Raw genomic sequence first — 576,716 nt, 5'->3', positions numbered from 1 at the left:
TTGTACAAATGCTACTACTACTGCTTCTACTAGTAGTCCAGTGCATTGAAAATACTACTACTACTCCTCCTCCTGATGCTGCTACTACTTGTACTACTAGTATCAATTCTACTAGCCCTGTGTATGGCAAATCTACTACTACTACTGCTATGGCTGCTACTTCTATTATTACTACTGGCCCACTGCAGGACAAATCTGCTGGTACTATTACTGCTGCTGATGCCACTTCTATTGCTGATGCTAACTCTACCACTACTGCTACTACTAGCAGTCCACTGCATGGCAAATCTACTACTACTACTTCTATTGCTGCTACTGCTACTACTACTACTGGCCCTCTAGGGAATATATGGTGCTACTACTCCTGCTGCTGCAGCCACTTCTCCTGCTGCTACTACCACTACTATGACTACTAGTCCAGTGCATGGCAAATACTACTTCTATTACCACTACTGCTGCTACTTCTACTGCTGCTGCTACCTCCGTTCCCTGGCCTAGGCGGGCGGCGGGGCCCTGCCGGGACGGGCGGGCCGTTGCGCTAACGGTAAGGCCCAAGCGCCTGCTAAGCTGCGCCTCAAGGGGCAGCCCGCGATCCTGCCGGCATCTACTGCCAAACGAGCCTAGAAGGGCCCGATCTCGCCTCGATCGCGGAAGCTAAGCAGGGTCAGGAATGGTTAGAACTCGGATGGGAGACCTCTAGGGAAGACCGGGTGCTCTAGGCTTTTTGCCTACCGCTCCGCCTTCTCCTTTTGGCGGCCGCGGCGTTCGCGGCTATCTCCGCCCCCCGCCGGGTACAGCTGCAAGCCCCACCTCCTCAGGCCCCTCCCACCACAGCAAGCGTCTGATGGGGCGCTCCCCGCCTGCCTGACCGGCCAGGCGGCCAGAAGGCGACCCTGGAAGGCAGAGGCACACCTGACGCTCCGGGGGTGGCCTGAAGGGAACCAGACGTGGCCGCGCACCCGGGGGCCGTCCGTGCGGCCCGCGAGCCCCTCGACCTGCACCTGGCCGCCTCCACTGGAGCCCAGCCCCGGCACCGCCACCTGTCTGCCGGGGTGTCTCTCCACAGCTCCATACGGAAAAAGCCGCCCCTCGGCCGTTTCATCATGGCCGGGGGCGGGAGCGGGATCGAGGGCCCAGGCCGCTTCCCCGGGCCTGCCGGCCACCTGGGGCGGGGTCCTGAGCTCGGACGGTGGCGTGGGGGCGAGGGTGGCGTGGCTGGGTCTTAGGGGCCGTGCCAACTCAATGGTGACTCCCAGTGGCTTCGGGCCAGCTTCTGTCGGGCAGGAGGGCCGGTCCGGTCTGCGTCTGAGCTGCACCTAGCGCAGCGTGGGCGGGCAGGTGGGATGCCCAAGGGACCGCGGTCCCCGGGCCCGGAAGCCTCCTGGGCCACTTCCCCGTGAGCGGCCTGCGGGATCATGGGGCGGGGAGCCAAGCGCCGAAAAGTTTGCTGGCTCCCGCCCGCCCTGGGCTGGGCGGTCGCCAACACCTCCGCCACCCCCAGGTGCCCGAGACCTCCATCCCCCGGCCTAGGCAGGCGGCGGGGCCCAACTGGGACGGGCGGGCCGCTGCGCTGACGGTAAGGCCCAAGCGCCTGCTAAGCTGCGCCTCAAGAGGCAGCCCGCGACCCTGCCGGCATCTACTGCCAAGCCAGCCTAGAAGGGCCCGATCTCGCCGCGATCGCGGAAGTTAAGCAGGGTCGGGCCTGGTTAGGACTTGGATGGGAGACCTCTAGGGAAGACCGGGTGCTCTAGGCTTTTTGCCTCCCGCTCCGCCTTCTTTTGGCGCCCGCGGAGTTCGCGGCTATCTCCGCCCCCCGCCGTGTACAGCTGCAAGCCCCACCCCCGCAGGCCCCTCCCACCACAGCAAGCTTCTTATGAGGCGCTCCCCGCCTGCCTGAGCGGCCAGGCGGCCAGAAGGCGTCCCTGGAAGGCAGAGGCCCACCAGACGCTCCGGGGGTGGCCTGACGGAAACCAGACGTCGCCGCGGACCCGGGGGCCGTCCGTGTGGCCCGCGAGCCCCTCGACCTGCACCTGGCCGCCCCCACTGGAGCCCAGCCCCGGCGCCGCCACCTGTCTGCCGGGGTGTCTCTCCACAGCTCCATACGGAAAAAGCCGACCCTCCGCCGTTTTGCCATGGCCGGGGGCGGGAGCGGGATCGAGGGCCCAGGCCGCTTCCCCGGGCCTGCCGGCCACCTGGGGCGGGGTCCTGAGCTCGGACGGTGGCGTGGGGGCTAGGGTGGCGTTGCTGGGTCTAAGGGGCTTTACCAACACAATGCTGGCTCCCACTGGCTTCGGGCCACCTGCTGTCGGGCAGGAGGGCCGGCCCGGTCTGCGGTTGGGCTTCGCCTAACGCAGCGTGGGCCGGCTAGTACTATTGCTCTTGCTCATTCTTCTACTTCTATTTCTGGCCCTCTGCAGGTCAAATATGCTGCCACTATTACTGCTGCTGATGCCACTTCTACTGCTGTTTCTACCACTACTACTACTACTACTACTACTTGCCCAGTGCATGGCAAATACTACTGCTATTACCACCACTGCTGCCATTACTACTACTGCTGCTACTACTACTGCTGCTGCTACTTGTACAGGTTCTGCCTCTACTACTACTACTAATAGCCCAGTGCATGGCAAATATTAACACTACTACTACTGCTGCTGCTTCTACTATTGCTACTACTACTGCCACTACTAGTAGTCCAGTGCATGGCAAATTCTACTACTATTACTACAACAGCTTCTGCTGCTAATAGTAATGTTACTACTACTGCTAATGCTAGTAATCTAGTATATGGCAAATACTACTACTATTACTACTAGTGCTGCTGCTGCTACTTCCGCTACTACAACTATCAATACTACTAGCCCAGTGCATGGCAAATATACTACTATTATTGCTGTTCCTGCTACTTCTACTGCTATTCCTGGCCCACTGCAAGTCAAATATGCTGCTCCAATTACTCCTGCTGCTGCCACTTCTACTGCTATTGCTACCGCTATTACTACTACTACTAGACCAATGCATGGCAAATACTACTACTATTACTACTACTGCTGCTGCTTGTACAAATGCTACTACTACTGCTTCTACTAGTAGTCCAGTGCATTGAAAATACTACTACTACTCCTCCTCCTGATGCTGCTACTACTTGTACTACTAGTATCAATTCTACTAGCCCTGTGTATGGCAAATCTACTACTACTACTGCTATGGCTGCTACTTCTATTATTACTACTGGCCCACTGCAGGACAAATCTGCTGGTACTATTACTGCTGCTGATGCCACTTCTATTGCTGATGCTAACTCTACCACTACTGCTACTACTAGCAGTCCACTGCATGGCAAATCTACTACTACTACTTCTATTGCTGCTACTGCTACTACTACTACTGGCCCTCTAGGGAATATATGGTGCTACTACTCCTGCTGCTGCAGCCACTTCTCCTGCTGCTACTACCACTACTATGACTACTAGTCCAGTGCATGGCAAATACTACTTCTATTACCACTACTGCTGCTACTTCTACTGCTGCTGCTACCTCCGTTCCCTGGCCTAGGCGGGCGGCGGGGCCCTGCCGGGACGGGCGGGCCGTTGCGCTAACGGTAAGGCCCAAGCGCCTGCTAAGCTTCGCCTCAAGGGGCAGCCCGCGATCCTGCCGGCATCTACTGCCAAACGAGCCTAGAAGGGCCCGATCTCGCCTCGATCGCGGAAGCTAAGCAGGGTCAGGAATGGTTAGAACTCGGATGGGAGACCTCTAGGGAAGACCGGGTGCTCTAGGCTTTTTGCCTACCGCTCCGCCTTCTCCTTTTGGCGGCCGCGGCGTTCGCGGCTATCTCCGCCCCCCGCCGGGTACAGCTGCTAGCCCCACCTCCTCAGGCCCCTCCCACCACAGCAAGCGTCTGATGGGGCGCTCCCCGCCTGCCTGACCGGCCAGGCGGCCAGAAGGCGACCCTGGAAGGCAGAGGCACACCTGACGCTCCGGGGGTGGCCTGACGGGAACCAGACGTGGCCGCGCACCCGGGGGCCGTCCGTGCGGCCCGCGAGCCTCTCGACCTGCACCTGGCCGCCCCCACTGGAGCCCAGCCCCGGCACCGCCACCTGTCTGCCGGGGTGTCTCTCCACAGCTCCATACGGAAAAAGCCGCCCCTCGGCCGTTTCATCATGGCCGGGGGCGGGAGCGGGATCGAGGGCCCAGGCCGCTTCCCCGGGCCTGCCGGCCACCTGGGGCGGGGTCCTGAGCTCGGACGGTGGCGTGGGGGCGAGGGTGGCGTGGCTGGGTCTTAGGGGCCGTGCCAACTCAATGGTGACTCCCAGTGGCTTCGGGCCAGCTTCTGTCGGGCAGGAGGGCCGGTCCGGTCTGCGTCTGAGCTGCACCTAGCGCAGCGTGGGCGGGCAGGTGGGATGCCCAAGGGACCGCGGTCCCCGGGCCCGGAAGCCTCCTGGGCCACTTCCCCGTGAGCGGCCTGCGGGATCATGGGGCGGGGAGCCAAGCGCCGAAAAGTTTGCTGGCTCCCGCCCGCCCTGGACTGGGCGGTCGCCAACACCTCCGCCACCCCCAGGTGCCCGAGACCTCCATCCCCCGGCCTAGGCAGGCGGCGGGGCCCTGCTGGGACGGGCGGGCCGCTGCGCTGACGGTAAGGCCCAAGCGCCTGCTAAGCTGCGCCTCAAGAGGCAGCCCGCGACCCTGCCGGCATCTACTGCCAAGCCAGCCTAGAAGGGCCCGATCTCGCCGCGATCGCGGAAGTTAAGCAGGGTCGGGCCTGGTTAGGACTTGGATGGGAGACCTCTAGGGAAGACCGGGTGCTCTAGGCTGTTTGCCTCCCGCTCCGCCTTCTTTTGGCGCCCGCGGAGTTCGCGGCTATCTCCGCCCCCCGCCGTGTACAGCTGCAAGCCCCACCCCCGCAGGTCCCTCCCACCACAGCAAGCTTCTTATGAGGCGCTCCCCGCCTGCCTGACCGGCCAGGCGGCCAGAAGGCGTCCCTGGAAAGCAGAGGCCCACCAGAGGCTCCGGGGGTGGCCTGACGGAAACCAGACGTCGCCGCGGACCCGGGGGCCGTCCGTGTGGCCCGCGAGCCCCTCGACCTGCACCTGGCCGCCCCCACTGGAGCCCAGCCCCGGCGCCGCCACCTGTCTGCCGGGGTGTCTCTCCACAGCTCCATACGGAAAAAGCCGACCCTCCGCCGTTTCATCATGGCCGGGGGCAGGAGCGGGATCGAGGGCTCAGGCCGCTTCCCCGGGCCTGCCGGCCACCTGGGGCGGGGTCCTGAGCTCGGACGGTGGTGTGGGGGCTAGGGTGGCGTTGCTGGGTCTAAGGGGCTTTACCAACACAATGCTGGCTCCCACTGGCTTCGGGCCACCTGCTGTCGGGCAGGAGGGCCGGCCCGGTCTGCGGTTGGGCTTCGCCTAACGCAGCGTGGGCCGGCTACTACTATTGCTCTTGCTGATTCTTCTACTTCTATTTCTGGCCCTCTGCAGGTCAAATATGCTGCCACTATTACTGCTGCTGATGCCACTTCTACTGCTGTTTCTACTACTACTACTACTACTACTACTACTTGCCCAGTGCATGGCAAATACTACTGCTATTACCACCACTGCTGCCATTACTACTACTGCTGCTACTACTACTGCTGCTGCTACTTGTACAGGTTCTGCCTCTGCTACTACTACTAATAGCCCAGTGCATGGCAAATATTAACACTACTACTACTGCTGCTGCTTCTACTATTGCTACTACTACTGCCACTACTAGTAGTCCAGTGCATGGCAAATTCTACTACTATTACTACAACAGCTTCTGCTGCTAATAGTAATGTTACTACTACTGCTAATGCTAGTAATCTAGTATATGGCAAATACTACTACTATTACTACTAGTGCTGCTGCTGCTACTTCCGCTACTACAACTATCAATACTACTAGCCCAGTGCATGGCAAATATACTACTATTATTGCTGTTCCTGCTACTTCTACTGCTATTCCTGGCCCACTGCAAGTCAAATATGCTGCTCCAATTACTCCTGCTGCTGCCACTTCTACTGCTATTGCTACCACTATTACTACTACTACTAGCCCAATGCATGGCAAATACTACTACTATTACTACTACTGCTGCTGCTTGTACAAATGCTACTACTACTGCTACTACTAGTAGTCCAGTGCATTGAAAATACTACTACTACTCCTCCTCCTGATGCTGCTACTACTTGTACTACTAGTATCAATTCTACTAGCCCTGTGTATGGCAAATCTACTACTACTACTGCTATGGCTGCTACTTCTATTATTACTACTGGCCCACTGCAGGACAAATCTGCTGGTACTATTACTGCTGCTGATGCCACTTCTATTGCTGATGCTAACTCTACCACTACTGCTACTACTAGCAGTCCACTGCATGGCAAATCTACTACTACTACTTCTATTGCTGCTACTGCTACTACTACTACTGGCCCTCTGCAGGGAATATATGGTGCCACTACTCCTGCTGCTGCAGCCACTTCTCCTGCTGCTACTACCACTACTATGACTACTAGTCCAGTGCATGGCAAATACTACTTCTATTACCACTACTGCTGCTACTTCTACTGCTGCTGCTACCTCCGTTCCCCGGCCTAGGCGGGCGGCGGGGCCCTGCCGGGACGGGCGGGCCGCTGCGCTGACGGTAAGGCCCAAGTGCCTGCTAAGCTTCGCCTCAAGGGGCAGCCCGCGATGCTGCCGGCATCTACTGCCAAACCAGCCTAGAAGAGCCCGATCTCGCCGCGATCGCGGAAGCTAAGCAGGGTCGGGCCTGGTTAGAACTCGGATTGGAGACCTCTAGGGAAGACCGGGTGCTCTAGGCTTTTTGCCTACCGCTCCGCCTTCTCCTTTTGGCGGCCGCGGCGTTCGCGGCTATCTCCGCCCCCCGCCGGGTACAGCTGCAAGCCCCACCTCCTCAGGCCCCTCCCACCACAGCAAGCGTCTGATGGGGCGCTCCCCGCCTGCCTGACCGGCCAGGCGGCCAGAAGGCGACCCTGGAAGGCAGAGGCACACCTGACGCTCCGGGGGTGGCCTGACGGGAACCAGACGTGGCCGCGCACCCGGGGGCCGTCCGTGCGGCCCGCGAGCCCCTCGACCTGCACCTGGCCGCCCCCACTTGAGCCCAGCCCCGGCACCGCCACCTGTCTGCCGGGGTGTCTCTCCACAGCTCCATACGGAAAAAGCCGACCCTCCGCCGTTTTGCCATGGCCGGGGGCGGGAGCGGGATCGAGGGCCCAGGCCGCTTCCCCGGTCCTGCCGGCCACCTGGGGCGGGGTCCTGAGCTCGGACGGTGGCGTGGGGGCTAGGGTGGCGTTGCTGGGTCTAAGGGGCTTTACCAACACAATGCTGGCTCCCACTGGCTTCGGGCCACCTGCTGTCGGGCAGGAGGGCCGGCCCGGTCTGCGGTTGGGCTTCGCCTAACGCAGCGTGGGCCGGCTAGTACTATTGCTCTTGCTCATTCTTCTACTTCTATTTCTGGCCCTCTGCAGGTCAAATATGCTGCCACTATTACTGCTGCTGATGCCACTTCTACTGCTGTTTCTACCACTACTACTACTACTACTACTACTTGCCCAGTGCATGGCAAATACTACTGCTATTACCACCACTGCTGCCATTACTACTACTGCTGCTACTACTACTGCTGCTGCTACTTGTACAGGTTCTGCCTCTACTACTACTACTAATAGCCCAGTGCATGGCAAATATTAACACTACTACTACTGCTGCTGCTTCTACTATTGCTACTACTACTGCCACTACTAGTAGTCCAGTGCATGGCAAATTCTACTACTATTACTACAACAGCTTCTGCTGCTAATAGTAATGTTACTACTACTGCTAATGCTAGTAATCTAGTATATGGCAAATACTACTACTATTACTACTAGTGCTGCTGCTGCTACTTCCGCTACTACAACTATCAATACTACTAGCCCAGTGCATGGCAAATATACTACTATTATTGCTGTTCCTGCTACTTCTACTGCTATTCCTGGCCCACTGCAAGTCAAATATGCTGCTCCAATTACTCCTGCTGCTGCCACTTCTACTGCTATTGCTACCGCTATTACTACTACTACTAGACCAATGCATGGCAAATACTACTACTATTACTACTACTGCTGCTGCTTGTACAAATGCTACTACTACTGCTACTACTAGTAGTCCAGTGCATTGAAAATACTACTACTACTCCTCCTCCTGATGCTGCTACTACTTGTACTACTAGTATCAATTCTACTAGCCCTGTGTATGGCAAATCTACTACTACTACTGCTATGGCTGCTACTTCTATTATTACTACTGGCCCACTGCAGGACAAATCTGCTGGTACTATTACTGCTGCTGATGCCACTTCTATTGCTGATGCTAACTCTACCACTACTGCTACTACTAGCAGTCCACTGCATGGCAAATCTACTACTTCTACTTCTATTGCTGCTACTGCTACTACTACTACTGGCCCTCTAGGGAATATATGGTGCTACTACTCCTGCTGCTGCAGCCACTTCTCCTGCTGCTACTACCACTACTATGACTACTAGTCCAGTGCATGGCAAATACTACTTCTATTACCACTACTGCTGCTACTTCTACTGCTGCTGCTACCTCCGTTCCCTGGCCTAGGCGGGCGGCGGGGCCCTGCCGGGACGGGCGGGCCGTTGCGCTAACGGTAAGGCCCAAGCGCCTGCTAAGCTTCGCCTCAAGGGGCAGCCCGCGATCCTGCCGGCATCTACTGCCAAACGAGCCTAGAAGGGCCCGATCTCGCCTCGATCGCGGAAGCTAAGCAGGGTCAGGAATGGTTAGAACTCGGATGGGAGACCTCTAGGGAAGACCGGGTGCTCTAGGCTTTTTGCCTACCGCTCCGCCTTCTCCTTTTGGCGGCCGCGGCGTTCGCGGCTATCTCCGCCCCCCGCCGGGTACAGCTGCTAGCCCCACCTCCTCAGGCCCCTCCCACCACAGCAAGCGTCTGATGGGGCGCTCCCCGCCTGCCTGACCGGCCAGGCGGCCAGAAGGCGACCCTGGAAGGCAGAGGCACACCTGACGCTCCGGGGGTGGCCTGACGGGAACCAGACGTGGCCGCGCACCCGGGGGCCGTCCGTGCGGCCCGCGAGCCTCTCGACCTGCACCTGGCCGCCCCCACTGGAGCCCAGCCCCGGCACCGCCACCTGTCTGCCGGGGTGTCTCTCCACAGCTCCATACGGAAAAAGCCGCCCCTCGGCCGTTTCATCATGGCCGGGGGCGGGAGCGGGATCGAGGGCCCAGGCCGCTTCCCCGGGCCTGCCGGCCACCTGGGGCGGGGTCCTGAGCTCGGACGGTGGCGTGGGGGCGAGGGTGGCGTGGCTGGGTCTTAGGGGCCGTGCCAACTCAATGGTGACTCCCAGTGGCTTCGGGCCAGCTTCTGTCGGGCAGGAGGGCCGGTCCGGTCTGCGTCTGAGCTGCACCTAGCGCAGCGTGGGCGGGCAGGTGGGATGCCCAAGGGACCGCGGTCCCCGGGCCCGGAAGCCTCCTGGGCCACTTCCCCGTGAGCGGCCTGCGGGATCATGGGGCGGGGAGCCAAGCGCCGAAAAGTTTGCTGGCTCCCGCCCGCCCTGGACTGGGTGGTCGCCAACACCTCCGCCACCCCCAGGTGCCCGAGACCTCCATCCCCCGGCCTAGGCAGGCGGCGGGGCCCTGCTGGGACGGGCGGGCCGCTGCGCTGACGGTAAGGCCCAAGCGCCTGCTAAGCTGCGCCTCAAGAGGCAGCCCGCGACCCTGCCGGCATCTACTGCCAAGCCAGCCTAGAAGGGCCCGATCTCGCCACGATCGCGGAAGTTAAGCAGGGTCGGGCCTGGTTAGGACTTGGATGGGAGACCTCTAGGGAAGACCGGGTGCTCTAGGCTGTTTGCCTCCCGCTCCGCCTTCTTTTGGCGCCCGCGGAGTTCGCGGCTATCTCCGCCCCCCGCCGTGTACAGCTGCAAGCCCCACCCCCGCAGGTCCCTCCCACCACAGCAAGCTTCTTATGAGGCGCTCCCCGCCTGCCTGACCGGCCAGGCGGCCAGAAGGCGTCCCTGGAAAGCAGAGGCCCACCAGAGGCTCCGGGGGTGGCCTGACGGAAACCAGACGTCGCCGCGGACCCGGGGGCCGTCCGTGTGGCCCGCGAGCCCCTCGACCTGCACCTGGCCGCCCCCACTGGAGCCCAGCCCCGGCGCCGCCACCTGTCTGCCGGGGTGTCTCTCCACAGCTCCATACGGAAAAAGCCGACCCTCCGCCGTTTCATCATGGCCGGGGGCAGGAGCGGGATCGAGGGCTCAGGCCGCTTCCCCGGGCCTGCCGGCCACCTGGGGCGGGGTCCTGAGCTCGGACGGTGGTGTGGGGGCTAGGGTGGCGTTGCTGGGTCTAAGGGGCTTTACCAACACAATGCTGGCTCCCACTGGCTTCGGGCCACCTGCTGTCGGGCAGGAGGGCCGGCCCGGTCTGCGGTTGGGCTTCGCCTAACGCAGCGTGGGCCGGCTACTACTATTGCTCTTGCTGATTCTTCTACTTCTATTTCTGGCCCTCTGCAGGTCAAATATGCTGCCACTATTACTGCTGCTGATGCCACTTCTACTGCTGTTTCTACTACTACTACTACTACTACTACTACTTGCCCAGTGCATGGCAAATACTACTGCTATTACCACCACTGCTGCCATTACTACTACTGCTGCTACTACTACTGCTGCTGCTACTTGTACAGGTTCTGCCTCTACTACTACTACTAATAGCCCAGTGCATGGCAAATATTAACACTACTACTACTGCTGCTGCTTCTACTATTGCTACTACTACTGCCACTACTAGTAGTCCAGTGCATGGCAAATTCTACTACTATTACTACAACAGCTTCTGCTGCTAATAGTAATGTTACTACTACTGCTAATGCTAGTAATCTAGTATATGGCAAATACTACTACTATTACTACTAGTGCTGCTGCTGCTACTTCCGCTACTACAACTATCAATACTACTAGCCCAGTGCATGGCAAATATACTACTATTATTGCTGTTCCTGCTACTTCTACTGCTATTCCTGGCCCACTGCAAGTCAAATATGCTGCTCCAATTACTCCTGCTGCTGCCACTTCTACTGCTATTGCTACCACTATTACTACTACTACTAGCCCAATGCATGGCAAATACTACTACTATTACTACTACTGCTGCTGCTTGTACAAATGCTACTACTACTGCTACTACTAGTAGTCCAGTGCATTGAAAATACTACTACTACTCCTCCTCCTGATGCTGCTACTACTTGTACTACTAGTATCAATTCTACTAGCCCTGTGTATGGCAAATCTACTACTACTACTGCTATGGCTGCTACTTCTATTATTACTACTGGCCCACTGCAGGACAAATCTGCTGGTACTATTACTGCTGCTGATGCCACTTCTATTGCTGATGCTAACTCTACCACTACTGCTACTACTAGCAGTCCACTGCATGGCAAATCTACTACTACTACTTCTATTGCTGCTACTGCTACTACTACTACTGGCCCTCTGCAGGGAATATATGGTGCCACTACTCCTGCTGCTGCAGCCACTTCTCCTGCTGCTACTACCACTACTATGACTACTAGTCCAGTGCATGGCAAATACTACTTCTATTACCACTACTGCTGCTACTTCTACTGCTGCTGCTACCTCCGTTCCCCGGCCTAGGCGGGCGGCGGGGCCCTGCCGGGACGGGCGGGCCGCTGCGCTGACGGTAAGGCCCAAGTGCCTGCTAAGCTTCGCCTCAAGGGGCAGCCCGCGATGCTGCCGGCATCTACTGCCAAACCAGCCTAGAAGAGCCCGATCTCGCCGCGATCGCGGAAGCTAAGCAGGGTCGGGCCTGGTTAGAACTCGGATGGGAGACCTCTAGGGAAGACCGGGTGCTCTAGGCTTTTTGCCTACCGCTCCGCCTTCTCCTTTTGGCGGCCGCGGCGTTCGCGGCTATCTCCGCCCCCCGCCGGGTACAGCTGCAAGCCCCACCTCCTCAGGCCCCTCCCACCACAGCAAGCGTCTGATGGGGCGCTCCCCGCCTGCCTGACCGGCCAGGCGGCCAGAAGGCGACCCTGGAAGGCAGAGGCACACCTGACGCTCCGGGGGTGGCCTGACGGGAACCAGACGTGGCCGCGCACCCGGGGTCGTCCGTGCGGCCCGCGAGCCCCTCGACCTGCACCTGGCCACCCCCACTGGAGCCCAGCCCCGGCACCGCCACCTGTCTGCCGGGGTGTCTCTCCACAGCTCCATACGGAAAAAGCCGCCCCTCGGCCGTTTCATCATGGCCGGGGGCGGGAGCGGGATCGAGGGCCCAGGCCGCTTCCCCGGGCCTGCCGGCCACCTGGGGCGGGGTCCTGAGCTCGGACGGTGGCGTGGGGGCGAGGGTGGCGTGGCTGGGTCTTAGGGGCCGTGCCAACTCAATGGTGACTCCCAGTGGCTTCGGGCCAGCTTCTGTCGGGCAGGAGGGCCGGTCCGGTCTGCGTCTGAGCTGCACCTAGCGCAGCGTGGGCGGGCAGGTGGGATGCCCAAGGGCCCGCGGTCCCCGGGCCCGGAAGCCTCCTGGGCCACTTCCCCGTGAGCGGCCTGCGGGATCATGGGGCGGGGAGCCAAGCGCCGAAAAGTTTGCTGGCTCCCGCCCGCCCTGGGCTGGGTGGTCGCCAACACCTCCGCCACCCCCAGGTGCCCGAGACCTCCATCCCCCGGCCTAGGCAGGCGGCGGGGCCCAACTGGGACGGGCGGGCCGCTGCGCTGACGGTAAGGCCCAAGCGCCTGCTAAGCTGCGCCTCAAGAGGCAGCCCGCGACCCTGCCGGCATCTACTGCCAAGCCAGCCTAGAAGGGCCCGATCTCGCCGCGATCGCGGAAGTTAAGCAGGGTCAGGCCTGGTTAGGACTTGGATGGGAGACCTCTAGGGAAGACCGGGTGCTCTAGGCTTTTTGCCTCCCGCTCCGCCTTCTTTTGGCGCCCGCGGAGTTCGCGGCTATCTCCGCCCCCCGCCGTGTACAGCTGCAAGCCCCACCCCCGCAGGCCCCTCCCACCACAGCAAGCTTCTTATGAGGCGCTCCCCGCCTGCCTGAGCGGCCAGGCGGCCAGAAGGCGTCCCTGGAAGGCAGAGGCACACCAGACGCTCCGGGGGTGGCCTGACGGAAACCAGACGTCGCCGCGGACCCGGGGGCCGTCCGTGTGGCCCGCGAGCGCCTCGACCTGCACCTGGCCGCCCCCACTGGAGCCCAGCCCCGGCGCCGCCACCTGTCTGCCGGGGTGTCTCTCCACAGCTCCATACGGAAAAAGCCGACCCTCCGCCGTTTTGCCATGGCCGGGGGCGGGAGCGGGATCGAGGGCCCAGGCCGCTTCCCCGGTCCTGCCGGCCACCTGGGGCGGGGTCCTGAGCTCGGACGGTGGCGTGGGGGCTAGGGTGGCGTTGCTGGGTCTAAGGGGCTTTACCAACACAATGCTGGCTCCCACTGGCTTCGGGCCACCTGCTGTCGGGCAGGAGGGCCGGCCCGGTCTGCGGTTGGGCTTCGCCTAACGCAGCGTGGGCCGGCTACTACTATTGCTCTTGCTGATTCTTCTACTTCTATTTCTGGCCCTCTGCAGGTCAAATATGCTGCCACTATTACTGCTGCTGATACCACTTCTACTGCTGTTTCTACCACTACTACTACTACTACTACTACTACTACTTGCCCAGTGCATGGCAAATACTACTGCTATTACCACCACTGCTGCCATTACTACTACTGCTGCTACTACTACTGCTGCTGCTACTTGTACAGGTTCTGCCTCTACTACTACTACTAATAGCCCAGTGCATGGCAAATATTAACACTACTACTACTGCTGCTGCTTCTACTATTGCTACTACTACTGCCACTACTAGTAGTCCAGTGCATGGCAAATTCTACTACTATTACTACAACAGCTTCTGCTGCTAATAGTAATGTTACTACTACTGCTAATGCTAGTAATCTAGTATATGGCAAATACTACTACTATTACTACTAGTGCTGCTGCTGCTACTTCCGCTACTACAACTATCAATACTACTAGCCCAGTGCATGGCAAATATACTACTATTATTGCTGTTCCTGCTACTTCTACTGCTATTCCTGGCCCACTGCAAGTCAAATATGCTGCTCCAATTACTCCTGCTGCTGCCACTTCTACTGCTATTGCTACCACTATTACTACTACTACTAGCCCAATGCATGGCAAATACTACTACTATTACTACTACTGCTGCTGCTTGTACAAATGCTACTACTACTGCTACTACTAGTAGTCCAGTGCATTGAAAATACTACTACTACTCCTGATGCTGCTACTACTTGTACTACTAGTATCAATTCTACTAGCCCTGTGTATGGCAAATCTACTACTACTACTGCTATGGCTGCTACTTCTATTATTACTACTGGCCCACTGCAGGACAAATCTGCTGGTACTATTACTGCTGCTGATGCCACTTCTATTGCTGATGCTAACTCTACCACTACTGCTACTACTAGCAGTCCACTGCATGGCAAATCTACTACTGCTACTTCTATTGCTGCTACTGCTACTACTACTACTGGCCCTCTAGGGAATATATGGTGCTACTACTCCTGCTGCTGCAGCCACTTCTCCTGCTGCTACTACCACTACTATGACTACTAGTCCAGTGCATGGCAAATACTACTTCTATTACCACTCCTGCTGCTACTTCTACTGCTGCTGCTACCTCCGTTCCCCGGCCTAGGCGGGCGGCGGGGCCCTGCCGGGACGGGCGGGCCGCTGCGCTGACGGTAAGGCCCAAGCGCCTGCTAAGCTTCGCCTCAAGGGGCAGCCCGCGATCCTGCCGGCATCTACTGCCAAACCAGCCTAGAAGAGCCCGATCTCGCCGCGATCGCGGAAGCTAAGCAGGGTCGGGCCTGGTTGGAACTCGGATGGGAGACCCCTAGGGAAGACCGGGTGCTTTAGGCTTTTTGCCTACCGCTCCGCCTTCTCCTTTTGACGGCCGCGGCGTTCGCGGCTATCTCCGCCCCCCGCCGGGTACAGCTGCTAGCCCCACCTCCTCAGGCCCCTCCCACCACAGCAAGCGTCTGATGGGGCGCTCCCCGCCTGCCTGACCGGCCAGGCGGCCAGAAGGCGACCCTGGAAGGCAGAGGCACACCTGACGCTCCGGGGGTGGCCTGACGGGAACCAGACGTGGCCGCGCACCCGGGGGCCGTCCGTGCGGCCCGCGAGCCTCTCGACCTGCACCTGGCCGCCCCCACTGGAGCCCAGCCCCGGCACCACCACCTGTCTGCCGGGGTGTCTCTCCACAGCTCCATACGGAAAAAGCCGCCCCTCGGCCGTTTCATCATGGCCGGGGGCGGGAGCGGGATCGAGGGCCCAGGCCGCTTCCCCGGGCCTGCCGGCCACCTGGGGCGGGGTCCTGAGCTCGGACGGTGGCGTGGGGGCGAGGGTGGCGTGGCTGGGTCTTAGGGGCCGTGCCAACTCAATGGTGACTCCCAGTGGCTTCGGGCCAGCTTCTGTCGGGCAGGAGGGCCGGTCCGGTCTGCGTCTGAGCTGCACCTAGCGCAGCGTGGGCGGGCAGGTGGGATGCCCAAGGGACCGCGGTCCCCGGGCCCGGAAGCCTCCTGGGCCACTTCCCCGTGAGCGGCCTGCGGGATCATGGGGCGGGGAGCCAAGCGCCGAAAAGTTTGCTGGCTCCCGCCCGCCCTGGGCTGGGTGGTCGCCAACACCTCCGCCACCCCCAGGTGCCCGAGACCTCCATCCCCCGGCCTAGGCAGGCGGCGGGGCCCTGCTGGGACGGGCGGGCCGCTGCGTTGACGGTAAGTCCCAAGCTCCTGCTAAGCTGCGCCTCAAGAGGCAGCCCGCGACCCTGCCGGCATCTACTGCCAAGCCAGCCTAGAAGGGCCCGATCTCGCCGCGATCGCGGAAGTTAAGCAGGGTCGGGCCTGGTTAGGACTTGGATGGGAGACCTCTAGGGAAGACCGGGTGCTCTAGGCTTTTTGCCTCCCGCTCCGCTTTCTTTTGGCGCCCGCGGAGTTCGCGGCTATCTCCGCCCCCCGCCGTGTACAGCTGCAAGCCCCACCCCCGCAGGCCCCTCCCACCACAGCAAGCTTCTTATGAGGCGCTCCCCGCCTGCCTGAGCGGCCAGGCGGCCAGAAGGCGTCCCTGGAAGGCAGAGGCCCACCAGACGCTCCGGGGGTGGCCTGACGGAAACCAGACGTCGCCGCGGACCCGGGGGCCGTCCGTGCGGCCCGCGAGCCCCTCGACCTGCACCTGGCCGCCCCCACTGGAGCCCAGCCCCGGCGCCGCCACCTGTCTGCCGGGGTGTCTCTCCACAGCTCCATACGGAAAAAGCCGACCCTCCGCCGTTTTGCCATGGCCGGGGGCGGGAGCGGGATCGAGGGCCCAGGCCGCTTCCCCGGGCCTGCCGGCCACCTGGGGCGGGGTCCTGAGCTCGGACGGTGGCGTGGGGGCTAGGGTGGCGTTGCTGGGTCTAAGGGGCTTTACCAACACAATGCTGGCTCCCACTGGCTTCGGGCCACCTGCTGTCGGGCAGGAGGGCCGGCCCGGTCTGCGGTTGGGCTTCGCCTAACGCAGCGTGGGCCGGCTACTACTATTGCTCTTGCTGATTCTTCTACTTCTATTTCTGGCCCTCTGCAGGTCAAATATGCTGCCACTATTACTGCTGCTGATGCCACTTCTACTGCTGTTTCTACCACTACTACTACTACTACTACTACTTGCCCAGTGCATGGCAAATACTACTGCTATTACCACCACTGCTGCCATTACTACTACTGCTGCTACTACTACTGCTGCTGCTACTTGTACAGGTTCTGCCTCTACTACTACTACTAATAGCCCAGTGCATGGCAAATATTAACACTACTACTACTGCTGCTGCTTCTACTATTGCTACTACTACTGCTACTACTAGTAGTCCAGTGCATGGCAAATTCTACTACTATTACTACAACAGCTTCTGCTGCTAATAGTAATGTTACTACTACTGCTAATGCTAGTAATCTAGTATATGGCAAATACTACTACTATTACTACTAGTGCTGCTGCTGCTACTTCCGCTACTACAACTATCAATACTACTAGCCCAGTGCATGGCAAATATACTACTATTATTGCTGTTCCTGCTACTTCTACTACTATTCCTGGCCCACTGCAAGTCAAATATGCTGCTCCAATTACTCCTGCTGCTGCCACTTCTACTGCTATTGCTACCACTATTACTACTACTACTAGCCCAATGCATGGCAAATACTACTACTATTACTACTGCTGCTGCTGCTTGTACAAATGCTACTACTACTGCTACTACTAGTAGTCCAGTGCATTGAAAATACTACTCCTCCTCCTGATGCTGCTACTACTTGTACTACTAGTATCAATTCTACTAGCCCTGTGTATGGCAAATCTACTACTACTACTGCTATGGCTGCTACTTCTATTATTACTACTGGCCCACTGCAGGACAAATCTGCTGGTACTATTACTGCTGCTGATGCCACTTCTATTGCTGATGCTAACTCTACCACTACTGCTACTACTAGCTGTCCACTGCATGGCAAATCTACTACTACTACTTCTATTGCTGCTACTGCTACTACTACTACTGGCCCTCTGCAGGGAATATATGATGCTACTACTCCTGCTGCTGCAGCCACTTCTCCTGCTGCTACTACCGCTACTATGACTACTAGCCCAGTGCATGGCAAATACTACTTTTATTACCACTACTGCTGCTACTTCTACTGCTGCTGCTACATTTATTGCTGCTGCTAGTACTACTATTACTACTACTAGCCTAGTGCATGGCAAATAGTACTACTATTACGACAACTGTTGCTACTACTACTACTGATGCTGCTACTTCTACTGCTGCTTTTATTGCTATTACTACTACTAACCCAGTGCAGGTCAAACACTACTGGTGTTACTACTACTGCTGCTGGTATTACTTCTACTACTACCACTACTACTTGTAATGCTGTGCATGGTAAATACTATTACAACTACTACTGCTGCTGCTTCTACTACTACTATCAATACTACTAACCCAGTTAATGGCAAATATACTACTACTACTGCCATTGCTGCTACTGCTACTACTACTACTGGCCCACTGCCGGGCAAATCTGCTGCTTCTACTACTGCTTCTGCTGCCACCTCTACTGCTGCTGCTACTAGTACTACTATAACTTCTACTACTAGCCCATTGAATTGCAAATACTGCTACGATTACCACTACTGCTGCTACTGCTACCACTGCTGCTTCTACTTCTATTGCTGCTGCTGCTACTACTACTACTATTAGTTCAGTGCATGGCAAATACTACTACTATTACTACTACCGCTTCTGCTGCTACTTCTGCTACTACCACTGCTACTACAAGTAGTGAAGTGCATGGCAAATACTATTACTACTACTGCTGCTACTGCTACTTCTAATAGTACAGTTGCTGCTAATTCAACTGCTGCTGCTGCTACAACTACTGCTGCTGCTAATACTACTGCAATCCCAGTGCATGGCTAATACTACTACTATTACTATTACTTCTTCGGCTGCTACTATTTCTACTACTAGTGCTACTACTAGTAGTCCAGTGTATATCAAATACTACTAATATCACTACTACTGCTGCTACTACTTCTACTGCTGCTGCTATTTCTACTAGTAGTACTAGCCCAATGCATGGTAAATACTACTACTATTACTACCTCTGCTGCCACTGCTACTAGTGCTACTACTAATGCTACTATTAGTAGTCCAGTGCATTGCAAATTCTACTATAATTACTACTTCTGCTTCTGATACTAGTTCTACTACTAGTGGTCCAGTGCATTGCAAATATGAATATAATTACTACTACTGCTGCTGCTGTTGCTACTACCACTACTACGACTAGTACAGTGCATGGAAAATACTACAACTATTGCTACTACTGCTGCTGTTTCTACTACTGCTACTTCTACTATCAATACTACTAACTCAGTGCATGGCAAATCTTCTACTACTACTGCTATTTCTGGTACTGCTACTAGTACTACTGGCCAACTGCAGGGCAAATCTGCTGCTACTACTGCTGCTGCTCCTGCCACTTCTACTGCTGCTGCTACCACTCTTCCTACTACTACTACTAACCCAGTGCATGGCAAATACTACTACTATTACCACTACTGATGCTACTACTATTCCTCCCGCTACTACTACTGCTACTGCTACTTCTACTGCTGCGGCTATTACTACTGCTATTAGCCCAGTGCATGGAAAATACAACTTCTATTACTACTACTGCTGCTGCTGCTGCTACTACTGCTACTACAAGTAGTCCAGTGCATGGCAAAGACTACTACTATTTCTACTACTGCTGCTGCTACTCCTAGTAATATACTACTGCTGCTACTACTAGTAGTACTGCTGCTGCTACTTCTGCTGCTGCTACCTCTACTGCTGCTGCTACTAATACTACTACAACTATTCCAGTTCATGTGAAATACTACTACTATTACTACTACTGCTGCTGCTTCTACTACTGCTACTACTACTATCAATACTACTAGCCCAGTGCATGGCAAATCTAGTACTAGTGCTATTGCTGCTATTTCTACTAATATTACTGGCCCACTGCAGGGCAAATCTGCTGCTACTACTACTGTTGATGCTGCCACTGCTACTGCTGCTACTACCACCACTACTGCTACTACTACTAGCCCTGTGCATTGCAAATACTACTACTATTACCACTACTGCTGCTATTACTACTACTGCTACTGCTACTTCTACTGCTGCTGCTACTTCTACTACTTCTAGTAGTCCAATGCATGTCAAATACTACTTCTATTCCTACTATTGTTGCTTCTGCTACTTCTACTACTGCTACAACTAGAAGTCCAGTGCATTGCAAATACTACTACTATTACTACTACTGCTGATTATGCTACTACTGCTACTACTATTATCAATACTACTATCCCAATGTGTGGCAAATCTACTACTGCTACTGCTATTGGTGCTACTACTACTACTACTACCAGCCTAGTGCATGGCAAACACTTCTACTACTACCACTACTGCTGCTACTACTACTACTGCTGCTACTACTACTACTGCTGTTATACATACTACTACTATCCCAGTGCATGGCAAATACTACTACTATTACTACTGCTGTTTCTGCTGTTGCTACTACTGCTACTACTACTGCTACTACTAGTGGTCCAGTGCATGGCGAATACTACTACTATTACTACTACTGCTGCTGATTCTGCTACTACCACTACTACTACTGCTACTACTAATACCCCTACTACTAGCCCATTGCATGGCGAATACTACTACTAATATTACTACTGTTCTGCTGCCACTACTGCTACTAGTACTGCTACTACTAGTAGTCCAGTCCATGGCAAATACTTCTTGTATTACTACTACTGCTGCTGCTACTACTGCTACTACTAGTACCAATACTACTAGTGCAGTGTATGGCAAATCTACTAGTGCTACACCTATTACTGTTAATGCTAATACTACTACTGACCCACTGCAGGGAAAATCTGCTGCTACTACTACAGATGCTGCTGCCACTTCTACTGATCCTTCTTCCAATACTACTACTCCTACTACTAGCCCAGTGCGTGGCAAATACTACTACTATTATGACTACTGCTCCTAGTACTATTATTGCTGCTGCTACTTCTACTGCTGCTTCTACTACTACTACTACTACTAACCCGGTGCTTGGGAAACACTACTACTATTACTACTACTGCTTCTGCTGCTGCTACTTCTACTACTACTACTGCTAGTAGTCCAGTGCATGCAAAATACTACTACTATTACTATTGCTGCTGCTACTACTACTACTACTACTAGTCTGGTGAATTGCTAATGCTTCTACTATTTCTACTACTGCTGCTGCTGCTACTACTGCTACTACTAGTAGTCCAGTGCATGGCAAATACTACTACTGTTAGTACTACTGCTGCTGCAGCTACTACTGCTACTACTGTCAATACTACTGGCCCAGTGCATGGCAAATCTACTGTTGCTATTGCTGCTACTGCTACTACTACTACTAGCCCAGTGCATGGGAAATACTACAAGTGTTACCACTTCTGCTGCTACTACTACTACTGCTGCTACTACTACTGCTGCTGCTACAGTTGATCTGTGTTTGCCATTGTGTTATGTGGACCCTTATTATCAGTGAAACTCATAGCTCTTGATGCTGTGGTTGCCGTTCTTATATGTGGACCCTGCTTTCTTATGGGAGTGGTAGTGTTGATGCTGTGGCTGCCCCTTATATATGGGGAGACTGGTTTCAATGAGACTGAAAGCTCTTGTTGCTGTGACTGCCTGTCGTATATGTGGACACTGATTTCCAGTGACAGTGATAGCAGGTGAGCTGTGTTTTCACTTTTTATAGATGGACAATTATTTAATTGGGAATGATAGCAGTTGATATGTGGCTGCATTTGTTATATGTGAACACTGATTTCCAGTGAGGCATAGCCATAGATCTGTGGTTACACTTGTGAAATCGGTACACTGCTTTCCAATGAGATGCTTAACAATTGACCTGTGTTTGCACATGATATATATGGACACTGATTTCCAGTGAGACTGATAGCTGTTGAGTTGTTGTTGCCCTTGTTATATGTGGACAAATATTTACAGTGAATTGATAGCTGCTGATTCTGTGGGTACACATTTTAAATGTGTTCACTGATTTCCAGTGAGACTGATAGCTGTTGAAGCTGTGGCTGCTCTAGTTTTATGTGAACCATGATTTCCTCTAAGACTAATGTCATTTGATGCTGTGGCTGCCCTTGTTATATGTGGACCCTGATTCCAGTGAGACACATAATTGTTGATGCTGTGGCTGCCCTTTTTATACGTGGACACTGATTAACATTGAGACTGATATCCGTTGATGTTGTGATTGCCCTTGGTATATGAGGACACTGATTTCCAGTGAGGCTGATAGCCATTTACCTGTGGTTGCACTCTTTATAGGTGGACACTGATTTCCTGGAAACTATTAGCCATTGATGCTATGCTTTCCTTACTTATAAGTGGACACAGGTGTCCATTGAGATTGATAGCCATTTTGATGTGGCTGCTCTTGTTATATGTAGACACTGATTTCCACTGATACCTTTAACACAGTTTAAAGACTCATAGCCTTTAACCTGTGTTTGCCCTTGATATATTTGGATACTAATTTCACGTGAGACAGATAGCCATTGACCTGTGGCTGTCATTATATGTTGACTCTGGTTTCCAATGAGACTGAAAGCCATTGATGTTAAGTTGCCCATGTTATATTGGACACTGAATTCCAGTAAGACTGAGAGTTATTGAATTGAGGTTGCCCTTATTATATGTGGACACTGATTTCCAGTCAGACTGATAGCCTTTAACCTGTGGTTGCCCTTGTTATACGTGAACACTGATTTCCAGTGAGACTAATAGCCATTGAACTGTGCTTGCCATCATCGAATGTGGACAGTCTTTTCCAGTGAGATAAAAAGCCATTCAAGCTCTGGTTGCACCTGTTATATACAGACACTGTTTTCCTGTGTGACTGATAGACGTTGATGTTCTGCTTGCCCTTGTTATATGTGGACATAATTTCCAGTGATAATGAATTACTTTTACTTGTAGTTCCCCTTGTTATATGTACACACTGAATTACAGTGAAACTGATAACATTTGATGCTCTGACTTTCCTTGTTATATGTGGACACTGATTTTCAGTGAGACTGATAGCTTTTGAACTCTGGTTGCCCTTGATATACTTGGACACTGATTTCCAGTGGGACTCAGAGCTGTTGATACTATGGCTGCACTTGTTATATCTGGCCACTGATTTCCTATGAGACTGATATCCATTGATTCTGTGGTTGCCCTGTTTATATATGGACCCTGTTTCCAGTGAAACAGATAGCCATTGATGCTGAGGTTGCTCATGTTATATTGGACACTGATTTCCAGTGAGACTGAGAGCTGTTGACTTGTGGTTGCCCTTTATATTTGTAGACACTGATTTCCAGTGGGACTGATAGCTGTTGATGCTCTGCGTGCCTGTAATATGTGGACACTGATTTCCAGTGGACAAGTAGATGTTGACCTGCAGTTTCTCTTGTTATGTGTGGACTGATTTCCAGTAAGACTGATAGCTGTTGATGCTGTGGGTGCCCTTGTAATATGTGGACACTGATTTCCAGTGGATGAATAGATGTTGACCTGAGGTAGTCCTTGTTATTTGTGGACACTGATTTCCAGTGTGTCAGCTAGCTGTTGACCTGTGGTTGCCCTTGTGTTATTTGGACCCTCGTTACCAGTGAAACTGATAGATGTTGATGCTATGGTTGTCGTTCTTATATGTGGACCGTGGTTTCCTGTGTGAGTAGTAGCCGTTGATGCTGTGGCTGCCCCTGATATATTGGGAAACTGATTTCCATGAGACCGAAAGCTGTTGATGCTGTGGCTGCCCATGTTATATGTGGACACTGATTTCCACTGAGATGGATAGCAAATGACCTGTGGTTTTACTTTTTTATATGTGGGCAATGATTAAATTGGGACAGATAGCAGTTGAAATGTGGTTGCCCTTGTTATATGTGGATACTGATTTCCAACGAGAAATAACCATAAATCTGGCTTACCCTTGTTACATGGGTACACTGATTTCCAGTGAGACACTTAGCCATTGATCTGTGTTTGCATTGATATATATGGACACTGATTTCCAGTCAGACTGATAGCTATTGAGTTGTTTTTGCCCTTGTTATATGTGGAGAAATATTTACAGTGAGATGCTAGTCGCTGTTTCTGTGCATACTCATTTTAATTGTGTTCTCTGATTCCAGGGTTTCTGATAGCTGTTGAGTCTGTGGCTGCTGTTGTCATATGTGAAGCATGATTTCCTCTAAGACTGATATATTTGATGCTGTGGCTGTCCATTTTATATGTGGACACTGATTAACATTGAGACTGATATCTGTTGATGGTGTGGTTGCCCTTGTTTAATGAGGACACTGATTTCCAGTGTGACTGATAGCACTTGATGCAGAGGTTGCCCTTGTTATATGTGGACACTAATTTTCAGTGAGACTGATATCCGCTGATGATGTGGTTGCCCTGGTTATATACTGACACTGATTTCCAGTGGGATTGATAGCTTTTGTCCTGTGGTTACCCTTGATATACCTGGACAGTAATTTCTATTGGGACTCAGAGTGGTTGATAATTTGGTTGCACTTGTTATATGTGACCACTGATTTCCAGTGAGGCTGATACAGTTGATTCTGTGGTTACTCTTGTTATATATGGACACTGATCTCCAGTGAGAATGAAAGCCATTGACCGGTGGTTGCCCATGGTATACTTGGACACTGATTTCCAACGTGACAGAGCCATTGATACTGTCAGTGGCCTTGTTATATGTGGACACAGATTTCCAGTGAGACTGGTAGACGTTGCTCTGTGATAGCCATTGTTATATGTGAACAATGATTTCCAGTGTGACCCTTAGCCATTGAAATGTCATTTAACTTGTTATATGTGAATACAGATTTCCAGTGTGATTGATAGTCATTGATTCTGTTGTTGCACTGGTTATATATGGACACTATTTTCCAGTGAGATTGATAGCCTAGATTCTGTGGTAGTCTTTGTTATATGTGGACACTGATTTCTAGTGTGATGGATAGCTGTTGATACTGTCAGTTCCCTTGTTATATGTGGACACTGATTTCTAGTGTGATGGATAGCTGTTGATACTGTCAGTTCCCTTGTTATATGTGGACACTGATTTCCAGTAAGACTGATAGAAAGCAGACTGAAAAATCACAAAACACAAGCCTTCAATACACAAAGCCCTAACTGAAGCTGAACTCTAACAATGTGTGTGTGTGTGTTTTTGTGTGCACCTTTAAGTGTTCTATACATAATATACATAGATCTTATATAATAAACATATTCTATATCAAGAATTTATTATATAGAATAAGTTTAAGATAAATTATATATATATATATATATTAAGGGCAATATGTATAATATATGTATTATGTATCATAAATTTCTCTACTTAATACCTATTATAATACATATATATTATGAATCATACATAGAGATACAAATATGCATGCACTCATGCATGCACACAAGCACAAAGCACATGGTCACGGGAGAGAGGAATTGAGTAGAAGTCACAGGCTTTACCTAAGTCCATCTGTAGGCAAGGACCAAATCACAATGTCCATCCATTCTGGAGGGTTGGGGATTTCCACAAGGATATATGAATGGAGGCAAGAACACCAGGAGCCAATGCAGGGACAACCCACTCCGGAAGCTAAGAGGAGACATGTGGATGTGAATCTATCTGCAACTGGAGAACCTGGAATGTTGTATGACAGAGGGGTCAATGTCTGAAGTTTCTTGAATTTCAGTCCTCCCTTGGCGGGACTGGGATGGAGACCAGAGGATGAGTGACTCTCCTGAGATCCCAGAGCAGAAGCAAGGCTCTTGCAGTTGGACTCTGTGCTAGGCCAGCCCCTGAGACAATCCTTCCTTCATTCAGTGTGCAACTTTTTTACATGTGATACCAGCTTATAGGTTTGACAGGCACTGTAGGTGCTTCTTGGACTATCCACCTAATGCCTTCCTTAGGAAGTTGAGGCCAAAATGAGCACAACTTTGCAGATGGGGAGATTAAGGAAGAGAGGCCCATGGTTTGTACAGGGTCACATCCCTAATGACATGCAGGATGGCAGCCGGCTCTGTCCACAGAGCCGGGGCCATGGCTCTTCCCATGTCATGTTTGTGTCACTCTTCTGGACCAGGGACACCAGGAGCCCAGTTCCGAGCTCATATGGCTGTAATCATGGCTCTGCTGTGTCCCCATTTGCTGGGGCTGTGACCTCACAATATGTCACAATCAGGATGAGACTCCTGGGCTGTTGACATAGGGTCAGGTGTCACAAGAGTTACCTTGGGCCATTGTCTGGGAGTAACCCAAATACAAACCTGGGAGCCCCAGGCCAATCCTACAACCTGATGCCACCCTGGTAGCAATCTGTCCCTTGCCTTGTTGTGTGGAGTGATATTGGGGGTGGGTGTTGTGGGTGTTCCTGTACTGTGGGGTGGGTCTGCCTCCAGAATGGGCAGACTCGTGAGGGGTGAGAATTCAGGCAGGCCGGATACATCTACAGCCATGTCCAAAGCTTTCTGGTCCACAGAAAGAAAGTCCAGGTGCCACCTTTAACCCGAGCTTATTGCTAAAACTCTAGGTAGTTCTCTTTTGTCCCAGCTGGATATGTGATCTGACCTCTGTCTGTGCCTGACCTTGGAGCAGATTTTCCAGTGGGCAGAAGAAGCAATGATAGTGGTCGGGTGGAACCCTGATTCCTCTGGTCTTGGCTGACACTTCTGCTGGTCACTGTCATGGTAGAGTCCCACATGGCAGGTCGACGACGAGCACACTGCTGAGGACAGCCAATGCCTCTCCTCGAGTGTTGGGCTGAGTCACACCAATGCGCACCCCACCCCCACTACCCACAAGGGCCAGTGCTGGCTCTGGAATGTGTGGCCCTGCAGGGATCTCTGTAACCAGGGCCCAGGACTCTTTGGGGCCCAATCTTGGGTTATGAAGCAACAGTAGCACAGCCGCATCTAACTTGGGCCATCATGCTAAGCTTCCCTCAAAGTCAGTCACAGGACCCAGAGCAGACCAAAGAAGAGCAAAAATGTCATCAGACTGGGGATGAATCCTGACACACAGGTTGAAATCCCAGAGTCTGGTCTTGAGCACATACCAAAGGCTGGCCTCAGACGACCCATCTGATGGACTGCAATTTGTCAACACATAACAAACAGAGGATTGGTCCCAATAGAGAGAATGTTCTGATGGAACCCCCATATCCCAAACCCCAGCCACAGAAATTTCAGATGATAGAGAAAATTACGCCAGGGAAGGAGGGTTAGATGAACAGAGGTACAGCTTACCGAGCTGAGGCCCATAGGGTCATGGCCTAGTCCTTCCCTTCCTGGATGACTCAGAGAGATGCAGAGAGAGGATGCAGGAGACGGCCACTTATTGCATACACCTACCTCTAACACTGGTACGCTTGCTACAGCATTCACCCAGGAAGGAAGGTTCTGACATAATAACGGCATGGAAAGAAGAAAGAATAATTATCTGACAGTGGAGGAAAGACTTCAACTGACCCAATTCTCTGCACAGAAAAGGCTGACAGTGACACTCTCCCAAGGGAAAACATAATAAAATAGAACAGAACTCAGGAAACTCATTTGGATAGCAGGATACAAACTTCTCTGACACTACAGAAGTTGCTTGAATTTCTCTACATACACAACACTATGTGACTGAGAAAGTAAGTGGAAAACCCTGTGAACAATGATAGTAACAACACAAATAAAATGCCTAGCAGACCCATATAACCCATGAAATACAAGACATGTAACTCAGAAAATGGGAGGAGAGAAACATTGATGAAAGAACATGAAGACAACACACGCCCAACATGGATTGATAGGTAGTGATCATGGACAGGAAGATTCTGTCTTGTGCAAATGATTCCACACTCTCAAAGAGATCTAGAGAGTCGATGTCATTCCTCTCAAAATACCCATGGATTTTCTCAGACAAGAACAACCAAAAAGTCTCATATCTGTCTGAAAATGCAAAAGACCCTCAAGAGGGTCCATACACTCTTCAGCAAGAAATGCAGATTTCAGACACACAAGCTGCCTTAACTCTAACTATAGTGCAAACCTACCATCATCAAGACAGCATGGTATTGTCACACAAGACATCCACATAGATGTAAGGAAGAGAACGGAGAGCACTGAAAGAAAGCCAAGCTTGTCCGATCAAAGAAGGTGAGAAAGCATGATGGTGACGTGATAGCCTGCATAATGCAAGGTTCTGGGCAACCTGGACAGCACCATGCCTAAGAATCCACTGGATTCCATTCTCATACCACCAACAACAAGAACCTCACACCATATCAACTACTGCAATGTCAAATCTGAAGACAGGCCAGGCTTAGATAGGCAGTAAATAATTTGACCTCAGCCTTAGAAGCATTTCTAATGGATCGGTCTCCTCAGGCAAGGGAAACAGAAGTACAATAAAGGCATTTCGGTCTCCAATAGACTGAAAAGGGATTTTGAAGGCAAAGTTAAAGCATCAGCTCAACAAAAAGGCAGCAGAGCGAAAGTGACAAAATATTGATTTGCAAACAATGAAACTGATGGGGCGGATCATCTGGAGAGAAGACTGAGAAGTCGCTAAAGGCAAGCCTTCGTGACACAAAAATCCCTAACCGAAGCTGAATGCTAACACTGTGTGTGTGTGTGTATATATATATGTGCACCCATAGGGTACTATACATAATATACCTATAATACATATAATAAACATATTTTATATCAAGATTTATTATACAGAATAAGTTAAGTATACATATTTTATATATTAAGGACAATATGTATAATATATATATTATATATGATACATTTTTCTACTTAATACCTATATAATACATACATATGAATCATATATAGAGATACAAATATGTATGCCCTCACACACACACACATAAACCATAAGATCACAGGAGACAATTGGGTAGAAGTCACTGACTTTTCCGAAGTCCATCTGTAGGTGAGGAAAATATCACAATGTCCATTCATTCTAGAGGGGTGGGGATATCCACAAGGATATGTGACCTAGAAGCAAGACTGCTGGGAGCTAATGCAAGGTCAACACACCCCAGAGAACAAGAGGACACATGTTGGCATGAATATACCTTCAACTGGAGGACCTGGAAGGTTGTATGGCCGAGGGGTCATGGTCTGTTTTTTCTTAACCTTCAGCCCTCACTCTGCAGGACAGGGGTGTAGCCCAGAGGACGAGTGACACTCCCGAGATTCCAGAGAAATCCCAAGCACATTTCAGCTGGATTCAGTGCTAAGCCACCCCTGAGACAATCCTTCCTTGGTTCAGTGTGCCCCTGTGCTCCATGTGATACCAGCCTACAGGTTTGATAGGCACTGTAGGTGCTTCTAGGGCTATCCCGCCTAATGCCTTCCTTAGGAAGTCAATGCGAAAATGAGCGACACTTTGAAGATGGGGAAATTCTGGAGAAGAGGCCCATGGTTTCTACAGGGCCAAATCCCTGATGACCTGGAGGAGGGCAGCTGCTTCTTAAAGCAGCTGTGTCCACAGAGCCAGGGACATGGCTCTTCCCCTGCCATGTTTATGTCACTGTTCTGGTCCAGGGACCCAAGGAAGTGACCTAAATTGCCTGGCAATAGACCAACAGAAATGGAAGCTGGAGAATGAGGCATCGACATCTTAGAGGAACTCACTATGCAGCTCACTTGCCTGTAAACATGGCTCTGCTGTGTCCCCATGTGCTGGGGCTGTGGTCTCAGGAAATGACATAATCAGGGTGAGCCCCCAGGGCTGTTGACTTTTGGTCAGGTCTCACGAGAGTTGCCCTGGGCCATTGTCTGGGAGGAACCCAAAGACAAGCATTGGAACCCCAGGCCAGTCCACACACCTGATGCCACCCTGGTGACAATCTATCACTTGTTTTGTGGAGTGATATTGGGGGTATGTGTTCCTGTCTGGTGGGTGGGTATACCTCCAGAATGGGCAGGTTCATGAGGGGTGAGAAGCCCTGTGGGCCAGACACATCCACAGCCATCTACCAATCTGGATGGCAGACATGAAGTGAGTCAAGGCATCACCTTTCACCCGAGGTTTATACCAAAAGGTCTAGGTGGTACTCTTTGTCCCAGCTGGATATGTGATCCTACTTAGGACTGTGCCTGACCTCAGAGCAGAAGGTCGAGTGTGCAGAAGAAGCAATGATAATGGCCGTGTGGGGCCATGATCCCTCTTGTCTTGGTGGGTCCGTGTGCTGGTCACTGTCATGGTAGAACCCCACTTTGTAGATCAGCAAGGAGATCACTGATGTCAACACCCAATTCCTCTCTCTGGCTGTGGAGCTGAGTCTCACCAATGTGCACTCCACCCTCACTACCCAAAAGAGCCAGCACTGGCTCCGGAATCTGTGGCTCTGGAGGGCTGTCTGTAACCAGGGCCCAGGGGTCTACAGGACCCAATCTTAAGATATGAAGAGACTGCAACACAGCCTGATCTGACATGGAGCATCACGCTAAGCTTCCCCCTGAGTCACCTACAGGACCCGAAGCACAACAAGGAAGATCACAAATGTGAGCAGGGCGAGGATGAATCTTGACCCCACAGGGTGAGCTCCCAGAGACTGGTCTTGGGCACATACCAAAGGCTGACTTCAGACCACCCATCTGGTGGACTGTGATTTGCCAACACATAATGAAGAGAAGATTGGCCTCAATGGAGGGAAAGATCTGAGGGAATATCCACACCCCCCAACCTACCCTCAAAAGTTTCACAGATGATAGAGCATATTATGTCTGGGAGTGAGAGGCTGATAAATACACATACAGTTCACCAAGTTGAGGCCATGGGGCCATGGCTTAGTCCTGCCCTTCCTGAATGACTCAGAGAGATGGAGATGTAGTAAAGAGATGGCCAGTTATTGCATACACCTACCACTAACACGGGTACACGGGCTACATTCATTCACCCAGGCAGAGGAAGTCTTGGCCATAATAAAGGCATGGAAAGAAGAAAGAAGAATTTTCCAACAGCAGAGGAAAGACTCCCTTTGACCTGATTCTCTGCACAGAAAATGCTGATGGCGACCTTCCCCCAAGAGGAAACAAAACAAAACAGAACAGAACTCAGGAAACTCAGTTCAATAGCAGGGTACAAACTTCACTGAAGCTACAGAAATTGCTTAAATTTCTGTACACACACAACACTATCTAAATGAGAAATGAAGGAGACATCTCCATGAACAATGATGGTAACAACACAAAGAAAATAACTACGAGAGCGTTTAACCCATCACCTACAAGACACCTAACTCAGAGAAAGGGACGATAGACACATTGATGAAAGAAAATGAAGGTGACACATGCCCAATGTGGATTCATAGATAGTGATCATGGGCCAGAAGAATCCATCTTGTGCAAATGATTCCACACTCTCAAGGAAACCCAGAGAGTCAATGCCATTCCTCTCAAAATACCCACAGATTGCCTCAGAAAAGGACAACCAAGAAGTCCCAAATCTGTCTCAAATGCAAAAGACCCTCAAGATTGTCCATACATGCTTCAGCGAGAAATGCAGATTTCAGACACCGAAGCTGCCTGAACTCCAACTAGTCTGCAAAACCACCATCATCAAGGCATCATGGTATTGGCACACAAGACATCCACATAGATGTAAGTAAGAGAATGGAGACCCTGAAAGAAAGCCAGCTTGTGCGGTCAAGGGAGGTGAGAAAGTCCAATGAGGACAAAATAGCCTGCACAATGCATGGTCCTGGGGAAACTGGACCACTTCCTGTCTAAGAATCACACTGGATTCCTTTCTTGTTCCACCAACAAAAAGAACCTCACACCAAATCGACTATGGAAATGTCATATCTGATGTCAGGCCAGTCCTAGAAGAAACCCATAGGCAGTACATTCTTGGACCTCAGCCTTAGAAGCATGTCTAGTAGATCTTTATCCTCAGGCAAGGGAAACAGAAGCACAATAAAGGCACTTAGGGCTCCAGTTGACTGAAAAGCGATATCAACAGCAAACGCAAAGCGTCTGCACAACAAAAAGACAATGGAGTGAAAGTAAGAAAATATTGATTTGCAAATGGTGAAACTGACGAGGGGGATCATCTGCAGAGCAGATCGAGAAGTCACAAAAGGCAAGCCTTTGAGACACAAAAACCTCAACCAATGCTGAATGCTAACAGTGGGTGTGTGTGTGTATATATGTGCACCTGTAGGTGTTCTATATGTAATATACCTAGATTATATATAATAAACAAATTCTATATCAAGAATTTATTATATAGAATAATTTAAGTATACATAATATATTTATTAGGGACAATATGTATAATATATATATTAAGTATCATACATTTTTCTACTTAAAAGCTATGTAATACACACATATAACGAATCATACATAGAGCTACAAATACGTGTGTACTCACACTCACACACACGTATAAACCACAAGTTCACAAGAGACAATTGAGTAGAAGTCACTTACTTTTCCCAAGTCCATCTGTAGGCAAGGACAATATCACAATGTCCATTCATTCTGGAGGGGTGAAGATATTTACAAGAATATGTGACCGAGAGGCAAGACTTCTGCAAGCAAATGCATGGGAACCCATCCTGTAGAGAAAGAAGACACATATGGGTGTGAATCTACATGGAACTGTGGGACCTGCAAGGTTTTATGCCCAAGGGGTCAATGTCTGTTTTTTCTTGACTTTCAGCCCTCGCTCTGCTGGACAAGGATATAGGCCAGAGGACGAGTGACACTCCCCAGATTCCAGAGCAGTCCCAAGCCTGTTTCAGCTTGATTCCATGCTAGGCCACCCCTGGGACAATCCTTCCTTGGTTCAGTGTGCACCTGTGCTCCATGTGATACCAGTCCTCCATGTGATACCAGCCTACAAGTTTGACAGGCACTCTAGTTGCTTCTAGGCATATAAGGCTAATCCCTTCCCTAGGAAGTCGAAGCTAAAATGAGCACCACTTTCCAGCTGGGGAGATTCGGGAGGAGAGGCCCATGGTTTGTACAGGGCCTGATCCCTGATGACATGGGCGAGGGCAGTGTGTTTTGAAAGCAGCTGTGTCCACAGAACCAGGGCCATGGCTCTTCCCATGTCATGTTTGTCTCAGTGTTCTGGACAAGGGACCACAGGAAGTGACCTAACTTCCCTGGCAAGAGAGAAGAGCAGAAACTGGAACATGGGAAATGAGGTCATGAGGAGACCCTCATCCTAGATGAGACCACTCCCCAGCACATCTGGCTGTATAAAGGGCTTTGCTGTGTCCCCATGTGCTGGGGCTGTGGCCTCAGGAAGTTATACAAGCAGGGTGAGTCTACAGGGCTGTTGACATTGGGTCAGGTCTCTCATGAGTTGCCTTGAGCCATTGTACAGGAGGAACTCAAAGACAATCCTGGGAGCCCCAGGTCAGTCCACCAACCTGATGCCACCCTGGTAGGAACCTGTCCCTTGCCTCCGTGTGTGGAGTGATATTGGGGGTGGGTGTTCCTGTCCAGTGGGGTGGGTTTGCCTCCAGAATGGGAAGGCTCATGAGGGGTGAGAAGCTGGGTGGGCCGGACACGTCCACAGCCATGTCCCATTCTGGCTGGTCTGCATGGAGTGAGCCCAAGCAGCACATTTAACCCGATGTATATTCCAAAAACTCTAGGTGGATCTCTTTCATTCCAGGTGGATATGTGATCTGAGCTAAGTTGCACCTTACCTAGGAATAGAAGGTTGAGTGAGACAGGAAGAAATTATAATGGCAGAGTTGGGCTCTGATCCCTCCAGTCTTGATGGGCCATTTTGCTGGTCACTGTCATGGTTGAGCCACATGTTGGATATCGGCTACGAGCTCACCGATGTGAACACCCAGTGCTTCTCCCCAAGTGTTGAGCCTAGTCATGTCACCCCACACCTCACACCCACTGCCCACATAGGTCACTTCTGGCTTTGGAATGTGTGACCATACAGGCTTCTCTGGAATCAGGGTCCAGGGGTCTATGGGGTCCAATCCTGTGTTACAAAGAGCCCTCAACACAGCCGAAACTTAACTGGGGCATGATGCTAACCTTCCCCCCGAGTAATTTACAGGATGCAGAGGACACCAAGGAAGATCACAAATGTGACCAGGCCAGGGATGAATCCTGAGCTCACAGGGTGAGATCCCAGAGCCTAGTCTTGGGCACGTACCAAAGGCTGGCCTCATAACACCCAACTGGTGGACTGCAATTTGCCAACACATAAAGAACAGAGGATTAGTCTCAATGGAGGGAAAGTTCTGATGGAAACCCCACCCCTCCAACCCCAGCCTAAGTACTTTCACAGATGGTAAGCAAATTACGCCTAGGAGGGGGTGAGAGACAAACGGAGGTACAGCTCACTGAGCTGAGGCCCATGGGGCCATGGCCTAGTCCTCCCCTTCCTGAATGACTCAGAGATGTGGAGAGGAAGGAAGGAGGAGAGATCCATTTTTGCATACACCTTCCTCTAACACGAGTACACTGGCTACAATCATTCACCCAGGCAGAGGAAGGCTTTACCATAATAAAGCCATGGAAAGAAGAAAGAAGAATTATCTGACAGCAGAGGAAAACTCCCATTGACCCAATTCTCTGCACAGACAATGCTGAAGGCGACCCTCCCCAACGAGAAAACAAAACTAAACAGAACAGAACTCAGAAAACTCAGTTTGATATCAGGGTACAAATTTCACTGATGCTACAGAAATTGCTTGCCTTTCTGTACACACACAACACTATATGAATGAGAAAAGAAGGAGACAACCCTATGGACAATGACAGTAACAACACAAACAAAATACCTAGGAGACCATCTAACCCACGACATACTAGACACGTAACTCAGAAAACGGGAGGAGAGACACATTGATGAAAGAAAATGAAGATGACACACACCCAACATGGAAAGATAGGTAGTGATCATGGACAGGAAATGTCCATCTGTGCAAATTATTCCACACTCTTGAGGAAATCCAGAGAGTCAATCAATGTGATTCCTCTCAAAATACCCACAGATTTTCTCGCACAAGGACAACCAAGAATTCCCAAATGTGTCTGGAAACGCAAAATACCCTTGAGAGTGTCCATACATGCTTCAGCAAGAAGTACAGATTTCAGACAGCCAAGCTGCCTTATCTCCAACTAGACTGCAAACCCACAGTTATCAAAACAGCATGGTATTGGCACACAAGATATCCACATATATGCAAGGAAGAGAACAGAGAGCTCTGGAGGAAAGCCAAGTTTGTCTGATTAAAAGATGTGAGAAAGTCCAATGGGGACAAGATAGATGACACAATGCATGGTCCTGGGGAACGTGGACTGCTCCATGCATAAGAATGACACTGGGTCCTTTCTCTTGCCACCAACAAGAGCATCACACCAAATCGATTACTGCAACATCACATCTGAAGTCAGGCCAGGCCTAGATGAAACCCACAGGCAGTACGTACCTGGACCTCAGCCTTAGAAGCATGTCTAATGAATCGGTCTCCTCAGGCAAGGGAAGCAGAAGCACAGGAAAGGCAGTTGGGGCTCCAGTCGACTGAAAAGTGATTTCGATGGCAAAGGCAAATAGTCCACATGACAAAAACGAAAAGGAGCGAACGTGAGAAAACATTGATGTGCAAATGATGAAATGACAAGGGGGATCATGAGGAGAGCAGACTGAGAAGTTGCAAAAGGCCAGCTTTCGATACAAAAAACGCTAACAGAAGCTGAAACCTAACAGCACATGTGTGTGTATATATGGGCCCCTGTAGGTGTTCTATATATTATATACCTAAATTATATATAATAACCATATTCTATATCAAGAATTTATTATATAGAATACATTTAGGATACATATTACATATATTAAGGGCAATATGTATAATATATATATTATGTATAATAAATTTTTCTACTTAATACCAATATAATACATACAAATGTTGAATCATACATAGACATACAAATACACGTGATCTCACATGCACACACAAGCATAAACAGCAAGATCACAGGAGAGAATTGAGTAGAAGTCACAGACTTTTCCCAAGTCCATCTGTAGGTGAGAACCAAATCACAATATCCATTCATTCTGGAGGGGTAGGGATATCCAAAAGCATATGTGACCTGCAGGCAAGAATGCCGGGAGGCAATGCACGGGTAACCCACCACTGAGACCATGAGGACACATATGGACGTGTTTCTATCTGCAACAGGAGAACCTGGAAGGATTTATGCCAGACGGGTCAATACCTGTCATTCCTTGACATCAGCCCTCGCTCAGCAGGACAGAGATGTAGGGCAGAGGACGAGTGACACTCCCCAGACCCAAGAGAAGTCCCAAGCCTGTTTCAGCTAGATTACATGTTAGGCCAGCCCCTGAGACAAACCTTCCTTCGTTCTGTGTTCACCTTTGCTCCATGTGATACAAGCCCTCCATATGATACCAGTCTACTGCTTTGACAGGCACTGTAGGTGCTTCTAAGCCTATTCGCCAAATGCCTTCCATAGGAATTCAATGCCAATATGAGTGCCACTTTGCAGATGAGGAGATTTGGGAGGAGGGACCCATGCATTGTACAGGACCACATCCCTAATGACATGGATAAGGGCAGCCTGTTCTGAAAGCAGTATGTCCATGGAGCCAGGGCCAGTGCTCTTCCCATGTCGTGTTTGTGTCAGTGTTCTGGACCAGGGACCCCAGGAAGTTACCTAACTTCCCTGGCAATAGAGCCCAACAGAAACTAGAACCTAGGGAATGAAGCATCGACATCCTAGAGGAGCCCACTCCCCAGCTCACATGGCTGTAATCATGGTTCTACTATATCCCCGTGTGCTGGGGCTGTGACCTCAGGAAATGTCACAATCAGGGTGAGCCTCCAGGACTGTTACCGTAGGGTCAGGTCTCACGAAAGTTGCCTTGGGTCATTGTCCGGGAGGAAGCCAAGCAAGCCTGGGAGCTCCAGGCTAGTCCACCAAGCTGATGTCACTCTGGTTGCAATCTTTCCCTTGCCTTGTCGGGAGGAATGATATTGGGAGTCAGTGTTCCTGTCCTGTGGGGTGGTTCTCCTTCAAGAATGGGCAGGCCCATGAGGGGTATGAAGCCTGTTGGGCCAGACACATCTACAGCCATGTCAACAGCTGGTTGGTCCACATGGAGTGAGCCCAGGCAGCACCTTACCCAGATGTATATGCCAAAAACTCTAGTTGAGTCTCTTTCGTCAAAAGTGGATATGTGATCCGACCTAGGTCTGTGCCTGACCTTGGAACAGAAGGTCGAGTGGGCAAAAGAAGCAATGATAATGACCGGGTGTGTCCCTGATCACTCTGGTCTTGATGGGCCCTTCTACTGGTCACTGTCATGGTAGAGCCCCACGTTGGATATCAGTGAGGAGCTCAATGATGTGAACACACAATGGCTGTTCCTGAGTGTTGGGCAGACTCACGCCAACGTGCACCCCACCCCCACTGCCCACAAGGGCCATCACTGGTTCCGTAATGTATGGTCCTGGAGGGTTCTCTGTAACCAGGGCCCAAGGATCTATGGGGAAAAATTGTGGGTTATGAAGAGATAGTAACCCAGATGGATCTGTCATAGAGCATCATGCTAAGCTTCCTCACGAGTTAGCTATAGGATCCAGAGCACATAAAGGAAGAGCAAAAGGTGAGGAGGCCAGGGATGAATCCTGTTACCACAGGGTGAGATCCCAGAGCCTGGTCTTGGGCACATACCAAAGGCTGGCCCCAGACCATGAAACTGGTGTCAACACATAACAAACAGAGGATTAGTCTCAATGGTGGAAAAAGTCTGATGGAAACCCCAATCCCTCAACACCAGCCACAGAGGTTTCACAGATTGTAGAGCAAATTAGGCCTGGGGTGAGGGGCAGACAAAGAGAGGTACAGCTCATCTATCTGAAGTCCATGGGGCCATGGCCTAGTACTCACCTTCCTGGATGACTCAGAGAGATGGGGAGGGAGGAAGGAGGAGACAGGCAGTTATTGCATACACCTTCCTCTAACACTGGTACGCTCACTACAATCATTCACCCAAGCAGAGGAAGACTTCACACTAATAAAGACACGGAAAGAAGAAAGAAGAATTATCCGACAACAGAGAAAAGTCTCCAATTGACCTGATTCTCTGCACAGAGGATGCTGACAGTGACCCTCCCTCAAGAGAAAACAAAACAAAACAGAATAGAACTCAAGAAACTCAGTTCAATAGCAGGGTACAAACTTCACTGATGCTGCAGAAATTGCTTGAATTTCTGTACACACACAACACAATCTGAATGAGAAAGGTAGGAGCAACCACGTGAACAATGATGGTAACAACACAAAGATAATGCCTAGGAGACCATCTAACCACGACCTACAAGACATGTACTCAGAAAACTGGATGAGAGACAAATTGATGAAAGAAAATGAAGATGACATATGCCCAACATGGAATGAGGGGTAGTGCACATGGACTGGAAGAGCCTGACTTGTGCAAATGATTCCACACTCTTGAGGAAATCCAGAGAGTCAATGCCATTCCTTTCAAAATGCCCACGGACTGTCTCAGACAAGAATAACCAAGAAGTCCCATATCTGCCTGGAAACGCAAAAGGCCCTTGAGAGAGTCCATACACTCTTCAGCAAGAAGTGCAGATTTCAGACAGCCAAGCACCTGATCTCCAACTAGACTGAAAACCTACCATCATCAAGACAGCATGGTACTGGCACACAAGACATCCACATAGATGTAAGTAAGAGAACAGAGAGTCCTGAAAGAAAGAGAGCTTGTCCAAAAGAAGGAGGTGGGAAAGTCCCATGGCAACGAGATAGCCTGGGCAAAGCATGGTCCTGGGGAACATGGACCACTCCATGCCGAAGAATAACAATGGATTCCTTCTTTGTGCCACCAACAACAAGAACCTCACAGCAAATCGACTACTGCAATGTCAAATTTGAAGTCAGGCCAGGCCTAGAGAAACCCATAGGCAGTACACTCTTGGACCTCAGCCTTAGAACATGTCTAATGGATCAGTGTCATCAGGAAAGGGAAACAGAAGAATAAGAAAGGCAGTTGGAGCTCCAGTCGACAAAAAGTGATTTCAATGGCAAAGGTAAAGCATGTGCACGATTAAAAGGCAATGGAACGAACGTGAGAAAACATTGATTTGCTATCGATCAAAGTGATGAGAGAGATGATCTGGAAAGCAGACCGAGAAGTCATGAAAGGCAAGACTTCGAGACACAGAAACCCTAACCAAAGCTGAACTCTAACAGTGTGTGTGTATATATGTGCACCTGTAGGTGTTCTTTATATAATATACCTAGATTATATATAATAAACATATTGTATATGAAGAAATTATTATATAGAATAAGTGTAACATACATAATATATATGAAGGGCAGTATGTATAATATATATATAATATATATCATATATTTTTCTACTTAATACCCATATAATACAAATCTATAATGAATCATACATAGAGATACAAATACGTGTGCGTTCACACACACATACATGCATAAACCACAAGTTCACAGGAGAGAACTGAGTAGAAGTCATAGACTTTTCCCAAGTCCTTCTGTAGGTGAGGACCAAATCACAGTTTCCATTCATTCTGGAGGGATGGGGATATCCAAAAGGATATGTGACAGGGAGGCAAGAATGCTTGGAGCCAATGTATGTGCAACCCATCCACGAGACAAAGAGGACACATGTGGACGTGAATCTACCTACAACAGGAGGACCTGGGAGGTTGTAAGCCAGAGGGGTTGATGTCTGTCATTCCTTGATGTTCAGCCCTCACTTGACAGGACAGGGATATAGGCCAGAGGATGAGTGACACTCCCCAGATACCAGAGCAGTCCCAAGCATGTTTCAGCTGGATTTTGTGCTAGGCCAGCCCCTGAGAAAATCCTTCCTTGGTTCAGTGTGAACCTGTGCTCCATGTGATACCAGCCCTCCATGTGATATCAGCCTGCAGGTTTGACAGGCACTGTAGATGCTTCTAGGCCTACCCACATAATGCCTCCCCTAGGAGGTTGATGCAAAAATGAGTGCCACTTTCAAGATGGGGAGATTCGGGAGGAGTGGTCCATGGCTTCTACAGGGCCACATCACTGATGACATGGAGGATGGAAGCCAGTTTTGAAAGCAGCTGTGTCCACAGAACTGGGGCCATGGCTCTTCCCATGTCATGTTTGTGTCAATGTTCTGGGCCAGGGACCCCAGGAAATGACCTAATTTCCCTGGCAATAGAGCCAAGAGAAAGTAGAACATGGGGAACGAGACATCAGCATCCTAAAGGAGGCCACTCCCCAGTTCACCTGGCTGTAAACATGGCTCTGTTGAGTCCCCATGTGCTGGTGCTGTGGCCTCAGGAAAAATCACGATGAGCGTGAGTCTCTAGTGCTATTGATGTGGGTCTGGTCTCACATGAGTTGCTTTCAGCCAGTGTTTGGGAGGAACACAAAAACAAGCCTAGGAGCCCAGGCCTGTCCACCAACCTGATGACACCCTGCTAGCCACCTGTCCTTGCCTTTTGTGTTGAATAATATTGGACATGGGTGATGCTGTCCTGTGGAATGGGTCTTCTTTCAGAATGGGACAGCTCATGAGTGGTAAAAACCCAGTGGACCAGACACATACACAGCCATGTATCAAGATGGAAGTACCATATGAAGTGAGCACAGGCTGAGCCTTTAACCCGAGGTTTATGCCTAAAGATCTAGGTGGTTCTCTTTCGTCCCATGTGGATATGTACTCCAACCAAGTTCTGTGCCTGGCCTCAGAGCAGAAGGTCGAGTGTGCAGAAGAAGCAATGATAATGTCCAGGAGAGGCCCGGATCCATCCAGGCTTTGCAGGCCCTTCTCCTGTTCACTGTCATGGTAGAACTCCATGTTGGACGTTAGTGAGGAGCTCACCCATGTGGACATCAAATGCCTCTCCCCCAGTGTTGGGCTGAGTCAGCCAACACACCCCCCACCCCCACTGCCCACAAAGGCCAGTGGTGGCTCCGGAATGTGTGGCCATGGACAGTTCTCTCTAACCAGGTCCCAGGGGTCTACCAGACCCAATCCTCGGTTATGAAGAAACAGCAGCACAGCCAGATCTGATATTGAGCATCATGCTAAGCTTCCCAAGGAGTCAGCTACAGGACCAGGAGCACATGAAGGAAGAGCACAAAGTGAGCAGGATGATGATGAATCCTATCTCACCGCATGGTGAGATCCCAGAGCTTGGTCTTGGGCATGTACTGAAAGCTGACCTCAGACTACCAAACTGGTGGACTGCAATTTGCCAACACATAATGAATGGAGGATTGGCTGCAATGGAGTGAAAGGTCTGATGGAAATCCCACCTCCCCAACCCAAGCAAAAGAAGTTTCACAGATGGTAGAGCAAATTATGCCCAGGAGAGAGTGGGAGACCGACAGAGGAACAGTTCAACAAGATGAGGCCCATGGGGCCATGGCCTAGTCCTTCCCTTCATGGATGACTCAGAGAGATGGAGAAGGAGGAAGGAAGAGATGGCCAGCTATTGCATACACATACTCTAAAACTTGTATGCTGGCTACACTCATTTATCCAGGCAATGGAATGCTTCACCATAATAAAGCCATGGAAAGAAGAAAGACGAATTTTCCAACAGTATAGGAAAGACAACAATTGACCTGGTTCTCTGAACAGAAAATACTGATGGTGACCCAACTCCAAGAGAAAACAAAACAAAATAGAACTCAGGAAACTCAATTCATTATCAGGGTAAAACTTCACTGACACTACTGAAATTGCTTGAATTTATGTACACAAACAGCACTACCTGAATGAGAAAGGAAGGAGACAACCTCGTGGAAAATTACAGTAAGAGCACATAGAAAGTGCCGAGGCGACCATCTAACCCATGACGGACAAGACACCTCACTGAGAAAATGGGACGAGAGACACAATGATGAAAGAAAATGAAGACGCACACTCCCAGCATGGAATGATAGGTAGTGCTCATGACCGAAAGTGTCATCTTGTGCAAATGATTCCACACTCTCGAGGAGATCCAGAGAATTGATGCCATTCCATTCAAAATACCTATGGATTGTCTCAGACAAGGAAAACCAAGAATTCCCAAATGTGTCTGGAAACACAAAAGATCCTCGAGAGTGTCCATACACTCTTCAGCACAAAGTTCAGACTTCAGACATCCAAGCTGCCTAATCTGCAACTTGACGGCAAACCTACCATCATCAATACAGCATGGAATTGGCACACAAGACATCCACATAGACGCAAGGAAGAGAACTGAGAGTCCCAAAAGAAAGTGAAGCTTGTCCCATCAGAGGAGATGAGAAAGTCCGATAGAGACAAGATAACGTGTACAATGCATCGTCCTGGGGAAACTGGACCATTCCATATGTAAGAATCAAACTGGCTTCCTTTCTCATGGCACCAAAAAATGACCCTCTCACCATATGAACTATCACAATGTCAAATCTGGAGTCAGGCCAGGCCCACAAGAAACCCACAGGCTTGTGGGACCTCAGCCTTAGAAGCATGTCTAATGGATCAGTCTCCTCAGGAAAGGGAACCGAAGCACAATAAAGGCAGTTGGGGCTCCAGTCATTGGGAAAGAGATTTTGATGGCAGAGACAAAGTGCACGACAAAAAGGCAGTGGAGCAAACGCATGAGAAAACATTGATTTTTAAATGACGAAACTGATGAGGGGCATCATCTGGAGAGCAGACCAAGAACTCGCAAAATGCAAGGCTTCGAGACACAAGAACCCTAAACGAAGCTGAACCCTAATAGTGTGTGTGTGTGTGTGTGTGTGTGTGTGTGTGTGTATGTATGTGCATGTGTAGGTATTCTATACATAATATACCTAAATTATATATAATAAACATATGCTATATCAATAATTTATTACATAGAACAAGTTTAGGATACATAATATCTATGTAAAAGGCAATATGTATAATATATATATTATGTATCATATATTTTTCTTCTTAATACCTATATAATACATACATATAATGAATCATATGTAGAGATAAAAACACGCATGTGCTTACATGCACATACACACATAAACCACAAAATCACAAGAGAGAACTGAGTAGAATTCACTGACTTTTCTCAAGTTCGTCTGTAGGCAAAGACCAAATCACAATGTACATTCATTCTGGAGGCGTAGGAATATCCACAAGGGTATGTGACCTGGAGGCATGAATACTGGGAGCCAATGCATGGGCAATCCACCCCAGAGATGAAGGAGACACGTATGGACGTGAATCTAACTCCAACAGGAGGACCTGGAAGGTTGTATGCCAGAGGGGTTGATGTCTGTCGTTCCTTGATATTCAGCCCTCACTTGGCAGGACGGTTATATAGGCTAGAGGACAACTGCCACACTGCACAGCCCAGAGCAGATACAAGCCTGTTTCAGCTGGATTATGTGCTAGAGTATCCCCTGTGACAATCCTTCTTTGTTCAGTGTGCACCTGTGTTCCATGTGATACCAACACTCAATATGATACTAGCCTACATGTTTCATAGGCACTGTAGGTGTTTCTAGGGATATCTGCCTAAAGCTTTCCCTAGGAGGTCAAAGCCAAAAAGAGTGCCACATTGAAGATGGGGTGATTTGGGAGGAGAGTCCCATTGTTTGTACAGATCCAGATCCCTGATGACATGGAGAAGAGCAGCCGGTTTTGAAAGCAGCTCTGTCCACAGAGCTGGGGCCATGGCTCTTCCCATGTCATGTTGGTGTCACGGTTCTAGGCCCAGAACACCAGGAAGTAACTTAACTTCCCTAGCAATAGAGCCCAACAGAAACTGGGCTCTGGGAAACAAGACATTGACATCCAAGAGGAGCCACTCCCCAGCTCATGTGGCTGTAATCATGGTTCTGCTGTGTCCCCATTTCCTGGGGCTGTGGCCTCAGGAAACTTCACAATCATCATGAGCCTCCAGGGATGTTGATGTTGGGTTAGGTCCCAAGTGAGTTGCCTCAGGTCATTGTCCAGAGGAACCCAAAGACAAGCCTGGGAAACCCAGGTCAATCCACCAACCAGATGTCACACTGGTAGCAATCTGTCCCTTGCCGTGTTGGGTGAAGTGATATTGTGGTTCGGTGTTCCTGTCCTGTGGGGTGGGTCTGCCTCCAGAATGGGCAGGTTCATGGGCGGTGGGAAGCCCATTGGGCTGGACATATACAAGCTGGCTGGTCCACATGGAGTGAGCCCAGGCAGTTCCTATAAAACAAGGATTATGCCAAAATTTCTAGGTGCTATTCTTTGGTCTCGGGTGGATATGTGACCCGACATAGGTCTGTGCCTGACCTGGGAACAGAAGGTTGAGAAAGCAGAAAAAGCAATGATACTGGCCAGGTGGGGTCCTGATTTCTCTGGTCTTGGCGGGCCCTTCTGCTGGTCACTGTCATGGTAGAAACAACGTTGGAGATGGGTGAGGAGCTCACCACTGTGTACACACAAATCCTCTGCCCGACTGTTGGGCTGAGTCATGCCAGTGTGCTCCCCACCCCCACTGTCCACAAAGGTTAGTGCCGGCTGCAGAATGTGTGATGATGTAGGGTTCTCTGTAACCACAATGCAGGGGTTCTTCGGTGCCCAATCCTGGTTTAGGAAGAGATCACAGCACAGTCACATCTGACATGGAGCAGCATGCTAAGCTTTGCTGCAAGTCCGGTACAGGCACCGGAGCACACGAAGGAAGAGCACAAAGTGAGCAGGATGGCGATGAATCCTGTCACCACATGGTGAGATCCCAGAGCTTGGTCTTGGGCATGTACCGAAAGCTGACCTCAGACCACCCAACTAGTGGACTGCAATTTGCCAACACAAAATGAACAGAGGATTGGTCACAATGGAGTGAAAGGTCTGATGGAAATCCCACCTCCCCAACCCAAGCAAAAGAAGTTTCACAGATGGTAGAGGAAATTATGCCCAGGAGAGAGTGGGAGACCAACAGAGGAACAGCTCAACAAGATGAGGCCCATTGGGCCATCGTCTAGTCCTCACCTTCCTGGATGAATCAGAGAGATGGAGAAGGACAAAGGAGGAGCTGGACAGTTGTTGCATACACCTATCTCTAACACTGGTATGCTGCCTACATTCATTCACCCAGGCAGAGGAATGCTTCACCATAATAAACTCTTGGAAAGAAGAAAGAAGAATTTTCCAACAGCAGAGGACACATCCCAATTAACCTGATTCTCTGCACAGAAGATGCTTACAGTGACCATCCCCCAACAGAAAAATAACCAAAACAGAACAGAACTCAGAAAACTCATTTCAATAGCAGGGTACAATCTTCACTGACACTACAGAAATTGCTTGAATTTCTGTACACAACACTATCAGAATGAGAAAGGGAGGAGACAACGCCGTAAACAATGATGGTAACAACAGAAAGAAAATGCTTAGGAGACCATCTAACCCACGACCTACAAGGCACGTACCTCAGAAAATGGGATGATAGAGACATTGATGAAAGAGGATGTAGACAACACATACCCAACATGGAATGATACTTAGTGCTTATGGACCGGAAGAGTCCGTGTTGTTCAGATGATTCCACACTCACGAGAAAATCCACAGAGTCTATGCCATTCCTATCAACATACCCACAGATTGCTTCAGACAAGGACAACTGAGAATTCTTAAATGTGTCTGGAAATGCAAAACACCCTCGAGAGTGTCCATACACTCTTCAGCAAGAAGTGCAGATTTCAGACACCAGGCTGCCTGATCTACAACTAGACAGACTGCAAACCTACCATCATCAAGACAGCATGGTACTGGCACACAAGACATCCATGTAGATGCAGGGAAGAGAAGGGAGACCCTGAAAGAAACCCAATATAGCCCTATCAATGAAGGAGAGAAAGTCTGATGGGGAAAAGGATAGCCTGCACAGTGCATGGTCCTGAAGAACCTGGACAGCTCCATGCCTAAGAATCACACCGGATTCCTTCCTTCTGCCACCAACAACAAGAACCTCACACAAAATTGACTACTGCAATTTCAAACCTGAAGTCAGGCCAGGCCTAGAAGAAACCTGTAGACAGTACAGTATTCTGGGACCACAGACAGTATTCTGGGACCTCAGATACAGAAGCATGTCTATGGATCAGTCTCCTCAGGCAAGGGAAACAAAATCACAATAAAGGCAGTTGGGGCTTCAGTTGACTGAAAACAGATTTCGATGACAAAGTCAAAGCATCTGCATGACGAAAATGCAGAAGATCCACGTGACAAAATATTGATTTGCAAACAAGGAACCTGATGAGGAGGATCATCTGAAGAGCAGACTGAGAAGTCCCAAAATGCAAGCCTTCGAAACACAAAAACCCTAAACGAAGCTGAACCCTAAGAGTGTGTGTGTGTTTATGCATGTGTACCTGTAGGTATTCTATAAATAATGTACCATAATTATATATAATAAACATATTCTATATCAAGAATTTATTAAAAAGAATAAATTTAGATTACACTATATATTAAAGGCAATATACATCCTATATATTATTTATCATACATTTTCTACTTAAAAGCTATATAATACATACATATACTGAATCATACATAGAGATACAAATACTCGTGTGCTTACGTGCACATATACACCTAAACCACAAGATCACAGGAGAGAATTGAGTAGAATTCACTGACTTTTCACAAGTTTGTCTGTAGGCGAGGACAAAATCAAAGTGTACATTCATTCAGGAGGCGTCAGGATATCCACAAGGATACGTGACCTTGATCATGAATACTGGGAGCCAATGCATGGGCAACAAACCCTGAGATCAAGAGGACACATATTGACATGAATCTACCTCCAACAGGAGGACCTGGAAGGTTGTATGCCAAAGGGATCGATGTCTGTCATTCCTTGATGTTCAGCCCTCACTTGGCAGAATGCTGATGTAGGCCAGAGAACGAGTGACACTCCCCAGATCCCAGAGCAGACTGAAGCCAGTTTCAGCTGGATTAGGTCCTAGGCCAGCCCTTGAGACAATCATTCCTTTGTTCAGTGTGCAGCTGTGGTCCGTGTGATACCAGCCTTCCATGTGATACCAGCCTATAGCTTTGACAGGCACTGTAGGTGCTAATAGGCCTGTCCACCTATTGTCTTCCCTATGAAGTTGATGCCAGATTGAGCACCACTTTGAATATGGGGATATTCACGAAGAGAAGTCCATGGTTTTTCTGGGCCACATCCCTGGTGACATGGAGGAGAGCAGCTGGTTTTGAAAGCCGCTCTGTCCACAGAGCCAGAGCCATGGCTCTTCCCATTCATGTTTGTGTCACTCTTCTGGGTCTGGGACCCCAGGAGATAATCTAACTTCCAATGCAATAGAGCCCAACAGTAGCTGGAACCTGGGGAATGAGGCATCGACATCCTAGAGGAGGTTGCTCACCAGGTCACCTGGCAGTAATCATGGCTCTGCTGTACCCACATGTGCTGAGGCTGTGGCCTCAGAAAACGTCACAATTAGGGTGAACCTCCAGGGCTGTTGATATTGGGTCAAGTCTCACGTGAATTGCCTTTGGCTATTTTCTGGGAGGAACACAAAAACAAACCTGGGAGCCCCAGGCCAGTCCACCAACATGATGCCAGCCTGGTAGAAATTTGTCCCTTGCATCTTTTGTGGAGTGATATTGAGCATGGGTGTTCCTTTCCTGTGGGCTGGTTCTGCCTACAGAATGGGCAGGCTCATGAGGGGTGAAAAGCCCAGTGGCTCTACACATTCACAGTCATGTCCCACACTGGCTGATCCACATGATGCGAGCCCAGCTGCACCTTTAACCCGAGGTTTATGCCAAAACCTCTAAGTGGTACTATTTTATCCGAGGTGGATATGTGAACTGACCTAGGGCTGCACCTGACATTGGAGCAGGATGTCATGTGGGCAGAAAAGCAATGATAATGCTGGTTGGGACACTGATACCTCCGGGATTGGTGGGCCCTTCTGCTTGTCACACTCATGGTAGATTCCCATGTTGGAGACTGGCAAGGAGCTCACGGAGGTGGACACCCAATGCCTCTCCCCCAGTGTTGGGGTGAGTCACTCCAAAGTGAACCCCACTGTCACTCCCCACAAAGAATAGTGCTGGCTCTGGAATGTATGGCCATGGAGGGTTCTCTATAACAAAAGACCAAGTATCTATGTGGCCCAACCCTTGGTTATGAAGAGACCACAGCACAGCCAGATCTGTCATTAAGCATCATGCTAAGCTTCCCAGAGAGGCAACTACAGGGCTCAGAGCAAACAAAGGAAGAGCACAAAGGTGAGCAGGCCAGGGTTGTATCCTGACCCCACAGGGTGAGATCCCAGAGCCTTGTCTTGGGCATGTACCAAGGCTGAACTCAGACCACTTGTCTGGTGGACTGCAATTTGCCAATACATAACAAACAGAAGATTGATCTCAATGGAGGGAAAGATCTGAGGGAACCCACACACCTCCAACCCTGGCCACAGAAGTTTCAAAGATGGTGGAGCCAATTACGCCCAAGAAGGATGGGCAGATGGACAGAGATACAGCTTACGGAGCTGAGTACAAAGGGGCCATGTTCTGGTCCTCACCTTCTTGGATGACTCAGAGAGATGGAGAGGGAGTAAGGAGGAGATGGCTAGTATTGCATACACCTACCTCTAACACTGGTAGGCTGGATACATTCATTCACTGACTCAGAGGAAGGCTTCGTGATAATAAAAGCATGGAAAGAAGAAAGAAGAGTTTTCCGACAGCACAGGAAAGACCCCAATTGACCCAATTCTCTGCACAGACAATGCTGATGGCAACCGTCCCCCAAGAAAAAACAAAAACAAACCAAACAGAACTCAGGAAACTCAGTTTGATAGCAGGGTACAAAACTTCAATGATGCTACAGAAATTGCTTGAATGTCTGTACACACACAACACTATACAAGTGAGAAAGGAAGGAGGCAACCCCATGGACAATGATGGTAAGAGCACAAAGAAAATGCCTAGGAGACCACCTAACCCATGAGCTACAAGACACGTTACTCAGAAATCGGGACGAGAGACACATTGATGAAAGAAAATGAAGACAACACACGACCAACATGGAATGATAGGTAGTGCTCATGGACTGTAACTATCAGTTTTGTACAAATGATTCCACACTTACAAGGAAATCCAGAGAATGGGTGCCATTCTTCTCAAAATACTCACAGATTGTGTCAGATAAGGACAACCAAGAGGTCCCAAATGTGTCTGGAAACACAAAACACCCTCGAGAGTGTCCATACTCCCTTCAGCAAGAAGTGTAGATTTCAGACACCCAAGCTGCCTCATCTCAAACTAGACTGCAAACCTACCATCATCAAGACGGCATGGTATTGGCACACAATATATCCACATAGATGCAAGGAAGAGAACAGAGAGCCCCGAAAGAAAGTCAGGCTTGTCTGGTCAAAGGAGGTGAGAAAGCCCGATGGGGACAAGATAGCCTGCACAAGGCATGGTCCTGGGAACATGGACCACTCCATACCTAAGAATTACACTGGATTCTTTCTCGTGCCACCAACAACGGCATGACAAACCACAAAAACAACCGCATGACAAATCGACTACTGTACTGTCAATCTGTACTCAGACCATGCCTAGAAGAAACCCATAGGCAGTACATTCTTGCACCACCACCTAAGAAGCATGTGTAATGGATCAGTCACCTCAGGCAAGGGAATGAGAAGCACAATAGAGGCACTTGGTGCTCCAGTCGACTGAAAAAGGATTTTGACGGCAAAGGCAAAGTGTCCACCTGACCAAAAGGTAGCAGAGTGAACGTGAGAAAACTTTGATTTGCCAACAATGAAACTGACGAGGGGGATCATGTGGCGAGCAGACCGAGAAGTCGCAAAAGGCAAGCCTTTGAGACACAAAAACGCTAACCAAAGCTGAACACTAACAGTGTGTGGGTGTGTATATATGTGCACCTGTAGGTGTTCTATGTATAATATACATAGATTATATATAAAAACATATTTTATATCAAGAATTTATTATATAGAATACGTTTAGGATATAATATATATATATATATATTAAGGACAATATGTATAATATATATTATGTGTCATAAATTTATCTACTTAATACCTATATAATACATACATATAATGAATCATACATAGAGATACAAATATGCATGTGATCTCACTCACACGTGCATAAACCACAAGATCACAGGAGAGAACTGAATAGAAGTCACTGACTTCTTCCAAGTCTGTCTGCAGGGGAGGACGAAATCACAATGTCCATTCAGTCTGGAGGGGTGGGAATATCCACAAGGTTATGTGACCTAGAGGCAAGACTGCTGGGAGCTAGTGCATGAGGAACCCACACTGGGGACAAATGGGACTCATGTGGACGTGAATCTACTTGCAACAGGAGGACCTGGAAGGTTATATGCCCGAGGGTTCGATGTCTGTAGTTTCTTGACGTTCAGCCCTCACTCGGCAATATGGGGATGTAGGCCTGAGAACGAGTGACAATCCCCAGATCACAGACCAGTCACAAGCCGGTTTCAGCTGGATTCTGTGCAAGGCCAGCCCCTGAGACAATCCTTCCTTGGGTCAGTGTGCACCTGTGCTCCATGTGATACCAGCCCTCCCTATGATACCAGCCTACAGGTTTAGCAGGAACTGTAAGTGCTTCTATGCCTATTTGCCTAATGGCTTCCCTAGAGGGTTGATGCAATAATGAGTGCCACTTTTCAGATGGGGAGTTTTGGGACGAGATGCCCATGGTTTGTACAGGGACACTTCCCTGATGACATGGAGGAGAGCAGCCCGTTCTGAAAGTAGCTGTGTCAACAGATCCAGGTCCACAGCTCTTCCATATCATGTTTGTATCACAGTTCTGGAGCAGGGACCCCCAGAAGTGACCTAACTTCCCTCAAAATAGAGCCCAACACAAACTAGAGCCTGGGAAATGAGGCATCAACATCCTAGAGGAGCCCACTCACCAGCTCATGTGGCTGTAATCATGGCTCTGCTATGTCCCCATGTGCAGTGGCTGTGGTCTTAGGAAACTTATTAATCAGGCTGAGCTTCCAGGGTGTTGACCTTTGGTCAGGTCTCACATGAGTTGCCTTGGGCCATTGTTTGGGAGGAACCCAATGACACCCCAGGTGCCCCAGGCCATCCCCCAACCTGATGCCACACCGGTAGCAATCTGCCCCTTGCCTTGTTGTGTGGAGTGATACTGGGGGTAGGTGTTTCTGTCCTGTGGTATTGGTCTGCCTCCAGAATGGGCAGGTTTATGCAGAGTGAGAAGCCTGGTGGATGGACACATCCACAGCCTTGTCCCAAGTTAGCTGGTCCACATGAAGTGAGCCCAGGCTGCGCCTTTAACCTGAGCTTTATGCCAAAACTCTAGGTGGTTCTCTTTTGTCCCAGGTGGATATATGATACTAACTACATCTGCTATGACCTGGGAGCAGAAGGTCGAGCAGGCAGAAGAAGCAATGATAAAGGCCGGTTGGGGTTCTATTCCTCCAGTCTTGGCCGGCCCTTCTGCTGGTCACTGTCATGGTAGAGGCCTATGCTAGAGATCAGCAAGGAGCTCACAGATGTGGACACCCAATGCCTCTTCCCGAATGTTGGGCCAATTCACACCAACGTGCACCCCACCACCACTGCCCACCAGGTCCAGCACAGGTTCCGGAATGTGTGGCCATGGAGGGTTCTATGTAACCAGGGGCCAGGGGTCTATGGAACCCAATTTTGTGTTATGAAAAGACCATAGCACTGCCGGATATTACATGGAGCATCATGCTTATCTTCCCCCTGAGTCAGGTACAGGACACTTAGCACAACAAGGAAGAGCACAAAGATGAGCAGGCCAGGGATGAATCCTAACCATACAGGGTGCTGTCCCAGAGCATGGTCTTGGGCATTTACCAAAGGTTGACCTCAGACCACACATATGGTGGATTACAATTTGCCAACACATAAGGAAGAGAGGACTGGTCTCAATGGAGCAAAAGGTCTCATGGATATCCCACCTCCCCAACCCCAGGCACACAAGGTTCACAGATGGTAGAGCAAATTACACCTGGGAGGGAGGTGCAGACCAACAGAAATATAGATCACCCAGATGAAGGCCATGAGGTCATGGTCTAGTGTTCTTTTTCCTGGACGACTCAGAGAGATGGAGAGGGAGGAAGGACGAGGTGACCTGTTATTGCATACACCTACGTCTAACACTGGTACTCTGGCTACATTCATATACCCAGGCAGAGGAAGCCTTCATCATAATAAAGGCATGGAAAGAAGAAAGAAAAATTATCCGACAGCAAAGGAAAGTCCAATTATCCTGATTCACTGCACAGAAAATGCTGAGGGTGACCCTCCTTCAAGAGAAAACAAAACGAACCAGAACAGAACTCAGGAAACTCAGTTCGATAGCAGGGTACAAACTTCACTAGCACAAAAGAAAATGTTTGAATTTCTGTACACACACAACACTATCTGAATGAGAGAGGAAAGAGACAACCCCGATGACCATGATGGTAAGAACATAAAGAAAATGCCTGGGAGACCATCTAACACACAGCCTACAAGACACATGTGTCAGAAAACGAGATGAGAGACACACTGAGGAAAGAAAATGAAGACGACACACATCCAACATGGAATGATAGGTAGTGCTCATAGACTGGAAGGGTCTGTCATGTGCAAATTATTCCACACTCACCAAGAAATCCAAAGAGTTGATGCCATTCCTCTCAAAATAGGCATGGATTGTCTCAGACAAGGACAACCAAGATTTCTTAAATGTGTCTGGAAATTGAAAAGAATGTTGAGAGTGTCCATACACACTTCAAAAAGAAATGCAGATTTCAGACACCCAAGCTGCCTGATCTCTAACTAGACTGCAAACCTACCATCATCAAGACAGCATTGTGTTGGCACACAACACATCCACATAGATGCAAGGCAGAGAACAGAGAGCCCCGAAAGAAAGAGAAGCTGTCCAATCAAAGGAGGTGAGGAAGTCCGATGGGGAGAATATAGCCTGCGCAATGCATAGTCCTGGGGAACCCGGACCACTCCATGCCAAAGAATCACACTGGATTCCTTTCTCATGCCATGAACAAAAAGAACCTCACATCAAAAAAAAAAAAAAAAAAAGAACTTCACACCAAATCAACTATAGCAATGTCAAATCTGAAGTCAGGCCATGCCTAGAAAGAACCATTAAGTAGTACGTTCTTGGACCTCTACCTTAGAAACATGTCTAATGGATCAGTCTTCTCAGGAAAGGGAAAAAGTAGTATAGCAAAGGCAGTTGGGGCTCCTATCGACTGGAAAGTTATGTCACGGCAAAGGCGAAGCATCTGCACGAGAAAAGAGGGTGGAGCAAACATGAGAAAACATTGATTTGCAAATGGTGATACTGACCATGGGGATCACCTGGAGAGCAGACCAAGAAGTCACAAAATGGAAGTCATCAATACACAAAAACTCTAATCGAAGCTGAACCTTAACAGTGTGTGAGTGTATATCTCTGCACCTATAAGTGTTCTATGTATAATATACCGAGATTATATATAATGAACATATTCTATATCAAGAATTATATAGAATAAGATTAGGATACATAATATATATATATATATTAAGGACAATATGTATAATATATATATTATGTATCATAAATTTTTCTACTTAATACCTATATAATGCATACATATAATGAATCATACATAGCGATACAAACACACGTGCCTACAGGCACACACACACACATAAACCACAAGATCACAGGAGTGAACTGATTAGGAGTCACTGACATTTCCAAAGTCTGTCTGTAGAGGAGGACGAAATTACAATGTCTATTCACTCTGTAGGGGTGGGGATATCCACAAGGCTATGTGACTTGGAGGCAAGACTGCTGGGAGCCAATGCATGTGCAACCCACCCGGGAGACCAAGAGGACACATGTGGACGTGAATCTACCTTCAACAGGAGGACCTCGAAGGTTTTATGCCAGAAGGGTCGATGTCTGTAGTTTTTTGACTTTCAGCCATCGCTTGGCAGGATGGAGATATAGGCCAGAGGACGAGTGACACTCCCCAGATCCCAGAGCAGTCCCAAGACTTTTCAGTGTGATTCTCTGCAGGGTAGACACTGAGACAATCCTTCTTTTGTTCAGTTTGCATTTGTGCTCCATGTGATACCAGCCCTCCTTTTGATACCAGCCTACAGGTTTGACAGGCACTGTAGGTGTGTCTAGGCCTATCTATCTAAAGCCTTCCCTAGGAAGTCGATGGCAAAATGAGCACCACTTTGCAGATGGGGAGATTCGGGAGGAGAGGTTCATGGTTTGTACAGGGCCACATCCCTGATGACATGGAGGAACACAGTCATTTCTGAAACCAGCTCTGTTCACAGAATCAGGGCCATAGCTCTTCCCATGTCTGGTTTGTGTCATTGTTCTGGGCCAGGGACCACAGGAGGTGACCTAAATTCCCTGGCAATTGATAGAAACAGAAACTGGAATCTGGGGAATGAGGCCTGGACATCCTATTGGAGCCCAATCCCCAGGTCACATGGCAGTAAACATGGATCTGCTTTGTCCCCATGTGCAGGGGTTGTGGTCTCAGGAAATGTCACAATTGTGGTGAGCCTACAGGGCTGGTGACATTAGGTCAGGCCTCAGATGAGTTGTCTTGGGCCATTGTCCAGGAGAAACCCAAAGACAAGCCTGGGAGCCCCAAACCAGTCTACCACCCTGATGCCACCCTGTTAGCAATCTGTCCCTTGCCTGGGTGTGTGGACTGATATTGTGGGTGTATGTTCCTGTCCTGTGGTGTGGGTCTCCAAACAAAACAGGCTGGCTCATGAGGGATGAGAAGCCTGGTGGGCCGGACACATTCACAGCAATGTCCCAAGCTGGCTGGTCCACATGGAACATGCCCAGGCAGTGTCTTTAAAGTGAGCTTTATGCCAAAAACTCTAGGTTGTTCTCTTGGGTCCCAGATGGATATGTGATCAGACATAGGTCTGTGCCTGACCTGAGAGCAGAAGGTCGAGTGGGTAGAAGAAGCTATGATAATTGCAGCATGTGTCCCTGATCCCTCTGGGCTTGGCAGGCCCTTATGCTGGTCACTGTTATGATAGAGCCCCACGTTGGAAATTGGAGAGGAGCTCAATGATGTGGACACCCAATGCCTCCTCCTGAGTGCTGGACCAAGTCATGCCACACCCCACCCCACCCCCACTGTCCACAAGGGTCAGGGCTGGATCCAGAAGGTGTGACCACAGAGGATTCTCTATAACAGGTCCCAGGGTTCTACAAGGCCCAAACCAGGGCTATGAAGAGAGCTCAGCACAGCTGAATCTGACCTGGAGCATCATGCTAAGTTCCTCCCGAATCATCTACTGTACCCAGACCACACCAAGGAAGAGCACAAAGGTTAGCAGGACAGGGATGAATCCTGACCCCACAGGATGAGTTCCCAGAGCCTGGTCTTGGGCACGTACTAAAGGGTGACCTCTGACTACCCACTTGGTGGACTGCTATTTGCAAACACATAATGAACAGAGGATTGCTATCAATGGGTGGTAAGTTCTGAAGGAAGCACCCCACCCAAACCCCAGCCACAGAAGGTTGACAGATGGTAGAGCAAATTTCCCCCAGGAGGGTGGGGCAGACTAACAGCAGTACAGCTCACAGAACTGAGGCCCATGGGACCATGCACTATGCCTCCCCTTCCTGGGTGGCTCAGAGAGATGGAGAGGGAGGAAGGAGGAGACAGCCAGTTATTACATACACCTACCTCTAACACTAGTACACTGTCTGTATTCATTCATCCAGGCAGAGGAGGGCTTTGCCATTATAACATCATGGAAAGAAGAAAGAAGAATTATCTGACAGCAGAGAAAAGACTCCAGTTGTCCTGAATCTCTGCACAGAAAATGTTGACAGTGACAATCTCCCAAGAGAAATCAAAATAAAACAGAACAGAACCGAGGAAACTCAGTTCGGTATAATGGTAAAACTTCATTGACGCTAAAGAAATTACTTGCCTTTCTGTATACACACAACGCTATCCAAATGAGAAATGAAGGAAACAACCCTGTGGACAATGGCGGTAACAACACAAAAGAAAATGCCTAGGAGACCATCTAACTCACGACCTACAAGACTCGTAACTCAGAAAACGGGATGAGAGACATATTGATGAAAGACAATGAAGATGACACACACCCAAAATGGAATGATAGGTAGTGCTCATGGATCAGAAGAGTACGTCCTATGCAAAGGATTCCACACTCTCAAGGAAATCCAAGAGTCGAAGCCATTCCTCTCAAAATACCCATGGATTGTCTCAGACAAGTACAACCAAGAATTACCAAATGTGTCTGGAAATACAAAAGACCCTCAAGAGTGTCCATACATGCTTCAGCAAGAAGTGCTGATTTCAGATGCCTAAGCTCCCTGATCTCCAACTAGACGACAAATCTACCATCAACAGAACAGCATGGTATTGACATACAAGTTATCCACATAAATGCAAGGAAGAGAATGGAGAGCTCCGAAGGAAAGCCAAGCTTATGCAATCAAAGGAGGTGAGAAAGTTCGATAGGGACAATATACCCTGTTCCAATCGTGGTCCTGGAAAAACTGGACCACTCCATGCATAAGCATACACTGATTCCTTTCTCGTGTAAACCAACAACAAGAACTTCACACCAAATCGACTACCACAATGTCAAATCTGAAGTCAGGCCAGGCCTAGAAGAAACCCATAGGCAGTACATTCTTGAACCTCAGCCTTAGAAGTATGTCTCTTAATCAGTCTCCTCACAAAAGAGAAACAGAAGCACAATAAAGGCAGTTGGGGCTCCAGTCGACTGAAAAGGATTTCAACAGCAAAGGCAAAGCGTCCCCACGACAAAAAGGCAGCAGAGTGAACGTGAGAAACCATTGATTTGCAAACGATGTAACAGACGAAGGGGATCAACTGGAGAGCAGACTGAGAAGTCGCAAAATGCAAGCCTTTGAGACACAAAAACCCTAACCGAAGCTGAACCCTAACAGTGTGTGTGTGTGTGTGTATGTGCACCTTTAGGTATTCTATACATAATGTATCTAGATTATATATAATAAACATACTCTATATCAATAATTTATTATATAAATAAGTTTAGGACAAATAATATATATATTAAAGGCAATATGTATAACATATATATTTCATATCATAAATTTTTCTACTTAATAGCTATATAATAAAATGAATCATACATAGAGATACAAACACATGTGCACTCACACGTATACACATGCATAAACCACAGGATCACAGGAGAGAATTGAGTAGAAGTCATAGACTTTTCCCAAGTCATTCTGTAGGTGAGGACCAAATCACAATGTCCATTCATTCTGGAGGGGTGGGGATATACACAAGGATATGTGACCTAGAGGCAAGACTGCTGGGAGCCAAAGCATGGGCAACACACCATGGAGGCCAATAGGACAGAGGTGAACATGAATCTACCTGCAACAGGAAGACTTCGAAGGTTGTATACCTGAGTGGTCGATGTCTGAATTTTCTTGACATTCAGCCCTCACTCGGCAGGATGGGGATGAAGGCCAGATGACGAGTGACACTCTCCAGATCCCAGAGGAGTCCCAAGCCAGTTTCAGCTATATTCTGTGCTAGGCCAGCCTCTGAGACAATCCTTCCTTGGTTTAGTGTGCACCTGTGCTCCATGTGATACCAGCCCTCCATGTGACACCAGCCTACAGTTTTGACAGGCACTGTAGGTGATTCTAGGTTTATCCGTCTAATGCCTTCCTTTGAAGTCAATCCCAGAATGAGCACCATTTATCAGATGGAGATATTTAGGAATAAAGGACCATGATTTTTACAAGGCCACACCCCTGATGACATGAGGGAGAGCACCCGGTTCAGAAAGTTGCTATGTCCACAGAGCTGGGGCCATGGCTTTTCCCATGTCATGTTTGGGTCACTGTTCAGTGCCAGGGACCCCAGGAGATGACCTAACTTCCCTGGCAACAGAGCCCAACAGAAACTGGAACCTGGGGAACGAGACATTGACATCCTTGCCGAGCCCACTCCCCAGATCACATGGTTGTATACTTGGCTCTGCTGTGTCTCCATGTGCTGGTGCTGTGGCCTCAGGAAACGACACAATCAGGGTTGGTCTCCAAGGCTCTTGACGTTGGGTAAGGTCTCACGTGGGTGCTTTTGGCCATTGTCTGGGAGGAAAAAAAGACAAACCTGGAAGCCCCAGGCCAGTCCACTGCCCTGATCCCACCCAGTTAGCAATTTGTCCCATGCCTGGGTGTGTGTAGTGATATAGAGCATGGGATTTCCTGTCCTGTGGGTTGGCTCTGAATCCCGAATGGTCAGGCTCATTAGGGGTGAGAAGCTCAGTGGGCCAGACACTTCTAGGCCATATCCCAAGATGGCTAGTCAGGATGGAGCAAGCTCAGGCAGCAGATTTAACCCCATGTTTATGCCAAAAGCTCTAGGTGGCTCTCTTTGGTCCCGTGTGGATATGTGATCCTACCTGGGCCTGTGCCTGATGTGGGAGAAGAAGGTCGAGTGGGCAGAAGAAGCAATGATAATGTCTGGGTGGGTCCCTTATCCCTGCAGTCTTGGTGGACCTTTCTTCTTGTCACTATCATCATAGAGTCCCACATTGGAGATCAGTGAGGAGCTCACCGATGTGGACACCCAATGCATATCCCTGAGTGTTGGGCTGAGTCACCCTACTCCGAACCCCACCCCCACTCCCCACAAGGGACTGTGCCAGCTCCAGAAAGTGTAGCCATGGATGGTTCTCTGTAACCAGGGATTGGGGGTCTTCGGGGCTAAATCCAGAGCTACAAAGAGATGTCAGCACATCCGGATCCGACTGGGAGCACCATGTTAAGGTTTACCCTGAGTTAGTAACAGGACCCAGAGCACACCAAGACAGAGCAAAGAGGTGATCAGGCAGGGTTTGGATCCTCAGACACACAGGGTGTGAGCTCCCAGAGTCTGGTCTAGGGCTGGTATGAAATGCTGAGCTCAAATTGACGGCCATTTGCCAACATATAATGATCAGAGGATTGCTTGCACTGGAGGGAAAATCTGATGTAACCCCCAACCTCCCAAACTCAGCCACAGAATGTTCACAGATGGTACAGCAAATTATGCCCTGGAGGGAGGGGCATACAAACAGAGGTACAGCTCATGGAGCTGAGGCCCATGGGGCTATGGCTTAGTCCTCCCCCTCCTGGATGACTCAGAGAGTTGGGGAGGGAGGAAGGGGCAGACGTCCAGTGATTGCATACACCTACCACTAACACTGGTATGCTGGCTACATTCATTCACCCAGGAAGAGGAATTCTTTGCCATAATAATGGCATAGAAAGAAGAAAGAAGAATTATTCGACAGCAGAAGAAATATTCCAATTGACCTGATTCTCTGTACAGAAAATGCTGAAGGCAACCCTCACCGAAGGAAAAAAAACACAAAATGAACAGAACTCAGGAAACTCAATTCAATAGCAGGTTAGAAACTTCACTGACACTAAAGAAATTGGTTGCCTTTCTGTGCACACACAACACTATCTGAATGAGAAAGGAAGGAGAAACCCTGCAGTCAATGACGTTATCAACACAAAGAAAATGCCTAGGAGACCATCTAACCCACGTACTACAATTCATGTAACTCAGAAATCAGCATGACACACACATTCATGACAGAAAATGAAGACACACACCCAACATGGAATGATAGGTATTGCTCATGGACTGGAAGGGTCCGTCTTGCACAAATGATTCCACACTCTATAGGAAAGCCAGAGAGTCGATGCCATTCTGCTCAAAATACCACAGATGTGTCAGGCAAGTATAAGCAAGAATGCCCAAATGTCTCTGGAAACACAAAATATCCTCAAGAGTGTCCATGCACACTTCAGCATGAAGTGCAGATTTCAGACGTCCCAAGTTGCCTGATTTCTAAATGGACTGAAAACCTACCATCATCAAGATAGCAAGGGATTGGCACACAAGATATCCACATAGATGCAATGAAGAGAATGGAGAGCCCCAAAAGAAAGCCAAGCTACTGTAGTCAAAGGAGGTGAGAATGTCCGATGGGGACAAGATAGCCAGTGCAATGAATGGTCCTGGGGAAACTGGACCACTCCTTGCATAAGCATGACATTATATTCAATTCTTGTGTCACCAACAACAAGAACCTCACATCAAATCGACTACCACAATGTCATCTCTGTAGGCAGTCCAGGCCTAGAAGAATCCCATAGAAAGTACATTCCTGGACCTCAGCCTTAGAAGCATGTCTTTGAATCAGTCTCCTCTTGCAAGGGAAACAGAAGCACAATAAGGCAATTGGAGCTCCAGGCAAAGCCTCTGTTGCAAATGATGAAACTGATGAAGGGGATCATCTGGTGAGCAGATGGAGAAGTCACAAAACGCAAGCCCTCGAGACACAAAAACCCAAACTGAAGCTGAACTTTAACAATGCGTGTGTTTGTATGTATGTGCACCTGTATGAATTCTATACATAATATACCAAGATTATACATAATAAACATATTCTATATCAAGAATTTATTGTATACAATAAGTTTAGGATACATAATATATATATTAAGGGCAATATATATTATATACATATTATGTGTCATAAATTTTTGTACGTAATACCCATATAGTACATTCATATAACGAATCATTTGTAGAGATACAAGTACACATGCACTCATGCACACACACACACGCATAAACCAAAAGATCACAGGAGAAAATTGAGTGGAAGTCAGAGACTTTTCCCAAGTTTGTCTGTAGGTGAGGACCAAATCACAATGTCCATTCATTCTAGACGGATGAGGTATCCACAATGATATGTGTCCTGGAGCCAAGCCTGCTGGGGACGAATGCATGGGCCAACAAACCCAGAGACAAAGAGGAGACATGTGGTCATGAATCTACCTGAGACAGGAGTACTTGGAAGGTTGTATGCAAGAGGGGTCAATATCTCTATTTTCTTGATGTTCAGCCCTCGCTTGGCAGGACTGGGATGTAGGCCAGAGGACGTGTGACACTCCCCATATTCCAGAGTATTCCCAAGCTCTTTCAGCTGGATTCTGTGCTAGGCCCACCCCTGAGACAATCCTTCCTTGGTTCAGTGTGCACCAGTGCTCCATGTTATACCAGCCTTCCATGTGATACCAGCCTACAGGTTTCACAGGAACTGTAGGTGCTACTAGGTCTATCTGCATAATACTTTCGCTAGGAAGTCAATGCCATCATGAGCACCAATTTGCAGATGGAGAGATTCTGGAGGAGAGGCTCATGGTTTGTACAGGGCCACATCCCTGATGACATGGAAGAGAGCAGCTTGTTCTGAAAGCAGCTGTGTCCACAGAGCCAGGATCGTGGCTCTTCCCATATAATGTTTTTGTCACTGTTCAGGGCCTGAGATACCAGGAAGGACCTAAATTCCCTGGCGACAGAGCCAAATAGAAACTGGAACCTGGGGAATGAGGCATCAACATCCTAGAGGAGCACAGTCCCCAGCTCATGTGGATGTAAACATGGTTCTGCTGTGTCCCCATGTCCTGGGGCTGTGACCTCAGCAAAAGTCAAAATCAGAGTAAGCCTCCAGGGCTGTTGACATTCGGTCAGTTCTCATGTCAGTTGCCTTGGGCCATTTTCTGGGAGGAACACAAAGACATGCATTGGAGCATCAGACAAGTCCACCACCCTGATACCACCCTGGTGGAAATCTGTCCTTTTCTTGTTCTGTGGAATGATATTGGGAGTGTGTGTTCCTGTCCTGTGGGGTGGTCTGCCTCCAGAATGGGCAGGCTCATGAGGGGTGAGAAGACCAGTGGGTTGGACACATCCACAGCCATGTCCCAAGCTGGTTGAACAGCATGGAGCGAGCCCAGGCAATGCCTATTACCTGAGGTTTTTGCCAAAAACTCTTTCATCCGGGTGGATATGTGATCTGACCTAGGTCTTCACCTGAGCTCAGAGCAGAAGGTCGAGTGGGTAGAAGGAGCAATGATAATGCCCAGATGGGACCCTAATTCCTCCTGTCTTGTCGGGCCTTTAGGCTCTTCACTGTCCTGGTAGAGCCCCACATTGGAGATTGGCAAGGAGCTCACCGATGTGGACACCCAATGCCTCTCCCAGACTGTTGGGCTGAGTCACGCCACACACACTCTATCCCCATGGCCCACATGGGCCAGCACTGGCTCCGTAAACTGTGTCCCTGGAGGGTTCTCAGTAACCAGTGCCCAGGGTCTACGTGACCGAATCCTGGGCTACAAAGAGAACTCAGCACAGGCAGATCTGACCTGGAGTACCATGCAAAGCTACCCCAGGAGTCATCTACAGGACCTGGATCACACCAAGGAAGAACAAAAAGGTGAGCAGGCAAGGGATGAATCCAGACCCCACAGGGTGAGCTCCCAGACCCTAGACTTGAGCACATAACAAAGGCTGGCCTCAGACGACCCATCTGGTGGACTGCAATTTGTCAACATATTATGACCAGAGGATTGGTCTGACAGGAGGGAAAGGTCTGATGGAACCCCCCCCCAGCCCCAGCCACAGAAGGTTCACAGATGGTAGAGCAAATTATGCCCAGGAGGGAGGGGCAGATGAACAGAAGTACAGCTCACCCAGCTGAGGCCCATAGGGCCATGGCCTAGCCCTCCCCTTCCTGGATGACTCAGAGAGATGGAGAGGTATTAAGGAGGAGACAGCCAGTTATTGAATACACCTACCTCTAACACTGGTACTCTGGCTACAATCATTCAACCAGGCAGAGGAAGCCTTCGCCATAGTAATGGCCTGGAAATAAGAAAGGAGAATTATCCGCCAGCAAAGGAAAGACTCCAATTGACCCGATTCTCTGTACATAAAATCATGAAGGCTTCATTCTCCCAAGAGAAAACAAAACAAAACAGTACAGAATTAAGGAGACTCAGTTAGATAGCAGGGTACAAACTTCATTGATGCTACAAAATTACTTGCCCTTCACTACACACAAAACACTATCCAAATAAGAAAGGAAAGAGACAGCCCAGTGGACAATGATGATAACAACAAAAAGAAAATGCCTAGGAGACCATCTAACCAACGACCTACAAGACACATAACTGAGAAACCGGGACAAGAGACACGTTGATGAAAGAATATGTATAAAACCCACACCCATCATGGAATGATAGGTAGTGCTCATGGACCAGAAGAGTCCGTCTTGTGCAAATGATTCCACACTCTTGAGGAAATCCAGAGAGTCAATCCCATTCCTGTCAAAATACCTATGGTTTGCCTCAGACGAGTACAACCAAGAATTGCCAAATGTGACTGGAACACAAAGACCCTCGAGAGTGTCCATACACTCTTTAGCAAGAAGTGCATATTTCAGATCCACAAGCTGCCCAATCTCCAACTAGACTACAAACCAACCATCATCAAGACAGTATTGTACTGGCATACACAACATCCACATAGATGCAAGGAAGAGAATGGAGAGCCCCAAAAGAAAGCCAACCTTGTGTGGTCAAAGGAGGTGAGAAAGTCCAATGGAGACAACATAGCCTGTGAAATGCTTTGTCCTGAGGAAACTAGACCATGCCTTGTGTAAGAATCACACTGGATTTCTTTCTCTTGCCACCAACAAAAGGAACCTCACACCAAATTGATGACCACAGTGTCAAATCTGAAGTTAGGCAAGGCCTAGAAGAAACCATAGGCAGTACATTCTTGGACCTCAGCCTTAAAACATGTCAGTGCATCGTTTTTCTCAGGCAAGGGAAACAGAAGCACAATAAAGACAGTTCGGGCTCCATTCGACTGAGAAGGGATTTCGAAGGCATTGGCAAATTGTCCACACAATGAAAAGGCAGTGGAATGTACATTAGAAAACATAGATTTGCAAACAATGAAACAGTCGAGGGAGAGCATCTGGAAAGCAGTCTGAGAAGTCGCAAAATGCAAGCCTTCAAGACACAAAAACCCTAACTGAAACTGAACACTAACAGTGTGTGTGTGTGTGTGTGCACCTGTAGGTATTCTATACATAATATACCTGGAATATATAAAATAAACATATTCTATATCAAGAATTTATTATATAGGGGGGTGCTGGGAAGATGGTGGAAGAGTAAGACACAGAGATCACCTTCCTCCCCACAGATACACCAGAAATACATCTACAGGTGGAACAACTCCTACAGAACACCTACTGAATGCTGGCAGAAGACCTCAGACCTCCCAAAAGGCAAGAAACTCCCCACATACCTGGGTAGGGCAAAAGAAGAAAAGAAAAAACAGAGACAAAAGAATAGAGATGGCACCTGCACCAGTGGGAGGGAGCTGTGAAGGAGGAAAAGTTTCTACACACTAGGAAGCCCCTTTGTGGGCGGAGACTGCGGGAGGCGGAGGGGGGAGCTTCAAAGCCGCAGAGGAGAGCACAGCAACAGGGTTGCAGAGGGCAAAGCAGGAAGATACCTGCACAGAGGATCGGTGTTGCCCAGCACTCACCAGCCCGAGAGGCTTATCTCCTCACCCGCCGGGGCAGGCGGGGCTGCGAGCTGAGGCTCAGATTTCAGTTGGAGCGCAGGGAGAGGACTGGGGTTGGCGGCTTGAACATAGCCTGAAGGGGTTAGTGCACCACGGCTAGCCGGGAGGGAGTCCAGGGGAAAGTCTGCACCTGCCGAAGAAGCAAGAGACTTTTTCTTCCCTCTTTGTTTCCTGGTGCGCGAGGAGAGGGGTTTAAGAGTGCTGCTTATAGGAACTCCAGAGACGGGTGCGAGCCGCGGCTAAAAGCATGAACCCCAGAGACAGGCGTGAGCCGTGGCTAAAAGCGCGGATCCCAGAGATGGGCGCGAGCTGGGGCTAAAAGCACAGACCCCAGAGACAGGTGGGAGACACTAAGGCTGCTGCTTCCGCCACCAAGGGGCCTGTGTGTGAGCACAGGTCACTATCCACACCCCTCTTCTGGGGAGCCTGTGCAGCCTGCCACTGCCAGGTTCCCGGGATCCAGGGGCAACTTCCCCGGGAGAACGCACGGCGGGCCTCAGGCTGGTGCAACGTCACACCGGCCTCTGCCACCACAGGCCCGCCACGCACGCCATTCCCCTCCCTCCCTCCTGGCCTGAGTGCGTCAGAGCCCCCGAATCAGCGGCTCCTTTAACTCCGTCCTGTCTGAGCAAAAAACAGACACCCTCCAGGGACCTAAACACAGAAGCAGAGCCAAATCCAAAGCTGAGCCCCTGTGAGCTGTGAGAACAAAGAAGAGAAAGGGAAATCTCTCCCAACAGCCTCAGAAACAGCGGATTAAAGCTCCACAATCAACTTGATGTACCCTGCATCTGTGGAATACATGAATAGACAACAAATCATCCCAAATTGAGGAGGTGGACTTTGAGAGCAAGATCTATGATTTTTTCCCCTTTTCCTCCTTTTGTGAATGTGTATGTGTATGCTTCTGCGTGAGATCTTGTCTGTATAGCTTTGCTTCCACCATTTGTCCTAGGGTTCTATCCGTCCATTGGTTTTTTTTAAATTGTTTTTCTTAATAATTAATTTTAATAACTTTATTATACTTTACCTTCTTTCTTTCTTTCTTTCTTTCTTTCTTCTTTCTTTCTTTCTTTCTTTCTTTCTTTCTTTCTTTCTTTCTTTCTTTCTTTCTTTCTTTCTTTCTTTCTTTCTTTCTTTCTTTCCTTCCTTCCCTCCTTTAGACAACGAATCATCCCAAATGAGGAGGTGCACTTTAAGAGCAAGATCTATGATTTTTTCCCCTTTTCCTCTTTTTGTGAATGTGTATGTGTATGCTTCTGTGGGAGATCTTGTCTGTATAGCTTTGCTTCCACCATTTGTTCTAGGGTTCTATCCGTCCATTGTTTTTTAAAAATTTTTTTTCTTAATAATTAATTTTAATAACTTTATTATACTTTACCTTCATTCTTTCTTTCTTTCCTTCCTTCCCTCCTTTAGACAATGAATCATCCCAAATTGAGGAAGTGGACTTTGAGAGCAAGATTTATGATTTTTTCCCCTTTCTCTTTTTGTGAGGGTGTATGTGTATGCTTCTATGTAAGATTTTTGTCTGTATAGCTTTGCTTCCAACATTTGTCCTAAGGTTCTATCTGTCCTTTTTTTTTCTAAATAATTATTTTTAATACAATAACTTTATTATACTTTATTTTATTTTACTGTATCTTCTTTCTTTCTGTCTTTTTTCCTTCCTTCCCTCCTTCCTTCCTCCCTCCCTCCTTCCTTTCTTTCCTCCTTGCCTTCTTTCCTTCTTTTCTTCTTTCTTTCTTCCTTCCTTCCTTCCTTCCCTCCTTTCTTTCTTTCTTTCTTCATACTTCTACTAATTCTCTCAACTTTTTCTCACTTTTATTCTGATCCGTGTGGATGAAAGGCTCTTGGTGCTCCAGCCAGAAGTCAGGGCTCTGCCTCTGAGGTAGGAGAGCCAACTTCAGGACACTGGTCAACAAGAGACCTCCCAGTTCCACATAATAACAAATGGCAAAAATCTCCCAGAGACCTCCATCTTAACACCAGCATCCAGCTTCACTCAACGACCAGCAAGCTACAGTGCTGGACAACCTATGGCAAACAACTAGCAAAACAGGAACACAAACCCACCCATTAGCAGAGAGGCTGCCTAAAATCATAATAAGGCCACAGACACCCCAAAACACACCACCAGACCTGGACCTGCCCACTAGAGAGACAAGATCCAACCTCATCCACCACAACACAGGCACTAGTCCCCTCCAACAGGAAGCCTACACAACCCACTGAAACAACCTTAGCCACTGGGGACAGACATCAATAACAACGGGAACTACGAACCTGCAGCTTGCAAAAAGGAGACCCCAAACACAGTAAGATAAGCAAAATGAGAACACAGAAAAACACACAGCAGATGAAGGAGCAAGATAAAACTGCACGAGACCTAACAAATGAAGAGGAAATAGGCAGTCTACCTGAAAAAGAATTCAGCATAATGATAGTAAGGATGATCCAAAATCTTGGAAATAGAATGGACAAAATGCAAGAAACAATTAACAAGGACCTAGAAGAAATAAAGATGAAACAAGCAATGATGAACAACACAATAAATGAAATTAAAAGTACTCTAGATGGGATCAATAACAGAATAACTGAGGCAGAAGAACGGATAAGTGACCTGGAAGATAAAATAGTGGAAATAACTACTGCAGAGCAGAATAAAGAAAAAAGAATGAAAAAACTGAGGACAGTCTCAGAGACCTCTGGGACAACATTAAACACATTAACATTCGAATTATAGGGGTTCCAGAAGAAGAAGAGAAAAAGAAAGGGACTGAGAAAATATTTGAAGAGATTATAGTTGAAAACTTCCCTAATATGGGAAAGGAAATAGTTAATCAAGTCCAGGAAGCACAGAGAGTCCCATACAGGATAAATCCAAGGAGAAATATGCCAAGACACATATTAATCAAACTGTCAAAACTTAAATACAAATAAAGCATATTAAAAGCAGCAAGGGAAAAACAACAAATAACACACAAGGGAATCCCCATAAGGTTAACAGCTGATCTCTCAGCAGAAACCCTGCAAGCCAGAAGGGAGTGGCAGGACATACTGAAAGTGATGAAGGAGAAAAACCTGCAACCAAGATTACTATACCCAGCAAGGATCTCATTCAGATTTGATAGAGAAATTAAAACCTTTACAGACAAGCAAAAGCTGAGCGAGTTCAGCACCACCAAGCCACCTTTACAACAAATGCTAAAGGAACTTCTCTAGACAAGAAACACAAGAGAAGGGAAAAACCTACAAAAACGAACCCAAAACAGTTTAGAAAATGGGAATAGGAACATACATATCAATAATTACCTTAAATGTAAATGGACTAAATGCTCCCACCAAAAGACACAGATCAGCTGAATGGATACAAAAACAAGACCCTTATATATTCTGTCTACAACAGACTCACTTCAGACCTAGAGACACATACAGACTGAAAGTAAGGGGATGGAGAAAGATATTCCATGCAAATGGAAACCAAAAGAAAGCTGGAGTAGCAATTCTCATATCAGACAAAATAGACTTTAAAATAAAGTTTATTAGAAGAGACAAAGAAGGACACTACATAATGATCAAGGGATTGATCCAAGAAGAAGATATAACAATTGTAAATATTTATGAACCCAACATAGGAGCACCTCAATACATAAGGCAAAAACTAACAGCCATAAAAGGGTAAATCGACAGTAACACAGTCATAGTACGGGATTTTACCACCCCACTTTCACCAATGGACAGATCATCTAAAATGAAAATAAATAAGGAAAGCACAAGCTTCAAATGATACATTAAACAAGATGGACTTCATTGATATTTATAGGACACTCCATGCAAAAACAACAGAGTACACATTTTTCTCAAGTGCTCATGGAACATTCTCCAGGATAGATCATATCTTGGGTCACAAATCAAGCCCTGGTAAATTTAAGAAAATTGAAATTGTATCAAGTATCTTTTCCGACCACAATGCCATGAGACTAGATATCAATTACAGGTAAAGATCTGTAAAAAATACAAACACATGGAGGCTAAACAATACACTATTTAATAACAAAGTGATCACTGAAGAAATCAAAGAGGAAATTAAAAAATACCAAGAAACAAATGACAATGGAGACACAATGACACAAAACTTATGGGATGCAGCAAAAGAAGTTCTAAGGGGGAAGTTTACAGCAATACAAGCCCACCTTAAGAAGCAGGAAACATCTCGAATAAACAATCTAACCTTGCACCTCAAGCAATTAGAGAAAGAAGAACAAAAAAACCCCAAAGCTAGCGGAAGGAAAGAAATCATAAAAATCAGATCAGAAATAAATGAAAAAGAAATGAAGGAAACAATAGTAAAGATCAATAAAACTAAAAGCTGTTTCTTTGAGAAGATAAACAAAATAGATAAACCATTAGCCAGACTCATCAAGAAAAAAAGGGAGAAGACTCAAATCAATAGAATTAGAAATGAAAAAGGAGACGTAACTACTGACACTGCAGAAATAAAAAAGATCATGGGAGATTACTACAAGCAACTCTATGCCAATAAAATGGACAACCTGGAAGAAATGGACAAATTCTTAGAAATGCACAACTGCCAAGACTGAATCAGGAAGAAATAGAAAATATGAACAGATCAATCACAAGCACTGAAACTGAAACTGTGATTTAAAATCTTCCAACAAACAAAAGCCCAGGAACAGGTGGCTTCACAGGCGAATTCTATCAAACATTTACAGAAGAGCTAACACCTATCTTCTCAAACTCTTCCAAAATATAGCAGAGGGAGGAACACACCCAAATTCCTTCTACGAGTCCACCATCACCTTCATACCAAAACCAGATAAGGATGTCACAAAGAAAGAAAACTACAGGCCAATATCACTGATGAACATAGATGCAAAAATCTCAACAAAATACTAGAAAACACAATCCAACAACACATTAAAAGGATCATACACCATGATCAAGTGGAGTTTATTCCAGGAATGCAAGGATTCTTCAATACACGCAAATCTATCAATGTGATAAACCATATTAACAAATTGAAGGAGAAAAACCATATGATCATCTCAATAGATGCAGAGAAAGCTTTTGACAAAATTCAACACCCAGTTATGATAAAAACCCTGTGGAAAGTAGGCATAGAGTGAACTTTCCTCAACATAATAAAGGTCATATATGACAAGCCCACAACCAACATCATCCTCAATGGTGAAAAACGGAAAGCTTTTCCACTAAGATCAGGAACAAGACAAGGTTGCCCACTCTCACCACTCTTTTTTTTTAATATTATTTTATTTGTTTATTATTTTTGGCTGCATTGGATCTTTGTTGCTGTATGCAAGCTTTCTCTAGTTACAATGAGCGGAGGCTACTCTTCTTTGGGGTGCGTGGGCTTCTCATTGCGGTGTCTTCTCTTGTTGTGGAGCAGGGGCTCTAGGCGCATGGGCTTCAGTAGTTGTGGCTCACAGGCTCTAGAGTGCAGGCTCAGCAGTTGTGGCACACGGGCTTAGTTGCTCCGTAGCATGTGGGATCTTCCTGGACCATGGCATGAACCTGTGTTCCCTGCATTGGCAGGCGGATTCTTAACCACTGCATCACCAGGGAAGTCCCTCACCACTCTTATTCAACATAGTTTTGGAAGTTTTAGCTACAGCAATCAGAGAAGAAAAGGAAATAAAAGGGATCCAATTGGGAAGAGAAGAAGTAAAGCTGTCACTGTTTGCAGATGACATGATTCTATACATAGAGAATCATAAAAATGCTACCAGAAAACTACTAGAGCTAATCAACGAATTTGGTAAAATAGCAGGATACAAAATTAATGCACAAAAGTCTCTGACATTCCTATATACTAATGATGAAAAATCTGAAAGTGAAATCAAGAAAACACTCCCATTTACCATTGCAACAAAAAGAATAAAATATCTAGGAATAAACCTACCTAAGGAGACAAAAGACCTGTATGCAGAAAAGTATAAGACACTGATGAAAGAAATTAAAGATGATACAAATAGATGGTGAGATATACTATGTTCTTGGATTGGAAGAATCAACATTGTGAAAATGACTCTACTACCCAAAGCAATCTACAGATTCAATGCAATCCCTATCAAACTACCACTGGCATTTTTCACAGAACTAGACCAAAAAATTTCACAATTTGTATGGAAACACAAAAGACCCCGAATAGCCAAAGCAATCTTGAGAACGAAAAACGGAGCTGGAGGAATCAAGTTCCCTGACTTCAGACTATACTACAAAGCTACAGTAATCAAGACAGTATGGTACTGGCACAAAAACAGAAAGATAGATCAATGGAACAGGATAGAAAGCCCAGAGATAAACCCACGCACATATGGACACCTTATCTTTGATAAAGGTGGCAGGAATGTACAGTGGAGAAAGGACAGCCTCTTCAATAAGTGGTGCTGGGAAAACTGGACAGGTACATGTAAAAGTATGAGATTAGATCACTCTTTAACACCATACAAAAAATAAGCTCAAAATGGATTAAAGACCTAAATAAGGCCAGAATCTATCAAACTCTTAGAGGAAAACATATGCAGAACACTCTATGACATAAATCACAGCAATATCCTTTCTGACCCACCTCCTAGAGTAATGGAAATAAAAACAAAAATAAACAAATGGGACCTAATGAAATTTCAAAACTTTTGCACAGCAAAGGAAACCAAAAATCAAGACCAAAAGACAACCCTCAGAATGGGAGAAAATATTTGCAAATGAAGGAACTGACAAAGGATTAATCTCCAAAATTTACAAGCAGCTCATGCAGCTCAATAACAAAAAATCAAACAACCCAATCCAAAAATGGGCAGAAGACCTAAATAGACACTTCTCCAAAGAAGATATACAGACTGCCAACAAACACATGAAAGAATGCTCAACATCATTAATCATTAGAGAAATGCAAATCAAAACTACAATGAGATATCATCTCACACCAGTCAGAATGGCCATCATTAAAAAAATCTAGAAACAATAAATGCTGGAGAGGGTGTGGAGAAAAGGGAACACTCTTGCACTGTTGGTGGGAATGTGAATTGGTTCAGCCACTATGGAGAACAGTATGGAGGTTCCTTAAAAAACTACAAATAGAACTACCATATGACCCAGCAATTCCACTACTGGGCATATACCCTGAGAAAACCAAAATTCAAAGAGTCATGTACCAAGATGTTCATTGCAGCTCTATTTACAATAGTCCGGAGATGGAAACAACCTAAGTGCCCATCATTGGATGAATAGATAAAGAAGACGTGGCACATATATACAATGGAATATTACTCAGCCATAAAAAGAAAGGAAATTGAGCTATTTGTAATGAGGTGGATAGACCTAGAGTCTGTCATACAGAGTGAAGTAAGTCAGAAAGAAAAAGACAAATACCGTATGCTAACACATATATATGGAATTTAAGAAAAAAATGTCATGAAGAACCTAGGGGTAAAGCAGGAATAAAGACGCAGACCTCTTAGAGAACGGACTTGAGGTTATGGGGAGGGGGAAGGGTGAGCTGTGACAGGGCGAGAGAGAGTCATGGGCATATACACACTAACAAACGCAGTAAGGTAGATAGCTAGTGGGAAGCAGCCGCATGGCACAGGGATATTGGCTCGGTGCTTTGTGACAGCCTGGAGGGGTGGGATGGGGAGGGTGGGAGGGAGGGAGACGCAACAGGGAAGACATATGGGAACATATGTTTATGTATGACTGATTCACTTTGTTATAAAGCAGAAACTAACACACCATTGTAAAGCAATTATACCCCAATAAAGATGTTAAAAAAAAAAAGAATGCACTCATATATGCTATTGTAGCAAATATTCTTATTAGCACTGGTATTTTAACAATTAAAATCATTGTTATCAGTCCCTGCAAAAAAAAAAAAAAAAGACAATTACCATGTGCTAACACGTATATATGGAATTTAAGAAAAAATAATGTCATGAAGAACCTAGGGGTAAGACAGGAATAAAGACATAGACCTACTGGAGAACGGACTTGAAGATATGGGGTGGGGGAAGGGTGAGCTGTGACAGGGCGAGAGAGAGTCATGGGCATATACACACTAACAAACGCAGTAAGGTAGATAGCTAGTGGGAAGCAGCCGCATGGCACAGGGATATTGGCTCGGTGCTTTGTGACAGCCTGGATGGGTGGGATGGGGAGGGTGGGAGGGAGGGAGACGCAACAGGGAAGACATATGGGAACATATGTTTATGTATGACTGATTCACTTTGTTATAAAGCAGAAACTAACACACCATTGTAAAGCAATTATACCCCAATAAAGATGTTAAAAAAAAAAAGAATGCACTCATATATGCTATTGTAGCAAATATTCTTATTAGCACTGGTATTTTAACAATTAAAATCATTGTTATCAGTCCCTGCAAAAAAAAAAAAAAAAAAGACAATTACCATGTGCTAACACGTATATATGGAATTTAAGAAAAAATAATGTCATGAAGAACCTAGGGGTAAGACAGGAATAAAGACATAGACCTACTGGAGAACGGACTTGAAGATATGGGGAGGGGGAAGGGTGAGCTGTGACAGGGCGAGAGAGAGGCATGGACATATATACACTAACAAACGTAAGGTAGATAGCTAGTGGGAAGCAGCCTCATGGCACAGGGATATCGGCTCGGTGCTTTGTGACCGCCTGGAGGGGTGGGATAGGGAGGGTGGGAGGGAGGGAAATGCAAGAGGGAAGAGATATGGGAACATATGTATATGTATAACTGATTCACTTTGTTATAAAGCAGAAACTAACACACCATTGTAAAGCAATTATACCCCAATAAAGATGTTTAAAAAAAGAATTTATTATATAGAATAAGTTTATGATATATAATATATATATATATATATATTAAGGACAATATATTATATATATATATAAAATGTACCATAAATTTTTCTACTTAAAACCTATACAATACATACATATAATGTATCATACATACAGATACAAATATGGGTGCCCTCACTCACCCAGACACTCATAAACCACCAGATTTCAGGAGTGAATTGTGTAGAAGTCACAGATATTTCCCAAGTCTGTATGTAGGCGAGGACCAAATCACAATGTCCATTCATACTGGAGGGCTGGGGATATCTACCAGGATATGTGACCTGGAGGCAAGACTGCTGGGAGCCAATGCATAGGCAACTCACTACTAAGAGGATACATGTGGACGTGAATCTACGTGCTACAGGAGGTAATGAAAGGTTGTATGCTAGAGTGGTCAATGTCTGTATTTTCTTGTTGTTCAGCCCTCGATTGGCAGGATGTTGATGTATTCCAGAGGACGAGTAACACTTCACAGATCCCAGAGCAGACCCAAGCATGTTTCACCTGGATTCTGTGCTGCACTAGGACCTGAGACAATCCTTCCTTGGTTCCGTGTGCACCTGTGCTCCATGTGATACCAACCTACAGGTTTGACAGGCACTGTAGGTGATTCTAGGTCTATCAGCCTATCGCCTTCACTAGGAAGTCAATGCCAGAATGAGTGTTACTTTGCAGATGGGGATATTCTGGAGGAGAGGTCCATGCTTTGCACAGGGCTACATCCCTGATGACATGCAGGAGGTCAGCTGGTTCTGAAAGCAGCTGTGTCCACAGTGCTGGGGGCATGGCTCTTTCCTTGTCATGTTTGTCACTGTTTTGGGCCAGGGACCACCAGAGTTGACCTAACTTCCCTGGCAATAGAGCCCAACAGAAACTGGAAGCTGGGTAACGAGGCCTCAACATCCTCGAGGAGCCCACTTCCCAGGTCACATGGTTGTAACATGGCTCTGCAGTGTCCTCATGTGCAGGGGCTCTGGCCTCCAGAAACGTCATAATCAGGGTGAACCTCCAGGGCTGTTGACATGGGTCAGGTCTCACGTGAGTTGCTTGGGCCATTTTCTGGGTAGAAATCGAGGACAAGCCTGGGAGCCCCAGGCCAGTCCCCCAACCTGATGTCACACTGGTAGCAATCTTTTCTTGTCTTGCTGTGTGGAGTGATACTGGGAGTTGTGTTCCTGTCCTATGGGGTGGGTCTGCCTGCAGAATGGGCAGGCTCATGAGGAGTTAGAAGCCCAATGGGCCTGACACATCCACAGCCATGTCTCAACATGGCTGATCAGCATGGAGCGAGCCCAGGCAGCGACTTTAACATGAGGTTTATGCCAAAAATTCCAGGTGGTTCTCTTTGGTCCCTGTTGGATATGTGAACCGACCTAGTTCTGTACGTGACCTGGATCAGAAGGTTGAGTGGGCAGAAGAAGCAATGATAATGGCCGGATGAGGCACTGAAGCTTCCGGTCTTGTCAGGCCCTTCTGCTGGGCACTGTCATGCGAGAGACCCATGTTTGAGATTGGCAAGGAGCTCATGGATGGGGACACACAATGCCTCTCTCTGAGTGTTAGGCTGACTCATGACAACACACACCCTACCTGCATGGCTCACAAGGGACAGTGCTGGCTCCAGAAAATGTGGCCATGGAGAGTTCTCTGTAACTAGGGTCCAGGGGTCTACAGGGCCGAATCCTGGTCTATGAAGAGACCTCAGCACAACTTCGTATGGTCTGGAGCATCATGCTAAGCTTCCCCACGAGTCAGATACAGGACCCAAACCACACCAAGGAAGATCAAAGGTGAGCAGGCCGAGGATGAATCCTGACCCCACAGGGTGAGATCCAGAGCCTGGTCTTGGTCATGTACCAAAGGCTGGCCCCAAACCACCCATCTGGTGCACTGTGTTTGCCAGCACATAATGAATAGACATACAGCTCACCAACCTGAGGCCATGAGACCATGGCTTAGTCCTCCCCTTCCTGGATGACTCAGAGAGAAGGAGTGGAGGAAGGAGGAGATGGTCAGTTATTGCATACACCTACCTCTAACACTGGTACGCTGGCTACATTCATTCACCCATGCACAGGAAGACTTTGCCATAATATTGGCATGGAAGGAAGAAAGAAGAATTATCCAACAGCAGAGGAAAGATTCCAATTGAGCCGAATCTCTGCACAGAAAATGCTGAAGGAGAGAGTCCCCCAAGAGATTAAAAAAACAAACAAAACAGAACAGAACTCAGGAAACTCAGTTCAATAGCATGGTACAAACATCACTGATGGACAGAAATTGCTTGCTTTTCTGTACACACAGAACATTATCTGAACAAGAAAGAAAGGAGACCACATCATAGAAAATGACAGTAACGGCACAAAGAAAATGCCTAGGAGACCATTTATCCCACCACCTACAAGAGCTGTAATTCAAAAACGGGACAAGAGACATTGATTTAAAAAAATGAAGATGACAAACAACCAACATGGAATTATAGGTCGTCCTCAAGGACCGGAAGATTCCATCTTGTGCAAATGATTACACACTCTCTAGGAAATCCCAGAGTCGATGCCATTCCTCTCAATATATCCACGGATTGTCTCATACATTACAAGTAGGAATTCCCAAAAGTGTCTGGAAACACAAAATACACTGGAGAGTGTTCATACACTCTTGACCAAGAAGAGCAGATTTCAGACCCCCAAGCTGCCTGATCTCCCACTAGACGACAAAACTACACTCTTCAAGACAGCATGGTATTGGGACACAAGACATCCTGATAGATACAAGAAAAGAAAGGAGAGTCCCAAAAGAAAGCCAAGCTTGTGCGGTCAAAGGAGGTGTGAAAGTCCAATGGGGACATGATAGCCTGTGCAATGCATGGTCCTGGGGAAACTGGACTGCTCCATGCATAAGAATCACACTGGATTCATTTCTTGTGCCACCAAAAACTAGAACCTCACACCAAATCAATGAAGGCAATGTCAAATCTGAAATCAGTCCAGGCCTAGAAGAATTCCATATGAAGTACATACATGTACCTCAGCCTTAGAAGCCTGTCTGTGGTTTGGTCTCCTCAGGCAAGGGAAAGAGAAGCACCATAAAGGCAGTTGGGGCTCCAGTCGACAGAAAAGAGATTTCGATGGCAAAGACAAAGTGTATGCATGATGAAAAGGCAGCGGAGCGAATGTAAAACAATACTGATTTGCAAACGATGAAACTGATGAGGGGATTCATCTGGAGAGCAGACCAAGAAGTCACAAACGGCAAGCCTTCAAGATACAAAAGCCCTAACAGAAGCTCAACCCTAACAGTGTGTTAGTGTTTACGTATGTGCACCTGTAGGTATTCAATACATAATATACCTAGATTATATATAATAAATGCATTCTATATCAAGAATTTATTATATAGAATAAGTTTACGATACTAATATATATATTAAGGGCAATATGTTTAACATATATATATATATTATGTATCATAAATTTTTCTACTTAATACCTATAAAATACATACATATAATGAATCATACATAGAGATACAAATACACACATATAATGAATCATACATAGAGATACAAATACACATGCATTCTCTCACACACACACACATAAACCACAACATCACAAGGGAGAATTGAGTAGAAGTAACAGAATTTTCCCAAGTCCATCTGTAAGCAAAGATCATATCACAATGTCCATTCATACTGCAGGGGTGGGGTTATCCACAAGGTCATGTGACCTGGAGGCAAGACTGCTGGGAGCCAATGCACGGCAACCCACCCCGAACACCAAGAGGAAACCTGTGGATTTGAATCTAACTGCAACAGGAGGACCTGGAAAGTTGTATGCCAGAGGGGTCAATGTCCACAGTTTCTTGACTTTCAGCCCTCAGTTGGCTGGATGGAGATGTAGGGCAGATGATGAGTGACACTCCCCAGATACCAGAGCAGTCCCAAGCCAGTTTCAGCTGGATTCTGTATTAGGCCAGTCCCTGAGACAATCTTTCCTTGGTTCAGTGTACACCTGTGCTCCATGTGATACCAGCCATCCATGTGATACAAGCCTACAGGTTTGACAGGCACTGTAGGTGCTTCTAGGTCTATCCGACTAATGCCTTCCTTTGGAAGTCGATGACAGAATGAGTGCCACTTTGCAGATGGGGAGATTCGGAAGGAGAAGCCCATGGTTTGTACAGGGCCACATCCCTGATTAAATGGGGTCGAGCAGCCTGTTCTGAAAGCATCTGTGTCCACAGAGCCAGGGTCATGGCCCTTCCCATGTCATGGTTGTGTCACTCTTCTGGGCCAGGGACCCAAGGATGTAATATAACTTCCCTGGCAATAGAGCTCAACACAAACTGCAACCTGGGGAATGAGGCATCAACAACTTAGAGGTGCCCATTCCCAGCTAACGTGGCTGTAAACATGGCTCTGCTTTGTCCCCTGTGCTGCGGCTGTGACCTCAGGAAACATCTCAGTCAGGATGAGCGTCCAGGGCTGTTGACTTGGGTCAGGTCTCACATGAGTTGCCTTGGACAATTGTCCGGGAGGAACCCAAAGACAAGCCTGGAAGCCCCAGCCCAATCCACAAACCTGATGCCATGCAGGTAGCAATCTGTCTGTTACCTGGGTGTGTGGAGTGATATAAGGGGACTGTGGGGTGGTTCTGCCTCCAGAATGGACAGGGTCATGACAGAAGAGAAGCCCGGTGGGCAGGACACATCCACAGTCATGTCCAAGTCTGAATGGTCTGCATGCAGTGAGCCAAGGCAGCACCTTTAACCAGAAGTTTATTCCAAAAATTTTAGGTGGTTCTCTTGAATCCCGGGTGGATATGTAATCTGACCTAGGTCTGTGCCTGACCTGGGAAAAGAAGTTAGAGTGGGCCAAAGAAGCAATGATAATGGCTGGGTGGGGCCTTGATCCTTCTGGTCTTGGTGAGCCCTTCTGCTGGTCATTGTCAAGGTAGAGCCCCATGTTTGATATCGGCAAGGAGCTCACCAATGGTGACACCCAATGCCTCTCCCCAAGTCTTAGTGCTGAGTCCCGCCACCCAGCACCCCACACCCACTGCTCACAATGGCCAGTGCCAGCTCCTAAATTTGTGGTCATGGAGGGTTCTCAGGAACCAGGGCCCAGGTGTCTATGGGATCCAATCCTGGGCTATGAAGAGACCTCAACACAGGCGGATTGGACCTGGAACATTATACTAAGCTTCCCACCAAGTGAGTTACAGGACCCAGAGCACACCAAGGAAGACCACAAATGTGAACAGGCCATAGATGAATCCTTACTCCATAGGGTGAGTTCCTAGAGCCTGGTCTTGGGCATGTACCAAAGGCTGGCCACAGACCACCCAACTGGTGGACAGCAATTTGCCAACACATAAATACAGAGGATTGGTCTCAATGGAGGAAAGGTGTGATTGAACCCAACCTCACCAACCACAGAAGGTTCCCAGATGGTAGAGCAAACTAAACCTGGGAGAGAGGGCAGATAAACAGAGGTATAGCTCACTGAGCTGAGACCCATAGGGCCATGACCTTGTCCTCCCCTTCCTGGATGACTCAGAGATTTGGAGAGGGAAGAAGGAGGAGATGGCCAGTGTTTGCATAAGCCTACCTCTAAAACCGGTACATTGATCACATAATTCACCCAGGCAGAGGAAGTCTTCGCCATTATAAAAGCATGGAAAGAAGAAAGAAGAATTATCCAACAGCAAAGGTATACCCCAATTGACCTGGTTTTCTGCACAGAAAATGCTGAAGGTGGCCTTTCCCCAAGAGAAAACAAAACAAAACAGAACAGAGCTCAGAAAAGTCAGTTCGATAGCAGGGTACAAACTTCACTGACGATACAAAAATTGCTTACCTTTCTGTACACACACAACACTATCTGAATGAGAAAGGAAGGAGAAAACTCCATGGACAATGAGGGTAAGAAAATGCCTAGGAGACCATCTAACACAAGATCTATAAAACATGTAACTTCAGAAAACGGGAAGAGAAACACATTGATGAAAGAAAATGTATATGACACACACCCAACATGGAAAGAAAGGTAGTGCTCATGGAAGAGAAGATTCCGTCTTGTGCAAATGATTCCACACTCTTGAGTAAATCCAGAGAGTCGACGCCATTCCTCTCAAAATAGCCACAGATTGTCTCAGGCAAGTACAACCAATAATTTCCAAATGTGTCTGTAAAGGCAAAAGACCCTCGAGAGGGTCCATACAGTTTTCAGCAAGAAGTGCAGATTTCAGAGCCCCAAGCTGCCTTATCTCCAACTAGACTGCAAACCTACCAACATCAAGACAGCATGGTATTGGCACACAAGACACCATTCAGATACAAGGAAGAGAACAGAGAGCTGTGAAAGAAAGCCAAGTGTGTATGGTCAAAGGAGGTTAGGAAGCCCGATGGGGACAAGATGGCCTGTGCAATGAATGGTCCTGTGGAAACTGGACTGCTTCAAGCATAAACATCACACTGGATTCCTTTCTTGTGGCACCTACAACAAGAACCTCACACTAAATAGATTATCACAATGTCAAATCTGAAGTCAGGTCAGGCCTGGAAGAAAACAATAGGAAGTTCATTCTTGGACCTCAGCCTTAGAAGCATGTCTGTGGATTGGTCTCTTAAGACAAGGGAAATTTAAGCACAATAAAGGCAGTTGGGGATCCTGGCTACTGAAAAGGAATTTCAATAGAAAAGGCAAAGCACCCGTAGGACGAAGAAGAAGTGGAGCGTAAATGAGGAAACATTGATTTGCAAATGATGAAAGTGATGAGGAGGATCATCTAGAGAGCAGACCAGGAAGTCGGAAAATGCAAGTATTAGAGACACAAAAGCCCTAAATGAAGCTGGACCCTAACAGTGTGTGTGTGTGTGTGTGTGTGTGTGTGTGTGTGTGTGTGTGTGTGTGTGTATGTGCACCTGTACGTATTCTATATATAATATGCCTAGATTATATATGATAAATATATTCTATATTAAGAATTTATTATATAGAATAAGGTTAGGATACATAATATATATATAAAGGGCAATATGTGTAATATATATATTATAAATTTTTCTCCTTAATACCTATATAGTACATACATATATTCAATCATACATGGAGATACAAATACACATGCAAACACATGCATAAGCCACAAGATCACAGGAGAGAACTGAGTAGAAGTCACAGACCTTTCCCATGTCCATGTGTAGGGGAGGACCAAATCACAATATCCATTCATTTTGTAGGGTTGGGTTTATCTACCAGCATGTGTGACCTGGAGGCAAGCCTGCTGAGAGCCAATGAATGGGCTACCCACCCCAGAGACCAAGAGGACATATGTGGACGTGAATCTACCTGCAAAAGTTGGACCTGGAAAGTTGCATGCCAGAGGGGTCAATGTCTGTAGCTTCTTGACTTTCAGCCCTCACTCAGCAGGATAGGGATGTAGGCAAGTGGACGAATGACACTCCCAGAACTGAGAACAATCCCAAGCCAGTTTCAGCTGGATTCTGTGCTAAGCCAGAGCCTGAGACAATCCTTCCTTGGTTCAGGGTGCACCTGGCCTCCCTGTGATACCAGCCCTCCATGTGATACCAAACTACAGGTTTCACAGCCAGTGTAGGTGCTTCTAGGCCTAACCACATAATGCCTTCCATAGAAAGTCAATGCCAGAATGAGTGGCACATTGCACATTGGGAGATTCGGGAGGAGAGGCCCATGGTTTGTCCAAGGCCACATATCTGATGACATGGAGGAGAGCAGCTTTTTCTGAATGCAGCTGTGTCCACAGACCCGGGGCCAAGGCTCTTCCTATGTAGTCTATGTGTCAGTGCTCTGGGCCAGGGACCACAGAAGGTGACCTAATTTCCTGGAAATACAGCCCAAGAGAAACTGGAACCTGGGGAATGAGGCATCAACATCCTAGAGGAGCCCACCGCCCAGGTTACATGGCTGTAAACATGGCTCTGCTGTGTCCCCATGTGCAGGGACAGTGGCCTCAGGAAACATGACAATTAGGGTGAGCCTCCAGGGCTGTGGATGTGACCTCAGCACAGCTGGATCTGACCTGGAGCATCATGCTAAGTTTTTCCCCAAGTTAGATACAGGACCTGAAGCTCATCAAGGAAGAGCACAAAGGTGAGCAGGCTGCGGTTGAATCCTGACACAATAAGGTGCATTCCCAGAGCCTGGTCTTGCACATGTACATAAGGATGCCCTCAGACAACCCATCTGGTGGACTGGAATTTACCAACACATAATGAACCGAGGATTGGTCTCAATGGATGGAACAGTCTGATAGAACCCTCGTCCCCCCAACCCCAGCCACAGAAGGTCCACAGATGGTAGAGCAAATTACACCTGGGTGTGAGAGTCAGATGAACAGAGGTATAACTCACCAAGCTGAGGCCCATGGGACCATAGCCTTGTCCTCCCCTTCCTGGATGACTCAGAGAGATGGAGAGGGTGGAAAGAGGACATGTCCAGTAATTGCACATACCTACCTCTAACACTGGTAGGCTGTCTACATTCACTCACCCCGGCAGAGGAAGGCATCTCCATAATAACCACATCATAAGAAGAAAAAGAATATACGAAAGCACAGGAAAGATTCCAATTGACCCGATTCTCTGCACAAAAAATGCTGAAGGTGACCCTCTCAGAAGAGAAAACAAAACAAAATAGAACTCAGGAAACACAGTTCGATAGCATGGTACAAACATCACTGACGCTACAGAAATCTCTTGCCTTTCTGTACACACACAACACTATCCGAATGAGAAAGGAAGGAGACAATCCCATGGACAATAATGGTAACAACACAAAGAAAATGCCTAATGGACCATCTAAACAATGACCTACAAGACACGTAACTCAGAAAACGGGAGACACATTGATGAAAGAAAATGAAGACGACCCACACCCAACACGGAATGATAGGTAGTGATCATCGACTGGAAGGGTTCGTCTTCTGCCAGTGATTCCACAATCTCGAGGAAATCCAGAGTCGATGCCATTCCTCTCAAAATACCCACACCTTGTCTCAGACCAGTAAAATCAAGAGTTCCAAAATGTGTCTGGAAAAGCAAAAGACCCTCGAGAGTGTCCATACACTCTTCAGCAAGAAGTGGAGATTTCAGACAGAGAAGCTGCCTGATCTCCAACTAGACTGCAAACCTGCCATCATCAAGATAGCATGGTATTAGCACACAAGACATGCACATAGATGGAAGCAAGTGAACAGAGAGCACCGAAAGAAAGCCAAGCTTGTGCAGTCAAAGGAGGTGAGAAAGTCCGATGGGGACAAGACAGCCTGTGCAATGCATGGTCCTGGGGAAATTGGACTGATCCATGCATAAGAATCACAGTGGATTCCTTTCTCAGCCACCAACAACAAAAACCTCACACCAAATCGACTACTGCAATGTCAAATCTGAAGTCTGGCCAAGCCTAGAAGGAACACATAGGAAGTACATTCTTGGACCTCAGCTCTAGAAGCATGTCTATGGATTGACCTCCTCAGGCAAGGGAAACAGAAGCACAATAAAGGCAGCTGGGTCCCCAGTCGACTGAAAAGTGATTACGACGGCAAAGGCAAAGCATCTGCATGAAGAAAAGGCAGTGGAGAGAATGTGAGAAAGCTCTGATTTGCAAACGATGAAACTGATGAGGTGTATCATCTGGAGAGCAGACCAAGAATTTGCAAAATGCAAACCTTAGAGACACAATGCCCTAACTGAAGCTGAACCCTAATAGTATGTGTGTGTGTATGTGCATTTTTAAGTATTCTATACATTATATACCTAGATTATATATAATAATCATATTCTATATCAAGAATTTATTATATAGAATAAATTAAGGATACATTATATATCTATTAAGGGATATGTATAATATATATTATGTATCATAAATATTTCTACTTAATACCTATATAATATAAAAATATAATGAATCATACATAAAGATACAAATACGTGTGCACTCAAGTGTACACACACGCATAAACAACCAGATCATAGGAGAGAATTTAATAGAAGTCACAGACTTTTCCCAAGCCTGTCTATAGACGTGGACCAAATCACAATGTCCATTCATTCTGGAGGGTTAGGGATATACACAAGGATAAGTAACATGGAGGCAAGCCTGTGGAAGCCAATGCATGGGCAACCTACCCCAGAGACCAAGAGGACATATGTGGACGTGAATCTACCTGCAACAGGAGGACCTGGAAGGTTGTATGCCAGAGGGGTCGATGTCCGTAGTTTCTTGATGTTCAGCCCTCGATTGGCAGGACAGGGATGTAAGCCAGAGGAAGAGTGATACTCCCCAAATCCCAGAGCAGGCCCAAGCCTCTTTCACCTGGATTCTGTGCTAGGTCACCACCTGAGACAATCCATCCTTGGTGCAGTGTGTACCTCTGCTCCATGTGGTAGAGCCCTCCATGTAATACCAGCCTACAGGTTTAACAGGCACTGTAGTTGCTTCTAGGCCTATCCGTCTAATGCCTTCCTTAGGAAATCAATGGCCGAATGAGCGCCACTTTGCTTATGGGGAGATTCGGGAGGAGAAGCCCATGGTTTGTACATGGTCATAACCCTGATGACATGGAGGAGAGCAGCCGATTCTGAAAGCAGCTCTGTCCACAGAGCCAGGGCCATGGCTATACCCATGTCATGTTTGTGTCACTATTCCGGACCAGGGACCACAGGAGGTGACTTAATTTCTCTGGCATTAGAGCCCAACAGAAAATGCAACCTGGAGAATGAGATGTCGACATCCTAGGGCAGCCCACTCCCTGGATCATGTGGCTGTAAATATGGCTCTGCTGTGTCCCTATGTGCAGAGGCAGCAGCCTCAGGAAACGTCACAATCAGGGTGAGCTCCAGGGCTGTTGACATTGGGTCAGTTCCCACGTGAGTTGCCCTGGGCAATTGTCTGGGAGGAACACAAAAGAAGCCTGGGAGCCCCAGGCCAGTCCACGACCCTGATGCAACCCAGGTAGCAATCTGTCCCTTGACTTTGTGTGTAGAGTGATATTGGGGATGGGAGTTCCTGTCCCGTGTGGTGGGTCTGCCTCAAGAATAAGCAGGCTCATGAGTGGTGAGAAGCCCACTGGGCCAGAAACATCCACAGCCACGTCCGTAGCTTGCTGCTCCAGATGGAGCGAGCCCAGACAGTGCCTTCAACCTGAGGTTTATGCCAAAATCTCTAGGCGGTTCTCTTTCGTCACTGGTGGATATGTGATCCGAATTAACTGTGTGCCTAACTGGGAGCAGAAGGTCGAGTGGGCAGAAGTAATAATTATAATGGCCGGTTGGGGCCCTGATCTTTTCAGTCTTTGCCAGCACTACTGCTGTTCACTCACATGTTAGAGGCCTACGTTAGTGATTGGCGAGGAGCTCACCGATGTGGACACCTAATGCCTCTCCCTGAGTGTTGGGCCGAATCACTCCACCATGCATCACAAACAAACGCCCATAAGGCGTCCATCATTGGCTCTGGAAAGTGTGACCATGGAGGGTTCACTTTAACCAGTGCCCAAAGGTCTATGGGCCCCAACCCTGTGCTATGAAGAAACCTCAGCACAGATGGATCTGACCTGGAGCATCATGCTAAGCTTCCCTCTGAGTCAGCTACATGACCCGGAACACACCAAGGAAGAGCACAATGGTGAGCAGGCTGACGATGAATACTGATAGAACAGGGTGCAATCCCAGAGCCTGGTCTTTGGCACATAGAAAAGGCTGCCCTTAGACCACCCATCTGGATTACTGTAATTTGCCAACACATAACTAACAGAGGAATGGTCTCAATGGAGGGAATGGTCTGATGGAAACCCCACTCCCACACCCCCAGCCACAGAAACTTTACAGATGGTAGAGCAAATTTTGCATAGGAGGGAGGGGCAGACGAACAGAGGTACATCTCACAGAACTGAGCTCCATGGGGCCATGGCCAAGTTCTCCCCCTCCTGGATGACTCAGAGAGGTGGAGAGGGAGTAAGGAGGAGACAGCCAGTTATTTCATACACCTATATCTAACACTGGTACGCTAGCTACATTCATTCACCAAGGCAGAGGAAGTCTTTGCCATAATAACAGCATGGTAAGAAGAAAGAAGAATTATCTGACAGCAGAGGAAAGACTACAATTGACCCGATTCTCTGAACAGAAAATGCTTAAAGCAACCCTCCTGCAAGAGAAAACAAAACAAAGAAAACAGAACTCAGGAAACTCAGTTCGATAGCAGGGTACAAATTTCACTGATGCTACAGAAATTGGTTGCCTTTCCATACACACATAACACAATTCAAATGAGAAAGGAAGGAGACAACCCCATGAACAATGACGGCAACAACACAAAGAAAATGCCTAGGATACCATCTAACTCACGACCTATAAGACACGTAACTCAGAGAGCGGGATGAGAAACACATTGATGAAAGAAAATGAAGGTGACACCCCCCCAACATGGAATGATAGGTAGTGTTCATGGACTGGATGAGTCCATCTTGTGCAAATGATTCCACACTCTCGAGGAAATTCAGAGAGTTGATGCCATTCCTCTCAAAATACCCACAGATTGTCAAAGACAAGTACATTCAAGAAATCCCAAATGTGTCTGGAAACAGAAAAGACCCTCGAGAGTGTCCATAAACTCTTCAGAAAGAAGTGCATATTTCAGATGTCCCAACCTGCCTGATTTCCAACTAGATGGAAAACCTAACATCATCAAGACTGCATGGTTTGGGCACACAAGATATCCATATAGATGCAAGGAAGACAACGGAGAGTCATGAAAGTTAACCAACCTTGTGTGGTCAAAGGAAGTGAGGAAGTCCAATGGGGACATGATACCCTGTGCAATGAATGGTCCTGGGAAAACTGGACCATTCCATTCATAAGCATCACACTGGATTCCTTTCTCATGCCAGTAACAACAAGAACCTCACCTTAAATCAACTACTGCAATGTCAAATCTGAAGTCAGTCCAGACCTCGAAGAAAGCCATATGCAGCACATACTTAGACCTCAGCCTTGAAGCATGTCTTTGAATTGGTCTCCTTAGCCAAGGGAAACAGAAGAACATTAAATGTAGTTGGGGCTCCAGGTGAATGAAAAGGATTTCGACAGCAAAGGCAAAGCTACATAGGACAAAAAGGCAGTGGAGCGGAAGTGAGAAAACTGATTTGCAAACGATGAAACTGATGAGGGGGATCATTTGGAGAGTAGACCGAGAAGTCACAAAATGCAAGCTTTCGAGCCACATAAACCTTAACAAAAGCTGAACCCCAATAATGTGTGTGTGTCTATTTATGTGCACCTGTAGGTATTCTATACATAATATACCTAGATTTTATATAATAAACATAACCTTTATCAAGAATTTATTATATAGAATAAGTTTAAGATACATAATATATATATATATATTAAGGGCAATATCTATAATATATATATATTATGTATCATAAAGTTTTCTACTTAACACCTATATAATACATACATATAATGAATCATATGTAGAGATACAAATATACGATTCAAAACCCGCAAGATCACAGGAGAGATTGAGTAGAAGCCACAGACTTTTCCCAAGTCTGTCTGTAGACAGGCAATCCTCTGTTCGATATGTGTTCGCAAATTGCCATTCACCAAATGGGTGTCCTGAGGCCAGCCTTTTGCACATGCCCAGTATCAGGTTCTTGGGCTGATCATGTAGGGCCCAGAATTCATCCCCAGCCTGCTCACCTTTGTGCTCTGACTTGGTGTGTTCCACGTCCTGTAGATGACTCTGGGGGAAGCTTAGCGTGATGCTCCAGGTCAGAACTGGTTGTGTTGAGCTCTTTTCATAGCCCAGGATTGGGCCCTGTAACCCCCTGGGCCCTGGTTCCAGAGAACCCTCCATGGCCGCACTCTCTGGAGATGGCACTGTTCCTCTTTGGAAGTGGGGGCAGGGTGCAGGGTTGTATGACTCAGCCCCACACTCAGGGAGATGCATGGGGTGTCCACATCAGTGAGCTCCTAGCCAATCAGCAATGTGGGGCTCTGCCATGACAGTGTCCAGCAGAAGGGCCAGCCCAGACTGGAGGGATCAGGGCCCCACTCAGCCATTATCATTGCTTACTCTGCCACTCCACGTTCTGCTCCCAGATCAGGCACAGACCTATGTCAGATCACATATCCACCCGACACCAAAGAAAATCACCTAGAGTTTTGGCATAAACCTTGGGCTAAAGGATGCTGCTTGGGCTCACTCCACCCCAACCATCCAGTTTGGAACATGGCTGTGGACATGTCTGGCCCACCGGGCTTCTCATCCCCCTTGAGCCTGCAAATGCTGGAGGCAGAACCACCCCACAGGACAGGAACAACCACACCTAGCAACCCTCCACACACACAGACAAGGGAGAGATTGCTACCAGGCTGGCATTACAGTGCTGGCCTGCCATGGGGCTCCCAGGTGGCCTTTGGGGTCCACCCGACAATGGTCCAAAGCAACTCCCGTGAGACCTGACCCAACGTCAACAGCGTTGGAAGATCACCCTGACTGTGACCTTTCCTGAGGCCACAGCCAAAGCACATGGGGACATAGAAGAACCAGGTTACAACCATATGATCTGGGGAGGGCCTCCTCTAGAATGTGGATGTCTCATTCCCCAGGTTCCAGGTTCTTTTTGGCTTTATTGCCAGGGAAGTGAGGTCACCTCCTGGAGTTCCCTTGCTCAGACTGTTGACCCAACATGGCATGGTCATGACCGTGGCCCCAGCTCTGTGGACACAGCTGCTTTCAGTCCTGGCTTCTCTCCTCCATGTCATCAGGGATGTGGCCCTGTACAAACCATGAGCCTCTCCTCCCCAGTTTCCCCATCTGCAAAGTGGCACTCATTCTGTCATTGACTTCCTAGGGAAACAGGAAGGCCGATAGACCTAGAAGCCCCTACAGTCACTGTCATACCTGTAGGCTGGTATCACATTGAGGGCTGGTATCACATGGAGTGCAGGTGCACATGGCACAAAGGAAGGATTACCTCAGGGGCTGGCCTAGAACACAATCCAGCTGAAACAAGTTTTGTTCTGCTCTGGAATCTCAGGAGAATCACTCATCCTCCCGTATACATCCCGGTCCCACCAAGGGAGGGCTGAACGTTAAGAAACTTCAGACATCTACCCCTCTGGCATACAACCTTCCAGGTCCTCCTGTTACAGTTACATTCAGGTCCACATGTCTCCTTTTGGCCTCCGTGGTGTGTTGCCCCTGCATTGGCTCCTGGTAATCTTGCCTCCAGGTCACATATCCTTGCGGATATCGCCATCCCTGCAGAATGGATGAACACTGTGATTTGGTCCTCGCCTATAGACGGACTTGGGAAAACTCTATGACTTCTACTTGATTCTCTACTGTGATTGTGTGGTTTCTGTGTATGTGTGCCCGTGAGTGCATGCGTATTTGTATCTCTACGTATGATTCATAATATGTATGTATTATATAGTTATTAGGCAGAAAAATTTATGATACATAATATATGTATTATACATATAACCATTAATATACATATTATGTATCCTAAGCTTATTCTTTATAATAAATTATTGATATATAATATATTAATTATATATAATCTAGGTATATTATGTATGTTATACATAGAGGTGCCCATATATACACACACACACATTGTTAGTGTTCAGCTTCGGTTAAGGTTTTTGTGTCTCAAAGGCTTACTTTTTGTGACTTCTCTGTCTGCTTTCCAGATGTTCCCCCTTGTCAGTTCCATATTTTGCAAATCAATGTTTTCTCACATTCGATCTGCTGCCTTTTCTTCATTAGGATGCTTTTCTTGTGCTCTCAAAAGCACTTTTCAGTAACCTGGAGCCCCAACTGCGTTTATTGTGCCTCTGTTTCCCTTTCCTTAGGATACTGATCCACAGACATGCTTCTAAGGCTGAGGTTCAAGATATACTTCCTATGGGTTTCTTCTAGGCCCAGACTGATTTCAGGTTTGACATTGCATTAGTCAATTTGGTGTGAGGTTCTTGCTGTGTGTTGCATGAGAAAGGAATCCAGTGTGATGCTTGTTTATGGAGTGGTCCAGTTTCCCCAGGACCATTCATTGCACAGGCTATGGTGTCCCCATCGGACTTTCTCACCTCCTTTGGCCGTTCAAGCTTGGCTTTCTTTCAGGGCTCTCCATTCCCTTCCTTGCATCTATATGGATGTCTTGTGTACAAATAGCATGCTGTCTTGATGATGGTAGGTTTACAGTCTACTTGGAAATCAGAGTTAGGCGTATGTAATAATTAGCAATCTTCTCCATATTCCCTCTCCATTTCTCTAAGGCCTCCAGGAAGAGCATGGCTAGGTCAGGGCCCCATAGGGGCTCAGGTCGATGAGCTGGAACACTGTTCATCTGCCCGGCATCCTGGCAGTAATTTTCTCTACAATCTGTGACCATTCTCTGTCTGGGAGTTGGGGATGGAGTGGGTGGCTGTGCCATCAGATTCGTCCTCCTTTGAGACCAATCATCTTTTCCTTATGTATTGGCAAATTGCAGACAAACAGATGTATGTTGAAGGCCAGCCTTTGGTCCAGAAATAAGACCAGCCTCTGTGTGCTTACCCTGTGGGGCAGGGCATTCATACCCACCCTGCTCACCTTTTTGCTCCACATTGGTGTGCTCTGGGTCCTGCACCTGACTCGGGAGGAAGCTTGTCACAGTTCTCCAGGTCAGAGCATGCTGTGCTCAGCTCTTTTCGTAGCTTAGGATTGGGCCCCATAGACTTTTGTTTCCTGGTTCCACAGGATCAATGGCTATCAGTGCCACTGGAAATCAGTGTCCACATATAAAACAAGGGCAATCACAGCATCAATGGTTATCAGTCTCACTTGTAATCTGTGTCCATATATAACAAGGGCAGCCACTGCATCAACAGCTATCAGCCACCCTGGAACTCAGTGTCTACATATAATAAGGGGAAGCACAGATCCGCATCTAAGAGTCTCACTGGAAATCTTTGTACACATATAACAAGAGCACCACAGGTCAACGGATATCAGTTGCACTGGAAATCAGTGTCCAACTACAACAAGGGAAAAATAGCATCAATGGATGTCTGTCTCACTGGAAATGAGTGTCCACATATAACAAGTTCATCCACAGCATCAAGGAATATCAGTCTGACTGGAAATCATTTTCCACATATAACAAGGTCAACCACAGTTCAACTGCTATCTGTCCCCCTGAAAATCACCCTCCACATATAACATGGGACACCACAGGTCATCGGCTATCAGTCACACTAGAAACAAATGTCCACATATAACAAAGGAAACCACAGCACCACCGGGTTTCATTCTCACTGGAAATCAGAGTCCACATATATCACATGCAAACATAGGTTAACGGCTATCAGTCTCACTGGAAATCAGTGTCCACATATAACAAGTGCAACAGCAGCATCATGGGTTATCAGTCTCACTGGTAAAGAGTGTCCACTTATAACAAGGGAAACCACAAGGCAACAGGTATCAGTCTGATTGGAAATTTGAGTTCAAAGATCAGAAAGGAAACCATAGCATCAACGGCTATCAGTTTCATAGGAAATCAGTGTCCACATATAACTAGGGCGAGCAGAGCAACAAAGGCAATCAGTCTCCATGGATATCAGTTTCCACATATATCAAGAGCAACCACAGCATCAACAGATGTCAGTCTCATGGGAAATCAGTCTCCACATAAAACAAGTGCAACAAGAGCATCAACGGCATTCATTCTCACTGGAAATCAGTGTCCACATATGAAAAGTCCAATGACAGCATCGAAGGCCATGAGTCTCACTGGAAATTTTTGCCCACATATAACAAGGGCAGCCACTGCATCAAAGGATATCACTCTCACTGGAAGTCTTGGTCCACATGTAACGAGGGCAGCCACAGTCCATCAGGTATCAGTCTCACTGGAAATCAGTGTCCACCTATAATAAGGGCAACAAAAGCAACAATGACTATCAGCTTCAGTGGAAAATATTGTCCGAATATAACAAGGGAAACCACACTTTAACGGCTATCAGTCTCAATGGAAATCAATGTCCACATATAAAAAGGGCAACCTCAGCATCAGTCGCTCTCTGTCTCTCTGGAAATCAATATCTACATATAACAAGGGGAACTACAGGTCAAATGCTACCAGTCTCACAGAAAATCAGTGTCCGTATATAACAGGGGCAACCTCAGCATCAACGGCTATCAGTCTCACTGGAAATCAGTGTCCGCATATAACAAGGGCAAACACAGCATCAACGGTTATCAGTCTCAATGTTAATCAGTGTCCACATATAAAATGTGCAGCCACAGCATCAACAGCTATTTGTCCCTCTGGAATCAGGATACACATATAACAAGGACAGCCAGAGCATCGAATGATATCAGTCTTACAGGAAATCATAGTCCATATATAACAAGAGCCACCACAGTCTCAACAGTTATCAGTCCCACTGGAAATCTGTGAACATAATTAAAATGTGTCCCCACAAAATCAATGGCTAAAAACACCCTGTAAATATTTGTCCAAATATAACAAGGGCAACAACAACTTAACAGCTGTCAGTCTCACTGTAAATCAGTGTCCAGATATATCAAGTGCAAACACAGGTCAACCTCTATGTGTCTCACTGGAAATCATTGTACCAACATAACAAGGAGAACCACAAATCTACGACTATGTCTAATTGGAAATCACTCTCCACATATAACAACGGCAACCACAGCATCAATGGCTATCAGTCTCTCTGGAAAGAGGGTCCACATGTACTAAGGCCAGCCACTGGTCAAAGGTTATCCATCTCACTGGAAGTAAGAGTCCACATTCACCAAGGGCAGCCACAGCATCAAGAGCTTTCAGTCTCACTGGAAATCAGTGTGCACATATAGCAAGGGCAAACACAGCATCAACAGCTATAAGTGTCACTGGAATTGAGTTCACATATAACCATGGCAACCACACTTTCAACAGCTATACATATCACTGGAAGTCAATGTCCACATATAACAAGGACATCCACAGCATCAAAGGTTATCAGTCTCATTGGAATTCAGGGTCTACATATAAGAAGGGAAACCACAGGTCAACGACAATCAGTCCACTTGAAATCAGTGTCCACATATAACAAGGTCTATTACAGCATCAATGGCTATCTGTCTCAATGGAAAACAGTATCCCCATATAACAATGTCAATGACAGCCTCAACTGCTAACAGTCTCTCTGGAAATCAGTGTCCACATATAACCAGTGCAACCACAGAATAATTGACTATCATGCACACTGGAAATCAGCATTCACATATAACAAGGGCATCGACAGAATCAACGGTTATCAGTCTCACTGGAAATCAGTGATCACATATGCCAAGGGCAACCACAGTATTAATGGCTATCAGTCACAGAGTAAATCAGTGTCCACGTATATCAAGGGCAACCACAGGTCAACGGATATCATTCTCACTGGTTTCTGTGTCCATATATATCAATGACAACCACAGCATCAACCGCTAACACTCACTGGAAATCAGTGTTCTCCTATAGCAAGGGCAACCACAGCATTAGTGGCTCTAAGTCTCGCTGGAAATAAGGTCCACATATACCAAAGGCAGCCACAGTTCAATGGCTAGCTGTTTCATTGGAAATCAGTGTCCAGATACAAGAAGGGCAGCCACAGCATCAACCACTATTAGTGTCACTGGAAATCAATGTCCACATATAAAAGGGCAAGCACAGGGCTTCCCTGGTGGCGCAGTAGTTAAGAGTCTGCCTGCCGATGCAGGGGACACGGGTTCATGCCCCAGTCTGGGAAGATCCCACATGCCACGGAACGGCGGGGCCCATGAGCCATGGCCGCTGAGCCTGCGCGTCCAGAGCCTGTGCTCCGCAATGGGAGAGGCCACAACAGTGAGAGGCCTGTGTACCACACAAAAAAATAAAAAATAAAAAAAAGGGCAAGCACAGCATTAATGGCTATCAACCTCACTGGAAATCACTCCCCTCATATCTTTTGTAGCACTTGAGCTAATCACACAGCAAGTAAAGTCAGGGAACTGGAAATAGTGTAACTCCTGTTTCTGATTTAATTTACAGAGGATTTGGGTGGTCAGACTCAGTTAGTCCAAATAATTAAGAAATCAGTTGGAAAGAAATCATCACCTGAGTTCTACTTGTTGGCACAAGTAACACGATGTGTGCCTGGCGAGTAGAGGGTATTCACATGATGATGAGAGGAAGATTGACATTCCAAAGAATGAATAACAAATACGATATAGAACATACAAATAAGGTGTTATGGTCCATTCTTCAGAGATGTCACATCTGAATTTAAACACTTAAATTACAAATCTCCAACCTGTCACTTTCTCAAATATATATCTCAAGAGAATCCGGATAAAACAGGGCTGCATTTGACGTTCAAAAAAATGTTGCTTAATAATGAATCATACACAGTTACTGGACAGGTGAGCTGGTCAGCAGTGCACTGGCAAGAGAGACAAGGAAGGTATGTGGGATCTTGGAAGATCCTTTTATTATAGTAGGAAAATCAAAGTAGGACAAGGGAAAGCAGATGGAGTTCTCTGATTTTTCAGAAGTATTTGACCTATATTTAGAAATCCATTTCTATGTAACTTAATATCTGATTTGTTGTTTGACTAGTAAGAAAAAAAATTCACACAAGCATAAATGTCTCTTTCCTAATCATATATTAGGAAGGAAATGTGTTTCACGGACCTTACTTGCAGCAATGATAAGAATACATTTATGATATAACAGCAATAATGTTGTGAACATCACCCAGGGAAGTTAGCTAACTTACCCAAGGTCATTGCATATCCAGAAAAAGAAAGTAAATTTTCCTACCTCTGGCTAAGCAGATAAGCTTTCCTGCAGTACAAAGATCCTATACACTGAGACCCTGAAAAATGATGTTTTTTTTTAAAAAAAAATCTAAGCTGAATACAACTTGATATTCTGGTTGGATTAAATATGTAACAGAGCTTCTAGTATTACCCAATGGAAAGAAATAAAAAACAAATGGAAGTGGTAAGATGTTCTGGCAATTAGCAAGGTACATTTGTAGTTTACAAACATTAATTTAAACCTTGGTTCATAGTATTAATTTTGAAAAAGTTACTTAATCTCCCTGAACTTCCAATTTTCCTGGGTACAATGAGGATTGTATGAGTTAATTTTTGCAAATCACAGTGCTTCAAGCTCTGGTAAATGCTCGATAAATAGTGCCAACTGTATTTATTAATAATGGTTAATACTGCAATAATTTACTACTCTCAACTTCCAATGATCGAGAAAACAAAGCTATTATTTCTCTCAGTGACTGACACCTTAAGGAAAGCATTAACCTAATATAACAATGACTAAGAGAACACTATTTTAGTGAAGACACGCACGCCCACACATCTCCCACCACTACACACACATTTCAGTTCTCGGAAATAATTAACTGTGAGCAACTATTTTATTCCAGATACACTGTAAATACTGTAAAGTGATCTACATTTCTACAGCATTAGAAGATGGTCACCCCATAAAGTATTAGCTAACAGCACAACACTGCAGGGGGAAAAATGACCTGTCAGAGTGAACAAAGAAAACTGTTATGTAAATCCATAGTTTGATACAGTCCTTAGTTACACACCTTCTAAGACCAAAAAAAAAAAAAACTTTAACTTTCATTTTCTGGATTTCAGAAGTACAATTAAGGGTAAATGAATTTCACTTTGTAAATTCTGTTCTTCCACTCTTCCTAAAGCCTTAAAAAGACTTCTGAAGTGGCAAAATAAATATTTGTTTGTTTCTAGACCATATTTTTCCTTCTTTCTTCTCATCTTTCCCATGTACTATTGCGCAGATGATTAACAACTGTGTCTGTTCATCCTCGGTGACACTTACTAACATGCAGATACTCAAATTCCATGTTCGTGGTCAGAACATTTGGCTTTACTTTTTTGGGATACAAGTCCTGACACAGATCTTTTATTTTGCATGAGGCCTTCCCACTACAAAAGTGGATTTCTCTTACCATCCCAGGGTCCAACAGCCTGTCAGCTCTGGCCTGCTCTAATTCAGAGGTTGGAAGCATTTAAAAAAAAATCCTACTTGGAGGCAAGTGCATGTCCTGCTTGAGAGACACCACCTCCCACCCCATCACCATGGAGGAAATCAGGTTCATGATGCAGCGTGGCCTCCCCAGAAAGCCTGTGAAAACAAAGCTTGCACAGCAGAAATGAATTAAATAGAAACTCCTCTGCAGACATTTAAGAATTTTGAGCAACTAATCAATAACTATGAAGTATCCTAAAATGAAATTTCATAAGAACTGACTGGGCTGGAATTTAAATAAATGCTTTTGACCTGCCCCAAACCAAGCTGAACGCTTCCCTCCGCATGGGCCTTCTTCTCAGTGACAAACATTCATAACAATCCCAAGTTCTAGCCAATATTAAAAAAAAGCATCTAATTAACTTTGATGTGCCAACTTTCAGTTAAATGATGTAACTATGGAGTCATTTCGTAAACTAACAAACTGTGAATTGTTCAAAAATTTTGACAGTATGAATTATTAAAAATTAGTCACAAATTACATCTTCCATCTAGTCTCCCAAACTAGAAACCTTGGCTTTTGACAACCCTGCACATCCTAAATCCAGTCAGTCATCAAAACCAATCATCTCTAACTCAGACAGTCCCCTAGAATTAGACTCTCATTCACCCCAACCACGTTCATTCTCGGACCTAGTTTGAACGATTTCAACACTCTCTTCCTTGGTCACAAGTCTCTTGCATCCACCTCTCAACATGCAGTAAGACCTCACCAAAAGCAAAGATAAACACGCCCATCACTTGCCAGGAAAAACCTTGTAGATCTCCAGTGATTCTAAGATAGAATTCCAGGTCCTGGTCTGGACTGTGATGATTCCCACATGGATGACCACCTGCCAACCCATCTCCTCTTGTCTTTCTCAAGTCCCCCTTTGTTCCTGCTGCCCAGGATGCCTCCCCATTTCTTGGATGTGACAGGACCCATCAGAGCCTCTGGGGCAGAATGAGCTCTTCTCTCAAAGACAGCTCAGCTTTACACCTGGTAAACTCCTATTTAACCTTCCAGTGCCACTTTGAATGCCCCCTCTTTATGGGGGGCTTCTCCCCCGTTTCCTTCCCAAAGCTGTTGAGTACATTATCGTGTGTTTCTGCAGCATGTTTAGCATCTGTGTCAGCATGTCTTCTGTGTGAGTGCTGTCTGTGTGCTGTCCTGTCCCCAGCAAGAGCATGAGTTCCCATAAGACATGAACCACGTACTATTCCTAGGCTGGTATGAATGCTAACATTGACTGAATCCTCTACTGTATGTTAGCTTCATCATGATGTAAAACAAAGTACATGAAATTAAAGCCAGGCAACTCCTGGGTTTAAATCATAAATCCTAGCACTGTCTTCTTCTAGAAACTTAGTGTGGAGAATTGCGCTTCCTCACCTGTAAACTAGTAACACATCCAACTCATGGGAAGGCAGGGTTAGAGGGATGGAGGGAGGGAGAACTATGGAAGATTAAATGAGATGATATGACCACTGTCTGGAAACGTCCGGGCATGAATATATTTATTAATGATAACAAAGAAAAAAACGGCCCTAGACCCCACTCTGTGCTGTCATGAGGTTAACAACCTCCCCCCCGCCATCTAGCCAACTAGTAAGAAAGGCCCACGGATGACACAGGAACTGACAGATCCCACAGGGTAAGTGCCAGCAAGCCAAGACTCAAAGCCAGTTGAGGATCTAACCATAAGCTCCGAAAATTACTTTACTTACCTAAGTACCCAATAATTTATCTGATCCTCATCAAAATACCTTTTACCTTCCTCATTTTATGGATGAAAAAACTGAGCCTCAAATACATAACTTGCCACAAATCATACATACAGTTACAGGGTAAACAATCTAGGATTCAATTCCAGTGTGCCTAAACTCAAAACACTTCAGTCAAAATCCCATAGGCTATTTTCAATATAAAATGAGCAGGCATACTATAAAACAGAAGACTGGCATGAACCTCTGGAACAGCACCTGTGTGGTGGTGATTCAAAATGAAGCCAGATTCCCCCTGGTTAAGGTGATCAGGAAACCTACCTAGAAGGTTTTTTAAAGTATTAAAAAAAAATAAAATTTGACATTTGAAAAATGAAAATTATTGTTGGAAACAAAAATATGGCTGGAGAGCATTCAGGATAAGGGAGAAATCTGCAAATCAGGGACAGAGAAACACAGCGTCCTCATGGGACCAGGGGAGAGTCAGAGTGGGGAGGGCAAATGTGGGAAGTGGGGTTCCAAAAAGGGTGTGCACCACATGAGCAGGAAATAAGGCAGCCCGGTCCTGGTGAGAATAAGCCACAAAGAGAAGGGGATGGGATGTATGGGGACTGATCCAGACAAGAGGCCCAGAGCAGAGATATGGTGGGGGCCCTGGGCAGAGAGGCAGACTTCCCAGGAGCTGAGGGGCACAGATGGGGACCACAGGGCCTCAGTGCACAGGAGGGCAAGGTTTTACATATGAAAGAAAGCCACAGTCATGCCCTTGAGAAAGGAGGACCACTTGATGACGTTTTGCAAAGGAGTCTGATTTCACGTAAGTTGAATCTGAGATGCCAGTGGAACACCGAGATCAAGTTTTTCATCAGGCAGACAAACCCACAATCAGAGCTGCAGGTGTGACTGGAGCTGTGTGTCTGCATGCAGGCCAGTCCGTGGGCATATGCATGTGTGAAGACAAAGAATGAGGGGAGGGAGGGGAGAGAAAATCAAGGACTTGACTTTCTACATTTTAGCAGCAGGAAGAAGAAAGGAGAAGAAATTGTGCTATGAAGCAAGCAGAGTTTGCAAGAAGCATTGTCTAAAACTGCATCAAATCCTACTAGAAGTTAAGGAAAGTGAATTCTCAAAACTAAGGGAACAGACACCTTTTCATAAATATCTGAAATATGTTGATGGGCCTGAAAATCGGATAGTTAAGGACAAAATGGTGATAGAAAAGTAGAAGCAAGGTTTCCCAAAGTCTTGCAAGAAGAATTAGTCCATATAAGATGAAATTGAGGAAGGTCACATAAAACTGCAAACCTTCTAATAAAATGAGAAAGAGTCCCTGCTCAGAACAAGTGGCTGGACAGTTGCTGAGAAGAAGGAAAAACATTTGATCATGGCTACATCTGTGATCATCCTCATTCAGAGACCAGCCACTCTCCAGAGCGCAAATACAATGGCAAGCCATTTCCAAAGACCAAGCACTTATAGTAATGTCACAATCAGGATTTAGAATCAACAAATTTATCAATAGGACCCATATATCCACAAGCTATCCAGGGAAGATAGTTTATTAGCTTCATCTTACTATATATTTCTTATTTTCTGAAGTTATTAACAAAGGCAGCCTCCTGTTAGAACTTGTGGATTTGCCTTAGACCATACTTAAGAGATGCTAACATGTTTCTGTCCATAGACTGTACTGATTCTGAAAGAATTTCAACGGCCTCTGCATGACAGACACAGTCGTCAAGAGGAGGCGTGCCAGAGTTCTACAGACTTAGATGGTGACCATTTCCTGCTAATTGCAATGCCCAGTCCCCCCCCCTCTCTAAAATAGACATTAATAATAATACCTCCAGGGTGTTATAAGGTTTGTAAGATCAAATGACATGTGTAAAATCCTTAGCAAAGTAACAGCTCCACAAATGTTACTGTTATTTGAAGGTCATGGTAACACAACCATTTTACCAGTGAGGTAACACAACTAGTAACAGAGCTTAGAAACAAAATCAATTTTCATCCCTTAGCTCAGTGCTCTTTAGTTGGATTTTAATTTCCAAGTATTATTAAATGTCAGTGTGATCTTAATTAAAGTCATGACCCAACAAGATCCTGAGTAGGAGGTGCCTTAATTGTGTTTGCTTGGTCTTACCTTGTGGAAACTTTGCTCATGCTCAAAGACACTGCTTATTGCTCATAGCTAAGGAGAACATGGGATGGCCTGGTGTCTTGTTTAATCAACAGTAGTTTACTGCTGGGTACAGAAGAGGTTAACCAGTTCCCATGAGTACTCTGTGTTCACTATATCTGATTTGTAGCCCATCATATCTGTAGGCATCCATGATCTTTATATCTTGATATAAGCTCCTTCACAAAGTTTTGTACAAATCTTTACAAGTGAAAGAATATTTCAATACAAGTTAATCCCTTAGCTAAAGAAGATAATGGCTGAGAAAATTCAACTTAATGAAATTTGTTTTCTATAAAAGGGAAGGTGTGTTGTTTTAACCAGAAACTCAACTGAAGGGAGTTATCCCAAGCTTTAACTGAAAAAGTGCTGGGTCGGAAGAGTACAAGAAATCCTATAACTTCATCAACATCAGCATTCAAAATACTGGATTATTTTCTCTAATATGACTGTAACCAGAACTATATCTATACTTGTTTTCATCTGTGCTTAGAGAAAGAAAACTACAATGACTCTTTTCTTGAGCAGTGTAGAAAGCAGCTTACATTTCACTCCAATTTTAAAAATTTGCTAAATGAACAAATATTTTACATTTTAAAAATCAAAAGTAGTAAAATTAACTTTCCATGGAATGTATTCTGTGGTGCTGAAGTTTGAAAACGTCTTCCAGCAACTCTGTAGCCTTGGAAATTACTGCTGACCTTTGAACAACAAGGGTTTGAGCTGCACAGGTCCACTTACACTCGGATTTTCTCAATAGTAAATAGTACAGCCCGACCAGCTCCTTGAATGGCAGACGTTGGAGAATTCACTCTAAATTATAGGTAGCCTATAGACTGCTCAGAGAGTAACCCTCACCCCAGGTTGTTTGTTCAAGGGTCAACTGTAATCCTGTTCTGGGAATACCCTTTCCATAATTTGAAATCATCAAGAGGGCACAGGTAAATATGTGATACTTGGATTCCCTGGGCATGAATGTGAAGAAACTTTCAAAATGAAGCTGAGTTCTATTTTTCACTGAAATTAACACCTCACTTGCTCTTTTTGCTGAGCATAGAGACTTGCTTAGAAGGACTGGCCACCTAATTTCTCTTACGCACAAATGGGGGATAAAAATCAACACTGCAATAGAATAAATGCAGTAGAAATGCTTGACAATTAACAGAACAAAGACATGGAAGAATCTAATATTTATAATACCTTGTTCGTTTTATGCATATGCATTTATGTGAAACAATTAAATAGCTTGCAAATCAAATCAGAAATAACCTGGTATATATTATTATGGTAGACGTTAAAATATCTGTAAAAAATAACTTTATCTGTATCTGTATATGCAGTAGGTAAAAACATCTTAATCTAGACTACTTACCCTGTAGACAAGTTTCTTGAAAAGTTTAAAATTTTTTCTCTATAGAATTGTTTGATACTTTGATAAACTCACAAATAATTATTCTAAGTCTTAATATTCTCTAACTTCAATGTTCCACAACCCCTTATACTTCAAAAGTAAAATTCAGAAGAACATTCTTATAAATATATAAAGGAAAAAAATCCCAGGGATTATGCCTGGGGCCACAGTAAGTATTGAATAAGATTAAATTTAATAAACTTTTTTGTTAAAGATAGAGATTTATTCAGAGTTACACTTCCAGATCTGAATATCTGCATTTTAATATCTCAACATTTTTCAAATAAAAACAATGAAAGAGTTAAACAGAGAAAGTTCCCCTAAGAAATTAGACGTGGTATTAGCTCCATTGAAGAGTCTGTCAACCACCTGGAAACCAGCTCCAACTCTCTCAGCTGAGAAGCTTCTCAATTACACACAGAATGTGAACCAAAGCATTAACCAGCCACCCGAGGAAGATGTTCTGTAAATAAGCTTAGGGCTCACCCAGCGGACCTCATCACCTGAGCAAAAACTCTTGAGAATTCAAAGGTAGGACTTCCTTGGAGTTAAAGGAAATAGGCAAAAAGCAGCATCTACAACAAAGCAGCAACTAATTTTTACAGAACACATTTTCTGGAGCAAGGCTTCCCCAAACCTCGCTGATCAAAACCCCTATTTTCAGAGTCCAAACTCAGGCTTAGCCAGTTGGACATTCCAAAACTGGAGGCCAAACTAGAATTTTAGGAGCTGCAGACCCAGCCAGGAGCCCGCTGAGGGAGGGCCCTGCAGGCATGAGTGAGGGTTCTGAGGCTGCCTCAGGTGACAGTGAGCAACTCCAGCAGGTGACGGGATCTCTCGTCAGTGGAGAAGGAGATGAGAGGCAAGAGGGGACACGGAGGCCCAGTAGGAGGCACAGAGGTGATGTGCACCAGAGTGACGACAACAGAATAGCAACAAGGTCAGAGTTTCTAGACAGGTGACCCCTGAACAACACGGGTTTGATTGGCGTGGGTCCACTTACACGCAGATTTTGTTCAAGAGGAAACACTTCAGAACCACAGGCTCTGCAGAGAGAACCACGGCTGCAGTTGGAGGGCCGCCCGTAACTTATGGGGGGATGCTCCACTGCGGGGGTTCGGAGGCCCTGACCCCTGTGCTGTTCAAGGGGCAGCAGCATCTCTGAATCAACAGCTTTGGCAACAGATCAGCTACAGGAGGTGAAGAAAAGGCAGGAGATATGGGGTCAGCTTTCCTGGGTGTGGATTCCACCTCTGCCACTTACAGAACTGTGCGACTTAGCAAGTAACACTTTCTAAGTCTCAGTTTTCACACCAGTAAATGGAAGTAGGGTTAAATACATAAATGTTTAAATTAATCAATTTAAGTGATCTATGTTAAACACTAACCAGAGGGCTTGGCCCTTAGACTAAATGTTAGCTGTTATTCATCAGTTTTGTTGTTAATGATGCTGCTGTAAATATATCATTCATTGAGACCAGGCACTGTGAAAATAAAGACTTTTTTTGAAAGGGAAAAATAGCTCCCCTTATGACAAATGTGTGCTCCCCAAGACCACTTTCAGTTTCCCCCATAATGCCTGCAGACCTATTTATTTTTTTTGCAAAACAGAGAAATGCTGAAGTATGGAAACAATTTAGTTCTGTTACCAGGATCCTCAAGGCCACCGCTCATCTACAGTATGCCTCATGGCATCAAGAACAAGAAATAGACCCCAGTTTTCTGACTCTCCTCATTCTTAACACCTGGACTGAGGGAACAAAACACACCCACTTGGGTTCACTTAACCTGCATTTGCCTTGGACCTAATCACTCCCTCTCACATTTTCCCACTCACACTAAAGAAACCATCGCCCACCTTTAGGTTTTCATTGCCTGTGTCCACAGTGAGTCTGAAATTCCTGCTTTGTCAAGATACCATTTTAAAGAATGTGCCTATAGCAGTTGTCAACTGAAATGACACAATACTGCTATCAGATCGGTGCCCAGTAAATCAGGGACAACTTCTTAAATACCAAGTCAATATATCCTGTATGAGAGTAAATTTTTCTTATTAGACAGCAAACAAGACGTTATACTCCTCAGTATATATTGTACTTCTCCCAAGTACTATGGGAGTCCGCATATGTAGACCACTGTCTTTCAGTTCCGTAACTGACACCTGGGAACAGGAGTGATGGATGCATCAATGGGGGCCCCTCAAAGACCCTCTGCCTCTTGTCGCATGAATCTCAGAACCTGTGTTGCAAAGCGTTAGTCAAGATCAGCATTCTAAGTTGCATAATGCAGGATTTCTCCTCGGACCTTGCCCTGGCTTATGCTGCCATCTATTTTGAATCTGAAAATCACCTCATACTGCAGTAAACATTGGTTGCATTTGTAATAGAAAACTGGAAAGGCCTTCTCCACTGCGTCCCGTGACCCTCCTCAGGACGCATCTGTCCTCCTTCTCCACCTCCACGTGCCCAGACATCCTTTTCCCCATCCACCTTCAGTAAATATATAGAAAACATACAACTAATATTTACTACAAAAGGAGGCCACTTTCAGATTCAGATTCCATTAATGTCAATCCTTAACCTCAGTTATATTTTGACTTTGCATTAGATGCTTTGTTTTCAAGGATAACCTATTCTCATGCCCCTGACGGGATCAGTAAGAACTTCACTACGGCCCATCTGGTATCTCGAGAAGCTTGGCCTTAAAAAGCATGGTGAAAACAACCAGGAACCTTACTCTTAACCTACAGGCTCACATGTTGTCTCTGTAGACTAACAGGCATCAGGACAAGCCAACATGTTTCTGAGCTGCACCCATGGCCCATCCCTTCAGTCTCTGAAAAAAACTGACCTCCTCCCAGGCGACTGCTCCGAGTGAACTTGTGACACTGGGGTTTTCATATGGAACACTGTGGGAAAATTCTCGTTTTTAAAGTTCTCCTTTCAGGGCAGTATTTAAAGTACATCTTTGGTACTGATTTTCCATGCAGATTTCTCAGGCTACTAATACTAACTCCATTCTTCCTAGGCCGTCTTCCATCTTTGAAACCCCAGTATTTACTTACAATGATCCCCGAAATCTTTTTCAAACAGCTTAAAAAATACCCAGGATTCTTTACAGCACATTAACCTGACCCAGAAGTCACATAATCGCTTTGTTAAAGGAATACTCATTACCAACCACAGTTAAGGAATGAGATGGTACCATTAGCCACCAAGAACATGGGGAAAGTTAGAATCTGTTTCTAGTGGAAGAAGTTTTTCCTTCTTTCACAGAGGCAGGGTGGTGTGCGGGAAAGTGATTGACCCGAGTGTCAGGAGACTGAGATTTCTGCCTCTGCCCAAAGTATTTTGGCCACAGGTAAGTCACTTCCCCTTTCTAAGCTGGAGTGACCTCATATGTCAGCTCTTTCCACTCCCATCTCCCATCCTCACTCACCTTCAGATGCATCACCCAGCACAGAGCCAGCCTGAGTTCCATGCCTTGCTTTGCCTTTGCCACACCTAATGCTGTGGCAGAGCTGACATTAACCTACAACCCTGACCCTCTGCCAGCCTCCACGGCACCCCCATCCCTACCACCAGCCCTCAGTCCCAGTTCTGGGACATCCAAATGAACCATTTACACACCATTTTCAAACATCTGGCCTCAAACACCCCTACTCACCCAACGCAGAGGTGGACGTCACCTAATGCACAGTGAAAATGGAAGATGCCAGCACTCCCTCACCTTCCTGTGAATCAACTTGAAAGCCCACCTGCACTGCATCCCCCTTCCCACGGCTGTTTTAACACACGTGTTCCTGTCTGTGTCCCAGGCCAACTCCCACCTGAGGTATACATGCCCTCCCTCTGCTTTCCAAGGCCACAGGCTATCCATCAGTTCGCCTTCTCTATTGGATCCCTCCCATCAGCATCTGCACAGGCTCTAAACATTCCCAAGCTTTTTTTAAAAAAGATACTTCTCTTTCCCCACTCATAACCCACCTGACACGAAGCCACTGGCTCTCATCACACACCTGCGCTGACCCCCTCTGATCTCCCTATCTAACCCTGACTCTCCATCCAGCCTCAGCCTGCAGAGGCCTGGCCAGCGACCACACAGCCAACCCAGACTGTTCTCTCCATCTGCAAGTATATTGACGATTACTTTCGCAAATTCAATGACTATTTTTCAGTCTTGCTCTTCCTTGACTTCTAAGCAATATTTTACATCATTTAATACACAATCTGTTTTCTTAATCTTTATTTCTGCCCCCCTCTGACTGCACTTTATCTACCCCATGGGGCTCTCCACCTGCCCGTTGCATACATGTTCATCTCTATGTCAGGCCCTGCTTGATTCTCAACCTGCAGGCACTTTTCAATGCATAACATCTTCAGGGATCATCTACGAGGTGAAGATTCCTCCATCTCTCTCCCTTTAGGCTCTGTTTCCTGATGCCTAGACACAAATAACCAGTTGCATTTGAGTATCTTTCAGATTATCCATAAATTCAGTAAGAACTAAACTGAATTAACTGTTCTCCCAAACTGCTCCTCCTGTACTTCACACAGTAAAGAGCACCACCCTCTCCCCTGTCGCCCAAGCTGGAAATCTGGTCACATACCCTCCTTATTCCTGCCCTCTCCCTCACCTTTATACCATCAGCCAAATCCCTGATGCTCATCATCTGGACCTTCCAAGGCAGAGCTTTTCAGAAGGTGGTCTTGGACCACCAGCAGCAGCATCACCTGAGAAACCAGCTCAGTTCTCCTGACTCAGAACCTCTGGGGTGGGCCCAGCAATTTTGCTCACGTGTCCTCCAGGTAATTCAATACTTGCTCACTTTGGGAGAACCACTAATCTACGAGTATCATCAGAACTGCCCCTTCTGCATCCTGAGCACCACATCCATAGCTAAGGGCAGCACCTCTGCTCCCCTGGATCCCCACATCATTTACTCAAAATCTTCCAGCCTCCAAGCCAGACTCACGGAACACCCCTCTGTCCAGACTCCACAAGCACTCAGAAAGGTGTCTCTAAACCATTCCTCTGCTGAGTTTAAGTCTGTGCTTTGTGATCTCGGCATCCATGCCTTGTGCCTGCCCTCCCTCTTGGGAGAAGGGCCATGCCTGTCTCTGCTAACAGCTGCTAACTGCTAACAGGGTGGATTGTGGTGGGCAGTGGGGGTGAGGCCTGGGAACTCACCTCACCCTTTGGAAGCAGTTCCCTGGCTAGGGGCAAGTTGTGGCTCAATAAGGTGGCTTTTATGTGTGCCTGGGTGTAGTTAAGCCATGGCCCAGAAGCCTTCCATGGACCTGTCAGTCCAAGCAAATCCAAGAGCATCTGAGCATGACTCTGACTTCCCAGTCAGAGCAGGTTGCTCTGAATTTGAATTTAGTGAAAGAGGGTGTAAGTTTTCCACACTCTGTGTGGTCTGGCCTTGCAGGTAGAGAGAAGTCAGTCTAATTAAAAATTGTGCAGGTCCTCATGACATGTGCCAGAGGTTATGACATGTGTTTCTTTTCTCTGTTGTATAGTGTGAATAAATGCTTGCAGCTCTTAGCCCTTTGTTGATCAATGAAGCACTTTTTTATTACTGTTTTTCATCATATGTCAAGGAGGAACTGTAACTCTCCACATCTGTATATATAACATTTTTCTCCTAAAGAGGAGCTGCTCAGTGCTCCTGTATTTCTTTCATTTTTTGTCAAAGCAAGAAGCAAATACTTTAGAACTGTTAAATATATAAATAAAGTGAATAAAGTTTTGTGTTCTGCATGGTAATAAATAAATAAACAAAACATTTCTCTGTGTAAAACTCGCCAGTGGTTCCCCAAACTCCCAGGATTGAGTTCCAATTCCTAAACCCATCTTCCAGAAGTCTCCACCAAAGGTTATGGGTACCAAACAGAATCTTCTCTGCAGATGACCAGGCCCACCCCTCACACTGGACACTGTGCTCCAGCCACAGTGACCACTTTGAACTCAAGTCTTCTGTCCCCATGAAACACTGTGTCATTGCATCTTCCCACCTGGCAGGCCTTTGGACAGTGAGTGACATAGCACAAGGAGAGGAGCTGCATTTTTCATGAAAAAAAAAGTCAGTAACTATTATGTGACTGGCTGGTGACCACATATGATTACAGACAGAAAGAAAGTCACACTGACAGAATACATTTACATTTTACGTTTTACTTAAGTATAGAACAGGGGCCAGCAAACTGCAGCTGCTGCCCATGTTTGTAAATGAAGTCTTTCTAGGAAATAACAGCCACGCTTATTCACTGCACGTTTTCCATGGTGGCTCTCACAGGATGACAGCAGAGCTGGGTACTGTGACAGAGGCTGTAAAACAGTTACTAAAGCCTAAGATATCTTCCCTCTGGCCAATTTTAAGAAACTGTGCCAACCCCTCATCTAGACAATAATGTAATACAAAGGAAATAAATCATCTTTCAGATTTCCAAAGGCTAGTAAAACTCTGGAGGAAAAGCCCTCTAAGCTGCTGGTTAGCTGGTGTCCTCTGTGTCCAAGGGCCCTTCAAGTTCTGCACTCCTCCTGGCTCTTGAGATGGGAGAGGAGGCCAACAAAATATACTTGTTTATAATGGTGTGTTAGTTTCTGCTTTATTACCAAGTGAATCAGCTATACATATACATATATCCCCATATCTCTTCCCTCTTGCATGTCCCTCTTTCCCACTCTCCCTATCCCACCCCTCTAGGTGGTCAAGAAGCACCGGTCTGATCTCCCTGTGCTATGTGGCCGCTTCCCACTAGCTATTTTATATTTGGTAGTGTATATATGTCCATGCCAATCTATCACTTCCCAACTTACACTTCCCACTCCCCATGTCCTCAAGTCCATCCTCTACATCTGCGTCTTTGTTCCTTTCCTTCCACTAGGATCTTCAGAAACTTTTTTTTTTAATCCATATATATGTGTTAGCATACAGTATTTGCTTTTCTCTTTCTGACTTACTTCACTCTGTAGGACAGACCCTGGTTCCATTCACCTCACTACAAATAACTCAGTTTCATTTCTTTATATGGCTGAGTAATATTCCATTGTATATATGTGGCATATCTTCGTTATCCATTCATCTTTCGATGGACACTTAGGTTGCTTCCATGTCCTGGCTATTGTAAATAGAGCTGCAATGAACATTGTGGCACATGGCTCTTTATGAATTATGGTTTTCTCAGGATATATGCCCAGCAGTGGCATTGCTGGGTCATTTGGTAGTGCCAATTTTAGTTTTTTGAGGAACATCCATACTGTTCTCCATAGTGGCTGTATCAATTGACATTCCCACCAACAGTTCAAGAGGGTTCCCTTTTCTCGACATCCTCTCCAGCATTTATTGTTTGTAGACTTCTTGATGATTGCCATTCGGACCTCTGTGAGGTGATACCTCTTTGTAGTTATGATTTGCATGTCTCTAGTGATTACTGATGTTGAGCATCCTTTCATATATTTGTTGGTAATCTGTATATCTTCTTTGGAAAAATGTCTATTTATGTCTTCTGTCCATTTTTGGATTTGGTTGTTTGCTTTTTTGATATTGAGCAGCATGAGCTGCTTGAAAATTTTGGAGATTAATCCTTTGTCAGTTGCTTCATTTGCAAATATTTTCTCCCATTCTGAGGGTTGTCTTTTCATCTTATTTATGGTTTCCTTTGCTGTGCAAAAGCTTTTAAGTTTCACTAGGTCCCATTTGTTTATTTTTGTTTATATTTCCTTTTCACTAGGCATGGGGCAAAAAGGAGCTTGCTGTTATTTATGTCATAGAGTGTTCTGAGTGGGTTGTCCACTAAGAGGTTTATAGTGTGTGGCCTTAAATTTAGGTCTTTAACCCATTTTGAGTTTATTCTTTTGTATGTTGTTATGAAGTGTTCTAACTTCATTCATTTACATGTAGATATCCAGTTTTCCCAGCACCATTTATTGAAGAGGTTGTCTTTTCTCCATTGTATATTCTTGCATCCTTTGTCAAAAATAAGTTGACCATAGGTGAGTGGGTTTATCTCTGGGCTTTCTAGTCTGTTCCACTGATCTATATATCTGTTTTGTTGCCAGTGCCATACTGTCTTGATTACTGTAGCTTTGTAGTATAGTCTGAAGTCCAGGAGGCTGGTGCCTCCAGCTCCGTTCTTCTTCCTCAAGATTGCTTTGGCTATTAGGGGTCTTTGTGTTTCCATACAAATTGCGAAAATTTTTGTTCTAGTTCTGTGAAAAATGTCAGTGGTAGTTTGATAGGAATTACATTGAATCTGTAGATTGCTTTCGGTAGTATAGCCATTTTCACAATGTTGATTCTTCCAATCCAACAACATGGTAAGTCTCTCCATCTGTTTGTATCATCTTTATTTTCGTTCATCAGTGTCTTATAGTTTCTGCATACAGGTCTTTTATCTCCTCAGGTAGCTTTATTCCTAGGTATCTTTTTTCTTTTTGTTGCAATGGTAAATGGAGCGTTTCCTTAATTTATCGTTCAGATTTTTATCCTTAGTGTATACGGATGCAAGAGATTTCTTTGCATTAATTTTGTATCCCACTACTTTGCCAAATTCATTGACTCGCTCTAGTAGTTGTCTGGTAGCACTTTAGGATTCTCTCCGTATAGTATCATGTCATCTACAAACAGTGACAGATTTACTTTTTCTTTTCCAATTTGGATTCACTTTATTTTTTTCTCCTTCTCTGATTGCTGTGGCTAAAACTTCCAAAACTATGTTGAATAATAGTGGTGAGATTGGACAACCTTTTCTTCTTCCTGATCTTAGAGGAAATGTTTTCAATTTTTCACCATTGAGAACAATGTTGGTTGTGTGTTTGTCATATATGGCATTTATTATGTTGAGGTAAATTCCTTCTATGCCTACCTTCAAGAGGGTTTTTATCATAAATAGGTGTTGAATTTTGTCAAAAGCTTTTTCTGCATCTATTGAGATGATCATATGGTTTTTATCTTTCAATTTGTTAATATGTCGTATCACACTGATTGATTTGTGTGTATTGAAGAATCCTTTCATTCCTGGGATAAACCCCACTTGATCATGGTGTATGATGCTTTAAATGTTCTGTTGGATTCTGTTTGCTAGTATTTTATTGAGGATTATTGCATCTGTGATCATCAGTGATATTGGCCTGTAGTTTTTTCTTTGTGACACCTTTGTATGGTTTTGGTATCAGGGTGACTGTGACCTCGTAAAATGAGTTTGGGAGTGTTCCTCCTTTTGCTATATTTCAGAAGATTTTGAGAACGTTAAGTGTTAGCTCTTCGCTAAATGTTTGATAGAATTCACCTGTGAAGCCATCTGGTCCTGGACTTTTGTTTGTTGGAAGAGTTTAATCACAGTCTCAATTACAGTGCTTGTGATTGGTCTGTTAGTATTTTCTATTTCTTCCTGGTTCAGTCTCAGAAGGTTGTGCTTTTCTAAGGATTTGTCCATTTCTTCCAGGTTGTCCATTTTATTGGCATATACTTGCTTAAAGTAATCTCTCATGATCCTTTGTATTTCTGCAATGTCAGTTGTTACTTCTCCTTTTTCGTTTCTAATTCTATCCATTTGAGTCTTCTCCCTTTTTTCTTGATGAGACTGGCTAATGGTTTATCAATTTTGTTTATCTTCACAAAGTGCCCGCTTTTAGTTTTATTGATCTTTGTTACTGTTTCCTTCATTTCTTTTTCATTTATTTCTGATCTGATCTTTATGATTTCTTTCCTTCAGCTAACTTTGGGGGTTTTTTGTTCTTCTTTCTTTAATTGCTTTATGTGTAAGGTTAGGTTGTTTATTTGAGATGTTTCTTGTTTCTTGAGGTAGAATTGTATTGCTATAAACTTCCCTCTTCGAACTGCTTTTGCTGTATCCCATAGGCTTTGGGTCATCGTGTTTTCATTGTGATTTGTTTCTAGGTATTTTTTGATTTCCTCTTTGATTTCTTCAGTGATCTCTTGGTACTTAAGTAGTGTATTGTTTAGCCTCCATGTGTTCGTATTTTTTACAGATTTTTTCCTGTAATTGATATCTAGTCTCATATTGTTGTGGTCAGAAAAGATACTTGATATGATTTTAATTTTCTTAAATTTACCAAGGCTTGATTTGTGACCCAAGATATGATCTATCTTGGAGTATGTCCCATCCTGGAGTATATCCCATTAACACTTGAGTAGAAAGGGTATTCTATTGTCTTTGATGGAATGTCCTATAAATATCAATTAAGTCATCTTGTATAATGTATCATTTAAAGCTTGTGTTTCCTTATTTATTTACATTTTGGATGATTTGTCCATTGGTGAAAGTGGAGTGTTAAAGTCCCCTACTATGATCATTTTCCTCTTGTATGGCTGTTAGCATCTGTCTTATGTATTAGGGTGCTCCTATGTTGGGTTCATAAATATTTAGCATTGTTATATGTTCTTCTTGGATTGATCCCTTGATCATTATGTAGTGTCCTTGTCTCTTTTAATAGTCTTTATTTTAAAGTCTATTTTGTCTGATATGAGAATTGTTACTTTATTCTGATTTCCGTTTGCATGGAATATCTTTTTCCATCCCCTCCCTTTCCGTCTGTATGTGTCCCTATGTCTGAAGTGGGTCTCTGGTAGACAGCGTTTATATGTCTTGTTTTTGTATCCATTCTGCCAGTCTATCACTTTTGGTTGGAACATTTAATCCATTTATATTTAAGGTAGTTATCAATATATATTTCCTATTGCCATTTTCTTAATTGTTTTGGGTTTGTTATTGTAGGTCTTTTCTTCTCTTATGTTTTCTGCCTAGAGAAGTTCCTTTAGCATTTGTTGTAAAGCTGCTTTGGTGGTGCTGAATTCTCTTAGCTTTTGCTTGTCTGTAAAGGTTTTAATTTCTCTGTCAAATCTGAATGAGATCCTTGTTGGGTAGCGTAATCTTGGTTGTAGGTGTTTTCCTTTCATCACTTTAAATATGTCCTGCCTCTCTCTTTAGGCTAGCAGAGTTTCTGCTGAAAGATCAGCTATTAATCTTATAGGGATACCCTTGTATATTATTTGTTGTTCTTCCCTTGCTGCTTTTAATACATTTTCCTTGTATTTAATTTTTGGTAGTTTGATTAGTATGTGTCTTGGCAGGTTTCTACTCGAATTTATCCCGTATGGGAATCTCTGTGCTTCCTGAACTTGATTGACTATTTCCTTTCCCATATTAGGGAAGTTTTAAACTATAATCTCTTCAAATATTTTCTCAGTCCCTTTCTTTTTCTCTTCTTCTTCTGGAACCCCTATAATTCGAATGTTGGTGCATTTAATGTTGTCCCAGAAGTCTCTGAAACTGTCCTCAATTCTTTTCATTCTTTTTTCTTTATTCTGGTCTGCGGTAGTTATTTCCACTACTTTATCTTCCAGGTCACTTATCCGTTCTTCTGCCTCAGTTATTCTCCTATTGATCCCTTCTAGAGAATTTTTAATTTCATTTATTGTGTTTTTCATTATTGTTTATTTGCTCTTTAGTTCTTCTAGGTCCTTGTTAAACACTTCTTGTATTTTCTCCATTCTATTTCCAAGATTTTCGATCATGTTTACTATCATTACTCTGAACTTCTTTGCAGGTAGACTGCCTCTTTACTCTTCATTTGTTTTGCCTGGAGTTTTGTAACTTGCTGCTTCATCTGCTGTGTGTTTCTTTGTCTTCTCATTTTCTTAACTTACTGTGTTTGGGGTCTCCTTTTCACATGCTGCAGGTGAGTGGTTTTTATTGTTTTTTGTGTCTGCCCCCAGTGGCTAAGTATTGTTAAGTGGGTTGTGTAGGCTTCCTGGTGGAGGGGACTGGTGCCTGTGTTCCAGTTGACGAGGCTGGATCCTGTCTTTCTTGTGGCAGGATGGCATCCAGTGGTGTGTTTTGGAGTGTCTGTGACCTTATTTTAGACAGTCTCTGTGCTAATGGATGGTGTTGTGTTCCTCTCTTGCTTGTTGTTTGGCATAGGGTGTCCATCACTGTAGCTTGCTCATCATTGAATGGAGCTGGGTCTTAGCGCTCAGAAGGAAATCTCTGGGAGATCATTCTCTGTTTGATATTACGTGGATCTAGGAGGTCTCTGGTGGACCAGTGTCCTGAACTTGGCTCTCCCACCTCAGAGGCACAGGCCTGACACCTGGCAAGACGATGAAGACCCTGTCAGCCATAAGGCCCAGGTCACTCAGCGGCTGGGACAGGATGGAGAACGTGTTTCACAGATTCTGGATTCCCAGCTTTCCCCAATATGTATGTATTATATAAGTTTTATGTAGAAAAATTTATGATACATAATATATATATTATACATATTGCCTATAATATATAAATATGTATCCTAAACTTATTCTATATAATCAATTCATGATATAGAATATGTTTATTATATATAATCTGGTATATTATGTATAGAATACCTACAGGTGCACATACGTACACAAACACACCTTGTTACGGTTCAGTTTCAAATTAGGGTTTTTGCATCTGGAAGGCTTGCATTGTGCAACTTCTCAGTCTGTATGGAGCTGATCCCCTTGTCAGTTCCATCATTGGAAAATCAATGTTTTCTCATGTTCATTCAGCTGCCTTTTCATCGTGAGGACAATTTTCCTGTGACGTTTAAAACACTTCAGTCGCCTGGAACCCCAGCTGCCTTATTGTGCTTCTGTTTCCCTAGCCTGAGGAGAATGATCCACAGACATGCTTCTAAGGCTGAGGTGCAATAACGTACTGCCTATGGGTTTCTTCTATGGCTGGCCTGGCTTCAGGATTTATGATGTGGTAGTCGATTTGGTGTGAGGTTCTTGTTGTACGTGGCACAAGAAAGGAATCCAGTGTGATGCTTGTGCATGGGGCAGTCCAGTTTTCCCAGCACCATTCAATTCACAGGCTATCTTGTACCCGTGGACCCTCTCACCTCCTTTGATGGCATAAGCATGGCATTTTGGGGGGCTGTCCGTTCCCTTGCTTGGATCTATGTGGTTGTCTTCTGTGCCAATACCATGCTGTCTTGATGATGCTAGTTTGCAATCTATTTGGAAATCAGGCAGTGTTGGATGTCCGAATTCTGCACTACTTTCTGAAGAGCATATGGACACTCTCTAGGTTCATTTGGGTTTCTGGACCCATTTCGGTATTCTAGATTGTACTTGTCTGAGAAAATCTGTGGGTATTTTGAGAGCAATGGCATCAACTCTCTGGATTGCCTCAGGTGTGTGGAATGATTTGCACAAGACAGACGCTTTCGATACATGAGCACCGCCTATCTTTCCATGTTACACGTGTGTCATCTTCATTTTCTTTCATCAGTATGTCTCCCATCCCGTTTTCTGAGTTACGGGTCTTGTAGGTCGTGGGTTAAATAGACTCACAGGTATTTTCTTTGTGTTTTACCATCATTGTTGATGGGATTGTCTTCTTCCTCATTCAGATAGATTGTTGTTAGTGGAGAGAAACACAACCAGTTTCTGTAGCGTCAATGAAGTTTCTACCCTACAATCGAACTGAACTTCCAGAGTTCTGTTTTGTTTTGTTTTATTTTTTGTGGGGTGGCTGGGGTTGCCTGCAGCATTTTCTGTGCAGAGAATCGGGTCAACTGGAGTTTTTCCTCTGCCGTCAGATTCTTCTTCTTTCCTTACCATGCTGTTATTATGGTGATGACTTACTCTGCCTTGGTAAATGAAAGCAGACCGTGTGCCAGGGTTAGAGTTAGGTGTATGTAATAACTGGCCCTCTTCTCCTTCCTCTCTCACCATCTCTCTGAGTTCTCCAGGAATGGCAGGACATGGCCAAGGCCCCATAGGACTCAGCTCAGTGAGCTGGATGGCTGTTCATCTGCCGCTCCTTCTCATATGTAATTTGGTCTACCATCTGTGACACTTATGTGGCTGGGGGTTGGGGCTTGGGGGTTGTGGGTGCCTTCAGACCTTTCCCTCCTTTGAGACCAATCCTCTGTTCATATGTGTTGGCAAATTTCTGTCCACCAGATTGGTGGTCTGAAGCCAGCATTTGGTCCAGGCCCAAGACCAGCTGCTGGGGTCTCACACTGTGGGGCCCAGCATTCAGCTCTGGCCTGCTCACCTTTTTACTCCTCCTTGGTGAGCTCCAGGTCCTGCAGCTGACTTGGGGATAAGCATGGCATGGTGCTCCTGGTCAGAGCCAGCTATGCTGAGCTATCTTCGTAGCCCAGGATTGGGAACTGTAGTCTCCTATCCCCAGGGTCCAGAGAAACCTCCACAGCTCCAATCCCCAGAGCCAGTCCTGGCCCTCGTGGGCAGTTGGTACAGGGTGCGGAGTAGAGCAACCTGTCCCCACACTCGTGGAGATTCATTGGTTGTCCCCATCAATGAGCTCCTCACCAATCTCTGACCTGGGGCTCTGCCATGAGAGTGAGCAGAAGATGAGCAGGCCTGGCCTGAAGAGATCATGGCCTCACCCGGCCATTATCACTGCTTTTTCTTCCCACTCGATCTTCTGCTCCCAGATCAGGCACAAACCTAGGTCAGATCACATATCCACCTGGGAACAAAGAGATTGACCTCGAGTCTTTGGCATAAACTTCGGGCCAAAGATCGCTGCCTGGACTCACTCCATACTGACTGGCCAGCTTGACAGGGCTGTGGATGTGTCTGGCCCACCAGGCTTCTCACCCCTAATCAGCCTGCCCAAGGTGGAAGCAGACCTACCCCACAAGACAGGAAGACCCACCCCCAAACCCACTCCACACAACCAGGCAAAGAACTGAGGGCTACCCAGCTGGCATCAGAGTTGTGGCCTGGCCTGGGGCTCCCTGGTTTACATTTGGGGTCCCCTGGTCCAATAGCCCAAGACAGCTTGGGTGAGACTTGACTCAAGGTTGACTGCCGTGTAATACACCCTGACTGTGACCTCTCCTGAGGTCACAGCTGCAACACATAGGGACACAGCAGAACTGTGATTGCAGCCCCATGACCTGGGGTGGGGACTCCTTTAGGATGTGGATGCCTCGTTACACAAGTTCCATGTTCCACTGGGCTCTTTCGCCAGGGAAGTGAGGTCAAGTCCTCTGGCCCAGACCAGTGACACCAACACAGCCGGGGCAGATCCAGGGCCCCATCTCTGTGGACATAGCTGCTTTCAAGACCTGGTGACTCTCCTCCATGTCATCAGTGATGTGGCCCTGTATAAGCCATGGGCCTCTCCTCCCCAGTCTCCCCATCTGCACAGTGGCGCTCATTCTTGTATCAACTTCCTAGGGAAACCATTAGGCAGATAGACCTAGAAGCACCTACAGTGCCTGTCAAACCCATAGGCTGGTATCAAATGGAGGGCTGGTATCACATGGACGCAGGCACAAACCTCACATAGGAATGAAGGCATCACGGGCTGGCCTAGTGCAGAATCCAGCTCAAACAAGCCTGGGTCTGCTCTGGGATCTCCAGAGAATCACTCGTCCTCCAGCAGCCTACATCCCACTCTTGTCATGGGAGGGCTGAAGGTCAAGAAATTTCACACATCACCCTTTCTGGCTTATAACCTTCCAGGCCCTCCTGTTGCAAGTAGATTCAGGTCCACATGTCTCCTCTTGGCCTCTGGGGTGGGCAGCCTCTGCATTGGCTCCTGGCAGTCTTGCCTCCAAGTCACATATCCTTGTATAAATCCCCACCCATACACAATGGATGAACATTGTGATTTGGTCCTTGCCTATAGACGGACATAGGAAAATCTGTGACTTCTACTCAATTCCTCTCCCCTGTGATCGTGTGGCTTGTGCATGTGTGCATGCATGAGCACACAAGTATTTGTATCTCTAAGTATGATGTATAATATATATGCAGTATATACATATTATGTAAAGAAATTTATGATACATAATATATATAATACATATTGTCAATAATATATATATTATGTATCCTAAACTTATTCTATATAATAAATTCATGATATAGAATATGTTTATTATATATAATCTAGGTATATTATGTATAGAATACCTACAGGAGCACATACCTACACACACACACATTGTTAGGGTTCAGCCTCTGTTAGTGTTTTTGGGTCTTGATGGTGTGCATTGTGAGACTTCTTGGTCTGTTATCCACATGATCCCCTCTTCATTTCCATTGTTTGCAAATCAATGTTTTCTCATGTTTTCTCCACTGCCTTTTCGAAGCGCAGATGCTTTCTCTGTGCCATCCAAAACACTTTTCAGTCGCCTGGAGCCCCAACTGACTTTATTGTGCTTGTTTTTCCCTTACCTGAGAAGACTGATCCTCAGACATACTTCTAAGGCTGAGGTCCAAGAACATACTCCTTATAGGTTTCTTCTATGGCTGGCCTGGCTTCAGGATTTAAGTTGCGGTAGTTGATTTGATGTAAGCTTCTTGTTGTAGGTGGTATGAGAACGGAAACCAGTGTGATTCTTGTGCATAGAGTGGTCCAGTTTCCCCAGCATCATTCATTGCACAGGATATCTTGTCCCCATGGGACCTTCTCCCCTCCTTAGACCACACAAGTGAGGCTTTTTTCGGGGCTCTCTGTTCTCTTGCTTGGATCTATGTGGACGTCTTGTGTACCAATACCATGCTGTCTTGATGATGCTAGCTTTGTAGTCTAGTTGGAAATCAAGCAGTGTTGGACGTTTGAAGTCTGCACTTCTTTCTGAAGAGCGTATGGACACTCTCTAGGTTCTTTTGGGTTTCCAGACCCATTTCGGTATTCTAGGTTGTACTTGTATGAGAAAATCTGTGGGTATTTTTAGAGGAATAGCATCGATTCTCTGGATTGCTTCAAGGGTGTGGAATCAATTGCACAAGACAGACTCTTCCGATGCATGAGCACTGCCTAACTTTCCATGTTGCATATGTGTCATCTTCATTTTCTTTTATCAGTATGTCTCTCGTCCCGTTTCTGAGTAACGGGTCTTGTAGGTTGTAGGTTAGATGGACTCATAGGTATTTTCTCTGTGTTTTACCATCACTTTCGGTGGGTTTGACTTCTTTCTCATTCAGATAGATTGTTGTGAGTGTAAGGAAAGACCACCAATTTCTGTAACATCAATGAAGTTTCTACCCTGCAATCAAAATGAGTTTCCAGAGTTCTGTTCTGTTTTGTTTTGTTTTACATTTGGGGGGGGGGTCGCCTTCAGCATTTTCTGTGTAGGGTATTGGGTCAACTGGAATCTTTATTCTGCTATCAGATACGTCTTCATTCTTCTTCCCATGCACTTATTATGGCGATGATTTCCTCTGCCTTAGTGAATGAAAGCAGCCGGCATGCCAGTGTAGAGTTAGACGTATGTAATAACTAGCCCTCTTCTCCTCCCTCCCTTTCCGTATCTTTGGGACCTCCAGGAATGGCAGGACATGACCAAGGCCCCATAGGTCTCAGCTCGGTGCACTGGACAGCTGTTTGTCTGCCCCTCTGTCCCGTGCATAATTTGCTCTACGATCTGTGACACTTCTGTGGTTGTGGGTGGGGTTTGGGGGTGTGGGTGGCTTCAGATCTTTCCCTCCTTAGAGACCAATCCTCAGTTCATTATATGTGAGCAAATTGCAGTCCACCAGATGGGTCACCTTGAGGCCAGTCTTTGGTCCAGGCCCAAGACCAGCACCTGAGGTCTCACCCGGTGAGACCCAGCATTCAGCTCTGGCCTACTCACCTTTGTACTCCTCCTTGGTGAGCTCTGGGTCCTGCAACTGACTTGGGGGGAAGCATGGCATGGTGCTTCTGGTCACAGCCAGCTGTGTTGAGCTCTCTTCATAGCCCAGAATCGGGAACCGTAGTCCCTTGTGCCCAGGATCCAGATAACCCTCATTGCCAAACTACCCATAGCTGGTACTGACCCTCATGGGGAGTTGGGGCAGGGTCCAGGGTGGGGCAACATGTCCGTACACTCGTGGAGATGCATTGGTTGTCCCTATCAATGAGCTCCTCACCAATCTCTGACCTGGGGCTCTGCCATGAGAGTGAGTAGAAGACAGGCAGGCCCGGCCCGAAAGGATCAGGGCCATGCCCAGCCATTATCACTGCTTTTTCTGCCCACTCGATCTTCTGTTCCCAGATCAGGCACAAACATAGGTCGGATCACATATCCATTTGGGACCAAAGAGATCGACCTTGAGTTTTTGGCATAAACTTTGGGCTGAAGATCGCTGCCTGGACTCACACCATACTGACTGGTCAGATTGGGACAGGGCTGTGGACGTGTCTAGCCCATTGGATTTCTCACCCTTCATCAGCCTGCCCATGACGGGGGCAGACTTACTCCCCAAGACAGGAACATCCAGCCCCCAAATGCACTCCACACATCCAGGCAAGTTTCACAGGGCTACAGGTTGGCATCAGGGTGGTGGCCTTGCCTGGGGCTCCCTTGCTTACCTTTGAAGTCCTCCGGGCAAATGGCCCAAGTCCTCTAGGGTGAGACCTCACCCAACTTCAACAGAACAGGAGGACACTTTGACTATGACCTTTTCTAAAGCCACAGCCCCAGAACAAGGGGCTGATCTTTCAGCAGAAGTTATGCAAGCAAGAAGGGAGTTGCAGGACATATTTAAAGTAATGAAAGAGAAAAACCTACAACCAAGATTACACTACCCAGCAAGGATCTCATTCAGAATTGAAGGAGAAATTAAAACCTTTACAGACAAGAAAAAGCTAAGATAATTCAGCACCAGAAAACCAGCATTACACCAAATGCTAAAGGAATTTCTCTAGGCAGGAAACACAAGAGAAGAAAAAGACCTACAATAACAAACCCAAAACAATTAAGAAAATGGTAATAGGAACATACATATCAATAATTACCTTAAATGTAAATGGATTAAATGCTCCACCCAAAAGACATAGACTGGCTGAATGGATACAAAAACAAGACCCATATACATGCTGTCTACAAAAGATCCACTTCAGACCTAGGGACACATACAGACTGAAAGTAAGGGGATGGAAAAAGATATTCCATGAAAATGGAAATCAAAAGAAATCTAGAGTAGCAATTCTCATATCACACAAAATAGACATTAAAACAAAGACTATTATAAGAGACAAAGAAGGACACGAAATAATGATCAAGGGATCAATAAAAGAAGAAGATATAACAATTGTAAATATTTATGCACCCCACATAGGAGCACCTCAATACACAAGGCAAATACTAACAGCCACAAAAGGGAAAACAGACAGTAACACAATCATAGTAGGGGACTTTAACACCCCACTTTCACCAATGAACAGATCAACCAAAATGTAAATAAATAAGGAAACACAAGGTTTAAATGATACATTAACAAGATGGACTTGATATTTATAAGAAATTCCATCCCAAAACAACAGAATACACTTTCCTCTCAAGTGCTCATGGAACATTCCCCAGGATAGATCATATCCTGGGCCACAAATCAAGCCTTGGTAAATTTAAGAAAATTGAAATCATATCAAATATCTTTTCTGACAACCACGCTATGAGACTAGATATCAATTACAGGAAAAATTCTGTAAAAATGCAATCACATGGAGGCTAAACAATACACTACTTAATAAACAAGAGATCACCAATGAAATCAAAGAGGAAATCAAAAAATAACTAGACACAAATGACAAGGAAAACACAATGACCCAAAACATATGGGATGCAGCAAAAGCAGTTCGAAGAGGGAAGTTTATAGCAATACAATCCTACCTCAAGAAACAAGAAACATCACAGATAAACAACCTAACCTAAACCTAAAGCAATTAAACAAAGAATAACAACAACCAAAAAAACCAAAGATAGCAGAAGGAAAGAAATCATAAAGATCAGATTAGAAATAAACAAAAAAGAAATGAAAAACAATAGCAAAGATCAGTAAAACTAAAAGCTGGTTCTTTGAGAAGATAAACAAAATTGATAAACCATTAGTCAGACTCATCAAGAAAAAAAGGGAGAAGACTCAAATCAATAGAATTAGAAATGAAAAAGGAGAAGTAACAACTGACATTGCAGAAATACAAAGGATCATGAGAGATTACTACCAGCAATAATATGCCAATAAAATGGACAACCTGGAAGAAATGGAAAAATTCTTAGAAAAGCACAACTTTCTGACACTGAACCAGGAAAACATAGAAAATATGAACAGACCAAACACAAGCACTGAAATTGAAACTGTGATTTAAAATCTTCCAACAAACAAAAGCCCAAGATAAAATGGCTTCAGAGGTGAATTCTATCAAACATTTAGAGAAGAGCTAACAGCTATCCTTCTAAAACTCTTCTAAAATATAGCAGAGGGAGGAACACTCCCAAACACATTCTACAAGGCCACCATCCCCCTGATATCAAAACGAGACAAAGAGTCACAAAGAAAGAAAACTACAGGCCAATATCATTGATGAACATACATGCAAAACTCCTCAAGAAAATACTAGCAAACAGAATCCAACAGCACATTAAAAGGATCATACAGCATGATCAAGTGGGTTTTAACCCAGGAATGCAAGGATTCTTCAATCTACGCAAATCAAACAATGTGATACACCATATAAACAAATTGAAGAATAAAAACCATATGATCATCTCAATAGATTCAGGAAAAGCTTTCAACAAAATTCAACACCATTTATGCTAAAAACCCTCTGGAAAGTAGACATAGAGTGAACTTACCTCAACATAATAAAGGCCGTATATGAAAACCCCACAGCGAACGTCATTCTCAATGGTGGAAAACTGAAACAATTTCCACTAAGATGAGGAACAAGACAAGGTTGTCCACTCTCACCAGTATGATTCAACATTGTTTTGGAAGTTTTAGCCTCAGCAATCAGAGAAGAAAAATGAATCCAAATCAGAAAAGAAGAAGTAAATCTGTCACTGTTTGCAGATGACATGATACTATACATAGAGAATCCTAAAGACTCTCCCAGAAAACGACTAGAGCTAATCAATGTATTTGGTAAAGTAACAGGATAAAAAATTATTGCACAGAAATCTGTTGCATTACTATACACTAATGATGAAAAATCTGAAAGTGAAATTAAGAAAACACCCCCATTTACCATTGCAACAAAAAGAATAAAATACTTAGAAATAAACATATCTAAGGAGAAAAAGACCTGTATGCAGAAAACTATAAGACATTGATGAAAAAAATTAAAGATGATACAAATAGATGGAGAGATATACCATGTGTCTGTTTTGGAATAATCAACATGGTGAAAATAACTATACTACCCAAAGCAATCTCAGGTTCAATGCAATCCCTATCAAACTACCGTTGGAATTTTTCACATAACTGAACAAAAAATTTCACAATTTGTGTGGAAACACAAAAGACCCCGAATAGCCAAAGCAATCTTGAAGAAGAAAAATGGAGCTGGAGGAATCAGTCTCCCTGACTTCAGACTATACCATAAAGCTATGGTACTCAAGACCGTATGGTACTGGCACAAAAACAGAAATATAGATCAATGTAGCAGGATAGAAAGCCCAGAGATAACCCCACGCACATATGGTCACCTTATCTTTGATAAAGGAGACAAGAATACACAATGGAGAAAAGACAGCCTCTTCAATAAGTGGTGTTGGGAAAACTGGACAGCTACATATAAAAGAATGAAATTAGAATGCTCCCGAACACCATACACAAAAATAAACTCAAAATGGATTAAAAACCTAAATGTAAGGCCAGACACTATCAAACTCTTAGAGGAAAACATAGGCAGAACACTCTATGACATAAATCACAGCAAGATCCTTTTTGACCCATCTCCTAGTGAAATGAAAATAAAAACAAAAATAAACAAATGGGATCTAATGAAACTTAAAAGCTTTTGAACAACAAAGGAAACCATAAACAAGACAAAAAGACAACCCTCAGAATGGGAAAGAATATTTACAAATGAAGCAACTGACAAAGGTTTAATCTCCAAAATTTACAAGCAGCTCATGCAGCTCAATGTCAAAAAACCCAATCCAAAAATGGGCAGAAGACCTAAATAGTCATTTCTCCAAAGAAGATATACAGATCGCCAACAAACACATGAAAGAATGCTCAACATCATTAATCATTAGAGAAATGCAAATCAAAACTACAATGAGGTATCATCTCACAGCTGTCAGAATGGCCATCATGAAAAATCTACAAACAATAAATGCTGGAGAGGGTGTGGAGTAAAGGAAACCCTCTTTCATTTTTGGTGGGAATATAAATTGATACAGCCACTATGGAGAACAGTATGGAGGTTCCTTAAAAAACTAAAAGTAGAACTACCATATGACCCAGCAATCCCACTACTGGGCATATACCCTGAGAAATCCATAATTCAAAACTAGTCATGTACCACAATATTCATTGCAGCTCTATTTACAATAACCAGGACATGGAAGCAACCTAAGTGTCCAGTGACAGATGAATGGATAAAGATGTGGCACATGTATACAATGGAATATTACTCAGCCATAAAAAGAAACGAAATTGAGTTATTTGTAGTGATGTGGATAGATCTAGAGACTGTCATACAGAGTGAAGTAAGTCAGAAACAGAAAAACAAATACTGTATGCTAGCACATTATATGGAATTTTAAAAAAAAGTTCATGAAGAACCTAGGGGCAAGATAGGAATAAAGATGCAGACCTACTAGAGAATGGACTTGAAGACATGGGGAGGGGAAGGGTAAGCTGGGACAAAGTGAGAGAGTGGCATGGACATATATACACTACCACATGTAAAGTAGATAGCTAGTGGGAAACAGCCCCATGGCACAAGGAGATCAGCTCGGTGCTTTGTGATCACCTAGAGGCATGGGATAGGGAGAGTGGGAAAGAGGGACATGGAAGAGGGAAAAGATATAAGGATGTATGTATAGCTGATTCACTTTGTAATAAAGCAGAAACTAACACACCATTATAAACAAGTGTACTCCAATAAAGTGTTAAAACAAAAAAGACTAACATATTGTATGCAAAGTTCTACATTTCTCATATGCATGAATTTATTTAAGGATTATACATATCTGACTGGGCTTCTCATCCTCACCATCCCTCAGATGATATATGACCACCTTTGTCTTCAGTGGGAATCCTGTCAGGTCAGCTTAGCCAGAGTCTCCCTTAATTATCCCTGCTGTTGCCTCTTAGGAACTTTCCATCCAGTGTCACCTGCCTCCCCTCCTCCTTGCCTATAAGTTCCCACTTGCCCATGCTGTGTTCAGAGTTGAACCCAATTTCTCTCCTGCAGTGTAAAATCCTATGGCTGTGGTCTGTATCCCTATCTTATGGCTGTGGTCTTTATCCCTATCTTAATGGTCCTGAATAAAGTCTGATTACTATGTTTAACAAGTATCAGTGACTGTTTTTTTTCTTTAACAGCACACACATACACATGCTTTAGTACACCCCTCAACTCAACAAACGGCCCAGATTTTCTCTTGGCTCTTGATTCTCTTCGTGTTCAGGGTGACTCAGAAAAATCTCCTTGATGGATCCCAAGACCCCAGGTAGAACTGCAGATTTTTATCCTCAAAGTTAAGAATGACTGTCACAACCACACCATGACCTCTGTGACCCTCCAAAATATGCCCTGCACATCAGCCACCAGGAAGCAGAGTATGTTAAGTCTACAAATTCCTGGCCTAATGCTTCTACATTTAGAAATCATGCTTGCTTGTATGTCTCTATGAAAGAGTGAGAAGTCTGTTTTTCAGAATACATCCAGAGACTTTACAAATCATCAAAAACAAAAAGGCAACCCAATTGTTTGAATAGAAAAGGACTTGAACAGACCCTTCTCTAGAAGAGAAATGCAAATGGTCAATAAGCACATAAAAAGATGTGTACCAAGAAGAAAGGAAACCCACAAGATGGAACTGTGTCAGAAGAAGGCAGGAGTCCATGGAAAGAGCTCTCAGTAGGCAAAGCAGGAGTGAATTGAACAATCAAATACTGTTCTGCTGATTTATAACCAAAACCTTAAAATAAAAATCTGGGTGGAGTGTCCACAATGGTAAAACATAAATGATTAAACAGTTTGTGTGTGTGTGTGTGTGTGTGTTTATGAGTTATGTTTAATATAAATCTCCTATGTGGAAGAATTCCAAATAGTTGATGTTTGTACTCAGTCACTTACTAAGAAGATAGGGCTAACTTCCATCTCCTGATGTGTGGGTCCTGCATAGTGACTTCATCCTAAAGAAAACACACAGTACAGACTTGGGGAAAAAGTAATGTCACAGTGAGGAAAATCTGACAAACACTACCTGAGCCAAGACGGCCAAGTTAACATGAACAGTGATAAGCTGCCTTGAAGTACGTTCCCATGATAAAAAGTCATGCAATATACTTCCTCAAAATGCAAAACCCCATTCTAAACACAAGAAAAACACGAAGTTATTTACTAAGTGATACAATCTACAAAATACCTGACTAGTCCTCCTGAACACTGCCTAGGTCACTGAGAGAAGGATACTGTTAGAAAATGTCACAGCCGAAAAGATCCTAAAGTGACATGATGACTCAATGCCATATGATACCCTGGATGGGATCCGATGGCATAAAAAGTAGAATTAAGGGAACCAGAATAAAGTATGCATTTTAGTTCATAGTAAGGTATCCATATTTGTTCATTGACTGTGACAATTCTGTAGAAAATTAGGATGAGAGGTGAAATTGAAAATCAAATTAGAGCAAGCTATTACATCGCCCTGTAAATCTAGAATAAAAAGATGATTTCCTAATAACACAAAACGAACCCTAAAATACGGAAAATATAAGCACATCAATGAACCATCCTATGACCCTTTCTCCAGGCTAATTCATCTCTCATTGTTCTGGGGTTTCCCTCTCCTGGGACATAGACAAAACAGGCACAGAGCTGTTTGGAAGCTCCCCTAAGATCTGACCCTACCCAGGGTCTTCATCTCCCCAAGACACGCCCACCCAATTGGTCCTGATGTGTTAGGACTTTTTTGATTACAAAGGACCAGAAATACTTACTCATGCCAAGTAAATTAATATTATTATAAATGATAGAAATAAATTAATACTTACAAGAGACAAGCTGAATAGTGGGGTTGGAGGTGTCAGGCCCAAGGGCTCATGTTCTCTTGGTGACCTGGTGCCTCTCCAACCGTCCATCCTGCTGAATGCCTGAGCCATCCATGCACAGGCACAGTCTTCCTCACTGCATCCAGAGCCTCCAGCAACTCCAGGCAGGCACCTGCTCCACATCCGTTCTACCTGGAAGGGTTTTGCCTTCCCTAGGACTCCATGAAAACTCATGATTTGGAATGCGTTTGGCCTGGCTTGGGTCACATTCTCATCCTTGAACCCATCACAGCAAGCAGAGGACAGAAAATGGGATTGGCTAGACTTGGATCATCCACCCATCTTCCAGGTGGGTGGAATGTGGGGTCAGCCCTCTGAAACTGTTTGGACTGGAGGCAGGTGAGCTGTAGTTCCCACAGGAAAGCTGATGTGTTGCACTTGGACATGAGGACAGATTCTGCCTCAGTGAAAACAGCAGATTCCTTATCAGTGATGGCCTGATGCACAGCACAGAATCTGAAGCACAAGGTAGGAAAGTATTCATGTAGGGTCAGGGCTGCAACCACCCACCTGGGGCTCTTACTATCCTCCCACGAGAGCAAGAAGTTCTTTCATTTGCTGAAAAGCAAGGTTGAGGACGGTGGTAAACTCAAGGATCCTGTCATGGCTGTCAGGTCCTTGCATCTCAGACACTGGCCCAGAATAGCACATGTGCTCTAGGAAGACACACGGACCTCATTCTTTTTTTTTTTTCTTTCGGACCTCATTCTTGTTCCTGGGAGGTGGTCACTCAGGATTCATGCCTGCTCCCTGGTCATGTTACTCACTGTCCTCGAAGAACAACGTTGCTCATTTTCCAGTCTCTTCTCTCTCCTGTACAAAAAGCAGAGACCAAAGGCTAGGGAGGTAAGGAAACTCTTGCTCAGTGAAGAACTGGGAGGCTCAAGGATTATTCAATACTACAGAATTCATAGTCGACAGACTTTTCAAAGTCCACCTGGGTGTGCTTGGTTCTCCAATGTCACACAGCCCCTGGGAAACCACAAGTTGGGAGGCCCAGTTGCCCCCATATCTTTGATGCTTAATAAGTATAAATGTCAAAATTTATAACAACTAGAAGACCAAAGGATTGCAGGGCCATGATCTGCCACATGGTTCTTGTTGCAGGACCACACTCAACATTTTGAGGTTCATTACCTGTCTTGGCAGACTAAGAGGCTCTGAGGGAGGAGACACTTTTCTCAACCACAGGGATGTTGGTAATGGAAACATCCTTAGGGGCTGTATATGAAGCTTAGGTGTAATTGGTCATGAGGGCTTGACAGGGCTTAGGCTGCCTGAACTGGAGAAACAATGGGTGCTTAGTTTGATGGTCAGAGGTCAAGGGTTATCCTGTCTGAGATTTCATTTTCTTTTGATGCCTGCTCAAATGGGACAAAGGATCTATCAAGTCCCAGGAGGGCCCAGCAGCCCTTAAGAAGGCAGCACCTGAGGGCCAGCTGGTCACTGCGCACAGTCCTATATAAATCCACACATGTCTTCTGAGTGCCCTTGTGTCAGAACTGTGCTGGAACCTGGGACTGCCCAGGCAGAGTGGGGCAAGCACCACAATTTTCAGGTGGGAGGAAGGGCAGAGGGAAACACTGTGTGACTTCAGATGCCCTCCACAACCCTTGATTGAGGCTGAGTTGTATTTGAAACAGTCAGAGACAAGGACACACATTTCATTCTTCTCTTAGAGCCCAGGACAGGGAGGGGATGGTGGGGCAGAAAAACAATGATACAACTCACCTACGTGACTCAGGTGTGACCCTGGGAAAATCCTGTCCATCCTGGAGGCCTCAGGGAGATGGAGAAGGGAGAAGGAGAATGAGGGCAGGTTACACTTAAACCTAACTGTAACCCTAATCCTAACCTATAACCCTCATTTCCTAACCTATAACTCTACACCTAACAATCTTAACCTGGGAATCTAGACCTTCCATCCCGACACCCCAGCTCTAATCCCTGACCCTGACCCTTAAACCATCACCCTGACTCCCCAATGCTGAACCATAACCCTGATTATAGCCCTAAACCCTGACAATGGCTCTAACCACAGACTGAAACCCTAGCAAAGTGGATACCAAGTGAAGACTCTATAATCCCTCAAATTAAACAAGGAAATAAGTCTTCAAGACCTTGCATTTAGCAGTCAATTCTTAAATCTGACACCAAAGAACAAGCATTAAAGAAAAAGTTGATACACAGTATTTCCTCAAAGTTAAAAACTTTATCACATCAAAAATGCTATCTGGAAAGTGAAAAGACAGCCCACAGAATGGAAGAAAGTATTTTCACACTATGCATCTAATAAGAGTCTGTTATCCAGAACATATCAGGAAACTCATCAACAAAACCATAAAGAACTCAATTTTTTTCCTTTATTTTATTTTTATTGGCTGGGCCATGCAGCATGCAGGATCCAAGTTCCCTGACCAGGGATCAAACATGCATCCCCTGCAGTGGAAGTGTGGAGTACTAACAACTGGACCACCAGAGAATTCCAAGAACTCAATTTTTTAAATGCACAAAGGACATGACCAGACTCTTCTCCAGGCAAGACATAAAAATGGTCAACAAGGACACGAAAAGAGGTAAAACATCAGTAGTGCTGATGGAAATGCAGACTAGTACCAAAATGCAATATCTTTTCAAACACACTAGAATTCTTATAGTCAAGAAAAATTAGGAGAGACCTTCAAGATGGTGGGGGAGTAAGATGTAGATATCACCTTCCTCTCCACATACATCAGAAATACATCTACATGTGGAACAATTCCTACAGAACACCTACTGAATGCTGGCAGAAGATCTCAGACTTCCCAAAAGATATATATATATTTTTCCTTTTTCTCTTTTTGTGAGTGTGTATGTGTACGCTTCTTTGTGTGATTTTGTTTGTACAGCTTTGCTTTTACCATTTGTCCTAGGGTTCTGTCTGCCCATTTTTCGTTTTTCTTTTCTTTTTCTTAGTATAATTGTTAGTGCTTGCTATCATTGGTGGATTTGTTTTTTGGATTGGTTGCTCTCTTATTTCTTTCTTTCTTTTCTATTTATTACTTAATTTTTTAAATTTTTAATAATTTTTTCATCTTTTATTTTAATAACTGAATTTTACTTTATTTTTTCTTTTTTTTTTTCTCTCCCTTTTAGTCTGAGCCATGCGGCTGACAGGATCTGGATGCTCTGGCCGCTTGTCAGGCCTGAGCATGTGAGGTGGGAGAGAAAAGATCAGGATATTGGTCCACCAGAGACCTCCCAGCTCCATGTAATATCAAATGGTGAAAGCTCTCCCAGAGATCTCCACTTCAATGGTAAGACCCAGATCCATTCAATGAGCAGCAAGCGACAGTGCTGGACACCATATGCCAAACAACTAGCAAGACAGGAACACAACCCCACCCATTATAAGAGAGGTTGCCTAAAATCATAATATGGTCACACACCCCAAAACACACCACAAGACGTGATCCTGCCCAACAGAAAACAGGATCAAGACTCATCCACCAGAACACAGGCACCAGTCCCCTCCACCAGGAAGCCTAAAAAACCCACTGAACCAACCTTAGCCACTGCAGGCAGACACCAAAAACAACAGGAAGTACAAACCTGCAGGCTGCCAAAAGGAGAGCACAAACACAGTAAGTTAAGCAAAATGAGAAGACAGAGAAACACACAATAGATGAACGAGCAACATAAAACCCCACAATACCAAACAAATGAAGTGAAAATAGCCAGCCTACCTGGAAAAAAATTGATAGTAAAGATGATCCAAAATCTTGTAAATAGAGTGGAGAAAATACAAGAAAATTTAACAAGGACCTAGAAGAACTAAAGAGCAAACAAACAATGATGAACAACAAAATAAATGAAATTAAAAATTTTCTAGAGGAATCAATAGTAGAATAACTGAGGCAGAAGAACAGATAAGTGACATGGAAGATAAAATAGTGGAAATAACTACCATAGAGCAGAATAAAGAAAAAAGAATGAAAAGAATTGAGGACAGTCTCAGAGACCTCTGGGACAACATTAAACGCACCAACATTCGAATTATAGGGTTCCCAGAAGAAGAAGAGAAAACAAAGGGATTGAGAATATATTTAAGGGATTGTAGTTGAAAACTTCACTAATATGGGAAAGAAAATTGTTAATCAAGTCCAGGAAGGGCAGAGAGTCCCATACAGGATAAATCCAAGGAGAAACATGCCAAAACACATATCAGTCAAACTATCAAAAATTAAATGCAGAGAAAAAGTATTAAAAGAAGCAAGGGAAAAACAACAAATAACATAAAAGGGAATCACAATAAGGTTAACATCTGATCGTTCAGCAGAAACTCTGCAAACCAGAAGGGAGTGGCAGGACATATTGAAAGTGATAAAAGGGAAAAACCTACAACAAAGATTACTCTACACAGAAAGGATCTCATTCAGATTTGATGGAGAAATTAAAACCTTTACAGACAAGAAACTTAAGAGAATTCAGCACCACCAAACCAGCTTTACAGCAAATGCTAAAGGAACTTCTCTAGGCAGGAAAAACAAGAGAAGGAAAAGATATACAATAACAAACCCAAAATAATTAAGAAATGGTAATAGGAACATACATATCGATAACTCCCTTAAATGTATGGATTAAATGCTCCAACCAAAAGACATAGACTGGCTGAATGGATAAAAAAACAAGATCCATATATATGCTGTCTACAAGAGACCCACTTCAGACCTAGGAACACATAAGGACTGAACGTAAGGGGATGGAGAAAGATATTCCATGCAAATGTAAATCAAAAGAAAACTGTAGTAGCAATTCTCATATCAGACAAAATAGACGTTAAAACAAAGACTATGATAAGAGACAAAGAAGGACACTAAATAATGATTAAGGGATCAATCCAAGAAGAAGATATAACAATTGTAAATATTTATGAACCCAATATAGGAGCACCTCAATACATAAGGCAAATGCTAATAGCCATAAAGGGGGAAATCAACAGTAACACAATGGGAGTAGGGGACATTAACACCCCATTTTTACCAATGGACAGATCATGCAAAACTAAAATAAATAACGAAACACAAGCTTTAAATGATACATTATACAAGACGGACTTAATTGATATTTATAGGACATTCCATCCTCAAACAACAGAATGTAATTTCTTCTCAAGTGCTCATGGAATATTCTCCAGGATAGATCATATCCTGGGTCACAAGTCAAGCCTTGGTAAATTTAAGAAAAGTGAAATCATATCAAGTATACTTTCCAGCAACAAAGCTATGAAACTAGATATCAATTACAGGACAAAATCTTTAAAATATACAAACACATGGAGGCTAAACAATACAGTACTAAATAACCAAGAGATCACTGAAGATATCAAAGAGGAAATGAAAAAAATACCTAGAAACAAGTGACGATGAAAACACAACAACCCAAAACCTATGGGATACAACAAAAGCAGTTCTAAGAGGGAAGTTTATAGCAATACAATCCTACATCAAGAGACAAGAACATCCTCAAATAAACAACCTAAACTTACACCGAAAGCAATTAGAAAATGATGAACAAAAAAACCCCCAAAGTTAGCAGAAGGAAACAAATCATAAAGATGAGATCAGAAATACATGAAAAAGAAATGAAGGAAACAATAGCAAAGATCAATAAAACTAAAAGCTGATTCTTTGTGAAATAAACAAAATTGATAAACCATTAGCCACACTCATCAAGAAAAAAAGGGAGAAGACTCAAATCAATAGAATTAGAAATGAAAAAGGAGAAGTAAAAACTGACACTGCAGAAATACAAAGGATAAGGAGGGATTACTACAAGAAACTCTATGCCAATAAAATGGACAACCTGGAAGAAATGGACAAATTCTTAGAAAAGCAAAACCTTCCAAGACTGAACCAGGAAGAAATAGAAACCAACAAATCACAAGGACAGAAATTGAGACTGTGATTAAAAATCTTCCAGCAAACAAAAGCCCAGGTCCAGATGGCTTCACAGGCGAATTCTATCAAACATTTAGAGAAGAACTAACAGATATCCTTCTCAAACTCCTCCAAAATATTGCAGATGGATGAACACTCCCACACACATTCTATGAGGCCACCATCACCCTGATACCAAACGAGACAAAGATGTCACAAACAAAGAAAACTACAGGCCAATATCACTGATGAACATAGATGCAAAAATCCTCACCAAAATACTAGCAACAGAATCCAACAGCACATTAAAAGAATCATGCACCATGACCAAGCGGGATTTATCCAAGGAATACAAGGAATTTTCAATATACACAAATGAATCAATGTGATAAACCACATTAAAAAACTGAACTAGAAAAACCATATGATCATCTCAATAGATACAGAAAAAGCTTTTAACAACATTCAAAACCCATTTATGATAAAAACCCTCCAGAAAGTAGGCACAGAGGGAACTTACTTCAACATAATAAAGGCCATATATGGCAAACCAAAGCCAACATCTTTCTCAATGGTGAAAAACCGAAACCATTTCCTCTAAGATAAGAAACAAGACAAGGTTGTCCACTCTTACCACTATTATTCAACATAGTTTTGGAAGTTTCAGCCACAGCAATCAGAGAAGAAAAAGCAATAAAAGGAATCAAAATTGGAAAAGAAGAAGTAAAACTGTCACTGTTTGCAAATGACATGATACTATACAAAGAGAATCCTAAAGATGCTACAAGAAAACTATTAGAGCTAATCAATGAATTTGGTAAAGTAGCAGGAGACGAAATTAGTGCACAAAAGTCTCTCCCATTCCAATACACTAATGATGAAAAATCTGAAAGAGAAACTAAGGAAACATTCCCATTTACCAATGCAGCAAAAATAATAAGATACCTAGGAATAAACCTACCTAAGGAGAAAGAAGACACGTATGCAGAAAATTATGACACTGAGAAAGAAATTAAAGATGATACAAACAAATAGAGAGATATACCATGTTTTTGAATTGGAAGAATCAACATTGTGAAAATGACTCTACTACTCAAAACAATCTACAAACTGAAAGCAATCTCCAGACTGCAATACCTGTCAAACTACCAATGGCATTTTCCACAGAACTAGAACAAAAAATTTCACTATTTGTACGGAAACACAGAAAACCCCGAATAGCCAAAGCGATCTTGAGAAAGATAACCGGAGCTGGAAGAATCAGGATCCCAGCCTTCAGACTCTACTACAAACCTACAGTAACCAAGACAGTATGGTACTGGCACAAAAACAGAAATATAGATCAATGGAACAGGATAAAGCCCAGAGATAAACCCATGCACCTATGGTCATCTTATTTTTGATAAAGGAGGTGAGAGTGTACAATGGAGAAAAGAGAGTCCCTTCAATAAGTTGTGCTCAGAAAACTTGAAAGCTACATGTAAAAGAATGTAATTAGAACACTCCCTATCACCGTACACAAAAATAAACTCAAAATGGATTAAAGGTCTAAATGTAAGGCCAGACACTATAAAACTCTTAGTGGAAAACAGACAAAGACCACTCTGACATAAATCACAGCAAGATCCTTTGTGACCCACCTCCTAGAGAAATGGAAATGAAAACAAAAATAAACAAATGATACCTGATGAAACTTAAAAGCTTTTTCAGAGCAAAGGAAACAATAAACAAGAGGAAAAGACAACCCTCAGAATGGGAGAAAATATTTGCCAATGAAGAAACTGACAAAGGATTAATCTCCAAAAATTACAAGCATCTCATGCAGCTCAGTATCAGAAAACAAAATACACAATCCAAAAATGAGCAGAAGACCTAAATAGACTTTTCTCCAAAGAAGATATACAGATTACCAACAAACACTTGAAAAGATGCTCAACATCCCTAATCATTAGAGAAATGCAAATCAAAACTACAATGAAGTATCACCTCACACCAGTCAGAATGGCCATCATTAAGAAATCTACAAACAATAAATGCTGGAGAGGGTGTGGAGAAAAGGGAAACCTCTTGCAGTGTTGGTGGGAATGTAAATTGATACAGCAACTATGGAGAACAGTATGGCAGTTCCTTAAAAAACTAAAAATAGAACTACCACACGACCCAGCCATCCCACTACTGGCCATACACCCTGAGAAAACCGTAATTCAAAAAGAGTCATGTACCACAGTGTTCATTGCTGCTCTATTTACAATAACCAGGACATGGAACAAACCAAAGTGTCCATTGACAGATGAATGGATAATATTCCACAATACAATGGAATATTATTCAGCCATAAAAAGGAACGAAATTGAGTTATTTGTAATAAGGTAGATGTAACTACAGACTGTCATACAGAGTGAAGTAAGTCAGAAAGAGAAAAACAAATACCGTATGCTAACACATATATATGGAATCTAAAAAGAAAAGAAAAAGGTTCTGAAGAACCTAGGGGCAGGACAGGAATAAAGATGCAGACATAGAGAATGGACATGAGGACACTGGGAGGGGGAAGTGTAAACTGGGACGAAGTGAGAGAGTGACATGGACTTATATATACTACCAAATGTAAAATAGATAGCTAGTGGGATGCAGCTGCATAGCACAGGGAGATCAGCTCGGTGCTTTTTGACCACCTAGAGGAGTGGGATAGGGAGAGTGGGATGGAGATGCAAGAGGGAGGGATCTGGGGATATATGTATACGTATGACTGATTCACTTTGTTATAAACCAGAAACTAACACACATTGTAAAGAAATTATACTCCAATAAATATTTTAAAAATAAATAAAATAGCTTTCTAAGTAATAGATTAAAAGAGTCTGAGTAGGCATGTATCAATGTTTACAGCAGTAATGGTATCAAAGATTTCTGAAGATGGCATTTTTGTCCTAGATTTTTATAGAGTTTCTATTCTTTAATCTTCCTTCTGGTTTGCTTCAACACTTTCTATATGATTTGAAAACTTGTTTGCCAGTATTTTTGTTATTAAAAATCTTTAGTAACATTAAAAAAAGAAAAATTCAAAATACCGAATATTGGCAACAATGTAGAGCAAATGGAATTTTTAAACATTGCTTGTGGAAATGGAAAGTGGTGTAGCCTATGTGGACAATATTTTGACATTTCCTCAAAAATATAAATGTACAGTACAATTTGGTTCAGCAACTCCAATCCTGGTGTTAGACCCTCAAGGATTGAAAACAGGTGTTCAAACAAAAACTTGTACACGAATATTCACGGCAGCACTGTTCACAATAGCCACAAGGTCAAAATAGTTAAAAGGCCCATCAACAGGTGTGTATATAAACAAAATGCAGCACATACATGAACTGCCATATTAGTCTGCCATGTACACCAATAAAGTAAAATGTGCAGCCACTGTAGAAAACAGTATGACAGCTCCCAAAATGTTAAACACAGAGATAACATATGATCTGTCAAATTCTACTTCAGGGTATTAACTCAAAGCATTTGAAAGCAGGAACTGGAACAGATATTTGTATACTCATATTCATACCAGTATCATCAACAATAACAAAGGCTGGAAAACCCCCAAGTGTCCACAGACAGATACATGGATAAACAGAATGTGGTACATACACAAGAAGATATTATTTAGCCTTGGTAACTAAGGGCATTCTGACACATGCTACAATGTAGTTGAACCTTGAATTTACTATACTAAGTGAAATAATTTGGTCAGAGAAGAACAAATTCAATGAGTCCACTTACATATCTTATCCAAGTGAGTCAAATGCATAGACAGAAAGAATGTGGTTGTGAGGAGCTGTGGGGACTCAGTGGTTAATGGATACAGTTTCACTTGGGAAAATGAAAAAATCCGGGAGAGGGATAGGGAGGATATTTTGATAACAGTGCAGGTGTAGTTAAAGCCACGGTTGACTGGTAAGTGTTACATTATGTGTTTTTAATAACAATGAAAAACTGAAGGATTAATTCATGCTACAACATTGATGAACACTGACAACGTCCTAAGTGAAAGAAGCCACACAGGAAATGCCACCGAGATCACATGCTTATCTTGTGCTTTAAATCCATCAAGATTTTGAATATGAGGGAGAGTCTCAGTCAGAGTTCCAGAAAAAAGAAAGAGAGAAAGAAAGAAAGAAAGAAAGAAAGAAAGAAAGAAAGAAAGAAAGAAAGAAAGAAAGAAAGAAAGAAAGAAAGAAAGAAAGAAAGAAAAAGAAGGACAACTAAGAATGAAAAAAGACACTTCCATAGAGTTGGGGCAGCTGGTGAAAGTTGAAGTGGACATATAGATTGGATTATTATAAAAAAAATGTAGTGATCCTCATTTGGGTATTATGTGCTGGTTCCCTGGGAGAGTGTCCTTGTTTGGGGTAAAACACACTGGAGTATTTTGTGTGAAGGGGCATATGTGAGTACTTTGAGTACCGCTATTGAAAATTTCCTGTACGTTTGAAATGACTGGAAAATAAATTACTTCTCAAAACAACCATGTCAACACAAGAACAGAAAAGTCGAGAAGACATCAAACTTGGTTACAGAGGTCAAGCCCTACCCAGAACCTGCTCACCCAAAGTGATGATGCAAGTCACTCTTGTAGGGTTTTACCTGTTTTTAAGGGAAACTGTGGGAAGATTCTATTAGGAGCCATGTCTTGGGTGTTATGGATGACCTGGATGTGGTAGAAATAGCGGGATTTCTAGTTCCTGTTTTCCACATCAAAGCACCAAAAAGCTCTTAGAACTAATAAATTAATTCAGTAAAGCTGCAGGATACAAAATCAACACACAAACTTCAGTCGTGTTCTTATACACAAATGAACCATCAGAGAGAGAAGTTAAGAAGACAATCCCATTTACAATAATATCAAAAGAACAAAACACCTAAGAATAAATGTATCCAAAGATGTTAAATATCTGCACGCTGAAATCGTTGAGACATTGATGAGGAAATTGAAGACTTGGATAAATGGAAAGAGATTCTGTGCTTATGGATGCAAAGAAGTGGTAGTGACGAAATGTTCATTCTACCCAAAACAGGGCATGCATTCAATGCAATTACAACCAAAATTCCAATGGCATTTTTTCTTTTACATCTTTACTGGAGTATAATTGCTTTACAATGTTGTGTTAGTTTCTGCTTTATAACAAAGTGAATCAGTTGTACATACACATATGTTCCCGTATCTCTTCCCTCTTGCGTCTCCCACCCTCCCACCTTCAATATCCCAACCCTCCAGGCCGTCACAAAGCACAGAGCTCATCTCCCTGTGCTATGCGGCTGCTTCCCACTAGCTATCTACCTTACGTTTGGTAGTGTATATATGTCCATGCCTCTCTCTTGCTTTGTCACAGCTCACCCTTCCCCCTCCCCATATCCTCAAGTCCATTCTCTAGTAGGTCTGTGTCTTTATTCCTGTCTTATCCCTAGGTTCTTCATGACATTTTTTTCTTAGATTCCACATATTTGCATTAGCATACGGTATTTGTCTTTCTCTTTCTGACGTACTTCACTCTGTATGACAGACTCTAGGTCCATCCACCTCATTACAAATAGCTCAATTTCGTTTCTTTTTATGGCTGAGTAATATTCCATTGTATATATGTGCCACATCTTCTTTATCCATTCGTCTGATGATGGACACTTAGGTTGTTTGCATCTCCAGGCTATTGTAAATAGAGCTGCAATGAACATTTTGGTACATGACTCTTTTGAATTATGATTTTCTCAGGGTATATGCCCAGTAGTGGGATTGCTGGGTCATATGGTAGTTCCATTTGTAGTTTTTTAAGGAACGTCCATACTGTACTCCTTAGTGGCTGTACCAATTCACATTCCCACCAGCAGTGCAAGAGTATTTTCTTTTCTCCACACCCTCTCCAGCATTTATTGTTTCTAGATTTTTTGATGATGGCCATTCTGACTGGTGTGAGATGATATCTCATTGTAGTTTTGATTTGCATTTCTCTAATGATTAATGATGTTGAGCATTCTTTCATGTGTTTGTTGGCAGTCTGTATATCTTCTTTGGAGAAATGTCAGTTTAGGTCTTCTGCCCATTTTTGGATTGGGTTGTTTGTTTCTTTGTTATTTCTTTGTTTCTTTGTTTGTTTCTCTTTCTCTGCATGAGCTGCTTATAAATTTTGGAGATTAATCCTTTGTCAGTTCCTTCACTGGCAAATACTTTCTCCCATTCTGAGCGTTGTTTTTTGGTCTTGTTTATGGTTTCCATTGCTGTGCAAAAGCCTTGAAGTTTCACTAGGTCCCATTTGTTTATTTTTGTTTTTATTTCCATTTCTCTAGGAGGTGGGTCAAAAAGGATCCTGCTGTGATTTATGTCATAGAGTGTTCTGCCTATGTTTTCCTCTAAGAGTTTGATAGTTTCTGGACTTACATTTAGGTCTTTAATAAATTTTGAGCTTATTTTTGTGTATGGTGTTAGGGAGTGATCTAATCTCATACTTTTACATGTACCTGTCCAGTTTTCTCAGCACCACTTATTGAAGAGGCTGTCCTTTCTCCACTGTACATTCCTGCCTCCTTTATCAAAGATAAGGTGACCATATGTGCCTGGGTTTATCTCTGGGCTTTCTACTCTGTTCCATTGATCTATCTCTCTGTTTTTGTGCCAGTACCATACTGTCTTGATTACTATAGCTTTGTAGTATAGTCTGAAGTCAGGGAGCCTGATTCATCCAGCTCCATTTATTGTTCTCAAGATTGCTTTGGCTATTCGGGGTCTTTTGTGTTTCCATACAAATTGTGAAATTTTTTGGTCTAGTTCTGTGAAAAATGCCAGTGGTAGTTTGATAGGGATTGCATTGAATATGTAGATTGCTTTGGGTAGTAGAGTCATTTTCACAATGTTGATTCTTCTAATCCAAGAACATGGTATATCTCACCATCTACTTGTATCATCTTTAATTTCTTTCATCAGTGTCTTATAGTTTTCTGCATACAGGTCTTTTGTCTCCTTAGGTAGGTTTATTCCTAGATATTTTATTCTTTTTGTTGCAATGGTAAATGAGAGTGTTTTCTTTATTTCACTTTCAGATTTTTCATCACTAGTGTATAGGAATGCCAGAGATTTCTGTGCATTAATTTTGTATCCTGCTACTTTAACAAATTCAATTGATTAGCTCTAGTAGTTTTTTTGGTAGCATTTTTAGGATTCTCTATGTACAGTATCATGTCATCTGAAAACAGTGACAGCTTTATTTCTTCTTTTCCGAATTGGATTCCTTTTATTTCCTTTTCTTCTCTGATTGCTGTGGCTAAAACTTCCAAAACTATGTTGAATAAGAGTAGTGAGGTTGGGCAACCTTGTCTTATTTCTGAACTTAGTGGAAATGCTTTCACTTTTCACCATTGAGGACAATGTTGGCTGTGGTTTGTCATATATGGCCTTTATTATGTTGAGGAAAGTTCGCTCTATGCCTACTTTCTGCAGGGTTTTTATCATAAAGTGGTGTTGAATTTCATCAAAAGCTTTCCCTACATCTATTGAGATGATCATGTTTTTTCTCATTCAATTTGTTAATATGGTTTATCACATGGATTGATTTGCGTATATTGAAGAATTCTTGCATTCCTGGAATAAACCCCACTTGATCATGGTGTATGATCCTTTTAATGTGCTGTTGGACTCTGTTTGCTAGTATTTTGTTGAGATTTTTGCATCTATGTTCATCAGTGATATTGGCCTGTAGTTTTCTTTCTTTGTGACATCATTTTCTTGTTTTGGTATCAAGGTGATGGTGGCCTTGTAGAATGAGTTTAGGAGTGTTCCTCCCTCTGCTATATCCTGGAAGAGTTTGAGAACGATAGGTGTTAGCTCTTCTCTAAAGGTTTGACAGAATTTGCCTGTGAAGCCATCTGGTCCTCGGCTTTTGTTTGTTGGAAGATTTTTAATCACAATTTCAATTTCAGTGCTTGTGATTGGTCTATTCATATTTTCTATTTCTTCCTGATTCAGTAGTGGCAGGTTGTGCATTTCTAAGAATTTGTCCATTTCTTCCAGTTTGTGCATTTTATTGGCATAGAGGTGCTTGTAGTAATCTCTCATGATCTTTTGTATTTCTGCAGTGCCAGTTGTTACTTTTCCTTTTTCATTTCTAATTCTATTGATTTGAGTCTTCTCCCTTTTGTTCTTGATGAGTCTGGCTAATGGTTTATCAACTTTGTTTATCTTCTCAAAGAAACAGCTTTTAGTTTTATTGATCTTTGCTATCATTTCCTTCATTTCTTTTTCATTTATTTCTGATCTGATTTTTATGATTTCTTTCATTCTGCTAACTTTGGCGTATTTTGGTTCTTCTTTCTCTAATTGCTTTACATGCACGGTTAGGTTGTTTATTCGAGATGCTTCCTGTTCCTTAAGGTAGGATTGTATTGCTATAAACTTCCCTCTTAGAACTTTTTTTTTTTAAACATTTTTATTGGGGTATACTTGCTTTACAATGGTGTGTTAGTTTCTGCTTTATAACAAAGTGAATCAGTTATACATATACGTATGTTCCCATGTCTCTTCCCTCTTGCATCTCCCTCCCTCCCACCCTCCCTATCCCACCCCTCCAGGCGGTCACAAAGCACTGATCTGGTCTCCTTTTGCTATGCGGCTGCTTCCCACTAGCTATCTACCTTATGTTTGGTAGTGTATATATGTCCATGCCTCTCTCTCGCTTTGTCACAGCTCACCCTTCCCCCTCCCCATATCCTCAAGTCCATTCTCTAGTAGGTCTGTGTCTTTATTCCTGTCTTACCCCTAGGTTCTTCATGACATTTTTCCCCTTAAATTCCATAATACATGTGTTAGCATACGGTATTTGTCTTTCTCTTTCTGATGTACTTCACTCTGTATGACAGACTCTAGGTCTATCAACCTCATTACAAATAGCTCAATTTTGTTTCTTTTTATGGCTGAGTAATATTCCATTTTATATATATGCCACATCTTCTTTATCCATTCATCCGATGATGGGCACGTAGGTTGTTTCCATCTCCAGGCTATTGTAAATAGAGCTGCAATGAATATTTTGGTGCATGACTATTTTTGAATTATGGTTTTCTCAGGGTATATGCCCAGTGGTGGGATTCCTAGGTCATATGGTAGTTCTACTTATACTTTTTAAAATAACCTCCATACTTTTCTCCATAGTGGCTGTACCAATTCACATTTCCACCAGCAGTGCAAGAGTGTTCCCTTTTCTCCACACCCTCTCCAGCATTTATTGTTTCTAGATTTTATGATGATGGCCATTCTGACTGGTGTGAGATGATATCTCATTGTAGTTTTGATTTGCATTTCTCTAATGATTAATGATGTTGAGCATTCTTTCATGTGTTTGTTAGCAGTCTGTATATCTTCTTTGGAGAAATGTCAGTTTAGGTCTTCTGCCCATTTTTGGATTGGGTTGTTTGCTTTTTTGTTATTGAGCTGCATGAGCTGCTTGTAAATTTTAGAAATTAATCCTTTGTCATTTGCTTCGTTTGCAAATATTTTCTCCCATTCTGAGCGTTGTCTTTTGGTCTTGTTTATGGTTTCCATTGCTGTGCAAAAGCTTTTAAGTTTCATTGGGTCCATTTGTTTATTTTTGTTTTTATTTCCATTTCTCTAGGAGGTGGGTCAAAAAGGATCTTGCTGTGATTTATGTCACAGAGTGTTCTGCCTGTTTTCCTCTAAGAGTTTGATAGTTTCTGGCCTTACATTTAGGTCTTTAATCCATTTTGAGCTTATTTTTGTGTATGGTGTTAGGGAGTGATCTAATCTCAACTTCTACATGTACCTGTCCAATTTTCCCAGCACCACTTATTGAAGAGGCTGTCCTTTCTCCACTGTACATTCCTGCCTCCTCTATCAAAGATAAGGTGACCATATGTGCCTGGGTTTATCTCTGGGCTTTCTATCCTGTTCCATTGATCTATCTTTCTGCTTTTGTGCCAGTACCATACTGTCTTGATTACTGTAGCTTTGTAGTATAGTCCGAAGTCAGGGAGCCTGATTCATCCAGCTCCATTTATTGTTCTCAAGATTGCTTTGGCTATTCGGGGTCTTTTGTGTTTCCATACAAATTGTGAAATTTTTTGGTCTAGTTCTGTGAAAAATGCCAGTGGTAGTTTGATAGGGATTGCATTAAATATGTAGATTGCTTTGGGTAGTAGGGTCATTTTCACAATGTTGATTCTTCCAATCCAAGAACATGGTATATCTCTCCATCTATTTGTATCATCTTTAATTTCTTTCACCAGTGTCTTATAATTTTCTGCATACAGGTCTTTTGTCTCCTTAGGTAGGTTTATTCCTAGATATTTTATTCTTTTTGTTGCAATGGTAAATGGGAGTGTTTTCTTGATTTCACTTTCAGATTTTTCATCATTACTGTATAGGAATGCCAGAGATTTCTGTGCATTAATTTTGTATCCTGCAACTTTACCAAATTCAATTGATTAGCTCTAGTAGTTTTCTGGTAGCATGTTTAGGATTCTCTATGTACAGTATCATGTCATCTGCAAACAGTGACTGCTTTACTTCTTCTTTTCCAAATTGGATTCCTTTTATTTCCTTTTCTTCTCTGATTGCTGTGGCTAAAACTTCCAAAACTATGTTGAATAAGAGTGGTGAGAGTGGGCAACCTTGTTGTTGCTGATCTTAGTGGAAATGCTTTCACTTTTTCACCATTGAGGATGATGTTCGCTGTGGGTTTGTCATTTATGGCCCTTACTATGTTGAGGAAAGTTCACTCTATGCCTACTCTCTGCAGGGTTTTTATCATAAATCGGTGTTGAATATTGTCAAAAGCTTTCTCTGCATCTATTGAGATGATATAAGGTTTTTCCCCTTCAATTTGTTAATATGGTATATGACATTGATTGATTTGCGTATATTGAAGAATTCTTGCATTCCTGGAATAAACCCTACTTGATCATGGTGTATGATCCTTTTAACGTGCTGTTGGATTCTATTTGCTAGTATTTTTTTCAGGATTTTTGCATTGTGCTTATCAGTGTTATTGTCCTGTATTGTCTTTCTTTGTGACATCCTTGTCTGGTTTTGGTATCAAGGTGATGGTGGCCTCGTAGAAGGAATTTGAGAGTGTTCCTCCTTCTGCTATATTTTGGAAGAGTTTGAGAAGGATAGGTGTTAGCTCTTCTCTAAATGTTTGATAGAATTCGCCTGTGAAGCCATATGGTCCTGGGCTTTTGTTTGTTGGAAGATTTTTAACCACAGTTTCAATTTCAGTGCTTGTGATTGGTCTGTTCATATTTTCTATTTCTTCCTTATTCAGCCTTGGCAGGTTGTGCATTTCTAAGAATTTGTCCATTTTTCCAGGATGTCCAATTTATTGGCATAGAGTTGCTTGTAGTAATGTCTCATGATCTTGTGTATTTCTGCAGTGTCAGTTGTTACTTCTCCTTTTTCATTTCTAATTCTATTGATTTGAGTCTTCTCCCTTTTTTTCTTGATGAGTCTGGCTAATGGTTTATCTATTTTGTTTATCTTCTTAAAGAACCAGCTTTTAATTTTATTGATCTTTGCTATCGTTTTCTTCATTTCTTTTTCATTTCTTTCTGATCTGATTTTTATGATTTCTTTCCTTCTGTTAAGGTTGGGGTTTTTTTGTTCTTCTTTCTCTAATTGCTTTAGGTACGAGGTTAGGTTGTTTATTCAAGATGTTTCCTGTTTCTTAAGGTGGGCTTGTATTGCTATAAACTTCCCTCTTAGAACTGCTTTTGCTGCATCCCATAGGTGTTGGGTCATTGTATCTCCATTGTCATTTGTTTCTAGGTATTTCTTTATCTCCTCTTTTTTTTTGTCTCCTCTTTGATTTCTTCAGTGATCACTTAGTTATTAAGTAGTGTATTGTTTAGCCTCCATGTGTTTGTATTTTTTACAGATCTTTTCATGTAATTGATATCTAGTCTCAGAGCATTGTGGTCGGAAAAGATATTTGATACAATTTCACTTTTATTAATTTTACCAAGGCTTGAATTGTGACCCAAGATATGATCTATCCTGGAGATTGTTCCATGAGCACTTGAGAAAAATGTGTATTCTGTTGTTTTTGCATGGAGTGTCCTATGAATATCAATTAAGTCCATCTTGTTTAAATTATAATTTAAAGCTTGTGTTTCCTTATTTATTTTCATTTTGGATGATCTGTCCATTGGTGAAAGTGGGGTGTTAAAGTCCCCTACTATGAATCTGTTACTGTCGATTTACCCTTTTATGGCTGTTAGTATTTGCCTTATGTATCAAGGTGCTCCTATGTTGGGTTCATAAATATTTACAATTGTTATATCTTTTTCTTGGATTGATCCCTTGATCATTATGTAGTTTCCTTCTTTGTCTCTTTTAATAGTCTTTATTTTAAAGTCTATTTTGCTGATATGAGAATTGCTACTCTAGCTTTCTTTTTGTTTCCATTTGCATGGAGTATCTTTTTCCATCACCTTACTCTCAGTCTGTATGTGTCTCTAGGTCTGAAGTGGCTCTCTTGTAGACAACATATATATGGATCTTGTTTTTGTATCCATTCAGCCAATCTGTGTCTTTTGGTGGGAGCATTTAGTCCATTTACATTTAAGGTAATTATTGATATGTATGTTCCTATTCCCATTTTCTAAACTGTTTTGGGTTCGTTTTTGTAGGTCTCTCCCTTCTCTTGTGTTTCTTGTCTAGAGAAGTTCCTTTAGCATTTGTTGTAAAGCTGGTTTGGTGGTGCTGAACTCGCTCAGCTTTTGCTTGTCTGTAAAGGTTTTAATTTCTCCATGAAATCTGAATGAGATCCTTGCTGGGTAGAGGAATCTTGGTTGCAGGTTTTTCTCCTTCATCACTTTCAATATGTCCTGCCACTCCCTTCTGGTTTGCAGAGTTTCTGCTGAAAGATCAGCTGTTAACCTTATGGGGATTCCGTTGTGTGTTAATTGTTGTTTTTCCCTTGCTGTTTTTAATATGCTTTCTTTGTTTTTAATTTTTGACAGTTTGATTAATATGTGTCTTGGCGTATTTCTCCTTGGATTTATCCTGTATGGGACTCTCTGTGCTTCCTGGACTTGATTAACTATTTCCTTTCCCATATTAGGGAAGTTTTCAACTATAATCTCTTCAAATATTTTCTCAGTCCCTTTCTTTTTTCTTCTTCTTCTGGAACTCCTATAATTCGAACGTTGGTGCATTTAATGTTGTCCCAGAGGTCTCTGAGACTCTCTTCAGTTCCTTTCATTCGTTTTTCTTTATTCTTCTCTGCAGTAGTTATTTCCACTATTTTATCTTCCAGGTCACTTATCCGTTCTTCTGCCTCAGTTATTCTGCTATTGATCCCATCCAGAGTATTTTTCATTTCATTTATTGCATTGTTCATCATTGTTTGTTTCACCTTTATTTCTTCTAGGTCCTGTTAAATGTTTCTTGCATTTTGTCTATTCTATTTCCAAGATTTTGGATCATCCTTACTATCATTATTCTGAATTATTTTTCAGGTAGACTGCCTATTTCCTCTTCATTTGTTAGGTCTGGTGGGTTTCTATCTTGCTCCTTCATCTGTGGTGTGTTTTTCTGTCTTCTCATTTTGCTTATCTTACTGTGCTTGGGGTCTCCTTTTTGCAGGCAGTATGTTCATAGTTCCCGTTTTTTTTTTTTTGGTGTCTGTCCCCAGTGGCTAAGGTTGGTTCAGTGGGTTGTGTAGGCTTCCTCATGGAGGGGACTAGTGCCTGTGTTCTGGTGGATGAGGCTGGATCTTGTCTTTCTGGTGGGCAGGTCCACATCTGGTGGTGTGTTTTGGGGTGTCTGTGGACTTATTATGATTTTAGGCAGCCTCTCTGCTAATGGGAGGGGTTGTTCCTGTCTTGCTAGTTGTTTGGCATAGGGTGTCCAGCACTGTAGCTTGCTGGTCGTTGAGTAAAGCTGAGTGCCAGTGTTGAGATGGAGATCTCTGGTAGATTTTCGTCATTTGATATTATGTGGAGCTGGGAGGTCTCTTGTGAACAAGTTTCCTGAATTTGGCTCTCCCACCTCAGAGGCACAGCACTGACTCCTGGCTGCAACACCAAGAGCCTTTCATTCACACAGCTCAGAATAAATGGAGAAAAATTAGAAAGAATTAGTAGAAGTAGAAAGGAAGAAAGGAGGGAGGGAGGAAGGAAGGAAGGAGGGAAGGAAGGAAAAAAGAAAGAAGATAAAGTAAAATAAAATAAAGTAAGATAAAGTATAATAAAGTTATTAAGATAAAAATAATTATTAAGAGAAAATTTTTTTTTTAGAAAAGGACAGATAGAACCCTAGGACCAATGGTGGAAGCAAAGCTATACATAAAAAATCTCACACAGAAGCATACACATACACACTCACAAAAATAAGAAAAATCATAAATCTTGTTCTCAAAGTCCACCTTCTCAATTTGGGATGATTCATTGTCTATTCATGTATTCCACAGATGCAGGCTACATCAGGTTGATTGTGAAGCTTTAATCCACTGCTCCTGAGGCTTCTGGGAGAGATTTCCCTTTCTCTTCTTTGTTCTCACAGCTCCCAGGGGCTCAGCTTTGGATTTGGCCCCACCTCTGCGTGTAGGTCAAGAGAGGGCGTCTGTTCTTTGCTCAGACAGGACGTGGTTAAAGGAGCAGCTGCTTCGGGGACTCTGGCTCACTCAGGCCAGCGGGAGGGAGGGGCATGGAGTGCGGGGCAAGCCTGCAGCAGTAGAGGCTGGCGTGACATTGCACCAACCTGAGGTGTGCCATGCATTCTCCTGGGGAAGTTGTCCCTGGATCCCGGGACCCTGGCAGTGGTGGGCTGCACAGGGTCCCTGGAAGGGGGGTGTGGATAGTGATCTGTGCTCGCATACAGGCTTCTTGGTGGTGGCAGCAGCAGCCTTAGCATCTCATGACCATCTCTGTGGTCCGTGCTTTTAGCCGCAGCTCACGCCCAACTCTGGAGCTCCTTTAAGCAGTGCTCTTAATCCCCTCTCCTCGTGCACCAGGAAACAAAGAGGGAAGAAAAAGTCTTTTGCCTCTTCGGCAGGTCCAGACATTTCCCCAGACTCCCTCCCAGCCAGCCATGGTGGACTAACCCCACAGGCTGTGTTCACGCCACGAACCTCAGTCCTCTCCCTCCCAATATCATTTTTCACAGAAACTGAACAAACAATCTTGACATTTGTATGGAACCATGTAGGACCCCAAACAGCCAAGGGAATCCTGAGAAAGGAGAACAGCAGCTGGAGGAAACTCATTGCATGTCTTAAACCATATTACAAAGCTACATAAGCAAACCATGTTGAAATGGCACAAAAGAGGCACATGAGCCAGAGGAATAGAAGACAGAATGCAGGAATAAACCCACACGTATGTGGTGAGTTAGCTGATGACAAAGCTGCAAAGGACATACACCAGGGAAAGGACAGTCCCTTCAATAAATCACCTGGAAAACAGAACACCACAAGCCAAAGAAGGACACTGGACACCATCAACACTGCACACAAAACTCACTAAAACCCACAATTTTCTGCTGAAGACAGACCCCCTCCCAGCAGTCAGCCACACACAAGATACTTCTCCCCACTTTTTCCTCATCTTTTCTTCTCATGATGGCCCTTCCCAGCTGGTCCTGAGGAAAATGAGCTCCTCTCAATGTGAACGCAGCCCCAAGTTGTCCCAAGGCCAAATCCCCAGTAGGTCCTGAGGAGACCAGGCTCCTGTCAGCTGTGCACAGAGCCAAGACTTCGGGCAGAACAGACAGGCACTGCTGTGGAAAGAGTGGTGGGCTTGTCAACCTCTGGCTGCTAACTGTGATATGCAGGCTGCACCTGCCCACAGTTCAGTGGAGGCCTAGATCCCTGCTGGCCATCCTGCTGAAACAACTACATTTTGGAAGTCCAAACAGATGCAGGCAAAGATCCCCAGACTTCTAGAAAAATAGATATAGAACAATTAGAAACCATATGCAATGAACTGAATGTAGATGCAAACTTTACAACTTACACCAAAAGTCATTCAACATTGTCCACAGGCAAATTCAGAATAGAAAACTACGAACAGTATAAAAAAAATAGAAGAAAACCTACATGGCCATGGGTTTGGTCACATAGATCATGAGTTTTGACTTTTAACACACAACACGCACAGCCCACACACAAAAAGAAAAAATTAGTAACATGTACTTTATAAAATTAAAAAATTTCTACTTGGTTAAGTATCTTATTCAGAAAACTAAAAGACAAGCAAAAAAACTGAGAGAGAAATATTTACAAAACACATATCTGATAAAGAATTTGTACTCACATTACACAAAGAACTATAAAACAAACAGCTGCATAAAAAACTGGGTAAAGGTCGAAAAAGACACCTGGTCAGAGAAGATATACAGATAATAAGTGGACAAAAATTGGATCAGCACCGTATACCCTCAGGGAATCACAAAGTAAAACAACAAGACAGATCTACACCCCAGTTAGGACTGCCTAGCTCCTCACACATTGACGATAGAGATCACTGGAGGGTGAGGAACAACAGCAACTCTCCATTGCTGATGGAACGCACACACGGCCTCTTGAGATACAGTTTGGCAGTATTTTCCAAGCCAAACAATTTTCACACCTTAAGATCCACCCATCATGCCTCCAGTTTTCACACAATGGCACTACTAATCTGTATGCAAACAGAAACAAGGACGCTATTATGCACGGAACTCTACTTATAATGTCTAAACCTTAAAGGAATCATTTAGACTTATAATGTCTAAACCTTATTGTCTTCAGATGAATGCATAAGCAAATCGGGGTATACCCATGTAAAGGGGAGCAGGATAGGACACCCCAAAATAGGGGATTTCAAGAGACCCCAAAGAGCCAAGACAATTTTTGCAAAGGAAATAAAAGTTGGAGGTGCACACTTCCCCACTGTGTGGGAACACACTGTGATGCTGGCATGAAGATATACATATAGATGGATGCGGACTTCCCTGGCGGTCCAGTGGTTAAGACTCCGTGCTTCCACTGCAAGGGCACGGGTTCAAGCCCTGGTCCGGGAACTAAGATCCTACAAGCTGCATGGCATGGCCAAAACATCAACAACAACAAATAAAAACATATAGACAGATGGAATTGATTGGAGATCCAAGAAATACACCATCCATCTATGATGAACTGACTTTACACAACAGTCCACAGCACCAAATTGGGGGGAAATGGTATTTTCAACAAATGGTGCTGCTAGGCAATTGGCTATCCACATGCAGCAGAATGAAACTTGACCCTTACCTCATGCCACATACTAAAAAGTATCTCAAAATACATAAAAGGCTTAAATGTAAAAAGTAAAATTTCAGTCAGCCCCTTGTATCCACGGGTTCCACATCCATGGATTCAACCAACTCCAGATCAAAAATATAAGAAAAAAATATCTGAAAGTGTTTCAAAAAGAAAAACTTGAATTTGCCACAAACCAGCAACTATTTACATAGCATTTATATTGTATTTACAACATTTATACAGCATTTATATTGTATTAGTTATTATAAGTAACCTAGAGATGATTTAAAGTATACAGGAAGATGTGCCTAGGTTATTTGCAAATACCAAACCATTTATTATAAGAGACTTGAGCATCTGTGAATTTTGGTATCTGCGTGGTGTCCTGGAACCAGTCCCCTACAGACACTGAGGCACGACTGTATAAACTCTCCAATAAAACATGGGGATAAACCTTCCTAACCTTGGATTTAGCAGTGGTTCCTTAGATCTGACAGCAAGGCACAAGCAACAAAATGAAAAAAACAAAATTGGATTTCCTCAAAATTAAAAATCTTTGTGCATCAAAAGATGCAATACAGAAAGTGAAAAGACAGCCCACGGAATGAAAGAAAATACTTCCACATTATATATCTGATGAGTCTTTATTTAGTATATATCAAGAACTTTTACCACTCATCAACACAGACTGACAACCCAATTTTAGATATGGACAAAGGACTCAAATCATCTCTTCTCCACACAAGACATGCAAATGGTCACCAAGCAGTTGACAAGATAGGAGGGAAATGCAAATTAAAACCACAATGCAATAACTCCTCACACACTCTAAAATGGTTATTATCAAGAAAATTTAAAAATAACAAATGTGGGCTTCCCTGGTGGCGCAGTGGTTGAGAGTCCGCCTGCCGATGCAGGGGACACGGGTTCATGCCCCGGTCCGGGAAGATCCCACATGCCGCGGAGCGGTTAGGCCCGTGAGCCATGGCCGCTGAGCCTGCGCGTCCGGAGCCTGTGCTCCGCAATGGGAGAGGCCACAACAGTGAGAGGCCTGCGTACTGCAAAAAAATAAAAATGACAAATGTTGGGACTTCCCTGGTGGCACAGTGGTTAAGCATCCGCCTGCCAATGCAGGGGACATGGGGTCGATTCCTGGTCTGGGAAGACCCCACATGACGCAAAGCAACTAAGCCCGTTCACCACAACTACTGAGCCTGCGCTCTAGAGCCTGTGAGCCACAACAGCTGATGCCCGCATGCCACAACTACTGAAGCCCGCGTGCCTGGAGCCTGTGCTCTGCAACAAGAGAAAGCACCGCAGTGAGAGGCTCGCGCACTGCATGAAGAGTGGCCCCCGCTTGCCACAACTGGAGAGGGCCTGCGTGCAGCATCGAAGATCCAATGGAGCCAAAAATAAAATTAATTAATTAAAAAAATAAGTACAAAAATAACAAATGTTGACAACAATGCAGAGAAGCTGGAAACTTTAAACACTACTTGTGGAAACTGAAAAGGATGCAACCTATGTTTATGATGTGAATATACAGTTACAATACAGCTCAACAACTCCACTCCTAGATATATACCCCAAAGAATTGAAAACGTGTACATGTATAGATAGCTGTGCTGTTCACAAGAGACAAAAGGTAGAAATGTTGCAAATGCCCACCGATGGGTAAATGGATAAACAACATAGGGTTGATCCATAAATTGCCCTATTATTCTGCCATAAAAGGAATCAAGTGAAATGGTGCAGCCTCTATGGAAAACAGTGTTCCTGTTCCTCAAAAACTTCAACATAGAATTAACCTATGATCCACCAATTCCACATCAGTGTATACACCTAAAACATTGAAAGCAGGGACTGGAACAGATATGGGTATACCCTTCTTCAGATCAGCATTCACCTCAATAGCAAAAGGTGCAAGCAACCCAACTGTCCATTGATGGATGAGTGGATAAACTAAATGTGGTTGTATACACACAGATGAATGGAATTCAGGCTGAAAAACGAAGGACATTCTGACACGTGCTACCACATACATGAACCTTGAAGTCATTATAATAAGTGAAAAATCCTGTCACAAACAGAACACAATGACATGATTCCACCTATATGAAGTACCTGTAGAAGTCAAATTCAAAGGCAGAAAGTAGAATATTTTTGCCAGGGACTGAGGAGAATTCGTCTTTAATGGGTACACAGATTCACTGGTGAAAATAGAAAAGTTCTGAATATGGATGGGTAAGATATTTGTACAACAATGTGAGTGTGGTTAATACTATAGAATGGTGTACTTAAAAAGGCTTAAATGGTAAATGATCTGTATAATCACACACACATACATGCACACAATGAATGAAGTACTGATACACGTTACAATACAGAAAAGGTCGCTCAGATCATACTCATCTTGTGTGCTTTAAATCCATCAAGGTTGTGAAAATGAAGGAAAGTATCAGTCATAGTTCCAGGAAAATAAAACTGGATCAGAATGGGAAAAGATATTTCCCTAGAGTTGGAGCAGCTGGTGAAATTTGAAGTGGGCCTGTGGATTGGACTGTAACATGGAAACCATCATAATTTCCTCATTTGGAGGTTACATGCTGGTTCCCTAGAAGAGTGGCCCTGTTTTGGGTAAAATGCACTGGCGTATTTTGTGTGAAGTGGCAAGTGCAGGAAAGCAAGGACAGCTGGGAAATCTGAGCAGGCAGATATACAGGACTTTGTTTTGCTATTGCAAGTTTTCTGTATGTTTGAAATTACTGGATAGTAACTCACTTTCCAAAACACCGTGTCAATCCCACACCAGAAAAGCAGAGAAAATGTCACACTTCCTTATAGAAGCCAAGCCTTGTTACCCAGATCCACTTCACACAAAGTCGTGAACCTAATCACCCCTGTATGAGCCCACAAGGAATTGAAAGGCACTCTGTTAGATGCTAGTAGGAGCCACTATGTCTTCCATGTTATGGATGACCTGGATGTGATAGAAACAGTGAGATTTTCGAGGAGTCCCAATTTTCTACATCATTCCATCAAAACACCATTAGTCTAATACATGAATTCCGTAAAGTTACAAAATCAATACACAAAAATCAATTTCTCTTCTAAACACAAAAACCAAACCATCAGAAACAGAACATAAACCATCCAATTGACAACAGCATCAAAAAGAACAAACTACCAAGGAATACATTTAACCAAGGAGTTGAAAGACCTGCACACTGAACACTTCCAGACGTTGATGAAGAAAATGAAGAAGACACAAATAAATGGAAAGATATCCCATGCTCATGGAATGGAAGAACTCGTATTTTTAAAATGTCCATTCTTCCCAAAGCAATGTACACTGTGAATGCAATCTCTGCCTAACTTCCTACGGTATTTTTCACAGAAATAGAGCAAATGCTCTTAATACTTGTGTGGAAACACAAAGGACCCCAAATAGCCAAAGTGATCCTCACAAAGAAGAACAGGCTGGAGGCGTCTCACACTCTTACTTCAGACAGTATTGCCAAGCAACGGTCACCAAAACAGTGTAGAACTGGCCAAAAAAGCAGATGCACAGACCAGAGGAACAGGACGTTACCGAGCCCAAGCTCCTTCTGCTCCCGCATGAAGGGCCAATACGCCCCGAGACGAGTTGCTGGAAGAAGGAATAACGACTTTAATCGGAAAGCTAGCCCACCGAGAAGATGGCCGATCAGCACCTCAGAAAACCATTTCCCCTCAGTCCCGGCTGGGGCTCCTTCTATACAGAAGTGGGAGGGATGGGGCCCGCAGCACCGGCCAATGGCTACAGCTCGCGCCTGCCCCGCCCCCACTTCAACTGCATGACGTCAGTCAGGCGGTGATAGGCGCTGAGAAGAAATGAAGCCGGTTAAGGGGCAAAGACCCCCAGCTGCTTTTCTTGGAGGGCGCGGCAGAGGCGGTTCTGCAGGAACCTGAGGGTCGCCGATCCCGTGCCGCCTCACTGATGCTCGGAGCCAGGCTGTCGAGTAACAGCCCTGAGGCCGGCCTGTCACCGTGACCCGCCCCTGTTCCCGGCCCTCACGGAGGCGCGTCTCAGGCCTCCCCGCGCCTTTCTTCACGCCGGTTTCCGCCCCGTCCCCACGCTGGCGCAGGGAGGGCCAGGTCACCGGAACCGGGTCCGGTCGCCAGTGCAGGCTGGTTCCCTGGCTCCGCTGCACGACGCCGGCGTGGTGGAAGCCTTCGGCCTCGGCCTCTCGCCTCCTCCTGTTCTCTGCGGGGCCGACTTTTCCACGCGGTGGCTGGCTCTTCGGCCTCGGTGTTCCACGCTTTTTCCTTAGCCCTTCCCTTCCTTAGAAACGTCGCCTCACGTCCGCCAAACTCCCATTTGGAACGTTTAAGACCTCCCTTGAAACAGGCTCCCGGGTGACGTCAGCGCCGCTGCCCGCCCGCCCGGGACTCCAGGCATCCAGCCTCCGAGCCGTAATAAACTTACCTTAGCTCCCAGCACAAAGTCCCTTTCTGCGGCTGCCCTGCTCCTGAGTCTCGCCTGGTTGCAGGTCTGAGAGAAGTGAGGCTCCCGGTGCCTACAGGGCCTCCTCTTCTCCCCTGCACTCACCTCTTCCTCATGCCTCTGCATTTAGCACTCTGCACTCTTTGAACTGGACATTACAATGAGTTTTAATTGTTGCTTTACACGTTTTCCCCCCAACTTGACATTTAGTTCTTTTCCTTTATAGTTTTTTAAATTATTTTTTATTGTGCTAACACTGATTTATAATATTACATAACTCTCACGTGTACACTGTATGTCGACTTACGTACACACTACAGCCTGCTCACTGCCAAAAGTTTAGATTCTGTCCATCATCATACAGTTGGCATTTTACCCATTTCACCCTCCCTCCATATTCTCCTTTTAAAATGTCGGTTATTAGTTAGCACCAGGCCTTGGCACAAAGGAGATGACAAGCCAGTGTACAGGTGATGAAAAATTAGATCAGACCTAAATGCAAAGATTATTTATGAAGAAAGTCTTTTCATGCTTTTCCATTAGCATAATGCTTCTATTTTATTCCTTCTATTTCCCTGTCTACATCCATCTCTTTGTACCAAAATGTCCTCTGCTTTATCATCTTCCAATAACCCATCACCACTTAATCTGTATCAGATGAATTTTTGCATAAAATTTCTAACTTTTAGAAAAAAGACTTCTCAGATATTAATGCATTGGTGTCCATAAGTGGGAAAAACTTCTTCCTTAAAATTGCATAAGGAAATAATTTTAAAAATGTTTTGATGTAGCACAATGATTATGTTATCTCTAAAGACCAACATTCATTAAATACTTCACTACTAACAACTGTTAAGCCTGAAATAAGAAACGTTAAAGATCTTCAAGACCTAAATAGACATTTCTCCAAAGAAGACATACAGATGGCCAACAAACACATGAAAAGATGCTCAACATCACTAATTATTAGAGAAATGCAAATCAAAACTACAATGAGGTATCATCTCACACCAGTCAGTATGGTCATCAACAAAAAACCTACAAACAGTAAATGTTGGAGAGGGTGTGTAGAAAAGGGAACCCTCCTGCACTGTTGGTGGAAATGTAAATTGATACAGACACTATGGAGAACAGTATGGAGGTTGCTTAAAAAACTAAAAATAGAACTACCATATGACCCAACAATCCCACTGTTGGGCATATACCCAGAGAAAACCATAATTCAAAAAAACACATGCACCCCAATGTTCATAGCAGCACTATTTACAATAGCCAGGTCATGGAAGCAGCCTAAATGTCCATCAACAGAGTAATGAATAAAGAAGATGTAGTATATACATACAATTGAATATTACTCAGCCATAAAAATGAATGACGTTGGGTCATTTGCAGAGACGGGGATGGACCTAGAGTGTCATACAGAGTGAAGTATGTCAGAAAGAGAAAAGCAAATATCGTATAATAACACATATGTAGAATCTAGAAAAATGGTATAGATGATCTTATTTGCAAAGCAGAAAGTGACACAGATGTAGAGAACAAATGCATGGATACCAAGGGGGAAAGGGATGGGGTGGGAAGAGTTGGGAGACTGGGATTCATACATATACATTATTGATAGTATGTATAAAATAGACAACTGATGGGAACATATTGTATAGCACAGGGAACTCTACCTAATGCACTGTGGTAACTTAAATGGGAGGGAAGTCCAAAAGGGAGGGGATATCTTTATGTGTATGGCTGTTTCATTTTTTTGTGTGTGCAGTGAAGGCTAATACAACATTGTAAAGCAACCATACTCCAATAAAAATTAATAATAGGGGGCTTCCCTGGTGGCGTAGTGGTTAGGAATCCGCCTGCCAATGCAGGGAACATGAGCCCTGGCCTGGGAATATCCCACATGCCATGTCTGCCACAACTACTGAGTCTGTGCTCTAAAGCCTGCGAGCCACAACTACTGAGACCATGTGCCACAACTACTGAAGCCCGTGCGCCTAGAGCCCGTGCTCTGCAACAAGAGAAGTACCCACAATGAGAAGCCTGTGCACCACAACGAAGAGTAGCCCCGCTCGCCGCAACTAGAGAAAGCCCGTGCGCAGCAACGAAGACCCAACACAGCCAAAAATAAAAATAAATAAAATAGATTTATTTTTAAAAAATTAATAATAATTAAAAAGGATCTTCAGACACAGACGATCTAACTTAATTCCACCCTCATGGTAAGTATTTTGCAAGTATCTTTAGGTGATACATACACAATAGGCACAGAACTCTTTTATTATTCATTTTATTTTCATATAAATTAACATCCTAGAAAAATTAAAATAGAAACACTAAATACAGTATTGCACATAGCGATCTCTGTTAAATGCCCTATTATATCATTGAAGAAAGTCATGTACACATGGAGGGGCCGAAGGAGATAGGAGAACAGCAGAACAGCAACCCGATAGCCACTACTGTGTCTGTGCATGTCGACTACAGACTGAAAGCTAAGGACCGTACTCTACATAAATACAAACATAGTTATGATTCAGAGTTTCTTTTTAAGTTGATTCCATGATTGGTTTACATTAGCAACACATTCTCCCCTTTATTCACAGCTGTACCCCAAAACATATCATTAAAAGAATTTTTTAAAATATCTATTAATGTTAGACAAAACCATCACAACGCATCAGGAGCTGATTTTAAAATACTTTCATAGAGAGTGGAAGATTTACTTTTTTCCTCTCAATCTAAAATAAAATCTTTTCCTAGGTGCCTTTAGATCATAAATCCTTGCATACTCATTTCATAGTTTTTAATCAACTGCCATAACACATAAAGACAACCCCAATCAGGTCACAATACTGAGGCAGCTGGGTTTAAGTAACAAGTTCTAGGTAGATGCCAATCCATCTAAAAGTTACTCTTTTTTTGCCACCAGTTAGTCACGTTTGGCAATTTTATGAGCATCATTTATTTAAATTCCTTAAAATTGTGTCATTTTCTTTGTGAAGGGCAATGGTAAAAGTACAGAGAGGCACAGCTTTGGTTTAATTGACCTTTGCTGCAGATTGGCTTTATGTAAGGTCCCAAAGGACATAGTTGATAAACACCCTCATTTCTGATTCCTGCCTATTTTAAATGATTTATAGGAAGGGTTTTCCTTTTGCTATATTCTTTTCTATTCATTATCTGATGAGTAAAAAAAAATGAAAATCTTCTTTCACAAATATATAGTTACAGAGACCAACCCAAGAGCTGGGAAAGCCTTGACTATGACATATATAAATGGTACTTCAATTTCAAAATAGAAAATTTATATGTAGACGTGAAACTGATACAAACAATTCACTAGAAATAACATTTTAACCATAACTCTAAATGCAGTGATGTGGAGTACTGGTCGTCAGTAGAACGGAACGTGTTTCACTGTGACAGGGCTATTTGCACATCATTAAATTGAAGGTTACTGTTTAGCATGTTCAGAATTAATGCAGATACTGCCTCTTACACATGCTGTTTTGGTCTATCGGTAAAATACCATAAACTTTTACAAAAAGAAAAGGTGTCACATTCTCCACTGGCCTACTGCTTTTGCTTTTTTTCCTTTCTTTTTTTTTTTAATATACAGTAGAATTCAACAATCAGTGAACTGTCTGGAAAACACAAAGATTATGCAAGAGGCCAAGAAGAAAAGTGATCAAAATGATGAGTTTCCTTCCTGCCCTAGGTCGGCTGAATTCTGTGGAAGTGGCTGCAGGGACTCATTTTCTTTCTGCTTTTCTTTGTTCAGGTTTTCATGCTTATTTTCGCTTTCTGAAAATAAATGCACCAGGGAAGAGTTATAGTTAGAAGGAAGAACTTTAAAAATGTATGGCGTTTAGAATAACCCAAACAAGGTCTTTTCATTTGGATCAAATTCTTTGAAAAAAGGTTAAAGATACACAAGGTGATAAAGGAATAAAATAGAAGTAGAATCTCTTTTATCTTTTAGAATTTTCACTAAGACAAATCCCTGAATGTTTTTGAGGACAAAAGTTTTGAAAATTTAGCTTCTAATCGACATGAAAGAATACCAGGTCACCTTTTTCATTTTCTCATATTTATGTGTGCAAATACATAAATATGAAAATTGAATCGAGGCTTCATCTCATGGTTAATGTGATTTATCTCTTTTCTATCCTTATAATTCCATAATTGTGGTTAATAAATAACTTCCCGCTCATTCTATACATGTACTTTAAGATTGTACTTTCATCAAAAAGACAGAACATAAACCAAACCATAATAAAATACTTGTTGTTACATAAGATTTTTATACAGAGAAACTGAAAGGAAAATCTTTTAAATGAAGATATAATTTCTAACTTTTTTCTAAATAAAGCTGTTAAACGGTATTCCAATTTGGGTTATTTGAATATCTTCCATTTAGACTATATGAGACTAACTCAATTCAAACTGCTCCTATTTTAAGGCCTAAAACATCATCATTTACTTACTCTGTGGGGTCAAATGACAACCCCTCGAACACTCAACTAAACACTGACAGTACCACAAGGGAAAACTCGTCATTTCCACCACCCTTTCCTCTCTGGGGGCACAACTTGGCGTTTTATTTTGAAGGGGAGAGCGGACAAAGAGGGAACACCTTGGCTTGTTACACTCGGGCTGTGGGCTGACAGCTGCTGGGCAGCCGACTCCGCAGAGCCTGAGCCCTGGTCCCGGCAAAGGACAACAATGCACCTGGCATTTCATGTGTTAGATCCCAAGGGTGCTCATCCAATTACAACAGCTGTGCTGTGATCCGTGTGTGATGAGGAAAGTGAACGGTGGCCCCCAACCCTGCCAGCAACCCCACACACATACGTGCACCCCCTCAGTGGATTTATCTTAATTGTTAGTCTTTGAATGCTGAATGCTGAGATTCTTTTAGCCTTTGGGGCCTGATTAAAGGCAGAAGGAAAAGGAGATTCTTTAAGTCAGAGGCTCATTATTTGTTCAAACTTAAGAGGAAAATAATTAAAATATTATTAGGTGAATTTGTATATATTGAGAAAAGAGTGCTTAAAAGCCAAAGAAAATCACAAGTTAAAAAAACAGAGTAAATACTTACAATTCCAGAGTCATGTCTTGGTTTTATTTTATAAAGTGATTTTCCCTTTTTCTGCCTACATACCTCTTCAGCTTCTTTTACTCTGGGTGGGGGAGAAAACACACAATTTAAACAAAGATTTAGAAAGCTAACTACAATCCACCTATAGCAGTTGATTTATTAGAGAAAAATACCACATACCACAATGTCGCCCGACATTTGATTTAAAAACAGAATGTTAGAGCTAGAGGCAAATTCACCTAGTGGTTCTTAACTTGGAATCAAAGGATGTGGAATGGAATAGAATACAGCACACTTATATTTTTAGGCTACACTTTATCCTATACTAATGGAGTCTTACATTCAGAAGTAAAGTAAAGAAATATCCTTCATTTTCAGGTGAGGGTGCTGAGCTTGGCTCCATTACATAAATGGGGCTGGCACTATTACATAAATCAGAAGCATTAAATAATTAAATAAGCAGTACCATATAAAAACTCATATGTTTATTTAAAATGGTCTTAGGTTCAGTTTCCACATTGCATTTCCCCAGGCATGGAAGTCTGTGCAATGAATACTTGGGGCGTTTTTTAAAAAATTGAGCTTCATCAAGCATGGGAATGAGTCATTCAAAAGCAGAAAATAGAGAGTGAGCAGTAATGTTTGAACGCGTCTAGGATTTCTTTTTAAACACACGCTCCAAGGGAAAACAGTATTGAGTTTACCAGAGGAACAGTTAAAAGAGGACGTCATGGGGAGGGAGGTTGTGCAGCAAGTCTGGCTCTGCTGTCTGACGCTGGGTAACATCTGCTCGCTCTGCCCTCTGTGTCCCTTAGGAAGGACAAGGGCTCGATAATGCAGAACAGCATCACTAAGAAGATCACACAGAGCTGCTGCAAAGGTCCAAAAAGTTTTACTTTAAAAGTTCTTTATAGTAATGCAATTATACTCCTATAAGGATGTTAAAAAAAAATCAGTCCATGATTTTATAAACAGACATATTTATATATATAAAAAAAGTTCTTTATAAAATACTGTAAAATGTTACCAATGATTGCTTTAACTAAACAGATAGTAAGAAATCTGTAAGCTGGAATTCTATTAATAAAAATAGGTGCCATAAGAAAGAAAATAACCTATTAGGTTAATTTGTTTTTATTACTGTGGTTTTCCTCGGGAATTAAAAATAGAGTATTTCTGGAGAAACTGAAAAGGCCGTGACTTATCTTAATAAAAGACTTAGATCTTGAAACCTGTTTCCTGAAAGAAATGAGTTTTAAATATACTTCTTGAGCCTGATGGTAAAAGTTCTAATGATAGAATTCATCTCTTATGCAGTTGAAAGAACCCCTGTTTTTAAACAACAGAAGGGAACAAATCATGGAGTACAGCAGCTATGAGGTTACTGTTGCAGCTCACAGTAAAGCGTGGCAGATCAAAATAAATCCTTTTGGATGTAAAATGCCTGCTGAGTTGCTAATGTCAGTAATTCCAGAAAATGATGACAGTTTAGAAAACAATCCATTGTTACCACTTCTACTACTTTCTTCCCAAGCCATAAGTTTGCCTTTAATCTTTTCTCCAAACATTTGAATACAAACACATTATAACAAACTAAGGATTGCAGAGTTCCCATCTTCCTCTGAAATAACTACCAGTTAATATAAGTTGAAATATTTGGACAAGAAATTAAGGAAAACATTTTTTTTTTTTTAGCAGTTAGCAAAAATCCAGTAGATCCCCTTCTAAATTTACTTGGAGCTCTTTAAAGCGTTTTGTGACATTTAAAATAAATTTACTTCACAAGTTTGTACATCACCAAAGCATCTTAATTTTCTCACTATCTTACTTATTTTGTTCTTAAAAGTTTTTTCTAAGTATCACAGAAAGCTGAGTCTAATACAAACATATTAAATTTTACACAAAAACAAGTCCAGCCATTCCCACAGCAGACACAAGGAGAGCTAGAGAGAGTGGTCAGGGAGCCCTCGCAGTGACTGGGCACCGGGCTAAAGGCACTTAAGCCCGGCGTCTGTCAGGGGAGAGGCCTGTGCGCACAGAGGCTGGGGCGCTCGGAGTCCAGCGCCGGGTTCGGGGGCTATGCCCCGAGGGGACCCTGGGGTTGGCGGGTGGGGTTCCTGAAATTCTTCGGAAGCAGGTCGACAGTTGAGCTTCGTTTCAAAGAGAAATCTTAATTTTCCATACTTTTCTTGGAAGGGGAAATGGGGCTGAGGGTGAGGGGAGAGGACTTGTACAGAGTAACCTGGGGGCGCCGCGGGGACCCTGCTGCCTGGGACCCGCCACCGAGGCCAGAGCTCCCCCGCCCCGCTGCTTCCCTGTCCGACGGGAGCGAGTGGTCCCTGCGTCCCCAGACCCAAGCCGCGCACATGGCTCCCAAGCGGTCGCTCAAGGTCAGGAGCAGAGGAATCACGGAGAATCAGATAAAACGCAGCTCCCGGGCCCCCACGTGTCTGTTCTGGGCCAGGCGTCTCTGTTCCCCCACCGTACCCGCCCCCCTGCCAGGACGCGCTCGGAAGCAGCACTGGGAGAATCTGATCTGATGTGGACGACAGCGGGAGAAGCTGCGCCCCGGAACCGAGCTGGTGGTTCCCCACGCGGCGCCCCAGGACCCCGGCGCTCCCTCCCCCTCGAGGCAACGCCGTGAACCCCCAGGTCACGACCCCAAACCACAGGAATGGGCTCCCTGCAGTCCCCTTGGGGCCCACCCATCCTAAGTCTCCTAGCAAATGCTGCTTCTTCCAAAGGCCAATTTTATTTCAACAAAACTCTGACATTTTCCCCACACTTTAGGCAGGAAAAAAGAACGTGTCCCTGGAGGTGAGCTTGCCGCCAGCGTTGGCAGAAATAAGAGGAAAAATAATGAGGTGAGCCGGAAGGGAGAGGGCCCCCGAGTGCCCTCCTACTTGAGCCTCCCTCTGGGGGTCAGGAGGAGTTCTCGGCTCCAAGTGCAGGCCCCTTGAGTAACCCTCTTCCCTCCTGCCTCGCCCCTCATTCAATGAGTGCTAAAATTTCCTAAACTGAATAGGAAAAAGATGTTCCTTTCATAACTAGATATTAAGTGAAAAGGCACAGTGGTGATAACTTTTCAAATAACAAAAATGACCTACACGTCTTATTTGGAAAGGAGGAGGAGAGTGAAAAGAGGGATAGTACTTCATTTATAAAGAGAAAGCAGTCACATGAGGAAGGAGGAAGTCAGGTCTTGGCTGAAGGGGACAGTCCTCGGCCTGCACTTGAGTTTAACCTCCAGTTAGGAGGGGTCTGTGGTTGGCGTATGGATTCATAGCTCTTGTGCATGATTCACGAAGATGATTTTTTTTTTAATGTGGCTGCATTCACACAAAAGGGACTGCCAGGGCGTTCGTTAATCAAGATTTGACTCTATTAGTCAGTCTCCCAAGGCAACAGAAATAAAAGCAAAAATAATGGGACTTGATCAAACTTACAAACTTTTGTACTGCAAAGGAAACCATAAACAAAATGAAAAGACAACTACTGGCTGGGAGAAAATATTTGCAAATGATGCAACTGACAAGGGCCTTATTTCCAATATATGAACAGCTCACACAACTCAGTATTAAAAAACCAAACAACCCAACTGAAAACTGGGCAGAAGATCAAGACCTTTCTTCAAAGAAGACATACAGATGGCCAATAGGCACGTGAAAAGATGATCAACATTGCTAATTATTAGAGAAATGCAAATCAAAACTACAATGATGTACCACCTCATACCATTCAGAATGGCCATCGTCAAAAAAGTATACAAATAACAAATGTTGGCGAAGGTGCGGAGAAAAGGGAACCCTCCCACTGTTGGTGGGAATGTAAATTGGGGCAGCCACTATGGGAAACAGTCTGGAGGTTCCTCAAAAAACTAAAAATAGAGTTATCATATGATCCAGCAATCCCACTAATGGGCATGTATCCGGACAAAACTATAATTCAAAAAGATACATGCACCCCTATGTTCATAGCAGCACTATTCACAATAGCCAAGACATGGAAACAACCTAAACGTCCATCAACAGATGAATGGATAAAGAAGATGTTATATATATATGCAGTGGAGTATTACTGAGCCATAAAAAGAATGAAATAATGCCATTTGCAGCAACATGGATGGACCTAGAGATTATCATACTAAGCAAAGTCAGAAAGAGAAAGACAAATACCATATGATATCACTTATATGTGGAATCTAACATATGACACAAATGAACTTATCTACAAAACAGAAACAGACTCACAGACATAAAGAACAGACTTGTGGTTGCCAATTGGGAGGGGGCTGAGGAAGAGATGGCTTAGAAGTTTGGGATTAGCAGATGCAAACTATTATATATAGGATGAGTGAACAACAAGGTCCTACTGTATAGTACAGGGAACAATATTCAATATCCTATGATAAACTATAATGGAAAAGAATATAAAAATATATATGTATGTATAACTGAATCACTTTGCTGTACAGCAGAAATTAACATTGTAAGTCAACTATACTTCTAAAATAAACACACACACACACAAAAAATAGATTTTTACCTTATTAGATAACTAAAAAGGGAAGTAAAAAATTTTCAGATGACATCTTTGGTAGGCTAATTCTAACAACTGCAACTTCTAACCAGAAATCTAGACAAAAAAGAAAATATGAACAAAAACAAATGATGTGATAAGGAAAACTCTTCTCTCATCACTTTTAGTGGTTTTGGAAAAAAAACAACACAGAGGGCTTCCCTGGTGGCGCAGTAGTTGAGAGTCCGCCTGCCGATGCAGGGGACACGGGTTCGTGCCCCGGTCCGGGAAGATCCCACATGCTGCAGAGCGGATAGGTCCGTGAAACACGGCAGCCAAGCCTGTGCGTCCGCTCCGCAACGGGAGAGGCCACAACAGTGAGAGGCCCGCGTACCTCAAAAAAAAAAAAAAAAAAAACAACACAGAAAGCAGAGACTAGAAAACAGGAAAGGTAGACAGAACAGAAGGATACAAATAGTATATCATGGCCATGAAATTTGACGTTTATGTTAAATTTTGGTGTAATATCTTTTATTGTCCATAAAACTTCAGACAAAACAATGTGCTGAATACTTTTCAAAAGTATGAACTTATCCCTCAAATGAAGGACCAAAAGTAATAAAATAATATGAGGCGCTCCTTGATCTTTTAAGGGAGAATTTAATCATGGGAAAAAACCAAAAAACAGATGGAATCAGGTTTGGAAAACAGAGTAGGTGACCAATTTGAACAAATATTTTTTGTTCTTAATTTTTGTCCTGGCAATGGGTCAAAAAGAGTTAGATAAATGAATGGGTGATTCCCAGTAAGTGGAAACTCACTCCCTACAAGGACCAATCTTTGTATAACCAATTTTGAATAGACTTTTTGAAAAAATGAAACTTTTCTCTTTCTTAAACAGATGGAAATATTTAACATTTACTTGATGCCACCTTCATCACTGTTGTGATGTGCGGACTCAGGCCTCCCTCAAGGCCCCGAAGGCGTAGACAGCAGCTCACCCACTCTGATGTCACACTGTGCTCTATTGGACTTGACCTCACAGCCAGTTTTAAATCCTCTGTCTGTTCCTAAGATGGCACGTTGTGATCACTCCTCGCGGTGCTAGCATATCTGCCTTACGTAGATCCTCTCTCTTCTTTAAAAAATTCCTGTCTTCTCTAGAGGGGAAAACCAGACAACTAAGCTCATCTAAATGAGCCTCAAATTAGAGCAATAATGCTCTGAGTTCAGTCCCAGCTACACAGATACAGCTCCTGGGCCTGGAGGCAGTCCTGTCAGCTGCCAGGGCTTCTCCCCTACACACCGCCCTCCACCTCCCACAGCTGGGTCTGGAAGGTTAGGGCGGCCAGGAGTCTGACTCACAGTCGGGCAGGACACGACAGCGACAGCCAGCGACAGCACTCAGCGTGTCTGGTGAGAAGATCCTAAGATACCACACAACCCGACCTGCCCATTCAGCAGCTTGTTTGGGAAGATGTCAAGTAAGGCTGGAATGAATGTGAAACCTGAAATTCAAGCTTATCAAGGTAGAGAAGTGTGACACCATTGGTCAGTAATGACAGATTTTGTGATGCTACAGAGAATACAGGATAAGGAATGAGCATTTTGTGAGCAATGTGACTATGAGATGAGTCCTCCGTTGAAAACTGTTGTCTGGGCAAAAATGACCAGAGGAAAACATAACATCTCTAAGCTTAAAATTTCAAGAAAACTCTTATACTAAATTTATCTTCTAAAAAATGAAGTTGTAAATGTAACCTATAAAGAAGCTAAATAAATTTCAATACATCTATATAGATTTTTATTCCCTACATTGAAAAATTTTCAGTTGTAGCAGCTTCCTCTGGCTTTAAGATATTAAGCTTAGAAGTTATTAAGCATAGAAAATGAGTCCAGGAGACTGAGAATATTTTTAAGGTTTATATCACAGAGAAGACAAAGGTAGGTGACAAAATGAAAAGTATTTTTTTTATCATAGAATTTCTTGAAACAGCATAATCTATAAAAATACTGAATCACTATGTTGTACAACTGAAACTAACATAATGTAAGTCAACTATACTTCAATTTAGAAAAAAGAAACTAGTTTAAATTCCAATAATAATTTTGTCCTTAATACAACTGGATACATTTATACTAAAGGTTATTCTAAATAGAGAGAGTGGTTTCTGATTTCTCTCCTAATAAAAATGTATATTTCTCTGCACTTTCCTTCCCAAGCCCCAGACCCATTTATTGTAAGGCAAACATACAAAAAGTTCCATGTGATTCAGTGTAAAGACAGTTTGTGAGATGCAACAGTGACACAGACACAGAGAAGAGAAACCACTGTGGCCCGCAGGCCGAGTAATTTTTATCTACTTTATAGAGCAAACACCTGGCGGCCTCACCCTCATTAAGAAAACAGGTATGCTATCGTCATTCAATGGAATGAGAAGGGAGCCACTCCTGCCACTGAGCAGTAACAATCTGGTAAGTGAGTGTAAGGCGGCCGGGTTCACTGCCCGCCGGGGCAGAGGCGTGGGGTCCCCTCGCAGAGATAGGTCTCCGCCCACCTGCTGAGAGCAGACCACTCCCCCGCCCAGCTCAGCGGAGTCCCCACAGCTGCCTACTAAGCCCAGAAAACCATTCTAATCCAAAAGAGAGGGGAGGGGCTCTGGACGGAGGCTGGGTGGGAGCCGGCATGTGGCTCCAGTAGAGCCGGAAGCAGGTGTAGACGCCCTGTGGACTCGACTCCATCTCGGCCTGCTCTCATTTATGACCAAGATGCTCACCACCACCACCCCAAACCCCCTGAAAATATAGTGGAAACCATCAACCACAGCGCTCCTTATCACTGCAATGGAAAAGAACTGAAGTTTCGTCAGGCATGTATTTCTGAATTTGAGTCTAATTTCTGAATTTCATCGCTCATACTCTCTGACTCTTTCAGAGAAAACTGCCTCCGCGCCTCCAGGGCTGACGGCGCAGTTAGTACCAGCGAGTGCACAGCGGCAGCGACTCAAGGCGGCCACGCTTTACACGACCCCCGCCCGGGGGCCGGCCTGGGGAGCCCCGCCTGGGGACAGTGCCTCGGAGACTGGCTTGGGGACCCCCGCCTGAAGACCACGCCTCGGGGACCATCCTGGGGACCCCCGCCCCTGGACCACGCTTCGGAGTAGAGGTGGGTCAAAAGAGAGGAATCATTCATTCAGAAGATAACATTCAAGCAGTCAAATGAATTCTTTACAGTCGGCATCTCTTTGATAACTGTCTAATGTTCTACAAATGTAGGACATTGTAACTCATGGATGAGCTACCATAGGAAGAAATGTTTCCCCCTAGGTTTGGAAAGGCTGTAGGTGAGGAAAGATGGGTCCGGAGGACACAGCTGGGTTCTCCGGCTGGGCTCTCACTTCAAGGCAAACAAAACAAAAAATCACACACACACATCTCAGGATAACCCCATGAGGTGGGTACTGCTGTTACCCAACTTTTACAGTGAAGAAACTGAAACTTAAAATGGTCACATTAGTCGCTCAGGGTCAGAAACCAACGTTGCAGATCCAGACAGACACAGACAACACCTCCTCAGCTCTAGGTGTAATAAGCATCGATCTGTGTGGCCTCCTCAAAAGGCAAAGGCATGGGATGATGAAAAACACGGCCACCAAAATCTTCCTCTAGTTATACATATGTACATAGTTATTTACATTTATGTATTTATACTTATCATGTATTTATATATTTACATTCATTATATTAATTTATATTTATATTTATTTTTATTTCTGTTTATTTAGAAGCATTTAATTTTAAAAGACTGAATTTTCTAAAACTCTGAACATATAAAACGTGGCAGGTTAAAATGGTTTTGAAAGAGAAACTATTTGGGAAAGTGGGTGCATGTATTTTACTAGCTCCTGAGGAGAAGCACTCTAACTGGACAAATTCTGAACCCTATTCAAGGAAAAGTATTAATGGAAACACAGTGGGCTGTAGTGTTCATCTTTGAAAAAGGAAAGCATGCAAGATCATCCGGAGAAAAAACTACCACCACGTTTTCTTGATTCTAATTTCTAGGAGGAATTCTTGACGGTGGCTCTCTACATAAGGGATGTGAACTGTAGTCAGTAAAAATCTAAAAATACAGAAGACAGAGAAATTTTCCAATGGCTTTTTTCTTTTTAAACACAAATCCTCAATATAAACAGCAACTAAATTTTAAGCTTTAACTCAACGAAGGCGTTTCTGAGGAAAGGGGATTCGGCACACACTTGGAGTGTGTTGTGCCCTTGCTTTTTGGTGATCTAACCTGATAGAGGGCTACAACTCTGAGAAACCCAGAAGGACAGTGAGCACATTTCCCCCACTATCTCAGATCCCAATGGTCTCAACTGAACAGCAGTCAGTAGGTGGTTAGAGTCTCTGACAAATGTTGGAAATGCTGACACGCTGTGCTGCTGAAGATGGGAAATGCATGTACCTTAGTGACTAGATGATTAAACAGTAAGGTTCACACTCCACTGTGTAAATAAAGACCATGAATTATATTCTGTCAAATCAGAGTATCATTTTCTCACGTTCTTCCCACAAGGAATTTACCGTGGTATCAGAAAAAGTTGAGAAAGCTAGAAGGTGCCATTTAGAACGTTTAAAAATGCTTAGATGATAAGCTTTTAACCGTTACTGAAAATTGTAATATTTGTATTCATAAACACGTTAGGATTTTAAAGCTCTGATAACATAGTTTTCACTGTTAATTTAAAATCGCTCATTTAAAAAAAAAGGGTTTCTTTTTCTCATGGCTCTTGCAGTAGAGACTATTTTAATTCTACATTAGACCCAGATTTACATGGAATTTACAAAAGTAGCTCAGCTGATGTGCCCTTTATCTAAGTCCCATAACAATGACCATGTTCTTTCTGTAGGTATTGAGGATGTTTTACATTTCCTCAATAAAATGGTTAAAATGACAGCTCCTGGTCTCACAAATTCATGATAGTAAATAAAATGAACTTCTGTCACACATGATGGCCAAAACTATTATAAAATCACATTTGACAGCAAAGTACCTCTTTTATTACAGGAGACCAGTGTTGTTTACTACATTTGACATTTTTTGTGCAAACATCCTTTTACTATTTCCACATGTGTTAAGATATTTTCTTAATTTCAGCAATTCCTTTTTTTTTCTTTTGCATATGGTTCAGAAAAGCATTTGATTATAGCTAGTGAGATATAAATTTAAGTTCTATTGGTACTCACACTATGGTTTTTCTTTTGACAATTCAATACCAAGGAGGATGTGGGTGAATAACCTGGATCCTATTCTTTTAGAAAAACCTTTTTTTGATGGGGCAGGAACTCAAGGGCTATTAGACATAGGGATTAGTTTATAGTGAGTTTATCACGTTTCTTCCCTGTAAAACTCAAAAAAGAGTACAACAGAGCTATTAATGTCATAAAGGTTTACAGTCTTGCGAGAGAGAGATGTGGGCGATACAACACAGGAATGCATCAGAGAAACACACATATGAAGGGAGAACAAAAACACGCAATATTTTCCTCTACTGGATGATTCCTATCAGGTTAAAAATATGCTGTTCATCCCCCCATCAAATAGAAAATATCTCTCATCCCCCGCCCCCTCCAGCGAGACCTTCCTTCTCTGCCACCCTTTACATGTACTGCCCATCATCCCCTTCTCCACATCCTCTGTGCCCATCTAACCAGGCGTCTGTCACGGACCACCTGACGGCGCCTGCTCTTGTGATGTCGCCGCTTCCCCCAAGTTCCCAAATTCAAAGGTCGATTCTCCTCCCACTCCCGTAAGCACCAGCAGCTCTGCTTTATGGCCTCCTTCTGGAAGTCTCACTGACCTGGTCCACCAGGCTCCACAATCTGCCCCAGCACCTCTCTCTACAGCCCAGCCGTCTTCTACCTTTCTCCTCCTGCTCACTCTGTTCCAGCCACTGCAGCCTCCCCCCAGGGCTTTGCACTTGCCGCTCTGTCTGGAATGTTCCGTCTCGAAATCCCCTGGTTTCTTCCATCACTTCCTTCAAGTCCCGGCTTATCTGTCGCTTCTCAGAGAGCGCTGCCCGGCAGGCTTACATGCACCGCCAGCACCTCCTCCAGCCCTCTTTTCCCTCTGCCCAAAGTCCCCAGAGGACAGAGAGTGCCTCCCTCCTGACTGAGCACTGGCACAGGGCACCTTCAGAGAACTCCAGACAACACAAGGCAGGTGCAGCTCACGCTGGGAGGACCATATGCCCTTTTAGTAAATGCAGAGTGGCCACATCCTCTCTGAGGCACGGCTACCCAAACAGGACTCTGTACAGCTCAGCATCAAGCTTTAAATCATTCAAGGGAGGGGTTTATAAGGAGACACATCAGCCTTTCTCCAGAGACATCAATGAGATCGGGGACGTGAGGGCAGGAACACTTTATCTAGAACAGAGTGTGACACACAGGTGACAGCATAACCGTTGTTCCTAAAGGAAGGGGTGACCTTTGTAATCAGTTGGGGGTGGAGCATGGCCAGGGCTGTGGGGGACGATGGGGAGAAAGCTGAAGGATTATCCAGAGAATGTCAACATCCCTCAACAAGATAAAATGACAGATGAAGCTGATTAAAGTTTTCAAACTTAGAAAGACATTCGAGGTATCAGGGATCTTAAGCGTTTTATTACCGATCTTACTCAGGAAACAAAAGCAAAATAAATCAAAATGGAATGAAATAAAGTAAAATAAAATGCTCCTGGGCTTCATATAAGACAACGTTCAAAAAGGGCAAGCATAAGTTGGTGCAGCCACTATGTAAAACAGTATGGAGGGTCCTCAAAGAATTAAAAATAGAGTTACTATATGATCCAGCAATCCTACTCCTGGGCATGTATCTTGACAAAACTACAGTTCAAAAAGATGTATGCACCCTTATGTTCATCGCAGCACTATTTATAATAGCCAAGACATGGAAACAACCTAAATGTCCATCAACAGATGAATGGATAAAGATGTGGTACATATATACAATGGAATATTACTCAGCCATAAAAAGAATGAAATAATGCCATTTGCAGCAACAAGGATGGACCTCGAGATTATCATACTAAGTGAAATAAGTCAGAAAGACAAATACCATATGATATCACTTATATGTGGAACCTAACATATGACAAATGAACTTATCTATGAAACAGAAACAGACTCACAGACATAGAGGACAGACTTCTGGTTGCCAAGGGGGTGGGTAGGGGAGGAGGGAAGGACTGGGAAGTTGGGATTAGCAGATGAAAACTATTATATAGAGAATGGATAATCAACAATGGCCTACTGTATAGCACAGGGAACTATATTCAATATCCTGTGATAAACCATAATGAAAAAGAATATCAAAAAAATGTATATATGTAAAACTGAATCACTTGCTATACAGCAGAAATTAACACAACATTGTAAATCAACTATACTTCAGTTAAAAAAAAAAGAGCAAGCTGACAAACCTCTGGTGTATCCATGAGCTAATGATATCATATTATCATTAGAAAGCCTAAATTGAAAAAAGAAGTCTTACATCATTTTAGGAACTATATTAGGTATGATATGATTTTCATTTTTTTGGTTCTGCAATATTATCTTAAAAATATTAAATCTTAAAAATTGTAAATCATAGCTCCTAAAACTCCAAAAGCATTAGAATTTGAGTTTGATATGAAATTATAATATGCATATAAGAAATATCATGCATGTATAATAACTTAAATGATAATGATGATGACGACCACGGTGACAATGACCTAAAGGTCCTTCTAAGGAGGAACAAATAATAAACAAGAACTTTCCACATAAACCAAGGAACACAGGCTGGGGGAAACTTATTTGCTATGATAGCTGTTCAACGGTGGACACCTGAATTGACTAGAAATGCCCGTGTCCAGACCACGCTGTACTTCCATGGCCAGTTCTGCAGCACCAGCACGGCCAGTCCTCACTGAGGGCCCACTGGCTAGGAAGCACCGTATAAACGGTCTGTCCCTGCCTCAAAAAATGTCTGCTTTCTTCACATGGACTCAAAATTCCTCTCCTGACCTAGCAGCTGCCCATGGTTCATGTTTCTAAGCCTAACTGTTTATGACAAGCAGAAGCAGCGACCTGGTCAGAGGCCTGTGGGGAGGGTCACGAGTGAGAACTCAGACGCCAGGTAAGGGCCGGTGGGCAGGAGTAGGGAGACATTCTGGCGAGAGGGTGGAGACCTCATGAAACACAAGTGAGAGATGGGGCTTTATCCCATAGCAAACGCAGACAAACTTCCTCCCCTTTTTATTTATTTTCACCATTATTATATCCACTTTTTCCCCCCTAAGTATTTATCTCTTCTCCATTAGAAATACAGTTTAAGAAAACTTGGACAATCTGACTCCCCCCATGGAGATTAGATTTGAAAAAAGTTTATTTAGAATAGATGAGTAATTTCAGAATAGACACACGTACTGTATATTTTTAACATGAATTAAGGTTTCCTGAGTCTGAAGTTTACACAGGGAAAGCACTAGTCATTTCATCACTACAGAGTCAAGTTATTATAAATCACTAAGTATTCAAATAGATGGAGATCATTTTGATCTTGGAATTAACTGTGTGATTTTATTTTTTTATAATTTTTGCCAGCAGATTTGTCTCTGAAATTTTGATTTAGCTCATTTATTCATGTTAGTAGTTAAAAGATTTGCTTTCCTTGAGTACGTCCCCTGGGCACAGGGGAAATGGCCAGGAGTGGACCAGGCAGAAAGAAAAGTAACTGATGTACGAATTCAAAACTGTGACCAACCTGAACAGACCGCTGAGGGTGGGACATTCAATCCTGGTCCACTTTTAGGCTTAGTGGTTAATGTGAGAATTCTATTTACTTTCTTCAAAAAAAAAAAAAAAGCTTTGAGATATCATTAGCGTACTATTAAATTCACCCATTTAAGTGGAAAATTCACGGCCAAACAGGGAATTTCCTGGTGGTCTCCTGGTTCGGACTTCTCACTTTCACTGCTGAGGGCCGGGGAGGGGTCGGGGAAGTAAGATCCCACAAGACGCATGGTGCAGCCAGAAAACAAACAAACAAAAAACTGGAAAAAACGAAACAAAACAAAACCCTAACCCACAGGGCTATGCAGCCATCTAGTTTTAGAACATTCCACCCCGCCAAGAAACCTCACCAGCAGTCACTTTCCATTCCTCTCTGTCCCCAGCCCCTGACAAGGGCTAATCTACTTCCAGATCCTATATACTTGCTAATTCTGGGTGTTTCATATAAAGCAAAACACACCACACAGTCTTCTTCTCTGACCACCTTCTTTCACTTAGCACCCATGTTACAGCCTGTATCAGTGCTTCATTTCTTTTTATCACATAACGCTATTCCACTGTAAGGATACGCCGTGCTTTATTTACGCACTCATCAGTGGACAGACCTCCGAGTTGTTCAGGTGTCATGAGTGACACTGCTGCGTGTCCACAGGCCTCTTCCACAGACCCGCGGCAGGAGCTGCGGGCCCCATGGCAGCTGTACGCTCACTTTTTTTGTTTTTTAATTTTCCCTAGGGCTTGTGGGATCTTAGCTCCTCGACCAGGGATGGAACCCGTGCCCCCTGCAGTGGAAGCGCGGAGTCCTAACCAGTGGCCTGCCAGGGAAGTTCCTAGACTGCCCCCTTTGAGGAAAGGCCTGTTTTCCAAAGTGGCTTCACTGCCCACAGTCCCCCCAAGCACGTGAAAGTCCCATACACTCAAATTGAGTTTCGCGCCTTATCACAGTTGCTTCTTAAATGTTAACCAGATTTTAGCAGGCAAAACCAGTGAGTTGACTGCTCTTTGTCCAATAAAATGATGCTGCAATGTCTGGGTCTAATGTTGCCATCAGCTGCAAACCTGTTGTAGAGACAAACGCCTACATCTTGGGGACGATCTCGCCCACCTCCATCTCTCACGACTAGCTTTGAGTACTCATTACTGACCCCACGATCCCAAATTTTTAAAAGTAGAAGGAACACCTTCCATTTCTCTGCACTACCCGCGCCCCCCCGTGTCTGAGGGAGAAGTCCCAAAGCGGACAGGAGGAAGGGTGCCGGCCAGTGGGCTCCTCTACCAGGGGCTCCGAGTCAGCCAGGAAGACGTCACATGGGGGTGGATGCAGGGGCATTTGTCACTACCTAAAAAATCCAGGCTCCGGCAGAAGTCCATACAAAACTAAGAAATCGGCGTTGGCCAAATCGAACAGGTCTGGCCCCCTCCTCCGGCAGGTTATAACCATCACATTGTTTGAGAGACTCCTAAAGAAATTTAAATGACCCCCAAATAACGGCTTGATGGTAAAGATATAGCTTGTTGTAGGAGCTAGTTGCAGCTCATATAAGCTGCACGATGTTATTTTTAACAGGTAATCTTAAATATCTTTACTCCATGAAGCATATTTTTTGCCAAGACAGTTTTATGACAAACTTCGCTAAGACACCAAAAAATATTTTTAGCAAATGCTGAAGGGAAATGAATAATTGCTCAAATACCATTACAAGCCTCTGCAAACTCAGCAGAAGGTGCAACAAGGTTTAAATCCTTTTAAAGCAAAAAAGTCTGTGGAAAAGCTATTTTCTTGACTCTTGGCCCCAGCTGTCTGTTGGGAGTTGGAACCACAACATTTAAGGTGACTTTCTTCCATTTTTGAACATGAGGCTTAGAGACAGGATTTTCCAAAATTTAAAAAGATCTCTTGGAACATGGAAAGATGAAGCAAATGCATAGATTTTTTTCCATCTAAACTTCACCTTAGGATTTTACATCATTTTTGGAGAACTAAGCTTTAGAAAGTAAATTTCCGGATACCCAGGGTTTCAGACCTTGTAAATCACTTTAGGAGAAGAAAGGGGGAAGCTCACTTTCCTGATCTCTAAGGTCTGGTTAACATAAGCTCATCATTCATGGAGCTGAGACTAGACTTTTCTGACCTCCAGAGCTGCCCCAGCCAGGAACCTGTGCTAACGCGCGTGTGTAGGGTCCCAGCACCCTCTTCCCGTCTCCTCTGCTGCCTCTCCTAGTGCAGAATATCACACCTTTCACCTGGGTCACCTCAGGTTACTGAGGAGTTTCCTCAGTAACTCCTAACTTGCTTCTCAATACCACCGTCCAATTTCCTACCCATTGCACCATCTTTTCTCTGCATGAATCATCTCAGGTTGTTCTCTTTCAAAAGCTCTGTGATGGCCTTCTACTGCACCCACGATAAAAGTCAGCCTCTTACCATGACTGCAAGGGTCGGAACGGTCAGGCCCCTGCCTGTTTCCTCAGATTCACCTCATGACCTGGAGATCAGTCTTCTCTGCCAGGCTGCTGTGACCTTCCCGCACCTCTACCTGCCAGGCTCACCACCGTACCCCTACACCAGTCTCAAATTCTTTAGGTGTCAACGTAAATGTTGCCTCTTCAGAAAGGCCTCCTCCGACCAAACTTTCTAAATGAAACTCTTCTGCTTTTTATTGTGCAAAAATGGTTCACTGTTTACTTTCCACATAGTGCTAATTTCAACCTATAATTTTAAAATGTGCGTGTTTACTTTTTTATTGTCTGCATCTCTCACTAGAGGGTAAGATCCACATGGCCAGGGAATTTGCCGACCACAGAGTAGCGCATAAATAACTGTTGAATTAATAAATTCATGAATTTAATTTCCTACTACACCTTTTTTTTTTTTTTTTTTTTGCGGTACGTGGGCCTCTCACTGTTGTGGCCTCTCCCGCCGCGGAGCACAGGCTCCGGACGCGCAGGCCCAGCGGCCATGGCCCACGGGCCCAGCTGCTCTGCGGCATGCGGGATCCTTCCAGACCGGGGCACAAACCCGTGTCCCCTGCATTGGCAGGCGGACTGTCAACCACTGCGCCACCAGGGAAGCCCTCCTACTACATCTTAATGCATATTAATTACTCCTTTAATGAGCCTAGGTCACATTCCCTACATATTCTCAGGGACCATTTGCACTGTCCTGTCTTGTTTGTCAATTTCCTTCCAAGGTTCCCACTACAGGGGTCAGAACTAGGAAGAGGGTTGCTTTATGGGTCGTTCCTGTAGAAACTGATGCCTGAATTTAATGGGTAAGCGGTTGGCCAACTTCACGTACTGCTCCAATGTGACAGTGCTGGGCAGAGGTCCAAGAGGCAGTTCCACTTATGTGTCCAACAAACACATGACTACAGAATAATAAGCCTCTTTCCTTAGCTCACGTTTATTTTCAGTTGCTTTGAAAGTGGTTGCTTCCTTCTACTCTGATGACATCATACAGCTCAGTGTATGAGGTGCCTCTGGTCTAACGTGTACCCTCCTAAGGCCGGACACTCACACGCTTTCCTTCCAACCACAGACCAGCTGGGCAGAGACTAGACCTGACTAACACACGCTCGTGCAGCTGGAGGAGTAGCTGCCCTTTCTCCTGGTTCCTCAAAGACCACCTGCCTCAGAATAAAGGGAACCAGCAAATTAAGTTAGACAGCACTTTAAACACAACTCTTACTAATGTCACCACTGATTTATGAAATCAAAATGGCTTAAGCTGGGACTCCCCTGGTGGTCCAGTGGTTAAGACTCTGTGCTGCTAATGCAGGGGGCCTGGATTCCATCCTTGGTCAGGGAACTAGATCCCACATGCTGCAACTAAGACCTGGCACAGCCAAATAAATAAATAAGTATTTTTTAAAAGTCTTAAGCTGACTACAAGTGAGATGGTGATAGGCTGCACTGCACACGATGGGGCTTGAAGCCCAGGTGCCAGAGCCCAATTTCCTAGTTTAGGACATCCTCCCCTCCTAGGACCGCCTGTGAAGCTCCTACTTGACTCAGATCTGTGTGCAAAGAATAATTCTGGAGGCACTGATGCCCCTCTTGCTTCCCCCTCCTGTGACACCTCACCAAGGCTAGGCTGTCAGCTCCAGGGAGACGGGGCCTTCATCAAATGACTGAGGGTCTCCTGTGCCTGGACACTTAACATGGAATGAGAGGATGACCACACATCACAAGCTGGACTCTGCCTGAAAACTGAGTCTGGCTACAACAGAGCAAAAGCGGGCAGTGAAATTGTCTTCCCAAGGACCACAGTTCCTCCATCATGGTGGAAAAGCACAAGTGTCCCTAGTACCCTGTGCTAAGTCGTCCGAGCTCCCCTGGGCCCCCACGTGGCTTGGTGATGCTGATGACTTCCTGGAGATAAGACATGGGTCACCTGGGTCCTCACGCATGGACACTGTGCTCTGTGAGGCCTTGGGGAGAGGCTGGGCACCGTTCACGTCAGTTTGTCCCCATATTCTGGACAGAGTCGAGCTGACATTTTTTTAAAGTTATTTTTCATATGTTTTGTGTTGCTCAGTAATAACTAGTCCAAATTTCTTTGAAGAAGAATTTCTTATTAACAAGTGTACAAGCCTAGTTGCAAGTATATGAAGAAATATTTTTTTGGACTCACGACAAAACCAATGGGTCAGCTGTCTGAAGCATCAAAACAAGAGTAGAGCATAATGTAAATAAGAAGTGATAGGTCACATGAACGCTGTCAAACAAAAGCTCAACTTGGACTCAGAATCAAGACATTTTACCAACGAAGAAAGCAACTGAGTCACAATAATGCCTTGTATTTACAGATGTGATTTTTTTAGTCATATATTTTATACACATCAGTGTATACATGTCAATCCCAATGGCCCAATTCATCACACGACCACCCCCCCCCCCGCAGCTTTCCCCTTGGTGTCCATAGGTTTGTTCTCTACATCTGTGTCTCAACTTCTTCCCTGCAAACCAGTTCATCTGTACCATTTTTCTAGGTTCCACATACATGCGTTAATATACGATATTTGTTTTTCCTTTTCTGCCTTACTTCACTCTGTATGACAGTCTTTAGATCCATCCACGTCTCAACAAATGACTCAATTACGTTCCTTTTTATGGCTGAGTAATATTCCATTGTATATATTTACCACATCTTCCTTATCCATTCGTCTGTCGATGGGCATTTAGGATGCTTCCATGACCTGGCTATTATAAATAGTGCTGCAATGAACACTGGGGTGCATGTGTCTTCTTGAATTATGGTTTTCTCTGGGTATATGCCCAGTACTGGGATTGCTAGATCATATGATAATTCTATTTTTAGTTTTTTAAGGAACCTCCCTACTGTTCTCCATAGTGGCTGTATCAATTTACATTCCCACCAACAGTGCAGGAGGGTTCCCTTTTCTCCACACCCTCTCCAGCATTTGTTGTCTGTAGATTTTCTGATAATCCCATTCTAACTGGTGTGAGGTGATACCTCATTGTAGTTTTGATTTGCATTTCTCTAATCTTGGCCATCTGTATGTCTTCTTTGGAGAAATGTCTATTTAGGTCTTCTGCCCATTTTTGGATTGGGTTGTCTGTTTTTTTAATATTGAGCTGCATGAGCTGTTTATGTATTTTGGAGATTAATCCTTTGTCCATTGATTTGTTTGCAAATATTTTCTCCCATTCTGAGGGTCGTCTTTTCATCTTCTTTATGGTTTCCTTTGCTGTGCAAAAGCTTTGAAGTTTCATTAGGTGCCATTTGTTTATTTTTGTTTTTATTTCCATTACTCTAGGAGGTGGATCAAAAAAGATCCTGCTGTGATTTATGTCAAAGAGTGTGCTTCCTATGTTTTCCTCTAAGAGTTTTATAGTGTCCGGTCTTACATTTAGGTCTCTAACCCATTTTGAGTTCATTTTTGTGTATGGTGTTAGGGAGTGTTCTAATTTCGTCCTTTTACATGTAGCTGTCCAGTTTTCCCAGCACCACTTATGGAAGAGACAGTCTTTTCTCCATTGTATATCCTTGCCTCCTTTCTCATAGATTAGTTGACCATAGGTGTGTGGGCTTACCGCTGGGCTTTCTATCTTGTTCCATTGATCTATGTTTCTATTTTTGTGCCAGTACCATATTGTCTTGATTACTGTAGATTTGTAGTATAGTCTGAAGTCAGGGAGCCTGATTCCTCCAGCTCTGTTTTTTTTCCCTCAAGACTGCTTTGGCTATTCGGGGTCTTTTGTGTCTCCATACAAATTTTAAGACTTTTTGTTCTAGTTCTGTAAAAAATGCCATTGGTAATTTGATAGGGATTGCATTGAATCTGTAGATTGCTTTGGGTAGTATAGTCATTTTCACAATATTGATTCTTCCAGTCCAAGAACATGCTATATCTCTCCATCTGTTGCTATCATCTTTAATTTCTTTCATCAGTGTCTTATAATTTTCTGCATACAGGTCTTTTGTCTCCCTAGGTAGGTTTATTCCTAGGTATTTTATTCTTTTTCTTGCAATGGTAAATGGGAGTGTTTCCTTAATTTCTCTTTCAGATTTTGCATCATTAGTGTATAGGAATGCAAGAGACTTCTGTGCATTAATTTTGTATCCTGCAACTTTATCAAATTCATTGATTAGCTCTAGTAGTTTTCTGGTGGCATCTTTAGGATTCTCTATGTATAGTATCATGTCATCTGCAAACAGTGACACTTTTATTTCTTCTTTTCCAATTTGTATTCATTTTATTTCTTTTTCTCCTCTGACTGCTGTGGCTGGGTCTTCCAAAGCTATGTTGAATCATAGTGGTGAGAGTGGACATCCTTGTCCTTTTCCTGATCTTAGAGGAAATGCTTTCAGTTTTCCACCATTGAGAATGATGTTTGCTGTGTGTTTCTCGTATATGGCCTTTATTATGTTGAGGTAGGTTCCCTCTATGCCCAATTTCTGGAGCGTTTTTATCATGAATGGGTGTTGAATTCTGTCAAAAGCTTTTTCTGCATCATTGAGATGATCATGTGGTTTTTATTCTTCAATTTGTTAATATGGTGTATCACACTGATTGATTTGCATATATTAAAGAATCCTTGCATCCCTGCGATAAATCCCACTTGATCGTGGTGAATGATCCTTTTAATGTGTTGTTGGATTCTGTTTGCTAGTATTTTGTTGAGGATTTTTGCAGCTATATTCATCAATGATATTGGTCATTAATTTTCTTTTTTGTAGTATCTTTGTCTGGTTTTGGTATCAGGATGATGGTGGGCTCATAGAATGAGTTTGGGAGTGCTTCCTCCTCTGCAATTTTTTGGAAGAGTTTGAGAAGGATAGGTGTTAGCTCTTCTCTAAATGTTTGATAGAATTCACCTGTGAAGCCTTCTGGTCCTGGACTTTTGTTTTGTGGAAGATTTTTAATCACAGTTTCAATTTCATTACTTGTGATTGGTCTGTTCATATTTTCTATTTCTTCCTGGTTCAGTCTTGGAAGGTTATCCCTTTCTAAGAATCTGTCCACTTCTTCCAGTTTGTCCATTTTATTGGCATAGAGTTGCTTGTAGTAGTCTCTTAGGATGCTTTGTATTTCTGCGGTGTCTGTTGTAACTTCTGTTTTTCATTTCTAATTTAATTGATTTGCGTCCTCTCCCTCTGTTTCTTGATGAGTCTGGCTAATGCTTTAACAATTTTGTTTATCTTTTCAAAGAACTATCTTTTAGGTTTATTGATCTTTGCTATTGTTTTCTTTGTTTCTATTTCAGTTATTTTTCTTCTTTCTTTAGGTAGGCTTGTAAACGTATAAACTTCCCTCTCAGAGCTGCTTTTGCCGCATCCCATAGGTTTTGGATCATCGTTATTTCATTGTCATTTGTCCCTAGGTATCTTTTGACTTCCTCTTTGATTTCTTCAGTGATCTCTTCGTTATTTAGTAACGTATTGTTTAGCCTCCATGTGTTTGTGTTTTTTATGTTTTTTCCCCTGAAATTCATTTCTAATCTCATAGTGTTGTGGTCAGAAAAGATGCTTGATATGATTTCAATTTTCTTAAATTTACTGAGGCTTGATTTGGGACCCAAGATGTGATCTATCCTGGAGAATGTTCCATGCACACTTGAGAAGAGAGTGTAATCTGCTGTTTGGGGATGGAATGTCCTGTAAATATCAATTAAATCTATCCGGTCTATTGTGTCATTTAAAGCTTCTCTTTCCTTATTTATTTTCATTTTGGATGATCTGTCCATTGGTGTAAGTGAGGTGTTAAAGTCCCAAACTATTATTGTGTTAGTGTCGATTTCCTCTTTTATAGCTGTTAGCAGTTGCCTTATGGATTGAGGTGCTCCTATGTTGGGTGCATATATATTTATAATTGTTATATCTTCTTCTTGGATTGATCCCTCAATCATTATGTAGTGTCCTTCCTTGTCTCTTGTAACATTCTGTCTTTTAAAGTCTATTTTATCTGATATGAGTATTGCAATCCAGCTTTCTTTTCATTTCCATTTGCATGGACTATCTTTTTGCATCTCCTCACTTTCAGTCTGTATGTGTCCCTAGGTCTGACGTGGGTCTCTTATAGACAGCATATATATCGGTCTTGTTTTTGTATCCATTCAGCAAGCCTGTGTCTTTTGGTTGGAGTATTTATTCCATTCACCTTTAAGGTAATTATCGATATGTATGTTCCTATGACCATTTTCTTAATTGTTTGTTTTTTGTTTTTGGTATGCGGGTCTCTCACTGTTGTGGCCTCTCCCGTTACAGAGCACAGCCTCCAGATGTGCAGGCTCAGTGGCCATGGCTCACGGGCCTAGCCGCTCCATGGCATGTGGGATCTTCCCAGACCATGGCACAAACCCGTGTTCCCTGCATCGGCAGGCAGACTTTCAACTGCTGCGCCACCAGGGAAGCCCATTGGGTTTGTTTTTGTATGTCCTTTTCTTCTCTTGCGTTTCCCACTTAGAGAAATTCCTTTAGCTTTTGTTGTAGAGCTAGTTTGGTAGTGCTGAATTCTCTTAACTTTTGCTTGTCTGTAAACCTTTTGATTTATCCTTCAAATCTGAATGAGATCCTTGCTGGGTAGCATAATCTTGTTTGTAGGTTCTTCCCTTTCATCACTTTAAGTATATCATGCCACTCCCATCTGGCTTGTAGAGTTTCTGCTGAGAAATCAGCTGTTAACCTTATGGGAGTTTCCTTGTATGTTATTTGTCATTTTTCCCTTGGTGCTTTCAATAATTTTTCTTTGTCTTTAATTTTTGTCAATTCGATTACTATGTGTCCCGGCGTGTTCCTTCTTGGATTTATCCTGTATGGGACTCGCTGCGCTTGCCGGACTTGGGTGGCTATTTCCTATCCCATGTTAGGGAAGTTTTCGACTATAATCTCTTCAAATATTTTCTCGGGTCCTTTCTCTCTCTCTTCCCCTTCTGGGGTCCTTATAATGTGAATGTTGTTGTGTTTAATAATTTCCCAGAGGTCTCTTAGGCTGTGTTCATTTATTTTCATTCTTTTTTCTTTATTCTGTTCAGCAGCAGTGCATTCCAGCATTCTCTCTTCCAGGTCACTTACCCATTTTTCTGCCTCAGTTATTCTGTTATTGATTCCTTCTAGTGTAGTTTTCATTTCAGTTACTGTATTGTTCATCTCTGTTTGTTCTTTCATTCTTCTAGGTCTTTGTTAAACATTTCTTGCATCTTCTCGATCTTTGCCTCCATTCTTTTTCCTAGATCCTTGATCATCTTCACTGTCATTATTCTGAATTCTTTTTCTGGAAGGTTGCCTATCTCCACTTCAGTTAGTTGTTTATCTGGGGTTTTATCTTGTTCCTTCATCTGGTACATAGCCCTCTGCCTTTTCATCTTGTCTATCTTTCTGTGAATGTGGTTTTTGTTCCATAGGCTGCAGGATTGTAGTTCTTCTTGCTTCTGCTGTCTGCCCTCTGGTGGATGAGGCTATCTAAGAGGGTTATGCAAGTTTCCTGATGGGAGGGACTGGTGGTGGGTAGAGCTGACTGTTGCTCTGGTGGGCAGAGCTCAGTAAAACTTTAATCTGCTTGACTGCTGATGGGTGAGGCTGGGTTCCCTCCCTGTTCGTTGTTTGGCCTGAGGCAATCCAACACTGAAGCCTACCTGGGCTCTTTGGTGGGGCTAAAGGCAGACTCTGGGAGGGCTCACACCAAGGAGTACTTCCCAGAACTTCTGCTGCCAGTGTCCTTGTCCCCACGGTGAGTCACAGCCACCCACCGCCTCTGCAGGAGACCCTCTAACACTAGCAGGTAGGTCTGGGTCAGTCTCCCCTGGGGTCATTGCTCCTTCCCCTGGGTCTCGATGCTCACACTACTTTGTGTGTGACCCCCAAGAGTGGAGTCTCTGTTTCCCCCAGTCCTGTCAAAGTCCTGCAATCAAATCCCACTAGACTTCAAAGTCTGATTCTCTAGGAATTTCTCCTCCCGTTGCCGGACTCCCAGCTTGGGAAGCCTGATGTGGGGCTCAGAACCTTCACTCCAGTGGATGGACTTCTGTGGTATAAGTGTTCTCCAGTCTCTGAGTCACCCACCCAGCAGTTATGGAATTTGATTTTACTGTGATTGCACCCCTCCTACCATCTCATTGTGGCTTCTCCTGTATCTTTGGATGTGGTGTATCATTTTTCATGAGTTCCAGTGTCTTCCTATCGATGATTGTCCAGCAGCTAGTTGTGATTCTGGTGTTCTCACAAGAGGGAGTGAGAGCACATCCTTCTACTCCAGCATCTTGGTTCAGGTCTCATAAAGATGTGTTCTTAACACGCCTTACCAGAATGTCATATGACCTTGTGTGTTGTCATGATCAGGACTTTATATTAAATGATGGAGAAACAGCCACTGAGCATCTAGCATGGAGACACTGTGCTACATACTCTAATATATAACCTCATTTAGTTACACAGTCTCACTGCAAAACAGGTATTACTGTCTCCATTTTGCTGACTTTGAAACCATGCCTTGGGACTTCCTTGGCAGTCCAGTGGTTAAGACTTCACCTTCCAATTCAGGGGCTGCGTGTTCCATCCCTTGTGGGGCAGCTAAGCTTCCCACATGCCTTGTGGCCAAAAAACCAAAACACAAAACAGAAGCAATACTGTAACAAATTCAATAAAGACTTTAAAAATGGTCCACATCAAAAAACTCTTTAAAAAAAAAGAAAGCATGCCTTCCTAAGACTCAAGTGGGCAAGAGGGAGAGCTAACTCAAATGCTCATGTTTTCCACACCACATCAATGAGAAGGACAGCAGACCTTTTCACCATAGACTAGAAGTTCACCATTTCAAGAAATACATCTACTCACTCATGCGAGTCATTAGGAAAAGTCAGAAAATATGTTACTACCACTCTGTACTCAGCCACCAATTAGAAAGAATGGGATGAGGACATTTTATAGAGTATTTACAACCTTAAACATATTATTCAATGTATACTTTCCAAATTAGAGCAAGGAAAACTTGAACAGAAAAGAAAACTTCAACCACACCATTAAACCACCTTTTGGGTTATTTCTACCATGCTAGGGCATTCTGCTAGTTACACAGGTTACCTTTAAAGGCTTAATAAATTAGGGCTAGTAGATTATTATTTACTTTCTTTGGGCAACTGCTCTCCCTAACTCCAGTGACAGTGCTGAGAACGAGACTGTCGACCATGGCAACACTCCCCTCTGGCTGCAGGACTACGTCTGTGAACCACTGAACCAACCACGGTATCCATGCCTCTGGCCACTGTGGCTGATCCAAAGATGAACACGACTCCTCTGGAGTTCCTCCCTGGAATTAATCTACAGGGTAGAGAATGCCCTCTCCTCCTGAGTTAGGAGAATGTGAGCCATGGCTGGACTGATGGCCAGGGGTCCACTCATAAAGAAACAGCCTGGCCTGGAACTTAGGCTGGAGTACAGAGCAGGTGGGAGGGAGGGTGCTGGAAGGGGAGAGAGGGTGAGAGAGTGAGGACGAGAGAGATAAAGAGAGGAGGAGAGAGAGGAGAGGAGGAGGAGGGGCCATTTAAAAGACAGGTGGCGGCCGGCAGGTAGAGACACACCTGACTAACAGCCCCCTCAGCCTGCCCTGCACAGCTGTGGTTAGTTAGGATTTCCACACTCAGGCACCCACAGCCACCTTCCATCCTGCTCTTCTGTGGTTTGACCGTCTAAACAAAGTCTCTCTTTTTGCTTCCAGTGTTTGGAGTGGGGTTTTTATTACCTCCAGTGACAAACTTAAATTACCTAAGAAAACACGTTCATTACTTTACTAGACTAAGTTCTTATTTCCGTGTCTGCGTCAAATACAATGTGACAAGTCAAATCAGCAAATATGTATGGAAACACCAAAAGGGGGCACTGTGGCCTAGAGGCCCTGAGAGCAACACTGAAAAAGAAGACACAAAACACCATGTCCGAGAAACAAAGACAAATGCAAACATGGAAGAAGTCATGGTATAAAGTAAGAGCAGTACAGGACTATGAAAATATGCAGCCAGTACATATCACAGGAGAAGAGGAGGGAACACTCAGGTTGGGGAGAGCATCCCGTCTGAAAGCACATGTCACGTGAAGCCTTGCTCACACTGACATCGGTGTGTCAGGGGTTTAACTCTTCCACTGGCTGCACCCTGTGTCCTGTACATGTCTGGGGGCATCGGAGCATTCCTGAAACACCCTTTCACCTAACTGCAGAGCACGTGCCAGCAAGCTTACACCAGGGCAAGGCTGCCTTCAAGGGTGGGCATTTGTGCAGCACACAGGGCCCCCTCTCAGGGCTCTGCACTTGGTTTAACAGTTTGCTGTCTTGAAATTTTTAATACTTTTTGAATAACAGGCCCGCCGTTTTTATTTCGCACTGTTTCCTTGAAATTTTGTGGCTGGTTTTCCACTAAGGAAAGGGACAAAATTTTGCTACAAACAATTCAGACCAACAGTCTTACTTTTCAAACCAGTCTCTTTGCCAAGAGACGTAATATAGTTTGGAAGTCAGAGGGCAAAGATGCTCTCTCACCTGCCACATGTTCTTCCTTAGCCTTTCACTAAAAGCAAATGATTTAGGAAAATGAGAAGTGTGCAGTGGAGAGCACCTGTCACATGCCAGTTCACAGCACTGCCAAGTTGAAAGTGAAGTCACCAAGGGTGACTCAAAAAGCCCATCGTAATTTTTTTTTAGCAAAGGATGAAGTATAAAAAAAGGATTGGGTTGATTTTATGAGATATTCAGTGGGCATGTCCAATGCATCAACTATCATAAACAGTGGACTGTTAACCATAGTGTTGCCTGGTAACACAACTCTATCTCAGAGAGCACAGGCTGCAAATGGCTGGTCCTTCCCGACATCACCTCCACGGGGGCCTCTCAGCAGCTTCCCTACAAGCCACGCAGTAATGGGAGCTCAAATGACAGTCCCCCTGCCATCTCGCGCCAGGACCTCCAGAGCCACCTCCACAGGGCCTGCGGCCTCTGATGCAATTCACTTCCTCATCATGTGCCCTCAGGGCAGCTGCCCCCCAACACCAGTCTCCTCACTCCTGCCCTGTCCATGCCTATATCCCACCATGTCCACTCTCATCAGGATCGTCTCAGCTCCCTCGCAAAGTGAAACACTGATCTTTCCATTTTGTTCCTGAGTGTGAACGAGCCCCAGTCCCTTTAGGGGCCCAGGCTTAGATCAGAGCTGAAGAAGGCACGTGGGGAGTAGTGGCGTCAGGAAGGGAGGTTGTCTGTGACATGCTGACGTTAAAACCAGTTTCCTCCTCACCGTTGTCCAAACTGAGCAAGCCTTGCTGGGTGAAAAACTGGAAACATACAGCTAAGTCTGAAAGAAATGAACGGTGGTCCAAATGTGCCGTGTTTACACGATTCTCCCTCCTGTCTCACCCGCATGGACTTCTAACATCTCATCTTTTATGTTAACTCCTGGTGATGTGTTTAGAATAAGCTCAGTGTTTTCCTTCTGCTCAGACTGCTCTCTTTTTGCATCCATTGTTCGCTGAAGCAGACTCCCTTCTCTGATGGAGCCTGGGTTCTAGGTAGGTAATTCTGTGAGTGAGCACAAGCCAGGCACAGTCCACATGCTCAGGACGTGTCCGCATTTAACTTCACCTGATTTAAGGATGGATGAGAATCTACTTACAGATGAAGACTAGGCAGGCGAGCGTGGTTTTGTATGTAAGCAAGACCAAAATGAAGATGATAAGCAGAAAACTGTGGAATTTTGTGCTCTGATGAATAAAGTCCCTTAGGAGGTAAGTTTTCTAAAGCAAAGTCCTTGTTAGGGCCAGGATGTTGGAAAGCACACCAACTGGTTCAGGATTAGGGTTTGGTTTCCTTTTCCTTTTTCCTTCTCCCTCCAGATCCAGCTACTTCGGGATGCTGCCGTGCATGGGCCAGCCTGCTTCCTGACTTGGTAACAGGACACCTCTGTGACTTTCATAATCAAGTGACAGAGACTCTATTTCATGTACTTAAGAAGAGAAACTTCCCTTCATTCCTGAAAGAATTTACTTTAGGAAACGTGATATGATCTGATAAGATTCTTGAAAAATCTTTTAAAAAATATTGATCATCAGTTTCTTGGTGACACCTGGGAGAAATTTTGATATGAATGGTGAAATTTTGACAGTATCTAATGAATTGAACAAAAATAAAACCAAACTGATTCGTCTTACCTTATGGTCTTTTGAAGTGAGTGGGTTTGTCATCTCGGCAGTGTTCTTTCACTCTTGTTCTTACCTTGTTTGCTTCTGTGTGGCCTCCTCATCACAGAAGCTGTTTTACCAGAAGGTGGTCCTGGCAAACCATCACTCTAGCTGTCCTTTGTAGCATCACAGCCATTGTGCTGACTTTTCTTACTCAGGCTGCAAATACTGTCCGATCTCAGCACCCTCTCAGACTGGAGACCCAGAGTTAGAACCTAATTTGTCATTCAGGCTATAAAAGTTGGCAATCCCTAATTGGCCACACCCGAGAAAACATGTTTCAAAATGCCACTGTGTAAATGAAAAACACCTACCTCTCTTGTAGAATAAGTTTGTTTTCTTTCTTCCAAAAGTCTTTAAAGTCGGAGCTGAATTCATGCCAGATACTGAAGAAAACATTTGGGGACACTTCCTTCTCTCCAATTTTTGGTCTCATGAAGAAATAGGCTGTAGTCTCCAAAAAGCTGTCAAAGCATGCACACACACACACAAACACACACACACACGTATAAAAGCTATGATTACTTTCCAACATGGGATATTCTTTCCCCATCCAAATGCTGATTTCATTCATGCAGTTATTATTACCAAGAGGACTCAACTCCTCAGGCACCAACAGTAGTTCTCTTAAGGATTCATGTTAGGGTTTTTGGACTCAGATGTTAGCAGCTGACAAGAGTCCTCCATATACTGGTAGCTATCCCTGGTCCAACCATTTGCAAAATTAATCACTATGTGTCCAACCTATTTCAGAAATGAACCTGTAATCAAGTTGGGACATAAGGGAAGTGTTGGGTCTATACTTTCCTTCTAGACTCTAAACAAATGAAATATCGGCTCTTTGTCCCCAAACTAATATGTCTCTATATGTGTATTATACTGCTTCTATACTATGGGCTTCCTACATTGCTGATGGGAAAAAAAAGCAACAGCCCCGGGAGATACTGACAGAGGCTCCCACTGGAGATCATGGCAGCACCAATGAGTGGGTACCAGCAGGGCGGCCAGCATCGTGACAGTGGGTGGCAGTGCCCATCTCCAGAAGGTGCCATCGAGGCTGCTTCATATTACAACTACATGACACTCAGAAGGGTTTCAAAGGGTTATTTGACAAAGAACATACAACTAGTAAGTGGTAGATTTATGCTGCACCTTGACCTGGACCTCCCAGCCTCCAGAACTGTGAGAAGTAAATGTTCACTGTTTAGGCCACCCAGTCTATGGTATTTTCTTATAACAGCCAGAACTAAGTCAAGGACAAATGATCTAGATTCTTCAATACATAAATGTAAAGGGAAAAAAAAGTCTATTATAAAGACTTAAGAGATATTGTCTGATTATAATGGTTTGAACTTCTTTATATATTGCTTCAAACAAACTGTAAGAAAATAAAATCATATCTTACATATATGAACTAATTGGACTTTCGAACAGAGACTGGGTATTTGGTGACATTAGGGATTATTATTATTTTTAGTGGTAAAACTGGTGCTTGTTATTTTTTAAAGGGGATTTTTTAGCGACACATATTAAAATATATATGGATGAAATTATACCTGTTGAGGATTTGCTTCACAAACAATATGGGAGGCGGCAAGTGGGCAGGGGTGTAGATGAAACCAAGTCAGGAACTGCTGGGTGATGAGTGCATGATGATCACTGTACATTTTGTTTACCATCTCTAAATCACAGCCAAGTTCCTCACCTGTATGGTCTTTAATCTACCTACCCCTACTTCCTTCAGGAAAGTATCAAATCCATTGTCTCCTATTTCCAGCAACTGAAATCTCTTATTACTAGGTTTTCCTTCTGATCCTAAGAGCATATGAAGATTTCTGCATCTATAAATATTCTCTCATCCATGCAGACTCACTGAAAGACACCATGATTTATATACAGTTGCTTTATAATTCAATGCTCCTCTGTCCTCACTTGTTTTGAAATCTGGCTTCACAGGCCACCTTCACTACTTTCTTGCAAGAGTCTCTGATCTAAACATACAACTTTTAGCAATTTTCATTCTCATGTCCTAAAATAATGGAACCATTACTGTCCTGTTTACTTGAACTTAAGAATGAGAAATTACTAACAGAGCTTTTCTTTTACTCCTTTAGGTTAAACCGATGCAAACTGAATTAAATGTATTATTTCCATTTTCCCTTTATGAAACTCTCAATTATAGGAGACAGCTGAGGTAATGATCACCTATTTCATGGCCTTACTTTGTATTAACTTCAGATTTACAGAAAAGTTGAAAAGATAGTGTTCAAGTATGGCCTCCACTCACCTTCTCCTAATATTAACATCTTACCCAGAAACAATACACTTAACACTGAAAGTGAGAGGAACTCTCTTGGCAGGAGCTACTGCAAACTGCCTTCTGAGTAAAGTAAGAGAAACTGTGTCAATGAGTAGGGACAACAGGTAAGGTGGTCACCCCACTGTGGTGCTGCCTGCTGGCCCCAAGACACACACACACACACACACATACACGTGTGTGTGTGTGTGTGTGTGTGTGTATTTAATTGAAGTATAGTTTAAGTATAGTATTGTGCTAGTTTCAGGCTTACACCATAGTGATTCAGTTATTTTTTTCAGATTCTTTTCCATTATAGGTTATTATAAAATATTGAATATAGTTCCCAGTGCTATGCAGGGAACTTATAGGTTCTTCTTGCTAATATATTTATGTATAGTAGTTTTGTTCCACTTGTAGATGTATTTTGGATGTGTTTGTGTAGGGAGGTGAGCTCCATGTCCTCCTACTCTGCCATTTTGATCCCTCTCTGAGACTGATATACTGACATCAGTTTTAATTTATATAAAGGTCCTGGTGTTGTCTCATAGTTATGTGGGGTGAGGGAAAGAGGGAAAGGAACTGAAATCATACAAAGTAGGCACTCTGACCACCATGGAATTAAATTAGAAGTCAATACCAGTAAAACTAACTGTCCAAATCATTTCTTTACCCTTTCTTCTAGTTTTATTGGGATATAATGGACACACAGCACTGTATCTGTTTAAGGTGTACAGCAAAGTGATTTGATTTGCAAACATCATGAAGTGACACCACAGTAAGTATAGTGAACACCCACCATCTCATATAGATACAAAATTAAAGAAATATTAAAATTTTTTTTCCTTGTGATGAGAACGCTTAGGATACAGCAGGATTAATTGTATTTATCATGTGGTACATTACTTCCCTAGAATGTGTACCTTTTAATTAACCTCATCCAATTCCCATCCCCCCACCCCCTGCCTTTGGTAACCACAAATTGGTTCTCTTTTTCTGAGTTTGTTTGTTTGCAGTATAATTGATTGACAACACTATGTTAGTTCCTATTACATGACACAGTGATTCAGTATTTCTATACATACCAAAATGATCACCACCATAAGTCTAGTTACACAGAAATATATTACATAGTCATTGATATAGTTATTGACTATATTCCCCACACTGTACATTTCATACCTGTGACTCATTTATTTTGCAACTCTTAAGTTTGTACCTATTAATCTCCCTCACCTATTTTTCTCTTCCCCCAACCTTTCCCTTCTGGCAACCACCTGTTTTTTCTCTGTATCTATGACTCTGCTTCTCTTTGTTATGTTGTTCATTTGTTTTGTTTTTAAATTCCACATATAAGTGAAATCATATGATATTTTTCTTTCTACATCTGACTCCTTTTGCCTATGTCCCCAGGGTCAGCTCCAGTTGCCTCTTGCCTCTCCAGGAAGCTCTACAAGATCAGCAGGTGGGTCTGACCCTGGCTTCTTTCAAATTACTGCTCTATTTCCCACAGCCTTCTGGGTCTCCTGAAAGTAAGTCTCACTGGTCATCAAAGCCAAACATTTTGGGGGAGAGGGAAGATGGTGGAAGAGTAAGACGTGGAGATCACCTTCCTCCCCACAGATACATCAGAAATACTTTTACACGTGGAACTACTCCTATAGAACACCCACTGAACGCTGGCAGAAGACCTCAGACTTCCCAAAAGGCAAGAAACTCCCCACGAACCAGGGTAGGGAAAAAGAAAAATCAGAGACAAAATAATAGGGAAGGGGACCTGCACCAGTGGGAGGGAGCCATGAAGGAGGAAAGGTTTCCACACACTAGGAAGCCCCTTCAAGGGCGGAGACTGCGGGTGGCAGAGGGGGGAAGCTTCGGAGCCACGGAGGAAAGCGCAGGCACAGGGGTGCGGAGGGCAAAGTGCAGAAATTCCCGCACAGAGGATCGGTGCCGACCCACCAGCCCGAGAGGCTTGTCTGCTCACCCGCCGGGGTGGGCGTGACTGGGAGCTGAGGCTTGGGCTTCGGTCAGAGCGCAGGGAGAGGACTGGTGGCGTGAACACAGCCTGAAGGGGTTAGTGCACCACGGCTAGCCGGGAGGGAGTCCAGGGAAAAGTCTGGACCTGCCAAAGAGACAGGAGACTTTTTCTTCCCTCTTTGTTTCCTGGTGCCCGAGGAGAGGGGATTAAGACCGCTGCTTAAAGGAGCTCCAGAGATGGGCGCGAGCCGTGGCTAACAGTGCGGACCCCAGAGACGGGCATGAGATGCTAAGGCTGCTACTGCCGCCACCAAGAAGCCTGTGTGCGAGCACGGGTCACTATCCACACCACCCCTCCTGGGAGCCTGTGCAGCCCGCCACTGCCAGGGTCCCGGGATCCAGGGACAACTTCTCTGGGAGAACGCACGGCGCACCTCAGGCTGGTGCAACGTCACGCCGGCCTCTGCCGCCACAGGCTCGCCCCGTACCCCTCCCTCCCCCTGGCCTGAGTGAGCCAAATCCCCGAATCGGCTGCTTCTTTAGCCCCGTCCTGTCTGAGGAAAGAATAGACACCCTCAGGCGACCTACACGCAGAGGCAGAGACAAATCCAAAGCTGAACCCCGGGAGCTGTGTGAACAAAGTAGAGAAAAATTTCTCCGAGCAGCCTCAGGAGCAGCGGATTAAATCTCCACAATCAACTTGATGTACCCTGCATCTGTGGAACACCTGAAAAGACAATGAACCATCCCAAATTGAGGAGGTGGACTTTCAGAACAATATATATTATTTTTTCCCCTTTTGCGCTTTTTGTGAGTGTGTATGTATATGCTTCTGTGTGAGACTTTGTCTGTATAGCTTTGCTATCACCATTTCTCCTAGGGTTCTGTCCATCTAATTGTTTTGTTTTACTTAAAAATTTTTTTTCTTAATAATTATTTTTTATTTTAATTACTTTATTTTTTATCTTACTTTATTTTATTTTATCCTCTTTCTTTCTTTCTACTTTTTCTCCCTTTTATTCTGAGCCATGTGGATGAAAGGCTCTTGGTGCTCCAGCCAGGAGTCAGTGCTGTGCCTCTGAAGTGGGAGAGCCAACTTCAGAACACTGGTCCACATGAGACCTTGCAGCTCCACGTAATATCAAATAGCGAAAATCTCCCAGAGATCTCCATCTCAACGCCAAGACCCAGCTTCACTCAACGATCAGCAAGCTGCAGTGCTGGACACCAAATGGCAAACAACTAGCAAGACAGGAAAACAGCCCCATCCATTAGCAGAGAAGCTGCCTAAAATCATAAGTCCACAGACACCCCAAAACACACCACCAGACCTGGACTTGCCCACCAGAAAGACAAGATCCAGCCTCAAACACAGGCACTAGTCCCCTCCACCAGGAAGCCTACACAACCCACTGAACCAACCTTAGCCACTGAGGACAGACACCAAAAACAACGGGAACTACGATCCTGCAGCCAGCAAAAAGGAGACCCCCAAACAGTAAGATAAGAAAAATTAAAAGACAGAAAAACACACAGCAGATGAAGGAGCAAGGTAAAAACCCACCAGACCTAATAAATGAAGAGGAAATAGGCAGTCTACCTGAAAAAAAATTTCAGAATAATGATAGTAAGGATGATCCAAAATCTTGGAAATAGAAGAGAGAAAATGCAAGAAACATTTAAAGGACCTAGAAGAACTAAAGAGGAAACAAGCAATGATGAACAACACAATAAATGAAATTAAAAATACTCTAGAGGGGACCAATAGCAGAATAACTGAGATAGAAGAACGGATAAGTGACCTGGAAAATAAAATAGTGGAAATAACTACTGCAGAGCAGAATAAAGAAAAAAGAATGAAAAGAACTGAGAACAGTCTCAGAGACCTCTGGGACAACATTAAACACATCAACATTCGAATTATAGGGGTCCCAGAAGAAGAAGAGAAAAAAAACTGAGAAAATATTTGACGAGACTATAGTTGAAAACTTCCCTAACATGGGAAAGGAAATAGTTAATCAAGTCCAGGAAGCACAGAGAGTTCCATACAGGATAAATCCAAGGAGAAACAAGCAAAGACACATATTAATCAAACTATCAAAAATTAAATACAAAGAAAACATAGCAACAACAAGCAGCAAGGGAAAAACAACAAATAACACAAAAGGGAATCCCTATATGATTAACAGGTGATCTTTCAGCAGAAACTCTGCAAGCCAGAAGGGACTGGCAGGATATATTTAAAATGATTAAGGAGAAAAACCTACAACCAATATTACTCTACCCAGCAAGGATCTCATTCAGATTGGATGGAGAAATTAAAACCTTTACAGACAAGCAAAAGCTGAGAGAGTTCAGCACCACCAAACCAGCTTTACAACAAATGCTAAAGGAACTTCTCTAGGCAAGAAACAGAAGAGATGGAAAAGACCTACAATAAAAAACCCAAAACAATTAAGAAAATGAGAATAGGAACATACATATTGATAATTACCTTAAATGTAAATAGATTAAATGCTCCCACCAAAAGACAGAGACTGGCTGAATGGATACAAAACCAAGAACCATCTATACACTGTGTACAAGAGACCCATTTCAGACCAAGGGACACATACAGACTGAAAGTGAGGGGATGGAAAAAGATATTACACGCAAATGGAAATCAAAGAAAGCTGGAGTACCAATTCTTATATCAGGCAAAATAGACTTTTAAACAAAGACTATTACAAGAGATGAAGAAGGAAACTACATAATGATCAAGGGATCAATCCAAGAAGAACATATAACAATTCTAAATATTTATGAACCCAACATAGGAACACCGCAATACATAAGGCAAATACTAACACTCATAAAATGGGAAATCGACAGTAACACATTCGTAGTAGGCGACTTTAGCACCCCATTTCACCAATGGACAGATCATCCAAAATGAAAATAAATAAGGAAACACAAGCTTTAAATGATACAGTAAAAAAGATGGACCTAATTGATATTTATAGGACATTCCATCCAAAAACAACAAAATACACATTTTTCTCAAGTGCTCATGGAACATTCTCCAGGATAGATCATATCTTGGGTCACAAATCAAGCCTTGGTAAATGTAAGAAAATTGAAATCGTATCAAGTATCTTTTCCGACCACAATGCTATGAGACTAGATATCAATTAGAGGAAAAGATCTGTAAAAATATAAACACATGGAGTCTAAATGTTGCACTACTTAATAACGAAGTGATCACTGAAGAAATCAAATAGGAAATAAAAAAATATCTAGAAACAAATGACAATGGAGACACGACCCAAAACCTATAGGATGCTGCAAAAGCAGTTCTAAGAGGGAAGTTTATAGCAATATAATCCTACATTAAGAAATAGGAAACATCTCGAATAAACAACCTAACCTTGTACCAAAAGCAATAAGAGAAAGAAAAACAAAACAAAACAAAAAACCAAATTTAGCAGAAGGAAAGAAATCATAAATATCAGATCAGAAATAAATGAAAAAGAAATGAAGGAAATGACAGCAAAGATCAATAAAACTAAAAGCTGCTTCTTTGAGAAGATAAACAAAGTTGATAAACCATTAGCCAGACTCATCAAGAACAAAAGGGAGAAGACTCAAATCAATAGAATTAGAAATGAAAAAGGAGAAGTAACAACTGACACTGCAGAAATACAAAAGATCATGAGAGAATACTACAAGCAAATCTATGCCAATGAAATGGACAAACTGGAAGAAATGGACAAATTCCTAGACATGCACAACCTGCCAAGAGTGAATCAGGAAGAAACAGAAGAAAGAGAAAATATGAACAGACAAATCACAAACACTGAAATTGAAACTGTGATTAAAAATCTTCCAACAAACAAAAGCCGAGGACCAGATGGCTTCACAGGCAAATTCTATCAAACATTTAAAGAAAAGCTAACACCTATCCTTCTCAAATTCTTCCAAAATATAGCAGAGGGAAGAACACTCCCAAACACATTCTACAAGGCCACCATCACCCTGATACCAAAACCACACAAAGATGTCACACAAAAAAAGAAAATTACAGGCCAATATCACTGATGAATATAGATGCAAAAATCCTCAACAAAATACTACCAAACAGAATCCAACAGCACATTAAAAGGATCATACACCATGATCAAGTAGGGTTTATTCCAGGAATGCAAGGATTCGTCAATATACACAAATCAATCAATGTCATACACCATATTAACAAATTGAAGGGGAAAAACCATATGATCATCTCAATAGATGCCGAGAAAGCTTTTGACAATATTCAACACCCATTTATGATAAAAACCCTGCAGAAAGTAGGCATAGTGGAAACTTTCCTCAACATAATACAGGCCATATATGACAAACCCACAGCCAACATTGTCCTCAATGGTGAAAAACTGAAACCATGTCCACTAAGATCAGGAAGAAGACAAGGTTGCCCACTCTCACCACTCTTATTCAGCATCATTTTGGAACTTTTAGCCACAGCAATCAGAGAAGAAAAAGAAATAAAAGGAATACAAATTGGAAAAGAAGTAAAGCTGTCACTGTTTGCAAATGACCTGATATATACATAGAGAATCCTAAAGATGGTACGAGAAAACTACTAGAGCTAATCAATGAATTTGGTAAAGTAGCAGGATAAAAAATTAATGCATAGAAATCTCTGGCATTCCTATACACTAATGATGAAAAATCTGAAAGTGAAATTAAGAAAACACTCCCATTTACTATTGCAACAAAAAGAATAAAATATCTAGGAATAAACCTACCTAAGGAGACAAAAGACCTGTATGCAGAAAATTATAAGAAACTGATGAAAGAAATTAAGGATGATACAAATAGATGGAGAGATATACCATGTTCTTGGATTAGAAGAATCAACATTGTGAAAATGACTCTACTACCCAAAGCAATCTACAGATTCAATGCAATCCCTATCAAACTATCACTGGCATTTTTCACAGAACTAGACCAAAAAATTTCACAATTTGTATGGAAACAGAAAAGACCCAGAATAGCCAAAGCAATCTTGAGAACGAAAAATGAAGCTGGAGGAATCAGGCTCCCTGACTTCAAACTATACTACAAAGCTACAGTAATCAAGACAGTATGGTACTGGCACAAAAACAGAAAGACAAATCAATGGAACAGGATAGAAAGCCCAGAGATAAACCCATGCACATATGGTCACCTTATCTTTGATAAAGGAGGCAAGAATATAATACAGTGGAGAAAAGACAGCCTCTTCAATAAGTGGTGGTGGGAAAACTAGACAGGTACATGTAAAAGTATGAGATTAGAACACTCCCTAACACCATACACAAAAATAAGATAAAAATGGATTAACGACCTAAATGTAAGGCCAGACACTATTAAACTCTTAGAGGAAAACATAGGCAGAACACTCTGACATAAATCACAGCAAGATCCTTTTTGACCCACCTCCTAGAGAAATGGAAATAAAAATAAACAAATGGGACCTAGTGAAACTTAAAAGCCTTTGCACAGCAAAGGAAACCATAAAAAAAGACGAAAAAACAAACCTCAGAATGGGAGAAAGTATTTCCAAGTGAAGCAACTGACAAAGGATTAATCTCCAAACTCTACAAGCAGCTCATGCAGCTCAATAACAAAAAACAAACAACCCAATCCAAAAATGGGCAGAAGACCTAAATAGACATTTCTCCAAAGAAGATATACAGATTGCCAACAAACACATGAAAGAATGCTCAACATCATTAGTCATTAGAGAAATGCAAATCAAAACTACAATGAGATATCATCTCACACCAGTCAGAATGGCCATCATCAAAAAATCTAGAAACAACAAATGCTGGAGAGGGTGTGGAGAAAAGGGAACACTCTTGCACTGCTCGTGGGAATGTAAATTGATACAGCCACTATGGAGAACAGTATGGAGGTTCCTTAAAAAACTGAAAGTAGAAGTAACATATGACCCAGCAATCCCAGTATTGGCATATACCCTGAGAAAACTGTAATTCAAAGAGTCAGGTACCACAATGTTCATTGCAGCTCTATTCACAATGCCAGGATATGGAAGCAACCAAAGTGTCCACCGACAGATCAATGGATAAAGAAGTTGTGGCACATATATACAATGGAATATTACTCAGCCATGAAAAGAAATGAAATTGAGTTATTTGTAGTGAGGTGGATGGACCTAGAGTCTGTCATACAGAGTGAAGTAAGCCAGAAAGAGAAAAGCAAATACCGTATAGTAATACATATATATGGAATCTAAGAGGAAAAAAAAACTTCATGAAGAACTTTGGGGTAAGACATGAATGGAGACGCAGACCTACTAGTGAACGGACTTGAGGATATGGGGAGTGGGAAGGGTAGGCTGTGACAAAGTGAGAGAGTGGTATGGACATATATACACTACCAAACGTAGAATAGATAGCTAGTGGGAAGCAGCCACATAGCACAGTAAGATCAGCTCGGTGCTTTCTGACCACCTAGAGATGTGGGATAGGGAGGGTGGGAGGGAGGGAGATGCAAGAGGGAAGAGATATGGGAACATGTGTATATGTATAACTGATTCACTTTGTTACTAAGTTTCACTTAGTAACAAAGTTTAGTTTAGTTTAGTTTAGTAACAAAGTTTAGTTTCACTTAGTTTCACTTTGAAACTAAGACACCATTGTAAAGCAATTATACTCCAATAAAGATGTTAAAAAAAAAAAGCCAAACATTTTGGGGGCTTGTCTTCTTGGTGCAGGAGCCCCAGGCTGGGGATCACAGGATGGGGCTTGGTCTCCTCACCCTTTGGGGAAAATCTCTGCCATTGTAATTATTCTCCTCTTTGGGGTCAGCCACTCGGGGGTATGGGTCTTGACTATACCACATCTCTGCCCCTCCTACCTGCCTCTTTCTGGCTCCCTCTTTATATCTTTAGTTGTAGAAGCTCTTTTCTCCTCATCTTTCAGTTTTTCTCATCAGTAGATGTTGTGTAAATAGCTGTAATTTTGGTGTGTCCATGGCAGGAAGTAAGCTCAGTGTCTTCCTACTCTGTCATCTTACCCATATTCCAAAGCCTCCAAATCATTTCTAAACAATTCACAGGTCAAAGAAAATATCTCAAGGGAAATTAGAAAATGTTTTGAACTGTAAGTACAACATATCAAAATTTGTAGGATGTAGTTAAAGAACTCAGGTGAAAATTTATAGCATAAAATGTTCTTAGAAAAGAAGAAACTTCTAAGATCAATAAGATTTCACCTTAGAGAACTAGAGTAAAAAATACAATTTAAGCTCAAAGCAAGCAGAAGAAAAGAAGTAAAAATTAGAGCAGATATAAATGAAATAGAAAAAAAGAAAAACAATGGAGAAAAATCAGCAAAACAGAAAGCTGATTTTTGGAAAAGATCAATAAAATTGATTAACCTCTGGTCAGGTTAACTAAAGAAATAAGAGAAAAAAGCACAAATTAGTAATGTAAATAATGAAAGAAGGGTTATCACTATTAATCCCATGGACATTTAAAGGAATGTTATGAATAATTCTTTGCCAACAATTTTGATAACTTAGATAAAATATATCAATTCTTTGAAAGACATCAGCTACTAAAACTTTCTTCAGACATCTCCATCTATTAAATAAATTAAGTCAATAATTAATAACCTTCCAAAAAGAAACCATAAGATCTAGGTGGTTTTTCTAGTGAGTTTTCTACCAAATCTTTATAGAAAAGTTAAATCTCTTCCAGAAATTAGAAGCAGAAGAAAGAGTTCCTAACTCATTCTATATGGCCAGCAATTGCCTAATACCAAAACAAGATAAATACATTACAAGAAAAAAAGTACAGGCCAACATGTCTCTTGAGCATAGATACAAAAATTCTCAACAGAATACTAGCAAATAGAATTCAACATGAATAAAAATTGTTTTACACCATGACAAGTGATGTTTATTCTAGTTATGCAAGATGGGTTCAATATTCAAATAAAAAAATGTAATCTACCACATGAACAAGCTAAACGAAAAAAATCATGTAATGATATCAACTGGTGCAGGAAAAACATTTCACAAAATCTAACACCATGATAAAAACTCTCAGCAAACTAGGAATAGAGAACTTCCTTGAATTGAGGAGGAACATCTACAAAAAACCCTAGAGCTAACACCATACTGAATAGTAAGAGACTGAATGCTTTCCTCCTAATAGTGGTAATAAGGCTAGGGTGCCCTCTTTCACTTCTATTTGCACCATACTGGAAGTCTTAGCTAATACAACAAGACAAGAAAAGTAAATAAAAGGCATACAGATTGGGAGGGGAGAAATAAAACTGTCTTTATCTGCAGATGAATATGTTTATATAGAAATGCCAAAGAATCTACAAAATAATTCCTGGAACCTATAAACAAATATAGGAAGGTTGAAGGATACAGGTCAATATACAAAAGTCAATTGCTTTCTTATACACCAGCATTGAACAATTAAGTTTTGAAATTAAAAAATATATAATTTACTATAGCACAAAAAACATGGAATACTAAGGCATAAATCTAACTACAGATATAATATCTATGAGGAAAATTACAAAACTCTGATAAAAAAAATCAAATAGGATCTAAATAAATGGAGAGCTAGTCTATGAACATGGGTAGGAATAGTCAATATTGTAAAGATGCTAGTTCTTCCCAACTTAATTTGATTCATGTAATTCCAATAAAAATCCTAACAAGTTATTTTGTGGATATTGACAAACTGATTCTAAAGCTTATATGGAAGAGGAAAAAGACCTGGAATAGCCATCACAATACTGAAGAAGAAAAACAAAGTTGAAGCCCTCACATTACCCAATTTTAAGGCTCACTATAAAGCGGGACAGTGTGGTATTATTAGAGAAAGAGTAGACATGTGTTCAATGAAACAGAATAGAGTGTCCAGAAGTAGGCTCACAAATATAGTTGACTGATCTTTGAAAAAGGAACAAAGGCAAGTCAATGGAGAAATGACAGTCTTTTCAACAAATGGTGCTGGAACAGCTGGCCGTTTATATGCAAAAAACACACAAAAGGAACCTAAACACAGACGTCACATCTTACACACACACACACACACACACACACACACACACACACACACACACACACCCCTAAAATACTGATCAACAACTTGTGGTGGTGAGAAAAGTTAAATAATTTGAAGGTGTTATATTATTTTGGGAAGGGACAAATATATTAAATATATTTGTTAATTTAAAGGTATTAAAAATAGGAGAAATAAAATGTATCATGTCTATGGCAACCACAAGTACACATCTTTCAGATCTCCCAGGTTCCAACTGAGGAAAACGAAACTGACCGAGGGCTTCAGCTGCTGTGCTCTGGGGTCAGCCATTTCATTTACACAGAGGCCCAGGGTTGCCCCCTGCCAGTGAGTGAACACAGCAGGGTGCTGGTGCCGGTGCTACCCTAGGGGACACAAGGCTCTCCTCTCAAAGGCGAACTTGGCTGAAGGACTTCCAATCAGCTTTGCCAAAACTTTCTGGTAACTGCACTGCAGTCTGAGACTTTTGCTATCCAGTCTTCCTTCCTTCCCTCTCCTCCATGGGAGCTGGACCTGCATCCAGATCTAACAGCTGCCCTACCATCCTCTGGATCCCTTCCTGTTTCTCCCAGTAAATCCAGTCTTGGCACCTGCTTCTTGGAGAACCTGAAATAACATAAGTGGAGCCACAAGGAGCCTGAGAAAACAAGCAGTAAGTTGAGGTCTGGGACAGATTCAGTCACCACCCCACTGTCCTGCGTGGCACGTGGCATGGACCCTGGCACACTGGAGGCTATAAACTGCTAACAATATCACCGAGGTGGCCTAGAAAAATATCCTTGTGTGGGAATGTCCTCGCAGGTGTGATTATTCAGGCTACTGAAGACATGGTGAGAACAATGCCACATAGACAGCGGAATTGGCTGACTACGGCTAGGTTGGATTGACACCCTGCAGAGGGATAATGAGAGGCCCTGGGCTTAACAGACAGTTAAAGACTAGGGGCAACTTGGTGGTTTGGAAAGAGACAGTTGTCACCTGTAGTGAGAGAACAGATAAAGCTGCACAACAAAAAGAAGATATAACAGCCAGGCTGAAGAGTTCCAGAGACATTTAGATGCACAGCCAAGCAGGTCTGCTAAGCTAAAGTCAGACCCTGGCTGGGAAAACCTGGGATCCCAAAACAAGCGATGAAGATAACTGACAGTCACCCCTACAGATCCCTAAAACTGTCAAGAGTTTGTAGAGGGCCCCACTCTTCTCTAGTAAAGGTGAGCACCTCAGCTAGGGAAGTGCTAGACCTGATGTAGGAAAAGAGATTATACACCCATGTTGCTGCAAGAATTAGCCATGTGTAGTGGCAGGAGTTGGGGGCGGCTCTTACAGGCCTAGAGTAAGCTATGGCCAAGGCAGAGGAGAGCAGGCATGGCTCAGCTGTCCTGGACAATCGCAGAGCAGGGAGTGAAGAGGCTGAGGGCAGTGGGCATGCCTGTGTGTATCACATGAGTCCAGAACACTGAGCAAAGGAGTACTCCACGGGAGGTCCCAGAGGGCCCACCACACATCAAGGCTGTCAAGAATGCACTGGCAACAGGGGCGCTGATGTTGCTCTGTGCTGTGGGCCAGGGAAGCCAGTAGGAGAGATCACAGCTGAGCCCATTAAAACCCATGGGGATGATGGAACCCGGGAGTACAGGGGCCAATGGTGAAGCCCAGTGGCCAGAAGCCTGGGGTTATCATCGTGACTGACAGGGGGTCTTCCCTACAGAGAGTGTGGAGATGGTTACTAGATCATGGTATCCTTAGAAGCAAAAAAAAAAAAAAAAAAAAAAAGACATTGCTTAACATCTACAATCAAATAAAAGGGCAAGAATAGAGGAACAGGAGGATAAGGGCAGTTGCTTTAATAAATTGTCAAGATCCCTTGCTCAGTTCCTGGAATTGTGCTGATTTCAGATCCAGAACCAACCGACAAAAGGGATGACCCTGAAACGCTGTGGGGAGCATGTACTGTACTGATGCCCTCAGTCCTTTCCCAAAGGGCTCTGCAGCTACTGCTCAGGGATAAAGGGAAATATCCAGGCATTTTGAGAGGTATGGGACACAGGATCTGAGCAGACATCTACAGCTTTGTCATGGCCACCTGCACTAGAGGGGGGCCCCACACACCAGAAGTCCCTGGGCCAGAGCCCCGCCCATCAACGAGACAGCAGCCTCAGCAGAAGGCAGGGCCTGGCAATCAAAGGGACCAGGGTCCAGCCACGCCTATGAAACCACCCACAATAGTCAGCCTGCCACAACAGAAGGACCAATGCAGCCCAATAGGGGCACCCCTAGAGCATATAGCTCTGGTGTCCAGAGGGGAGTGTGCTGCTGGGACCCACAGGATATTTCCTACAAAAGGCCACTTCTCCCAGGTCAGGAACTGTAACCAACCTACAAGATACATAGAGTAAAAACAGCAAATTATGCAAAATGAGGCGACAGAGGAACATGTTCCAAACGAAGGAAAAAATAAAACCCCAGAAGAACTAAGTGAAGTGGAGATAGGCAACCTACTTGATAAAGAGTTCAAGGTAATAAAAGTAATGACCAAAGAACTTGGGAGAAGACTGGATGAACAGAGTGAGAAGTTAGTTTTCAACAGAGTTAGAAAATATAAAGAACCAAACAGAGATGAAGAATTCAATAACTGAGTTGCAAGGAGGAGACTCAAGTAGTGAATGATTAGAGAAGTGAGAAAATGCAGAAACAAAGGAAAAGCAGTCAAGCAAGAAAAGTAATAGCATGAACAGCAGTTCAACCATAACTCAGAGTCACAGGACCCTTAGTGCCTCCTCAGGGTTCTATACAGAACATCTTGATGTATATCCTCCAGTTGTTCTGTAGGAACTAAGACCCCACCCGGTGGAGGATAGTAACTACATGCTGACCACAAGCCTGTAGACCCCAGACTGACTGGAGCCAGAAGACTGATGATGGAGATTCTCAAAACATCATCCTGTTACCTCATCACCAGTCAGTCAGTAGAATGTCCATGACATGATCACATACCCTGTGACTGTTACCCCTAATGTGGCTTTTAAACCTGCCTTGAAAGCCATCAGGGGTTCAGGTCCTTTGAGCATGACCTGCCTGTTCTCCTTTCTTGGCGCCTGCAAGAAATGCTCTACTTTCCTTCATCACAACCCGGTGTCAGCAGATTGACTTTGCTGTGCATTGGTGAGCTGACACAAGCGTGGTTTGGTAACAAAGTGAGTTAAAACTTCACATACCTTTATGGTAAATTAATAGATAATGGCTAAATAAATAAATAATGAAGTAGTTGTACAAGGCTATTATTGAGAAATATGGCAGAAAATACGAGGGGAAACAGCGAAGAGAAAGGTAAATGGGTGTAAGGAAGGGTGGGGCAGGAGGTGGCTGCTTTTTGTTACAAGTCTGGTGGTACTAATTGACTTTTTCAACTCCGTCTATATTGGAGAAATGAAAATTGATCAAAAGCGGAATGAACTAGAGAAGCAACGTATGCCTGGAAAATATAAGAATAATGAACAAGCCAAAAAAACTTTCCTAAACTAACTTGACTACCTATCCTCTGCAATTTGTTACTTAGAAGAACAACAACAAACAATAGATAACTTAGAAGTAGTAACAAAAATAGAAATAAACATTGATATTCTGTGGCTACCATGCTTGGGAAGCTTCCCCCAATTTTAAACCCTATAACTATTTCCCATTATTTTCTTCTGGTTAAAGTTTCAATTTTAATGTTTATTTCCTTAATCCTTTTGCAATTTATTTGGTTAATGGCCTGAGGCAGAAATCTAGAAATCTAGATCTACTTCTGGCAGAATCTCACTATCCTAAGGTTGATTTTCCCCTTCTGAATGCTAACACCTTGTTCACTATTTCAAAATGCCTTCATTTTGCTGCTCTGTCACTGACTGTCAATTTTTCAGATTCCTAGATTTAGCCAGTGAGAAACTTCAAACAGAAAACGTTAAAGGCAGTGTTTTGCTTCTGAGCTGGCATGTAAATATGTCTTTTTTAGGATGGAATTAAGAAATAACAATTTTTAAAATGCCAGTACCCTTTTATACTTATGCTTATATGTTGTGTAATAGCTAGCAGCAAACCTTCTCTTTTTTTCTAATTTATGAATTATTATCTGGGAGACATGATGTCCCATCCTTCACTTGTTGTTCTATAAATCTTACAATTAATATCACTAAATTTATTCTGCATCAAATGATAAACATTATACTTGAAATAAGCTACCAAGTTCTGGATTTTGACATTTAGTTTTCTTTTAAAATTTTTTATCAAAATAGTACTAGAGTGGGTAGTTATTTGTGGTTACTGATTTTAAAAAATGTTTTAACATAAAAAATTACTTAGATATGCATACCCTTATATTCCTAGTACATTTTGACCTTGAAATGTATAATAGGTTATGAAAAAAATGCCATCGTCTTAAATCAACATAGTAATATTTAGCAACTGCAGATTTAGCAAAGCAATAGGACATCTATGACTATTTTAACTCTTGCTACTTGTTTTCCTTATTATTTGCTCATTTCTATTAAAATGCTACAATGCAAGATAATTCACAGAGTTTACAGAAATATCATAATGCTGAATAACTGTGTGTGTGCAAGTTATTGGGGAGGTTAGGGAAGAGATTCTCCCCTCCCCCCAGAGATTTATATGAGGAAATTAGAGCTCATAATCCATTAAAATAGAACCTCGCATTTTTCTACAGGTACTGTGTAAGGAAAGCACTTTTAATAGCATGAAAGTGTAAAATGTATACTGCTTTTAACATGAGGTCCAAATTCTGATAGTCTGTATCTGAGAACATGGCTCAGCCACTTAAATAGCAGAGTTGATAAAACATATGTTTCAGATAAAGTTGGTAGGTTTGAAGTATTATCTTTATTTATCCTTATCTAACCAGGAACATGTGGAATGTAACCAAAGAGAAAAAGGAAAGATAAGCTGCATGAGTTTTGAAAAAGATGAGACTTGTATTTTTATATTCATGAGTAAGGACAGGAATTAAAAGGTCCTTAACACAGATTTTAAAAATATGTATGTCAACCTGTAAGGCACTGTTTCTCTTAAGACATCACTGGAGCATCTGAGGATCTTCAAGTGAATATCCTCAGATGCTCCAGTGATGTCTTTTGAAATATCAGAAGCAATAATTTTCTGGTTATTTGCTAATGGGCCTATATTTCAAGTTCTCTAAATAAATGACTACAGAGTACCTGTGTTACCAATATGCAACCATGCTTTCGGTTGTCACCAAATGCTTGAAATGAAATCAATTTCAAAAGAGTGAGGTCTAAGTTTCAGGTCATAAAAAAATAACATGGGATAAGACACTCTACTAGATATTGACTCACCACACCCTAGAATAAAACAAGAAAAAATACGCTTTATGTAGTCACAAAGTGAGATGATGTGCTTTATGTTTAGTGCAGTGGCTTTATCACGTCCTATTTCTAGTTTTCTCTTTCTTTTCTGTTTATGGAAATTATTTTCCAGTTTCCTGCTGCCTTTTTTCTCTCTCCTTGCTCTCTTTCTGGTGGATTCTTGATGGTGAGTAACTCAGAGTCAAGAACCTTCTGGCCTACTTTCTTACAGGTTTTTTAGACCAATTTTGAAAACCAATGTCAAATATTCTCATTTTTTAAAAATTGAATTCAATATCATTAAGTCAAAGAATTTTCATCAATTCATGATGTTTTTCCCAGAAGTACTAATGATTTTATTGCTAAAAAATGTAAAGACTACAAACAAAACCAAAAAGACTTTACGAATTATTTTATGAGGATATATTTTCATAACTTTAAAAATAATCCCCAGTCACTTGGGGAAATGTTTTAGTGGGTTAAAGAATACACACTAAGGTTAGGCAACTTTCGGGAAGCAACCTGCATCATTCATGCTAATCTAGGGACTGATGTGCCAATAATACTCTTACTCCTTCAAAAATCAGTATAGATGCAAATTTCCACACCACAGTATTACCAGAGGGATTAAAATGTATTTTCATTGCAAATATGCTACTGTTTCTCCTTAGGAGTCTCTGTGGCCAGGAGCAGGGCGTGTGGTCTTACCTGGGTGCGCTGATATTGCTTGGGGAAGGAGCGGGGAGGAGAGGACCTGGGAAAACCTTGGACCTTTGAAAGAAAGTGCTGTTTGAAAAGTAAAATATTGCATACTCTCTGGGGAAGAAGCTGTGTGTGTTGTATATCTACTGCATGTTTAGCTACTGTGTTAAATACAGTATCTACTTGACAGCTTTGACCACCCACATAAATGAAGAAAACCGAGATCATAAAGACAGATGACCCTGCAGTTGGCCTAGGAGTGTTGCTATCTTCCTCCTGGATGCTTCCTGCAGACGCACTTCAGTGGGGCCAGAATCTATGCAGTGTTTTCCCTCCGACTCTGATGCAAAGTTTGCACGGTAAATGCAGCTATAAATTCCACTGGTCTGAGCCCATAACTATGTTGCCCCTCAGGACAAATGGTGAGCAAACCACGCAAAACAATTCTTCATGCTGCTTTTCGTATAAGTTTACTCACATTTGGTGTATGCAACTGTAGCCACAAAGTGAGATGATGTGCTTTATGATATAAAAGTTCCCACAAAGAAAAAGTCAACCTATTAAAAGGTCATTCACTAGTCACAAAATTATCTCTTTTTAACCCTTATTGGTACACTACCCTCACCCCCAAGTCAAAGTGCCATTGTTTCTTAGCTTTAGAAGACTTGCTGCGCTCATAGCCCGAGCTGGACTTCTCGAGCCCGTGCCACCTGTCTGGAAGTCAATCAGATCCACCCTTTTGAGAATCTGCAATGATAGCTACAGAGAAAATTCAGACTTGGGTCATTAGTGGCAGGTCCACATGGTAAACATCATGAAGTGAGAAGAATATCAGGTAATTACATTGTGCCAGGCACTATTCTATTATTCTTCTCATTTTAGAAATGAAGAAATGGAGGTACAGAGTTTCAATAAATTTCCCCAAATCAGATAACTTTAAAAAAAGTGGAACCAGGATTTGCTAACCACTCCACTCTAACCTGGTCAGGGACTGGGCCCTGTGCTCACCCCTGCCTGGTTCCCATCCCCCTGAGGCTATTTCCCTTTACCTTGGATTCTGGAGCCCTCTGAGAAATCCTTTGGGGGTTTTACTTAATTTAAGGTGGTTCTCTGTAAATTGTAACCAAATTTTCCCCTCTAACGACAATCTTCTAAAGAAGATTTCTAATTTGCCTTATGAAATATGTCTACAGATAAAGTCACGTATAACTGTTTCATTTTTCTCTTAGTTTCATTCTACCCAGAAAAATCTTTTCCTTCAATCAGGAAGTAACTACTTTTATTCAACTGTTTTTTTTTTCCTAGAACATCTACTGTGCTAGAAGCATAGTTTCTCAAAAGGTACAACCCTAATAGATTTGAATCATGATATGGTTAAATACACCTGTTATCTTAAATTATTACCCCTTAGCTTTTCTACTACTTTCTGTTCTCTAAAGTACAAAACAGTGGGCAAAACAGTGTGTACTCTCTTGGGTCTTCATCCTCCCCACACCCTGCAAGAACACAGGGATTAGAATCTTTAATAAAAATGTGGCGACTTCACTCCTCTTCTTCTTGCTTACACAGGAAAAAACTTTAGGAGTTCTAACCTCTTTTAGGTTGGAGAACTTAGCTTCTGGAAACACTTTAGCCTAGACTAGGCCCAAATATATTTTAAAATATTGGAGTGGGGAAGATTTTATCAACCCTATACAACAGGAAATTTTCCATTTTTAAAACAAAACTTTGCAAAAGGGCAGAAATTATTTGATGCATTTTCCCCCTTTATAATTACAAACCAAAACTGAAAGGAAACATACCAAATTCTCTAAAGCAGAAGGTCCTGAAGTCGTTCTATTCAGAATGCATAAAAGCTAAAACATAAAAAAATTCAGTAGAGACTACCATTTCAGAATGTTTTTTATAACTGACAAAGGCCAGCAAATCTGCACAGGGTGTCAGAGGGCCCCACACTGTTGAAAGTCACTGGTTTTATAAAAAGTTGAATAATGTAGCCACAGAAGAAAACCCCTTTGTCCAAAGAAAAGTGCTGTACCTAAAATGCACACCAAGGCCTGAGAGTGGAAGGTGTGAGAGAGTTTTCTCCAATTTCCCCTGGAAGCCTTCCTCCTGTAGGCCTCCAAATGGTGACCCTCCTGGCAGGATGTCAAGTAGTTAACAAAAAAATCTAAATTGGAAAATACAAACTGCAACTTTGCTTTACTTTATCAATATTGTTAATAGAATGATGTAATTGTTTGGGAGTTTTACAAAGATATTCCCTATCACTTCAGTTTTAATACCAGGCTGCAGCCTGCCTGGTATGCCAGACTAAGCCAGATAAACACAAACCTATCAATGCAATCCCTATCAAATTACCAAGGATATTTTTCTCAGAACTAGAACAAAAAATTTTTAAATTTGTATGGAAACACAAAGACTCCAAGTAGCCAAAGCAATCTTGAGAAAGAAAAATGGAGCTGGAGGAATCAGACACCCTGACTTCAGACAATACTACAAAGCTATGGTAATCTAAACAGCATGGTACTGGCACAAAACAGACACGTACATCAATGGGACAGAATAGAGAGCCCAGAAATAAGCCCATGTGCTTATGGTCAATTAATCTATGACAAAGGAGGCAAGAATATACTATGGAGAAAAGACAGTCTCTTAAATAAGTGGTGCTGAGAAAACTGGACAGCTACATGTAAAAGAATGAAATTACAACATTCTCTTACACCACACACAAAAATAAACTCAATATCAATTAAAGGCCTAAATGTAATACCAGAAACCATTATACTCCTAGAGGAAAACACAGGCAGACCACTCTTTGACATAAACTGCGGCAATATCTTTTTGGATCTGCCTCCTAAAGCAAAGGAAATAAAAGCAAAAATAAACAAGTGGGACCTAATTAAACTTAAAAGCTTTTGCACAGCAAAGGAAATGATAAACAAAACAAAAAGACAGTCTACAGAATGGTATAAAATATTTGCAAATGATACACTGACAAGGAATTAATCTCCAAAATATACAAACAGCTCATACAGCTCAATATCAAAAAAACAAAGAACCCAATCAAAAAATGGGCAGAAGATCTAAATAGATATTTCCTTAAAGATGACATAAAGGTGGCCAAAAGGCACATGAAAAGATACTCCTCATCTCTAATTATTAGAGAAATGCAAATCAAAACTACAATGAGGTACCACCTCACACTGGTCAGAATGGCCATCATCAGAAAATCTACAAACAGCAAATGTTGGACACGGTGTGGAGAAAAGGGAACCCTCCTACACTCTTGATGGGAATGTAAATTGGTGCAGTCACTATAGAAAATAGTACAGGGGTTCCTTAAAAAACTAAAAATAGAGCTACTATATGATACTGCAATCCCACTCCTGGGCATATATACAGAGAAAACCATAATTTGAAAAGATATATGCACCTCAATGTTCATCGCAGCAATGTTTACAATAGTCAGGTGATGGAAGCAACCTAAACGTCCATTGATGGATGAATGAATAAAGAAGATGTGGTACATATATATGATGGACTATTACTCAGCCATAAAAAAGAATGAAATAATGCCATTTGCAGCAACAGAGATGGACCTAGAGATTATCATACTAAGTGACACAAGCCAGACAGAGAAAGACAAATATAATATGATATCACATATATGTGGAATCTAATAAAACGCTACAAATGAACTTATATTCAAAACAAAAATAGACCCACAGACATAGAAAACAAACTTACAGTTACCAAAGGGGAAAGTAAGGGGGAGAGATAAATTAGGAGTTTGGAATTAACATATACACACTACTATATATAAAATAGATTTAAAAAACAAGGACCTACTGTATAGCACAGGGAACTATACTCAACACTTTGTAACAACGTATAAGGTAAAAGAATCTGAAAAAATATATAGGTATGTATAACTGAATCAACTTGCTGTACACCTGAAACTAACACAACACTGTAAATCCTATACTTCAATTAAAAAAGAAAAAGAAAATCTGCTCTTTTTCTATTTCAAAATCATTTTCACCATAAAATATGGTTTGTACCTATAGAATAAAAAAAAACAAAGAAGAACTTCTAAGAAAATTTTGAAGTTAGCCATAATTTATAAATAAGAACCGCTGAGTGTGAGAAGTCAATTTTATAACTCCCAGTCTCATTATTCTTTAAATTTAGATATAAAGGAATGGCCATTTATTAGACAAATCTGGAATTGTTACATTTTCTGCCTGTGAGCTGATACAGACACTGACTAATTCTGTGGGAAAATAAAAACTATCATATTTGGTCTGGTGATACTTTCCCACAATTGAAGAAAGCTATGATGCTAATTAAAAAGAAAATAAAAGCAGAGCCTGAAGTAAGCACATTCAGTGGCGATGCAGCTGACAGACAGGTTTCTGGTGAAGCCCACCCTGTAAGACATTCATCTGGCTCACCCAGGAAATCATCTGAAGATGAGAACACGCTTGTCCGATGTGCATTTGGGTTTGGGGTGTGTGGTTCAAGACTCATCTGCTCAGTCGCCTTACTTTCTGGGAGAACTGAAGAGTTTGGTCAAACTATTTATCTAAAACTTACATATTTTTGTTCATGTGAAATAGTAACTTAAAGTCCCACTTCTCAGATTAATAGCAAGATTGCATGAATAGACAAGTTAGCACATAAAACTACTGTGCTATCAAATGGAATATAAAAAAGATCGGATGTGCTTTAAAAGTTTACTAACCATTGTTTCTTTTGAATATTTTTCTTTAGTTAGGGAATCATAAAATGACCTGAAAAACACATAATATTCCACCATAGAAAAGAATCCTAATTAATTTCTTGATAAGAGTTCACTATCCATTTTAAAATGACTAAAAGTCAAGACTTTTTGTTTTCCAAGTACTCAAACATAAAGACAAATCAGTATAAAATTCCCTTCAAAGCAAGCCAATAACGAGTTTGTGCAGTTTACAGCAGATTTTCACACAAATATGCTTCTCTAGTAAGACCTCTTACTATCCACACTTGAGGAAACTCTGCATATTGTAAAAAGCAAGGTATTCCATTCCGACAACCTGATGGATGGTGGGGGGTGGCTGAGTAAGCCAGGCTTCCAACCACACTTGGCGTGGTTTTCCAGGTGCCATTTGGGGTGGACCATCAGGGTTCAGCCACCACACTGGCCACCTTCTTTCACAGCGACCTTGGTGGAAATACGCAACACTAAATGGCCTCAACACCATTGGGGAACTTCTGTTTTGGTATCAAAAATATCCCCAGGACATTTATAGTTCAGCACAGCTATCACAATTATCTGTAAATGACTCTCAACCCATTCTAGAAACTAAAGCACAAACATCTGCCACCAATTTGTCACTTGGTATCTTGTGACGTGCAAAGTAAAAGTAATAGTTTTCAGTTGTAATAACATCACTGCCCCACCCCAATGAAGGGCCAACAGAGGCAGGAGAATGAGGAAGGCCAGCTCTGCTGTGATGACAAACTGAAATCACGATTGGAGGGATGACAGTTGAGGTTCATGAAATGGAGTCAGGTGGCTACTGAGGACCAGGTCTCAGACAGGTCTCTGCCCTACTGAGAACCTGAACTTTCTATGAACTGCACCAGGTCCAAGGACACCACCAGCCGTATTCAGAACAGCACTTGCCAGCTGCACCCTTAAGGTCTCAAGCTCTCCCCTTGTAACTACGCAACCATTTCAGATCCCACGTGTCCTTAGTTAACAAGCACCCTTACTTCTCGCCAGCTCCAATTCTAATTCTTGACAATTTATGTAACCTTGCAGGTTTTCTGCCTTTATAAACTTCCCCCATTTTGTAGTCCGGTGGAACACAATTCAAATTCTTGAATCTGTGTCTCCCAGGCTGCAGTCCTAACAAACCCCAAATAAACATCTTTTTATTTCAATCAGGTCTCTGTTCTGAAATTTTGGTTAACAGCAGGGACTTAAATACGCAGACCAGGTAGAATGCTTAAATACCATCTTACCCCCAAATGGATTTCAGCTGACTTAATAGTATGGCACACCAAAGATAATAACCTCTAATAAAGTAAAAATAAAAGAAGGGGTGGAAGGCTGAGAAGATATGCGAGCCTGGTCTCCCCTCTCAGGGCCTTGCTGAGGCAGCTCAAATATCTAGAGATCAAATAAAGAGTGAGAGTGTGTGTGCTTCCCTTAAAAAATTTTTGGGAGGTGGGGCTGGGGGTGAGGGGTGGGTAGAAGTATTTTTTCACAAAGAGAGCACAAAGAGGAAGTCTAAAGTCCAAGGCTTTGGGTTCCAAAATTTATGTAGGTGGAGAGAGCATTTGGTGGCCTAGCGTGGGGCGTGGGAGTGGGCCTCACCCCTGGGAAGGAGACCTGAGACTCTGGAACTTGGGACAAGCCCCCCAGCCTGCCCGAGTGGCAGACCTCAGAGCGGCAGGAGGGAGGGCGTCCACTGCTGGTCCCCATGGTTCTGGGAGCAGCATGACCTCAGCAGACGAGGTGTGCTTCTTCTGTGGCTACTAGACAGACTGCAGACAGGCGTCTGATCTGAGTTTTAAGCCTGGCTTCCTAGGAGTTGGCCCTGGGTCAGAGCAGCGCACTGTGCAGCCCATGGCTGGTCAGAAGTTGTGCGGGAGCCCCCGGCCAGGGGGCTTCCTGCATCTGCTGATGGATCTGGACACAGCTTGGGGAACGTTGTTGAGTCCTCTCCACACCCTGGTCTGATGGCCCGTGAGTGAGGGTGGCCTCACCCACCCTGCCCAGCCCCCGGAGGCTCCTTCTTGGCTGCCTGCTCGCTAGGCCACCCTGTGGTCACTGTCTGCATCCCGGAGCTGTGGGTCCTCCTAATTGTCCTCCACTGAGACCTCCACTGCTTTCCACGAGGCGTCCTGCACGGAATTCTCCTTCGTTCCAATAGAGTCGGTCCCCTCAGACGGAGCTGCAACGTTGTGGACACGATCTCTGGGCTCCGCATGGGAGCTGAAGCCAGAGGAGGGCGCTGGCCTATGTGCCCCAGCGGGGACCCCAAGCCTCCCAGCAGAAGCCCCCTTTCCGGAGGAGGGAGGGCCTCACCCCGTCAGCCGGGGGTGCATTGAGGCAGGGAGCCCCATCCTCTGCACATGCTTGCCTAGAGCAGGACTTCTCAGCACACAGCGGCTAGCGGGCTGGGCCCAGCCCGGGGAGGACAGCCTGCTCGGAGGCCCGAGGGGCATCCACGGCCGTGGCTCAGATGCCACCACCCGCTGTTCTCACCAAGATGTAGCAGATTTCCTTGAATGAATGATTTCCCATTTGCTGGAGGCTGTTAGAACGTGTTTTAGAAATGTTAAGTGATTGTTTTATATCCTTTTCTCCAGTGAAATTGTTGTTAGTTGGGAAGAGAGTTCACTCTGGAAATCAGTCTCCTAAGCTTAAGTGTTTGGGTGAGTCCAAAAGAAGGGGATTTCGAAAAACCCATAGGAGGCAGGTTCCTACACATATATTTAACTTGGAAAATTTAATTATTCTGAGCTGATCTCTACACACTCACCATGTGTGTATTGTTTATTTCACAGATAAGGACACGGATTCAAAAGTTATGGTAAATCCTTGGAGCCACAGCTCCAGCAGTTTGGAGCAGGTGCAGATACACAGATCTGACACCAAAATCTATGCTCTAATAATGCTTCCAGGCGGCCCAATCCCAGATTCAGCAGAAACAGTGAGGAACATAGAACGCACACATAAACACATGCCTGATTCTGAAATCTGACTCTGCTTTCTGCTTCCACCACCCAACATTTTGTAATCTGATTATGATAATAATGTGAAAATAACATAGCAATTAACATATTAGTCACTTACTAAGTGCTGAGCATCTGGCAAACACTATCTGACTTAATTCTGCAGGGGCCACCCCAGAATGTCTCTTGGGCATTTGGATTATTTCCAGCTGAAAATAATCAAGGACCAAAAGACTCAGGAAGAAATTCTGACCTTGCCCCTGAATGCCTAAAGAACTTAGATAGAGGGTTTGCTCCTGGAATAGAGCTTTCAGCAGAGGTATCTGCAAGAATATGGGGGTGCGGGGGCGGCTCTTGGCAGGGCCTGCACATCAGTCCACTCTGTGCCTGTCGTCTCTGCTGGCCCAGCAAACACTGGTTTAAGCAAGCATCTGCTTTTCTGTCTCCTTGTGAATTGCCTTCCTCCCCTCTGAAGTCCTAAACCAGTACCACAACATCCTCTTTTGTCTTTAGCTGAAGGTGGTATTTAAGTTTTCCTGGGTCTCTCCCATGTATACTTGTTATTAAACTTTTCTGTGATTTTCTCCTGTTAATCTCTCTCATGTCAGTTTAATTCTTAGACCAGCCAGAAGAACCTAGAAGGGTAGAGGATAACGTCTTCTTCCCTGACATCTCTACCTCGCCAAGTAGTCACTGCTGTCCCAGGGTTAGGGTTTGGACCCCAAGGCACAGCCATCACACACGAAAGGCCAGGGCCACACTGCCTACTGCAGAGAATTACTACTGACTGCTGTCCAGGTCATGCAGCATTGCTACAGAAATGGTACAGAGACTTAGTTCTTTTAGGAATGTTTCACAGGATCCATAATTCTTACTTTTATTTTTAAATTTCAGAGTTAATTTTCTAAATTATAAAGATGACTCTTTTATTAACAGATTTGTCCTTAGCCAGAATTCCTTTCATACAATTAACTGAAATTCCTGCTTGTTATAATTTAAGGTCTTCACCTCGGTTTTTGCTTTGATAGAAACTGGCCAATTCTGTTTTACCAATTTGCCTGCAATACAACTATTATGTATGTGATATCTGTTCACAGACATATGGGATCTTGCCTCATAAAGTAATAGCAAAGAACCTCTTTTATCAACATTTTCCCAAGAGTAATCAAATTTCTTTAGAGACTGTGATGGTTAATTTGACGTGTCAGCTTGGTTGGGCTGTGGTAACTGGTCTGGGGTCAAACACCAGTGTAGATATTGTTGTAAAGGTATTTTTTAGATGTGATTAACGTTTAAATCAGTAGACTTTGAGAAAAGCAGATGACCCTCCATAATGAGGATGGGCCTCATCCAATCTAGCTGAGGGAATTAAGAAAAAAAGACTGGTTACCCAAATAGGAAGGAATTCTGTCTCCAGAATGCTTTCCGACTCAAGATTGTAACATCAACAACATGCAGAATTTCCCGCCTGTTTTGAGCCAATTCCTTAAAATCAATCTCTCTCTATCTGTAGGTGTGCACACCCCGCCACACACCACACACACAGAGACACACACCCCCACACACACACCCCACACGCCACACACATACAGACACACACTCCCCACACACCACACACACCCCCCCCACAGACACACACAAACACCACACACACACAGACACACACACACAGACACACACACACAGACACACACACACACACACACCTATGGGCTCTGTTTTCTGGAGAAATCTGACTAGCACAGAGAGGAAGAAGTGGAGAAGATTGATGCAGAGAAGCAGAGATTTCTGAGATACTTTTCTACGCTCACCCATGATTGCAAACCTCCATTCTGGAAGTAAGGGTTATGTAAGGGGAACTCAGGGTGCCGGCCCAGCTGTGGAAACTCAATAGTGTCCTATAACCAAACCTTCATCCTTTTTTCTTAAGATAGGTTCTCTTAAATTTCTACAACGCTAAATCCTATTCTACAGAGAAGGTGCTAAGCCAGTCACAATAATTGGATACTTAACAGATTTATATGTCAACCAGAGTTATAAAATAAAAGCCAGAAATCCAATGTATCATCAAAGTGCATATTGAATTAGTTTCTTTCTCTTTTATGCTTGAGAATAAAAATTGAGCTAATGATTGACTCCTTGAACTGAAGCACGCTAAGCACTTTCTAAGTCAACTCTGAGAACAAACGCTGAAAGAAAACAATTGCTCACCATTTATGAGTCTCTGTCAGTGAGTTCTCCTCCGCTTCTTGGTCAATTTTAGCTGAAAATGCAAGAAAAGAAAACAAGATGAGATAAATGATAAATGGTTATAACCATCTCAAACAAAACAGATCCAAATAATATGAAATATATTTTAACACATTATTAACACTAAGGTACTCCAGACGGAAGTTTATTTTAAATCTATGAAGAGATATGATTGAATAGGTTATGTTTAATTTTCATTAAGCTAATACTACTTTCTAAGTAATTTCTTTAGATCAGTCACATTAATCTGAGAAAATAAAACACTAGAAAACTTGATATTCACATCAAATTTGTTTGTCAAGGATTTAAATGTCAATAATTGGCTGAAAATAACTCTCTCAAGCAAAGGTACAAAAACCAAGTAAAAAAACCTAAATAAAAATGGTTTGTGACCTTCTTCACCAGTGCTCTCCACACCAGGTCACAAGTGACCAGATCCAGAGATTATTTCCATGCAGATGTAAGATAAAATACTAACGCTTTCTACTAATTCCAAGTGATGAGATGACAGTGCATACATTTATTTGCTATTAGATTTGTCTAAAAATAAAGAATGGTAGCCGGACACAAACCCAAAGATCAAATTTGGGAAAGAGGTTACACCATTATTTAAAAATTATTTAAAATAACACAGAAACTCCCATCATATAATATACATATGGCAGTGACCTTCACATTTTTTGACCAGTAAGCATTCTAGGAATTTACGTATTAGTTCATACACATGTATTTGACATTGAAAGCTTCAAAAATACTCCTACTTCTCACCATGTTAATATTTTTAGCCTATTCCATTAGATCTCAAAATGTAGCCACTAAGTTGATTTCATGCTTCAGTAATGATCAGTTTGAAAATCACTGAGCTACTGAACAAAAAGTTTAAAAATAAATGAAAAAGACCCTGGAGCTAGTGAAAGAAGTTGTCTTTTCATAACCATTCCCCTTTGGGTCACACTCACGGCCATTTGGAGAAATTAGAAGACAAAGAGGAGCACAGCAAACTGATTCTAAAAATTGGAGCTGTGAATGGAAGCAAACCCCTGGTCCCTTGGAACTGTCAGTGTCTCCATCAGGACTTAAACAGTCATCAGCATGGGCTGGTTACTGTATGTCTGAAGGCCTGCACAACGTCTGCACAGCCACTGTGGAGTGTTGTTGGCTCCTCTCTGCAGGACTGTGACAATATATTTTTTAAAATTTTTATTGGAGTATAGTTGACTTACAATGTTGTGTTAGTTTCTGCTGTACAGCAAAGTGAGTCAGTTATACACATATACGTATCCACTGTTTTCTAGATTCTTTTCCCATGTGGGTCATTATGGAGTATTGAGTAGAGTTCCCTGTGCTGTACAGTAGGTCCTTATTAGTTATCTATTTTATATATAATAGTGTGTATATGTCAACCCCAATCTCCCAATTTATCCCTCCCTCCCTTACCCCCTGGTAAACAAGTTTGTTTTCTACATCCGTGACTGTCTGAATTTAACAGGGATACTTGGAGCTGGCAGCAGAGATTTTTCCCCCTTTCCCCTTTTGTTCTTTAGAGTGTTTACATAAGTCTACAGGTCAATCATTAGTTATATTAAGAAACAGAATACATGTTCCATGACTTCACTTTGAAAAGTCTCCAATGTTAATATATTTTCTTACAAAGTCTGCTCTGGGCTGCTTAGCATGAAAATGGTTGGCTTCCGTAAGAAATTCTAGAACCACAGAAAGTTTCTTTAAGGGAAAATGACAAAGCACCACAATGATTACCATTTTCAGGAAGGACATTCTCCCAACTGCCTATGTGTCTTTTTTTTTCTTTTGTAAAATATAGAGATTAAGACTGAAAAAGAAAGAAAATTTCTGGACTATTTTAAAACCATCAAGTAAATGACATATGAAATTTAAAACACCCTAAAATTAGATTCCAGAGATCTGTGTTCTATTTGTGATTCTGCCACTGAAATTAGCTTTGTAATCTTAGATAAATAGATTAATCTGTTAACATACATAAAATATTTAGCATAGTGCCCCCAAAAGTTAGTAGGGACTAAATAAATGTTCTTTGAAAACGCTGGATCTCAAGCTCTTGAAATTCCTAAAGTGATGTTCAGGTTTTCAAGTAAAAATGGAACATGACATATGAATAAAGTTATTTCCTATAAACCATGCAAACTTCCAATTGCTAATTATTTCATTCTCTGACCTATTTTTTCAGAGACATAAAAATTATTTTCAGTTAATTTCTAATGGCACAGAGGGCTTTGTGACTAGTTTTGAAAGCCAGTGTTACTTTTAGCAGCATTTTCCTACATATTTATAATCTTCTATTGATAAAGTTTATTATACCAAAGTATGCAAATTACTACTTCAAGTAAGATTGATTTTCCCTTTCTTTATAGCACACAGATCATTTCTTTTTTGACATTTCAAATGGGGATGGCAGTCTTCTAGTTTGTTCATGACAATTGCTAACTGTAGGATACCTAAAAAAGCATTTAAAATAGGCCAACAGGGGAGGAGCTTCAAGATGGCGGAAGAGTAAGACGTGGAAATCACCTTCCTACCCACAAATACATCAGAAATACATCTACATGTGGAACAACTCCTACAGAACACCTACTGAACGCAGGCAGAAGACCTCAGACCTCCCAAAAGCCAAGAAACTCCCCACGTACCTGGGTAGGGCAAAAGAAAAAAGAAAAAACAGAGACAAAAGGATAGGGATGGGGCCTGCACCAGTGGGAGGGAGCCGTGAACGAGGAAAGGTTTCCACACACTAGGAAGCCCCTTCGCGGGCGGAGACTGTGGGAGGCGGAGGGAGAAAGCTTCAGAGCCACGGAGAAGAGGTCAGCAACAGGGATGCAGAGGGCAGAGCGGAGATTCCCACACAGAGGATCGGTGCCGACCGGCACTCACCAGCCTGAGAGGCTTCTCTGCTCACCCGCCGGGGCGGGCGGGGCCAGGAGCTGAGGTTCGGGTTTCTGTCAGATCCCAGGGAGAGGACTGGGGTTGCCGGCGTGAACACAGCCTGAGGGGGGCTAGTGCGCGACAGCCAGCTGGGAGGGAGTCTTGGAAAAGGTCTGGAGCTGCCGAAGAGGCAAGAGACTTTTTCTACCCCCTTTGTTTCCTGGCGCGCGAGAAGAGGGGATTAAGAGCGCTGCTTAAAGGAGTTCCAGAGACGGGCGCGAGCCGCAGCTAACAGCGCGGACCCGAGACGGGCATGAGACGCTAAGGCTGCTACTGCCGCCACCAAGAAGCCTGTGTGCAAGTACAGGTCACTAGCCACACCCCACCTCCCGGGAGCCTGTGCAGCCCGCCACTGCCAGGGTCCCGTGATCCAGGAACAACATGCCCGGGAGAACGCACGGCGCGGCTCAGGCTGGTACAACGTCATGCCAGCCTCTGCCTCCACAGGCTCGCCCACATCTGTACCCCTCCCTACCCCTGGACTGAGTGAGCCAGAGCCCCCGAAGCAGCTGCTCCTTTAACCTCGTCCTGTCTGTGCGAAGAACGGACGCCCTCAGGCGACCTACACGCAGAGGTGGGGCCAAATCCAAAGCTGAACCCCGGGAGCTGTGCGAACAAAGAGAAAGGGAAATCTCTCCCAGCAGCCTCAGGAGCAGTGGATTAAATCTCCACAATCAACCTGATGTACCTGCATCTGTGGAATACCTGAATAGACAATGAATTATCCCATATTGAGGAGGTGGACTTTGGGAGCAAGGAAATATTTTTTTTTCCCCTTTTTCTTTTTTTCTGAGTGTGTATGTGTATGCTTCTGTGTGTGATTTTGTCTGTATAGCTTTGCTCTTACCATTTGTCCTAGGTTCCTCTCTGTCCTTTTTTTTTTTTTTTTTTAATGCTTTTTAGCACTTGTTATCATTGGTGGATTTGTTTTTTGGTTTGGTCACTCTCTTTCCGTTTTTTTTATTACTTTAAAATTTTTTTAATAATTATTTTTACTTTCATAACTTTATCTTCTCCCTCTCTCTCTCTCTCTTACTTTCTTTCGTTCTTTTTCTTTCTTTCTTTTCTTTCCTTCTTCTACCTTTTATTCAGAGCCGTGTGGATGAAAGGCTCTTGGTGTTCCAGCCAGCATCCAGGCTGTGCCTCAGAGGTGGGAGAGCCAAGTTCAGAAGACTGGTCCACAAGAGACCTCCCAGCTCCACGTAATACCAAATGGGGTAAAACTCCCAGGGATCTCCATCTCAACGCCAAGTCCCAGCTCCATTCAATGACCAGCAAGCTCCAATGCTGGACACCCTATGCCAAACAACTAGCAAAACAGTAACACAAACCCACCCATTAGCAGAGAGGCTGCCTAAAATCATAATAAGGCCACAGACACCCCAAAACACACCACAAGACATGGACCTACTGAGCAGAAAGACAAGATCTAGCCTCATCCACCAGAACACAGGCACTAGTCCCCTCCACCAAGAAGCCTACACAAACCACTGAACCAACCTTAGCCACTGGGGGCAGACACCAAAAACCACAGGAACTACAAACCTGCAGACTGTGATAAGGAGACCCCAAACACAGTAAGTTAAGCAAAACGAGAAGACAGAGAAACACACAGCAGATGAAGGAGCAAGGTAAAAACCCACCAGACCTAACAAAAGAAAAGGAAATAGGCAGTGTACCTGAAAAAGAATTCAGAATAATGATAGTAAAGGTGATCCAAAATCTTCAAAATAGAATGGAGAAATTACAAGAAATGTTTAACAAGGACCTACAAAAACTAAAGAGCAAACAGTGATGAACAACACAATAAATGAAATTAAAAATTCTCTGGAAGGGATCAATAGCAGAATAACCGAGGCAGAAGAATGGATAACTGACCTGGAAGATAAAATAGTGGAAATGACTACTGCAGAGCAGAATAAAGGGAAAAAAATGAAAAGTAATGAGGACAGTCGCAGAGACCTCTGAGAAAACACTGAATGCACCAACATTCAAATTATAGGGGTCCCAGAAGAAGAAGAGAAAATGAAAGGGACTGAGAAAATATTTGAAGAGATTATAGTGGAAAACTTCCCTAATATGGGAAAGGAAATAGTTAATCAGTCCAGAAATCAGAGAGAGTTCCAAACAGGATAAATCCAAGGAGAAACACTCCAAGACACATATTAATCAAACTATCAAAAATTAAATACAAAGAAAACATATTAAAGGCAGCAAGGAAAAAACAACAAATAACACATAAGAGAATCCCCATAAGATTAACAGCTGATCTTTCAGCAGAAACTCTGAAAGCCAGAAGGGAGTGGCAGGACATATTTAAAGTGATGAAGGAGAAAACCCTTCAACCAAGATTACTCTACCCAGCAAGGATCTCATTCAGATTTGATGGAGAAATTTAAACCTTTACAGACAAGCAAAAGCTGAGAGAGTTCAGCACCACCAAACCAGCTTTACAACAAATGCTAAAGGAACTTCTCTAGGCAAGAAACACAAGAGAAGAAAAAGACCTACAATAACAACCCCAAAACAATTAAGAAAATGGGAATAGGAACACACATATCGATAATTACCTTAAATGTAAATGGATTAAATGCTCCCACCAAAAGACTGACTGGCTGAATAAAGACAAAAGCAAGACCCATATATATGCTGTCTACAAGAGACCTACTTCAGACCTAGGGACACATACACACTGAAAGTGAGGGGATTGAAAAAGATATTGCATACAAATGGAAATAAAAAGAAAGCTGGATTACCAATTCTCATATCAGACCAAATAGACTTTTAAAAAAAGACTATTACAAGAGACAAAAAGGACATTACATAATGATCAAGGCATCAATCCAGGAAGAAGATATAACAGTTGTGAATATTTATGCACCCAACATACGATCACCTCAATACATGAGGCAAATGCTAACAGCCATAAAAGGGGAAATCAACAGTAACACAATCAGAGTAGGGGACTATAACACCGCACTTTCACCAATTGACAGATCATCCAAAATGAAAATAAATAAGGACACATAAGCTTTAAATGATACATTAAACACGATGGACTGAATTGATATTTATAGGATATTACATCCAAAAACAACAGAATACACTTTCTTCTCAGGTGCTCATGAACATTCTACAGGACAGATCATATCTTGGGGCACAAATCAAGCCTTGGCAAATTTAAGAATATTGAAATCGTATCAAGTATCTTTTCTGACCACAATGCTATGAGACTAGATATCAATTACAGGAAAAAATCTATAAAAAATACAAACACATGGAGGCTAAACAATACACTACTTAATAACCAAGAGATCACTGAAAAAATCAAAGAAGAAATAAAAAAATACCTAGAAACAAATGCCAATGAAAACATGATGACCCAAAACCTATGGGATGCAGCAAAAGCACTTCTAACAGGGAAGTTTATAGCAATAGAATCGTACTTTAAGAAACAGGAAACATCTCAAATAAACAACCTAACCTTACACCTAAAGCAATTAGAGAAAGAAGAAGAACAACAACAAAAACAGTTAGCACAGGTAAGAAATCATAAAGATCAGATCAGAAATAAATGAAAAAGAAAGGAAGGAAATGATAGCAAAGATCAATAAAACTAAAAGTGGGTTCTTTGAGAAGATAAACAAAATTGATAAACCATTAGCCAGACTCATCAAGAAAAAAAGGGAGAAGACTCAAATCAATAGAATTAGAAATGAAAAAGAAGTAACAACTGACACTGCTGAAATACAAAAGATCATGAGACATTACTATAAGCAACTCTACGCCAATAAAATGGACAATCTGGAAGAAATGGACAAATTCTTAGAAATGAACAACCTGCCAAGACTGAATCAGGAAGAAATAGAAAATATGAACAGACCAATCACAAGCTCTGAAATTGAAACTGTGATTAAAAAGCTTCCAACAAACAAAAGCCCAGGACCAGATGGCTGCACAGGTGAATTCTATCAAACATTTAGAGAAGAGCTAACACCGATTCTTCTCAAACTCTTCCAAAATATAGCAGAGGGAGGAACACTCCCAAACTCATTCTATGAGGCCACCATCACCTTGATACCAAAACCAGACAAGGATGTCACAAAGAAAGAAAACTACAGGCCAATATCACTGATGAACATAGATGCAAAAATCTTCAACAAAATACTAGCAAACAGAATCCAACAGCACATTAAAAGGATCATACACCATGATCAAGTAGGATTTATTCCTGGAATGCAAGGATTCTTCAATATATGCAAATCAATCAATGTGATACACCATATTAACAAATTGAAGGAGAAAAACCATATGATCATCTCAATAGATGCAGAGAAAGCCTTCAACAAAATTCAACACCAATTTATGATAAAAAAAAAAAAAACCCTGCAGAAAGTAGGCATAGAGGGAAATTTCCTCAACATAATAAAGGCCATATATGACAAACACACAGCCAACATCACCCTCACTGGTGAAAAAGTGAAAGCATTTCCACTAAGATCAGGAACAAGACAAGGTTGCTCACTCTCACCACTCTTATTCAACATAGTTTTGGAAGTTTTAGCCACAGCAATCAGAGAAGAAAAGGAAGTAAAAGGAATCCAAATCAGATAAGAAGAAGTAAAGCTGTCACTGTTTGCAGATGACATGACACTATACATAGAGAATCCTAAAGATGCTACTAGAAAACTACTAGAGCTAATCAATGAATTTGGTAAAGTAGCAGGATAAAAAAATTAATGCACAGAAATCTCTAGCATTCCTATACACTAATGATGAAAAATCTAAAAGTGAAATCAAGAAAATACTCCCATTTACCATTGCAACAAAAAGAATAAAATATCTAGGAATAAACCTACCTAAGGAGACAAAAGACCTGTATGCAGAAAATTATAAGACACTGATGAAAGAAATTAAAGATGACACAAATAGATGGAGAGATATACCATGTTCTTGGATTGGAAGCATCAACGTTGTGAAAATGACTCTACTACCCAAAGCAATCTACAGATTCAATGCAATCCCTATCAAACTACCACTGGCATTTTTCACAGAACTAGAACAAAAAAATCTCACAATTTGTATGGAAACACAAAAGACCCTGAATAGTGTTGTAGTTTATCTTAGGACAGGGCCGAAAGCAAGCTCGTCACACAAGATGAATTGTGCCGAAGCACAGCAGTAGAGGGCTGCCGCTCGCTCAGGCAAAACAGTGCCGTCTGTCCTGCTGTGGTAGCTTTTATTAAAGCATTATCTATGTTTACATTTTAAGACTTATTTTTTTAACATTCCAGAAAGCCAAAGCAGCAACATATGCTTCTATTGGTTATACAGGCAATAATGGGCTTTCTTGAAAACATGCCGTGCTTCGTCCTTGAGCGCAAAAGCAGCACAAAGTTCCCACCATTATTTTGATTATACTGAAGTAGCACAAGGACATTTCCTTGCGTTCCCACCATTCTGATTATACTGAGGACACCTCATGGATCAGTGCCCAAAGCACTCAATGCTTATTCGCAGGCCCCCGGTTTGCCGGGGTGGGGGGGGGCGCTCAAAGCATTCAGGACTGTTCACAGTTCTGGCTTATTCACATGCCCCCTGTTTGCCGGGGGGGCTCAAAGCAATCAGGACTGTTTGCAGTTCTGGCTTATTCACCAGCCCCCAGTTTGTTGGGGGGGGGGCTCATGGGTCACGTCTCCTTTCCATGTCCTCAGTTATTCCACTACATTTCCCCCTTTTTGTTTTGTAGCTTGTGCAGCATCAAGGAGGACATGGCAGCTTGTTGCGATGTTGCATGGCGGGTAACTTTTACTCGTCGTCGGACTACAATTAAACATATGATTATTATTATAATGAGCATTAGCAATCCTGTAGTAGAACCAAATAAAGCATGTAATTTAGATATGGGATTTAGATTATTAAGTCCTTGAATAATTTCAGTCTATACTTTTTGTGAATTAAGTTGTAATCTCTTCTGAAAAGTTTGTTGACTTTTCCCTTGTAAATTTACAATTTTTTTGGTCAAAGTTTTGTGATGTAATAAATGTTTTTTTATTTTTGTCCAGGGGAATGCAGACTGATTATATGGAACCGAAGTGACACAAAAGGCACTTTGATTCCAGTCACAACGTAGCTTCATTTGTCTTTGTAAATTTACAAGTTGGTCCCCCAACATAACCACAGCTTGTAGTAAGTCTGCTATTTCTGAATGTATTTCCGAATCAATTTGTCATTGAGAGGACCAAAGCATTTCAGAATTTTTATGTCAATCAGTTATATAATCAATGGTCTGAATAGATTGTTCTAAAACAACTCCAGCTACTGTAGCAGTAGCTGTTATGGCTATAATACCCATGACAGCTGCAATCAACATTCCTACAAATCTTTTACTTCTTTTTAATGCATCAGCTAAATATTGCAAAACAGCCATAGGGAGAGATTCTTGCCATTCCCTTCCAAGATTAACAGGAAGCCAAAGACCTGTCTGAGCTCGTAAAATATACAGACTTTCAGTAGATATGTTAAAAGATATACTAGAGTTAATGCAGGTATACAGAGAGCAATTTTTACACATTATAATACCTTGAGTCTCATTCCATACAGCTGGTTCCTTTAACAATACATGAGGTAATTTCACATAACTACGAGTATACCGAGTAACATTTTTATAAAAAGTCAAACTATGATTTCCAGATTTGTTAACCATATGTCCTACCCAGGCATTAATCTTTTTCAAAGCTGCCATAAGCTTCCACAAGTCCTTTTGGATAGGATAGCCATTTAAATGAGGACCTGGAGGAGAAAACCCTCCAGCATGTTATACTATGGTATCATTAATAGTATTGCTATAAATAGTGTTATCCTACGTCAGTATAAATTCTTTAGACCCCTTTTTCCTCGGGTGGAGCCAAAAGGGCTCCAATCAGTGACGCTTCCCCAAGAAGTATTAACAAGAACCCGAGCCATTTTTCCTCGGCATCGAGTCTAATGGACCCAATCCGATCATCGATCCACAAGAGGCACCTGGCATGGAGGCAAGTAAGGTGTGGAAACATTCTCATTAAGAGTGGAATTAGAACTTTTAAAACTATAAGCACTCAAAAGATATAACCCATGATATCTGCTTTCATTTTTGACAGAATTTAACCATGCCTGATAATTTATTTTAAGGCAATGATCTCCCTTTCCCATACAAATAGGAGGTCCATTAACACCCACCATGTAATTTTCTATTATCTTTACTTCTTCTTCCGGCTTCAAAGGGCCTCTATCATCAAAAGGACCAGGCAACCATCTAGACTCATTTACATATACAAGAATTGAGGCATCCCACCAGGTAACCCTCATATTAAGGGGAGGGTTAGGAATATAAGTCCCATAAGTATGGTTAGTACAATTTATCTCACTGGCTGATATGTTTATTACCTGTGTAGACAACACTGCCAACATAGTCACAAAAAGATTGGTGCTAGTGAGGGGTTTACCCTGCGAAATGACAAGATTTTTAGCAGTGCCTGCAAATTTTTTCATTTGCCCCCAGGTCAATGAAGACGTCTTCTTTTTTTTTTTTACCAAGTCTTAAACTGCATATATTGTCCAGGTTCAAGAACAGTCTTGCCAAGTGCCTCCCAATCCTGAGGAATTAATATGTTTTCGGAAGCATACCTAGATAAAAGACCTTGAACATAATTAGAATGCATCCCATATGCATTAATGGTTTCTTTTAGCATTTAAAAAATTTTTATATCATGATGGTTATACTCAACGTTCATATATCCATTTGGAAATTATTAGCAGGCATAGCTTGTCTAACTATAGGGAAAGCAAAAAATGGTTCAGAATATTGCTTTTCTTCCTTATTTATCTCTTCTTCCAACAATAGTCTATTAGATTTAGGTTTCAGAGGAAAGCGAAACTGATGAGAGGCTCCAACAGGATAAGCTGTTAATTCTAAAGGAGGAGCCAAAGGAATAGTAGGACACGGCTCCTAATATGAGGGGGTGGTAGCATTGTTTTTATTTTCTTCCAATTTAACCATCAAATTTTTTAACTTTGAAAGTGTATCAGAAATCTCTCTCATTCTGTTGAGAAAGTGGCATCCCATTTTGTTTGCTAGTCTGCTCCCGATCTTTATCATCATCAGAAAAAGCCCCTTCATCACTGGAACCTGAAAAATCCTCTCCTGTCTCAGACACAAGGGGAGGAGGAGGCGGAGGAAGGTCCTCTATAGGAGACTCACGAAACAGAGTACGAAAAGCAGTAGAATGATGGGGAGCAGAATTCGGACGCTGAGGGCGTGCCCCATTTTCACTTTTTGTTTCAGATTGTAATGGTTCCAGGGCAAGGGAAATTAATTTACAAAGAGACCAAACACGGACAGATATAGGGTCTCCAGGCTGATGAGCTCTTCTTAAGGCTTGCATAACCTGTTTCCAAATTTTAAATTCAACTGGTTATGACCAGTAGATTGAAACCAGTAACAATGTTTACGTACCAGTGCAAACAATTCATCAAAAGATTCTGGTTTCACTTTCATTCCTGAACTCCGTAATAACTGTTTCAGGAGTCTAATGTATTGGAATTCTACTGACTGGAAATTCCCCATTACAGTTACTCTATTGCTCCCGAAGGTTTCGCTTACCCTTGAGCAGACCAATTTCCCCTTCGGTCCCGCGATCACGCGATTACTTACCTTCAGGTCCCTGTTCGGGCGCCAAATGTTGTAGTTTATCTTATGACAGGGCCGAAAGTAAGCTCATCACACAAGATGAATTGTGCCGAAGCACAGCAGTAGAGGGCTGCCTCTCGCTCAGGCAAAACAGTGCCGTCTGTCCTGCTGTGGTAGCTTTTATTAAAGCATTATCTATGTTTACATTTTAAGACTTATTTTTTTAACATTCCAGAAATGCCAAAGCAGCAACATATGCTTCTATTGGTTATACAGGCAATAATGGGCTTTCTTAAAAACATGCCGTGCTTCGTCCTTGAGCGCAAAAGCAACATAAAGTTCCCACCATTATTTTGATTATACTGAAGTAGCACAAGGACATTTCCTTGCGTTCCCACCATTCTGATTATACTGAGGACACCTCATGGATCAGTGCCCAAAGCACTCAATGCTTATTCGCAGGCCCCCAGTTTGCCGGGGTGGGGTGGGGGGGCTCAAAGCATTCAGGACTGTTCACTGTTCTGGCTTATTCACATGCCCCCTGTTTGCCGGGGGGGCTCAAAGCAATCAGGACTGTTTGCAGTTCTGGCTTATTCGCCAGCCCCCAGTTTGTTGTGGGCGGGGGGGGCTCATGGGTCACATCTCCTTTCCATGTCCTCAATTATTCCACTACAGAATAGCCAAAGCAATCTTGAGAAAGAAAGACGGAGCTGGAGGAATCAGGCTCACGGACTTCAGACTATACTACAAAGATACAGTAATCAAGACAGTATGGTACTGGCACAAAAACAGAAACATAGATTAATGGAGCAGGATAGAAAACCCAGAGATAACCCCACACAGATATGGTCACCTTATCTTTGATAAAGGAGGCAAGAATATGCAATGGAGAAAAGACAGTCTCTTCAATAAGTGGTGCTGGGAAAACTGGACTGCTACATGTAAAAGAATGAAATTAGAACACTCCCTAACACCATACACAAAAATAAACTCAAAATGGATTAAAGACCTAAATGTAAAGCCAGACACTATTAAACTCTTAGAGGAAAACATAGGCAGAACACTCTATGACATAAATCACAGCAAGATCCTTTTTGACCCACCTCCTAGAGAAATGGAAATAAAAACAAATATAAAGAAATGGGACCTAATGAAACTTCAAAGGTTTTGCACAGCAAAGGAAACCAAAAACAAGATGAAAGGACAACCCTCAGAATGGGAGAACGTATTTGCAAATGAAGCAACTGACAAAGGCTTAATCTCCAAAATTTACAAACAGCTCATGCAGCTGCATATCAAAAAAACAAACAACCCAATCCAAAAATGGGCATACTACCTAAATAAACATTTCTCCAAAGAAGATATACAGATTGCCAACAAACACATGAAAGACTGCTCATCATCATTAATCATTAGAGAAATGCAAATCAAAACTACAATGATATATCATCTCACACCACTTGGAATGGCCATCATCAGAAACTCTACAAACAATAAGTGCTGGAGAGGATATGGAGAAAAGGGAACCCTCTTGCACTGTTGGTGGGAATGTAAATTGATGCAGCCGCTATGAAGAACATTATGGAGGTTCCTCAAAGAACTAAAAATAGAACTACCATATAACACAGCAATACCACTACTGGGTATATACCTTGAGAAAACCATAATTCAAAAACAGTCATGTACCACAATGTTCATTGCAGCTCTATTTACAATAGCCAGGACATGGAAGCAACCTAAGTGTCCATCGACAGATGAATGGATAAAGAAGATGTGGCACACATATACAGTGGAATATTACTCACCCATAAAAAGAAACAAAATTGAGTTATTTGTAGTGAGTTGGATGGACCTAGAGACTGTCATGAAGAGTGAAGTAAGTCAGAAAGAGAAAAACAATACCATATGCTAACACATATATGTGGAATCTACAAAAAATAAAAAATGGTTCTGAAGGGGCAGGACAGGAATTAAGATGTAGATATAGGGAATGCACTTGAGGACACCAGTAAGGGGAAGGGGAAGCTGGGACGAAGTGAGAATGTGGCATGGGGATATATATATCACCAAATGTAAAATAGATAACTAGTGGGAAGCAGGCGCATCGCACAGGGAGATCAGCTCAGTGCTTTGTTTCCACCTAGAGGGGTGGGATAGGGAGAGTGGGAGGGAGACGCAAGTGGGAGGAGATATGGGGATATATGTATACGTATAGCTGGTTCAGTTTATTATACAACAGAAACTGACACACCATTGTAAAGTAATTATACTCCAATAAAGATGTGAAAAAATTTAAAAATAGTATATAATATAATCACATATTATGTGAACAAGTATATGAGTGACACACTCATTAACGTTTTAGGATGTGAAATCTAGCAAATTGTTTGATTTCTCTTTTAATGAGTTATAGAATTAAGGACTCCTTTCTACCCATAAGCAAAACAGAATATTCCATAAAATTACAGTTTCTTGATCCTAAAAGTCTACTGGATGGAAAAACGAAGATTCATTTCATTCATCAAGAGCTGAGTGAGCTGTCAGGCCCATCTAATTTGTAACTACAGGACACTGATTTCAGTCAAGGACTATTTAAGAATCAACGGGTAGATTTTCCACTCTAAGTCATGAGGACCTGAGGAAATGGAAATGACAATCACTCTGATACGTGACGGACCAAATTTCTGTTTCTATTGTCATGATTATCTTAAATGATTAAATGGCATTTTCCCATCTAAAAAAGAGCTGTGCTTAATGCCATATCAAATTCCAGCATTAACTCATTCACTGTATATCATCATTAAAGACACTTGAACAACGTATAAAAACCACAGAGGATGGAGCCAGTCTTCAGAGCACTACTCGGCCTCAGTCTCAGGTCATGTCAGTCTCTGGAGAATTCCTGAAAGAGCAAGAACCTTCCCAAAGCATGGCTTGATATAAATCTGATCTTCAGAAGATATGTATATAACTTTCCAAAGCAGAAATATTTGGAGTAGTGAATGCTTTGATATAAGTTTCAAGGATTTCAATCAGCAATAGATTAATAGAATTTTTATTAGAATTTTTTGTTTCTTTAATATTGTCTAAAATTTTCCATCCCTGCTTATTTCATAGGAATATAGGAAGAATCAATAAGATAACATTTATAAAGTTTTTAAGGTCCCTGGAAAAACTGTGTTAAATATCCTGGGTTATGTATACATCCTATAAAATATAGAATATAATGTTTTGAAGATCAGAAAATCATCAATATACCTTGTTTCTGAGCACAATGTTTTGACAAAGCAAATAAATACCAGGTTGAACTGAAGTGATAAGTGTAGATAAAACTTAAAAGAATATCTAATTTTCTATCACAAAAAGATAAATATTTTAATGCCTTTAAAAATATATGCTATTTTATAAATATATATATATATGCTATTTTAACTAATAACTATTGTATTTACTGTCATTAAAAAAACAGGAATAATGAGTATTATTCACAAAACAGCATGTTTAGCCAATTGCTTGTCTGTCACAACTGTGTGATTCGTGATTAAACATCATTTATTTTTCTGTGATGTCAAAATAATCCCTTTTAAACCAATGCATATTTTTCAAAATGCCTTCTACCTTTCTGCTGAACAGGGAGGGAAATGCAACATATCTCTTCCGAATTTACCTTGAAAAATAAATTGTTCCATGTTTTCTTTGAATGGCTGGATGTGCTCTTTTGAGGACACCTGGTACACTTTCCCCGCTTCAACCTCACAGGCTGAAATTAGAAAGAGACATTGTTCAGAATGTCACACTGCTAACAGTGCATTAAAACAATTAAAAATATACATTAACTAGTGTTAGAAAATCCTGCTAACCACGATAACTGACATATGTGTCTACACATATTTAGAAATATCCAATGCTGACAGAAGGTTTCACTTTAGGGGATTGTAAAAATAAACTTAAAAAAATTAAAGTATAATTGATATACAATATTATGCTTCAGGTGTACAACATAGTGATTCGATATTTAAATACATTATGAAATTAATCACCATGATAAATCTACTAACCATCTGTGACTGTACAGTTATTACAATATTATTGACTATATTCCTTATGCTGTAAATTAAACCCCATTACTCATTTAATACTTTATATTAAATGTAAGATTATACCTCTTATCCACTTCACCTTTTTCAACCATGCCCTCATCCCCACCCCAGCAACTGTGGGTTTATTCTCTGTATCTATAAGAATCTTTCTGTTTGGTTTGGTCATCTGTTTTGCTTTTTGGATTCCACATGTAAGTGAAGTCATACAACATTGGTCTTTCTCTGTCTGACATATTCCACTTTGGCAAACCCTCCACGCCCATTCATGCTGCCTTTGTGCAAATGGAAAGCTTTATTTTTCATGGTTGAGTAGCATTCCACTGTGTGGGTAGGTGAAATATGTGGGCATATATATACACACACACATATGTATATATATGTATATATACGAAACATGTATACACACACACATATATATAATGAGTATGTGAAACATGTCTTCTTTATCCATCCATCTATTGGTAGATACTACTTAGGTTGCTTCCAAATCTTGGTTATTACAAACAATGCTTCAATGAACATAAGGGTGTATATATCATTTTCAATCTGTATTTTTGTTTTATTGGTATAAACACCCAGAAGTGGAATTGCTGGAACATATGGTAGTTCTATTTTCAATTTTTCTGAGGAATCTCCATACTGTTTCCCACAGTAGCAGGATGAATTTTCACTCCCAGCAGCAGTGCACGAGGGTGCCCTTTTCTCCACATCCTCCTTGCCAATACTTGTCATTTCTTGTCTTTTTGATAATAGCTATTCTAACAGGTGTGAGGTGGTATCTCACTGTGGTTTTGATTTGCATTTTCCTGATGATTAGTGGTGCTGAGCATCTTTTCATGGGTTTGTTGGCTATCTTTTCGTCCTTTGGAGAAATGTTTATTCAGGTCCTCTGCACAATCTTTAATTGGATTGTTTGTTCTTTTTTATATTGTTTTCTGATTGCTTTATATAATTGCAATATAAGCCTTTTATAAAATATATTATTTGCAAAAATCTTCTCCCATACAGTAGGCTGCCTTTTCGTTGATGGTTTCCTTTGCTGTGCAAAAGCTTTTTTGTTTGATGTAGTCCCATTTGTTTATTTTTGTTTTTCTTACCCCTGCCTGAGGAGACATATCTAAAAAACCATCCATAGGACTGATGTCAAAGAACATACTGCTATGTTTTCTTGTAGGTGTTTTGCGCTTTCAGGTCTTATATTTGAGTTTTTAACCATTTTGAGTTTATTCGTATACATAGTGTAGGAAAATAGTCCAGTTTTCCCAAAAGCATTTATTGAAGGGGCTGTCTTTTCCCCATTGTATATTACTGACTCCTTTGATGAAGATTAATGACCATGTAAGTATGGATGTATTTCTGGGCTTTCTAAGCTGTTCCAGTGATATATGAGTCTGTTTTCCTGCCAGTACCATACTGTTTTGTTTTTTTTTTAAAGTTTCGTAAAGTTAATACTCTTTTTTTTTTAAATAATAAATTTATTTATTTTTGGCTGCATTGGGTCTTTGTTGCTGCACATGGGCTTTCTCTAGTTGTGGCGAGTGGGGGTTACTCTTTGTTGTGGTGTGCAGCCTTCTCATTACGGTGGCTTCTCTTGTTGTGGAGCACAGGCTCTAGGCGCACAGGCTTCAGGAGTTGTGGTGCATGGGTTTAGTTGCTCCACAGGATGTGGGATCTTCCCGGACCAGGGCTCAAACCTGTGTCCCCTACATTGGCAGGCAGATTCTTAACTACCACACCACTAGTGAAGTCCCCCCTACTGTTTTGATTACTATAGCTTTGTATTATAGTCTGAAGTCAGGGAGTGTGATATCTTCAGCTTTATTCTTTCTCAACATTGCTTTGGTTTTGGAGTCATTTGTGGTTCCATACAAATTTTAGGATTATTCTAGTTCTATGAAAAATGCCACTGGTATTTTGATAGGGACTACACTGAATCTGTAGTTACCTTGGGAAGTATACACATTTTAACAATATTGATTCTTCCAATCCATAAGCATGGTATATCTTTCCATTTATTTGTCATGGCTTCAATTTCTTTCATCAACATCTTAGAGTTTTCAGAGCTCAGGTCTTTCACCTCCTTGGTTAAATTTAGTCCTGGGTATTATTTTCTTGATGCAATTGGGATTGCAACACTTCTGTTCTGAGAGCACGTTCATTAAGTCCAATTTGTTCTTAAGTCCAACAAAGTTAGCCCAGGTACCCAACTAACACAATCAGATATATACCACTGCTTTTACACTTGCTCTGGACATACTGGGCTTTAAATAAATATACTATACTACTGTACTCTATACAGCACTGTAAAGTACACAAAAGTACAACCACTTGTAGAGGATGCACACATGTGACAATGTACACCAGTCACGTGAACTAACTGATGTGATTGGACATGTGAATGCATGTTCAGATCTTTGAAAGTTCGTAACTTGAAGGTTCACATGTAGGGGACTTACTGTATTAATTTTGTACCTTTTAACTTTACTAATTCATTTATTAGTTCTAATAGATTTTTGGTTGTGTCTTTAGGATTTTTTATATATAGTGTCATGTCATCTGCAAACAGTGACAGTTTTACTTCTTCCTTTCCAATTTGGATTCCTTTTATTTCTTCTTATTGTCTGATTGCTATGGCTAGGACTTCCAATACTATGATGAATAAAAGTGGTGAGAGCGGGCATCCTTGTCTTGTTCCTGACCTTAGAGGAAATGTTTTCAGCTTTTCACCATTGAGAATGATGTTTGCTGTGGGCTTATCCTACATGGACTTTGTTATGTTGATGTATATTCCCTCATACCCACTTTGTGGAGAGTTCTTATAAATAGATGTTGAATTCTGTCAAAAGCTTTTTCTACATCTATTGAGAGGATCATATGATTTTTATTCTTCAATTTGTTAACTGGAGAGCATTTTCAGAGTCTAAGGCTCTGAAAGGCTCACAATCCAAGCCAAGGCTCACATCCAAGCAATTTTGAAAAGTAATCTCCAAGGACAAGACTCAAAAAAGATTAAAATGGTGATTCTAAAGTGCATTACTGTGTGAAGGAGGAAGGGGTAGGAAGGAGGCTGACTGGGTTCATAGCTTGAGCGGCTTGGGGATGAAGAACACAGGAGGAAGAGCATTTTTCAAAGGAAAGAAAATTGAGGGGGGGATTGGAAGATGGCGGAAGAGTAAGACGCGGAGGTCACCTTGCTCCCCACAGATACACCAGAAATACATCTACACGTGGAACAACTCCTACAAAGGAAAGAAAATTAATTTGCTTTTGAACTTACTGTGTTTTAAGATGACAATGGAATATCCAAATGTAGTTTCAGCAAGCAGTTGGATTTATGAGTTGGCAGATCAGAGTGATACAGGAAAACTCTGAGTAAGACCACCTGAGAACAGCATATCCAGTGAGAAAAAGAGGGGGCCAAGGTTGAACGCCTGAGTAATGCCAACTTTAATAAAGAAGCAGAGGAAGAGAAGGCCATGAAGAAAAAAGACTAAGAAGGAAATGTCAGATATTATAAGGAGAATCAGAAGTGAGTGGGGTTAGTGAGTCGAAGGGAACAGAGACAGCAAACAAGACAAAGGTGGAAGTAAAATGCCCTCTCAATTTGGCAAATTGTGGCAACAGTTTCAGCAGTGCCAGGGACAAAGCTGTAACAGTGTGAGGACGGAATGGGAAGTCAGAGACCATGGAAGTGGACCAGGAATCTGTTACCATCTTGGTCAGTGAGCACACGTGTTCGAGAACAAGTGTCCAGCAAAGGCGAGGTGTGGGCTATGGGAAGAATGAGGGGCAAATGAACACAAACCCTTTACAGCTTCTGGGAAATGCTCCAAATATCCTAGTCTTGCCAACAGTGGGCAAGCAAATCCAGCTGCATGTTAAGAGAGGTGTATAATTCACATGCATCATTCTATCCTAAAGATGGATTTCAGAAAAATCTGATCACTAACAGTTAAATGTCCATAGATTAATGCCAAAAATAGTTCCTTATCACCTAAAAGTAATGAAAGTGGCAGAGGTACCACACACACAAACCCCATGATACCTTAGTTTGGGTGTGGCAGACTTAGCATTATGACCAGTGGAATAAGTTACATTCACTGAGCTCACCACTTTACATGCCAAAACAAACAGGTGTTTCACATGTGTACTCTTCAACAAGAATTTTGAAAGTGAACACTTTTAAACTGAAATGAATGGTTTTGCTCCTTAAATAATCATTCCAATGAGAGGAACTCTCAATTTTTTTTTCACTCTCCATACACATGTGATGCACTTCCATGGACAAATCCAGTGTACAGGATACAAAAGGATAAAATGTACAGGCTACAAAAACATAAAACACAACACCTGTGACTTTCAAAATCTCAGTCAGCCTTTCTGTGCCTCAGCTCTTTACCTGTAATACACAAATAGCAACAGAACCTGCCTCCTGGGGTTGTTACAAAGAATAAGTCAGTTAATATTCGTAGAGCACTTAGAACTGGGCCTGGTGCATGCTAAGGTCTGTGTAAGTTTTCACCATCATTGCTGTTGTTGTTATCTTTAGTTTTATCAGCAACAGTAGCAGACAAAAAAGCAGGATGCCCAAGGGCTAAGAGCATGGGTTTTGGAGACTGGGTTTGCATCCTGTCTCTTCCACTTACGAGCTGTGTGTCTTTGGCGAAGTAGGTACCCCCCTCTGTACCTCAGTTTCTTCCTCTGTAATACGGAGTTAATAAGTGTCTACTTCGCTGTGAAGATCAAAGGATTTTACGTAGGTAAAATACACAGAGGACTGCTGGATACACAGTAAGAGAACTATCATGTTTGCAACAATTACTGTGACTGCACAATTACCACCACCAGACACCACCAGAGGTGCAGCTACTAACACACAAAAAGAACACGGAACTCCCACTTCCTCAGTCTCAGGAAGCACTGAGGCAATGCTTCAAATTGTGGGAATGACATTTTTTTTAAATTAATTTTTTTTTTTTAATTTTTGGCTGCATTGTATCTTTGTTGCTGCACGCGGGCTTTCTCTAGTTGCAGGGAGCGGGGGCTGCTCTTTGTTGTGGTGCGTGGGCTTCTAATTGCAGTGGCTTTTCTTGTTGCAGAGCACGGGCTCTAAGCACATGGGCTTCAGTAGTTGTGGCATGCGAGCTCAGTAGCTGTGGCTCCTGGGCTCTAGAGCACAGGCTCAGTAGTTGTGGCACACGGGCTTAGTTGCTCTGTGGCACATGGGATCTTCCCGGACCAGGGCTCGAACCTGTGTCCCCTGCATTGGCAAGTGGATGCTTAACCACTGTACCACCAGGGAAGTCCCTGTTAATATACTTTGGATATTAACCCCTTACTGGTCATATCATTTGCAAATGTTTTCTCCCATACTGTAAGATGTCTTTTCATTTTATCGATAGTTTCCTTTGTTGTGCAAAAGCTTTTAAGTTTAATTAGGTCCCATTTGTTTATTTTTGCTTTTATTTCCTTTGCTTTAGGAGACAGATCCAAAAAAAATATTGCTACAATTTATGTCATAGTGTTCTGCCTATGTTTTCCTCTAGGAGTGTTACGGTTTCTGTTCTTACATATAGGCCTTTAACTGATTTTGAGTTTATTTCTGTAGATGGTGTTAGAGAATGCTCTTAATTTCATTCTTTTATATGTAGCTGTCTAGTTTTCCCAGCACCAGTTATTGAAGAGACTGTCTTTTCTCTATTGTATATTCTTTCCTCCTTTGTTGTAGATTAATTGACCATACGTGCATGGGTTTATTTCTGGGCTTTCTATCCTGTGGCATTGATCTATGTTTCTGTTTTTGTGCCAGTACCATTCTGATTTGAATACTGTAGGCTTTGTAGTATACTCTGAAGTCAGGGAGCATGATTCCTCCAGCTCTGTTCTTCTTTCTCAAGATTGTTTTGGCTATTTGGGGTCTTTTGTGTTTCCATACAAATTTTAAAATTATTTGCCCTAGTTCTGTGAAAAATGCCCTTGGTATTTTGATAGGGATTACACTGAATCTGTAGACTGACATGAACAGTATGGTCACTTTAACAATGTTAATTCTTCCAATCTAAGAATCTGGTACATCTTTCCACCTTTTTGTGTTGTCTTCAATTTCTTTCATTAGTGTCATTGTACGTATGGTTTCAGACATGTTCCTGTATTACTGAGAACTTGAATTTTCTTTTTTAAAATTAATTAATTAATTAACTTATTTATCTACTTTTGGCTGTGTTGGGTCTTCGTTGCTGTGGGTGGGCTTTCTCTAGTTGTGGTGGGCTGGGGCTACTCTTCACTGCAGTGCACAGGCTTCTCATTGTGGTGGCTTCTCTTGTTGCAGAGCACAGGCTTTAGGCACACGGACTTCAGCAGTTGTGGGACGTGGGCACAGTAGTTGCGGTTCACAGGCTCTAGAGCATAGGCTCAGTAGTTGTGGCGCATGGGGCTTAATTGCTCCGCGGCACATGGGATCTTCCCACACCAGGGCTCGAACCCATGTCCCCTGCATTGGCAGGCAGATTCTTAATCACTGGGCCACCAGGGAAATCCCAAGAACTTGAATTTTCTGCACTGTATCAAACTCAAGGACACCAGCAATCATTCTCAAAATAGTACCTGCTGGCAGCTGCCAACCTTATGGTCTCAAGGTTTCCCCTTGTAACTAAGCAACCATTTTGGAGCCCATGGGTCCTTGCTTAACAAACACCCTTACTTCTTGCCCCTCCAATCCTAATTCTTAACAAACAAATCACATAATTTTGCAGTGTTTGCCCGTATAAGCCTTCCCCATTTTGTAGTCCAGCAAAACACAATTGAAGTGCTTCTTGACATTTTGTCTTCCAGGCTATAGCCCTCAGTTTGGCTCAAATAAAACTGTTTTCTGTTCCTATTGTAAATTGTTTATTGCTTATTTACACTGACATAAATAATGTATTTTCCTGTTTGCATTTTCAGTGTTCTGATGGAACTGATATTCATTTTAAAATCATAATAAAAATATTTTTAAAAAGCTATTGGTTGCATTTGAATTGAGTTTATAACATCATTTTTTCTTTCCTTGAACAAAAATAAATAAAATCAGAAATTTACAATGATAAATACAATTGTTACAAACAAATATAAATCAATACAACAAGTTTAAGGACTGATTTTTCCTAAATATGTCTGGATACAAACATTATTTCAACATCTGTGAAAGATATAGGTAATGAATTTTAAACACTTTCAAGTCAAATACTGAAGGTGGAGGAGGGTAGAGGATTCAGGGAGGAATGTGCGTGAGAACATTCTTTCTTGCCCAGTTCCAGGAACTTAATTACTCCATGCTCAGTGCACAAAGAGTTGAGTCATGTGGCGAGTGGAACTGTTTCGACCCAAGAAAGGCACTGGAACAGAAGCCATCACTTGGCATCCAGAGAAGCTGCTGCAAATTTTGACAGCCAAAATATTTTAAAACAATACCCTTTTCAAAGGGGAAAGATAGAAATATTGATACCTTGTCTAGCATTGTGAATGAAAGTATTCGTAGTCATCCTTTTGGGAGGCTAATAATGTTAATCTCAAATAATTTAAGCTCTTTTGCTCAAACCAGCAATTGACCTATGATGAGACCAGTAGCTAATGAGTCTCTGGCACTAGTATTATAGCTTAGCAGATGGTTCTTAACTAATACTCTGGGGTGATGCTAAGAGAGAAAATCGGGTTCTATTTCTGGATATGTTGAATAGCTTTCTTAGAACAATTTTACTTTGATTAAAATTAATGGTTTTAAAGCTAAATGTCTAAAAGGAGTAAACAACTCTGCTGCTTGTTCTGCTTGTTTTTGGAAAATAGTATTAACCACATAAGGTGATCTGTGGGATTGGAGTGAAGGTTTTACCCTACATTAGTTTTATTAATGCATAATGTGGAAGATGTGGAGAACATCTTGACGTGGAAAAGAATGAATAAGTTAAATTTTATTGTACAGTGCTTTCCTAAATAAATTTATTTGGTTATCATGTTCTTATATTCTGAAGAAGAAAAATTCCTTAAATAATAAATTCATAACTAGGTAGATCTTAAAACTACTAAGGGAAACAAAATGTAGTTAGCCATCTGCGCTCATGGTTTTTTAAAATCTAAGTTAACTTTAACGGTGCTGTACACCATCCAAAGAAAATGCCCTTATGTTGTCCTGCCTTCTTAGAGCTTGCTTGCTTTATTTTGCTTATATTTAATAAAAACTGTCTCAAATGTTAAAATTAAAAAAAAAAAAGAGAAGCTGCTAACGGCCAGGAGAGAACAAAAGCTACCTGTCACTGAGCTCAGACAGTCAGGGGAGCACCAAGGAGCTGCAGGAATCTTGGGAACAAGTACAGACACCAAACACAGCGGGTACTCTTACAAAATGCTAAAATGAGGTTTGGTTGTCTGAGCCATAACGCATTATTTCTTGGTCTTTCTTTTGAAATGAAAATTAAGTCTAGAAGCAGAGGCAGAAACAGTGACAGAGCCAGAAGATGAGTGACCAAATGGTTATAACTTATCTGTCTTTATCAAACTAGTCATACTCTTTATTCTATTTTTCCTTATTATAAATAACTAATATTTTTGGATACTTATTATATGGAAAATATTGTGAAAACTCTCTACATATATCATATCATTTTCTAAGTCTTCTTAAAAAAACTTGCTTCTGAAACAAAAATGTGGACAGGCTACTTGAATATTCTGAAATGAATTACTTAATTTGATCACTTGAAAGGAATCATTATTAGGCTACATTTATCAAAGTGAACATTATTTTAAGGTAATTATATCCAAAATAATACCTCTCAAAAAACATTTCTCTTTTTAGCTCTGTGTCTTGTGAGAATCTGCCATTTTCACGACCTCATGTAACCATAGTGAGAAAGCATGTAGATACGAAACGTGAATGAGAAAACATTCCAAAGGGAAGCACCAACCAAAGTCAACATAAATCCCCTGTTCATGAGATCACCATTCCACCTGTTTATAAAATCATGTGTAAACTATGAAATCCTGCTTTGCAAGACTGAAGTGATGAAAGTGTTAAGTATTTTCCAGAAACCCCAGAAATGCCCAGCACCACATGGGGGGGGGGGGGAGAGAGAAAAGAAGAAGAAGAAGGAGAAGGAGAAGAAAGAAGAAAGAACAAGAACAAGAACAAGGAGAAGGAGAATTTCATAAGCAAACCAAGATACCTGGCTAAATTTTGAAGTATGATAAATACTACACATGAATGTGTAGATAAATACTACACATGCGTTTTGTATTGCTTTAAGAAATCATACTTAGATACATAGTAATGTAGCATTACACAATTGTAACATAGTTTTAATTGTTATTTATTTAAAAACAGGCAGTCATTCTTAGGCTCTATCCATGAGCACCCATATTTGATGCTCTCAGGGGAGCATCTAAACGGCAGGACTTCGCCCCTCCTTGACAGTGACGATTGTACCTGTGGTACCCACAGCACCTAGCAAAGGCCTTTCATGCATCAGGCCCATAATAAATGTTAAGTATTTAGGAACTACGGGCAAATTATATAATGTTACTATGTTGATTTAAATCCATATAAACGCATCCGTGACCAGAATATAACAACTCCATAAATCTGATTACAGATAAGTATCTTTAGATAAGCATTTCAACACTGGGATAGAATCTCTTAAAAAGTTTTATCATCTTTTGGTTTCTGGGGTAACCAAGCCTCTTCTCATATAGTGATACAACATGAAATGAAAATCTCACATAAATTTACTCCATCCCTGTCTGTGCTTAAAGAGTTAGAAACATGCTTAAATCGACAGCTGAGGTGTTCTCAACTTCACAGCAAGAAGAAACCTCATGAAAAGAAAGTAAAAGGGATGAGTGAAATAGGTGAAGGGGATTAGGGGTACAAACCGGCAGTTATGAATAAGTCACAAGGATGTAAGGTACAGCATAGGGAATAAAGTCAATAATACTGTAATAACTTTGGTACATAATAGATGAAGATATATTGTTGTACACCTGAAACTAATATAATATTGTAAGCCAATTGTACTTCATTAAAAAAGGCAGGGGAAGGGGATGAAAGGGATTTTATCTACAAAAAAAAAAAAAAAACCTGTAAACTACTTGCTTTTGTGCTTTTCTTTAAATTTACCATTTTGAAGAATTTCAAACTCTCTTCAAAATGATTTGATATAAGGCTTTTCAACTAACAAAAAAGCATTACACATGCACGTGTTTTTTGACCAAATATGTGAAGAAAGATGTTTTCTTTCCAGGAAAGTTTACACGCCACAAAATCTCAGACAAGTATAGCAAGGGTGGGTAGGAGGGAATATGTATCTTTTAACAACAACATGATAAATGTACAAATGTTCTCGGCTATAAAGTGAAAGCAAGACAGTCAAATCTGCCCCTGATGAAAGAGGCTGCTATTCAAATAACCAAGATGCTATTTCAATAACTAAATTTCTAATACACATAACTTTGTAAACAACAAAAGAATAAGATTGGTAAAATTTTTCTTTTGCCACACATACACAAAAATGTTTACATGGATGTAAAAGGTTTTACTTTCTTTAAAAACACTGAAAAATCTGTCCTCATTAAAAAAGCATAAATAACAACCATGAGTTTCTTTAACATTGTAAGTTACCTCTCAGGTCTTTCTTGAGTTTTCTGAGGTCTTTTTGAAAGTCTTCAAACTTCATCTGCGAGGCCTGAAAGAGGTCCTGGGGTTCGGGCAGTGGAAACACACACTGTTCCTTCCCAGCATCCTGATCAGCAGGAAGCACAGAACGTTTAAATGAATGAGGACTGAGCAACAGCAGCAATGACAAAACGAAGACAAACACGGCCAAATCGCTCAACAATGAGGAATAACAAGATGTGACTCTATGTAAAAACTGTCTCACCTCATCAAAATTGCGAAGATAGTAGGAAACGATATATGACAAAAGGCTTCTGCTATTGTCCTAGACAGAGAGACCAAAGTGAGTAGAAATATATTTTTTAAATTATTAAATATACAATGTTAAATTAAATTCACTCCAGTAAATCCACACATGTAGATGAGAATATTTGGGATGAAAGGTGAAGTTCTCTGTTTCTTCTTACTTTACCGGTCCAGACGGTCTTGTTTTCCCCACTGTTCCCACCTAAGCCCCACGTGGAAGCACAGCTGTTTCAGGGTGGGGTCTCAGATGTATCCACCTTTCTGTTTTCACCCTCCTCGACCAGACAATTAGTTCATTAATTTTATGTTTTATTATTGAAAGGTATAACTACTATCTAAACTGAAATGACTAAACATCACCAGCATTTCTGCATGGTTGGACCAAGAGGGACCACTCCAACAGGAAGTTTGATTGAGGCTTGTTAGTATGTAGATTAAGAAATTTTAAGTTAAGTATTATTTCAAGTAAGCTGGAGCTTTAAAAATGCAAATGCATATTATAAATTATGTCAGCAACTGAGATTTAGGAATTAATATCCATGCAGCTATAAATAATGTAATATATGTAGTTCTAAAGAAAAAAATGTTTCATATCGAACAATCTTCAAAGAATAGCTTTCCACCTTCTTTCTGGCATATTTAGAGGAATTAATTTTTTTTTTTTTCATTGCTCAAAATTCGTATTAGATAATCTGAATGTGTGAAACCAAATACATATTTTAAAAATACACCCTATAATACAAACTTTGTTTTCTGGAATGTTCAATCTAACCATGATTTTTCTCCCACTGATAATAAAAGAACAACATCCCTTTATAATCAAGTTTGACATGACATGATAATATATCTATTAGACTCCCCATATATATTTCTATATACATATATTACACGGAAATATATAGCTATAATAATAAAAGTAATACATTTATTAGAAACAGGAGTGCTTGTAAAATGATTTAAGCACCTGACTTCCTTTGTCTTTCCTAACTTGCAAATCAGTGAAATGATCAGCAATACCTGAATCAATTAACAAAACACATTAAATGCCTGCTGACAGGCGTGCTGAGCAGAAGTTAATTCTGACTGATCCAAGGAACAGCTCCATCTATGCAGGTCTATATAACTATATAGATATAGTTATCTTCATTTTATACAGAAAGAACCAAATAGACTTTGCATATAGCTCTTGTGAGAATGCAAGTGAAATTATTTTTTAAAAACTTCCTTCTTGATTATTTTTTCCAGATTATTCCTTAATTATTTAAATTAACGAAATTTAACTTATAGGAGGATTGAATAAGATATATCAATTAATACAAAAAAACCCCTGGGCTTCCCTGGTGGCACAGTGGTTGGGGGTCCGCCTGCCGGTGCAGGGGACGCGGGTTCGTGCCCCGGTCCGGGGGGATTCCGCATGCCGCGGAGCGGCTGGGCCCATGAGCCGTGGCCACTGGGCCTGCGCTCTGCGGCGGGAGGGGGGGGGGTGCCACGGCGGTGAGAGGCCCGCGTACCGTAAAAAAAAAAACAAAACAAAAAAAACCTTTATTCATATATAATTATGATCATAGAATCTATTTCAGATTCATTTTGATAAGTAACATTATATTGATGCTATTTGTATTCCAATGTTATTTACAAAAACTACTTGTTTCAGTCCAACAATCAGCTGTAAGAACTATTCAAAAACTACCATGTGTTTAGAAAAAAACCTTTTGTTTTTGAATAAATGATTTATCATGTTGACATATTGGAGGTTCATATGAAAATGTATATCATACAAATAAAACATCATTTGAAGAAATATAACCATAAAAATCACAAAAAATATATGCTGTTGGTGTTCCAAGCAAGGACTATGTTTTTCCCAATTATGGAAAAGCACACTGTCTGGCATTTCATAGAAGTCCGATGAAGGAATGTTAAATGAACATATGAGTGGATATGAATGAATAAACCAGTGAGTTGTTGACTGGCAAAAAAAAGCAAAAAAAGTATCTCCCTTCTATCAGGGAGATTATTGCCTTATCTAGGAGGGCCAATTCTCTGTAATTTCATTTTTATAGGCCAATTGTTCACTTAAACTCAATATTTTAAAAACATTTCCTTCATAATTTCCTTCATCATATAGTTCTTTGTGAAGACTCTTTTATCAGAGAAACAGAATTCTATTATTTTCTAAGTTTACAATGTCAGGCTTTAACTCTGACCACTGTGGTGGTTTCCCTGATGTTATATTTCTACTGACACTCTCATAATCTCTTAGATGTTAATTTTAAACAAACACAACTACAGAAGTAGAATAAAAAATAATAATTAGGTTTGCAAAAGGGCTTAGATATTCTCATATATACCAGTATCAAGGAGAGGATGATATAGAGAAAAACAGGATCATCTTTTAAATTTTATTTATTAACTACTTTCACTCGTCTTTGCTTTGGTTTTAAAACATGGGCCTGTTGGCCTCCAGTGCTTAACATGGAGAGAAGAAAGGGATGGATACACTGTCTAATTTATAGAAATCAACTAGTCCTCAGATCCAAAAGGATAAATATTAGCAAACATGGGGAAGATATTAAAAAGTAATTATTTTTATTTTAAAATACTGTCTTCTCAATTATTCATTAGACACAGGATTCAAAATTACTCACTTTAGGAAACACTATTCTTCTCTAGATCACAAATATATGGTGGCCACTACTTTTGTCTAGCTTAGAACACAAAGGAAATTTTTACCTTGGGACATAAATATTTATCACACTGGTTTACAGTCAAACTTATTACTCAACAAGATGCCCAGTCCTCAGTGTGCTACATTCACTCACCCGAAATACTTACACTGCTTTTGACGTCTTTCAGCTTTGGGAGGATGTCTAACCCGAAACCATCTGCCTGTCCCCGAGTCTTATTTCCACCATTCATGTAGTTGCCAAAGGCAAGAACCAAACCCAAAACTTGCATGACCCCTGAGCCATTTTTTAATGTCTGTAAAACAGGATAAAGAAGAATCTCTCACTCACAGTCTTGTCTGAATTACCTTAAGTCAGTGGCAGATATTCATATTATACTAATAATTTGGGGTCACATCCAAACTTCATCAGTGCTCATTTTAGTATATTTAAGAGTAGTGTCTCCAAAGATAACTTAGAAAAAGTTGCACCACCCACAAGCATGCAGGTTGTGCTTCTGTAGCTGAGACGTACCAGCCTAGGTCATTTCTGTGATGTAACTGCATGGAAAACAAATATGGCTGTGATATGAGAACCACCACAAAATAATATCATTGCCATCGGCCTAACTGTACCTGCCTCTGTGCAACGCAAATTTTTGGCATAAGGTGTAACTACCAAAACGTAGTTATAAAGTTTAATTTCCAAATTTAGATTTATCCCTGAAAGGTTCATACTCACTTCTTCCAAAACACACAGTTTAAGTTGAATTTGTACATCACTTCCTCTGAAAATGTGTCTTTCATGACATCTTACTACTTTTCAAAATGATTTACCATAGCCAGAAAGAATGGTGCTATTTTGACAATTCGTTTTAAATGTTAATATTGGTAATTTCTGCCAAGCATTTGTTCTTTGTTTTCAGAAGAATATTTATCTTCTGTCGAGCCATACAGCTGCTCCTGAAGCATTTGGTTTGAATCACTAACAATTTGTTGAGGGGCCCTCTCCAAAATGGAGGAAAATAAAGAAAATGTCTTCACGTGGCTTTTGGCTGGCAGTCTGATGGAGGAGAGGCCCATGACAAGGGAATATTGTGCTTTGGCAAAAGCAGGGGGACAGAAGCCTGCGTGGGTGGACGCCCAGTGACTGTGCCCCAGCAGCGCTGTCCCGGGTCCACTCGCCCTCCTGCACATTTGCTTTGACCTTGATGCTCAGTCATCATACGTTCTCTCTGGTGGGACCCCTATCCTTCAAATTTTATGAGTACTTATGGTAAATAAAGGAAAACTCGTTTGAAATACGAACATGACTGAACACAATTAAAGATCAGAACCCAAGCGACAGCCGCCGATGGACCAGCACCCACCTCACACAACTTCTGTAGCAGCTCCAGTTTGCGCCGAATTGAGCAAATGCTTTCTGAAAATGTGGACTGAAACAGGATGCAAAAGACTCGCTCTGAAAAGTTGGGGATTAGTGACAGTTCGTAAAGGAACCTAAGGAAATAAAGCCAAGTTAAGAGGAAAAAATGATGCACATAAACACGTTCATCCTCACATCATTCATGATACTGATGCACAGAAGGTACTTCATTTTCTGAATGGAAAGAGCCCCCCGTGGCCTGGACGCCGCCCGCGGGGCCGAAGCCCTGCTTACTGCTCAGGTTTGTCCAGAGACTTGGCGTTTTCCTTGTCTTTGGAGGACCGGCCGTGTTTTTCAATTTTTTCCAGTTCATCTGACTGTGCTCTCTGGAACAACAAAAGCCAAGTGGTTTTTAGATAATGATTATCTCAAATACAGCAAAACTCTATATATTTTCATATTTCTTAGCATGTTTGAAGTAAAGATCATCTCTAAATCTTCCAAATGTTATTGTCTGTTAGTGACATGCAAAATATTTATTCCAGCATGTTTTAAAACAACACAGTTTCCCTCTCTTGTTTTTTAGCCGTTTATAATACCCTCCAGAATGCAAGAAATTAATTTTAAAGTGTCATTTCTTATTCAGAAATTAATCAAGTTAAATTTGGAAGTAATTTGATCCTAAAGCTGTTAAAGATTTTTAAAGGGAAAAGTACCTATTTAACTACTGCAATCATTGTTTATATCTGTTTTGGGGAAAGAACAGTACAATTGAATTATTAAGTCATGGAACAAAAATAAAAGATTTTGATTCTTCTGAATTTTCTTTTTGATACAAAAATGGCTCTAGGCTTTTCTTTCTAGGTGTCTTCTTTCACCTTTTAAAATCTCAAGCTAAAAATTTTTTGTTCTAAGTTTGTTTCTTTATAGGAGGGGATCCTGTGCATTTTAACATAAGGTAGAAGATTTTATAGGCTTCAAGAGACACAAACTTACTCTTTGTGGAGAATTTGGATGATTTTATTTTCAGTCTTGTCTCTGTAATTCACAAAGATGTTTCAAAACAGCCAAAATACTATACTGTCTAAGTGCATTAACAAGTTTGAGTAGACCACCGTATCTTGGGTTTGAGTCTAGTCCTCTGATATTAAAATTCCTTCAACCATTATTTGTTGTTTACACAGAAAATCAGCTCAGCCATAAACTGCTGTAGATGACAGAACCTGATCAATTTCTAGAGACTACAGATTTCCTCTAAACAAAGAATGTTCTGTTTTGAATTCACTGATTGTTCTGAAATGCAGGTTTTTCTATAGATGGGATTAACTAGAAAAGACTAGTTTCTCCAAGGAAGCTGCTTTTGGCATGGAAAGACTTGATGACTGATCAGTAGATCTTCTGAGGGTTTGATCAGTTTTGCTTCCGGAATGTAATGTGACAAAAAGGATACTGAGAAGTAAAGGTATGACGTCCACCACAAAGCCTGCCTTGCCCACCTCGACCCCATTATAACCAGTCTCTCTCTAGAACAGCACGGAACCTTGTGTTCACTCTGTGTTGTGCTACACGTACCACAGTGTCTCACTGGTGATGCACACGCATGCCTACAAGCTTCTGGAGGAGGAAGGCCATGTCTTGCTATGGTCCTAGTGACTGGTATGGTTCACTACGGTATGGTCAGCCCTCAGTATCGTGGGTTCCGCATTTGTGGATTCAACCAAATGCAGATCCAAAACATGTGGGGAAAATTCCATAAAGTTCCAAACAGCAAACTTGGATTCACTGTGCTGCATCAACGTTTTACACAGCACTTACACGGCATCATAAGTAATCGAGTGATTTAAAGCATACGGGAGGGTGTGTGGGGTTATATGCAAGTACTGCACAACTTCATTTAAGGGACTTGAACGTCTGCGGATTTTGGTACCAAGCCCCCGCAGATACCGAGGTGTGACTGTGCAGTTAGCAGTCAGTAATTTTTTTTAAACATTGAAAAATTAAATCAGTAATTGAATATGAAAATAGAAGGCCTCCAGTTCTGGGGAAAAGAGGGAGGTAAAAGGATGAAATCTAATGACAGGACACTTGAAATAAGAACTAGTGAGGACATGATGATACAATGCCAACTGCTCAGCATCATCCTGAGAGTACAATGAGAATCCTTATGAGGTAATTTGAATCCAAAATAGATACCTATGCCTGCATAAGACAGAATGAGTCACTTCAAATGCTAGAACACAAATAGGTAGATAAAGAAATAAGAAAGCTATGCCCAGCAAAAGTACATATGACTTCACTCACCTGTACGTCCATTCCACACAACTCTTTTGGGTATCCATCATTCATCTCTTACACAGGAATACTTATGTGTGTAAAGGTACAAGAAGTAGGACTAAAACATCGTAGGTTTTTAAGCAATATTTATCAAATCTACAAATTCTGCTATTCATCAGTACACCAAGACCAACTGCTGCTTCTTGCCCATTGGCTTTCTCCTTGCACAACATGTGGGATCCAGCAAAAATCAGTTATTTTCTAGCTGTTAAGGCCCCAAATTCTTACTCTTATCAGCAACCATCAACTATGTAAACTATTGACTACAAATCTGTACCAGAACTCAGAGGTCACCTCGATAATTCTGGCTTTGTTTGACCCCCAAAATGAAGTTAGTCTCAAGGGTTCTTCTCTGGTCCACCAGTTTGAAGTAATCATCAGGGTCGGGCTTTAAAAAGGATGAATTTTAGGGATTTATTCATCCACCGATTCAATCAAAGACGGACTGTTTACCAGGCACTACACCAGACACTGGAGATAAAAATATATACGCTGGGCTTCAGATTCAAGGAAAATCCCACCACACGACACATCATGTTGCTCATAACACCACTCTTATTTGCTCAACCCTGCTACAGCAATCTTCCACTGCTTTTTTGTTGGGTTTTTTTTTTTTTTTGGCGGTATGCAGGCCTCTCACTGTCGTGGCCTCTCCCGTTGCGGAGCACAGGCTCCGGACGTGCAGGCCCAGCGGCCATGGCTCACAGGCCCAGCCGCTCCGTGGCATGTGGGATCCTCCAGGACCGGGGCACGAACCCGTGTCCCCTGCATCGGCAGGCGGACTCTCAACCACTGCACCACCGGGGAAGCCCCCCCACTGCTTTTTAAAACTATACATAACTCTTTATAAGAAGGGGATGCTAGTGACCACTCTACCATACCAGTGGTGATGAGAGTTATCTATCGAAATAGGTTCATTTTTCCTTATGGCCAAAGACACACGGGCAAAGTAACTACACACTCACATACCAATGAACAACATAAAGGAATTTCCAAGTTCCAAACATTCAGGTAGCAAGGCTTCCCTCTCCCAGTCTCACAAGCCCAGATCATTTCAGTCTCCAGCACAGGGGCTGTCTTTTGGTTACTACCTTCCTTTGCTTACTGCACACTCCCCCTTCCCACTCCCACCCCGATTACCTGCAGGTTTGTACCAGAATTTCCTTTTCTCAAGAGTTCCTGTTTGCCTAAAAATGAAATAGATCTATTGCTGCTAAGTTGGAGGCTTTCACCAGCTACCAAAGATTCACGGCATCCAACACCCAGACACAATCCTCACTCAACCGCTGGCCAGAACTGACCTGGATTCCTGGCTGCCAGCCCCGGATTTCACCAGGTATTTTGACCTCCGCGTCCCTAAACCCACATGCCCTGCAACTGAAGGCTGCTCTTCCAACTCCTGAGGAAAACCGTAGCTCCCAGAGAGGATGGGGCTGGGGAGCAGGGGGTGCAGGGGGAGAGGAAGCTGTTGAGAGGGGTAACGTGCTTTCCTGATGCCGAGTCTATTGCTGGCATTCAGCCAGTGTTTCTCAAGCGGGGTTCCAGGGAACACTGACTTGGGTCCTGAGATTCATTAAGCATTGCTGTGTGAGGACTTCCTCCGGAGGTCCAGTGGTTAGGACTCTGCGCTTCCACTGCAGGGGGCGTGGGTGGGGTTCAACCCCCGGTCGGGGAACTGGGATCCCACATGCTGCGCGGTGCAGCCAAAAAAATGCTGTATGGTACACGCTAAATAAATACTCTCAGAAGTTATGTTGTTGAAAAACCTATTTCATTTTATCAGCTATCCTCATACCTAATTGATCATAAAAAGTATGTATGTGAGAGGGCAACAGAGAGAACAAGATAGAAACGCTCCCAAGGAGCTGGTGTTCCAAGGGATGCAGGTGGGAACACGGTGTAGGCCACACTCTCACCAGTCCCCGTTCGGTTTCTACCATTTTCTCAGTGTTTCTAGTCTACGTCTCATCGCTAAATCTTGGCCTCAGCCCTCGCCCTCATGTCTGCCTCCGGATGGGCTCCCGCTGGTCACAGCATCACACCCCCTGTCCCTGGAGCCCCGACAGCCATCCTCAGTCCCCACCGTCAGGCCCGCGCTCCCACCCGCCCACACACGACAAAAGGCTTCAGCCCGCGTTTCCGAGACAGCCCGTTTTCCCCTGCATACGTCCACACGAGCAACTGCTTCCCCAATATTTTCTCCTGCATAGCTCAAAAGCACCTTGGACAAAAAAGTCTAAAAACAAACTCATGTTTTCTTCCCCAAAACACTTAGCGGTCCTGATGACAGCAAAGTGGAAACAAGTCACTCAGCCGGACGCCGTTGAGTCGCCCAGCCTCAGAGCCGCTCTCCCCCGCCACTCCCAATGCCGTCGTGCGGCCCGGGCCACCACCCTCCCGCCCGTTCTGCCTGGCCCCCGTCACCGCCCCCAGCTATGACACCCACCCTACACGGTACGCAGTGTCACTCTGTAAAGATGCAGACCGGAGCCTGTGCTCGACGCCACTCCTCACGCCTGCGTCTCGGCTGACCCTCACTCTTAGATCAGCACACAGACCCTGGGTGCCCGCGAATCCCCTGTGGCCCGCTGCCCGCCCCCATCTTGTGTCCTGCCCACACCTGCTGAGCGGTTCTGTCCCCACTGGCTTTCCTCCAGTTCCTCAAGTGGATCCCACTCCTCTTACACTGACGCTGCGCCTTGTGTCTGGAACATTCCCCACACGTCTCACCCCTCAGCACCCCTGCTTCTCTGCTCTGGGGAGGCCGCCCTTCACCTCCTCACCAGTCTGGGTCCTCCTGGGGACACAGCCCCGTTGGGCATCACCACTGGAAATGAGTCTGGGAGGCGTGGCTCCCAGAGTACAAAGACAGCTCCATAAGCCCAAGGATAATGTCAATGTTTTCATCATTGCAACCAGAGCACATGCCTGAAATAAAGCAGACGTTTAATAAATATCTGATGAAATAATCACAAACATATGGAGTTTATTATATATAAATTACTCCAAAGTCACTCATTTCTTCCTAACGTCCTATCTCCTCATTCAATCTCATCTTTTCTCCCCTTTCTGCAAATAGAAACAGTAACTACCAGGCCTTGAAACAGTGGGTGTCTGACTTTGGAGAAGTCAAGGTCACAATGTCTGGTGATGTGGACGACAGCAGCCAGGCAGCCGGTTCTGTGCTGGATGGCGGTTGAGGGGAGACTGTGCCTGGTCTCCAGGAGTTTTCTTTTCTTTACTCCTGTGCTATTGATCCAGCATCAGCAGCAACCTTCCTCTTCCTGTAATTGATCTGTAATTATCTCTCCCTCTCTCCGCTCACCCTTCCCCTCAGCCCTTTCTTTCCTACCTGAGCCTCAAACTCCCTTCTCCCCCACCCATCACTCCCTGAGCCCTTCACAGCCCTCCCTCTCCTTCTCCAGCTCAGAATTTCAGAGAAAAATTGACTTCTCTCATCTTGGGCTTGGTTTATGAATCCCCACGATCTGGCTTTTGTTCTCTCACTAAGCTCAAAAATGATCTTCTTAGAGCCAAGAGTCTCTTCTACCTGTAGATAAAACAAGAGCTCCTATTTATTGAGCCCTTAATAACAGTCAGGCACCCTGCAAAGTGTTCTCCATGTACAATATCATGTAGTCCTCACAGAGCCCTGACAGGCATCATTATCACCAACAGCATCACCCCCATCATATGATGAGAACGCTGAGTCTCAGGTCTCAACCAGTAAGCATGGGTGCCAAGGTCCAAGCCTTCACCTATCGTCTCCTGATGTCAAGGGGCTGACACAGATGTCTTTTTTACAGAAGTGCTACTGAGCCCCAGGCTGCCTACTGAAGGGGCCCAGGGTCTTGAAGACCAACATGGGGCCAAGATGAGGACACCCCATTCCTTGCCAGTCATTCCTGCAACTAAAAGTCCTGGAACTAAGACTATAAACAAACATAGGAAAGCTGTGAAAAATGCAGGGAAGGCTGACTGGCCGGGAACCTCACAAGCTGAGGAAAGCCGTAAACTCCCCGTGTTTTCTTTCCTCCTTCATCCCCAGTGGGGTGCTGGAGAGGCCTGGATGCAGGACCACCTCTAGACAAAGGACGTCTGGCAGAAAAAACCTCATTCTTAACACTTGTCCTACTCGAGCCAAAAACCAAGAGAAAAACTGACCCCTCGCGGAATCAGTGTGGCCGAGTGGAGAAGCGAACATCACCCGACCTGGCAGCAATGCGGTAAAGCTGGCTGGCAGGAGGCAATGCTACTTAGCGACACTCTTCCCCGACCTCCCCCCCAGTGTCTGGGGGGCAGCTGGTACTTCTCCCACCCCCGGCAGCAACGAGGCACAATGAGGTGGCTCAGAGGGTTGACAGTGAGCCTACAATCTAACTGGAAAAGGGGCAAAAGACGTGGACCTCACCAAAGAGAACACACAGAAGACAAACACATGAAAAGACGATCATTTGCCATTAGGAAAATGCAAATTAAAATCGCAGTGAGATATTACCATACACCTACCTACTACAACAGCTAAAACTTAAAAGATGGTGACAGCACCAAGGATGCAGCAAAATTAGATCTCTCCCATATTGCTTCTGAGGACGTTCTGGAGAATAGTTTGGCAGCTTCCTAAAAATACATTCTAAATATACATTTAACATATGCCGGGCATTTATCGCAAAGATGAGAAAGCTTATAACCACACCAAAAACTTAATGTATATGAATATTCATAGGAGTTTTATTTGTAATAGCCAAAACCTGAAAACCCAAATGTCCCTCAATGTAGGAAACAAATTTGGAGTGTTCACACCATGGAGTACTATTCAACAATGGAAAAAAATAAGCTTTTGATACACTTAACACTTGGATGGATCTCAAGGGAATTATACTGAGTGAAAATAAGCCAATATCAAAAGGTTACAGGTTACATCCTATATGATTCCATTTATATAACACTCAAAATGACAAAATTACAGAGATGGAAAACAGAATAGTGACTGCCAGGGATTAGGAATGGGGAAAGGGGTCTGTGCAGAGGTGGAACAATTCTGTATCTTTTTTTTTTTTTTTGGCTGTGCCGCAGGGATTGTGGGATCTTAGTTCCCCAATCAGGGACCAAACCTGGCCCTGGCAGTGAAAGCACCGACTCCCAACCACTGGGCCACCAGGGGATTCCCAACAATTTTGTATATTGATTGTAGTAATGGTTACACAAATCAACACATGTGATAAAACTGTACAGAACTACACACACATAGAAACATGTGCATGCACGCACGCACACACACACACAAAGGAGTGCATGAGGGACCAGCAAAATCGAAAAAAAGGTCTATGGGTCATACCAATGTCAATTTCCAGATTTTAACACTGTACTACACTTTTGTAAGATCTTATCACTGGGGAAAACTGGATGAAGGCTACACAGGGCCTCTGTGTACTCTGTATGTTGTATCCAGTGAATCTGCAGTTATTTCAAAATAAAAACTTAAAAGAAAAAATCAACACAGCCCACTGCTCATCTGTTCCTTTATGTCCCCAAATACGTTCCTCCTTTGAATATCCAATCTTGGTCCAAACACCCAGGAAAGAAGCGGACTTCGGTCTCTCCCCTCCCTCATCCTGTTAGGCAACACTTCCTAGCTCATCAGTCCTGAAAAAACCTCAGGAGCAGACTTCCCCCTCTCCCATCTCAATGCCACATCCATCCCTGTCAATCTCAGCCTCTCCCAAATCCCATTCCAACTCTCCTGTGGGCTTCCTTCCTCCAACACAAAATTCCTCACCCCATATCACTCTGCTCCACCTGCTGGGAAAGTCCTCATCTCTACTCTCAAGCTTATAAGAACATCTGCAAACAGGCCCAAACCTTGCCTCACTACGAAGATTACTCAGGGTTCCCCAAATCAAGTAACTGTCACCTCTTCAGCAACTGTCCTGTTCTTTCCACAGAACTCTGTCCCAGCACTTGTCACCTTAGCCTGTAACTATTTAGTTACGTACCTGACCCCCAGTGTCTGCTTTGGCAACCATCCAATGGTTAGTTCCTCTCATTTTATTTGAATAAAAAACATGCATGTTAGGTACATTATAAATAAAATATCCTTTTCTGTATTGGACTAGGGACGTCTCAGCAATTTCAAGGGGAAATGCTTCTGTATTATTAAACGACCACTTAAAATATACTTTTTATACATTACACATTCAAGACTTTATGGGTGGTCCCTATACTATTTGTTGACTTGTATTTCCTCTAATCGTAAAAACTAGCTTTTCAAGAGATATACTTTATATAGTCCACAGACTAACATACTACAGTCCAACAGATCTTTCCTCCCAGGTAAAACAAACAACTGGAATTTCGTTAAATGCCAAGGGCTGAGGGGAATTTACAAAATGATGGTCAAGGACACATAGCAATGGTGGTCATAGACACATAGCAATCTCAAGTTGTATGTCAAGGGCTGAATGGCTCTTCAGGGGGCCTGAGATAACACTTAACCATATATTGGCAAATCACCATATACTGGTAAGTAAACAAAGATTTCAGAGCCAAATATATATCTGGAATCATTCAACTTCCTAAATGTCAACTGAAAAAAAACCCTACACAACCTAAAAGTTGAGGATTATGTTTTAATCGGGGACCTTACTGAGGACTCTAGCCCAGGATATAGCCTCTCAGATACTCTGAGAGTATGCCGGGCCTCTCAGATAAATGCCGGCATATGTTAAATGTATATTTAGAATGTATTTTTAGGAAGCTGCCAAACTATTCTCCAGAACGTCCTCAGAAGCAATATGGGAGAGATCTAATTTTGTTCCAAAGAAGTAAGGGGCTTTTTGCTGAAGAAAGAAAACAAAAAAAACACGTAGTTGAACATCAAAACATTACTGCTAAACACAAAAAACAGACATCTCAAGTTAATGATGTTAGTGCTTTTCTGTGTATGGGAGGATGCCAGAGGCTAGGCCCATTGAAATTATTCCTTTGATGTGAACCTCAGCCATCTGAGGCCAGTGTCCTATTTTTCTCCACCCTAAATGTCGGGGGCAGCCACTGTGGCTGATGGCTTGACGGTGGGCAACATTCTTTGCTTACTGGAATGGCAGGAGACACTTTTTTTTCCCCAAAATTCAGTGAAGGAAAATGATAGGAATTTTACATCCTTATGAAGAGATTTGACTACTCCTTTAATTGATTAATGCTGAGCTAAATGCTAGTTATCGCAATCATGGGCAACAAGGAGGGAAGGATGATGGACCCCTCAAGCAGAATGTCAAAACCATCCAATGCTATTCCTGTTCATGAATAATTTCAAGTCAGTTCTCTGCTTTGGAGTAACCAAGGCTCTTAGCAGGTACCTACAACAATCAACACTTGCTACCACTGAAATATCTCTACCTTATATGACCATTCACAGGCCAAACCTGCAACTCTTCTACAAAAACTATTACATTCCTAGTCTAAGTACACTCCTCTATCATCAGCAGAAAAAGGGATTTAAAGAAGGTATAGCCCCTGAGAAAACCATAATTCAAAAACAGTCATGTACCACAATGTTCATTGCAGCTCTATTTACAATAGCCTGGACATGGAAGCAACCTAAGTGTCCATCATCAGACGAATGGATAAAGAAGATGTGGCACATATATACAATGGAATATTACTCAGCCATAAAAAGAAATGAAATTGAGTTATTTGTAGTGAGGTGGATGGACCTAGAGTCTGTCATACAGACTGAAGTCAGAAAGAGAAAAACAAATACCATATGCTAACACATATATATGGAATCTAAAAAAAAAAAAAAAAAAAAAGTCATGAAGAGCCTAGAGGCAGGACGGGAATAAAGACGCAGACCTACTAGAGAATGGACTTGAGGACACGGGGAAGGGTAATCTGGGACGAAGTGAGAGAGTGGCATGGACATATATACACTACCAAATGTAAAATAGATAGCTAGTGGGAAGCAGCCACATAGCAAAGGGAGATCAGCTCGGTGCTTTGTGACCACCTAGAGTGGTGGGATAGGGAGGGGGGGAGGGAGGGAGACGCAAGAGGGAGGAGATATGGGAACATATGTATATGTATAGCTGATTCACTTTGTTATAAAGCAGAAACTAACACACCATTGTAAAGCAATTATACTCCAATAAAGATATTTAAAAAATAAAATCATATATACTTACAAATAAATAAATTACATATATATGTAATTTATATTTATATATATATATATATAATAAAAGAAGGTACAGCAAAGATTTACGGCACCAGCTTGGCATGAACATTCATCGTGGTTGCTAGCCAACGGCACCATTTCTCTAATGCCTGCCTGCTATCACGGCAAATTGCTGGGAAAGGTTTAATGTATGTGTGTCAGGAGAGACTTCCCCCGAGGAGAGCTGAATAGTCTGTAATTGGACCAGAATTTCTCAGGGAAGTGTGAACTCTGGCAAAGGCATAACACAGCAATCATCCCTCTATTCTTGTCTTTCAAGCAGTACCTGTGCTCCCAGCTACAGACATGCCACATCTCCCCTCCCCAAACCCAACAGCCTTCATATCTACTATTTTTTAGGAGATAGGACTTAAAGTGCCTTATGATATATATTGGGATAAACTATTATTTCGTTGAATGTTAACACTTGAATTACTTTATGATTATTAAAAATTTATGCATATTGCACCTACCCCGCAGAAGTATATCCTCCTTGCTGGGGGAGGCTGGGCAGCAATAGGTACCTAGCACATTTCCTAGAAGCATACTATAGACAAGAGCATAATTGGAAAAGAAAATGTGTAAGCATAAATTATTTTTCAAGGTATTAATATACACTATTATTTCTATATACATTATGTTAAATATTTAATTAAATATTCAATATTATATTTTAATAGGCACAATATACATAGCTTTCCAGAAATGGAGCTACCAGTCATATCTAAGAAAAACCTTACTTCAATTTTAGCAAGTGTTCACCAGTTTGGAAAATCCTATTAGTGGTGATAAAAGTAATTTTAGCTGCTATATTCAAGGCGATTATAAATAAAAGGACAAATATTGGTCTCCTTCATCATACCTTCTGGTTCAATAATTTACAAGCATCATAAAATATTATAGATTACTTTGTTACTTCTACTTTAGAGTGTAGACATTAGACCTTTAAAGTTATATATGTAGAAAAATTTTTATCCATGAATTTCTTCTCAGGATGGTAAAGGAAATGTGGACAAAGAATGTCGCTGCCATTTCAGTAAACAAAGGATGTTGCAGTCATCAAGCTATCCCCACGTGTTCTCCCTGAGGGAACTCAGGATGGAGTACAGCAGGACACTGGCCCTAGGTAGTTAAGGTACACATCAAAGGAATGATTTCCATGAGCCCAGACGCTTGCATCTTCCCATACACAGAAAAGTGCTGAGGTCGTTAACTTGAGATGTCTGTCTTTGTGATTAGCAATAATCTTTTGAAGTTCGACTACATGTTTTTTTCTCCTGTGTATCTTGACTCTTCCCTTAGCTCTTTGGAACAGTCCCTCAGAGTTTTCTGTGAGGCTGTATCCCAGGCTTAAGTCCTCAGTAAGTCTGCCGAATAAAACATAATTCTCAACCTTCAGATTGGGCATATTTTTCAGTCAACAGAAACATAAATATTTGTTAGGAAAAGGAAGCACTGAATGGATAGGATTGAGAATTAACAGCCTGGTCTAAGGGGTACCCATTCGGGATGACTCATCCTTCTGCTGGAAGCTCCCTAAATAAAGAGACTCAAAAAGGAAAGGAAAGGAAAGTGGTAACACCGGAGCCTGTCGAGCAAATGTCGCAATGTGAAGCGACACAGTAAATGTCAAGGGATTACTTCTTGACATTAGTAGTGGGTCTGGTAATGTGAAAAGAGAGGGTGTGTGGGGAAAAGGAGGTCAGGAGCAGAAAGAAGCACCACAGAGTCATGAGCACAATCTCTCTAAGGCCCCTCACGGATACACAAGGAAGCCAGTGACCTTGACGCTGCTGGCGAGGTCAACCCAAGCAGCTCCCCTGCTGTGCTTTATGTGCGTGCGAGTGCGAGGGCGGATTCTGTGACGTGGCTCCAGAGACCCGGCTTTCTGTCCCGATGACGAGAAAGCAAGAGTCTTTATTTCAAATGTAAAAGTAAAAACTGACCCCAAATTAACTTTGTTGAACATCTGATCACAGTTCCTCTTTCTCCTTAAAATATATGCCATCATTTAAGTAATGATCAAAACCTCAATGTTTTTAAAAACATTCTGTTTAAGAGAACGTGTCAAAGCTAGTGTTATGTTCACCATAAATAAATGCATTCATTTGGTAAATATTTCTTTGTAGTGCTTAGTGGGTTCCAAGGGAATATGATACTAAGGGAAAAAAGCAGACACAGAAGTTCCATGATGTTCCATGGAGGGGATGAGAGTAAATCCTGGGAATGTGTGTGGAACGTCCAAGCTAAGTGCTCCAGAGATGAGTTCTCTCTGCGTTTATAACACGAGGGTTTATGACCCAGAAGAATGACAGAGGGGGAAGGAGGGGATAACAAAGGTTCAGTGATATTCACTAGGACGAGATGGTGAGTAGAAGTTTCCCAACTGAAGGCAGCTTTGTCAGTGCTTGTTCTAGTGGTGGGACCAGGAGGTTCTGAGAAGCAGAGGCCAAGTGGCTGGAGGGCCAACAGCTGGGAGAGCTGTTCTCTAATGAGTCCACCCTTGGATTTCACCCATCAAATTAAAATCTAATCTTAAAGCAAGGTGAAAATGTATGTGAGCATTCCCGTGTCGTTCATTACCAGTGAAGTTGTGTTAATCATTCTTTCATTTCCCAGGAATTCACTGGAGACAGTTCATCTAAGAGAAGCACAGTTATCGAAAACTCAGTCGATACCTTTATGATGTGTCAGGCAATGTCACATCCCAGATGAACAGGAAAGAAACATAATTTCTGGATTTTATGAAGTCCATAGCATCAATCTGTAACTGATTCAAGACCTAAAGCTTTTCTTTTTTAATTCTGAAATTCACCTTAAACACATTTATAGTTGAAAATGAGCTACAGGGATTCCAGGAACCAACCCCAAAAAGCAATGAAATATGAGAATATGGTTTTCAAACAGCTCCATGGGGAAAGTCAGTAATCCTCTCACATTTGTTTGAAGAAACTAATGATTAAATGTTGCTAAAAATATGAATCCAGTAAAGACCTCTTGGAAGTGACAGGAACAGACAGTTAATCCAGTTCACTTTCACTAAGGTAACACAGTGCACACCTCTGAGGATGCTCGATCCTGTAAAGTGTGCCGGTTACTTTTCCAGATTGAAGTTTATGGTCTGTCAACCATGACGGTAAGTAAAGATCACTACCACTGTGCCCGTGAAATCCAATCCCAAGAAGTGTAAAGTTAAACCTCTAATTCTTGCTATCTTGCCTGCTTTTTTTTCTCCTTCTAACTGGATTAGAGCTGTTTAATTACAAATAGATGGGGATTTTTTTCTCCTTTTTTCAATATTTTTTCTTGGACTGAACTTCTAATAAGATTCACTTCCAAGGTTTGGTTTTGTCTTACTATTTAAGATTTTTTTTTTTCTTGACTATGAGATAAAGGGAACTGAATCTAAAAAAACAATTCAATTGATAGCTATACAAGGACATTTTTATGGATACATTTCTGAATTGATATTAAATATCTGATTCACTAAATATTTATTCACTAAAATAAAGAATCTACCTCAACTTCTCCTCCATCCCCCCAATCCCCATCCATCACTTCTCACCGGGCCATCTGAGGAGTGTGTACTAGGAATCAGAATCAACAGATACATTTAACCAACTGTAAATATTACATACTGCTTTTGAAGATATTTTACCCTCAGAACTCAATGGTATTAAATAACCCAAAGTTAACTGTAAAGATTTTTGCTTTTAAAAACTCAACGGGATATACTATATTTAGTATCTCTGTGGATTCACTAGGTGTTTTGGGTTTTTTTAACATCTTTATTGGAGTATAATTGCTTTACAAAGGTGTGTTAGTTTTGGCTTTATAACAAAGTGAATCAGCAATACGTATACATATATCCCCATATCTCCTCCCTCTTGCAGTCTCCCTCCCACCCTCCCTATTCCACCCCTCCAGGGGCTCGCAAAGCACCGAGCTGATCTCCCTGTGCTATGTGGCTGCTTCCCACTATTTATTTTACATTTGGTAGTGTATATATGTCCATGCCACTCTCTCACTTCGTCCCAGCTTGCCCTTCCCCCTCCCCGTGTCCTCAAGTCCATTCTCTACATCTGCATTTTTATTCCTGTCCTGCCCTTAGGTTTTTCAGAACCTTTTTCTTTTTTTTAGATTCCATATATACGTGTTAACATACAGTATTTGTTTTTCTCTTTCTGACTTACTTCACTCTGTATGACAGACTCGAGGTCCATCCACCTCATTACAAATAACTCAATTTCGTTTCTTTTTATGGCTGAGTAATATTCCACTGTATATATGTGCCACATCTTCTTTATCCATTCACCTGTCAATGGACACTTAGGATGCTTCCATGTCCTGGCTATTGTAAATAGAGCTGCAATTAATATTGTGGTGCATGACTCTTTTTGAATTATGGTTTTCTCAGGATATATGCCCAGTAGTGGGATGGCTGGGTCGTATGTAGTTCTATTTTTAGTTTTTTAAGGAACCTCCATACTGTTCTCCATAGTAGCGGTATCAATTTACATTCCTACCAACAGTGCAAGAGGGCCACCTTTTCTCCACACCCTATCCAGCATTTATTGTTTGTAGATTTTTTGATGATGGCCATTCTGACTGGTATGAGGTGATACCTCATTGTAGCTTTGATTTGCATTTCTCTAATGATTAGTGATGTTGAGCATCCTTTCATGTGTTTGTTGGCAATTTCTCTTCTTTGGAGAAATGTCTATTTCAGTCTTCTGCCTATTTTTGGATTGGGTTGTTCGTTTTTTTGATATTGAGCTGAATGAGCTTCTTGTATATTTTGGAGATTAATCCTTTATCAGTTGCTTCATTTGCAAATATTTTCTCTCATTCTGAGGGTTGTCTTTGCATCTTGTTTATGGTTTCCTTTGCTGTGCAAAAGCTTTTAAGTTTCATTAGGTCCCATTTATTTTTGTTTATATTTCCATTTCTCTAGGAGGTGGGTTTAAAAGGATCTTGCTGTAATTTATGTCATAGAGTGTTCTGCCTATGTTTTCCTCTGAGAGTTTTATAGTGTGTGGTCTTACATTTCGGTCTTTAATCCATTTTGAGTTTATTTTTGTGTATGCTGTTAGTGAGTGTTCTAATTTCATTCTTTTACATGTAGCTGTCCAGTTTTCCCAGAACCACTTATTGAAGAGGCTGTCTTGATTCACTAGGTTTTAATTCCTCAGGAAACAGGTATTGCGCCGTCAGTATTGCTTTTTTGTTTTTTTTAAATAAATTTATTTATTTTATTTACATTTATTTTTGGCTGTGTTGGGTCTTCTTTGCTGCACATGGGCTTTCTCTAGATGTGGCGAGTCGGGGCTGCTCATTGTTGTGGTTTGCGGGCTTCTCATTGCGGTGGCTTCTCTTGTTGCCGAGCACGGGCTCTAGGAACATGAGATCAAGAGTTGTGGCTCGCTGGCCCTAGAGCATAGGCTCCATAGTTGTGGCGCACGGGCTTAGTTGCTCTGTGGCATATGGGAACCTCCCGGACCAGGGCTCGAACCCATGTCCCCTGCATTGGCAGGCAGATTCTTAACCACTGTGCCACCGGGCAGCCCAGGTTTGTGGTTTCGGAAATTATGTTGTGGTTAGATTTGGAGACTGCCCCAAATTCATTGACATCTGTAAGAGAAAGCTCCCTGCCAACCATATGCCACCAGGGAGAACAAAGATTACATTCTAAACAAGGCTGTGTAACAAGAACATCCATCTGTTTCACAGAGGTTACACGGTCCAATGACACGGAAGCATCTGGAAAAAGCAAGTATGTATTTATAGCAAAGGATTCAGGTTGGCTACGTTTATTGTTCTCAAGGATAAGCAGTGGAATGCCAAGTAAGAGTGTTACTTTGTACACCTGAAACAAATATCTCAACTACATTTCAATAAAAAATGAAAAGGAAAAAAAAGTAAAATAACTGGTAATAAAAACATTACTCCTCATATATTTAATATATTTTGTTATCAATTAAATAGACATTAGTCTATTTTTTCTTGATAAAACTTAAATATCCCTTTGAATACCATTATTAAACTATTAAGGCAAAATTAAGACTGTATTTAGATACCTTTCAAACGAGATTTCAGACCTGAAATGAGTAATTACAGTTATATCAACACAATAAAGTTTTGAAAGATTTCCAAGGAGTCCCCAAGTCAGACCCAAGAGCACACATCAGTTTTTCCATCCAGAAGTACCTTCATATGAACAAGACTCATGTCCTATGGAATGACACGTGACATAGGAATTACATGCCAAATAAGAACAAACCTCCCTACTGTCCATGCCAGCTACTGGCTCTGGGCCCTCAGCTTACCCCACTGACCCCATTGACATAGTGGACGGGCCTCAGCACTGTGCCCTTCACCGGGGTGAGCACAATGTTATGCTTTATCAGTAGGGGGTGCTGGAGGCACACAGCAGGAGGAAAGGGGGCTTCTGGTGTGCAGGCATTGGCCTTTTCCTCTCTACCTGTGCACAGATGATCCACAGTGTGGGTGTGTGAGGACATGGGTTGGGTGTCCTCTGGCCGACCGTGACTGCAGCCACAAACCAGAGCACATAGAGCCCCTCAGAGCTTTGCAGTCCTGGCCGAGGTCCCACGACCTCTTCACTCCCCACGTGGACACCAGGCACTGCACACATGCGCCAGCAACGGCTCACCTGGGCCCTGAGCTCTGTTTCCTGGGCTCTCTCAGCGTGGATGCGGCAGGCTTTGGGCTCTGCCTGTGGGGCATCCTGATGCCAGCACGCCTGGCCACAAGCTGTGGCTCACCTGCTGCCCTAAGTTTATTTTCCACTCACCCAGAGACTGGGGACCAGGTATGGTCTGGGCAAACCAGGGTGCTGCAGACACACCCAGTCCAGGGAGAAGGTCTCCCTCCAAGTCTCTCCTCGCTTGGGTCCTAGAGCCATCTTCACATCCTTGTACTCTCCCAGCACAGGTTAACCATTCACTATAATAAGTTTCCCTGTTTACTTTACCCTGAGGCTTCTATCCTCTGATTGGACCCGGACTGATAGCACAGCCAATCCCCAGCACCTGACATCCCACTTTCTGCCCTGAAGCAACTAGACTCCTATATCAATTTGAATGAATGAGTAGACAACTCAAACCTAACAGGACCAAGACACATTTTTATTCCCCATCCTTCACCAAACCACTTCAATGTATCTCTGAAAGGCAACTCTATTGTCCAGGCCAAATTCCTAGGGATCCCCCTTCATTCCTCTTTCTCACAGTCTGTATCCAGACCACCAGAACAAAGGCACCAGTCGCCCCCACCAGGAAGCCTACACAACCCACTGAAGCAGCCTTACCCACTGGGAGCAGACACCAAAAACAACAGGAGCTATGAACCTGCAGCCAGCAAAACGGAGACCCCAAACACAGTAAGTTAAGCAAACAGAGAAATACACACCAGATGAAGGAGCAAGGTAAAAACCCACCAGACCAAACAAATGAAGATGAAATAGGCAGTCTACCTGAAAAAGAGTGAAGAGTAATGATAGTAAAGATGACCCAAAATCTTGCAAATAGAATGGAGAAAATTCAAGAAATGTTTAATAAGGAAGTAGAAGAACTAAAGAGAAAACAAACAATGAAAAGCAACACAATAAATGACATTAAAAATTCTCTAGAAGGAATCAATAGCAGAATAACTGAGGCAGAAGAACGGATACGTGACCTGGAAGATAAAATAGTAGAAATAACTACTACAGAGCAGAATAAAGAAAAAAGAATGAAAAGAATTGAGGACAGTCTCAGAGACCTTTGGGACAACATTAAATGCACCAACATTCTAATTATGGGGGTCCCAGAAGAAGAAAAGAAATAGAAAGGGACTGAGAAAATACTTGAAAATATTTGAAATACTTCTTTCCCTAATATGGGAAAGAAGATAGTTAATAAAGTCCAGAAAGCACAGAGAGTTCCATACAGGATAAATCCAAGGAGAAACATGCCAAGACACATATTAAACTATCAAAAACAGAAACACGCCAAGGCACATATTAAACTATCAAAAATTAAATACAAAGAAAAAATATTAAAAGCAGGAAGGGTAAAATAACATACAAGGGAATCCCCATAAGGTTAACAGCTGATCTTCAGCAGAAACTCTGCAAGCCAGAAGGGAGTGGCAGGACATATTTAAAGAGATGACAGGGAAAAACCTACAACCAATATTACCCAGCAAGGATCTCATTCAGATTTGATGGAACAATTAAAAGCTTTACAGACAAGCAAAAGTTAAGAGAATTCAGCACCACCAAACCAGCTTTACAACAAATGTTGAAGGAACTTTTCTAGGCAGGAAACACAAGAGAAGGAAAAGACCCACAATACCAAGCCCAAAACAATTAAGAAAATGGTAAAAGGAATATACATATCAATAACTACCTTAAATGTAAATGGATTAAATGCTCCAACCAAAAGACAGAGACTGGCTGAATGGTTACAAAAACAAGACCCGTATATATACTGTCCAAAAGAGAACCACTTCAGACTTATGGACACATACAGACTGAAAGAGAGGGGATGGAAAAAGACATTGCATGCAAATGGAAATCAAAGCAGAGCTGGAGGAGCAATACTCATATCAGATAAAATAGACTTTAAAATAAAGACTATTACAAGAGACAAAGAAGGACACTACATAATGATCAAGGGAGCAATATTTATAAACTGTATAAATATATACAAATTATAACAATTGTAAATATTTATGCACCCAACATAGGAACACTTCAATGCATAAGGCAAATGCTAACAGCCATAAAAGGAGAAATCAGCACTAACATAATCATAGTAGGGGACTTTAACACCTAAATTTCACCAATGGACAGATCATCCAAAATGAAAATAAATAAGGAAACACAAGCTTTAAATGATACATTAAACAAGATGGACTTAATTGATATTTATAGGACATTCCATTCAAAAAAAACAATACAGTTTCTTCTCAAGTCTTCATGGAACATTCTTCAGGAAAGATCATATCTTGGGTCACAAATCAAGCCTTGGTAAATTTAAGAAAGTTGAAATCATATCAAGTATGTTTTCTGACCACAATGCTATTAGACTAGATATCAATTACAGGAAAAAAATATGTAAAAAATACAAACACATGGAGGCTAAACAATACACTACTTAAGTACCAAGAGATCACTGAAGAAATCAAAGAAAAACAAATGACAATGAAAACACGACAACCCAAAACCTAAGGGATGCAGCAAAAGCAGTTCTGAGAGGGAAGTTTATAACAATACAATACTACCTCAAGAAACAAGAAAAATCTCAAATAAACAACTTAACTTTAAACCTAAAACTATTAGAGAAAGAAGAACAAAAGAATCCCAAAGTTAGCAGAAGGAAAGAAATGATAAAGATCAGATAAGAAATAAAAGAAAAAGAAATTAAGGAAACAATAGCAAAGATCAATAAAACTAAAAGCTGGTTCCTTGAGAAGATAAACAAAATTATAAACAATTAGCCAGACTCATCAAGAAAAAAAGGGAGAAGACTCAAATCAATAGAATTAGAAATGAAAAAGGAGAAGTAACAACTGACAATGCAGAAATACAAAGGATCATGAGAGATTCCTACAAGCAACTATATGCCAACAAAGTGGACAACCTGGAAGAAATGGATAAATTCTTTGAAAAGCACAACCTTCCTAGACGGACCAGGAAGAAATAGAAAATATAAACAGACCAATCACAAGCACGTAAATTGAGACTGTGATTAAAAATCTTCCAACAAACAAAAGTCCAGGACCACATGGCTTCACCGGTGAATTCTATCAAACATTTAGAGAAGAGCTAACACCTATCCTTTTCAAACTCTTCCAAAATACAGCAGAGGGAGGAACACTCCCAGACTCATTCTACGAGGTCACCATCACCCTGATACTAAAACCAGACAAAGATGTCACAACGAATGAAAATTACAGGCCAATATCACTGATGAACATAGATGCAAAAATCCTCAACAAAATACTAGCTAACAGAATCCAACAGCACATTAAAAGGAGCATACATCATGATCAAGTGGGGTTTATTCTATGAATTCAAGGATTCTTCAATGTAAACAAATCAATCGATGTGATAAACCATATTAACAAATTGACTGAAAAAAAACATATGATCATCTCAATAGATGCAGAAAAATCTTTTGACAAAATTCAACACCGATTTATGACAAAAACCTTCCAGAAAGTAGGCATAGAGGGAACTTTCCTCAACATAATAAAGGCCATATATGACAAACCCACAGCCAACATCGTTCTCAATGGTGAAAAACTGAAACCACTTCCACTAAAATCAGAAACAAGAGAAGGCTGCCCACTCTCACCACTATTATTCAACATACTTTTGGAAGTTTTTGCCACAGTAATCAGAGAAGAAATAAAAGGAATCCAAATCGGAAAAGAAGAAGTAAAGCTGTCACTCTTTACAGATGACATGATACTATACATAAAGAGTCCTAAAGATGCTACCAGAAAACTACTAGAGCTGATCAACGAATTTGGCAAAGTAGCAGGATACAAAATTAATGCATAGAAATCTCTTGCACTCCTATACACTAATGATAAAAAATCTGAAAGAGAAATTAAGGAAACACTCTCATTTACCATTGCAACAAAAAGAATAAAATACCTAGGAATAAACCTACCTAAGGAGACAAAAGACCTGAATGCAGAAAACTATATAAGACACTGACGATAGAAATTAAAGATGATACAAACAGATGGAGAGATATACCATGTTCTTGGATTGGAAGAATCAACATTGTGAAAATGACTATACTACCCAAAGCAATCATCTACAGATTCAATGCAATCCCTATCAAATTGCCAATGGCATTTTCCCAGCACTAGAACAAAAAATTTCACAATTTGTATAGAATCACAAAAGACCCCGAATAGTCAAAGCAATCTTGAAAAAGAAAAATGGCGCTGGGGGAATCAGGCTCCCTGACTTCACACTCTACTACAAAGCTACAGTAATGAAGACAAAAACAGAAATATACATCAATAGAACAGGATAGAAAGCCCAGAGATAAACCCATGCACATATGGTCATCTTATTTTTGATAAAGGAGGCAAGAATATACAATGGAGAAAAGACAGTCTCTTCAATATATGGTGCTGGGAAAACTGGACAGCTACATGTAAAAGAATGAAATTAGAAAACTCCCTAACACCATACACAGATATAAACTCAAAATGGATTAAGGACCTAAATGTAATGCCAGACACTGTAAAACTCTTAGAGGAAAACATAGGCAGAACACGGTATGACATAAATCACAACAAGATCCTTTTTGACCCACTTCCTAGAGAAATGGAAATAAAAACAAAAATAAACAAATGGGACCTAATGAAACTTAAAAGCTTTTGCACAGCAAAGGAGACCAAAAAGAAGACGCAAAGACAACCCTCAGAATGGGAGAAAATATTTACAAATGAAGCAACTGACACAGGATCAAACTCCAAAATTTACAAGCAACACATGTAGCTCAATATCAAAAAAACAAATAACCCAATCCAAAAATGGGCAGAAGACCTAAACAGATATTTCTCTAAAGAATATATACAGATTGCCAACAAACACATGAAAGAAAGCTCAACATCACTAATCATTAGAGAAATGCAAATCAAAACTACAATGAGGTATCACCTCACACCAGTCAGAATGGCCATCGTCAAAAAATCTACAAACAATACATGCTGGCGAGGATGTGGAGAAAAGGGAACCCTCTTGCACTGTTGGTGGGAATATAAATTGATACAGCCACTATGGAGAGCAGTATGGAGGTTCCTTAAAAAACTACAAATAGAACTACCATATGACCTAGCAATCCCACTACTCGGCATATACCCTGAGAAAACCATAGTTCCTAAAGAGTCATGTACCACAATGTTCATTGCAGCTCTATTTACAATAGCCAGGACATGGAAGCAACCTAAGTTCCCATTGACAGATGAATAGATAAAGAAGATGTGGCACATATATACAATGAAATATTACCTAGCTATAAAATGAAATGAAATTGAGTTATTTGTAGTGAGGTGGATGGACCTAGAGTCTGTCATACAGAGTGAGGTAAATCAGAAAGAGAAAAAGAAATACCGTATGCTAACACATGTATATGGAATCTAAAAAGAAAAAAAAAAAGAATGGTTCTGAAGAACCTAAAAGCAGGGCAGGAATAAAGATGCAGACGTAGAGAATGCACTTGGGGATAGGGGGAGGGGGAAGGGTAACCTGGGACAAAGTGAGAGAGTGGCATGGACTTATAAATCCTGCCAAATATAAAACAGATAGCTAGTGGGAAGCAGCCGCAAAACCCAGAGTGATCAGCTCGGTGCTTTGTGACCACCTAGGGGGATGGGGTAGGGAGGGTGGGAGGGAGACGCAAGAGGGAGGAGATATGGGGATATAAATATATGTATAGCTGATTCACTTTGTTATAAAGCAGAAACTAACACATCACTTTAAAGCAATTATTCTCCAATAACGATGTTTAAAAAAAATTGGGGGGGATTTGAAATAGATGTAGAATCAAGCAGTATGACAATAAAAGTCAAAGGTGAAAGAAGTACGTAGTGCTAAAGTATTCTTAGGTTCTATCATTCCTCTAGAAATAGAAAAGTGAAATATTCTGGTATTATTAATGAAGTGGTTAAGAATTATTTGTGTAAGACTGTGATAAATCAGGAATGATTTTAGTCTCTAAGGGAACAATCTTTAAAAGTTAAATGGATAAGACACAAGCTAATATATGGTAATGTTTTTAAATAGGAAACAAAAATGATTAAACCCAAATAAAACATAAGGGAAGAAATGTTATACTATAGAAACAAACGTTTGTATAAAACGAAAGATGATATAGCTATCCTACTCAGACACTTTAAGGCTATAAACATTAGAGATGAAGACAAAATGCATCATCATGATTAAGCTGTCAATCCAACAGGAAGATATGAATCCTAAATCTCTATTTGTCAAAGAGTCAAACTTCACAATATGTAGAGCCAAATTTGACTAAATGTAGACTTGAGGATTCCATATTTGTAATGTGAGATTTTAACAAACCTTCCCCACTGCTAAAAAAATAAATCAGTAACGACAGAGACTTTAACTACATGATTAGCAAACTTGATGTAATTGATTTTATATATATATATATATATATATATATATATATATATATGGACTACTGTACTGTATTTAAAGATGTATGTGAGGCCACTCTCACTTTCTGAGACAGACCACATTCTGTCTTTGGAATATGTATCTGTCTAAATAAACCTGCTTTCACCTTAAAAAAAAAAAGAAAGAAAGAAAGCAACATTACTTTTTTTTTTGCGGTACCCGGGCCTCTCACTGTTGGGGCCTCTCCTGTTGCGGAGCACAGGCTCCGGACGCGCAGGCTCAGCGGCCATGGCTCACGGGCCCAGCCGCTCCGCGGCATGTGGGATCCTCCCGGACCGGGTCACAAACCCGTGTCCCCTGCATCGGCAGGCGGACTCTCCACCACTGCACCACCAGGGAAGCCCGCAACATTACTTTTTACAGTGATCGTTCTAAAAAGTATAGCATTTGAAATAGCGATAGTCACCATTTTAATCTCTTTCATTGATAAAACCACACCAAGAGCAAAAATAGAATTCTCAGGTCATTCTTTAATTAATTAGTAATTATTTTTAATATTATATATAAGCCATAATGCTAAACATGGAATATGAAAATCCTACTGATAAGGAATTTATAGTTAAGTTAAAAGATAAGACATATGCATACATAACAATAATATAAATCAAAAAGAGGCAAGTGCCCAAGAAAAGAAGATATAAAGCACAACAAAACTCCAAGGCTGTCCTGCCTACAAAGGACATTATTGGAACAACCAGCAAAGCACTGGGATCTGAGGGTTAGATGACAGCAGTATATCAATGTCAATTTCATAATGGTGCTGGTTGCATTGTGGTTAAGTGTGTGCTACATTGTAGGAAATATACACTAAAGTATTGAGGGACTATCAAGCATAATGTCGACAATTTATTTGCAAATGATACAGAAGAATTGTTCTTCATAGTATACCTGCAACTTTATTGTACCTCTGAGACTGTTTCAAAAGAAAAAAATACAAATTTTTAAATGATGATTGTAAACAAAGTGGTATCATTCTAAATTTAACAAAAGTTTTAAAAATGTATTCCCTGTTAATTCATGTTGCCTATAAACACACGGGTATTTACTCTGCTTCGTTCGGCAAAATCTTCAGACCCTCGAGGGGAAGGTCCAGTTTTAATTTAATTTACATAGTGCACAACATTTGTTACCTTCAATCCTACCAGCCTTAGAGACAGTTATTTGCTGTTTGACAATGTTAGATATTTTAAGTTCTGTGCCCACATTTATTTTTATTAAAAAAAATCATAATAGTGTTGAATGGCCTAGAAACTTCTTTTTACATCCAACAGAAAGTTGATGTTCTCCTTATGAATTATTAGAAACCTTATTTAAAAATGAGGAAACTGAAGCTGAAGAAGCATCAATAAGTCACTGGAGGTGTCCATGAGCTTGTGGTGCTGGAATCTGGGCCATGTTCCTCTGACTTTTCACCCGAGTTCCCTCCATCACACAGTGTGTCCTTACTCCTCCTGGAAGGTCCTGTCCAGTTCCCCCTGAGAGTCAGGAAATTCTGTGCCTCAGAGCACAGTCATCAGGAGGGGACCAGGGTCACCCCCAGTGCTGAGCTGACAACCTCTCTGGGTCAGTTCCCTCTTTTCTAACAATAGTACTTCTTCCTCCTACCCCCTAAGTCGGGGGTAAGGCACTTGGAGGATTAAATATAATGCACTTAGATCAGTGCTTGGTGTATAATAAACATTAGATTATTATTATTCTAAACATCATATACCCTGATTTTTAAATGATCATGGCTCTTTTAGGAACTTAAACAACTGGAATGAAGGGATTTGAACAAATGCATTTTTCACTACTAGGGAATATGTATCTCAATTTTCTCTTAATTTAGGGGGAGTGCCTTGGTTTGCTAGAAACATATTCATCATCTAACTGGAGAAGCCTTCATCCACCACTGTTGTCTGTCAGTCAGAAAGTAACAGATATGTCTCAGTCTTCATCTCTAGAAAACTGAAGACCCTTATATGCCAATAGGTCCCTGGAAGTTCAGCCTTAATGACCCAGAATTCTAAAAACACGTAAAAATTTTAAACTTTCATTTACCCTTTTCAAAGTTTCAACCATTCCACTTCTCACCACTTTTTGTGTAGAGCAGGTTACAGTAAGCTACCACACCCACCTAAAAAGAATCACTCATTACATTGCACGTTCAGTCCTGTTATCACAAAGAAGTAAAAATAGAACAAACATGTTCAATAGGGATCCTTACTCATGATGCTATCAGTCAGTCTGAAGAGGCAAAAAGTATTTGAAAACCATATAACAGAAAGTCCAACGAGGTCTTAGAACCAAGCCTACCAGCAGATTCCACTCATCAATTCATATATATATATTCATTTAATGTTTACTGAATACTTCCTAAGTGCCCAATACTACCTAAATCGAAGTGCTGGGGATGTTGTCGTGGACAAAAGAAATAGTTCTGCCTTCTTTGGACCTGTATTTTAATGGATGTTACTCAGGAATTAGCATGAGTTCTGTCTGTATACAAGGCATATACAATTATCTATTATTTGTAATGGGTGCTTTAAGCTCTCCTAACTGAAGATGGTGATCAAAACAATCCGGCCCATTCGTACTGAAACTAGTATCACTGTGAACCACTCCCACCAAAAAGTGATTGTTTTCCTGACACAGTGGAAGTCTGAACCATCAAATTTAAAGACATCAACAATATAAAGAAAACCACAAGTGTAACCAGTGCCATATGGTACAGGTTCTCCTTTCACGGGGTATGACAGTAAGAAATTCTGGGTAGCTATCTGGTTTGTCCAGAGTCAGAAATTTATATTTTGTGAAAGTAATTTACTTTGAAAGGCTAAAAACTCCCAAATAAAATACTCTAAATCACTGCAAAATAAACTTCCCTCATAAATATAGTTGTCCCCAATGTTCTCTATTTTTTCTGTATATGTTTCTGCACATGGATATACCAGCTTAAAATAAAACGTTCATGTGTCTTCATATAATATACAGACGTGTACCTTATGTATCTACATAAACGCATGTACACAGTATATGGAATGTGTGCACGAGATACAAGTTGACACCCACACTGACATCACACCGTTAAGGCCTGTTGAAGGCATTACTCTCCCTGGTGTTTCCTCCTTTCTTCCACCTGGTTCTTGGTTGAGAGAGTGCTGGCAGGAAACACTCGAGGGAAATGAAAGCTCTCTGTACCTCCAAATGGTTCCATTTTTTCCAGTTTCCATCATGTACTGAGTACCAGGTAACAAAACACTCACGCCCTCCCTCTCCGCCTCATGATCAAGTCACATGCCTGCAGCCACGATGGGGACCAGGCGCCAGCGCTACATCACCCATGGACTGGGTGACACACCAGGAGAAATCCCAGCCTCAAAGGGACACCACATGGACGCATGCTTTAAAAGTACCAAATCCAAAAAAAAAAAAAAAAAAAAAAGTACCAAATCCAAGAACGGACAAGCAGCTGGAACACACTCTCCTCAAGGGAGTGGTCAGGGACGGGGGTCTGACTCCTGCCCACCAGACGTATCTCCAGAGCCAGAAATTACTTGACTGGGTACAGAAAAGCCCAGGACCAACCAAGACCAGGCCCCAGAGAGCACAGAGGTTTAAATACCAGCCAGACCACAGGCAAGAACAGAAACAAAATGAAAAAAATAGAGGCACACGGAGACTTTCTCCCAGATACAATCCAGCACACTGAAAAGAGAATCTCTTTCTCACTACGTGAACCAATGTCATTTAATGCTGTGCCCCAGCTACAGCCATTTCATGCAGCCCTGCCCGGACTGCACTTCTGAGAGCACCATGCCCAGGTCATTCTCCTCATTCCTGTTCCCTGCCAACTTCTTAAGTGAAAGTGCTACTAGAAGAAAGACACGATGTCCTGCCACTCAGTGAATGAAACTCCGGCAGATAGAGAAACAGAGTCAGAATGAATTAAATCCCAGGCTCAGCACCAACACGGCCTGTGTGACCTTGGGCAGGTCGTGTGGATGCTCCATGCCAAGTTTCCTCATCTGCAAAGTGGGTAATAATAGCAGCTACTGATAGTTTCCATGTGAAGATTAAATGCATCAGCACGTCACACTATACTCCTCTCAAATTAGCGTCCGCCTAAGTACTGATTATATTTCAAAAGAGGGAATCTGAAAGACCTCATGTACAACATGGTTTGAATCACAATTTTTTTTTTACATCTTTATTGGAGTATAATTGCTTTACAATGGTGTGTTAGCTTCTGTTTTATAACAAAGTGAATCAGTTATACATATACATATGTTCCCATACCTCTGCCCTCTTGCGTCTCCCTCCCTCCCACCCTCCCTATTTTAAAACTATGAGACCACACATTTATTCAATATTTTCCTAGAAATTATTTTTACAAACCCATAGTTATGTAAATTCAGTGCCCCTGGAACAAATTTCCTCAGAGGACATGGAAGCAACGAGCCTGGACGTATATGTTGTTACATCCTCACACATAAAATTTCCCTGTTACTCACATTCTCATAGAGAGCTTGAAGGGTCTCCAGGTCAACCACGGAATTGTCCAAGTTCACCACAGCTGCGCAAAAAAGACAAAAGAAAGAATATAAATTGCCATAAGCCAGCTGTGAAAAGCTCCAACCACCTCAAACAATAGTGACCTTCCACAGAGTGGAGTTCATACCCGGCAGGCAGAGGGTGGGGGCTCTGCCTTCACTGCAGCCTCCTGTCCAGCCACCCCCCAGGCCGAGCTGGCATTTCAATGGGTCAGGTGTCAAGTGTCAAAGCTTTCACATGCTCCACAAATACAAAATCCCAGGAAGAGGACCCAATGGTCACAGAGAAACTGTGAGTCTGTCTCTTTCATGACTCACCTGAATGAATTTGAAAAATCTGCTTAATACCAGAAAAATAGGCAAATCACTCATGTTACTGCCACATCCTGTTTTTTGCTTGTTTGTTTGTGGTACGCGGGCCTCTCACTGTTGTGGCCTCTCCCGTTGCGGAGCACAGGCTCCGAACGCGCAGGCTCAGCGGCCATGGCTCACGGGCCCAGCCGCTCCGTGGCATGTGGGATCCTCCTGGACCGGGGCACGAACCCGTGTCCCTTGCCTGCACCGGCAAGCGGACTCTCAACCACTGCGCCACCAGGGAAGCCCACACATCCTGGTTTTACACCAATAAATGTAAATATCTGCCAATTTATGTAAAGACGTTTGACAAAGGTTAAATCTAATCCCTAAACTGGTAGACTAATATGGAAACAGCAGGTGCATTTCCTGTGGCAACTTTTTAAATTGTTATAATCAAAGGAAAATTCTTTGATTATGGTATTGAGATTGGCACAGATGCATCCTTAAAAATCCATCTTTAATATACAAACTGCCCTGCTTATACAAGGAAGAAGTGGAATGGATAATCAAAAACTGGACATGTGTTCTTAAGTGCGTATTTTGGCCTGGGAAACGTGTTGAATTTTGGAATTGGTGTGTTTTATTACTTAATTTAGGTGTAGGTTAACCAAAAGCATTTTGCATTAGATGTGCACAAATTAGCTGGAAATGAGGTGAATTTGCTCTGATCAAATATGTGCCAAATAGTCACTGAAGCTGTTGTGGGATTAAAGATTTCTGGGAGAAAAATCACAGAATGGATAATCAAAAAGTGGTTAGACTTACTTTGATAATTGTGGCATTTCACAATGCTTTTTTCCTTAAAGCTTAAAGTACATGACACATTTCTGGCAAAATCCCAAGTAAGAATTAAGAAAGCCAAATTCAATACTGAAACACAGGATGGATAAGAAATCTCACCAAGATAATTTAGCATTTCTGTCTGGAGATGGGAAGTGAGTCCAGATTCACCAAAAAAATATCATATCAACTAGAATATAATACTTCTAGCCTAATAATATTCCACTATCTCAATCTCTAAAAAAATTAGGTCTCAAGTTTAAATCTAAGAATTAAGATTTGCAATCAAATACTTTTTACTCTTTAGACCATATAAGGCAAACATACCACAAACTGTTTAATGTTTCAAAGCAGTAAACCATAGCCCAGCTATGACTAAATTTCAAAAGCTAATTAAAAGGGATTAACAAATGATTTTCACTAGAGGTAATATGGCTAAAAATAATGTAACAAAATACATAAAACTAAAATAAAGATATCATCTTCATGCATGTAATTACCATTTTTAGATTACATTCACGCAGAGTCTAGCCCTTAAGGAGACTCTTAGAGTGAATCCAAAGTTCTCTAACTTTGGAATTCATTAGCTAATAATCCAATATTTCTATATTCCTTGGGAGATACACCGAGAGATCGACAGGAAACTATGGAGGAAATGCTAGTGGTCCACTTAACACAAGGTTTCATTTTCAGAACAAGAAACACAATAAAAGAAACACAATAAAATCATTCATGCTCAAGTCAAAACTCATAAAAGATACGATTAACCTCTGACTTTATTATTTTAAAACATAGTATTATTTCTACAAGTTTTCCCTACATGAAATGTTACTTGTAAATATACTGAGGTTTCTCATATTTTATCTCATGCAATGTTACGGGCCAAAGAATATTTTTATAAATGTCACATGGTCCTAAGCAATTCCTCAAAAAGTCCTAATCCACGAAATGTCATTTTTTAACCATCCACAGGAAATCTCAATGGAAAGCAACTCTGCTACTACTTTACCACATAATTTTCCCTTAATTGGCTTTACACGTGAGAAATGAAAGACACAGGGACTAGATGAGGGGAAATATCATTCATTCATGTTTGCTTATAACTTAGTCCTGCCCCTCCTTCTCCTCCCCCCAACCAGCTTAAAAGTTTGGCTCATTTTAGGTTAATATAGAGAGTGATGTCAGCCATTTGTTTAATGTAGTGATGAGATATTTAAAATATGAATCAATTCTTGACAACTAGTCACTTGACCATATGGCAAAAGTGTTAAATATATCTGTACTGGTTAAAAATTGTTTTCAGCTGTAAAAAGGATGTGTGAGTAAATAATGACAAACAAAACTGAGATAGGTTGGTACTGATTCAGGGACTACAAACAGGTTAGGGCCAACATTTTTTTAATGGTCTTTTCCTCAAGTGGAAAAATGGCAGCCATGGCTCCATCAATCACTCTCACATTCCAGGCAAAATGAAGAAGGAAGAAAGGAAGCAACAAGAAGGCATGTGTAATGCCTATTCTTAGCAGATGTCTCCTTATGTCTCTCTGGCTAGAGTAGCTTCCCATGATCACCTAGAATTGAGGAGAAGCTGAAAAGTGTAGATAATGTGGACAAACTGCTATCTCTAAGAAAACAGTGTTTTAAAGCTCCAGCTTAAGTAATCTCTGAAACACTCCCTAACTTCCATAGCTCATCCTGACCTTCCCAGCCTCTTGATTCTACCCTTTAATACAAGTCACCTGATACATTTCAGATATTCCCTCTTTTGTATGTATGTGTTCTGTCCCTCCAAGGAGATTTTGAAGAGTGTGATAGCAAGCATGTGTCTTAGGTATCATCAGCTTACGCCAGAGCGTTCCACATATAGTAGAAAATTGAAAAGATTACAGTGCAAAAACCAAAAGTTATTACTGAACCTTCGGAGAGAAGACATAACAGCCAAGCTTAAGAAAGACTCACTAGAAGCCACATATTTGCATTATCAGTTCCATAAATCCACAGAGGCAGCAACACCCAAGAAAGCAAAAGGCAAATACCAGCACGGGTAGCAGTGCTGCTCACACAGTACCACGAGCATAACGGCCCACGTGACGATGAGGGAATCTGGCACTGAGTCCTACAGGGTAAGAGAAAGCTTTCTGGGGGAGAGGTCTCCTCTTCCGCTTCACATCTGCATTCTTTGGGGGATGAAAATGGTCAGTGTTTACTCATTCAGGAGTTTCTAGTTCTGTCTTTAACTGTCCTGCCAGGGGATATAAAAAGAAAAAAGAAAGAAAAAACACCAGTTTGGTAGAAAGGCCTAGAACTGTTATCTCTAAATTTTTACTTGAAACTCAGTAAAGCACAGAAACGTCGGCTGCGGGCATGCCGCTGTACCACATGATGGCAGTGGAGCCAAGGGTCACACGCAGAGGCCCTTTATACGGAAACACGATGCGCTGACACCTGCCTGAGAATCTGCTCACCCAGGAGTTACTCTAAAAACTGTCCAAATGTATGACTTAACAAAACTTTCCTAAAGATGCAGTCAAGCAACTTCTAAAATTTTGTTGGCTTTGCTTGGCTTAACTGAACAAATCCAACAATTTATTAAAACTAACATTTCTCAGAGAGAGAAAGGCACTTGGGACCATCTTCATCTGAATATTTCACACTTGAAAATGAAACCAAGCAGGACCCTGCGGGGCCCTCCCGGGTACAAAAGCCTTTCCGTGTCCCCCGTTTCTTGTCTGTAGGAGAAAGGCTTCAGCCTCCGAGACCTTCCCTGAGTTACTAATGAAAGTGAGAGAACAAAGGAAAGGCAGTCGGGAAACAGAAGTACAGCTGGCGCAGCGACGGGGCAGGGTCCCAGTTCCTCCTCAAGAGATGTACTTAACAATCTGACACACACGGAACTCTGAGCTCTTCTACAGGGACTGGGGCCCCACCCAGTGGAGGATGGTGACTTAAGGCTGAGCACAACTACAGGGACCCCAGACCGGTTGGAACCACAAGGCTGATGATGGACATTCCTGGAGCCCCACCTGGTTATCTCCCCACCAACCAATCAGAGGAGGATCACACACCCGGCAGCCCTCCCCCCAGATTTTGCCTATAGAAACTCTTCCCCCCAAACCATCAGAGCTTTTTGAGCACGAGCGACGCATTCTCCTTGCTTGACCCTGTAACGAAACTTTCTCTGCTCAAATTCCAATGTTTCGGTTTGTTCGGCACATGGACTTGGGTCCGACAACAATTAGATAACAGAAAACACTACATTTGCGTTCCTTACACATCCCAGCACCAAACACACTTGAGCTCCTGGTCACAGGTGCACAGGCACACCTTTCAGCAGGAAACTAGCCAGAAGACACATTGGGTTAGGGTTTGGGAAACACCCAAGCTCTTGAATAATACTTGAAGCAATTCTGGATTACCTAAAGAATATAAAACATTTGTATTCGTCTATGAAGAAAACAGAGTATCTTCTTGAAAACATTTTCATCCATTCATTGAACAAATATTCTCAGAGTCCTAAGTCTGGCCCAGACACTCCTCTCAGCCCTGATAGACATGCTTCTTGTCCTTGAAGAGTTTACACTTTATTACCAAGCAATTAAAATGCTGTATGCCCTGGAAAGGAAGAAAACTGTAGTTTTATAACGTCGTGTAATTTAGGAATCGTATTCATTTATACTGTCCTCTCTTTTCAGGCAGCTTAACCAGGTGGCAGACAATAAAATGCCAGAATTCTATAGATTTTGTACTTAGGCTATGTAGAGAAAGGCTTTCCTATTGGAAAAATTAATCTGACACCGAATCCACCAATGGTGCATCTCAAGCACACCTACTTCTACAAGTTTAACAACCTAAGTACCTAAGTCAGTGGGCCTCCCTGACAAGAGCTGCATAAGTTAAACTGTCAGCAAGTGTTTTTGCCTAAGTCAGTATGGCACCTGCTTTTATGGGCAGGGGAAGATGAATATTAAGACTATGCTTCTGGAATAAAATCTTTAAATGCAAACATGACTGCCACTGTAGACCTTTTAATCTAGCGATACTGTATTTCACTTCTGTTTTTGGAGAGATGCGTTGACTGGACCACACAGGTACGACTCAGGGATTATCTCAACTATTTAGATAAGATTTACTTGGGGACTTCCATGGCGGTCCAGTGGTTAAGACTCTGCACTTCTCCTGAAGAGAACGTGGGTTTGATCCCTGGTTGGGGAACTAAGACCCCACATGCCACATGGTGTGGCCAAAAAAAAAAAAAAAGAAAAGAAAAAAGTAGACTTACTTAAAAAAAAAAAAAGATTTACTTGACTTTGGCAGGTGACAAAATCTAGGGTGTGGGATAAAGGAGGAAGAAGAAAAGACTGGCACATCCCAGAGAGTGTTTATGTTAAGCATAGTGTATAAATGACCAAATAGTTTCAAACAATGCATGGCACTCTGTATAAAACAGCCACTGTCTGTTGAATGTTTTCCATAAACCAGCACTGCAAAACGTCCTTTATTGCCCATAGTCCTTTACTGCCCAAAATGGACCTCACCTTGCAGCTTAGGTAAACATTTATACTGATAAAATAGAGCTTAGTGAGTCTCCCTTGATTAGGACCCTAACTCTGGGATCACATTTGCCACTGTTTTCTAGCACACGCTCTAAATGAGCAACAGTGTAAAATTTTACTTTGAATGTAAGCATACATATTGCTCCATAAGTAAAGAACATATCAGAAATTTAAAATTCCTTATGCCAAAATAACTTTCACACAGATAATTATACTTTTTTCAGTGTAATTTACACAAATACATCTGACTTTGAAAGAAACCCAGAACAGAAAGATTGAATTTACAAACACAGTGATTATAATTATGATTTTAAAGAAAAAATTTCCTTTTAAAAATAATTCAGCTAAACATACAGTTAAATACCTTCCTTACTATATTATATATGAGCAACTATATATTGGCACACAGGTTAAGGTAGGGGAAGTTTAGTCACTGAAAATTAAAAACACATCAAAAAATAAATATATGTATATTTATAACTAAATAATTCATAAAGGCTAAAAAATGAAGAGAAGTGAAATTATGCCCAGCACATGCAAATCAAAAAGGCAAGCGTTATGATCTTGATATTTGACAACTTAAGATTCAGGCCAGGAACATTGTGTGAACAACAAAACAATGAAAAAAGATATTTTTAATGCTAACAGCTACAATTCCCAATGAAATTATAATAGATATGAATTTATGTCCCCCAAAACACAGGTGCAACCTTCGTAAGAAAGAAACCACAAAATATTGACAAGGAGAGACAGACAGACCCACTAACAATGGGTAACTTTAATAAACCACTCTGGTCAAAACAGATCAAGAAGAAAAATACAAATAAGGATTTAGAATATATAAACAGAAAAGAGTGTTATCTTATAGTTACATACTGAACTTTGTATTCTAATAAAACAGTATACACTTTCTTTTCAAGGCACATGAAATATTTATGAATATTGGCTATTAAGTCACAACAAAAACGCCAAGCAACGTCATAATACAAACTTATTTCCTAATCCCACACAATAGACTATTAACGGATCAAAAAAAACTCAGTTGTGAACTTGTAACCTATAACTGAGAAGATTAGAGTTTACACACCAGAACTTGACATGTTACGGTCGTTCCTTTCATTGTATTACAGATGGTTTTGACTAACAACTTGGGTCTCAGGACTACTTTTCCAAAATATTTAAATGTACGAAAAATCTAAGCAACATACATGATATTTATCATGATCCACCTGGAATAATTTCGGGTTTACTTAACTCAACATGTAAATATGTGCAAAATGTGAGGGGCTGGTTCATGTGTGTGTTAACTCACATTTGCTCATTTGTTCAGTTAATGAAGGTTTTCTGTTTTCTCTGTCAATGTATGAATTTGTGTGTAAGGGTTAGTTTGATGTTTCATTGTTCAGAGGAATGAGGGGTCAGTAAAATAACATAATCATGGGAGGAGTTTTCAACATTAGGATTTCTTTGATGTAATTTTAATAAATAAAAAGTTGCTTCCCAATATAACACTAAAATTTAGAAACTTTCTCCACATCCACACCTACTGCCTCATTGACCAGTGACCTCTTCCAACCATCACAAAAATTTACTAAAGTCCTTTCCTTACCGGCTTCTGTACGTAAATAATTCCATGAAAAATTCAACCATTAAAAGCAATCAGACTTTGAATTCCATCACCCACACAAAGATTCTTCTGCTTCCCCCTAGCTAGCTATTTTACATTTCGTAGTGTTTATATGCATTTTTGTTTGTTTCTTCCTTTCAAGGGGACAGAGTCCATCTGAACGTGTCTGTATAGGGAAATGAGTACTGGTGACTAAAATACTTTCTTCAACACCTAAGAATTCAGTCTCAGCTGCAATCACAATCCTCACTGTTCAAGAAGAAACAAATTCCTGTTGTTAAATTTCCCGAGACTATCGCACCTCTTTCCAGCTGAGGGGAGGGGAGAGGAAGTGCACTGTCCTCACCGGGTAGGATACCACACAAAAAACGCATCCAGGATCCCTTATTGGCACAGAATGAGAGACAAAGTTCACACGGGGAACTTGGAATAAGGTTTTCACACTAAGCTTTTCCCTTAAGAAGCCACATGCTGCATTACCCGATGGTTCTAGGAATGCAATCCCAGGTACCCGTGAGCCCAGTGTCACGAGCCATCTGATAAATGGCTGAAGTACCGATCCTCTTACTCCACTCACCCCAGCACTCTCAGACCCTCACTCACCTCAGAGGATAAAGACCGGACAGCATCTGCAGAGCGACCTCTTTGGGCTAAAATAGCACGTCAAGACACAAACGACTTTATAGAGTTCAGTTTTAAAATACAAACATGACTCCAGTTATCCAAGGGGCTTTCCCTTGCCCCCAAATAACAGTCCAAATCTCCACCCATCTCATGGATTATGCAAAAGATATATTTTCGCAAAAACAACAACAACAACAAAAAGACTAGCGTATGGAACCTCTCCATCACAAAGCTGCTGTGATTCATTATGTGCTCATAGCTGGGCCCCCGCGGCCCTGGGCCAGCAGTACCTTCAACAAGCACCCACGATTGTAAAGAAGAGACTCGGGTTACAGGGGAGGTGCCCGAGGGAGCTGCAGAGGGGACTGCAGGCCACACAGAGCTTACATCTGGGGGCAGAGGGGCAGCAAAAACAAACACAAACAAGACTTGATAGTAATTCAGACAGTATGTGCAGTGAAGGAAAGGAAGACCCACACCCAAAGCTCATTGCTTCAGAAAAGCCCCAGGTACTGGGTTTCTCCTTCCCACAGAAGTATAATTCAGAAGTCCAGTTGTGGAACAACGTCAAAAAATATAAGCTAAGTGCAACCTAAGGGTTTTTGCTGGGCCTGTAATGAAAGGCTTATAAATCATTTTACCTTGATTCAATAATCTACATGTGACTTAAAATGATGAGGTCTTTCTTTTTATAAGAAACTCTAAGTAATGAATTTATATTTTAAATTAAAACATATTCTCAGCAACATGGATGAACCTGGAGATGATCATACTAAGTGAAATAAATCAGAGAAAGACAAATACCATATGATATCACTTATATGTGGAATCTGAAAAAATGGTACAAATGAACCTACTTACAAAACAGAAACAGACTCACAGACATAGAAAACAAACTTATGGTTACCAAAGGGGAAGGGGGGAGGGATAAATTAGGAGTTTGGGATTATCAGATATACACCACTGTATATAAAATAAACAACAAGGTCCTACTGTACAGCACAGGGAACTATACTCAGTATCTTATAATAACCTATAATGGAAAAGAACCTAAAAATGTATATATGTATAACTGAATCACTTTGCTGTAGAGTTGAAACTAACACAACATTGTAAATCAACTATATTTCAATAAAAACTTTAAAAAGCAAAGTTTATCAGAAAAAAAGACAACTGCTATAAACACTAAAGCAACCACTAAAGAGAAAATTAAAAGTTCTATTGCCAATAAGCAAATAAAGGAGATCATTTGCATCTTTTAAAAATAATTCAATTAAAAACATGTTCTGACATTAAATTTCTGAAAGTAGGTTTCAATAAAAGTGTCTATATCTCACATGCACTTTTCTCCCCAACGAGGCCATATCAATGACAAGGTCACACCGATGACAAAGTCATGGAGCCCACTGGGTGGAGCCCACTTTCTTCTCAAATTTCTGACCCTTAGTGACTTCACTTCAATGAAAACTGTTCACTAAGCCACCCAACAGCATTGACGACATTTGTAATGTCTTGATAACTATACTAAATGGATCTTAAAATTCCATACACCATATGAAGAAAACACTTAAATGTTAAAAAAATAAAAGAAGCATGAAGCAATTTCCAAGTGAACCTTGTAAACTTGAGTTTCATAAAGAAACCAGGCACTAGAAAACCTACTGGGAAAAAACAACACTGGCCACACTGAACCCAACTTCTGAGAATATTACGAAAATAAACAAAGGATTATGAATAGCCTTTCTTATTGTGGACAGAAAATGTTGCTGGCCAGTCCAGTGAACAATGAATGTGGCCATGAGCCACTGCAGCTGCCCGCAGCGGTGCACCTCAGGGGACTTGAGGTGGAGAAAAATAGGACACTGGCCCAGACAGCTGAGGCACACATCAAAGGAATGATCCCCATAAGCCCAGACTCTGGCATCTTCCCATACACAGAAAAGCACTATAATCATTAACTTGAGATGTCTGTTTTTTGTGATTAGCAGTAATATTTTCATGTCTGACTACATGTGTTTTGTTTTGTTTTCTTTTCTTTTTCCAGCAAAAACTCCTATGTGCCCCGGTGCCTGCCTTACCTCTTCGGACAGTTTCCTCAGAGTATCTGAGAGGCTGTTTCCCAGGCTCTAGTTCTCAGTAAGGTCCCCAAATAAAACTTAACTTGCAACTTGTAGGCTGTGCATTTTTCTTCAGTCAACATTATGGTAATTAATAGGCAAGTGAAAAAGCTTGCATCTTCAAGAAAGAAATTAGAAATTCTATTAAAAAAGAAACCTGGAGTCTGTAATCTACAACTTATTTGATAGAAATTTCATAAGAAAAACATTATTCAGTGGCAGACAGTGGGGTAAAAAACTGCTCCATGAGTAGGCTACCAGAATACTCAGGGAAAGAGTTACCACAAAACATTCTACAAAGTTCCAACAGTTCAGAAAGGGTATTTCCAGGATTTTTAAGTGTTCTTATACTTTACACTCAAAGCTAGAAACTAGCTCACCTTTCAAGAAAATAGTATGTCAAAGCAGGAAACAGAAGCCTCTGTCCGTGTACTTAGATTCTGCTCATGTCCATCACCAAGGTTCATTTCACCACCAAAGCCTAACTCCTTCCCTCCACCATCTTCCCTGCCACCAGGACCCACCAGCGACGCACGTGGAATGTGGGTGACACAAAGCACAGAGACGATAATAAGAAAGCACAAAGTTACAGGAGACCCCGGCCTTTAAAGACCCAAACAAACTGCTCTCCTTGCAGATAAAGCACCAGCCAAAGATGCAGCCACACTTAACTTCTAAGAGCTGCTATTACGCATAATTCTCATATTTGTCTCCATTCAGAAAAGAGAAATGGACACAGCCCAGTATTAACTCAGCATTTCAGTAATACTGATGGAAAACCCAAGCTAAGAACAATCGAATCTGCCACGGTTACTTGCCCCCTGAACCTGAACCCCCATTTCTCGCCTCCTACCTCTCACTTGAGAATTCCACCACAGGGCACAGCTCCTTCATTCTTCTCCCTCTGCTGTCTCCTGGGCAAGGCTTGTAGTGGAACCCCCCAAAGCCACGAAGGAGGAAAAAGACCTTCACATCCTCCTGGCTCCCTGGGTGGCCAATCTGGAGTTTCAAACACTCCCAAAGCCTGAAAACACACCTCATCCCCTAAGGATCCCAGGAAGGGGAGGACAAATACTGATTATGTGTGTGTGCTCATGTGCACGCATGTGTGAAGGTGTGTGTATCTGTGTGTGTTTGTGTGTGAACGTGTATGCACGTGTTTAGAGGAAATAACTCATTTAATAGCCCTTTTTACTAGTGAGGAAAGTGACGAACAGAGATGAAGAAATTTTCCCAGGTTTACTTACCTAACCAGTGGCAGGGCTGAGATCCAAATCTCTTTGACTGGGTGGCTTAAACAACAGGAATTCAGGTCTCAAGGTTCTGGAGACTGGAACTGGGGCAGATTTTCTTCCTGGCTCACAGAGTCCTGGTCTCTCCTCCTCTTCTTATTAGGATGCTAATCCCATCATGGGGGTTCTGCCCTCTTGACCTCATCTAAACCTGAGTATGTCCCAAAGTCCCCACTAAACACCATCACATTTGAGGTTAGGACTTCAACGCAGGAATGGGGGTGGGGTGGGATGGGTTGGGGCATGAACATTCAGTCCATAACAGAATCCAGGGAGCCTGGCCCCAGAACTCACGCCCTCATCGTTGCTAGACTACACTAGAAAGTAGAGGGAAACCGAGGGAAGCAAAGATACTGAGAAGAAATAATATGCTTAGACAGTGAGTCTGAATGAAAGCAGGCACCCCCAAGGACCACACTAGGGGGATATCCTGTATTTCTCTACATACTCTCTGAGCAACTGGTACCTAAAAGAGAGACACAGAAATTTCCACCTCTATGTACCACCAGACTTACAATAATCACAATATGCTTCAGTTATTTGATAACCTTAGCCCAGATTGCTTTTCCTATAAAAATTTTGTTTGGTTCAATCAAGAACAAGCAACTCCACTAATTAATAATTTTCTTTAAAATATTTTTACTCAATTTACAAATGTGAAAAAAGATCCACAACTTCATTTCTCTAAGGAACAGAGTCAATAAGCAAACAAGGGAATTTGTATAAAATGACACTTAAAGCAAGAAACCAAATTTGCTAAATTTATATTGTGCTAAGTTTTAAAACTCCATATTGGTAGGAAAAAGTGTTATGTACTCCTGCCAGTTCTGTTTTTGCATATTATTAGATAACACAGGTCCTCACTCTGAAACAAGCTAACATGAACTCGGAGTCAGGGGGACAGATGCCCTTATTAAGGGGAAGTCACGGACACACTTGATCTATAAGCCTCAATTCCCTTCACTGCAACATGGAAATTTACCCCCTTCCTCTGGACCATTTTACACAACTATCAGTAATAATCGGGGGAGGGGGTGGGGGTAAAATTCAAACCAATACTGAGTGCATCTCTTTGGATCCTGACAGAAAGGTTTCAGAATGTGTATCCTGCTTGTCAAGAGCAATTATCTTTCTAACCACCTGCTGCCTTATGTAATTCCTTCCTGTACAGTTATCAGGAAGAGGCTTCTCAGCTCTGAGCCCCTTTGAGCCAGTGACCGAAGAGCAAAAGATAAGCAACATGATGCGGTTCCAATGAGGGGTGAGAGACAGACAGATGTCACTGGAATTTCTGATTTAAATCTAAAACATGTTATTGTCCTTGTAAAGTATCCTTAACTACATTTATTTATTTATTTATTTATTTATTTTGCGGTACGTGGGCCTCTCACCGCTGTGGCCTCTCCCGTTGCGGAGCACAGGCTCCGGACGCGCAGGCTCAGCGGCCATGGCTCACGGGCCCAGCCGCTCCGCAGCACGCGGGATCTGCCCGGAGCAGGGCACAAACCCCTGTTCCCCGCATCGGCAGGCGGACTCTCAACCACTGCACCACCAAGGAAACCCCTTAACTACACTTTTTTAAAAATTTTTTTAAAAAGCGCTTGAAAAGCAATTATTGGGCTTAGAGACCAAAAATAAAAACAACCATGGTTTCATTTACCTTATCAACTATATTTCTAACAGAATACTAGTTAGTTTTACTTAATTAACCCCTTTAATTTCAAGTCACATAATTTTGATAAATCGCGTTTGAACGGGATAGAAATTTCAACAAGGACACAATTTAGTATTCACTGCCCTCGGCTCACAATACCAGCAGGCTTTAATCAGGACAGACACTCAAAAGAGGGAGGAAACCTGGGCCTATCAGCCTGGGGTGGCTACTCCTGGGTGGACAGTGACACTTGTTTCCACGGGTGGGGCCATCAAACACTTTCTTAGGTGCCCCTTGCTACTGTATCTGTAATCGATGTTAACATACGTGTACCAAGGGAATGTAACAGGGTACGTGAGCCAGTTAAGGGTTCAGTACTTGGGGCACCTGCACCTCAGGGTGGTGGTGGTGCCCCTGTGGCCTATAAGAAGGGCACACTCCAGAGGCAGCTCCTGCAAGGTCCTCAGCCCTCCGATAGATGAGGCTTGCACATTTGTACACGAATACGTGAAACTAAGGGTATACAAGGTCTGTGGATTAGCTGAAATCTCTTAGACATGCCCCAGCCACCTCCGTCCACAGGCTGAGCACAAGACACCCCGCAGAGTCATCTACAGCTGGGGTGCTTAAGGAGGCCACCCAAGGCTTTGTCCCGAAAAGCCCTGGTTGTGGCCCTGGCTGCGCTGGATTTCCAGCGTCTCCAGCATACCGAGGGCAAAAGATCGCTCCCTCTGTGATGGGTCTGTATCGGTGCAGAGCAAACCTTTCAGGCAAGATATTGGTGAGAGGACCTCCAACCACCGAAAGCTAGACAACCTCAGGGTTACAGTAACCCTACTGGCCAGGGTTTAATAAATATCTAAACAAGAGAGAATTAGATCAGAAACTGCTTCGTTTGATCTGGTAGCAGGGTCACCTTACCACTTGTGTGCCTGCAAAATGTCCCCTTAGCACTTGTTGTCCAGGCGGTATTATTAATGGCACCCCTTCCACTCTCAAAGGTATCCCAGTCTGGATGATGAGCCACGTGGACCTTCTACCCAGTAGTGAGACTGGAGATGGGGGCGGGGGGGGGGAAGCTGAGCCTTATGAAATTCAGAATTCCTTTACAGCTACTAGGATCTACCAAAATGGACCTAAGAGTTGCGAAGACCACACTGACTCCTTATGGGTCAAAAGTTATACAGAAAATTCAATTTATTTTCACTAAACTACAAATCTGTAGATACTCTCATAATACCAATTTCTGGGAATAATACTAGATTATTTAAAGGAATCCTCCCGTTGAGAACAAATAAAAATGCTGGATAAAATATATTTGTAAAATATCTTAAAGTCTTCAAAGAGCTGATGAGATAGGAATTAGGATTCTAATCAAAAGGCAAGAGAAAGCCCTGAGAGAGGAGCTCGCTCAGAGCCTGCCTTTGCCCTGCCTGACCCAACAAATCTGAACTTCGTGCTGACAGTTTCTGGGGCCCGGGGCTAAATACAAAAGCTCAGGGCCCACCCAAAGTACAGATTCTAGACCCTCTTGACAATAAACTGGGACTCGAACGGCTACACACAGGGAAATCAACTCCTGCAGTGATGGACAGTTAGCCCTGCCTGACGGGGCCTCTGGAGGCTGATTTAAGGAGATCCTAAATGCAGATTTGCTCAGACCCCCAGTACAGACTAGGGCAAATCTCTGTAAAGTACCTTCACCCTAGAGTTTAAATTATTCTAAACCCTTGGAGTGGGAGTTTTCAGAAGTGCACACCATTTTCACCCTTCCCATCTAAAAATTGTTACAATATGCAGGATAATTTAGAGTTTACCAGGCACGTTCACAACTGCATCACAGCAGCTCAGGCCTCCATCATAAGCGCCACACACACACACACACACACACACACACACACACACACACACATACGGTGACAAGAGGAGGATCAGACCTTTGGCACCTATGACCCAAACCTCCCATTCTAATTACTCCGATGCGGCACTTTACAATAGAAATATTACAAAGGAAACTCAGCTCTAAGCTTTCCTAGAGTTATCTGACAGGGAAGAAGACAGAGAAGAAAATCCCTGCAGTTTTTTACCATCTTACACATGCTTTGTTTTTGAGATGCCAGTGCTGGTTGTAGGAAAAGCACAGTCTTCAAGAAGCAGCATGTGCTGATGGGAGAGGAGGAGTAGTTAGTGAGGAGGGCTGAGGGCAGGTCAGTCTGTCCTATTAACAAGCTGCGCTATATACACTACCAAACGCAAAATAGATAGCTAGTGGGAAGCAGCCGCATCGCACAGGGAGATCAGCTCGGTGCTTTGTGACCACCTAGAGGGGTGGGATAGGGAAGGTGGGAGGGAGACGCAAGAGGGAGGGGATATGGGGATATATGTATACATATAGCTGATTCACTTTGTTATAAAGCAGAAACTAGCACACCACTGTAAAGCAATTATACTCCAATAAAGATGTTTAAAAAACAAAAAAATTCTCAGTAAACTAGGTATTCAAAGAAAACTTAATTTAATAAAGACTCGGAAGACCACAATGAAAAAAATAAAATAAAATAAAACAAGCTGCGTGACATTGAGCAAAAGACACAACCACTGAAAGAGCTCAGTTTGCTCTTTTATAAGGTGACCCCGGAGGTCTGGTTACATCCTGTGGCCACTTTCACATCCAAACCAATTGATGTTTACACTTCCGTGGACTTCTCAGTGGAGGCACATCCTGACAGAAGTCAGTTCTACTATGGAGGCCACAAGTGATTTGCTCACGGACACCGCAATCTCGACAACACACAGCAGACTCGGGCTTCTGGCACTGAAAGGCACACACATACACACACACACATACACACACACACACACACACACACACACACACACACACGTTAGTCGACTCCTTTGCTCAGAAGGTTCTCATTACTAACTCAAACCAGGCAATATCCGATTGAAGGAAAGGACCATAGCATTAATTTCAGATTTCATTCCATGGCTTGACTGGGCTACATCTGCCAGCTTTAGAAAAGCAAATGTTTCTTGTTGCCGGCCTTGGCGTCCTGTTCTATGACAACGACCCCCAATGCTTCCACTTGAGAAAGCCTCCTCACCACCAAAGCAGCTTAATAAAAATTTAAATTGTGATTGTGCTACTCATGGATTGACAGGGCAGGACAAGCTTGTGCTATTTATGAATTATTCCACACATTATTTTAAGCCTACCAAATAGAATCCACATTCATACGGGGGTAAGCTGGAAAGCCAGGTAAATGTTTTCATGATTTTTAAACCATATTTTGTTAACAGGTAAACTGGCATTCCATTGGATAATTTAATCTGCTTTAAATCTATTCTAAGGCTCTGAACAGCTTAGGGGGCATTTTGAATATAAATTTAATTCCTCTATTCACCTTCGGGCAATATCTTTCAGCACAAGTGTGATAGGACAATATAGCATAGGGATGCCTGTCAATAGTAAAGTATTAAAATACTGACATGAAAGCCATTTTAAAAATGGTAAAAATCACCCTATTTCCAAATATAGAAAATATTTTATAAGCCTGGTTAAAGATATAAATTAAAACAACACCATAAAGAATAACAAAATATCATGCTATTACTGCTTCCATGCGTCTGGATCACCAACAATAACATAAACAGGTAAGAATAACTTGAAATTATCTTTGATGCTTATTACAAAAATAATTCGGTCCCCGTATGTGGAGAGAAGCCTGGCGGTTACACGCTCGTCATCCCAAGGAACTGAAAAAAGAGGGACCAGTTGTCCAGCCTAAAAAGTTACACATAATAAAGCTGCTTGAGTGATTCTTTCAGCACAGCCTCTCGGAACAGGAGGATGAAGAGAATACATCCCATCACTTACTCAATGCTTTAAAGGCACTGAGACAAGTGGTCATGCAGCCTCTTCAACAGTTTTGAGTTTTCATTTAATCACTATACACGGTAATCCAGTCTACTCTTCCACGTCTCTAATCATAAGGACATTTTAAAAACAACAACAATCAAAACATGCTTTCATGTAACTCGTACACTGCTTTTAGCTGATCTATTAGAAAATCTTAGGTTTATTCCTCTTCTTTATGTTAGCTCAGCAAACATCTGAGATTCACTCTCAGCATATTTTCCTCTCCTGTGGACTATCTCCCCAGGTATCGTCAGGGGCTGAGGCACGGCCCACATCTGGATCTCACCAGTGTTCACCAGTCCCTCTTTGGACATGGCACAGAGAAGTCAAATCAGGTACAGAGCACAGTGGGACTAGTATTTCTCATGAGTCAAAAATTAAATATTTGCTAATGCACACTAAACATGTCACATGAGAATCATGCTCTTAGCAAGATACAGAAATAACACAGAAGCCAAATTACTCGTAACCTTTCCAGAAACAATCATGGTAGAAAGTTTGGTAGCAGTTACAGGAAACACACTCATCTTAATCTACACAGAGAGTCTAAGTATGAAATAATTTTACCACTAAGCAGCACATCCTTTGGCCCAAATTTGAGTATTCAAAAGCTGAATTTTTATTTTTCACTTACCATGTTGTATATCTTTCATATCTAAGTGAAGGCTAGACATCAATATTCCAACTGCTTGTGACCTTTTGTTGCTTAGTAACTTGACAACCTGTTCAAGAAAGAAAGGAAAAGGGAGAAATGTTATTTGAACTCAGTGATAGGCTTAAGAGCATGTTATTTTTATCCTAAATGAAGAACAAATAACTTAGAACAGCTAAAGTACCAGAACTGATGTGAACAAGCTTTTGGGTTTTGCTTCTCCCGTCTTCAAAAGCCCTGCCTTTGCCCTGTTGTTCACCAGCAGCCTCAGCATCAGGCTCTTTACCTGCCTTGTAAGAGCCTGATCTGCCATCACTGAAATTTCTAACCATCTAGGAAGTTAGTTTGGTCTCTGTAAAATAACAGTTACACACCTGATCATTTGCAGCCTGAGATTTAAAAAGTGTTCTTTGTTTTTAAATGCAGAACCTTGAAACACTGGCCAATAAGTAAAGGGAAAAAATAAAAGTACGCAGAGAATCTGTTAGATCAGATTAGTTTGACCACAAAATAGAAAATGTGCTTTTATGAAGGTTTTTTAGAAAGCTCACTATTTTACTGGCATTTGCTCTCGTTTTGCATTTGGCCCACATTTTGGGAGGAACTTTCCAACTAATTAATTGTGATACAATCATCAAATCTAACGGGCTGTGTTAGCTCAATCTCAAATCCTTCCAGAGAGTCCGGAAGAGTCAATCCACACAACCCATGAGAAGTTTCCTAACACAGATGTAGGCAGGTTTAAATTATGTTTTCTAGACTATAACACATCACTGATAAATCCTGCTTATGACACTATTATCTCAGATAACTGATCTTACGTAGAGTAGCAATTTCTACTTACTCTCAGCATTTTGTTATAAATTTGCTTAGAAAAACACTGGAGGAAAAGAAAAATGTTAAGGTCAAATTCCAGAAGTGACAGCTGCCCTAAGTTGATCAATTAGGAAACTAATAAAATAATCATGCCCAGCTGTCAAACAAATCACAGTGTAAGATAATATTCTCAACAGGAATAAGAGCATTCTTGGTTCCCTATCAGGGAAACGGGTGGAGAAAAAGACAAATCCCTTCCAGGAGAACCAACCGCAAAAACCCCACAGTCATTTCTGAAAGCTTCCTGAGGAAAGGGACATTAACACCCCACAAGAAGCAGTGCCTCCTAATAGGAAAGACATAGAAACTGATTCTCAGTTTGCTCTTTAAACATTTTATTTAATTCAGCTTAGAATTTGAATTTGAATCCATTCATACCTAAACTATTTTTATCAATAACAATTTCCTCTTCCGAGCTGAAAAAATAGAAACTTAATTTCAGAAAAGCAGAAGGCATGTATTCTGTTCTAAAAATGTTTCTAACTTCAAATAAATAGAATCTGGGTCTCATCTGTGCTACGCTGAAAAAACTGCTTTTCCTAAGGTTTCCTATCTCCCCCCACCCCACTCCCCGCCGGTTCCTAATTACAATGAGCACATCTGCATCCGTATGTCGTCTGACCTTCCTGCTGTGCTGACATGTTTATTACACCCTTATAAAAATTCTGGTGAAAATTAATTTCTAACCCTAAATTAAAACTGGCGTCTGGAAGGCCTGCACAGGGAGCTCTCACGTCTACCACTGGGGGTCAATCACCCAAACGGGAAGAGAGGGTCCTCGCACCTCCAACGCGAAGGAGTCTCTACTTCCCCGGCAGGAGGAAGGGAGATGTTCTTACCGCCCAGCAACAAGCTCGGCCAATGGAAAAATGTCACAGCTCAGCCGATGAGAAACCTGAACTCCCACTTTCCTCCAATGAACTTTTATAGAGGAGAGCCCCGCCCACTGCCCCTTTTCTCTATAAAAGCTCCTGCCCTTTGTTCTCCGCAGTTCCCTGTGGTCAAAAGCTTGAATTTATTTCCCCAATTACAATTCCCCTGGTTATTACCAAATAAACTCATGCTGCTGAGAAAACTGGCTATTTTATTTTTAAAGTTGACCCTCTGTACTCCAGGATTCCTGTCAGTCTGGCTCAGGCTTTTTTAAGGTGAACTATTCTGATTTCACATTAAATATTGGCATATCCCAGAGTTCTGCTCTCAGCTCCATATTCTCTTCAATGTATGACCTATATTTTCTCCTCCATCAACATGTATGCCTGCACTTATATAACTGTGTTCTTTTAACAGCATCTTAACCTCAGCAGTATCCTATTTTTCTAACAAATATCTCCACTTCAATTACCCACATAAACCTCCATCTGACATGTCTAATACCAAACTTGTCATCAAGCCCACCCCAAAAACCTACTCAGCTTCTCCTCTTTTATTCCATATGTTGAGATCATGCACCACGATTTTCAGTCCACCATCAAAGTTAGAAATCCAGAAATCATTCTAGATCCAACCCCCTCTCCTTCACCTGCATGTTCTGGTCTGACAAGTCCTGTCAGTTGTAAGTCTGCTCTATCCTTGAAATCTACCCCTTCCTCCCTAAATCTACTGTCAGCATTTACTTCTGTATTATAACTTGCAGAGATCAATGCAAAGGATCCTAACCAGACTTCCCAGTTCTAGTCCAGTGGTTCCCAAGGTGTATTTCCTGCAAGAGAGGGCACCATAATCACCTGGGAACTTATTAAAGATGCAAAATCTCTGTCAGAAAGCTGTTAGTTAGAAGATCTAGCCAAAGAAAGACTCAATCAGCATTTTAAAAAGCCTTCCAGGTGATTATAGAATAAACAACGATTCTCATGTCTTCCCATCCATTCTCCAGTATTATCTCTAAAAGTGCCGCTATTTGCATGTCACTCCCTTGCCTTTTAAACCTGAGAGGCTCATAAATAAGGGTAGGTCACATAGCCTCTTCACAGACTGTTTCACAGTTCATACCTGAAACTTGCTTTTCCTCTTATAATTGAAATGAACTTGACTACAAACTGTATGTTACATTTAAATGCCAAAGATTATAGACAGGAATAATAATTATTGATCACCTTCCAAAAAGCATACATACAGGAGAGAACACATGTCTAAAAGGATCAGTTCCTCCACAGTTCCCCAGAGTTATTCAACCTAATATAAAGAAACCACCATCATCACTTCTCTCTCTCTCTCTCTCTCTCTCTCTCTCTCTCCCCCCCCCTTTAATACACTGAATAACAAGAACTTGAAGCTATCAAACTATAACATTTTAAGAATCCAGTGACCATATATATAATGGAGATGAAGGAGTTGACTCTTACAAAATGATCTTAAAACGCTTAGATGAAAAGCAGAAAATACAGATTTAGCAAATTTGAATATTCCAGAAGGCAATCTACAGATTCAGTGCAATCCGTGTCAAAATGCTACAGGCATTTTTCACAGAAATAGAATAAATAAGGCTAAATCTGCATGGAAACACAAAAGATTCCAAATAGCCAAAAACATCTTTAGAAAGAACAAAGCTGGAGGTATCACACTCCTTGATTTCAAGCTACACAACAAAGCTACCATAATCAAAACAGTATTGTACTGGAATAAAAAAACAGACACACAGATCCATGGAACAGAATAGAGAATCCAAAGATAAACCTGAGTTTATATGGTCAGATTCATCTACAACAAAGGAGGCAAAAATATACAGTGGAGAAAAGACAGTCTCTTCAATAAATGATGTTGGGAAAACTGAACAGCTACATGTAAAAGAATCAAAGTGGATTACTTTCTCACACCACATTCAAAAATAAACTCAAATGGATAAAGACATAAATATAAGACTGGAAACCATAAAACTATAAGAAAACACAGGCAATATGCTCTTTGACATCAGTCTTAGCAATAGTTTTTTGAATATGTCACCTCAGGTAAGAAAAGCAAAAGCAAAACTAAACAAATGGGACTACGTCAAACTAAAAACCTTTTTCACAGTGAAGGAAACTAAGAACAACAACAACAAAAGGCAGCCTAATTGAATGGATGAAGATACATCCAAACAATGTATCTGATAAGGAGTTAATATCCAAAATATACAAAGAACTCATACAACTCAACAATAAAAAACAAAAAACAAGGGACTTCCCTGGTGGCGCAGTGGTTAAGAATCCATCTGCCAATGCTGGAGACATAGGTTCAAGCCCTGGTCTGGGAAGATCCCACATGCCATGGAGCACTAAGGCCATGCACCACAACAACTGAGCCTGAGCTTTAGAGTCCACAAACCACAACTACTGAGCCCGTGAGCCACAACTACTGAAGCTTGCACACCTACAGCCCATGCTCCACAACAAAAGAAGCCACGGCAATGAGAAGCCCGCACACCACAATGAAGAGTAGAGAGCTGCCTCAACTAGAGAAAGCCCATGTGCAGCAACAAAAACCCAACACAGCCAAAAATACATAAATAAATAAATTTATTTAAAAACAAAACAAAAAAACACCAACCAAACAACCTGATTAAAACATGGGCAAAAGACCAGAATAGACATTTTTCCAAAGAAGACATACAGATGGCCCCGAGACACATGAAAAATGCTCAACATCACTAATCATTAGGGAAATGCAAATCAAAACCATAATAAGATAACATCTCACACCTGTCAGAATGGCTATAAAGTCTGCTGTTATTTACTGTCAGTTTCTCCCTTTTTGTCTGTTAATATTTTCTTCATGTATTTACATGGACCTACGTTGGGTGCATATACACTTACAATTGTTGTAACTTCTTGGATTGATCCCTTGATCACTATTTAATGTCATTCTTTATCTATTGTTACAGTCTTCATTTTAGTCTATTTTGTCTGGTATAAGTATTAGTACCCCAGCTTTCTTTTCATTTCCATTTGTACAGAATACTTGTTACTCCCCTCACTTTCAGGCTGTGTGTGTCTTTAGATCTGAAATGAGTCTCTTGTAGGTAACATATATATGGGCCCAGTTTGTGTATCCACTCAGCCAATCTATGTCTTTTGATTGGAGCACTTAGTCCATGTACATTTAAAGTAATTATTGATAGATATGTACTTATTGCCATTTTGTTAATTGTTTTTTTAATTAATTTTCATTGGACTATAGTTGCTTTACAATGTTGTATTAGTTTCTACTATACAGCAAAGTGAATCAGCTACACATATACATATACCCCCTCTTTTTTGGATTTCCTTCCCATTTACGTCACCACAGAGTATTGAGTAGAGTTCCCTGTGCTATACAGTAGGTTCTCATTACTTATCTATTTCATACATAGTAGTGTATATGTCAATCCCAATCTCCCTTATTAATTGTTTTTATAATTCTTTTTTGTTCCTTTCTTTCTTTGTTCACTTCCCTTGTGATGTGATAACTATCTTATGTTTGGATACCTTTCTCATTTTTTGTGTGTTATCTAGTATAGATTTTTGGGTTGTGGTAACCATGAGGTTTATATACAACAATAACAATTTTTCTCTCTCTCTCTGTATATATTATATATATAAAATATATACACATATATATGTGTATATGTGTGTGTTGATTTTATTTTTTAATTTGTTTTTATTGAAGTATAGTTACTATTCAATATTATATAAGTTACAGGTGTACAATACAGTGATTCCCAATTTTTAAAGGTTATGCTCCATTTGTAGTCACTATAAAATATTGGCTATATTCCCCATGTTGTACAATATATCCTTGTAGCTTATTTCATACCTATAGTTTGTACCTCTTATTCCCTTACCCCTTTATTGACCCTCTCCCCTTCCCTCTGCCCACTGGTAATCATTAGTATGTTCTCTATATCTGTGAGTCTGCTTCTTTTTTATTATATTCACTAGTTTCTTGTGTTTCTTAGATTCCACATAAAAGTGATATCATACAGTATTTGTCTTTCCCTGTCTGATTCATTTCACCTAGCATAATGCCCTCCAAGTCCATTCATGTTGCTGCAAATGGCATTATTTCATTCTTTTTTATGGCTGAGTAGTATTCCATTATATATATATATATAATATATATATTATATATATATATATACACACACAGAGAGAGAGAGAGAGAGAGAGAGAGACATCTAGAAATGTGACACATATATATATGTCACATCTTCTTTATCCATTCATCTGTTGATGGGCACTTAGGTTGCTTCCATATCCTAGCTATTGTAAACAATGCTGCTATGAACACTGCAGAGCATGTATCTTTTCAAATTAGCATATTTGGGTTTCTTTGGACATATACCCAGGAGTGGAACTGCTTGGTCATATGGTAGTTCCATTTTTAGTTTTTTTGAGAAGCCTCCATATTGTTTTCCACAGTGGCTGCACCAGTTTACATTCCCACCAACAGTGTACAAGGGTTCTCTTTTCTCTACATCCTCGCCAACATTTGTTATTTGTGTTCCTTTTGATGATAACCATTCTGACAGGTGTGAGATGATATCTCACTGTGGATTTGATTTGCATTACTCTGATAATTAACCATGTTGAGCATTTTAATCTACCTGTTGGCCTTATTTGGAAAAATATCTATTCAGGTCTTCTGACCATTCTTTAATCAGGTTGTTTTTTTAATGTTGAGCTGTATGAGCTATTTATATACATTGGATATTAATCCCTTATGGGTCATATCATTTGCAAATATTTTCTCCCATTCAGTACGTTCTCTTTTCGTTTGGTTGATGGTTTCTTTTGCTGTACAAAAGGTTTTAAGTTTAATTAGGTCCCACCTGTTTATGTTTGCTTATATTTCCTTTGCTTTGGGAGACAGATCCAAAAACAATATTGCTAAGGCCAATGTGCAAGAGTGTTCTGCCTATGTTTTCCTCTAGTTTTAGAATATCAATCTTACATTTAGGTCTTTATCCATTTTGAGCTTATTTTTGTCTATGGTGTTAGAGAATGTTCTAATTTCATTCTTTTCCATGTAGTTGTCCAGTTTTCCAGCACCACTTATTGAAGAGACTGCCTTATCACCACTGGGTATTCTTAACTCCTTTGTGGTAGATTAATTGACCGTAAGTACATGGGTTTCTTACTGGGCTTTCTATCCTGTTCAATTTATCCAAGTGTCTGTTTCTGTGCCAATACCATACTGTTTTGATTACTGTAGCTTTTTAGTTATACGTGATTATTTTAAATTTCTGATCTCTTAATTCAAATATCTTTTAGCAATCCTGCATTTTTACTTCCCCCACCAAGTTTACTGTTTTGTTTTTTTTTTTAAGTTTACTGTTTTTGACATCATATTTTACATGTTTCTGTAACTACTTATTGTGGATGCAGATGATTTTACTATTTCTGTCTTTTAACCTCTCTACTAATTTTGATCTATTACCTTTAATGTATATTTGCCTTCATCAATGAGATTTTCCTTTTTGCAATTTTCGTATTTCTAGTTGTGGCCTTTCTAGAAAAGTCCCTTTAGCATTTCTTGTAAAGCTGGTTTGGTGGTGCTGAACTGTCTTAGCTTTCATTTGTCTGCAGAACTCTTTATATCTCCTTTGAATCTGAATGATGGACTTCCCTGGTACCATATTCTTGGTTGTAGGTTTTTTTCCTCACACTGCTTTAAATATATCATGCCACTTCCTCTGGCCTGCCGTTTCGGCTAAAAGTCAGGTGATAGCCTCATGGGAGTCCCCCTGTATGAACTAGTTGCTTTTCCCTTGCTGCTTTTAATATTCTCTATTTTAATTTTTGCCATTTTAATTACAATGTGTAGACATCTTTGGGTTGATCTTATTTGGGACTCTCTGTGTTTCCTGGACCTGGATGTCACCTTTCTTTCACAGGTTAGGGAACTTTTCAGCCAATAGGTTTTCAAATAACTTCTCTGTCCCTTTATTCCTCTCTACTCCTCCTGGGGCCCCTATAAAGTGAGAATCAGGATGCTTGATGTTGTTCCAGAAGTCTCTCAAACTCTCATTTTACAAGTTTTTTTTTTTTTTCTATTCTGTTTGAGCAATTTCCACTATTTGGTATCTCGGTTTGCTGATTCATTCCTCTGTATCATCTAAGTTACTATGGATTCCTTCCAGTGTATTTTAAATTGCAGTTATTTTATTCTTCAGCTCTTTGGTTAGTTATACTTTCTAACTCTTTCTTAGAAACTTCTAACTTCTTACAGGGTTCATCCATTCTTCTCCCAAGTTCTTTGATCATCTTTACCTTCATTATCTTGAAGAGAGGTTGATTATCTCCACCCGACTTAGTCCTTCTTCTGGGGTTACATCTTGTTCCTTCATTGGAAACATGTTCCTCTGTCACCTCATTTTTCCTAATTCTCTTTTCATTTCTATATATTTGGTGGTTGGTTACATTTCCCGATGTTGGAGAAGTGGACTTAAGCAGGAAACATACTCCCCTAAATGCTCCAGGGGTGCCCCCTCAGTGGGTCATGTGGGTGCTTTTGTTGTGGGGGACTGACTGCTGTGGGGGCACTGGTAGGTGAAGTTGCACCCTGGCCCATTTGGTTGCCAGGCCCTGCCTAGTGTGGAGGCTGCACCTGCTGTTGATCAGGGCTGGGCCCAGGCATGGCTTGCTGCAGGGCCCAGGGAGTCCTGGTCCTGGTGCTGGCCCAGTGGTTGGCAGGGGAGATACTGGGGTGGATGGCTGTGGGCTAGAGGTTTCCGGGAGCCAGTGTTAGCCTGCTTGTGAGTGAGTTTGGGGCCTGGTGTGGAAGGTGGGGTGGAGGGAGCTTCCAAGGCCTGGTTCTGGTCCACTGATGTGTGGGGGCAGTTCCTGATGCAGTTGGCTGCAGTGTCCAGGGTTTCTTGGAGCTGGTGTCAGCCCACTGATGGGTGGGACCAAGGCCTAGGGCATCTTGGGGCTGGTGCAGACCCTCTAGTGGGCAGAGCCAAGAACCAGGCTCTCTGGCTGTGGGGCCCGGTGATTCTAGAGCTCGTGTCAGCCATCTGCTGTGAAGGACCAGGGTCCAAGGGGTCCCAGGGAAAGTGCTGGCCCACTGGTGGGTAGAACTGTGTCCCAGGATCTCTCTCTGCAGGATTCTGGGGGTTCCATAGCTTCTGTCAGCCAGCTGGTGGGTGGAGCTGGGTCTTGGGGTCTTGAATTCCAGACCCAGGGATCTGGTGTCGGCCCACTGATGGGCATGTCTGGGTCCTGACAGCTAGCTGGAGGGCCCTGGGTGTCCTAGCGCTAATGCTGGCCCACTGGTGGGTGGGGCTGATTCACGCCCCCTCTGTTGGTCAAGGCCAGGTCCTGGGCAACAAGGGGATGAGGGAGCTGAGGGCAGGCAGCCTGCTGGTGGATGGGTCTGTGTCTCTGATCAGTTGGCTGCTTAGCCGGGGCATGCCAGGACTGGTGCTGACCATTGGATGGGGGGGCCAGGTCCCAGCACTAATAGGCTAGAGGGAGGACTCCAAAATGGCGCCTACCAGCTCCAGTGTCCACACGGAGAAAGAGCTCCTGAAAGGCCTGTCCTTGTCCCCAGGGTGAGCCCCAGCTACCTCAGCCTGTCTGGAGACTCTCCACCATCAGCAAGAGGGTCTGTCCCAGGCTCCTTTCAACCTCCTGACTCTGCCCTTTAAGGACAAATTGTCTTTTCCCACAGTCCTCTGGGACTCCCTAAAGCAAGGCTTGCTGGCCTTCAAAGCCAAATATTCTCGGGGCTCATCTTCCCAGTGCAGGACCCCCGGGCTGGGAGCCTGAAGTGGGGCTGAGAGCCCTCGCTCCTTGAGGAGAACCTCCGCAACTGTGATTATCCTCCTGTTTGAGGTTCACCTGCCCACGGGCATGGGTCTTCACTAAACCTCATATCTGCCCCTCCTACCCCTTTTGTTGTGGCTCCTTCTTTATGCCTTTAGTTGTAGACGATCTCTTCTGCTGGTCCTCAGGTTGTTCTCATAGACAGTTGATCTATAAATAGTTGTAATTTTGAGGTCCTCATGGGAAGAGGTGAGGTCAGGTCTTCTTACTGCATCATCTCAGCCATTCCAAGTCGATTTTAATTTTTTTCTTTTCCCTTAATGTTTTCTCTAAGAGATGATGGATGTTTGCTAAACTTATTGTGGTAATCATTTCTTGATGTATATGAGTCAAATTATTATGCTGTGCACTTTAAACTTATAAAGTACCGTATGTCAATTACAGCTCAATAAAACTGGAAGAAAAAATTTATTTGAAATCCACAAAATCTGGACATATAACCAGAAAAAAGGGATTACTTTAAATCTCTCCAAATTCATATCAGAGTCAGTTAATATTCTTAATGAAGTTTTTATCTTAGACATCCCTTTGACGAAGGACTCTGTAGGAATTATGAACATGGAATCTGTAAAATAAAGCATTATTTCTCAAGCTTCAACATGCACATAAATTACGTGGGATCTTTTTAAAATGCAGACTCTGCTCTTCAGCAAGTGGAGTTGGGAAAGCTGGACAGCCGCATGTAAATCAATGAAGTTAGAACACTCCCTCACATCATACACAAAAATAAACTCAAAATGGCTTAAAGACTTAAATATAAGTCACGATACCTTAAAACTCCTAGAAGAGAGCATAGGCAAAACATTCTCTGACATAAATCAACAATTGTTTTCTAAGGTCAGTCTTCCAAGGCAATAGAAATGAAAGTAAACATAAATAAATGGGAACTAATCAAACTTACAAGCTTTTGCACAGAAAAGGAAACCATAAACAAAAGGAAAAAACAACCTACACACTGAGAGAAAATATTTGCAAATGATGTGACCGACAAGGGTTTAATTTCCAAAATATACAAACAGCTCATACAACTCAATAACATAAATAAATAAATAACCCAATCGAAAAATGGGCAGAAGACCTAAATAGACATTTCTCCAAAGACATACAGATGGCCAACAGGCACATGAAAAGATGCTCAACATTGCTAATTATTAGAGAAATGCAAATCAAAACTATGAGGTACCACCTCACACCAGTCAGAATGGCCATCATTAAAAAGTCTGCAAATAACAAATGCTGGAGAGGATGTGGAGAAAAGGAAACCCTGCTACCCTGTTGATGGGAATGTAAGTTGTGCAGCCACTGTGGAAAACAGTATGGATGTTCCTTAAAAAACTAAAAATAGAGTTTCCATATGACCCTGCAATCCCACTCCTGGGAATACACCCAGAGAAAACCATAATTCTAAAAGACACACGCACCCCAAGGTCATTGTAGCACTATTTACAACAGCTAAGACATGGAAGCAACCTAAATGTCCATCGACAGATGAATGGATAAAGAAGGTGTGGTACATATATACAATGGAATATTACTTAGCCATAAAAAGGAATGAAATAATGCCGTTTGCAGCAACATACATATAACTAGAGATTATCATACTAAGTGAAATTATGTCAGGCAGAGAAAGACAAATATCATATGATACTGTTCATATGCAGAATCTACAAAACTGATACAAATGAACTTATTTACACACCAGAAACAGAGTCACAGACTTAGAGAATGAATTTATTGTTACCAGTGGGGAAGGGTTGGGGGAGGGATAGACTGGGAGGCTGGGATTAGCAGATGCAAACTATTGTATACAGGATGGATAAACAACAAGATTCTACTGTATAGCATAGGGAACTATACTCAATATCCTGCCATAAACCATAATGGAAAAGAATATGAAAAAGAATGTATATATATGTATAACTGAATGACTTTGCTGTACAGCAGAAATTAACATGACATTGTAAATCAACTATACTTCAATAAAATAAATTAAAAAAAATAAAAATGCAGACTTGTTCCTAGGTCTGGGTGGGGCTGAGGTTCTCCCAAGTTCCCAGGTGATGCCAGTGCTTCCAGCCCATGGACCACAAGGGCCTAAGGCTCTCCTGTTTGCTTTTTATGCTTTCTGGAAAAGCTGCTCCAACATCCTAAAATCTCAGTTTCTTTACCTAAAAAAATACCAACAGCATCAACTTCAAAAACCTGTAGGGAGACGCAAGAGGGTAGAGATATGGGAACATATGTATATGTATAGCTGATTCACTTTGTTATAAAGCAGAAACTAACACACCATTGTAAAGCAATTATACTCCAATAAAGATGTAAAAAAAAAAAAAAAAAAAAAAAACCCGTAGGGGCTTCCCTGGTGGTGCAGTGGTTGAGAGTCCGCCTGCCGATGCAGGGGACACGGGTTCGTGCCCTGGTCCGGGAGGATCCCACATGCCGCGGAGCGGCTGGGCCCGTGAGCCATGGCCGCTGAGCCTGCGCGTCCGGAGCCTGTGCTCCGCAACAAGAGAGGCCACAACAGAGAGAGGGCCACGTACCAGGAAAAAAAAAAAAAAAAAAAAAAAAAAAAGCTGTAGCAGATATTCAACATGATAATGCATGTGAAACTTAGCAATGTCCTAGCAAATAGTTATAACTATAGAAGTTAAATATTTAAGAAGGCATTTTAAATGTTTTGTCGTAAATAAAACATGTGGCTTTTTTTCTTTACTGAATTTAATTCCACAAGATAATTAATATTATCTTTCTTTCCTCCCATGTAATTTCTTTAAAAAAAAAAAAAATCAGACCCCAATTAGCTTTGAGTAGTTTTCCAATAACTGTAAATGATTTCTCCATTTAAATTTGCTTTCCTGGCATTCTACATGATGAATGATACATCTGTCCAGACCAGGAACAATCTTAGGCCTTGAGACAGAGTAAAACCAAAGTGTTCATATATGTGATCACAGACAAGACTTTCAGGACCCTAACACAGTTAATATAATTAGGCTGCATAACTTGAAATGTGTTTAAAATTAACATTAACTAATTTTTGGTCTGAACAATTAATGCATCAAGGAGGTATCTTTGGCCTAGCTCCACTGTCTATACATTCCTTTATTTCTTCATGTAATTTATAACTGAGCCAGTACTGGGAACTCACGATAGAAGTACGGTTATAGAAGCATCTAGGACAATGGGAATCTATTCATAAATATTTTTGTAGATCTTTCAATATTAATTTATTTTCTCTGTTATCTTGAACACTTTTTACCTGGCTGAATGTGCATGGAGACTTTTTTAAATTTTATTTATTTATTTTGGCTGTGCTGGATCTTTGTTGAGGCACATGGGCTCTTTGTTGCAGCAGGCAGGCTTCTCTAGTTGTGGTGAGCAGTTAGTTGCAGTATGTGGGATCTTAGTTCCCCAACCAGGGACTGAACCCGGGCCCCCTGCATTGGGAGCATGGAGTCTTAACCACTGAACCACCAGGGAACTCCCTGCCTAGAAATTTTTTTAATCTTATTCATTTTTTAAAATTTTTATTGTGTATAGTTGATTTACAATTTTGTGTTAGTTTCAGGTGTTTAGCAAAGTTGTTCAGTTATACATATACGCATATCTATTCTTTTTCAGATACTTTTCCCATATAGGTTATTACAGAACATTGAATAGAGTTCCCTGTGCTATACAGTAGGTACTTTTTGGTTATCTATTTTATATATATTAGTGTGTATATGTTATTCCCAACCTCCTAATGTATCTCTCCTCCCACCTTTCCCTTTTGGTAACCATACATTTGTTTTCGATATCTGTGAGTCTCTTTCTGTTTTGTAAATAAGTTCATTTGTATGTTTTTTTTTTTTAAATTAGATTCCACAGAAAAAAAGCACCCTCCTGGCTACGTGGGTCCTGTGGGCATAGGAGAGAGGCTGGGGGAGAAGAGGAGAGGCAGGTGGGAGAGGCCATCCAGGACCCGAGGAACAGCAGAGGAGCAGAGGGTGACTGCCCTGCCAACTCTGGCACATTAAGCCTGCTGTGCTCCTAGGTGGGGTCTCCCACCCTGTGAGACCAGAGGCACGCCTGGGCCCCTTCAGTTCCATTGAGCCTAAGCCCCACTCACCACCCGCCCCCAAGGGCTTTTTCCAACCCTGTGAGTCCTAAGCATAGGCCTCACCCACCACCCAAACCCTGCCCCTGCTTAGGCTCGCCCTCCACATCCAAGGCCTTTTCCACCCTTTTTTTTTTCTTTCTTTCTTCTCCTCTTTTTTTACTATTTTGATTCTGTTTTACATTCCAGTTGTTGTTTCATCTATATTTTTATTTTTACATTCTTTCTAACATATCTGTTAGTTTCCTAGTCTAATTTGATTTTTTACTCTTCATTACTGTTCTCTTTATTTTTGGTTACCCTGCACGGCTTGTGGGGTCTTGGTTCATGAGCAGGGTGTTGGGCTGAAGCTCCTGCAGTGGGAGCTCCAAGTCTGAGCCACTAGACTAACAGAGAACCTCAGACCCCAGGGAATATTCATTGGAGTGAGGTGTCACAGAGGTCCTCATCTCGGCACCAAGACCCAGCTCTACCCAACAGCCTACAAACTCCAGCGTTGGAAGCCTCAGGCCAAACAACCAGTAAAACCGAAACATAATCCCACTCATTAAAAAAAAAAAAAATGAGATGGCAAAAAAATATGTCACAGATGAAGGAGTAAGGTAAAAACCTACAAGACCAAACAAATAAAGAGGAAATAGGCAATCTACCTGAAAAAGAATTCATAGTAATGATAGTAAAGATGATCCAGAATCTTGGAAATAGAATGGAGGCACGGATTGAGAAAATACAAGAAATATTTAACAGAGATCTAGAAGAACTAAAAAACAAACAAACAGAGATGAACAAAACACTAACTGAAATGAACAATACACTAGAAGGAATCAAAAACAGAATAACTGAGGCAGAAGAATGAATAAGTGAGCTGGAAGACAAAATGGTGGAAATAACTGCTGAGGAGCAGAACAAAGAGAAAAGAATGAAAAGAATTGAAGACAGTCTCAGAGACCTCTGGGACAACACTAAACACAACAACATTCAAAAAATAGGGGTCCCAGAAGAAGAAGAGAAAAAGAAAGGGTCTGAGAAAATATTTGAAGAGATTATAGTGGAAAACTTCCCTAACATGGGAAAGGAAATAGTAGTCACCCAAGTCCAAGAAGCACTGAGTATCCCATACAGGATAAACCCTAGGAGAAACACACCAAGACACATATTAAGCAAAGTTACAAAAATTAAATTCAAAGAAAAAATATTAAAAGCAGCAAGGGAAAAACAAAAATAACGTACAAAGGAATCCCCATAAGGATACCTGCTGATTTTTAAGCAGAAACTCTACAGGCCAGCAGGGAGTGGCAGGATATACTTAAAGCGATGAAAGAGAAAAACCTACAACAAGATTACTCTACCCAGCAAGGATCTCATTCAGATTCAACAGAGAAATCAAAAGTTTTTCACACAAGTAAAAGCTAAGACAATTCAGCACCACCAAACCAGCTTCACAACAAATGCTAAAGAAACTTCTCTAGGTGGGAAACAAAAGAGAAGAAAAAGACCCACTAAAACAAACACAAAACAATTAAGGAAACGGTAATAGGACTATGCATACCAATAATAACCTTGAATGTAAATGGATTAAATGCCCCAACCAAAAGACACAGACTGGCTGAATGGATACAAAAACAAGATCCATATATACGCTGTCTACAAGAGACCCACTTCAGACCTAGGGACACATACAGACTGAAAGTGAAGGGATGGAAAAAGATATTCCATGCAAATGGAAATCAAAAGAAAGCTGGAGTAGCAATACTCATATCATATAAAATAGACCTAAAATAAAGACTGTCACAAGAAACAAGGAAGGACACAACATAATGATCAATGGATCAATCCAAGAAGATATAACAATTATAAATGTTTATGCACCCAACATAGGAGCACCTCAATACATAAGGCAAATGCTAAAAGCCATGAAAGGGGAAATCGACAGCAACACAATAATATTAGGGGACCTTAACACCCCACTTACACCAATGGACAGGTCATCCAAACAGAACATAAATAAGAAAACACAAGCTTTAAATGACACAATTGATCAGATAGATTTAATTGATATTTATAGAACATTCCACCCAAAAGTGGCAGAATACACTTTCTTCTCAAGTGCACATGGAATATTCTCCAGGACAGATCACATCTTGGGTCACAAATCAAGCCTTGGAAAATTTAAGAAAACTGAAATCATATCAAGCGTCTTTTCTGACCACAACACTATGAGATGAGAAGTCAATTACAGGAAAAAAATCTGTAAAAAAAACACAAATACATGGAGGCTAAACAGGGCACTACTAAATAACCAAAAGAGCATTGAAAAGATCAAAGAAGAAATTTTAAAATACATAGAAACAAATGACAAAGAAAACACAATGATCCAAAACCTATGGGATGAAGCAAAAGCAGTTCTAAGAGGGAAGTTTATAGCAATTCAATCTCACTTCAAGAAATAAGAAAAATCTCAAACAAACAATCTAAGCCTACATGCACCTAAAGCAACTAGAGAAAGAAGAACAAGGAAAACCCAGTCAGTAGACGGAAAGAAATCATAAATATCAGAGCAGAAATAAATGAAATAGAAACGAAGGAAACAATAACAAAGATCAATAAAACGAAAAGCTGGTTCTTTGAGAAGATAAACAAAGTTGATAAACCTTTAACCAGATTCATCAAGAAAAAAAGGGAGAGGATACAAATCAATAAAATTAGAATGAGAAATCACAACTAACACTGCAGAAACACAAAGGATTATAAGAGACTACTACAAACAACTATATGCCAATAAAATGGACAACCATGAAGAAATGGAAAAATTCTTGGAAGGGTACAATTTTCCAAGACTGAACAGGGAAGAATTAGAAAATATAAACAGACCTATCACAAATAATGAAATTGAAACTGTAATTAAAAATCTTCCAACAAACAAAAGTCCAGGACCAGATGGATCCACAGGCGAATTCTATGAAACATTTACAGAAGAGCTAACACCCATCTTTCCCAAATTCTTCCAAAAAATTGTAGAGAGAGGAACACTCCCAAATTCATTCTATGAAGCCACAATCACCCTAATATCGAAACTAGAAAAATATATCACAAAAATAGAAAATTATAAACTAATATCACAGATGAACATAGATGCAAAAATCCTGAACAAAATACTAGCAAACAGCATCCAACAGCATACTGAAAGGATCATACACCATGATAAAGTGGGATTTATACCAGGTATGCAAGGATTCTTCAATATACGCATATCAATCAATGTGATACACCATATTAACAAATTAAGGAATAAAAACCATATGATCATCTCAATAGATGCAGAAAAAGCAAAATTCAGCACCCATTTATGACAAAAACTCTCCAGAAAATGGGCATAGAGGGAACCTTCATCAACATAATAAAGGTGACATATGACAAACCACAGCAAACATCATATTCAATGGTGAAAAACTGAAAGCATTCCCACTAAGATCAGGAACAACACAAGGATGTCCACTCTCGCCACTCTTATTCAACATAGTTTCGGAGGTCCTAGCCACAGCAATCAGAGAAGAAAAAGAAATAAAAGGAATTTGCATAATTGGAATTTTTATAATTTGTATAATCTGTATACAATTTGTAAAATTGGAAAAGGAGTAAAGCTGTCACTGTTTGCAGATGGCATGATACTATACATAGAAAATCCTAAAGATGGCACCAGAAAACTACTAGAACTAATCAATGAATTTGGTGAGGTTGCAGGATACAAAATTAACGCACAGAATCCTCTGGCATTCCTATACACTAACAACAAAAATCAGAAAGAGTAATTAAGGAAACACTCGCATATACCATCACAACAAAAATAATAAAATATCTAGGAACAAACCTACCTAAGGAGGTGTAAGACTTGTAATCAGAAAACAATAAAACACTGATGAAAGAAATCAAAGATGACATAAACAGATGGAGAAATATACCATATCCTTGGATTGGTAGAATTAATATTGTGAAAATGACTATACTACCCAAAGCAATTTACAGATTCAGTGCAAACCCTATTAAACTACCAATGGCATTCTTTTTTTTTAATTTTATTTATTTATATTTTTTGGCTGCATCAGGTCTTAGTTGCAGCATGTGAGCTTCTCTCTAGCTGCGGTGCACGGGCTTAATTGCCCTGAGGCATGTGGGATCTTAGTTCCCCGACCGGGGATCAAACCCGTGTCCCCTGCATTGGAAGGTGGATTCTTAACCACTGGCCTGCCAGGGAAGTCCCCCAATGGCATTCTTCACAGAATTAGAACAAAAATATTTTACAATTTGTATGGAAACACAAAAGACCCTGAACAGCCAGAGCAGTCTTGAGAAAGAAAAACAGAGCTGGAGGAATCAGGCATCCTGACTTCAGACTACACTACAAAGCTACTGTAATCAAGACAGTATGGTACCAGCACAAACACAGAAATATAGATCAATGGTACAGCATAGAAAGCCCAGAGATAGACCCATGCACATATAGTCACCTAATTTATGACAAAGGAGGCAAGAACAGACAATGAGAAAAGACAGCCTCTTCAATAAGTGGTGCTGGGAAAACTGGACAGCTACATGTAAAAGAATGAAATCGGAACACTATTTAACACCATACACAAAAATAAGCTCCAAATGGATTAAAGACCTAAATGTGAGACCAGACAGTATAAAACTCTTAGAGGAAAACATAGGAAAAACACTCTTTGATGTAAACCACAGCAAAATATTTTTTGACCCACTTCCCAGAGTAATTAAAATAAAAACAAAAATAAACAAATGGGACCTAATTAAACCTAAAAGCTTTTGCACAGCAAAGGAAACCATAAACAAGATGAAAAGACAACTCTCAGAATGGGAGAAAATATCTGCAAATGAAACAACGGACAAAGGATTAATCTCCAAAATATACAAACAGTTCATGGAGCTCAATAGCAAAAAAACAACCTGATTAAAACATGGGCAGAAGACCTAAATAGACATTTCACCAAAGAAGATATACAGATGGCCAAGAGGCACATGAAAAGATACTCAGCGTCACTAATTATTAGAGAAATGCAAATCAAAACTACAATGAGGTATCACCTCACACCAGTCAGAATGGCCATCATCAAAAAATCTGGAAACAATAAATGCTGGAGAGGGTGTAGAGAAAAGGGAACCCTCCTGCACTGTTGGTGGGAATGTAAATTGATAAAACCACTATGGAGAATAGTATGGAGGTTCCCTAAAAAAATACAAATAGAACTACCATATGACCGAGCAATCCCACTACTGGGCATATACCCTGAGAGAACCATAATTCAAAAAGAGACATGCACCAGAATGTTCATTGCAGGACTATTTCCAATAGCCCGGACATGGAAGCAACCTAAGTGTCCATCAGCAGATGAATGGATAAAGAAGATGTGGCACATATATACAATGGAGTATTACTCAGCCATAAAAAAGAAATGAAACTGAGTTATTTGTAGTGAGGTGGATGGACCTAGAGTCTGTCATACAGAGTGAAGTAAGTCAGAAAAACAAATACCATATGCTAACACATATAAATGGAATCTAAAAAAAAAAAAAAGTTACGAAGAACCTAGGGGCAGGACAGGACAGGAATAAAAATGCAGATGTAGAGAATAGACTTGAGGACATGTGGAGGGGGAAGGGTAAGCTGGGACAAAGTGAGAGAGTGGCATGGACATATACACACTACCAAAAGTAAAAGAGATAGCTAGTGGGAAGCAGCTGCATAGCACAGGGAGATCAGCTTGGTGCTTTGTAACCACCAAGAGGGGTGAGATAGGGAGGGAGGCAGGGAGACGCAAGAGGGAGGGGATATGGGGATATACGTATGCATATGGCTGATTCTGTTTATTGTACAACAGAAACTAACACGGTATTGTGAAGCAATTATACTCCAATGAAGATATATAAATAAATAAATAAATTAGATTCCACATATGAGGACAATTGGAGTCCCAGGACAATATACAGTAATTAAATTGACAGGCACTCCAAAAGCTTGAGGTTGAACACATCTTGAAAGCCAGCAATTTTCAATAACTTTTTTTTGCTTTTTCAACTTCAACCACCATTCTGTGAAAACGCACAATAAAATGACAAAGAGACAAGTCTCAGTGCCCCTTACCCTGTCTTCCCACTGCCCCCTTCCCCCTTTCTATCCTGGGGAGGGGAGGCCAGGCACATTGGAACAGCGTCCTATCCTCCAACACAAGCACAGAGGGAAGGCGGGAAGCTAGCCAGCCCTGAGGTAAGGACACTGCTCCTAATTCCACCAGAGATCCCTGTGGGTTAGCAGCAATTCTGGGTCAGAATTCCAGCTCCAGGTCTGTCATATCCTTGAGCATCTTACTAAATCGCTCAGATCCTTGTGTCCTAGCCTGTAAAATGGAAGATACACATCACAGAGTGGGCGATGTAAGGATGACATCGCTACCTGCTACCTGCTCAAAATGTGGTCACAGACTGCGGCCAGTCCTGTGTGTTATCTGTCCCCCTAAGGGATAAATATATACAGAAATTGAGAGAAAATGTTACAAAAACCCAAAGAGAGATATGCAATCTAGCTTCAACAGATAAAACATTCCTCCATCAAATTACTATAAAATTTCTAATTTCAAGTAATTCATACATATTGTATTTTCCAAAAGTATCAGGACATGAGTTGGGGATTTAAAGAAAGACTGGCCCTTCACTAAGTTTGAGAGCCACTTGGGCAAAGAACTTCCCCAGGCACAAAGGACAGTACTAAGATGCTACAGACTGAATGTTTCTTCTCCCAAAATTAGTATGTTGAAACCTAATGCCCACTGTAATGGTACTTGGAGCTGGAACCTTTGAGAGGGGATTAGGTCATGAGGGTGGAGCCCCAATGAATGGGATTAGTGCCCACAAAAGAGACCCTCATCCCTTCGACCACGTGAGGACACAGCAGAAGGACAGCTGCCTATGAACCAGGAAGAGGGTCCTCTCCAGACACGGAATTGCTGGTGTCTTGATATTGGACGTCGGGCCTCTAGAACCGTGAGAAACAAATCTCTGTTGTTCATAAGCCACCAAGTCTAGGGTATTGCGTTACAGAAGCCTGAACAGACTAAGAGACTTGGGAAGCAAGACCAGAATGATGAAGACTCTGACCCCAAGTCTACGCATAAGCCCCCCACGCCTTCCCCTACAACCGCAGGGCTTAACGACCGAAGCGGGTCCCAGTGAGCGGCCCTCAGCATCCTATGTGGAGCCTCAGGTTCAATAGTAGAGTCATTTTAAATCACAGATTATTCTTCTAAAATAAGTCAGAAAAAAATTATTGTGAGGAAAGCAACAGAGGTCATGTAGAACAACACATTCAGGAATAATTTAACAGCTTTTTTATCTTAAAGAAAACCAAGTTAAAAGCAGTAATTTGATCATCTTAGGTGATCCATTTTACCTCTGAATAAGTGATATAGGAAAAAGAATTAAAGGATAAAAATAATCTTAAAAGAAACAATTATTACTTACTTCTTCAGAAATATATGTTTATTTTTTTTAGATTTGATAATTGATTACAATAACAACAAGGTGATAGCCAAGCACCTCCATGAAGTGAAATAAAGGCTGTCTAGATTATTTAAAGGAGCATCTGAGTCTAGCCTGGCAGGAAAATGATAACATCTCCCCTCTTCTCACATGACAGCCCCAAAGCTATCACAACAGAGCGGACATTGAAGCTCGCATCAACTGGAGAAAGAAAATGTAATGAGTGAGAAAAACTTCACTCTTCATGAGCCCACCCACTAGTAATTTCAAATATAATCGAGAAATCTCAGGTCACATTGAAAGTCAAGTGCTTTGGGAAGGAAAGATGGGCCCTTAGTTCCCACTCACATGCTTTAGGGCCTAACAGTGAAAAAGCAAAACAGTGTAACACTAATTCACTAAACATGCCTATCAGAAATAGTGACCAGTGTTAACTCCCATAATTAAAATTAGGGAGAAACCCTTAATGAGTCCTTAATAGAAGACCTGCAAGCAGCAGACTAGCGTCCACATTTCAAATGAGCAGAACAATGAGCGCTCAACACCAAACAGCTGCACACGCGGCCACCTGAGTGCTTGGAACACGCACAGACTTGAAAGGAGAATAATGCAAAATAGCTTGTTAATTTTTATATTTACTACATGTTCAGATGACGGTATTTTAGATGCTCTGTATTAAATCTGCCATCAACATTCATTTCACCTATTTGTGGATTTTTAATGTGGCTACTAGAACATTTAGAACTGCATTATATTTCTATTGGGCAACACTGATCAAGAAGATCTAACAACTCCAGACATGCTGCTAAACTCATTTAGCCTGGACCTAGATTTCCTTTTTTTTTTTTTTTAAGGGCAAAATATAAAAAAGGAAGTTAAGATGGCACTTTGTCAAAGGTTCCTTGGCTGTTGAACGAACCTGACTTCTGGGTCTAAAAAACAAAAACAACCTCCCTCCAAAAAAAAAAAAAAAAAAGCTACATGCCAATTTGTTCCCTATTAGACAGTGTAAGTGTAACAGGTCAGAAGTAAACACAGAGGGACCATGTAACACAGATGCCAGAATCCGAGCTCCCTGAGTGAGTCTGGGAAGATTCTCCTTTCCACCATACACAGGACTCCAGAGAATGTAAAACGACCTATTCAAAATCCTTTCCTTTTAGACTGGATTTGAACTTTCCTACTGACCAGATGTGGTTCACAAGACTTGCTGATTATAAAACCTAACCTAAATGAAGCTACTTAGAGAAATTAATGTCTTTTTTCTTTTTTACTGTTGACAGAAATCATACCTGATCTTTTTTAAGGTGTCAATCTCAGCATCAAAATAGTAGAAGGTAAATAATTCACTATAATATCAAGTCTCAGCTACAAGCACTGCCTCCCGCTAAGTGGATGCACTTCCACACCCATCACAGAACCTGCCCCTACGGCGTGTTCCGAGCGGTCCACTCTGGAGCAGGGCACACGCCCTCGGAGAACACCAGTCTGACCCGACGCTCAGAAGCAGCCTAACACTGGCAACAGTCAGTTCTCTCCCCTCAGACACACTCCTTGGACCCTACATCTTCTATTTCGTCCTCTTTAATGTTTTATCCTTTCCCCAGTATCATTTCATCCATTTCTACTGTCTTTCAGGAAACAGTATCTCGGGGTCTTTAGACGTCAGTCCTCCAATTATTTCTCAGGATTCTCCCCCCTAACCACGGCCTGACCTATAAGCAGTCTCTGCAAGCCTCGCTCCTCCTTTATTCTCTACATTCTACCCAGACGTCCACAGCCTTTGGAAAGGCCTCATGTTGAGTGTGTGGGCAGCTCACGGTTCTGAGTCCTCTCTGTGTGTTTCACTAACCCCTGGGGGTCCCACCTCAAAGGAGGCCTCCCTTCTCCTTCAAGTCAACAGGGCCCAATTCTAACCCATTCATTCAACAAAACTAAGGACTCTGTGGCAGGTCCCATGCTTAAGAGCTTATGCCGCAAAATCCTCTTCAGCTTTTAACAACAGAACATCTGCATTTCAGCTGGGGATGTGTCTGGCCACTAACACAGCATTTTCCACGGCCTACGTTACACCGAGGTGTAGCCATGCGACCAAGTTACGGGCAACAGAGTGCAGGGAGCAATGAAGCACAGAGGCAGAAAGGAATGTTGTCTCGGGCTCAAAGGCAGAATGAAGGAACTGAGCCATCCTCGGCAGTACTAAACCCTGGGGGTGTTGAGAGAGCAAAAGTTAGAAAACGAAACCCTGGACAAGCCAGTGGAATGGAAGCACTCGACCTCCCGGGCACTCACCCGTGCAGACTTCCCCTGAAAGAGGGAAACTGACTTTCCACCCTTGTAAGTCACGGTGGAGGCAGTCAGAATGACACTGAAACTCGTACGCCCACCAAGCAAAGGCATCCTGCACACACAGCCAAAGCGATGGGCAAACTCAGCAGCCCTTAGCAGCCGGCTCGGGAAGACCACCCCCGTCACTGGTGCAGACCCGACTCGGTCCCAGATCCGGTCACACATCAAGGTTCCCGTATTTCCTCAGCTTCCCTTCCTCTCTCCCCCAGCCTCATGCAGGAGGCTTCTGCCCCCAGGATGCCAGGCTAGCCCCAGCCCACATCCTGTAAATGCTGCCCTTTTGTCATTCCTCCCTAACAAACAGTGAATGGCCCCTTACGGTTCAGCTCTGTTCTCCACTGTCAACAGCACTGACCCCGACTACTACCCGGACAGGAGCGTCCCGGCATCAGTCTCAGGGCTGACTTAGGACCCTCTTCCTCCTGTCATCAGGTCAACTGTATTCAAATAACAATTGAGCTGTGATTTTACAACTAAACCCAAGTCAAACACTGAAAAGAATTTATACAACTTGCCTCAGAGTTATGTCAGGACATAGTAGAAAGCTGATGTGAACTCTATTCATTATGTAAGTAACCAAAACCACACTTAAGTAATAATTTAATGAGCCAACCATAGTGTCTGCTGTTAATGCAGTGAAGTATGTATTTTACGTACGTCACGTGGAATGTGACCTAAGTAAGCCAATGCCTCAAACACTCCACATTAAATATCCAATAAACAGATAACTTGCAGTTCCTTACAATCTGGTGAAATCACGCACTAAAGACAGAAACTACCTAACTTGCTCGTGGTCTAAATGCAGAGTCATGACAAGGGCTTTGTTGCCTAATTCCTGGCCAGGGTGTGAGCGGGGCTTTCCTCTGACACGCTGGCCTGGCCCTGCAGGAAACTGAATATTGGCTTAGAGGGATGTATGGCCAGATCCAACCAGGCAGGCTTCCCTGAGGAGGGAAGAAGAGGACCACTGACTACCGAGATGGAATGTGGGTTCCAGAGCAGAATCCCAGGACATAAACGTTGCCGTTTCTCACCCAAATGTCAGGACACAAAAAGCAGCCTTGGACCCGTGAATGAGCAAGTGACAGGAGAACACAGGCAGATATGAAACAGTGAAGCTGAAGCCAACCATAGGTGCAAGATGGAGGGAGTTGCAGGGAGGAGACAATTCCCAGACTCAGGATTTCCAGCACTTTGACCTGCGTGCGGGCGGAAGTCTGTACTTTGCTCCATGTCTTTGCCATAATGAGCAGCCATGTAACTGCACACCTTCTTCAGCCAATGGATCTCAATTGTCCTACCTGTAGAATATAGTTAATAGCCCGTATGCAATATTCCCATCATTTCAAACAATCAAATATGTAATGTGAACTATTTTTAAAGTTTAAGACATCTTGCAAACGCAAGGTGCTGGTATTTATTTGCTAATTTAAAAATGAGCGTTTATATCTTACAATGCTGCAAAAGCACTTGAGCTTATTCCAACAAGAGGAAAACAAGCAATAATAGAAAGTAATCAGGAACAAACCAAATGAAGTTCAGTGAACTCCACAGCTAAGAGAGGACAACCCCACACGCTGACTCAGTTACAAAACGCTGTCTCTCTAAGAACTCTCTGGACACACTGTCGGTCATTCCATAGCTTTGGTTTGGATTCAGTTTTCTTACTTTGGAAAGATATGGTCATTTCTACATTTTCATTCGGTGAGAATCTGGAACCAGGAGGCTTCCCTGTACTGCCTGATACTGTTTCATGACAACAGCAGACACCTTAAATCTTACCTAGTCTACACTCAAAAGTGAAGGATGCTTATATGGGGTTTAGCAGAGCAACAGGTGGTCAGGGTTCTTAGTGCACACACACGGGCAGGGAGAGCTGCCCTTCTGACTCACAGCACCTCCTTCTCTGATGAATGTCAAGTCTCAGGGCAGGATGCCCAGCCTCCCGGGCATCGGAACAGCCTCCCAAGTCCCTGCAGACCACAAGAGGCATGGACACTCCATGCCCTGCAGTGATTTTCACGGAAATGCGAACTAATTTCTCTTGGATAAACACACATAGAAGCAACACTAGTGGGTTACGTTGTATATATATTAAACTTTAGGATTTACTACCAAACAGATTTCCATATGTGTTGTCCTTGTTTGCAACTTCAGTAGACTAACTAATGAAATGAACAAATAAAATTTCACACTTTTCAATAGTATTCATAAAAACATATATGTGATAAAAAAATTTAAGTATCTCAGAACAAAATCACAAGGTTAAATAAATTACCCAGGAACCTCGAAACTAGTTAGGTGTTTTGGAAAGCATTACACATGTCACTGGTGTCCACAGAAACACACACATGAAGGACACGCAAAACTAAGTTAGATATTTACCAAATAAATTTTCATTTCTTTACCCATGAGCATTAGCTGAGAATTTAGAAGCAGTGAATATAGAAATACAGTATCAGACAGATTTCAGGTGCCCAAAAAACTACTGAATACATTTCTAGTGGATAGCTAAATCATGTCAGCACTACAGTCAGCTGCATAGAGATGTTGATTAAAAGTAATTTTGAATGATCTGTAAGAATACAGCATCCTTGGAAAGTACTACTGGAAAGTGTTTACTTCTAGATTAGATTTTTCTAGCCAATTCACTCTGTGTCACTCCTACAATCTGTGGGTAATATGTTCATAGAATACAAACTAAATCAGATCAAAATAATCATCTTTTTAAAAAAATTCATTTAGAAGTCAAATAAAAGCAATTTCAGAGTCAGATGGTATTTGGGATTATGAAGGTTTGTTTCTCCCAGCTCAACGTTACTCTCTTGACTTTTGGGCAGCAAGAAGGCAAAGAGACTCGAGTAGCCTTTGGAGTTGTACACGTATAACTCAACTCCGACATTCTCACAAATCCTAGGCTTATTTCCCAATCTCCTTATCCTACCCAACGGAGCTAAAGTACAAAGTTCAGTGCTTAACAGATAGTCAGTATTCAATAAAGAGTCATGGAGTGAATTAACGCCATGTGAAATCTCAGTTATCCTACTGCTCCTATGAAATCCCCTAAATCACTGCACAATGACTCCACCTCAGGGGAAGCCGTAGGTTACAGCCTGTATTTCATTTGTCTATTTCTAAAAATCCAGAGACAGGAAAGATATTGAAAATGCAGAGTGGTAAACAAAAGCATAATAACAATACCTCAGGGCAGGAAACTGATAAAGAGCAAGATCCAGATGCAGGAAAGCCTGTGGTCTGTACAAAGGGCTAAGCCAGGGGCACCAGCAGCCGACATGCACAGCTGAGCCAAGACGGACCGGTGTGGCTCTTATGAACATCCCTGAACATTTGCTAGGCTGGTGACAAGACTCATGCACCAACAGAGTCCACCAGCAGTCAAACAAATGGATTAGCTCATATGGAAACAGAATGGTTACCCCAGCCCTCAAATCACTTCTTTGTTTTATGAGACAAGACCCAAGATCCAAACCCCAGCCCCTCCCAAGACTGGCCCCATTTGTGTATAAGACGACATCCCTCCAACCTCAGCTGCTCCTAATGGAAGCAACACTGATTTGCTGGAGACATGGAAAGAAGTGTCACTTTCAACTTTCTAAGGCACTTCCATGAAAAGCTAAGCCCAGAGTAGCAAACAAGAAGAAAACGAAACCCCTGAAAGAAACCTCTAGAACAGTTTAATACACATATGGCCTTTTCAGAAAGTCTAATAATTAGAAAACACATCACTTTAAGGCTGGTAATGGACCCAGACCATTGTCTTAGTGCATTAGGGCCTGAAGTAGCAGTTAAAGGCCTGGCTAGATCCCCTGAAGATTCTCTAAAGAGGATGGATGATGTCCCTGAGGGAAGGGAAATGTCCATTTTCAGGTAATCACCTGAAGGGAAATCACTCTTCTACCAATGGGACCAAGTGGACATAAAGAACTAAAGCTGTTCAAAAATGATGTTAACTCTCAACAGAAACTCACACCTAACTTCCACAGTGGCTCACTCGTGGGCTAAATCTGCGTGAGCTCCAGTCATGACCCCACATCCTTTATGCCCATCTCATTACCAGCACAGGCTGATGCTACACCAAAAACAACCTCCCAGGGGAAAAGGGAGGAACCTCACACACGGTATAACAAGCATGAGTAACCTGAAGAATTAAGATATAGACACCTTAAGAAGAGAAAATATGAATAATCAGGAGCTAGTAATGATTAAGGTGCCAGCCTTTCAGGTACGATTCCTTCTGCCATCCCATTCTTTCCTTTCTGACATTGGGGAGGGGGTGAAAGCAGAGATGGGTCCTTATTCTCAGAGAGAACAGTTGACTTCTACCACCTGAAGACAGGAAAACCTTAGGCTCACAGATATAAGATTATGTACTTAACAAATCAATAACTCATCTAAATGAAAAGGCACTTTTAAAAGAAAAGCAAATGAGTACACGAGCCGTTTTACACATACATGTTCTTTCACGTCTTCTCAGATTGCTGCCTCAACCTACAAGCTCCTCTATCTCAGGCCAGGATGACAGCCGAGCTCAGGTTCTCAGCTCGTGTGCAGAGGGACCCCGGGACAGTAAGGCGTCATTCCTGACTCACTGCATTATCTCAGGCTTTCTCTTCTTCTACCTTTCCTATTTTTGAACTGGAAGCCAATAAACCAGTAACTAAAGTACAGGCAGGAAAGACAATGATTCGAGTTTGTACAACTGCTTTGATAACATGACTGGGGAAATAAGGTCAGGAAGTAAAGGAATGAGTAACTCCTTGTTTTCTCAGAAGGACCACGGGGAACACAAGAGTTACCCTCGTCTGATTCAACATGAGTTTCTAATTATAACTTATCCATGGGGAGATTGACACACACATATCTTTTTGGTAATGAGAGACGGTTTTTACACACTTCCTAAAACAGAAGTCTTGATTATTCTCCAACATCACAATAATGATAAGCATGACATATGTCTCCTTGTGGTAGAAAAGAAACAGATATGCAAACTCAGACTGGATTTCAGCTCAAAGAGACACAAATTGGCATCTTCACATATAATGCTCAAGTGCACTCACCCTTCCAAGGCCTCTTTCCCTTTCTTCTACAATGGGTTTTCCCTTTTCTGGAAGTTCTCTACACCCCTGGTATCTTCTCCAACAGAAGTTCTGCCCAGTGTGTAAAATGTCTTTGGCCCTCCTCACCTTTTCCTCCTCTTTTCAGGGGTCATCGGGAAGAAGGTTAAGGATCATGGCGAGGGTAGGGGGTTCAATGCCACCTGAGGAGGTTGTTAATGCAAAAAAAATTCAATAATTTGTACGAATTTTTTCTGCCCTTTTTTTTCTTTGTACCCCTAGAAAAAACAGCTGACACTATGGGCTAAAGCAGGGGTTCCCAACCCCCCAGCCACAGACTGGTACCAGTCTGTGGCCTGTTAGGAAAGTGGCTTCACAGCAGGAGGTGAAGGGTGGGTGAGCGAGCGAAGCTTCATCTGTATTCACAGCTGCTCCCCATCGCTTGCATTACCGCCTGAGCTCCATCTCCTGTCAGATCAGCAGCGGCATTAGATTCTCACAGGAGTGCGAACCCTACTGTGAACTGCGCATGCGAGGCATCTAGGTTGCACACTCCTTATGAGAATCTAATGCTTGGTGATCTGAGGTGGAGCTGAGGCGGTGATGTTAGCGCTGGGGAGCAGCTGCAAATACAGATTATCCTTAGCAGAGAGGTTTGACTGCATAGTAAATCAATTGCTTGCAGACTCATATCAAAACCCTATCAGTGAGTGGCAAGTGAGAACCAGCCCAGGGCTCCCACTGATTCTGCATTATGGTGAGCTGTATAATTATTTCATTGTATATTACAATGAAATAATAATAGAAATAAAGTGCACAATAAATTTAATGTGCTTGAATCATCCCAAAACCATCCCCCCTTGCGCCGGTCCGTGGAAAATTTGTCTTCCACGAAAACTGGCCCCTGGTGCCAAAAAGGTTGGGGCCCGCTGGGCTAAATGACAGTCTGACTGGGATAAATGAAAAAGAATGGACCTATTACCACAGCTACCAATCAGTTTAAAACCACCTTGCTGAAGAACAGAATCCAGGGAAGAAATGAATCCATGTACTAGAGCAACCGCATCCCCACCGACATCTCTTTCATCCGTTTGAAAGGCTGACTTACGTACACCCCAGGCCTTAAAGAAACTATGAAATACAGAGACTGTGACCAGCAGCTATCTCAACAGTTGTCAGGAACCTATTTCCAAAGTTCCAGATCATTGGAACGTGCAATGTTTGAGAAGATCTACCCCTTCCTTCTCGTTCTTTGTGTGAAAATACAGAAAGAGGGGTATGTAAAAGTCTGTTTTTACCCCTAATAGTAAGGGAGTCTGGGTCTTACTCCCTCTAAGATTACTTTATTGAATTTTCAGAATAAGTAATATCTTTTCAAATGTAAACTTTTCTGCGAAACTTGGGGTGAGTCTTCATAAAGATATGTTATTCCTTTCAAATGACTTCTGTGTAGTTAAAAAAAAACAATAATCTTAGCAAGAGAGATGGTTTCACATGCTTTGAGAAGAAAATTTTAAAAGAAGATAGACCCATACTCAGTAGTTTTCTAATAACTTCAGTTTATTAAGTGCCTGTAAAAGCTGAATGAATGAAAAAAGTGTGGGCAATACATAAGCCTCTGAAAATTTACGACAGGTTACATTTTTTTTTTCACGGTACGTGGACCTCTCACTGTTGTGGCCTCTCCTGTTACGGAGCACAGGCTCCGGACGCGCTGGCTCAGCGGCCATGGCTCACGGGCCTAGCCACTCCGCGGCATGTGGGATCTTCCCGGACCGGGGCACGAACCCACGTCCCCTGCATCAGCAGGCGGACTCTCAACCACCGCGCCACCAGGGAAGCCCCAGGTTACATTTTTTAAAATGCAATTTCAGTGTAAGTAAACATACAGAAAAGATAAAATTAATATATGGGCAAAACAGCAAGACTGCAGTAAGTTAAGCAAGAAAGATGGTGATAACAATGACAGATTCCATATACATAGTCCTGGGTGGCCCGGTGTAGCTGTGCAACAAGGGGAAATGGGATGGTTCTCAAAACAGGGAGGTGAGATCTGTAACCTCAACAATGGCAAACGTGATTCATGAAGCTGAATCAAGATAAACAGAGAGAAAACTGGAAGCAAACAACAAATCATTGTTTGGTATGAGTTGTGTGTTAAATACATTTTCTATAATTTTGTATTTTGGCTGCAATACATGAAATGCTAATTTCACCTCAACATGGAATAGAGGAAAGAGTGCAGATTCTTCAACAACATGAAATTGTAAATACACTTAAGGTAGCCATGCTCATGCCTTAGACACATCAGCAGCTCACATGGCCCTGCTAAAAAGAGGTTTATAAATACATGAAAAAGATTTTGCAAGTAGGCTTCTAATTCCATAGTGTTTTATGATTTCAAACGAGGTAAAAGAATAAGCGAATGGAAGAGACCCAGGAACACAGATGTTCAGATACTCGTGGTAAACACAGGACACGGGTAACAACGTTTCCTGAGAATGTGGGGGAAATGTATGGAATGTGTTACCAGGAAGAAAACACGCAGTGAGCATAAGTGAGATCAGCAGTGCCCGGGGCTGCTCCGGAGAACAGGGGCCTTGCCTACAAGGAGAAACTCAGAAGGATGATAAAGGCCTGATGCAGATTTGACAAGAGGACTTACTCCAAACCACTGTTTCTGGCCCTTGAAGACGTCTGCTGGATAAATAACACCAAAGGGGATCACCTCACACAGGGCTTTACTCTGTTTAGGTGGAAAATCTCTCCATGAACCAGGTCTTAAATTTGAAAATACAAACCATCAAATTAGTTGAAAACCTACTTATTATTTCAAGTCATCCCTGGAACCACTCCAAGCCCCTCAGCCATTTCTCCAGGTTAAACAGCACAGGGTCTCAAGTCTCCAGGCCTTCAAATCTCTATTCAGAAGCTATGTTTTTTCCTCCAAGTTATATACACTACTCTAATTTCGCCAATAGTATAATTTGCTTTTAAACTGTACATTATACACTAACACCTCCCTTCCTGTTTCATTTTTCGCATCACCAAAACACTGAGAATAAACTAAAACCATGTTGCCATTTGATTATTTTCTTCATGTGCATTTTATAATGATCAGACTTTGAAATTAAAACAAGCTTTAGCCATACTCGGTAGAAAAAAGGGGAAATATTTCTTGTCTTTTTAAAAGGGGAAATTTGGTTTGGTCTTATATTTGGCTGCTTTGTATTTTGGGGAAGACATAATCTGGAATCCAAAAAGCCAGTCTAATGAGTTTCTGTTTTGTTTCTGGAACGTGAGTCCTCTCCATCTACCTGCTTCCTATGCGGCAGTATTCAAAAGCAAGCTGGTATTACTGTAATACGAAAGTTTATACTTAACAGAAGAAGCCAAGTGTGTCTGGGGTTGCCAGGGTAACACTGAAACCTAACTTTCAAAACAGCAACAAAATGTTACTTTTTCTTCTCTCGCCACTTAGAGGCTGGAGACTTGCTCAGTTTCTATCAAGCCCTGTGCCCATCTGGGCTTCAACAAGTGTCTCACCTCAAACTCCAGCTTCTAGTTCTGCTTCAAGAACATGCTCATTTCTAGAACAAAGCAGGAGACATTCCATCCTAATATGAAAAACTTTAGTTATAACACTAATTGATTAAAGTACAGAAAACCTTAGTAAAAGGGGCCGCAAGTAAAGCCACCAACATTAGGTAGAAAAGTACTAAAAAGAGATACTTTGTACTATACTTAGAGCTAAGAAGTTATAAAGAATCACCTGCTTATGTTCTATGGAAAGTTTTAATGACATTAGAATGAATTCATGTGGAGAAGTACACAAAACACAAAACTATCCATAAAGACAGCCATGCAGATCAACTAAAGAAAAACTTTGCCTACATTCCTCAAAACACAATGATTGTTATGATTATACAGGAAAAAGCGATAAGAAAATGTGCCTGACCTCTGCAAGGCCATGGCTGACTGCGGCCCAAGCTCAGTCTTCCTTTTGCCCTCCTTCAAGTTCCCTGACATCACTCTCAGTATGTTTCCCCATAACTTCTGGGTGGTAAGGTTTATATTAGTTTCCCAAAATATTTTGTAAAACTTGCTATTTTGAAGTCACTTTTCCTACCTTAGTTAAAATTTGTTAATTACGAAAGGATAGGCATTTCATTCACTTCTAATCCTGATACAACCTCATAGAAAACAATTGAATACAACCACCAAACTTAAGTCACTTTTTTGGTTTTGAGGCTAAACATATGTAAACAATGGTTTACTATGGTACCATAATTGGCAGCAAATTAAGTCCTGCTTATTCTACGGAGGCATCATTAACTAACAGTTTTTGGTCTGAATTCACTCTCTTCATGTGTGTAAAGGGTAAGAGATCACAGGGGCAAGAGCACATGGGACCTCACGCATCACATTCCTGCACATGGCGGGGGCGGGGGGCGAAGGGGGTTAGAGCTGAAGGTGCCAGGATGGGCAATTTTAGTTTATGAATCGAGGTTTAGGCTTAATAACGCAAATCTCCTCTGCTTCACGTGTCTGTTCAGCACACAAGTTAAAAACACAGAGGGCCTTAGATTTTGCTTTCAATCCTCTTTCATACATAAGGACTTGAGGGAAGAAAAATCCTCTGAAGCTTCCACTGGTACAGGTGGTAAACCAGTTTATAATCAAAGTTAAACCAATAGCGGACGTAACCCTCACAAACACTGTCCCGGAATGTCCGTGGAAAAGCCAGTGGGTCTCCTAAAGGGGTTTTCATTATGTTCCCAGGGACCATGTTCCTAAAGAGAAAAATCAGTCAATAGCTTTAGCATTTTCATCAAAAGAAAAAAGACATCAATTTCTCCTTCAGAGGTGAATGGACTCTTGCCTATAAAACCGTTTTGTTCTGTAAGTCAAAAACAAGCTTATACTTTTGACGATACACTTTTGGGGAGGTTACCTTTAAAGATTTTTAAGCTTGAAAAAATTATTTACACAGAAAATTATAGTCTGGCATGATTATTCTATGGGTAACTGGAGCTACCTGAAAAATATTTACTTTCTCATAAAATAAGATTTTTACTAGTAATTACATGAATAGGAAATTAAGACTCAGAATTCGCACTGAAATCCTGAGCTGCAGCTTCCCCACACCCTCTGCACACTGGTTACTGTCTTTCCTTTGAATTCCAGCCGTCCTAGTACATGTGAAGTGTGTCACATGGTGGTTTTGAGTTTCATTTCTAGTCACATCTTTGCCCATCTTTCAGTCAGGCTGTGTTGTCGTCATTTCATTGAGCTGTAAGAGTTCAACACATATTCAGCATATTAACCCCTGATCAGATATGATTTGCAAATACTTTCTCCTATTTTGGGGGTCATCTTTTTTATTTTCTTGATAGTATTGTTTGCAGCACAGATATTGTTCATCTTGATGTTGTCCAACTGGTCTATTTTTTTCTCTTGCCATATGTACTTTTGGAGTCTATCCAAGAAACCACTGCCCAACCCATGGTCATGAAGATTTACTCCTATGTTTTCTTCTGAGTTTTATAGTTTTAGCTCTTATGTTTAAGTTTATGATCCATTTTGAGTTAACTTTTGTTCACAGTAGGAGTTAAGAGGTACAAATTCATTTTTTTGCATGTGGATGTCCAGTTGTCTCAGCACCACTTGTTGAAAAGACTTAACCTTTGCCCTTGAAATGCCTTGGTACCATTGCCAAAAATCAATAAACCATAAACAACACTATTTATTTCTGGGCTCTTAATTCTATTCCATTGACCAATACGTCTATCCACACTGTCACACTGTCATAATTACTGTATCTCTGTAATCACTGTGTAATCAGGAAGTATAACTCCTCCAACTTTATTCTTCTATATTGTTTTGAATATTCTGAACCCCTTGCATTTTCATATGAATTTTCAAGATTGGCTTGACAATTCCTGAGGGGGAAAGGCAGTTGGGATGTTGTCTAGACACCGTGTTGAATCTGTGGAACAATTTGGTGGTGTCTTCCATCTATAAATACAGTGTGTCATCCTGTTTATCTGGATACACCTTAACTTTCTTCAGGGTCTTCTAGTTTTCAGTGTATAACTCTTAGACTTCTTTTGTTAAATTTATACCCAAGTATTTTATTTTTTTGATGCTATTATAAAGGAAATTGTCTTCCTAATTACATTTTTCACAGTGTTAATTGCTAGTCTCTAGAAATAGAATTGATTTTTGTACACTGACTCTATATCTTGTTCAACCTCATTGAATTCTTTTATTATTTCTAATAGTTTTTTAGTGGATTCCTTAGGTTTTTTATATACAAGATCATGTCACCTACAAAGAGAGACATCCCAATCGAGATGCCATTTACATATTTCCTTTTCTTGCCCAACTGCCCTGATGAGAACTTCTAGCACATTGTTAAACAGAATTGGTGAGAATGTATATCCTTGTCCCCTTCCAGATCTCAGGGAAAACATTCAGTCTTCCATGTGAGCTGTGGGTTTTTCACAGACGCTCTCTATCAGGTTGAGGAAATTCCCTTCTATGCCCAGCTTCCTTCATGTTTCGATGATGAAAGGCTGTAGGATTTTGTCAAATGCTCTTTCTGCAACTATTGAGATGTTCACAGGGCTTTGATCCTTTGTTTTGTGTATTACAGTAATTGATTTTCATAGATGAAACCTTGCATTCCTAGCATAAATCCCATTGGCCATGGTGTATAATCCTTTATACGTTTTGCTGGATTCAGTTTGGTAGCATTTGGCAAGAATTTCTGTCTATATTTGTATAGGATATTGGCCTGTACCCTTTTTTTTCTTATGATGAGTTTGCCTGGTTTTGATAGCAAAGTGGTCTCACAGAATGAGATGGGATGTGTTCCCTCCTATTTCAGTTTTTGAGATTGTGAATGACCAGTGGTAATTCCTCTTTGAATGTCTGATATAATTCACCAGTGAAGACATATGGGACTGGGTTTTTCTTTGTGGGTAGTTTTCTCTTACTGATTAAGTCTCTACTTTCTATTCAGATTTTCTATTTCTTCCTGAGTCAGTTTTTCTAAGAATTTGTCCATTTCATCTAAGTTAACTAATGTGTTGTCATATGATTGTTCATAGTACACCATTATCCTTTTTTATTTGTATAAGGTCAGTAGTGGTGTCTTTTCTTTTATTCCTGATTTTAGTAATTTGAATCTTCCTATTTTTCATGGTCTAGCTAAAGGTTTGTCAATTTTGTTATCTTCTCAGAGATTCAACTTTCAGTTACATTTACTTTCTCTATTATTTTTCTATTATTTATTTCATTTATTTCCACTCTAGTGTTTATTCTTTCCTTCTTTCTACTTGCTTAGGGCTTACTTTGCTCTTCTTTTTTAGTTTTTTAAGGTGGAAGGTAAGATTGATTTCAGATATTTTTTCTTTTTTAATAAGATATTTACCACTATAAATTTCTCTGAGCACTGATCTACTTGCATAGTACTAAATATATTTAATATATTGTTATATATAAAATATGTATATATTTATATACAATATAAAATTTAATTTATTGTGATTTCACCTATATTCATTTCAAAGTATTTTCTAATTTTTCTTGTGATTTCTTTTTTGAATCATTTGTTATTCAAGGGTTTAATATTTACAGATCTGAAAATTCCCCAAATTTTTTACTGATTTCTAATTTAATTCCCTTGTGATCAGAAACCACACTTTGTTTTTCAATAGTTTTATATTTATTAAGGCTTTGATCTCCTCAAATTTATTCAGGCTTGTTTTTCTGTGTGTCCTAACATATGGTCCATCCTGGAGAACGTTCTACAAATGCTTGAGCAGTATGTGTGTTCTGCTGATTCTGCAGATGCTGAGTGGAATGTTCTATGTCTCTTAGATCTAGTTTGTTTATACTGTTGTCCAAGTCTTCTATTTCCTTGTTTATCTTCTGCTTAACTTTCTATCCATTATTGAAAGTGGCCTATTGTACATAGCCCACTTACATACATACATAGTATTAATTTCTCCCTTAAATTCTGTCAGTTTTTACTTCATGTATTTTGGGGCACTGTTGTTAGATGCCTACATGTTTAGAAATCTTCCTGGTAGATTGACACTTTCATTATTATGGAATGTCCCACTTTACCTCTGCTAACATTTCTTTTAAGTCTATGTTGTGTGATATCAGTATAGCAACTCCAGCTCTTTTATGGTTGTTTAAAGTTGTTCTTTTTACTTCCAACCTATTTGTATCTTTGAATCTGAAGTATGTCTCTTATAATACAATATATGCTTAGATTTCTTTTTATCCAATCTGATAATGTCTGCCTTTTGAGTGGATTATTTAATACATTCACAGTTAAAGTTATTATCCATATGGTTGAATTTATATCCACTATTTTTCATTTTGTTTTCTGTATATCTCATGTCTTTTTTGTTCCTCTGTTCTTCCTTTATTGCCTTCTTTTATAATGGATGGATACATGGCTTAAGTGGATATTTAATTCCTTTAGTGATTTCATTTTATACAGTATTTGAGTCTTCTTAGTGGTTGCTCTAAGTCTTACAATATTTATCTTAATTTACCAGAATCTACTTCATATTTATACTGACTTGATTCCAGAAACATAGAAACTTCACTCCTCCATACATCCATTCACTCACCACCTGTTTATGTTATTACTGTTACACATACTGTCTGTGATTTTTATATGGTACAAACTGTTATCAATTTATGTAAGTATATGTCTTTCAAAGAAGTTGAGAGAGGGAAGGAGAGAGATATATTCATACAGCTTGTTATATTCACCTTCTTATTTACCCTTTATTGTTCTTTTCACTGTTTTCTGTAGATTCGCACGCCACATGGTGTCACTTCCTGACTGTAACACAACTTTTGTTTCTACTAGTTTCCTTTGTTCTCAAATATATTTCATTTCTGGGTGTCACAGGCTCAACAACATACAAACTGTTTTATGCAGTCATTTTTAAGTCAGTCAGAAGAATCAAGGAGAAGAAATACACAAAATACACAGTATTTTGTGTAGATGAAAATTATGTTTACCAGCAGTGGGGTGTGTGTGTGTGCGCGTGCACACGTGTCTGATGTAATTTACCTTCAGACTGAAGAACACCCTTTTAGTATTAGAAGGCAGGTCTGGTAGCAAGAAATTCTCGCAGTTTTTGAGAATGGCTTTATTTCACCTTCATTTATAAACCTTGTTTTGCTAGATGTAAGATCTTGGTTGGTCGCTTTCATTTCAGCATTTGAATATGTCATCCCACTGCCTTCTGGTCTCCGCTAGTTCTGGTAAGTCTGCTGCTAACATTGCTGCAGTTTCCTTGTATGTGATGAGTTGTTTCTCTCTCACTGCTTTCAAGACTTTTTCCTTTACCTTTGGCCTTCCACACTTTGACTAAGATATAACTAAGATCTCTTTGTATTTGCCTACTGGAAGTTCACGAAACTTAGATGCGTATATTAGTGTTTTCATCAAATTTGGGAACTTTTCACCCATTACAACTTCTAATAATTTTCTGCACCTTTTTCTCTCTCCTCTCCTTCTGATACTCACATTTCATGTACATTGGTCACTTAATGGTATCCCACATTTTTCTGAGGTTTCAACTTCCTTTTTTTCTGTTTTTCAGACTACATAGTCTCTATTGATTTATCTTCAAGTTTGCTGATAGTTTTTTTCCGCCACCCGTCACAAACCAATTGTTCAACCACTTAGTGCTTTTCTTGTTTCATTTTGGTTATTGTACTTTTCAGCTCTAGATTTTTTTAATAATTTATTTTTACTGATATTCTCAATTTGATGAGACATTATCATCATACCTTCCTTTATTTCTTAGAAACTGTTTTCTTCAGTTCTTTGGAGACATTTAGAATGGTGCTTTGAAGTCTATTTCTGTTAAGTACAACACATGGGCCCTTTTGAACAAAGTTTTTGTTGCCTGTTCATTTGCTTCCCTGTATATGGGTCACGTTTTTTTGCTTCCTTGTATGTCTCATCTATTGTTGTTGAAAACTGGACATTTCAGATAACATAACAGCAGCTCTGGGTACGGACTTTCCCTTCTAGGCCCCAGAGCTTATTGTGTTTGTGTTTGCTTGTTCATTTGCTCAGTGACATGGTCAAACCCGCTCAGGGAAGTCTGTTCCTGCTGCAGTGTGCTACCTGACCTTCCTGCACACACGCTTCCCCACGTTTTTATCTAAAGTGAAAGCTAAAGAGTGTGCTTCTGCTCCTTTAACCACTTAAAGCTTTACCCTTAACCACTCTGTGGGTGAGATAACAGGGCACGCCTTAGAGCAGGGATCCCTAAACCCCCTTACCGGTCTGTGGCCCACCAGGAAATGGGCCACACAGCAGGAGGTGAGCGGCGGGAGAGCAAGTGAGGCTTCATCTGTATTCACAGCCACTCCCCATCGCTTGCATTACCACCTGAGCTCTGCCTCCTGTCAGATCAGCGGTGGCATTAGATTTTCACAGGAGTGCGAACCCTACTGTGAACTGTGCATGCAAGGCATCTAGGTTGTGTGCTCCTTATGAGAATCTAATGCCTGATGGATGATCTGAGGTGGAGCTGAGGCGGTGATGCTAGCACTGGGGAGCGGCTGCAAATACAGATTATCATTAGCAGAGAGGTTTGACTGCACAGAGACCATAATAAATCAATTGCTTGCAGATTCATATCAAAACCCTATCAGTGAGTAGCAAGTAACAATTAAGCTGCATCTGGTGGCAGGCTTCATAGTGGCAAGTGAGTTGATGTACTTCAATTGTACAGCTGCATCTGGTGGAAGGCGTGAAGTCAGAATCCGACACTTATTTTAGTCCGCGTGTGTCCCGCCCATTATTTTATTTACCACTTCCGGCCGTGCCTCTTTCCTGCACTGCGCACTTGCTCAGTCATAGTTTTCGTAAGCCCACAAGCTAACTCTAGCCGAAATGAGTAAAAAATAAACATCACTGGAGAGCTTCTTTGAAAAGGGGGAAAGACCCAATGATGAGACAACAGAAGACTCTAAGACTGCCAATGAAAAGAAAGTTGCATTTAAAAGAAAATATCAAGAGTCATACTTAAATTATGGGTTCATTGCAACAGGTGATTCACATTCTCCAAGCCCGCTTTGTATAATATGTGGTGACTGGCTATCCAACGAAGCCATGAAACCTTCAAAATGGCTTCGCCACATATAGACCAAGCACACTGCATTAAAAGACAAGGCTTCGGATTTTTTCAAAAGAAAAAAAAAACGTGAACACAAAGAACAGAAGCGATTATTGAAGGCCAGCACTTCATCAAATGTATCTGCGCTGACAGCATCATTCTTAGTGGCTAACCGCATTGCTAAAGCTAAGAAGCCCTTTACTACTGGAGAAGAGTTGATCCTGCCTGCTGCTAAGGACATTTGCATGAACTTTTAGGAGAGGCTTCAGCTCAAATTGTGGCACATGTTCCTCTTTCGGCTAGCACCATAAGTAGATGAATTGATGAATCAGCAGAGGATATTAAGGCACAATTGTTAGAGAGGATTAGTGAGTCTCCATGGTACGCCATCCAGGTTGAAGAGTCTACAGATGTTGACAACAAGGCAACAACGTTTGTTTTTGTGCAACATGCTTTTCAGGTGGATGGGCCTGAGGATATATTATATGTGCACTTTTGTTGCCAACCAACACCAGAGCTGCAGAACTATTCCCAGTCTTTGAATGATTACATATCAGGGAAACTGAATTGGTCATTTTGTGTCGGTATATGCATGGATGGAGCAGCTGCCATGACTGGACGGCTTTCTGGTTTCACTACTCTGGTCAAAGAGGTTGCTTCTGAATGTGAGTCTATGCACTGTCTCATCCATAGAGAAATGCTGGTTAGCTGAAAAATGTCACCTGTTAACAATGTTTTGCAGGATGTGATTAAAATTATCAACCACGTTAAAGTACATGCCCTTAACTCACGTCTGTTCATGCAGCTTTGTGAGGAGATGGACGCAGAGCACACACGTCTTCTCTTATACACAGAAGTGAGATGGCTTTCCAAAGGTAGATCACTGAACAGAATTTTTGAGTTACGAGAGCTGCTCCAGAGATTTCTTACAGAAAAACAGTCACCACTGGCAGCACAGTTCAGTGACACAGAATGGGTGGCAAAACTTGCTTACTTGTGTGACATATTCAACCTGCTCAACGAACCCAATCTGTCACTTCAGGGGAGAAAGACAACTGTATTCAAGTCGGCAGATAAAGTGGCTGCATTCAAAGCCAAACTGGAATTATGGGGGTGACGAGTGAACACTGGGATTTTTGACATGTTTCAAACATTAGCAGAGATTTTGAAAGAGACTGAGCCAGGGCCTTCTTTCTCCCGGCTGGTACATGATCGCCTATCTCAGCTTTCAAAAGAGTTTGAGCATCACTTCCCAACCACAAAGACACCCGAACTGGGAAGGAATGGATCCATGACCCATTTGTGAATAAGCCAGGTGAAATCGACTTTGTCTGTGCTAGAAGAGGATCAACTGCTCGAGATCGCAAATGACGGTGCCCTCAAAAGTATGTTTGAGTCAACTTCAAATCTCTATACGTTCCGGATTAAAGTCAAGGTGGAATACCCTGAGATTGCCACAAAAGCACTGAAAAGCCTGCTTCCGTTTCCAACATTCTATCTTTGTGAAGCATGGTTTTCTGCAGTGACAGCAACCAAAACGAGTTTATGAAGTACAGTGGACATAAGGAACACACCTTGGGTATCACTGTCTCCCATCCCTCTCAGATGGGACCATCTAGTTGCAGGAGAACAAGCTCAGGGCTCCCACTGATTCTGCACGATGGTGAGTTGTATAATTATTCTATTATATATTACAATGTAATAATAATAGAAATAAAGTGCACAATAAATGTAATGTTCTTGAGTCATCCCCAAACCATACCCCCACCCCGGTTCGTGGAAAAACTGTCTTCCACGAAACTGGTCCATGGTGCCAAAAAGGTTGGGGCCTGCTGCCTTAGAGGGTATTTACAGAATTTTTTCCCCACATTGAGCCAGGAACTAATAACTTGGGTCTTTTCTAATTGCTCCTGAAAAGTTGCAGTCTTGGGCATGCACACAGCCTTCAGGTTGCCAGACATGACGGACTTTATTTTTAAGCCTGGATTAGGAGTTGTCCCCAGGTCAATATTTGCACAAAGGTGTGTTTAAGACACTTGTGCAATGAAGATTCCACTCAGTTCTGATGAGTCTGATGAGGTTTAGGGACACTGTCCCGGTGCCCGTGCCCTGTCCTGATGGCTCCTGAGTGGGGGCAACGTGCACGGCCTTCCTGACATCCAGGGCTGACTGTGATCCATGGACGGCCCTTCTCGGCTATTTCCCTAGTTCTCCGTGGTTGCCTGGAACAGAGCTTCTGGAACAGGGGACTGAGGAGAGTAGAGATGCCAGTTTCCTACCCTCCCAAGGAAGGGCCACAGCCACAGACAGAGCCTGTCCAGGCTGCACACACCAGACGCTAGAATGGAGCATCTCAGGGCTCAGACACTGTGGGTCTCGCTGTCCTAACCGAGTTTCAGGAGGTCTTCTTGAGTGGGTGTTTCTCCATTTCCTCTGTGCCCTGAGGACAATTTCCAGAGACTTTAAATGAGTATTTTTGTTATAATTCTCACCAGTTAAATTGTTGTTTTGCTGGGAAGAGGACCTGTCAAGCTGCTCATCTGTCAGTCTAGAAGGCCCATCTCCAAAGAAATTTTTAACGTGATATTTCAGATGGAGTTTCAAGTTTAGTAATTTTAAAAATTCACTTATTAACAAAACCAAAAAATAAGCAGAAATGTTAGAAATCTTCCATTATGAACATCGTTTTGAAAAAGAAACATACATTTACTTGTATTTTGGTTTAAATAAAAAAGGTTTGGGACTTCCCTGGTGGCTCAGTGGTTAAGAATCTGCCTGCCAATGCAGGGAACAGGGTTCGAGCCCTGGTCTGGGAAGATCCCACATGCCGTAGAACAACTAAGCCCGTGCGCCACAACTACTGAGCCTGCGCGCAGCAACTACTGACCCCACGTGCCACGACTACTGAAGCCCATGTGCCTAGAGCCCGTGCTGTGCAACAAGAGAAGCCACCACAGCGAGAAGCCCGCATAACGCAACTAAGAGTAGCCCCCCCGCTCACCGCAACTAGAGAAGGCCTGCACGCAGCAATGAAGACCCAACACAGCCATAAATAAATAAATAAAGCGTTTAAATAAAAAAAAAAAACAGATATAAATAAGAACATTAATTTTTCTTCTAAGTCTTAAATTTGTGCCCCCAAATAACTGGGAACATTTTTCAGCTTAGGTCACAGGAGGTACAGTGGGAACAACCAGTCTACTGTCAGCAGCATCACCTCCCACGGGCAAAGGCGGGAGCTATCATAATGGTAACTGTGTAAGTCAAACGAGAAATAAAATTCTCCTTTGCTTTCGGATAGTCCAGAATCCTGCCGCTGTCCATGGTATAGAAACGTACATTCCACCATGTAGCACCAAGACATCAAAATTAACTTCAGGTCTAATTTACCTAAATTCAATTCTCACTCTTATGTCTAATGAGAAAAACCTAAAGACTTTTGCTGAAAGATGAGAAGGACACACATTCAGTGAAGGGAAATATCCGTCAACAGCCCATGTCCGCATCCCTGAAACCATCAGACAGGAGCTCCCCGTACACAGAAGCCTGCTGCTCTACCGGCTGATTTTCTAGGGTTTTAAACAAGATGCAGGGAAATCTCTGCTTGCGGTGCTACTTTCAAAATCCATCCCTTATTCCTCTGTACGTGTCTGAATGAAATACATTCTTCAAGGCCCACTTCAACCCTCATCTCCTCCAACAGCCTCACCCTAAGTCCAGCTAACTCGCTCCATTTCAGTCCCGACTATGAGCAGCACCCAATGTGACCGGAGTGGTTAGTGCTGGCTCTCCCTGGCATGGCTGCTGCTTTTCTTTGCTGCACTCCCGGCTGAAATGGAGAAACCCTGTTCCCATCAGATCAAGAAAGGGATGCAACAGTGAACGTAATTTGTGCCCCCCTTCCCTCCAGTTTTCTGGGTTCTCCACACTAGCAATACTGAGAAAACACTCTCCCTTCATCTGACCAAAAATCTTTCCTCACTTTTGCAAGGATGAGTTTTAGTTTCCATAGATAATCATAAAAGGTAATGAATCTCAAGTATATTTTCCAAGCAACCCTTTTTTCAATGTCTATGGATCATAATAAATAAAACACCCCAGCCATTAAAAATTAATACCCTTTTCTAATATACCTAGTCCAACAAAATCTTAATATCATCATAGTATGCAAATATGAAGTCCAAAAGAATTAAACTTCAGCATCATGATTAAATTTTTGCAATTCCGAAGTACAATTAATCAGATATAATTTTCCCAATACATCCAGCAAGGTCGAGGATCATTAGTCTAATTATATTTCCTTTTCATTATGTCATTAGGCTTTTTGATTATTTGTTTTGTAGCCATTTACTTAAAAGTATAAAAATAATATTTTGACCAAAAGAAAATTTTTTAAAAAGAAGTTATTATTGTTACATTCTTTGAATTGACTGGGTATGCTCTACAAATAATTAGAGAAAAAGCATCTCTACAGAAAGTAATGAATCATTCAACATCTAAAACAAACCTAGGATCCACAAAACGTATGTTCTTCTAACTATAGCCTTGTATATTGATGTGGTTTTCTACATAAATACACTTTTAAGGCTTGCAATAGAAATGTATTCTATTATTGATAAAAACAAACATCCTGTTAAAAATTACAAAGTACCAAATATTTATGATGTATTCCCCAAAACAGATCTAAATTGTCTTATTATAAGATATTTGGTATTTCAGACATTATTTTAGGTCTACGAGACAAATAGAACCATCCAATCAAAACACACCCTTGCCAGCTACGACAGGAAAACTTAACACCAGTACAGACAACTAGACTTATACCTCTCAGATGATCATTCAGGCCATCAGCCTGTAAACACTGAAATATCAACTGATTATGATAAAACATATTTTTTAATCTAAAGATAAATATTTGCACTTAGTACAAGTCAAGCAGAGATTCACAGGTAAAATACATACCCTTGTTTTATTTTCTGACCAACCAATCTTACGATAGTACTTAAGGTACAGCTCACACGTTTTCCCAGCGCCCCAACATAGTAGGAAAAATCATTTTAATGGCAATTACTATTTCGCGTAAGAATACTTGGAGGCGTTACATTACACACTCCCACACAGGAACATTTAAGTAATGAATGCTTCTTTTCCCATTGTTATTATGAAGTTTTACAAAATACAAAAAAGGCTTTTTAGAAGTTAGGTCAGAAAGCACAGTGGCAAGATCGAACAAAATGCCAAATGTCTTTTATTAACTCCCCTAATAATAAGTAGCAGATTTAACTATCTATTTTTCTAATCATATTTCCAGAAGCTGAAGCCAAACAAATATTTAACTATCATGAATTCTTTTTCTCCCCCATTCTTTGGGCAGAGCATTTTAATCTGATAAATAGAACAGAAGAAACCCAGGAAGAAATTCATTTGTTGCATTAAATGGTTATATAAACGGCAATTATGTATTTAAAAAGCAAAACAGATTCTTTGCGGCTTCCCTGGTGGCACAGTGGTTGAGAGTCCGCCTGCCGATGTAGGGGATACGGGTTCGTGCCCCGGTCCGGGAGGATCCCACGTGCCGCGGAGCGGCTGGGCCCGTGAGCCATGGCCGCTGAGCCTGCGCGTCCGGAGCCTGTGCTCCGCAACGGGAGAAGCCACAGCGGTGAGAGGCCCGCGTACCAGAAAACAAACAAAAAAAAAACAGATTCTTTTCATTCACTCTTGTTAAGTTCTGTGTGCAAATTTATATTGTGGGAAGCATGTTCCTTTACACACCTTTTAAGGATTATTAGACATTTTTGACTTGACATATTTTACAGAGACGTCCCTTTTGGTGGAATCAAAACTATCTCCACTCAACATTTGGTGGGTTTAACCACAGTGGCTGTACCTCCACCTACTATTTATTTGCCACACAAGCAAAAGGCCCTCATGTTTACTGCTTACAAAAGCTTATGTGTCTAAGGCTCACATCACTCTGATAAATTTTATTTAATTGGGCAAATGTCATATTTGGTGGTATCATAGTTTATGTACTTATCAAAGTCTGTTAGAATACAGAAAAGGCTTTAAAAGTATCTCCACACACAATTTTATAAACGTAACTAGTCATTTAAATATGGAACACATATGAAAATCAGTACAAATTCAGATTCTTTTCAAAAAGGATCTATTCCAGTCTTCTTATAAATCCCATCCCACACTTGCCCTCATCTATGATATTTCACATCCACACCTATGGCTAATGATGAGGAACACAGGCTCTGCAGCCGGACGGCTGGGTCTGCACCCGAGCTCTGCCCCTCACTGCGCTGGGAGCGTGAGATCGTGCCTGCATCTCAGCTTTGTGTGCTGTGCACCAGGGGTACGGGGTCTCCCTCACAGGATTAGGGGGTGGGATGAGCCAGCCTGGGGCTGCGCAGACAAGGACCACGCACCTGCAGGCTCCGCGGCGGCCGGGGCTGCTGCCATGATCCCCGCTGGTACTAGTACTACTGCTGAAGCTGCTGCTGCTACTGCTGTTTCCCAAAGTATCTCTGCTCGGACCTCATCTGACACTGGATTAACTAGAAACCTCTTTGTCAGGGAATTCCTACTGTCAAGATCACTCCAGTGTAAATTCTCCCACTTCCCTGCTCATAAGCTTGGGTTAATTTAATCTTTCCTTGGACATGAAGATCCTGAGGTGACTTAGGGTCACTCTCAACATTAACAGGCACTGAACTCGCCTGTGAGACGCAGGACATGGGTCACCATGCACTTGCTCTGGGACGTTCCTTAAAAATTGGCAAGTGCATGTGTGTGTGTCATGTTTCAAACAGGGACCTCATCTTCCTCTTGATTCCGTGGGTGACAGGGTTGTTGTTTCACCAAGTGAGCAGCTCGATATTTAATTCTGACCTATAAGCATCACGCTCATTTGCTAAAGGAGAAGTACATGAAATCATAGTCTGATAAAACTATACCTTCTCAGCGAATCTCCTTATGCTTTCATAACCTCACAATGAAGACCGGTGTGCTAAGATGTAGGCACACAACTTAAATACAGGTTCCGTGAAAAAATAAGGAAAGCTCTGTGTTGGGTTCCCTGGAGGACAAAGGGCTGAGAGACACCAGACATGCCTCCCTGCAGCCACTCCAGAGTCCAGAGAGCAGCCCCTTCTCTTTATGCCACAGAGCAAGCTGTCCAGGTGTGGGACCTCTGTGGTCACACAGAAGACATATCTCCCGAGAGAGCTACTAAAGGCCAGTGCATCCAGCCACAGACTTACTTTCAAGAAGAGGACAGATCACAGAAATACTATCTAGCTCTTTTAAAGTATTTGGAGAAACCAGAGCTCTTGGCTTCCACCGTGTGTGAGAAGAGTGGCTAGAAAAACCTCCATAAACACAGGTTATAGCATCAATGGCAACCAGTCTCACTCGAAATCAGGGTCCACCTATACAAGGGCAACCACAGGTCAGTGGTTTGGACTGTGCAGGTCCGCTGACACACAGAGTCTTTTCAGTAGTAAATATTGCAGCACTACATGAGCTGAGGGTGGTTTTGTCCATGGATGTGGAACCTTGGATATGGTGGGACCCCGAATACGAAAGGCTGATTATAATTTGTAGAGATCTTGGATTGCACAAAAGTTGGTGCCCCAAGTCCGTGTTGCTCAGGGCTCAGTGTGCTTGCAGGCATATGGAAAATACGTTTTCCTTAAACGAAATTTTACATGTCTCAAGTAGTTGGAATGGGTAAGTTTTTCTTCCAAATACAACAGAGTTAAATAAAACTGGCTTTCTTCAGCCATCTAACACTTTGTAGCAGATTTTTCTCTTACCAACATACTGGAAAAGTTACTTTGTCTCTCCCAAAACAAACCTGAATAGCAGAACTGAGTACAAGACCCTGGCCAAGGATATGCTGACAAGCTCATCAGGAGTCAGGATGGAGACTGGTCCACAAACCCTCTTTAAGCTGCAGGTCAATAGCTGTGTCACCACCAACGGGTGCAAATGACAGCACTGGCAAAGGCTCATACCCACAGTTTACTGATGGGCTCACGACAGGGTGAGGCCACTGTGCAGACATGACACTGCACATGATGGTCGTGTGGAAGGGGGCCATCTCATGCCAGCTACCTGAATCTGAAGTCTTCATGATTTGTACAGAAATCTTATTTCAGTAGGCTTAAAAACTGAATACTACGTCAAAAAAATCATGAAATCGTATACTTGCAGGTAACATGCGGCAGCTTCCTCATCTCTGTTCATTTAACAGAAAAAAAGTGGTGACAGGAGATATGGAGGGCGTGCTTGGCATTCTGGAGAATTTCATCCCTAGACTAGTGACGTCCGCATCACCCCTGCCCTTCATCACGTGACAACCCCGCTGCCTAGCTCTACCCGGCCTCTGCGCTCCCTGCCCGTATTCCCCAACCAGACAGCTTTCCCATCTCTGATACGGTCCATGGGAAGAGGTGTGATGACTCAGCCTACATGTACTATATGCAAACATGCCATTTAGAACATTTACCAGAAAAACGTGGTTTTTCATTTACCTTTATTCCATTGACAAAGCCACCTTGGCGATATTGCTTATTTTGAGATGAGTTATTTTCTGGCTTTTAATCACTACTGGGTATAGCCACTGATATGTATAAAGCCCTCCTCCTCTAGCCAGCTGCCTTATTTGTTAAACAAATATTTATTCAGTGCCTTTTCTGATCTAAAGTCTCCAGCAACCAGCTGTGTCATCATAAGTGGTTCTGAAAAATGCAACTGCATCACATTTGGGTTTGCATCATCGTCAGATTAATAGAGATGCCTGTGGTGAGGCTGCCCCCATCTCAGCTAGAGGTTCCATTCAAACACACCCCTCCTGGCTGGATTCCGCAGCACCCATCTGGGGGCAGCTGTCTGCTTCGACATAAATATGGATGGAAATATCTCTGGGTCAGACTTCTAGCTACAACTTCCAGGTCAGTAACAAAAGTTCACAGAATCACATCACCCCTTAGCTGCCACTCGCCTGGGGAAGCTGTGCCAGCTTCAGGCCTCATTTCTCTCTATTTGTTTCACCCAAAAAGACGGAGCTGCCCACCATCCCCCACTTCAGGGTGAAGGATGGGCACCAACAGCATTACCTTCCTTCTGGGTTCATTATTCTAAGACTTTACTACACTTTCCTGAATGGCTGCCTTGAGAAATTTACAAAATCATTTCACAATCAAGGTCACTGGCTGGATCAGTGGAAAAACATTGCATGAAAATGTTTTCCTCCAAATGCACTTTTCCTTATCTTTGGGACTCAGGTGTCACAGGATAGATCAAAAGTGCTGACACAGAATGGAGATGTTGGAACTGGATACAAGAGTCTCTTCCCTGTGTCAAGTGCAAGGTGACTGTTTAGCTGGGTTCTGCAGGGCATCCACTCAGGTATTACAATAGCAACAAAATACCAAACACATGACTGGTTACTAAGGACTGGATTTCTTGCTTGCTTTCATTTGCTCACTCTTACCTTTCTTTCCATCCATACTAGCACTAATATGGATTTCAATCAAGTGACAGTTTGTTTCTAGACAACTAATTCTGGAAACAAACAATTGGTGAAATTTTGGAAATATGTATCATGAAGCTACAAATAAAGTAGTCAGAGCATGATCACTTGGTGGAGATGATTATTTGTTGTTCTATCTGGGAAAGTCTTACTTAACTTCATGTTCTAAAATGCTAACCTCTGCTACCTGCTTACAGACTGTGGAGGGTACACAGCCCAGAAAACAATGTGAATGTTTTTCTCTAATGGAAGTTCACACTTATGCCCAAAACACTGTCCAACTTCAGAAAACACATGAGTACTCACTTGTTTAGCCTTGGTCTTTGTGATGGTGTCAGAAATCGGTTTCTTCCTTTCCTTTACAGTAGTTTTAGAAAATAATTCCTCAAATTCATGACAATCTATGGATGGCTCTTCAATTTTTTCCCAAATAAGTGAAGCACTGGAGTCTCTAAAGTTAAGCAAAAGACCCATGAGAGAGCCATCAAACCAAACTGCAGGACATTACAGTGAGCAGGGACAGATGGGGACAGAGAGGACAGAGGCATCAGAGGAGCAGGGATAGGACGGCAGGCAGCAGAGGACGGAGGGAGATCGGGGGGAAGATGCTCTTTTCTGTACAATCACCATTTGCTTAATCAACGTGATGAGAAACAGCATCAATACAGAATGAGACATTTGCCTGGAAAGAATCATTTCCAGGAATTCTCAGTCATCAAGTCGCCATATAAAAACATAAAAGGAGAGCCCCTCTCTGTACGGCTCTCAAGGCAGGAAATGTCCGATATCTCACAAACCCAACCTGACCCATCAGCTTGGGTTATTTGTGGGTTGAAAATAAATCACTTCAGGCCCACAGAGGCACTTTCGTCTCCCCACCGCTGCCCATCACTGCATGTCACCTATGACTGTGGAGTCATGTAGTGCCACCTAAAAAGGGGAGATCCATTCAAAAAAAGCAAGACAAAAAGAACTTCATATACTGCATATGGATAAAATGAGTTTGGGGCACATTTGGAAATGATGTCTCGGCACATAGAAGTGACCCAGCAAATTACTCAGAGAATGAGCTGCAAAGTCAGAAGTAGTCAAAATAGATAGGTTCCTCTCCCACTATGATTCAGTGAAGAGAAAATTAATATAAGAAATGAAAATGAACCTGTTAAATACCCTATTCTAAATCTGTGCCACATCACATACACACACACACACACACACACACACACAAATTCAAAGAGTCACGAGAACTTGGGACAAGGAAGTCCAGTGAAATTTAAAGGGCATTTTTTTCTCCCACTGGCACATTCCACAGCCATGTCCCAGTACCGTCCCAGGGGTCGGGGAACCAGGTTATGGACCATCCATGGATAAGTAATACACCAGCAGCGTACCTGCTAGGAGGCATTCTTTTACAAATATCATATATTTTATAAAACTCATATGTTCGTGATTTTATGACCTCACAGTGTTGCACATCATCTACAGAAGTGCCATGAAATGCTCAGAACTAAGTCATTTCACACATGGGGTGTGGATGTGCGTATCTTTGTGTAGCACATTTCTGAATAGTGAAACAAGACCATGCCTTCAAAAGGATGAAGAAAACATCCTCAAGAGTCAGTCTGTCTATGGATTTGATTTACTTTTATGAGCTATTTATCAGAGTGAGGTTCTGCAATGAGGAAAGAGCATGTATGCTAAGAAAAATATATCCCTCTATCTATAAAAGTCAATCAAAAACTATATAGACAGAAATGTGTATATTGATTCATGTCATTTGTTTTATTCCTTTGATACTTCTGGAAAAAAGTCTAAAATTGCTTCACTAAATATTGATGTAATCGTCTACAGACAAGTTTTACTTTTATTTATTTTATTTTTACTCATTTTTCTCCAGAGTTTTAAAGGAAAATACTTCCCTCGTATTGACAATATTATGCAAAGATGAGCCCCTGTTCATGTTACCTTTTACTGTGCAGTTGAATTCTCGTCCAATACAGAGGCTTCATCGGCCGACAAGGTTCTATTGGCTGCTTCCTGCTGCCTTTGTCCTGGTTCAACCCGAACCCAAACAAGCCAGCTGGCAACGGTGGAGGAAGAAATCCACACGCCTGCAGTGTTGGTGAAGTGCTACTCCCAGCTTGTGGTGGGAGAGCAAGGCCGGATCCAGGAAGCAGAGGGGGTGGGGGGGGTGGGGGGACACCTGTTCCAGGAGGGAGAGGAGGGGGTGGGGCTAGAGGAGGTGGAACCCTCACACCTGGCAAAGGAGGAGGGGGGGCAGGAGGAATTCCTTCACTGGGAAGAGGGGGCACGGGAGGAATTCCCACACTGGGAAGAGGGGGGGCGGGAGGAATTCCCTCACTGAGAAGAGGGGGGGCGGGAGGAATTCCCACACTGGGAAGAGGGGGGGCGGGAGGAATTCCCACTCTGGGAAGAGGCGGGGCGGGAGGAATTCCCACACCGGGAAGAGGGGGGGCGGGAGGAATTCCCACACCGGGAAGAGGGGGGGCGGGAGGAATTCCCTCACCGGGAAGAGGGGGGGCGGGAGGAATTCCCACACCAGGAAGAGGGGGGGCGGGAGGAATTCCCACACCGGGAAGAGGGGGGGCGGGAGGAATTCCCACATCGGGAAGAGGGGGGGCGGGAGGAATTCCCACACCGGGAGGAGGGGGGGCGGGAGGAATTCCCACACCGGGAAGAGGGGGGGCGGGAGGAATTCCCACACCGGGAAGAGGGGGGGCGGGAGGAATTCCCACACCGGGAAGAGGGGGGGCGGGAGGAATTCCCACACCGGGAAGAGGGGGGGCGGGAGGAATTCCCTCACCGGGAAGAGGGGGGGCGGGAGGAATTCCCTCACCGGGAAGAGGGGGGGCGGGAGGAATTCCCACACCGGGAAGAGGGGGGGCGGGAGGAATTCCCACACCGGGAAGAGGGGGGGCGGGAGGAATTCCCACACCGGGAAGAGGGGGGGCGGGAGGAATTCCTTCACCGGGAAGAGGGGGGGCAGGAGGAATTCCCACACTGGGAAGAGGGGGGGCAGGAGGAATTCCCACTGTGGGAAGAGTGGGGGCGGGCGGAATTCCTACTGTGGGAAGAGGGGGGACGGAAGGAATTCCCTCACCAGGCAAAGGTAGGGGAGGGGGTGGCAGCATCTCTGGACCAGGCGGAGGAGGAGGTGAGGGGCACGGTGGGCTGGGAAGTGCAGGCTCAGGCACGACATGGGGTGGGGTCCGTGGAGGAGCCACGGTGCCCAGACCAGGCATCTGGTGGGAGAACTTGGGAGACAGAGGCAGTGCAGTAGGGATGTCATGGCTGTTTTCAGAGGAGGGAAAAGCAGAGTGCTCGTGGCTGGTTTCAAACTCCGTGTGAAAATAAGGATGGGAAGGCTGTGAGCTCGCCTGTCCTTGACTGTCAGACCAGGGCGGTGACGTGGATGGTGGAGCCTGGAGGGATGGATGTGCATCGAGCTGAACTGATATTCTCCTTGGAGACACAACCAAAGAAATCTCTGCGCAGAACTTGTTCTGAGGTCCGGGAGGTGAGGACAGCCCGGCTGAGTCTCCACTCGTGGCCTCAGGCAGGGCACCCATGAGAGGATGTGTCAGTGTCCCACCCTCCTCTGTCGGGGACGTCTGGATGGACTTTGCCTGTAAAATCCTTTCATGCCCTACTTCCTTTTCTCCCAAACTGAGAGCTCGCAGACACGTGTCTCCAGAGGTGGCCGCCTCCAGGTCTGCAGCCGGGTACTGCTTCTCTAGCTCAGCTATTTTGGTCCTCAGATCCTCAATGGTCTGCTCCAGCTGCTGAATGACAGTGGCCTGACCCTCAGATTTCATGTCACAAACTTCCTGAGGGGCAACAGAGACATCACAGTTAAATATAAAATAAGGAATACTCAAAATACCAAAACCTGGTCTTACAAAATTAAGCAAAATGTATTTGTTTGTTATAATACTTCTAAACGCTCCCTCCATGGAAAGACACTATTACTACTTCCACTGGTCCCTGCTTTTCCATCCTCGGATTTCAAATTAGTTTCCACACGTGACCATGAAGTCCGAAGGCCCCTGTCTAATCTTCGAATGAAATCATGGAAGACCGGCAGACCGCTGAGAAGAGGGAAGAAGAGACTGAGTGACAGACCCACATAATGCCACCATAGGCTACTCTCTTCCTGCCCAGTAACATCTGCTACTAGGACGTTCCCTAAAGACATTTTAAATCCTGAGTTTTACAGTTAATCACAACCTTTAAAAGGTAATCTCTAAGAGGTGGAGAAGTGTCCCAGAGAGAGCTACAATATGTGAGCAGGGATTGCGAGCTTGGGAGCCTGAACCAAGATGGCGGAGAAGAAGGACATGCTTTCATTTCCTCTTGTGAGAACACCAGAATCACAACTAGCTGCTGGAAAATCATTGACAGGAAGACACTGGAACTCACCAAAAAAAGATACCCCACATGCAAAGACAAAGGAGAAGCCGCAATGAGATCGTAGGAGGGTTGCAATCACAATAAAATCAAATCCCATAACTACTGGGTGGGTGACTCACAGACTAGAGAACACTTATACCACAGAAGTCCACCCACTGGAATGAAGGTTCTAAGCCCCACATCAGGCTTCCCAAGCTGGGGGTCCGGCAACGGGAGGAGGAATTCCTAGAGAATCAGACTTTGAAGGCTTGTGGGATTTGATTGCAGGACTTTGACAGGACTGGGGGAAACAGAGACTCCACTCTTGGAGGGCACACACAAAGTATTGTGTGCTTCAGAACCCAGGGGAAGGAGCAGTGACCCCATAGAAGACTGAACCAGACCTACCTGCTGGTGTTGGATGATCTCCTGTGGAGACGGGTGGTGGCTGTGGCTTAACGTGGGGATGGGGACACTGGCAGCAGAAGTTCTGGGAAGTACTCCTTGGCGTGAGCCCTCCCAGAGTCTGCCATTAGCCCCAAGAAAGAGCCCAGGTAGGTTCCAATGTTGGGTTGCCTCAGGCCAAACAACCAACAGGGAGGGAACCCAGACCCACCCATCAGCATACAAGTGGTTTAAAGTTTTACTGAGCTCTGCCCACCACAGCAACACCCATCTCAACCCACCACCAGTCCCTCCCATCAGGAAACCTGCACAAGCCTCTTAGAGAGCCTCATCCACCAGAGGGCAGACGGCAGAAGCAAGAAGAACTACAATCCTGCAGCCTGTGGAACAAAAACTACATTCACAGAAAGGTAGACAGGATGAAAAGGCAGAGGGCTATGTACCAGATGAAGGAACAAGATAAAACCCCAGAAAAACAACTAAATGAAGTGCAGATAGGAAACCTTCCAGAAAAAGAATTCAGAATAATGATAGTGAAGATGCTCCAGGATGTAGGAAAAAGAATGGAGGCAAAGATCGAGAAGATGCAATAAATGTTTAACAAAGACCTAGAAGAATTAAAGAACAAACAAACAGAAGAACAATACATTAACTGAAAGGAAAACTACACTAGAAGGAATCAATAGCAGAATAACTGAGGTAGAAGAACAGATAAGTGACCTGGAAGACAGAATGGTGGAATTCACTGCTGTGGAACAGAATAAAGAAAAAGAATGAAAAGAAATGAAGACAGCCTAACAGAACTCTGGGACAACATTAAACACAAAAACATTCGCATTATAGGGGTCCCAGAAGGAGAAGAGAGAGAGAAAGGACCCGAGAAAATATTTGAAGAGATTACAGTTGTAAACTTCCCTAACATGGGTAAGGAAATAGTCACCCAAGTCCAGGAGGTGAAGCAATTCCCATACAGTGTAAACCCAAGGAGAAACATGCCGAGACACATAGTGATCAAATTGGCAAAAATTAAAGACAAAGAAAAATTATTGGGCTTCCCTGGTGGCACAGTGGTTAAGAATCCGCCTGCCAATGCAAGGGACACGGGTTCGAGCCCTGGTCCGAGAAGATCCCACATGCCACGGAGCAACTAAGCCCGTGCGCCACAACTACTGAGCTTGCGCTCTAGAGCCCACGAGCCACAACTACTGAGCCCACATGCCTAGAGCCTGTGCTCTGCAACAAAAGAAGCCAGCGCAATGGGAAGCCTGCGCACCACAACGGAGAGTAGCCCCAGCTCACTGCAACTAGAGGAAGCCCACGTGCAGCAATGAAGACCCAACACAGCCAAAAATAAATGAATTTTAAAAAAATTATTGAAAGCAGCAAGGGAAAAACAAAAAATAATATACAAGGGAACTCCCATAAGGTTAACAGCTGATTTCTCAGCAGAAACTCTACAAACCAGATAGGAGTGGTATGATATACTTAAAGTGATGAAAGGGAAGAACCTACAACCAAGATTACGCTACCCGGCAAGGATCTCATTCAGATTCAATGGAGAAATCAAAAGCTTTACAGCCAAGCAAAAGCTAAGAGAATTCAGCACCACCAAACCAGCTCTACAACAAATGTTAAAGGAACTTCTCTAAGTGAGAAACACAAGAGAAGAAAAGGGCCTACAAAAACAAACCCAAAACATTTAAGGAAATGGTCATACAAACATACATATCGATAATTACCTTAAATGTGAATGGATTAAAAGCTCCAACCAAAAGACACAGGCTTGCGGAATGGATACAAAAAAAAGACCCATATATATGCTGTCTACAAGAGACCCACTTCAGACCTAGGGACACTTACAGCCTGAAAGTGAGGGGATGGAAAAAGATATTCCATGCAAATGGAAATCAAAAGAAAGCTGGAGTAGCAATACTCATATCAGATAAAATAGACTTTAAAATAAAGAATGTTGGGGGCTTCTGTGGTGATGCAGTGGTTGAGAGTCTACCTGCCGATGCAGGGGATACAGGTTCATGCCCTGGTCTGGGCGGATCCCACATGCCACAGTGTGGCTGGGTCCATGAGCCATGCCCTCTGAACCTGCACATCCGGAGCCTGTGCTCTGCAATGGGAGAGGCCACCACTGTGAGAGGCCCATGTACCACAAAAAAAAAAAAAAAAGTTACAAGAGAAAAGGAAGGACACTACATAATGATCAAAGGTATCAATCCAAGAAGGAGATATAAGAATTATAAATATACAGGCACCCAACATAGGAGCACCTCAATACATAAGGCAAATGCTAACAGCTGTAAAAGAGGAAATCGACAGTAAAACAATAATACTGGGGGACATTAACACCTCACTTACAACAATAGACAGATCATCCAAAATGAAAGTAAATAAGGAAAGAGAAGCTTTAAATGACACAATAGACCAGATAGATTTATTTGATATTCATAGGACATTCCATCAAAAAACAGCCCATTACACTTTCTTCTCAAGTGCTCATGGGACATTCTACAGGATAGATCACATCTTGGGTCACAAATCAAGCCTCAGTAAATTTAAGGAAATTGAAATCATATCAAGCATCTTCTCTGACCACAACGCTATGAGATTAGAAATGAATTTCAGGGGAAAAAAACATAAAAAACACAAACACATGGAAGCTAAACAATACATTACTAAATAACCAAGAGATCACTGAAGAAAACAAAGAGGAAGTCAAAAGATACCTAGAGACAAACGACAATGAAAACATGGTGACCCAAAATCCATGGGATGCAGCAAAAGCAGTTCTAAGAAGGAAGTTTATAGCTATACAAGCCTACCTCAAGAAACAAGAAAAATCTAAAACAAATAATTTAACCTTACACCTAAAGGAACTAGAGAAAGAAGAACAAACAAAACCCAAAGTTAGCAGAACGAAAGAAATCATAAAGATCAGAGCAGAAATAAATGAAATAAGAACAAAGGAAACAATAGCAAAGATCAATAAAACTAAAAGTTGGTTCTTTGAGAAGATAAAGAAAGTTGATAAACCTTTAACCAGACTCATCAAGAAAAAGAGGGAGAGGACTCAAATCAATAAAATTAGAATGAAAAAGGGGAACTTACAACAGACAACACAGAAATACAAAGCATCCTAAGAGACTACTACAAGCAATTCTATGCCAATAAAATGAACAACCTGGAAGAAATGGACAAATTCTGAGACAGGTATAACCTTCCAAGACTGAACCAGGAAGAAATAAAAAATATGAACAGACCAATCACACGTAATGAAATTGAAACTCCGATTAAAAATCTTCCAAAAAAACAGAAGTCCAGGACCACATGGCTTCAAGGGTGAATTCTATCAAACATTTACAGAAGAGCTAACACCCATCCTTCTCAAACTCTACCAAAAAATTGCGCAGGAACGACACTCCCAAACACATTCTATGAGGCCACCTCAACCTGATACCAAAACCAGACAAACATACTACAAAAAAAGAAAATTAGAGACCAATATCACTGATGAATATAGATGAAAAAATCCTGAACAAAATACTACCAAACGGAATCCAACAACACATGAAAAGGATCAAACACCATGACCAAGTGGGATTTATCCCAGGGATGCAAGGATTCTTCAATATACGCAAATCAATCAATGTGATACACCATATTAACAATCTGAAGAAAAAACCATATGATCATCTCAGTAGATGCAGGAAACGCTTTTGACAAAAATCAACACCGATTTATGATAAAAAGTCTCCAGAAAGTGGGCATAGAGGGAACCAACCTCAACATAATAAAGCCCATATAGGCCAAACCCACAGCAAACATCATTCTCAATGATGAAAAACTGAAAGCATTTCCTCTAAGTTCAGGAACAAGACAAGGATGTCCACTCTCACCACTGTTATTCAACATAGTTTTGGAAGTCCTAGCCTCGGAAATCAGAGAAGAAAAAGAAATAAAAGGAATACGAATTGGAAAAGAAGAAGTAAAACTGTCACTGTTTGCAGATGACATGATACTATACATAGAGAATCCTAAAGATGCTACCAGAAAACTACTAGAGCTAATCAATGAATTTGGTAAAGTTGCAGGATACAAAATTAATGCACAGAAATCTCTGGCATTCCTATACACTTATGATGAAAAAACTGAAAGAGAAATTATGGAAACACTCCCATTTACCATTGCAAAAAAAAGAATAAAATACCTAGGAATAAACCTACCTAGGGAGACAAAAGACCTGTATTCAGAAAAGTATAAGACACTGATGAGAGAAATTAAAGATGATACCAACACATGGAGAGATATACCAGGCTCTTGGATTGGAAGAATCAATATTGTGAAAATGACTATACTACCCAAAGCAATCTACAGATTCAATGCAATCCCCATCAAACTACCAATGGCAATTTTTACAGAACTAGAACAAAAACTCTTAAAATTTGCATGGAGACACAAAAGACCCCGACTAGTCAAAGCAGTCTTGAGGGAAAAAAACAGAACTGGAGGAATCAGACTCCCTGACTTCAGACTATACTACAAAGCTACAGTAATCAAGACAATATGGTACTGGCACAAAAACAGCAACACAGATGAATGGAACAAAAGAGAAAGCCCAGAGGTAAACCCACGCACCCATGGTCAACTAATCTATGACAAAGGAGACAAGGATATACAATGGAGAAAAGACAGTCTCTTCAATAAGTGGTGCTGGGAAAACTGGACAGCTACATGTAAAAGAATGAAATTAGAACACTCCCTAATACCATACACAAATATAAACTCAAAATGGATTAGAGACCTAAATGCAAGACCAGACACTATAAAACTCTTAGAGGAAAACATAGGAAGTACGCTCTTTGACATAAATCACAGCAACATCTTTTTTGATCCACCTCCTAAACTAATGGAAATAAAACCCAAAATAAACAAATGGGACCTAATGAAACTTAAACGCTTTTGGACAGCAAAGGAAACCATAAAGAAGACGAAAAGACAACCCTCAGAATGGGAGAAAATATTTGCAAACGAATCATCGGACAAAGGATTAATCTCTAAAATATATAAACAGCTCATGCAGGTCAATTTAAAAAAAAAAACAAGCAATCCAATCCAAAAATGGGCAGAAGACCTAAATAGATATTTCTCCAAAGAAGACACACAGATAGCCAAGAAGCACATGAAAAGCTGCTCAACATCACTAATTATTAGAGAAATGTAAATCAAAACTACAATGAGGTATCACCTCACACCAGTTAGAATGGGCTTCATCAGAAAATCTACAAACAACAAATGTGGAGAAAAGTGAGTCCTCTTGCTCTGTTGGTGGGAATGTAAACTGATACAGCCACTATGGAGAACAGTACGGAGGTTCCTTAAAAGACTAAAAATAGAATTACCATATGATCCAGCAATCCCACTACTGGGCATATACCCAGAGAAAACCACAATTCAAAAAGACACACGCACCCCAATGTTCACTGCAGCACTATTTCCAATAGCCAGGTCATGGAAGCAACCTAAATGCCCATCGACAGATGAATGGATAAAGAAGATGTGGTACATATATACAATGGAATATTACTCAGCCATAAAAAGGAACGAAATTGGGTCATTTGTTGAGATGTGGATGGATCTAGAGACTGTCATACAGAGTGAAGTAAGTCAGAACGAGAAAAACAAATATCGTATATTAACACATATATATGGAACCTAGAAAAATGGTACAGATGAACCAGTTTTCAGGGCAGAAATTGAGACACAAATGTAGAGAACAAACATATGGACACCAAGGGGAGAAAGCTGTGGGGAGGGTGGGAGTGGGGGTGTGATGAATTGGGCGCTTGGGGTTGACATGTATACACTGATGTGTATAAAATTGATGACTAATAAGAAGCTGCTGTTTAAAAAAATAAAAAAGAATTCCATAACCTTCCAATATTAAATCTCCCTTCCTTGAAGTGGAGATAATAATGGTGCCTTATCTCTGATGGTTGTGACGAATGAGATAAAGCCTATAAGTTACTTAGCTCAGTGGGTAGTGTATTATGAACACCCAATAAATGTTAGCTATTATAAAAAAAAGAAAAAAAAAACTAAGGGAATCTGAATCAAGTATGGACCTTAGGTAATAATAATGTATTGATATTGGTTCAATGACAAAGGCACTTCCTAATATGTTAATAATAATTTTTTAAAAAAAGATAATCTCTAAAAGCATCTCCAATAAGATAATGGGAAATATTTCTGATATCCATATAGGCATATTGATATATCTTAAGTGCATGTATACAACTTACATCACATTACTACAATTCAAATATTTTATCCAAGGCATTTCAGAAAGGGATGCCTTTTGTCACCACAATTTATGAAGATGGCTGAGAGCAACTGTGCCCCCGTGTGGGTCACCCTCACACCCACACAGTGTCTTCCTCTCCCAAGGGGACACTTTCAGGAAAAAGTGTTTTGGTTATAGAAAAGGAGGAAGCCCTCTGGGTAAACTGATTACCAATAACAGATGAGTAAGAAAAAAAGACAAGAGAGAGGAATGGGTAGAGAAAAAGGAGAAAAGCAGGGACAGGAGGTAGGAGAGAAGGGGGACAGACTCCAGCCAACTAAAGCTCAGGATTACACACCTGCACACACAGGCTCAACTGTTCCCTTAAGGCTGGAATGAGAGGGGAGGGGGCAGGGTCTCCGTGCTCAGAACTGCTTCTCCAGAGCGCCCAGGGCTCTTCACAGATGACCCCAAGAGAGGCCAACATGAGGAGCCACCATCCACAGCATGGACACCTACTACCTTCCCCTCTCTTCATCTACCATGGAGGAATAATTAAGAGGTTAATACAAAGATGACACAAACTACTGGATTGGCCAAAAAGTTCGTTCTGGTTTTTCCTGAATTTCATTTTTTTTATAGCTGAATAATATTCCATTGTATAAATGTACCACATCTTCTTTATCCATTCATCTCTTGATGGAAACTTAGGTTGCTTCCATATCTTGGCAATTATAAATAATGTTGCTATGAACACTGGGCTGCATGTATCTTTTCGAATTAGTGTTTTCTTTTTTTTTTTTCTTCAGATAAATACCCAGGAGTGAAATTGCTGGGTCACATGGTAGGTTTTAGTTTTTTTGAGAAACCTCCATACTGTTTTCCATAGTGTCTGCACCAATTTACCTTCCCACCAACAGTGTATGTGGGGCCTGTTTTCTCCACATTCTCACCAACATTTGTTATTGTGTTCCTTCTTCTTCTTACATTTTCTTTATTATTTTTTTAAAAATTTTATTGAAGTATACTTGATTTACAACGTGTTAATTTCTTCTGCACAGCAAAGTGACTCAGTTATATACACATATACATATTCTGTCATTGTGTTCCTTTTGATGACAGCCATTCTGACAGGTGTGAGGTGATATCTCATTGTGGTTTTGATTTTCATTTCTCTGAGGACTAATGATGTTGAGTATATTTTCATGTGCCTGTTGGCCATCTGTAGGTCATCTTTAGGAAAAAGCTTATTCAGGTCTTTTGCCTATTTTTAAATTGGGGTTTTTGTTTTTTGTTTTTAATATTTATTTATTTATTTAGGCTGCACCGGGTCTTAGTTGCAGCATGCAGGACCTTCATTGTGGCATGTGGGATCTATAGTTGCAGCATGCATGTGGGATCTAGTTCCCTGACCAGGGATCAATCCTGGGCCCCCTGCACTGCGAGCACAGAGTCTTAGTCACTAGACCACCAGGGAAGTGCCAGGGTTTTTGTTTTTTGATGTTGAGTTGTATGAGCTATTTATGTATTCTGTATATTAGCCCCTTATCAGTCACATAATTTGCAAATATTTTCTCCCATTCAGTAGGTTGTCTTTTCATTTTGTCGATGGCTTCCTTTGCCATGCAAAAGCTTTTCAGATTAATTAGCTCTCATCTATTTATGCTGGTTTTTATTTCTTTTGTTTTAGGAGACAGATCCATAAAACTATTGCTATCATTTGTGTCAAAGAGTGTTCTGCCTATCTTTTCTTGTAGGAGTTTTATGGTTTCTGGTGTTACATTGATATTTAGGCCTTTAATCCATTTTGAGTTTATTTTTGTGTACAGTGTTAGAGAGTATTCTAATTTCATTCTTTTAAATGTAGCTGTCCAGTTTTGCCAGCACCACTTATTGAAGAAACTGTCTTCTCCACTGTATACTCTTGCCTCCTTTGCTGTAGATGAATTTGACAATATAAGCTCAGGTTTATTTCTGGACTCTAATCTGTTCCATGGATCTGTGTGTCTGTTTTTGTATCAGTACCATATTGGTTTTGTTTGTTTTTGGGTTTTTATAACATCTTTATTGGAGCATATTTGCTTTACAATGGTGTCTTAGTTTCTGCTTTATAACAAAGTGAATCAGCTATACATATGCATATATCCCCATATCTCCTCCCTCTTGCATCTCTCTCCCACCCTCCTATCCCACCCCTCTAGGTGGTCACAGAGCACCAAGCTGATCTCCCTGTGCTATGTGGCTGCTTCCTATTAGCTATCTATTTTACATTTGGTAGTGTATATAAGTCCATGCCACTCTCTCACTTCGTCCCAGCTTATCCTTCCCCCGCCTGTGTCCTCAAGTCCATTCTCTATGTCTGCGTCTTTATTCCTGTCCTGCCCCTAGGTTCTTCAGAACTTTTTTTTTTAGATCCATATATATGTATTACCATATGGTATCTGCTTTTCTCTTTCTGACTTACTTCACTCTGTATGACAGACTCTAGGTCCATCCACCTCATTACAAATAATTTCATTTCTTTTTATGGCTAACAGTCCATTGTATATATGTGCCATATCTTCTTTACCCATTCTTCTGTTGATGGACACTTAGGTTGCTTCCATGTCCTGACTATTGTAAATAGAGCTGCAATGAACATTGTGAGTACCATCTTGTTTTGATTACTGTAACTTTGCAGTATACTGTGACGTCAGGGAGCCTGATTCATCTAGTTCTGTTCTTCTTTGTCAAAATTGTTTTGCCTATTTGGAGTCTTGTGTTTCCATAAAAAGTTTTTAAATTATTTGTTCTAGTTCTGTGATAAACACCCTTGACATTTTGATAGGGATTGCATTGAATCTGTGGATTGCCTTGGGTACTATGGTCATTTTAAAAACATTAATCCTTCCAGTTCATGAACACAGTATATCTTTCCATCTGTCTGTGTCGTCCTCAATTTCGTTCACCAGTGTCTTATAGTTTTCCAAGTACAGACTAGGCATTTTATTCTTTTTAATTTGATGGTAAATGGGATTGTTTCCTCAGTTTCTCTTTCTGATAGTTTGTTGAGGTGTATAGAAAGGTGACAGATTTGTTTATATTAATTTTATATCCTTCAACTTTACCAAATTTATTGATGAGCTCTAGTAGTTTTCCAGTGGTGTCTTTAGAATCTTCTATGTATGGTATCATATCATTTGCAAACAGTGAGAGTTTTACTTCTTCCTTTCCAATCTGGATTCCTTTTATTTCTTTTTATTGTCTGATTGCTGTGGCTAGGACTTCCAGTAGTATGTTGAATAAAAGTGGTGAGAGTGGGCATCCTTGTCTTGTCCCTGATCTTAGAGGAAATACTTTCAGCTTTTCACAACTGAGTATGATGTTAGCTGTGGGTTTCTCACATAAGGCTTTTATTTTATTGAGGTATGTTCCTTTATACCCACTTTCTGGAGAGTTTGAGTCATATATGGATGTTGAACATTGTCAAAACCTTTTTCTACATCTATTTAGACAATCATATGTTTTTATTCTTCAATTTGTTAATGTGATATATCACATTGACTGATTTGAGGACACTGAACCATCCTTGCATTCCTGGAATAAATCCCATTTGATCATGGTGTATGAACCTTTTGATGTATTGTTGGATTCAGTTTGCTAATATTTTGAGGAGGACTTTTGCATCCATGTTCATCAGTGATATTGGCTTGTAATGTTCTTTTTTCGTGATATCTTTGTCTGGTTTTGGTATCAGGGTTATGCTGGCCTCACAGAATGAATTCAGAAGCATTGCCTCCTCTGCAATTTTTTTGGACTACTTTGAAAAGGTTAGGTGTTAACTCTTCTGTGAATCTTTGGTAGAATCCACCTGTGAAGCCATCTGGTCTTTTGTTTGTTGGAAGTTGGTTTTTTGATTTTGTTTTTTAATTACTGACACAATTTCATTCTTGGTAATTTGTCTGTTCATATCTTCTATTTCTTCCCAGTTCCAACTTGACAGATTGTACCTTTCTAAGAATTTGTCCATTTCTTTTATGTTGTCCATTTTATTGGTGTATAGTTGCTTTTAGTAGTCTCTTATGGTCCTCTGTATTTCTGAGGTGTCAGTTGTAAGTTTTCCTTTTTCATTTTGGATTTTATTGATTTGGGCCCTCTCTCTGTTTCTTGATGATTGTGGTCAAACCTTTATCAATTTTTAAAATATCGTTTCAAAGAACCAGCTATTCGTTTCACTGATCTTTTCTATTCTTTTTTTTACTCTCATTTATTTCTGCTCTGATCTTTATGATTTATTTCCTTCAACTAAATTTGGGTTTTGTTTGTTCTTCTTTTTCTAGCTCCTTTAGGTATAAGGTTAGGTGGTTTATCTAAGATTTTTCTTGTTTGATGAAATAAACTTCTATCGCTATAAACATCTCTCTTAGAACTGCCTTTATTACTGTGTTACTGTTGATTTCTCCCTTCATGTCTGTTAATATTTGCAATATGTATTTAGGTGCTCCTATGTTGGGTGCATATATATTTACAATTCTTATATCTTCTTCTTGGATTGATCCCTTGATCATAACGTAATATCTTTCTTTGTCTCTTTTAACAGTCTTTACTGTAAAGTCTATTTTTTCTGATATAAGTATTGCTACCCTGGCTTTCTTTTCAATCCATTTGCATGGAATACATTTTTCCATCCCCTCATTTTCAGTCTATGTCTTCTTAGATCTAAAGTGAGTCTCTTATTGGCAGCATATACACAAATATATATATATTTATATATAAAAATATATATATATTTATATATACATATACTTATATGTATATATATGATTGCTATAAGTTTATTGATCTCTTAATTTCAAGCACGTTATAAAAACCCTGCATTTGGGGCTTTCCTGGTGGTGAAGTGGTTAAGAATCCATCTGCCAATGCAGGGGACATGGGTTCAACCCCTGGTCTGGGAAGATCCCACATGCCATGGAGCAACTAAGCCCATGAGCCACAACTACTGAACCCCGTGGGCCTAGGGCCTGTGCTCTGCAACAAGAGAAGCCATTGCAATGAGAAGCCTGCACACCTCAACGAAGAGTAACCCCCATTCACCACAACTATAGAAAGCCTGCGTGTAGCAACGAAGACCCAACACAGCCAAAAATAAATAATTTTTTAAAATAAGTAAACAAATAAAAATACAAACCCTGCATTTGTATTCTCCTAGCCTCCTGATTACTGTTTTTGATATATTTTACATTTAATTGTTTTGTGTATCACTTAACTGCTTATTGTGGATATGGATGATTTTACTACTTTTGTCTTCTAATATTCCTACTAGCTTTTTGTGTGGATGACTTCCTATCTTTACTATATGTTTGCCTTTACTGATGAACTTTTTCCTTTCATAATTTTCATATTTCTGGTTGTCACCTTTTCTTTCTCACTTAGAGAAGTTCTTTTTTTTTTTTTTTTTTGCGGTTTGCGGTCTTCTCACTGTTGTTGCCTCTCCCGCTGCGGAGCACAGGCTCTGGACGCGCAGGCTCAGCGGCCATGGCTCACGGGCCCAGCCGTCCGCGGCATGTGGGATCTTCCCGGACCGGGGCAAGAACCCGTGTCCCCTGCATCGGCAGGCGGACTCCCAACCACTGCACCACCAGGGAAGCCCAAGAAGTTCTTTTAATATTTGTTGTAAAGATGTTTCGGTGGTGCTGAACTCTTAGCTCTTGCTTGTCTGTGATACTTTTAATCTCTCAATCAAACACCTGAAAGAGAACCTTGATGGGTAGAATATTCTTGGTTGTAGGCTCTTCCCCTTCATCACTTTAAATACATCATGCCCCTGACTCCTGGCCTTCACAGTTTCTTCTGAAAATTCAACTGATAGCCTTATGGCAATCCCCTTGTATGTTACTTGTTCCTTTTCCCTCGCTGCTTTTATATTTTCTAATTCTTTGTTTAAAAAAAATAAAAAACTTTTAATTTTCACTCTGTACATCCATTCTCCTCCCGAGTTCTTTGATCATTTTTACAATCATTACCCTGAACTCTTTCTCAGAAAGATTGCCTATCTTCATGTCACTTATTTCTTCTGGGGTTTTATCTTGTTCCTTCTTCTGAAATGCATTCCTCTGTCACCTCATTGTGTCTAAATTGCTATTTGTATTTTTACATATGTGGTAGGTCAGTTACATTTCTTGACCTTGGAGAAGTGGCCCTCTGTAGGAAACACCCTATGCATCCCAGGAGTCCACTCTCCTCTCGTCACCCAAGGGCCAAGGGCCAGCTGGTCCCAGGGTAGTGTCTGGCCTGCAGTTGTGGATTCTATCTGCAGGCTGCAGGACCATAGTTTTCTTGCTTCTGGTGTCTGCCCCCTGGTGGGTGAGGCTGGCCTAGAGGCTTGTGCAGGCTTCGTGGTGTGAGGGGCTGGTGCCTGCCCACCGGTGGGTGGAGCTGGGTCTTGGCCCTCTGGTGGGCAGGGTCATGCCTAGGGTGTGTCTAGAGGTGGCTGTGTCTCTAGCCTGCCTGCCTATAGGTGGGGATGTGTCCTTCCCCGTTTCTTCTTTGGCCAGAGGTGTCCAAGCACTGGTGCCTACAGGCTGTTGGGTGGGACCAGGCTTTAATGACAATATGTCAGCCTCCAGGAGAGCTCACACAGGTGAATGCTCCCTGACATGTCCACCACCAGTGTCCTTCTCCCCAAAGTGAGCCAGAGACACCCCTGCTTTCCCAGGAGACCCTCCAAGACCAGCAGGTAGGTCTGTCCCAGGCTTCTATGAAACTGTAGCTTTTGCCCTTGTTCCTGGTGTGCGTGAGATTTTGTGTGCACCCTATAAGAGTGAAATCTCTGTTTTCCCCAATCCCATGGAACTCCTGCAACCAAGCCACACTGGGCTTCAAAGCCAAATGCTCTGGGGGCTCCTCTTCCCAGTGTCAGACCCCCACACTTGGGGGCCTGACATGGGGCTCAGAACTCTCACTCCTGTGGGAAACCCTCTGTAATATAATTATTCCCCAGTTTGTGGGTCGCCCACCCAGAGAGTGTCAGATTTGATTATATCACAACTCCACCCTTCCTACCAGATTTGTTGTGCTTCCTTCTTTATGTCTTTAGTTGTAGAGATCTTTTCTGGTAGGTTTCAGACTTTTTCAATGATGGTTGTTCTGCAGATTTTTGTGATTTTGGTGTCCTTACAACAGGAGGTGAGCTTAGGGTTCTTTTACTCCACCATCTTGGCCACTCTCTCAGGATTCATTTACCCCTTTGCTGAGTTTAATATTCTCTCTTTGCCTTTTGTTTTTGCCAATTTAATTACAATATGCCTTGGTGTGTTCCTCTTTGGCTTAGTCCTCTATAGAACTCTGCACTTCCTACACTTGGCAACTCTCCTTTTCCTAGGTTAGGGAAGTTTTCAGCTATTATGTCTTCAATTATGTTCTCAGCCCCTTTCTCTTCTCTCTTCTCCTTCTGGGACCCTTACAGTGCAAATATTAGTATGCTTCATATTGTCCCAGAGGTGTCTTAAACTGTCCTCATTTCTTTGCATTCTTTTTCTTTTTTCTGTTCAGCATCAGCAATTTCCACTGCTCTGTCTTCCAGCTTGCTGATCCATTCCTCTGTATCATTTACTTTACTATTGATTCCTTCTAGTATATTTTACATTTCACTTATTGTATTCTGCATCTGTTTAGTTGTTCTTTATATTTTCTGACTCTTTGTTGAAAACTTCTAACTTCTCACTCTGTGCATCCATTCTTCTCCCAAGTTCTTTGATCATCTTTACGGTCATTACCTAGAACTCTTTCCTGGGTAGATTTCCTATCTCCACTTCACTCGGTTCTTCTTCTGAGGTTTTATCTTTTCCCTTCATCTGGAACATTTTCGCCTGTCACCTCATTTTTCCTACTTGCTGTTTTTACTTTTATGGGTCTGGTAGGTATGTTTCCCGACCTTAAAGAAGGGGCTTTTTTGTGAGACAGAATTCCAGCAGCACACTCCCCTCTCATCACCAGAGCCATATGCTCTAGGGGTCCCCCCCTATGACGTCTGTCTGGGTCTTTCTGTTGTGGCAGGCTGATTATGTGGGTGATCCAGTAGGCTTGGTGGCTCCCAGTCTATTTAGTTACCTGGTGTGGCTTGTGCAGAGGCTGCTGGCCACTGGTTGGCAGAAGTGGGTCATGAGGCAGCTGACTTCAGAACCCCAGGGAAGCCTGGGGCTAGTGCTGGCTCTCTGGTGGGCGGATTCAGGGTCTAGGTGATACCAGGGCTGTTGTCCACCCACTGGTGAGTGAAGTCAGGTCCTAGGACAAGTACCAGCCTACTGGTGGGCAGAACCAGGTCCTGAGGTCTGGTTGCTGGGCCCCAGGGGTCCTAGAGCAGGTGTGTCAGATCACTGGTGGATGGCACCAGTTCCTAACAAAGATTTCTGCAGGTCCCGAGTTTTCTTGACACTTGTGTTGGCCTGCTACTGGGAAAGGCCTGCTCTCTAGTGGGATGGCTGGTCCAGACTGCAGTGCTGTGGTTTGCTTACAGCTGGTGTCTGCACGCTGGTGGGTGGAACTGGGTCCAGAGGCACCTGTGGGCTCAAGGGTTCTTAAGGCAGCCTGTCTGCTGTTGGATGGGGCTGTGTCCATGCCCAGTTAGTTACTTAGCCTGAGGTGTCCCAGCACTGGAGCCAAAATGGCCCTTGACAGCACCAGTGTCCATGTCCATGTGGTAGAACAAGCTCCCCAAACAGATGCCACCAGCATCTATGTCTGCAGGGTGAACTGCAGGGAGAGGAGGTGAGCTTAGGGCCTTTCTACTCTACTATCTTACACATTCTCTCCCAAACTTCTTTTATTTTTTTAAGTTAAACCATAGTTGATTTACAATGTTGTATTAATTCTGCTGTAGAGCAAAGTGACTCAGTTATACATATATATACATTCTTTTTTATGTTCTTTTCCATTATAGTTTATCACAGGATATTGAATATAGTTCCCTGTGCTGTACAGTTAGTCCTTGTTGTTTATCCATTCTCTATGTAATAGTTTGCATCTGCTGACCCCAACCTCGCACTCCATCTCTCCCCAACGGCAACCCCAGGTCTGTTCTCTATGTCTGTGAGTCTGCCAAACTTAATTCTTAAATGCTATTACCTCAGCCAGTTATTTTTCATCATAGGTTTAGGTATAATAAAAGAATGTATAAAACTTAAAAGCCAGGAAGAAGAAGAGGGGGAAGAAGAGAAAAAAGGAAGAGAGACTGATCCTAAATCAGATTCTCACTAAAAATTAAAGTTTTAAAGGGAGAGAAAGGGAGAATTCCAGTGGTCAGGACTCCGCTCTTCCACTGAAGGGGGCAAGGGTTCGATCCCTGGTCAGGGAACTGTGATCCCACATGCTGCATGGCACAGCCAAATTGAAAAAAAAAAAAAAAAAAAAGAAATTAAAAGAGAAAAGGAAAAAAGTGATCTTTGCAATTCTGTACAGAATCTCTGAGTGAATCCTTATAAATGGAGGAAAGATAACAAATCTATTTTAGTCAACACAGTAATATATTTTATATACCACCAATTTTCAGATTATTTATATTTTAAAATATTGCTTCAAACCTCTAAATCGTTACAAGTGGTAGAGTCTGCCACCCACTTTGGCCGAACAATTATATACAATAAGTCAGCCAAAATTCTTCCATTTCTGTATAATCTTATATGTGGGTGGTGTTGGTTAGTTCTTATAAATTGTTTGAATACTTACATATCACAAAAGACAAGTTGTCATTAAAAATAGTATGTTCACCAAAGTATTTTTCAAAATACAAGATTATCTGATTCCCAGAAAAAGAAACATTACTGTATTAAGTCTAAAACTGTGAAAAAGAAAGCCAAGATATGTCCAAGGAAAGCTTTTCCTGTAAAGTTAATTTGCTCATCTTTGAAACTTTATTATGTTTACTGTGTAAGCAAGATACTTTCAGAGGCTAGAATATAAAACCACTTATTGCTAAGTTAACACCGTGAGAGTTTATTCTATAAATGTTAATATGAGATATGCAATTCATTTTCTACAATATTCAAATTTTCAAGTTCTGCTAAATTCTAAGGCCATGTTACTGGCAAGTTAGCATACCTCTAGACATCTGTAAAATTTGAATTCTACTCTTCACAGAAGCCTACAAATTCTCTGTCTCATGCTCTAAATTCTAAAACATTCTATGGCTTTGGAGAAAGCCAAGGAGATTCCAGATTTATAATAAAACAACACATGCTGTACATAATCTTATAAGAAACCCAGATTTTAAATTGATAATATTATGCACAGAAGTAAAGTGCCATCGATTTCAAGTTTGAAACAGAATTTCAAGAAAGAAGTATCAGAACATATGGTGACTGGTAAATAACTCACCGTGGGCTCCTTAAAGCAGAACATATTATGGAAAAGAAGAGTGTCACACAGAGAGCTAAAATAGCATCTCTGCAATCCTTACAATGAAAAAGATAAGAATTACTGAAAATGGAATATTTCTGAACTGGAATGGAAATGACAAGTGTCTTCCAATCCCTTTATTGCATAGATGAGAAATATAGGGTGCGGGGGTGGGGGAAGTTCAGTTAGAAATCATCATTGGCAGTGTTAACTTCTGATGTCTATAGCACTGATTGATCATCTCATTGATGGGAAGGTACAGTCACCATCATTAGCGAATAACAAGAGTGGAAGTAATAAAAAACATGTCTGGGAAAGGGGTCAGAAAAAATGGAAATAAACAACCTTTTTGGTTCCCTCACATCTTCTGAATGCTCTCTCTCGTTACCTGAGATGCAGCAAGGTCCTGCACTAACTCTAAAGCAAAATATTCCTCAACTCTCCCAATTAGTGCAAGGAAGAAAAACAGTCTCATTGCAGTTTCCCTTCAGTGATGATCCATGGATAAATGTCTCACCTTCTAACCACCCTCTGCACCAACACACAACTAACCTCTAAGGTCATTAAACTTCTAAAGAACAGAGCTCACAGCAAGTCTGGTGGTGTGGCTCAGGGGTGTATGCACGTGCCTGCAAATGAAGGGAAAGCCCTGCAAGCAGTGATCTGGGCGCTGCAAATAAATTCTAGCTGGTTGTCATGTTTGCAAATACAGAATCTATAAATAATGAGGATCAACACTACACCATGACAGCGACTTTGGAAGCCAGAGTATTGCCCAAACACAGCGACAATAATGACGAGGCAACAGCTAACATTTGAAGTACCCTACTATGTGCCAGGAGCTCTTCTAAGCACTTTATAAAAATCAGTGCATTTAAATCTCACAAAACCCTATGAGACCAGAGTTATCATTATCCCCATTTTGTAGAAGAGGAAATTAAGGTATGGAGAACATAATACGTTGCTAAGGTTCCTCGGGTAACAGTGGGGTAGCTGGGAGTTGTGCCCAGGAAAACTGGTCCAAAGCCAATCCTCAGTCACCATGGGGTGAACAGAAGCAGGATTTCTATGACTCCCCAACCAGCACCTCTGCTCTAGTAAGTGTGGTCCCTGATATATTTCTTCATTCATCAAACATTTTCTAATCTGCCCAAAAATGGCAGGTGCTATGTTAGATATTGGAGGGACAAGTAGAATAGGGGGAGTCTTAGCTTTAAGGAGGTCAGCTGTCTATAAGACATGTGTAACACAATAATTATGGAAAAGCAAGGTAAGTATAAGGTCCCAGAGCAGAGGTATCAAAAGGGGTCTCTAGATGGAGGCCTCTCTGGGGACGTGTCTAAGAGGGAGTGAAGTTTGACGTGAGTTTAGACTAAGATATAGGAATTCAGTGAATTAAAAGGTGGCAGTAGGAGTGAGAAGGAAAAGATATCAAAAACAGTTATGAAGGATGCTAATGCCTAGAAAACAAGGGTGTCATTTTAAGGCTGTAAGAAACCAGACATGTAGGAAATAGTGGGTGATGAGGTTAAAAGCAGAGGATGGCAAGGGAAAGCCTTACATGTCACCTAGGGGTCTGAATCTTCTCTCAAAAGCCATGAGCAGACAGCAGACATGAGTACATTTGGCTCCTAGAAGGACAGCTCTGGAGGGCTGTGGAGGGCAGATCAGAAGGGACTGAGACTGGGGTGACTAGACCAGCTGGGAGACCACTGCAGGGACCCAACAGGGCTGCGGCGAGCCTGGAGGGATGGAGGGTGCGACCCCTCACGTCACCAGGACTCCCACGCCTGCCATATCCTCCCATTGCGATGCATGCTCATTTCTACATCTGGATCTTCAATCTCTCCTCCATCTGAAATGCTCTCTCTCCTCCCTTCCTCTGTCCAAAAATGATCACTTTGAGGACATGCTCTAAATTTCTCCCTTCCTAAGAAGCTGTCTTTAATTATAAGTTCTCAAAAATGTTCCCATTTTTTAAATTCTGTAATACAACATACACTAAATACCTTGGCCAAATCACATTACAGCTTGCAGATCATTTTATATATATGGAAGGGCCCAAGACCGTACAATTCTTTGTATTTCCTTCAATACCTACCACAACTACCTTGCACACGGCATGTCAGCACACGTCCAAGAAGCATCCTTTATAAGCTATGAACTTTTACCAGCTCAGCTATCCCTTTACAGCAGGTGTCCCCAACCCCCAGGATGTGGACCGGTACCAGTCTGCGGTCTGTTAGGAACCGGGTCATACGGCAGGAGGTGAGCGGTTGGAGAACGAGCAAAGCTTCATCTGCCGCTCCCCATTGCTCCCCATCACTCACATTACTGCCTAAACACCACCACCCCGTCCGTGGAAAAACTGTATTCCACGAAACCAGTCTCTGGTGCCAAAAAAGGTTGGGTACCGCTGCTTTAGAGCAGCTGCTTGAACTGTTTGCCCTTCTCCACAGGTCATCAACCATGTTGCCCAGCACAAAGGGATTTTACACCCGCTAAAGCTCAGTAGAACAAAGACACAACTTGATTTCACCTGCAAGTCCTACTGCCCCAGAGAAAAGCAAAAACAATGTGTGATCTCTAATGCTTTTCTGACATTCTCACCACAAACTGTAACTGCTTTCCAGATGCCTGCTGGTTTTCACTCTTAAAACTGACAAACCAATTTATCTTTTTTCTTTATTTCTAAAATTAAAATGTCTATTTTTTGTCCTCTCAGCTAGGTGGAGTTTCCATAAAATGAAAATGTATTTTCCAGAAAATCCCTGTCTTCCCCATAATGCATCATGGTGAACACCTTGCTAAAATGTCACAATTTTCCAACTTGGTGCCTCCACAGGCACTTCACTGTGTCTCACCTCTTCCAGACTAGGACCCCGTCCCTGCGCCAAAGTGTTTTTCATGGCACATAAGAAGGTTCAGAGTCTGAGGCAAACTTCAAGGAATACTAACCCATAATTTTGGACTGCAACCACGTCTTTCCTCATTCCCTTTAATCCGTCTTTTTCTTACTCTGGTATATATATATTTTTAAGTTAACAGGCATTATTATTTATTCCTTCTACACATATTAACCTAGGCACTGGGTATAAAAAAGAAGACATAGAGATTTAGTCCCTTCCTTCTTTTTTTCTTTTTTAACATCTTTATTGGAGTATAATTGCTCCACAATGGTGTGTAAGTTTCTGCTTTATAACAAAGCGAATCAGCTATACATATACACATATCCCCATATCTCCTTCCTCTTGCGTCTCCCTCCCACCATCCCTATGGCACCCCTCTAGGTGGTTACAAAGCATGGAGCTTGTCTGCCTGTGTGATGCAGCTGCTTCCCACTACCTATTTTACATTTGGTAGTATATATAAGTCCATGCCACTCTCTCATTTCATCCCAGCTTACCCTTCCAGTTCCCTCTGTCAAGTACATTCTCTACATCTGCATCTTTATGCCTGTTCTGCCCCTAGGTTCTTCAGAACCATTTTTTTTTAGATTCCATATATATATATGTTCACGTACACTATTTATTTTTCTCTTTCTGACTTACTTCACTCTGTGTGACAGTCTCTAAGTCCAAGCACCTCACAACAAATAACTCAAAGTCGTTTCTTTTCATGGCTGAGTAATATTCCATTGTATATAGGTGCCACACCTTCTTTATCCATTCATCTCTCAATGGACACTTAGGTTGCTTCCATGTCCTGGCTATTGTAAAAAGAGCTGCAATGAACATTGTGGTACATTACTCATTTTGAAATATGGTTTTCGCAGGGTATATGCCCAGTAGTGGAATTGTTGGGTCATATGGTAGTTCTATTTTTAATTTTTTAAGGAACCTCCATACTGTTCTCCATAGCAGCTGTATCAATTTACATTACCACCAACAGTGCAAGACGGTTCCCTTTTCTTTTTTTTTTTTTTTTTTTTTAGTGATGAAAGGAAAATTTTATTCTTTTTTTTTTTTTTAAACATCTTTATTGGAGTATAATTGCATACAGAGTGAAGTAAGTCAGAAAGAGAGAGACAAATACCGTATGCTAACACATACATATGGAATTTAAGAAAAAAAAATGTCATGAAAAACCTAGGGTTCCCTTTTCTCCATACCCTTTGTAGATTCTTTGATGATGGCCATTCTGACTGCTGTGAGGTGATACCTCACTGTAGTTTTGATTTGCATTTCTGTAATGATTAGTGATGTTGAGCTTTCCTTCATGTGTTTGTTGGCAACCTGTATATCTTCTTTGGAGAAATGTCTGTTTAGGTCTTCTTCCCATTTTTGGATTGAGTTGTTTTTTTCATATTGAGCTGCATGAGCTGCTTGTAAATTTTGGAGATTAACCCTTTGTCAGTTGCTTAATTTGCAAATATTTTCTCCCATTCTGAGGGTTGTCTTTTCATCTTACAGCTTCCATTGCTGTGCAAAAGCTTCTAAATGTCATTAGATCTCAGTTGTTTAATTTTTGGGTTTATTTCCATTTCTCTAGGAGGTGGGTCAAAAAGGATCTTACTGTGATTTATGTCATAGAGTGTTCTGCCTACATTTTCTCCTAAGAGTTTTATAGTGTCTGGCCTTACATTTAGGTCTTTAATCCATTTTGAGTTTATTTTTGTGTACAGTGTTAGGGACTGATGTAATTTCATTCTTTTCCATGTAGCTGTCCAGTTTTCCCAGCACCACTTATTGAAGAGGCTGTCTTTTCTCCATTGTACATTCTTGCCTCTTTTATCAAAAATAAGGTGACCATATGAGAGTGGGTTAATCTCTGGGCTTTCTATCCTGTTCCATTGATCTATATTTCTGTTTTTGTGCCAGTACCATACTGTCTTGATTACTATAGCTTTGTAGTATATTCTGAAGTCCGGGAGTCTGATTCCTCCAGTTCCGTTTTTCTTTCTCAAGGTTGCTTTGGCTATTCGGGGTCTTTTGTGTTTCCATACAAATTGTGAAATTTTTTGTTCTAGTTCTGTGAAAAATGCCAGTGGTAGTTTGATAGGGATTGCATTGAATCTGTAGATTGCTTTGGGTAGTAGAGTCATTTTCACAATGTTGATTCTTCCAATCCAAGAGCATGGTATATCTCTCCATCTGTTTGTATCATCTTTAATTTCTTTCATCAGTGTCTTATACTTTTCAACATACAGGTCTTTTGTCTCCTTGGGTAGGTTTATTCCTAGGTATTTTATTCTTTTTGTTGTAATGGGAGTGTTTCCTTAATTTCTTTCAGATTTTTCATCATTAGTGTATAGGAATGCAAGAGATTTGTGTGCATTAATTTTGTAACCTGCTACTTTACCAAATTCATTGCTTAGCTCTAGTAGTTCTCTGGTAGCGTCTTTAGCATTCTCTATGTATAGTATCATGTTTTCTGCAAACATGTCAGCTTTACTTCTTCTCTTCCATTTTGGATTCCTTTTATTTCTTTTTCTTCTGTGACTGCTGTGGGTAAAACTTCCAAAACTATATTGAATAACAGTGGTGAGAGTGGACAACCTTGTCTTGTTCGTGATGTTAGAGGAAATGGTTTCAGTTCTTCACTACTGAGAATGATGGTGGCTGTGGGTCTGTCATATATGGCCTTTATTATGTTGTGGTAAGTTACCTCTATGCCTACTTTCTGCAGGGTTTTTATCATAAATGGGTGTTGAATTTTGTCAAAAGCTTTTTCTGGATCTATTGAGATGATCATAAGGATTTTCTCCTTCAGTTTGTTAATATGGTGTATCACACTGCGTGATTTGTTTATATTGAACAATCCTTGCATTCTTGGGATAAACCACACTTGATCATGCTGTATGATCCTTTTCTGTTTGCTAGTATTTTGTTGAGGATATTTGCATCTATGTTCATCAGTGATATTGGCCTGTAGTTTTCTTTCTTTGTGACACTTTATCTGGTTTTGGTATCAGGGTGATGGTGGCCTTGTAGAATGAGTTTGGGAGTGTTCCTCCCTCGGCTATATTTTGGAAGAATTTGAGAAGGATAGGTGTTAGCTCTACTCTAAATGTTTGATACAATTCACCTGTGAAGCCATCTGCTCCTGGACTTTTGTTTGTTGGAAGATTTTTAATCACTGTTTCAATTTCAGTGCTTGTGATTGGTCTGTTTATATTTTCTATTTCTTGCTGGTTTGGTCTTAGAAGGTTGTGCTTTTCTAAGAATTTGTCCATTTCTTCCAGGTTGTCCATTTTATTGACATATAGTTGCTTGTAGTAATCTCTCATGATCTTTTTTATTTCTGCAGTGTCAGTTGTTACTTCTCCTTTTTCATTTCTAATTCTATTGATTTGAGTCTTCTCCCTTTTTTCCTTGATGAGTCTGGCTAATGGTTTATCAATTTTGTTTATCTTCTCAAAAACCACCTTTTAGTTTTATTGATCTTTGCTATTGTTTTGCTTCATTTCTTTTTCATTTATTTCAGATCTGATCCTTATGATTTCTTTCCTTCTGCTAACTTTGGGGTTTTTTGTTCTTCGTTCTCTAATTGCTTTGGGTATAAGTTTAGGTTCTTTATTTGAGATGTTTCTTGTTTCTTGTGGGAAGATTGTATTGCCATAATTTCCCTCTTAGAACTGCATTTGCTGCATCCCATAGGTTTTGGGTCATCGTGTTTTCATTGTCATCTGTTTCTAGGTATTTTTTGACTTCTTCTTTGATTTTTTCAGTGATCTCTTGGTTATTAAGTAGTGTAGATTTTAGCCTCCATGTGTGTGTATTTTTTACAGATATTTCCTGTAACTGATATCTAGCCTCATAGCATTGTGGTCAGAAAACATACTTGATATGCTTTCAATTTTCTTAAATTTACCAAGGCTTGATTTGTGACCCAAGATATGATCTATCTTGGAGAATGTTCCATGAGCACTTGAGAAGAATGTGTATTCTGTTGGTTTTGGATGGAATGTCCTATAAATATTAATTAAGTCCATCTTGTTTAATGTATCATTTAAAGCTTGTGTTTCCTTATTTACTTTCATTTTGGATGATCTGCCCATTGGTGAAAGTGGGGTGTTAAAGTCCCGTACTATGATTGTGTTACTGTCGATTTCCCCTTTTATGGCTGTTAGCATTTGCCTTATGTATTGAGGTGCTCCTACGTTGGTTGCATAAATATTCACAATTGTTATATCTTCTTCTTGGATTGATCCCTTGATCATTACGTAGTGTCCTTCTTTGTTTGCTGTAATAGGCTTTATTTTAAGTCTATTTTATATGATATGAGAATTGCTACTCCTGCTTTCTTTGGATTTCCATTTGCTGGAATACCTTTTTCCATCCCCTCACTTTCAGTCTGTATGTGTCCCTAGGTCTGAAGTGTGTCTCTTGTAGACAGCAAATGTACGGGTCTTGTTTTTCTATCCATTTAGCCAGTCTACGTCTTTTGGTTGGAGCATTCAATCCATTTACATTTAAGGCAGTTATCGATATGTGTTCCTATTACCATTTTCTTAATCGTTTTGGGTTTGCTATTGTAGGTCTTTTTCTTCTCTTGTGTTTCCTGCTAAAGAAGTTCCTTTAGCATTTGCTGCAAAGCTGCTTTGGTGGTGTTGAAATCTCTTAGCTTTTGCTTCTCTGTAAAGGTTTTATTTTCTCTGTTGAATTTGAATGAGATCCTTGCTTGGCAGAGTAATCTTCGTTGTAGGTTTTTCCTTCATCACTTTAAATATGTCCTGCCACTCCCTTCTGGCTTGCAGAGTTGCTGCTGAAAGATCAGCTGTTAACCTTATGGGATTCCCTTGTAGGTTATTTGTTGGTTTTCCCTTGCTGCTTTTAATATTTTTTCTTTGTATTTAATTTTTGATACTTTGATTAATGTGTCTTTGTGTGTGTCTCCTTGGATTTATCCTGTGGGACTCTCTGCGCTTAATGGACTTGACAATTTCTTTTCCCATATTAGTGAAGATTTCAACTATAATCCCTTCAAATATATTCTGAATCCCTTTCTTTTTCTCTTCTTCTCCTGGGACCCCTATACTTCAAATGTTGGTGCATTTAATATTGTCCCAGAGGTCTCTGAGACTGTCCTCAATTCTTTTCAGTCTTTTTTCTTTATTCTGTTCTCCAGTAGTTATTTCCACTATTTTATCTTCCAGGTCACTTATCCGTTCTTCTGCCCCAGTTATTCTGGTATTGATTCCTTCTAGAGAATATTTAATTTATTTATTGTGTTGTCCATCAGTGTTTATTTGCTCTTTAGTTCTTCTAGGTCTTTCTTATACATTTCTTGTATTTTCTCCATTCTATTTCTAACATTTTGGATCATCTTTACAATCATTACTTTGAATTCTTTTTCAGGTATACTGCCTATTTCCTCTTCATTTGTTAGGTCTGGTGGGTTTTTACCTTGCTCCTTCATCTGCTGTTTGTTTCTTTGTCTTCTAATTTTGCTTAACTTACTGTGTTTGGGGTCTCCTTTTTTGCATGCTGCAGGTTCGTAGTTCCCATTGTTTTTGGTGTCTGCCCCAGTGGCTAAGGTTGTTTCAGTGGGTTTTGTAGGCTTCCTGGATGGAGGGAACTAGTGCCTGTGTTCTGGAGGATAAGGCTGGAACTGTTCTTTCTCGTGGGCAGGACCACGTCTGGTGGTGTGTTTCGGAGTGTCTGTGAACTTACTATGATCTCAGGCAGTCTCTCCGCTAGTTGGTAGGGTTGTGTTCCTGTTTTGCTAGTTGTTTGCCATAGTGTGTCCAGCACTGTAGCTTGCTGGTCCTTGAGTGGAGCTGGGTCTTAGCATTAAGATGGAGATCTCTGGGAGATTTTTCATCTTTCGATATTACATGGAACCAGGAGGTCTCTGGTGGACCAACGTCCTGAATTCAGCTCTCCCACCTCAGAGGTACAGACCTGATACTCGGCTGGAGCACCAAGACCCTGTCAGCCACACAGCACAGAAGAAAACGGAGACAATAAGAAAGTAAAAGAAAAATAAATAAATAAAATAAAGTTATTAAAATAAAAAGTATAAAAAATTAAAAAGTAATAAAAAAGAAAGAATAGAAAAACTAAACCAAAAAACAAATCCACCTATGATAACAATTGCTAAAAACTATACTTAAAAAAAAAAAAAAAGACAGAACCCTAGGACATATGGTAAAAGCAAAGCTATACATACAAAACCACACAAATAAGCACACACATACACACTCACAAAAAGAGAAAAAGGAACAAAATATATATATCATTGCTCCCAAAATCCACCGCCTCAATTTTGGGATAATTCGTTGTCTATTCAGGTATTCCACAGATGCAGGGTACACCAAGTTGATTGTGGATATTTAATGCACTGCTCCTGAGGCTGCTGGGAGAGATTTCCCTTTCTCTTCTTTGTTCACACATCTCCTGGGGTTTGGCTTTGGATTTGGCCCCATCTCTGCTTGTAGGCCGCCTGAAGGCATCTGTTCTTCACTCAGACAGGACGAGGTTAAACTTGCAGCTGATTAGGTAGCTCTGACTCACTCAGACAGGGGAGAGGAAGAGGTACAGAATGCGGGGCAAGCCTGGAGCAGCAGAGGTCAGCGGGATCCCTATAATTGCACCAGCCTGAGGCCTGCCGTGTGTTCTCCCAGGGAGGTTGGCCCTTGATCATGGGACCCTGGCAGTGGTGGACTGTACAGGCTCCCAGGAAGGGAGGTGTGGATAATGACCTGTGCTTGCACACTGGATCCTTGATGGCTGAAGCAGCAACCTTAGTGTCTCATGCTCATCTGCCACGCCCATCTCTGGAGCTCGTTTAGGTGGTGCTCTGAATCCCCTCTCCTCGTGCACCCCAAAACAATGGTCTCTTCCCTCTTAGGAAGGTCCCAACTTTTTCCCAGATACCCTTCCAGCTAGCTGTGGCACACTAGCCCCCTTTTCAAGCTGTGTTCATGCAGCCAACCCCAGTCCTCTCCCTGGGGTCTTACCTCTGAAGCTGGAGCCTCAGCTCCCAGCCGCCACCTGGCCCAGCAGGTGAGCAGACAAGCCTCTCGGGCTGGTGAGTGCTGGTCGGCACCGATCCTCTGTGTGGGAATCTCTCCGCTTTGCCCTCTGCACCCCTGTTGCTGTGCTCTCCTCTGTGGCTCCAAAGCTTCCCCCCACCACCACCCCCCATCTCCACCAGTGAAGGGGCTTTCTAGTGTGTGGAAACTTTTCCTACTTAACAGCTCCCTCCCACTGGTGCAGGCCCCGTCCCTATTCTTTTGTCTCTGTTTTTTCTTTTTTCTTTTGCCCTACCCAGGTAAGTGGGGAGTTTCTTGCCTTTTGGGAGGTCTGCAGTCTTCTGCCAGTGTTCAGTAGGTGTTCTGTAGGAGTTGTTCCATGTGTAGATGTATTTCTGATGTATTTGTGGAGAGGAAGGCAATCTCCATGTCTCACTCCTCCACCATCTTGAAGCTGCCTCTCTCTGGTCTATATTTTAGTTGCTCACTCATCTTGGAAATTGTGTGTGCTGGATTTATAATTAACTTGTGAATGAATGTCACTTTTTGCCTTAGAGTTCAGTAGGAACATACGATTTTCCCCTAACCTTTGATTTGTCTAATACATTCTCATGCAATTCAAGTGCCTTGTTTCTGTGTCTCCATCACTATTCCTTCAGAACTACGTTCCCCACACCTTTCTTTTGATCTGACCAATTCTGTTTCACTCTCTGAACTTGCCTCTGTCAAGACACAGGTGAGTAACCCTCAAGTGCCATCAACCAGGCCACCCCCCCCCGTTCATACACATTCCATGATTCGCTCCTAAATAAACATGTTTCTGAAACAAACAATAAATTGTAGTGAGTGGTCATTGTATAAAGAGCATTAGAAAAGATACTCTACAAGGAGAACCAATAGAAAAGAATACTCAATTCCTCAATTAAGTTTGTAACCCAATTAGGCACTGAGAGGACTGGGGAGGACTGATCACAGCAGGATCCTGGGGGAAGAGAATTAAGCCAATTTCAAAGGAGGTTAAAACTGGACTGAAATAGGATTTTGCCACTCATCTCAAATCATACACATTTTTCTGACTTTTGAGAATTTAGTTGCATACAACATATGTGGTAAGAAAGTTTTGATCTTGGTTAATTTATTTTCATTATCCAACACTTTGTAATAGACGTGGTTGTTTTCAATTAATCCATACCGTAAAGTGTAGGAAGACCCAACTTTCAATTGCTTTGATGTACCAATTCCTACCCCAAGCTAGTGTTTTCAAAGATCAAATTCTATTCTCTTTACCTTTCAACTAGTCCATTTACATCGGAAAGATGTTGAGAATTTTAGGAAAATACTTTGAAGCACACATTTTATATATAATTTCAAAATTATTATTATTAATTTAAAATTATTTATATAATTTAAAAATTAGTTTAAAACTGGGTGGGGGGCTTCCTTGGTGGCGCAGTGGTTGAGAGTCCGCCTGCCGATGCAGGGGACGCGGGTTCGTGCCCCGGTCTGGGAGGATCCCACGTGCCGCGGAGTGGCTGGGCCCGTGAGCCATGGCTGCTGGGCCTGCGCGTCCGGAGCCTGTGCTCCGCAACGGGACAGGCCACAGCAGTGATGAGGCCCGCGTACCACAAAAAAAAAAAAAAAAAAAAAAAAACAAAAAAAAAAACGGGGTGGTAACCACTTTAGCTAACATATATTAATATTTAACATAGGAGTAAATGTTTCTAGAGAATGTAATTGATATTTGGCTATTTATATATTGTAGAATACAAAAGGATTTACAGTTTAAATAGTATTTCAAATGCCAAAGAATAAAAAACAGAATTGAGACAGTTCTGTTTCGCTTTATGGAATAATTATTTAGATACAGCAGATTTCAGAGCATATTACTTGAAATTAATCAGTAAGTGAGGTCTAAAGAAAGCAGTTTTGTTTTACAACTTCCTGATCCCACAAGACCATGGGTGACAACACTCAGGGGTGGCCACATGTCTCCCTCCACAGATGCAGAGGATCCCCGCACCTTCCACTCCTTCCAGCTGAGAAAAGGCTTTAGGAATCATGTGTTTTGTCTAGGGATATGGAGCTCTCAGAATTATTAATTACAGGGAGAGAGCAAAAGACAGAACCAATTCCGTAAATTCCAGCGTGCTTGGATGGAGAGAACAGGTGCCTGGATGCACACCTAAAGAAAACCGAGAGCACAGGATGCACTTCACCTCTGTGGAGGGCCCCACTCTCTGTGTGCATAGCTTTCATCAGTCACACAGCAAACCCACAGGAAGTCCCCCACTTCCTCTGCAGGGGAAGCTCACAGACAGACTGCTCTCTAGTAACTAAGAGGCAAGGCGCGCTATGTAAAAAACAGAACTGTACTTTTTTTTTAAACAGCAGTGAAGCACTAAAGTTAGTAAAATCGACACAATTTAGCAGAGTTAAACATGTGTCTGTGACCTAATCAGCTTCAATCTATGCCTCTAAAACATATCTTGACATCAGTCTCTTATAAATGGTATAAATACAATAGAATAACTTAAAATAAACTTCTCACCTCATCCATTTGATGATTTTGGCATGAGATGGTATTAAACAGCTGCAGTTTGATTACACATGCAAAAGTCTAATTTTTGTCATAGTGGAGAGAACAGGAGGTATAAAGTCGAACAGACCTACGTTCATACCATGGCTCTTACCCTTTATCAATTTTTGGTCTGAAGCAAGTTAACTCCTATAAACATCATTTTCTTATCAGTTAAATATGAATTATAATAGTTACTTTAAAGGGTTATTATAAGAATCACATAAGATAATGCAGTAAAAGAACAGGTGCACAGTACATAGGTAATTAATTCTAGTTTCCTGAATCCCTTTTATGGTGGTTACTTTAGGCTCTTATGAAAGAGACACACATCATCTCAAAAACGAACCAGTCCCTAAGTAAACTTATGATAAAGAGTCACCAATTCCAAGAGTACATGATGTCATTACTGAGGGCTAGGCTTCAACTGCTTCCCAACAATCTTACCACCAAATTAATTTATTATATTTTCTATCTTCTAGACACTTCACTGGCAACAAGGAAATGAGAAGGTGTGAAATTTAAATCAATCTATTTCCCCTGTGAGTTTCCAAGCTGTAACATCAGGTGTTTTAAAATCACCCAGTTCATCAGGTTTTCTGCTTATTATTGGTTCAGAGCTCATGAAACATAGAAAATCACTATAATTTTACACACATGAATATCTGCCTTGAATTATTCCAGCTGGAATCTTAATACACAAAGTAATGTTGTTGGTGTTTGGTCACCGTTGATAGTATAGAATACTTTTTGTCCAGGTTTTCTTTGGCATTATCAATATAACAGAGAATTCAGTAATATACGTCCTGGAAATAAGAACTAGAAAGATCTAACATATTATCCCAGATCACAGCTTAGTCATGCCAAAAAAAGCATTGCAAAAATAATGAGAAGATATTTTGAGGGCACTGTTTTTCTTAATTATTTCTCACTTTATTTCTCTTAACCTCTTTTCATTTTTCTTCATTGTATTCACTACTGGCTAATCATGTTAGCTAATCACAGTTAATGAACTACCAGCTCAGTCCACCAGGGCTCTTCAAGTGCCCCAGCCTGATGGAAGTCTCTGCTCTTAAAAAAAAAAAAAGAAGCTGGGAAAACCTGTTTTATGACATTATCCTTAAGAGCATCTTTACTCTTATGAAAGTGAACAGAATAGCTATATTTCTGAAAAGCACCAGATAATTTATAAAACGAAGTTCTCAACCAATTTATATCCTTATTTATCCTCCAGGAGGAATAAACTTTCATGTATGATGCAGGGCTGCTTCTTTTAAAAAAGGAAGTCATTTTATACTTGGAAAAGTTCTCAAAAATCAACAGATTCTTTGATTTTACAGAGAAGAACACTATGTCCCAGATAGCCTGAGTATGTTGTCACAAACTGACCAGAAACTGACCTGGGCCTGAAACTCAGGAAGCAGCCGTCTCATTTTCTACTCAGACCCCACTCCAGAAAACACACTTCTTGGTGGTAATTTCTAACACTAAGTTATTTTCAAAGGTAGAGTTAGGAGAATGTATAAATAAATTTTAAAAATGGTTTTATAACCAAAAAAGCAACTGCTAACCACAATTACTATTTCATATAAGTGTTTCCTATTTTTACAGGAAGTGCATTTTAGTGCAAGAAAAAAAGGCACAAAATGTGGCTTCTTTAGTAACAGAATAAGAAAGTTTCTGCGGAAATTAAACAGACACTAACTAATGTTTCATCCGCAAAAGCAACTTAAGAATATTATTTGGTTTTAGAAAAGCCCTGGCACATCTTATAAAAAATCATATCCACGTGACTCTTAGTGCAACCAGGCCCATCTCTATACAACACCTGAGCAGCCGCTGTTTCCTGATGGAGCCAGCACTTGTGGGCCCAGCTCTCCGGCAGGACATGGAACAACATGGATGCTGAGGAGTTTGTGCCCAGTGCCACTTCCAGGCTGATTTCCTTCACAAAGTCTAAATGAAAGAAAACCCCCTCCCACCTGACTGGAGTCCCCTGCAGGCTGAGAAACATGGCCACCTAGCTGGCTGGGCAGATGGAAAGATAAAGCAGAGGCAAATAAGAGAGGAAAGGGAGCTGACATCCTAATTAAATCTTACCTGCTGAGCAGCATCTGAATATTTTTTCGGAGTTTCTAAAACAGCAGATTGAGACTCTGGGTTGAAAAGGAAGAAGACAGGCAATATGTTAAAGAGCAAATTTTCCCATTTCTCTGATCACAAAATGAAACTAACTGTAATATACCTTCAACCATAATAAGCACAAAAACACCCAGGCTACCTTTCATAATAAGCATCCAAACACCCAGGTTATACCTCCATGTTATGAGGACATGACTGCTTTTGAGTACATGTAACACACAAAATGACACACCCATGTCATTAGGTATTTTTTAAATTAGATTATCTCTACACCCTTCTTTACACATCAGTCATGATTATTTGTCTCAACTCCTAGTTTCTACTTTGTGCCATGAAGTATCTGCCAAGACATTCACTGTATTATTCACTTAAGTCTGTACAGTGACAGAAGCCAACTCCCCAGTCTGGAAGGGTGGGATCTTGGTTGCCTTACCTGACTATTGACAACTGACCTTCCACTCTCAGTGAGAGGTAATGAGTGCTCACCAAGAGGCAATGAGTAATTGTCATTTGAGAACCTACGGGACTGAAAATTCTTCATGCTGGAAAACCTAAGGGGTAACCAAGGCCATGTTTTCTTTTGTTTTCTAAGCTAGGGGATACTTTCCTCTAAGTGAAGCTTGCACGGGAGTTACATAAAAACCTAAGAGAGCTTACAGGAATCCCCAGCGCTCTGTGGATGGGAGTCTGAGAACGACTCCCCTTGCCCATCCTGGGCATCTGTGGTGAGGAACCGAGGCCCCGACACAGTGGCTGGTGGTGAGACAAAGATGAGTCTGTCACCTGACCTTCACGCTGTCCCCTGCCCCCGACTGGCATGCAGACCAGACACCTGACAGCACACAGCTGTCGCTCTGAGGGATATTTCAGACCTTCCCAATTCAGCAGCATTTTAGTATGTGACATGTATGTGACAATGCATAGAAAAAATAAAAGGCAGTCGTGGTTTAAATCGTACAACATATTGCTAAACTAAATTGAAAGTTCTCATTTCACTTGGATTAAAGCACCGTCTCCATCTGGGCCCACGGACCTCCTTCCACCTGCCTACACCCCAACCTCTCTGGCTCCACACCCGCTCACAGGGCTCTGGCCACACTGGCCTTCCTGACACCCTGTAACATGCCAGCCCCACTCTGGCCACAGGATGTCCAATGAGGGCAGGGCGAGAATGTCTGCCCCCGCCCCCACCCGCTCCGGGGAGCACCCCCGTGGCCCCACCCCCACCCGCTCCCAAGAGCACTCTGCGACCCCGCCCCCACCCGCTCCCGGGAGCACCCTGTTCCCTCTCTCTCTCCACAGTGTGGGTTCTCTAAGGAAAGCCTGCAGAATTCACTTGTTTGCCGACTTCACTCTCCCTCCGACTAAGTCAAACACTGTGAAGAAAGACTTCGTAGATTCTTTCTTAATGAATCCCCAGCATCCACAACAGTGCCCGGTGCACCGCAGATGTTTAAAATATGTGTTGAGTAGTTGTGGGAGGAGATGAAAGGAGAGATCAAAGAATGAAGAAACCATGGAAGCGAAGCAGGAGCCCCAGGAAAGTGGACGCTGGGCCTGCACCTGAGCTGAGAGAACATCTTTCAGGACAAAATCACTGAGAACAGCAATGACATAATCACTCACCAACACGTGTCACTGTGGCAACAGAATATTAACAATGCAGGCCTTTTCCCAAATACTGCATTTCACTAAGTTAATCAAAACGTTTGTCTCTTACACTGACAAATTTCTACTCTGAACACAACACCAGAGTTGGCCAGTTTTGAAGAAAGAGCTTTAACATCAAAGCGAGGACAGTTAATATTAAAGCAAATCCAGAGTCTTGAATGCCTTTTGCTTTCTGCTGGTTTTCGTCACCTCCAAATCCTCCCAAACACAGGAGACTTGAGACAAAGTCCTGGGGCTTTGTACAGACTAGAACATTTTCTCTTCCTGTCTTTCTAGGTAGATGGTGCAGGAAGAGCCCACAGGGTCTCCTGGGGGTGTCACGAATAGTTCTTTCCCTTAGAGACGCACGCAGGGTTTCCCAGCTTTTGTCTATAGCCCTAGACCTCGTGACCTGCCCAAAAAAGCAAACTTCTGGCTCTGATGGTAAAAAGAATGTGTACACCTCACCAGAACAATGAACTAGAAAGACTTATCAATATTGCAATGTTTTGATCACCTACACCTAAACTTTGAGTTTCTCTCTATCTAATTCAACGGCTACCTGAATTGAGTTCATTCTCCCACCCTCACCTCTTTCACTACACTTACTTCCTTGAATCAGTGTGTCATGACATCTAGGAGAAATTTATACGTCAAAATATTCTCTTCAAAATCATAAGCTGTAGTACAGGAGTTCTAGAGGGTCAAGATGTTAAGGTGAAAGAAATGTATAGAATAACTATAAAGCAAGGGGAAAATGAATGAGAATAATCAAGAGAAGAAAGAAAAATAAATGTCAAGGAGAAAGAAAATAGGGGAGAATAAAAGTAAGAAAGAGAAAAAAGAAGGAAGGGAAAGAGAAAGAGTAAAGAGAAGCATGAAAAATCGCAAAAAGCGCTGCCCGTAGAGGGAAGCCAGGGCCCGGGCTGCGCCCAGTGAGCTGCCTCTGAGCACCGGCCGAGTCGGGAGCCCGTGGGCAGGCAGGTAAGAAGCCCACTGGGTTCCAGCATCCTCAGAGCGACGACCCCTTGTGCAAACCCCCGGGCCCTCACCCCGACATCCTCCCCGCAGGGCCTGGAGCTTTCGGGAGCCCCTCCTCCTCAGCCCCGCGTCTGAAGACAGTCCAGACAGCCCCCTTCATCAACAGGACAGCTGCTTTCGGAGTGACCCAGGGAAGCTCTCAAGGGCACATCTTAACTGCCAACTCCTCCACTCACCTGCCCTAAGGATTAAGAAACTAGACTGGTTTTAAAATATTACTGTGAAGCAAAGTAGGAGAAATAACCTTCCTGACAAAACTTCAAATGTTCCATGTTTTTAAAGTTACCTCACAAACAGTTCTGGACTCCCCACAATTCCAAATATGTTCTAGAAATGATCTCTCTATCATCACAAGTAATCCTATGACTTATAAAACAAAACATACATGGATGAGTTTTACATTTGTAGAGGGGACAGCAAGAAAAATAAGCAGGACATGACACTCTGGTAAGAAGGGAAAGTAAATCAAATCACCCCTTTAAATATACAAAATATGCCTTCTGAAAAATGAACTAAGAAATCTCTAAAAACTTACATTTTAGTGAGAAATGCACTTATATAAAATAACTAAATTATGCTTCTTTAATTCTATACATCAATTTGATTCAAATCTAGTCAATTTAATTGAAAGAGAATTCATTAAATTTCATTTAAATAGCATGACTTATGATTAGTGGCCTAACAAATGGTAGATGTCTCTACTTCTGGTATACCCTGTCCTTCCACAAATGAAGATGGGGTTATACATGTAATTTTCCTAAAAGGAGTCAACACTATTCTGCATATTTGATTATTTAATAGTCTGGATCTGCCCGTCATTGCCAACAAAGGTTATCCACACATGGGCGTTAGCTTGCATATATAAGGGGGAAATGCAGGCTGATCAAAATAAAACTTAACATGGAGAATCATTTCCAGGAGACACAGTTGATCTCTTCTAGAGCATTTTATTCCTTGAGAGACGAATGCCATCAAACATCCCCCGGCCCCTTACAGAATCTCTGCTTTACCTCAAGTGAACATGTGTTAACGCACTGGGACAGACCTGGAAATAGGGTGAGGATGCTGTTATTTGCATTTCATCCCACAGAATCTCCTTTATTAAGAACCAGTAGAAAGCCTTCTTTTGGATACTAGAGGACAGCAAAGTTGTCCTTCTGGGACTGTTGCTTTTCATTTCACAGACACACAAGGCGTGATACAGACTTGTTTCCACTTCCCTTCTACCTTAAACCCAAGGCATAAATTTCAACTACCTTTAAAAACTGCCAAGTCCTTCTGAAATACACTTCAGGATGCTAGTTCACCCTAGCCTCATTTTATTGCCCCATCCTAAATTCCTTTCAGTTTAATCTGTTTTCCTTTGTAATCCTCTTGTACACCTCACATATTCATAAGCTGCTCAGATCATTTTTTTGAAGCCAAGGTGGGTTACCATTCTTTCAGCCAGCATGTAAACAGATATTTTAAGATTTCTACACAAAAAGCTTGTCATGTTTCTAACAGCTCTCCTTCCATATTTTCCTCCAGGATTTTTTGTATCCAGAACTGCCTTTCTAAAATAAGTCCTCCATTCACTCTCTTGATCATTCATATTTTTAAAGGAAGATAAGGGCCTTGATTTTCCAAAGACTCACCAAGAATGATCAAGTCTCTGTTCACACCTAGACATCTTGACCCTGTTCTTCACACATTCAAAACTAAAGTTAATTCTCTCTTTGTGTAAATCTATCGAATAACTTTTGGAGCTTGGTAGTGAGCCCCTAAAACGGTCCTCAAGCTGTTTCAGCACACCGCGTTCCATCAGATACTTGCATTCATATGCTGAGTAGATATTTTATTTATTTTTATCTTTTTCAACAAAAGGTCTTCATCTTTTCACTCAAATATTTAAGTATATAATAGGTGTCCAAAGGTCTTGAAATGTCAGGAGTCTACACAGAAGACAGATATGTAGAGACAGAAAAATTACATATCTAAATAATCCACATGATAGAGATATGAATAAAATGCCACGGGGCTCTAGAAGAAAGAACCACTGTGGCAGGGAGGTGGGTTGTATCAAATAAGTAAAGGAAAATGAAGAGAGTAAAGAGAAAGAGAAAACAAGGTAAGTAAAAAGTTTTCTTCTTATTACAATTTCTGCCACAAACTTCTGGAGCAAGCACATTGCTTCCCAACTTCCCTTCCAGCCTTGTCCTTCCAGGAAACATTCTACAGACTTCAGACAGTCAGGCTCCACTGTGGAGGCAATGTAGACAGGCTGCAGGGAACAGGCTGGGAGCCGAAGATTCCCAGGAATCCACAGCCCTTGAGGCTTCACCGCAGCCTCTGCACTCAGACTCACATAGCAGAGGGTCCGTTTCTACATCAATAGGTGAAGGTGGAGAAAAACCCGTTTCACAAAATGGATCATGGAAAAACAAAAGTGAGTTTTCCGAGAAAGGCAGCACCACGAATCTGAATTAGCCAGACATGTGGAGTAGTAACCAGTGTGGAGAAGAGCCAAAAGGGGAAAAAAAAGAAAAACCAAGTTGGCAATTTTTTAAGATGGAACCACAAGTTTTTCTTCTTCAAAAAGAAAAAAAGTCATTGAGCTCTTTAAGTCAAAACTGAAAGGGACCAGATGCTGCAAACAGTGATTTTAGCCTTGACACCCTTGCACCAATCACAGTCAAGTGCACTGGAAATAGTTTATCACTTTTAATAATCACATTATCGAAGACTACAATTCATACCTATTTTTTTTAAAACAGTAGACTCGATGCACAGTTTTTACTACATTATCTACATTCTCACTCTTACAACTGACTGCTTGCCTACGACAGGGAAAGTGAATGCCCCAGAATGAGAATGCCCCATGGATTCACAGCAAGAAAAGTTTAGAAGGGCCATTAGACAATTTGGACAAAACAGCTGTTGGGCTGTTGGGTTTAAAACAGATCAATTGGAGAAAAACAAGTCACTACATTAAACTATTTTCTACTTACCTCCATCATCCTCTTCAAGAAGGCATATTTTAAAAGGAGACAAGTTGTTATATTAAAAATTGCTGCTCTGGCATTTTGCAAGCTACATCAAATAATGAAGAAAAAACTAGGTTACAAACTTCCTGACATCAATTCCGACTATCATCTCCTACCAAACTAAAATTCAGATGATCACTAATTAACTTTCCATCTAGTGTTCCTCCAGTATACAATAAAATCAGTAACATAAAATGTTTCAGTTAAAATTGAGAGAAGTAGACACACTAGGGAAGAAAAAAATGAAAACATCATCCTAATCAATGATGTAAAACACAAGATATGAACAACTGTTAAAATAACTCATTGAAATTGACTGATTCTACTATATCTACACCTAGTTATTTCCTAACCAGTAAGTAATTTTTAACATAAACAAATAAAATAGTGTATTTAATGTGATCATTATTTTAGTTATATGCTTTTCCTTTTAAAACTAAATTTGCTTTTATGTGCTTGTTTTTTTCATGTGTTATTATGTCAGCACCCCCTCGTCTCTGAAGGTCTACCTTGGCCCTTGATCAACTGTTCTCTGCACCACAGGAATCTCAGAGCCCTACACAGAACACATGTCCTACATTGCATCTCTTGTATGTGGTTCATTTCAGGGAGTATAGTCCACCAAGTAAACACTAAGCAGTGTTTCAAAAGCATCAGACAGTAAAAGGGGGACATGCAGCATTAGGTGTGGGCCCCCATTAAGTGCCTCAGTGCAAAGAAGAAACAGGTAAATGCATCGCTCCAGGACTGGGAGAAAAACAGAGGTTATAAGCACTAGGCCCCTCTGCATACCTTTGGGCAGGAGCCTAGAATAAAGTCCCTGACAGTGTGGGTCATTGTTGGCTTTAAAGGGAGCTCATGAGTTAGATAATGATAAACAACCAAATTCCATAAAAACATTGTTACAAAAATAGGATTCTTAATTCAATACAATAAATACAAAGTGCTTTCCTAGCTTCAGGCTCCATATAAAGCTGACATTAATCTCATGTTACCTTCAAAATACTTCAAAAATAACACAAAATATTTTAGGATGACACAAGAGACAAAGAGAAAAAAAACCAAAAGGAAATATTTTTTAGAAAAATATTACATCTGAACACTGAACAATTTTTTTAATTACTTAAAATTTAGATTTAGTAAAACATGTTTCTCTATTTTGCCTCTGTCAGTTATCTCTGAAGGCAAAGAAAAAAAGGAAGAAAAGTTCAAAGAAAGCAGTAAGGGAAGAGACAGGGGAAAGAGGTATGGTGGCCACCACCTTTGAAGCCAGTAGGCAGAAAGTTCCTTTCCGAGCTCTCAGCCCATGCGGAGTGTGCAGCTTCCCCCGGGTTGGTGGCCACAGCAGGACCCCGAAGCAGTGGTTCTCGGACTTTATATACACTGTGGTAACTGGACAACCCAGGGTCCTGTTCCCCAGAACTCAGCAGCCTTGAAGATGGGGCATAAGAATTTTCAATTTAACAAGCTTCCCGGTGATTTAGCTTGAGTTATATGCAGATTATAATCTAAGAAATACTTGAAGGGAAACCCAGACTCAATACCCAGTAGGTACTGCACAGTTATTCGATGTTACTTTCAGAATATTAACTCTTCCCGGGGCCCTACCTGTGTCAGCATCCTTGGGCCTGTGTTCTTCATCAGGAGGTTTAGATGGTGGCCAAGCAGCTGGGACTCTCCTGGGAAACTGCCCTTCTATATAATCCAGTGAGTGTGTAGGTTGACTAACTGCAGCCCAGGTGTAAAGTTGATCTTGCTATATTTCAAAAAAAAAAAATAATAAGCTATTTTAATTCAATCATGAAAAAATGGAGTCTTCTTGATTGATATTTGCAACATCATTTCTATCATAAACATACGTGTGGTGTGCATATATATACAAGCAAACATCCATAAAACATTAAACAGCATTTAATACAAGTCAGTGTAGATTCATCACATAAATATTCCTTCTCACGGTCTTTTCATTTTCATAACCATACCTGTTGCAAATTCTATTCTACGGTAAGATTTAAGTCTCTGTCTTTGGGGGTAGGAGGCCATGTGGGCCTACATGTAATTACAAGGTCAGAAAACCCACTCAATCACAGAGCTCCCTGATGAGGCATCTTCAATGCACTGGAATACGATGTCCCTTTGAAATCTGTTTAAACACTTGTGGCAAGGTCAGAGAACAGGCAGTGCTGGGCATGAAGGACCATAACAGCTTCCTCACCTTCAAGAGTAGGAAGCCCAGGAAACTGATTATCATGGTTCCAGGTTGGGGACTGTTTGGGAGACAAACTGTGAAAAAAAAAAGGTAAATGAACCTGCCAAGAAAAAAAGAACTGGGCAGGGATCTGGCAAAGAAAGCTCTTCCCAGCTGCAGACCAACAGAATCCAGAAAGAATGAGAAGCAGGCTCATAACTACACCTCGTGCCAGGAAGCCAAGTGGGAACCTCACAAAAGACGCCACACCAAGGCCTGTGAACACCTTGCGAAACTGCCCGCTAGGATTTCAGGGTCACAGCTGCTTCAGGACACAGGCTTGCAATGTACACAAGCCCTGGGTTCTCTTCGTGACGTCTTCCTTCCTTACAGGTATATTTCCCTAAACCTTTTGATCAACATAAAAAGTAAAGCCAAGAGAATAACAAAAAACATGCTGTAACCACCATGCTGAAATTGTGAACTTGAGTGAATGGATGGAGAGGCACTGATATTTCTGTAATTTGTTTAACAAGTTAATTTAAGAACTTCATAAAATATTCTTCAGTGTCAACAGTAAAATACAATGTATAGATCATTTAGTTTAAACTTCACCTTTAGGGACAGTCACTGGCCCTAACTGAGAACTCAGATTCCTGGGTCAGTGATATTGAATTGGAAGGGTCCCGATGCAGACCTGGCCAGCATTTCAGCCAGTCACATCTTTCAAGTATTCATACCTTGACTGACACCAGAGACTTTGCTATTTGGCCTACTGAATATTAAAAGTAGCTTTTCCAGCACTGTTGACAATAGCCAAATCATGGAAACAACCTAAATGTCCATCAACGGATGAATGGATAAAGAAGATGTGGTACATATATACAATGGAATATTACTCAGCCATAAAAAGCAACGAAATAATGCCATTTGCAGCAACAAGGACAGACCTAGAGATTATCATACTAAGTGAAGAAAGTCAGAAAGATAAAGACAAATATCATATATCACTTATATGTGGAATCTAAATCTAAATGAACTTATCTATGAAACAGAAACAGACTCATAGACAAAGAGAACACACTTGTGGTTGCCAAGGGGGAGGGGAGTGGGGGAGGGATGGTTGGGAGTTTGGGGTTGGTAGATGCAAACTATTACATTTAGAATGGATAAACAACAAGGTCCTACCGTATAGCACAGGGAACTATACTGAATATCCTGTGATAAACTATAATGGAAACTAATATAAAAAAAATGTCTATATGTGTATAACTGACTCACATTGCTATACAGCAGAGATGGGCACAACACTGTAAATCAACAATACTTTAGTTAAAAAAAAAGTAGCTTTTCATTGGCAAAATGAGTGGTTTAATTAGCGTGATATTAGAAATGAGCTCTCATTGGTAAAATAAAGGAATCCAATGAATATGGACCAGCAGAAACATCAGACATCATTCTTACAAGAACAAGGTAAGACATGGGCAAGGGGCGAGGTCAAGGCTCGATGCCCTGACGGTGCTGCATCCAGCGCTGGTCTAGGAAGCAACTCCCAGGCTGTCGGCAACCACTCGGCACAGAATCCTGCCGTCCTCGTGTCCATATCACCTGAACCTTCCATGTAAGGAGCAGTCAAGCACTCGCTGCCAGGGGAGCAAGAGGTATGTTTCCTAAAAGGGGAACTCTGACTTAGCGTCACCATCCTAATAGTAAACCCACTCAGCCTTGGACTTCATCTGCTCCATATAAAAGAGGCAGCACCAGCAGCTAGGGGGACAAATGTTTGCACTCAGGATTTCATCGCTCATTGAAAAACGAAGCTTGCTACAAGCACTCTGCAAATGCCAGAACAGCCCGGCCAGTCCTGCAGTCTTTCAGCCCCATCCCAGGACTGGAATACATTACAGCTCTGTGATGACAAAACCTCTCCTTCATCGTGTGGCTCCACGAGGAGAGAAGAAGCAAACACAAAGCTCTTGCATGGCTCTTTAACATCTACAGAATCAGATGTCAACTCTTTGACCTGTCGTTTAAGTTTTTCTATATTCCTCCCATTCATCCTCCCAGATTCATCTCCCCGCATTTCCTAAATCAAGCTCCACTCCACTAGAAGGTCCCACTTAGCCTCCCCACCCATGGAATCTAACCGATGATTAAGTCTAGCTGGGGTATGCCCTCCCCACTCCCAAGTCACAGCTCCGACAGGACGCCGGCCACCCCTTATGTTGACAGCTACCAGCACGTGATCCAGATCAGTGACCGAACACGGTCTTGAATGTAGCTCGTCACCCCTCAACTGCCTGAACTCCTTCAGCACATGAGATGTGTACACAAGTTCTGTAAATCTCCCCAAGCACTTGAGAATATTAAGACGACTCCATAAAAGCCACTTAATGTCTACTGAATTAACGAATTTGTCAGATAAAAGGAGAAAACAAAAGAGATGGTTTGTCAACATGAGCAGCAGCTGGAGCTAGGGATCTCATTTTCTTCATTTGCTTATTAACAAGGTACCAGAAGGGTATTTCATGTGCATCAAATGGAAAACAAAGGTATCAAGTGATCCATTATATCTAAACCTATTCACAACTATACCATATAAAGAAACATATGGAGCAGATAAAACTCCTAGGATATAATCAGTGCTGTACCCCAGACATATCTCTTAACTTTATGAGGCCTCAGTGTTCTCACCAGTAATTCAGGAAAACTGCCTGCTCTTGTCTTTTTCGCAGGACTGGAGTGAGACGGGTGCAAACACCATGTGGAAAGAGCTATGAAAACCACATGGTGTGATTCAAGTATAAGCACCACGACTACTACTTGTTTTGATTTTTTAAATCTATGTTTCATTAGAATAATCACACATTTCCTGTATTTTAAAAAGTCCTTTTAGAGGAATTAAATATTGTCATCAAATGTACACAACACCATGTGGTTGTTGAACCAGCACGAAATCTTTGCTATATTTTGAGAATCTAGGTGAGCAAAGTGTAGTCGGCAAAGTTCCCTTGGCATTTGTGCTGATTGTCACTAAGTTTTGAATTCAATTAACAACCGCCCTGTGGCATTTCCTCAACCATCCACCCATGCCTTTTTCTCTGTTGTATTTCTGTTTAACCTTTCAGACATGTTATGTGTTATTTTCCCAAGTAGAATATGCAAGCTTCCTGCCACCAGTCACCAACCACATCCTATACCCCTTGTTTTCCACCGGTTTTATTCTGTATACATAACAGACACACAATGAGTATTAAGGAATTGGAAGAGTCAAGATCAATAAAAGTGTCTTTTAACAAATTACACCATAGTTTTATATGAGTTAAAACAGGAACACTTTTCCCTGACCCTACTCCACCGCCTTAAATTCTTAAAGTCTGTTTTTATTTTTGTTGAACTGGATCATTTATTCCTATTAAAGAAAACAAATACATGCTTTCAACCCTAGGCAGATCAGAATATGTAAAATCACAACCTGAAAGTGGCATAAACAGGCCACAACCTAGTGATCCCAAAAAAGAAAACAGTTTCTTTTAGCAGATATTTCCCCATCTTTTAACTGGCCTATAAATAATAACCCCCCAAATAATTCAGAGCTGCAATTCACAAAGAGTTTATTTTAGAGGGCCCACTAGAAAATTGTAGCAACTGAAGTGAGGCGTTCTAAGAGTGCTTTGTTGAAACTGCTGTAGTCAAGATGAGGATTTGGTTGTCATCTTATGATAATATTTAGTAACGTTTCTGTTAACCGTGCCTTCGCTCTGTGCATGGGGGAGGATCTAGATTACTCCCTGAGAGGTGTGGCCACCCTTCCTATGACACTCCTAGGACGTGTCAGTGCGTGGCCATGGGCTGCCCTGCATGTGGGAACAATCCTAGTCTGGGCTCTTCACCTCCTCAGGTCTCAGCACTGCCTCAGCTCCACTGTCTGTCTTTCAAGGCCAAAAGGTGTCTATTTGAGTGGTAAATACAGTCCGTGTATCCCAGACATCCCAGCAAGTGCATTCTCCTAACAAACATCGAAAGTTCGACTGAGGGCAACAAAAGTAGAAAATTGCCACAAAGTACGGCACACGACCATTTCTTTACATGCACGCTATTCATCCCTGGAGTACAGAGAAAAATCTGTGTCAGGCCAGCAGACGGCTCTCAGCCTGCACCTGGTCACACTAGCCTCAAGAACTGCTCCAGCCAGCTGAGCCTGGGCGTGACCACTAAGAACAATACAGCAGGCCCTCAGAGAGTACACGGAGGGTGTGTCCACCCCCTTCCATAGCACTCTCAGGAGAAGGGTTCTGAGGATCAAAGGTCTCATCTTGGAACTTTAGAGCTTCATTTGAGGAATTAAATACCTGGATGGTACTGAGTTTATTTGTTCTTTGTTAATGCCATGGACGCGATGTGTTTTTTGTTCTGGCTATTGGAAAATCTGAAATAGGTATATGGCCCACATGCCACGTGTTTTCCAGTTCCAGAATGTATGCTTCTGATTAGTCTCATTCCTACCTCCATTTACGTTCCCCCCCGCAGCTTAGTTTTGTCTTTTTTTTTTTCTTTTCTGCACTCATGGCTGAATTTTACTATTTTACCATATCTTACTTTTCTTACTAATCATTGTAAATACTATTTGGAATAAGGTGGTGATGAACACATTATTAATGTTAGGGGATTGGTGGAAAATCCATTTATCTACTTTAACTCATTTGAACATTTTGTGACTGGAAGGATAAAACAGTAGATGCACTGAGAGTAGACTGAACTGTACTCACAGTATTTTGGTTTGCATTGATCATTTAATCGTTAAAAAACAACAGCAAACTATACAGAGTCGTTTTGAAAAAGGGGAGATAAAAAACAATAAATAATCAATACTATACACAACAGCATCCACTCGGTGTAATATTTTCTAATCCTTCTTTTAATATATTCTACAGCTGTAATCATACTGCACATGATTTCATACTAACATAGTGTAGACTTTTTAAACTACTGCATCATTTTCAAACTGATAATTTACATTTTTGCCACAATCATGACACAGTTAATATTATACTGTAGCCACTTAATCAGCTCTTGACAGAACATGTGAATGTGACTTCCCAAAGCACCCCTGGTTCATAATTAAATAAGAAATTACAACCCTGGAAGAGGACACTGACCCTTGAACAATGTGGGTTTGAATTGAGAGGGTGCACTTACATGGGGTTATAAATACTGCCATGCTCCATGGTCTGTGTCTGATTGAATCTGCAGATAGACAGGAACCACAGATATGGGGCCGGGAAGATCCCACATGCCACAGAGCAGCTGGGCCCGTGAGCCATGGCCGCTGAGCCTGCGCGTCTGGAGCCTGTCCTCCGCAACGGGAGAGGCCACAACAGTGAGAGGCCCGCGTACCGCAAAAAAAAAAAAAAGAAGACCTAAATAGACATTTCTCCAAAGAAGACATACAGATGGCCAATGGGCACATGAAAAGATGCTCCACATCACTAATCATTAGAGAAATGCAAATCAAAACTACAATGAGGTACCACCTCACACCAGTCAGAACGGCCATCATCAGAAAGTCTGCAAATAACAAATGCTGGAGAAGGTGTGGAGAAAAGGGAAACCGCCTGCACTCTTGATGGGAATGTAAGTTGTGCAGCCACTTTGGAGAACAGTATGGAGGTTCCTTAAAAAACTACAAACAGAATTATCATATGATCCTGCAATCCCACTGCTGAACATATATCCGGAGAAAACTCTAATTCAAAAAGATACATGCACTCCTATGTTCAGAGCAGCACTATTTACAACAGCCAAGAAATGGAAGCAACCTAAGTGTCCATCAACAGATGAATGGATAAAGAAGATGTGGTAATATATACAATGGAATATTATTCAGCCATAAAAAGGAATGAAATAAGGCTGTTTGCAGCAACATCAATGAACCTACAGATGATCATACTAAGTGAAGTAAGTCAGAAAGAGAAAGACAAATATCATATGATGTCACTTTCATATGGAATCTAAAAAATGATAAAAATGAACTTATTTACAAAACAGAAACGACTCACAGACATAGAAGGCCGACTCACAGTTACTACGCAGTGGGAGGGATAAATTAAATTTTGGGGGTAAACAGATACACACTACTGTAATACACAGTACTATATATATAGATAACCAACAAGAACATACTGTATAGCACAGGGAATCAAATTCAATATTCTGTAATAACCTGTAACGTAAAAGAATCTTAAGAAGAATATACGCATGTGTGTATATAAAACACTTTGCTGTATACTAGAAATTAACACAACACTGTAAATCAACTATACTTCAATTAAAAATTCATTAATTTTTAAGAAATTAAAATATTGATCCCTTTGGAATCAGCAATTCTACTTATAGAAGTTTTCCCTAAGGGTAAAATAAATCAGTAATGTGTAAAAAATATTTATATACTACTATATATTTATTTCAGTGTTATTTATGTTTAAAAAAGAGAGAGACATCTACGCGTGGAACAACTCCTACGGAGCACCTACTGAACGCTGGCAGAAGACCTCAGACCTCCCAAAAGGCAAGGAACCCCCCACGTACCTGGTTAGGGCAAAAGAAAAAAATAAACAGAGACAAAAGGATAGGGATGGGTCCTGCACCAGCGGGAGGGAACTGTGAAGGAGGAAAAGTGTCCACACACTAGGAAGCCCCTTCGCGGGCAGAGGCTGCGGGTGGCGGAGTGCGGGAGTTTCGGAGCCGCGGAGGAGAGCACAGCAACAGGGGTGCGGAGGGCAAAGCGGGGAGATTCCAGCGCAGAGGATCGGGGCCGACCGGCACTCACCAGCAGAGAGGCTTGTCTGTTTGCCCGACGGGGCGGGTGGGGCTGCGAGCTGCGGCTCGGGCTTCGGTCGGATCCCAGGGAGAGGACTGAGGTTGGCGGCGTGAACACAGCCTGCAGGGCGTTAGTGCACCGCGGCTAGCTGGGAGGGAGTCCGGGGAAAAGTCTGGACCTGCCGAAGAGGCAAGAGACTTTTTCTTCCCTCTTTGTTTCCTGGTGCACGAGGAGAGGGCATTAAGAACGCTGCTTAAGAGAGCTCCAGAGACGGGCGCGAGCCGCGGCTAAAAGTGCGGAGCCCAGAGACAGACATGAGACGCTAAGGCCGCTGCTGCCGCCACCAAGAAGCCTGTGTGCGAACACAGGTCACTATCCACACCCCCTTCCGGGGAGCCTGTGGAGCCCGCCACTGCCAGGGTCCCGGGATCCAGGCACAACTCCCCCGGGAGAACGCACGGCGCGCCTCAGGCTAGCAACGACAAGCCGGCCTCTGCCGCGCAGGCCCGCCCCCCACTCCGAGACCCTCCCTACCCCCCCCCCCCCCCGGCCTGAGTGAGCCAGAGCCTCCGAATCAGCGGCTCCTTTAACCCCGTCCTGTCTGAGCAAAGAACAGACGCCCTCCCGCAACCTACACGCACAGGCGGGGCCAAATCCAAAGCTGAGCCCCTGGGAGCTGTGTGAACAAAGAAGAGAAAGGGAAATCTCTCCCAGCAGCCTCAGAAGCAGCAGATTAAAGCTCCACAATCAACTTGATGTACCCTGCATCTGTGGAATACCTGAATAGACAACGAATCATCCCAAATTAAGGAGCGGTGTGGATAAAAGGCTCTTGGTGCTGCAGCCAGGAGTTAGTGCTGTGCCTCTGAGGTGGGAGAGCCAACTTCAGGACACTGGTCCACAAGAGGCCTCCCAGCTGCACATAATATCAAACGGCGAAAATCTCCCAGAGATCTACATCTCGACGCCAGCACCCAGCTTCACTCAACAACCAGCAAGCTACAGTGTTGGACATCCTATGCCAAACAACTAGCAAGACAGGAACACAACCCCACCCATTAGCAGAGAGGCTGCCCAAAATCATAATAAGTCTACAGACACCCCAAAACACACCACCAGACGTGGACCTGCCCACCAAAAAGACAAGATCCAGCCTTAATCACCAGAACACAGGCACTAGTCCCCTCCACCAGGAAGCCTACACAACCCACTGAACCAACCTTAGCCACTGGGGACAGACACAAAAAACAACAGGAACTACGAACCTTCAGCCTGCAAAAAGGAGACCCCAAACACAGTAAGATAAGCAAAATGAAAAGACAGAAAAAGACACAGCAGATGAAGGAGCAAGATAAAAACCCACCAGACCTAACAAATGAAGAGGAAATTGGCAGGCTACCTGAAAAACAATTCAGAATAATGATAGTAAAGATGATCCAAAATCTTGGAAATAGAATAGACAAAATGCAAGAATCAGTTAACAAGGACCTAGAAGAACTAAAGATGAAACAAACAATGATGAACAACACAATAAATGAAATGAAAAGTACTCTAGATGGGATCAATAGCAGAATAACTGAGGCAGAAGAATGGATAAGTGACCTGGAAGATAAAATAGTGGAAATAACTAATGCAGAGCAGAATAAAGAAAAAAGAATGAAAAGAACTGAGGACAGTCTCAGAGACCTCTGGGACAACATTCAATGCACCAACATTCGAATTACAGGGGTTCCAGAAGAAGAAGAGAGAAAGAAAGGGACTGAGAAAATATTTGAAGAGATTATAGTTGAAAACTTCCCTAATATGGGAAAGGAAATAGTTAATCAAGTCCAGGAAGCACAGAGAGTCCCATACAGGATAAATCCAAGGAGAAATACGCCAAGACACATATTAATCAAACTGTCAAAAATTAAATACAAAGAAAGCATATTAAAAGCAGCATGGGAAAAACAACAAATAACACACAAGAGAATCCCCATAAGGTTAACAGCTGATCTTTCAGCAGAAACTCTGCAAGCCAGAAGGGAGTGGCAGGACATACTGAAAGTGATGAAGGAGAAAAACCTGCAACCAAGATTACTCTACCCAGCAAGGATCTCATTCAGATTTGATGGAGAAATTAAAACCTTTACAGACAAGCAAAAGCTGAGAGAGTTCAGCACCACCAAACCAGCTCTACAACAACTGCTAAAGGAACTTCTCTAGGCAAGAAATACAAAAGAAGGAAAAGACCTACAATAACGAACCCAAAACAATTAAGAAAATGGGAATGGGAACATACATATCGATAATTACCTTAAAAGTAAATGCTCCCACCAAAAGACACAGATTGGCTGAATGGATACAAAAACAAGACGCATATATTTGCTGTCTACAAGAGACCCACTTCAGACCTAGAGACACATACAGACTGAAAGTAAGGGGATGGAAAAAGGTATTTCATGCAAATGGAAACCAAAAGAAACCTGGAGTAGCAATTCTCATATCAGACAAAATAGACTTTAAAATAAAGACTATTAGAAGAGACAGAGAAGAACACAACATAATGATCAAGGGATCGATCCCAGAAGAAGATATAACAATTGTAAATATTTATGCACCCAACATAGGAGCACCTCAATACATAAGGCAAATACTAACAGCCATAAAAGGGGAAATCGACAGTAACACATTCATAGTAGGGGATTTTAACACCCCACTTTCACCGATGGACAGATCATCCAAAATGAAAATAAATAAGGAAAGCACAAGCTTCAAATGATACATTAAACAAGATGGACTTCATTGATATTTATAGGACAATCCATCCAAAAACAACAGAATGCACATTTTTCTCAAGTGCTCATGGAACATTCCCCAGGATAGATCATATCTTGGGTCACAAATCAAGCCTTGGTAAATTTAAGAAAATTGAAATTGTACCAAGTATCTTTTCCGACCACAACGCTATGAGACTAGATATCAATTACAGGAAAACATCTGTAAGAAATACAAACACATGGAGGCTAAACAATACACTACTTAATAACGAAGTGATCACTGAAGAAATCAAAGAGGAAATCAAAAAATACCTAGAAACAAATGACAATGGAGACACGACGACTCAAAATCTATGGGATGCAGCAAAAGCAGTTCTAAGAGGGAAGTTTATAGCAATACAATCCTACCTTAAGAAACAGGAAACATCTCGAATAAACAACCTAACCTTGCACCTAAAGCAATTAGAGAAAGAAGAACAAAAAAACCCCCAAAGTTAGCAGAAGGAAAGAAATCATAAAAATCAGATCAGAAATAAATGAAAAAGAAATGAAGGAAATGATAGCAAAGATCAATAGAACTAAAAGCTGGTTCTTTGAAAGGATAAACAAAATTGATAAACCATTAGCCAGACTCATCAAGAAAAAAAGGGAGAAGACTCAAATCAATAGAATTAGAAATGAAAAAGCAGAAACAACAACTGACACTGCAGAAATACAAAAGATCATGAGAGATTACTACAAGCAACTCTATGCCAATAAAATGGACAACCTGGAAGAAATGGACAAATTCTTAGAAAGGCACAACCTGCCAAGACTGAATCAGGAAGAAATAGAAAATATGAACAGACCAATCACAAGCACTGAAATTGAAACTGTGATTAAAAATCTTCCAACAAGCAAAAGCCCAGGACCAGATGACTTCACAGGCGAATTCTACCAAACATTTAGAGAAGAGCTATCACCTATCCTTCTCAAACTCTTCCAAAATATAGCAGAGGGAGGAACACTCCCCAACTCATTATATGAGGCCACCATCACTCTGATACCAAAACCAGACAAGGATGTCACAAAGAAAGAAAACTACAGGCCAATATTACTGATGAACTTAGATGCAAAAATCCTCAACAAAATACTAGCAAACAGAATCCAACAGCACATTAAACGGATCATACACCATGATCAAGTGGGGTTTATTCCAGGAACGCAAGGATTCTTCAATATACGCAAATCAATCAACGTGATACACCATATTAACAAATTGAAGGAGAAAAACCATATGATCATCTCAATAGATGCAGAGAAAGCTTTTGACAAAATTCAACACCCATTTATGATAAAAACCCTGAAGAAAGTAGGCATAGAGGGAACTTTCCTCAATATAATAAAGGCCATATATGACAAACCACAGCCAACATCGTCCTCAATGGTGAAAAACTGAAAGCATTTCCACTAAGATCAGGAAGAAGACAAGGTTGCCCACTCTCACCACTCTTATTCAACATAGTTTTGGAAGTTTTAGCCACAGCAATCAGAGAATAAAAGGAAATAAAAGGAATCCAAATCGGAAAAGAAGAAGTAAAGCTGTCACTATTTGCAGATGACATGATACTATACATAGAGAATCCTAAAGATGCTACCAGAAAACTACGAGAGCTAATCAATGAATTTTGTAAAGTAGCAGGATACAAAATTAATGCACAGAAATCTCTGGCATTCCTATACACTAAGGATGAAAAATCTGAAAGTGAAATCAAGAAAACACTCCCATTTACCATTGCAACAAAAAGAATAAAATATCTAGGAATAAACCTACCTAAGAAGACAAAAGACCTGTATGCAGAAAATTATAAGACACTGATGAAAGAAATTAAAGATGATACAGATAGATGGAGAGATATACCATGTTCTTGGATTGGAAGAATCAACATTGTGAAAATGACTCTACTACCCAAAGCAATCTACAGATTCAATGCAATCCCTATCAAACTACCACTGGCATTTTTCACAGAACTAGAACAAAAAATTTCACAATTTGTATGGAAACACAGAAGACCCCGAATAGCTAAAGCAATCTTGAGAATGAAAAATGGAGCTGGAGGAATCAGGCTTCCTGACTTCAGACTATACTACAAAGCTACAGTAATCAAGACAATATGGTACTGGCACAAAAACAGTAATATACATCAATGGAACAGGATAGAAAGCCCAGAGATAAACCCACGCACATATGGTCACCTTATCTTTGATAAAAGAGGCAGGAATGTACAGTGGAGAAAGGACAGCCTCTTCAATAAGTGGTGCTGGGAAAACTGGACAGCTACATGTAAAAGTATGAGATTAGATCACTCCCTAACACCATACACAAAAATAAGCTCAAAATGGATTAAAGACCTAAATGTAAGGCCAGAAACTATCAAACTCTTAGAGGAAAACATAGGCAGGACACTCTATGACATAAATCACAGCAAGGTCCTCTTTGACCCACCTCCTAGAGAAATGGAAATAAAAACAAAAATAAACAAATGGGACCTAATGAAACTTCAAAGCTTTTGTGCAACAAAGGAAACCATAAACAAGACCAAAAGACAACCCTCAGAATGGGAGAAAATATTTGCAAATCAAGCAACTGACAAAGGATTAATCTCCAAAATTTATAAGCAGTTCATGCAGCTTAATAACAAAAAAACAAACAATCCAATCCAAAAATGGGCAGAAGACCTAAATAGACATTTCTCCAAAGAAGATATACAGACTGCCAACAAACACATGAAAGAATGCTCAACATCACTAATCATTAGAGAAATGCAAATCAAAACTACAATGAGATATCATCTCACACCAGTCAGAATGGCCATCATCAAAAAATCTAGAAACAAAAAAAAAAAAAAACAAAAAAAAATCTAGAAACAATAAATGCTGGAGAGGGTGTCGAGAAAAGGGAACCCTCTTACACTGTTGGTGGGAATGTTAATTGATACAGCCACTGTGGAGAACAGTATGGAGGTTCCTTAAAAAACTACAAATAGAACTACCATATGACCCAGCAATCCCACTACTGGGCATATACCCTGAGAAAACCATAATTCAAAAAGAGTCATGTACCACAATGTTCATTGTAGCTCTATTTACAATAGCCCGGAGATGGAAACAACCTAAGTGTCCATCATCGGATGAATGGATAAAGAAGATGTGGCACATATATACAATGGAATATTACTCAGCCATAAAAAGAAACGAAATTGAGCTATTTGTAATGAGGTGGATAGACCTAGAGTCTGTCATACAGAGTGAAGTAAGTCAGAAAGAGAGAGACAAATACCGTATGCTAACACATATATATGGAGTTTAAGAAAAAGAAAAATGTCATGAAAAACCTAGGGGTGAAACAAGAATAAAGACACAGACTTACTAGAGAATGGACTTGAGCATAAGGGGAGGAGGAAGGGTAAACTGTGACAAAGCGAGAGAGAGGCATGGACATATATACACTACCAAACGTAAGGTAGATAGCTAGTGGGAGGCAGCCACATAGCACAGGGAGATCAGCTCGGTGCTTTGTGACCGCCTGGAGGGGTGCAATAGGGAGGGTGGGAGGGAGGGAGACGTAAGCGGGAAGAGATATGGGAACGTATGTATATATATAACTGATTCATTTTGTTGTGAAGTTGAAACTAACATACCATTGTAAAGCAATTATACTCCAATAAAGATGTTAAAAAAAATGAATCAGAGGAGATATGGGGATAGATATATATGTATAGCTGATTCACTTTGTTATAAAGCAGAAACTAACACATCATTGTAAAGCAATTATACTCCAATAAAGATGTTTAAAAAAAATGAATCAAAGACTTAAACATTAAGACCTGAAACCATAAAACTCCTAGAAGAAAACATAGGGAGGAAGCTCCTCAATATTGGTCTTGGCAATGATTCTATAGATATGACACCAAAAGCACAAACAGGGCTTCCCTGGTGGTGCAGTGGTTGAGAGTCCGCCTGCCGATGCAGGGGACACGGGTTCGTGCCCCGGTCCAGGAGGATCCCACATGCCGCAGAGCGGCTGGGCCCGTGAGCCATGGCCGCTGAGCCTGCGCATCCAGAGCCTGTGCTCCGCAACGGGAGAGGCCACAACAGTGAGAGGCCCGCGTACAGCAAAAAAAAAAAAAGTACAAACAAAAGATGAAAAAAATTCAACCAGTGGGACTACAGATACAATCAACAAAATGAAAAGGCAACATACAGAATGGGAGAAAAATTTTGCAAATCGTCTATCAGATAAGGGGTTAATATCCAAAATTTATAAAGAACTCATACAACTTAATAAAAAAAAAAATCCAATTTTTTAAATGGGCACAAGAGCTAAATACACGTTTTCCCAAAGAAGACATCCAAATGGCCAAAGGTACATGAGAAGGTGTTCAACATCACTAATCATAAGGGAAATGCAACTCAAAACCACAATGAGATAACACCTCACACCTGTAGGAATGGTGATCATAAAGACCAACAAGAGAGAAGTGATAGGTATCATATGATATTTGTCTTTCTCTGTCTGACTAACTTCACTCAGTATGACAATCTCTAGGCCCATCCATGTTGCTGCAAATGGCATTATTTCATTCTTTTTTATGGCTCAGTAATATTCAATTGTATATATGTACCACATCTCCTTTATCCATTCCTCTGTTGATGGACACATTTACAAAACAGAAATAGAGTCACAGATGTAAAAAACAAACTTATGGTTACCAGGGGGAAAGGGGGGGAGGGATACATAGGGAGACTGGGATTGACATATACAAACTACTATATATAAAAATAGATAACTAATACGGACCTACTGTATAGAACAGGGAACCCTAGTCAATACTCTGTAATAACCTATATGGGAAAAATCTAAAAGAGTAGATATATATATGTATAACTGATTCACTTCACTGTACAGCAGATACTAACACAACACTGTAAATCAACTATACTCCAATAAAATTTTTTTTAATTAAAAACTTTAAAAAACATTAAAGAAGAGATAAGTGTTGGAGACTCTGTGGAGAAAAGGGAACCCTCCTGCACTGCTGGTGGGAATGTAAATTGGTACAGCCACTATGGAGAACAGTATGGAGATTCCTCAAAAAAAAAAAAAAATTTAAAATAGAGCTACCATATGATCCAGCAATTCCACTTTTGGATATTTATTAGAAGAAAGTGAAAACACTGATTCAAAAAGATATATGTACTCCCATATTCACTGCAGCATTTTTTATCACAGTCAAGATATGGAAACAACCTAAATGGCCATCAACAGATGAATGGATAAAGAAGATGTGATCTATTTATACAATGGAATATTCAGCCATTTAAAAAAAAAGAATAAAATCTTGCCATTTAAGAAAACACTGATGGACCATTATGCTAAGGAAATAAGTCAGACAGAGAAGGACAAATACCATATTATCTCATTTATATGTGGAATTTTTTTTAAAAAAACAAGCTCATAGATACAGAGAACAGATGGGTAGGTACCAGAGGTGGGGGTTGAAGGGTGGGAAAAATGGGTGAAGGTGGTCAAAAGGTACAAACTTCCAGTTATAAAATAAGTGACTGTAGTTAACAGATCTTAAAAGTTCTCACCACAAGAAAAAAAGAAATCTGTAACTATGTATGCTGACAGACTTATTGTGGTGATCATTTCACAATATATACAAATATCAAAGCATTATGTTGTACACCTGAAACTAATATAATGTATTATATGTCAATTAAAACTCAATTTTAAAAAACCTTCAGGGCTTCCCTGGTGGCGCAGTGGTTGAGAGTCCACCTGCTGATGCAGGGGACGCGGGTTCATGCCCCGGTCCGGGAAGATCCCACATGCCGCGGAGCGGCTGGGCCCGTGAGCCATGGCCGCTGAGCCTGCGCGTCCGGAGCCTGTGCTCCGCAACAGGAGAAGCCACAACAGTGAGAGGCCCGCGTACCGCAAACCTTCAGAGAAAATAAAAATGATATAGGTATATATAAACAAATTTATCATGTTTGTGGATTTGAAATCTGTTATTTCACTTTTCTCCAAACTGACAGTTAAATTTAATGAAATTTTAATCAACATCTGAAGCGTGCAAGTGCATTTTATTGGGATATGATAAACTGATTCTAAAATGTATATTCAAAAGGATCTAAAATGGCCAAGATAATATTTAAAAAATCAAAGTGGAAAGAACTACTATTCCAGATAGCAAGACATTACAATGCAACAATAATTAAGCACTCTGACATTTGTACAAGGACACACAAATATACAGTGGAATAGAGAGCTACATAGCAGACTCTCACCCTCACAGACAGATAATAAAATATGAACTCTACCTCACAAACATACTTTCCAGGATGATTACAGATCTAAGTAGAAAAGACAAAACAACAAAGCTTCTGAAGATAACAGAAGAGGATATCTTGCTGCTTGCAGAGTAGGCAGACTTTTAAACAGAACACCCAACACACAAGCTATAGAGAAAAAGATGGATAATTGAGACTACATTAAAAGTAATCATCAGAAGACACCATGAAGAAAGCAAAAGCTTAATTTACCAAGGGTCTGAATCCATAACTAAGAGACACTACAGCCACTAAGAAAAATACAATCAACCCATAGAAAAATGAGCAAGACACCTCAAAGGAGACATAAGAAAAAGTTATCAACCACATTAATAATCAGAGAAAAATAAACTAAAACCGCAGTGACATAACGTTACACCTCCATCAGAATGGTTAAAGTCATACAAAAAATAAAAGAGTGACAGTACCAAAGTTGCCAAGAATGTAGAACAATGGGAATTCTCATACACTGCTGATGGAACTGTAAATTGATAGAACCACTTATGAAAACCATTTTGCCATATCTCATAAAGCTGGATACATGCATACCTACTCCTAGGTATATACCCAACAGAAATGTACAAGAATGTTCATAACAGCATCTTATTTGAAATCACTGCAACAATAAAACAGGTACGTTCATAAACAGCAGAGCAGCTAGGTAAAAGACGAAGTCTTCACCAGTGGGGAACCACACAAAAATGAAAACAAATGACAACTTCACTTAATGTGAGCAAAAGCAGCAGACACAGAAGAATGCGTACTGTAGGGTATTTATATCAAAGTTGCAGAAGCAGGTAAAACTAAACCACAGTGTTTCAGGACTGAAACTAGGGTAGTAAAATCATTACGAAAAGTTGGTTGTGGTTCCCATACAAGCCAACATTAGTTACCTGTGACAGCAAGGAATGGGCGTGAGAGGAGTTTTCTGTGATGCTGTCAGTGTTTTATCTACTTATTTATTTTGCATTTCAGTAACTTTATTAAAAGCTAGATTCCTTAGTACGAAAACATAATGATAGTTGGTTAGGTTACCTACACTGATGTATTCAAAATATTGAAATATATCAGCCTTTTGAGAAAGTGAAAAGTTTATCCATAAAACATCATTTACAAAAGTGTAAGATACACTGTGGTTCTTCGGTTTATTTTCCAGGGCATATCTACCCATAACTTTATGTCAAAATTGGGTACAGCCATCCTGGATAGACCCAGGCTACACGTTGAACAAAGTAACCCCTAACGCTGTAGATCTCCTTAGATTCACTGACTTACCAGAAAATCCCGACCTCAGGAACCTCATAGTTATAAAGATGCCCACTTACTTTTAATACTTTCTTTTGGCACAATGGGGACAATATAATTTTGTATACTCTCTTCCTTTTAAGCAAAATTGTAAATTAGAAGCAATGACAGTTTGGTTTTTCTTTAATATTTATTTATTTGGCTATGCCACACGGGATCTTCATTGCCACGCGTGGGATCTTCATTGCAGCATGCGGGATCTTTAGCTGCAGCATGCGGGATTTTTAGCTGCGGCATGTGGGATCCAGTTCCCCAACAAAAGGACGAACCAGGGCCCCCTGCACTGGGAGCACAGAGTATTAGCCACTGGACCACCAGGGAAGTCCCAATGACAGTTTTATAAAAACAGTCCTTAGTAAAAACTTCTGGAGTGTTAAATCAGCAAGTTTTTGGAGTGATGCTAACAGTAATTTGAGTTATTAATACAATAAAAGTTAATTTCATCAGTGGGGCTAGATTAAGGCAGTAGATCTTGTATAAAAATTTTTTATCATGGATATAAACATCACCTGTTTTCTAGAAAAAATATTAAAGATAACTTAATATGCCAAAATGACTAGGTCTGTAGTTGTGCTTTATATAAAATGCCCTCAAATTGAAATGTAATGCCCCTGTATCAGTAAAGTCCACATCTCTGGATTGTCTACTACTTGCACTACAGTGTCAAGAAACCATTTTCACTGCCTACAATACTGACCCTTGTAATGCCTTAAAAGTGCCTTTGCAAAATGTTGGTCTTGATGTAAACCTCATAATTTAAAATTTGAAGTTACCATTTTTTTAACATTTTTATGGGAGTATAATTGCTTTACAATGGTGTGTTAGTTTCTGCTTTATAACAAAGTGAATCAGTTATACATATACATATGTTCCCACATCTCTTCCCTCTTGCGTCTCCCTCCCTCCCACCCTCCATATCCCACCCCTACAGGCGGTCACAAAGCACCAAGCTGATCTCCCTGTGCTACGCAGCTGCTTCCCACTAGCTATCTACCTTACATTTGGTAGTGTATATATGTCCATATATACACTACCACTCTCTCATTTTGTCCCAGGTTACCCTTCCCCTTCCCCGTGACCTCAAGTCCATTCTCTAGTAGGTCTGCGTCTTTATTCCCGTCTTGCCTCTAGGTTCTTCATAACGATTTTTTTTTTTTAGATTCCATATATATGTGTTAGCATATGGTATTTGTTTTTCTCTTTCGGACTTACTTCAGTCTGTATGACAGACTCTAGGTCCATCCACCTCACTACAAATAGCTCAATTTTGTTCCTTTTTATGGCTGGGTAATATTCCATTGTATATATGTGCCACATTTTATTTATCCATTCATCTGTCGATAGACACTTAGGTTGCTTCCATGTCCTGGCTATTGTAAATAGAGCTGCAATGAACATTGCGGTACATGACTCTTTTTGAATTCTGGGTAATTCAGGGTATATGCCCAGTAGTGAGATACCACCTAAATACAATATATTGATCCAATGTAGAATGTTTTATTTCTTGACCTTGGTAGTAATTACATAGGTGATCAATCTGTGTTAAATCTTGAGCCATACATCTGTACTTTTCTATATGTAAACTGTATTTCCCATTATAAAGGCTAAAAAAAAATGTTGAATCACTTTGGCACGTATGTTGAAACAGACCAAATATATGTGGGTCTCTTTCTAGATACCCTGTTCTGTTCCACTGATCTCTGTCTGCATGTCTGTCCTTATGTCTGTACCACACTGTCTTAATAAACGTAGCTTTACCATCAGTCTTGTAATCACATAGTGTTTGTAAGTCAACCCGCTTTGTTGGTCTTGTCCAGTTCTAGTTCCTCTGCACTTCAATACATATTTTAGAATCAGCTGTTAATGTCTACAAAATGCCTGCTGGGATTTTTACTGGGATTGTGTTGAATTCCTGCATTTTAATGGTGTGGTGGCAGGGCCCCCATCTACTTAGCTCTTTACATATCTTATATATATTCCATTAAATTTATCTCTACAGGGCTTCCCTGGTGGTGCAGTGGTTGAGGGTCTGCCTGCCTATGCAGGGGACATGGGTTCGTGCCTCGGTCCGGGAGGATCCCACGTGCTGCGGAGCGGCTAGGCCCGTGAGCCATGGCCACTGAGCCTGCACGTCGGGAACTTGTGCTCCGCAACGTGAGAGGCCACAACAGTAAGAGGCCCGTGTACCGCAAAAAAAAAAAAAAAAAATTATCTCTACATATTTCATGTTTCTCATGCTATTTTTAAAAGTACTGTTTTCGCCTCATTATTTTGTTTGTTGCTAGTATATGGAAATACAATTGATGTTCATAAGCTCACCTTAGCCTCATGAACCATTTAAATTCACATATTAGTGCTAAAGGCTATTTAATACAGTCATTGGAATTTTCTACATAAACAATCATGTCACCTGCACAGAAAGTTTTACTTCTCTCTAGTCTCTTTTTAAATAGTTCTTTTTTTTTAACATCTTTATTGGAGTATATTTGCTTTACAACTGTGTGTTAGTTTCTGCTTTATAACAAAGTGAATCAGCTTTACATATTCATATATCCCCATATCCCCTCCCTCTTGCCTCTCCCTCTCACCCTCCCAATTCTACCCCTCTATGTGGTCACAAAGCACCTAGCTGATCTCCCTGTGCTATGTGGCTGCTTCCCACTATTTATTTTACATTTGGTAGTGTATATATGTCCATGCCACTCTCTCTCTTTGTCCCAGCTTACCCTTCCCCGTCCCCGTGTCCTCAAGTCCATTCTCTACGTCTGCGTCTTTATTCCTGTCCTGCCCCTAGGTTCTTCAGAACCTTTTCTTTTTTTTTTTAGATTCCATATATATGTGTTAGCACAGGGTATTTGTTTTTCTCTTTCTGACTTACTTCACTCTGTATGACAGACTTTAGGTCCATCCACCTCACTACAAATAACTCAGTTTCATTTCTTTTTATGGCTAAATGTAAGGCCAGACACTATCAAACTGTTAGAAGAAAACATAGGCAGAACACTCTATGACATAAATCACAGCAAGATCCTTTTTGACCCACTTCCTAGAGAAATGGAAATAAAAACAAAAATAAACAAATGGGAACTAATGAAACTTAAAAGCTTTTGCACAGCAAAGGAAACCATAAACAAGATGAAAAGGCAACGCTCAGAATGGGAGAAAATATTTGCAAACGCAGCAACTGACAAAGGATTAATCTCCAAAATTTACAAGCAGCTCATGCAGCTCAATATCAAAAAAAACCAAAACAACCCAATCCAAAAATGGGCAGAAGACCTAAATAGACATTTCTCCAAAGAAGATATACAGACTGCCAACAAACACATGAAAGGATGCTCAACATCACTAATCATTACAGAAATGCAAATCAAACCTACAATGAGGCATCACCTCACACGAGTCAGAATGACCATCATAAAAAAACCTACAAACAATAAATGGTGGAGAGCCATTGTGGAGAAAGGGAACCCTCCTGCAGTGTTGGTGGGAATGTAAATTGATACAGCCACTGTGGAGAACAGTATGGAGGTTCCTTAAAAAACTACAAATAGAACTACCATATGACCCAGCAATCCCACTACTGGGCATATACCCTGAGAAAACCATAATTCAAAAAGAGTCATGTACCACAATGTTCATTGCAGCTCTATTTACAATAACCAGGACATGGAAGCAACCTAAGTGTCCATTGACAGAGGAATAAAGATGTGGCACATATATACAATGGAGTATTACTCAGTTTGTACCTTTTGACTACCTTCATCCGTTTTGCCCACCACCCCAGCCCTGTCTCTATTCTTTATGCTTTGTATTTCTTCCTCTTGCCTTAGTTCAGTAGCTAGAACCTCCGGGGTAGTGCTGAATAGAAGAGCAGGTGTATAAATGTGATGTAGCACGTGAGCTACTCCTACAGTAAGTGAAGTGAGCACCCTTGCCTGTTCCCATTCTTAGGTCCAAGACATTCAGTCTTTCACTATTAATCTTGCTGTCAGCTGTGGGTTCTTCTTAGGTATGACCTATCAGTGTGAAGCTATTCCCTTCTCTTCTAGTTTGCCAAGAGTTTTTGGAGGGGGGTTTGTTTGTTTTTATAAATGGGCATTAAATTTTGTCAAAGGCTTTCTCTGCGTCTATTAAGATGATCATACACTTTTCTCCTTTATGCCTTAACTGATTTTCAAATGTTCAACCAACCCTGCATTCCTCTTTATATACTGCTGGATTAAATTTGTAAATGTTTTGTTAAGGACTCTCCTGTTTATTTTCATCAGGGACACCATCTACAGTTTTCCTAGTGACTCTGGTACTGGTATCAATTTTAGTCTGATAAAGTAAGTAAAATGGTATTCACTTCTCTATTTTTTGAAAGAGGTTATGTAGGACCGGTATTATTTCTTCTTTGAAGGTTTGGGGAAATTCACCATTGAAGCCACCGCAACCCAGGGTTTTCTTTGTTTTGCTAACAAGCTTGTTGTATTGACAAAACAAAATTTTAAAGGAACAGCAAGTGCAAACTTAAAACAATGCTAAAACAGCTGTGCATGTGTATACATAAATGGATGCAAATAATTCTTATTCACTGAGATGGTTTGAAAAATTTGTAAGAGAAAATAAAAATATCCATATTGCCATGAACTTGGGCGTTTATAAATTTCCTCTCTCAGTGAGCATGTATTATTTGTAACTAGAAACAAAACCAACAAATAGCAGTCAGAGCTCTCAATAAATTATAAGGGATCTCCTCACACTCTGTTCTAAGCCTGCAGGGATGACGTAGAGGGGCTTTCTGACTTGGCTATGAGTTTACAGCAAAGTATGTATCACTGTGAAGATTCTATTAGTTGGTTTCACTAGTCTTCCACTTCTCACACAGTCAGGTCAGAGTAACACCTGACTTTTAAGAGGGTGAGAAATACCAATTTGAACTTCACGACCAGAGAAAAAGAGATGTGATGGTTCAGGTTTGTCCGATAGAGAAGACAAAGGAGTTAGAAATAAGGGCCAGGGAAAATTCATGTCGAGCCTGGAAAAATGGAGAGTATCTTCCAAATGACTAGAGGTCATTTAGAAGAGGCTAATATAATACATTTCTAATGAGGCCACAGCAACTCACAGCAACCACAGCTCAAGTGTATCGAATGGAAGATGGATGTAAAGAGAAATTTCGTAAGGTGTATTTAGAAAACCACATGAAAAGTTGAACAAACAGCCCAACTTCTCAAAATTTCTTGTTGAGTCTCTGACTTCACTGTGCCACAAGAATATTCTACCAACAGTAACATAATGCAAACAATTTACATACATTCCCAGAATTAAAGGAAACAAAACAAAGCTATCAAGTTAGGGAGCAACAGTTTTTATAATGACTTTCCTTAAACCTTTTTTGTTGGCTCCAGATAAAATAGTGTGTATAATCTTTTGTAGCACTTGAGCTAATCCCACACCAAGTAAAGACAGGGAACTGGAAATATGTAACTCCTGTTTCTGATTAATTTTACAGAGGATGTGGGTGGTCAGACTCAGTCCAAACACTTAAGAAATCAGTTGGAAAGAAAACATCACATGAGTTCTCCTTGTTGTCAGCAGTAACACGGTATGTGGCTGGGGAGTAGAGGGTATTCACATGAGGACAAGAGTAAGACTTGAGATTCCAAAGAATGAATAACAAATACGTTACAGAACATACAAACATGGCATTATGCTCCGACCTTCAGAGATGTCACATCTGAATTTAAACACTTAAATTACAATTCTTCCACCTGTCATTTTCTCAAATAGAGAACTTAAGAGAATCTGGATAAAAGAGGGGCTGCATTTGAGGTTCAGAAGAAAGTTACTTAATAATGAATCAGGCACAGTTACTGGACAGGTGAGCTGCTCAGCTGAGCACTGAGAAGACGGACGAAGCAGGTAGGCGGGACCTTGGAATATCCTTTTATTATAGTCAGAAGGTCAAACTTGGGCAAGGGGAAAGCAGATGGAGTTCTCTAATTTTTTAGAAGTATTTGACCTATATTTAGAAGTCCATTTCTATTTAATTTAATATCTGAATTGCTGTTTGACTATGAAGAAATAAATTCACTCAAACCTAAATGTCTCTTTCCTAATCATATATTAGGGAGGAAACATGTCTCACAGACCTTACTTGGGCACTAATAAGAATACATTTATGATATAACAGCAATAATGCTGTGAACATCACCCAGGGAGATCAATGGACTTACCCAAGGTCATTGCAAATCCAGAAAAAGAAAGTTTTCCTACCTCCAACTAAGCACATAAACTTTCCTGCAGTACACAGAGCCTATACTCTGAGACCCTGAAAAGTGATGTTTTTTTAAAAATCCAAGCTGAATACAACTTGACATTCTGGCTGGATTAAATATGTAACAAAGCTTCTAGTATTACCCAGTGGAAAGAAATTAAAAAACTAATGGAAGAGGTAGGATGCTGTAGCAATTAGCAAGATACTTTTAGAGTTTACAACGTTAATTTAAACCTTGTTCATAGTCTTAATTTTGAAAATGTTACTTAATCTCCCTGAACCTCACTTTTTCCTGGGTAAAATGAGGATAGTATGAGATATTGTTTGCAAATCACAGTGCTTCAAGCTCTGGTAAATGTTCGATAAATAGTACTAACTGCATGTATTAATAATAGTTAATATTGTAATCATTTACTACTCTCACCTTCAGATGACCCAGACAACAAAGCTATTATTTCTCTCAGTGACTGACACCTCAGGAAAGCACTAACCTAACAATGACTAAGAGAACACCATTTTAGTGAAGCCACGCATGCCCACACATCTCCCACCACTACACACACACTTCAGTTCTCAGAAATAATTAACTGAGCAGCTACTTTATTCCAGATACACTGGAACATGCTGTAAAGTCATCTACACTTCTACAGCTTCAGAAGATGGTCTCCCCATAAAGTATTAGCTAACAGCACAGCACTGCAGGGGGAACAAGGACCTGTCAGAGTGAACAAAGAAAACTGTTAGGTAAATCCATAGTTTTATAAAGTCCATAGTTACACACCTTCTATGACCCAAAAAAAAAATTTTAACCTTCATTTTCTGTATTTCAGAAGTACAATTAAGAGTAACTTAACTTCAAATTGTAAATTCTGTTCTTCCACTCTTCCTAAAGCTTTCAAAAGCCTTCTCAAGTAGCAAAATAAATTTTTGTGTGTTTCCAGACCTTATTTTTCCTTCTTTCTTCTCGTCTTTCCCACGTATTATTGCTCAGACGATTAACAACTGTGTCTGTTCATCCTCAGTGACACTTACCAACATGCAGATGCTCAAATTCCATCTTCGTGGTCAGAACATTTTGCTTTATCTTTTTGGGAGACAGATCCCGACACAGCTTTTCTATTTTGCATGAGGCCTTTCCACCACAAAAGTGGATTTCTCTTACCATCCCAGGGTCAAACAGCCTGTCAGCTCTGGCCTGCTCTAATTCAGATGTTGGAAGTGTTTTAAAACAAAACAAAACAAAAAAACCCTCCTTTGAGGCAACTTCATGGCCTGTTTCAGAGACAAGCCTGCCGGGCACCACCTCCCACCCCATCACCATGGAGGAGGCCAGGTTCCTGACGCAGCGTGGTCTCCCCAGAATGCCTCTGAAAACACAGCATGCACAACACAGATGAATTAAATAGAAACTCCTCTGCAGACACTTAAGTCTTTTGAGCAAGTAATCCACAAATCTGGTGTCCTAAAATGAAATTTCATAAGCACTGACTGGGTTGGAATTTAAACAAATGCTTTTGATCTGCTTCAAACCAAGCTGAACGCTTCCCTCTGCATGGGCCTTCTTCTCAGTGACAAACATTCATAACAATGCCAAGTTCTAGCCACTAAAGGAAGGCATCTAATTAGCTTTGATGTGCCAGCATCCAGTTAAATGATGTAACTAAAGAGTCCTTTGGTAAACTAACAGTGAATTGTGCAAAAGTTTTGAGAGTATGAATTATTAAAAATTACTCAAAAATTACATCTTCCATCCAGTCTCCCAAACTAGAAATCTTGGCTTTTGACAACCCTGCACATCCTGAATCCAGTCAGTCGACAAAAACAATCATCTCTAACTCAGACAGGACTCTGGAATTAGACTCTCATTCACCCCAATCGCTTTCGCTCTCGAACCTAGTTTGAACGATTTCAATACTTTCTTCCTTGGTCACCAGTCTCCTGCATCCACCTCTCAACACACGGTGAGACCTCACAAAAGCAAAGACAAGCACGCCCATCTCTCGCCAGGAGAAACGTTGTAGACCTCCAGTGATTCTGAGATGGAATTCCGGGTCCTGGTCTGGCCTGTGACTATGCCCTCATGGATGGCCATCTGCCCACCCATCTCCTCTTGTCCATCTCAAGTTCCCCTTTGTTCCTGCTGCCCAGGACAGCTCCCCATTTCCTGGATGTGCCAGGATCCATCAGAGCCTCTGGGGCAGAATGACTTCTTTTCTCAAAGACAGCTCAGCTTTCCCCCTGGCAAACTCCTACTTAACCTTCCAGTGCCACTTTGAATGCCCCCTCTCTATGGAGGGCTTCTCCCCCTTTCCTTCCCCAGGCAGTTCAGTGCATCAGCGTCTGTGTTCCCACAGCATGTTTCGCATCTGTACCAGAATTACCTCTGTGTGAGTGTTGTCTGTGTGCTGCCCTCTCCCCAGCGAGAGCATGAGCTCCCCTAAGACATGAACCACGTACTATTCCTAGGCAGGTATGGATGCTAACATTGACTGAATCCTCTACTGAATGTTAGCTTCATCATGATGTAACACAAAGTACATGAAAGTAAAGCCAGGCAACTCCTGGGTTTAAATCGTAAGTCCTAGCACCGTCTTCTTCTAGAAATTTAGCTGTGGAGCCTTGTGCTTCCTCACCTGTAAACTAGTAACACAACCAGCTCATGGAGAGGGAGGGGGGAGGGAGGAGGAACTAAGGAACATTAAATGAGAAGATACATACATGAACACTGCCTGGACACGTCCAGGCATGAATATATGTATCAAAGATAACAAAGATAAAACAGCCCTGGCACCCACTCTGTGATGGCATGTGGTCAACAACCTCCCAATATAACCAACTAGTAACAAAGACCCACGGAGGACACAGGAGCTGGCCGATGCCACAGGGTAAGTGACAGCAAAGTCAAGACTCAAGCTCAGTTGGGGATCTAACCATAAGCTCCGAACATTACTTCACTTACCTAAGTACCTGATAATTTATCTGATCCTCATCAAAATTCCTTTTACCTTCCTTTTATGGATGAAAAAACTGAGCCTCAAATAAATAACTTGCTACAAATCATACAGTTTCAGGGTAAACAAGCTAGGATTCAATTCCAGTGTGTCTAAATTCAAAACACTTCAGCCAATATCTCATGGGCTATTATCAATATAAAAGGTGCAGACATACTATAAAACAGAAGACCAGCATGAACCTCTGGAACAGCACCTGTGTGGCGGTGATTCAAAATGAAGCCAGATTCCCCCTGGTTAAGGTGACCAGGAAACCTTCCTGGAAGGTTTTTAAAAGTATTAAAAAATATAAGTTTGACATTAAAAAAATGAAAGTTATTATTGGAAACCAAAAAGTATGTCTGGAGAGCATTCAGGAAAAGGGGGAAATCTGCAAATCAGGGACAGAAAATCACAGGGTCCTCGGGGGACCAGGGGAGGGTCAGAGTGGGGAGGACAAATGCGGGGGAGCATGGATCCTGAAAGGGTGTACACCACATGAGCAAGAAATAAGGCAGACCTGGTCCTGGTGAGAATAAGCCACAACAAGAAGGGTTATGGGATGTATGGGGACTGATCCAGGCAAGAGGCCCAGAGCAGAGATATGGTGGGGGCCCTGGGCAGAGAGGCAGACTTCCCAGGAGCTGAGGGGCACAGATGGGGACCACAGGGCCTCAGTGCACAGGAGGGCAAGGTTTTACACATGGAAGAAAGCCACAGTCATGCCCTTGAGAAAGGAGGACCACTTGATGACGTTTTGCAAAGGAGTCTGATTTCACGTAAGTTGAATCTGAGATGCCAGTGGAACACCGAGATCAAGTTTTTCATCAGGCAGACAGACCCACAATCAGAGCTGCAGGTGTGACTGGAGCTGTGTGTCTGCATGCAGGCCAGTCCGTGGGCACATGCATGTGTGAAGACAAAGAACGGGGGGAGGGAGGGGAGAGAAACTCAAGGACTTGACTTTCTACATTTTAGCAGCAGGGAGAAAAAAGGAGAAGAAATTGTGCTATGAAGCAAGTGGAGTTTGCAAGAAGCATTGTCTAAAACCGCCTCAAATCCTACTAGAAGTTAAGGAATGTGAATTCTCAAAACTAAGGGAACAGACATCTTTTCATAAACATCTGAAATATGTCGATGGGCCTGGAAATTGGATAGTTAAGGACAAAATGGTGGTAGAAAAGTAGAAGCAAGTTTTCCCGAAGTCTTGCAAGAAGAATTAGTCCATATAAGATGAAATTGAGGAAGGTCACATAAAACTGCAAACCTTCTAATAAAATGAGAAAGAGTTCCTGCTCAGAACCAGTGGCTGGACAGTTGCTGAGAAGAAGGAAAAACATTTGATCATGGCTACATCTGTGATCATCCTCATTCAGAGACCAGCCACTCTCCAGAGCGCAAACACAACTACACAAAACAGAGGCCTTGACAAGCCATTTCCAAAGACCAACCACTTATAGTAATGTCACAATCAGGACTTAGAATCAACAAATTTATCAGGAGGACCCATGTATCCACAAGCTATCCAGCGAAGATAGTTTATTAGCTTCATCTTACTACATATCACTTATTTTCTGAAGTTATTAACAAAGGAAGCCTCCTGTTAGAACTTGTGCATTTGTCTTAAACCATACTTAAGAGATGCTAACATGTTTGTGTCCATAGATTGTACTGATTCTGAAAGAATTTCAATGGCCTCTGCATGACAGACACAGTCGTCAAGAGGAGGCGTGCCAGAGTTCTACATACTTAGATGGCGACCATTTCCTGCTAATTGCAATGCCCAGTCTCCCCCTCTCTAAAATAGACATTAATAATAATACCTCCAGGGTATTATAAGGTGTGTAAGAACAAATGACATGTGTAAAATTCTTAGCAAAGTAACGGCTCCACAAATGTTACTGTTATTTAAAGGGTCATGGAACTGGACTTCATTTTACCAGTGAGGTAACACAACTAGTTACAGAGCTTAGAAACAAAATCAATTTTCATCCCTTAGCTCAGTGCTCTTTAGTTGGATTTTAATTTCCAAGTATTATTAAATGTCAGTGTGATCTTAATTAAAGTCATGACCCAACAAGATCCTGAGTAGGAGGTGCCTTAATTGTGTTTGCTTGGTCTTACCTTGTGGAAACTTTGCTCATGCTCAAAGACACCGTTTCTTGCTCATAGCTAAGGAGAACATGGGTTGGCTTGGTGTCTCGTTTAATCAACAGTAGTTTACTGCTAGGTACAGAAGAGGTTAACCAGTTCCCATGAGTACTCTGTGTTCACTATATCTGATTTGTAGCCCATCATATCTGTAAGCATCCATGATCTTTATATCTTGATATAAGCTCCTTCACAAAGTTTTGTACAAATCTTTACAAGTGAAAGAATATTTCAATACAAGTTAATCCTTTAGCTAAAGAAGATAATGGCTTAGCAAATTCAACTTAATGAAAATTGTTTTCTCTAAAAGGGAAAGTGTGTTGTTTTAACCAGAAACTCAACTGGAGGGAGTTATCCCAAGCTTTAACTGAAAAAGTGCTGGGTCGGAAGAGTACAAGAAATCCTGTAACTTCATCAACATCAGCATTCAAAATACTGGATTATTTTCTCTAATATGACTGTAACCAGAACTATATCTATATTTGTTTTCATCTGTGCTTTGAGAAAGAAAACTACAATGACTCTTTTCCTGAGCAGTGTAGAAAGCAGCTTACATTTCTCTCCTATTTAAAAAATTTGCTAAATGAAAGAATATTTTACATTTTAAAAATCAAAAGTACTACAATTAACTTTCCAGTGAATATATTCTGTGGTGCTGAAATTTTAAAACATCTTCCAGCAGCTCTGTAACCTTGGAAATTATATAGCTGACCCTTGAACAACAATGGTTTGAGCTGCACAGGTCCACTTATACTGGGATTTTCTCAATAATAAATACTGCAGCCCAACCAGCTGGTTGAACGGCAGACACGAAGAGCTCACTATAAATTACACGCAGCTTGTCTACTGCTCGGAGGGTAGCCCTCACCCCACTTTGTTCAAGGGTCAACTGTAATCCTGTTCTGGGAATTCCCTTTCCATAATTTGAAATCACCAGAACAGGGCAGAGCTAAGCATGTGCTACTTGGATTCCCTGGGTATGAAATGAGAAGAAACTTGCAAAATGTTTCAGTCTATTTTAGACTGAAATTTAGCACCTCAGTTGCTATATTTGCTGAGCATAGAGACTTGCCTAGAAGAATTGGCCACCTAATTTCTCTTATACACAAAAAGGGGAGTAAAAGTCAACACTGCAATAGAATAAATGCAGTAGAAATGCTTGGCAATTAACAGAACAAAGACATGGAAGAATCTAACATTTATAGTACCTTGCTCGTTTTATGCATAAGCATTTATGTGAAACAATTAAATAGCTTACAAATCAAATCAGAAATAACTTGGTATATGTGATAATGGTAGAGATAAAATATCTGTAAAAATTAATCTGTAAAAACTAACTTTATCTGTATATGCAGTCCATAACAACTTCTTAATCTAGAATACATACCCTGTAGACAAGATTATTGAAAAGTTTAAAAATTTTTCTCTCTAGGATTGTTGGATACTTTGATAAACTCACAAATAATTATTCTCAGTCTTAATATTCTCTAACTTCAATGTTCCACAACCCCTTATACTTCAAAAGTAAAATTCAAAGAACATGCTTATAAATATATAAAGGAAGAAAAATCCCTGGGATTAGGCTTGTGGCCACTGTAAATATTGAGTAAGATTAAATTTAATCAACTTTTTTGTTAAAGATAGGGATTTATTCAGAGTTACACTTCCACGTCTGAATATTTGCATTTTACATCTCAACATTTTTCAAATAAAAACAATGAAAGAATTAAACAGAGAAAGTTCCCATAAGAAATTAGAGGTGGCATTAGCTCCACTGAAGAGTCTATCAACCACCTGGAGACCAGCTCCATCTCTCTCAGCTGAGCAGCTTCTCAATTGCACACAGAAAGTGGACCAAAGCCTTAAAGAGCCATCTGGGGAAGATGTTTGGTCAATAAGCTTAGTGCTCACCAAGCGGACCTCATCAGCTGTGCCCAAACTCTTGAGAATTCAAAGGTAGGACCTCCTTGGAGTTAAAGAAAAAAGGCAAAAAGCAGCTTCCACAACAAAGCAGCAACTAATTTTCACAGAACACATTTTCTGGAGCAAGGCTTTCCCAAACCTATGATCAAAACCCCTATTTGCAGAGTCCAACCTCAGGCCTAGCCAATCGGACTTTCCAAGAGTGGAGGCCAAACTAGAATTTTAGGAGCTGCAGACCCAGCCAGGATCCTTCTGAGGGAGGGCCCTGCAGGCATGAGTGAGGGCTCTGAGGCTGCCTCAGGTCAGAGTGAGCATCTCCAGCAGGTGACGGGATCGCTCGACTGTGGGGAAGGAGATGAGGGGCAGGAGGGGACACGGAGGCCAAGTAGAAGGCACAGAGGTGATGTGCACCAGAGTGACGACAACAGAATAGCAACAAGGCCAGAGTTTCTAGACAGGTGACCCCTGAACAACACGGGTTTGATTGGCGTGGGTCCACTTACACGCAGATTTTGTTCAAGAGGAAACACTTCAGAACCACAGGCTCTGCAGAGAGAACCACGGCTGCAGTTGGAGGGTCGCCCGTAACTTATGGGGGGATGCTCCACTGCGGGGGTTTGGAGGCCCTGACCCCCGTGCTGTTCAAGGGGCAGCAGCATCTCTGAATCAACAGCTTTGGCAACAGATCAGCTACAGGAGGTGAAGAAAAGGCAGGAGATATGGGGTCAGCTTTCCTGGCTGTGGATTCCACCTCTGCCGCTTACAGAACTGTGCGACTTAGCAAGTAACACTCTCTGAGTCTCAGTTTTCACACCAGTAAATGGAAGTAGGGTTAAATACATAAATGTTTAAATTAAAATTAATCAATTTAAGTGATCTATGTTTAACACTAACCACAGGGCTTGGCCCTTAGACTAAATGTTGGCTGCTATTCATCGGTTTTGTTGTTAATGATGCTGTAAAAACACCATTTGCTGAGACCTACTTTGGGCCAGGCACTGTGAAAATAAAGACTTTTTTTGAAAGGGAAAGATAGCTCCCCTTATGACAAATGTGTGCTCCCCAAGACCACTTTCAGTTTCCCCCATAATGCCTGCAGACCTATTTATTTTTTTTGCAAAACAGAGAAATGCTGAAGTATGGAAACAATTTAGTTCCATTTAGATTCTTTTACCAGAATCCTCAAAGCCACAGATCATCTACGGTATGTGTCTCATGGCATCAAGAACAAGATATAAGTCCCAGTTTTCTGACTCTCCTCATTCCTCACACCTGGACTGAGGGAACCAAACAGACCCACTTGGGTTCACTTAACCTATATTTGCCATGGACCTAAGCACTCCCTCTCGCATTTTCCCCCTCACACTAAGGAAAGCATTGCCCACATTTTGGTTTTCATTGCCTATGTCCACAGTGAGTCTGAATTTCCTGCTTTGTGAAGATACCATATACTCAGTATATATTGTACTTCTCTCAAGTACTTTGAAAGTCAGCATATGTAGACCACTGTCTTTCGGTTTTGTAACTGACACCCGGGAACAGGAGTGATGGATGCTCCAACGGGGGCCCCCCCAAAGACCCTCATCCTCTTGCTGCACGAATCTCAGAGCCTTTGTTGCAGAGTATTAGTCAGGATCAGCATTCTAAGGTGCATAATGCAGGATTTCTCCTCAGATCTTGCCCTGACTTCCGCTGCCATCTATTTTGAATCTGAAAATCACCTCGTACTGCAGTAAACATTGGTTGCATTTGTAATAGAAAACTGGAAAGGCCTTCTCCACTGTAATAGAAAACTGGAAAGGCCGTCTCCACGTGACCCTCCTCAGGACGCACCTGTCCTCCTTCTCTACCTCCACGTGTCTAGACGTCCTCTTCCCCGTCCACGTTCAGTAAATATATAGAAAACATACAACCAATATTTACTACAAAAGGAGGCCACTTTCAGATTCAGATTCCACTAATGCCAATCCCTAACCTCAGTTATATTTTGACTTTGCATCAGATGCTTTGTTTTCAGGGATACCCCATTCTCATGCCCCTGACGGGATCAGTTAAGACCTTCAATATGGCCCACCTGGTACCTCGAGAAAACTGGCCTTAGAAAACCACAGGGACGACACCCAGGCGCCTTACTCCTAACCTGCAGGCTCACATGTTGTCTCTGTAGACTCACAGGCATCAGGGCATGCCAACACGTTTCTGAGCTGCACCCATGGCCCATCCTTTCAGTCTCTGAACAAAACTGACCTCCTTCCAGGAGGATGCTTCAATTGAACTGGAGACATCAGTGTTGTCGTATGGAACGTCGTGGGAAAATTCTCGTTTTTAAAGTTCTCCTTTCAGGGCAGTATTTAAAGTACATCTTCGGGAACTCATTTTCCATACAGATTTTTCAGGCTACTAATACTAGCTCCATTCTTCCTAGGCCGTCTTCCATCTTTGAATCCCCAGTATTTACTTACATGGAACCCCAACATCTTTTTCAAACTTCTAAAAATGTCCAAGATTCCTGACAGCATATTCACCTGACCCAGAAGTCACACAATTGCTTTGTTAAAGAAATACTCATTGGACATATATACACTACCAAACATAAAATAGATAGCTAGTGGGAAGCAGCCTCATAGCACGGGGAGACCAGCTCGGTGCTTTGTGACCACCTAGAGGGGTGGGATAGGGAGGGTGGGAGGGATGGAGGGAGACGCAAGAGGGAAGAGATATGGGTACATATGTATATGTATAAATGATCCACTTTGTTATAAAGCAGAAACTAACACACCACTGTAAAGCAATTATACTCCAATAAAGATGTTAAAAAAAAGAAGAAATACTCATTACCCAACCACAGTTAATGAATGCGCTGGGACAATTAACCACCAAGAACATGGGGAAAGTCAGAACCTGTTTCTAGTGGAAGAATTTTTTCCTTCTCTCACAGAGGCAGGGTGGTGTGGGGAAAAATGACTGACCTGAGTGTCAAGAGACTGAGATTTCTGGCTCTGCCCAAAGTATTTCAGTCACAGGTAAGTCACTCTCCCTTTCTGAGCTTGAGTGACCTCATCTATCAGCTCTTTCCACTACCAATTCCCATCCTCACTCACCTTCAGAGGCATCACCCGGCACAGAGCCAGCCTGAGATCCGTGCCCTGCTTGGCCTTTGCCACACCCAGTGCTGGGGCAGAGCCGACATTAACCCACCACCCTGAACCTCCACCGGCCTCCATGGGCACTCCCATCCCTCCCGCGGGCCCTCAGTCCCACTTCTGGGGCATCCAAATGAACCGTTTCCACACCATTTTCAAACATCTGGCCTCACACACCCCTACTCACCCAGTGCAGATGTGGACGCCTCCTAATGCAGAGTGAATGTGGAAGCCGCCAGCACTCCCTCACCTTCCCATGAGCCACCTAGAAAGCCCACCTGCACTGCATCCCCCTTCCCACGGCTGTTTTCACACACAGGTGTTCCTGTCCGTGTCCCAGGCCAACCGCCACCTAAGCTACGCATGCCCTCCCTCTGCTTTCCAGGACTATCAGTTCTCCTTCTCTATCGGATCCCTCCCATCAGCATCTGCACAGGTTCTAAACACTCCCAAACTTTTTTTTAAAAAGGTACTTCCCCTTCCCCACTCCTAACCCACCTGACACAAAGCCGCTGGCTCTCATCACACACCTGCGCTGACCCCTCCCATCTCCCCAGCTCATCCAGACCCTCCGTCCAGCCTCAGCCTGCAGAGACCAGGCCAGCGGCCCCTGAACACCACCCAGACTGCTCTCTACATCTTCAAGCTTATTGACGATAACTTTGGCAAATTCAATGACTACATTTCAGTCTTGCCCTTCCTTGACCTCTTAGCAACATTTTATATCACTTAATACTCAATCTGTTTTTTTAATCTTTTTTTCTGCCCCACCTCTGACTGCTCTTTACCTGCCGCGTGCAGTTTTCCCCCGGCCCGTTGCATAAATGTTCATCTGTACATAAGGCCCTGCTTGATTCTCACCCTGCAGGCACTTTTCAATGCATAACAGCTTTGGGAATCATCTACGAAATGAAGATTCCTCCATCTCTCTCCCCCTAGGCTCTGCCTCCTGACCCCTAGACACACATAATCACTTACTTTTGCGTACCTTTCAGGAGATTATCCGTAAATTCAGTAAGATCTAAACTGAACTAACTGTTCTCCCGACCTGCTCCTCCTGTACTTCACACAGTAAAGAGCACCACCCTCTCCCCTGTCGCCCAAGCCGGAAATCTGGGCACATACCCTCCTATTCCTGCCCTCTCCCTCACCTTTATACCATCAGCCAAATCCCTGAGGCTCGTCATCTGGACCTTCCAAGGCAGAGTTTCTCAGAGTGTGGTCCCGGACCACCTGCAGCAGCATCACCTGGGAACCCAGCTCAGACCTCCTGACTCAGAATCTCTGGGGTGGGCCCAGCAATTGTGCTCACAAGTCCTCCAGGTGATTCAATGCTTGCTCTCATTGGGAGAACCACTAATCTACCAGTATCATCAGAACTGCCCCTTCTTCATCCCCAGCACCATGTCCATAGCTAAGGGCAACACCTCTGTTCCCCTGGATTCCCACTTCATCTTCCTCAGAATCTTCCAGCCTCCAAGTCAGACCCACAGAACACCCCTCGGTCCAGACTCCACAAGCACCCAGAAAGGTGTCTCTAAAACACTCCTCTGCTGAGTTTAGGTCTGTGCTTTGTGATTTCAGCATCCATGTTTTGTGCCTGCCCTCCCTCTCACGGGAAGGGCCATGCCTGGCTCTGCTAACAGCTGCTAACTGCTAACAGGGTGGATGGTGGTGGGCAGTGGGGGTGAGGCCTGGGGACCCTCCTGACCCTTTGGAAGCAGTTCCCTGGCTAAGGGCAAGTTGTGGCTCAGGAAGCTGGCTCCTGTGTGTGCCTGGGTGTAGTTAACACGTGGCCCAGAAGCCTTCCATGGAACTGTCAGTCCAGGCAAAGCCAAGAGCAACTAAGCGTGTCTCTGACTTTCAGCAACCTGACAGCAGGTTGCTCAGAATTTGAATTTAGTGAAATAGGGTGTGAGTTCTCCGCACTCTGTGTGGTCTGGCCTTGCAGGAAGGGAGCAGTCAGTCTAATTAAAGATGGAGCAGGTCCTCGTGACAGGTGCCAGAGGTTACGATATGGGTTTCTTGGGTCGATGTAGAGTGTGAATAAATGCTTGCAGCTCTTAGCCCTTTGTTGATCAATGAAGCACTATTTTATTACTGTTTTTCGTCATATGTCAAGGAGGAACCGTAACTCCCCGCAGCTGTATATATAACCCTTTTCTCCTAAAGAGGAGTTGTTCAGTGCTCCGGTATTTTTCATTCTTTTGTCAAAGCAAGAAGTAAATACTTTAGAACAGTGAAATATATAAAGTGAATAGAGTTTAGTGTTCCGCATGGTAAAAAAATAAATAAATAAACAAACAAAACACTCCTTTGCGTAAAACCCTCCAGTGGCTCCCCACCGCTCCCGGGATTGAGTTCCAATTCCTAAACCCGTCTTCCAGAAGCCTCCATCAAAGGGCTCTGGGTACCACCGAGAATCTTCCCCCATGCCCACCCCTCACACTGGACACTGTGGTCCAGCCAAAATGACCCCTCGGAACTCAAGTCTTCTGTCCCCATGAAACACTGTGCCATTGCATCTGCCCACCTGGCAGGCCTTGGGACAGTGAGCGACACAGCACAGGGAGAGGAGCTGCATTTTTCATGAAAAAAAGTCACTATTATGCGACTGGCTGGTGACCACACATGGTTAGAGACAGAGGGAAAAGTCACACTGACACAATACATTTACATTTTACATTTTACCTAAGTATAGACCAGGGGCCAGCAAACTGCAGCTGCTCCCCATATTTGAAAATGAAATCTTGTTAGGAAATAACAGTCACGCTTATTCACTGCACGTTTTCCATGGCGGCTCTCACAGGATGACAGCAGAGCTGGGTACTGTGACAGACGCTGTGAAACAGTTACTAAAGCCTAAGATATCTTCCCTCTGGCCAACTTTAACAAACTGTGCCAACCCCTCATCTAGACAATAAAGTAATACAAAGGAAATAAATCATCTTTAAGATTTCCAAAGGCTAGTAAAACTCTGGAGGAAAAGCCCTCTAAGCTCCTGGTTGGCTGGTGTCTTCTGGGTCCAAGGGCCCTTCAAGTTCTGCACTCCTCCTGGCTCTTGGGATGGGAGAAGGAGTCCACCAAAATGCGAGTCACACCCACACAACTCATTACTATTCAGTGCACATCCAGGAGAAAGACAAGAAAATCACGAAAGAAAAGTTGGGCTGAGTCACCCATTTTAATAAAAGTCCATCTAATAAACTCAAAATGAATTCTGCATCACCCAGTTTGCCAAAGGAGTGATAAAAAGTGCCACTTGAGAAAGCAAAACAGGCATCCAGAATAGCATGCCCCTTAAATGAGCAGAAACAAACCACAGAGAAAAAAGTACGTCATTAACTTAAAAAGTGTAACTGCCACAAATGAGGGGTTTTTTAATATTATTTTTAAGACACTTTTAAGTATTTTTAAAATGTTATTAATTTTTCGTCTTCAGTTGTTTTTTTGCGGTACATGGGCCTCTCACTGCTGTGGCCTCTCCCATCGCGGAGCACAGGCTCCAGACACGCAGGCTCAGCGGCTCACGGGCCCAGCCGCTCCGCGCACACGTGGGATCCTCCCAGACCGGGGCACGAACCCGCGTCCCCTGCATCGGCAGGCGGACTCTCAACCACTGCGCCACCAGAGAAGTCCTGCGTTACATCTTAATTGCTGCACGCGAGCTTTCTCTAGTTGCAGTGAGCACGGGCTACTCTTCGGTGCGGTGCGTGGGCTTTTCATCGCCGTGGCTTCTCTTATTGCAGAGCACGGGCTTCTAGAGCACACAGGCTTCAGTAGTTGTGGTGCACGGTTCAATAGTTATGGCTTGCAGGCTCTAGAGCGTAGACAGCGTACAGGCTTAGTTGCCCTGCGGCATGTGGGATCTTCCCGGACCAGGGCTCGAACCTGTGTCCCCTGCATTGGCAGGCGGATTCTTAACCACTGCGCCACCAGGGAAGTCCCACAAATGAGTTTTTGAAACTTGATTTTTCTGAATGTCAATGACCTTCATGGGTGGGGATTATCCTGAAATCCATAAAAGTCCTGGCAGCATTTCCTCTAAGCTCAGAACATTGTGGTGAGGTAATAACAACCATACCATGCCTACTTTTGCAACAATACTCTGGAATTGAGCATAATGGGGGGAGGAGGTGGTAGGGGAATCAGCTCTTTTGCCTTCTAAAATAAAACACACAGAAAGCAGCACATGTCAGAAATTTATTAAACCACATACCAGGTCAAAAAAATAAAATAATCTCAAAATATATTTACTTCAATTCATATACATAAAATCTTGGATACTGATTACTACATACAATCATAAAATGATTGAGTCCAGAGAAAAAAATCCTTCTCCTTCACACTGAACCATATGACTACAATCCTAGGGGATGTAATCTGACCCACAATACAATCAAGCCTGTGCTAAAGAAAGGTTACTAATACAACTATTTAAAAACCATGCAAGTGTTCAGCCAGCAAAGAAACTAACGTGGAACTTCTTGACACAATCCACTTATATTATTTAGGAAATCATCTTTTTCTAACTAAAAATAAAATTGGATGAAGAAATCCCCCTTGAAGAAAACTAAGAATAGTAAGCAGATTTCTTCCTGTTTATATTTATTGACTGTTCCCTTCAATAATTTTATCCTACAAGAATTATCCAGCCAAGAAAATTAAGTGTATTCCACGTGGTAGAGTCTCTGAGAGAAAAGAACAATGTTGGGTATAAACCAACCTCTAGCCCTTGGGTCCCGCTGTCTCAGGAATTCTGAGTAAAGCAGACATCCTTGCAGACAGCGGTACTTTCATTCATTCAGGCCACATTGTCTACAAAGTATGCTGGATACACACACAACAGAGCAAGCGAAAGTGACCACGAGAGGATTTCAGCCTGAATTGGAACTGGAGGAGGGGATGGAGACTCTCACGCATGCACCCCCAGGAAACTAACTGAGGAACCAAGAGACTGATTTCCCCTAAGTGCCTGGTTTACAGAAGACAGAAACCTGTCTCCTGACCAGTGAACACCAGCCAAGAGTCCCTCCCCATCTTCAAGCCAATTAACTCACTGCCTGGACTCTGGCTGGATGCCCCATCTTTTCACTCCTTGCCCATAAACAGAGCTGCCCTGAACCCTCAACCGACTTCCTGAATTGCAAGTCCTCTGCTATTTCCCCAATAAACTCAATTTCTGGTCATTTGAGCTTGCCTCAGCTTACATCCTTTATTTAGGTTGACACTACAAGTAAGTAAGTGATGTGCCAATATTTGCATGTGACACTTTCCCAGGGAAGCATGTGGTCACTATGAAGTGGCCATGAACACACCACTAAGTGGGCATGATGGCCTCACCTTCACAAACTGGCAGGTATCTGACCCACAGCTTTTCCTACTCTCTCCAGAAAGATGTGGGGAGGGAGGGTTGTGGGAAGAAGGTGGGAATTACACCAGTAAAATCAAGAGTAGCAAGTAGATTAAGAAAGAAGAATGACAAAAATCCTGGAAGCAGAGATCCAATAGAGAGTCGGTTCCCAAGCCAAGCAATTCCTGAGCAAATCCATCCATCCTCCACCTTCTTTCTGTCCAAGTTCACGTGATTATGAAATATAGGTAACTCCTGATCATTCAAAACAATCCACTTAATAGATCTTGCAGGGCTTCCCTGGTAGTGCAGTGGTTGAGTAGTCCGCCTGCCGATGCAGGGGACGCGAGTTCGAGCCCCGATCCGGGAGGATCCCACATGCTGCGGAGCGGTTGGGCCCGTGAGCCATGGCCGCTGAGCCTGCGCGTCCGGAGCCTGTGCTCCGCAGCAGGAGAGGCCACAGCAGTGAGAGGCCCGCGTACCGCAAAAAAAAAAAAAAAAAAAAATAGATCTTGCAGGTCTTCCCTTCCTCAGTCACCGTGGCTTTCCCTCCAGCCTCGTGAAATCAAAGCATATTTACTGAACAGCTCTGCTGAGTTCTGTGATACAAACTTGAAATAAAATAAAAATAGTAAACACTAGTATTTACTGGGCACTTATTACATGCCAGGTGCTATGGTAAATGCTTTATCAGTTAATCTCATTTAATATTCAAGATTGTCCCCAGAGGTAGGTACTATTATTATACACGAAAATTTTTAGCCTATGACCTTGGGTACCTGTTCCAACCTCTTCAGTAAGTGAAGGAGATGGACCAGAATCCACAGTCTGGGACTAGAGTCTGCTCTGACCACTCTGGGGACATCAGATCCCTGCGTTCACTGTACATCTGTGTTTCTACAGTAAGCACAGGGATGCAGCATTGCACCATCACGAAGACACCTCCACGGAAGATTTAATGTGCATTGGGGCATGCAGAGTGTGTAGCCTATTATGACACATGTAAGGTCCTCTGAGACAGAAAATACAGACTTTGGTGGTGAAGGAAGGTGTCTGAGGAGTGACATCTAACTCTGAAGAGCATTCTCTGACAGAGAGTGAACTAAACTAGGAAGTAACAGTTCAGGAGCAGAAGCAGGAGCTCTCATCCAGCTCCATGGACAGTCGGGGAAACTGAGAAGCACTTCAGGAGGTGAAGGACAGGGTTTGGAGAAACAGAAAGGGAGGTGGGTCACGAGCTGGAGAAGCAGGCAGGTCATGGAGGTCCAAGGAATCTGGGCTTCATTCGGACAGAAAAACAACTAAAAAGGCTTTACGTAGGAATATGATACGGTCAAATGTCATCACATGGTTTCTCAACTGCTGGCATTGTACTGGACACTCTCTGTTGGGGGAGGGGTCCTGTAAAGTGCTGGGCAGCATCCCTGGCCTCCACCATTAGATGCCAGCTGCACCCCTCCCCCACTGTGGCGACCAAATATCCTCAGACATTGCCAATCCCACGCTGGAAGGACCGTGGCCCTGAACTGAGAACCACAGGCTGGAGCGAAGAGCTGGGACTGAAGACCCAAGACGGTAACTGACAAGGTGGATGTGAAAGCCAAGCAAGTGACAGCTGAGCTGAAAGGTGACTTTCCTGATTCCTCTAATACAACGTGGCCGCACAACCCAGGCCTCCAGAATCATCTAGAGAATGTTCCAGGCCCACCCTGTGCAAACTCCTCTCCACCTCTGAAGCCCCATTCACCTGGCAGTGTCATCATCGACCCCCTCAGCGGGGACCCTGGCCTGCCTCCTTGGCCCCTCCCAACTCTCAAGGCCCCGCCTACCTCTTGATGCCCCGCCTTCATCCCACAGATCCACCTACCTCTCAAGGTCCCACCTTCCTCTCATGGCCCCGCCTTCCTCTCCCTGTCCCACAACCCCACACCTGCTTCTCAAAACGTCCTCCACCATCCTGGGAGGCATCAAGCCTCAGCCAACACCTGAGCCCCTCAGGTCTAATCACTCCACAGACTGGACTTCAGAATCAGGAGACCAGCTCCGCCCCTCAGGTCTTAAAGGATCTCCTTCAGTCAAGCCTCCCGCGAATCCATTCCCTCTAGTCTCTCTACACCTGCTCTTCACTGTCCGTAAGAATTTTACCCCAATGTACTTCTCTCCACTGTATCTTGACTTACGAGGTTTATTCACTTACCTTTTTAGCACATAACTCATGGCCTATGCTAGTAACCCCAGTTCCTCTGTCCTCCAGAATTGTCACCACAATGTCCCAAGGAGTCGTGAATTCTAGATGTCCAAACGAAAATGACCGTCTTGCCTGAAACTTGTTCTCGCTTTCACATTCTGAGAATCACCCTCCACCCACAGGTGTGAATCAGAAACCAAGGAAAGCATCCAATCAAACGTCAAGTCCTGACAATGGTAAAACCTGAATATTCCCCACATCTGTCTCTTTCCTTCCCCACTGCCCCTGTTTCAGTTTAGTCACTTTTACCCACCACCCAGACCCTAATTTTAAATTTCTTCAATCCATTCTCCACCATTCTGCCACCAAAATAATTTTTCTTCTATAAATGCCAATCTGTTTATGGTTTAACTACGCAAAATTATTTAAAAGCATCACCAGGATGACATAAATGTCCTTGTTTACACGTCTGGCCTCCTTTCCACCCTCAGTCTCCCAGTTTACAATCCAGAACCACTTGTACTCCATGGTCACTTGCATCTCCATGGCGAGCACAAACACTCCTTTTGTAGCCGGTCCCCGCAGTCAACTCCTCGTGGACCCTCAGGCCCTTCCCCAAGTACTACCTCCCGAACTACAAGGGGACTCAGTCAACCCTCCCTTTTTGCTCCCCCTACTGTGCATGTCTCCACTGGGACCCCAAATACAATAACACTGCACACATCCAACACTCACTGTACACCCCATACTGTGCAAAAAGTTTTACTTGTGTTCATGCTTTCTTCTTACGCAGAAACTACTATATCACTCCTCATTTTACAGAAGTGACAAACTTTGAGAAATTAAGCCATTTCCCTTAGTTTGCACAGTAAAGTAGAAAATCCAGGGCTCAAATCCAGGACAGCCTGACTAGAGCCCATTTCAACCACTAAACTCCAATAATTTGTTTTCACGTCTTATTTAAGTCAATGTAAGTCAGTTGAGAATAGAGGCTTTCTTTTAATGTGTGTGGCCCTTGTAACTAGGGGTGGGCGGGGCAAGAGAAAGGGGAGGAGGTGAAAGAAATGTAAATCATAACTGCATATCAAGACCCTGATCTAAATTAAAAGAGATCTATGTATAAAATAAATAAGATACATGGTATATCTTTATATATAAATAACATATATATAAATTTATAAAATAAATAAAATATATAAAAATTTATATATAAGATACATGGTATATCTTTATAATAAATAAGATACATGGTATATCTTTATATTTATATATTTAGATATACATGGTATATCTAAAATAAATAAGATACATGGTACCACACAGGGAATATTGCCTATATTTTATAGTAACTATAAATGGAATATAACCTTAAAAAATTGTGAATCTGGGCTTCCCGGGTGGCGCAGTCGTTGAGAGTCCGCCTGCTGATGCAGGGGACACGGGTTCGTGCCCCGGTCCGGGAGGATCCCACATGCCGCGGAGCAGCTGGGCTCGTGAGCCATGGCCGCTGAGCCTGCGCGTCCGGAGCCTGTGCTCCGCAACGGGAGAGGCCACAGCAGTGAGGCCCGTATATGGCAAAAAAAGAAAAAAAAAAATTGTGAATCACTATGTTGTTACACCTGAAATTTATATAATTCTATACATCAACTATACCTCAATAAACAAATAAATTAGAAGAGGAAATCCGCAGTTATCGTAGATCATTCGGGGCTGCTTTAACAAAACCACACTTTGGGTGCCTTAGAACAACAGACCTTTCTTTTACATAGTTCTGGAGACTAGAAGTCCAAGATCAAGGTGCCAGCATATTCGGGCCACGGCATCTTCCTGCGTCACATCTGGTGCCTTCTCCCTGAGTCCTCACACGGTGCAAGGGGTGACGGGGTCTCATTCATAAGATGCTAACCCATCATTGGGGCTCCACCTAATGACCTCAGCTCCTCCCAAAGGCCCCACCCTAACACCATCACATTAAGTATCCCTGGATGTGAATGTGGGACACATACACATTCAGACCACATACTGCTTAAGACTACTGCGTCTTAAGGAGAATTCAAAGTGTCATAGCGGCCTCCCCAGCTCGAACCCCAAGCGTGATGGGCCCTTCCCTCCTCCTTCCCTGGCGCTGGCCGGGTGGTTGGCGCAGGGGCCACTCCACCGCACTTCTGCATGCTCGGGCAGGGCCTAGCCTATCAGCCTGGCCCCGCGCCTGCGCCCACCCACTGTGCAAGCAGGCAGGAGGGAGTTCCGCTCCGGGGACACTAGCTCCCGGGCCACCTCAGCGGTCACGAACTGACTGGTGAAGCCAGTGCCGGGCTGAGACCTAGGTGCCAGCGCCTCAGACAGCGATCTCAGTAACGGGCAACAACCCCCTCCACGTGGCCACTGCGGTCTCCCCGCTTGTGTGCCTAGTTCCATCAAGAGCTGGAGGACGACGCTGCTGGGACAGCCAGTACTTCTTCAATCCCGGGCGCTGGCTGGCATCGCACCTTCCTACTCCAGGTAACAGCGGGCCCGCTCAGCCATTGGCTGCCCCACAGTGGGCCCCTCCCCATTCTGTATAAAAGGAGCCCCAATCGGAAGGAGGGAAGATGGCTTTCTGAGGCGCTGATCTGCCAATTTCTCGTTGGGCTAGCTTTGAGATTAAAGTCGTTATTCCTTGATCCAGCAGCTCATCTCCCGAAGTACTGATCTGTCATTCGCAGTGCAGAAGGAGCTTGGGCTCGGTAACAAAAGAATGACATTAAACAGTAAGAATGAAGTAAAAACTCCAAGATACTGAGAATAGAGAAGAAAAAAGCAAAGAAAGTTACATGTGTCTTCTCCCAATAGGAAAGAAAAGAAAGGGAAGGAAAGAAAAGCAAAAGGAAAAGAAAAGAAAAAGAAAGAACAGAGAAGAAAAAAGACAACAAAAAATTTTGTTGCGCTGGATGGAGGCTCCCTGTATAAGAAAGGGATAAAACAAATGAAAACTAAACTAAATATGGGATACTTCTGAGCAAGTGACTGTTTACTGAAATAACAGAATCCATTTGAACTTGACGCCAGGAACATCCTGGTTTGAGTGTCCTAGGTACTGTGATATTGGGATGTTGAGAAGGAAATGAAATCAGAGCACAGAACTGCCTCATCTGGGCAATATTTACAGTATGCATATCTTCTTCAACTTTTAGAATAAACTTACAGATAAGACAGTAACCATAAAAATATGCCCTAAGGATGAAAGTGCACCTGCTGGAAGCTGGCACAGTCCCAGCGTGGACCAGCTGGAGGGGTCAGCAGAGGAGCTAACAACAGGCGGGGTGGCCGGAGACAGAACCCGGTGTTGGCGGAACGACGACACATCAGAAAGCTTACTGTTTCATGTTCAAAGCCAATGACCACAGGGAACTAGGACAGCAACGGGAACCACGCCGGGAGGAATAGGGACACCCAGAAAGTGACAGTAATGTGGATAACTGCATCAGCAAGCCTAAAACACCAGAAATCAACACCAGCTAAACAAGGGTGGGGGCACCACACAGGGAGGGACTGAAAGTAGGCAGCAGGCGAGGGGCAGGGCCACTGCTGGTCTCCCAGCCCTTCTGCTCTCGTCACCATGGGAAGGTGGTGCTTTAGACATTTCTAAGTCCTTCAAATTAAAAAAAGAAAAAAAAACTGTGTGAGTAAAACTGAGAAAGCATTACAGATTCAATCTACTCTTGTTACCCTGCTTATAATGGATTATGCAGTGATCGATCACCTAGGTAACGGAACAGATATAAAACATGGCTACTAAATGAATTCAGAAAATAAAATCTTCCATTTTACTACTGACTTCTATGCTGACATTAGAGAGAAGTCTGCAGGGAAAATAAATATTTCAGCTAAAATAATTTTAAAAGCTGGGCTAAAAATTAAGTATAATTTTAATACCACATTTCAAATGAAGCAACTTCTGAGAGTTAATACTGTATGTAATGTTTCAAAAGTAAAAATACAGCTTTATATACACACATGCTCTCTCAGAGTTAAAAGACATTGTCATAGCTTTTATTGCTCCTCAGGAAAATATTCGTGTGGGTTTGACTAAACAGCATCTAAGTATTCTTCTTGCTCTGAAAAAAAAAAGAATTTAAATACAAATGATCATTTCTGTTTGTCACTGAAGTCTCCATTTTGGCTACAGATGACAGTGAGGAGATTGCATTTCATTCGGTTTCTGGAAGTGGCTGCTCTTGGTGTTGATTTATGACATTTTTCAACAGGTTCAAGATCACATTTCTCTTATTCCTTTCTGGCCTGGATTTTCACGTCTCCCTTCTCTGTAATTCTAGCCTCAAGAATATACTCCTCCAAACCTATGTCCGTATACACACACCAAAGGCTTCCACCCATGCGGAAAACATGGGGATCACTACATATTTACCAAAATCAGCAGATCTGCCAAACCCAAAACAGCCCATCCAAAAATATTCTACTAGAAAGACGTTTAAGATCTGTTTTAAAGGATTAGGTAGATAAAACCATATAATCCTGCCAAAATCCTTGGGCCATGTATACTTGCTTTATTTTTTGTCACGTAAAGAGATTATGTGATACCTGACATAGTTATGACTGGAGAAATCCTAGAAGAGCTTGCTAATGGATAATCAACAATTACGTAAGATAATTGTGGTTTGCTGAAAACAGCTGCTGATGAATATGACCCAGAAAAAGGGTCTCAATTTGAATAAAGGCATTCTAAGAAGAAGGAGTCTTAAGGGACCATATCCTGAATGTACTCTGGCAAAATGACCTCCGTCCACACCTAAGGGGCAATGAGCCAGGGTCCGTGGTGGGCAGCAGGCTGAGATGCCTTGTCCACAGGTAGCAGGGCAGTGGCCCAAAACTTCAAGTATGTGGTGTGTCACAATAGTGAATGCTTTGCTATTTCTAAGGATTTAGAAACCATGCTAAATATTTCAAGAGAGAGTTTCCTTCACACCTGACAGATGAGTAAAACAGGTTCCAAAAGAAGAAAGTCTTTCCTCAGACCACAAAGAACACAATCCACAACTCAACAACACATGTTACCAAGCTGCAGGCAGGAGGATTATTCCTATATTTTCCCTTGCTATCTTCAGAATTGCTCTAGATTAGAATTTTATTTGAGATATAAAACACAAAGAAACAAACAAAGCAAAAAGCAAAGGTGAGGATAATGGCAATGCTACTGGGCTATTAAAGGAGCTCAATCTTTCTTTCTGATTTGAGAAAATGTGACTATGAAAAGGGCTGTCAGCCCTTTTCAGTGGCTGAAGAAAGGTTAAGTGTCACGGCCTTAAGTCAATGACGTTCCACTCAGCAGAAAGCAAAACCTATTGTTCATCAGGTGATATGCTAGGTTATTAGTTTTCTAAATAAACAGAATTTTATTCAAGAAAAGTACATAATGAACACCGGTTCTGTCCTTACAATACTTTCCTCCTAAAACTGGCCTATCTTCTCGGCCTCGGTAAACGGCGCAAACACCCACCAGACACTTAAGACCAGCACCTTTGACCAGCACCAGCATCTTTGATTCCCTTTTCCATCGCCCCCCTCGTCTAAGCCCCGGAGGTCCCATTACCTCCACCAGCAGGGCAGGACCCCTCCCACACCCACCGCCCCCTCTGTCTCCTCCACCGGCTCTCGCTCGGCTCCTGCGGCAGCCCCCCTGCTGTTCCAGCTCCTGCTTCAGCCCCTGGAACAGCACCCAAGGCCAGGTCCCATAAGCCACGCGCAGCACGAAACAAACACGCTCTTCCCCTGCACAACCCTCTAAAAGCTCCCACTTAAAAAAACGCATTATCCTTCCATGGCTTTCAAGACCCTGAACGTCCTGGCTCTGTAGTCCTTTCCGTCCTCAGGCCGTGTCTGCGCTACCCCGGGGCACTTGCACTTGCCTCTGGGCTCCTGGGGGGACCTTCCCTCTGACCTCCCCTCAGGGCTCCTGACATTACATGCGGGGCTTCCTTCTACACTCTCCCCACCCCCCCTTCACTGACCATATTCCACAGGTTCACTTCCTTCACAGCACTTATCAGAATCTGATGTAAGTCCATTACCTCCACTACATGTTTGTGTTTTCTCCGTCTGGCTCCACTGTGAACAGGATGTAAATACGGAGCACCGGAATCTTAGTTCTCTTGCTCACTAATACATCTCTGGAGCCTAGAACACTGCCTGGCATAGAGAGTGCAGTCAGTAAACATTTGTGAATGAATGAATGAACATTATCACTCAAAACTATTTGCTTTTCAGTATTCTTGAAGTTTTAACCAAGTTAAAATGTGAGAGAAAATGTGAAATTCTTTCACATTTTCTATAGCATCTCTAAAGCAAAAAGTTAGGCCCTAAAAATGTATAAAATAACATGGAACTGAATCAAGAGGGTTGACTGAAGTAGGCCAATCCATAAACTGCATGAAAAAGATCTCCAGATCAAACTCTGGGGCTCTAATTCCGTGTGGACGGAGATAAAGGGGGATGCTCTCAGGGAAGGGAGCAAAATTAGGGGTGGGAAGAGGACCTGTCATGAGCTTATTCCTGTTGTGTCTCAAAGGGCAACTGTCCTCAAGAGAACTGTTGGTGAAAAATCCTCCTAGCAGCAACTTTCTGGCAACCAGCAGAGAGGCTAATTATCAGAAACTGCTCTCCCTACACAAAGTGCATTCCTCCCCCTTCCCTCACTAATGCCTCAGTTTGCATAACTCCCTGCACTGTTAGCTCTTCTGAGCTTTGCAGAAAATCCTCAATTATGCATACAAAAAATGCACATTTCTGCTGTTGAACTGCCATTTAAGTATCTGGAAGAATGCTTCCTACTTGTTTTGTGTTAGGTTTGGCATGGAAGTAGAAAGGTAGCACAGAGCCAATGAATAAAGTGAGAAAATGCAACCGCACAAACTTGCAAAAGAAATTCCCCACTCTGAGAGAATTATTTCATACCATATTAAGGGACTGCATTCATTTTGCTTGTCACTCTCTATGCCATAGCCGGCTGCCCCCCAAAATGACAAGGCCGGGAGGGGTTACTAGTCTCTCTAACACAAGAATGGAGGAAGTAGGAGGTAAGAAACAGCTAGTTCAGTAATTTTTTTAAAAAGGAGGAAAAGGGTTATTCTATTCTTTTCAGTTTACTCCAATTCCACATTTATTGACTGATAAGACTTTATTTCTGAGTTTTAAGGGAAGAAAATGCAGTCAACTTGGGAATAGTTTTAATCCAAAAGCAAGTGTGAGGCACAGCTAGTGTTTGCCTCTGTCTGTCCCATAATGCTTCTAATTCCTAGTTGCAAACTGATGTGTCTCCTAGAACACAGCTCAATAAAGCTCTTAGCTCACAACTGTCCCCAGGTTCTGTACCTGTAATAACACACCTTTCAAAAAGGAAAAGGGAGGGAAAATTTAATTACCCAATTTTTCTCATAGAAGAAAAAGATCTACCGAGCAGTGGTTAGCTGCAATGTCATGAATGGATAGATGGACAGACAGATAGATGATTGATAGATGGATGGATAGATGATAGATAGATAGACAGATAGACAGATAGATAGATAGATAGATAGATCAGTGGATCTTAAGAAGGAAGCTTCACAAGTCACAGTACATCCCAGGGAATCTTCTTCCACATGAGAAGTATCAGGAAGATCTCATAATATTTTATGTGGTTTATTTTCCTAATACTGAAGGGAGACCACAGTTGTGATGGGTAAAGAACAGGAAGAAGAAAAACAGGCGCATATGGACGTTTTGTTATTTACTATCACTTCTTGATCTCAGCCAGGGCTCATTTCCATCATCTTCAAACCCCTCTTTCAGTCGCGCACACACAGAGAAGGAGTGCGGTCAGAAGCAGGGCACAGATGTAACCAACCTACAAGGATGAGCCCTGTACCCTGCCTCATACACTCCGAGCTCCACACAGGGAGCCAAGCAGACTCCACTTTCCTCATGAAAAAGTCTGCTCATTACAACCCCCAGGGTCGCACACGTACCACATACATGAGAAAGATGAGCAATACTCTGGTTTGGAAGCAACAACCCAGCTGTGCTCTTATTTGTTATGAGTTATCAAACAGCTTGAGAATGGCTGTTCTGAAGTATTAACCCTCTTGGTGAGTGGGAGCTGGGGAGGAAGCAGACGGTGCTGCTTCATGTCAACAGTTAGTACCTGGATGAGCCATGAACTCACAGGAATAGTGCTCCAAAGCCCGCATAAACCTGCTGCCTTCTGGGAACAAAGCCCCTGCCCTCAGAGCTGCTTCTGAAGGTATGTACATGACCAGCTAAGTCAGAAATACCGACTCAGAGCCACTTAAAAACCATCACTGGTTAAAGCAGGCTAGAAAACTGCCAAGAGTGGCCATCTGTTAAGAAAAGGAGGTTTGGCAAGTATACTTAAGAATACCCTAGCCACAAAGGAAACAGATGTGCTAAGCTGTTGAGTGGCAGGGGCAGGAAGGCCTGCATCCCATGCGGGTCTTTAAATTACAGGGCGATAGGTAGACACACATCAGAGCTGCTGTTTCCACTGCAATCTGCTTCACAGCCATTGAGTTCTGTGAATTCTCCTACTTACATCAAACGGAGCTGAGCTGGACTGGGCATCCTGACCACACGGCTCCCTGAAGCAGTCACCGAAAGGAAGAAGGAGACCCATGGCTATGATCCGCGAGCAGAACTTCTCTGCTTCTTCTGGAGGCCCGTTCTCCTGCTGGTTGAACAGCTTCTCCAGCAGAGTTCGCCCTGCAGGGGAGACACGGTCATTAAGCAGGTGCACTGGTGGGTGTCCTGGCTCAGACTCCCGGAGGAGGGGCCGACAAACACAGCTGGGGTAGCACTGTTGCCAAGGCTTTGCCGTGCACAGGGAATACTCTGCAGGTGGGCCTGGGTACCACACGGGAAAGGACAGATCTGGGTCGCTCTCCCATCCCCACAATACCTCCCCGCCTCCAAAGAGAATGGGACACGTGTTGGGACCTACATCCTCTTCCATCTGAAGAAGACCCAGCCTTTTGGGTTTCACTGGAAATCCTCCTTCCACTCTTTGTCAACCGGCCGGTGGCTCTCTGAGGAGGCAGCCAGTAGTCACCATTTAGGCTAAGAAATGTCAGTGGCTGCCTCACAGTCTGAGGGGTGGCTGTCGGGGGGCAGGAAGAGGGTGGGCAGGGAGGCAGGCACCAGCCACTGGAAGGGGACAGGGCTGGCCCACAGAAAATGCCTCCCTGAAGAGGAGAGTGACAGAAACTCAACATCTTCTCATATGAGCCTCAGAAACATCACTCTAGGGTAGGTCTACACTTGAGGTTTCTATTACTTCCCAAAGAGAGACAAGAGAAGAGAGGCACATGGAGACGAGAGCGTTGGCTGCGGCCCAGGCCCACCTGGTCCTGTGGCTCTGAGTCCCGGCCGTGGGGAGAGCAGAGCGATGAGGGGGTAACCCGGCGTCTGCTCTCACTGGTCACCCAGAGTCGAGAGCCGCAGGCCAGCCCCTCATCTGTCTGACTCTCAACTCACTATCCTTCAGAGAGTGGTTTTGCTGGCTTCTGCACTAATCATCTACAGTGGAGGAAACAGGAAGTCTCCAGAGTCACTCAGTTCCCACTGCTCCGGCCCTTCCTCTATCAGCAGGTTCAGTCTTCAAATTTAGAGTAAAGTCCCGTATCCAGAAAAGCTCCCAGTGACCCCCTTCTGTACTCTCCCGGCTCCCTTCAGAGTTCCTCTTTGTCATTAATTACTTTAGTTAATTATTTGTTTAATGTCTACCCCCCTCGCCATAACATGAACTCTCTGACAGCCAGCATACATCCTGCAGACCTGTCCACTAGCACAGAAGAACCAATGAACACTTTCAGGAATTCTGAATGAATACAAGTTATGATTCTGTGATAAAGACTCATTCACATCATGGTCAGAACTGGAAATGAAATATTGGTCTAGACCAGGGGTCAGCAAACTTTCACTGCAAAGGACCAAATAGAAAATATTTTAGGCTTTAAGGGCCAACTAAGGTCTCTGCTACACATTCTTCCTTGGTTTGGCTTGGTTTTGAACAACTTTTAAAAATGTAAAAAGCATTCTCAGCTTGGGGTTGTGCAGGGCCAGCCCTCACTCTACACATCAGTCACATCTAAATTTCAAACGTATACATGTTCAGTTCTGCAGGATGGTTTCCATGCAATTTTAGTGCCTCTTCCTATGTTTGTAAAATAAAACTAAATTCAAAATCTACCTCTCATACGTAGAATGACAAAGCAGGGCAAAAGAGGCTCTCTGTTTTCTCCGTTCCTGTGGGTCACTAGAGAGCATTTGCAGGTCTCCCAGGACATTTTCTGAGGGGAAACTGAACTCCTTTTCCTACATAACTTAAGTTTGCCTGCACCTAACTGGACCCACACACCTAGGAAACCACATCCCTCAGTTCTCAAGTGATTGTCATAACAGTAAACCCATCTTATGCAGACCATCTTACAGTAGCTCTGCAAATGGCCAGAAAGCTAAATAGTTCTTTCCTACAACTCAATCTTGTATACGACGTAAAACAGGGAGACAGGATCTCGCGTGTGTGTGTCCCAGAGTGAATGAACGTGTATGTGTTCATCAAGCCAAAACCTTATGAGCTGTGGTAGGGGAGCAGCGTGGAAGCACAGCCCCAGAGCTTTGTGCCCTGAGGGCGAACACCTTTCACCAGAGCACCTCCCCCTGGGCAGCACTTCCAGCTCTAACAGCCCTGAGTGTCCCCCTGGTGGCAAACTCGCCCTGGGCTGGGAGCCCTGCCCTCACCTCCCTGCCTTCACAAAAGCCCGGATGCCCCAGGCCTTCCTCTCACAGGCCTGTGGGATGAATATGTCACGTCCAATCCCACACGCTTAGGGACAGGGAGTGGGGGTGACTTCTTGATTCCACAAGCACTTTCAAACGATGTGACTCCTCCAAACACTCAGCGCCCTTGACACTCCCGCCGGCCCTATTCCTGCAGCGTCCACTCCTTCTGGCCCTTCCATCCCTCACTAAGCCCTCCACCTCCTCACTCAACACCCTGGTCTCCCCTCGACCCCATCATCATCGTCACCAACGCTCATGGAGGTAACTCACCCGTGACCGTGAGTCCTGCCTTCACCCCGCAGGACCTGGCCCGTCCGTCCCCTGGCTGGGCTGCCTGCACCAGGCCCGCATCCAAGTTCACTCAGCCCTCAGGGCTCCCTGTCCCCCTCGGGCTGAGGCTGTGACACAAGGCCCACCTCCCGCTGCCTCTTGCAGCTCCCTGGGCACCACCCGGTGCTCCCGCACCAGAGCACTCTGCCCCGGGACTTGCATGACCAACACTTTCTCACTCACCCACATCTCTTCTCAACTGTCACTTCCCCCACCCTCCCTAAAACAGCACCTACCACCCTGTCCCATTATTCCCTTCCGCCTGCAGAGCTGGGCCCTGGGCTCCTGCGAGCCCGTGGGCCACTCCCCCTCACGGAGTGTCAGCTCCATTTCAGCAGATGCTGGTGTCTGTTCACCACTTCCACCCAGAACCTCAAGGGAGGCCTGGCCCAGAGCAGGTCACCAGTGAACCAGTGTGTGGACATCTAATCCCCAACATGACTCTTTCGGCTCTGCCTCTAGAATCTCCACTAAACCTTCATCCTCCACATGGGCCTTGAATCAGTCACGGTTACATGGTTACTGCCACCCATGCCGGTCGATCCCAGGCTCCACCATCACACCACAACCAGGCCCCCACTTCCCTCTCCCTCTGTCACGTCAGCCTGGAAACTCACACACACTCCAGCCTGGCCCACCCTTCCCTCCGCCTGCACCTGAGCACCTCAACACCACAGAAGAAAGACACACACGCTGCCTGTTCTCACTTTACTATCTTGACTATAAACGTCAATCAGGCCCAACCCTGCTCTGCATTCTCGACTCAGCTTCCAGTCGCCCCCCTCATCCCACTCTTTCCAATGAGGAGATGATGACCCTCTCAAATAATTTACTGAGAAAATGCAAGGATCTGGGACAAACTGTATACGCAGAACACCCACACCTGCACCCTCCTCTGCCTACACTTCACGGTGGACACTCTGATCCAGACAAAAGCAAGTTCTTCCCTCTGTGTCCTGGATCTAATTCCTTGTTGCATGCATGGAACTTCACTCTTTAATTGTTCCTTCTCTCTCTGAATCATGAACACACCCTTCTAGACTGGACGATTCCAGAATCACAAATACATGCTTAAACTGTAAAAAAAATCTCCATGAGCCCACATCATTCCCCACCACCAGCTACTGTCCCATTTCTTGGTTTCCCTTCACATCAAAACTGCCAGGTATATCATCACAAAGTATACAAATAACAAATGTTGAAGAGGATGTGGAGAAAAGGGAACCTTCATACTTTGTGGGTGGGAATGTAAATTGGTGCAGTAACAACAAAAAGCACTATGGACGTTTCTCAAAATATTAAAAATAGAACTACCATATGACTTACCAATTCCGCTGCTGGGCAAATCTCCAAAAAAATGTTTCAAAAATATATGCACCCCAAAGTTCATAGCACCACTATTTATGATAGCGAAGATATGAAAGCAACCTAAATGTCCATCAACAGATGAATAGATAAAGATGATGTGGTATTCCATTCAAGTATTATTGGAATTACTTGGAATATTCCAAGTAATGTTCCATTGCGACATATATACAATGGAATATTATTTTGCCATAAAGAATGAAATAATGCCATTTGCAGCTACATGGATGGACACAGATTATCATAGTAAGCGAAGTAAGTCAGAAAGAAAAAGACAAACACCATATGATATCACTTATATGTAGAAGCTAAAATACGATATAGGGGATTTGGTTCAAGATGATGGAGTAGAAGGACGTGCTCTCACTCCCTCTTGTGAGAGCACTGGAATCACAACTAACTGCTGAACAATCATCAACAGGAAGACGCTGGAACTCACCAAAAAAGATACCCCACATCCAAAGACAAAGGAGAAGCCACAACAAGACGGTAGGAGGGGCACAACCACAGTGAAATCAAACTCCATAACTGCTGGGTGGGTGACTCACAAACTGGAGAAAACTTAACTACAGAAGTCCACCCACTGGAGTGCAGGTTCTAAGCCCCACATCAGTCTTCCCAACCTGGGGGTCCGACAACGGGAGGAGGAATTCCTAGAGAATCAGACTTTGAAGGCTAGTGGGATTTGATTGCAGGACTTCAACAGAACTGGGGGAAACAGAGACTCTACTGTTGGAGGGCACAGACAAAGTAGTGTATGCATTGGGACTCAGAGGAAGGAGCAGTGACCCCATAGGAGACTGAACCAGACCTACCTGCTAGTGTTGGAGGGTCTCCTGCAGAGGTGGGGGGTGGCTGCGGCTCACCATGGGGACAAGGACACTGGAACAGAAGTTCTGAGAAGTACTCCTTGGCGGGAGCACTCCCAGAGTCTGCCATTAGCCCCACCAAAGAGCCCAGGTAGGCTTCAGTGTTGGGTCACCTCAGGCCAAACAACCAACAGGGAGGGAACCCAGACCCACCCATCAGCAGTCAAGAGGATTAAAGTTGTACTGAGCTCTGCTCACCAGAGCAACACACAGCTCTAGCCACCACCAGTCCCTCCCATCAGGAAACCTGCCCAAGCGTCGTAGAGAGCCTCAACCACCAGAGGACAGACAGCAGAATCAAGAAGAACTACAGCCCTACAGCCTGTGGAAGAAAAACCATACTCACAGAAAGGGAGACAAGATGAAAAGGCAGAGGGCTATGTACCAGATGAAGGAACAAGATAAAACCCCAGAAAAACAATTAAATGAAGTGGAGATAGGCAACCTTCCAGAAAAAAATTCAGAATGATAGTGAAGATTATCCACGATCTCGGAAAAACAATGGAGGCAAAGATCAAGAAGGTGCAAGAAATGTTTAACAAAGACCTAGAAGAATTAAAGAACAAACAAACAGAGATGAACAATACAATAACTGAAATGAAAACTACACTAGAAGGAATCAATAGCAGAATAACTGAGGCAGAAAAATGGATAAGTGACCTGGAAGACAGAATGGTGGAATTTACTGCTGCAGAACAGAATAAAGAAAAAGAATGAAAAGAAATGAAGACAGTCTAAGAGACCTCTGGGACAACATTAAACGCAACAACATTTGCATAATGGGGGTCCCAGAAGGAGAAGAGAGAGAAAGGACCCAAGAAAATATTTGAAGAGATTATAGTCGAAAACTTCCCTAACATGGGTAAGGAAATAGCCACCCAAGTCCAGGAAGCGCACAGAGTCCCATACAGGATAAACACAAGGAGAAACACACCAAGACACATACTAATCAAACTGGCAAAAATTAAAGACAAAAAAAATTATTGAAAGAAGCAAGGGAAAAATGACAAATAACATACAAGGGAACTCCCATAAGGTTAACCTCTGATTTCTCAGCAGAAACTCTACAAGCCAGAAGGGAGTGGCATGACATATTTAAAGGGATAAATGGGAGGAACCTACAACCAAGATTACCCGGCAAGGATCTCATTCAGATTCCAGGGAGAAATCAAAACCTTTACAGACAAGCAATACCTAAGAGAATACAGTTCCACCATACCAGCTCTAAAACAAATGCTAAATGAACTTCTCTAAGTGAGAAACACAAGAGAAGAAAAGGACCTAACAAAAACAAGCCCAAAACAATTTAAAAAATGGTAATAGGAACATACATATCGATAATTACCTTAAACGTGAATGGATTAAGTGCTCCAACCAAAATACATAGATTGGATGAATGGATACAAAAAAAAGACCCATATATACGCTGGCTACATGAGACTCACTTCAGACCTAGGGACACATACAGACTGAAAGTGAGGGGATGGAAAAACATATTCCATGCAAATGGAAATCAGTAAAAGCTGGAGTAACAATACTAATATCAGATAAAATAGATTTTAAAAAAAGAATGTTACAAGAGACAAGGAAGGATATCACATAATTGATCAAGGGATCAATCCAAGAAAAAGACATAACAATTATAAATATATATGCACCCAATATAGGAGCACCTCAATTCAGAGGCAAGTGCTAACAGCTATAAAGAGGAAATTGACAGTAACAGAATAATATAGGGGACTTTAACACCCCACTTACACCAATGGACAGATCATCCAAACAGAAAATTAATAAGGAAACACAAGCTTTAAATGACAAAATAGACCAGATAGATTTGATTGATATTTATACGACATTCCATCCAAAAACCGCACATTACACTTTCTTCTCAAGTGCACACAGAACATTCTCCAGGATAGATCACACCTTGGGTCACAAATCAAGCCTCAGTAAACTTAAGAAAACTGAATACATATCAAGCATCTTTTCTAACCACAATGCTATGAGATTAGAAATCAATTACAAGGAAATAAACATAAAAAACACAAACACATGGAGGCTAAACAATACGTTACTAAATAACCAAGAGATCACAGAGGAAATCAAAAAATACCTAGAGACAAATGACAATGAAATCACGACAATCCAAAACCTATGGGATGTACCAAAAGCAGTTCTAAGATGGAAGTTTATAGCTATATAAGCCCACCTCAAGAAAAAAGAAAAATCTCAAATTAATAATCTAACCTTACACCTAAGGAACTAGAGAAAGAAGACCCAAACAAAACCCACAGTTATCAGAAGGAAAGAAATCATAAAGATCACAGCAGAAATAAATGGAACAAAAACAAAGAAAACAATAGCAAAGATCAATAAAACTAAAAGCTGGTTCTTTGAGAAGATAAACAAAATTGATAAACCATTAACCAAACTCATCAAGAAACAGAGGCAGAGGACTCAAATCAATAAAATTAGAAATGAAACATGAGAAGTTACAACAGACACCACAGAAATACAAATCATCCTAAGAGACTACTACAAGCAACTCTATTCCAATAAAATGGACAACCTGGAAGAAATGGAAAAACTCTTAGAAAGGTACAACCTTGCAAGACTAAACCAGAAAGAAATCTGAAATATGAACAGACCAATCACAAGTAATGAAATTGAAACTGTGATTAAAAATCTTCCAACAAACAGAAGTCCAAGACCAGAAGGCTTCACAGGTGAATTCTATCAAACATTGCAAGAAAAGCTAACACCCATCCTTCTCAAACTCTTCCAAAAAAATTGCACAGGAAGGAACACTCCCAAACTCATTCTATGAGGCCACCATCAGCCTGATACCAAAACCAGACAAACATACTACAAAAAAAGAAAATTACAGACCAATATCACTGATGAATATAGACGCAAAAATCCTCAACAGAATACGAGCAAACAGAATACAACACATTAAAAGGATCATACACCATGATCAAGTGGGTTTTATCGCAGGGATGGAAGGATTCTTCAGTATATGCAAATCAATCAATGTGATACACCATATTAACAAATTGAAGAAGAAAAACCATATGATCGTCTCAATAGATGCAGAAAAAGCTTTTGACAAAATTCAACACCCATTTATGATAAAAACTCTCCAGGAAGTGGGCATAGAGGGGACCTACCTCAACATAATAAAGGCCATATATGACAAACCCACAGTCAACATCATCCTCAATGGTGAAAAACTGAAACCATTTCCTCTAAGATCAGGAACAAGATAAGGATGTCCACTCTTGCCACTATTATTCAACATAGTTTTGGAAGTCCTAGCCATGGCAATCAGAGAAGAAAAAGAGATAAAAGGAATCCAAATTGGAAAAGAAGAAGTAAAACTGTCACTGTTTGCAGATGATATGATACTATACATAGAGAATCCTAAAGATGGTACCAGAAAACTACTAGAGCTAATCAATGAATTTGGTAAAGTCGCAGGATACAAAATTAATGCACAGAAATCTCTTGCATTCCTATACATTAATGATGAAAAATCTGAAAGAGAAATTAAGGAAACACTCCCACTTACCACTGCAACAAAAAGAGTAATATACCTAGGAATAAACCTACCTAGGGAGACAAAAGACATGTATGCAGAAAACTATAAGACACTGATGAAAGAAATTAAAGGTGACACCAACAAATGGAGAGATATACCATGTTCTTGGATTGGAAGAATCAATATTGAGAAAATGACTATACTACCCAAAGCAATCTACAGATTCAATGCAATCCCTATCATATTACCAATGGCATTTTTTTTTACAGAAGTAGAACAAAAAACCTTAAAATTTGTATGGAGACACAAAAGACCCCGAATAGCCAAAGCAGTCTTGAGGGAAAAAAACGGAGCTGGAGGAATCAGGCTCCCTGACTTCAGACCGTACTACAAATCTACAGTAATCAAGACAATATGGTACTGGCACAAAAACAGAAATATAGATCAATGGAACAGGATAGAAAGCCCAGAGATAAACCCACGAACCTATGGTCAACTAATCTATGACAAAAGAGGCAAGGATATACAGTGGAGAAAAGACAGCCTCTTCAATAAGTGGTGCTGGGAAAACTGGACAGCTACATGTAAAAGAATGAAATTAGAACACTCCCTAACACCATACACAAAAATAAACTCAAAATGAACTAGATACCTAAATGTAAGACTGGACACTATAAAACCCTTAGAGGAAAACATAGGAAGAACACTCTTTGACAAAAATCACAGCAAGATCTTTTTTGACCAACCTCCTAGAGTAATGGAAATAAAACCCAGAATAAACAGATGAGACCTAATGAAACTTAAAAGCTTTTGCACAGCAAAGGAAAGTGCAAACAAGATTTAAAGACAACCCTCAGAATGGGAGCACATATTTGCAAATGAATCAATGGACAAAGGATTAATCTCCAAAATATATAAACAGCTCATGCAGCTCAATATTAAAAAACCAAACAACCCAATCCAAAAATGGGCAGAAGTCCTAAATAGACATTTCTCCAAAGAAGACATACAGATGGCCAAGAAGCACATGAAAAGCTGCTCAACATCACTAATTATTAGAGAAATGCAAATCAAAACCACAATGAGGTATCACCTCATACCAGTTAGAATAGACATCATCAGAAAATCTACAAACAATAAATGCTGGAGAGGGAATGGAGAAAAGGGAACCCTCGGGCTTCCCTGGTGGTGCAGTTGTTGAGAGTCCGCCTGCTGATGCATGGGACACGGGTTCGTGCCCCAGTCCGGGAAGATCCCACATGCCACGGGGCGGCTAGGCCTGTGAGTCATGGTTGCTGGGCCTGCGCATCCAGAGCCTGTGCTCCGCAACCGGAGAGGCCACAGCAGTGAGAGACCCGCGTACCACAAAAAAAAAAAAAAGAAAAGAGAACCCTCTTGCACTGTTGGCGGGAATGTAAATTGATACAGCCACTATGGAGAACAGTATGGAGGTTCCTTAAAAAAACAGAATTCCCATATGACCCAGCAATCCCACTACAGGGCATATACCCAGAGAAAACCATAATGCAAAAAGACACATACACCCAAATGTTCATTGCCACACTAGTTACAATAGCCAGGACATGGAAGCAACATAAATGCCCACTGACAGATGAATGGATAAAGTATGGTACATATATACAATGGAATATTGCTCAGCCATAAAAAGGAACGAAATTGGGTCATTTGTAGAGATGTGGATGGATCTAGAGACTGTCATACAGACAGAGTGAAGTAAGTCATAAAGAGAAAAACAAATATTTATTAACGCATATATGTGGAACCTAGAAAAATGGTACAGATGAACAGGTTTTCAGGGCAGAAATTGAGACACAGATGTAGAGAACAAACGTATGGAAACCAAGGGAATTAAGTGACAAGGCTGGTGGTGGGATGAATTGGGAGATTGGGATTGACATATATACCCTAATATGTATAAAATGGATAACTAATAAGAACCTGCTGTATACAAAAATAAATAAAATAAAATTCAAAGAAAAATAAAATATGATACAAATGAACTTATTTACAAGACAATAACAAACTCACAGACACAGGAAAACTCATGGTTACCAAGGAGGGGGAAGAGACAAATTATGAGTATAGGATTAAGAGACACAAACTACTATACATAAAATAAACAACAAGAATTTACTGTATAGCATAAGGAATTATACCCAATATCTTGTTATAACTTGTAATGCAATACAACCTGAAAAATACTTACTTTGCTATACACCTGAAACTAACACAACATTGTAAATTGACTCTACTTCAATTAGAAGAAACCTACTAGCCAGAATTACCTACACCTGCCACCTCTGGCCCCTCCCTCCTGGCTCAGCCCACTCTGCACTTAATCCCTCCGGAAATTCTGTTGACTCACTCTGACTCCTTATAACACTTTCCTCTCACCCCCTGATGCTCCCTCTGTTCTCTCCACCTCACCAGCCACGGTCTCTCCAGGCTCCTTTCCTGGCTGCTCTGCTCAGAGTGTTCAGGCTCATTCTATGGCCTCCTCTCAACTCTTCCTGTTTTCTCTCCTATGGTCCAGCTGCAAACGCTCCTCCCCTTAAAACCAGGCAGGCGGCTGTGACTGCGTCTGCCGGCAGAGGATGGGAGAAGCGGCATCCCCCTAGGGAAGAAGATGAGAAATCAAAGAACCTCCAACCAGGCACTGAGAGATTTTTCCTCCAGGGTCCCTCAACCTGGACTCAGGGAAACCTGAAACCCAGAAGTGGGTATCAGAATTGACTGCGGAAGCTTTTGGGGGCAATTTGGCCATGCGTGTCAGTAATCTTTAAAAATTCACCCCTTGACCAAAAAATTCCACTTTGGAAAACATGTCATAGGCCACTATCCAGAGTGATGCATCGCAGGATTATTGTGAAGATCAGATGAGACAACACATGTAAAGTGCTCAGCACAGTTCCTGGTACAATAATAAATGGATCGTTACTAGTAAAAAAAAAAAAAAAAAAAGAAAGAAACTAAAATGTCCAACTGTAAGGACATAGATAAAAAAGGATAGCTGTATGTAGATGACAGCTTACTATACAGCTGTCAGAAGTCATGTTAGTATAGAAAGAATAATGACTCAATTAATTTAAACACATTGAATATATGAAAAGGAATAAGAAAAGTAAAATCAATAGACGTCACTGGAGAATGCTAGTGCACCAATAGCCACTGGTAGCAGAGAATTAATGGGAAATAAATAGAGCATTTAATCTGCCTTTCCAGTACGAACTGGATTTTGGGTTAATAATCATACCTCGTAATTAAAGTTTTCAGTACAGGAAAATTCCAGCCAAAAATGCAAAGAAATGACAAAATTAGAAAATTACAATCCCTAATGGTTCACTTAATGAATAGATGGGAAACCCATTATAAAAAGGTCAACTGGGGCTTCCCTGGTGGCGCAGTGGTTGGGAGTCCGCCTGCCGATGCAGAGGATGCTGGTTCATGCCCCTGTCCGGGAGGATCCCACATGCCGCGGAGCGGCTGGGCCCGTGAGCCATGGCCGCTGGGCCTGCACGTCCGGAGCCTGTGCTCCGCAGCGGGAGAGGCCGCGGCAGTGAGAGGCCCACGTACCACAAAAAAAAAAAAAAAAAAAAAAAAAAAGGTCAACTGAAATATCTGCAAAGAAGACATCAAGCTGTCATCCCCAAACCCACAAGTCATTCAGAGTTAACACAAGGAGACAGGTAAACCTGGGGTGGGGGGCGGGGACTGTAAAGTCCACAGCACTGCCCAACAAGCTCCCATGCTGTCTCTCCAGGAAGAGAGAAAAGAGGCCCAAGCATGGGTTACACCATGTCAGCCTAGACTTATTCTCGCCCAGGGTTTCAGACAGTCTGTGAATGCCTAGTTAACAGACTAGTGTTGTCTGTTGGGTTAGGGCTACCCTAACACTAACCCTAAACAATGAATTCTATGTGCCTTCAATATAATGATGCCATTGTGGCATATTAAAAAGTACATTTTTGAGATGCAGACTTAAGTATTTGAGATTCACATAACATGATGCCAGGAATTTGTCCAAATTAGTCCATTAAAAAAGGGTGGTGAGGGTTGGAGGTGATGAAGCTATTACAGGGTAAATAATGCTGATAATTATGGGAGGTGGGTGGTGGTCCCATGGGGCTTCATCACACCTCTGCTTTATGTATGACCAAGCTTTAACAATTAATATCTTCAATCATGTTATTAAAAAGGTTTAATGACATGGAACAGTATGTCAAAAATATTATGTGAAATACTCAAGATTACACAGCTTAACAAGGTATGCTCCTGATTCTGCAAAAATAGCAGACACGACTTCGCTTATTAAAGAGTCAAATCACTGCAGTAGGAGTATGACAAGGTTTTTTGTTGTTGTTTTTTTCTATGACCTGCACACCAGCTGGACTGAACTGAACTCCCCTTCTGACCAACAGATGTAATTTGACCAGAGCAGGGGGAATGGACAGAGACACGACCTTCTGTTTTGCTTCTCGCACTGATGGCTGGGGATTTAATTGGGACACACTGGCCCCAACAGACATCGGAGGCCTTGTACCTAAACTGGGGAGAACAGGCTGACCTAAAGCTTCTGGACCCACCCTGCCTTCTTCACTGTACAAACCAGCTCCTGTGACCAGGAAACACAGGCTCCAGGGTCCCTCCAGCACCCCCATCCCCACCCTACCTCCTACCCCATGTGACACACAGTTGGGGTGCCCCCAACTCCTGGTCCCCTCACTCTGTCCTGGGTCACAGCACCTGTTTCTAGACAGGATGTGTTGACCACACCAACAAATGAAAATGCTGGCCCTAGAATATGAATTAGCATAACTTTTCTAAGTGCTCAGCTATTTAAACTTCATTTTACTTTGTATTTTCATTTGTTATTTAATCAACGATATTTACTGAGCTCTTACTATATACAAAGCAGCTCTAAATCAATTTGCCAAAAACCGACTTGCTAAATGAAATAACATTCATCCAATGACAGTCAAGGAACTTACTAACCACAAATGCTCTGATTATTTCTGAACTAATCGTCTCTCCCTCCTCCCATATGTCCTTACACACTTAGTAAACTTCAGCACGTGGAGCCGCTTTGCACTCATACTACAGTATCCCCGCGGGGTTGGTTCCAGGACACCCTCGGTACCAAAATCTGCAGCTGCACAAGTGCCTTATATTAAAGGGCCTAGTATTTGCATATAACCTACACACATCCTCCCTTTAAATCATCTCTATATTATTTAATACCGAACACCATGTACATGCTATGTAAATAGTTGTAAATACAATGTAAATGCTATGTAAACAGTTGCTGGTGCCCAGCAAGTTCACGTTTTGCTTTTTGGAACATTCTGGAATTTTTTTAAAAAAACATATTTTCAACCTGCAGTTGGTTGAAATGGTGGATGCAGAGAACGCGTGGATACAAAGAGCTGACTGTAGCTATAAATACCCCTCTTGCATTGCTAAGCAAATATCACATGGCTAAACATGGAAACAACAGCCCGGGGACAGTCCTAAAGGACTATTTACCATCACAACAAATCTAGCACAATGAAGTAAAATCATCAATCTCCGCACTGGAGTTCTCTCGGGTGGGTGAGCAGTGACACTATAAAAAGCAGAAAACCTTTTACTTGGATAGAACTATACCATGTAAAAGGCACATCTATATCTACTGTCAGCTTTGAAAAGCAGAGCAAGGATTTATCCCCGTGATTTCAAAGAAACCAGCTGAAGAACGAAAAGGTTCTAGAATCTGCCTGATGTCCTAAGACCAGAAAGTAGCAGTGCCAGAACTGGACGCACGCTCTGCTCTCCTAATTTTTATTCCAGGCGTCTTCCACTTCTGGGTGGGCCAGCAACTCTGGGAAAGTCTTCTGACCAACATTCTGTGCTAAGATATAAAAGACAGAGACCACGAGGTCTGTGCCCTGCAAGGGCTCACGAGCTAGTCATAATGACCAAAGCTCCAGAAGGAATACTTTACATGCACTCTATTTAGAACCTACTCTCTTAACTAAACATCCTCGGTGGAAATGGCGGCAGGGGGCGGGGGTTGTTGGCAGCAAAGACAAGATACAACCAAGCACTCAGGAGTCTATCATTTGCCAGAGAATGTCCTGGTCCACCAAGAATTTCATCACGAGGAAAACACGCTCCTTGTCCATAATAACAATAAAACAGGACAATGTAGGCAGGACACCCTTGCAGAAAAGACAGAGTAATAGTGATATCACAGAGCAGGGAAAGCCTCTGGCTCCTTCTCCATCTACTGGAGAAAATAAAGTATCTAAACAGGAAGAGAAACTTTTAATACGTGGAGACAGCAGGAGACTTTTTTCCCCTAGCCTGGATAATGCATGTAACTTTTCTGTTTTTACTGTACTTTTTGTCATTTCTAGGATTAAATAACTCAGTGACAACCCACCACTTAATTTTCAGCATTTTGGAGCCAGAAGAAACCTTAGTGATTATTTGCCTCAATCCTCCAATTTTGCCTAAAAAGAAATCAAGGCCCAAACATTTGAGTAACATCCCAGGTTATACACGGGGGAAGGCTAGGTGCGAGTTTTTATGTTATCCTATGTCCCATAATATCACTAATTTATAATCATGTTTTTAATTTATATTTTAACAGCCTAGAAACATAAAATGGGTATTTTTCCTTTTGTGTATGCTGTAACGGTTGAAGGATGAACAATGTAATTGCTATATTCTGAAAGGCATCAACATAAGTTTTTGTTTCCACAGGCCACATATCTTATGCAAAATAAGAGTTAAACAGAAGTCTCATTATGTTAAACTTTTTTCTGACTTTATAGCTCAGACATATCTAATAAATTTCTCCTGAAATCCTATATTATCTAGCAGTTGAAATAATAAGAGGAAATGAGGTTGTGGACCAGCAAGTCCACAACATTAATGATAATTGCTTAAGTGTATGATGGAGCGAGCAGAGAGAGATCACATGTTATGTACAGATCATCATACACTGATGACCTCTGCAGGATAAATAAGAAAATAGAGACAGGCCAAGTACAATCGAGTGGAAATTAACATGTCTAGTATCAGATCCACAAGGCTACAAGTTTCACAGTGACTGAAGGGGTCTCAGGAGTATTAACATCTAGAACTTTCTCGAGGAAAGAAGGCCGTCATGTGGTCAAATGGCTGGACGTGTCACAGGAGGTGCAAGGACCCAGATGGGCCCACCCCCAGAGACAACACCACAGCTCACCAAGGGCTCCGCACACGGTCGCAAGCTCCCTGCACCCCAGGCTCAGAGCCCACCAAGCCCACAGCCAGGGCTGGTCCAGACGCTGTCACAGGAAGACACCTGTCCTCAGGCTCCAAACTCCAGGGAAGGAAGGAAGACAAGATATTTTAAACTTAATAAAACTCTACAGACTGGGTACAGATTTGCTGATGGTCTATCTGAGTCCTTAACAGTAAGTGCCTGTAATGTGTCTTCACATCCGTTTTGAAGAAGTTGACTGCTCTGTGTGGTGACCTGGGTCTCATGTGTGATGCATCTTGGTTACCCGACACTGAGAGTATGGAGAATAGCAGTAAAAAACTGTGCTCAGCGTCAGTCACACAGAGACAGAGCATTCAAAAGTGACTCGGTGTAGAGAGCTCTGACAAGAGTCACTGAACAGTCTACTCAAAATTATATAAATTTAAAGCTCAGTTTTGGCATCCATCAAGGCTTTTTTGGGGGGAAGAGAAAAAAGAAACTATGCAACTTCAGTTGATCAAGGACTGAAATACGACAAGAACAAGCTGAGAAATTTAGTCAAATGAATCTAATAAAATCACCCAAGTAATATCATAGGACATATGTGACAGTGACAACCAACCCCTTTTCAGGACCTATGTTAGATTACGGATGTCTCTGGTAATTTCTTCAAAGATCGTGAAACAAATCAAACTTCAAAGGAAAGAATTATAGAAATGTCAAAAGGAAAAATGCTTTAAAAATTAATTTCTGTCTATTATGTTAAATCAATAAAAGTGAGTCTAATAAATGGCAGCTTTAAAATACCTCTGGCTGAAGAGTTTTTTTACATATTTAAAGCAGCCCCAAATAAAAGGAATGAGACACACAGACCATCGCAGCTGCTCTGAGCTTCTGAAGTCAAACATCACTGACTCTTCTAGTTGGAAGGAAAGTCAGTGGTCAAGTTCAGCCTCTCCAGGTTTGTGGTCACATCAGTAGATCTTCAACCAGCCTCTGAACATCTCCAGTAAATAGTGAAATCGCCCCTCCCAAGACCAGCTGTTCCAAAGCTGGACCCTCTTTGAGGGACGCCTCCCTGACGCTGAATGAATCACACACAGTGTTAGCAAATCTAGCTCCTCTGTCCCAGACACGTTCGATCTTCTTCTTCAACATCAATCTCAGGCTTAAAATCTGTCCTGGTCAATGGAGAGCCATAGAATAATTCTGAGAAGAGCATTAAGAACTCTCCTGGAAAGAAGGGGATGAGTTTTGGTTTTGTTTTTTTTTAAATTTCAGAGGTATATTTTAACAGGGGTTAGTGACTGGAGGATCTGATCTGAGGAGGAAATGCGAGGAACTTGCTAACTTTACACCTCTCAGACTTCTGACTGAGGAGATGCTGTTACCACCCACCAGGCAGGCAATGAACAAGGGAGCAGGGTGGCTTTGGAGGACAGAGAAGCTCAGCGTGGACCGCCTCCCACAGCCCATGTCAAGATTTTTTCAAGGCAACAGGAAATCTGCGTCTGAAATTCACAGAGAGACCTGAACCATGCAGTCATCCACATTCAGGGAAAGGGTTCCCGGGGATGAATGTTCAGATGGACTGAAGCCCAGGGGAAGCAGCATGTACTTAGCAAAGGTCTGGCGGAAGAAGAGGACCAGGAGAAGGTAACAAAAGCCAGCCCAAAACAAAGGAGGCAAACCAGCAGAAGCCGGTAGTGGAAACCAAGGAATGTGGGGTTTTCTGTTTGGATAAAATATACAGTGGTTTAAATGATGTTTTTTGAAGCATTTTTTTAATTAGACATTTTTATTAATGTTGAGTGTGAAACACAACCTACTAAATTAGAATATTAATGACGTTTCTGGATTTTAGGATTATACCTTCCCCAACAGAGCACAGATTCACAAAGACTGATAATATGTAAGCCCAAAAAGAGTCACAGTAATTTCAAAACAATCTACACAATGTACATTATGTTCTATGATTGTTTCAATTATTTTGCTGTAAACAAAGATTAAAGGACTGCCTTTACAATCCCATATGACTATTGCGATATTGTGATTTATAATAAGAAATATGCATTTGGTCTTTGTCCAATTTCTGGCACAGAGCTTCTAAAACCCTTGGCATTTCCTCAAAAATATGATGAGTGAAAAAAGTCAACATCATTGGTTGCCAGCAGTGGGGTAAAGTAGGGAAGCCTGACAGCCAAGGAGCTTGAGGGAACTTTTGGAGGTGATAGATATATTCTGTTTTCTGGTTGAGGTGGAAGGTTATGTATGGGTTTATACATTTGCCAAGTTTATTAAACTGTACACTGAAAATGGTGCATGTTGTTGTATATAAACTATACATCAATAAAATTTACTTTAGAACTATCTGAGCTTAGAATGATTTCTAGCCTATAATTAGACATCCAAATTTCCAGTAGTTATGTAGGTGAAATAAAGACATTTTTAGATATAAAAGGGCTCAAATATTTGCACGGTGTATTCACCTTCTCTAGTTAAGGTCCTAGAGGATATACTTCAGCAAACAGGGAGAAAACCAAAAAATAGAAACTTACAGGGGTCCAGGGGAAACAGAGGATGTGAAAGGAAGTCCAGGAATGATAGGTGATCAGCAAGATTAGAGAACAACCAATGTAGATTGGAGCAGGGGGCCTGAGTCCTCTGGAAAGGTGGCCTCCAGGGGAAAAAATAAATTGATCTCTTAGAGTTTATAGGGAATATTAAAGATATATTTAAGTCAAAAATTTTGAAGCATCTGAAAAATTCTCCTAGAAAAGCAGGAAAACAAAAAAAAATAATAATAATTGTTAACTCCAGGAAATAGAAAGCATGATATAAGAAAGGACGTTTGAACATAGTATACAATATGACTTTGCAGTGACTACTATTTGCATAGTCCTAAGAATCTAAATATTACTTTTTATTTTATAAAAATCTGTGATCTCTGTTATGGAATTGGGGGCACAGGAGGTAATAAGAGAGGTAGATGTGAGAAAACTAAAACCCCATCTATCGTGATGGGGAGTTGGAAATCGAAAATGGAGATATTTTAGAAATAATTAGGCAAATGCCAAAGAAAACTGCTACATAAGTTGTGAATTGTTGCCTCTGTTGAAAGGGGAGTAATCAAAGGATCAGAAGGGGTAAGACAGGAAACTGCTTTTATTCATGAAAATTAAAGCTAATAAAAAATAGAAAATGTCTTCTAGCTCTAAAAAAATAAAATAAAGAACAAAATAAATAAAACCCTTGGACTTTCCTAAATGATTGGAGCAAAAAAGATGTCTTGATATTCATAACAAGCCCCTTTCAAGTACACTGAGTTTATGTTAATGCAGTGACTTTTGGAAGCACCTAAGGATGGGGGCTGGTTGTCAGGGGAACCAACCCTGTCTTTAGTGTTGGAACCTTCAGTCCCACCTCTGACCTCCAGGGAGGAAAGAGGAGCAGAGCTGGAGACTGATTCAATCACCAATGTCCAATGATTTAATCAATCAAGCCTGTGTAAATAAGCCTCCATAAAAACCCAAGGGGACAGGGTTCAGAGAACTTCTGGGTCAGCAAACATGTGGAGATTCAGGGAGAGCGGCACCCAGGTGCTCCGTGCCCTTTCCCCATACCTTGCCCTGTGCATCTCTTCCATCTGACTCTTCCTGAGTTATATCCTTTTATAATAAACTGGTAATCTGGAGAGTGAAATGCTTCTCTGAGTTCTATAAGTTGCTGTAGAGAATTAAACCCAAGGAGGGGGCTGCTGGAACCTATAAGCTGCTCAGTCAGAAGCCCAGGTGACAACCTGGACCTGTGACTGGCATCTGAAGACTGGCAGCCTTGTAGGACTGAGCCCTTAGTCTGAGGGACCTGACACCATCTCCAGGTAAGTAGTGTTATCAGAATTGAGTTGAATTGTAGGATACCCAGCTGGTGTCCCAGAGAACTGCTTGGTGATGTGGGGAAAAAACCCACACATCAGAGTTAGTGTTAGAATTGTAGCTATAAACCACAGAAATGACTAAATAACCTTTAGGTTTAAAAAATATTCATAAGGGAGATCCCATAATACTTACAACTGAAAGACAATGAAAACATTTCTTTACCCCAACAATAACTAGAAACAATTCAAAAGTAAAATACCGTTCCCATTAACAATGAAACATATGAAGCACCCAGAAACTAACTCAGCAAAGAAAACACAAACTCTCCATTAAAAAAAGTCCAAAACTCTATTAAAAGGACATAAAAGATGATCTGAATAAATGAAGAGGTCTTCCAGTCTTGGATGACATTATTAAAATAATAGTTCTCAATATAATCTACAAATTTAATAAACTGAGCACCATCAGGACTTTTTAAAAACCTCAACCAAAAAAGAAAACCTCAACCACTTAATTTAAATTTATATAAAAAACTATAAGCCCATCAACGGCTAAGTCCTGATAATGTTCAAACTTTGAAAAAGGGGACACTTCTCCTCCAGGTAATGAGACATATTGCAAAGCACATTTATGACAGCTGTCTGGTACCCACCGAAGACAGAAAAACATCCATGCAAGGAAGAGAACAGACCCTCAGACAGGGTATGGGAATGATCTAAAGATGGCATTAAACATCCATGAGTAAAAATTGTTTAGTAGACGATGCTGAAAACTTTGCTTTGCCATGTGTGTCACACCACACGCTCAAGAGGACTCTGGACAGAGCAGATGTTTAAATGTAGATGGTGAATCAATAACACTATAGAAGGCTGGGGAGGAGAGAATGTTGGTGACCTGAGCCTAAGAAAGGATTTCTTAAATCAGAAGAAAATAGCACAAACCACAGATGAAAAATAGATCTGATTATGGCAAGATTAAGTACTTCTGTTCAACAAAGGACACAACAAATTTTAAAAAGGGATGAAATGCTAGGGGAAGATATTTATAACATCAAAAATTGATTCTAGGGCTTCCCTGGTGGCACAGTGGTTAAGAATCCGCCTACCAATGCAGGAGACATGGGTTCGATCCCTGGTCCGGGAAGATCTCACACGCCACGGAGCAACTAAGCCCGTGCACCACAACTACTGAGCCTGCACTCTCCAGCCCGTGTGCCACAACTACGGAAGCCCACACACCTACAGCCCATGCTCCACAACAAGAGACCCCACGACAATGAAAAGCCCGCGCATAGCAACGGACACCCAACGCAGCTAAAAATAAATAAATAAGATAAATAAATTTATTTTTTAAAAATTGATTCTATATGTCAAAATTTCAACAATTACATAGAACTGAATCCACTCCAAATAGTTTAAATAGCAAGAGACTCACGGCAGCGTATTCCTTGTCTTACAGAGTCCTGGAAGGGCTGAAGACAAAGTAGAGACCACTCACAGAGCCGTGACTGAGAACAAGGCCACCAAAGCAGTGGCCACTCTTCTCTGATCTAAGGCCTGGGTCCCAAGAGCACACTTGGCTCCCAGGTCAGGAGGTTTCCCAGCTGGGCCACCCCTGCTGCCAGCCCAGAACTGGGCTGTGCCCGCCGGGGCCACACCAGGGCCTGTGGGAAGTGGTGCCTGGACACCAGGCCTCTGCTTGGCTTGAAAGAGCAAACAGCAGAGGTCAATCCTGGACCTTGTCGAGGTCTTCCAGACGTGGCACGAATTCATCCAACATAAACCACATCTAAAACACAACCCACAAGGGACTCTGAGAAACATCACTTTTACAAGAGCCTATAATGTAAGGAAAGAAGACCAGAGGGGGTTTAGCAATGCTCCATCACATCCTCAACACTGGTAATAGAGCCGCATCTGGAATACACAGAGAACCTCTGTGACCAAACAAGAAAAATCAGGAAACCTTATAGAAAAGGTACAAAGATATGAACAGGCAATTGACAGAAGGGTAAACCCAAACAGCTAAAAACACACACAGTTTTTCTCAAAGGCATTAGCCATCAGATAAATACAAAGTAAAAAGTAAAACAATGACATACCACTTTCTCATTGGATTAGTAAAAATTCAAAAATTAGATAAATGCTGATTTGCTGTGCTAGCGAGTATAAACTGGGAGAAATATTTTAAAAACTAAACTGGCAGTACCCATACAAATTAAGTAAATTTTCATTTTTTTAACCTAGCAATCTCACTCCTGAATATACATTCCAGAGAAGTTCTCACACAGGACCCGTGTGGGAATACTAATCACAGTGCTGTCTGTGGTGGCATCTAGATGTCCACCCTGGCGGATGCGGAAATCAAAGGTAAGGACCATCCACGGCCACAATACACACCTCCAGGGTCGAGACTCACATACAACAGATATGAACAGTGTCCCTGGGGCTGGACGACCCAGAGGAACTCTCACTCTTTGTAACAGAATAAAGCAGTAAGAAACAACCCACCTGATAAACATTCACCAGGAAAAATCTGTACATTTTTTCCCCAAAAGCTCCCGAGTTAAAAAAAAAAAAAAAAAAAGCAAAAGAATGAAGTCTACAATTCGACTGTTTGTATAACAGAAAATTAAAAACACACAGAAATACTATACACTTTACAAAAATACATACAATTTTAAGGATATCTATCAAACACATAAAAGCTGTTCCCAAAAAAAATGCTGTTCCCTGCATCCATGAGGGGAGGTCAGAATAGGAAATGAAAATACAGAAAATAAATCCAAGGACAACGTGAAGAGTTCTGCATGGACTAACAATGCCCTCAGGGTACCAATAAACGCGCACTTCTGTCCTCAAGACCAGGGAGAGAGTGTCAGTAAGACCTAGAACTACTAGGGAGAGTACAAGCTACCTGAAAAAGGACTCGGAACATTCAGGACAGAGACTAAGCAAGGGGAGAAAAACTGCAGCACAGTAAATAATAATATACAAAAGTGTGTATATAAGAGGGTGTGGAGGAAAGGGAACCCTCCTCCACTGGTAGTGGGAATGTAAACTGTGCAGCCACTATGGAAAACCACTGTGGAGGTTCCTCAAAAAACTAAAAATACAACTACCATATGATCCAGCAATCCCACTCCTGGGCATACATCCCAAGAAAACCATGGTTTGAAAGGATACATGCACCCCAATGTTCATAGCAGCACTATTTACAGCAGCCAAGACATGGAAGCAACCTAAGTGTCCACTGACAGATGAATGGATAAAGAAGATGTGGTATATATACACAATGGAATGTTACTCAACCATTAAAAAGAATGAAATAATGCCATTTGCAGCAACAGGAATGGATCTAGAGATTATACTAAGTAAAGTACAGAGAAAGACAAATATCATATGATAACACGTATATGTGGAAACCAAAAAAAGTGATACAAATGAACTTATTTCCAAAACAGAAATAGACTCACAGACGTAGAAAAACAAACTTATGGTTACCAAAGGTGATAGCAGGGGGAGGGGTAAATTAGGAGTTTGAGATTAACACATGTATACTATGATATATAAAACAGATAAACAAAGACCTACAGTATAGCACAGGGAACTGTATTCAGTATCTTGTAATAAACTATAATGGAAAATAATCTGAAAAAGAAAATATATATATGACTGAATCACTTTGCTGTACACCTGAAACTAACACAACATTGTAAATCAACTATAGTTCGATTAAAAAATGGTTAAATAATTTTTTAAAAAATTTTAAGTATATATATATATATGTAATCATTTATACATAATATGTTGTATTTTTATATATATGTGTAGTGTATATGAACTTTAGTCTCAGGGCAAGAGGGAACCACTGAAATGTTTCTACTCTGGGACCGGCCAGTTCAGCTCTGTATTTTAAATAGTGGACTCTCTTGCCTTGTAGTGAATTACTGGAAAAGAGCCAGACTGAGGACAGGGAGAACGTTTAGAATCTCAATGTTGGATAATCTTTTCTAGGAAATGTAGAGGCAATGGGAATAGAAATTAGAAGACTTATCAAAGAGAAATTTAAGAATAGAGAAAATGGAAGGACTAATTGAGGTCAAGTTCAAGTATGAGAAGGGTGAGAAAACCAAGGGGTGTGGCAAGGCTGGACAGCCAAACCTCGGTTGGGAATCCCAGGAGGCAGGTATTTAGAGGGAGGGAAAAGAGTAGGTACAGTGACCCATTAGACACAGTGACACTCCTAGACCTGTGACAGCTCAATGACGAGCCTGATGCAGAAAGGAGGGGCCAGAGGTGCAGACAGCCGTCCACTGGATCTAGGCGGTGATGAAGCCAGGAGGCCACATGCTCAGCTTTTATTATCCTGAAGCAGATGGTAGTGAAAATGATCTGCGAATTTAGAGTCAAGTGAGGCTCCTTAGAGAAATCATCCAAGTCAGAGATAAAAGGCTTCCAGAATCACCCCTTCACTTACATCACATTTTCAGCCCAGAGACAAATGGCTCTCCACCTAAATCACTGCAGTTCTTATTCAGCCTTATTAGCCCACCAACAATATACTGGATCCAACGGAGTCAACACATTTTTAATTTTTCCAAGAACAAAATAAAGACACATCAAGCCCTATATCCTGAAGTAAACTGCCAGGATACTATCCAAACATTTTACACCCTCAAAGCCGTTTAGCCAAAATAGCACAGCAAGGACAGTGAGAAATAAGTGCTGAACATCCTGGGTAGCTGCAAAATGTAATACCTCCCAAGGAGAAACCACATCCCTCACCTCTCCAAGCAGCAAGTGCTGGTCTATAGCTTTGAAACGTGCTGGGTGGGGGAAATTATCTACAAGTATATGTTTGCAAAAACCATCTCTATTGTTACCCCATTGTTTTTATGACTCTTCTCAAAGATAAGACTTTTATGTTAATAATGAAGAGACTCATGGCTTCCAAAACTTTCCACAGAGTATTCAAATGCATTTGTTTGGAATCCTGAAATAGTTCCTTTCTAGCCTATCTGCTTCTTAATGAGCTTGAACAAGCTGCACTACTTTAAGGCCAATAAAACTTTTTAAAAAGGTAAAATACCTAAAAGCTCTCAAAACGTTTTATCTCTCTAGTCTCTTCAGAAAATTTCATGTCAACGCAAACTTCTAAGTGAAATACCATGCACTCATAAAAGTTATTTAAGTAAGTGTATAAAATAGTATGGAAAATTGAGGACAAAACCAATATATTAAAGTATACTGAAATAATTTATACGAATTAGTACTACTTTTACTGAGAAGTTTAAACTAAAAGGAAAAATGCAAAGCCTATAGCCCATTCAAGAATCGGAGACTCTTATTGTCCTTAGATAATGAATCTAAGGATTTCCTCAATGGATCTGGTGTCACTATTAGAATTTGGAGTGTATTTAGACTCCATACACTCTAAATCCTTGGGTCATAACATCGAACACCACAGCCTTCCCATCTGTAGATTCCATAAAACAGGTCCACCACCCACCATACCCGCAGTCACTACCCTGGTGTACAAAAACACAAGGTCCCAAGTGCACATCAGATAACAGCTTTCCAACCAACCCAAATCCCCTTTAGCATCAATTAACAACTGATCAAAACCACCAACGTCTTACCACCAGCTAGTACCGATGCCCAGAGCATCTTTACTCCACAGTAAAAGTGGTTCCTCGGGCTTCCCTGGTGGTGCAGTGGTTGAGAGTCCGCCTGCCGATGCAAGGGACGTGGGTTCGTGTCCCGGTCCGGGAAGATCCCACATGCCGCGGAGCGGCTGGGCCCGTGAGCCATGGCTGCTGAGCCTGCGCGTCCGGAGCCTATGCTCCACAACAGGAGAGGCCACAACAGTGAGAAAAAAGTGGATCCCCCTACATAGGGATTTTCTTCCACTCTAACAGTAAAGTTCTAAATATGCAAAGTATCATTATCTGGAGAAAAGGATAACTCCTGGAACCATCACTCCTATAGAACTGCTGGGATGGATAAGACTTGGAGGAAGCAGCTTCCCACCAGGATTACACTCACTTTTACAACCTGGGAAACCAGGGCACTAAGAGGAGGTAAGAAATTATCGCCACGTTTTACAGGAAACCAGTAGTATACTTAAAAAGGGAGGTCGATGGAAAGACTTCTCAGCCTGCACGCCTGCCGCAGTGCTGCTCTGTGTATAAAGCCACAATTTAAATGACACAGAATTCTTCTCCACACATGTGCACTAGATCATGGGTTGGCCAAAAAGTGCCTTCGGTGTTTAAGTAAAAATAAAAGACACATTTTTCATTTTCACCAAGAACTTTATTGAACAATGTATTCACCTTTTTGTTTCACTACCTTCTGCCATTTTTCTGGCAACTTCATAATTCCACCTTTCCAAAACTTTTTATGTTTTTGAGCAAAGAACCGTTCCAGGTGCCTTTTACAGTCTTCCAGGGAATTGAAATTTTTTCCATTAACAGAATTTTGTAAAGAATTCTTCTTAAAGAAATAAATGGAAATCTGAAGGTGCAGTGTCTGGTGAATACAGCGGATGATTCAGAACTTCCCAGCCAAACTGTAACAGTTTTTGCCTGGTCATCAAAGAAACATGTGGTCTTGCGTTATGCTGATGTAAGATTACCCGTTTTCTGTTCAAATTCCGGAAGCTTTTCGTCGAACGCTGCTTTTAGTTGGTCTAATTGAGAGCAGTACTTGTTGGAATTAATCGTTCGGCGTTGAGAATTAGCTCATAATAAAGGACTCCCTTCCAATCCCACCATATGCACAACATCACCTTCTTTGGATGAAGACCGGCCTCTGGTGTGGCGGTGGTTCATTTCGCTTGCCCCATGATCTCTTCCATTCCACATTGTTGTACAGCATCCACTTTTCATTGCCCATCACAATTTGTTTTAAAAACAGAACGCTTTCATTACGTTTAAGTAGAGAATCACATGGGGAAATATGGTCAAGAAGGATTTTTTTCCCACTTAACTTCTGTGGACCCAAACATCAAAGCGATTAACATAACCAAGCTGGTACAAATGATTTTTAACGCTCGATTTGGGTATTTTGAGGATGTCAGCTATCTCCCGCATGGTATAACGTTGACTGTTCTCAATTAATGTCTCGATTTGATCGCTATCAACTTCAACTGGTCTACCCAACTGTGGAGCATCATCCAGTGAGAAATCTCCAGCACGAAACTTTGCAAACCACTTTCGACATGTTCCATCAGTCACAGCACCTTCTCCATACACTGCACAAATCTTTTTTTTGTGTTTCCATTGCATTTTTACCTTTCTTGAAATAATACAGCATAATATGCCAAAAATGTTGGTTTTTCTTTCATTTTCAATATTAAGATGGCTACACAAAAATTCACCAATTTTGATAACGTTTTTTAAATGCACGCTGATATGACAGCTGTCACATACAATCTAACAAAATTGTTTCGAATGAAGTTAGAGACAACTAAGTGCTACCAGAGCCATCTTATGGAAAAAACCGAATGAACATTTCGGCCAACCCAATACCACCAAGATCCTTCTGCCTGAAGTATAAAAGGAGACCCAGGGAATTCCCTGGTGGTCCAATGGTCACAACACGGGGCTTTCACTGCTGTGGGCCCGCGTTCTATCCCTGGTCAGGAAACTAACATCCTGCAAGCTGAGCAGCAAGGCCAAAAAAAATACTACTACTAATAAAAACTTTTTAAATAAAAAGAAACAAGGAGTAGGGTTTAAGCACTTTTAAGCATAATTTTAAAACACAGCAAAGGCTTAATTTTCTCAAGAAATTATTCTATTCTCCCTGAAAATAAAAAGGACTATTTTTGGCCCGTTGCAGCTCTGGCATAACAGATAATAAAGGCTCCAGTGGGTCCAAGGTACGGTGCACAGAGGAATGGCAGTAATTTTCCCACCCAATGAACGCCTCCAGGTACATCCTTGAAGGGGACGAAGATACAAAGGTTCCCCTCTCTCTCTTCCACAGTGGAGCAGGTATCAAAAGACAACACTTCTCTGGCATGGTCAGCATCCTCTTCTAAGCATCCAATAACTTATCTTTTGTTCTTATCATTCTGATGTTACAATACCTCGATTTACTAACTACCATTTCAAATTGACTAGAAGTTTTATTTTCCATGTATTTATATATTTAATATTTAAAAAGCCTCAGAAAGTTTTCAATCACTAAAATCACAACCAAAACTATCAAGTCACAAGGCAGTACATATTTGTTTCTTCCTAATGGTCCCTTCATTCTAAATTTCATTAACATCAAGTTGTTACTTATAATGCAAAAGCAGGAATGAAGAGAATAATGAAATTTTCCTCTTCTTTCATTACCAACAAAATTTATATTTGGAAGCTTAGAGTTACTGCATTATCATTGCTATGTTAAAATCAATCCACAAAAATCAGAATAGATGTTCTCTCAACACAAATTCTACCAAAGTATCATTCTACCTTCACCACTGAGTCAATCATAACTCAATGAAAATAATTAATTTCTACCACCCAAAAATGTTAGTAACTTTCCAACTTAAATTCTACTAGTTTTAGATAATCAACTCCCCTGTTTGAAGAAAATGGTGAACGAGCTTCATAAAGGCCTCAGTGTGCTCAATGTACACCTGACTGACTGGCACACAGCAGGCGCGGAGTAGGTACTCGCAGAGGATAGACAGGAGCGGGTGATGAATGGACAGAATCAGGTGAGCAGGCAAGGAGAAAGGAAAAGCAGAAGGAAGTGAGAAGGAAGACCTAAAGAATCCCCAAATCCAAGAAGTATACATGATATGATATAGACAGTAAGCACAGAGATGCAGAGACGACCACCAGTCAGGCCCAGCTGGGAAAGATACCAAAGAGGAAATGGGAATTCAATCAGCCTTTTCAGATGCTAAGTCAAGAGAGACAAATTGTGTTACAGGAGAGTGAAAACTGTTAGACAAAGGCACAAAGTCAGCGGAATGAAATGACTGTTCATAGAACAGTAAGCAGATTAACTTGACTAAAGTAGAGAGTTTCTGAAGGAAACCATGGGAGGTGAAGCTGCAAAGCCTCTACCCCACCCCCCTTTAAACACCACCACCTCCCCCTAATCACACAGTCATCCTCCACCATATGCTTTCCTTATCCAAACCCCCAAGCAAACTACAATTTCTGATAAAGTGACAAAAAGGCTTACAATCATTGAAAATGCAAGAAAAGAAAAAAACTGATATATAAACAATTTGCCCAAAAAAATCCTATTGACTAGAAATATTAATTTTCAACAAGTATCGGATTACATCCTTCCCAGTGTTTATACACAATTTCAGAGTTGTTTTGTTTTGATGTGACAAATTTGGTTTGGACCACTTTGAACAATGTAGTCCATTAAGGCAATAAACCAGGACAGACAAGTAACTAGCACCAACTGTGTGCCTTCTATGTACCAGGCAGAGTTGTAGGGGCTTTACATACACTATTTAATCGTAATATTATTAACTTGAAATGATTCCTCCACCTTCATACATATGAGAAAAAATTACTTAAGAGTCACCTAACTGAACAGCCAGCTAGGATACAGATACATCTGGAATACCAGTAGTTAGAGGAACCACAGTTGCATCACCCAAGGTGTGTGCTCAGCACCTTTTTAATGGAATCAGAAGGAAACACTGCTCTAAATGCACCTGCTCAAGTTCATGTACACATGGCTTGTATCCAAATGCCTAAATGCATGAAAAGCCAGGCCAGTGGGGTAAATGACTTCAATCCAAACCACAGCCTTACAGGAACCATGAGAAAGGATGTTTTAGACCAAATTAAAATGATTTGAGAACAGTGCTACCTGTCCCAGCTTATGCTGCCAAATCTGATTCAAATACATGAAGCCCAGTAACGCAAGATATAGGGGAAAAGACGGCATTCTTGTAATCCCCTTTCCTGTCATAGTAACACTGATGCATTACACACAACAGGGGTGATTTCTGACCCTCACTCATTTATTGGTCAATAACTGGACGTCTACACTCTGTCAGATGCTACTGCTGGATATAAGACTGCTCCAGGCTCTAAAAAGTTCACAATCTAATAACTTCACAAGCAGCGTGAGAAAGTCTGCACTCCTAGAGAGGGTCTTCTTTCCACTTTGATATAAAAATCAAGATAACCTTTAGAAAAGCCAAAATGAGAGTCATGCAATCTAAATTTTAAAGCCCACGCCCTTTATTGACTAGCTAGTGCTCCAAAAGCTCACTGACACACTTCATTTTATTTTATTCACATTAACAACAGATTTGGTTTTCTAAGTACAGATCCTAGATGGGCCATTGGCTACTTAATGCCCTGAGGCAAGTTACTTTACCTGCCTGACCATGGTTCGCTCACTGGGAAAACGAAGATAAACAGCTAGACCTCAAGACTATCATAAGGATTTGAGATAATTATGTAATGCACCAACACAGAGCCTGGCATTTAGCAGAGTGCAATAAATATAGCTAACATCATAATCACAGGATTCATAAACCAATAACAAATTGATCACAAAAATCAAATTAGAAGTAATGGGGGGGTGGAGAAGAGACCTAAGACAGCTCTAAGAATCAATAGCTGACGGGAAGGAAAAAGTCAAGAAAACCACACAGATACAAAACCTCAGCAACAGCCAACTGGAGTCACCAGCCTATTACACTTCAACAGCAGTTGAGGGCAACAGCAGTGTTTTCACGGGATGCAACCATGATGGGTCTAAAGATGACATTAAGCCAGTTAAAGCAGATGAACCATTCAGGCCACGTGTTTAAGAAAAAGAAGGATAAGCACATAATTGACTTTGGAAAGACTTCTATCAAAAGTGATTCAGCATCACAAATTTAACATTTCACATGTCTACACTTTAATTAACTGCAAAATTCTATTCACAAGCTTGTGCTGTAAGGAAAGCATGTGCAAAGAAATCTCTTAAATTTCATAGCAATTTTTGCACTAAACACTGAAAAAGATGTTTTTTCAAGCAAATGAACTGTGAAATTTCAGTGTAGTGGCCTAAAACATCATCAGCTCCTTAACAGCTAAAACAAGATAAAGTCTTGGTTCCCAATAAATGTTATTATATCTGCCAAAGAAACAAACATGTGCCATGGAGATCTCTTTTCACTCGAATTTTCTCCCTACATTTGGAAGGCAGTAAAAAGCAAAAAACATCTGTTCCTTCCTGCAGAGCTGACAACCTTCATTCTATGGTTTAAAAATAAAAGCTGTCCATGGAAGTTTAGAGATATAACTATCACCTGCTTCAAAGGCAGCTGGCAATTAATTGATCCAAAGACATGCAAATTAAGGCCAGAAAACAAATTCCCTGAGGACAATGCTAGGGTTCCCCAGGGCTCTAGTAATTTCCAAGACACCCATAAAATAGGAGAGGATGGTAAAGAACCAAATGTAAAGCCAAATGACAAGGAAACAGACAACAGCTGAGGAACAGAGGCCTGTGTCACCCTGGATTCACTCGACCACCGCAGGAAAGCTTCCATGAGAGATGTCTGGAGAAAACCTGCTTCACTCTGACCATCAATCACCCTGCATCCAGCCCAAGAAGGCCACACGTTCAACAATGAAAGGAATTCACCTTATTAATAACAGAAACTTGGAAATCTCCTAAGTGAAGGCCTTAAATTCTATAATATATTTTAACGTTTTTACTCCATATGACGTCTTACAGTGTTGAACACCCAAAAATGAGGAATAAGCAAGAACAGTCAGACTCAAATCAGTAGACTCAGCTCCTATTTTTGGCTCAGCCTCTGAATGAATCACAGTGTGACCTTGGAAAACTTTCACCTCTTTGTTTACCTCCATTTGCCCACCAGTTACAAGATTCGGTTAAACCTACCTTTTTTTTTTTTAAGAAAGTGAGTGAGACAAATATATAGAAACTGCAACACAAATATCCACTGGTCACTGGCCAACTATAGCCAAGCATCACATATAAAGTAGGGAATGCCTCATATGTATCACTTATGTGTGGCATCTAAAATATGACACAAATGAACTTATCTACAAAACAGAAAGACTCACAGACATAGAGAACATGGTTCTCTGGTTGCCATGGGGGAGGGTGTTGGGGGAGGGATGGAGTGGAAGGTTGGGGTTAGCAGATGTAAGCTATCACAAATAAAATGGATAAATAACAAGGTCCTACTGTATAGCACAGGGAGCTCTATTCAATATCCTGTAATAAACCATAATGGAAAATAATATTAAACATAAAGAATGTATATATGTACATAACTGAGTCACCTTGCTGTACAGCAGAAATTAACATAACATTGAAAATCGACTGAACTTCAATAAAAATATATATAAAAATAAATAAATAAAGTGGGTGATGCCCATATTAAAGCAACTAACTCTGCACAGTAAAAAATCCTGCTTGGAGATGTCAACAAAAAAACCCAGGTACCTCTTGAACAGGAATCCTGTAAGAGTCCCAATTTCAAGTTTGGAAATACTTAGCAAATTTAAATGAAATGCTAGCTCCAAAAATACCCTTTTTTTTTTTTTCCTTAATGGAAACAAAACTTCAACCTATTTAGGGTCCTACGATCTTCAGGACTCTGACCAATTCTCCTATGAATTCCTGTCTCCTCATCCCTTGCCAGGAGGTAAGTCACTGCACACTTGATGCACCCAGAGTACTACATCTCTATGTGCACTTGTCAGTGAGGCTTGTAAAGGCAGAGACATGATTTAATGATCTTTATATCACCTAGCATCTAACACACTGCCTGGCATAACATGGCTGCCCCGTACACATAGATATATATATTTGTTAAATGAAGGAAATGAATATATTTGAAATTCTAAAGCAGAACAACCATTAATAGTAATGAATGATCATCTTAATTTTGGTGATATTTTCATTTCTAGAAAAATAATATATAAAATGAGTGTCACCTAGATAAGGAGGACATACTGAATTTCTTAACAACATTAAATTCACAAAAGTTAACTAAAGAACTTTCCGATCCTCTTCCTTCAAAATCAGTCTTTTGGACGTTTTTATGTTTCTTTTTTGTTTTGTTTTGTTTTATTTACAATTTATCTAACGGATATTAGACTATAAATATTCCTTTAACTTAACCTACGTGATATCGGGAAGGGAGAAGTAAAAGAGGGACAGCAAGCATGTAAAATGAATCAAAGAGGCTACTCTGAAGTGTAAGAATCTATAAACGTAAAATAAAAGATAGCCCATGGATGAAATTTAAAATGTGGCCAATACAAGTAAGTACGAAACATGAACAGCATTTAGCTAACTAACAAGCATCCATGCTCTGGAGAAACATCATCTACTGTTTCATAGATACCCTATTTATTAAAGCCACAGAACCTAAGATTTTAAGCTTTTCAAATTACATTTGAAATTTTTAATCATTCAAATACTTATCACTACCTACCGGGACTTGCATGAATTCTCATTTTCCCCTGCTCCTTAAATTCTTACACTCAATTATTTCATTTAAAAATTAAGAGAAGTTAGTAAACATGAAACAAGCTGACACTCTACCAGCGGGCACTTAAGGAAAGGCGTGGGACCTACGCAAGGATAAACTCATCGCACTGCTCCACATTTTCCGCCGTGAGCCGACCGTTCAGCCGGCTTTGCCAAGTCCGTACGGACGCTGGAAAGGTACCAGTAGTAGCGTCCCGGGTGCTTTTGGCCTGCTCACCATCACTGTCTCCAGGCTGGGCCATGAAGCGAAATGTAAATGATGCCTAATATTCTAGATCACTATGCATTAATTTCCTGAAAGTATGCATCAGATTTGGTTGCGTCAGCAACCAGAAGTGACCACCTAAGTTCACTACGGCGTCCACGCCGATCGCTGAGAAACTACGTGTCACATGCGTGCACATGGGCGTGTACCTCAGAGCAGTCCTAGAATAGATGATGTGTCAGAGGACCGTGAACAATCTCGTTATTTTTAATGCTGTGGGAGGAGGAAGGAAAGAGAATGATGGCTTTGCAAACGGTGCCAAAAAAGGAGCCGATCTGCCTGGCGTGACCCGGGATATTTTGGAGAAGTGGACAGAGCGGCCCTTGCTCCCGATGCCTTAGGACAGAAGCGCCTAAGCTGCTCCCTTTAAGACCCTGTGTACAAACGGAAACGTCTCCGAGGGGCAGGCGCCCTGGGCCCCGAGCCCGGCGCTCACCTGCGAACACGTCCTGAAGACCGCCCGCCCCGCGCTGCGCCAGGTGCGCCGAGACCCCCGCCCCGGGCGCTCTGCCCAGCTCCGCGGTCCAATCGGCCGAGCGGCTGCGGCCCGCGCGGGGTTTCCTGGCCGGGGCGGCGGCAGCGGCGGCGGGGGCCGCGGCGGCTCCGGACCCCCGGTCCAGGGAGGACTCCGGCCGTCTCTGGACCCGGGGGCTCTGGCTGGGGGACGGGGCCGGGGAGGGCCCGGGAGAGCTGAGCTGCCGGGTGGTGGTCCTGACGTAGCAGGGCGCCAGGAGCGGGCGGGCCCGGGAGCAGCGCGGGCTGCGCGCCGGGCTGCAGGGCGGGGAGGCGGCCGCGGGGACGCTGGGCCTCGGCGCGCCCTCCTCGCGCGTCGCCCCCGGCCTGCGCGGAGCCTCTCCCGCCGCCGGGCCCCACTCCGCCCCCGGAGAGCCTCTAGGCGCGTCCTCGAAAGCGTCCTCCTCGCCTTCCTCGTCCGTGTCCGCGGCCCCTCGCTCCCCGGGAGCCGACCCGGGAGATGGCAAGGCGGCGGCCGAGGGCTGTTCTGCAGCCGGGGGCCGGTCGGGGCGTGCGGACGGCGCCGCCTCGGCGCCTGGGCCCGGCGGGGGTCGGTCCAGGCCCGGCAGGGCCCCGGGCGGGGGGGCAGCGGAGGGGGGCGACGCCGGGGGCGACTCGGGGCTCAGGGACTGCTGCTGCTGCTGCATCTGCTGGAGACGGATCGCCTGCTGGATGTCCGAGAGCAAGTCCTCCTGCTCCGCGGCCGAGTGAAAGCTGTAGAGGTCTGTGTCTGAGCCCGAGCTAGTCCTTTGTCCATCCTGCACCCCCGCCGCAGTCTCCGAATCCTCGGCCACTGCCGGGCTCCCGACCCCGGCGGAGCCAGGGCCCCGGGGCCGCGTCACCTCGGAAGGGTCGGCACACTCCGTATCGGACAGGCCCGTCTCGTCGGCCGAGAGGCTGAGGTCCGGGATTTTGGTGACCAGGGAGTGGGCGCTGTCCAGCTCGCCGGCCTGCAGGGCCTGGGAGTCCAGCACATCCTCACGGGAGCCGCCAGCACCTCTGCCCTTGGACAGGGTCTTCCGAATGCGCAGGTTGGAAAAGACCGAGGCCCTGGGGTCCGACCGGCTCTTCTTCCTGCCCGGCTCCCCACCGCCGCCCCCCTTGCCGTGCCGGCCCGGCGCCTTCTTGCCCCCGCCCGCCTTCTTTGTGCCCTCGGCCTCGCGGAGCCCGGCGGCGTCCTCGCTGCCGCCGCCGCCGCCTCCGTGCGGGGCATCGCCCGCACTCCTCTTCGGCTTCGCGTCCTGGTTCCCCATGCTGCTGCCGCCGCCGCCGCCGTCGCCGCGGGCATTCAGGCCATGCCAGCTCCTCGGCCCGGCCGCGCTGGGATCCCGAGGATTCAGGCGGCGAGCGAGCTGCTGAGAAGAGGGAGGCCGGCCACGCACCTGCCGCGCTTCGCAGAACGCGCCGCGGCTGCGCCCGCCCGCGCGGGGCCGAACGCGCTCACGCAGCGCCGCCAATGGCCGCGCGGAACGCACAAGGCCCCGCCCCTGTTCGCTTTCAGCACCGCCCCCGGCCCTTCGGCCCCGCCCCCCACCGCTGAAGCGCCAGGAGCGCCTCTGGGTCTGAGGACCTCAGTATACGCCACCGGAATCCAATGCCTGGTCCCTGCTGAAGGGCTTGGCAGCTGGAAGATCCACGCTGAACAAAAAAGGAAAAAATTTAAAGGGGAAAAAGGAAAGCCACATTCCAGTTCAGAGGTACGGTAATCTCAAGGCCACATACAGTACCCCCTCCAACCTGCCTGCAGAAGCATGGCTCTTTAATAAATACTGGTCGAATGGATTGGTCTTTTCTTCAATAACTGATCATCTTAAACACCGTTAATGTGCTTGACATATGGTTTAGGAAAGGTTACTACACACAGTGCTGCTTTTATGTTCGTGCAGACCTTGCATCTCCATGAGAGAACATCAGCGGTCATCTCAAAATTTCATTTTTCAAACTTTTTTTTTTGACAAAATGGCGAGGTGGGGGGCGGGAATCAGAAAATACTGAGATTAGACTTCATTAAAATGCTAATCTCTAAATTTCTATGCGCTTACCATATAAACCAAATAGCATTTATATTCAAAAAGGGTGCATATACTTTAACTCCCAGGAGGTCAAACTCATCAATATTTAACATGTGCCTATTGTTGCCGCCTACAAAAAAGAAAAAGACAAAAAAGAAACACCCTTGGCACAAACACAAGAAATCACATGTTATGCGGAAAACCACCACTCTCCCAAGACAAACTGTGTCCTTGCCTTGACTATAAAAGTTTGCAACAGTTCACTGTCTGGGGGAGAAAAAATTGCTGCCCCAAAATGTGTCTCTTTGGCATTAGGATTAAGTTAGGCTGATTATTTTTAAGAAACAGAAGACTAAGGAAGTCTTTCTTTTTACTTCCACTTAGCTGCCTAAAGAATTCACATATTAGAGCTGAAAAGAGTTATCGTCAGAGATACCCGCCAGGAAAAAGCGCTGGGCCCAGAGATCTGATCCACTCTCCGCTGGTCCAGCAAATGCTCCTTTACAAAACAGTTCCTTTCCTACCTCCATATGAATTGCCTTCCTCCCCTTTGAAGTCCCAAACCATTACCCACAACATCCTCTGTTGCCTTTAACTGAAGACAGTATTTAAGGTGAGGGTTTTGGCCATTTTGGCCATGATTCTGTCTTCCTGGGTCTCTCCCATGTAGATGTGTTATCAAACTTTTGTGTGATTTTCTCCTGCTAATCTGTCTCATGTCAATTTAATTCTTAGACAGCCAGAAGAACCTAGAAGGGTAGAGAAAAACTTCTTCCTCCCTGATAACTGTTACAGAGTTTCTTAATATTCTGCTTCAATATTAATATAAAAATTTTCCTCACTGTAAATCGTCATTATTTTAATTACTTAGGAAATTTAGTTACCTATATTTAAAAGAGATTTTTAAACATCATTGGTATCTAAAGAAGCTCCAAGCAGTAAATTAAAATAAGGGTTAAGTGGCATTAATCAATAACATTACAAATACTTAAATTAGAAGTTAATTGTTAATCACTTTGAAAATAGGTATACCTAGCTAACATGTTAGTATTTCTAAAGTAAGCCCAAAGGAGGAAAAAGTACTACATACTACATGATGCATTTTAAATGCCACAAGCAAACGTTCCTTTGCATATTGTGAACCAATATTTTAAACCTCCCTCCTTAACCATTTTATCAAAAAAAAACTTTTTTAAGATCCTATAATTCTTTGACGTAAAAGCTTCACACAGCAATAATTACTAACTGCTTTCTAATTGGTCTCTTAAAAATAGATGATAACTTCAGGACAAGTGGTCAGTTATCCTCAGGTGGCCCTTCTGAGCAAATAACTCTGAGAAATCAACTCTAATAACTTTGCCAGGGTACTGTCCCAGTCTCTGAGCAATTCCTGAGGACTTGAAAAGCCTTTGTTTCAGGTCTTTCACAAGACTGCTCTCTCCCAGAATCCAGGCTCCTCAGAGGGCACAATTTGCCTGAGGCTGTAAGAATTTTCTGCTTCTCTGAGGACTGAGATATATGGATCTTTTATTTTTGCTTTTTCTTTAACAAGACATCTTTGATTCTGAACTATTTGTTTCCTTACTATTTTTTCTGAGATATATTCTACAAGTTCTGAAGACAAAAAAAAAGAGGAGAGAGGAAGACAAAGAGGAAAGAAGAAAGAGAGGGAAATTGAGAGAGAAGACTGCTGATTTTTTCACATCCTTTGAATGTGAAACAACAGATGACCGTTGTGTAGCAGGTCACAGATGACAAAGCTCTATTACATGCAAAGGCCTATTTGAAACTCACAAGTGTGCTCAGTAAGTAGGTAGGTACTTTCAATCCAATTTAATTAATAAACAAACTCAGACTATGAGATTTTTCCTAGGTCACATAGAAGCAAAGGCAATACTTGAACCTACAAATTTAGATCCCAAGTTCTTTATAACAAGCAACACCACATAGTTTATGTTTCCAGGGACTGGAAGAAATGAAAACACTGCTTTTGTTCTTCTGTTATAAGGGATCTCCTACAAAGCTAAAGAGGTTTGTAAAGGATATTGGCCTTTCTACCTGAAAGGGATCATTCAGGGACTCTTTAGTAAGCTGTCATCAACCATTCAGAATGAACTATAGAAAGCCCACTCTGAGCGTCTCAGCCCACAGTGTTCCTAGTTCAAGGGCAAGAAGCGACAAAAAGCATTCTAAAAATAGAGCCCAGGAGAAATTAAGGTTGAGGAAGCCAATCCTTAGCCTTAGAGTAGCATTCTTCAGTAGAAACATAATGCGAGCCTTATGGGTAATCTTTAATTTTCTAGTAGCCACATTAAGAAGGTAAAAAGAGGGACTTCCCTGGTGGCCCAGTGCTTAAGATTCAGCACTTTCACTGTGTGTGGCCTGGGTTCAATCCCTGTTCCAGGAACTAAGATCCTGCAAGCTGTGTGGCACGGCCAAGAAAAAGAAAAAAGAAAGGTAAAAAGAAGTGGATGAAATTAACTTTAATAATATATTTTCTTTAACACAAAATATCCAAAATAGTTCAGGAAAAAAATCAATAAAAATTACTAAGGAGATATTTTACATACTTTTTTTCACACTAAGTCTTTAAGTCCCAGCATCAATTCCAATTTGAGGCAAACCCCCAGTCCTGAAGCACAGCCTAGAGACTGGACTTGCGGGTCTACATCTGACTCTGGTGTCATTTTGTCCAGGACCACGTGCTCATCCCTCTGCCTGCTTTTCTTTTACAGCCCATACAACACCGGCAACACCATGAAGACGCAATGAGCAAATGGCCTAAGAATTCCTAACGTGAAAGGCCTCTAGGGAGTGTGTCCAGATATTTGGCTTTGCAAAATGTATTGATTTCTAATTTAATTGCATTGTGGTTGGAGGACGTACTTTTTGTATTTCTATCCTTTGTTTTAGGGCCCAACATATGCTATGTCCTGGAGAATGTTCCATGTGTCCTTAAATGTATCTCCTTTAATATCTTAGATGCCGTTGTAGAAGCTCCCACCTGGACTACAAATGATCTATTGCAATAAATAACCACTTACCTCTATTGCCATCTCTGTTCTCATGAAATCCAGCCTAACTCTCCGGTATGAACGATGTGTGTCCAGTAGACATTGCATTTTCTTTCTGGTCCAAAAAATAAACAGGACAGCCCATTGGGTAAATTCATCATGAGCATCTGGAGTGGCATTCCAAAAGTAACTTTCCAAGACCTGTTCATCCTATGAACCAAGGGAGGTAAAATACTGCCTTTATGTGTATTATACTTATTCCATAATCTGGAAATTTTCACTGTTAAGTATGTCGGTGTCTGACAAGTGGTGCAAATTAATGCTTGACCACATTCCTTATCTGGTGGAGGGTTCAAAGTTCTAGAATCTAAAGAAAGATCCAACCTGGACCCCAAGACTGCCAGCATCTGTGACCCTCAAGGGCAGAGGCATTTTGTTTCCTATAAAGGAAAGTACTTCCCTGAGTGACACCGGGTGAGGAAAGACACTTTGAAGGCAAAAAAGACATTGGCAGTTTCCACAGAATCAAGTTTGTGAGTTGAGATTTACACCGACACCTTGTTAGTAAAATTGTGTTGGCTTCTGCTTGAAGATTCATTGATTCTCTGCCCTTATAGCTTTTGTTCAAGACCATATTTTGGAACAGAGGTGCTTCTGCAGCACAGGTGCGGTCAAGTTTTTTCAAACCCCTGTGCTATTAATCACCAATCCTGATAATGTTTGGTTTGGTTTTCTTTTGCTGACTTAAAAAAAAAAAGACCCAGCATCAATTTTTCACTAACAGCCACATCTCAGTTCAGACCAGCTGCACTCACTTGTACAGCAGCCATGTGCAGTGAATGGCTGCTCTTTCTGGACAAGGCCTTACCTTTGATTTCTCAGAGCTTCTGGAGCAACGCTGAGAACTGGGAAGGCTGATCCAAACTGTGTTACTTGGTTGTTCAGAACAGTATTAGGTATTTGGATGGACTTAAAATGTCCTGTAGGTATTAAAGCTCTATATGTTTTCACATGTAAGCATAACATTTCTTATTCAACACACTGTAGGAAAAAATTTACCATCTTTTTTTAACCATTCAGTTTATTAGGGATTTAAAAGCGGTTAAGTCCTTGCTCTGGACACAGCTATCAGGACACTAAAGAATTCATAGAACAGGAAGGCCCGTGGGAAGAGATTCCAGTATAAATGTGGACATGGAAACAGACAGAACAAAGAATGTTGCTCATCAGCCCTTTCATAAGGGTTTAAGTCCTAATGCACCGCAGAGGGTGTGCCCTGAGGGGAATTCAGGATGGAAAAAACAGGAAGCATCCTGTGCTTTTGGGTATATGGGCCCCTAGGTAGTGAAGAGGCATATCCAAGGAAGAATTTCAATGGTCCCAGATTCTCGCATCTTCCCATACATAGAAAAGCACTAAAATCATTAACTTGAGATATTTGTGATTAGTCAAGCCAGTCTTTTACTAATGCTTGACTACATGTACTTCCTCACCAAAAAAATTCATATCTAAACTGGCCCCTTCCCCACCTCTTCAGAGCTACTGAGAGGCGTCTCCCAGGCTCAAGTCCTCAGTAAGGCCCCCGAATAAAATCGAAATCCACTGTTCTCTTGTTGTGCGTTTTTTTCAGTCAACAGACAAGAGAGGAAATAATATTCCAGAGAGCACTCTAGTTTTAATAATCTTTTCTCTGCCTTAACTACTAAAATAAGAGCTGCCCACAAAAATTAGACCAAGCCATGAATGTTCATTAAGTCAAGACTCCACAAATAGCATGCATACACGTTTTTTCCCTAATAAACATTAGTTTCTCGGTGCAGTCCAGAAGATGAGCTTAATATTGATTTAAATCACTCTGCTCCCTAAAATCTTCACTATATATATATATTTTTTTAAAGATGTTTTTACGTTGAACTTTAAGTGACAGAATTTTCTCCTAGATTTTGAGTCAATCTGGTTAATTATCATAATATAGGAAAAAGCCAAACAAAGTAAAGAGAAAATGTTTCCATTTCCGGACAATGGTTTGACTGCTCATGACAAAACTTTGCACTTCCACACGGAAACTCAGGGCACTTGTTCTGACACGAAATGAATCCAAAGCACGTTTGAAACTGACGTCTCTCAGGTAATTTACATTCACTAGCATGTGGCTACTTGTCTTTTTTTTTGTTTCAACACAAAGGAGAGGTTTCTTCTAGGAGCTTTGCATCAGCTTCCTTTTCCTCAGGGGAGCGGGTAAAGGCTGGCGCGAGATTTGATTCCTTTCACCTGTGTTAGAGCCTTAGCTATACAAACTTGACCTCACAGTGCTCTCAGGGGAAGGGGAAATTTTTACCCTTGACAACATACCTCGTTTTTCTTGTAATAGTCCAGAAATGACTGTCATCAGAGTTTCAGGGCGAAGTGACTGCATTACTAGCTTACTGTGAATTAATTTATGACTATCTATCTCAACACTCTAAACCCTTCCTACCTCAGGGATTAGAGAGGCAGGAAAAGAAAGGGATTGAGGGCTTCCCTGGTGACACAGTGGTTGAGAGTCCGCCTGCCGATGCAGGGGACACGGGTTCGTGCCCCAGTTTGGGAAGATCTCACATACTGCGGAGCGGCTGGGCCCGTGAGCCATGGCCGCTGAGCCTGCGCGTCCGGAGCCTGTGCTCCGCAACGGGAGAGGCCACAACAGTGAGAGGCCCGCGTACCGCAAAAAAAAAAAAAAGAAAAGGGATTAGGAAGTCTGCCTTTCCTTGCCAGCGTATTAAAGACTGCCGGAGCTCTTCCGTGCGTGTGTCTCTTCTTGTCTTCTAGAAACTTCCTAGCCTGGGAACCGTTTTTACGCATTTCTTCCTCAGCCCCAGAAAAACTCCTGGGACTTCATTTAAGGCGGATGCATATATACAGATTAAAAATGACAACAAAAATTCAAATAGCATTTGAAGAGTTCAGTGGTTCCTTTCACAATTTACACTGGCCCTTCTTGGGACTCTGTGGGGCTGTTGCATCTGAGGAGTCCGGGAAGAAAGGCCAGGGTGTGCCAGCTTGTCCCCATATAGCCCACAGCTTTACTGGCCTCAGGGAGGTTGGATGGAGCGCGTCCTCCTGAGCCAAGCTCAGCTGCAGATGGAAGCCGGCGAGAGCAGCTTGGCTCCCGTGCACCCCCAGCCTGCTGGTCTCCAAAATGGATTAACCCCACAAAGCGGCAGCTCCTCCGATATTCAAGGAGCTTGTGAGCGGTGGGGAAGGCATTACTTGAAGCCTGACCTGTCTTACTGCTGATTTTAACAGACTTGCTCCCTGCCCTCAAGGAACTTACAATGTAACAGGTGAGGCAAGACAGACACTGAACGAGCCAATAAACTACCTAATTACAAATTGTGATGCCTGCGAACTTGGAGGTTAGGAACAGGTGCTTTGTCTACGAATGGGAATAACCTGCTTTAAAGTGGGAGGTCAGGGAAGGCCTCTCCAGGAGCCTGATACCCATGATGAGAGATGGAGTTGGAGAAGGATTCAGGCAGGCAAAACGTGTGAGAAAAGTATTCGGGTAGAGGAAAGAGTGTGAATCAGGGTGAGTAGGCCACGCAGTTTACTGGTAACAGCAACTGGTGAGGTGTTTCAGTGCCTCAGAATCTATGACCCTACTTTCAGGGCATCTGAGTTCCTGGGATGTCTCTGAACATTTTTAATTTCCATATACCACCTGTTTTCAATATAACAGAATGGAGTATAAATCATGTAATACCTTTTAAGAACCATCTGATCCCTGCAATTATTTATGTTGCTAGGGTATGAGGCAAAGGACCATATGAAATGGGGGAGCAAAGATTAGTGGACCAAACTTGGGGATACCTGCAAACTGACTCTCTCACCATTCCGATAGGTTTCCAGCCTCTGTCCTTTTTCTGTCCCTAAAACCACTGGAAAAGACCTATTTTAACCATCTCCTACTTCCACCCTCACCATTCTACCATAATAAATTAAGCCCCCCCCCTCCTTTTTTTAATGCTACTTGTTCAAAGTAGCTTCAGTCTGTAGGGAGCATTGGCCTTAGAGAAAATGAGTTTGAATCTTGACTTTACCATTTATCCTGAGTGATTTGGGAAAAATAATCCCTCTGAGGTTATATTTCCCCATCTATAAAATAAATATAACAGCAGCTATTTTATAAGAACATTGCTAGGATTTAATTAGATAATGAATACAAATGGCCTAGCATATATTCGGTGCTCAATAAATGTAGAACAAAGGAAATGAGTCAGTATGTAGTCCAAATACATCTAGATGTCTTACGACCTCTTCCAGGCCTCCTAGAAACGCAAGAAGGCAGAATTGCTAATTCACCAAGACTGAGGAAGCCTGCCAGTATGAGAAGCTGGACATTCTCAAGTTCTGTTGCTAGGTGTTCTGAGCTGTCGTCATCTTGTCAACAAAGACTTATGCCACCCTCAGATGAGTGCCAAGGGCTGAGTGTTTTTCTGATTGACCCAGGGTTTTCCTGCCCCAGATGCTGGGTTTTATCCACCACAGCCTCAGAGGCGTGGGTTAGGAGAGCCTGAGCCCTGAGTCAGTGTACCAAGGACTCCAACCAGAAGATGCTGTCTAAGCCAAGCTTTGAGTCCACTTCAGGACAGAATTCCCAACCAGGCAGGAATCTACCCAGTACCCGAGGTCTGACTGCATCTGGAAGGTTCCTTAGAATACATTTTCTGAGTTAGAATACATTTTCATGATCTAATAGTAGAAATTAATAGCATTAATCAACAGGTAGACAAAAGTGGTCTATCCATTAATGGAACACTATTTGGCAATAAAAAGTAAAGAAGTAGTGATACATGTTAGCATTTGAATGAACCTCAAAAATATTACACTAAGTGAAAGAGCCAGACAAAAAGACCACATCTTTAACAATCCTGTTTATATGAACTGCCCAGAAAAGGCAAATTTATAGACACAGACAGTAGATTAGTGGTTGCCTGGGGCTGGGGATAGGAAGGGGGAGCGACTGTAAATGGGCATGAGTTTTATTTTGAGGGGCAGATGTAAATGTTTTAAAATGAGATTGTGGTGGTGGTTACACAATTCTGTGAATAAACTAAGGAATCATTGAATTAAAATAGGTGAATTTATGGTATGTAAATGACACCTCCACAAAACCATTAATAAAAAATTAATTTGAAAAGTGAGTAGTTCTCACTTTGGGCCTCAGCTTGGAGGCCGTAGTTTCCAGACAAGAAGTGGCCTGTGTCCCATTGCCCTGCAGCCTTGGCCTGGGTGCCCAAATTCAGCTCCCCACTCAGGCCCAAAGGAGCCTCACAGTGGCCCCAGAGATGAATGCTCCCAAGTTCTGAAGCTGGGAGAGGCCAGGGGATGAACTCTCTCCAAGAGCCTTCAGGAGGGGCCCTGCTGACACGCTGGTTTTAGGACTTCTGATATCTAGAACTGTAAGGCAATACACTGGTGCTACTTTAAGTCACGAAATTTGTGGTAATTTGTTACAGCAGCATTAGCAAACTGATGCAGTGTTTAAAAGATGAATTCCCACGCTGCATGGATTATCCTCAGAAGGACTTAAAATTTAGCCTTTAGGCCTTACTCATTCGCAAATGTTATTTCTATAAATACAAGGTGAAGCCTTATTAAAAGACTATTAGGAAAACGTGCTGCTTCCGTTGTCTTCCTGTGCTGGGTACCAGAATCTTGACTGCAATTGTTAATTTGGAGCACAGCTGATTCAGACGTCATACAAAATCAATTTGTGACATTAAAATGATAATAAGGATTGATTAAGACAGATTTAGCTACACTAAAGAATAAGAACCTCAGTTTACTTAACAATTAACTTAAAGGGGGGGGGGGAAAGGATAAATTGGGAGATTGGGATTGACATATACACACTACTATATATAAAATAGATAACTAATAAGAACCTACTGTTTAACACAGGGAACTCTACTCAGTACTCTCTAATGACCTATATGGAAATAGAATCTAAAAAGAGTGGTTATATATGTATGTATAACAGATTCACTTTGCTGTACAGCAGAAACTAACACAACATTGTAAATCAACTATACTGCAATAAAAATTAATTAAAAAAATTAACTTAGAGAATAAATAATATATAGGCTTTGTTAAAGTTAGCTCCCCATTCTTTATTAAAATTTAGTATATTTTAATTCTGCTGTCTTTGGTTTCAGTTTCTCCCTATAGGATCATAACTCTCTCTCTGCCCTCAGCCTAACTATAGCACATCCCAAATCCACTCGCCTCCTTCACATTTCCTCTAGGATGACTCGGACTTTCCAAATCCAACTCTACCCCACCCCACCTCCCATCTCATGCTCTAGCATCCTTTAATCCCTGACTTATGAGGTTGTCAGTTAGAGAAACCAGAAAAGTCACTCTAAATGCTGGTTAATTTTTTAAAATTCCTAAACATTCCTTACATCTTCTCTTCCCACTGCCCCAGCCATGGTTCAGCTCTAAGCCCTCAGGCTCTCTCTCCAGGACCACTCTCACTGCTTCCTCACTCATCTACCTCAAGGCGCGTAAAGGTCAATCCATTCCAAGCAGACCACAGAAAAAAATTCTAACATGCAAGTCTAATCATATACCACCTCTAAGTAAAAACCACTCCTTACTCACCAGCTTTAACTGAAGGCCCTAAATTATCTGGACCCTAACTCTTCAGTTTCATGCTAGAGTTGTATATGTGATTGCTTCCCGCCCACCCCCAACACCTTAGAACAGCTCCCGGTTTCCATTTGGAAATCCACAGACTTCTGGGGAAGCTGACTCCTGCCCTGTTTGGTATTTAGTATCTGGAATGGAATATGTGGCTTAATACAGAAATACTATTTTAGAATGTGCACAGGACCTCTGCTAGTTGAATCAGAGTAGATCTGGGACTATGGCTGGAATTTTTTGCACAAAGTCTCTGAACAATGGACTAGATGCACCAGAGGCCGGGGATGCTAGAAATCAATTTAGCACCAGGAAGGCAGCAAATATGGCCTCTGTGGGGCAAACAGGAGTCCTGGGATAAAATCATGAACCTCTGCATGAAATTATGCCTGAGGGCTATGTTACCTTGAAATGTTTCCATTATATCAGTAAATAAATTCCTTTCACTATTTAATATATTTAAATTGAGATTTATATAAATGGATAGATACCCTGTGTTCATGCATTGGAAGACTAAATATTGTTAAGATGTCAATTCTTCCCACCTTGATCTATAGATGCAACACATCCCAATCAAAACCCACAAGCTATTTTGTGGATATTAACAGATTAATTCCAAAGTTTGTGTGAAAAGGCAAAAGGCCCGAAACAGCCAACATAATGCTGAAAAAGAATAAAGTTGGGAGACTGACACTACCAGATTGCAAGACTTATTATAAACTGTGGCAATTAATACAGTGTAGTATTGTTTAAAAAAAAAGACATGGGTTAATGAAACAGAGTCCAGAAATAGATGCACCTTAATACAGGCAACTGATCTTGTACAAAGAAAAGAAACAAAGGAAATTCCATGGAGAAAAAAAGTAGTCTTTTCAACAAATGGTGCTAGAACAATTGAAATTCCATATGTAAAAAAAAAAAAAAAAAATCTAGACACAGACCTTACATCAGTTATACAAATCAACTCAAAATGGATTATTGTAAAGAAAAAAGTTTCCCTCTACTAACACACAGAATACTTTTGCAACCACATGTGTGGGTTTTCCACACCAGGGAATTCTCCGACACCTCCTGGATGTCCTACAATTCAATTCCGACACCAGCCAGACCCAGCACAGACCCCATGAGGTGGCCTGCCCCCACTTCAGATGCCAGCTCCAAGTCCAAGATGTCCCCTGTGCTTCTGACCTACTGGCTATAAACCAGAGTTTCCACAACCCCCTCCTGAGGTTCAAACATTTTCTAGAACAGCTCAGAGAACTCGAGGAAACAGTTATGTTTACAGGTTTGTTCCATAATAAAGGACACAGGTGAATAGCCAGAGGAATAGATATGGGGGTGAGGTCCAGAAGGGTCCTGAGCCCAGGAGCTTTTGTCGCCTTAGAGTTGGGGTGCACTACCCTCCAGGCATGTGGATATGTTCACTGACCTGGAAGCTCTTCAAACCTCACACTTTCGGGATTCTTTGGAGACTTCATCATGTTGCCATGATACATCAACTTCATTTCCAGCCCCTCCCCTCTCTCCTGTCTCTAGAGAAGGGGGTGGGCTGCAAGTTCAAGCTTCTCATCCTGCTTACTCTTCTTCGTGATCAGCCTCCCCACCCAGAAGCCCACCAAGAGTTCTCTCATCAGAAGAAAAGATGTTCCTATCATCCAGGAAATTACAAAGGTCTCAGGAACTCTGTGCCAGAAACTGGGGGGATATATGTACTATTATTTAACAATTATAGACCTAAATATGAAGCAGTATACTATAAAACTTCTATAAGAAAATATAGGATGAAATTTGTGTGAACTTGGATTTAGCCTTTAGTTTTTAGGTATAACCTCCAAAGTACATTCCATGAAAGAAAAAATGATAAATTAGAATTTATTAAAATTAAAAACTTCTTAATTAATTTAGGACTAAGAAACCAAGAATATGCAATGGGGAAAGGATAGTCTAATAAATGGTGTTGGAAAAATTGGACAGCCACATGCAAAATAATGAAACTGGATGACTATTTAACACCATACACAAAAAACAAACAAACAAAAAAACCTCAAAACAGATTGAAGACTTGAATGCAAGACCTGAAGCCATAAAACTCCTAGAAGAAAACACAGGTGGTAAACTCCTTGACATGGGTCTTGGCAATGATTTTTTGAATCTGACACCAAAAGCAAAACCAACAAAAGCAAAAATAAACAAGTGGGACTACATCAAAGAAAAAAGATTCTGCACAGTGAAGGAAACCATCAAGAAAATGAAAAAGCAACTACTGAATGGGAGAAATATTTGCAAAACGAATATCTGGTACCGTGCTAATATCTGAGATATATAAATAATTAATACAACTCAATAGCAAAAAAAAATTTGATTAAAAAATGAACAGAAGATATGAATAGACATTTTCCCAAGGAAGACATACAGATGGCCAACAGGTACATGAAGAAGTGCCCTACATCATTAATCATCAGAGGAATGCAAATCAAAACCACGATGAGATACCATCTCACACCTATTAGAATGGCTATTATCAAAAAGACTAGAAACTAACTGTTGGCAAGAATGTGAACAAAAGGGAACCCTTCTGCACTGTTGATGGGAATGTAAATTGGTACAGCCAGTATGGAAAACAGTATGAAGGTTTCCTTAAAAATTAAAAATGGAAGCACCATATGATCCAGCAATTCCACTTCTGGGAATTTACCTGAAGGAAATTTTAAAAACTGGAAAAGATGCAGGCACCCCCAAGTTCATTACAGCATAATTTGTGATAGACAAGATATGGAAACAACCTGAGCACCCATCAATGGATGAATGGATAAAGAAACTGTGGTATATATATATACACAATGGAATATTATTCATTCATAAAAAGTAATGAAACATGGACGGACCTCAAGGATATTATGCTAAGTGAAATAAGTCAGATAGAGAAAGACAAATACCATACGATCTCACTTATATGTGGAATCTAAAAACAAAAACAGAAAGGGTCATAGATACAGAGAACAGATTTGTGGTTGCCAGAGGTGAGGGTGGAGGGTGGGAGAAATGAGAAAACTGTTTTTGTGGGGTTTAATTAGTTCAAACAAACTGAATTCAAATTTTTCAAAACTCTACTCTATGTCTGTGAAAGACTGTTAAGAAATTGAAAGACATGCCACAGCCAGAAAATGCTTGCAAAAACTACTTTTGACTTTCATCAAAAAACACAAAGAGCTCTTAAAACTCAACAATAAGAAAAAAGACAGCCAACTTAAAAATGGGCAAAAGGGGCTTCCCTGGTGGCGCAGTGGTTCAGAGTTTGCCTGCCGATGCAAGGGACACAGGTTCGTGCCCCGGTCCGGGAGGATCCCACGTGCCGCGGAGCGGCTGGGCCCGTGAGCCATGGCCGCTGAGCCTGCGCGTCCGGAGCCTGTGCTCCGCAACGGGAGAGGCCACAACAGTGAGAGGCCTGCATACCGCAAAAATAAATAAACAAATAAGGGCAAAAGAAGAGAGCTTCAAGATGGCGGAAGAGTAAGACGTGGAGATCACCTTCCTCCCCACAAATACATCTACGTGTGGAACAGCTCCTACAGAACACCTACTGAAAGCTGGCAGAAGACCTCAGACTTCCCAAAAGGCAAGAAACTCCCCATGTACCAGGGTAGGGCAAAAGAAACAAGAATAAACAGAGACAAAAGAATAGGGACGGGACCTATACCAGTGGGAGGGAGCCGTAAAGGAAGAAAGGTTTCCACACACTAGAAGCACCTTCGCGGGCGGAGACTGTGGGTGGCGGAGGGGGAAGCTTCAGAGCCGCGGAGGAGAACATAGCAACAGGGATGCGGAGAGCAAAGCGGAGAGATTCCTGCACAGAGGATCGGTGCCAACCGGCACTCACCTGCCCGAGAGGCTTGTCTGCTCACCCGCCGGGACGGGCGAGGCTGGGAGCTCAGGCTCGGGCTTCAGTCGGAGCGCAGGGAGAGGACTGGCGGCGTGAACACAGCCTGAAGGGTTTAGTGCGCCACGGCTAGCCGGGAGGGAGTCCGGGAAAAGTCTGGAGCTGCCGAAGAGGCAAGAGACTTTTTCTTGCCCCTTTGTTTCCTGGTGCGCGAGGAAAGGGGATTCAGAGCGCTGCTGAAAGGAGCCCCAGAGAAGGGCGCGAGCCACGGCTATCAGCGAGGACCCCAGAGACAGGCATGAGACTCTAAGGCGGCTGCTGCTGCCGCCACCAAGAAGCCTGTGTGTGAGCACAGGTCACTATCCACACCTCCCCTCCCAGGAGCCTGTGCAGCCCGCCACCGCCAGGGTCCCGGGATCCAGGGACAACTGCCCCGGGAGAATGCACAGCACGCCTCAGGATGGTGCAACGTCCTGCCGGCCTCTGCCGCCGCAGGCTCCTCCCGCACTCCATGTCCCTCCCTAGCCCCCCCACACCCGGCCTGAGTTAGCCTGAGCCCCCGAATCAGCCGCTCCTTTAACCCCGTCCTGTCCTGTCGGAGTGTAGAACAGACATCCTCAGGCGACCTACACGCAGAGGCGGGGCCAAATCCAAAGCTGAACCCCGGGAGCTGTGCGAACAAAGAAGAGAAAGGGAAATTTCTCCCAGCAGCCTCAGGAGAAGCGGATTAAATCTCCACAATCAACTTGATGTACCCTGCATCTGTGGAATACCTGAATAGACAACGAATCATCCCAAATTGAGGAGGTGGACTTTGGGTGCAACGATATATATTTTTTCCCCCTTTTTCTCCTTTTCTGAGTGTGCGTGTGTATGCTTCTGTGTGTGATTTTATCTGTATAGCTTTGCTTTTACCATTTGTCCTAGGGTTCTGTCTGTCCGTTTTTGTTTGTTTTTTTAATTAAAATTTTTTTCTTAATAAATATTTTTTATTTTAATAACTTTATTTTATTTTATCTTCTTCTTTCGTTCTTTCTTTCCTCCCTTTTATTCTTAACTGCAGGACAGGCTCTTTGTGCTCCAGCCAGGCATCAGGGCTATGTCACTGAAGTGGAAGAGCCAAGTTCAGGACACTGGTCCACAAGAGACCTAGCTTCACGTAATATCAATGGCAAAAATCTCCCAGAGATCTCCATCTCAACGCCAAGACCCAGCTCCACTCAACAACAAGCAAGCTACAGTGCTAGACACCCTATGCCAAACATCTAGCAAGACAGGATCAAAACCCCATCCATTAGCACAGAGGCTGCCTAAAATCATAATAAGGCCACAGACACCCCAAAACACACCACCAGACATGGACCTGCCCAACAGAAAGACAAGATTCAGCCTCAGACACCAGAACACAGGCACTAGTCCCCTCCTAAAGGAAGCCTACACAACCCACTGAACAAATCTTAGCCACTGGGGGCAACACCAAAAATAACGGGAAATACAAACCTGCAGCCTGTGAAAAGGAGACCCCAAACACAGTAAGTAAACAACATGAGAGACAGAGCAACACACAGCAGATGAAGGAGCAAGGCAAAAACCCACCAGACCTAACAAATGAGGACGAAATAGGCAGTCTACCTGAAAAAGAATTCAGAATAATTATAGTTAAGGTGATCCAAAATCTTGGAAATAGAATAGAGAAAATACAAGAAACGTTTAACAAGGACATAGAAGAACTAAAGAGGAAACAAACAATGCTGAACAACACAATAAATGAAATTAAAAATTCTCTAGAAGGGATCAATAGCAGAATAACTGAGACAGAAGAACGGATAAGTGCCCTGGAAGATAAAATAGTGGAAATAACTACTGCAGAGCAGAATACAGAAAAAAGAATGAAAAGAATTGAGGACAGTCTCAGAGACCACTGGGACAACATTAAATGCACCAATATTCGAATTATAGCCATCCCAGGAGAAGAAGAAAAAAAGGAGGGGACTGAGAAAATATTTGAAGTGATTATAGTGGAAAACTTCCCTAATGTAGGAAAGGAAATAGTTAATCAAGTCCAGGAAGCACAGAGAGTCCCATACAGGATAAATCCAGGGAGAAACACGACAAGACACATATTAATCAAACTCTCAAAAATTAAATACAAAGAACAAATATTAAAAGCAGCAAGGGAAAAACAACAAGTAACACATGAGGGAATCCCCATGAGGTTAACAGCTGATCTTTCAGCAGCAACTCTGCAAGCCAGAAGGGAGTGGCAGGACATATTTAAAGTGATGAAGGAGAAACACCTACAACCAAGATTACTCTACCCAGCAAGGATCTCATTCAGTTTGACGGAGAAATTAAAAGCTTTACAGACAAGCAAAAGCTAAGATAATTCAGCACCACCAAACCAGCTTTACAACAAATGCTAAAGGAAATTCTCGAAGCAGGAAACACAAGAGAAAGAAAAGACCTACAATAATAAACCCAGAGCAATTACAAAAATGGTAATTGGAACATACGTATTGATAATTACCTTAAATGTAAATGGATTAAATGCTCCAACCAAGAGACATAAACTGGCCGAATGGATAAAAAAACAAGACCCATATATATGCTGTCTACACGAGACCCACTTCAGACCTAGGGACACGTACAGACTGAAAGTGAGGGAATGGAAAAAGATATTCCATGCAAATGGAAATCAAAAGAAAGCTGGAGTAGCAATTCTCATATCAGACAAAATAGACTATAAAACAAAGACTATTACAAGAGACAAAGGACACTACATAGTGATCAAGGAATCAACCCAAGAAGAAGATATAACAATTGTAAATATTTATGCACCCAACATAGGAGCACCTCAATACATAAGGCAAATACTAACAGCCATAAAAGGGGAAATTGACAGTAACACAACCATAGTACTGGATTTTAACACCCCACTTTCACCAATGGACAGATCATCCCAAATGAAAATAAATAAGGAAACACAAGCTTTAAATGATACACTAAACAGGATGGACTTAATTGACATTTATAGGACAGTCCATCAGAAACAACAGAATGCACATTCTTCTCAAGTGCTCATGGAACATTCTCCAGGATAGATCATATCTTGGGTCACAAATCAAGCCTTGGTAAATTTAAGAAAATTGAAATCGTAGCAAGTATCTTTCCCGACCACAACACTATGAGACTAGATACCAATTACAGGAAAACATCTGTAAGAAATACAAACACATGGAGGCTAAATACCACATTACTTAATAACCAAGAGATCACTGAGGAAATCAAAGAGGAAATCAAAAATACCTAGAAACAAATGACAATGAAAACAGGACAACCCAAAACCTATGAGATACAGCAAAAGCAGTTCTAAGAGGGAATTTTATAGCAATAGAATTCTACCTTAAGAAACAAGAAACATCTCAAATAATCAATCTAACCTAACACCTAAAGCAATTAGAGAAAGAAGAACAGAAAAACGTCAAAGTTTTTGACTTTGACGGAAAGTCAAAGGAAAGAAATCATAAAGATCAGATCAAAAATAAATGAAAAAGAAATGAAGGAAATAATAGCAAACATCAATAAAACTAAAAGCAGGGTCTTTGAGGAGATAAACAAAATTGATAAACCATTAGCCAGACACATCAAGGAAAAAAGGGAGAAGACTCAAATCAATAGAATTAGAAATGAAAAAGGAGAGGTAAAAACTGACACTGCAGAAATACAAAGGATCATGAGAGATTACTACAAGAAAATGTATGCCAATAAAATGGACAACCTGGAAGAAGTGGACAAATTCTTAGAAAGGTACAACCTTGCAAGACTGAACCAGGAAGAAATTGAAAATATGAACAGACCAATCACAAGCACTGAAATTGAAACTGTGATTAAAAATCTTCCAACAAAAAAAAAAGCCCAGGACCAGATGGCTTCACAGGCGAATTCTATCAAATATTTAGAGAAGAGCTAACACCTATCCTTCTCAAAATCTTCCAAAATACAGCAGAGGGATGGACACTCCCAGACTCATTCTACGAGGCCACCTTCACTCTGATACCAAAACCAGACAAAGGCATCAAAAAGAAAGAAAACTACAGGCCAATATCACTGATGAACATAGATGCAAAAATCCTCAACAAAATACTAGCAAACAGAATCCAACAGCACATTAAAAGGATCATACACTATGAGCAAGTGAGGTTTATCCCAGGAATGCAAGGATTCTTCAATATATGTAAATCAATCAACGTGATAAACCATATTAAAAAATTGAAGGAGACAAAAAAAAATTGAAGGAGAAAAACCATATGATCATCTCAATAGGTGCAGAGAAAGATTTCGACAAAATTCAACACCAATTTATGAGAAAAACCCTCCAGAATGTAGGCATCGAGGGAACTTTCCTCAACATAATAAAAGCCATATATGACAAACCCACAGCCAACATCATCCTGAATGGTGAAAAACTGAAAGCATTTCCACTAAGATCAGGAAAAAGACAAGGTTGTCCACTCTCACCACTATTATTCAACATAGTTTTGGAAGTTTTAGCCTCAGCAATCAGAGAAGAAAAAGAAATAAATGGAATCCAACTCAGAAAAGAAGAAGTAAAGCTGTCACTGTTTGCAGATGACATGATACTATACATAGAGAATCCTAAATATGCTACCAGAAAACTACTAGAGCTAATCAATGAATTTTCTAAAGTAGCAGGATACAAAATTAATGCACAGAAATCTCTTGCATTCCTATACACTAATGATGAAAAATCTGAAAGTGAAATTAAGAAAACACACCCAGGGCTTCCCTGGTGGCACAGTGGTTGAGAATCTGCCTGCCAGTGCAGCAGACATGGGTTCAAGCCCTGGCCTGGGAGGATCCCACATGCCGCAGAGCAACTGGACACGTGAGCCACAATTACTGAGCCTGCGCGTCTGCAGCCTGTGCTCTGCAACAACAGAGGCTGCGACAGTGAGAGGCCTGTGCACCACGATGAAGAGTGGCCCCCACTTGCCACAACTAGAGAAAGCCCTTGCACAGAAATGGAGACCCAACACAGCCATAAATAAATTAATTAATTAAAAAAATAAAAAAAACTAGAACGGCACCAGCAGAAATGGGGTGTACCCCACTTAACATTCCGAAAAGAAAAGAAAACACTCCCATTTACCTTTGCAACAAAAAGAATAAAATATCTAGGAATAAACCTACCTAAGGAGACAAAAGACCTGTATGCAGAAATTATAAGACACTGATGAAAGATATTAAAGATGATACAAATAGATGGAGAGATACACCATGTTCTTGGATTGGATGAATCAACATTGTGAAAAGGATTCTACTACCCAAAGCAATCTACAGGTTCAATGCAATCCCTATCAAACTACCACTGGCATTTTTCACAGAACTAGAACAAAATATTTAACAATTTGTATTAAAACACAAAAGACCCCGAATAGCCAAAGCAATCTTGAGAACAAAAAACGGAGCGGCAGGAATCAGGCTTCCTGACTTCAGACTATACTACAAAGCTACAGTAATCAAGACAGTATGGTACTGGCACAAAAACAGAAATATAGATCAATGGAACAGGATAGAAAGCCCAGAGATAAACCCATGCACATATGGTTACCTTATCTTTGATAAAGGAGGCAGGAATGTACAGTGGAGAAAGGACAGCTTCTTCAATAAGTGGTGCTGGGAAAACTGGGCAGGTACAGGTAAAAGTATGAGATTAGAACACTCCCTAACACCATATATAAAAATAAGCTTAAAATGGATTAAAGACCTAAATGTAAGGCCAGAAACTATCAAACTCTTAGAGGAAAACATAGGCAGAACACTCTATGATATAAATCACAGCAAGACCCTTTTTGACCCACCTCCTAGAGAAATGGAAATAAAAACAAAAATAAACAAATGGGACCTAATGAAACTTCAAAGCTTTTGCACAGCAATGGAAACCATAAGCAAGACCAAAAGACAACACTTAGAATGGGAGAAAATATTTGCAAATGAAGCAACTGACAAGGATTAATCTCCAAAATTTACAACCAGCTCATGCAGCTCAATAACAAAAAAACAAACAACCCAATCCAAAAATGGGCAGAAGACCTAAATAGACATTTCTCCAAAGAAGATATACAGACTGCCAACAAACACATGAAAGAATGCTCAACATCATTAATCATTAGAGAAATGCAAATCAAAACTACAATGAGATATCATCTCACACCAGTCTGAATGTCCATCATAAAAAATCTAGAAATAATAAATGCTGGAGAGGGTGTGGAGAAAAGGGAACACTCTTGCACTGCTGGTGGGAATGTGAATTGGTACAGCCACTATGGAGAACAGTATGGAGGTTCCTTAAAAAAATACAAATAGAACTACCATATGACCCAGCAATCCCACTATGGGCATATACCCTGAGAAAACTAAAATTCAAAAAGAGTCATGTACCAAAATGTTCATTGCAGCTCTATTTACAATAGCCCAGAGATGGAAACAACCTAAGTGCCCATCATCGGATGAATGGATAAAGAAGATGTGGCATATATATACAATGGAACATTACTCAGCCATAAAAAGAAACGAAATTGAGCTATTTGTCATGAGGTGCATAGACCTAGAGTCTGTCATACAGTGTGAAGTAAGTCAGAAAGAAAAACACAATTACCATGTGCTAACACATATATATGGAATTTAAGGGAAAAAACTGTCATGAAGAACCTAGGGATAAGACAGGAATAAAGACACAGACATACTGGAGAATGGACTTAAGGATATGGGGAGGGGGAAGGGTGAGCTGTGACAGGGCGAGAGAGAGGCATGGACATATATACACTAACAAACGTAAGGTAGATAGCTAGTGGGAAGCAGCCGCATGGCACAGGGATATTGGCTCGGTGCTTTGTGACTGCCTGGAGGGGTGGGATAGGGAGGGTGGGAGGGAGGGAGACTCAAGAGGGAAGAGATATGGGAACTTATGTATATGTATAACTGATTCACTTTGTTATAAAGCAGAAACTAACACACCATTGTAAAGCAATTATACTCTAATAAAGATGTAAAACATAATAATAATAAAGAATAAATAGAATCCTTTCAAAAAGAAAAAAAGAAAATTAATGCACATTTTTTGCATTCCTATATACTAATGAGTAAAAATCTGAAGGAGAAATTAAGTAAACACTTCTATTTACCATTGCAACAAAAAGAATAAAGTACCTAGGAATAAACCTACCTAAGGAGACAAAAGACCTGTATGCAGAAAACTATAAGACACTGATGAATGAAATCAAACGCGATACAAACAGATGGAGAGATATACCATATTCTTGGATTGGAAGAATCAACATTGTGATAATAATGACTATACCACCCAAAAGCAATCTACAGATTCAATGCAATCCCTGTCAAACTACCAATGGCATTTTCCACAGAACTAGAAAAAAAATTTTACAATTTGTATGGAAACAAAAAAGACCCCGAATAGCCAAAGCAGTCTTGAGAAAGAAAATGGAGTCAGAGGAACAAGAGTCCCTGACTTCTGACTATACTACAAAGCTACAGTAATCAAGACAATATGGTATTGGCACAAAAACAGAAACATAGATCAATGGAACAGGATAGAAAGCCCAGAGATAAACCCATGCACATATTGTCACCTTATCTTTGATAAAGGAGGCAAGCCAAAAATATACAGTGGAGAAAAGACAGCCTCTTCAGTAAGTGGTGCTGGGAAAACTGGACAGCTACATCTAAAAGAATGAAATTAGAACACTCACTAACAGCATACATAAAAATAAACTCAAAATGGATTAAAAACCTAAACGTAAGGCCAGACACTATAAACTGTTAGAGGAAAACATAGGCAGAACACTCTATGACATAAATCACAGCAAGATCTTTTTTGACCCCGCTCCTAGAGAAATGGAAATAAAAAAATAATAAACAAATGGGACCTAGTGAATTTTAAAATATTTTTCACAACAAAGGAAATCATAAACAAGATGAAAAGACAACCCTCAGAACGGGAGAAAATATTTACAAATGAAGCAACTGACAAAGGATTAATCTCCAAAATTTAATAGAGGCTAATGCAGCTCAATATTAAAAAAAAAAACCAAACAACTGAATCCAAAACTGGACAGAAGACCTAAATAGACATTTATCCAAACAAAATATACAGATTGCCAACAGACACATGAAAGGATGCTCAACATCATTAATCATTAGAGAAATGCAAATCAAAGCTACAATGAGATATCACCCCACACGAGTCAGAATGGCCATCATCAAAAAAATCTACAAAGAATAAATGCTGGAGAGGATGTGGAGAAAGGGAACCCTCTTGCACTGTTGGTGGGAATGTAAATTGATACAGTCACTATAGAGAAAAGTATGGATGTTCCTTAAAAAACTAAAAATAGAATCACCATACAACCCAGCAATCCCAGTACTGGGCATATACCCTGAGAAATCCATAATTCAAAAAGAGTCATATACCACAATGTTCATTGCACCTCTATTTACAATAGCCAGGACATGGAAGCAACCTAAGTGTCCATCGACAGATGAATGGATAAAGAAGATGTGGCCCATATATACAATGGAATAGTATTCATCCATAAAAGGAAATGAAATTGGGTTATTTGTAGTGAGGTGGATACACCTAGAGTGTGTCATACAGAGCAAAGTAAGTTAGAGAGAGAAAAAGAAATACCGTATGCTAACACATATATATGAGATATTTTTAAATAAAGGTCATCAAGAACCTAGGGGCAGGACGGGAATAAAGACACATACCTACTATGCAATGGATCTGAGGACACGTGCAGCCCAAAGGGTAAGCTGGGACGAAATGAGAGAGTGGCATGTGCATATATACATTACCAAAGTAAAACCGATAGCTAGTGGGAAGCAGCTGCATAGCACAGGGAGATTAGCTCGGTGCTTTGTGACCACCTAGAGGGGTGGGATAGGGAGGGTGGGAGGGAGATGCAAGAGGGAGGAGATATGGGGAAATATGTATATGTATAGCTGTTTCACTTTGTTATAAAGCAGAAACTGACAAAATACTGTAAAGCAATTATACTCCAATAAAGATGTTAAAAATAACTAAATAAAGTTGTGTTTGGTCCTGTTGAAAAAAAAAAAGAAATTAAAGATGATACAAATGGAGAGATATACCATGTTCTTGGATTGGAAGCATCAACATTGTGAAAATGACTCTACTACCCAAAGCAATCTACAGATTCAATGTAATCCCTATCGAACTACCACTGACATTTTTCCCAGAACTAGAACCAAAAATTTCACAATTTGTATGGAAACACAAAAGATCCCAAATAGCCAAAGCAATCTTGAGAAAGAAAAACGGAGCTGCAGGAATCAGGCTCCCTGACTTCAGACTATACTACAGAGCTACAGTAATCAAGACAGTATGGTACTGGCACAGAAACAGAAATATAGAGCAATGGAACAGGATAGAAAGCCCAGTGATAAACCCACGCACATATGGTCACCTTATCTTTGATAAAGTAGGCAAGAATATACAGTGGAGGAAAGACAGCCTCTTCAATAAATGGTGCTGGGAAAACTGGACAGCTGCATGTAAAACAATGAAATTAGAACACTTCCTAACAGCATACACAAAAATAAACTCAAAATGGATTAAAGACCTAAATGTAAGGCCAGACACCATCAAATTCTTAGAGGAAAACATAGGCAGAACACTCTATGATGTAAATCACAGCAAGACCCTTTTTGACCCACCTCCTAGTGAAATGGAAATAAAAACAAAAATAAGTGGGACATAATTAAACTTCAAAGCTTTTGCACAGCAAAGGAAACCATAAACAAGACGAAAAGACAACCCTCAGAATGGGAGAAAATATTTGTAAATGAAACAACTGACAAAGGATTAATCTCCAAAATTTACAAGCAGCTCATGCAGCTCAACATTTAAAAAACAAACAACCCAATCCAAAAATGGGCAGAAGACCTAAATAGACATTTCTCCAAAGAAGATATACAGATTGCCAACAGACACATGAAACAATGCTGAACATCATTACTCATTAGAGAAATGCAAATCAAAACTACAATGAGATATCATCTCACACCGGTCAGAATGGCCATCATCAAAAAATCTACAAACAGGGGCTTCCCTGGTGGCGCAGTGGTTGGGAGCCTGCCTGCTGATGCAGGAGACATGGGTTCATGCCCCAGTCCGGGAGGATCCCACATGCCGCGGAGCGGCTGGGCCCGGGAGCCATGGCCACTGAGCCTGCCCGTCTGGAGCCTGTGCTCCGCAGTGGGAGAGGCCATAATGGTGAGAGGCCCGCGTAACGAAAAAAAAAAAAAATCTACAAACAGTAAATGCTGGAGAGAGTGTGGAGAAAAGGGAACCCTCTTACACTGTTGGTGGGAATGTAAATCGATACAGCCACTATGGAGAACAGTATGGAGGTTCCTTTAAAAACTGAAAATAGAACTATCATATGACCCAGCAATCCCACTACTGGGCATATACCCTGAGAAAACCATAATTCAAAACTATCATGTACCACAATATTCATTGCAGCTCTATTTACAATAGCCAGGACATGGAAGCAACCAAAGTCTCCATCAACAGATGAATGAATAAAGAAGATGTGGCACATATATACAATGGAATATTACTCTGCCATAATAAGAGACAAAACTGAGTTATTTGTAGTGAGGTAGATGGACCTAGAGACTGTCATACAGAGTGAAGTAAGTCAGAAAGAGAAAAACAAATACCGTATGCTAACACATATATGTGGAATCTAAAAAAAAAAAAATAAGGTCATGAAGATCCTAGGGGAAAGATGGGAATAAAGATACAGACCTACTAGAGAATGGACTTGAGGATATGGGGAGGGGGAAGGATAAGCTGTGACAAAGTGAGAGAGTGGCATGGACATAAATACACTACCTAACGTAAAATAGATAGCTAGTAGGAAGCAGCCGCATAGCACAGGGAGATCAGCTCGGTGCTTTGTGACCACCTAGAGGGGTGGGATAGGGAGAGTGGGAGGGAGGGAGATGCAAGAGGGAAGAGATATTGGGACATATGTATATGTATAACTGATTCACTTTTTTATAAAGCAGAAACTAACACACCATTATAAAACAATTATACTCCAATAAAGATTTAAAAAAAAAATGCTAGGGAAATGGCCACCAGAGTACTCCATAATCAGCTGTATTATTATTGCTCAGAAGGCATTCTAGGCATGCTTTAGTTTGTACAATAAATACATTTATTTCAAATAATAAAAAATAATAAAAATGGGCCAAAGATCTGAACAGACACCTCACTAAGGAAGACGGCGAATAAGTCAAGATGCTCATCCTCACTAGTCATAGGGAATTTCATGAAACAGCAGTGAAATGCCATACACATCTCTCAGAATTGCTGAAATCCAAAACACTGGTAACACCAAATGCTGGTGAGCATGCAAATCGACAGGCAATCTCCCTCATGCTGGCTGGGAATGCAAATGGTACAGGTCCTTGGGCAAACAGCTTGGCTGTCTCTTACAAAGCTAATGCAATAATCTTATTTAACCAATTTATTTGAAAACCTAAATTCACACAAAACCTGCAAACAATTGTCTATACCAACTTATAATTGCCTAAACTGGAAGCAACCAAGCTGTCCTTCCATAGGGGTGTGGATGAACAGCCTGTGATGCATCCAGACAATGGAATGGCTTCAGTGTAACAGAGAAGCAATGTGAAAAGACATGGAGCACACTTAAGTGAATATTGCCGGATGAAAGAAGTCCATGTGGAAAAACTGTATTGCCTAGTCCAAAAACAGGCCATTCTGGAAAGTACAAAATGGCATGGACAGTAAAATGATCAGTGGTTGCCAGGTTTTATGAGAGGGGAGGAACGAAGAAATAGGAGGGACACGGGAATTTTGTGGGAAGGAATGGGTTTTCTCTCACTATAAGTGCAAATCCATTACCCTACCTGTACTTTATACTCTAGGACTAATGTCGTCTGTGAGCACTTTATGCTGTATTCATTCATCATTTCCTCAAGAAGTGATTATCAGGCACTATACAATATGTTATGCATGTCTTAGGCTAGAATACTCTATATACATTTGAACTTACTTCCTCCCTTACTAGAATTTCTTTCTCCATTAGTTGCCTAGCATTTGCCTATTTAATATTCTAAGCTCTTCCAGTCATCAAGTGCCCTGAAAACACATGCATAATGCCTCTCCCCACCAACAGTTAGTTCATCCTCTTCTCTTACCTGAGCTTCTTCTATAATTGAATATTTCATCATATGAATCGTTATTTAGCTACATCTCTTCTATAAGCTCTTAGAGTTGGAGGAGCATTGTTATTAAAATGACTGCAAATTACAACCACCAGTCAGTGAAAACCTTGTGAAACACTCAGGGTTCAAAGAAATACACTTTTTTTTTTTTTGAAATACACTTTTAATATCTGTTTTGTGTGGGTCTGTAAAACATACAAAATAAAAATAATGCAGGTTTTTAGTAAGATTCAGAGATTTTTACACGGAAAGAAGAAACATTAACATATCTTAAAAGCCAAAACCATGCAAAATGTAATCAAGTGACCAACATCAGTGGGCTGTAGATTTCTGGGAGAGCCTCAGGAATTAGGGGATGAGTAGGAACCGGATCCAGGGACACGGGCTTGAGCACTGTGAACCAGAATGTAGCATCCCAGCCAAAATCTCTCGTTAACAGAGATGGTAACTGTCTTTCTTTTAGCTTGCAAAATATTTATTTATTTATTTTGGCTGCACCGGGTCTTAGTTGTAGCATGCAGGGTTTTAGTTGTGGCATGCATGAGGGATCTAGTTCCCCGACCATGGATCGAACCAGGGCCCCCTGCTCTGGGAGCACAGAGTCTTACCCACTGGACCACCAGGAAAGTCCCTTATTTATTTATTTTTTTAATAAGTTAATAGATTATATTTTTTTAGAGCTGTTTAGATTCATAGCATAATTGGGCAGAAGGTACAGAATTTTCCCACATACTCCTTGTCCGAATACATGCAGCTTCCCGCACGATGGGCATTTTACTCCCCGTGGCCCTTCTGCTACAGTCGAGGACCCTGCCCTGCACTGCAACGTGTGCTTGTCTTTCCTAGCATGTAAGCATCTTATTAGTGTCAGGAAGGTTCTAAATGTTTAGGAAAATCAAAACCATAGCAATAATATCATTGTGTTAAGGAACATGCATGAATTTCTTACATATTTTTCATTTATAAAATAATTTGTCATATTAGAACTTTAGCTTTATAACTAAAATGTCAGATCAAGAAATTGATTTAGACTTGTAATTTTAAGTTGAAATCTTCCTGAGTTGGAACATTTATGTGACCTTTAAACTTCACTATATTTATACAAGTTCAGTTTATTACATTTATAAGAATTGTATAATACTTAGGCTTTGCTTATTAGGTCAAAATATTTGTAAACGAAATGGGATGTATTGAATTTGCAAATGCAATTTAAAAATATAAAACGTGTAAATAGGCCAGACTAAGCATTAGTAACAGCTCCCCTACAAGTGACAATTAATAGTTGCTCAAAAAAATAAGATTATTGTAATACGAACTTTAAAACTTTGGGAAGAGCTAGGATTTTGAATCTGTGACTTATTTTAAAAATCTCAGTAGACTTTTTGGAATAGATGCAGTTTCCTATGAGGGAAACAAAACAAACTTCTCATATTTAACTTATCCAGAGTAAATCAACCCTTCCTTTAATCTTTCCAACTTCTATAATTGTATCAATCAAAATAAAGGTTTAAAAATTATTTATTTATTTGGCTGTGCTGGGTCTTAGCTATGGCATGCGCGTGGGATCTAGTTCCCCGACCAGGGATCTAACTTGGGCCCCCTGTGTTGGAAGCGCGGAGTCAGCCACTGGACCACCAGGAAAGTCCCTAAAGTGTTTTATGTTGTTGTTGTTGTTCTGTTTGTTTTTTGTATTTATCTCTTTGCTCTCCTGCAGTAAAATTCCAGAGCACAGGGACAATGTCTCATTTATATTTGGTTCTGCAGTGTCTGGCATAAGGCTTTGGTACACAGTAAGTGCTCAATAAATGCTGAACACAATGCAAAGCTTCTGGAAAAGATGGCAGAGTGTGACAAAATGGCTCAAATTTACATTTATTCATTGTCAAGATTCGTGTACCAAAGCAGTACAAGTGTATCCGAGGTGACTTGAAGCATGATTAACATTTTGGTCAAATCCCAAAGGGAGAAAATTGTGTAACAGCTCATCTCTCTTCCTGTCCATTCTTGTGTCAGTTAAATCCACAGGAATTGTTGTTGGTCTTTTAACTTTGTGCATCTTGTCCTTGAGTAACACTGAGGCTTCTGAATTCATTGAATGTTTCTGGATCTTGACTTAAACATTGACTTTGCGGTACTGAAAACAACTTGGAAAGAAGGAACCTGCACTCAAGTCCTGATCCTGTCACAAGCCAAATACAACAGAGCAGCTGTACAGCCTGGTTCAGTTGCTTACCCTCTCTGCGTATTGCTTTCCTTGTCAGTAAAAGAAAATGATATCAGTATCTATCTTGTAAGGCCAACTGGCCCGAGGCAGGGGAACACAATCAGATTCACAGGTTGCATCAGACCGAAACTCTCCGGACCACCCAGTTGCAGAAACTGACCTGGGGACTTTGCACCGGCCCAGCCTTCCCGCCTTTCGAGGGGTGGGACTAACGGTCCCCCAGGATACCCGAAAAGACCACCAAATAAGGAATAACCTGCGACCTCCCAGATTCACCACACCCCTTTCCCTTCTTCCCCTATAAAATCTTGCCCAACCCTCGCCCAGGTGCGACTTCTCTGGCCCCTTTTTCTCGGGCCAGTGAACCTCCCCCGGGAGAGCTCCCTAATAAAGCTCACTTGAAGCTTTCCTCTGTTTCGCGGTGCTGTTTGTTAAGATCCGACCTTACATATCTCATAGCAACTCTGTTTATAAAATGCAGTCATAGTGGTTAAGAATCCTCCTGCCAATTCAGGGGACACGGGTTCGAGCCCTGGTCCAGGAAGATCCCACATGCCGTGGAGCAACTAAGCCCGTGCACCACAACTACTGAGCCTGTGCTCTGGAGCCCGGGAGCCACAACTACTGAGCCCGCGTGCCACAACTACTGAAGCCCGTGCACCCGAAAGCCCGTGCTCCACAACAAAAGAAGCCACCGCAATGAGAAGGTCGTGCACCACAACAAAGAGTAGCCCCTGCTCGCTGCAACTAGAGAAAGCATGCGTGCAGCAAAAAAGACCCAATGCAGCCATAAATAAATAAAGAAATTTATTTATTTTAAAAATGTAATCATAATGTATAAATTCAGGGCAACTATACAAATGGAAGACTCATGCTATATGCTCAGAAGAACTGTTTCTCTCTCTGTCTTGACATTGCCTTCTAGGTCCTTTCTACTGTGGACCTGTGGCCTGTGTGGACCTTTCTACTGTGGACCTGTGGCCTGTGGCCCAGCAGCACCAGCCTCGCCTGGAGCTTGTTGGATGTGCAGAATCGCAGTCTCGCCCCCCAGCCCTACTGGATCAGAGGCTGCATGTTGACAAAGTCCCAGATGACTGAACGTTCCAGCTTGAGAAGCACTGTCTACACAGGGCTGAAGGGGTGAGTGTGTTCCTTTGTTATTGCTGCTGTAATAAATCAAAACAAACTGACTGCTTGAAACAAGAAAAGTGTATGATCTTTCAGTTCTGGAGGCAGAAGTCCTAAACTCAAGGTGTGGGCAGGCCTGGTTCCTTCTCAGGCTCCAGGGGAGTTTCATCTCCTTGACTTTCCAGCTCCTGGAGGCGCCTGCATCCTGGGCTCGTGGCCCCTTCCCCCGTCGTCGCTCCAACCACTGCCTCTGGCTTCAACCTTCCTCTCTGACTCTGACTCCCCGGCCTAGCCTCTTTCACTAACAGGACCTCTGTGATGACAGTGGGCCACCGGATAACCCAGGATACCCTTCCCACCTCAAGTTCTTAAACTTTCATCACTTCTACAAAAGTCCGTTTTGTCGTATAAAGTAACATATTCACAGGGGGATTTGGACATGGCATCTCTGAGGGGCCATTGTTCTGTTTGTAACAGATTCTGTGCGACTAAGTTTTGCTCAGTTGATCGGAAATCTATTTCAAAACAGCGGCAACTCAATGACATGCTGACATGCTCGCATTAGTTCATTGATTCAGTCATTTGTATCCTTAATGTTTCAGGGCCTAAAGGCTGCCCAACAATCCACTTATGCTCTCTGTCCTCACTCTCTTCCACTCCCACCCCCTCCCCCGAAATCCTTTCTCTTCCATGTGCCCACCTCACATTTCACCTTTACTCTCAAGGGATGACTTGGCCTCCCATTTCACAGAGAATTTACAGCCCACCGGACTTTTTTTTTTTTTTTATTCACACTGTGTGGCAAGCGGAACTTCCCTGACCATGTATTGAACCCGCATCCCCTGCAGTGGAAGCGCAGAGTCTTAACCACTGGACGACCAGGAAAGCTCGACCAGACATATTTGAGGATAGGTGATTCTGTAATATTTTGGCATATATCCTAGAAGGAGTTCAGAGAATTAGGTAGAATTGCTATAATAAAACTCCTTTCACTCCTTCTATGTACTTATTATACAAACAGGGTGTTTCGTTTTGTTTTTTTTTAAATTTGAATTATAAAAAGAAAAATATGAATAGAACTGATGCAAAGCTTGTTTTATTTTATTAATATGTAATATTTATCCACAGATATATGAATTAAAATTTAAAGGCCCTACTCATCTCATTAGGAGATATACTTCAATAATATTTTATGTTTTATGTTAATAGTTATTATCAAAATTATAAAAAGTTATACTATCTTATGTGCTAAAATAATTATATCTAAATTGAGGATGAATATTTTATTACATTCATATTTTGTTGCAGATAAATATGATAGGTTGATTAATAGAATATAGTATAAAATTCAGTTATGGAAATTAAAAGAATATGAATGGTCAAGGAATGAAGGTACATTCTGAAATTGCTAAACTGTTTTTAAAAAGAGCTTGTTTATTTTTTTTAGCGTGTTTATCTTTTCAATGTGCGATGGTGGATACCAAATTGCTAGAGTATTTTGAATTGATTGACGGTATTTAAAAGATATAATAATTTTTGATATGGTAGAAATTACATCCTTTGCAAAGAAAATGTTTGGATGTCAAATTTAAAATGTGTTAATTGTACATATTTTTTCAAACATTTTTAAGGGTGCTGAGCAAAACAGTTTGAAGAACCATGAGCTGAAACATTGGCTTTCAAGCTTAAGCACGCACCAGGATCCCTGGAAGGTGGTTAAAACGCAGGTCGCTGGTCTCCTCCGCGGACACATTTCTCACTCACTGGGTCCGGAGTGGAGCTGGGGAATTTGCATTTTTCATCAGTTCCCAGGTGGTGCGAACGCTGCTGGCCCACACCCTGAGGACCGCAGTCCTGCTCTAGAATTACTAGCCTACGCGCAGCTGACTAAACTGGAAACACGGGTATCCTCCTGCCCCTCCTCCTCCCACAGTCTCCCAAACAATCACCACCTAGTCTTTCCCAATTACTCCACCAGCAAATAGGAAGCGAGTGCAACCGCCCCTCCCCATCCCCTGCCCCGGTCCAGCGCAGCCCCGCCCTCACCTGGATCCCCGCCGCAGCCCCTCTCCCACCATCTCTCCGCAACACAGCCAGAAAGACCTTCCCGAAGTCCAGCCACAATTAGTCACACGCTTGCTCAGAACCTTCCCTAACCCTCCGTTACACTGAAGATGCAAGACCAAATATCCTCCTGTGTCTCTTGGTCTCGGCTTATTTTTAGAGCTTCATTCCCCATCTCCAATCCTCACCACGACTGTAAACTCCAAGTCTACTGACGTATTTCTTGTCCTTTAATGTGCTCTGCTCTTTCCCACCTCTGGGATGCAATTTAAACTCTGGGGAAAACTCCTCTGCTCCCCCAACCCTTGTTCACTGGGCTGAGGCCTACTCACCTCCAGATTGCTTCTTAGAAGTCACTTAGTCCAGAGCTCATCCTGGACTCTTTACAACCAGCTCAAGTCCCGCTAAATGTGCTCTCATGGCCCCGCTGCTGGCTTCAAGGATCACACATCACATTTGATGGTACTTGCCTGTTTGCTTGCCTGTCTCTCTCCCTCCAACCAATGCTGAAATGAGCAGAGAATAGAGTCATGGTCCCTGCCGCTAGCATTTCGACAGAAGACGGTGGCAGGAAGACAAACACACAGAGAAAGAGAAGACAGTATGGTTTACTGTGAAAGTGAGTGACACAGAGTGTAAGTGCAACAGAAGTTTCAAAAGAAGGGAAATCGTGCTCGATGGATTGTTTGGAGGAGACCAAATGAAGACCCTGAATCCCCACATTTTCTTTTCTTGACTCATCTAGTTGAGGACAAACGGCATTTTGTGAGCCTTTGGGCAAGGCAGTGAGCTATTTATTTAGCATGAATCTTTTCCGAGACTGGGAGCTATCATATGAAGAGAGGCTGGGCAGCCTGCCGACCTTAGTGCAGTGAGTTCAAAGCTTGTAATTGCTATTGATTATTATTATTTTTGCATCAGTTCACATCTGGTCCAAGGGAATATAGACAGATAGAGAATTACAGTTTTTGGAAACTGCATGGAGTTTTATTACAGCAAAGAGGTGACAAATGGTTCCTCCAAAAGCTGGTTTAGTAAACTGCTGTAGTTGAAAAAGATGTAATGATAGTGTTTTCTTTCAAAGATATTTAAAGGCACACATTTTCATTCAATTCAAGTCTTATATACTATACACGGTGAAAGTACTCGAAGATTCTAAGAATCATGCATTCTTACATCTATGACAAAGGCAGTTTTAAAAAGCCTTTTTAACAAACATTAAATTTTAACAGGGACTTCCCTGGTGGCTCAGTGGATGACTCCACACACCCAATGCAGGGGGCCCAGGTTCGATCTCTTGTCAGGGAACTAGATCCCACATGCATGCCGCAACTAAGGAGCCCGCATGCCGCAGCTAAGGAGCTGGCAAGCTGCAAATAGACCTGGTGCAACTATATAAAGAGATAAATATTAAGACAAAAAAAGTTGATGTTTAAAAAAAATTTAACAAATATTAAACATTTTAACAAATATTCTAAATGTTGACCTGGCATTTGTGGTACGCGGGCCTCTGTCTGTTGTGATCTGTCCCGCTGCGGAGCACAGGCTCCGGATGCGCAGGCTCAACGGCCATGGCTCACGGGCCCAGCCGCTCCGCGGCATGTGGGATCTTCCTGGACCGGGGCACGAACCCCTGTCCCCTGCACCGGCAGTAGGACTCTCAACCACTGCGCCACCAGGGAAGCCCTGACCTGGCATTTTTATTTAAAAGTTTAAATTTCCTGATAGTAGTGGTTGTTAAAATACCATACAGCAAAGATGTAAGTTTCTCCCGTGTGAGAAGCAATTTGGTTCTGCTCTCACTGGTCCATGTGACCATCAAGTAATAGGAGTACTCCTGCTCATGTGTTTGCATAACTTACTTACAAATAAATATTATGCATGTTTATTTAACATATACTGCTGCAGTTTCCCTGATCATTTCTGTAAAGAAAGTATCCAGAAAAAAATTAAGTCTCCAAATAAAATCCTTCAGGGACAAAAGGGAATAGCTACAAATAGGGCAGGAACATCTGAGAGTGTGACTTGCAGACACAGGAGCAGGGGAGCTTGCAGACTAGGAAGCCCTTCTGGAGAAATGATCTGGGGCAGCATAGTAAGGAGGTGTATGAATGTTCGTGGGAGGCCGTTCTGAACATAAAGGGCAATAGAACACAAGCGGTGGGTTTTGTGGAGCGGGCGAGGGAGACAAAGCCTGCAGTCAGAGGATGGGCTTGGGCAGAGCCATGCATGAGCCACGTGTAGGAGGTTGGAGGGCCAGAAATGCACACAGATGCCAAACGAGTCAGGTCTGCGTGAAGCTGGGAAGGCCGAAAAAAGGCAGCGGATAGGAATGTAGCAAACAAGGGCAGAACTGTCGGAGCAGGTGATGTGTGGCTGGAGAGGAAGGGGCAGAGGGGAACAGTGAGGCTGAGGGAGGGAACACGTCACGGTACTGACGATGCACAAAAGTGAAGCGTGCACAGTGATTTCGTGAGATCGATGCTGTATGTTCTTTAGAGAAAGTAGCTATAGGGGTTCCACAAGGGCGACCGACTCATTTTTAATGCTGAAGAAAACCCACAAAGTTCACAAATGAGAAACATGAGCATTAGTTTTTAATGCCATTAATAGGTTGGATGAGATTGGGGGCGTTATTAAAGACCCACACCAAACCATATCAAAGTGAAAGAGAATTTCATACTGATGAATAGGGAAAGTATGGTTCCATGTACCACACAATAATTTTGGCGTATATAAAATTTATTAATTGGACTGACCCTGTTAAAATAATGATTGTGCATACCTGTGCAGTACACGGCTAGGTTTATAAAATACAGCATAAGAATATTAAATATACTTTACCATCAAAGTTAAGAAGAGTCCACTATACTTGACTGAATGCATTCTCCAAATAAGGAACAGGGTAAATGAGAACTTTTCACAGCCTCGACTCAAGGGTCATACACAGATACGAGTGGATAAGCAGAGAAGTAAATATTAGCTTCTTCCAGCAACTTATTTGCTTCTGAGTCTTAAAATATTGAATACATTCTCACTTTTCTACTGTGCTTTATAAGGAAGTTAGTTGCAGAGCCTAAGGGACTGAAAAAAAATTGACTTAAACAGAACGATTCTTTCCTGGAAAATATATGGTGTGATTTGTAAAAGGAATATCTGGGGTTGTTTTGTTTTTGTTTTTGTTTTTACATTGTTGCGAAAGTTTGCATTCAGCTGATAGTGCATAACTCTCATTTTGGGGTTTCATAGTATGCTGATAATTTTGGCAAAATTCATGGGAACTGTCCAAATGAGACAGACTTTAAACTTACAGACAAGGAGAGTATCATGAATTCTCGAATCACTCATTGGGAGGGAGCTAAATATTTTAAATCCCTTCGGTTAGCTCCTCTCACAGCAGACCCAGATGCTAATGTGAACTCCTGGTTAATGACCTTGTTCAAGGTCACCGAATAAATCTGTTTCAGTCCTAGGGCTGGACTTCTAATCTCAGAGTCCTTACATGTAGCCTGTCTCCTGAGCTGAGAGACAGGCTACATGTAGACAGGCTACAGTCTATTAATTGCCATTAATAGACTCATTAGGTACTGTGGGTTTTCAAATCTGATTTAAAAATTCAATGTGAGTAAACCATGAATACAGATAACACATGTGCAATTTATGTACTTTGCAGCATTGCTTAGTGTTGAGTAAAAATCTAGACGCCCTCAAGTCCAGAAAAATGTACCTTTAGAAATGCTTTTTTTGACCAACAAACTGTTGAAATCGTTGATTTTAAATTAGTTGTCAACATTGAAAAATTAGAAGTTTTTTGTAGCTGGCTTTCTGGCTCTTTTTTTTTTTTTTTTTTTGCGATACGTGGGTCTCTCACTGTTGTGGCCTCTCCCATTGCGGAGCACAGGCTCCGGACACGCAGGCTCAGCGTCCGTGGCTCACGGGCCCAGCCGCTCCGCAGCATGTGGGATCTTCCCGGACTGGGGCACGAACCCGTGTACCCTACATCGGCAGGTGGACTCTCAACCACTGCGCCACCAAGGAAGCCCCTGGCTTCTTTTAAAATTTTTAAAGAACTGATCTAATGTACAGTATAGTGAATATAGACAACAATAGTATTATAGTCATCAAAGTTGCTAAGAGACTGGAACTTAATTATACCAACCACTGAAAGGAAATGATAGTTATGTAACCTGATAGAGGTGCTAATTATCGCTACAATGACAGTCACACTACAATATGAAATGTATTAAATTGATGTGTACACTTTAAATTTGCACAATGATATATGTCAAGTATATTTCAATAAACATTTTCCTAACGAGTTGAGGACGTTGGCCTATACTCTCAAATGATAAAAATCTCCTGGAGCTAGGGAGCACAGCCCTGTTCAGATGGTGTAGTTCATCCCCGCCTTCACATGGCTTCTTCATCCTTTACATGAAGAGCCTGGCCCTGCAGGCATGTGAATTAGAGAAGCTTGCTGTGGATGGGTTCTAGTTGCATCACCAGATTAGAAACTTCAGTAGTTCCAAGGCCATCTTCCTGAGCTGCCAGACTCTTTACGAGGGATGGTCCTTTCATTTCATCTTTCTTATCATCTCATCTTTCTCCATTTACCTTTCTCTGCTCCCATTGTTTCCATTCCAACTACTCCCTTTCCCTGAATATAAAGTACATTATGCTCTATCTAAAATACTCATTGTGCCCTAAATACAATGTGTACATGCTGTTATTCATTATTGTACACATGCTACTGATTTACCTTGCCCAAACGGCTTTCTCTATAATATCCCTATTCTCCAGGGCAACTTTCTACATACTTTCCTATCAGTTCTAATACTTTTTAAAAAAATTGAAGTATAGTTGATTTACAGTGTTTCAGGTGTACAGCAAAGTGATTCAGTATACATATATATATATTTACATATACAAACATATATATTGTTTTTCATATTCTTTTCCATTATAGGTTATTACAAGATATTGAATACAGTTCTCTGTGCTATATGGTAGGTCTTGTTGTTTATAGATTTTATTTTATTTTTTGCAAAACTAAATTTTACTTAAACCACAAATACATTACTTTTTGCAAAGAGATCCATGATGCATAACTAGACAGTGAGGTCAGATAGCAACATAGCTCACGTTTAAGTCCACAGGGCCTCACAGGTGATGAGGGAGTGGCCCCAGGCCCTTGGACACAGACGTCTGGGCTGGTTCTAGGGGTTGACAGTTCAGGCTGAAGTTTAGTGCCATAAATACTGGTTTCACTTGAGTACCACACAGTGGCAGCTCTTGACGTTATTAAAAAGGACACATAGAGAGATATGGGGATATATGTATATGTATAGCTGATTTTTTTTTTTTTTTTTTTTTTTGCGGTACATGGGCCTCTCACTGCTGTGGCCTCTCCCGTTGCGGAGCACAAGCTCCGGACGCGCAGGCTCAGCGGCCATGGCTCACGGGCCCAGCCGCTCCACGGCATGTGGGATCTTCCCAGACCGGGGCACGAACCCATGTCTCCTTCATCGGCAGGCGGATTCTCAACCACTGCGCCACCAGGGAAGCCCGCTGATTCACTTTTTTATACACCAGAAACTAACACACCATTGTAAAGCAATTATACTCCAATAAAGATGTTAAGAAAAAGAAAGGACACATTGCACTAAGGGAAGGTTACAGACGGGTTTGTTGAATGACTAATTCTCACTAATAAACACACAAACTTAAGTTACTGTATCAGCCATTCTAACATCTGTATAGAAATTCCCAGGAAGATGTGTTCCTAAAGGCTAACTGTAAACCAGGACGTACATTTTGGAAGTTGGTCCCTTGCAGTGCCTGCAACAGGAGTGTCCTTGAGACGCTGTAGTGGCAGGACAGGTCACTTTCCAGAAGAGCTATCAGGGTCTAGCAGCTTCATCTTTCAATCCCCCGTTGGTGCACGTGGGCTTTGGGGGTCGTGTTGGGGAGGACAGGGCAGAGGCACTCTTGAATAAATAAGGCCGGGTACAGACTTGGGCTTTGCGCTCCATCCTGCAGTCCTCCCATCCCTTAGCCCAAGTGAGTGACTGAGGAAGAAGGAACAGCAGCTAGCAGGGTGGGAGCGGCCATCCTGCTCCCCTGCTGGGGTCTCCCCGAGTTGCTGGTGGTTGAGCACGCTGACGAGGGCTGGTGTTTCCTTTCTGCAAAAGCACCAGTGCACACGGGTAGGATGCAGGGTGGGGCTGTCCTGGAGCCCCTCTAGTGACAGTTCATGGGACAGCAGTATGGAAGCCGCTTAATGGCCCAGCCAACCTGGTCCTTTTTGAGAGCAGCTGACCCGTGAAGGAGAAGCTCCAGCCCGCGGACTTCAGTGTTTCCGGTGGGGCAGCAAGCAGAGGAACTGGGCCACATGTGCGTGGGGAAGCTGGCATGCTGGGCACAGACCTGCCCAGAAGGACAACGACCAGCCCTGGGGTCTGCTTAGTGTGGCGGTGCTCCAGCCCAGGCGGCTCTCACTTCCTGCCGGGAGAAAGAATGCTGCCTCACCCTTGCGGGGAGGCAGGGCTGTGAAGTGGTCAGTCTCCTCCCTGCTGGAGGGTCAAGTGTGGTTCAAGTCACAACTTCAGCAGACTCCGCTGTTTAACCAGTTTCTGTTGCCTTAGGAAACAAAGAAAGACCCAAAGAACCAAATCCTACACGACAGTAAACACGGTTTCTCCACAGTATTGTTTAGCCAGCAATCCAGTCATCCTGAAGGTCCCGAGCCCGCCGGCGCCGCCCTGGGCGGGACAGGGTTACATCTGGACCCCAGCAGAGGGCGGGGCCGCTGGGCCGAGCGGTCCGGCTTGAGCTTGACCAGGGTGTTGGTGAGTACAGGAACTTGGCATAAGATGCGACCTTGCCATCTGCCCCCAACTCAACGCCTTCCAACAGGAAGACGATCTCGGAAGACATGAACACACACTGCCGGATGGATCCTCTGCTTCTGGCTGTACACCCTCAGGCCACTGGCCCGCAGGCCTTCTCCACAGGTCTGGACCGAGAAGGCTGCACACAGGGACTGCTGGGCGCCGATCAGCACAATCCTGCTGTGCTTGGTGTCCTACTGCCTCATGTTCTTGGTGAAGTGGGTCTCCTTCAGGCCTTTGTGTCTCGGGATCCGTATACATGTTTGATTCTTTGGACCAAGGCACATCCCACTGCGTTTGCAGAACCTCGAGCAAGCAGCACTGGGAGGCAACTGGCCTTCTCTGGCACTGCCCCATCCAGGTCCAAGTCGAGGCCCAGGCCGGGGGTGCAGATGGCTATCGATTTTACATATAGTAGTTTGTATCTGTTAACCCCAAACTCCTAATTTATGCCTCCCCCCCTTTCCCCTTTGGTAAGCATAAGTTTGTTTTCTATGTCTGTCAGTCTATTTCTGTTTTGTAAATAAGTTTCACTTGCATCATTTTTTTATATTCCTTGTGTACATGATATCATATATTTGTCTTTCTCTATCTTACTGACTTCACTTAGTATGATCATGTCTAGGTCCATCCGTGTTGCTGCAAATGGCGTTATTTCATTCTTTTCTATGGCTGAGTAGTATTCCAATATCACTTCTTAAGTGAAGACTTCTCTAATCAGCCCACTTCCATCCTCTCCAGTGTTCCTCACTTTCTCCTCCTGGATCTTCTGTTACAGCACATAGCAACTTGCCTTGTGGTAATCTGGCTATTTATCTACCCAGCCTGCCCCAATAGCACCCCCCGGAACTGTGTTGTTTGCCTCTTTGACCTCAGGATCTGGCTTTCTTCCACTTCCAGGTAACTTCTTCCACTCCAGATTAACTCTGATAGGAAACCCCTCCTCTGAAAGTTTGAGGCAAGCACCACTGCTAGCTGAGCACTTTGGTCCGGCTAGCTTGACCTACAAGATAGGGGGACTGGACATTCCTCTCTAAGTTGCTGGTTCAGGAACCCTTCTACATGTCCTTGACAACAGGGATAAGTCTGTTGTGATGTACCAGTCCCTGACCTTGGGACGTATGGCACAGAGTAAAGAATACAAATTCCTAATATCTGCAGTCTAATGTGTTGTTCGACCTATTATATAATTGGGTGGAGTGTTGTGACTGCTGTTCGTAGATGCTGTAAGACCTCAATTTCATTCCTATTCTCTACAACCAAAAGTTCACAAGAAATCCAGCAAACCACCCATGTCTAGTTTTTTGTTTCATGTTGCTTGTATGTGCATTTTAAAAAATAAACACACAGAGTCCATGATTTATGTGGAAGCCTCAAAGCGTGGTGTTTCCATTGTCTCACTGGTTTTGCAGAGGCAGAGCTGGATCCAACCACTGACAGCACAGCAGTTTGTTTGGGGCACAGGCAGGGGAGCCCTACATTGAGCTGGGGTGGTCCAAAGAGACTTTTGCAGAACACACTCTTGCTTGAAGATGGAGGTACTTGCTTGAAGGGAGTGTGCACACACTTTCTGGTTCTTGACTTTCCCTAATGTGGGGATGGGGATTAAGATGGGGTAGAGCAGAGTTGCTTGGCATAAGAGCCTGTCACTTTCCAGAAGGGGTAGCACCACCAGGCAGCACTGTATCATTTCAACTTAAAAAGGAACATAAATTTTTGGTTCAAGAGCTATCAGAACTGCTTCTGGGCAGTGTCACAGTGTGTTGATCTTGGGGAATTTGGGCCCTACTTTTGACCTTTGCTAAATCTAAAACCTTAATGAAAATGATATGTTCTGCAAGTAGCATTATTTCACTCTTTTTCATGGCTGAGTAATATTCCATTGTATATATACTGTATAGCACAGGGAACTCTACTCAATACCCTGTAATGACCTAAATGGGAAAAGAATCTAAAAAAGACTGGAGATATATATATATATATATATATATATATATGTGTATATATATATATATATATATATATATATATATATATATATATATATAAAACTGATTCACATTGCTGTACACCTGAAACTAACCCAACATTGTAAATCAACTATACTCCAATAAAAATTAATTTTAAAAAAAGAAAAAAATGATATGTTCTGGTTTCCAGCCAAGAATTGCCTTAAAAATCTTTACAGAGGTATATCATGGAAAATTGAAATGTTGTTGTTGACAAGGCCCTGGTCAGTTGGCCCAGATATAATTTGATCTGAAGCATTACCTGTGGAAACCTGATGTTTAGGACGCACATCACAAAGAAACTCAGCCTCCCCACCTGTTCTCACACCCACCCCAACTTCAAGAGGCTGATATACTCCACCACATACTGCTGATTTATGGCATTGAACTTGGTGTTTCCATGGTCCCACTGTTTCTGGGGGGCCTTCACTGCCATGTAATACTATACATTCTCCCATTGGTTCTTAGGATCTCCTAGTCCACAAAGACACCCAAGTTGTTGGAATACTGACCAAGTATGGCATCCACTGGGAGGATTTTTCCAAGGAGAAATCAAAGGAAAAATCACAAAGGAAGTACAACTGCATACTTGTCTTGTAAACAAGATTATAACCAATGATCCTCTGAAAGTAATATACTCATTATTGTATATCATTCTAGGGTACTTCCTATAAAAAATATCAGGAAGCCCAGAGGGAGGGCATTCAAGATTGTGGAAGACTAAGACGTGGAGATCACCTTCCTCCCTACAAATACGTCAAAATACATCTACATTTGGAACAACCCCTACAGAACACCTACTGAACACTGGCAGAAGACCTCAGACCTCCCAAAAGGCAAGGAACTCCCCACGTACCTGGATAGGGCAAAAGAAATAAGCAAAAACAGAGACAAAAGAATAGGGACGGGACCTGCAGCAGTGGGAGGGAGCCGTGAAGGAAGAAAGGTTTCCACACAGTAGGAAGCCCCTTCGTGGGCGGAGACTGCGCGGAGGAGAGCGCAGCCACAGGGGTGCGGAGGGCAAAGTGGAGAGATTCCCGCACAGAGGATCAGGGCCTACCGGCACTCACCAGCCTGAGAGGCTTGTCTGCTCACCTGCCGGGGCGGGCGGGGCTGGGAGCTGAGGCTCGGGCTTTGGTCGGAGCGCAGAGAGAGGACTGGGGTTGGCGGCGTGAACACAGCCTGCAGGGGGTTAGTCCGCCACAGCTAGCCGGAAGAGAGTCCGGGGAAAAGTCTGGACCTGCTGAAGAGGCAAGAGACTTTTTCTTCCCTCTTTGTTTCCTGGTGCACGAGGAGAGGAGATTAAGAACGCTGCTTAAAGGAGATCCAGAGACGGGCGCGAGCCGCCGCTAACAGCGCGGACCCCAGAGACGGCCATGAGACGCTAAGGCTGCTGCTGCCGCCACCAAGAAGCCTGTGTGCAAGCACAGGTCACTATCCACACCTCCCCTCCCAGGGAGCCTGTGCAGCCCGCCACTGCCAGGGTCCCGGGATCCAGGGACAACTTCCCCGGGAGAACACACGGCGTGCCTCAGGCTGTTGCAACATCAACGTCAAGCTGGGCGCTGCAGCTGCAGGCTCGCCCCGCACCCCATACACTTCCCTCCCACGGCCTGAATGAGCCAGAGCCCCCGAAGCTGCTGCTCCTTTAACCCTGTCCTGACGCCTTCAGGGGACCTACATGAAGAGGCGGGACCAAATCCAAAGCTGAGCCCCTGGGAGCTGTGCGAACAAAGAAGAGGAAGGGAAATCTCTCCGAGCAGCCTCAGGAGCAGTGGATTAAATCTCCACAATCATCTTGATGTACCCTGCATCTGTGGAATACCTGAACAGACAACAAATCATCCCAAATTGAGGAGGTGGACTTTGGGAGCAACGATATATATATATTCCCCCCCCCCCCCGCTTTTTCTCTTTTTGTGCATGTGTATGTCTATGCTTCTGTGTGTGATTTTGTCTGTATAGCTTTGCTTTTACCATTTGTCCTAGGGTTCTGTCTGTCCTTTTTTTTTCCTCTTTTTTTTTAGTGTAGTTTTTAGCACTTGTTATAATTTGTGGACTTGTTTTTTGGTCTAGTTGCACTCTTCTTTCTTTATTTTTATTACATTTAAATTTTTAAAAAATTATTCTTATTTTAATAACTTTATTTTATTTTACTTTATGTTATTTCATTTTATTTTGTTTTATATTTTCCTTTCTTTCTTTCTTTTTTTCTCCCTTTTATTCTGAGCTGTGTGGATAACAGGCTCTTGGTGCTCCAGCCAGGTGTCAGGGCTGTGCCTCTGAGGTGGGAGATCCAAGTTCAGGACACTGGTCCACAAGAGACCTCCCAGCTCCATGTAATATCAAATGACGAAAATCTTCCAGAGATCTCCATCTCAATGTTAAGATCCAGCTCCACTCAACAACCAGCAAGTTACAGTGCTGGACACCCTATGCCAAACAACTAGCAAGACAGGAACACAACCCAAGCCATTAGCAGAGAGGCTGCCTAAAATCATAATAAGGTCACAGACACCCCAAAACACACCATCAGACGTGGACCTGCCCACCAGAAAGACAAGATCCATCCTCATCCAACAGAACTCAGGCATTAGTCCCCTCCACCAGGAAGCCTACACAACGCACAGAACCAACCTTAGCCACTGTGGACAGACACCAAAAACAATGGGAACTATGACCCTGCAGCCTGTGAAAAGGAGACCCCCAACACAGTAAAATAAGCAAAGTTAGAAGAAAGAGAAACACACAGCAGATGAAGGAGCAAGGTAAAAACCCACCAGACATAACATATGAAGAGGATATAGGCAGTCTACCTGAAAAAGAATTCAGAATAATGATAGTAAAGATGATCTAAAATCTTGGAAATAGTATGGAGAAAATATAAGAAACATTTAACAAGGACATAAAAGAACCAAAGAGAAAACAAACAATGATTAACAACACAATAACTGAAATTAAACATTCTCTAGAGAGGATCAGTAGCAGAATAACTGAGGCAGAAGAACGGGTAAGTGACCTGGAAGACAAAAGAGTGGAAATAACTACTGCAGAGCAGAATACAGAAAAAAGAATGAAAAGAATTGAGGACAGTCTCGGAGACCACTGGGACAACATTAAAGTCACCAACATTCGAATTATAGAGGTCCCAGAAGAAGAAGAGAAAAAGAAAGGGACTGAGAAAATATTTGAAGAAATTATAGTGGAAAACTTCCCTAATCAAGTCCAGTAAGCAGGGTGGGAGGGAGGGAGATACAAGAGGGAAGAGATATAGGAACATATGTATATGTATAACTGATTCACTTTGTTATAAAGCAGAAACTAACACACCATTGTAAAGCAATTTTACCCCAATAAAGATGTTAAAAAAAAAGAATGCTTCAATAATATCTTCCCATAAACTTTTCTCTTGCTGATGTTTTGTGAAACACAGCCTTTGCAAATATTGCAATCACCATGTACTGCTTTTCACTAGACTTGTTTTGGGAAAAAAGAAGAATTTAACAGGATATATTTTTGTTAGAATTAGAAAATAAAAGATTGAGACTTAAAAAAAAAAAAGTCCAGTAAGCACAGAGAGTCCCATACAGGATAAATACAAGGAGAAAAATGTCAAGACACATATTATTCAAACTATCAAAATTAAATGCAAAGAAAAAATATTAAAAGCAGCAAGGGAAAAACAACAAATAACATACAAGGGAATCCCCATAAGGTTAACAGCTGATCTTTCAGCAGAAACTCTGCTGAAGGGAGTGGCAGGACATATTTAGAGTGACAAAAGGGAAAAACCTACAACCAAGATTACTCTATCCAGCAAGGATCTCATTCACATATGATGGAGAAATTAAAACCTTTACAGACAAGCAGAAGCTGAGAGAATTCAGCACCACCAAAGCAGCTTTACAACAAATGCTAAAGGAACTTCTCTAGGCAAGAAACACAAGAGTAGGAAAAGACCTACAATAACAAACCCAAAACAATTAAGAAAATGGGAATAGGAACATACATATTGATAATTACCTTAAATGTAAATAGATTAAATGCCCCAACCAAAAAACATAGATTGGATGAATGGATACAAAAACAAGACCCTTATATATGCTGTTTACAAGAGACACACTTCAGACCTAGGGACACATCCAGACTGAAAGTGAGAGGTTGGAAAAAGATATTCCAAGCAAATGGAAATCAGAAGAAAGCTGGAGTAGCAACTCTCATATAGACAAAATAGACTTTAAAGTAAAGACTATTATAAGAGACAAAGAAGGACACTACATAATGACCAACGGATCAACCCAAGAAGAAGATATAACAATTGTAAATATGTATGCACCCAACATAGGAGCAACTCAATACATAAGGCAAATACTAACAGCCATAGAAGGGGAAATCGACAGTAACACAATCAGAGTAGGGGACCTGATATTTATAGGACAGTCCATCCAAAAACAATAGAATGCACATTCTTCCCAAGTGCTCATGAAACATTCTCCAGGCTAGATCATATCTTGGATCACAAATCAAACCTTGGTGAATTTAAGAAAAGTGAAATCGTATCAAGTATCTTTTCTGCCCACAACGCTATGAGATTAGATATCAATTACAGGAAAATATCTCTAAAAAATTGCACACACATGGAGACGAAACAATACACTACTTAATAAGCAAGAGATCACCGAAGAAATCAAACAGCAAATTAAAAAATATTTAGAAACAAATGACAATGAAAACACGACGACCCAAAACCTATGGGATGCAGGAAAAGCAGTTCTATGAGGGGAGTTTATAGCAATACAATCCTACCTTAAGTTACAAGAAACATCTCAAATAACCTAACATTACACCTAACACAATTAGAGAAAGAAGAACAAAGAAACGTCAAAGTTAGCAGAAAGAAAGAAATCATATAGATCAGATCAGAAATAAATGAAAAAGAAATGAAGGAAACAAAAGCAAAGATCAATAACACTAAAAGCTGGTTTTTTGAGAAGATAAACAAAATTAATAAACCATTATCCAGACACATCAAGTAAAGATGGGAGAAAACTCAAATCAATAGAATTAGAAATGAAAAAGGAGAAGTAACAACTGACACTGCAGAAATACAAAGGATCATGAGAGATTACTACAAGCAACTACACGCCAATAAAATGGAAAACCTGGAAGAAATGGACAAATTCTCAGAAATGCACAACCTTCCGAGACTGAACCAGGAAGAAATAGAAAATATGAATAGACAAATCACAATCACTGAAATTGAAACTGTGATTAAAAGTCTCTTAATAAACAAAAGCCCAGGACCAGATGACTTCACAGGCGAATTCTATCAAACATTTAGAGATGAGTTAATACCTTCTCAGTTTAATCCTTCTCAAACTGTTCCAAGATATAGCAGAGGGAGGAACACTCCCAAACTAATTCTACGAAGCCACCATCACCCTGATACAAAAACCAGACAAAGATGTCACAAAGAAAGAATACTACAGGCCAATATCACTGATGAATATAGATGCAAAAATCCGCAACAAAATACTAGCAAACAGAATCCAACAGCACATTAAAAGGATCATACACCATGATCAAGTGGGGTTTATCTCAGGAATGCAAGGATTCTTCAATATATGCAAATCAATCAATGTGATACACCATATTAACAAATTGAAGGAGAAAAACCATATGATCATTTCAATAGATGCAGAGAAAGCTTTCAATAAAATTCAACACCAATTTATGCTAAAAACCCTCCAGAAAGTAGGCACAGAGGGAACTTACCTTGACATAATAAAGGCCATATATGACAAACCCACAGCCAACATCGTCCTCAATGGTGAAAAACTGAAACCATTTCCACTAAGATCAGGAGCAAGACAAGGTTGTCCACTCTCACCACTATTATTCAACATTGTTTGGGAAGTTTTAGCCACAGCAAAAAGAGAAGGAAAAGAAATAAAAGGAATCCAAATCGGAAAAGAAGAAGTAAAGCTGTCCCTGCTTGCAGATGACATGATACTATACATAGAGAATCCTAAAGATGCTACCAGAAAACTACTAGAGCTAAACAATGAATTTTGTAAAGTAGCAGGATACAAAATTTATGCATAGAAATCTCTTGCATTCCTATACACTAATGATGGAAAATCTGAAATTGAAATTAAGAAAACTCTCCCATTTACCATTGCAACAAAAATAATAAAATACCTAGGAATAAACCTACCTAAGGAGACAAAGACCTGTATGCAGAAAATTATGACACTGATGAAAGAAATTAAAGATGATACAAATAGATGGATATACCATGTTCTTGGATTAGAAGAATCAACATTGTGAAAATGACTATACTACCCAAAGCAATCTACATATTCAATGCAATCCCTATCAAACCACCATGGGCATTTTTCACAGAACTAGAACAAAAAATTTCACAATATGTATGGAAACACAGAAGAGCCCGAATAGCCAAAACAATCTTGAGAAAGAAAAATGGAGCTGGAGGAATCAGGCTCCCTGACTTCAGACTATACTACAAAGCTACAGTAATCAAGACAGTATGGTACTGGCACAGAAACAGAAATATAGAGCAATGGAACAGGATAGAAAGCCCAGTGATAAACCCACGCACATATGGTCACCTTATCTTTGATAAAGTAGGCAAGAATATACAGTGGAGGAAAGACAGCCTCTCCAATAAATGGTGCTGGGAAAACTGGACAGCTACATGTAAAACAATGAAATTAGAATACTTCCTAACAGCATACACAAAAACAAACTCAAAATGGATTAAAGACCTAAATGTAAGGCCAGACACCATCAAACTGTTAGAAGAAAACATAGGCAGAACACTCCATGACATAAATCACAGCAAGACCCTTTTTGACCCACCTCCTAGTGAAATGGAAATAAAAACAAAAATAAGTGGGACATAATTAAACTTCAAAGCTTTTGCACAGCAAAGGAAACCATAAATAAGACCAAAAGACAACCCTCAGAATGAGAGAAAATATTTGCATATGAATCAACTGACAAAGGCTTAGTCTCCTAAATTTACAAGCAACTCATGCAGTTCAATATCAAAAAACAAACAACCCAATCCAAAAATGGGCATAGACCTAAATAGACATTTCTCCAAAGAAGATATACAGATTGGCAACGAACACATGAAAGAATGCTCAACATCATTAATCATTAGAGAAATGCAAATCGAAACTACAGTGAGGTATCATCTCACACCCGTCAGAATGTCCATCATCAAAAAATCTAGAAACAATAAATACTGGAGAGGGTGTGGAGAAAAGGGAACCTTCTTTCACTGTTGGTGAGAATGTAAATTGATACAGCCACTATGGGGAACAGTATGGAGGTTCCTTAAAAAACTACAAATAGAACTACCATATGACCCAGCAATTCCAGTATTGGCGTATACCCTGAGAAAACCGTAATTCAAAGAATCATGTACCACAATGTTCATTGCAGCTCTAATTACAATGCCAGGATATGGAAGCAACCTAAGTGTCCATCGACAGATGAATGGATAAAGAAGATGTGGCACATATATACAATGGAATATTACTCCGCCATAAGAACAAACGAAATTGAGTTATTTGTAGTGAGGTGAATGGATCTAGAGTGTCATACAGAGTGAAGTAAGTCAGAAAGAGAAAAACAAATACCGTATGCTAACACATATATATATGGAATCTAAAAAAAAAAAAAAAAAGTGTTCATGAAGAACCTGGGGGCAAGACGGGAATAAAGACGCAGACCTACTAGAGAATGGACTTGAGGACACGGGGAGGGGGAAGTGTAAGCTGGGACAAAGTGAGAGACTGGCATGGACATATATACACTACCAAACGTAAAATAGATAGCTAGTGGGAAGCAGCCGCAAAGCACAGGGAGATTAGCTCGGTGCTTTGTGACCACCTAGAGGGGTGGGATAGGGAGTGTGGGAGGGAGGCAGATGCAAGAGTGAAGAGATATTGTGATATATGTATATGTATATTATAGCTGATTCGCTTTGTTTTAAAGCAATTATACTCCGATAAAGATGTTAAAAAAATAAAAGCAAAATAAAAAATATCAGAAAGCCCAACTAAATGTTGATAAACTCACATAACAAAAAGCTGAGAAAGGCACCATGGGATTACTTACATCAGAAGTACAGCAATTCACTTTGTTATAAAGCAGAAACTAACACACCTTTGTAAAGCAATTATACTACAATAAAGATGTTAAAAATAAAAATGACAAATAAAAATAAATAAATTATACTTTTACTTAAAAAAAAATAGAAGAAAAAAGAAGTACAACATTGCCATCAAGATCTTGATGGATTCTGTATTCCCAAGTTGCCATCCTCTGACTTACCCCTTCATGGTCTCAAGGTGGTTATTACACTTCCAGGGATCAAATGAAGACAATGTCTTGCCAAATTTGCCACTGGTATTTTTTTTTTTCATGAATCTGTTTTTTATTAGGTAGGAAATCTATTCTGAGAAGTCTTCCAGCAGTCTCCCACGTTTGGATCTCATGCTTGACTCTCCCTGGAAGGAGGAATGGGAATATAGTATCTGGCATTGGCAGACCTATACGTAGCCGAATGGAGGCGGGGATGTGGGTTGTGGAGGTGGGATGGGGAAAATGACTATTTTGAAGGCAACCAAGGATGCCTGTCCATTCTCCCGGAACACAAAGACTTAACTCAATGACAAGGGACCATTGGCCCTTCAGTGTTTCCTAGTGGAATAGCTGTGTTCTAGACTAAGGCTATCAGAGCGCCTGGGAAAACGCTGTGGACACTGATTGCTTGTTTTTTACCTGCTGTTAATCTGATCTGATTTCTGTCTAAACACTAGACGCTGCATCACCTCTCCATTCTTGCTGTTGTCCCTTCTACTTGATGTTTGAACTAATTTCTCTGGTGTTTGACTCTCAAGTCTTTCTCACAGACGTCCTGCTTATCCTTACACATCTGGCTTCTCCTATTACCTGGTTAGGTGATGTAGGAAGCTGGGGACCCACAGGCAGAACAGGGGACTAGAGCAGAGACGTCTGCCACACCCTCCACTTCCTGCAGTGTCCAAGTGGAGCACGCACTTTGTGCAGCAGAACACCATGCCATAACCAGTCAGGAACCATCCTCTTTTCCATTACCAGCTGGGATGGAAATTAGGAAGACAATATTTAGGGACAGAAGGATTATAAATATTATATGGCAAGAAATTTACAATAATAGAAAAGCAGACCATTGCTCTTTCCCTACCCCTTCCCTCAAGAAAAAAAAGTTCCCACATCTCATTTGATCTCATTGATATAAAATGCTCAGAGCAGGCAAATCCATAGAGACAGAAATCAGACCAGTGGTTGCCAGGGGCTGGGAGAGGTTGGGGGGAAGTGGGAAGTGACTGCTAATGGGTATGGGTTTGGCGGAATGTGACGAAAATATTCTAAAATTGATTGTGATGATAGTTGCACAACTCAGTGAATATATACTAAAACCCATTGAATTGTACACTTTAAATGGGTGAATTATATAATTTGTAAATTATGCCTCAATAAAGCTGTTTAAGAAAAAGAAAGTATGTGAGGCTTTTTTTAAAAAGTTATTCATTGAATTCCAATGGTATCATTGCAGTCTCATAACCCACATTGCCACTTAGCCAATTCCTGGAATGTTACAAAAAAGGTATGAGAATTTTCCAGAACTCTGGTGTTGAAGAGGCATTTCTGCCCTTCAGTGTTCAAACCCAGGTTTGTTTGTCATTTGAGTGAGTAGAATGGACACCGACTGTCTTTTTTTTTTTTTTTTAGTAAATTTATTTATTTTATTTATTTATTTTTGGCTGCGTTGGGTCTTCGTTGCTGCGCGTGGGCTTCCTCTAGTTGCAGCAAGCGGGGTTACTCTTTGTTGCGGTGTGCAGGCTTCTCATTGTGGTGGCTTCTCTTTTTGCAGAGCACGGGCTCTAGGCATGTGGACTTCAGTAGTTGAGACACACGGGTTCAGTAGTTGTGGCTCGTGGGCTCTACAGTGCAGGCTCAGTAGTTGTGGCGCACGGGCTTAGTTGCTCTGTGGCATGTGGGATCTTCCTGGACCAGGGCTCGAATCTGTGTCCCCTTCATTGGCAGGCAGATTCTTTGTCACTGCACCATGAGGGATGTCTTGAGGAAAATTGCACACAGTTGCCCCATCGATTTTTGGTCCTTGCTAATATGATTTCCAGGATAATTATCACAGAAATTTAATCCATGCTAGCAAGCTCTGTACACTGGAGGTTTTCGGTCTGTGATAGATCAGGAAAAATATCACTTTAATAATAAATATAAATATCACTTTAATAAATGTCTGAAAAACATTTTCCTTGTATGAAAATGAATGTTCCAATCTAGTTTTTGTATGTGAACATCATAGTAATCTAACTCCAAGGAGAAGTTTCTATTTTCTAACAGATAATACTATCTTCAATACATAAAGGGAAGGTGTTATTACTATGGCTATTTTGTAAGGTTCTCAGTTTCTTCCCAGAATCTTTTCAACGATTACCCTGGGTGAGTGCCACTGGATATCCACACTTGCAGCTCCGAGCTTCAGAGCTTAAATTGTTCCTCTAATAGTTTTCACCCCCTTTACAATACAACAGAAAATGCTAAACGTTCACTGTCTAGAGCAGGTTCTTTAATTCTTTATGCTCTTTATCAAGGTATAATAATTCCAAGGTGTTTACTTATTCTCTGCATATCTGCATACGTATGTTTGGGCCCCAAATTTGGGGAGGGTAGGCTATGAAGAGTAGATTTTGCTTGATTTTATCTTCGTTAGAAACTTCCTTAAAAACTAAAAATTTTGTAAATTAAAAAAGACGTGACATACCTTCCCGCGCGGCGCCGGCGCTGCCAACTGAAGGCGGGTGGGGCAGCGCGCGATTAGGTCGGCAGGGGCTTCCCGCACCATGAAGGTGAAGATCAAGTACTGAAACGGCGTGGTCACTTGGCTCTGGGTGGCCAACGACGAGAACTGCGGCATCTGCCGGATGGCCTTCAATGGCTGTTGCCTGGACTGCAAGGTGCCAGGTGAAGACTGCCCACTGGCGTGGGGCCAGTGCTCGCACTGCTTCCACATGCACTGCATCCTCAAGTGGCTCAACGTGCAGCAGGTGCAGCAGCACTGCCCCATGTGCCGCCAGGAGTGGAAGTTCAAGGAGTGAGGCTGCACTGCCCTACTCTCCCCTTGCCCTGAGACGGCCCCACCCCCACAGTGGCTCTGGGTGGCCATGGTCTCCACTGGGCCAGTCCCCTTTGGGCTGTGACAGGGTTGAAACGAGGACTGGAGCTGCGTTGTTTTTTTTTTCCATCACAACATTGACACTTTTATCCAATAAGTAAAACTCATTAAACCACATGAGCCTGGCAAAAAAAACAAAAAACAAAAACAAAGACCTGTGAGGGATTTTCCTGGTGGTGCAATGGTTAAGAATCCGTCTGCCAATGCAGGGGACATGGGTTCGAGCCCTGGTTGAGGAAGATCCCACATGCCATGGAGCAACTAAGCCCCTGCGCCACAAGTACTGAGCCTGCGCTCTAGAGCCCAAGAGCTACAACTACTGAAGCCCACGAACCTAGAGCCCGTGCTCCGCAACAAGAGAAGTCACCACAATGAGAAGCCCGTGCACCACAACGAAGAGTAGGCCCCGCTCGCCACAACTAGAGAAAAGCCTGAGTGCAGCAACAAAGACCCAATGCAGCCAAATATAAAATAAATTAATTAAAAATAAATAAATAAAAATAAGAAAAGAAGATACGTTCCTTCTACCAAGAAATAATTATCTTCCTTTTAAACCAGATACAAAATAAACTCAAAATGGATTAAAGACTTAAATGTAAGACCTGACACCATAAAACTTCTAGAAGAACACATAGGCAGTGTGCACTTTGATATCGGTCTTAGCAATATTTTCTCAGATATGTTCCTCAGGCCAGGAAAACAAAAGCAAAAATAAACAGATGAGATTCCATCAAACTCAAATCTTTTGCACAGTGAAGGAAACTATCAACAAAGGGAAAAGGCTGCCTACTGAATGGGAGAAGATGTTTGCACACAATGTCTCTGATGAGGGCTTAACACCCAAAATAGACAAAGAGCTCATTCAGCTCAACCCCCCAAAAACAAAAAAACAAAAACCCAAATGGGCAGAAGAGCTGAACGGACATTTCCCCAAGAACATACAGATGACCAACAGACACATGAAAAGATGCTCAACATCATCAATCATCAGACAAATGCAAATCAAAACCACAATGAGATATCACTTCATTCTTGTCAGAATGGCTGTCATCAAAAAGAACACAAATAACAAATGTTGGAGAGGATGTGGTGAAAAGGGGACCCTTATATACTGTTTGTGGGAATGTAAATTGGTGCAGCCACTGTGGAAAACAGTACTGAGGTTCCTAAATAAACTAAAAATAGAACTACCATACAACCCAGCAATTCCACTTTTAGGTATTTATCAAAAGAAAACAAAAACAGTAATTCAAAAAGATATATATGCACCCCAACGTTCATAACAGCATTATTTACAATAACCAAGATATGGAAGCAATCTAAGTGCCCATCGACAGATGAATAGATTAAAAAATATGTGGTACACACACACACACACACACACACACACACACACACACGCAATGGACTATTACTCTGCTATCAAAAAAGAATGAAATTTTGCCATTTGCAACAGCATGGATGGACCTTATGCTTAGCGAAATCAGTCAGACAGAGAAAGACAAATATCATATTATTTTATTTCTGTGTGGAATCTAAAAATCAAAACAAATGAAAGAACGAACAACAAAATAGCAACAGACTCATAGATACAGAGAACAAACAGGTAGTTTTTAGAAGGAAGAGTCGTATGGGGATGCCAGAAATAGATGAGGGAGATGAAGAGGTACAGATTTCCAGTTACAGATAAATGAGTCACGGGAATGAAATGTATTGTATTAGTGGGGCATATGGTCAATAATAGTTTAATATTTTTGTCTGGAGACAGATGGTGACTAGACTAATCATGATGATCATTTTGAAATGTATAGACATAACACTGTGTTGTGTGCCAGGAACTAACATAGTGTTCAAGGTCCAATATACTTTGAAAAACAAACAAACAAACTCATAGAAGAAAAGACCAGATCTGTGGTTACAAGAGGTGGGGGGTGATGGGAAGGGGAACTGAATGAAGGTGGTTGAAAAGGTACAAACTTCCAATTATAAGGTAAATGAATACTAGGAGATATGGTACATATATACAAGGGAATATTACTCAGTCATAAAAAGGAACAAAATTGGGTCATTTGTAGAGACGTGGATGGATCTAGAGACTGTCATACAGAGTGAAGTAAGTCAGAAAGAGAAAATCAAATATGTATTAATGCATATATGTGGAACCTAGAAAAATGGTACAGATGAACCTGTTTGCAGGGCAGAAACAGAGACACAGATGTAGAGAACAAACGTATGGACACCAAGGGGGAAAGCGGCAGGGGATGGTGGTGGGATGAATTGGGAGATTGGGACTGACATGTATACACTGATATGTATAAAATAGATAATAAGAACCTGCTGTATAAAAAAATAAATAAAATAAAATTCAAAAATTCAAAAAAAAAAGATAAATGAGTACTAGGGATGTGATGTCCAACATGATAAATACAGTTACCACTGCTGTGTGTTATATATGAAAGTTCTTAAGAGTAAATCCTAAGAGCTCTCCTCACAAGGGAAAATACATGTTTTCTTTTTCTTTTATTTTGTGTCTATATGAGAGGATGGACAGTCGCTAAACTTCATGATGATTGTAAGTCAGATTGGTATGCTGTATACCTTACATTTATACAGTGCTGTGTGTCTATATCTCAATAAAACTGGGAGAAAATAAAATAAAATTCTGAAAAAAAGAAATAATTGTCCTTAACAAGTGGTTTCCATTTTTCCAGTCTTTTCCAATTGACAGTGCAGTGGGGTGTGTGTGTGTGCGTGTGCACACAAGAGGGTAAGGGTGGTGAGGCTCCAGGGCTGTCTGCTTCTGTAAACTGATGTCCTCACAGGTGGACATGCATGTCAGTCCTGCATCCCTTGTCCTGTATCAGTGGCCACACATTCCATGTTACTCAGCAGCCCCGGCTGTTCACAATTGGGCCATTCCCAGTTTTTCGCTCTACTAATTGTACTGTACATCTGCATCCTTCAGTCTCTATTTTTTTTAAGGACTGGTCCCTATAAGTGGAATTTGGGGAACACAATTCATACGTGTTTTTAGGTGTTGGCTGCAGTTTCCACTATCTGTGTCTCTTCATCAAGTTTGCGCCTCGTTTGGGAAAGCAGGGGCTCCCGAGAGCCCGGAGCTCCACCTGAGGCAGGGAGGTGGCCTACTGGGCAGTGAAGGCCCTCAGGGTGTCTGAGAGTGACCCGCGGAGCAGGGAGGGGCCATCCCAGTCCCCTGGCCCAGGTTTCCCGCCCCACTCCCCTGCCCTGTTTCCCGGAGCTCATCTTAGCCCTGCCGGTCCAGTGACACACCCAGCCCTGCCCGGCCCCACCCGGGAGCCACCCAACCCTCAGCTCCTAACTCCGCTTCGAGCCAAGAACGCATGCCCTGCTTCCCGGCCAGAGGAGGCTTCAGGCCCGGCCGTTCCCTCCCTCTCCAAGGTGGGGCTCCTTCTTCCCAAGAGAGCACCTCTCAGAGCAGGTGGGCGACTTACAGACGTGGCTTTGATTGTGCTCAGGCCAGACGAAGTTCTGAGCCGCTACAGCAAGAACCGCTGCAGCTTGTGTGAGCAGGAGAGGCCTTAGTAAAGCACGTGGGCGCCCTGGGAGCTGCGGGAAGGTCAGAGCTTCAGGCTGGGGGCTCTGGAGGCGGCACCGCCCCTGAGCACCCCTCGGGCTCCCCAGCAGTGACCCCTGGCTCGGACCTGCGCCAGTCCCCAGCCCTGGCACCCCTCACATTCAGCTTCTGCGTGGGGTGGGGTTCTGCTTCCCGCCCAAGACGCCAGGTGAGGAGAAGGGGGGAGCCCTCACCTCCCTCAAGGTGAGGACAGAGGGCGCTCTATCTGTGGCTGCGGGTCAGCGATCTCTCTCTCCTCGGCCAAGAGATGGTCCCCATGCACAGAACATAGACTTTCACAGGGAGGACACTCAGGGCTCCCCTGAGGGTAAGAGAGGGACGCCCCTGATGCAACCGGGGTGGAGAGCAGTGAGGACCACGGGACAGGGTCCCCACGGCAGGGGCAGTGCCGTCACGGTTACGGGCTCAGGCTCAGTGTTGGTTTGTATGAAGGGGCCCGGATTCTTCCCAGTGTTGTTTCCATTAAAGACTAACTTCTTCTCCAGAAACTGACTTTCAATATCGACCCGCGAGAAGACACTGCCCCCCGCCCCCGGTGGCTGCGGGACCCTGAGATGCTGTCTCGGGGCGAGGCACAGGGGAGGTGGGAGGCACCCCAGGGAGCTCAGCACAGCTCACTGTGGCTGCTTGGAAGGAGGGACCCTCTTTGCTGGGCGTCCCGGCCTGTGGTCCGAGGAGGAGACGGCACTATGCACGGAGCTCCAGGGTCAGCTCTGCACACTCAGAACCTCATCGTCCTCAGCCACAGGCTCATATCCAGCTCCAGGGATGCCCTGAGTCTGATGGCGTGAGCCCCAGTGCTGTTCCCCACCGCAGGACAAGGGACACTCCAGCCAATGGGAGTGAGAAAAAGGCTTTCTGGAGAATCATCTGAGTCTGAGGGAGCTGGGTCCTCAGCAGAGGGAACAAAGTGGGCAGAGGCAGGGAGCCCAGGGCAGCAGAGGGCTTGCAGGGAGGTCATATCAGCAGGTACAGCTAAGGATGATCCAGTCCTTACCTAGGTCTCTTTTCCAGACATGAATCGTCTCATTGAATCTCTTAAAACCCCAGGAAGAATGTAGAAACACTGTCCCTGTTTGACTGATGAGGGAATGGAGCCGAAATAAACTGCCCCATTTTCTGCCCCACAGACCGGCAGCGGCAGGATTTGAACCCAGTGTTCAGTAGACCCCTGTAGGGCCCACCTGACAAGCAGGCTGCAACCAGATGCTGCAGGGGGACTTCTCAGCTCTGATAATACAACAACCTTTACTCTTGGTGCCCATAGAGAGACCTCCTTCTGCCCAGATATCGGCTGATCCTGGCACCACGAGGGCCCCCAGTGGCCAGGGTGGGTCGTTCCTGGCCAAAAAACCAAGCTCCATGCATAAGTGGTGACCCCGCCCCAGATCTCAGTGAGTTCTCAAGGTTTGGGGATCCGATTTCTGGAGGAATCCAGGGAGGAGCAGTGTGGAGAGAGCGCAGGGTCCAAGGGCAGAGAGACTGCACTCTGGTCCCTGCTCAGCCTCTTCTTAGCTGGGAGATCGAGCAAGGCTGTGAGCCTCAGTGGCCCAATCTCTAAAATGGAGAAAATAACTGGCACTGCTTAATGGGTTTTGGGAGAATTACTGGAGAAATGACCTGTATAATTCTTGCCTGGGGCCTGAGGCACACTAAGAGCCAAATGGAAAGCAGTCATGTTGGTGACCCTTTATGAAAGGTGTCACCTTTAAGAAACCGACTCCAAATCCAAAGTCATGAAGATTTGCTCCTATGTTGTCTTCTATAAGTTTATAGATTTAGCTCCTAAATTTAGGTCTTTGATCCATTTTGGATGAATTTTTAAATTTTATGTTAGGCAAGGGTCCATCTCATTCAGACACACATAATTTCACCTGTCTGCCTGTGTAAGGAGGGGCATCTCCCATCCAGTGCATTACCTTTAGTTGCTATTTGTAAGGAGTTTTCATTAGATTCCAAAGGTTTGAAGAATAAAAGGAAATTAAATAATCCTCAAAGAAATGCTCTAAGGCTATAAAACATGTTCTGAGGAAGACTGTTTGTAAAAGGTTTGACGGGGGGTGGGGTGGGGGGGGTGGGGGGCAGTGTGATTGTCACTAGCAGCCACGCACTGCCCTCTGGTGGTCACATGAGAAATGACAGGAGTGCTCAGGGTTCCCTGGTTCTGTTGCAAAAGAAGCCACATCTAGGGCTTCCCTGGTGGCGCAGTGGTTGAGAGTCAGCCTGCCGATGCAGGGGACACGGGTTCGTGCCCCGGTCCGCGAATATTCCACAGGCAGCACAGCGGCTGGGCCCGTGAGCCATGGCTGCTGAGCCTGCGCGTCCGGAGCCTGTCCGCAACGGGAGAGGCCACGACAGTGACAGGCCCGCGTACCGCAAAAAAAAAAAAAAAAAAAAAAAGGAGGCCACATCTAAACTCAGATATCTTCACAGGATTGCAGGTAGATCAAAACCAAATTTGTAAGATTCAACGTTTAGGGGGGAATCTTCTAGTGGAAGTAATTTTCCTATTATTTCACACTATGGAAAAATAGGCTTCTTCCCAAGTGCAGTATATCAGGGAGCATTTATGGAGCCCCTGACTCAGGCACTGGGCTCCAGGACAGAAAGTCAATGCCTCTCAGGACGCACTGGGGGTGGCGTGGGAAAGTGTTGGTCACACCTGGTCTGCATCGCAGCTCTGTGTGTCTGGTTGAAAGAAAACAGAATATCAAACCAAAGCATGTTTATGGAATCCTTCCCATTGTATTAACACTAAAACCTTTTTAAAAATTTGAGAACTACCGCTCAGCTTATCTATATTTCATCTAAATTAGATGCGATCATCCTATATTCCTAGTTACCTTTTCACTTAATATTAGTACTTATCCAAGTCATCAAAAGATTTTGAAAACAGTATTCCTTAATATCTTATACATAAATTACGTTTCCATTTCACCATGGAAATATAGTACCCCCAAAAGTTTTAAATTTTAATCTAAAGCTTGCCTTTTACATTGATTTTAATGAGAATTCCTCTGAAGAGCTAAAATTCTTATGGAAAGTAAGTTATTTTGAGTCCTTGTTCCTTTTATCTGTTATTCCTTATCATTTATTTCTAAGGACTCTTTCACTTTCTTGATATTTTTGCATTTACCTGTAATTTTTCACTGAGATAATATTTTAAATTCCGATTTTAAGAATATCAAGAAGGACCTTGATGTACATAGATGCAAAAATCCTCAACAGAATATTAGCAAACCAAATTCAAGAATACATTAAAAGAGGGCTTCCCTGATGGCGCAGTGGTTGGGAGTCCGCCTGCCGATGCAGCGGACACGGGTTCGTGCCCGGTCCGGGAAGATCCCACATGCCGCGGAGCGGCTGGGCCCGTGAGCCATGGCCGCTGAGCCTGCGCGTCCGGGGCCTGTGCTCCGCGACGGGAGAGGCCGCGACAGTGAGAGGCCCGCGTACCGTAAAAAAAAAAAAAAAAAAAAGAATACATTAAAGGAATCATACACCATGATCAAGTGGGATTTATTCTAGGGATGCAAGAATGATTTAATATCTGAAAATCGGGACTTCCCTGATGGTCCAGTGGGTAAGACTTTGCACTCTCAATGCAGGGGGCCCGGGTTTGATCCCTAGTCGGGGAACTAGATCCTGCATACATGTCACAACTAAGAGTTCGCATGCTGCAACTATGAGCCTGCATGCCGCAACTAAAGATCCTTCATGCTGCAACTAAAGATCCCACATGCTGCAACGAAGATCCCAAAACTAAGACCTGGCACAGCCAAAATTAAAAACTAAAAAACAAAAATGTTGTTTTAAAAAAAATCTGCAAATCATTCAATGTGTTTGCAGCTTGAGTGCCTTCAGTGACAGCACGTACATTCGTGTCACTGTTGTGGTATTTCTCAGAGCAGAGCAGTTTGTATTGCTGGAACTGTTAATAGGGAATCTCAGATTCAATTTTTATTTGTTTATTTTAAAAATTTATTGAAATATAGTTGATTTACAATGTTGTGTTAGTTTCAGGTATACAGCAAAGTGATTAAGTTATAAATATTTATGTATTTGTAAATATTACATATATATATATTTGGATTTTCTTCCATTATAGGTTATTACGAGATATTGAGTATAGTTCCCTGTGCTATACATCTATTTTATATATAGTGTGTATACTTTATTCCCAAACTCCTAATTTATCCCTCCCCCTCCTTTCCCCCTTGGTAACCATAAGTTTTTTTTCTATGTCTGTGAGTCTATTTCTGTTTTGTAAATAAGCTCATTTGTATTATTTTTTCGATTCCACATATAAGTGATATCATATGATATTTGTCCTTCTCTGATTTACTTCACTTAGTATAATAATCTCTAGGTCCATCCATGTTACTGCAAATGGCATCATTTCATTCTTTTTTTAATGGCTGAATAGTATCCCATTGTGTATATGTACCACATCTTTTTTATCCATTCCTCTGTCGATGGACATTTAGGTTGCTTCCATATCCTGACTATTGTAAATAGTTCTTCTGTGAACATTGGGATACATGTATCTTTTTGAATTATTGTTTTCTCAGGATACATGCCTAGGAGTGGGATTGCCGGGTCATATGATAACTCTATTTTTAGTTTTTTAAGGAACCTCCAGTCCGTACTGTTCTCCATAGTGGCTGTACCAATTTACAATCCCACCAACACTGTAGGAGGGTTCTCTTTTCTCCACATCCTCTCCAGAATTTATGATTTGTAGACATTTTGATGATGGCCATTCTGACTAGTGTAAGGTGATACCTCATTGTAGTTTTGATTTGCATTTCTTTAATAATTAGTGATGTTTTTATGTGCCTGTTGGCCATCCATATGTCTTCTATGGAGAAATGTCTAGTTAGGTCTCCCATGCATTTTTTAAAATTTTATTTATTTTACTTTTGCCTGCTTTGTTTCTTTATTGTTGTGCACGGACTTTCTCTAGTTGTGGCGAGTGGGGGCTACTCTTCGTTGTGGCACGCAGGCTTCTCATTGCGGTGGCTTCTCTTGTTGTGGAGCATCGGCTCTAGGTGTGCGGGCTTCAGTAGTTGTGGCACATGGGCTCCGTAGTTGTGGCTTGCGGGCTTCAGAGAGCAGGCTCAGTAGTTGTGGCGCACAGGCTTAGTTGCTTTGCGACATGTGGGATCTTCCTGAACCAGAGCTCGAACCTGTGTCCCCTACATTGGCAGGCGGATGCGTAACCACTGCACCACCAGGGAAGCCCCCATGCATTTTTTGATATTAAGCTGTTTGTATATTTTGGAAACTAATCCCTCATTTGTCTCATCATTTGCAAATATTTTTTCCCATTCCATATGCTGTTTTTTGTTTTGTTTATGGTTTTCTTTGCTGTGAAAAAGCCTTTAAGTTTTATTAGGTCCTATTTGTTTACTTTCTGCTTTTGTTTCCATTACTCTAGGAGGTGGATTCAAAAAAATGTTGCTGCGATTTATGTCAAAAATTGTTCTCCCTATGTTTTTGTCTAGGAGTTTTATAGTATCCAGTCTTTTATTTATTTATTTATTTATTTGGGATATGCGGGCCTCTCACTGTTGTGGCCTCTCCCGTTGTGGAGCACAGGCTCCGGACGTGCAGGCTCAGCGGCCATGGCTCACGGACCTAGCCGCTCCGCGGCACGTGGGATCTTCCCGGACCGGGCACGAACCTGTGTCCGCTGCATCGGCAGGCGGACTCTCAACCACTGCGCCACCAGGGAAGCCCCTAGTATCTGGTCTTATATTTAGGTCTTTAATCCATTTTGTGTTTATTTTTGTATATGGTGTGAGAGAATGTTGTGATTTCATTCTTTTCCATGTAGCTGTCCAGCTTTCCCAGCACCACTTATTGAAGAGACTGTCTTTTCTCCATTATATATCCTTGCCTCCTTTGTCATAGATTAGTTGACCATCAGTGCCTGGGTATATTTCTGGGCTTTCTATCAGATTCAATTTTTAAAAGCCTCTCAAGTCTAGGAAGCCAAGCCATGGACTCACCATCATATTTCCCCTGCAATACCTCGATTTGGGTGAACTTCTCTCTTCTCAATGTCCCCCAAATAGCCTAAGGTTCCTGAGTTTGTCAGGAAGTGAATTCCCTTCCTCACTTCACAGGGTAAGCCTGGGAACCCTGTAAGCCAGGTACCAGACCAGTTATTTTCAAGGGACTTTGTAAGCATTGACCCCACAAAATCAACATAGTTCCTGAAAATGGTTTGGTTCTATCTACATCTTTCTAAATACGACATTTCAGGCAAAGCCTTGGTAATAAATCGATGTTTCTAATTGTGTCCTGTTACAAGGAGAATAGATTGTTATAGAATTTATGCAAATAACTTCATTGCCATGAAAAGAAGAATACAGTTAATCCTCTTGGTTCTAATTGCAAATTAATAGAGAAGCACTCTGTATCATTCAGAGTCTCAGCAGAAAACAGAGGGCTTACTTGGCTGTTATTTTTCAGCAGATTTTAATTAAGGGCGGTTTGAGAGTGATGGAGGAAAAAAATAAAGAACCAGTAATGGAGATTAAGGCACCCAAGATCTAGCAACAGGAGGAGGTTTCTAACGTCACTAGGTCAGAGGGAGAAAGAAGAGGGAAGACTGTAGGATGAGGTTTTTCCCCAAAAGAGCTGTAGTTAAAGACAGACCCATCCACTGAAAAATCCACAGTGATGAGGCAGAGAGAGAACAAAGTAACATCTAGACCTCTGTGCTCCATACTCCAGAACCACTGGCAGCCAAAGGGCAAGGGAATCCCAGTAAGTTGATACTGGTCAGCCCCCTGGACACAGAGCAGGGCAGGGAAGGATAAAAAAGGAACAGAATTGCAGGGTAAGGAGATAAGAGATGGGGCAGAGGCAAAAGAAGAATGACCAGCATACACTCTAAGTGATCTACGTGGCTTGGATTCCTTCCTTTCCATTCAACGAGTTATGTCTAAGAGGTTAAATCACTAAAGAGTGACTCAAGACTGCCCTTTTAACAACCTGCACTTTTAAAAATTGAAGTTTAGTTGATTTACAATGTTGTGTTTCAGGTGTACAGCAAAATGATTCAGTTATATATACATTATGTTCTCTGTGCTATACAGTAGGTCCTTGTTGTCTATTTTATATTTACTAGTGTGTATCTGTCAGTCCATTATAGCAGTTATCCCATTTGATGTATATGGTTCTTACTGTTATTACTTGTTTAATATCTGCTTCCCACCATGCATTTTCCCTTAGGACAATGAGCACATTCCTTCTTTTCATTACAGCATCTCCACTGACTAAGCTCAGTGCCAATCTCTAGTGAGCACTTGGCAAATATTTGGAAATGGATGGATGAATAAAGGAAAACATATCTGCAGTTCTGAACCCCTGGATTCAACAAACCCCAGGTCGTGTGGTACTGTAATATTTACAAGGGAAAAAAATATCTGCATATAAGTGAACCCATGCAGTTCAAACCCATGTTACTCAAGGGTGAACTGTATTCAGTAATAGTTGCTAAATTCCAGAGGGATCAGGGAGAGAGAAAAGATAAATGTATATTATTTTTAATTTACAAAGGCTTAATGTATTAAACTGTTGCAAGTTATAGATAGCTTGTTAAGAAAAGGGCAAGATGGTTTCTTAATCTGGAATATAAGTCATTAAAGAACCAGCATGTTTCAAACAAAAGTTTAGAAAAATTATAATCATCTTTATCAGTTCATTCAGTCACATGTAATTCACTCTTATTTTGCTTGATTTGGGGTCAGCAGTTCAGCAACACATCAACGTCTCCACTAAATCTTTCCTTTTTTGTTGATGATGAAGCACATTTGTGTGTAACTGACTGTAAGAGCTTTCAGAAAGCATCAGAGTAAAAGGATAACTATGAATGACAAAAGGCTTAAGATGGTCAGGATTAAAGACCTGATGAGAGTTCACTTTAATGCAACTGACTAGGAAATTTGATTGTTTCAGTGACATAACATTTTAAGATAATAACTGGAATTATGACTAATTACATTATAACTGGACATTTCATGGACAACAAAGACATTGACATATTTCTAGGAAATTTATACAATTTTGGAAACATATTAATAGCATATATCCATAAAAATATAAACTAAAGAAGATTAAACATTCCTTTTTTTCATAAGAAATTTTAAATAAAATTTAATAGCGTTGCATATAGTCAGAAGGAGGAAGTGCCCCATTTAGAGGGGTGATTGTTATGTCAAAGTGATCTCCTACAGGGAACTTCTGAGACTGCAGGGTTACAGAATCATCAGTCTTCTTTCTCCTAGACATGGTGCTGCCAGTCTTCTTATTTGACACCTGAATCTTTTAAGTTCCATAAAACAGTTGCAAAATTGATCTATGTACCCTTTCTAGCTCCTGGGTAGACTTCTTTTACTAAACGAGTCAGTTCTTTCAAGGTTGCATTCAACCAAGTGTAGCTCTGTAGCTCACTGGATTGTACATTTCTGCAGGAGAACGTGTCCGTTCCGTGGTGCGAGAAGTTACTGGTGGTGAAGACACACAGCAGCAGCAGGAATGTCTTCTCTTTATTGATGGGCTTCTCTGGCTCCTTCTTAATTTCCTCCCGGGTAACGTGTACCTTCACCTCCATCATCCTCCTTCATAAACACTGCTTCTTGTTTGACAGTGCTTTCTGTGTAATTTAGTATATCAAGTAAACCTAATTAGTTTAACATCTATCTTTTTACAAGGTGTGAGAAGAAATCCTTTGAGATTTTCCAGGAGCCCTCTGGGAAATCTCAGTCAGTTCAAAGTCAATAAAACTTTATTTAGAAATTGATTCAGGATGTTGTCCAAAATGTGAAAATGTTTGAACATTTAATTAAATAGAATTACAGATCACTATGAAACAATCCTTCTTATCTATTTAACCAAAGTGACAATAAAATATTTCAAAGGCAAAAAAAAAGTTATATGTTTGTAAAAGAACAAAAACCAAAAACCATATCTCTTTCAATACAGAGAATTCTTGATTTTGTTGACTAACCAAAGACACGATAAAGACAACAGGAAGTACAGGAAACTACTTTAAGACACAAAACAGTTGTTTCCTAGGCAGATTACTCAAAGGGTAAAGAAAAATCTTTTCCAATCTCTTATTAAAACAGACTGATAATACAAGAAACTTTGTCATTTTGACAGAGATAAAGCAAATTCTAGTTTTCCATCCTACACTGTTGGCCTTATTAAAAACAAACAAACAAACCTTATAAATAAGTTTATTCAATCTTAGCCGGCTTGATCATACAAGTTTCTCTCTTTTCCACAGACCTGTTACAACTTTATTTTCCCATTCAGGCTCTTGTCCCTAATCCCTCTTATGCATTCTGGAACACTGACACAACCTCTAAATTATTTTAGGGCAAAAACAACCTGTTCTTTCACCTCACCAAAACCACATCCATAATACCTTTTTTACCCTTCCTTACCAAAAACCAATTTATTTTCTTTGCATATTTTGAACACAGTTTTTACTTCACCCTTATTATTCCCAATAGTTCATGTAAATATATTAGAATTCTTACCCTTTATAACCTTAATTTCTAGTGAAAATTAGGAAGTAGGAGATTGTAAACCACCAAATGTCAGCATTCCAAAGGAGACTAGCACATTTATGAATACACCATTTTATAATTATACTGGCATATGTGTCCTTCATTGCACAATTTTTCAACGTGGCAAACACGTTTTTCAACAGACCCCAATATTATTAGACTCTCTATAGTAATAGCCAAGAGTAGGTAAATTAAAAATTGTATTAATTTATGCTTCAGTATTTTATCTTCTTTGGAAATGATCAGGGAGAAAGGGTCATAGGATGGTTAATGGGTCTGCTTGTATTTTCCATACCTGAGGGTTAATTTTGTTTGTGTGTTATGAGGAAATCACCCTTTTATTCTAGATTTACAGGTTGATGCAGCAGCTTGTTCTTATTTAACTTTTAATTTCACCTCTCATTCTAGTTTTCTACAGAACTGTCACAATCAATGAACAAATATGGATACCTTACTATGAACTAAAACCCATATTTTATTCAGGTTCCTTTTATTCTCCGTTTTTCTGCCCTAGGATCACATCCAGGGTATCACATGGCATTGACTCATCATGTCACTTTCGGATCTCTTTGGCTTCGACATTTTCTTACACTATCCTTCTCTCAGTGACCTAGACAGTGTTCAGGAGGAGACAGTTAGGTATTTTGTAGCCTGTCCCACACTGAGATTTACTTGCTGTTTTTCTTGTGATTAGAATAGACTCATGGGTTTTGAGGAAGCAGATCCCAGAGGTTAAGTGCTTTCTCATGACTTTATATCACGGGAACATACATCAAAGCAACTTATCACTGTTCATGTTAACTTTGTCTTCCTGGCTTAGGTACTGTTTGTAAGGTCTCCCCCACTGTGACATCACTTTTTCCTTAAGTCTGCACTGTGTATCTCCTTTAAGATGAAGTCACTATGCGGCCCCCACACTTCAGGACAGGGGAGATAGCCCCACCCCCTTAATGAATGACTGAGTATCTACATCAACTATTTGGAGTTCTTCCTCACAGTTCATTCAACAGTTCTCATGAAACACACAAACACACTCTCTCTCTCTCTCTCTCTCTCTCTCTCTCTCTCTATATATATATATATATATATATATATATATATATATATATATATATAAAATTTATTTTTAACAGGGTGGACACTCCACCCAGATCATTATTCTAAGCTTTTGGTTACAATTCAGCAGAACAGTATTTGGTTGTTCAGTTCACTCCTGCTTTGCTACTGAAAGCTCTTTCCATGGGTTCTTGCTTTCCTCTGACATAGTTCCACCTCGTGGGTTTCCTTTCTTCTTGTGCACATCTTTTTATGTGCTTGTTGACCATTTGCATTTCTTTTCTGGAGAAGGGTATGTTCAAGTCCCTTTCTATTCAAACAATTGGGTTGTCTTCTTGTTGTTGACGATTTGTAAAAGTTCTTGATGTATTCTGAAGAACAGGCTCTTGTCAGATATATCATGTACAAATATTTAGTTCCATTCTGTAGGTTATGTTTTCACTTTCTGGATAGCACCTTTTGATGAACAAAAGTTTTTAAAATTGAGGAAATGAAATCTATCCATTTTTACGTGGGTATCGTAACCTTCTTTGCTTGTCTGTAACCTCCCACTCCAACGGTAAGAAATCTGATTTCCACCATTTATCCTCCATTGAATTCACTGCTTACTCCATTCTGGATTACAGATATAGTAGTTTCAGTATTGTTAACTCCTACCACCATGGGAAAGAACTTACAGAGTCCAGTATTTATGGATGGCACAATTTGCCTTTGTTCTACAAGATTCCAGTTTTTCCATAGTTAATTAGGTCAAATATCTTTTGCCCCGCCACCCAACAGTGAGTTTTTTTCATACATTTCTAAACAAGTTAGATTCTTTGTCACATTCTCTATTCCATCCTGTGACACTCCCATATCCTAAAAAATTTAAAAACTAAATTTGAATATATTATGATTTACTCGTTGGGTTGTAAAAATCCATGGGTTTAGACTAATGCCTCATGGAAGGTATCCATCACTTAAGTATCACATGGAATATTTCAACCCCCACACCATAACCTGTTTACCATCTCTGATTCACCTGTTCCAGAATGTCACAGAAATGGAGCACTACAGTGTGAAGCCTCCTCAGACTGAATTCTTTCACTTAGCAATATACATGTGGGATTCACCCACGTTTTTTGCATGGTTGATGGTTAATTCCTTTCTATTTCTGAATAGTATTCCATTGTATGCATATGGGAAAAGTAACTTTCCCTCCCAGGTTCTTGATTGAGGCCTCCCCACCTCCATCCCTAGTAATAAAAGACAAAGAATAATAATACAAATGCCACTAGATATAACTTCTTTCCAAAATTTTAGCCATGAGTCAGTAAAACTGCATAATCCAGAATCATCTGTTTATATAAAAGAGTAGGCTGTGAACTGTGTTTCTGGAAGATGGACCAAGAATGATTACTTGCTTAGTGAAAGATAAAGATTTTTACTAATATCTGCAGAGAAGACTTTTCAGATTTAGATTTGCCCTGATATGTAATCTTATGGAGGCTGTGGACTAAATTCTGGTCAAAGGAATTTTTGGAAAAACCTTGTGGCAATCTTGTTAGTTTTGAAAATCCATCTGAGTGGATAAAAATATCCAGTTTGTCTACTATCAGCATTTTTCTTTTCAGTCTCAGGTAGCAAGGCACTCTCAAGTTAGAATTATTTCTTTGCATGTTCACGTTTAAAGACTTGGTTCTCAGGACGTGGACGACACAGCTGTTGCTGGCAGAAGGGCCTGAGGAAGGACGTAAGCACTTTAAAGAGCTTCTGGGGCATATATCCTATTATCAGAGGTGTAGGGAAATTACTATCTAAGTTTTTCTTCTTTCTTGAGTGCAGAACAGTTATTTTCCCAATACCTTGACCTGAGAAGAACATGGAGACTTTAATATCGTTAAGAAGGGTGGGTGGGCTTTGAATTCCCCCTAGAACAACATTTCTGTTTCTGTATCGACGAGATTAGTAAAGGAAGGATGGTTGTTTTTTAATTTTTCAAGGAATTGCATATTCAAGAGGCTGACCTGCCCATCCAACTTCACTATCTTGAAGTTGACTCTTTATATCAAGGAGAAGATTTCCAACTAAGATGTAAATCAGAAGATTCCTGTGTCCAGATTTAGAGCTCTGTGCCTTTGGATGTTTTCATGGATCCTTCTGCAAAGGCTCCATGTGCTCTCTCTCCCTCAGAGCGTGTGGTTCTACTTTAGCCAGGTGGTCTTAGCAGAGGAGAACTCACAAAGAGCTCCTCTCAGGCCGGAATAGTCAGAATAGCTACCCTCCAACTGGGTCAAGTTCTGAAAATTAGCAGGTGGTTCTGGACCAGGATCTGTCCATTTGGGATCTTGGTGAGGATTTTCTCCAGGGGGCCATCTGGAAGACTGCATGAACACACTGTATAAATGGGTGGGAGGGTTGATGGTGGATTTCAATTTTTTCTCTAAATCTGATTTCCATTCTCTTGTTCTGTTAAGGAAGTGATCTTAGGCTAGCCATGATACTCCTTCATCTTTCTTTCAGTTTGATCATCAAAGAGGTTTGAATAGGATCTTTGTTCTAGGGTGAAAGCCTTTAAAATAAAATCCTTGCAGATATCATCTTATCAGGTGTTTGGTCAAGACAACCAGTAAATTCTCCTGGCAGTACTGAAGATGTTTCTTCCTGCCAGGGGGTTTCCAAAGGTATACCTATTCCAAATATGACTCAAAACCAAGAAGCCTTTTTATAGCTTAACCATGGACAAAATGTTTTCACTAAAGAAGATGAAAAAAGAGCATCCCCCATGATCCAGTGTCACTCCCCAAAACAGCCAAAATAAATAAAGAAAATATGAACAAGAGAAAAGGTTTATTTCTATGCACACAGGAGCCAATCCAAAAAGTCACTCACATGTTAAATTGTGAAAGTTAAAGGCTTATCAACCTAACTTACTAGGGGAAAAGGAGAGGGGAGAATTGGCTTCTATGGGAAGAACAGATAGGTTTCTTCAGGAAAGACTAACAGGTTATTTGCAAAACAATGAGATTTAAGAAAGTTTGTTATGTTTGTCCATGGATGAGTGATCTTTGCATTTTCTTCAACACCATAAAACACCCCACAGAGGGATTTATGGTAGGGTTACTCTTGGTCCTTCTCCTGGAATAGAAGCCACCCTGAAGAGAGAATATATTGGCTGTGGTCATTTCTCAGAAGTTTCAGCTCTTACTCAGATGAGGGGAGCTCCAAGAAGCCTTTTGTTCTGCATCAGTTGAATCTCAAGTATCTTCAGCTTCAGTTGTCTTTCTACCAACCTTGGGGTTCTGCCTGGCTTTCCATACCTCCAACTTTGTTCTTCTTTTTCAAGATTCCTTGATCTATCCATTCCGAGCCCTTTGCATTTTCCACATGAAGTTTAGATTGGTTGTCAATTTCTGCAAAACACTACCTGGAAAAAAAAAAAAAACACTACCTGGGATTTGGATAGGGATTCTTTGCATCTTTAGATCTATTTGTGGAATACTGCCATCTTCACGGAATTAAGCCTTCTGATCCATGAATATGGGATTATTTCCCATGAATTTAGGCCTTTCTTAATTTCTTTCAACAAGCTATTGTTGTTTTCAGTGTACAAGTCTTATCCGCCTTTCTCTGGCCTTGGGTTATGAGGAATGCTTTTCCAGTTTTTTTGGTGTGTTTTTGCCACAAGAAGAGCTAAACATTTCCTTTCTGACTTCTGGCTCTGGTGTCACACTTAGCAGTGTCTACCCTGAGATTATGCACGTATTTACTAAAAGGTCTTCGTTTTGTACATCTCCTCTTTAATCCACCTGGATTTCCCTCTCAAATAACCAAAATGCTATTTCAAATAAAAACAAAAATATTCACCAGTTCCCTCTTAAAATAAGTGCACAGACACAAAAAGCCAACTTTTGTATGGTTTCATTTATAGGAAACATCCAGAAGAAGTACAGAAGCAGAGAAAGGATTAGGGGTGTGAGAGGCTGCAGGACGGAAGAATGGGGAGTGCGTGCTTGGGATACAGGGTTTTACTTTGGGGAATGAAACAGTCTTCAACTAGAAAGTGGTGATGGTTATACTACATTGTGAATGTACTTAACGCTCCTGAACTGCAACTGAAAATAGAAAATGTTGGTATTTAAATTTTATTACTTTACACTTACGTAGAGTGTGCCATAAAAATGTGGAAGAATAAATAAAACCAAATATAAAACTTAAAAAGACCCAAACACAAACAAATACAGGGAAGGAAAGTAAATTTCAGGTGGGGGAGCAGGTTGATGGTGTAGATTGGGAGCTGACAGCAATGATGGTGGCAGAGGTGGCTTTGCTTGTGGGGATGATGATTTCTGAAATAGCTCTGGGTCTCCTGCAGGAAGCAGTGCAGGCTCTGCAGGGGTGGTGAATTTTGATCAGGCTCTGGGTCTCCTGCAGAAGCAGTTGAAGGTCCTCTCTACAGAGGTGGTAAACCACCATCTGGATCTCGGTCTCCTGCAAAAGCAGGTACATGTTCTCCCTTCCCAGTTGACAAATCATCATCTGGCACTGGGTCTCCAGCTGGACCTGTGAGAGAAGTAAATTTTACCCACATGCCTGCCTTTCCATGTGCCTTTCCAAGGACAGAACTCTTCCCAGAGCTTTCCAGAGAATTCCCAGCCCAGGAACTCACACAGGAGGTCTTCTCTGACTGAAGTCCACCACCAGATGGATGGTCTGAGGCCAGCCCTTGCTTTGGGCCAAACACCAGCCTCTGGACACTCCTCTCTGTGTGGCCCAGAATTCTCATGCACCCCACCCCCAGCCTTCTCACCTTTGTGCTCTGCCTTGGTGGGCTCCAGATCCTCCAGCTGACTCAGGGGAAGGTTGACACAGTGCTCCAGCCCTGTGGAAGCCTGGGGCTTCTGGACACTGTGGGAGGTGTCTGGACAGGAGGCCCTCCCCGTTGACCTCTGGGCTGTGGTGGTGGAGGACCCTCCATGGCCACACTCACATGGAAGCTGGGTGAGCCCTTACTGGCAGTGTGGCACGCCTCAGCTCCTCACTTGGGGAGATGGATCAGGTGTCCTAATTGGAACTCCTTGCCGATCTCCTATGGGGGGCTTTGCAATGACAGTGACCAGCAGCCAGCCCAGCCTGGCGGGATCAGGGCATCGCCCGGCCATTATCGCTGCTTCTTCTGCCCACTCGACCTTCTGCTCCCAGATCAGGCACAGACCTGTGTCTGCTCACATATCTACCCGGGAGGAAAGAGATCCACCTAGAGGGCTTAGAACAACCCTCAGGCAGAAAGGCGCTGTCTGGGCTCTCTCTTCCCATCCTGTCCAGCCATCTTGGACTTGGAGTGTAGACATGACCAGCCCACCAGGTTTCTGACCCCTCATCGGCCTGTTCTTGCTTGAGGCAGACCCACCCCACAGAAGCCCCCACCTCCATACATCCAGGGAAGAGACAGAGGGCTACCCGAGTGGAATCAGAGTTGTGGCCTGGCTTGGGTGGCCTGCTCGGGGCCTCCCTGGCTTACCTTTGGGTCCCTCTGGGCAAAGAGCCAACGGCATCTGGGGTGGGACCTGACCCAATATCGACAGCATTGGAAGACGCTGGCACTGAGACCTTTCCTGAGGCCATGGCCTTGGGATATTGGGACACAGAAAATCATGTTTCCAACCACATGAGCTGGTTATGGGGCTCCTCTAGGATGTGGATGCCTGGTTACCCAGGTTCCACGTTCTGTTGGGCTCTATTGCCAAGGATGTGAGGTCACTGCCTGGGGTCCCCTTGCCCAGGCTTCTTCCTTATACAAAGCTCCCCAAGGGCACCTCTGCACCCCATGCCGTGTCCACACGCTGTGACATCAACCTAGCCTGACCTGCAGCCGTGGGGCGGCTTGGGTGTGGCTAGGGTCCAGCTCTGTTGACACAGCTGGTTTCCGACCCAGTTTTTCCTCCTCACCCATGATGTGACCCTGGACAAATGCCATGGGCCTCTCAGGCCCACCCTAGTCTCCCCATCTGCATAGTGGCAGCCATTCTGGCAACATTCTAGGGAAGCCATCAGGTGTATAGACCTATAAACACTTACAGTGCCTGTACAAACCATGGGCTCATGGTATCACATGGAGCTCATGCACAGACTGAACAAAGGAAGTATTCCATAAAGGGCTGGTGTAGCACAGAAAACAACTGAAACAGGCCTGGGTCTGCTCTGGGACTAGAGAAAGTCACTCCCCTTCCTGCCTATTTCCCAGTCCCCCTGTGGGAGGATTGAAAGTAAATAAAATTCACACATCGCCCCCTCTGGTTTACAATCTTCCAGGTTCTCCTGGTTCAAGTGTCTCCTCTTGGCCTCCGGGGTGGGCTGCCTGTACAATGGCTCCCAGCAGTCTAGCCTCCTGGTCACATATCCTTGTATAAATCCCCACCCCTCCAGAATGGATGGACACTGTGATTGGTTCTAGCCTATGGATGGATTTAGGAAAAGTCTGTGTCTTTTACTCATTTCCTCTCTCCTGTGTTCTCTTGCTCTCTTGCTGCCTTTCTATGTTTCTGTCTCTCTCTCTTCCTCTGTCTCTCATGTGTGTAGGTATGTGTATGAATGTATGCATGTATATATATATATATATATATATATATATATAGTTAGATTTAGAGTCAGGGTTTGGTTTAGGGTTAGGGGTCAGGGTTTGGGTTACGGTTTTTGTTTCTTGGAGGTTGAGTTCTGTGAGTTCTTGGTCTATTTTGGATATGAACCCCTTATCAGATACATTGTTTGCAAATATTTTCTCACATTCAGTATGCTGCCTTTTTGTTTTGTGGATGGTTACCTTTGCCGTTGAAAACCTTTTCAGTTGGATGGAGTCCCATTGGTTTATTTTACTTTTCTTTCCCTTGTTTGAGAAGAACAATAAAAAAATATTGCTAAGACTGATGTCAAAGAGCATACTGCCTATGTTTTCTTCTAGGAGTTTTATGGCTTCAGGTTTTACATTGAAGTATACGATTTATTTTAAGGTTGTTTTTGTAGATGGTATGAGAAAGGGATCCAGTGTGACTCTTGTGCATGTAGCTGTCAGGTTTTCCCAACACCATTTATTAAAGAGGCTATCTTTTCCCCATTGTGTCTTCTCACCTCCTTTGTCATAGATGAATTGACCATATAAGCATGGGTTTCTTTCTGGGCTCTCAGTTTCGTTCCACAGATCTATGTGTATTACTTACTTTTGTGCGAATAAAAGTAAGTAATACTTACTTGTAAGTAAGTAAGTAATACTGTCTTGATGAGTCTAGGTTTCTAGTATATTTTGAAATCAGGCAGCATGGTATGTCCAAGTTTGTCCTTCTTTCTTAAGATTGTATTGTCTATTTAGGTTCTTTTGTGTTTCCATACACATTTTGGAATTCTTTTTTGTAGTCCTCTGAGAAAAATCCGTTGATATTTTGAAAGGAATGGCATTGAATCTCTGGATTGCCTTGGGGGTGTGGAATCGTTTTACCAATACAAATTCTTCTGCTCAATGAGCACAGTATATCTTTCCATTTGTTTGTGTCATCTCCATGTTCTTTCATCAATGTCTTCCAGTTTTCTGAGTATGGCTCTTTTACCTCCTGGGTTAGATGCACTCCTAGGTATTTCATTTTTGTTAATGTCATTGTCAATGGGGTTGTTTACTTAATTTCTCATTCTGATAGCTTTTTGTGAGTGTATAGAAATGCAATCGATTTCTGTAGATTAATTTTGTATCCTGCAACTTAAACTGAGTTTTCTGATGAGTTCTATTTGTTTTTAGGTGTCACCTTCAGCATTTCCTATACAGAGTATCAGGGCATCTACAAAGAGTGACAGTTTAACTTTTTCCTCTGCCATCGGATTCCTCTTTTTTTTTTTTTCCATTTAATTATTATGGCCAGGACTTCCTAGACCATGTTGAATGTAAGTGGCGAGTGTAGTCAGGGTGAGAGTTAGGTGTAAGCATAACTGGCCCTCTTCCCCTTCCTCCCTCTCCATCTCTCTGAGGCCTCAACTGACTTCTGTAGGTTAATTTTGTATCCTGCAACTTAACTAAATTTCCCAATGAATTCTATTTGTTTTTGGGTGTTGCCTTCAGCACTTTCTATATAGAGTATCATGTCACGTATAATCTATTTTTAATAGACTTACATCTATTTTAAATGGATTTTTTTTTTCTGTTTTTGTTTGGTTTGGTTTTTTTTTTGTGGTACGTGGGGCTCTCACTGTTGTGGCCTTTCCCGTTGAGGAGCACATGTTCCGGACACGCAGGCTTAGCAGCCATGGCCGCTCTGTGGCATGTGGGATCTTCCCGGACCGGGGCACGAACCCGTGTCCCCTGCATCAGCAGGCGGACTCTCAACCACTGTGCCACCAGGGAAGCCCTGTGTTATTGTTTTTTATTTTGAGACAAATTTTTACTACATATGTGTTTGCAACTGTTTTTCTCCCAGTTGGTGACTTGCCTTTTGACTTTCTGAATAAGGTCTTTCACAGAGTCAAAATCTTTAACTTTATGAAGTCCATCATATTCCTTGTTTATCTTTCTGGATTGCTTTTTTGTGTTGTGTGTTAAAGCTCAAAGCTCATGATCTACATGACCAAAACCAAGCTCGTGTTGATTTTCTTTGATGTTTTCTCCTGAAATTTTGATTCATTTTGAATTTAAAATGTATCTATGAATAATTTTGAGTGTATTTGGTGCAAGTTGTAAACTTTGCATCTGTTCCTTAACTATTTTTAGAAAAGTTATGGGATATAGTCTCCATCTCAGTGCGACTGCCCAAAGTTGAACAGATTCAGCCGTTCTGCCGTCAGGGAGTCCAGCATCCAGTGAGCTGTGAGGAAGGCAGGGCCTGCAGTGCCCGCACTGCCCACAGTGGGCCGAGCTCGCCTCTCTGACCTAATGCGCACGCGCATTCCACCTTTGGACTTGGTTCCTCAGGCAGCTGAAATGAGTTCCGTCTCCTCAGGCACCTCCAGGGCTTCGGCAGGGATGCCCGGGTCAGTGTCTCTGCAGACAGGAGCTCAGTCTTCTTAGGATTCACTGGGGTTTTGGCTTCAGGACAACACTGGGCTGTGTCCACACTGAATGGGAGTCTGGTTCTTCAAGACCAAATGGGGCTTAGGCTTCCTGATAAAGTAGGGCTGCATCCACACTGACAGAAGCTTGGTTTCCTGAGGACACAGGTGACACCAGGAGGAAAAGGTGAGGAAAAAGGAAGGAGGAGTGAGGAAAAGTGGGGAGTAGCTTTCTGTGTGCCACTGACTGCTTGGAGTGGGGGAGGGGGAGTTCCGTCTTCAGAGGACCCAGGAAGGCTTGATGTGGAAAACTGGGTTCTTAGTCAGTTTTGTGTGTGATGTAGATGACATGTGGTATGTGGTGCCCAGGTTTCCCAGCCCCGTTTATTGTGGGGACGTTTGTCCTTCCCCTTGGTGTGTCCTTGGCCCCTTTTCATAAATTAACTGACCACCTCCATTTGGGTTGAATTCTGGGCTCTCTGTCTGTAACAGGGGTGGGGCAGGCATGAGCTATAGAGACCCCACTCAGCCATTGGTTGGTGCCACATTTGGCCTCTCCCCCTCTTTTGTATAAAAGGAACCCGAATTCAGACTGACAGAAGATGGTTTTTCGAGATGCTAGTCTGCCATCTTCTCGGTCAGCTAGCTTTCTGATTAAAGTCATTATTCCTTGATCCAACTCATCTTCTGATTTATTGGCCTGTCATGTGGTGAGCAGAATAAGCTTGGGCTTGGTAATACAGTTACATGCTTATTAGCATGTAGTCAGTCACTTGCTCAAATTCAAATCCAGAAGTATACATTTCCCTCAGCACTACATCTGTAACATGAAAAGCAGGACATGACGCTCAATAAAGATTTATTGATTTAGTGGGTAAATAAATGAGAGAAAGAGAAGGGAATGTTTGGGAGCAAAAGCAAATAAGAAACCCATACTGTGCACTGGACACCAGCTGGATGTTTCTAGGAGATGGAGGGTACAGATCAGGAACTTGTGAGGTTCAGCTCTGGGGATTTGATGAAGGAGCATTTGCATTCAGGTGGTTGATGAAACTACCTAGGGAATCAGGAATAGATTTTTTAAAAACTCTGAGGTCATGTTGAACCAGCGTTTAAAACAGAAACAAAAATAGAGGGGTCACAAGAGGAACCTCAGGAAGATTAATCAGGGAATTAAAAGCTGAGAACCACAAAGAATTAGTATTGCAGTCAAAGTAAATGGCACTTGAAAAAGAAATTGACACGTTCTATTACCCTTCAAATATACCACTACTGTAATTACCAAATGCGATAAAGTATATGTAATGAATCAACTTATTCAATATTCCATTTTAAACTCTGCTTTAGGGAAGCAGTGCAGAAAAGAGATTTAAAACATGAGTTCTTGAGTTCCATTCCTGGGCCTGCTGAGTAAGCCAAGAGACTAACACTCCCACCGACAGAAACTGTAAACTCTGAACAAAATGTAAAAGCAACCGCTTGGAGGCTCTGGAGAGTAAACAAGGGAGACAAACTCTGAGGTTGAAGACTCAAGCGGCCTGGGGCCTGAGGGTGGATTCTGTAGTGGGGTGGAACTCACAGCTTCCATCTCCCAAACCAGTCAGAAGGCAGGGGGATGACATCTTTAAAGTCCTGGGGGAGGGGAGACCCTGTCAGCTAGAATGCCATATCCCATGAAAACCTACTTCAAGAAGTAAAGTGAGGGAATACCCTGGTGGTCCAGTGGTTAGGACTCGGTACTTTCACTGCCATGGTCTGGGTTCAATCCCTGGTCAGGGAAGCTGTGAAACACAGCCAAAAAAAAAAAAAAAAAAAGAGAGAGCTAAGGTCAAATAAAGACACTTGTGAGTGTCTGTCGGCAACAGACCTGTACTACAAGAACGTGAAAGAAAGCTCTTCAAGTTGAAGGGAAATGATACCAAAGGAAAACATGCATCTTCAGGAAGGAATAACAAGCTTTGGAAATGGTAAATACATAGGAAGATATCATTTCTTTTAAATATTGACAGTTTAAAGTGAAAATATAAAATGTCTTGAAGAGTTTATAATGTATGTAAATGTAATATATAAGGCAATTATAAAGGATAGCACAAGGTGGGGGAAGAAGTGAGGAGATTTCTACATTTTTAGATGAAGTGGTATAATGTTAACTCTAAATAGACTGCAAAGTTAAGCATTTTTACTCTCAGTGCAGCTAATAAAAGGAACTGGAAAGGAATATAGCTAAAAAGCCATTGGATGCATTAAATGGGATTCAAAATATATTTGAATAATTCAAAAGAAGACAGGAAAGAAGGCCCAGGGACAACAAAATTAGAAGGAACAAAGGTCAAAGAGCAATATGGCAGCCTTAAATATAGTTTTATCAATAATTACATGTAAATGGACTGATACATTATATAAAAGGCAGAAGTTATCAACTGTACTTTTTTAAAAGACAGCATTATACTGTCTACAAAAAAACACTTAAAAATTATCCAGGTCTCTTTATTCTTTTGTTATAGTCTCCGACTCTACCTCTTATTTCTTTTCTTTTACTACATCTTCCTTAGAGGTTTTTTTTGTTGTTGTTTTTTAATTGAGGCATAGTTGCTTTACAACGAAGTGAATCAGCTATATGCATACATATATCCCCTCACTCTTGGACCTCTCTCCCACCCCCACCCCATCCCACCCATCTAGGTCACCACAGACCACGGAGCTGAGCTCCCTGTGCTATACAGCAGGTTCCCACTAGCTATGTGTTTTACACATGGTAGTGTATATATGTAAATCCCAATCTCCCAATTCATCCCACTCACCCCTTCCTCCCCTGCACCATGTCCACACATCCATTCTCTACATCTGCATCTCTATTCCTGCCCTGCAAATAGGTTCATCTGTACCATGTTTCTAGGTTCCACATATATGCATTAATATACAATATTTGTTTTTCTCTTTCTGACTTCACTATGTATGACAGACACTAGGTCCACCCACGTCTCTACAAATGACCCAATTTCATTCCTCTTTATGGCTGAGTAATATTCCATTGTAGATATATACCACATCTTCTTTATCCATTCATCTGTCGATTGACATTGCTTCCATGTCTTGGATACTGTAAATAGTGCTGCAATGAACATTGATGTGTATGCGTCTTTTTCAATTATGTTTTTCTCAGGGTATATGCCCAGTAATGGGATTGCTGGGTCATATGGTAGTTCTTTTTTCAGTTTTTTGAGGAACCTCCATACTGTTCTCCATAGTGGCTGTATCAATTTACATTCCCACCAACAGTGCAAGAGGGTTCCCCTTTCTCCACACCCTCTCCAGCATTTATTGTTTATAGATTTTTTTTTTGTGTGTGTGTGGTACACGGGCCTCTCTCACTGTTGTGGCCTCTCCTGTTGTGGAGCACAGGCTCTGGATGCGCAGGCTCAGCGGCCATGGCTCACGGGCCCAGCCGCTCCGTGGCATGTGGGATCTTCCTGGACCGGGGCACGAACCCGTGTCCCTTGCATCGGCAGGCGGACTCTCAACCACTGCGCCACCAGGGAAGCCCTTATTGTTTATAGATTTTTTGATGATGGCCATTCTGACTGGTGAGAGGTGACACCTCATTGTAGTTTTGATCTGCATTTCTCTAATAATTAGTGATGTTGAGCATCTTTTCATGTGCCTCTTCACCATCTGTGTATCTTCTATGGAGAAATATCTATTTAGGTCTTATGCCCATTTTTTGCTGGGTTGTTTGTTTGTTTTTTATATTGAACTACATGAGCTGTTTACATATTTTGGAGATTAATGCCTTCTCAGGTGCTTCGTTTGAAAATATTTTCTCCCATCCTAAAGGCTGTCTTTTCATTTCTTTTATGGTTATCTTTGCTGTGCAAAAGCTTTTAAGTTTAATTAGGTCCCATTTGTTTATTTTTATTTTCATCACTCTAGGAGGTGGGTCAAAAAAGATCTTACTGTGATTTGTGTCAAAGAGTGTTCTTCCTATGTTTTCCTCTAAGAGTTTTATAGTGTCTGGTCTTACATTTAGGTCTTTAATCCATTTAGAGTTTATCTTTGTGTATGGTGTTAGGGAGTGTTCTAATTTCATTCTTTTACATGTAGCTGTCCAGTTTTCCCAGCACCACTTATTGAAGAGACTGTCTTTTCTCCATTGTATATTCTTGCCTCCTTTGTCATAGATTAGTTGACCATAGGTATGTGGGTTTTTCTCTGGGCTTTCTATTCTGTTCCATTGATCAATACTTCTGTTTTTGTGCCAGTACCATACTGTCTTGATTACTGTAGCTTTGTAGTATAGTCTGAAGTCAGGGAGCCTGATTTCTCCAGCTCTGCTTTTCTTTCTCAAGATTGCTTTGGCTATTCGGGGTCTTTTGTATTTCCATACAAATTGTAAAATTTTTGTTCTAATTCTGTGAAAAATGTATTGGTAATTTGACAGGGACAGCACTGAATCTATAGATTGCTTGGGTAGTATAGTCATTTTCACAATATAAATTCTTCCAATCAAAAACATGGTATATGTATCCATCCGTGTGTCATCTTTGATTTCTTTCATCAGTGTCTTATAGTTTCCGGAGTACAGGTCTTTTACCTCCTTAGGTAGGTTTATTCCTAGGTATTTTATGCTTTTTGTTGCAATGGGATTGAATTTCTTGAATCTTGAATTTATTGAATCTGCTGGCTCCTTGATCTTGGATGCCTACCTTCCAGGACTGTGAGAAATAAACTTCTGTTGTTCATAAGCATGTCAGTCTATGGTATTCTGTTACAGCAGTTCAATGGATTAAGACACACACAAAGGTAGCTCTGTGCTCTGTGGTAAAGTAGACAACAATCCGATTTACTGCTTGGGAGCAACACTGTGTGCCTGACATGTTACATACAGGATGGATGGTCCTCACAGTAATCCTATGAGGGAGGCATCACAAGCCACATGTTACAGGTGAGGATGCTGAGACTCATGCAAAGTCTAAGTGACCTGCCTGGGTTGTTCTAATTCTTTGAAATTTGATTGTTTGTTGAATTTCTCTTTCTGATGTTTTGTTGTTAGTGCATAGGAATGCAAGAGACATCTGTGCATTAATTTTGTATCCTGCAACTTTACCCAATTCATTGATTAGCTCTAGTAGTTCTCTGGTGGCATCTTTAGGATTTTCTATGTTTAGTATCATGTCATCTGCAAACAGTGACAGTTTTACTTCTTCTTTTTCAATTTGGCTTCCTTTTATTTCTTTTTCTTCTTTGATTGCTGTGGTTAGGATTTCCAAAACTACTCTGAATAATAGTGGCAAGAGTGGACATTCTTGTCTGGTTCCTGGTCTTAGCAGAAACGCTTTCAGTTTTTCACCATTGAGAATGATGTTTGCTGTGGGTTTGTAATGGGGTAGGTTCCCTCTATGCCCACTTTCTGGAGAGTTTTCATCATAAATGGGTGTTGAATTTTGTCAAAAGTTTTACTGCATCCACTGAGATGATTATATGGTTTTTATCCTTTAATCTGTTAATATGGTGTATCACGTTGATTGATTTGCATATATTGAAGAATGCTTGCATCCCTGGGATAAATTTCATTTGATCATGGTGTATAATCCTTTCAATGTTTTGCTGGATTCTGTGTGCTAGTATTTTGCTGAGGATTTTTGCATATATGTTCATCAGTAATATTGGTTGGTTTTTTGTGTGTGATACCTTTGTCTGGTTTTGGTTTCAGGGTCATGGTGGTCTCATAGAATGAGCTTAGGAGTGTTCCTTCATCTGCAATTTTTTGGAAGAGTTTGAGAAAGATGGGTGTTAGCTCTTCTCTAAATGTTTGATAGAATTCACCTGTGAAGCCATCTGTCCTGGTCTTTTGCTTGTTCAAAGATTTTTAATTGCAGTTGCAATTTCATTACTTGTGATTTGGTCTCTTTATATTTTCTATTTATTCCTGGTTCAGCCTTAGAAGGTTGTACCACCCTAAGAATTTGTCCATTTCTTCCAGGTTGTCCAATTTATTGGTATATAGTTGCTTGTAGTAATCTCTTGTGATTCTTTATATTTCTGCAGTATCAGTTGTAATTTTTCCTTTTTCATTTATAATTTTATTGATTTGAATCCTCTCTTTTTTCTTGATGAGTCTGGCTAAAAGTTTTTCACTTTTCTATATATTCTCAAAGAGCCAGCTTTTAGTTTCATTGATTTTTGCTACTGTTTTCTTTGTTTCTTTTTCATTTATTTCTGCTCTGATTTTTATGATTTCTTTCCTTTTACTAACTTTGGGTTTTATTTGTTCTTTTTTCTCTAGTTGCTTTAGCTGTAAGGTTACTTTGTTTATTTGAGGTGTTTCTTGTTTCTTGAGGTAGGATTGTATTCCTATAAACTTCACTCTTAGAATTGCTTTTGCTGCATCCCATAGGTTTTGGGTCATCGTGTTTTCATTGTCATTTGTTTCTATATATTTTTATTTCCTCTTTGATTTCTTCAGTGATCTCTTGGTTATTTACTAGTGTATTGTTTAGCCTCCATGTGTTTGTGTTTTTTACAGTATTTTTTCCCCCTGTAATTGATTTCTAATCTCATAGCATTGTGGCTGGAAAAGATGCTTGATACAATTTCAATTTTCTTAAGTTTACCAAGGCTTGATTTGTGATGCAATATGTGATCTATCCTGCAGAATGTTCCGTGTGTACTTGAGTAAAGTGTATTCTGCTGCTTTCAGATGGAATGTCCTATAAATATCAATTAAGTGTATCTGTTCTACTGTGTCATTTAAAGCTTGTGTCTTCTTATTGATTTTCTGAATGGATGATCTCTTTATTGGTGTAAGTGGGGTGTTAAAGTCTCCCACTATTATTGTGTTACTGTCAATTTCCCCTTTTATGACTGTTAGCATTTGCCTTATGTATTGAGGTGCTCCTATGTTGGGTGCATAAACATTTATAATTGTTATATCTTCTTGGGTAGATCTCTTGATCATTATGTTGTATCCTTCCTTGTCTCTTGTAACAGTCTATATTTTAAAGTCTAGTTTATCTGATATGAGTATTGCTACTCCAGTTTTCTTCTGATTTCCATTTCCGTGGAATATCTTTTCCCACCCCCCCACTTTCAGTCTGTATGTGTCTCTAGGTCTGAAGTGGGTCTCTTGTAGACAACATATATATGGGTCTTGTTTTTGTATATGGACTGCCAGGACTTGTGTGGCCAGAGGAGGCTTTGGCAGAAGTTGGTATCAGGCCCAGGACCCGCTTGGCCGGAAGAGGCTTTGGTGGGGCAGCACATGGGCTGTCGGGGCCCATGCGGCCTGTGGAGGCTTTGTGGGGGGCATAATCATGTCTGACAGGACCAGCACAGTGGGAAGAGGCCTAGGCGGGCAGGGAGAGAGCTTGGGCCAAGGACCCATGTGACCAGAAGAGGCCGTGGTGGGAGGTGGGTCTCAGGTCCAGGACTCACAAGGCTGGAAGAGGCCTTGGTGTAGGGGGGTGCTCAGACCTGGGGACCCACGCAGCCAGAAGAGGCCTTGGCAGGCAGGGGCTCAGGTCTCGGACCTGTGTGAATGGAGGCGGCCCCTGGGTGTGGGGGTTCAGCCCCGGGACCCCAGCAGGCTCACCAGGGCCTGAGTAGGCAGGGGAGATGCTTGCCACGTTCCTCTCCAATCCCCCAAAGCCCCCTCACCATCCCTGCTGATCTGCTCAACATAAGTGGACCCCTCTGAGCATGGAAACCCCTCCCCTCCCATAGCCCCACACAGGGATGCAGGTCCCAACCCGCCTCCACTTTTCTTCCCCCCTCTTTTTCTCCCATGTCCTACCCAGTCATGTGGGAATTCTTCCCATCCCCTTAGGTGTCCGAGGTCCCCCACCAGTACCTAGTAGGTACCCTAGTTATGAGGAGATGTGGACTCTGTGTCCTCCTACTCTGCCATCTTAACTCCACCCCCAAAAACACTTAAATTAGAAAAATTCAAACAGATATAGTCATAAGTACATATGTATTGATAATAAATTTAGAATATATGAAGTAAAAATCGACAGACTTAAGGAAGAAATAAACAATTCAATAATCATAGTTGGAGATTTTAACACTCTTTTCCTACCAACTAATGGAACTAGACAACCAATCAGTAAGGGGAGGGGGGGAGTGGGAAGGGGAGAGAGCCGAGCTTGTGAAGGGGGCAGGAGGGAGGGAGGAATCTGTACAGTGTGACAGGGAATAACCATGCTCCAACGGTGGAGGGAAACCAAACCAGGCTCAGTACCAGAGACGGGCGACTAGAGTGGGGTTACCTACCAGGGAGAGTCAACTTAAAATAGCTGCAGTGTATGCCACAGGATACAGCCAGCATGTGTCTCAGAGCAGGAGAAAGCAGAGAGCCCAGCAGAGTAAACTGGACCAGCCAGCTTGTTGGCCCATGTCCACACTTATAGTTTCTCCAAATCATTGCCACACAGGAGCCCAGTGCCACCAAAAAGGCTGGTTCTGGACTAAGAATGGGTGGAAATGACTAGATACAGAGAGGTCAGGGGAAAAGGAGTGTGAGCGCCCTCTCAAGACAAGTCTACAAACACTACCCAAAGCACATGAGGAAAATTGTCAATAGGAAACAATAAACTGACGTGATAAATTGCAGTGAATTCACCTTCAAAACTGCAAACAACAGTAAAATTTAAATGATTTAGTAAACATTAGCTCAAGATGGTGGAGTAGAAAGATGTGTGCTCACCCCTTCTTACAAGAACATCAAAATCACAACTAACTGCTAAACAACCATCAACAACAACAAAAAATGCTAGAACCTACCACAAAAGATACTACATCCAAAGACAAAGGAGGAGCCAAAACGAGACAGTAGGAGGGGCACAATCATGATAAAATCAAATCCCACAACTGCCGGGTGGGCAACCCACAAACTGGAAAACAACTATACCACAGAAGTTCTCCCACTGGAGTGAAAGTTCTGAGCCCCACGTCAGGCTTCCAGCCTGGGGGTCCAGCAATGGGAGAAGGAGTCCCCAGAGAATCTGCATTTGAAGGCCAGTGGGATTTGACTTCAGGGCTTATACAGGACTGGGGGAAACAGAAACTCCATTCCTGCAGGGCACACACAAAGCCTTGTGCACACCAGAACCCAAGGGAAAAAAGCAGTGACCTTATAAGAGACTGGGACAGACCTGCCTGCGAGTACTGGAGGGTCTCCTGCAGAGGTGGGTGGAAGCTGTGGCTCACTGTGGGGACAAAGACACTGAAAGCAGAAGTTCTGGGAAGTACTCTTTGGCATGAGCCCTCCTGGAGGCCATCAGCACCACCAAACAGCCTGTAGGCTCCAGTACTGGGTTGCCTCAGCCCAAAAAATGAATAGGGCAAGAACACAGCCCCACCCATCATCAGACAAGAGGATTAAGGTTTTATTGAGCACAGCCCTGCCCACCAGAGGATCAAGACCCAGCTCTACTCACCACCAGTCCCTCCCATCAGGAAGCTTTCACAAACCTCTTAGATAGTTTCACCCACCAGATGGCAGACAGCAGAAGCAAGAAGAACTGCAATCCTGCAGACTGCAGAATGGGGGGGAAAAAAAAGCACAGAAACTTAGAAAAAATGAAACAGCAGAGGTTTATGTCCCAGAAGATGGAACAAGTAAAACCCCAGAAAAATATCTAAGTGAAGCAGAGATAGACAACATTCCAGAAAAAAATTCAAAATAATGATAGTGAAGATGATCCAGAATTTTGGAAAAAGAATGGAGGCAAGGATTGAGAAGATGCAAGAAATGTTTAAGAAAGACCTAGAAAAACTAAAGAACAAAAAACAGAGATGAACAATATAATAACTGAAATGAAAAATACACTAGATGGAATCAATAGCAGAATAACTGAGGCAGAAGAATGGATAAGTGACCTGGAAGACAGAATGGTGGAAATCACTGCCATGGAACAGAATATAGAAAAAAGAATGAAAAGAAATGAAGACAGCTTAAGAGACCTCTGGGACAACATTAAATGCACCAACATTTGCATTATTTCGGTCCCAGAAGGAGAAGAGAGAGAGAAAGAACCTGAGAAAACTTTTGAAGAGATACTAGCTGATAATTTCCCTAAGATTGGAAAAGAAACAGTCACCCAAGTCCAGGAATTGCAGAGAATCCCAGGCAGAATAAAGACAAGGAGGAACATGCCGAGACACATAGTAATCAAACTGACAAAAATTAAAGACAAAAAGTATTAAAAGCAACTAGGGAAAAATGACAAATAACATACAAGAGAACTCCCATAAAGTTATCTGCTGATTTCTCAGCGGAAACTCTGCAGGACAGACGGGAGTGGCAAAATATATTTTTTAATAGATTTTTATGGAGTACAATTGCGTCACAATACTGTGTTAGTTTCTGTTGCACAACAAAGCAAATCAGCCACATGCATACAGATGTCACCATATCCCCTCCCTCTTGAGCCTCCCTCCCATCTTCTCTATCCCACCCCTCTAGGTCATCTCAAAGCACTGAGCTGATCTCCCTGTGCAATGCTGTTCCTTCCCATCAGCTAACTCCTTTACATTTGGAAGTGTATATATGTCAATGCTACTCTCACTTTGCCCCACCTTCACCCTCCCAACCCATGTCATCAAATCCATTCATTGGTACATTTTTTTCTTTTTTTTAGATTCCACATATATGCATTAACATAGGGTATTTGTTTTTCTCTTTCTGACTTACTTCAATCTGTATGACACACTCTAGGTCTACCCACCTCACTACAAATAACTCAATTTCGTTTCTTTTTATGGCTGAGTAATATTTCATTGTATAGACATGCCACATCTTCTTTACCCATTCATCTGTGGATGGACATCTAGGTTGGTTCCATGTCCTGGCGATTGTAAATAATGCTGCAGTGAACATTGTGGTGCATGTCTCTTATTGAATTATGGTTTTCTCAGGGTATATGCGTAGTAGTGGGATTGCTGGGTCGTATGGTAGTTCTATTTTTAGTTTTTTAAGAAACCTCCAGGAAGGTTGAGGAAGATGGCAGAAGAGTAAAACACGGAGATCACCTTCCTCTCCACAGATACATCAGAAATACACCTACACATGGAGCTACTCCTATAGAACACCCACTGAACGCTGGCAGAAGACATCAGACCTCCCAAAGGCAAAAAACTCCCCACGTACCTGGGTAAGGCAAAAAAAAAAAAACAATAAACAGAGACAAAGAATAGGGATGGGATGTGCACCAGTGGGAGGGAGCTGTGAAGGAGGAAAGGTGTCCACACACAAGGAAGCCCCTTCACGAGCGGAGACTGTAGGTAGTGGAGGGGGGAGCTTCGGAGCCACGGAGAAGGGCACAGCAACGGGTGTGGAGAGCAAAGCGGAGATATTCCTGCACAGAGGATCAGTGCCGACCAGCACTCACCAGGCTGAGAGGCTTGTCTGCTCACCCACCGGGGTGGGCGGGGGCTGGGAACTGAGGCTAGGGCTTCAGATGGATCGCAGGGAGAGGACTGGGGTTGACAGTGTGAACACAGCCTGAAGGGGTTAGTACACCATGGCTAGCCGGGAGCGAGTCCAGGAAAAAGTCTGGACCTGCCGAAGAAGCAAGAGACTTTTTCTTCCCTCTGTTTCCTGGTGCGAGAGGAGAGGGGATTAAGAGCACTGCTTAAAGGAGCTCCAGAGATGGGCGCGAGCCTCGGCTAAAAGCGCGGACCCCAGAGATGGGCATGAGACGCTAAGGCAGCTGCTGCTGCCACCAAGAAGCCTGTGTGCGAGCACAGGTCACTCTCCACACCCTTCTTCCGGGGAGGCTGTGCAGCCCGCCACTGCCAGGGTCCCGGGATCCAGGGACAACTTCCCCGGGAGAACGCAAGGCATGCCTCAGGCTGCTGCAACGTCATGCTGGCCTCTGCCGCCACAGGCTCACACCACATCAGCACCCCTCCCTCCCCACGGCCTGAGTGTGCCAGAGCCCTGGAATCAGCTAATCCTTTAACCCCATCCTGTCTGAGCGAAGAACAGACGCCCTCAGATGACCTACATGCAGAGGTGGGACCAAATCAAAGCTGAACCCCGGGAGCTGTGTGAACAAAGAAGAGAAAGGGAAATACCTCCCAGCAGCCTCAGGAGCAGCGGATTAAATCTCCACAATCAATTTGATGTACCCTGCATCTGTGGAATACCTGAATAGAAAATGAATCATTCCAAATTGAGGAGGTGGACTTTGGGAGCAAGATGTGTTATTTTTTTGCCTTTTCCTATTTTTGTGAGTGAGTATGTGTATGCTTCAGTGTGAGATTTTGTCTGTTTAGCTTTGCTTTCACCATTTATTCTGGGGTTCTGTCTATCCGTTTTTGTTTGTTCGTTTGTCTTTTACTTTTGTAAAATTTTCTTTTCTCAATAATTATTTTTTAATAACTTTATTTTATTTTATCTTACTTTATATTATTTTATTTTATCCTCTTTCTTTCCTTCTTTCTATTTTTTCTCCCTTTTATTCTGAGCCATGTGGAGGACACTCTCTTGGTGCTCCAGGCAGGAGTCAGTGCTGTGTCCCTGAGGTGGGACAGGCAAGTTCAGGACACTGGTCCACAAGAGACCTCCCAGCTCCATGTAATATCAAAAGGCAAAAATCTCCCAGAGATCTCCATCTCAAACAAAGACCCAGCTTCACTCAATGACCAGCAAGCTACAATGCTGGACACCCTACATTAAACCACTAGCAAGACAGGAACACAACCCCACCCATTAGCAGAGAGGCTAACTAAAATAATAATAAATCCACAGACACCCCAAGACACACCACCAGACTTGGACCTGCCCACCAGAAAGAAAAGATCCAGCCTCATCTACCAGGACACAGGCACTAGTCCCCTCCACCAGGAAGCCTACACAACCCACTGAATCAGCCTTAGCCACTGGGGACAGATACCAAAAACAGTGGGAACTATGAACCTGCAGCCAGCAAAAAGGAGACCCCAAATACAGTAAGATAAGAAAAATTAAGACAGAAAAACACACAGCAGATGAAGGAGCAAGGTAAAAACGCACCAGACCTAAAAAATGAAGACGAAATAGGCAGTCTACCTGAAAAAAATTCAGAATAATGATAGTAAAGATGATCCAAAATCTTGGAAATAGAATAGACAAAATGCAAGAAACACTTAACAAGGACCTAGAAGAAATACAGAGGAAACAAGCAACGATGAACAACACAATAAGTGAAATTAAAAATACTCTAGAAGGGATCAATAGCAGAATAACTGAGGCAGAAGAACGGATAAGTGACCTGGAAGATAAAATAGTGGAAATAACTACTGCAGAGCAGAATAAAGAAAAAAGAATGAAAAGAACTGAGGACAGACTCAGAGACCTCTGGGACAACATTAAACACACCAACATTCGAATTATAGGGGTCCCAGAAGAAGAAGAGAAAAAGAAAGTGACTGAGAAAATATTTGAAGAGATTATAGTTGAAAACTTCCCTAATATGGGAAAGGAAGTAGTTAATCAAGTTCAGGAAGCACAGAGAGTCCCATACAGGATAAATCCAAGGAGACATACATCAAGACACATATCAATCAAACTGTCAAAAATTAAATACAAAGAAAACATATTAAAAGCAGCAAGGGAAAAGCAACAAATAACACACAAGGGAATCCCCATAAGGTTAACAGCTGAGCTTTCAGCAGAAACTCTGCAAGCCGGAAGGGAGTGGCAGACATATTTAAAGTGATGAAGGAGAAACACCTACAACCAATATTACTCTACCCAGCAAGGATCTCATTCAGATTTGATGGAGAAATTAAAACCTTTACAGACAAGCAAAAGCTGAGAGAGTTCAGCATCACCAAACCAGCTTTACAACAAATGCTAAAGGAACTTCTCTAGGCAAGAAACACAAGAGAGGAGGAGGGGGAAGATGGTGGAAGAGTAAGACGCGGAGAGCAGCTTCTTCCCCACAGATACACCAGAAATACATCTACACGTGGATCAACTCCTAAAGAACACCTACTAAACGCTGGCAGAAGACCTCAGACCTCCCAAAAGGCAAGAAACTCCCTACCTTCCTGTGTAGGGGAAAAGAAAGAAGAATAAACAGAGAAAAAAGGATAAGGACGGGACCTGCACCAGTGGCAGGGAGCCGTGAAGGAGGAAAGGTTTCCAAACACTAGGAAGCCCCTTCACGAGCAGAGACTGCGGGTGGCAGAGGGAGAAAGCTTCGGAGCCACGGAGGAAAGTGCAGTCACAGGGGTGCGGAGGGCAAAGCGGAGAGATTCCCACACAGAGGATCGGTGCCGACCAGCACTCACCAGCCCGAGAGGCTTGTCTGCTCACCCGCCAGGGTGGGCGGGGCTGGGAGCTGAGGCTCGGGCTTTGGGCAGAGTGCAGGGAGAGGAGCGCAGGGAGAGGACTGGGGATGGCGGCATGAACACAGCCTGCACTGGGTTAGTGCACCACGGCTAGCCGAGAGGGAGTCCGGGGAAAAGTCTAGACCTGCCGAAGAGGCAAGAGACTTTTTCTTCCCTCTTTGTTTCCTGGTATGCGAGGAGAGGGGATTAAGAGCGCTGCTTAAAGGAGCTCCAAAGACGGGCGCAAGCCGCGGTTATCAGTGCAGACGCAGAGACAGGCATGAGACGCTAAGGCTGCTGCTGCCACCACCAAGAATCCTGTGTGCGAGCACAGGTCACTCTTCACACCCTCCTTCTGGGGAGCCTGTGCAGACCACCACTGCCATGTTCTCGGGATCCAGGGACAACTTCCCCGGGAGAATGCACGGCGCGCCTCAGGCTGGTGCAACGTCACGCCGGCCTCTGTCTCCGCAGGCCCACCGCACACTCTGTGCCCCTCCCCCCCCGGGCCTGAGTGAGCCAGAGCTCCTGAATCAGCGGCTCCTTTAACCCTGTCTGGTCTGAGCGAAGAACAGACGCCTTCCGCGACCTACACGCAGAGGCGGGGCCAAATCCAAAGCTGAAGCCCGGGAGCTGTGCGAACAAAGAAGAGAAAGGGAAATCTCTCCCAGCAGCCTCAGGAGCAGCGGATTAAAGCTCCACAATCAACTTGATGTACCTGCCTCTGTGGAATACCTGAATAGACAACGAATCCTCCCAAACTGAGGAGGTGGACTTTGAGAGCAAGATTTATGATTTTTTCCCCTTTTCCTCTTTCTGTGAGTGTGTAAGTGTATGCGTCTGTGTGAGGTTTTGTCTGTATAGCTTTGCTTCCACCATCAGTCCAAAGGTTCTATCTGTCCGGTTTTCTTCAAAATTTTTTTTCTTAATAATTATTTTTTTATTTTAATAACTTTATTATATTTTATCTTACTTTATTTTACTTTAACTTCTTTCTGTTTTTCTTCCTTCCATCCTTCCTTCCTTTCTCCCTCCCTCCTTTTCTTTCCTTCTTTCTTTCTTTCTTTCTTTCTTTCTTTCTTTCTTTCTTTCTTTCTTTCTTTCTTTCTTTCTTTCTTTCTTCTACTAATTCTTTCTTCCTACATTTTCTCCCTTTTATTCTGAGCTGTGTGGATGAAAGGCTCTTGGTGCTCCAGCCAGGAGTCATTACTGTGCCTCTGAGGTGGGAGAGCCAACCTCAGGGCACTGGTCCACAAGCGACCTCCCAGCTCCACATAATGTCAAATGGTGAAAATCTCCCAGAGATCTCCATTTCAACAACAGCACCTAGCTTCACTCAACGAACAGGAAGCTACAGTGCTGGACAGCCTATGCCAAACAACTAGCAAGACAGGAACACAACACCACCCACTAACAGAGAGGCTGCCTAAAATCATAATACGTCCACAGACACCACAAAACACACCACCAGTCGTGGACCTGCCCACCAGAAAGTCAAGATCCAGCCTCATCCACCAGAACACAGGCACTAGTCTCTTCCACCAGGAAGCCTACACAACCCACTGAACCAACCTTAGATACTGGGGACAGACACCAAAAACAACGGGCACTACGAACGTGCAGCCTGCAAGAAGGAGACCACAAACACAGTAAGATAAGAAAAAGGAGAACACAGAAAAACACACAGCAGATGAAGGAGCAAGATAAAAATCCACCAGACCTAACAAATGAAGAGGAAATAAGCTGTCTACCTGAAAAATAATTCAGAATAATGATAGTAAAGATGATCCAAAATCTTGGAAATAGAATAGACAAAATGCAAGAAACATTTAACAAGGACCAAGAAGAACTAAAGGTGAAACAAACAACAATGAACAACAAAATAAATGAAATTAAAAATACTCTAGAGGAGATTAATAACAAAATAACTGAGGCAGAAGAACAGATAAGTGACCTGGAAGATAAAATAGTGGAAATAACTACTGCAGAGCAGAATAAAGACAAAAGAATGAAAAGAACTGAGGACAGTCTCAGAGACCTCTGGGACAACATTAAACACACCAACATATGAATTACAGGGGTTCCAGAAGAAGAAGAGAAAAAGAAAGGGACGGAGAAAATATTTGAAGAGATTATAGTGGAAAACTTCTCTAATATGGGAAAGGAAGTAGTTAATCAAGTTCAGGAAGCACAGAGAGTCCCATACAGGATAAATCCAAGGAAAAATATGCCAAGACACATATTAATCAAAATGTCAAAAATTAAATAAAAAAAAACATATTAAAAGCAGCAAGGGAAAAAGAACACACAAGGGAAACCCCAAAAGGTTAACAGCTGATCATTCAGCAGAAACTCTGCAAGCCAGAAGGGACTGACAGGACATATTAAAAGTGATGAAGGAGAAACACATACAACAAAGATTACTCCACCCAGCAAGGATCTCATTCAGATTTGATGGAGAAATTAAAACCTTTACAGACAAGCAAAAGCTGAGAGAGTTCAGTACCACCAAACCAGCTTTACAACAAATGCTAAAGGACCTTATCTAGGCAAGAAACACAACAGAAAGAAAAGACCTACAATAACAAACACAAAACAGTTAAGAAAATGGGAATAGGAACATACATATCGATAATTACCTTAAATGTAAATGGACTAAAGGCTCCCACCAAAAGACACAGATTGGCTGAATGGATACAAAACAAGACCCATATATATGCTGTCTACAAGAGACCCACTTCAGAACTAGAGACACATACAGAGTGAAAGTAAGGGGATAGAAAAAGATATTCCATGCAAATGGAAATCAAAAGAAAGCTGGAGTAGCAATTCTCATAACAGACAAAACAGACTTTAAAATAAAGACTATTAGAAGAGAAAAAAGGACACTACATAATGATCAAGGGATTGATCCAAGAAGAAGATATTACAATTGTAAATATTTATGCACCCAACATAGGAGCACCTCAATACATGAGGCAAATACTAACAGCCATAAAAGGGGAAATCGACAGTAACACAGTCATAGTAGGGGACTTTAACACTCCACTTTCACCAATGGCAGATCATCCAAAATGAAAATAAATAAGGAAACACAAGCTTTAAATGATACATTAAACAAGATGGACTTAATTGATATTTATAGGACATTCCATCCAAAAACAACAGAATACACTTTCTTCTCAAGCGCTCATGGAACATTCTCCAGGATAGACCATACCTTGGGTCACAAATCAAGCCTTGGTAAGTTTAAGAAAATTGAAATCGTATCAAGTATCTTTTCCGACCACAACGCAATGAGACTAGATTTCAATTACAGGAAAAAATCTGTAAAAAATACAAATACATGGAGGCTAAACAATACATTAATAAATAACCAAGAGCTCCCAGAAGAAATCAAAGAGGAAATCAAAGAATATCTAGAAACAAATGACCATGAAAAAAATGATGACCCAAAACCTATGAGATGTAGCAAGAGCAGTTCTAAGAGGGAAGTTTATTGCAATACAATCGTACCTCAAGAAACAAGAAATATCTCAAATAAACAAGCTAAAACTTAACCTAAAGCAATTAGAGAAACAAGAACCATAAAAAGCCCAAAGTTAGCAGAAGGAAAGAAATCATAAAGATGAGATCATAAAAAAATGAAAAAGAAATGAAGAAAACAATAGCAAAGATCAATAAAACTAAATGCTGGTTGTTTGAGAAGATAAACAAAATTGATAAACCATTAGACTCATAAAGAAAAAAAGGGAGAAGACTCAAATCAATAGAATTAGAAATGAAATAGGAGAAGTAACAATTGACACTGCAGAAATACAAAGGATCATGAGAGATTACTACAAGCAACACTATGCCAATAAAATGGACAACCTGGAAGAAATGAACAAATTCTTAGAAAATCACAACCTTCCGAGACTGAACCAGGACGAAATAGAAAAAATAAACAGACCAATCACAGCACTGAAACTGAGACTGTGATTAAAAATTTTCCAACAAACAAAAGGAAAGGATGAGATGGCTTCACAGGCAAATTCTATCAAACATTTATAGAAGAGCTAACACCTATCCTTCCCAAACTCTTCCAAAGTATACCAGATGGAGGAACACTCCCAAACTTATTCTACGAAGCCACCATCACCCTGATACCAAAAGCAGACAACGATGTCACAAAGAAAGAAAACTACAGGCCAATATCACTGATAAAAATAGATGCAAAACTCCTCAAGAAAATACTAGCAAACAGAATCCAACAGCACATTAAAAGGATCATACACCATGATCAAGTGGGGTTTATCCCAGGAATGCAAGGATTCTTCAATATACGGAAATCAATCAATGTCATACACCATATTAACAAATTAAGGAAAACACCATATGATCATCTCAATAGATGCAGAAAAACTTTCGACAAAATTCAACACCCATTTATGATAAAAACTCTTCAGATACTAGGCATAGAGGGAACTTCCCTTAGCATAATAAAGACCATATATGTCAAACCCACTGCCAACATTGTTCTCAATGGTGAAATACTGAAACCATTTCTGCTAAGATCAGCAGCAAGATGGGGTTGTCCACTCTCACCACTATTATTCAACATAGTTTTGGAAGTTTTAGCCACAGCATTCAGAGAAGAAAAGGAAATAAAAGGAATCCAAATTGGAAAAGAAGAAATAAATTTGTCACTGTTTGCAGATGAGATGATACTATACATAGAGAATCCTAAAGACTCTACCAGACAACTACTAGAGCTAATCAATGAATTTGGTAAAGTAGCAAGATACAAAATTAATGCACAGAAATCTCTTGCAATCCTATACCCTAATGATGAAAAATATAAAAGAGAAATTAAAGAAACACTCGCATTTACCATTGCAACCAGAAGAATAAAATTCCTAGGAAAAAACCTGCTTAAGGAGACAAAAGACCTGTATGCAGAAAACCTTAAGACACTGATGAAAGAAATTAAAGATGATACCAACAAACGGAGAGATATACTATTCTCTGGGATTGGAAGAATCAACATTGTGAAAATGACTATACTACCCAAAGCAATCTACAGATTCAATGAACTCCTTATCAAACTACCAATGGCATTTTTCACAGAACTAGAACAAAAAAATTCACAATTTGTATGGAACACAAAAGACCCTGAACAGCTAAAGCAATCTTGAGAAAGAAAAACAGAGCTGGAGGAATCAGGCTCCCTGACTTCAGACTATACTACAAAGCTACAGTAATCAAGACAGTATTGTTCTGGCACAAAACCAGAAATAGAGATCAATGGAAAAGGATAGAAAACCCAGAGATAAACCCACACAATACCGTCACCTTGTTTTTGATAAAGGAGGCAAGAATATACAATGGAGAAAAGACAACCTCTTCGATAAGTGGTGCTGGGAAAACTGGACAGCTACATGTAAAAGAATGAAATTAGAACAGTCCCTAACACCATACACAAAAATAAACTCCAAATGGATTAAAGACCTAAATGTAAGGCCAGACACTATAAAACTCTTAGAGGAAAACATAGGCAGAACACTCTATGACATAAATCAGAGCAAGATCCTTTTTGACCCAACTCCTAGAATAAACAAAATAAAAACAAAAATAAACAAATGGGACCTAATGAAACTGAAAAGCTTTTGCACAGCAAAGGAAACCATAAACAAGATGAAAAGACAACCCTCAGAATGGGAGAGAATATTTGCCAATGTAGCAACTGACAAAGGATTAATCTCCAAAATTTACAAGCAGCTCATGCAGCTCAATATCAAAAAAACAAACAACCCAATCCAAAAAATGGGCAGAAGACGTAAACAGACATTTCTCCAGAGAAGATAAACAGATTACCAACAAACACATGAAAGGCTGCTCAACATCACTAATCATTAGAGAAATGCAAATAAAACTTCATTGAGGTATCACCTCACACCAGTCAGAATGGCCATCATCAAAAAATCTAGAAACAATAAATGCTGGAGAGGGTATGGAGAAAAGGGAAACCTCTTGTACTGTTGGTGGGAATGTAAATTGATACAGACACTATGGAAAACAGTATGGACGTTCCTTAAAAACCTAACAAGAGAACTACCATACGATCCAGCAATCCAACTACTGGGCACCTGCCCTGAGAAAACCATAATTCAAAAAGAGTCATGAACCGCAATGTTCATTGCAGCTTTATTTACAATAGCCAGGACATGGAAGCAACCTAAGTGTCCATAGACAGATGAATGGATGAAGAAGATAAGGCACACATATACAATGGAATATTACTCAACCATAAAAAGAAAAAAATTGAGTTATTTGTAGTGGATGGGCCTAGGGTCTGTCATACAGAGTGAAGTAAGTCAGAAAGAGAAAAACAAATACCATATGCTAACACATATATATGGAATCTAAGGAAAAAAAAAGGGTCATGAAGAACCTAAGGGTAAGACTGGAATAAAGACACAGACATACTAGAGCTTGGACTTGAGGATATGGGGAGGGGGAAGGGTAAGCTGTGACAAAGTGAGAGAGTGGCATGGACATATATACACTACAAAATGTAAAATAGATAGCTAGTGGGAAGCAGTCGCAGAGCACAGGGAGATGAGCTATGTGGTTTGTGACCACCTAGAGGGGTGGAATAGGGAGGGTGGGAGGGAGGGAGACGCAAGAGGGAAGAGATATGGAAACATATGTATATGTATAACATTCACTTTGTTATAAAGCAGAAACTAACACACCATTGTAAAGCAATTATACTCCAATAAGGATGTTATATATATATGTGTATATATATATATATATATATATATATATATATATATATATATATATGCAAACTAAATTCAAGAACATGTTAAAAGAATTATACACCATGAACAACTGGGATTTACCCTTGTGCTGCTATGATAGTTCAACATACACAAATCAATAAGTGTAACTCATCACACTAATAGCATGAAAGATAAAAACCACATGATCATCTCATTTGATGTAGAAAACCAGCTGACAAAATACAACATTCTTTCATGATAAAATTCCTCAACAGTTTGGATATAGAAGGAACATACTTCAACACAGTAAAGGTCATATAGCACAACCTCACAGCTAATATTATACTCAATTGGTAAAAAAAAAAATTGAAAGGTTTTCCTCTAAGATCAGGAACAAGACAAGTATGACCACTCTCACTATTTTTATTCAGTATAATCCTGGAAGTACAAGCCAGAGCAATTGGGTAAGACAAAGCAATAAAATGCATCCCAATTCGAAAGGAAGAAGTAGAAAACCCAAATACACAACCAGAAATCTACTGGAGCTATTCAATGATTTCAGTAAATTTGCAGGATATAAAATCCATACTCAGAAATCAGTTGCATTTTTATATACTAATAATGAAACATCTAAAAAAGAAATTTTAAAACTACCCCTTTCATAACAGCATAAAAAACAATAAGATACATAAACATAAATTTAACCAAGGAAGTGAATGATGTGTACAATGAAAATTACAAGATTTTGTTGAAAGAAATTGAAGAAGACACAAACAAATAGAAAGATATTTCCTGTTGATGGGTTGAAATAATTAATATTGTTAAATTGCCCATGCCACCCAAAGCCACCTACAGATTCAACACAATCCTTAACAAAATTCCATTGTCATTCTTCACAGAAACAGTAAAAAAATATTTTTCATTTATATGGAACCACAAATGACCACAAATAGCAAAAACAAACTTGAGGGAAAGAAACAAAGCCAGAGGCATCATACTTCCTGATATCAAACTATAGTACAAAGTTTTAGTAACCAAAACTCTACCTTACTGGTATGAAAATAGGCATATAGACCAATGGACCAGAATAGAGAGCCCAGAATTAAATCACCACATATACAGTAAACTAATATCCAACAAGGAAGTGAAAATATCCAATGGGGAGACGATAGTCTCTTCAACAAATGGTGTTGGGAAAACTGGATAAATACATGAGAAAATTGAAAGACGACCCCAATCTTACACCACCCTCACAAACTAGAAATGGATCAAAGACTTAAATATGAGACCTGATACTGTAAAACTCCTAAAAAAAATGTAGGTAAGAAGCTCCTTGACCTTGTTCTTGGCAATGATTTCTTTTTTCTTTCTTCTTTTTTTGTTTAAAAATTTCTTTCTTTCTTTATTTTTGGCTGTGTTGGGTCTTCGTTGCTGTGTGAGGGCTTTCTCCAGTTGCAGTGAGTGGGGGCCACTCTTCATTGCAGTGCACAGGCCTCTCACTGTCATGGCCTCTCCCATTGTGGAGCACAGGCTCCAGACGTGCAGGCTCAGTAGTTGTGGCTCACGGGCTTAGTTGCTCCACAGCATGTGGGATCTTCCCAGACCAGGGCATGAACCCATGTCCCCTGCATTGGCAGCCAGATTCTTAACCACTGTGCCACCAGGGAAGCCCAGCAATGATTTCTTAGATATGACATCAAAAGCCAAAAATCAACCAGTAGGACTACATTAAACTCAAAATCTTCTGCACAGCAAAACAAACAAGCAAACAATTTAAATGGAAAGACAACCTATAGAATTGGAGAAAATATTTGCAAACCACATATCAGATTAGGGGTAAATATCTAAAGTATATAAAGAACTCATGCAGGACTTCCCTGGTGGTGCAGTGGTTGAGAAGCTGCCTCCCAATGCAGGGGACACAGGTTCCGTCCCTGGTCTGGGAAGATCTCACATGCCACAAAGCAACTAAGTGTGTGAACCACAATTACCGAGACTGTGCTCTAGAGCTCACAAGCCACAACTACTGAAGTCCATGCACCCTAGAGCCTATGCTCTGCAACAAGAGAAGCCACCACAATGAGAAGTCCATGCACCACAAGGAAGAGCAGCCCCCACTCGCTGCAACTAGAGAAAGCCTGTGCACATCAATGAAGACCTGATGCAGCCAAAAAAAAAAAAAAAACAAAACAACAACAAAAAAAAAACAACTCATACAACTCAATAACAACAACAACAGAAGATCCAACTAAAAAATGGACAGAGGAACTAAATAGTCGTTTTTCCAAAGAAGACAACCAAATGGCCAAAGTACATTAAAATGTACTCAACATCACTAATCATCAGGGAAATGCAAATCAAAACCACAATGAGATATCACCACACGCCTGTTAGCATGGCTATCATCCAGAAGACAAGAGATAACAAGTGTTGGTGAGAATGCATAGGAAAGGGAACACTTGTACACTGTTGGTGGGAAGGTAAATTGTTTCAGCTACTATGTAAAATAATATGGTGGTTCCTCAAAAAATTTAAAATAGAACTATCATAGATAAAGCAATTCCACCTCAGGGTGTATACCCATAGGAAATGAAAACAGAATATCAAAGAGATGTATGCAGTCCCATGTTTATGGCAGCAGTATTCACAATAGAGAAGATATGGAAACACTCTAGGTGCCCATCAAGGGATAAATGGATAAAGAAGATGTGGTGTTTATACATGCAAAAATATTATTCAGCCATGAAGAAGAAGGAAATCTTGCCATTTTCTCCATGGACAAGCCTTGAGAACATTATGTTAAGTGAGATAAGTCGGACAAAGAAAGACAAATACTGTATAGTATCAAAGACAAATACTGTATAGTATCACTTATGTGTGCAATCTGAAAAAGCCAACTTGTAAAAACAGAGGAAAAGGGTGGTTACCAGAGGCTGTTGAATGGGGGAATAGAAGAGATGTTTTATAAGGATACAAATTTGCAGCTAGTAGTAAATAAGCCCTAGAGATCTAATACACAGTATAGTAAATATAGGCAAAAATATTGTATTATAGACTTTTCACTCTGTAAAAGGCTACTTCCTAATTATTCTGGTCACAAAAAAGAAATGATAATTATGTCACACGATAAAGGTGCTAACTATCACTGCTATGGCAATCATATTACAACATACAAATGCATCAAAATCAACATGTTGTACACCTTAAATTTATACAGTGTTGTATGACAAATATATTTCAAATTTAAAAAGCCAATACAAAATTTCACACAGAAATGCAAAGGACCCAGAACAATCAAATCTTGAAAGAGAAAACCAAAGCTGAAGGACTCACACTTCTCAATTTCAAAACTTAAACTGTAAACATACAATTCTGAAGATAGTGTGGTACTGGCATAAAAATAGACATAAATATCAATGCAATAGAATTGAGAATCCAGAAATAAATCCTCGAGTTTATAGTCAATTAACACAGAACTTGACAGGATTACAAAATTCATGGGGGAAACAACAGTCTTTCTAGCAAATGCTGTAGGGACAACTGGATATTCCCATGCAAAGGTTGAATTCAACCCCTTCCTTACACCATTTACAAAAATTAACTCTAAGTTAGTTAAAGTCCTAAAATAAGAACTAAAACTATAAAATTTGTGGAAGAATTTAGGCATTGGTATCTTAGCTGTATCACAAAAGGACAAGCACAGAGGAAAATATAAAGATTCATAAAAGTTAAAAGCATTTGTGAATCAAAGGACACTATCAAGAGTGAAAAGACAGAGCTGAGGAAATTGGCAGAAGAGTAAGACGCGGAGATCACCTTCTTCGCCACAGATACATCAGAAATCATTCTACACGTCGAACTGCTCCTATAGAACACCCACTGAACGCTGGCAGAAGACCTCAGACCTCCCAAAAGGCAAGAAACTCCCCACATATCTGGGTAGGGAAAAAGAAAAAACAGAGACAAAAGAATAGGGATGGGATGTGCACCAGTGGGAGGGAGCTGTGAAGGAGGAAAGGTTTCCACACACTAGGAGCCCCTTCGCAGGCGGAGACTGTGGGTGGCGGAGGGGGAAGCTTTGGAGCCACGGAGGAGAGCACAGCAACAGGGGTGTGAAGGGCAAAGTGGAGAGATTCCCGCACAGAGGATCGGTGCCGACTGGCACTCACCAGCCTGAGAGGCTTGTCTGCTCACCCGCTGGGGTGGGCAGGGCTGGGAGCTGAGGCTCCGGCTTTGGTCAGAGCACAGGGAGAGGACTGGCAGCGTGAACACAGCCTGCAGGGGGTTTCTGCACCATGGCTAGCCAAGAGGGAGTCCGGGAAAAAGTCTGGACCTGCCGAAGAGGCAAGAGACTTTTTCTTCCCTCTTTGTTTCCTGGTGCGCAAGGAGAGGAGATTAAGAGCGCTGCTTAAAGGAGCTCCAGAGACAGGCGCGAGCCGTGGCTGAAAGCACAGACCCCAGAGACAGGCATGAGATGCTAAGGTTGCTGCTGCCGCCACAAAGAGGCCTGTGTGTGAGCACAGGTGACTATCCACAACCCCTTTCCGGGGAGCCTGTGCAGCCCGCCACTGCCAGGGTCCCGTGATCCAGGGACAACATCCCCGGGAGAACGCACGGCGCACCTCAGGCTGGTGCAACGTCACGCCGGCCTCTGCTGCCACAGGCTCGCCCTGCACTCCATGCCCCTCCCTCCCCCCTACCTGAGTTAGCCAGAGCCCCCTAATCAGCTGCTCCTTTAACCGCGTCCTGTCTGAGCAAACGACAAGTGCCCTCAGGCGACCTACATGCAGGGGCGGGGCCAAATCCAAACATGAACACTGGCAGCTGAGCAAAAAAAGAAGAGAAAGGGAAATTTCTCCCAGCAGCCTCAGGGGCAGCGGATTAAATCTGCACAATCAACATGATGTACCCTGTATCTGTGGAATACCTGAATAGACAACGAATCATCCCAAATTGAGGGGGTGGACTTTGACAGCAAGATTTATTATTTTTCCCCCTTTTCCTCTTTTATGAATGTGTATGTATATGCCTCTGTGTGAGATTTTGTCTGTGTAGCTTTGCTTTCACCATTTCTCCTATGGTTGTGTCTGTCCGTTTTATTTTTCTTGTTTTTTTATTTAAAAATTTTCTTCATAATCATTTTTAATTTTTATTTTAATAACTTTACTTTATCTTGCTTTATTTTATCTTCTTTCTTTCCCTTTCTTTCTTTCTTTCTTTCTTTTTCTTTCTTTCTTTCCTTCTTTTCTTTCTTTTCTTTTGTTCTTTCTATCTACTTTTCTCCCTTTCATTCTGAGCCATATGCATGAAAAGCTCTTGGTGCTCCAGCCAACAGACACTGCTGTGCCTCTGAGATGGGAGAGCCAACTTCAGAACACTGGTCCACAAGAGACCTCCCAGTCTCACATAATATCAAACGGTGAAAATCTCCCAGAGATCTCCATCTCAACACGAAGACCCAGCTTCACTCAACGATCAGCAAGCTACCGTGCTGGACACCCTATGCCAACCAACTAGCAAGACAAGAACACAGCCCCATCCATTAGAAGAGAGGCTGCCTAAAATCATAATAAGGCTACAGACATCCCAAAACACACCACCAGATGTGGACCTGCCCACTAGAAAGACAAGATCCAGCCTCATCCACCAGAACACAGGTACTAGTCCCCTCCACAAGGAAACCTACACAACCCACTGAACCAACCTTAGCCACTGTGGACAGACACCAAAAACAACGGGAACTATGAACCTGCAGTGTGCAAAAAGGAGACCCCAAACACAGTAAGATAAGCAAAATGAGAAGACATAAAAACACACAGCAGATGAAGGAGCAAGGTAAAAACCCACCAGACCTAACAAATGAAGAGGAAATAGGCAGTCTACCTGAAAAGGAATTCAGAATAATGATAGTAAAGATGATCCAAATTCTTGGAAATAGAATAGAGAAAATGCAAGAAACATTTAACAAAGACCTAGAAGAGCTAAAGAGGAAACAAGCAATGATTAACAACACAATAAATGAAATTAAAAATACCCTAGAAGGGATCAATAGCAAAATAACTGAGGCAGAAGAACAGATAAGTGACCTGGTAGATAAAATAGTGGAAATAACTAATGCAGAACAGTATAAAGAAAAAGAATAAAAAGAACTGAGGACAGTCTCAGAGACCTCTGGGACAACACTAAATGCACCAACGTTCGAATTATAGGGGTCCCAGAGGAATAAGAGAAAAAGAAAGGGACTGGGAAAATATTTGAAGAAATTATAGTTGAAAGCTTCCCTAATATGGGAAAGGAAATAGTTAATCAAGTCCAGGAAGCACAGAGAGTCCCATACAGGATAAATCCAAGGAGAACCATGCCAAGACACATATTAATCAAACTACCAAAAATTAAATACAAAGAAAACATATTAAAAGCAGCAAGGGAAAAACAACAAATAACACACAAAGGAATCCCCATAAGGTTAACAGCTGATCTTTCAGCAGAAACTCTGCAAGCCAGAAGGGAGTGGCAGGATGTATTTAAAGTGATGAAGCAGAGAAACCTGCAACAAAGATTACTCTACCCAGCAATGATCTCATTCAGATTTGATGGAGATATTAAAACCTTTACAGACAAGCAAAAGCTGAGAGAGTTCACCACCACCAAACCAGCTTTACAACAAATGTTAAAGGAACTTCTCTAGGCAAGAAACACAAGAGAAGGAAAAGACGTACAATAACAAACCCAAAACAATTAAGAAAATGGGAATAGGAACATACACATCGATAATTACCTTAAATGTAAATGGATTAAATGTTCCCACCAAAAGACACAGACTGGCTGAATGGATACAAAGACAATGCCCATATATATGTTGCCTACAAGAAACCCACTTCAGACCTAGGGACAGATACTGACTGAAAGTGAGGGGATAGAAAAAGATATTGTATGCAAATGGAAATCAAAAGAAAGCTGGAGTAGCAATTCTCATATAAGACAAAATAGACATTAAGATAAAGACTATTACAAGAGACAAAGAAGGACACTACATAATGATCAAGGGATTGATCCGAGAAGAAGATATAACAATAGTAAATAATTATGCACCCAACATAGGACCACTTCACTACATAAGTCAAATACTAACAGCCATAAAAAGGGAAATCGACAGTAGCACAATCATAGTAGGGGACTTTAACACCCCACTTTCACCAATGGACGGATCATCCAAAATGAAAATAAATAAGGAAACACAAGCTTTAAATGATACATTAAACAAAATGGACTTAATTGATATTTATAGGACATTCTATCCAAAAACAACAGAATACACATTTTTCTCAAGTGCTCATGGAACATTCCCCAGGATAGATCATATTTTGGGTCACAAACCTAGCCTTGGTAAATTTAAGAAAATTGAAATTGTATCAAGTATACATTCCGAACATAACGCTATGAGACTAGATATCAATTACAGGAAAAGATCTGTAAAAAATACAAACACATGGAGGCTAAACAATACACGACTTAATAACCAAGTGATTGCTGAAGAAATCAAAGAGGAAATTAAAAATACCTACAAAAAATGACAATGGAGACACGACGACTCAAAACCTATGGAATGCAGCAAAATCATTTCTAAGAGGGAAGTTTATAGCAATACAATCCTACCGTAAGAAACAGGAAACATCTCAAATAAACAACCTAACCTTGCACCTAAAGCAATTAGAGAAAGAACAAGAAAAAACCAAAGTTAGCAGAAGGAACGAAATCATAAATATCAGATTAGAAATAAAGGAAAAAGAAATGAAGGAAACGATACAAAGATCAATAAAACTAAAAGCTGGTTCTTTGGGAAGATAAACAAAATTGATAAACCATAGCCAGATTCATCAAGAATAAAAGGGAGAAGACTCAAATCAATAGAATAAGAAATGAAAAAGGTGAAGTAACAACTGACACTGCAGAAATACAAAGGATCATGAGAGATTACTACAAGCAACTGTATATCAATAAACTGGACAATCTGGAAGAAATGGACGAATTCTTAGAAATGCACAACCTGCCAAGACTGGACCAGGAAGAAATAGAGAATATGAACAGACCAATCACAAGCACTGAAATTGAAACGGTGATTAAAAATCTTCCAACAGGGCTTCCCTGGTGGCACAGAGGTTGAGAATCTTCCTGCTAATGCAGGGGACACGGGTTCGTGCCCTGGTCCTGGAAGATACTACATGCAGTGGAGCACCTAGGCCCGTGAGCCAAAACTACTGAGCCTGCACGTCTGGAGCCTGTGCTCCACAACAAGAGAGGCCGCGATAATGAGAGGCCCATGTGCCGCGATGAACAGTGGCCCCTGCCTGCCACAACTAGAGAAAGCACTAGCACAGAAACGAAGACCCAACGCAGCCAAAAATAAATAAATAATTTTAAAAAGTCTTCCAACAAACAAAAGCCCAGGAACAGATGGCTTCACAGGCGAATTCTATCAAACATTTAGAGAACAGCTAACACCTATTCTTCTCAAACTCTTCCAAAAATATAGCAGAGGGAGGAACACTCTCAAACTCATTCTACGAGGCCAACATCACCTTGATAACAAAACCAGACAAGGATGTCACAAAGAAAGAAAACTACAGGCCAATATCACTGATGAACATAGATGCAAAAATCTTCAAGAAAATACTAGCAAACAGAATCCAACAGCATATTAAAAGGATCATACACCATGATCAAGTGGGATTTATTCCAGGAATGCAAGGATTCTTCAGTATACGCAAATCAATCAATGTGATAAACCATATTAACAAATTGAAGGAGAAAAACCATATCATCATCTCAATAGATGCAGAGAAAGCTTTTGACAAAATTCAACACCAATTAATGATAAAACCCTGCAGAAATTAGGCACAGAGGGAACTTTCCTCAACATAATAAAGGTCATATATGAAAAACCCACAGCCAACATCATCCTCAATGGGGAAAAACTGAAAGCATTTCCACTAAGATCAGGAACAAGATAAGGTTGACCACTCTCACCACTCTTATTCAACATAGTTTTGGAAGTTTTAGCCACAGCAATCAGAGAAGAAAAGGAAATAAAAGGAATCCAAATCGGAAAAGAAGAAGTAAAGCTGTCACTG

General features: G+C 42.1%; 1 protein-coding gene and 1 pseudogene across 2 annotated transcripts; one reads left to right on the top strand and one right to left on the bottom strand.

Annotated features, from left to right (window-relative positions):
- Nucleotides 1-155,717: 155,717 nt before the first annotated feature.
- Nucleotides 155,718-471,138, bottom strand: FMN2 (formin 2). The gene is made up of 18 exons (XM_079899446.1): nt 469,651-471,138; nt 435,961-436,127; nt 385,525-385,672; nt 378,158-378,213; nt 344,048-345,930; nt 342,389-342,533; nt 292,623-292,710; nt 275,027-275,088; nt 247,048-247,139; nt 246,758-246,887; nt 245,558-245,704; nt 242,682-242,741; nt 242,423-242,543; nt 231,345-231,437; nt 216,013-216,064; nt 186,953-187,102; nt 158,597-158,678; nt 155,718-157,299 (listed from the first exon to the last, which is right to left on the bottom strand). Exons 1-18 carry the CDS (start codon nt 470,978-470,980, stop codon nt 157,273-157,275), a joined length of 4,833 nt encoding a protein of 1,610 aa, XP_079755572.1. The 5' UTR covers nt 470,981-471,138; the 3' UTR covers nt 155,718-157,272.
- Nucleotides 471,139-522,905: 51,767 nt separating this feature from the next.
- LOC307175387 (anaphase-promoting complex subunit 11-like) lies at nt 522,906-523,160 on the top strand (annotated as a pseudogene). Its single transcript has one exon. The product of its transcript is annotated as an anaphase-promoting complex subunit 11-like (transcript).
- The last annotated feature ends 53,556 nt before the right edge of the window (nt 523,161-576,716 follow it).

This window comes from Stenella coeruleoalba, assembly GCF_951394435.1.
Source record: "Stenella coeruleoalba genome assembly, chromosome: 16".
Taxonomy (NCBI): domain Eukaryota; kingdom Metazoa; phylum Chordata; class Mammalia; order Artiodactyla; family Delphinidae; genus Stenella; species Stenella coeruleoalba.
Note: the sequence above shows the minus strand (reverse complement) of the source record. Positions and strands in the feature narration are given on the sequence as shown.

Excerpts from the sequence above, each read along its gene's own strand:
- FMN2 (XM_079899446.1), bottom strand. The coding sequence starts at position 470,980 with ATGGGGAACCAGGACGCGAAGCCGAAGAGGAGTGCGGGCGATGCCCCG. Across the intron at positions 245,705-246,757 it reads TGCTACAGAAGTTGTGTGAG|ACATTAAAAAATGGCTCAGG; the intron begins GTGGGTGCTGGT and ends CCTGTTTTACAG. Across the intron at positions 231,438-242,422 it reads ACTCAAGAAAGACCTGAGAG|CCTGTGAGGTTGAAGCGGGG; the intron begins GTAACTTACAAT and ends TTCTAATTTCAG.